At 36.0% G+C, this 502,034-nt stretch overlaps 1 protein-coding gene and 1 pseudogene across 2 annotated transcripts; one reads left to right on the top strand and one right to left on the bottom strand.

The window, feature by feature from the left end:
- Positions 1–15,582: 15,582 nt before the first annotated feature.
- ANGPT1 (angiopoietin 1) lies at positions 15,583–260,639 on the bottom strand. Of its 2 annotated transcripts, none has more exons than XM_025994852.2 (9): positions 259,761–260,639; positions 115,138–115,293; positions 102,787–102,908; positions 89,677–89,906; positions 72,201–72,328; positions 64,220–64,321; positions 51,496–51,662; positions 29,103–29,233; positions 15,583–17,888 (listed from the first exon to the last, which is right to left on the bottom strand). In XM_025994852.2, the coding sequence occupies exons 1-9, from the start codon at positions 260,055–260,057 to the stop codon at positions 17,728–17,730; spliced, it is 1,494 nt and encodes a 497-aa protein (XP_025850637.1). In that variant the 5' UTR covers positions 260,058–260,639; the 3' UTR covers positions 15,583–17,727. The 2 variants fall into 2 exon arrangements, with proteins under 2 accessions (XP_025850637.1, XP_025850636.1); XM_025994851.2 differs by having other exon boundaries at positions 89,674–89,906; positions 259,761–260,601.
- Positions 260,640–358,869: 98,230 nt separating this feature from the next.
- Positions 358,870–358,992, top strand: LOC112917179 (U2 spliceosomal RNA; annotated as a pseudogene).
- Positions 358,993–502,034: the final 143,042 nt, after the last annotated feature.

Genomic DNA, 502,034 nt, shown 5'->3' with positions numbered 1-502,034 from the left:
TTTTATATGGTTCTCTGAATTTCTTTAGATGGTTCTTTTATTCATCAAAGTAGTAAGCTACACTGGTAACTGTTATCTTGACAACTTATTAACAACAAATCTACCATTTATTATATCTACTATGTATATGGTGCTGGAATGCAAAATTATATATATATATATATATATATATATATATATATATATATATATAAACCCTTAGCTTTATGAGGAAACCAGATAAGTTAGGCAATCTGCTCAAAGTCACACAGCTTTAAGTGGGAGGGATTCAGCCCTTTCTTTGCATGTAAAAATTTGTCTTCTGAAAGGTCGCCTATTAATCCTAAATATAGTTCTCACGATAGACATAGGAGTGATTATTTTAAAAAGGATCACTTGGTAATAAGAATTAACTAGAAGTTTTGACAATATAGAGAGATGCTAGGAGACTGACCTGTATGAAAAGAAAAGAAGAATGCAGAATGGGAGTTTTGTTGTTTTATTTTTTTTAAATCAAGATGTCTGTCCCTGTGGCAAATGAGAGGTGTCCCTGGCTGCAGGAGGAAATGTGCAATAGGAAAATGTGCCAAAAAGAAGGCGGTAGTCAGTGAGGGAACACCAAGGGGCAGTTGAGGAATCAGGAAGCCTTTATCTCTCGCCAGAATTTCATTCCAATGGATTATTTTTATTCTGATCATCATTTAGGAATTTTTGGCACCGATTTTTTTCCTTTTTTTTCTTTCAAAGAAAGAAGTGTAGAGTCCATCGTTAGATTCTGTACCAACAGAAGAACTTTACTACCTTTGGGAACATTTTCCGGCTTGAAATTTTTCTCTCCATGGAATTTGTCTTTAAGGATTATTTTTATTCATTACCTTTCTAAAATTTTCCTCGATATGAGATCCCCGAAAGAATGTAAACCTCTGACTGGTAAACATTCTGGAATACGACTTAGGATAAGACTTGGCAGACAGTGTGTGCCAGGGTGGTAGCAGCGATAGGAAAGGGGTGCGGAGCATCATAGATCCGGCTACAGCTCTCATCACCAAGCAAAAAGAAATTGACATAATTTTAAGGAATTAAATTGGCTCATATTGCTCACTTTTCAAAACCTCCCACTGCTTCCCACAGCACCTGGAACAGAATCTCAATCTTGAAATACAATACACACCCCTCCGGGGCAGGGCTGCCGCCGCCTCCGCGACCTCTCTCTGCACCTGACGCTCGGCGCTGACCTCCCCTCTCCCCAGCGCACCGGGCACCTGCCAGCCTCTGGGGCTCTCTACTTGGGGTTTCTGCATCTAGAACACTTTGTCCTCCGAGCTTCGGCCTACTTCACTGTTCACTTTAAGGTCCCCTTACGGTCCTCTTCTACCATCTGACAACTTTCCCGAAAATGGCCCGTAATCCCGCCCATTCCCTCTCACGTCCAGCCCTGCTTCGTTTTCTTGGTAGCATCTTTAGGTATCATTAAGTTATTTCTGATTTTTGTAATAATTAAGTCTCCCCCAGAAAAATACAAACTCACTGATGTGGAGAATATATCAGTCCTGTTCTCAGCCTCGGATTGTACCAGGTTATAAAGTTTACTTATTGTATTCATTCACAAAGAAAGAAAGAAATGTTGCGGGACGTGGCTTCTAACTACCTTTTCTTTTAATTTTTTTACTTATGATAGTTACAGAGAGAGAGAGAGAGAGAGAGAGAGAGAGGCAGAGACACAGGCAGAGGGAGAAGCAGGCTCCATGCACCGGGAGCCCGACGTGGGATTCGATCCCGGGTCTTCAGGGTCACACCCTGGGCCAAAGGCAGGTGCCAAACCGCTGCACCACCCGGGGATCCCCTCTAACTACCTTTTCACACGTGTGGGAAGGTTCAATGTCTCCGTCTCTGTGTTTTAGAGTTAGGGCCCAAGAGAAAGAGAAAGCTTTGCCTTTTATCAACGTAATAACTGCCTTCTAAATTGGTACTTACTCTCAGAGTTTTTGACACAAGACTGTCCTCTACCCAGAGGAAATAGCATCCCAAATAGCACGTTTTTTATTATCTGTGACAAGTTCCTGAACTATTTTCTATATTATTACTGGGCTCTGCAGCCTTACCTCCTACTCTCCTAGTCCTGGCTTTGCTCCTGTTGGGGCTTGTTTATGTTCTGATTTCCTAAAATAATTCAGGGTGGTCTGCTATGTGCCCCAACTTCACTAAAATGTTAATATCATTACCTCCTCCCCCCAGGCCACAAGTCAAAATTCTTTCAAGTGGGCCTCTGTACACCTTTCCAGATAAATACCCATATTCGAGGACTTCTTGTTACACTAGTGCAATTAGTAACTCCACTTCTGGATATGCATTTAATCTGTGTTTTTGTTCTCTGACAATCTTGTCTTTCTAGACTGAATCTTCCATTGTCCCTGGCATGCTTGTTTGGAATATCTGCTGCTCAGTAATGCTTATTAACCTCTGGTTGGGGACGATCCTTTTCCTTTTCATTGGTTATTCCTTTTATTTTTGAGGCACCCTCCCAAAATGTGGGAGCAGTGTTCCTTTCTCCTTCCCTGTATGAGAGTATCAGTCTTCTTTTTGGGAGCTCTAATTCCTACTCATTATTTTATGGAGGAAAACTAAGAGACTTCAGGCAAATAGAGCATGGGAAACTTGCCTTAGTGCTCCAACAACCTGGGATGGAAAGGATGAGTAAACTGTGTCTGCTGCTCATTATGTTGTGATTAGCATTCAGGGTATGACAGGATCATGGACAAGACCTCAATATTGTAGAAAAATTTAAAGAATACTTTAGTGAGTTTACTTATCAAGGTTCCATTCAACTTCATATCAGAGTGATCAGCATGATATTGAGGCTTTGACACAGTAGTGTCCCAACTGAATTGTTCATTCCTTGTCATAAAATGCTTGCTCTGTTTTTAGCTATCCATAATGCCACTACAACATTTTCTACACAGTGGGAGCCCCATAAATATTGACTGGCTGGATTTTGGAATTTCAAGTGTCATAACTTAAGGGGTTATTGGCTTCTTGAAATTGCATCTGTGAACTACAAGTGTAGCTAATAGCTAAAACTGGACCTCTACCTTGAAACATTTCCACGCAGCTCCTGATCCAAGTTACACAGCAAGAAATTATCCTTTTTTTATAGCTCCAAGTCTATTATTTAAGGCCAATAAATAGTGGTTAATACTAGAGAAGTCTTAAATTTCAGGCGTGTTTCTAGAGACTAACCCTAATGATGTTATTAAGTGGAGGCAAAGAAGTATTACTCGTTTTAGTCGCCCTCATTAAATATCCAGGGGAAGTGCACATATCGTGCTCCAGTAAGGGTTTTGTTTGATTTGCCTTTTGCCTCCTTAAATGTAGAAAATGGCACAAAAAATAGTAAAAACAGGTCTTTTCTTCTTCTTCTTCTTCTTCTTCTTCTTCTTCTTCTTCTTCTTCTTCTTCTTCTTCTTCTTCTTCAGTTATGGCTTACTTTTTAAATATAGCAGATTTTTGTACTTTAAATCAGATTTCAAATGCTTGGAGAGAGGCTGTTTTTAAGAATCATGATAAAATATGGCTCCCCTTAATGAAACTGGGGTTATTATTAAACACTGGTAGATCTATAATCTGTGTCATTATAAGGAGAGGAACCTGAACTTTAGATGGTAATTAAGTACGGTAAACTGGATAAAATTTCCTCCTCTAAAAGAATGAGACTATATATGACTTAATCAAGATCTAGAAGTTCAGTTCTTTTTTTTTTTAAAGATTTTATTTATTTATTCATGAGAGACACACAGAGAGAGAGAAAGAGGCAGAGACCCAGGCAGAGGGAGAAGCAGGCTCCATGCAGGGAACGGGATGTGGGACTTGATCCCCTGTCTCCAGGATCAGGTCCTGGGCTGAAGGGGGTGCTAAACCGCTGAGCCACCTGAGCTGCCCAAAGTTCAGTTCTTTTTAAACTCTAAAACCATTCTTTAGCTTCTGCCAAACACTGTTTTGTTCTAGGAATACAAATATGAATACAAGTTGGCCCCTAAAAAAAACAAAAAACAAAAAACAAAAAACAAGTTGGCCCCTAGCTAGGAGTTGCTTACAAAACAGAGGAGTGGGTTCTCAGTAGGGGTTGTATACCAGAGGTATCCAACACAAGCTTTGGATAACAGGGAGAAATATTAAAACTTCTCTTTCTGTTGATAAAATTTTAAAATGTGAACACAATAAGGAATAGATTAGTAAAACACAAAATGCAATAATATCCGATGCAAGGAAATTAAGACTCACTATTTATCCACATGGCCTCTGGTGCCTTGACTCCTTCATATTTAGTATGCGAAATTTTGAAGGAAGTAGAACATAAAAACAAATATCTATACCTTTGTGTATTGGTTAAAATGGCAAGACACTCAACCATACTTCACAAAATTTGCTAAATAAAACAATCAATGTTTAAAGGATTTTATTTTGAGGTTTGTTACTTAATAATGAAAAACAGAGCGCCAAATGCTTTTAAGGATATTCTTAATCTTCCTGCCCCAACAACAATGGCTAAAGTAACACACAGAAAATAACATAAAAATGTAGTTACGTATTTAAATGCATGCCTTTGTCATAAAATCATCAAAAGATGCACAAGATTGATACAGATGGATAGACTTGAATATTAGAAAGAAACCACCCAACTTGGGAATTTTGCAATGCAGTTGGAGGAAGGCACAAATGTTGCTAACATGTCTCAGCTGACAACATTTTCTCAATTCTATTTCAATAATGAGATACACAAAGAACTACTTATTTCTGTAAACCACCAAAGGAAAGATGTAGCAAAGACGATGCACTCTCAGCAGAAAATTATTTTGTTAATAAAAACAATGTTTTGCGGAAATAACTGTGAAGTGTAACCACTGATGAAGCAGCTGCTCTTTGCTGGAATTTCACAAAATATTCCAGAGAAATATTGAGCAGAGAACATTATTTTCTGAATCCTTTATAGGTAAGCTATTTAGGCAAAAGGGTACATAAATCCAGAAATGTTTGGGGCATAAACTCTTAAAGAATACCTTCTCTATAAAAGCAAGACATCTGAGATACAGTAGAATCTTTAAAATACTTTGTAGTGAGATAGGGGGTAGTCATGAAAATCTTCTGTATAAACATGTCACAACTGAAGAGACAAAATACTTTAAAAGAACTTTAAAAAAAAAGTATTTTTGAACTTAAAGCTAATCTATGCACTTTTTCTACATAAAAGAGTATTCCCAATTTGTTGATGATAATTGGAGTCATTGATATAACTAATGGATAATTTAAAAAAAATCACATACCTGTCCTAAAAAAAACTCCTGAAATCCAAAGAAATATTTATAATGGAAAAATCATTTTTAAAAAGGATGCTGAGAGATTTTTCTCAGTTAAACAATGACAAAATTAAATTTTGTTCCTGAAAGTGGTATGAGTGTGTTTACTCCGAAATATTAATTTCTGAACTTTTAAAAAATATTAGAAACATTTTTCCCTTGTTAAAAACCATATGTATAAAAAGCTCTTTTGGGCTTTGAATCCATTTATTAAAATAGTCATATGTATTATGACTGTATTATGATTATGTATCAGTTTACAAGGAATCCTGATCTTAGGAAGTTGAGAAGTTACTAGCCAAATTTCAACAAAAACATTTGCATAACTTATAAATGAGGTTGAAAAACAAGTTTATTTAATAAGTTCACTTTCTGATACCTTTGTAATAACATTGGATTTGCATATCTTTTCAAGATTTCTCTTTCAAATATCCCTATCTTATCAATATGTGTTACAGTTTATTCATTTCAAAAGGGATCCTAAAAAGATGGTAGTTAGATCTAGAAGCTGGTTCAGATTGAGGTTCAATTTTGAGCAAGAATGCTTCATAAACAATGTTATTCAACCAGGAGTCACATGATATTGAGTTCTTTATTTTTATAGATGTTAATAGTCATTCCTTGTGTCCACTATTTCTTTAGGGGCTGCAAAATGGTGATATCATAAGTCTATCATTTTATAAAGAGAAGTATCTACATCAACTATGTGGTTATCCTGAGAAATAGTTTGTTAAGGATGGGTAGGATAAATGTCAGATTCTTGCCTTTCATTTACTAGTTTTCAACACAATGATTTTGGTCCCTAGTATTGCCATCATGTACATAATGCATATGATATATCAAATACATCCCTACACGTAATACAAAAAGGCAGAGGAACAGAAGAGAACTAAACTAGGTCAAAAGAATGGACAGAAAGTTCAACAGATTGGAACACAAAGAGTGTAAAAGAGGGAGAGGAAATGCTGAGATTCTTTCAACAAATATATATTTTAATGTGCGACAAGGTTGAGCTTTGTGCTAAACTTAAAGAATATGATAATTAATGGACAGAATTCCTTCTATCAGGCAGCTGATGATCCAGTAAGGAAGAAAGACTATCACAAGCAAGTAACTATAGTATCTTGTATTAGGTGTTTCTGTAGGTTTAAAAATATGGACTTATGGGCACAGGGACGAGGCCACCATGGATCAGTGAAGATGTAATAGAAGAAATAATGTTTGAGCAAAGTGTTAAAGGATGTTCTGGGATTTTTAATAGCCCTGGAGACAGGGCAGAAAATGGAAGGCATTCCAGACAGTAGGACTCAAATGCACAAAGATGCAGGACTTGGGATGAGGGAGATTTCTATGTTTGAGAAATCACATTTAGAATAGTTTGGCTGGTATATATTTCTGGTCCAGCTCCCAGTTTTCCAACATCTCAGGGCCAGATGAAGAAGATAGGGAGACAGGGGGATAGGGAGAATGCATGCCTCAGGGGTCAATAATATGGAACATGACTGGAGATGTGGTTTTTCATGAGCTTGACTCCCCATAAGTCTCTTGGACCACTACACTCTTCTGGGGTTGAGGAGCCCCCAAAATGATTGAGGTGACTTCCTTGCTGACTCGAAGGGGGTTTGAAGATAAAATTAAGTTGATTTAAAACATATAATGTATTATGTAATTATATTATTATAATATAAAGTATTATAATATTCCTTGCTTGTCTGCAAGTGTGAAATTGAGATTTATACCCATAATAGATATTTAAATTATCTCATTTGATTCTGACAGTGATACTAGAAAAGAAAAAAAAAACAGGTAAATATCATTATTATCCATGCTTAATAACTGAGGAAAAAATTTCAGAGAGGGTAAGAGAATTTCCAGGGTAAATAGTGCTAGGTCACTGGTCTAGATCTACTGAATATATATATATATATATATATATATATATATATATGAATATATCTGTAAATATATATATATATCTGAAAATATCTGTAGATAATTACCTCAACTGAATAATTATCTACAGATATTTATCATTTATTGAAGATTGTTTCTTGAGTTATTAACTATATATGACAATGTTTCACTGCACGTGCACCATTTCCAAAACTCTAGATCTTTTTTCTGATAAGCAGAGTATTATTATACTCTTGGTTTATCATAAATGGTAGGCAGAATTCTGTGGTGGCCCCCAAGATTCCTATCTTGTACTTGCTCTATATAATCTTGCTATCTTGTACTTGCTCTATATAATCCCCCAAACTGTGAACGTGATGGATTTCACTCCTGTCTCTGACATCTAGACCCAAATTTAAAGGGTTCATGGGATTAGGTCAAGCCCATATAGACAATCTGCCTGGAGCGCAGCCAGGACCTGAGTAGGGCCTCCAGCTCACATCCGGCAAGGAAAAGGGACTTCAGTTCTACAATCTTGAGAACTTAATTCTCCCAACAATGAGCTTGGAGAAGGATCTTCCGTTCCAGATGAGAAAGCAGCCTGCTTCAGCCTTGATCTTGGCCTTATAAGACTAAGCAGAAAGCTCAGTGCAATAAGGCAGAAGGATATAACAGTTTGAAATAAATATTTTGATAAAATGTTTCTTGGGATAAATAAATAAGGTTTTTATGTTAGAAAACGATAAAACACACTGAAATATTTTAAGCTAAATACATGTTTCCCACTGAAAGCGTATTGCTGAAAACCAGCTTGAGTTTACATTTAATCACTTTTGAGACCATGAAAGACTGAGTTACATGGTTTGTAGGACTAAGAATCTTGTGGGCCTATAATATTGGGAAGGAATAAGGGTGGAGCAGTAGAAAGTTGGCAGGGAAAAGGCGATGGAGAAGTGAGAGGTACGCTGAAACAGAAGAGTAGAGGAATAGGGTTGAAGTAAGCCACTGGCTTGGATCTTGGCCAATACAACCACTACATATAGAGTACATTTAAATTGAGCACACACTAAAGAAATCTCGTGACTTCCTTAATCTAAACTATTCCAAGGTTGCAGTAGAAGCATCCTCTCCTGAGGAAGAGCAGTACTTGGCTATTCTAATTCATTTCACTTCAGGTTCACCTTCCCCTTAGAGAACTTCCCAGTCCCCATGGCCAACCCCCAAACAGCCTCAGGGATAATTATTTTTCACTGTTGTACGCAGTTTGGGTAGACATCCTTCTCTCAGTTTTCTATAGTATACTTGATTCTAGCCTGGCTTATTTAACAAAACCTCACAAACGGAAATATAGTAATAACAGAAATAAAATATGGTAATTTAATCACTGCTTCAAAAGACCACCAGGTCCATCTGTCCTCACAGAGACTTCTCTGTGATTGTCCTTATTCAATCAGACTTTACCTTGTTGGATGCAATTGTTTCTCAAGAAAGTACCTTGACACATGTAGACTTCTCTTGGTTTTGATTCTGCCAGAAGTAGAGCAGGAGAAAAGAACTTAAGGGCAAGTAGTTTATTTGGGAGGGGATTCCAGGAAATACTGGTAAAGGATTAGATCATGAGACAATAAATAGTAAGAGAATAAGACAATAAATAGTATCCTCTCATAGTAGTTGCGAATGTGAGCAATTGGAGCTCACTTCTGCCAGGGAATCTGAGAGACAGTGTAGAATACACATCAGAGTCACTTCGACGGAGGTGTAAAGAAGCTGAGGGATTTGCCTACAAGTGTCTGTCATCTGTTGAAGTCTGTGTCTTGTGACATTAACTACCCAGTACTTCTAGCTTGCTCTGTCCGGGTGCTGAGCATGCTCTCCTGGCCAGAAAACAAACAAACAAACCATCTCTTGCTGGAGAATCACAGGTTTTTGCAATAAACATCCCTTTTTTTTGTTGAGGTAAATGCTGAGTGGCACCAATAGTGTCAGCTATGACACTTCTCAGAATCATAAGGCTCAGAGATAATCAATTAACAAATTTTTACTGATTCCTGTCTACACACCATGATCTCTCCAAGTGGTTCATTCCTACTCTTCACCTATAGTCTCACAAAAGCAATTCACCAAAACCTAACAGTCCAGAAGAGACTACAGTGAAGGCTTTTGTCTCTTTGTATAATAATGGAAGCTCCTGAATCTCCCTTTTCCCCTTTCACTGCCCCAAGAAACACTGCCACTCTGCTCTCTGGCTCTTCTGTCTTGCTTCTCTGAGCACTAGAGTCACCATGAGTCACTAGTTTGGACATAGGCAGTTCAAAGATTATCAAACAGTTTGTTATGCTAGGATTCAGTCCTTGTATCTGGTTTTTCCTTAAACTTTAAACAAAATATCTTTAATTTTGAAGAAATGTGATCCACATGATTCTCACTTGTATATAAATAATCTGATGTTCCTTTTACATGAGCTCTTTGATGTTTGGAAGAAAATGTGTCTTCATAATCTTGTTGAAAGCAAGAAAACATTTTTCTTAAGTTATAAACTCTCTGGAAAAAATGCTTTGGTAGATCATTTTGAGTTCCTGCTTTTTTCATTCATATGTCATGTATCCAACCACCCATCCACCCACCCAATGAACAAATCTACTTACAGCCTAAACTGTTTTAGTATTATGCTGGGTCCTAGAAACACAAAATAAAATAGGACACAGAACAAGAACTCAAGGAGTTTATAGCCTGAAACAGAAAGACAGTCTGAATAACCTGCCCCTTGATTGAGATCCAAGGAATATTCTAGGCACAATGTTAGGTTTTAGTAACATAAAACTAATTAAGTTTGATACCTGACCCCAAATAGTCATGATCTGGAACAGGAACATATATGTTAACAGTTGACTAGAACACAAGTCAAACTATAAAAATCTTGCAACATAAGTAGAAGTAAAATGCTGTGGCAGCACAGAAGAGTGAGTATTGAGTTTAGGGGAATTTGGGTGGACTTCAAAGAGGAGGCAATTTTTCCTGGGCATGAATATTCACAGGCACAAATGGTATAGACTGAACTGGGCACTAGATAGTGTGAAGTGACCTCGGTGTGGCAGTGTGGAATTGTTAAGTGGTGTCATTCATTTCATCATTTTCATACATATAGACATCAGAAGAAAAAGTGGATTAGTCGCCATGTTCATGATTTTCAATTTCTTTTAAAATTTTAATAGCCCTTGGTACCAGTTGTACCTCTGGACAGTTAGTTCTCCCATTATTACTGGGTTTTTTCAAAACTATTTCAAACACTATTTAATTGAACTGCATATTCTCTCATAAAGCTTCCTTTTCTTCCACTTCCTCTATAAAAGAGGCCATTAGGTAGCTGTTCCTCCAATGGCATTTCATTCTTTCCTAGTATTCTCTTCTCTTGGAAAAAGAGGTATTTCTCCTCCTATTTAAATGCAGCTTCCACTCACCCCCTCTATTCTTAACTCCAGGTATTCAGGTACCTGGAAGTGCTTGCTCCATCAAGGAACTTTCTGTTCCTCCTTTCAACTTCAGATCTTCTTCCTTAGCCTGAAAAAATCCCTATCTTTGTTCTTGTTCCTCTAGTTCCCTCCCTATCTCCTTCTATTCTCATCCATTTCCTTGAAAGTATTTTCTAAACCAAAGCTTCTTAAACTTTAATGTCCGTAATCACTTGAGGGTGTTGTGAAAATGAAGAGTCTAATTCAGTAGTTTGGGATGGGACCAGAATCCTGCACCTCTAATCAGTCCCCAGCCTATTATGCTGTTCTAGAGGTCATTCTAAATAACAAAGACCTAAACTTTAATTCCCCTCATGTCCTTGCCTCTCATTTATTCAGAACCTTCTTATCATCTGGTTTCTAACCCCTATGCCTCTAATACCCCCCAATAAAAAATCACCTATTTACCCTGGAATGCTAAGCCCAATGGACTCATTGCAATCATAGTGCCTCTCACCCACTGTGGGGAGTTAGGCATCCCTGATTATTAATGCAATTTACTATGATGTTGTTACCTCTTGGTTTTCCTTTTATCTGACTGGCCACAATCTCTCTTTTTTTTTTTTTTGAATTCTCCCTGTTTACCTGCTTTTAAAAATGTTTTTGTTCCATCCAGTTTCTATTCTACTATACTCTCTCTTGAAATAATCTCATCTAGTAATTTTGATTTCTGCTTGGATACTATAAAATCCAAAATCTTCCCCTTTAGTCTTGCTTGAGCTCAGATTCATATATCCAATTGTCAAACTTGAAACACTAACATCTCAAATTCAACCTGTAAAAGCTAACTCATTAGCTACTCTTTAAAACCTGTAGGTCTTATTTTGGACATCTCTGTCCCTTTCTATTTCATTATTTAGGACAAAATTCTGAAATGATCGCCATCTCTTTCCCACCTTCCATCCAATCATTGCATTCTTTGGATTTTTTTTTTCCTCAGTATCTCTCAAACCCAGCCTCTCCACTCTATTCTGTCACTGCTGTGTAGATCAGACCCTCGTCCTAACAGGTTTATAGAATAGGGTTCACTGGCCTGAACTTTTCCAGTCTTATTCCCTTCCAATCATCTACTAATTACAACAGGCATAGTCTTCCTAAAGTGTGTAAAACCCTGCACTGTCTCCTTTTAACAAGAAAAAAATGCCTAAGCTTAAGAACATGACTTCAAGTCCTTCGTTATCTGGCCCTATTTCTGGCCTCATCTCCTGCTACCCCTCTTTCAAAGAAACTTTATAGTCTATTCACAGTGAACCACCTGGCATTCCCCATAACTCCATGCTTTCTGACATCTTTATGCCTTTGTGGTTCCTACCTCTGTAAACTCCCAATAAACTTTTAAAATAAAGCTCTGATGTCATCTTTTTTGAAATGGATTATGTAAATCGGGAGGCCTACATGTTTCTTTTAATTGAAAAAAGTATATATAAAATTTATTATTGAGTAGTACTCATTTTTGTCTTTACACATACTTACACACAGATAGATAGACCCAACACGATCTTTAGCAGATTTCATAAGTTTTGTTTCAGTATTCTTTTTGTAGCTTAATTCTGTGAATTAAAATTTTTCTACCGAATGTTTCCTCTGGATGTGAGTAATTACTCAATATGTTTGTTAAATATAATTCCCATTCTGCCATTAAAGCTATAAAATGATTTCCCAAAGGAAGAGTTTATGTAACTATAATCCAGCATCTCATTATGACTATTCTGGTTGTACCCTTCTCCTAATGGAAATATTTAAGTTAATTTAGAACCTAATGATTTTTTTCTCTAATCTTTTACATCATCATTTTGATGTTTACACATTGTATTAGAGTGCACACAAATGAATATTCCCTGATTATAAATTTGCTTTTAAATCCATTTTTAACTTAACGTATTTTAGTACTGCCCCAGTACTTTTAGTTCTTTTAGTTTATTCTGGTTCCTTACAGCATATCTAGGAAGCAGATGTATGTTTAACAAACTAATTTATATAAGAGGAATGTAGGTAGGGTAGTTATAGTTCTGTGGCACACTGTAACCTTCCAGGTTCCCACCATCACAACATCCACATCAACTTCCCATGAAGGCCAAAATAGAGTAGGTGGATGGGCAGGAGGCAGACTAGTCATAATAATGGATGAAGTAAGAGCCTCTAAAAGACGATGCCAGGAGTCATTCTCCTCTCCACAAAAACAAGATAAATAAAATATCCTTTCACATTTCTAATCAAAATGAGAGTTAATGTGTCAGAGTGTGAGATTATTTTCCCTGGGGTAAAAGGCAAGGCCCTACGAATTATTCAACTTGACCATTATCTGCCATTTGGAATGAGTCTATTGGTTTCTTTCTTGAAAGAATGCAAGAGAGGTAATGACTTGTTTAATGTATTTCTTAGGAATCCTTTCATTATGCCCACTTTTATTTTTATGTTTGATTTTAATTTTAATCTCAATAGCTGATAATCAATAAAGTAATGATCAGAATTCATGAGAAAATATTGACCTTATGTTAGAAGAGACTACTCTTATTAAAAGAGAAAAGTCACCTAGAAAAAAGACTTCAGTTGAACCTTAAATCACAAAGCTCAAATATATATATATATACACAAAATTATTATCTTATGTTAAAATAATAACAATAATAAATGTGTGGTAAAAATGAGTAATTACTATTTAATAATACATTTCATACATTTATATAATTTTAAAGTTAAAAGAAGCATATAGACATCCCTCAATCTACACAGTATATATACTCCAGCAAAGTTGTTAATGAAGTAAATTTCTGAGCTGAATAAAATTATAAATTTGGGCATATTCTTTTTTTCTGGACAAAATGAGCTAAATTTAGTCTGGAAATAAATGGGTTAAGATAGTGGTTAAATCTGTGGGTGTTTGATTTTGTATAGATAGAAGGGATTTCTTAATCTTTCAGAGCAACTGAATTCCACTCAACAAATGACAAGGGTCTACTAGGTGTTACGGGGAATTAAAAAAATGAGCAAGAGGTAGATTCTTATAAAACAGTAAAGAATATAAAACAAAGCTCAAACAAAACATGTAAGGAGCTTTATGAGAGGAAAGAAGGTGACAGTTAATAGAAGACATCAGAAAGAGTGTTGTGCAGCAGCTAATATTTGGATGCGCCATTGAGAACTGTTAGAACTTTTGCCCATCTGAAGGAAGAGAACACCATTTTAGGGAGTAGTTCTGAAACCTTAGGATTTGTAAGACTGATGTGAATGTTGGTTGGGGGGGTGCTGTATCATTCTGTATCAGTTAGCTCTTGCTACAATTATGTTTAACAGAACACATCACAGTGTGGTGGCTTAAAACAACCACCTCTTACTATCTCTCTTGATTATGCTGGGCAGTTCTGCTGATCTCAACCAGGCTCAGCAGATCTCAGCTGAGATACCTCATGTATTTTAGGGTCCTCTGGTGGGTTAACTGGATGGGTAAGGGTGGTCTCAGCTGGTACACTCAGCCTTGCTTCCTGAGATCCTCATTCCTCCCTTAGGCCACCCTAGGCTTCTTCTCCAGGCAGAAGTAGGGTGAAACTGAATGGCTTTTCAGACCTGGGCTCAAAGGTGATTTACAGCTGCTTCTTCTGCATTCTATGGGCTAAAGCAAGTTTCAAGCCAGCCATTTAAGAAATGGAAACAGACTCCACCCTTCAATGATGAACTGCAAAGTCTCGTTGTAAAGACATAAATAGAGAAAAGGGAAGAACAGGGGTCATATTTGTAATTAGTTTACCACAGTGGCTTCTTCATTTTGACTGAAATACGGAGTAGGTGGGATAAAGCTATCTGGTGATGCAGGTGATGCAGGCTGGGGCTGAGCTGACTTGTTTATTTCAAATTTAGGCAGTAGTGAGGAAACACTGAAGGATTGTGAGCAGGGAATAAACATGTTCAGAAGTCTGGCTTTAAGAATAAACGTGATTATGGGTGAATAGAAGCAGAAAATAGGAGACAGGTTATCTCTTTCAATCATGTAGGTGGAAGTTAAATGTTCAAATCAATGTAATGGTAATGGGTGCAGAATCTAAGGGAAAAGTAAGAAACTTCCTTAATAAGGGTCTGAATGGATAAAACCACTGATAGGATTACAGGCTTGATGGGCTAGTAGCATCTCCTTTATGCTCTTTCCCTTTTATACTGATCTCAAATATTCAACACATCTCTTCTTCCAATTCAGAGTTCCCAGAAATTATTGTCAATTGTCATACCTATGATAATATGGCATTTAATAGGTGGCAGGATAAAGAGTGAAACAGTAGAGATGTAGAACCTTTGATCTACCTTTTTTTTTTTTAAGATTTTACTTATTTACCCATAAGAGACACACACACACACACACAGAGGCAGAAACACAGACAGAGGGAGAAGCAGGCTCCATGCAGGGAGCCTGATGCGGGATTTGATACTGGGTCTCCAGGATCACGTCCCGAGCTGAAGGCGGCGCTAAACCTCTGAGCCCCGGGGCAGCCCTGATATTGAGCCAAGCTTTCTTATCACATCCAGACTGCAAGTTTTTCAAAGATTGAGGTTTTAGTTCATTTAGCAGTTTTTCCCCCCAATGATTCCATACTTCTATAGATCTCTAATTTTAATATTTGTAAAACATTTATTTAAAATGAGATGTTGTGCAAATACATTATTATCAATTTTATTTAAATCAAGTAAAGCTGTAACTGATGTGAAGGCATTGGCATAGAAACCACATGAATTTTATTGAGATAAAACTTTAAAGACAAAATCCTAATACCTAATTATCTTATCCTGAAATAATTCAGTGTAAAGATATTAAACAGTCACCCACAAGTAGGCAGTATACAATGCACATAATGAAGCCATAAAACATTTTATACTGCTTTATTATAAATAATTGGAAACAATATTTCATTTTTCAAACCCAGATAACAAAATAGTAAATAACATGCTGTTTTTCATGATTTCATTTTATTTTTCTAATATGAGTTGGGAAATAGTATTTCTTATCAAAAGACTGGTAACAAATATCTGTAGGGACACAAAGGAACAAAACACTCACTTCCATTCACTTAAAGGAAAACAATCAAGGTTTTTAGAGGGAGAGGTTAAACAGTGCTATGAAGGAGTCACCAAGAATAGAAAAACTCTGTAATATCAGCAAATATCACTTGTAAGGCAAAATGGGGTTGTATACAAATGCATAAAGACTTGCTGGTAAATTTCAAAAATATTTTCTTAAAAATAGAATAGCTTTATTTTCTCAAATGGAGGAACTCTATATTGTTGCATTGAAAAAACTTATTTTTCTAAGAAAGGACACCTATTTCGCTTTTCTTATAGTCACTCACATTTTGATAAAAACCCTTTCACTACTGTAACCTTGCACACTTAGAAGCAGAAAGTACTTTCTGATAAACTACCATAGTAACTTCAAATTGCCACACAAACCTGTGCCCTCAAATTCACTTAAAATAGATTATCCTGTAGGAATATTTTCATTAAGAGAATTACAGCAGCCAGCAGTCAGAACTTTTTATGTGACTATGGTTAATTTTCCCTTTTTTGTCTTTTCCTTATGTTTAATACAGCGTTTTGACAATTTTCTCCACTGAATAATTTTAGAAATCAGAAATTGCTTATGAAAACAGCCTGAGAGAGAAACATGTGAAGATATAATGTAGTTCATGAAATAGTGTACTAGATTTCTTTGAAAACTTGTGTTTATTTGCATTAATGAAGGGACAAGTTTGCATATTCCAGATTAAAGAGCTATTAGGCTTACCATGTATATAAACATGCTATGTACAATGATATTTATAATCCTTCTTATTTTTCATAGACTTCAAAGCGTATCTCTCATAGAAACTGGAACAGGGTGAATCTGGAAAGCATGTTTCAGTTAATTAGCGAAAATGAAATTAGCATGAGATAATAAGATGAAGAGTTGAAATCGTTATTTTAAAAATAATGAAGTTACACGTCAGCGTACACATGCAAGATATTGCAAAGTGAACTGTTCCAGTTTACTTGGTTTTACAGCAACTTAATACGCTCTAAAATACTGTTTTAATGTATAATATCAGAGAAAATAGTAAATGCATGTATATTATTTTTAAGACCTTGATGGTATATTTCACATTCTTTAAACTTTACTCACGCTATAAATATATTTATAAATCAGTCAGTTCTTAAAGTAACTGAAAACTATAGCATGGAGGGATCATTTTTTATCTCGTATGTCCATAATACTTGATTATGTCCATTTTTTCCTGAAAACTATATCAAAAATTAAAGAGTAAATGGAGTATGTTGCTACCTCACACTATTATTCTTCACATACTACAGTTCATTATGGTTTACCAAAATGGAATTTACATTTGAAGATGGGTTAACTGAAATTAATTAGTAAGTGTGATTTAAGAGTTAAGCTTCAGAAATCCATGAACACTTAACCAATTTAGAGGGCAATACTGATTCTTCCTAAACTTTTATTAAAATTGTGCAACTGTATAAATGGATTTTTAGTAGGTTTGCATAGAAATAACACCACTTCACTGGCGTGATACATCTTTTCCAAAGGATGATGGCAGGTCTGTTTATATTCTTCATGTATATTCTTTTGTTGTTCATTTCCTCCTCCTCCTTATTCTTCTTTTCAATTTTTACATGAAATAAACCATATTCATCATCTGGCTACCATAGTTCTAAAATAAGATCCAGTAGTAGTTTGAAGCACAGTGACTTGAACACTTTCTTCCCTTTTTAAAACATGACAGTGAGTGGCATTCTCTGTAGTCAAGCCATATGAACATGGTTAACCCCATCTAGAGACTTCTGTGAACTCAAAAGGCTCCAAATCCACAGTCAAGAACCTTGGTGACTTCACATAACTGCCACTTATGGCTGGAAGGGTGATAATACCTGCTTCACAAGTTTTCAAGCAGTTTCTCATCTGGTAGCTTCTTCAGATTTATTTGTTGCTTTTATTATTGCTTTTGACAATTATGCCTTCAAAAGTCCAAAGGTCGAATCATCATAGTTGTGGAACGTAAGGAGTAACTGGGCCCTTTGAAGTAGTGCCACTTAATCCCATTCAGTTTTCCATGGTTTTGTCCAGCAGTGTAGAACATTCCATTTAGATTGGATGGGCCACAAGCATCAAACCACCAGCCTGAAAAATTAGTTAATAATGAAAGAGAAAAGAAGGAGAAGAAACAATTAAAAGTAAATTGAACACGTGGAAATTAATGGCTCTAACCAAGGTGGAGTTTATACTTTTTATGGTCATTTGCAAATAGGAGGCATTCAATAAAAAAGCTTCTTGGTCATGGAATTTTTTTTAAAGATTTAATTTATTTATTCATGAGAGACAGAGAGAGAGAGGCAGAGACATAGACAGAGGGAGAAGCGGGCTCCCTCTGGGGAGCCCCATACAGGACTCGATCCCTAGTCTCAGGATCACACCTTGAGCTGAAGACAGACTCAACTGCTGAGCCACCCAAGTGTCCCATTGGTCATGGAAATGTTTTAAGTGACATCCAATTTAGGCAATGTAGGAACAGAGAGAGGAATGCTTTCATGGAAATTCAAGCTTCAGTTTCACTCTAATGGGATTCATTTCCCATTGTAATGATAGAAAGCTTCTGGGCTTCATGATAAGATCTAATTCAGATCTAGATTTATATGCAGGATAAGTAAAATGCAGATACCCTGTGCATTCCACCTTCAGCCTGCTATTAGGAATATAACAATTATTAGGGAAGAATTTCAGAAGCTTAGACAACTGACATCTAAATAGAGTGAAAGAAATGTTTTCCATCTATTTCATAATTTTGCTGAGAACTGGTCCACAGCTGCTTCTGAAAGTAACTGGATACTGGACAATCACTATGACATACAAATTGAATTCGAATCACTGTGCTCTCTCTATTTTATAATAATTTGGGAAGTGTTCATCAATAGTAGCCAGATAAGTTCCTATATAGCAATATTTTTTCTTGTGATTGTTCAAGTTCTTTCAAACCTAGTAAAAATAAAAGCAACTTGATGAGTCACATGGAGACCCTATGCTTGCATTTCTCTCTGTAAGGATAACTTAGTACTTTATTTTTTTTTAACGAATTAAGTTCTTAGGCTTTTAGATAAAACACAGTACTTTTTCTCTGTCTCCTGAAGTAACACTACTGAAATCTTTAGGGAGAGATTTATGCCAGAGACATTCTGGCATATTTTTGTTTGGATATAGTTGACCTCCCTTTGATTACAGAGTTATACCTAAGGGACTAATAGCTAAAGAAAGAGAAAGCTGTACAACTGATGTTTAAATGTAACACGAGCATCATCTTGCAGAAACTAGCAAAAGTTAAACAGGGAAAAGCTAGTTCTCATTTTTCAATTTTGGAAGATGAATACAGTAAAAGAGTGTTTATAAAGTCATACTAGAGGCACAGCAAGCTGTATTAATTACCAGCTCATACTGGAGAATAATAAGGTATGCCTTGATGAATTTGGAAAGACTATTCAATGCCATTTTACCAACTGTATGCAAACAACACAGATGTTAATGCATTCAAAACATGAGGGACAAGAAGGTTCTTGTTTGGCAAGGAAGGATGAACATAAAACTCCACACTTTTTTCTTAAGATTAATTCCTTTACATTTTTTTTTGATAGGCATGACCAGTAAAAAATGTTACTTATATTACAAAAAGTATACTGATATTAAGGAATTCATTTACCCTAAAGACTCTCAAAGGACAAAATGAAAATCCAACTTGATCACTCCAGTATTTTAACTTTCTTCCCCTTTTCTCTGACCTTCCTGAGGTACTCTTCCATCATGTTAATGAGCCTTTCATAGTCTTCCAAATATCCACTATGGTCTCCAAAGGAAATGCAGCTACTCTATTATTAAGAACTACTACAAATCATAGAATGATCCTCCAAGTTACATTAGGTATTCAGGGTAAAAGTGTGTGTTTTTGTTTGGTTTAGAGAAAGTCACAAGAGTTTTGGACGACTGTGGGAAGGCAGAGGTCTGCTGCCAACAGCAGCTTGGCAATAAAGGGCACAGGCTGAAGAATACATTCATTGGTAAATTTTTTATGAGTTTAGGAAAGAGACAAGAAGCAGTAGGAGCACGTAAGAGAATCCAATAAATTGATCTTGTGTGTTTTTCCTAATGAGTAAAGTAGGGTAATGTTTGTGGTTAGGGGAAGGCATTTTGGAGACACTGAGAGAGAAGACCATACCTCTGGGGCAGAGTTAACAAGAGAAATAGGAGCCTCAAGTTGAGAAAGTCTGAAGATCGGATCACATAGTCTTTTGTGAACAAGGGGTGAGCTCTCAGGAAATGAAGGTAAAGAAATAGGCAGTCTTGGTGCAAAGCAGAACAATGTTCACAGAAAACTTTAGAGTTTATTGTGTCTACTTGTCCATCATCAGATGAACAAGCAAAACATTCTCTAGGAATAGGAACCAATATTGAACCAGAGGAACCAGATCTATAAGGTTGAATATTTAATCAAATATTACTTAGAGCCCTCATTCTGTAACTATGGTCTGCCAAACCATCATGAGCATATGTTGGCAGCATAATGAAGCAAAGAAAAATCAAGAATCAATTCAACAAATATTAACCAACAGACAGATGTAGAGGTTGGTGTTGAATATAATAGAATTCCTGGTTTCCAGGAGTACACAGTTTTTTTGTGTAGGAGAGAGACAATAAATTGTTTAAAAATGAGATGATGGTTGTTAAATGGAGATGAACAAAATCTATGGAAACAGAAGCAGAAGATGCTGTCAATGGGTCCACAAGGTTTACTTTTTTACCACCTGAGCTGTGTCCTGAAGATCGATGTGAGCTCATTGAACAGAAGGAAATTCTGAACACAGTGTGTACTCTGAGAGAGTAGGAGAAAGTGTCTGCCAGCAGCCTGGCTTGGCTGGACTGCCACTAGGTAAGGGGTTGGAGAACATAGGGCAGCAAAATAAACAGAGGGAGAACACAGAGGTTTCTGTTTTATTTTTAGAAATTTTCTTGTGGGTAATGGATGGAGAGCCTGTAGTGCACTAGACAAGAAATTACAAAAAATCACATGTGCTGACTGCACCAATTAATAACAAAGATACGAAGCAGTAATAGTTATAATAATATTTGATATGTATAAAATATTTAATATGCATCAGGAACTATGCTACAATATTTATAAGCATTCTCTCATGTCTTCCCCCACCAAACAACCTTAGTTGATGTGGCAGGTATTGTAATAAAGACACTGATGTTCAAGAGTAAGGAGATTTTCCAAGGTCACACAGTCACTTGTGATGTGGTTTATAATGTCTGATCAGCCATTTTCACAACTTGGTTGTATGGATCAAATAAAATGACACATTGACTATTGAGACTAGTAAAACCATAAATAAGTGTTCATTGTAAGTTATCTAGGAAATGGGATAGAAGGTTTAGGGTAGGAACAAAAAGGATTCAATCTTGTGGGGCACCATAATGATTTAATAATGAAGACCAGATCATCAGTGCTAATATAGATCTCCTCATTTGCTTGCTAGGGTTTATTAGAGCAATATGACAATAATTTGGACCCAAATGAGTACGGTCATACAACGTTCGCATTGTAGAGATAATGGCATTTAAGTACCTAATATGATTTGAACAAGTGTTTTCAATGATTTATCTTGACATCATGTGAAAACCAAAGACCTTAATGTCTTTGACTATCTTAAGACCAGTGGGCCAGGCACACTATTGCCTCTCGTGGAACAAGCGACAATAATAAAGATGATGAACTAAGATGGCACAACACAAAATGAAAGGGCAATTATTTCTCTTGACAATTTTGGTCATAGTGTCCTTTGTAAAATACTCTGAACATCAGGGTAGCAAAAATAGTTATTTGTGTGCAAGTAAGAATTCTGTTTCCTCTGATTCATGCAGTTAAACAACAAAGGAATTTCCACTTTCTAAATTTCCTTGAAAAAAAACAAGCATGGCCGTTTCTCTTAAACAGAAATCCTGGAAAGACAAGGTTTTTTTTTTTTTTTTTTTTTTTTAATTTTTTTTATTTATGATAGTCACAGAGAGAGAGAGAGAGAGAGAGAGAGAGAGAGGCAGAGGGAGAAACAGGCTCCATGCACCGGGAGCCCGATGTGGGATTCGATCCCGGGTCTCCAGGATCGCGCCCTGGGCCAAAGGCAGGCACCAAACCGCTGCGCCACCCAGGGATCCCGAAAGACAAGGTTTTAAAGCATATTTATAGAAAGCCAGTGAAAGTAGTCCTGGTTATTCATATGTATGCCTTGGCATTTGTAGATAATCCTATGTGCTTGTGGTAATCAGCATATATACAAGTTTAGCATGCAGTCAAGGTGTTCGCCATGAACACACAGGGAGTATGTCTGGGGCTGCAGTTCCTCTCTGATAAGATACCAAATAGCTGAGGATATTATATGTCCTCTACAATCTTGGGGAAATACTAACTCTTTACTTTGTTCTGTATGTTCCGAGGAATAACAAATGAGCCACAAGCTAAAGAAGTTAATCTAGGAATGGCACTTTAGGCATAAAAGAACTCAGCAATGCAAGCAAAGGATGAGGAAACCAGCAGCTTCCATCTGCCGTTGGGACAATTGATAAAACGTCTCAAATGTTTTCAGATTGGCAACTGTGGAGATGTACGTTGCCAAGCATTTTTCTTCATAACCTGTAACCTCATGTATATTTTAATAAGAAATCTGAGATGCGTGTTTCTAATTCATTTACACTTAACTCATTAAAATTTAGTTTTGTACTAACTATCCCGGGCTATGCCGGCCTTTAAAAGTCATTCCAGTCTTTTATCTCTGAAGCAGAAAGCTCACACTTTATCACCAATAAATAAAACTTTGCCCAGAAAGTAGGAATTTGATTCTAAACTTTGCACTCAGGAAGTTCAAATTTATTTGAAAATAAGGAAACCTAACTCTCAAATTCTTCTGATCCTAAACAAAATGTCCTTCAACACTTCCTTTCTATGGTAAAAACCACAGCAAAATGAAAAGATAGACCAGTTTTTATAGATTTCTTTCATTTTGTAATGCGTGCATCCTAATCAGCAATGTGCAAAAGAACTTGCACAGAAAATCAGATTTGCCTCTTTTCTTGCTCAGAATGAGGCTGACCAAAACTGACTGGTGCCACTGTTATCAGTGGAATCATTACGAAAAATTACCTACTGAGTTCATGTGTACAAAGTTGGCCAAATCCATTGCTAGTCTTAAGGAGCAGCTGCAAGGGTCTTGAGTGCATGCGGGAGGCAAAGGACCTTTCTCAGAGGTCTGCATTCCCTCTGTCGTCTCATACTATATCCCCTTCAGGCCAAGGACTTGGCTTTTTTTCCTTTTTCTTCTCTTTGTTTCAAAGATGAAAAACGTTGTTGATTCTAGCCAGTAATCTTGAATTCACTGAAAACTTTTACTGCATGCTCTTACTGTCTCTTCCCTCCCTTGCACTTCATTTCACTTTTAATGTTTAAGTGAGGAAATCCTTGTGAACGTGTGCTGCAAACAGTTAAACAGAGCTAACTGTTGTCTCTGAATGCCATTCATTTTAACAGAGGCAGTAGAGGGAGTGGATAAAGCGATGGTTTATCTAGAGGTGTGTTCAAATCTTACCTGACACTGATTCTGTGACCTTTGGCAAATTATCTAACTTCTCTGTATCTCAGTTCTTGTCAAAGCATTATTGTGGCGTGAAGTTCAAAGGGTCTTTAGAAGTGTCATGAAAGTTATTAAATAGAAATAATTTTGGATAATGCAAAAATGCCTGTTAATATGACTGCAATAAATTTTCACTGTATTATAGTAAAATAACACACAATTAAGTGTTTGATTATTTCTCAGGCATTGTCAACTATTAACTTTTGGTGGCAGCCTTGCGCTTTAGGCCTCAGTCTGGTTCATTTTTTTTTTTTTTTTCAAATTTACCTTTTGAAAGACATATTCTGATACTCTGCTCTTTTTTCCCATAAGCAAAAACATTCTCCAGAAAATAGGAATATAATCCTAAACTTTGTACTTAGCACGTTCATATTTATTTGGAAGTCAGGAATCTAATGCTCAATTTTTTCCAATTCTGGAATTTAGTCTTTTGGGGTTTAGTTATTCTTAAAATTTAGTCCCACTCTTCATATTCATGAATTTCATGTGTGTGCTTGCAAATACATATAAATATGTATACTTCTGTATTTTCAATCCAAGTTCATGAACACATTAATACATTGATTTATTTTGTCTTTTCACAAAATTATCATTTGTGATTTTGCAATGCCCTTTCAGGGTCTGTGATAAAATATTCATTCATGCAACCAGTAATTTATTAAGCACATACTATGTGCCAGGCACTGTGCTTGGCAACATACATTTTTGAGGAATAGGCTTATGGATTAGGTACTAAGTAAGAAATTATGCTCTGATATAAGGTAGTGCAATGTATATTTTTGTGGTCAACCTTAAATTATCCATATGGATCTTTTCTCTCAACATGTTTGCCTTAACACCTAGGGAATACGAATTATCTGACAAAGCTTAGTGTATTCTTCCTGGATTATTAAAAACTCTAAGATGATCATATTTTCTCAAAGATCTTGTCACTCAGCATCATCCACCAGTTGGAGAAGCCATTAAATTCTTTCATTTTCTGTCTTCTTCAAGATTATATAGCAAACCATATCAACCCTCTTCTGCAAGCATTTATCAACTCTCTGCTGTAGCATCTGGTAAGTTGTAGGGTGTACTAAGAAATTTATGTGTATGGCTTTATCCTGTCTTTTAGGGCTGAACTGAGAAATAGCCTTTGTTAGCTTTAGCAAAGTCTTGTCTGTCGGCTGACATAGTTTATGCGTGGGAAAAGAGATCGGAGTTTCTACCACAACAGATTCTTTCTGCAGAAGGTTAGGTCACAGTTTTACATAGCTTTTCTATTATACAGTAAATGTGGAAATTGTGTTGAAAGAAATGTAAGGTAAGGGAAGGAATGTAAAATAATACCACGTTTTGTTTTGTTTTGTTTTGTTAGCAACCATTAATAATTGTAGTTTCTAACAGACTTTTAAAAATACTTATTTGAAGAATGCTAATTTAATACCAAAGACTATGCTTTCTTTGAATGAAACATTCACTTTGAATCTAAAAGTTGTTCACTGTCTGAATTCCGGAGTCAGAGGTTTTTTGCATATTTGTTTTTATATACAAAAAATCCGTATAAACAAAAGCATGCATTGAATGAGATTACATTTTCATTTTCTTAATGTTAAATGGTAGATAAACTTTCATGTTTAAACGAAATTGATTCCTTTCTTTGGGCTCAGGAGGGCACACTAGTAACTGTCCTACAAGATTAAAATATTTTCTACAGTCATCTCTTAACTTTGTCCCTCCCACTACTGAAGCATACAGATTTTTCATAATATCCTTCATATTGGGAGAAACTTAAGGAGAAATCTTACAAATTTTCCTAAGGTCAATGGCATCACAGAGCAAAGACATTTCTGGCTTATAAATCTGTGCTGACAAATCACCTCTATTTAACGATTAATTAAAGGAGCAGTTGTCTAGAAGATGTATGTGGCAATTTTGACCTTGAAGTATATGCTTTGGTCCCAGAAGAAATATGTAACAAAACATGAAAATTATTCAATATTTAAATTGGATGGAGAAATCGCTGGCTTTCTGGTAAGGCAGGAACAAGTACATATACTTCTGGGAAAGGAAGTATAAAATATTGTGATATCTATTTCTATTGATACAAACGTGCTTTCTCAGCCTGCTATCCCTTCTCTACACTCTACAATGTACTATGAATTACAACCCATGCATTGAAAAGTAATATTGCACATTTTCCCCTACTTTAGCCACAATGAGTACACAGAATAACAGAATCACTAAACCAGAAGAAAAGGTGGGATATTCTTATCTAGACCCACAACTGCAGGAATGTGCATAAATAAGTTCTTTTAGATAAATTGCCTTATATTCTCTTCTTGAAGATGTCCACAACTAGAAATGCACAATCCTCCCTGGCAGCATTTGATCCCTGGAGACTCCATCTCAAGTTACTTCCCCCTCCTCCAATAACTCCATCACATGTTATACTTTGTCTCTAAAACTGGTTGTGACATGAAATCATTTGTTGTTTACTCTTTTGTTGATGGTCTCCCTCAAACAGATGCGAGTTCTATTTTCTCTTGCTCATTTCTCTAAGAATAGTTGATCTTTAATGGTTATTTATTAAAAATATGTTCCATTGATAGAAGGAAGTCAAGAAGTTAGGATATTAGGAAAGAAGAAAGAAAGATCAAAATGTTCTACCTTATGGCTGGCTGAAATGCCTTCTGCTTTCAATTAAGCTCATCTCCTGTTGTTCAGTCTTTGACAGATAAGAGTGGCAACGATACCACATTCTCCAACCAAAATCCCTCCACGTATTTGCACAAAACTATTTAGGACAGTTAGCAGGCAATCAATCTTACTTTACCTCTAATTTCTTTCATAAGAAACAAAGGAAAAATATATATATAAATAAACAAGATAAAGCAAAGCTTTAATTGATGATGACAGAAAACGATGAATTATTAGTTTCAAAGAGTATAAAATCTTACTTCTCAAAAAAAATCTTACTGCTTAAAAGAAACTATTTTAAATAGGCAGGAAGTTCAAATACAAATTTTAAAGAAAGAAAGGAAAAATCATTAGGTGAAGAAAATGATTCTAAGGGAAAAAATGACAGAATAAGTATTGGTGGTGGGGAGTAGCTAAGTAGAATATAAGTTCCAGGCAATACTCAAGTTACCTGGACTGTCATCGACATTCATCCTTATGTTCTCCAGTTCTTAGCTATCTAAATTCCACATTTTCGCTTTGCAGAGTGAACAGATTTGCAAGGCCTGGATTCTTTCAAAGGGATATTTGATAGGGTAATGGCGTTTATTACAAAAACACATTTACTTAGACGATTCCAGCCCAAGCAATAAGTGGAAATTTTCTCTCCCCAACATATGTGTTTATTGGTGAGTAAGAAGCAAGTCCAAGAATGATTATGGATGAAAGAACATGACAAAGTTCAATCATTTGAAGCAGAAATAAAATCATAAATCTGAGCAATGAAGTTTTCTCATCAACAACCAAGGGGTGCATTCTCCTCTTCACTTTGCTCGATATTTTCATTATTATGACAGAAATAGGAACACATTGGAATGCTCTCCTAAGGCAAGATTTGAAAGATTTTACTGTTGGTCTTTCATGTGTTGCACTTATTTGGTATGAAAAATTATCTGTAAAAATAGATGTGGAGAAATTGAAGCATATTTTAATATTAGAATGCGCAGGAAACTAGACAAAGTCCTTTGTTCTCTGTATAAACTTGCTGTCAATTCCATTTGTGGGATCAAGGAGGCAATGAGAAGAAAAATTTTCTTTCAGGAAAAAGGTTTAAAACCTAACCTATGATTACCATTTTTTGAAAACATTATAAATTTATAACAACTACATTAGAAGGAGAAGGACTTTCACCTATTTGATGAGGTTGAATGTCATAGCATTTTAAAGTACAAGGAGAAGGATATGATAGAAGAAGAATCATAACAGATTGGCTTTGATAATACCAGTGCTGGTTTCATGCTGAAAAGATGCTGACGTAAGTGTAGTGGTCAATGGGATGTGATTTGGGAGTGTTAATAATGGAGGACATGGGGCTAGGGATAAAAGTGGAAAGATTTCTTCAAAATCACCTCTCCATATTCCTTCATGCTCTGTTAACTGATGAGAAAATGTCAACCTAATGATACATTTCATTGGCTTCAAAATTTGAAAGTGATTTCAAAGGTTACAAGATGCTCATTCATTGATTCATTTAGGTACCATATTTTTAATGGAGTTCCTATGTGCTGCATCTACTGCACCAGATGTTAAATACAAAATGGTGAGCATTAATTTGCTCTTATTTTCCTTATGTACAAGATAGAGATTAGAGTTCCTTTCCCTGCTTATCTCACAGAGCTGGTTTTGAGCTTAAGTAAGATAGTATAACCTATGCAATAACATATAATAATACATAATAATAAGGATAGTAATATCATGTTTTGGGAAGGAAAATAATCAGTTTCAAGAGTTTTTATCTTACTGCCATGAAAACATGTTCTGTTGTAGATTAATACAGAAGGAGAATCACAACAGCTAATGGTTGGAGTGACTGCTATTCCATGAAGAGAGCGAAAGAACACTAAAACTGTGACAGCAGAAGCACTGGAAAGTTTCCTTTATAATTTTGTTTGGTGCCAACTCCTTCCTTGCCAGGGCTTAGAACATCACTTGCCATTGGGTTTTAGCTTAGTGTTTCTCAAACCCCAATTAGTCATGTATTAATGTCATAGATATTTCCTATTATCCATTTATAATTTTTATTAATATTTAATTAATATTTTTCTTTAAATCAATAGTATGTTCTACATGAACGATTGTGACTACGTTAAAAATGTGAAGATTATATAATTCCTTTAAAGAAAAAAACCAGGACCACTTGCTGTATATAAAACCCAATAAAATTAAAACAAAATCACTTTATTTAATTCTAGGTGGGTTCCATTGTCTAACCAAGGCCCTGAGCCTGAAGCCCAAGGTTCCTTCTTTGCTATGAAGGTTATTGAGTGATTATTGAGGAAGTGCTGAAAACAAATGTTATAGATATGCTAGCATCAAACTGAGAATTTCTCTTTGATGCAATCAGAAGGCTGGAAAGTTACTAAAAAGTTCAAAAAGGATTAACCTTCTTACTCAGTGATACAGTATTATTTAATGGTATTTCTTATACCAGCTCAAACCTCTTGCAGAAGTCAATATTCTATAATGCAAAGCCCTTGTGTAGCTGGTCTGAATTTTATGACTTTAGATATAACGATACCTCTTTAATTCTTCTTATTCCATTTCAATAGAATGGTCAATGAACTCTACTATAGTTTCAAAACACTTTGTAAGGAGGATTTTTTTCTCTCCTTGTGTGCTGAATTCCCAAATTGTTGTTCATTCCAGTATGGGTATCATTATGATTATTTAGAAGGCAGAATAACTGGCACTTTAAGAAGCTAAAGAATGTATTCAGAACCAAGCTTACTATGGTCCTTTTATAGACATTGGGGGAGAAGGCAAACTTATAAATATGCTAGCAACATCTTGCACAAGAACACATGGTAAATTAGTTGGCAGAACAAAATAATCTCTAAGGACTTGCTCTTAAGTTTCCTGACCAGAAGATCACAGTCCTTTCTCATAGATAAGAAACTTCAAGCTTCAAACCAATGAAACATAACTTAGAGAACGGCCCCATAGGACTTACCTCCTGTTAGCATGAGGGCACATTTGCACATACAGTTGTCATTATCTGCATCTTTAGTGCTGAAATCCGCACCATGTAAGATCAGGCTGCTCTGTTTTCCTGCTGTCCCAGTGTGACCCTTTAAATACAACCTGAAGTTTAAAAAAAGGGAAAAGATAAGCCATTCAACAGAATAACAGAACCCAGAAGACCAGTTTGTTGAATGTTTGCCTTTTTCATCATTTTCTCCCTTCTTTGTACTCAGCCCTTCTAACTAACTACTATGAGATGGAAGGAAGGAAGGAAGGAAGGAAGGAAGGAAGGAAGGAAGGAAAGAAAGAAAGAAAGAAAGAAAAAAAGAAAGAAAGAAAGAAAGAAAGAAAGAAAGAAGAAAGAAAGAAAGAAGAAAGAAAGAAAGAAAGAAAGAAAGAAAGAAAGAAAGAAAGAAAAGAAAAGAAAGAACTCACAGATAGTAAAATTCTCTATGGCTTGTGTGCTTGGTGTTTATTTCACAATGCATATTCAAATTCATATGGTTCTCTGATAGGGCAGGATTCACAAAAGGGAAATGGGTTTATTACCACAAGTATTAATCTCCAAAGAAAAAAATGTCTTGTAGAATGTCATTACAACATATAATTATGTTAATATAGAATAGTGATGATGTGATGAACATTATTCTTCATAGCAATGCTAGTAATAATTCTCATTGATTGAGGACTTGCTCTGCTGTGCCACTCTGCTAAATGCTTTCCAGTTATTATTTAATTTAATTTTATGTTCGATTTGTGATCTAGGCATCAACACACCAATTCTGCATGGCAAGATTTAGAGAAGATAAATAAGTTAAAATTTGGCAGTTTGACTTTAAAAATCCAAGTTCTTAATCATTATGCATTCTCTGAACAAATGTTTGTTGAACACATACTATATAACAGAAATTGTTCTAAGTATGTAAGATTTATCAGACAAAAGGCTATGCCCGTAAGAGGCTTACCTTCTAGTAGTATCCCTAATATTAAGTTTAAATGCCAACTGTTTAACCTCAAATATGCCGTTCTTCAAAGAACCTAACCTACCTTACTCTCTAAAAACATTTCTTATATAAAATTTACATTAAACTAGATTATAGGCTAACAGTTGCACATACAGAAAATCATCTGGTTATTTATGGAAAAGTCCTTTTCACTAGGTCTAGGAATTTATATTCAGTTTTTATCTCATGTTACTTTCTGCTGATTGAAGAATTCTGGTCAGGAATTCAAAAACTAGTGGATAAATCACAACTGGTGCCTAATGTAGTTCTCTGATGTTTGGTCATTTCCTATTGATTCTATACGTTGTTTTCGTATCTGGGTACTTTGAACAAGTGCAAACTTGCTTGAGTCCCACAGTGGTTCCTCAGGGCTCAGAATAGCTAAACTAAGGTTGTCAGAGTGTCACTGATATTCAAGGTCTCCTCTGGTTGAAATTCTACCCTTCTTTCTAATTCTACCTAACATGGTTCCTCTTAGAAGTCTCATTCATCAAAATCCTCTAGCAATATTTCTTTCACATCCACATACCACTTCTGTACCAGAGTCTCATTTATGTATCTTACCCACCCACAATATAGTCTGTATGAGGGAGACACTACTAGGACCTGCACCAGTTCTGAACAAATTTTACATTATTATTAAACAGAAATAATACAGATCAATTAATATTTGGGTTTTTATTTTTTCACATATAGATTTGACTTGTGTTTGCACCTAAGTATATGCATAGATCCTCCCAGTGTTTTGTGAGGTCGATATTAGTTTTAGCAAATAACAGTATGCTTGCACCAAACCATTTTACAGATACTCTGCAGAGATTTTTGAGTCAGAGTAAAATATACAATTAAGCCCTACTCAGGTTTTATTGTTTTCAATGATTAATAGAACCTGTAGTTAATATTAGGTTGAAGGAAGCTTCTAAAGCTAAATTATCATACACAAACTTGTATTTTAATACTCTGAGAGCAGGCTAAAAGTCACTGGTGATAGAGAATTGGAGAATTCTTTAAGTGTTGCAGGCAGCCCACATGTAGATGTGTTTCATCAGAGGAAAGTAAAGGAGGAGGTTCCCAGTGGGAGCCTAGGACAAATTACTTGAGTGAATTCACAACCTTCTAGATTTGATCACTTTTCAGCCTTTCAGAGATAGACAAATACTCACAAAGCTAAGGGAGACTTTTGTCAGTTCTCCCTTCACAGTCAAAATAAGAACAACTGTGGGTTCAGACTCATGGTCTTCTTAGAGAGAATTTCACACAGAAAGCCAAATTATAATTGGAAAGTTGCTTATTTGGTGAACACAGAATCCATCGGGAGAAGAAGATGAATGATTCCAAAACTGAGTAGTTGTGACTCTGTAAGGATTACATTTCTTGCTCCACTGGGACTGGGTGAGATTAGCCTACAGGTGTTCTCGGATGAGCCATGCTAATTCCAGCTCTGATTCTTGACTTCTCTATGATTGTGATGATTTTCTTTCTTTTTCTTCAAAAGGTAAGTCAATACCATTATCCCTATAGTCACTTTAAGCTCACTCATGGGGATAGAGATTCCAGAACACAATGATTTTCTGCACTGTTATTTGTAGGTAATTAAGAACAAATGTTCAGTTGATATTAAGTGAGTAACTGCTATGTGCTGGATGTAGTTTATACTTTTATCCTTTCACAGGAGAATTATAGTTTAAGCCTCATAGTATACAATGGTTTCTTTGTGTTACCATGGCCATTGGAATGCCCAATTATAAGTTTAGGAACTAGAGAAAAGCAAAAAGAAGAAAATAAAAAGCAACCTAAATCTCACCTCTAAATATAACTATTCTTGACATCATGGTTTATACACATTTAGTCTTGTATTTTTTTCTCCTCCAAATTGAAAATGTTGTCTATTTTAAATATATATGTACTATCTGATCAAATTCTTATAAAAATTTTGAACAATGCACATAAAGTTGCCCACAGGCCTGTCTTATCTCTTTAGAAGTATTCACTTATATTAGTTTTGCATCTTTCAAAACAGTTTATCTTCACGTATAAATACAATGAAAATAAAATTATACTCTACATATTTCTTTATTTCATGCTTTCTATACATAATTTTATGATTTTTTTCATGCCATTTCTTATTCTTCTCCAACATAATTTGGAAGCTACTCTATGACAATACCATCAATTGTTACAAGTTTAAGAGTGCTTTCATATATCTTCAAATATATATGCAAGTATATAGAATGAAGTATAAAACATCAACATGTCTTTTCCTAATCTTTACCTCTATGACCTTCATTATTGCTATATATTAGAGTCTGTAAAAGTAAAGAAAAGACATTTTTCCAGATCCTTTTAATCAACATTAGGAGGGCAATCTTCTAGTTCTGGCAGCTTTTCTCTAGATTGCTACAGAAGCCTTACAACTGGTCTCATCACCTTGAATCTTGCTCCTTCCCCTTTGCCCTAAAATCCATGCTCCATGTGGCTCATTCAAAAACCTGCATCCGATTGGCTAAAAGAGATTTGGGGAGGAGTCATAGACCTGTCCCATTTCAAGCCTTTGCCTGGATCAGAACTCTCCCCCTCTATCTCACAAAACGGAGGAGGTTTCAAATCTGAAAAAGTTACTCTGCCCCTTATTACAGGTGGGATAATACAGACTGAAGAACCTAATTTATGTAATGTGAGGACTTCACAGTTTTTGATTTTAAAAATGTCATTGTGGCCTGGGAGGTGGGGCAAGATGGTGGAAGAATAGGGTCCCCAAGTCACCTGTCCCCACCAAAAACCTGCATCCTATTATTCCTCTGTTCTGGTTAAAATCCCTCATTTGTTTTCCCAACAGCTGAAAGATTGTAAATTCCTTATTGTGGTTTACAAGGACTTTAAACATCTTAACCTCCTCTACTTCTTCCCAGACTGCCCAAACCCCCACACCTCTCATTGCTTATTTCCTGTCCATGTACATAAAACTCCAGCCTAATCAATTACTTGTTCCCTCAAAGCAACACACTCTCATTTCTCTGTATATCTACATGTGCTGTCCCCATTCCTGGAAGGCCCAATGTACAATATATACATATTAAACCATTGTGTTGCATGCTTGAAAATTAATATAATGCTATATGTTAATTATATCTCAATGAAAAAGAAATGAAAGTAGAAAGGACCAATATTTAGAGGGTTTTCACTGTACAAAACTGAGTAGAACTTGGAATTTATATATAGTAGTATTCATCTCCCCTGAGTCTATATCCTTAGTATGTCACAGGGGAGCTACTTATGCTCTTCTAAAGCAGAGGTACCAATGGAGAGTCATTTTCTTGCCCTTGGAAATAGAGATGGTGTTTCACAAAAAAATAATTTTTCTCACCACAATTTTAAGAAAGTTACAAATGAGGACAACTATGCTTCTGTGGAATCCCATAAGGATTCTGGGAGCAACTGTGTAGTTAACGATAGGTCATCTGAATAGTTCAGGGGCTCATTCCTTCTTAGTATTTAGCTAGTACAGAGTAGGAGTCATTGACCCAAAGCCAACAATTTTAGCTGGTTATTTGATAAAGGCAAACAAAGAGCTGGACATTCACTAATGCCAAGTATTTTTTCTAATTAGATAAGAAAACTTATTTGAATTGAGGCTCAAGTGTAATCTTTAGGTGGTTCTTTTAAACAGTGGTTCTGCCTAATTTCTAATGTCTTTATGTATAATTAGCTATTTATGGCTTTCTATATTCTGCTAATGAAACTTTACTTTACAAAAGAAAAGTTGATACAAGAAGGGCCAAAGTCAGCCATGTATCTGAACATGGTGAAAGGAAACCTGAAGTGTGAGTCATTAGAGAGAATACTCCCCCAAAATAATACCATGGGAATCCTGAACATCTATTTCTTGTGTTCAGGCAGTGTAGATGTGGCTTACAAGAAGGATGGATGATGTGTTACAAGATAAAAACCAAACATTATTCCAGAGTAAAGTATTTGGCTTAAGGACAGAAATATGAAGATGAAAGAAAGAAAGAAGAAAGAAAGAAAGAAAGAAAGAAAGAAAGAAAGAAAGAAAGAAAGAAAGAAAGAAGAAAAAGTAAAAGAACCCCCCCCACCAAAATAACACAAAAACTCCAAAGAATATGATTAGATATGATTCAAAAAAAAAAGGCAGCCACAAAATAAAATCATGGTATTCATCCTTTTAAAACCATCTTTTCATTATTAATGAGGAAAAACCCCACATTTCTTAGCACAATTTGGTCAGAGGTTGTAAGAATGTCAGCATTAGGATTTTTTCAATTAGCATTTTAAAGAAAAATGAAACAGACAAGTGCATATTGAAACTGGTCCTGATTCCCTAGTCATCTAAGATGATTCTCTAGTAATCCTCAATGAAAATATAGTTTTTTTAAATTTTTATTTATTTATGATAGTCACAGAGAGAGAGAGAGAGAGAGAGAGAGAGAGAGAGGCAGAGACACAGGCAGAGGGAGAAGCAGGCTCCATGCACCGGGAGCCTGATGTGGGATTGGATCCTGGGTCTCCAGAATCGCGCCCTGGGCCAAAGGCAGGCGCCAAACCGCTGCGCCACCCAGGGATCCCCTCAATGAAAATATAGTTATCCCTTTCCTTTCAGTTATAGAAATTTATATAACCGGAAAGGCTAAATAATATTTCTTAATAAATATAGGACAATAGTGAGTTCTATTATGAAAGAACAGGCTTCAAAATACACCTATGAATCACACAAGTGATTCTGTAACTTCTTTAAAATAGGCAGTCCAGGGTCATGAGTCTGGTTTCTCACAAATTTTGTCTACTTAGGAGACTGCCATATTTCTCACCATTTTTATATCTTTACGGTATTCAGGGAACCAAGAGTCTCTTTCATTACTCAAAGCAGTGGGAATTTTATGGATGACAAATTGAAGTTTGGCCTTGGCTCTTTTAAACAGTAGAAAGACTCTCAGATATCTGAACTCTAAGGTCTTTCAAACTGACAAGCTTGAGGAGATCTTATGCAGCAGATTTCCATTCTGGCTCTGAACTCTCTCCCTGCCACCATATGGAACTAGTTTGTCTTTCTCACAATCACTTGAAGAAAATACAAAATGACCCCCATGGTTTTCTTTCAAAGCCTGGTAGCAATGACTCAATCGGACAGGGTTTCCCAACACTGTTGTCTCTTGGTTGCTGCTACTCCAGGGTTGACTCTGCTTTTAACACCCTCCCTTCCTTACCAAAAGAGCTGGGCACCATTAGCCAAGGGGGCTAGCAGAACATGTCTTTTAGAACTGAGTTTAAATGACACAGGTGGAATCTTCTGCTAAGAGTAAAGATAACTTTCTCTTGTCAAACCACATATACAGCAAAGAATGTTTTAGACTTTTAGCAAGATTAAGCATTTGTTTGGTGCTATAAACACATCATTGGAGAGTATACAAATATTAGTACTGTTGGAAAGAGGTTAAGAGAAAAATTCAGGAGATGCTAAACTGCTAAGAATATTTAGTGGAAGAGATTAGCTTTGAAGGCTGTGGAGGACATGGGCTTTTGGAGAGGGATAAAGAAGATATTTTCAGTAAAGGGGTTGTGAAGTCCATAACACAATTAAGTTTTGAGATTAATCTAACATAAAAAAAAAAACCCAGATAAGAAAGGAAAGGGTTTCTGTCCATCATTTGAGTGTGCTGGGAATGTTAAATGAAAAGACAGACAATGAACCTATTTGGATACTAAGCATTTAAGATAGATTTTATTCCTTTTATTACATTAATATTTGAAGCTGAAATTCTTTATGTCTAAAATGCCCTGTTTGTTAAGCATGTAGAGTTCTAGAGGAACTACTAAGACTGGAAGCCTACAGATAAAGGAAAGAATATAAATTTATCTTAGCACAAGGAGAGACTTGAGTCCTAATTAGACTTTGCTAATATAAAAAAAATTATATCTAGCTAGATAATTAGACTTTGCTAATATAGTAAAATTATCTCTAGCTAAATAATATTTTTTATTTTTTTAAAAATTGGAATAACATTTTTGACAAACATTTTATTCTCTGTAGTTCAGGATTGTCTGAGTGTATCTCATTATTTTAAAGGAACAGAGCTTTACTGATTTAGTACCTTTCTTTCTCCCTATCTTCACAAGTCCAAAATGAACCATCCTTCAAGACAAGCCCAAATTTTTATATAGGAAGCCTCCTCTCTTTCTTCTTACTTGTCATTGCACAGATAAATTGCTTCTTTTGTGGCACATCTCATTTTGCCTACTGTAGCATTATTATTTATATATGTGTTTTTTTCTTTCTTACCATATTGTAAACTCCTAATGAGTATCTCAGCCATCATTGTGAACTCCATATATTATATACATAACAGATATCCAATAAAATTTATTGAATCAATGTGAATGAAGAGTTAAAATTTAGAATTTAAGTTTTCCTCATCTCCAGAGATGGCTTATATGTACTACCATTTTAACTCTATAATTATGTTTCACAATTCAAGCCCCAGGGACATTTACTTTCTTATTTGAAATCAGAAAGGTCTACACTTTTTGAACCCAGATGCCTGAATAATGATCCTTTAGTTCAAATGCTTATTCCTTAGAAATTAAAATTCTGATCTTTTGAAAATCCTAAGTTTCTCTTGCCATATAATAGGGTGCTTTATTGGCTGAATCCAGCATGTGATCTCCTTTCCCTTTCTTTACCCATAATTGATACTGGGAAAATTCTCTGAAAACAGCACCCAAGGCAACTCATCCTGTAACTCTCATCCTTCCTCCCCAAAAGCTTGCTTCATCACGTCCGATCTTCCTGAATTGGTGTCCTTTGTCCTTTGCTCATTGAGCAATCAGGAAATTTCTTTATATTAAACTAATAGCTATGCTAAGAAGGGTGCATTATCTTATTTGCTTCTTAAGCCTTAGATGACCTGAGGTAGACATAATATTCATTTTTTAACACATTTAGTGGAAGATGTGCAAGTGTGAAAAATGCTTGAGATAGTGATGGTCATGGGAATCTTTGCTGTGATTAAGATAAAATCCAGTTATGGAAAACCTCAGCTCAGAAAATCCAGTTTTATTTATTCTCTGATTCTGTTTTATACATTGATTATTATTATACATGCATAAATTTCACAGGAATTTTCCATCTGTTTGTTTCCAGTCTACATTTTAATGTCTCTCCCCTGGTTTACAAATATTAATATAATAAAGAACTTTGTAAAATTGAGTTTATCAACCACCGAGGTCATCTCAAGCTCTTGATACTGGAAGCATTGCTACCAGCTATCCCAGTTTCAAACTCAAGTAAAATATAGTTTTCAATGTTTCTCTATGACATGAAGATCGCCTGTGTTCAAAACTCATGAGAAATGCTTCCTCTAAAGAAAACCGAGAATTCACATACTGTTATTTCTGTGCCTTTGCAAAGTGCTGAGAGAATACACTCTATTCTGTTAATGTAAAAATAATTTTCATGAAATCTGTGGCAATGAAACAATACTTCCCAAAGTTTAGAAATACACACTGTACTAATTCCCTAGTTTTAGTTCTAAATAAAACAAAGTCTTCCAGTATTCCTCCTCTTTTCTAGGAATACATAAAAAAAATTGAGTGCCAAAATCAATTACATGGCACCAAGACCTCTGTAAAAAATACAAACAGTCCCTTAAACATATTTCAATTCCCTTGGCATCACATGTGGCTGACAGAGTCAGCTCCAAATGAGTAGCTCACTGATTGGACATCATTCTGGTGCCTTAAAAACCAGGCCATCTCAGAGAGTTTATGGGTTTGCTTTTTTACCAAAAATTAAGTCAAGGCTTTGTTAAACTTGTGATTGAAACTGGTGACTTTTTAGTATAAGCAATTTCAAGGGAGGTAGGTTTGTTCTCATTTTAATTTCTATTTAAACAGCAGCAAGAACGTTCTTTCCAGCATCCCCTAGGGGAAGACAGAGAGAGGGTAAAGGGTGAGCAGAATGTTGAAAACCATTGAGAGGCATTGTCTGAGGTTTTTTTGCAAAAAGGAAATACTTTCTCTTGTTGTACTTGGATAATGTGTTGCTATAAGTTCTGCAAATAAGACTCTAGTGTGCAAGCAGATTTTTCTGTTGACCAAAATCATCAGTGTGCTTGTTTCTCTTCAAAATTAGTATAAGATAGTGTCCAAACTCCTTATCATGGAACATGGTCCTCCATTTTCTGTATCACAGTGAAAACTCCCCCATATAGGGTGCTGTCTAACTAAGGCAGGTTCTGTTCCACTTCTGGGTCTTTGTCCACATTGCTCCTCTGGCTGGAACCTCAAGACCTTTCTCCTTTTGCCATCATCCTCCATACTTAACTCATGAGCACCTACTCATATTTCACAAATTCCCAAGGACTTCCTCCATGAAGCCTTTCCTGGTCTCCTTCAATCTCCTTCAATGTATCCCATCCATCCTCAACCCCAGCTAAATAGACCACTTTTCTTTACTGTCCAACTAGAGCCTAATTGCAACTATTCTTGCCCAAGGGCTTTGAGGGTGGAGCTGAATCACACAGAAATATAAGCAAAATTTAGTTGCTTTTTTCCCCAGTTATTCCAGGGATAGGATCCATAGTGCTATCACCTTTTTAAAAGGTTCATAATTCTTTGATTAAAAAAAAAAAATGTTGGGCAGCCCGGGTGGCTCAGCTATTTAGCACCGCCTTCAGCTCAGGGTGTGGTCCCAAAGTCCCGGGATCCAGTCCCACATCAGGTTCCCTGCATGGAGCCTGCTTTTCCCTCTGCCTGTGTCTCTGCCTCTCTCTCTCTCTCTCTCTCTCTCTCTCTCTCTCTGTGTTTTTCATGAATAAATAAATTAAAAATCTTAAAAAAAAAGAAATTCTAAAACATTCTGCAGCGGGCAACTTTTGTTTTAAGCCAACTATGATCACATTTTCTACTGTCTTCTAAACTATGAGCACACAAAACCAAAAAGCATGGTATCTCCTTTTTGAGTCATTAAAGTGTTAGTTCTGCATCAGCATTACCTGGGTGTAGTTGGTAAACTGAGATATCTAGATCCTATCCCAAGATTAGAACCTCTGGATTTAAAATCCAGAAATCTACACTTTAAACACACACCCTAGTTGAATATATGTTTGCAAACAACTGAATAGTATCAGGGAGATATTAGCAACATGATAAATAGACAAATAAATAAATGCAGATCTGATTTCAAAATAATTATAACACTTTTAAGAGAGTAATTTCAGTGAAGTCATGTAGATAAAAGCAAAACTATATCTAGTTAAGAAATAAAATAATTATGGATATAATATATAATATAAACATCTACATGTTTAAAATTATTTTTTTCATTTTTTAAAAATATTTTATTTATTTATTTGAGACACAGAGAGAGAGAGAACAGTGGGAGGGGCAGAGGGAAAGGGAGAGAACAAATCCCAAGCAAACCCTGTGCTGAGCATGGAGCCTGCTGTGGGGCTCCATCTCAGGACCCTGAAATCATGACCTGAGCCAAAACCAAGAATCAGACACTTAACTGGTTGAACCACCCAGGTACCCTTAACATTGTTTTTTAACAAGCCAAGGAAATACTAACTTAAAGCTTCTCATAATCAGTAGATCTTCTAGATTAGGAGATACCAAAGAAGCATACAACAATACAACATTCAGATGTAATTCTTCTGCTAAGAACACAAAGTATATTTTAAAAGTCAAGTTATAAATAGATACAAACTATTCATTTGAATTTATTTATTTTTTATTATTTTTAAATTTATTTATGATAGTCACACAGAGAGAGAGAGAGAGGCAGAGACACAGGCAGAGGGAGAAGCAGGCCCCATGCACCGGGAGCCCGACGTGGGACTCGATCCCGGGTCTCCAGGATCGCGCCCTGGGCCAAAGGCAGGCGCCAAACCGCTGCACCACCCAGGGATCCCCCAAACTATTCATTTGATCTTTAATCACATCTATTATTTTAAAGCAGAGTTCATTGAAATAATTATTTTATAACAATGATGTGACCTCCAAATTTTTATATAATGACTTCTGTTTTAAGAGATTTTTATTTATTTATTCCTGAGAGACACAGAGAGAGGCAGAGACAATGGCAGAGGGAGAAGCAGGCTCCCCATGGGATGCTTGTGGTGAAACTCGATCCCAGGACCCTGGAAATATGCGCTCAGCTCAAGGCAGATGCTCAACTACTGAGCCACACAGGTGCCCCTTATATAATGACTTTTGATCTTCATATTTAGAAAATTCTACCACTGATTATAAGGGCATACAAGGGAAAGGAAGTTGTTTTTCATTGACAGCCTAAAAATGAATAAAGCTAAAATCATTCTTTATACAGCTATTGAGTTGAACTCCTTACTGAGCCACATAATATGAGTACTTTTGATTCTTTCACTAGAAAAAGCAGACCAGCATAAACACTGGCATTTGTGATGTTAGCACTAAGAGTCATATCTGAGCACTTTGCAAATATTTTAAATGTTTGGCTAAATGTTTTATTTAATACTAAAGTTGAAGGTTATGATGCTACTATTAATACAGGATTTCTAGTTGATGCATTTAATGTTGATACTTATTGATACTTGCCATAATTATTTAAAATGGTTTTATGTTGTTTATGATTGAAATGGGTAAAGGCTCTTGTAAAAGAAATAAATCATCTAGAGAGAAAAACTATTGTATAAGTTACAGGGTAATAAATGTTTTATATTGTCACTGTGACAATTTCAAAATTTCTACTCAAAAAGTGTAATTAAAATCTTGTAATTTTCATTAAGCTCTCAGTTATTCATCCATGAGTCCTAAAAATCAAGGTTTACTGTCACCTAGTGGCAGTTATCAAAATTGTAGGCAGAGAAAGCCGTTCTTGTAGCCCACAAACTACTTATGAGTGACAACAACAGTAGCATCCTTTTCCAAGGTCAGTCGGCTGAGGGAACAAGGTATGTTGTCTATTTTATTAATATTTTATTTCATTTGTTTGGCATCATACAAAATGGAAATTCTTGCATATCATTTGCAGGTAAAGAAAAAAAAAAGAAGAGCTTGGAGTTGAATAGATCAGGGAAATAAATGAATCTTACTCCAGCAAAAATCCAAAAAACTAAAGGACATTGTACTTTATAAAAGTCTTACATAGAAAATGGCATATGCTGCCTTTCTAAAACATAAACATCTGAGGGAAGGAATTTTGACTTGTTGGTCTCTGAATTTCCCGCATCTAGATCAACAATTGCCATATAGTAACCAGCTGCATCTTTTGAATAAACAACAACAACAAAGTCTTTGTTTATATGTTTTTCACATATTCATTAGAAAGTGTTTCCTTTCTGAACATATGTCAAACATTTTGGAGAGATCCTTGCCCTCTTAAAGGCAGCAATCTAGGGAATAGCCAAATAATAGTCAATTACAACCCAGTGTAATAAGGACTCTGATAAAGATCTGCACAGGGCAACGTGACAGCAGAAAGAAAAGAGTTTTTATCTAACCTAAAAAGCAGAATGCTTCAGATCCAGCTAAGACTTAAAGGATAATGAAAATCAAGTCAGCCATAGAGGTTTGAAGCTCTTGAAGAATAGGGGTTGAGTTCTGTAGATTTCATTTCACTCATAATTCCTTGCACATTGTTGTTTATATTTATTGAATAAAACTGATGAAAACACTGAGTAAAAGAAATTGACTGAAATATGAGAAAAGACCATTTCAAATGGGCTGCCTCAGATGCTATCACCAATTGTCAGTGCTAAGTCTCTCTCATATTACTAGTTGTCTCTCTGTCCTCTTTGCTTTTAGCATCATGTGTTGTCCTTACCCCCTTATAATCTGTGCTAAGCAATAGCTAACCACATGCAGCAACACCTAAACACATGCCTTACAAGTCATACCAGGTCTTATTTATGGGGCTTTATATATGCTGTTCCTTCTTCCACCTTCAATTTTGAACTCTTCCTCCAGGTAATTCCAATTTGCCTGCCATCTTTTGTCAACTTAAGCCATCCCTTGGAAGCCTTCTCAGCTTCCCAAATCAGTTAGATCCCCTTATTCATGCCATACTTCACATGAGTGAACAAATAAATAAATGCAGATCTGATTCATGGTATTGTAATTGCCTGTTTGTCTATGATCCAACCCTTCCCCATGCTTACACACATATATGACTCTACTGAAATCTCTGTGGCTATTTTATCCTAGGATAGCACATAATGTAACATAACAAATATTTCATTCCTTGAACACAGAGCCTTCATCTTTTCAGTGGTGGACAGTGCTAGGAGGACGCCACAGATGTCACAGGACAGCTCCCAAACTATTTCCTGGAGGCAGTGCTAGCTGATTCTAGCAATCTTTGCCCACCTCTAAGTTTCTAGAACAGCAGTTGTTTTAATCCCAGCATTACTTATTCTGAAGCAGGAATCCTCCGGGAATCTTTAGACCTAACAGGATTGGGGCATCTATTTTGTTGGCTTAGAAAAATCCAGGACTCTAGAGACTGCTTTAAAATAAAGATATTTTCCTAAACCTTAGAAAATCTAAGAGGTATAAAGTGACTTTGTAAGATCATGCCTTTCTCCTTTTGAATATTTTGTCTCAGTCAGAGTATAAAATACAAATTTTGTTGAATAAAACAATTCTTTCTCTGTTTTAGGAAGTAACTGCAACAAAAATCATAGTCTAAATAAAGTAATATAACTCCCACATTGGAGAAATTGTTTGAAAATACAAATAAAACTACCTAAAGCCTCAAGTTTGCAATCTAGGCTAAAAATTCAAGAGAGTAGAAACTGCCAGGAGATTCCCTATTTATTTTTTTCTACCTTGATCAGTCCAGAATTGCTATAAAAAATAACTTTCCTCTTAGTATTTCAACACATCTGCTACTGGTTCTAGCCAGGACCATGTAGCCCAGAGGAGCAGAGAAATGAAAAACATTTCACTAAAAAGAATAAAACAAGTTTTGCAATACCTACAAAAATGCAGGGCTTAAGTTTATGTGGGAGGCTCGAGAGAATTCTTCTCAATCTACACTAATTTGTTTTGTCCTTGAAATATATACATAACATGGGAGTACTTTAATGATTAAGAAAACAAATAAAAAAGGTTTTGGAATTGGAAAGATTTTATCCTTACCTTCTCATTTTGCTTCTGAGGACCTGAGACTTGGAGAAGTGAAGTAACTTGCCCAAGGTCATTCAGAAAATAACTACAGATCCAAGTCTAGAATTCATGGCTCGTGACTCCCAGTACAAGGTTTTACCTATTACATCAAACTCCTTCCTAATAAAGATGTTGGCCAAAAGTAAATTTTATGCAAAAAGATATTTAATGGCTATATTATTTTCAAGTTTTCTAATTTTGGTTCAAACATTCCATTCACCTCTTCACGTGGAATCTCTTCCAGAACAAGGCTTTAACACAGCCATAGTCAGTTCTACCCTCAAGGTATCATTCATCCCCAACCAATAATATGCAGATAATCAAATATGAAGAATATTCCCAAATTGTGCATCAATATTATAGTAAGATTATAACTATAAGATGTACATTATAAACGGCTAAATATTATCATTCATATTTTACTAATAGAGTTTTTTTTGTTGCTGTTGGTTCAAAGAAGGACTACCTTTAGGCTTGTCATTAAACTATCTGTGATAAGGGATTTACTAATCTAGTTAATACCATGAAAAATAAAGGAATATATTTAAAGAATAATGTATAACCGAGAATAGAAAAATATTAACATGCAAAATAACTCATCTAATGAAACATGTTCATTCAATAAACTATGCCTTTCTAAATTAGGCTGAATATTTTTTATATAAATTTATTTTTCTTTTTATACCTTAAATTAGTACAACTAAATTTTCTCCAATTGATAAATCTTTATTCTTTTAGCTATAATAATATAACATTTTTAAAACTATGCTCTATACACGTCTGAGTTGCTAGCAAGGAAAGGGCCAAAGAAATATTGCAGTAGGTTCTAACAGCTGCTTCAACCAAAATATATAAGTTTTATGGATTTTATACATTATGATATTTTGTAAGAACTTTCTTTTTTTTTTTTTCTTAAAGATTTTATTTATTTATTCATAGAGACAGAGAGAGAGAGGCAGAGACACAGGCAGAAGGAGAAGCAGGCATCATACAGAGAGCCTGACGTGGGACTCGATCCCGGGTCTCCAGGACCACGCCCTGGGCTGCAGGCGGCGCTAAACCGCTGCGCCACCGGAGCTGCCCGAGAATTTTCTTTATAAGGTTACATATTCTACTGCAAAAACAAAAACAAAACCTTAAGTGAATTAAACTTAGTGCAACCAATAATGGGACAAATTGACTATTTGTGCCTTTGGATGTGATAAAATGGCAAGTACAATACTATTTATATAGCATTTTTGTCAAAAAGACTTAATTTGAATCTCATCAGGAGCGAATAATAAGATAAATTGAGAAAGGGACTTTTTTTTTTTTTTTGAGAAAAATTGACCTAGATTGTTTAAGAATATTTATGGTAGATATGTGGTAGATCACAGATATAATTAATGACCCTGGACTGGGGCCTGAAGCCAAATCAATAAACAGACAAAAATACAAATCAGTAGAACACTTCAGGGACAGTGGGGTATAGTTTTCAATATTGAAATATAATTAATTGGGATCCCTGGGTGGCGCAGCGGTTTGGTGCCTGCCTTTGGCCCAGGGCGCAATCCTGGAGACCTGGGATCGAATCCCATGTCGGGCTCCCGATGCATGGAGCCTGCTTCTCCCTCTGCCTGTGTCTCTGCCTCTCTCTGTGACTATCATGAATAAATAAATTAAATCTTTAAAAAAAAATAAATGAAATATAATTAATCTTTTTATTAAAACCAGTAATAAATTTCTTGAGCATGATGAAAATTGAATTAAAAATAAGTAAATATTTTTCATGGTTGCATGGTATTTAAATTTGTCTAATACAAAGTATGTTTGCATACTCTTTCTGATTGGATCCCTATAACTAAATGGTGAGGATGATAGGGGAGAGGGCGTTATTCCTATTAAGGATGAGAAAACTAAGGTATAAAAGTGATTTATCCAAGGTATAGCTAGATTGTGCTACTGTCAACTTGGTTAATCTGGGAAGTATGTTTCCCAGAATTTCCCTTCCTTATATGGTTCCAAGATAGAGATGACCAAAAAAGAATATTGTGTGAGATCTGGAAGGTGGAAGTGAAGCAGTAGTCTGACTTAGACCATCAGTAGATATGGCAAAGATGCCTGACAGTTCCCAGCTTTGCATTCCCAGTCCCTTTCCACTTTGCATCCAGCTTACTTTCCCATGCTGTCAGTGGCTCCAGACCCACCATCAGATGCTTGCTTGGTAACATAGCTACACTGAAGTAACATCTTTCCGTGTATCTCCCTGCTTTGTGGTCCTCCTCTGGACATCCTTGATTTCTTGGATTTCCCTGCAAGCTCCAACTGGTCTAGACCCAAGCCAGGGTTTTCACGCATTTGTGTTACTGAACCTTTTTAAAATTTTCCACCTTTGCCTTCCAGACCTTACTTCCCCAGCTCATTTCACAGTGGTATAAAGTATAATGTGTATAACAAATCTGTTATTTCTGTAATGCTGATGGCTCTGTTCTTCTGAACAATGATACAACCAACTTGGTTTTATGGATATTGAAGCCACACTTCACTATTTAATAATTTCCGGATCTTCAGATTCCTATTCCAAAGCACTTCCTAGTAGATCATAACATCTCCCCAAACCCACAATTTGTTATTTTTGAAGCATTTGTTATGGTAGTAGTGTTTGTGCATTTGCTTTTATCTCTGAATATTAGGACCAGCAAGGTTTTCATAAGTAAAAGGTCACTGTAAGCCCTAAACTGATGTTTCCAGGAGACTGATAGTTCCTTTTACTAAAGTATTTAATAGATCAAAACTTAATTATTTATCAAAGAAACAAGGAGGCATAAAATGAAAAAGAATATATACACAAAGATAACTCTAGGTATAAGGAACTTTACAAATACTTAATTTATAGACAGAAAATTGAGAACAAAAGAGATAAGATAATGCCCATGGACATTCAAATTATTAAAGACAGAAATAGGATCAGAAGAAATGATTTTATCTGTTAGAATATGTGGTTTAAATGCATGTAATTCTAGAAGGTAACTCCTGGATTCCCATTTATGGAGAGATGGCCATATGATGGGCAGTTATGAGATCAAAGCCCAAATAACTGACTCATATCAGTAACCGTGACTTTGTACCATGTCTGTTTTCTCATGTAAAAACAAGGTATCTGATTCATACATGTGCTCATCAAATATTAGCTATTAGCTGTTACTTAATATTTTAGCTAACTTAGGTATATATCTTGAATTTTGATAAAAATGGTTCCTATACTTGAGAAGCTTAGAAATAGTAGAAAAGGGCAACACGTAGTTATTTAATAAATACTATAATAGAATGTGGACACTGGGTAGTTATCCACAGATTGTTATGGATCTATGGGAGCATAAAACATCCAAACTGGCCTGAGAGTGAGGGTGATGCATTTTTCTGGGAAATCAGTGTAGGGAGACTTACACGGGAGGGCTCTCAGGATCAATCCCTGTGGCAGAGTGAAAAAGTAGCATTGAATAGAGAGAGGGTGGTTCACACACAGTTACAGTAAAGAGCTCAGCTAATCTCAAGTGGAATTCTGGAACTGGGATGACCCTTCAGAATTGTCCCAAATTGGGGCAAAGAGTCCTTTATACACTCTTATATTGACTAATCATTGGATGCAATCTGTCTGCAGGAAGAACAGTGACCTTCAGTGATGTGACAGCCACAGGCAATGCTCAGGCAGGGGACTCTGACCACAAGCTGTAAATCAAAAACATTTCCAGAAGTTGAGAGGAGTGCTATAGTTCTGAAGGGAGACTATGGGTGAGTTACACATTACAGCACATATCATAATAGAAATATTGGGGGAAAACTTCCTGGAACAAAGGAGAATCTTAAAGGTTCTCCATCCAAAGTTGAGTTTATGTGTGGGGGTAGAGATAAAACATTAAAACACGCATCCAAAGTTGAGTTTATGTGTGGGGGTAGAGATAAAACATTAAAACACGCATCCAAAGTTGAGTTTATGTGTGGGGGTAGAGATATAACATTTAAAAAGACATAGAAGGTTTTGAGAAATTGCAAGTAGTTTCTAGAATGTAATCATAATGAGGGGGTATCTGGTTGGGTGAGGTTGTAGGAGAGTATATTAGTGATAGCTGAATGAGTAGGTAGGGCTAAGTCATAAACACTTTTAAGTGACAGACTTTAGCCTACAGATTTTTTTTTAATGAGAGAGGGAGAAAGTGTGAGTGGAGGAAGAGGGGGAGAGGAGACAGAATCTTAAGCATGCTCTACACTGATGTGGGGCCCTGTCTCACAACCCTAAGATCATGACCTGAGCCCAAATCAAGAGTTGGATGTTTAACTGACTGAGCCAAATCAAGAGTTGGATATTTAACTGACTGAGCCACCCAGGTACCCCTAGCCTATAGTTATTTGAACATTGCTTAAATATATGAATGAGGGCAGAGACCAAAGTCATATTATCTTTTAGAAAAACCATCCTAACAATAGTGTGGGTGATATATTTGAAAGCATCAAGATTGGAGACAGGAAAGCTGTACAATAGTTTAGGTGTTAGATGACAAGGGCCTGAATAATACTACCTCTCTAGAGGAAGTATTTAATAATTTCACATTAATTGTGTGTTATTTTACATGATGTGTTTATCATGACACTCTCACATTATTTTTTCTTATTTATATTCTCCTAGGTTTCACAGATTTTATTTTCTATCTGAGAAACTCATTTGGAGTTTCCTTAGAGGATACAAGGAAAATATGTTATTCTATGTACACTGTAAGCTTATCTATCCATTCAACAACACTTTCTTTTATCAGTATGTGTCCAGAGCATGAGAAAGATTTTTTAAAATTAGATTTATACATTATGACCACAGCTATTATAACAGTTTCCAAAATAAAATTTCTCTTAAGACAGAATACTTAAAAAAACTCTCAAAAAATCATCTGAACTTAATTTGGAAGAGGAAAAAATATAGAAAATTTAAAAATATAATAAAACAAAAACCTACATGAATTCCAAAGCTGTGTTTTTAGTTGAAATTTATTTGAGTTTGAGAAGTCAGTTGACCAAAGCCTCAGTTTCTTTATATTTAAAATGTATCTAATATTTATCTCAAAAATTCATTGTGAGGATTGAATGCCTAAAGTGTTAAAAAAATTTAATTAATTATAAAACGGTATACAAATGCTAGTATTAGTCCTTTTAATGAATTACCACAATGAGACATGCCTTCCTAATTCAGAAGGAAGAGAAATAAGTGGGGGAAGAGCAGCAGCAAAGTTGGACATCTGGAGCTCTAGCTCAGGCCACGCTTGGTGTTCCTGGCTGAGTGAGTGATGATACAGGTGGGGAGGGAAGTCACACGGGTATACTACCTTTTCAAGCTTCTGTTTGATTTTCTCTAAAAGAGTAAGGAAGACCATTTGATAGTGTGTTATTTTAAGTAAGTTTCCACCAGAATAGGTATTATGTTTTAATGAGTTCTAATTTCCCATTTGATGCCAACATGAATTTTATACTTAATAGCATGACAAGGTGATGATTACAGACCTATTTTCTGCTAGGTTCTGGCAGGAGAGAGGTCCAGAGCCACCAACTTTAGTACAGCAGTATTGCAGAGTAGAAACCACACCAAACTAGGTAGGAGTCAAACATCCCATATTTAAGTCTTTCTCCTTCCTTGGGAAAAATGTTGCATATTTCTGGATCTCAGCTTTCTTTGCTTGACAACCCAGAGGTTTGGAATTAAAGTATTAACTGCCTTCTGGATTTATAATCATAGGTCTCAAGGTTCACAAAATGGGGATCCCAGAGTGTGTGGCTCACTCTATCTGGGAAGACTTGCTGTTCAGTCATAGATGTGCATCAGATGGGTGAAGGTCAGACTCATACAGTGAAGGGATGGGAAATGGCTCAATGTGGGCAGTGGGGCATTCTAAGAGGAAACATGTGCTCCTTCCTCACACAGATACCAGGATGACAGTCGCACCATGTACCCTGAAGCCTACTTTGGATTCTGACAATCTTCCTAAACCTTCCCATGCACTCTTTGTCTTAATATCACCCCAGCTTCACAAGCACATGTTCATACACACACACACACACACACACACACACACACCTACCTACCTACCTACTAAGAGCTAAGAGACATTTTGGAAAGGAACCAAAGCAAATTCTTCAGGAGCCTAGAAAAAGACTAGACTAATTATTTGCTAGTCCTATTGTCAGGCTGTCTGACGTTAGCCAAGTTTCATATAGTTTCAAGTTTCAGGTCAAAACATTTACATAAGAGTACCCCTGATGTTTTACAGTGGTTTCTCTTGTTATAAAACTCCCCAAATATTGACCTCTTTGGAAACATTTCTTCTTACACTCCATTGCATTTTATAAATGTCTCTTCTTTGGTTTCTTGAGTTGCCATTATGTACACCCTCACCACCCTCCCATGAGACGATGAAAACTCTTAGATTCATTTCTCATCCCTCTGTTGTGGTGACATCATCACTGTTTGTTAAGAAAATGATTCTTATGTCTCCAAGGATACAATCCCATGCATAATATATTAAAATGAGATGTGTTCATGAAAATGTCGTAGATTCAAACTCTACAGGAACAGTATGTCTCAGAAAGACATAAGCAGCAGAAACAGTTGAGCTACATGATGGCCACACAGGTTGGAAAAAGAGGAGAAGGCTTTGGTTGCTGCGGTTGCATTTGCTCAAAGCTAGGTGCCAACACTTTAATGTACACAATCATGTTTTCAAAGCTGATATAGAATCGTTACAATATGGAGAGTTAGAAATCATTGCAAAATTAATTTACTGATTATGAAACCCCGTCATACACAATTACTAAGGACCTGCTATGTGCCAGATATTGCGTTAATGAGTAGTGATATAAAAGTAAAGGAAGGGATCCCTGGGTGGCGCAGCGGTTTGGCGCCTGCCTTTGGCCCAGGGCGCGATCCTGGAGACCCGGGATCGAATCCCACATCAGGCTCCCGGTGCATGGAGCCTGCTTCTCCCTCCGCCTGTGTCTCTGCCTCTCTCTCTCTCTCTGTGACTATCATAAATAAATAAAAAATTAAAAAAAAAAAAAAAAAAAAATAAAAGTAAAGGAAATACATTCCCTGTTCTCAAGAAATGCCAGCCAGTTATTTAGTGACCTAGCTAGTTACAAAGCTGAACTCTGAGGTCTGGGAGACTAGAGATCTCATCACTGACTGCAAAATTAGCAGTGTCTAGTAGGGTTCCTGGAACACAGAAGTAACACAATAAGGGTTTGGGGAATGAATTTACCATACCACATTACTTGTTAGCCATTTCTTAATGTTTTTTTTTTTTTTCCTAGTGTACATGCTGCTCATTGAAAAAAAATCAGAGATGTTAATAGGCAAATGTATAGTTTGTCTGCTTGTACATCCAGAATTTTGTGTATATTGATCCGGTTATTTGAATTTATTTTTGCCTTCACATTATTTACCAAAAAGTTCTAAATTATGCCCCACTTTATCTTTTATGTACATCATAAAAAACATAACATTTTACCTCTTCTTTGCCACTTTCAAAACAATGTGAAAGATAATAATCTAAGAAAGGTAAATAAAGTTTAAATAGGGGATCCCTGAGTGGCTCAGCTGTTTAGCGCCTGCCTTTGGCCCAGGGCATGATCCTGGAGTCCTGGGGATTGAGACCCGCATCGGGCTCCCTGCATGGAGCCTGCATCTCCTTCTGCCTGTGTCTCTGCCTCTCCCTCTCTCTCTCTCTCTCTCTGTGTGTGTGTCTGTGTGTGTGTGTCTCATGAATAAATAAATAAAATCTTAAAAAAAATAAAAATAAAGTATAAATATAACACCTTTTGATAGAAAGGGGTACTTATTTGAAGTACCCCTGAGTTTGAGTCAATTCTCTGTCATCAATTTTGTGCATATGAATTCACAACACCGATCTCATCATAGTAACAACAATAAGAACTACAACAATGATAATATTGTGCTGGACTTAATTCCTCATCCTCTAGAATCTGAGCCAACATTAAAACAATCCATCTGTGAAAATTGAAATTTAATGCTTTTAAGAAGTCTTGACCGAGTGTTTTTGTATCACTACCATAGGCCTAGACAACCTAATTTTCATTTTGAAGCATGACTTGCATCATTTCTGTCTTTTCCACTTTTCCAGTATAACTAGTAGGTGGTGAGGCCCAAGGTAGCTGAGCCCTACATGAAAGGAGACTTACCTGTAGTTCTGCTTTTCGTTTCCTATGTGGAATCTGTCATATTGTGAATAGGCTCGGTTTCCTTCCCAGTCCATTAACTCAATTCTTAGTGTGTACTGCCTCTGACTGGTAATGGCAAAAATAAACTCATTCCCCAGCCAATATTCGCCAGAGGGATTTCCAAAACCCTACGAAAAACGATAGACATGTGATTGTTATTTCAGAGAAAACTTCTTATCAGGTTTAATATTAACTACATCCTAAATAATAAGAAAACCTTCTTTGAAAGTAAAGATTACTTTTCACATTTTTACACACTTTTTTCCAATTACTGACTCAGTAATTTTCTGTTATGCTTCCCTCCATTGGGCCTTATATCAAATTCTTATTACAATAAAGGCTGATGTTCAAATCTGTGGAAGTTAAGATGATTTCAGATTAAATCGATCTGGTTAATAGGTTTGATCTGTCACTTCTCTGTCACAGCTTACTTTTATATGTACATATATATATAAATTTATTTTTATTGGTGTTCAATTTGCCAACATATAGTATTCTATATGTTATTACACCCAGTGCTCATCCAATCAAGTGCCCCCTCAGTGCCCATCACCCAGTCACCCCCACCCCCCGCCCACCTCCCCTTCCACCACCCCTAGTTCATTTCCCAGAGTTACAAGTCTCTCATGTTCTGTCTCCCTTTCTGATATTTCCCACTCATTTTTTTCTCCTTTCCCCTTTATTCCCTTTCACTATTTTTTATATTCCCCAAATGAATGAGACCATATAATGTTTGTCCTTCTCCGACTGACTTATTTCACTCAGCATAATACCCTCCAGTTCCATCCACTTTGAAGCAAATGGTGGGTATTTGTCATTTCTAAGGGCTGAGTAATATTCCATTGTATACATAGACCACAGCTTCTTTATCCATTCATCTTTTGATGGACACCGAGGCTCCTTCCACAGTTTGGCTATTGTGGACATTGCTGCTATAAACATCGGGGTGCAGGTGTCCCGACATTTCACTGCATCTGTATCTTTGGGGTAAATCCCCAGCATTGCAATTGCTGGGTCGTAGGGCAGATCTATTTTTAACTCTTTGAGGAACCTCCACACAGTTTTCCAGAGTGGCTGCACCAGTTCACATTCCCACCAACAGTGCAAGAGGGTTCCCCTTTCTCCACATCCTCTCCAACATTTGTGGTTTCCTGCCTTGTTAATTTTCACCATTCTCACTGGTGTGAGGTGGTATCTCATTGTGGTTTTGGTTTGTATTTCCCTGATGGCCAGTGATGCGGAGCATTTTCTCATGTGTTTGTTGGCCATGTCTATGTCTTCCTCTGTGAGATTTCTGTTCATGTCTTTTGCCCATTTCATGATTGGATTGTTTGTTTCTTTGCTGTTGAGTTTAATAAGTTCTTTATAGATCTTGGATACTAGCCCTTTATCTGATATGTCATTTGCAAATATCTTCTCCCATTCTGTAGGTTGTCTTTTAGTTTTGTTGACTGTATCTTTTGCTGTGCAGAAGCTTCTTATCTTGATGAAGTCCCAATAGTTCATTTTTGCTTTTGTTTCTCTTGCCTTCATGGATGTATCTTGCAAGAAGTTACTGTGGCCAAGTTCAAAAAGGGTGTTGCCTGTGTTCTTCTCTAGGATTTTGATGGAATCTTGTCTCACATTTAGATCTTTCATCCATTTTGAGTTTATCTTTGTGAATGGTGCAAGAGAGTGGTCTAATTTCATTCTTCTGCATGTGGATGTCCAATTTTCCCTGCACCATTTATTGAAGAGACTTTTTTCCAGTGGATAGTCTTTCCTCTTTTGTCGAATATTAGTTGACCATAAAGTTGAGGGTCCACTTCTGGATTCTCTATTCTGTTCCATTGATCTATGTGTCTGTTTTTGTGCCAGTACCACACTGTCTTGATGACCACAGCTTTGTAATACAACCTGAAATCTGGCATTGTGATGCCCCCAGCGTTGGTTTTCTTTTTTTAATATTCCCCTGGCTATTCAGGGTCTTTTCTGATTCCACACAAATCTTAAAATAATTTGTTCCAACTCTCTGAAGAAAGTCCATGGTATTTTGATAGGGGTTGCATTAAACGTGTAAATTGCCCTGGGTAACATTGACATTTTCACAATATTAATTCTGCCAATCCATGAGCATGGAATATTTTTCCATCTCTTTGTGTCACAGCTTACTTTTGAAAATGTTTCTAAAACACTAGCTAATTGAATATTTTGAACATAATTTAAATGTTTTTAATCAATATTATCAGGGTATTATCAGATAAGTTATTTAACAATATTATTATTTTGTTGTTGCTATTACTATTATTATTAAGGAATCAAATTATGCTTAGATAATAACTTATATTACTAGACCCCTGACTTTTCTAGCTTTCACGTTTTCATTTTTAAATAAAATAAGCAAGCCTGCAAATCCAGGACTAGCGTTGTTTAAATGCTTTACTGGTATAGATCTGGTATTGAGGCAGAAGGTTGACCTGGAAGAGTTAGTGCGTGAATCTATCTGGCTGCTCTGCACCTGAATCTTAACATGACTCTTGTTCTCCTTAGGGCAATCCCAGTCATGGTCGTTAAGTGTTCAAAAATTGTTTCTTTGTGGGGAAAGAAAAAATAGTCTTCAAAGGAAAGCCAGCTCTTAATGTTAGTTACGTTAGTGATAGGAAAATAAAGAACTCTAAGAAACTGCTGGCATTCTAGATTTGGGTATTCAGTTTCTGAATTCCCAAAAGTATTCTTGGTAATGTTTGAAGTTGAGTGCAATTCTTGAACTACATATTTGTCTTACTGACCAAACTGTGAGCTCCTTGAGGACAGAAGCTGTGCTGTATTTGTGAATCTTCAAAGACTAGTGGAATGCTGGCATATATACTGGGTACTCCATACGCATTATTGAAGTTGGAAGGAAAGAAGGAAGAAAGGGAGGAAGGACAGGAGGGAGGCAGGTGGGAAAACACTATTGCACTTTATAATGACATTGGAGAAGTACCCTAAAACATATTTCTTGTCGTAGATAATTTGGCTGAGTCTCAGGGAGGTGTTTTTTTTTAAAAGTGTCCAGGGAATCATAATCACTGGAGCTCTGTCTGAAAAAAGAAAACAAAAACAAAAACAAAACAAAACTCCTAGCTCCACAGTGATTCAAAATATTTGAGAACTAGCCCATGAATCTAGATTCAAACAAGTTCCCCATTTGTCCCTGTGTACATTAATATTTTAAAGGCACACTGCCAGCATCACTGGAGATACTCTGAAGTTTCAGAAAGAAACTGATTCTGTTAATTGAGGTGTTCATTTATAACGGTTTTGCTTTATCCATGTTAAGAAATATGAGGGTAGGGATCCCTGGGTGGCTCAGTGGTTGAGCATCTGCCTTCAGCCTAGGGCGTGATGCTGGAGACCCAGGATCGAGTCCCACATCGGGCTTCCTGCATGGAGCCTGCTTCTCCCTCTGCCTGTGTCTCTGCCTGCCTCTCTCTGTGTGTCTCTCATAAATAAATAAATAAAGTCTTTAAAAAAAAAGAAATATGAGGGTAGTACTAAGATAATCACAGCACTCCTCCTTTTCTCAACACAGATGTAGAATTTGGAAACCTTGATTTGTTTGGTTTTTTTTTTTTCAAATTTAGTGTATATCAACTTTATAGAATTATAACTACAGTAGAGGTATTCTTTTAAAAAATCTATTAAGATTCTATTTTTATTTAAAGATTCTATTTATTCATTTTATTTGAGAAAGAGAGAGAGCAGGGGGAGGGGAAGAGGGCAAGGGAGAAAATCTTAAGCGGATTCCACACCCAGCATGGAGTCCAATGAAGAGGGTCCAATCCCAGGACCCTGAGATTATGACTTGAGCCAAAACCAAGAGTCAGATGCTCACTCAACTGACTGAGCCACCCAGGCACCCCAACAGTAGAAGTATTCTTAACTTCTTTCCCCTTTAACAAACTTAACACATGAATCACTGTTCTCCACTCCTTCTTTAAAATATATTGATATCCAAAGAAAACTAAATGCATTAAATACATTTGTATACTACTGTCTCTGCCAACTGAGTTACTTACTAAACGTCAGTTGTGTTGGTCCCCAAAGCATTTACTCTAGTTCTGTTATTGTAATGATAAGACTCACAATTTTATGTAAATAAATTAAATATTAGTGGGAAAAGGGGTCATTTGTTTTGTTCTGTTTTGTTTTTGATAAAACTTAATTTAAACATTAGGTTTGCTCCATAAAAGCAAATCACTAAAACAATGCGTTTGAGTTATGTTTATTGCAGCAATTCTAAAAGACTGGAAAAATAAAACGTTAGAGGATTTTAACTTACATTGCTTTGTGCGTGTTTTACTTGCTCTGGTTAAAAAACAAAACAAAACAAAACAAAACAGAAGGTAGAAATTTGATGCATTCAATTACGGGAAAGTTCTAAGAACCACTGACTCAGAATTCCAGGCTTTGGCCCTACGTTTTAAAAAATGGGTACATGAACATGTAATTGTATGCTTAGAGTTAAAATTAAATGCATTAGTGTATGTAAGCACACTTTTAAAGTCAACACCCTTCATCTGAATGATGGCACTGGGTGTATGTATGCTCCCCTGAAGACCATCTACTTTATAGCTCAGAGCAAAGATGTAAGACCTATAGAAGTCAATATTCCAGGGTTCTCTTGCTTCTCTGTTCCTAAGATGCACAAGTCATATTCTGCCAAAGTTCCACAGTGACAGGGAATATTACAGCAATTTAGTATGTGCTAAGAATTTTACACATTTTCATGGTGGTAATACTACATATCAGAAAGAAGAGTAAAGCTTACCTTCTCTAATGAATAAGCAAAACAGAAAGTTAGAGGGCACTGAAAGTTAAAGAATTAGCACATTCTCAGTTGCAGCAGCCACAGGGAAGAAAAAGAAGACTGCTGGGATTTTCCTTGCATTTTCTTCTCAGCTCAGACTTGTCAAAACTCTCCTTCTAGCCATTTGAGGATTCTCTCTTGTGAATAGTTGGGACTCAGCAATTATGCAAAATGTGAATAAGGAAGCTGGGAATGATGAAGTGTTAAGTTTTAGGCCACACATCTCTGTGCTGCTGAAAGCTCTGCATGGATAAAACTATCCAGCTTCCCCAGGGAAAAGGGGCAGTGAGCTCTAGTGAGTCTCAGAAATGGATGAATATCAGTGTCATTCCTATAAGAGCCTCCATCCCCAACTCGACACACAGGCTTGTAGTTCCCTCTACATGGAGATTGACATCTCTCCCTAAACTGTTTGGTTTTTCTGAGTGAAAAGGGAGGAAGAAGCAACTGAAAGGAGAGTAACAAAATTTGATTTTAGAAATAAAAATTCTAATTCATGGACCTTCCCAGAAAAACTGTCTAAACATGCTCTATTATGGGAATAAAGTGTTTGGCCATGAGAATTGAAATGGCTGTTAGAGAGATAGGGTAGGGAGGAGTCTTTCTAAAAGCTAAGTGAAGCCATGCAGAAACAACTGTTTTATCCTACAGATGAAAAATAAGTCAAAGAAAGGAAAATGGGTTCCCACATTAGTAAACAATCTGTTGGATAGTTTATCAGGTACACTACAAATCCACTGCCTAGGAACAAAGGCTTAGCTTTGATTAAATGACATCTACTCCCTATCTCTGCTCCAATTTGAAGCGTTGCTCTGCCCCATGTTTGCTGAGGAACCTCCTATACTACTTCGTAGTCTCAGTTTCCTTATCTGCAAAATAGGGATTAAAAATGTCATTTCTATATATAGTGTTGTGAGAAAGAAATAAGATACCTAAAGTATTTAGCTCAATGTTGATACATGAGAACAACAAAAATCTAGACATTGTCATTTTGGTTAAAGGACATATTACAAATACATAGTAATTTTCTGTTTACTTGCCTCTCTCCCACCAGACTTGTGAGCTATTTGAGGAGAAGCAGTTTCTTTCTACTCTGTATGAGAAAGGGAACAAAAATCATCCACGATCATGTCAGTCTGAAAATTAATAAGGGAATACTGAAACAATTATTTAAAAGACTTTCAGATGGTAGGAACTAATGTATTCTTCTGACAAGTTGGGTGTTGTTTTATATAAATGAGGACAGTAATTTTAATTATTAAACAGGAACTTAAAACCACCTGGTTGACCCTGGGGCTGAACTGTGACATAAACCAACACCTAGATTACTTTCCTACCCTTACTTTTGCTTCTTAAAGCCAGGGAGAGGCTGTGTCCTCTCCAACTCTCCCATGGTCCTATTTCTTTGAATCTCTTCCTCTCTATATCTCCTAAGTTGTAGGATCTACAAAGAAGTATTTTTTGAGATCTTAAACTTATGCCAATAAACTGATAGTTTTGACATTTGCTTTCCACCAAGAGTGCGTATCAGAAACAGCTGTGGAGCTTTTTAAAACTAGAGATCACTTGGTTCCCACATGGAGGTTCTGACTCAGGATATTTGGGGTGTACTTAGAGATATTCATCTCCGAAAGGTTACATAGGTGAGTGTGCTGTGTACCATAGGTGGAGAATCATATAATTATGATGTGGAATAGCTATTCTGAGTGCAAATGAAGAAGACTATATTAACCAGGATCAAATTATCTGAGTGGTACACAGGAAAGAGAGAGGCATTAAGCCTCATCTTTATATGGGGCTCCATATTAGGAGCAATGTTTTTATTATGTATTATGGGATGATCCTTGAGGAAAATGTATACTGATGCCTGAAATGGAGAGATATTTCCTAAAAATCTCCTAAAAAATAGGTTTATACATTACTGCACATATAACAGCTTACCATAGTCTATACTTTATTTCAAAAGGCCTATAATATCTACATAAAGAAACATAAAAGCTTATACAAAACTTAGTGCTGATGCTAAAAAAAACAGCAAGTCTCTATCAAAACAATAAAAAATAGCAATAAAAATAGAATTTTTTCTTTTCTATAAAAAAAATCCAATGATGCTAGGTCAGAACCTTCCATGAAAACTATTATGTTTAGTTACTTCAATAACAATCATATGCAAGATTTGATACCATAATTCAGACAGATTGGTAAGCTTCTCCTTTAGCTCTTTAATAAAAAGCAAAAAGACACTGGAACTTAACCTAAATTAATGCTGACGTAAAGTTGGCCCTAAAAGTCTCATATTGTTAATAATAAATGCATATAGAAGAAAGATCAATAGTCATTAGTTTTTGCCAAGACCTGCAAAAATATTCAGTTTTGGTTGTATGTATGTTTCCAAGTTAATAAAGTAATTGTCTCTGATGCTTTGCTGCCTTTTTTTTTTTTTTTGGTCTGATAATGCTCATAGGAAGTGTTGACTTTCTATAGCTGGAACACAATTGAAACCAGACACAGTTAATGTATTCGATGGGTTTCATGTTTCTTCATATAAACAATTAAAGAAAATAGATATGAAGCTGGGTTACTGATCTGTGGCTTTTCAGGGGTGCTTTAATACACAATTTAATTATGTATCTCCTCTAACTGCTGAGACACTCAGCCCATGAAAGATCAAAAGAATGATTTATTTCAACATTTTAAATTTCCTATATATATTTTTCTCTTTTTCATGTGAAGATGTTAAAAAGCAGTTGAAAATATGCTCTTAATTTCTTTCCAGAAACAAAGAACTCCCAGAAGGTATGGCACTTAGATCGAAATATTTGTGTCAATAGGAAGTTCTGTTTATGGGGGTAACTGTTTTCAATACAAAGGCAGGTTGTCTCCAGGGCATTAGTCACTACCTTCTATAAAGTTAGGCCACTAGGGTACTATTTGGAACTCCTAGCTTGATTTGGCTTCATCTATGCAAAAAGTACTGCTGATAAGTGTTATTGCTGGAGGCCACTAAATGCTATCCTCATGGCTTGAAAGAGTTAATATAGTTCCCTAAGTGCCTCATTAAAAAGGCCCACTGCAGACTTCTCTCTCAGCAAACATCTTTACAAATCCATAAACCAGATTTTGCTGAATCCCCTCATAAAGAAGGTTAAGTGAAAACAAAGTTCAGGTAAAAGACTTTTGTAGGCTTAAAGCCAATGTTAAGCATCAAATACACTGCAAATCTTCCATGTTGAGAGAGGTTCAAAAAATAATAAATTACAATATGTATTTGTGATTCATGTGCTGATAATTTTAACATACTGTTCTGGAAACCTTATGAGAAAAGAGGCCGCCCATAGATAGTAACCAGAATGAAGGGAAGGAGAGAAGTAAGGCAGAAAGGGAGGAGGGGGGCGGGGGTAGAATTTTATTTCAGTATTCAGTACTCAAGAAGGAGGTGAAGCATCTTGATGTATACCAGTAGATTAGGGAAGATTGAGGAGGAAGTGGTGCCTGCCAAGAAGTTCGTGTTTTCCCAAAGGACACGCACCCTAGCAGCCAGTTCTGATCCAGGGAACAGAAGAGGGTGTGACTGATAAGAACTGGCATAAAGGAGCCTACATTCATTCTTTTTGGACTCATGCTATTTGGTCTTTAGGTTAAATCTCTGGAGGAAAACAACAGAAACACTTTCTACCATGTGTTTTGGTGAGATTTAACCCAGTTGTGACATGCAATGAATTCTCTTAAAAAAGCAGTTCCACTCATTTTTGCCAAAATGTTTCAGATTTCTGGAGCTTATGTTAATTTTCTGATCATGTAGAATTGACACTCAGCTGATACACTGTTCTAGTTTGAATGAAATAGGATGATCTTTCTATTTTTTAAAAAAGGGAGGGGGGTAAACTCCCCCAAAATCTAAATTAAAGAATAATTCAGCCTCAAATGATAAAAAAAATTGCTTAAAAAATATATATATATATATATCTGGTAAATACTTATAAGACATGAATCAATGCTGTACTTCACATGTCAGTCCATCTTACTCAACAGGCCTGTTTGCCAAGGCAGCAGATGGTAACAGATAATAACTCAGCATTTTGGAAAGTCACCACAATGATAACTTTATATTCATTTTTCTATTGTCATTGATATTAATAGTAATATATTTCAGATTTGCCTAAACCTATATCTATAGTCTTATTCTCAGATGACTTCTTCACATTCCATTTTAGTGGTGAAAGTAATCGTGAGTCAAGTAGTTTGCAAAATAATATTTTTGGCAGAGCTAAGTAAAAATTTTGGAGTCTTTGATGTCTTAATCTTGGGTAATTACTCCTGTTTATTGAAAATTTAGTGTGCCAAGTGCTTTATTTATATCTAATCCCCACAACATCCCTGCAAGGAAGGTGAGATATTATCATTAATGTCTCCTTTTAACTAATGAGGAAGTTAAGGTATGGGTTAAATGACTTGCCAAAAACCACTCCATGTGTAAATGGGAGAGCAAATACTCAAACTGTTGATATAGACATAACACAAGGTCCTTTTCTGGAACTTAGATTAAATTTTTCCCATGTGTTCTTAGAATCACATAAGCAGAAGGAGACCTTAAAGTAGAACCAATATTCTCTGTAATAATCCTGATGATTTACTATCTACTAGGGTTTTTCCACTGAAGAGAGGTCCTCACCACTTAATAGACAGTCCATTCACGTTAGACAGTCTAAAGTCATTAGAGAGTTTTGTCTATAAGCGGTCACTTTTCCCTCTCTAGAATGTTCTTCCATTTGTCATGGAGCTTCTCTCTTTAAAGCAGTGTTAAAATGCAGATTCTAATTCAGGAAGCCTTGGATGGAGTTTGAGATGCTGCCTTTCTCATAAGTTCCCAGGCATTGTTAGTGCTATTGGTTTCTGGACTGCACTGTGAGAAGCAGGCTCTAGTACATCTACCTCCAACCAATCAATTTAAATAGCCATCAGACAGGTTTATACCTAATTCTCTTTTTTTCCTCTAAGTTAGAGCCCCATTAATTCATACTGCTTGCACCTCATAGGATAAGTTCATTTGTTCAAAATCCACCAGAAATCTAAATGTGAGACAAGATTCCATCAAAATCCTAGAGAAGAACACAGGCAACACCCTTTTTGAACTTGGCCACAGCAACTTCTTGCAAGATACATCCATGAAGGCAAGAGAAACAAAAACAAAAATGAGCTATTGGGACTTCATCAAGATAAGAAGCTTCTGCACAGCAAAAGATACAGTCAACAAAACTAAAAGACAACCTACAGAATGGGAGAAGATATTTGCAAATGACATATCAGATAAAGGGCTAGTATCCAAGATCTATAAAGAACTTATTAAACTCAACAGCAAAGAAACAAACAATCCAATCATGAAATGGGCAAAAGACATGAACAGAAATCTCACAGAGGAAGACATAGACATGGCCAACAAACACATGAGAAAATGCTCCGCATCACTGGCCATCAGGGAAATACAAACCAAAACCACAATGAGATACCACCTCACACCAGTGAGAATGGTGAAAATTAACAAGGCAGGAAACCACAAATGTTGGAGAGGATGTGGAGAAAGGGGAACCCTCTTGCACTGTTGGTGGGAATGTGAACTGGTGCAGCCACTCTGGAAAACTGTGTGGAGGTTCCTCAAAGAGTTAAAAATAGATCTGCCCTATGACCCAGCAATTGCAATGCTGGGGATTTACCCCAAAGATACAGATGCAATGAAATGTCGGGACACCTGCACCCCGATGTTTATAGCAGCAATGTCCACAATAGCCAAACTGTGGAAGGAGCCTCGGTGTCCATCAAAAGATGAATGGATAAAGAAGCTGTGGTCTATGTATACAATGGAATATTACTCAGCCCTTAGAAATGACAAATACCCACCATTTGCTTCAAAGTGGATGGAACTGGAGGGTATTATACTGAGTGAAATAAGTCAGTCGGAGAAGGACAAACATTATATGGTCTCATTCATTTGGGGGATATAAAAAATAGTGAAAGGGAATAAAGGGGAAAGGAGAAAAAATGAGTGGGAAATATCAGAAAGGGAGACAGAACATGAGAGACTTGTAACTCTGGGAAATGAACTAGGGGTGGTGGAAGGGGAGGTGGGCGGGGGGTGGGGGTGACTGGGTGAAGGGCACTGAGGGGGGCACTTGATTGGATGAGCACTGGGTGTTATTCTATATGTTGGCAAATTGAACACCAATAAAAAATAAATTTATAAATAAAATCCACCAGAACTTAAAGTATATTCCTGATGTAAATGTACTAAGGCAGACACCCTTGAGTTCTGAGTTTTCTGAGACCACAAACTATTACTGTATCCTGAGTACACTGGTCTGTTTTTAGTAGCCAAGAGCATGAAATGAGCTTATAGTCAAGTAAATCTATCCATATTTTATATACTAGGTTCTTAAGCTAATTTGTCACTTTTATTCTATTTTCTCACTTCATTTTATGTATTTTTGGTCTAGATGAAACACCACATTATCTCTGTAGAATCCTAGCTTTGCTGTAGCCAAGACATCAAGTTCCAACTTTGTATAAACTCAAAAATGTATTAACCTACATTCTGAGCGTTCAACTGGGTATCTGATAAAAAAAAAAATATATATTGTAGACACAGAGACACCACAAGATTCCCCGTTCATTTATTAAAACCCTTTTAACTGTCATTTGACCAACTATTAACCTACTAATACATAAACTGTGATGCTGATTAGCTACAGTTTTTACACATTTTCTAATGACAAGACAGAACTTAGACCAGTACAATATTTCTCTTCACCTTTTCCTTTACCTCTTGAGAGGAGAATTTGTCAAAAATTGGCCAAGACAAGAGTTATCCAGAATATTTAGATTTAAAATATGAGAATAAGTCCATAAATGGAAGTGTTTTCCATTACTGTATCTTGACATTCTGTCAGCATATCTTAATAGTTAATATTGTAGGCATTGACTATATGATTACTGGATTATTCATTATTTAAACTATCTACTATGTTATCTTGGAAAAATTGATCTCTCAACTTGCTCACTTTCCTCTTAAAATGGAAACAGCTAATAGTTTTGATATAAAAAATAAGTAAGAATTTATGTATAGAGCTGGCTCATATTAAGCACTGGAAAGGTTAGCTATGATGATAGTGATGGTGACCAGGATGTCTGCTATTTTTTGGATTCCCTGAATGAACCATACCTCACAGTTCATACCCTTGTGTACTCGCATTTTGAATGTAGACTGGCCCTGTTATTAACTTTAACCAAAGAAAGCAATGGAAGTGATACAGTGCAATTTCTGAGTCTAATAATCCTTTAAAAAGGTGTAGGAGCTTCTATTTTTATGCCTGAGGGATGCCAACTGCCACATAAGAAGTCTGATGACCCTGAATCACCATACTGAGACAAGCCCAACCCAGCCACATGGAGGAGCTCTTAGTCAACACCCAATAACAATTTACCATCTATTTGTGTGAGGCCACTATTAGTACCTCTCTATAATCCACAGCCCTGCAGGCCTCCCTTGTCCTGGTTCATGTACCCAGCCTGGGTCTGCGTGCTAGCTACCCCCACCCTCATTTGACCAGGAACAAATCCAGATAATACATAACAGTTCACCAAATAATTTCAGTAATACATTTTTCTTTCTAATGCACATATGGAAATCATTTCCTAAAAATGATTTATGAGTGTTTTGTGTTTAATAAAAATAATGTGACTAATGTATATTTTATTTTTTAAATAACTGAAAACACCTAAAAATACAAGGGTTCATCACATAGTGTGGTGAAGATAACCTCATGATAAAACATCAAAACTATGTAAATTCTTCCATCTTACCATTTTATATTCTTTCCAACCTCTTTGGAAATCTAGACTTCCATCTTCACGATGTTGTATTACAGTCCAACCTCCCCCAGTAAGATCCATATTGCAAAATACCTGATAAACACAAGGAAAATAAAGTCAAGTGAAAATTATGTCTGCTTTAAAGAAACAAGTATCAAATATGTTTCAAAACAGAAATAGGATGGGTAGGGCTATAGACAAATTGAATAAAAATTACTATGTTGAAAAATATTAATTTACATATCTTATCATTTTGTCTTACAGTAGAATTGTTTTTGATTAAATTAATTGTGAAAATTCAAATTAGCCAAGTGAAAATAGTCAGTCTCAGATTATAAAATTTTTTTTAAAAATCTCTGTCTTAAATGGTAACAGGCAATTAGGTATATTCAATTTTTAAAAATGCTATATAGGTTTCTAAAATTATAGACCATTTTATTGCCAAAACTTAAGACTCATAATTCTTAAATACTTAATTAATTGAAATGGTAATATAATAATAATAAATGTTTTGGAAAAATGTTTTTTAGAAAATCATATATATTTAGATGTTACATATTTCATTGCACATTAACTCCTATACAGTTACCTACTACAATAATTATTCTTGGTGGCTCAGTATTATATTAGAGTCAAAATTTGCTCTGCAGCATATGAAAACATATTATTTGCTTGAATTTTCATCACAAACAATAGTAGGAGAATATGACATACTGTATTCCTTTTGACTGCGACAAGCATTTCTTCCCTATGTGGAAAGTTATCCAACACTTTCAAAGACTTATGCTCATTTCAATTATTCTAAAACAATAGTGTTTATTTAGAAATTGATTCATTTTCCCCAGAGTCCACACAAGGAGAGAAACATATCTGTAATGGGATTATCTTTAGAGAGTAATCACCGTACTTGACATAGCATGGATGTGGCAGTTTGATTATTCAAGGTCCTTGCTATGGAGAACACCATTTCCTAGGCAATTGACAACTAGGAAATTTTGGAAGCTGGCTAAAAGTGTAGATATGATGCAACAATAGCAGACAGGCTGTGTGGGCACAAAGCTCCACTCCAATTAAGGGAAAAACATAAAAACATCAAGCATTTTCCCTGAGGCCCTCAATTTGGAGCATAAATGGCTAATGGGTATGAAAACAGTGGCAACAACAGTCATTTGGAGGACAAACTGTCCATGTACTTCCTCAAAGTGAAAGGAACTAAGAGGTCAATACCTATTTGTGAGCTTAAAAGCTAGGCAAACTGCTCTCTAGAGGGCACTTCCTCCACTTTGACAATACTCACCCAACAGTATGTCTTTATTGTCCTTAGGAATCGATTTACTTCCAAGATTGTAAATTATAATTCCACTCTGTCTTGAGGTTCCCCCTCTACTAATCCCTTAACCATTCTGTACCCACTCTCTGTCCTCAACACAACCTCTAGCTAGTCTTCCTTCCTTCTCAATTCTAATTGATTTATTCACTTATTTTTTACTCAACTGGTATTTTTGGGCATTGATTCTGTTACAATTTGGGATACTGTGATGAACAAAATATGCGTCTTGTCCTCAAAATGCCTAAAAGTTTCAACAGTGACTGTTCCTATAGCTTAAAGAGATGCAGGAGTTCACAATTTTCAACTCCAGTGACCTGAAGAATGATACAGATTGTGATCTAAACGAGAAATTTAAGCAAAAATCTAACATACAAGAAAATAAAATTATAATGGTTTTGGACACACAGAATTTGAGGTTGCAAAGTCATCCAGAAAGGGGGTTTATCAATCAACTTGAGATGATATAGTTGAGGTAGATTAAGGATAAGAACATGGATAATAAAGGAGTAAGAAAGGAATCACCATTAACTTCTGTTAACAGCATGCTTGCTGTTAAGTGCCAGATAATTTAAACACTTCATATGTATTTTCTAACTTATTTCATTACAATGATGTATGTTTGATCATAACTCCCACCTTCAGATGAGAAAAGCAATTCTTAGAGTATTTAAGTAACTTATCAATGGTTATTATTATTTTTTAAAGATTTTATTTATTCATGAGATACACAGAGAGAGAGACAGAGACATAGGTAGAGGGAGAAGCAGGCTCCCCACAAAGAGCCTGATGTAGGTCTTGATCCCAGATCCTGGGATTATGCCCTAAGCCAAAGGCAGACACTTAACTGCTAAACCACCCAGGTATCCCACCAGTGGTTACTATTACTAACAGATCTCGGATTCAGGATTTGAACCCCATGTCTGTTTATATTGAGAGTAGTCTGCTTGAGAGCAGTAGTTGATAACATGAAAATGGATTATTTAAAGGAGTAAAGAAAAAGTGGAAAGAGATGTATATGTACAGGAGGGAGGAGGATCCGAAAATGGGCTTTGGTAAATTGATGGAAGTAAAATAAATCAATAACCTTTAGGTAGGCAGGGACTTATATATTATTTGTCACCGTCCCCAGTGCCTAGAACAGTGCCTCACCTATAGTAGGTACTAAATGAATATTTGTTTAATAAAGAGAGATGCAAGAAGGAAAGATAAAATAGGAAAACCTGATTAATGCAATGAAAGCTGAAGACAGATTTTGATTTGGGGAAGTGATCCACTTAATCAAATATTCCAGAGAAGTCAAGATAAATAAAGACTAAGAAAATACACACTTAAATTTAAAATGAAGGCATCATTAGTGACCTTGAAGAGACAGACTGCAGGATTCCTATGAGAATAAAATCCAGATGGCACAGTTTAAAGAAGGCATAGGTAATGATCCAAGACATGGAACTTTATTGGAGATTCTTAAATAAGAGTAAGTGAAAATGTCAAGGAAACATTTTGCTAGAGGAAACTAGTATAATTTGTTTCTTAATTAAATTTTTACCTTGCTTTGACTGGTTAATCCAGATTTTTTTCCTAGATTTCTTTCCTTAGTGGACACTAATTGCCTGGAAGTTTGCTAACTTGTGTTTGCAAAGTTATAAAGTCCACTTACATACTCAGGGAAAGGAATAACTACATTTATAAATATATAATGTGCAGAGGAAACTATTCTTCACAGTTTTGTTATTACTATCATCTATGTTATTAGAACTCTATGCACTTAAAGTTTTAAAATCATTCACAAATTTTAGAAAAAGACAAATTACCTTTTAAACAAATGTATTCAGTGACTTGAGAATGTTAAGATGTGCTAAGAACACTTTTTAGATAAAGGCCCAGAAAGAGTCAGACTACATAGGGAAGTAGAAGTTACCTGGATGGATTACTGTTTTGGGAGCTGAAGTGCAGAGACGGTAAGAGGTCAGATATATGCTCCACAATTCTTATTATGACTCAAGAATAACAGCAATGATAATAGCTGCCATTGTGTAATATGGTCTCAATACAGCTGAAGGGCATATTGGATAGGGGCATGGACTCATGTGCCAAATTACCTGTGTTCAAATCTTGACTGTTGTCTTCATTGCTTAGGATCTAAATGATCAATGCATATAGAATTTTTAGAATAGTGCTTGGCCAATAATAGGCTCATCTTTTAGATGTATTCTACATATAAGATAGTATGTATTTACATTATGCATTATATACTCTACATATAATATCTTATACATAAAGCATAGTTTACTATTATATATGGCACTGCATTTAATTTATTGCTTATAATAAGAATATGGAATGTACAAAGCCAAAACATGTAGTAGTTCAATAATTTGTCCTTATGATCACCAGCTTAATAATATATATTAACATATTTTATATAATATATATTTTCTATAAGATGTATTTCTATATTTATGATTGATATAGTAATATATAATATAAATGTAATAATATTGACATCACTAATCTTAGAGCATGCTACTTTTTATTATATATCTATTTAAGAAGTTGGATTCACTTTAGCCAAAAAAAAAAAAAAAAAATCCCCATGTTATTTCTAATCAGAAGAAAAATTTTAAAAAGCCTATGCTTAACAGATGAAGGAAATTTAAGAAAATAGGTGGTTGGTTTCAAAAGATTTGAGACATGAAAGAACTTGAAAAGCTCATTCGCCAATATTGTGTGGTCTGTGCTATCTGGCGGTGTCCTTCCTGGAGATAGGGCCCCGCTACATTTACTATGCCTGTTGCATTTATTGATCATATGACTTGGGCTTAATTCTATCCAAGAAAAGATTGAACTGGCTCCTATCCCAGGCAAGGTCAAAGCTTTCAAGCATTAAATACCTTTTAACATAATACAGAGATTTAAACCCAAACAAAAAGGGGAAATTTGATTCACATAGTTCTTATGGTTTTATGCTCCATACAAGTTGGAATGATTAGGCCTGAGGATGTTAATTATTTTTCCATAACCTTAAGTAAAAAAAGGCTCAACACATTTGTTATGGTCCTTTCCCAAGAATTAGGGGACTCACAATTCAGAAACAAATTTTTAATATTTTATAATAAACAGAGTTATGATTTAATGGTTTGAATTTTTGGATTAAACTAAGCTGGCTATACAGCATTTGGTTTTAGAAACTTATGAAATAAAAGGAAAAATCCTATTTCCTATTACTATGCATTGAAAGAAGTTCAAAGAGGAAAGTATCTATAGCTATTACTAACACAAAGGTAAAAAATAGATACATAAATGATCTAATTCTCATTTTGGATCTGCTTGGAAAATTAAATAGTCTTAGAAACTGCCTTCATCTCATTTGAAAAGATAACACTTCTTTTCCAGACATCATATCTTGGAAGGGAATGATGTCATTTAGAAAGGTAACTGTATACCAATTCTGTATATGTAAGACTCTTACTCTGCCTAAAAGATGAATACTTCTTAATAATTTTTGTCAACTGCCTAATAGCCCAATTTTATTGATTGGTCTATATCCCATATCTTACAGATTTGAACTTCTTTTTCTTTTTTTTAAAGATTTTATTTATTTATTCATGAAAGACACACACACAGAGGCAGAGACATAGGCAGAGGGAGAAGCAGGCTCCTCACAGGGAGCCTGATGTGGGACTCATCCCGGAACTGGGATCATGCCCTGAGCCAAAGGCAGAGGCTCAACTGCTGAGCCCCCCAGGCGTCCCAGATTTGAACTTCTTATTTTAGTTTTTATACGCTTACCTTGAGTTTCATACCCTTGCTAGTTCTTCTGCAAGCATTACAATAAGCAAAGCATATCCAAAAGTAGAACCAAATTTTATATCTACAAAGCACAATTTTCTTGGAAGATAAAGGTCCTAAAGATGCATTTTCCAAGCACATCTTATAGGATTCAGAGGATTCAAGGATTTATATCAATGTAGGAGAAAAAAATGATATTATAAGGTAGAAAGGAGCAGGGTGGCTTATAATTGGAACATGAATCAATTTTACATAATTTTCTGATAATAAACTCTTTCTTGTGTCTCTTATGTAGGTTCAGATTAAAAATTAAAATATTTATTAGTAGTGCAACTTCAGTCACCACTAACATGATCTCACTTAACTTCCCTGGTAAGAGATTCAGTCTAGAATTGATGCCTTTATTGCAAAGCCTGTGTTCAATATATACTATGTGATTTGGGCAAGTTATTTTTCTAAAATAGGAATAATGGGAGTACTTATCTCAAAGAGTTACTGAAAAGAGTAAACAAGTGATTTTTTACATCTAAAGTGCTTAGAATAGACCTGGCAAATTGTAAGTGCGTTTGAACCACTGTATTAACCAGCTTCTAAATTATACCATGGGAAAGTCACACAATAATTTTTCTTACTAGTGCCGTACTAAATGAGGTATTTTAAAAAATTAATACCTATGAAAAAATTTCAGGTTTATCAGTCTAAAGTTTCCATAATAGAAAAACACTACTACTTGTGAGAGGATCCATGATCATAAAGGGGAATGAATAAAACAAGGAAAGGAACACCTAAGTCAAGAAAAAGGCCAAAGTCTTTCTCCCTTCTGCTCAGTGATCTCTCCCTCTCACAACACTCTGCCATTTCCAATAAAACTAAAATCTAATTATAGTACTGACCAGATGCCACATGAACTTCTTTCCTCTGAAAAGCCATGGGGCTGTTTCTATAGTGATAAAAATTCACCTCTTCCAGGCTTACCTGCTCAGGCTACTATTTTTTCTTAGGCCCAAACCTTCAAGTTTACATGCAAGACGTATGGTGAATGAGTATGTGGATGTGTATACACGCCCATGTATATGCCAACTGATTTTAAATTTAAGTATATTTTAAGATATCAACAAGTAGAGTAGGCAGGCTTCATTTCATAAGATCTAAAGGCTCCAAAAGCTTCCCCGTTACAATGAGTTACCCTCTTCTCTTTACTCCTAGACTCACCAGTGTATCCTCATAGTTATTTTTCTTTCTTTTAAGCCATGGAACACTTAATTCAGTGAGATTTTGAATAGAAACTCAAAACAAAAACTGGTGAAACCAAACTTCTGTGGTCGGTGGCCCAGGTAGCAATGTATGGAACCCTGCTGCTTTTTTTTGCCCCCTGCACATTTTCCATCCTTACCCATTACAAAACAGCATGAAAGGCCTCCTTTTAGGAAAAAAAAATGTCCCAGCAAATGGAAATTAAAAACACTAAGCTAACTTAAATCACTAATCCTTACTGAAATCAGGAGAGAGAGGATGTTGGTAGAGTAAAGACTCTCCTCTTGACAATGATGTAACATCTGGCAGACTGCTCTTCAACATTTATTTCTCTCATCTATCAAAGGAGACTAATAATCAATAAGATTAAGTTAGGCTTACTTACTATATACTACATAGAAATGTTGATATTATTATAATTCATTCTTTTAAACACATACTTATTGAAGAGCTGCTCTGTGCCAGAAACCATGCTGGGTCCCAGGAAATCAAAGACCAAGAGGCACAATCCTTGTCTTATAGACCTCTTCTGGTGAGAAAGTCATACAAAGCTGCTTGAGGGAATTAGGGCAGGCCTTCCAAGAGCTCCTGCACAGTATCCACAGGAAATGAGGACATGGAACTGGTAATTTAGGTGGGGCAAAGAGAAGAGGGAAGTTGTTTCATCATTTGAGGATGGAGCACTACAAAGGAAGGTAATCCTTTTAGAGTATTGGGTCCCTCTTGGCACCTTGGGTCAAAACTCATATGTTAAAGAGCAGGGCTCTCCACGAGGCTCACCATAAACCTGATTTGAGCAGACTGTCTCAATCACTACACTTCTACAGTATGTTATACTTATCTATGTCATTGTCTCTCTTCACCACTAAGGTGAGATCTATTTGTTCTACATTGTGTCCCTAGGCAGTGATTGACAAATAACATCCACTTACTATGTATTGAGTGAAGGAATAGATGGATAATTTAATCAATAAATAGGGGGGAAAGAGTATATAAAGGAGATATAACAGCAGGAATATAGTATTTGCTTACTTCAAATTTTACTTTGCATCCTGTTCAACATACTGATAAATCCTAGCCTCCAACCCACTCTTTCAGGTAAACATGAAAAGCAAATCCTATCAAGATTATGATTTAAGATAGAAAATATTTCTCCCACACTAATAGGAGCAGTGATTCTACAAATAGCAATATGTCCCTGGCATCCCTTCCACAGTATTTAGACTATAGATGATGTGTGCTACCTGGGTCCTTGGGACTTTGAAAGATTGTTCCTAAGTCTTCTCTGTGTACTTGAAGTACATATCAGCTCAACATGTAATCTACACAAGGCAAGCATTTATGAGCAATGGGACATCCCAGTAATGAGCGGAGAATAAATAGAAAACTTTGTGAAAGAGGGATGGGAGATATGGGTTTGGGGGAAGTCTGTACCATAGGGTTTTCATCTTTTACGGACCTGGCAAACAGTATCTCTGGAAGAAAAGAGCTCAGGCATATATATATTTTCAGCTTAACAAGCTCACAAATCAATCTGATTATTCAGCAATTCAACTAGGATCTGCTTTACATCTCGTAAACAAACACTTCTGGTTTTACCTTTTTGGGTTCTGGCATATTATTAATATAAATAGTGTAGATTCCACTTTTATTAAAACCAGCTTGATATACATCTGCACAGTCTCTAAATGGTTTCTCTTCCTCTTTTTTTCCTCCCTTTAGTAAAACTGCAAAAAAAAAAAAAATTTGCAATATGTGAACAAGAGTATCAGTACCATTAATACCCAAATGGACTCCAAGTATAGCTAAGCAAAGTCTTTATTTCCTCCAAATGTCAATATTGCATTTACTGACAAATCAATCATAAAGACAATACTAGATTTGAGCTGACTCACACATTACATAACTAATGGAAAAATGTGTAGAGCAATTTATAACTGAATACTTTTTATATTTTCCTTCCTTACTTAAATTTTATTTCTCTATATAATGTCTGGAATATCAATACAAAGCGCCAGTGACCTAATGGTGTAACACATCCAGCTAATAATAAATTAAGTCAATTTTCTTGCAAAAATTCTAAAATGTTCTTACCTACATTTCATAAGAAACTTTTAAAAAATGCTACAGCATTTTTGGAGGAGGAAGAAATAAAAATAACAAATTCAAACATAAAAATACTGTATGGAGGTTTAAAGTGCTAAAAGTAGATTGAATTGTTTTTCTGTGGCTTTGGACTGATAAGCTCCTAGAAATTCTTATTTTAAAAACACAAAAACATCAAAATCATTAGATTTAGAAATAGAAAAGAGCCTCTGACCTAATTTGCCTAGAAAGAAAAACTTTGTTTTTTATTTAATGCCTGAAGTTAAACCAGCAGGCAGGTGATATACAAATAAAATAACACAAATGAGTAAGACATGACATTAACTGATATAGTGGAAGAATTCTGTAAAGGTGGAAGTCAAATGGAAAAGGAAATTTAATTAGATAGGCTCTACTGAGAACTTAATTTTATTCAGTGACTCTCATCTATTTTATTTTTTATTTTTATTTTTTTTTGTTTTTTATTTTATTTATTTATTTTTGACTTTCATCTATTTTAAAGTTCTTATTAATGAGCTCAAAATACCAAAATGACTCATATTTTGTTGTCCTTTGCTAAAGACATACATGACAAATTTATAAAATATTTATGATTAGTATTTTCTAATAAATATATAGTTTAGTAATTGGCTTCATTAACCCTTTAAGAAGATTTTAAACATTATTTTATCACCTTGCCCTCCAAGTCTCATGTTATTTAATAAATACTGTCTTTCAATCCCTCTGAGTTATGATGGCATTTTATAATAATATCAAAAGTGTACTATTAAATGATGCTTTTAAATTTATGTTCCATGCTCTAACAATCTAAAGCACTAGCGTGATTTAAATTTAAGTTGTGTGAATTTGCTATTTATAGGTAATTAAAAATAAAGTCTCAACTGAAGGAAAGAATATCAATGTAAATACTTCAAATTTTCAAAAATAATTATGTTTCAAGAAAATGAAATATCCACTCAGATATGCTGCTGTAACAAAATATAGAATTTTAACTTTTAATAGTATCATTTTTTTCTGTATAGCTCATGTCTACACTGATGGTTTTGCCTTACTTATATTAACAATTACATCTAAACACCACCATTACAGCTGCAATATCAACACAGAACAAATAATCAGAGGACTACACATTCATATGACAGTGAAGAAGCATGGCACAGAAGGTATCCAATAGCAATTTTAAAATGAACATATAAATGCTTATTTGGAAGCTATCTTTAATTGCAATGGATGTGTTGATCGGTTATGTAAAAGTATTGTTCTGAAAAACATCAATGCAATTCATTTGCACTTGCTTAATTTAAGACTATTTTTCTAAAACAAAATCTTCCTAAATTCTAAATGTTTAATCTTCTGTTGAAACAAGTTGAAAATAACCAAATTAGATGTAAAAAAAAAAAAGGGATGTAAATAAATGCCAAATAAAATTTATGATCCCTTGAGAGGATGAACACAGGAAGATGCGGTCAAGAGGAATTCATCGGTAAACCCATTTTTCTTTTTTGGGTAAGAAATGGAGAAAATCACTTATCTAAGGAGAAAATGCTTCTCACTGAACATACCACTTCCTGCCTTCCCTTGGTTAGTTATGCAGTGAGAATGTACTCCATTCCCACTTCTTTGTCACCTCCCATCCTCTTTTCTTTTCCTCCTCAGGAAGATGTGGGTGAAGAGACTGTTGCATGGGAAGAGGGAAGCCCACACACATTTTCAATAACGGAGAAAAAGGAAAGAAGTTGAATATTACCTTATTTTTCCAGAAAATAATTCTATAAAAATGATGTCCAAACAATGAATGTAAAGTCTTATAACTGGAAAAATAGTTTGAAGATTCCATCATAAAAGGTACAAACAGTACTATGGTTATTTGTTGTGATTGTAATGGCAACATACCTTATGAAGATATTTCACCTTCTTGAAATATAGTTTGATGTTTTTGAAAAATAGAAGCACGTTCTTTCCAGAAGAATTAGTCATTCTTTCCAGAAAGATTAGATTGCTTGTATTTAATTAAGAATTAGTAAACATCAAGCTTGAAAGTTTAATCCAGGCTATATTTTAGAGTATTAAAACATTTAAAATCAGTTTAAAAGCTCCATTCACAGCTTATGTTTGACATTTGTATTATATACTATGGTTTGAGAAAGTCCCTTCTACAAAGGTAGACTGATCTTCAGTTTTTCTTTTTTTTGATCTACAAAGTGAGGGAGTTAAAAAATATCACTGATGCAACTGTATGGATTACATAACACAGAGCAAAGTGACTGAATTACATTAAGAACTCAAGAAATGGTAGTTTTTATATTGTTACAGTAATAATATTATTTTTAATGGCAGCATTAAACTATTATTCTCTCTTACAGAGGAGACACTAGTAGGCTAGAGAAGGCCGGCAAGTCCAGTCAATGGAATAGTGGATCTTCCACCCTCAAATCCAATATTATAGCTGACCAAAGGTTAGGGAAGTTACAATTGACTAATTATATTAGTACTTTATTGAACTGGCCTCTCCTTATCAAAGTTGGTCAATTGGCTTATTTTATTCATTGACTATATCACATTATACCACTGTTTAAGCCTAAAAAAAAAAGGTAATCTCATCTTGCTGCATATATTAGCTTTATCTCAATAGTTAAAATGTAAAGATTATTTCAGATGAAATGACATATGATGTCTATAACCACACATTGATTGTAGAGGCTTTAATCCCATAACTTTAATTTTCATGACTATTTTCTTTGTTATGTACTGGAGATACATGGTTACATATTGTAACATTGGACACATAGTAAACATTTTAAAACATAGAAAGACAATAAAAAGATGAATTTACTGACCATTACAAGTGTCAGACCTAAGGATACATTTTTGTAGGAGGTGTTGAGATTTAATAAAATGGAAGAAAATGTCTGTAGGAAGGGGAATGACAAGATACAGATATGGAAAATGCGGTGGAAGAGGATAAAAGCAGCATCAACTGGACAGTGCCGGGGGGAATGGACTGGAGGCATTTATCCATCTGGTAAAGCAGCTTAGACTTTTTGTAATAATAGACTGGTTTAAAAGAATGAATTTAAAAATTGATCTTTATATCTAGAAGTTCCTTCTTTAATCATACACATGTTTTTTTTTTTTTTTCCTTTCCCTTTAATTATTAGTGAGTTTGTCTCTCCTCTAATTGAGAGTCTGGATCCCACCATTACCAAGTCTCTCAGTGGTCTCTCTTTCCTTCCTTCCTAACTTGTATCTCATGGTCAGGCATTAAAACAGTTCAGGGACAATTCATGGTGCTCTCCACCCACTGTCCTTTTACCTACGAATCCCTTGCATGAATAAATCCCAGCCCAAGGAAGGCCATTTATTCATTTTAACTCCCTGCTTCCAGATTGCAGACACTAAAGTGAGTTTTTTTAATGCCATCGAAATACATGTTTTCTAAACTCAGCTATGTTCTCCATGCTGCTCATTTAAATCTTTGGTCATTTATAATAGATTTTCTTTTTTTAAAAAAATTATTTATATTAGAGAGAAAAGAGAGGGTAAGCAGGGCAAGGGCAGAGGGAGAGAAAGAAAGAATCTCAAGCAGATTCCATGCTGAGTATGGAGCCCCCACATGGGGCTCGTTCTCACAACCCTGAGACCATGACCTGAGATGAAATCAAGAGTCTGACGCTTAACCAACTGAGCTACCCAGGTGCCCCTAGAATTTCTATTCCATTTCCTGAAAAGTTTACTTCAGACCTTTCCACTTTTATCAAGGCTAAATCTTGCTCCTATCATCTCTCATTTTTTTAATATATGACTTTGTTTTACAGTTTACTATGAAGATCAAAGCTATTTGGTATTTCCTTCAACTTACTCCCCATACTACAGAAGTTGGCTTTGCCTATCTTTCCCCTTGCCTTCTGTGTTGACCTCTCTTGGTCCCTTTACTCTTTTCCAATTGTCTTTTCTCTTTCATCTTCATTGGGTTCTCTTCCTTTCCTCACCCACCATATGGATGCTGACCAAGATTCTATTCTTAAATCTCTATTGCTTATACATTTGTTTTTTGCAAACTATCTATCATGCCTTCAAACTTCTACACAGATTTTTTATATAAGCATTTTTGACACTGTATGTTTGCTTCTCTCTTGACCTCCAAATCCATATCTTTATTTGTCTGTTGGGCAGTTCCCACTGCCACCTCAGCTGCCATTTTTTTTTTAATGTTGCCTAATCTTTCCTTCTAAACTCTGTGTTTTTTTTTTTCTCTTACTGGCCCCACTATCATTGCTCAGTTGCCATCAGTTAAAAAATAATAAACACAAAAATTTAAGACAAATAGACTGGTTTTTTTTATTAGTTTCCCAATTTAAAAGCCTGTCTCCTGTCCCCTCTTAATTTAATCCATGCTATAATTATTAATTCAACAAATACTGATAGAGCATCTTCTATGTGTATGACTTTTCCTAGTTTGTGAAGATATAGACCTGAGACAACCACAATCTGCTTATAACATAATCACAGGCTGATAAGAGAAAGACCCACTATATTAGTAACTCTTCCATGATATCTCTTGGTAATTATATCCATGATTTGTACCCTCCATGATAGAGAATTCCATTCAAGCTAGCTCAAGGAAAAAGATAATGTATTCAATCATAGACGGTGTAGAATAGAGTTTTAGGTAAAGCATAATCATATTTCAAAGAATGTGAACAGGAATTGGTTTATCTTTTTTTTGACTCAGATGATGACTCTTTACCTGGTCACAAGATGACTAGCAACAGCTTCTAGAGATATAATGTTAGCAGCACCAAAGAGAGATAATGCACACAATTGTTATTTTGAAGGTATGTACCAATTTCACTGGGAATATTCAGGAAGAATATATTCTGTCAGGTAAACTTGGGGAAGGCTGTTCAGAAGAGAGAACAGCTGAATGAAAATGAAAACAAAAAAAGTAGAACAGTTTATCTGAACTAAATTTTAAAAGCCTGGTATAGCAATTCCAAAGATTTTGTGCACACCAATATCAGCAAATAAATCTAGAAAGTCTTAGGAAAGAATTATTATTTATTCTTTTCATTTAGCCTTATCTCTACAGCCTAATCTTCATGATCTGAAGGGAAAGAATAGAGACACAAGCAGGTGCATGTCTGTCTTTCACCAGCCAACATTCAGTCAATAAGCAACCTGAGACCCTGATTGCAGCAACTATTGACTTTATCTGGCTCTTCCTTTTATTTGCCCAACCAATTTCAATCCAGATGGCATGTCTACCACTGGGACGACTTTAGGGAAGAATCATAAAGCTGAGGCAGGGTCACTTCAATTCAGATGAACCCTCAAAAGAAAACTTCCTGGAATGTAGAATAGGTAATTCTGAGTTGTAGCAAACCTAGTATAGAATACAGAAGGCAATTAGCCTTTGCTATACCAAAGACAATGTAAAAGCCAAAGTCCTTGATCCTACTTACTTCCTAATAAGTTACTATAAAGGGGTCAATTTTTCAAATGTCCTTTTTAAATCTTAGATGTGGCTAATGGTTCCTATCTCTCCAGTATTCAGCAAGCATCAGAATATATGTGGATCAAGTTACTGGTTTAAGGATAATTCTTGTGTTACTTACTGGACCATCATCACTATGGAGATCACAGTAGAGGAATCGACCCTAAACCTATAATTTCTCACCACAATAGGAAACTAAGTTAACTGAGTATATCGATAAGTAAATCATCATATCTGATAAGGTGAAAACAAGCAAACAACTGATTGATTAGATTCCATCCTTTCAGCCAGGTGTGTGGGCACCTCATGGAAAAGCCATTTGAAAACACACCCTAAATTCCTAATTTATTTGAAAAGACTTTTAAGTGTGGAAGAAGGTAATACCTTGCATTCAAGGGTGGTGGTAAGTTAAAAGATTTATAGGCAATAATCATTATTTCAATATTAAATGGTGGGTATGAAGGTGAGGGATACTTACCAATAACTTTATAAATATATATCACATATATAACTATATAACTATATATATATATATATATATATATATACACAAAAGCTTTATGCTTCTGAATTGAAAATTTCAAAGTTGGTACTTTATTTTATATATAACTTCTGTATACGAACCTAAATATCTAGGAGATCTAAATATCTAAGCATGATTGTTTTTAACCTACAAAAATGGCAATTACATACAGTTTAATGTAATATATTTGCACACATATATGTATATATGTATTACATATAATGTAAACTGCTATATCACAGTATAACAAACATATATATTCTATTTGTAAATACTTTAAATCTGAAGTTTTTGGATAAGTAGCCAAAAGCTTCTCTTTTTAAAATCTACTATTCTTTCCCCCATAGTCCTCTTAACCCCAGTATAAGAGAACACTTGAACATCATTTACTTAGTACATTACTTTAATTAAATTTTTTTATCAAAAGAACTGTTCATTATATGTGCATATTCTGCAGATGATACTTAAAATCTTAACTACCCATCATCTTCTTGGTGGAAGTTTAATGATCATGTTAAAATAAATTGACATACTCACAGTTAGTAACTGGCATACTTACTATGTGTTCAAATCTGAATTTTGTGACCCAGGTATGTTTTATATGCTTTGTTTCATTTAGTCCTCATAAATACCTTATGAAGTATGGCTATATATTGTTATATATATGTTATATATATATATTGTTATATATATGAGAAACAGAGGCTAAGAGATGCTTTCTAACTTCACCAAAACTTCTAAGTAGTGGAACTCTTTTGTCTATAAAGCCAAGAATCTTAACTATCTCTTACTGGCCCCTAGAATGAAGTCAAATCCAAACAGGACTCCAATGACTCATCTGTCACAGAGTCCCCAGCAATACTTATCTCAGATGACAAGGTCATACCCAGGGTCTTGGGTGAATCAGGACAGGCCTGAATTCAGAATGGCTACAGCCTTTTCTCTTGGAAACAGGAAGTATTGGAAGAGTGACAGGGGTTAGAAAAGATAAGAAAGAAGAAAAATGTTGAGATGAGGATAGACGAGAACCACAGGCACCAGAATTATCTGTGAGGTGGAAACTCATAGCAAAAATGTGGAGCACTGTTGGCCCACGACTTCAAAAGCTAACAGAACATTAGGAAATAAGAGGTGTCTGAGCAGCTGTATTAGATTTCATAATGTCTATATCATAAAAATCATGCTGACCAAAATTTACCCCCATTAGTCTAAGATATTATTCTCATAAGCCTAATTACTTGATGTCCCAGCCTCTGGACTATCTGCTGAAGCTACAGATTTAGAGGAAATGCTAGTGGAGAAAGGGAGGGTGAGCATATATGTGGGTATTTTTGTGGGCGTATGTTTGTGTTCACCTTCTAGAATGAGGCATGAAGACAATAACAACAACAAATTGATAATCAAAAGGATTTTTGTGTGTATGAGGAAGAGACAGTAATCTTAGAAGTAGGCAAAAATAAGAAACGGGAACAGTTTGAGCAGTATATAAGGGACAAATTATATACTTTTCCAAAGGCATCATGGTATTCTGATGTAAATTAAATCATGCTGATAAGAGCAAATCAAATTATTACAAAAAGCTTCAATTTTATTCAATCTTTTCTGAAAAAGGAGAAGATGAAAGCAATGAAGAAAATGTACCATCACTATATTTTTAAATTTAACATTTTACTATTAAAGAGATGCATTTTAACTATCTGCAGAATTATACATATGTTACCCATATGTATAATTGTAGACGTATACATTTTTGGTAATATTGAAGTGTATGTATAAGGTGCATTAACTGTTAAATCTATATGGACCTGCAAACCACCCTATGCCATAGGTAGATTGCTAATTTTATGCTATTTTTTTTTAGTGCAGGATAATGAAAAATCAAGTAATTCTACATAATTCTACTTTAGCTTGATTAGTGTATTCAAATAAAATTTCCAGTGTTCCTCAAATGTGAAATGACTCATATATATAACTGAATGTGTATTTAATGCATATTATACTTAAAGCAACATAGGACCAAAAAAGGAATTGAAAGTTGAAAAGAGATTTATACTCATTTGTTTAATAAAGTAATACTCATTTTTCACAAAATTTATTTCTGTGTTTTCCTTTTGGGCACCCTGATGGGTAGTTATGAGTGCTACATGACCCTTGCCATTTGTTCAGAAGGTCATTTAATTAACAAAAATATTTCAGGTGTTTCATGTGTGTTAATTTCCCACGTAATGTTTTTGGCCTGAGTGGAATATATCAATTTTGAACAAAAGATTTCCCACGCATGTGGGAAAGCATAAAGGGTATCTTTTGTGCTTTGCTATGAGTAGACAATTTATTTCAGTAAAAGCCATTAAAAATGGAATGAAAGTCCTTGGGCAATGCTAAAAATGGAAAGCAGTTGCCAGATGCTTTAGAAAACTGACAACAACAACAACAACAACAACAACAACAACCTCCTCTCCCAAGCCAAAACCAAAACCAAAATACTTCACTCTGAAGTTTTGAATAAATAAAGGCTGACTGCCACCATAGGTATATCACTTCGAATCTTATTTTTGTGGTAAAATATATTTGAAGAATAATACTTGTTTACCATGCTGAGGTTTATTCTGAACTTGAGACTTTTCCTAGTCATTAGAAGTGATAGAAAAAGAAGAGAAGAAATTGAATGATTAAGGAGTCATAATATATGTGGATTTGGATTTGTCTAGGGCACCAGACAAACTCTAAGGTGTGTGGTACTTTTATGTTGAGCAATCTAGCAGCAGAACTGGGACTAGAGCTCAGATGCCCTGATTCCTGTTCCTGTTAGACCACCAAGTCTTGCCCTATAGATGGCATATGTCATAGCTGCTCCAAGACACTGGTTAGGTGACTGTCTCAGTCGAAGTTCTAGCTCTAGAGAGATGAGCTGGAAGATTAACTATGGTTGAGATTCAGTTTATTTGTGCATATGTAAGTGTGTACATGAGGCTAAAACAACCAGCAAACCTTCCTTTAGAACCAAATCTCCACTTAAAATGAAACTCAAAGTTCAAATTCACTACTCTAAAGGAACTCATGCTAGCTATGAAACAGAATGTTCACACCTAAAAATAATTGTGGGTATTTGCAAAGACACAATAGAATACACACTAAAAGAGGTTTAGCTTAATTGGTATTTCATTTAATAATTTAACTTTATCATAAATTCATCAAAAAAGTAGATAATTCTTAGTAAGTCACATATTAATGTGATTCCTTATTGGAGATGGTCCCATCCAGAATGTAAATTTCCAAGCCAGCAGGAAGATGAGATACCAGTGTCCTTAGTTATGATGTGATATTCTTTAGTTGAAAATAAATGGTGAGCTCTAATAGGAAACTAAAAATGTGTTTTTACCAATAGTTTATAAATGTTCTTTACAATCAACTTTTAGAAAAATGGTGAAAATTAATATTATTTTGTTTCTATGCATTTAAGATTAACTGTATGGTTATAATATTTCTCAGGTTTTATTTCATTTTTTTCTCCCTTTTTAAAGCAGAAGACATTTCATAGGAGTTTCACTGTATGGTTGATGTGATGAATACATACTGGTTAATAAAATGTGTTTTTGTCTTTTTTTTTTTAACTTTCTCTCCAAGTAATTAGAGGTGTCATTTGGACTCAGTGTAAAGTACTAGAGCTTATCTGTAAGTAACCACTGTTCCATTACGTCCCTGGACTTAGAAAATATCTATTCAGTTCAACTGAGTGTGGATGAGTCCAGGAAATGACTTAGTTGAAATTCTATTAAAAATATTTTGTGCTTCTTTGTTTAACCAACCAGACCATGAAAGAACAAAATTAGAAGAAATGGAGTTTGCTCATAGAAATGTTGGAACAAAAAAAAAAAAAAAAAAGAAAAGAAAAGAAATGTTGGAACATAAAAGCAACGCACGCGCGCGCATGTGTGTGTGTGTGTGTGTGGCCTTTCACCTTGGTAACTTTCAGGTTCAGCCAGAACCAGGAGATATCCCTTTTCAGATAGTTTGGTTTCTGAAATTGAAACTTTAATTCCAAAAGAGAATTAAACACAAGTTTCAAATCTCCCCCAAAAGATGTGGTTTAAAATAATTCATGGGAGAGGTCAAAGGCTGAACTATTTTTTATTTTGTTATCATTAGTTTGGCTATCTGCTATTCACGCAATTTTTGTTTTTACAGAAATTACAGCTTTTCAAAAGGCAGATAACATGCTCCATCAAAAAGAAGGAATATACCATTTCTAAAAATAAACAGTCACTTTCCCCTTAAAGCCACTGGGTTTTATGAAAGGAAGTGCTAGAAAGTGTGGTTGGTTTTAAGGAAATTGTAAATGTTTGACATATAATTTTCTGTCAAGATAAAGCATTTCCCTCATTAAATGGGAACAAGTGCTCACTGTAGTATGCAGCAGATGACTTCCTGTATTTTTCTTTCTCTTTCTACCTAATGTTAAATTGTGCATTACAAGTAGTCAACGAAAACCTAAATATTTTACTCAGTCAATGAAAATGATATATTCTATTTTTATCAATGTTTATATAAGCGACATTCAAAAAGTTTTAATTTCCTCCCATTGCTTGTGATGTTTTTAGAATCATTCTTAACTCAAGGGACTTGCAGGAGTTCAAACTATCTCATCCCTTGACTGAATGATTTACTTCACAAACTCAATAGACACTGCACGGGAGGTAAATTCCTTTCAGATGGTAGAATTATTCTGAGAACAGAACCAAATGTCTCCTCAGCACTGGGAAAGAAACAAATGCCTCATTTCCCCTTTACAGAAGGCCAGAGGACTGAAAATAATGATCAGAAGTTCCATACCACTGCAATCAGCCTCTGGGAAAGACATTTTAAACCAACTAATTTAGATCACTTAAAAATTTATAGTATCAGTCATTATGTCTTTCAGATGATGTGAAAAAAAATTTTTTTAAATGAATTGCAAGAGAAGCTCTTTATGGTTTGAAATTTGAAATTCATGTTAGGGACCTAAATATATAAACATGTTTGTGTCTCTCTGTATTTAAGTTTCTTTTACTTCTTTCTATCCTGTGTGCATCCTTACCCAAACTGTTATCTGTTCTTTCATTTAGGTTTGCTAAATATGGGTAGACAGTATTTTGTTTTTACTTCCTCTTGCTCACTTTTGTCTTTGACCCATGTAATTGAGCCATACATGTCACCCAAACTCCTCCTGGGTGTGTGTGTGTGGGGGGGGGCAGGGCTTTCTGCTTTTTTGTCACAAAGATGAGATGTTTTATAGCAGTTTTTTCTCTCTGCCATAGCACTCCTCACTACTGTTTTTTCTCCCTAATTCTGTTTTCTTTCCAGTCTCTTTTTAAAATTTTTTTATTTACTCATGAGAGACACAGAAAGAGAGGCAGAGACATAGGCAAAGGGAGAAGCAGGCTCCCTATGGGGAGCCCTATGAGGGTCTCAATCCCAGGACCCCAGGATCATCATGCCCTGAGCCAAAGGCAGCCGGTCAATCACTGAGCGACTCAGGCATCCCTCTTTCCGCTCTCCTTTTAACCATTCCTTAAAGAACTCTCAAATTTCTTTGATTTTGCATTTCTATTATTTTAAGAATCTTGGTATGTAAATTCTTTGAAAGCACACATAAACTTGTACCTGAGTGTTTGCACTATGTGAGAAGGAAACGTAGGCTAGTTTTTATCAGATTCTCAAATGAATCTACAGCCCCCCAAATAGTTGAGTCATTGCTTTTATACACACTTTCAGTGATTTTGTTTGCTGCATGGATTTACCACTTGTCTCCTCTGAGGACACAACAATCTATGTGGTCATCCAGACTTCACTCCTGAATTCCAAATTCCTATTTCTCTGACTTCCAGAATTGAATCTCCCATAGTCATCTCAGTCAATGTATGCCCCAAACCCCAAACTAAACTTATTATCTTTCCCCCTTAAACATGTTTCTCTTTACATGTTGATGATTTTAAGGTATGTCATCAACATCCCCTCAGTTACTGAACCCAGAAAATTGAGTTATATTTAACTAATAGGTCATTATTTCCTGTTGTTTCTAATTCTCTTTGTTCACCAATTTCCTCACCATCTGCCTTTCCATTTGTCCCTCTTTGATCCTGACCTCATTATTTTTCTCCTAGAAAATCCTTTGAGAATTAGATGAAAACCACTATCAACTCTATCTTCCCTCTCCATCATAGTACAGTGGATAATGTACAGGCTCTAGAATCAGACTCTGATTTCAAATCTCAGCTTACCCACTTGCTAGCAGTGTGATATTTGAAATGATTTACTTCCCTGTGCCTAGTTTCCTTATCTGTCATAGAAAGCTAATAAAAAGCACCCAGCTTATAGAGTTGTTATTAGGACTGAATGAATTAATATATGCAAAGGGCTCAGAAGATTGACTTTTACTCTCCAAATATTTGCTAATATTTTAATAATAACGGCAAAATGGTCATCTGGTCCTTCTGCTCCCAAGCTTATCAACTTTCCAGTATATTCTCCTACGTGGTGACAGGGGTAATTTTTTTTTTTCCTAAAATGTAATGCCAACGTTGTCCTCATATATTGACATGACTCCTTACTGTTTTCAGAGAAAAAAAATGCAGCTTCCTTGATCTCTCTCAATACCTCTCTAACTCCATCTTTACTGTTATCCTGGCTTTAACTCTGAGATTTAGGCTATGCATTTAGGTATATGCCACTCCCTGCCATGACTTCTGGCAAACATACATGTTCTTTGAGCTGTTTGAAATAGCCTCTGCAGAAAGATTCTCCAAGGTGATTTAGACAGTAAGAAAACCAGCCCATGGTGAAGAGGGAAGGCTAAATATTATTTTCTTTCTTCCTTTTTAAAAATGCTTTGGGGATCCCTGGGTGGCGCAGCGGTTTGGCGCCTGCCTTTGGCCCAGGGCGCGATCCTGGAGACCCAGGATCGAATCCCACGTCGGGCTCCTGGTGCATGGAGCCTGCTTCTCCCTCTGCCTGTGTCTCTGCCTGTGTCTCTGCCTCTCTCTCTCTCTGTGTGATTATCATAAATAAAAAAAAAAAAATTAAAAATGCTTTGTTACTAATTAAATTCTTGATCACATGATACAACGTTTGCTTCACGTGTACTCAATGTATGTGACAATAGCTTAAACACATCTGAACATAAAGATGACTGGTGAATGTTTGACGGCCACAGTACCTGATTATCCTTCCCAGAAGAATTCCAAGCCTTGTTTCCATGCCATTATCAATGTAAACTACTTAATTCCAGTAATAACTGTGAATTGCCAGAAATATGAAGCAATCAGCTAGGTTTTGACGTTATGATAACATTGAGGGCAATATTTTTTTAGTGGGTAATGTTTCTAAGAATAAATGTGGCCAAATGTTTGCAGACAAAAGTCAGACAAAAATAAATGTGTTACCAGAAGCAATACAAAATGAATGCAATTCAGTTTGAAATGATTATTTGCCTAAGACACCACAACTGCCTGTTTGGAACAAGAGGACAGGTTGGTGAATTATTTCAAAAAGTGTGCTTATTAAAAATTGTACTTAGCTTGAATTTATCTTCCAACATTAGCTATTTTAGTAGGAAAAGTTCTGTGAAGCTAAACAAAAATAATCCCTACATGCAAAGATGGATTTACAATTCCTGGACCAAACACATGTTAGGGAAAGTATAAATTGCCAGCCAACACTTCCTAAGAATGCTTTTATCATGTAACTTTAGTGAGTTATAAACACGTTAGAAGACTTAAAAATAAACTACATTTTTTTCAGCATTTACTATTAACAGGCATCAATGCTGTATGCTCTATGAAAACTTCTTTTAATTTACTAAAAACTCATCAGGTATGCATTATGACCCCATTTTAGATAAGAAAACCAAGGCTAAAAGAAACTGCTTGAATGGCTGTCAACAGTTAAACATACTTGAGCACTAACTGTATATCACACATTTCCCATGAGAGAAAGTTTGGTTATAGACAGCACTTAATAAATTTGTGTTTAATTGAACCTTGTCACTTGGGGAGAAAGAAGGAACTAAAGTTTAGTGAGTCAACTATGTCATATGCTGTCTGCTATTATAGGCAGTACCTAATTTAACCCTTTCCCTGTCACTGAGAAGTAGACACAATTATCCTGACTTTATAAAATGATGAAACAGTTTCATAAAGGTTAAATTAGTGGCTGATGACAGAGAAAATTCACTAAAAATTTCTTCCCATACTTTGTAGTATTATATCCAGGCTGTCTCTGTAAGTGATTGGGTCAAGTTAGAAAGAGAGGACCCTGAAGTCAATTAAACATTTTGGCTTTTATATTATAACACAGCTCATGAAGATTTTAGAAAATCTTCTAGAAGACTACACTTTGAGTTCTTAAAATATATATTTTTAAAATTGATGCATTTATTGTGGTATATTGATTTAGGCATATTTGCATATATTTAAATGTGAAAGTAGAATATTTACATAAAATCCCTTGATAAATAATAAATCCATTTAATAAACGAGTTGTTGGTCACAAAAGTAGGGAAAGGTTTTACTTATATGTTTTGGAATTAGGATGAAATAAAAGTTTATTTTAATCCAATATTTCAAATTCACCAAAACTAAAGACTATGGCACCAGTGAAAATGAAGATATGCAGGGAATTAAAATCTTGATGGAAACCTTAGTAAGAGGCATTTTCCATTTTTGTGTCTTTTGAGTCCTTAAATGATCAAATATTTGGTTAGGATATTAACTATAGAATTAAAGAAAACAAATATAACAAGGAGCAAATAAAATCTATGGTTACTAGAGCACAGATCTCATTGGAAAATGGGGTAATAGACTTACATGATGATCACAAGTCCTGCAATTACATCAGAATTTATTTTAGGATTGTATCACTAAAAAGAAAATAAATATTGAGAAGCCTGAAGTATTAGACAATTTATCTCTCTTATTTTTATTTGTTTTGGATATGCTATATCACAAAAGAGACACAGTTACTTTTCTCATACCCTGAGTGTATGTTATGGGTAGCATGTATCAGGATCATAATTTTCGATAAATGTTTCTTGAACAGATGTTTGGTTGCCTGATGTTGCACCCAAACTTCAAACCTAGCCAGGAATTTCACTTTTGCAGTCACTTCCATCGCTGCCTCTAAAAGTTTAAAGACATATTTATTAGACAAATAATCAGAAAAGAAGTGAAATTATGATAAGTAGGCAGACATATGAGCTCTGTGAGAATCACCAGGGCTTGATATTTCTAACATCATGAAAAAAGAAAAAAAAAAGAAATACTCAACTCCATGTGCTTTAAGTCTCAGGATGATAAGAAAAATATGTTTTCAATGTTCCCTCTAATGTATTCAGTTCAATATGAGAATAGATATGTCTCATATTAATACTTAATTTCTAAATACTCATGAGTTCTATTAAAATTCCCTGGCAAAATCATACCAAGCTTTCCTTCCAGTGGACTCTAACTCAAGGTTTTGGCAGGCGCTGACTGATTAGCAGGTTTTTTCCTTCCCAATCACATTTCTGAGCACACCCAAATGGAGCTCTGGGAACTTACTGTTTAAAAAATACTCCTTACAAAGTATATTAAGGACTTGTTTAGACTATCTAAAGGAGATATAACTCAAGGTAATGGAGTGTAATAGAGAAATGTGAAATGTCTTTAAAACAAGATCACTTCATATGGAATTATCATCTATATTCATATCTATACATGAAAGGATGGAATTGAGCTAATTTTCATATAGCTCAAGTTCACTATTAAAGGAGCCTCTGTAGTAGGTATATTACATATGTGCACAGAACTACCACATGAATGGTCATATAAGCCACAGCTTAGTGACAACCATAACTTTCAGATGTAAGTGGTGTTCTCTTTCACTCATCACTATTTACGATTCATCGCATCTTCACTCAGAGAAAGGCTGATTAGCAAGCAGAACTACAGAAGATGACTTTAAGCTCCAAACTTTGAAGAGCTCTCCTGAAGCTAGGGAGAGGATTTTCTTGAAGTGGACAAGTGTACACAGAAGCACTCATTCAATAACTGTTGGGTGGGGATGGGCAGATAGATAAATATCTTCTAAAGAGATACAGGACTACAATATTTTCAATGGTTAAGTGGCTCCAGATATTCTAGTCATATTAAAAATTTGTATTTCCAACACCTGAAACTAATATATATATATATATACCCTGGTTTGGTCTTCTCCACACAAGAGTTCTTTTTTTAAAATTAATTAATTTATTTTATGATAGACATAGAGAGAGAGGCAGAGACACAGGAGGAGAGAGAAGCAGGCTCCATGCCGGGAGCCCCACGTGGGACTAGATCCCGGGACTCCAGGATCACGCCCTGGGCCAAAGGCAGGCGCCAAACCGCTGAGCCACCCAGGGCTCCCCATAAAGACTTTGAATAGCCAAGATTCTTTCTCCTGCATAATAGTAATTGGGAACAGCTATATCTCCTTTTATTTGTAAGGAACTCTTCCTTCTCCTCCTCTACAAAAGAAGCGATTAATATTAGTTTTAATATGGAAATCTTCCTGAAACTCTCCCCAAGACTCTGAATTAATCTTTAACACTGGCTAATTTCTGTCCCCTACATTTAAGTGTCTAACAGCATAACATCAAATATTTATCCATGACAGCATTATAGATTTTATCTAAGGCTAAAAAGAACAAGCAAGAAAGAAGAAACTAGAAACTTCTTTTAGAAAGATACTGTGAATTCACAAATTCAAGCCTAGGAATACATTCTCTGACATTAAAAACATGAGAAAATTGTGAGTACAAATTTCATGCAATGCTTCTAAGAATAAAGTTATTTTGCTGTTTTTATACAGCAATCAATACAATACAGAAGTTGTATTGAAAATTTACTTGCTCCATGTTAAATAAAATATCTACTATGCCAAATTGAAGAAATTCTTACCACCTTCTTTAGTGCAAAGGTTGACGAGGTTATGCACTGTGTCCATCAGCTCCAGTTGCTGCTTCTGAAGGACACTATTGTTGTTGGTGGCTCTGTTCAATTGTTTCTCCAGTTCCTGGATTATGTATGTTTGGCGAGTAACCAAGACTTGAAGATTTTCTCTCTCTTCTTTTAAGGTGTCCAACTCTTCCTTGTGCTTTCCCTCCATTTCTAAGATTTTATGTTCTAATAAACTACAAGGAAATAAAGATGTGACTATTTTAAAAATGCTATACAAAAAATATGACTTAACTAGATCCTGAGTTTATTTAAAGTTAGAAATTTTAGTTAGGTATGTCACAATGGAAATATTTTATAAATGACAGTCTTGGAATATATACATATGATATATTCTAACATATATAATGTGTTATTTATATATAAATATTTAATACATATATTAAAATAGGAATTACATATATAACATATCAAATGACAAATTATTAGACCAGCTGTTGTCAGAGTAATATTTACTTCCTAAATATAATTATTTCCTGGGGTACATCTCATATACAAGATAGTTGACTTGGACCCAAATAATCATAGTTTGTAAAAGTTACAGTATAACAACTTTCATTAAGGAAATAGGTCCAATAAGAAACTGATAGAATAGTCCAAGAAAATACAACAAAATACAGAAACTATTTTTTTTTATTTACATTGCACCCATTTGGGATTCTTAAAACATTAACAGTGATTAAATTTCACAATAATTCTGTAGGGTCAGGTAATAGCATATGGATGCAGAAATTACAGGACCAGAAAGCAGGCTATGCAAATCACAGTGAATTAGATGTCTCAGGATTTCTGATGTCTGGTCCTGTATCATAACCACAGCTTATTTCGTCTCTCAACCTAAGTTTCAGAATGAGGCCTGAAAGCACTACAAGTTCCCAAATCACTGCACAGAGGGCTCTGAACAGGAAGACCACAGGCTGGTGGCTTGGTCTTACAAAAAGATGGGACTTTGCTCAGGGTGATGTAATCTTCAGCTGAGAACCTTCCTTCTCTCAGAACTCTGCCAAAGATACTCCCGTTGCATATTGCACATTAAAAATGATAGGGAATGCAGAAGCACTCTTGGATCCTAGCAACTGACTGTAAATAAAAAGTATTTACATTTTATAGAGTGTATAATATACTAAGATTCCTCAGAGGAAAGCCTGATTCAGTTGCCTCAGGTCCATTTTCAGGAGGTTGAACCAGTCTTTAGTTTACAAGGTGTTATTCAAATGTAACATACCAGACTGGGCACTTAATTTACATTGGAGAAATATAGCACTGAATCATTCCTATAAGTTTGCAAAAAGGGGACTCCAGGGAATGTTTTAAATTTAATACTTAAATCATAAAATAGGTCATGTTAAAAGAGCCAAATTTTCCTACTTGACATACTGGGGGACGAGCTGGAATATCTGATTGTCCTTTATACAGATTAAGAAGTACAGGGAGAACCATTCGTGAGCATTCCAGGTCTTTGCCAGCAAACCCATCCTCAAGAAAATGTAGCTCAGAATATGGCAGGAAAGTTGCCTGTTGAACCAAGCCTGAAAAATGTTGGGATGCTTCTATTCATGTTAATCTACTAATTTACAACACCTTGAAGTAGCATGTTCAGATTCGCATATGAAAATTTCCATAGAGACCTGTCAGGGGCAGCTTTATGACTTGTGCAAGATGAGAGAAGCTACACCACTATTTTGGGATGCTCTCATTCTACGGGACACCAGTAATGAAAGAAGCCTTGCCCTGATTGTTAAATAAACTCAATTTGGATAGAACCTGGGTATAGAGATTGGGGGAAAATGATATCGGTATCATTTGATGAAAAGGTATATTTTTGAAGACGTCTTTTGGAAATGAAAAATTAGGCAAGGAAGTCAGGGTAAAAAAAAGACATTATCCATAAAGAGTAGGTATGATTCACTGTCTTTCAGTATTTTCTTCTGTGTCAATAATTTGCTGCTGAAATTAAAGGTTAAAAAATATACAAAAGAAGACAAACAAATGAAAAACCCTTCTCTGTTGGTTAAAAAGTTTATCCAACCACTGGGTAAGTGATTAGTACACTTGCTATGGAGTCAAAGGAGGTTTTCTCTGTATCTCGTAATCTTTGGCCTTCATATTTGAGAATTAACCAAAACTGATGCCTTAGCTCATTCTCAATTCACTTTTTAAGTTTTTGTTTTTCCTCCTAATGATCAGATGTAAGGTGCCCATAACACAAAGTCAGTTAACTTACCAAAAAATTGTCTTTTAAATTTGCAAGGGTTATAGTATACTACCAAAAAGACTTAGAATTAGCCATTAAAATGATAAGAATGTAAAGATCAAAATTTGGATGATATTGTCATATAATACTAGATAAAAATCTGAATTATCATTTTGTTCCTACAAAAAGGTGAGCATTGGCCTTTTAGTTTTCTTAATCAGTAGGTAATATTATTAGATATTAGAAAATATCATGTTATAGCTTTAACCTATATTTATCACTTGCAAAGTGCTATTACTCAGCTCTATGCAAAATATAAAATGATACCGTTCCTACCCTAATTATTTTTAGAGAGAATACCTCAAATAAAACATCAGTAGCTATAAGAAACTTCTGTTTCAGAAATAATTCTATTTTTAAAAAAATTTTACACCAATGTTTTTCCACTTCATCTTTTGATGTACTCTCCATGCAAGAGAGTATATACTTAAAGATGGCTACTATCTGAGATGTTCATAAGGAAATTTTGTTTGTTTGTTTTGTTTTTCAGGATACTTTGGAAAGTTGATCAAATAATTTAAAGTTGATCAGAGAATTCCCTGGTGCCAAATGAAACCACTCCACACTGGCTTATGGAAGAAAAGGCCATCATATCTTGAGTAAAAGGAATATTGACTTAACATGATGTAAAGAACATTAATTTTAATAATTCACTGAACAACCTTTAATGCACTGTGACTACCAGGTATCAAAAGAAATCCAAATAGCCTGTCATCTCAAAATAGACATTTATGCAAAGTAAAGAAGGGACTTCTCACAGAAGTAAGGACCCTGCTCTGCATCAGACATCTCACAGTGTTTAATGAAATATATGCATGACAACTATTGGCCAAATGGAAATATGTCACATTGTTTCCCAAATGGCAGGTCTTACCAGTTAATTATTTCTTCCAATCATTTTCTCAACTCATTTCTTCATTTGGAGTTTCTTCAACAACTTTTATACTATAGTAATTATCTATTGAATTTATTAGGTAATAGCTTTATATTAATAACTCTTTAGACTTTTTCAGGCAAGACTGATTTCTTCTTGGCCCTTCTATTTTCTTCAACACTGCTCATCCCTTTCTTCCATCTTCTCTTCCTATTTGGCTTCAAAGAAACTATTCCCTTTCCTTAGATACTTCTCCTCCATTGGTTATTATCTACTTGGGAAGTCAGCCCTTTCTTCTCATTTCTCCAAACTGATTTGAATCCAAAGCTTTCTTGCCCGAAAAAAATCACATTCTATCTCTATTAATCACATTGTTGTGATATACCATTATAATTGTGTACTCCTTTAAAGCCCTTATCTCCTTTGATTCTTAAAGCAATATAGAGATACAGACTGAGTAGATATTACAAGCCCCAGTTAATAAGAATAACTAATAACTAATATAAGAATAATATAATTCTTATATTTAATAAGAATTAAATATATTGTCCAAAAATCATGTACTTATTGTGTCAGAACCAAGATAAAAAGCCATGTCTTCTAACTTGTCAGACTATAAATGTGCTCATGATGTCCCAGTGCTATGAACACTAGCATGAGAGCCTCTCCTCTTTGATTTAATATATCTTCTTATTTCTTTTACCCATTGATATCTTGTCAGGAAGCAAGGAATCACTATAACATCTCCTTAGTAACTGTCACTCTCCATCTGGTTATTCTGGAAGCTTCTCTTTCAAAATATTTTAGCCTATTAATCTTTTACATGTATAAAAACTGTTTCTTTGTCCATTTTATTTTTTATCTGAACTAGATTTTCTTAAGCACCATTCTGCCTTAACCCCTCTGTCATCAAATTTAATTTTATCCCATTTTGTCCTGAAGACTTTTGTTGATTCTCTTACATTTTCCCTACCCAGATCAGTTGGGAGAAGCCACTTCAGCTAGATACATAGACTTCTACAAATAAAAGTCGATTGGAAGGACAACATTACAGCTTCAGCATCCTAAAACTAGATAGGCAAAGTAGTTATATTTTTCCTGATGATGTCCTGCAGCAGTAAGTTTAGTTTAGATTTAAATGCATAATCAACATGGATGTTGATTCCAAACTCCAGTACACTATTTTCTTGAGTACATTCAGTATATTTTTATCAGGTGTTCACTTATTAAGAGTCTCACTCTCAAGTTTTTGGGAAGCTCAGATTAACTAAACAGTTTTTATCATGATGCATCTTTTGGGATTAGTGTTCCATAGGACAACAATTTGTGAAACTGTGCACCAAAATCTATACAAATGGAACTAGAAATCTGAAGACAGAGTTTCTCACAGGATTGTGAGTACTTCTGTTTCTCATCTTTCTGGAAACACTTTGAGAAGAGACATGCATAAAATTTTGGCACTTAACTTCTAGTTTGAGGCAGAGGTGCACTTTAATGAAGAATAAAATAAACAAAATAATCTAGGCCTTGAACTTCAGTAAAAGGTTCTAATTGAGTATATACAAAAACTTATTTGAAGTTTTTGGTTGACTTCTTTCCATTTCCACAGTCTGCCTCCTCAAATATATCTTATTAGAAATATTTCAGATCATTGAACACATCTTGAAACTTTCACAGAAAAAGCTCTCCTTTTCAAATCGTTTCCCACAACAGAGTTCTTAACGTAGCAGTCAATGAATTCACAGCAGTGACAGTTTCCTAAGCAATGTGTGTGTAAAGATAGCCCTTAAACAAGGAGGAAGATGTTGAAAATATAGAAACCTTCTCATTTTTATCTGTCTGAAACTGCTTACAGATGTTTCCATTTTTAAGTTATTTTTAATATGTAAGGTGTCAACATGTGTTGCAAATACGGGTTTTAAAAGATTGATTTTTTTTTCCCTTCAAACAAGGGTCGAGTAACTTCAGGTTAAATTTATAATTTAAATTTATAACTTGAACACAGCATATTTAAAATTTATAGCTGGGCAGCCCATGTGGCTCAGCAGTTTAGCACTGCCTTCGGCCCAGGGCATGATCCTGGAGTCCCGGGATGGAGTCTCATGTCAGGCAACCCTGCATGGAGCCTGCTTCTCCCTCTGCCTATGTCTCTGCCTCTCTCTCTCTCTATGCATCTCTCATGAACAAATATAAAAATCTTTTAAAAAATAAAATTTATAGCTAAATACTTTTGTAATTCAAATTTGGAGCAGAAGCATAGATTACAACAAGTAAACATTGGCAAGTACTTTTTTAAAAAAAAAGTTTGGGATAAATAAGAATAAATGGAATATGTTGTGGAAGCCAAAAACAAGAAAAAAACAGATACACTTCAAACCATAAAAATGTAACACTTCTATAAAAAAGATTGCACAATAAATGATAAGCTACAGAAACTCATAGCTGCAACATATATGTCAAAGTTTTCAGGTCCATTGAAGAGCATATATGAGTTAATAAAAAAAAGATAAACAATGTAATAGAAAGATGAGAAACACACATGAATAGGCTAGTCACAGAAGAAATACAAACGGTCAATAAACATGAAAAGATGTACAACCTAACTTCAAGTAGACAAGATTAATAAAATGGTTAGTAAGGTTTGGGGAAATCAGAAAGCCCGTGTACACTTGGGGAGAATATAAAATTTGGAAATAATTTGTCAATATGTATGAAAACTTGAAAAAAATCACATGAAAATTCTAATAAATTATAAATTGTAGTCTATCTATACTTAGGAATGAGAGATATGTGTATATAGTTACATGTTAAAATATCCATGAGAGATTTTTATGAATTAGAAATAAATCAAACATATAAAGAATAATTATAATCTATACACACATGCATCCATTATATAAATATGTATTTATACATGTATGTGATTGGATATAAGTTTGTGTAAATGCACAACAGGTATTCACACTCTACACAGATGTATGTCTTAGTATATTCATAGGAAAAGTCTGGAAGAATAAACACCAAACTTAATCTGTTATGATGATTCTCTGCCAGGGGTGGTCATGGTGGAGGAGTATGGAATTAGGAAAACTTTGTCGTTCAATTGTGTACAATTGAAGGACATCTATGTATTTTAATGTTTAGATCAAGTCTGTGTTACTTTTTTACTAATCAGAGATGTGTTCGATAGTCATGAGTCTAGAATGGTCCAGGAAGATGCTATCTAGAAATCTAAAAACTGGGCTGAATTAGTGAAACTCAAAATGTGAACTGATAACCTTGGGAGCCATGCAGTGGGCTTTTGGGGATGCAGAAGAGCAGTGTAAATACCATCTCCATTTTATTTATTTTAAGAATAATTAATATACTTACAATATTTAACATAAACTATGTGGTTTGTGTTTTCCATAAAAAAAATTTTTTAGGTGTGTGTGTGTGTACACAGAGAAAAATGACAATTGTTGGGACAGAGCTACTGGGACATTTGCCAGTTCACCATTCATTCAATGTTCAAAAAGGACTTAATACTATATATACAATGTGTAGAGAATTGTGCATGGGAGCATGAAGATAAAGATAAATAAAACACAGTCTCTATATTCTAGAAGGTCACAGCCAATAATAGAGAAACAGATAAACACATAGATGTACACACACACAAGCACACACACACACACACTGCAATGTGATGGGGTAAGTAAAATAATGGGGGGGGATAATGTACAGTGTTCTCATACAAGTTGTAATGACCAAATCTATTGGACAGAGTCAAGAAGGGTTCTTACAGTGGTTAACATCTGCACTGAGTTTTGAAGGGTCAACAGGAGTTTGCCAGTTGAATAAAGAACTACAGGGAATTTCAAAGAAGTCAAACATCAAATATCTCTGAAATAACATCAAGTACTAACAGCTAGTATGATTAAATACTTGTTATGTATGTCGGGCACTGCTCTCAGTGCTTTATATTCATTAACTTAACTAATCCTCACATAAACTACTATTATCATCACTACTATTATCATCATCCCAGGGTTAGAAATTAGGAAACCAAAGCACAATGTGTTTAAGTAACTTGTCCTAAGCCACACAAATAATATGTGGCAGAGGTGGTTATAGCAGGATAAAAAGAAGAGTAAACCTAGGCAGTCTGGCTTCAGAGCTCATGTTCTTAGCTATCAGACCATATTTTCTAAAATATAAGAATACTTGTATAAATAGGGCTACAAAATTAGGATTATAACAATCACTGCCTATATTCAATGCTAAAAAACTTGAACTTTCTTCAGTTAGTTACAGAGAAACAATACAGGATTAGGCAGATGCTGTCTAGAGATTGAAAAATTGGGCTGAATTAGTGTCGGGGACCGAAACAAAAGTGAAAAATAATCCGACATGCATTTTAGAAAGAAGACTTTGGCAGAGCTCTGGATGATCAGTTTGGAGACATGGGGCTTAAAGCACTGAGGTCACTGCAGTGGCTGAGACAAGAATTGGTGGGTGTTTAACCTAAGATACGGTCAGTGGAAAGAAAATGAATAGGATAGATTGAGAAAATTATTTAAGAGGTGAATTCAGATCATCAAGTCCCTGAGTTGGGAGGAATCAGAGAAAGGAAAAAAATTAAGACTTTTTTCCTTTGGGAATAGATTGGAATACAATTCTAAATCAAATTAAATCTAAATGTAAATCAAACCAATCTAAAATTATAAGATTAATGAAATTGAAATTTAAAAATGCTATATGCCATTAAATTCATTTTAAAAAAATGTTCTATTCAGTCTGTAGGTATTCCATTTAAGAGATGTAGAATGGACTAATATAAATTTAAATACTTTTTATTGATCCCACCATACATAACTAACATAATTCAGCCTGATATAATGCTAGCAGTTAGCAGGATTTCCCCTTAGTATTTTGTAAAGAACTTATCAAGTGGAAACAAGCTTTAATTTAAAGACTGTGACTTAACTTTTCATTTTTTTAGGCATAATAAGTATTAAAAATCAATATTTTATAATGCCATTACAGTAATTTGTTTGTAAGGTATAATTTTGTATCTCGAAATCACATACATTTCAATAAGTTAAAATTAATTAACTTAATAACTTCCCATAAACTCCAGCTAGAAGATAGATGAGCCTTGTCAAATAAGTCCAGTGAATTCCCAAGGTAAAATAAATAGTTTATATTTCCTACTCCAGTATTAGCAGGAATAAATAATGATCTATATAGGAATAGGCCAAAAACAACTAGCCTACCCCTTTCTTCAAACTTTTATTTGTTTGTGTTAAGAGGATAACTTGACAGCCACATCAATTAATCTTGAGGCTACATCATGCTGGAAAAATATTTTTATAATAATTAAGACAGAGAATCATTATGGACTTGAACCCTAATTTTGCCATAAACTAGCTGTTTGGTCATGGAGAAGTAAACTTGACCTTTGTGAACTCCATTTTCTTTATACATAAAATAGAAATAATAATAGGTACTTTGCAGAATCAGTTGGAGGATTAGCAGTAATGTACACAAAGCATCTGGCATAGATGTTCACCTGATATTAGATAGGCAAGTGGCAGATAGTTTTTAGGAAACTATGTCAAAGTGGCCAGCACATATGTAGTTTCACTTCACTCTGAATGATCTTACCGAAAATTTTCCTAATCTTCATTCTACATATTCAACACAAGTATCAGGAAAGCCCAAGTGCTCTATCTTTGTATATGTAAGATGCCCATTTCCTTCCTGTATACCCTAGTGAGGCAGAAAATTTTTTCTGGAATATTTTTTCACCTGGCTGTGCTGCCATCTTGGAGAAAGTTGAGGTTAAGTCAGAGATGGGCAGGTGTCCTGATCAGTTCACCAAACTTTTAGATGAAAAGATTCAGCTCAAGGGATTTGCATTATATCTTTCCCTGTTCCTCTCCCTTTTCTATTGTCTTGAGCTAACCTGGCAGGAAACATGCTTGAAGAATCTAATAAAAGTTGACAATTATATGTTCCACTTTGTGATCCAACCCCCTATGTGCAAGGTAAATATTAATGCTTCCTATTTCTTGGGTTCTTGGTTGATAATTTCAATTACATGGGCCAATTACTGATCTTGTACTTCCAAATATTGTTTCCTTGAGGTAAGAAACAAAAACATTTTGAGATTAGTATAGCATCCAACAAAAGAAAAAAAAAAGCATTTCCTAAAGAAAGCAAACTCGAAGCTTCTTGGAGTCACCCCCCACTAGATTGCTAGGAAAACAAATAGTAGAGCAAATGTTGCTAATCCTATTCTTGCTTTGTGCCTTTGGCCATTTAGGGGATAAAGAAGTGAATCTAATGAGGCCAAAAATCCTTTTTCAACCCTACAAGTGATGCATTTAATTTGTCAGGATGTAAATCAGCAGGACCTCTCAGCATGATTGTGTAGTATAATCCTGTCCATAAAATATTCCTCCTTGTTCTGCCAAAGAAGTGGTGGACCCTCCTAAGGGCCAGCTCACCGACTTGGCAGCTGAGGCTCCATCATACTCAAAGCTGGTAAGTCACACATCCAGACACAACTCCTGACATTCCATGGGGAGGAAGCAAAGCTTAATTTAGATAATCCCCTTTGCAAAGTGTATTAGCTGATCCAAACCAGACCTGACCAACTAAAGGCATGTTGTTCCTACATTTCAGAGATGCCTAAATGTAGAAAGAGCTCTTTGCTACATTTGGAAAATTAAGACTCATTTAAGGAATAGGTGGGGATAATCAATAAACTTCTTTAAAAATATATAAATATATATATAAGTCATGTTTGATTTGACCTTCTATCTTCTTGAATGGTATGGGGAGGTATTTCTTTGTGGCTCTAGAAAATGCTTGGCAGAGTTCCTGAATTCCATTTCATATATGGAAATAAACAATAATAATAAGCAGAATAGGGAAAGTATGCTATATATCACAAAAGTATATTTTTGGTTTTTTAAAAAGTAAAACACTTTACTCTAAGTGGTTCATAGAATATACCTGGTTTAAAAATAAATGTTCCACCAACACTCCATTAAATACATCTGACCCTTTCACAGGAAGGCACAGATAACTACAGAGATACAACAATGTCAGGAGATACAGCACATTGATAGAAAAATACCCCCAGCAACCCCAGGTAAAGTACTGCTACACTTGAGCATCAAAAAAGAAAGGAGTGCAATGTAGGAGTAAAAGATGCATGTAAGTTCTTGTCAGCGTGAGCACAGAGATAAATTTCAAGTTAAATCCTAAATCTCTGAATTCCTTGTGAAATACCTATATTTCTGGCAAAGGGAATTGTTAGAACTCTGAAAAAATTATCACTAGCAATAAGTGTTGTGATTTGTATATACAAGACCTCAATTTTTCCTTAGAAATTAGAATTTAATATAGGAAAAATATTCATCAGCAGAAGGCATGTATGTGCTAGGATTAGGAATGAGATTCCTCTGAGTACTCATGGCACATGGAGAAGCCTCCTTTTCTTTACCTGCAGCAGAGAGAGCTCTTTTGAGCTCTTGAACCTTGACTCAGCTTTACAGATGGAACAGAGAGAGCAACTTTGAAGCAGTTTCCCTTAAACAAACAATTAAACAATTTGATGGTGAAAATTCCATAGTAGGAAATGATACTAGGTGTCATATCAAGAATTATGATGGAAAAACAAAATACCCATTTCCATGATCTGGAAATAAGGCAGAGGGGGTATATTTTTTTTAAAAAAATATAAAGAGAAGAAGAAAGAAAGAAAGAAAGAAAGAAAGAAAGAAAGAAAGAAAGAGAAAGAAAGAGAGAGAAAGAAAGAAGAAAGAAAGAAAGAGAAAGAAAGAAAGAAAGAAAGAAAGAAAGAGAAAGAAAGAAAACAAAATAAAGAATGAATATGAGAAGGAAGGTGGGAAAGAGAAAGAGAGACACACGGTACTGGGGTGGAGTTGGGGGCCGAGAGTGTGAGCAAGCTTGAGTACAAGTGACACTTAAGGGCAGCATTTGTTTTTGTAGTTAAGAGTGAGACCTTTCAGTCCTCCCAGTTTTTTTTAATGGTATCCTGACAGCTCAAGTGTCAGATGCAGACCAAGAGATAATACACATATCAGCAGGGGAAGAATTGAAGAATGTAGATTCATGCTGACAACTTTTTAAGAGATAAATCATCTGTGGTAACATACTTGGTAAGAGACTTAAACCACCCTAGGTTACACCTTATAATGAAATACCATGCAGTTATTAAAAATGATATTAGAGGGATATTTATTCATGAGAATTGATATTTCCAAAGAAGGCAGGCTAAAAAGTATGTACAGCATGACACAGCTTTCTATAAAAAATATATTTATATATAATATATGGCAACACATGCAGCTTTCTCAATGTGACAGGATTATGATTTTTAATTTTATTTTGTGTACGTTCTCTCTTTTCTCCAATAAGTGTGTTATTTTATGTAATTATAGAAACAACCTAAAGATAAGGTAAAGTTGACAATGTTTTACGGTTCATTCCCAGACAAAGCTTTCACAATAGCATCTTGAAATATATGACTATAAAGGGGTTGACTTTTCGCAACAATGTTAAAGTGTGGTGGGATGGTTGGTGTAAAATATACCTGCTCCATGTATATGTCTGGTTACTGTGAAACAGCAGTAGGATAAATGGTACTTTTCAGCAGGATTTTCAATTCCAAAACATTTCATTATGCAACCAGTTCAGGGTCAAGTCCTGTCAAGTTTATTTATAGTTATACAGTTTACCCCACGACACAGTACAAAGATAAATAAATGTAAAATTTAGAAATACAAGTCATAGAGCATACGTGACCCCTTTCAGACTCTAAATCAACAGCCAGGGTTATCTTCTTCATGTAAAAGCTTCATTATAATTGTTGTCATTAAGGGCCACTTTTAGTGTAAAGTTGGGGAATCCTTTTAGGTTGTAGATAGTAGTATTGAGAGACCATGTGCTACAGTGCAAAGAGCAGGACTAGGGAGAAAGAAGCCTGGATTACATTCCCAGTTTACCATTAGCAAGCTGTTATAACCTTGGACAAATTACTCACTTCTACTGACTGCCCCTCATCTATAAAATAAGAGAACTAGCAGTCCTCTTAGGGGCCTTCCTAGTTTGGAACATGGAAATTAGTTCCAATGACATAAGGTATTTAACTCCTTTCTAGCAACACAATGGTCTTTAAATCAATATGTACATAAGAACTGGGACTTCTTCAAGTCATCCAAATGGCCAGGAGGCAGTTAATAAGCAATACATTTGTCCTACAGAGGTCAGTGCTTTGACTGAATTGTCCATCATGAATGGCAATGACTTCGAAATGATATAGACTATATGTCATCTCAAGATCTCTAAGTCTCATTTCACTACTTGTGATGTATACAAAACACATCTATAAAACTAAACAAAGTCTTATATCCAGAGTAAGTGGCTTTAAATGTGGGAAAGAGGATGGTGAGCAACTCCTGAATCATCCATATAGGTAAATAATTTTCTGAGAAAAATAATATTTGCTTCTCTCTAGTGCAAGATCTCTGAATTTAACAATCTTGTAGCTCTATATAAGCCTAAGGATAGGTAGATTGACAATTCATGTTATAGAGGCTCAGAGACTGTTTTCTTCTCTATTGCTATAGATTTCATTCTGCTGAAAATTGTTAATATTTTGTCACTGAACTTAGTCACAGAATCAATTTTTGTGGCTATGATGGGATTTGTACAACTAAACATTAGATAAATTATGCCTAAAAGCTATAAAAAGCAAATATTTCAAGAGTATAAGCATTAGTATTATTTGTGTTCCATTAAATTGTCTTTATATTTCCTTTTTTGCAAACCACCTCAATCTTTTAAGTTGACAGAGGTGAAGGATAAAAATAAGTACATATGTAAATATTTGGAATACGACAATCCTCACCTGTTTTTCTCATGAATCTTTAGGATTTCATTTGTCTGTTGAAGAAGCTGCTTCTCTAGCTTGTATGTTGATAATGAATTCTCTAGCAGTTGTATTTCAAGTCGAGAAGTTTGATTTAGTACCTCAAGATAAAAGATAAAAGATAAAAACATTTCAAACTTCAATCACAAAGAGTGAAAATAATTTTTGTTTTTTTTATTTAGCAGTGTTTTCTTTTAAAATAGTATTTCTTCCAAAATAATTAATTAAATGGTCTACAGTATACTAATTAATTCTTTACAATGTGTCTTAAACATGACATTCGAGATTGAGGTTGCAAATGAATGAGAAAATTGAGTTGTTAAATCCATTTTTATATTTAAATTTTCATGTCCTAAATCCCTAAGATATTCTACTTTGCTTGTTGCTTTATATGCCTATTATCCCCAATATTGATATACATACTATCTCTGAGATAATATGAGACAGTGCAAGATCTTAGATATTGTGTATAATTAATAACTAATAGGAAAGTAAAATCTTCCCACTTCGATTTCTCACCCTAGAAAAACCAATTACAAATGTGCAACAACTCTTGACATAGTTTATACAAATTCATGACCACAGAGTTACTGATATCTGTTAGGTCAGGCCACTCTTCGAAATATCATATCATTTCACAGACATGGGCACATGCTAAGAGAGGACTTGTTACCATAACTTTATAAATGAAGAAATGGAGGTTCAGACAGATGCCAAAATCCACACAGGAACCAAAGGAAGAACTGGGTTTCAAATCCAGGCCATGTGACTCTAATTTTAATGCTCTATACAGAAAACTAAAATGGTTAGTTAAACCATCCTGGGTCTTAATCTAAAGAAATGAAGTAACCAGGAATCCAGATAGCACTGAAGACAAATTGTACTTATCCTTTCAACCACAGTATACTGGGTGCTCTAGAATGTTCAACTTATCTTGAATCACCAAGACTCATGTTGCTAGTCAGGTTTTAATATAACGTGAGTCTGTGAGCCAAAAATGCAAACCTATCCATCCTCCAAGCAAACACTGCACACTGCAATCCTGTAAGATGCCCTCAAACTGTGCCAATGTTTTTGTGCCTCCCTGTCTCTGTTCTGTCCACTTCCCACTCCACTTTCTTTAAGGAAGATAAAAAGGGCAAGGACAAAAGTATAATTAGCTTTAAAAGCTTCCTATGTCATTTGAAAATTTTTACCACTTTTCTTAGAACTACTTTTTGAAAGGGAGCTGGAAAACCTTCTGGAGACTCAATATCGATCTAAAGGTCCACCCCTAAAAATGACATCATTAGAGTTTTCCTCCTTTTTGCAGTAGGTCTAAACCTGGGATTATATCTGATGCACATAACCTTTTCAAAACATACCAATATGACTAGGGCTTGACTTGGATTATAAGAGGTTGTGGGGGAAAGGGATGTATTTGCAAGGGACCAGGACAAGGGCTAGGATGAGATGAGAGAAGCAATTGCCTCAATTGTAGTTTAAGGAAGTGTCAAAAAAACTCGGTAATCTAGATAGTATTTTAATGCAACATTTTGAATATCAAAATTAATGCAAAATAATCCATGTTGAATGTAGCATAATTTTAAAATAAAGATAGGATCTGCTTCTGCATATTTATATTAAGTTTTGCATGACTTGATCCGTCTCTCCTCACCCTAGTCCCAACCCCCGGGGGTGGCAGGGTGCGGGTGAGGTGGAGGGTAAATGAGTGAAGGAGAGAATGGCAAGATGGGACATTTGTGCTTTTAAAAAGTTCTAAGGTTTTAGGATTCATTTTTACAATTGCCATAAATATAGATCTGAAAGCCAGTTCAAACATTATTACCACTAATCAATACTTAGACTTGTGGAGAGGTTCAGAGTTTTAAAAAATATTTTCCTATTCTCACTTCATTTGAGGAAAAACAGGAGCAAGAGGACCTGGGATTTGAAGACAGAATTGGGAACAGCACAGAAGACAAAATGGTAGACAACTTAAAGACTGGGGAGACACCAAAGGTAACTTTGAACTGTTGAACATAGTTTTACAAGTTTGTTGTTTGTTTATTAACTAGAATTACAATTTATAAAATAATTAAATAGGGATGAGACATCTGGATCTTTTGGTGACACTTGGAACAGTGACAGTGCTTAGCACAGAGAAGACAATATTGACTGAATGAATGAAAGGTATGTTGTCTCACTGAATCAGGCATATTATTTGCAGTTAAACAAAGTCCCTTATTTTCCCTTATTCACCATTCTCTCTCATCACACTTTCTGAGACTCTCAAAGACCAAAATTTTTATTTTACAAAGAATAAAAGCTATTTTTCCATGTCTGTAAAGAACATAAGAGAATCCTAAGAACAGAAGGAATTATCAAAATTGAAAATGAAGCTGTCTGTATCTAAATCCAGAGACCACAACAGCTCCTAATTTTTCTTCACTTTGTCCTACCTCCAGTCTGTTTGCTACATTACACCAGAGTGATCTTTTTAAAAACAGAAATTGGGCAGCCCCAGTGGCTCAGCGGTTTAGTGCCACCTTCAGCCCAGGGCCTGATCCTGGAGACCCAGGATGAAGTCCCACATCAGGCTCCCTGCATGGAGCCTGCTTCTCCCTCTGCCTGTGTCTCTACCTCTCTCACTCTCTCTCTCTCTCTGTCTCTCTCTCTCTCATGAATAAATAAAATCTTTTTAAAAATAAATAAAAACATAAATCACGGGTGCCTAGATTGTTCAGGCAGTTAAACATCCTACTCTTGATTTCGGCTCAGGTCATGATCTCAGAGTCCTGAGATAGATCCCCGCCAGAGGATCTCCCTGCTCAGTGGAGAGTCTGCTTGAGATTCTTTCCTTCTGCCCCTCTCCCTGCTCATGCTCTCTCTTTCTCTCTAATAAATAAATCTTTAATAAAAACATAAATTACATTATGTCGTTGCCAATATTAAATATGCAAATGGCTTTTCTTTGCAATCACAATAAATTCCAAAGTTCTTAGCAAGGCCCACAAGGTCTTACATGATTAGAACCCTGCTTACTTCTCAGATCTCATCCTGCCACTCCCCTCCTTGTTTAAATCACATTGGCCATGTTTTTCCACCTCAACATGTCAGATTCATTTCTTCCTCATGGCCTTTGCAGTGGCAGTTGCCCATCCCTTCCCAGATGCATGGCTGATTTCTTATTCAATTCTTGCTTAGAGAGGCCCTTCCTGGCCATTGTCTGTAATATAACTCCCCATCATCCTCCATCAAGACATCCTGTTTTATTGTCTTTAAAAAATCATCACTATTGGAAATTATCCTGTCTGTTCACTCCTTTGATGCTTCTCTACCCCATGAGGATGTCAGTTACACACAGGAAGAACTGACTATTCCATCTGGAGCCCTCCAAATTGCCAGGGCCCAGCATGGGGTCTAGCACACTGGCACAGTCAGAGCTATTTGTTGGATGATAGGCTAGACAATGGACAATGAGTTATTTTTTAAGTTGGGTCAATGTCAGAGAGAAGGTGCAAGCCACATGAATGTTAAGTGGGACTTCAATGATAACAATCTAAAACCTAAATCTAAAGCAGGTTCTGAACGTAGGAGGAGAGAGACAAATCCCAAATCTCACTTAGTCCAGTCTAGGTGTCAGGTCATCTTTGGCCACTTTTGAGCATAAATGACAATCCCTTCTCTTCTTTACCCATCACCTTGACCAAATAGCTACTTTATTTCAATTCTCTCTCCACTGATGTATTAAAATAGGCCTGAAGTTAAAAAATGAGCAACTGAGGGATCCCTGGGTGGCGCAGTGGTTTGGCGCCTGCCTTTGGCCCAGGGCGCGATCCTGGAGACCCGGGATCGAATCCCACATCAGGCTCCACGTGCATGGAGCCTGCTTCTCCCTCTGCCTGTATCTCTGCCTCTCTCTCTCTGTGTGTGACTATCATAAAAAAAAAAAAAAAAAAAAAAAAAAAAAAATTAAAAAATGAGCAACTGAGAGAACTGCACAGGAAACTATGATGAATTGACCACTTTTTTGCCACATGTCTATGAAACTTGTTGCTCAGCAATAACCTAAGTGTTCCATTAAAATGACAAAAGTCATTTTATTCATTAACCTAAATACATTCCAAAGCACATCTCTGCCAATAAAGAAGGAAGGAAGGAAGGAAGGAAGGAAGGAAGGAAGGAAGGAAAGAAAGAAAGAAAAGAAAGAAAGAAGAAAAGAAGAAAGAAGAAAGAAAGAAAGAAAGAAAGAAAGAAAGAAGAAAGAAAGAAAGAAAGAAGAAAGAGAAAGAAAGAAAAAAGAAAGAAAGAAAGAAAGAAGAAAGAAAGAAAGAAAGAAAGAAAGAAAGAAAGAAAGAAAGAAAGAATTAAAGAGAAGGAGGGAGGGAGGAAGAGGAGAAGAGAGGAGAGGTGAGGTGAGGCAAGGCAAGGCAAGGCGAGCAAAGAATATTTGAAAAAAGCTCCTAAGAAACAATTTTAAATCTTAAAATTTTCAGAATATACCACAGAGTAAGAAAGACAAGGCTTGAAACTGACGACTTATGGACTCTAAGATGTTAGCTCTTCATTGAAAAATAAACTAAAATTGGGGCATCTGGGTGGCACAGCTGGTTCAGCTTCTGACTCTTGGTTTTAACTTAGGTTGTGATCTCAGCGTTGTGACATCGAGTACCACATCTGGTTCTGTGCTCAGGGCAGAGTCTGCTTAAGAATTTCTCTCCCGGGATCCCTGGGTGGCGCAGCGGTTTGGCGCCTGCCTTTGGCCCAGGGCGCGATCCTGGAGACCCGGGATCGAATCCCACATCGGGCTCCCGGTGCATGGAGGCTGCTTCTCCCTCCGCCTGTGCCTCTGCCTCTCTCTCTCTCTCTGTGACTATCATAAATAAATAAAAATTAAAAAAAAAAAGTTAAAAAAAAAAAAAAAGAATTTCTCTCCCTCCTCCTCTCCCCGTCTGCCTGATCTCTCTCTCTCTCTCAAATAAATAAATCTTAAAAAAAAATAAACTAAAATTTAAAAATAAGAATGAAAAAAAATAAAAAAATAAATAAAAAATAAAAATAAAAATAAAAATAAAAATGGCTAGTTTCTCAAACCAAGTAAATTAGAGAATTTAGCTTCTCTTTAATATTTTTAAGAGTGGCTATGATCTTCCTTAAAAGGAAAATCTCCCTTGAAAGAAATTTTCTTTCGCCAGCATATATATTAACTTTGAAATCAGCCTTGTTTGTGGTTTGTACTTCCTTTTAATTATGTTTTAAACAAAAAATATAACACAAAGTATGATGCCTTGGCAATTAGATTTTTACAAAAAAATAAAGGCAGCTACATGTTCAAGGAATTAGAAGATCGCCATTTTAAAAAACTAGTGAGGGATCTCTGGGTGGCTCAGCGGTTTGGCGCCTGCTTTTGGCCCAGGGCATGGTCCTGGAGCCCCGGGATGGAGTCCCGAGTCCCGCGTTGAGCTCCTGGCATGGAGCCTGCTTCTCCCTCCTCCTGTGTTTCTGCCTCTCTCTCTCTCTCTATCATGAATAAATAAATAAATTTTAAAGAAAAAAATAAAATAAAAAATAAAAAACTAATGAAATGATTTATGTGGTCAGTGATAGGCAGTGTAACAAAGTACCACTTTCTAGGTGACCTGTTAATTTCCAAGAGGAGAATGGACAACTAAGATGGAGAGATGTGGAGGCTTCTATGCTAACCCAGTTAAAACAGCATCACTGAAAGCATCAGCTGGGTGGCTCAGTTAGTTAAGTGTCTTATTCTTGATTTCAGCTCAGGTCATGATCCCTGGGTCATGGGATTGTCCCCCTCACCATTTGGCTCTACATTCAATTTGGAGTCTGTTTGTCCTTCTCCTTCTGCTCTTCCCCCCATTCACGCACACATTCTCTGTCAAAAATAAATAAATAAAATTTTTTAAAAAAATAACATCACTCAGAATATGATAAGCTGGCAATTGTGCTTCCTGATGAGATGTAACAGGAAATAACAAGTAATTCTATAAAGTACTCCTACTACCATGTTCAATTCAATTTAATTGACCCTTTAGCCTTAACTTCCAGTTTAAAGAAAAACCATGGGGAATGAATGAGTAAATTATAATGCATCATATAGAAATTCTCAGAAAAGTTCGGGAATATGGGTCGGTTTACAAGAACAATTGGTCTGGTTTCTTAAAAACCTCAAGAAAAAAAATATTGGAAGATTGCTCAAGATTAAAAGGGACTATTACATCTTAAAAGCTATAATGCCTATAAAATTTTTGGTATAACAATTGAGTAAATTTGAATGTGAAAGTTAGGTAATCTGAGAGAATTATTGTTAATCTTAGTTATAATAATGTTCTAGAATTAATACCACATTATTACATGTAGTATTTTATATTTTATTTGTATTATATACAACTATATATTAAATTTGCAACATAATCAAAATCTCATTGAGTTACAGAGTTTAGTAGGGATAACACTTATATTACAGAGCTAATCCACAGAGGAGTTAGATTGGAACCCAGGTAGTTTGTCTCTGGAGTCTGACTTCTTTCCTATTGGCCCATGTAGCTGTACACAAGCAGCTTCTCTCTGGCTAAGAAAGGGACCGCCCCTCAATCAATAACAACTGCTATCAAAATAGTTTCTTTCATATCACCGTGATATTTTCTGCTTGTTGCAGCTAATGGCACCCGACTTCTCTCCCCACTCCAACACCAAACTAACACTACAAAGCAGAAAAGTGGCCAAATTTCTCTTGCTCCTTAGAGTACAGAGAAAATTCTGTCATGTGATGTTCTTAGTCAATCAGAATAACTGCAACAGAGCATTTCTGTTCAAAGTCTAATTCTGACCCATCAGTTATTTATGGGTATATATATAGCAATCAATATACAACCTTTAGGTTATTACCTTTGGTCTTGGGAGCATTGGGTTGAAGTCTACAGAAATTAAGGGACTAATATTAGTTTATATAACCATTTTGACATGCATTTATTAAGAGCCTATGGTGTATCAAGTGCTATTTTAAGTCCTAAGGATAGAGCAGTGAACAAGACAGACAAAATCCTTGCTCTCTTGAAGTTGTACCCTAATACAAGGGTTGGATAGCTTTTTCTATAAAGGGTCAGAGAGTAAATAGATTGGTGGGCCCTATGGTTTCTAGTACTCAACTCTCTGCCTGTTTATTGGGAAAGCAGCAATATACAACATATAAATGAATGAGTGTAGCTGTGTTCAATAAAGATTTTATTTACAAAAAGATTGCAATTCAAATTTGACCTGTTGGTCATAGTTCACTGAGACCTCTTCAAATGGGTCATCAAACGCTTTTTCCAGACCTTGTGAAAAAGTTAATTACCACAGTATTTTCCTTAGATAACCCATTAGTAAATTTATTTTACTGCCATTTTAACTAGGCCAAGGTTAAATATTTATTCAGCTATTCTCTTTTCAAGTTAAAGAGATCTAGTGGCTCAACTTTGAGAGCTGCCCTTTTAAATCTATTTCTGTCTGGAGATTGATGCTCATTGATTAAACTGTTCCTGAACTGGCTTAAATTTGCAAATGTACAATTGAAGTCCAAACAACAGGTGTGATAGTTCGTGACCTCTGATAAGCAGATGATAAAGTGAGATTAGATAAGAAATGCAAGAAATTTGTTAGGGGAAATACCTGTAAGGGAAAATTTGGAAGAAGATGTAGTCATCCAGGAGCACCTTCTGATTAACATGCAGGTCTAATCACAGTAAAGAAGAAAGGGAAGGAGAAGAGACTGAGTGAAAGCCATAGCCTCCAGGGCAGTTGTGAGAAAGTTCAGCAAGGCTAAAGGAAGGCCTTAGCCAAAGCCATGTGTCAAGGGAGTCCAAGAGTTCCCAGGAGCAGGCTAAGTATCAACTACCACAATGTGTCACTGGGTAGTGGTGGCCACTGGGAATTGTACCTTCTGTACCAGCACAGAGATGGATTTCAGAACACAGCAGCTGGGGCCTCTGGTCAATGAAACCCCCACAGTAGGAGATGGGAAAGGTGCATTTTTATGGCTATACAAACAGGCTCCACAGCTAATTTTCTTTGATGAAAAATTGAGAAAGAAATGGGTTAGACAAGTTTTGCTACATTAATTCAAGTAAGCTCACTAAGGATAAGGACTGTTTTACTTGTTATTGTATTCGGTACCATATCTATTAAAATCTCTTTCTTTCATCAAGGAGATACCCAAAATATACCTTTTAAAATTTGGTTAACTTCCATTCCTAAACCTATGGTTCCTATATAAATAAATATAAATTAGAGGAAACTTAGCCTAAATGTCTAAGGAACTGCCCCATAGTTATACCACCAGCAAGTGGCAAGGACAACATCAGATTCCAGAATCACATGACATGATTTGTAGGCACATGGTAAAATGGCAATAGTTGGTGGCATCAGCGCAACAGTAACAACAGCAATGTCTTTATCACTTACAGAAAACATCCAGTTGCTGCTACTAGGTTCACTTTACTTTGGTTTTATCTGATTCCCATCTTACCCTCTTCTTGGACCCATTTAGTGTCTATAAGAGAGAAGTGAATCCTTCTCAGGATAGAATAGAGAGAGAGCCAATAAAGAAAACATGTAGACTCTGATGTCAGACTTCCTGTGGTCAAATCTTTGCTCTAACATTTACTACTAGCTGTTTCACCCAGGATAAATTGCTTCTCCTCTCTAGATTTCAGTTTTCACACCTTTAAATGAGGGATGGTGTTAGTACCTACCCCATACAATTTTTATTAAATTACTAAATAGCTAATATATATGAAATTGCTTAGAACAAAGCTGAACACCAATTATTAGAGGTGAATCTTAATGGAGCTTGTCTATTAGGACATCTCTAATCAAAATTGGCCTGAGGTAGAAGCCAGAAATGGACTTAGGTGACAAGAAGTGACATAATGATGTCTGAAACTAACTCCCTCATAGGGCATATTCAGAAAGAATACCTGGAAGTAAAGGAGATGTTGGCACTAACTGATAACAGAGTGAGAAAAACCCTGCAAGCGAGACTAAGGAGGAAGGTACAGGTATCAGGTGCTGACACCTGATTCTCACCGCAGTGGCTGGCAGGGTTATTTAGATGTGCTCATTATCTGTTTCTTATCTGATTATGATGCTTACTGAACACACAAGTATTTTTAAATGCATTACAGTAAAACCATGTTTTGGCTACCTTTTGTTACATTCAAGTCTAGAAGGTCTAGAGAGAGGACCAGAAAGCACTAAGCTACTTATCTTTATAACACCAATCATCATGTAAAAGTTAGAACACAAAAATATATCACAAAACCATTGTTATAAGTTCCCAAACTGGGAACCCTGGGTGGTGCAGCGGTTTGGCGCCTGCCTTTGGCCCAGGGCGCAATCCTGAAGACCCGGAATCGAATCCCATGTCGGGCTCCCGGTGCATGGAGCCTGCTTCTCCCTCTGCCTATGTCTCTGCCTCTCTCTCTCTCTGTGACTATCATAAAAATTAAAAAAAAAAAAAAAATTTTAAGTTCCCAAACTAACTGAGAACTGGAAATCAGTTTATAAAAAGCAACACATACCTATGTGAAACAAAATAGGATTAATATGGGAGCAAAAACCTAGAAGCATACCTGCATAGCACAAAAGGATCTACTGGTCCTTCTTTATAAAAAATATGTAATATAAAAGAATAGAGTGCATTTAGATTAAGGAATAATTTAGGATTCCTTTTGTAAATTTGCCCCTGAATCCGTACTTGAGTGCCCCTAAATGGTCATGTCTAAGTAGTACATGTTCTGTTGCAAAGGGTCAACTAAATAACACATGTATATACATTTACATGAAAATGTTTTGGAGCATGACAGCTCTACAGATAGCACAGACAATTGGAAGACATTAAAATGAAGATGAACACTCAGGATTTACTTCTTTTTTTTTTTTTTTTTAAAGAAAAAGGCTGTATTTATTTATTCATAGAGGTGCAGAGAGAGAGAGAGAGGCAGAGACACAGGCAGAGGGAGAAGCAGGCCCCACGCAGAGAGCCCGACGCGGGACTCAATCCAGGGTCTCCCGATCACGCCCTTGGCTGCAGGCGGCGCTAAACCGCTGCGCCACCGTGACTGCCCAGGATTTACTTCTTAATGTAGGAAGTAGTTGGTCTGAGCCATTGTCTTCCTTCTCTACCTCCCCCTCATGGCAAGTTCTGACAGATCTGTGATTTTTAAGATATTTTCCAGGTTTTAGCTGTCTTAAAATTTTTCTTGGTGCATCTAATAAATTTTTATTGGCCTCTAATGACTATTTAGTTTTAGCTGTTCCTCACAGAGAGGTTTTTTTTTTTTTTTTCCTATGAATTTTCTGTACTCTTTTCCATAAGTACCTATCTCTTAGCCTTAAGGGTCCAGAACAAGTTGTTATCTCTTAAAATCTTACATAGCATGCATCTTAACAGTTTGTGGAGATTAATATGCTGATGGTGGGATTCCCCCCATTCCAACATACACAACTCCAATTCCTAGGTGGAAAGAGAACAAAAACAACTCAAAACGATTTGGGGGATAGAAAAAATAAACCCCTGTCATGTAGGTCATTCAATCTTATAACATAAATGAATAAAAATTTCAAATGTTCACTCAAGTATGGTAGTACTAACTGTGTTGCTCCAGTTTTTGAATATGTAGAATGCTTTGTAGAAGATGGTGAGAGATTCTGTTCTTATAAAAATAAGAGAAAATAAACTCCTATCATTTATACTACCAGAAGTCCATGTTTGCAGATCACCAAGCTTGCTTCGTATGATGATAAATGATTAAATAAAGTCTCAGACTTTTTAGTTATAATATGTAGTCTTCCCTTTCTCATTGCCTATGGTTATCTGATAATAGGGTGCAGTGAAAAATATTTTCCAAAGTCCATGTGATCCACTTCTCCAGTATAATCCACATTTAAATTATTATTTAATTAGTCTAATTATTAGCATTACTAATCAAAAGGGATAGAAAAGTAAAAAATTGAGAATGCCCCCACCTGAGTGCCAGATTCAGTTCACTAGCTATACCAATATAAGAAAACTGTTCAAACTTTTCTGACCTCTGTCAGCTTTAAATGGTTTTCATAAAAATCATTTGTACCTGGGAAAGTTGCTTGTATAATATATAATTCTGTATCCATATAAACTGTCATTGTTATTTATATTTAAATATCATTATATGATCTATGACACCATTAACAGAAATGAAATAAAATAGAAATAGGGTTGCATCTTGTTTTTGAATTATATTATTAAAATTAATTTAAATAAGGAGGCCATTAGACTGAGGTGGCTCTAATGCCTTGGTAACCTACATAAGTAAACCGAAGCCTAAAGCAAAGTCAGTACATTTAAATCCAAGCAAATAAAAGTTAAAAACAATCAATTACAGCCAACCAGGATCCCTCAAATAAGGCAACTGGCTACAGTCAGTCAAATGATTGCTTTGCTTTGCTTCTGTATCTTCTCTATTCAAGCCTTTCCCTTAGCTCCCACAGTAGAGTTCTCCTAACCACTTTGAGCTAAGTGCTACTCATTATGAGTTGATGGATGCCCAAATAAATTCTTGAAAATTCTGATGTGCTTCAGTTTGTCTTTTAACAATATATTTCAGCTTTGCTTCCAGAAATCAATTACACTGAGATACACTTATCCTCTGGGTTTCAGAATGGTAAATTAAATAACCATTTCCATAGTGAAAAGGGGACCGAGAGATCATCTTCATATCATCAAAAATATTTCCACTAAACTGTAACGTTAGGTTTGTGACTGATGATTAAAGGGCATTTTACTAATATGTACTGAAATAAGTATGACTGTAAAATGAGTTTTAATTGACTTCTCATAAAATCATGAATAAAAGAATCTACACATTGCTGATCAGTTCATTTGGATTTCCCTGCTTGTCGCCTGAATGCACCAAACCTCTGCAGGTGCCGTTGTGGCTAGTGTCTTACTAGAGATGAAACAGGACAGGTCAAAAATGTACATCAAAGGCACCAATTTGACCCAAATGGCTATTCTGTTTGACACATATCATATCACAGTTGGTAGCTGCGGTGTTTGTTTGAATTTCAATGCTGATTAAGCCCTTTGCCAGTCCTGTTTTTGCAAACATGCAAAGCTAAATATACCAATCCTCGTTAAATAAAAGAAACATGCATAGCACGTCAAGCAGTCATTGTTGTTATTACCAATAAACAAAAATGTATATGTTTCCCCAATCTCAGTGATGAAATGTGCTCTGTGTTTATGGAGAAAGTTAAAGGGGAAAAAATCTTCTCAGTTAAGAGTTTGTCGACTCTGGCCCAGGGGTGTACCTGGGTCTCAACATCTGTCAGCTTTCTGGTCTGCTCTGCAGTCTGAGAGAGGAGGCTGGTTCCTATCTCGAGCATGGTGGCCGTGTGGTTCTGAACTGCATTCTGCTGTATCTGGGCCATCTCCGACTTCATATTTTCCACAATGTAATTCTCAATCTGCAGGAGATAAAGGACAAAACATACTACATTATAAGCAAAGTCTCTCAGTTGGAGCATGTAATATTTACAATGACAAAACAAGACACAGCTGGCAAATTAGCCATCTGGCAGGGATCCTCTGCATTTCTGGGAGTTGGGAAAATGGGAGCAGAGCACACAGGAACCTAGTGGCTAACAAACTCCTAATATACTGATACATAGATATAATCATGACAATGATAATGAAAATTTGTACGTGGATAGTGCTTTCATGTTTTCTACAACTCCTTCAACCCTCACAGCAAAGATGTGAGTGAGGCACAGATGGCCTCATTGTTTTTTATGGAGTTTTTTGTTGTTTGTTTTATTTGTAGCTGAGGAAACAGAATTAGACAAAGGTCAATTGATGAGCCCAAGGTCACCCAGCAAGAATGCAGCAGTGTTTGCACGATATTTAAATCAGTCTTGGTTCTCTGGTCTTTTCCTTATACCATACTGACCAGTCATCTTTGAGAGAAATTCGGCCTCCTGCTTTCATTTCTGTAATGAAAAGTAAAAGACCATGCTAGGTTAGGGGAATTACACAAGCAGTGGGAGGAGGGCAGATGCCCAAAACACAGCTTTTAAGGGAATGGTAAAGTGTAGGCAACAATATACTAAATGGGCTGCAGAGCCACAGAGCCAGCTAAAACCATTCTCTGTGCTCCTTGGAAAGCTAAAAAAAAAAAAAAAAAGGCACTGTGAAAGTATAACCCATAATGCAGCATTTACCCTCCTCACCTTGGGTAACATTTAGTCCTCTATGGTGCCATCTTAGAGAATACTATGGTTGTAAAATAAATTGTTCCATGGGGGCCTGGAAGAATTATTAAGTGACTTACTGGGAGGGAGGCTGCTAGACACCAGAGAGAATAAAGTTGAGCATAAGCACTGTTAGAAAAATATAGAAGAAGCCTACACCTTCCTGTCAGTGCACTCAATCCACCATCCTCCCTGCCCCCACATACACACACACTGTGTGGTGACTACATTTTATTACCCAATTACACATATATGGGGAAATTGCATCCCAGAGAAGTCAGGTCCAAGGCCACACACCACAAAAACAGCCAGACTTGGATTTCAATACTGAAGTCCTTAACTTTCATACCAACACTCTTAACCACTTGATAGCTCTGCCAAGTTGTGCTTCACAAACCGGGTTCCAAATCATTAACAGCTACGTGATTTTTACTGATTTAGTGAACCATAATAGATCCACTATTTTATAATCCATAGAAACATTATTGTCATGTAATAAATATAATCTAAAACTGAATTCCCCTTTGTGAAAGTTTGGCAACTCACTTTCTAACACCATCTTTTGCTTATTTCTATTTATCAAACATAAATCTGCCCCAAGTGAAAGAAAACGAAAGGTCAGAATCAAACTCATATTGTTATAAATAAATTCTGACTATGTTCTTGGTCAATATAAAGTAACTCTCCTTCATTCTTTATGTTTAGATTAGAAGTAGAGGGGGGGAAATCAACCTACATTTATTAGAAAACAAATACAACATAGGTTAGAATAAATATCTATAAATTATCTTGACAAAATGTAAGATCTCTAACTTGGGTTTATTCCAATTGCGCTAGAATATTCAAACAATGATGGAAAGGTAGTGGAAACAAGGATAGGTCAAAGCATCAGATATCTGTTGTTTTGGATTCTGTATCACGTTTCCTTTCTCCTCATAACATCTTTTAACTTTTTTGGGGGGAAATTGTGAAAGGGTATATTATCAAAAATGACAGGTAAATCTCCATCATGGTGTTAATACCCACCATATATAGCTGGCATTTATCAATTGTCTATGTGGTAGGCTCTGAACTAAGAGCTTTCTCTTTATAACAGCACTTAAACCTTACAACAAGTTTACATGGTAGGTATTGTTACAGCTGCTTTATAAATGAGACTACTGAGGCCTAGAAAATCCACAGCAATGTACCCAAAAGAAACAATAACTCAACTCCCAATGCCAAAATCCATGTTCTCAATCTCTAACCTATTCAGCTTAGCACGATTTAACTACTCTGTGCATTTTATTGTGTAGCTCCTCAACCTTGTATATTTATCAAAATTACATGAGAAGCATTTTTAAAATGCAGATGAATGTATGACATACCAGAGCTTTGAATCAGAATTTTCAAGGGTATATACTAAACAACTATATATCTTAAAATCTTCCCAATGTAATTCTGACTTAGGCAAAGACCAGTGCTTCTCAAAGTGTGGTCCACAGAATAACTGTGTATATGAGACCTGTTTGTGAACAGTCTGTCATGAAATGAAGAAACTGTGCCAGACTTCAAATTATCTATGTCGCAAAGCACACTGTTTCTACAAATATAGTATGTACGTGTGTGTGCTTGTATCTGTGTATAGGAGTAAGACATTCTCAATGAAGAAAATGATGCTCTAAAGCTTTTGCTCACATTCTGAAGTTTCTTACCTTGTTTGCAAAATGAAAACAATTTCCTTGAATAGCAGTGATTTAGATCACCAAACTTATTCAGTGTCACACACCGTGCTTATCAAGAAAGTTCAAATAACAACTTGGTTTCCTACGTAGATTTCTCTACTGAGAGACAATTCACTGATCAGTGAGCTCCAATAAAGATCTGCCTGATAATTATACATCAATTTCTTTCTTTCTCCCCGCCCCCTTAGGTAGGCTCTATGCCCAATGTGGGCTTGAACTCATAATCCTGAAATCAAGAGTTGCATGTTCTACCAACTGAGCTAGCTAGGCATCCCTATATACCAATTTCTTATGCAGTTGGTTAGTGGGAGTTATTTCCCAGAGCTTAACTTGCTCTGGGTGTAATATAATCATGTGTTTCATTCTCCATAAAGGAGGACACCATCTGGGACAGGGTTAGTACATCAAGGTTCAGCTACTTCTTTGTGATCCTATCTTTGTTAGCTTCTATCTATTCTGTATTAATGCTTTTTTTTTTTTTTTCTGTGAAGTTAACACCAGCAAAGTAAAAGAGCTGCTTTATGTAGGCATTCATCCCAATTCTGCTGACCTGTTGTAGCAATATAGTAGGTCTCTTACCTATACTAAAATTCTTATTTGGGCTGCCGTGATTAGTAACATGTCTATAACTCTAGTTAATTATTTTTTAATCAAGTGGGGCTGCTCTCTCTTGGAGTAACTCCCTTTTAATGCAAAAGATAATGGCACATTTAAGAACCAAAAACCAGATGTAGTTGATTTAAAAGGCTGACAAGGGAGGCACGAGGCAATACACAATGTGTGATTAATAAGGATGGCTACTTTGATCTTATCTCTAAACATTCCTCTGTAGATGTATAACTGTGAAATACATATTGATATGTGTCATATCAGCCAGGTTCAGAAGAAATTTGTAACAAATTCAATTGTCTTCATATATTCCCTACCGGTTTTAAAAATATGTACACAGAATATGATGGCTACTCCAAGTTTTAATATTTTAGAAACATCTAAGATTTCAATTTGAAGCTTAGAAGTTGCTGACCACAGACCTAATAAATTATAAAGTAGGGGTCTCCCAATTTGAATCATAAAATTATTTGACTCTATTGCCATTCTCAGTGTTTGACTCTAGATAAAAGTACTGGTCAAAAGATCAGCAAGATATGACATTTGAAATGAGATAATGAACAATGAATGATGTTTAAGCACAGAAATCATGTTAAATTTGTAAAGTGATTTAGTGTTTACAAAAAGCTGTCATACACATTGACTTGATTCTTACACCAAACATACATGGGGAATATGGACTCTACCTTATGGTTTAAGAAATGGAGCTCAGAAACTTGGCAGAGATGAAAGCAAGGACTCAATTCTACCTTCTGATGTTCCACTAGCCTCAGAATTGGGAGAACTGCTTTGTTATTGGTTGGTTGATTGATTAAAGAATGACTGATTTCCGTTTTAGTCAGTTCACTGAGAATTAATTTACTCATTCCTTTGAGAAAAACATGCATCATTACAGGGTGATGACCTCATTCTGCTTTACCATATTGGAGGCCAAGTCAATTTGAAGGGACTAGAGGCTCTAGGGCCAATGATGCGGAAAGTTTACTTTGCTAGCATGTTTAATACAATGAGTCATTAAAAATTCTTTCATCAGTTCCTACCTTTTTTTCCTAGTATTTGTTTTCTTCTACTCACTCTATTTCTTGCAAGCTATTCTAAAATATAACAAAGGGAAAAACAACAACAGCAACATGCTAAGCCTCTACTAAGGTTAGGTATGTACCCGACCGATTCTTTGTTAACAGTCTAGGCACTATATTATTTCCTCATTTCACTGATAAGGAAATAGAATCAGGGAAGTTAAAATAAATTGTCTATGATCACACAATGAGTGGGTGAAAAAGTTGGTAGATTGCTTTGAAAGAGGCTAAATGGCCCTGCAGGTTGTGCTCCATTCTAAAGGACAGTCACTCATCAAGCACAAGCACAGTACCACTAATGTCATAGACAAATTCCAGTAACACATAATACTTATGCAGGAAATACATAAAATGAAGGCTACTGAACAGATGAGGAGAAACTTGTTCAAAGATAGGTGATTTTTCTTTTTTTTTTTAATTTAATCATTTCTATACAGATTGATGGTTATTCTATTCTGGGAAATGTTATAGGTGGTAAGAAAGCAAACATACAGCCAACTGTGTGACAAGTTGCATTTTTAAATAAATAAAGAAAAATATTTTTAAGAAGTCAAGATTATCAGTCATTTGTACTTCACTCATAAATCACTTGCCCATGTCTTTTGCCCAATGACTACTAGAGAATTCATGTTATCATTTTCCATACTGAGAAAGAGTTTCTGAAAGTCTTCTTACTGGGTCTTCAAAATTCTTGCTGCTTCATGTTCCTGAGAAAACCAAAATCTGTGTGATATTATGACATGTCTTGCATATGAAATGCATTCTCTATCATTTCACTTCAAGGGCTCTCAAACAACAGCATATCTTAATGCACAAAAAATAGAATTTCTCCGTGTAATTCCTAAGGAAAAAAAAAAACATTTTAAGCCCTATAAAAATTGACAAAGGCATTGTTCACTTAAAATATGTTGTAGATTAAGTGGACTCTCATTGAATGCTGGTACATATGGTATCACTCAGTTATGGCAAAGCAACCATGAAATAAAGTGAAAGGGTAAATATGGGAAAGCAATAAAAAGGTAAAACAATGCAAAAAATGTCTTAAACATTGATAGTTTTATCTAATATCATTGTTTCATAAATCAGTGGCAATATTGAAAATATAACTACATCTAGGTTTATGGTTTTATAAAAAAGATGGCTTAAGCCAAATACACTGTTTGCAAGAATTTCTATTATTAGATCTCCCAGTATACTGCTTCTTTTACCAAATGGTAAAGTACAATTGTCTCTTTAGACAACAGATCTATTTAGCTGACATTTGAAATAGTTTCTGTACTGATATGCATGACATGAATCCCATTTCTTATTTTGGTGTCTGAAGGAGCATTTACTATTTATGGCAGAAAGAAAACATTAGAAGAATAAACAAGCTAGAAGAGACATTAAATATTATAAGCTCCCCAAATCTCATCTTATAGATAGGGTTAACAGAGATTCAGAGAGGTTACAGAAAGCAAGGTGAAACAATTAATTAATGTCAGATGTCAGGCTGTGTCCCTTCAGTGTGTGGGAAACTCAGACTTACATCATCAAGCTGAGCCAACAATAATGGCTGCCAGTATTATTGGCCACCCTTTTTTCCCAATTCCTTGCTTCCTGCTACTTGCTTCACTTCTGTAGGCTCCTGATTTAAGGCCCCCCTTATATAATACCAATTCATCCTCCATTAGTTTTTAGGGTATTGACTTTGTTTTCTGGACTCCACACTTACCCCCCAGCATGGATATCCACCAGCTGGCTGCTCGTCAGTCACCATGCCTCAGCATCCTCCTGATTTTATTCTTTCTATGCATCTCCCAAGTGGCAAAAACTAGGGCCAGAGTCTAAAATTGGTTCAGGATTATTAACTCTGCATCATGTCAGTTTAGTTCTAGCAAATGTGTGATAAATGCATCCTATGTACTAAGCCTGGTACCAGATATTATGCGTACAAAGAGTTGAGTCTTGCAGGAAATAGAGATGTATAGATGAGTCATTTCAATAGAGTTGGTAAATTCTCTGATGGACTTTACCTTTGACTGTATTTCTTCCTATAAATATTATTATTTCTGTTTGACAGGGAGAAGCTCTCAGCTATTGACAATAATGTGAGGGGACAATTTGTTATATCACTTCCAACAGAATAGTAGCAACACCGTCTCTGAGGCACAGGGAGAAGTTAAGCTATCGAGAGCAAGCCAGAATATATCATATGAACAAATTCTCCTGCAATAATTTTTCTTGGTTACAACTCTTTTAAGACCACACTTTTGTGGTCTACCAAAAAGTGGTCCATCACATATACAACCCAAAGTTGGGTCAAGACCCAAGAAAGTCATTCTCTCTTTATATAAATGAATGAGATGTTTCCTATGCCAAAACACACTTTACTAACCTGGAACCCCTCTTTTATACTTACCTTCACTTACATTCTCCTTACATCCAAAAAAAATTCTGAGTCATGATATTTGAAAAATGAGTGTCTGCTTAACTTTTCCCTTTATATGTCCTTAAAGGCAGATGGTATATAAAAAGCACACTCAGTCAGGAGTCAGGTTATCTGGATTTTAATCCAGGTACTATTGTTGATTTACTCCATAAACTTGGGCAAGTTACTTAAACAATTTGGGTTTCAGATCTGCATCTATGAAATGAAGGTCTGGATTAGATTATTTCTAATGTTTGAAGCTCTCAAATTCCTTGATTTAAAATTTCCCTTTTAAAGTATTAGAGTATGAAAGATTTTAATTATAGAAAACTGAAATATGGATGTATATATCTACATCTGTAGCATGTATAATACATATCTTTAATGGCAATTAGGAAACTGTGGTATAGGAACACTATACAAAAGCCTTGGATCAAGTTTCCATAGCAAGCACATCTGTTTTAATATAAAAAGCTAGAATTTCAGATTTCCTTAATCTCCAGGCACCATTCTGTCCAAAATATACTCTTTGTCTTTCACCAACACAACCTGGCTTTCTTCCTATGTTGCTTATTTTAACGAAGGGCACCACAAGCACCTGCCCATTCATCCAAGCCACAGGGAGTCATCTTTTCTATTCTTTGCCTTCATTTTCACCATCCAATTAGCACCAGACTGTGTTGGTTCTATCTCTTGAAGAGTGCCTGGGTCTATCCCTCTTCCCACTTCTCTTTCACCCTACCACATCTCTTTATTCTCATGGGCACTGACTTAGGTCAGACTCCTGTCATTTTTCTTGTGAAATTTTTTTGGCCTTATAACAGCTCTCCTGACTCCAGGTATCCTTCAGGCCATTACCCATGGCATAACAAGAGGGATCTATCTAAAGTATAAATTTGTCTTCATCACACCACTGCTTAAATTTGACTTCCAGTGATTTCCACTACCTGCAGACAAAGTCACAACTCCTTAATCAGCATAGAAGAATCCTTATGATCTGTATTTAGCTTCCTTCTCCCTACTTGTACTCTATGCTCCAGGCACATCAAATTATTTTTCTAAGCACACATTATTTTCTTTTGTTTCCATGCCTTTGCACATGGCTTTATTCTAACTGGAATGTTCCTTTTCTATCTCATCTTCCCTTTAAATGGGCTAGGTCCTGTTTTTCAAAACTAAATTCAAATTGTTCCTCCTCAAGGAAACTTTTCATGACTCTCCTCTCTGTAACATCCTTCCTTTGTACTTTTTTATATTTATTTATTTATTTATCTATCTATTTATTTATTTATTTATTTATGAGAGAGAGGTGTAGAAGGGCAGTGGGAAAGGGAACAGGAGAGAGAGAATCCCAAGCAGACTCCCTACTGAGCTTGGCGTCTATCGTGGGGCTCCATTTTATAACCCTAAGATTACAACCTGAGCCAAAATCAAGTCAGATGCTTAACCAATTAAGCCACCTTGGCACCCTTTTCCCTTACTTCTAGAGCATCCTGTGCCTCTTTTTCTTCATAATAGCATTGTCTTTAGTACACCTTAAGCTCCTTAAGGGCAAACAACTGTTCATCTTGGTATCACTTAATGCCTGGCACTAAGTAAATAAATAAATTAGAATAAAATTTAAAAATAAAATTTTTAGGTAAATTCTATACCCAATATGGGGCTTGAACTCACCACCCTGAAATCAAGAGTTGCATATTCTACTGACTGAGCCAGCCAGGTGCCCCTCAAGTAAATTTAAATAAATTAAAATAATACACGAATCGATGAACTGGTATATTAAAATACTCAGCCTCCAGTTGTGAGCTTAGCCTAATTACATTTGTTTCTGAAAGTACAAAATATCACAGCATCAATTATTCATGATGCCTTTCTTAATGTCAATGGGACCAATGTAAAGATATAAAAGTAGATCCATCTGAAGACACATATCCTCACTTACTGGACCACATAACCCCATCTTGTCTAACTGTACCTTCCCTACTTTTCTCAATCATCTTGTTATAGGTAATTATTTATTTTTTTGTAATTATTTAAATTAAGCAAAATTAGCAAACACAATGAAAACTAACCATGTTTTAATCACTGAGCTACACAATGGAAGAAAAAGAATGAATAAAACTTGGTTCTATTGCTTAAGACTACCTGTAATACAAATATGTTAAAAGTGCCAGAATAAGGGTACAAATGTCTGCCAACTTGCCTGTCTGATGGGGTAGGATGAAGGAAGAAATGAATCCTCTAAGTGAGGGAATCAAGGAAGTCTTCCCAGAGTCAATCTTAAATGAGAGGGATTCCATTTCTTACATCTGCCTTAACACACAAAAATCTGGCCTGAAAAACCTGGAGGATGGAGGACAAAGAGGAAGCCAGAAAGACTAAGACAGCATGCAAGGAGCTGTGCTTGCTTAGGCAGGATAACATTCCTGATCACCTCTATAGCTCCAGCATGCAAGGAGCTATGCTTGCTTAGGCAAGATGATGTTCCTGAACACCTCCTGGAATGTGCTGCTCAGGAAATCAAGAGATAAATTGGTCAGAAGCATGCCTTTGGAGGCCACACACATGGCAAAAACATGCCATGAGATTTTTAATATCATCAGATATCAGATTCATTTTGTAGGCTCAGGCAGATAATTTCTTTGCACTTTACCGTATTTTCAAATACACTAAGCATAAAGTTCAGCCTTTAATAACACACGTAAGCATGTGTATGTGTGTGTGTGTGTGTGTATTTATTTGTACCCATGCTCTCATACACATATATTCCCCTATTCCCAACCTATGTGTGTCAGATTCTCCACTTATATCTTGTCATTTCACTGTAGTTTCATTAAAGGTCCACTTAAAATCACCGATGCATTACTTTCCTTTGGATGAGTTATATTTTATGTTAAATTTAATCACTATAGATAATAGCTGTAAAACAGTCATGAACAGCTAGAGTATTCTATCTAACAACCGAGAGCCTTCTTTAGGAAATTCTGAATTTACACTTAGAGAAAATGGATGAGCCACAAAGCAACTTTGTACAAATTGTTTTTATATCAATTAAAAGTGATAACTTATAAAATAAGAAAATAACTGTTTGAAACAGAAAATTGAAAACGTATCTCCCTTGAAATGATTTTTTTTTTTAGTTTCTTGCTTATCTGGAATGAAGTCTAACTCCTTGCATGCTACATAAAATACATTCTGATTCATTTAAGAAAGGAGCCTCGGTGTCCATCGAAAGATGAGTGGATAAAGAAGATGTGGTTTATGTATACAATGGAATATTACTCAGCCATTAGAAATAACAAATACCCACCATTTGCTTCAACGTGGATGGAACTGGAGGGTATCATGCGGAGTGAAATAAGTCAATCGGAGAAGGACAAACATTATATGGTCTCATTCATTTGGGGAATATAAATAATAGTGAAAGGGAATAGAAGGGAAGGGAGAAGAAATGTGTGGGAAACATCAGAAAGGGAGACAGAACATAAAGACTCCTAACTCTGGGAAACGAACTAGGGGTGGTGGAAGGGGAGGAAGGCGGGGGGTAGGGGTGAATGGGTGACAGGCACTGAGTGGGGGCACTTGACGGGATGAGCACTGGGTGTTATTCTGTATGTTGGCAAATTGAACACCAATAAAAAATAAATTTATCATAAAAAAAAGAAAGAAAGAAAGCTTTGACATTTTAACAAGTGACCACTCTAGCAGACAGTAAGCTATGGAGGGTTGATGGGATATAAGAGACTCTCCAAGATAATTCTAAGAAACATCTTCTGCAATCTATATTCTTTTTCTCCTACGAAAAATGACAGTGATGCAAACAAGTAGTTTACAATATTCATCTTTTTAAAAAAAAGAATTATTATTTATTTATTTATTTATTTATTTATTTATTTATTTATTCATGAGAGACACAGGGAGAGAGAGAGAGAGGCAGAGACACAGGCAGAGGGAGAAGCAGGTTCCCTACAAGGAGCCCAATGTGGGACTCAATCCTGGATTCTGGGAACATGCCCTGAGCCGAAGGCACCTCTGAACCGCTGAGCCACTCAGATGTCCCTACAATATTCATCTTTAAAGAAAAACTCCTGCATTAAGTACTGTAGGCCAGATCATGCAATTTAAATACTTAGCACATGACATAATAAACACAGTAACAGAAGTACAAAAGCCTTAATAATCAAGAGATTTATAGATTTTTCAGGAATGCCACTACTAGGTAGAAAATTGCTGTCATTTTACTCTCGTACTTTATATGAAACTGTAAGGTATTAGCACTTAAAATATAACCCTGCTCCAACAAAACCCCTCTGTTTAACATTCTGACTTTTTAGGCTATTATCTTTCCATATATGCTGCTTCTTTCCCTGAGATAAAGTTGATGTATTCATCTTCCTTCTCTTCCATCAGTCTCTTAAATGTTGGGTTGCTTTTTTAAGAATTATCTGTCTTTCATCTGCTAAAGCAAGGCAAAATCAATGGTAAAATTATATGTGTGTGTGTGTGTGTGTGTGTGTGTGTGTGTAAGCACATATGTGTGTGCATGTGTGTGGGATTACTCAATGGAACATACAATAAGTTTGTACAGGCATAAAACTGTCAATGCCATTGTATAATAAACATTCCAAAGTATTATGTGTGAGGTCTAACTTTTCCTGAATAATATTTGTTGAGTAGTTCTTATTTAAATTACCCTTGGTCCAAGAACTAGAAAGATTATTAGGATGGAAACAGTTATTCAAAGCCTATGAAAGGGACAGAGATTGCTAACATTTTATAAGTCATATGAAATCCCTATTTTTCTTCATTTGCATCAAGGACTACAGACACTGGGCAGTGTTTCTTCTTTCACAAAGACCACTTTGGTGCCTTGCCGATGCTTGTTGTATCTCAAGTGCTATTGGAAGGGAGCCCAAATTACCATTACAGTGAATTAGTCCCTCTTAGAATTAACCACATATCATGAGGGAGAATGAAACTAAGCATAAATAACTGTTAAAATACCTGCTCTCATTACCATATATATTGCTGGAGGGATTTTGTAAAAAGCCCTTTTAAAGATTCACTAATCTAGTTTTGGGAGCTGTAGATCACCTCACAGTTTTCCTTCTGGTTTCAATCTCATCCCCACAAAGCAATGACCATTCAATATCTTCCATAACTGAAAAAAGACTGGTCTGATTTATTATGAAGTCTAAAATCTTGGAATCTTAGAAATATCAGACATCATGAAGCTCCCATCAAGATTTAGGAGATGTCACATTTTGATCTTCGCTTTGAATTTTTTTTAGTAAGAAATAAAATATTGCATAGACAACATAAGCACTCTCCATATACACACCAAAATTAACCATTATCTTGAAATTGATATGGACTTATACTACACAGGTATATACACAAAATAATAAACTGTATTATCTAGTATATTTTCTTCAAGATTTACAAAAATGTTACCTTATCGTATGGTTTATTCAACTCTTTCATTTTTTAATCAACATTGTGTTTTTAAGATTGAGATGTGTATTAGCAGTGTAGTTTTATTATGAACTATGGGACTGGCTCAGGTTTCATAATTTTAACTGCTAATATAAGTCTTGTACGCCAAAGCCTAACTTCCTCTGAGGAGAGGAGTACAAACTATAAACCCATTAACCTGAGTTCTAAGAAGAAGCAAATTATTTCTCAGCATCTCACAAAACCCCTAGGATTTCTTCTCTAAGGAGCGGAAGGAAAGCTGTGTGATGAATATTGTCTTGTTTATAGAATCTATCTCAAGAATCTGTACAAATAATTTTTATCTTTAGCAAATAGTTAATTCCCAGCGAGAGCAATTAGGGGGTTGAGAAAGGAAGAGAAACAAGAAAACAAGTTACCAGAACTAAAAATTAGTTCTGTAGTCCTCAAACACAAGTTACTAAATTAAAATTTTAAAATAACCATGAGCATGGTTATAAAGGCAGCCCTTCCAACTTCCCAGGTAGGCTTCCATTGAAAAGATTATATAGTCTAGATTTTAAGGCACAAAGGAACTAAAATGTACCAGCGTTCCATGACTTAAAAAAAAAAAGAAACAAAAAAAAAAACCAAAATCCAAAAACCTTTCTGCTTAACATAGTAAGCAGTATATAAAATGGTATATTTATTTAATATTTTCTCAATTACGATAAATGTATTCAGACACGTTTGTATGTATTGGGAAAAGAAAAACACTGAATTGTGAACAGTGCCTATCTGGCTGATGGGAATACAGGTGAATTTTAATTTCTTCTTGAAATGGCTATTTTCCACTTTCTTAAAAAAATGAGAATTTAATTTTATATTCAGGGAAAAAAAAGAAGAGAAAGATAAAAATATGCTTAGAATGCATTCGCTTAGTGGGAAACTTCTAAACACCTGGCAATTCAGTAGTGGTGTGGTCAGAGCAAACCTGGGAAACAGACTGTGATCCATAGACATGCCCCATTGGTTCCACTGGTTTATCTCCTCTAACCCTGCCCCTTATCCCTGGCTTTATGAGAACTAAAGAAAATGGTAAAAGAAAACAAAAGAGCAGAAATAAACACAGGTAGTCTGTTCTAAAGGGGAAAGGTTTTGTGGAAAGCCTATAACAATAGCCATTATCTACTGAGCACGTCTGTATGTCAGCCAATGATCCAAGGTATTTATATACTTAAAATCCTCACAGTGATCCTTTGGAATAGACATTGTTACTATCTCATACCGATAAAATGGTAGAAGTGCTGAGAAATTAAAAAATGTGATCAGAGTCATAGAGACCAAGTGCTGAAGCTGGTATTAAAAGTTCAGTCTGTCTGATGCCCAGATCCATTCTCTTTCCACTGAAGTCTGCCTCAGCAACTTGGTTACTGCAAGGATCACAAATGGGCCATTTCCTCCCCAGATCTGTCCAGCTGAAGTATTGTTTGGCTAACCCATCATTTTAAGTACAGTGTCAAGCCTTCAGCCAGGATGGATAAAACTCCTGGTCCTTTTAGATATATTTTTTTAAGATTTTATTTATTTATTCATCAGAGACACTGAGATAGAGGCAGAGACATAGGCAGATCCCTGGACCCAGGATCATGTCCTGAGCCCAAGGCAGACACTCAACTCTTGAGCCACCCAGGCATCCCTGGTCCTTTTAGATATTAATATAAGCTGTCTTGATCCTAAGTCATTGCCGCCAGTTTCGGGGCACCAAACTTTTGCCTATCACCTTCCAATAGTTAAAAACAAACAAACAAACAAACAACTCTTCATTCACTTGTTCTCCCATTTTTAAATACAATGAAAAATCTCTTTCACCACTATCATGGTTAGGAATAGTGACAGAATGATTGGATCAATATGTAGTTGGCCCTTTGAGGCCTTCCTAAACCACGCATAAAGGAATTATTTATTACGATGAGGTGACTTATTCATTCTTCAGCTTATGATGATATGCTATTTATGGCCACATTAATTATCTTTGCTGAAAAGTATTTTCTTTCATTTATTCAACCAACACAGAGATATTATCTTCATATGGCATATGGATTAGTATCATGCTTGTTCTCCTGTTCATTACACCATCATCCTTTCAAACACAAATGTCAAGTGAATACTTATTCTAATGTATATACACATTCTGAAAACTTATTCTCATACCTAGAGTGTACCCTACCATTATGACTTAAAAAATAGCTTACCAAACAAAATTTTATCAATAATCTTTAAACAGGGGCGCCTGGGTGGCTCAGGTGGTTGAGCATCTGCCTTTAGCTCAGGTCATGATCTCGGGGTCCTGGGATCCAGTCCAACATCAGGCTCCCACTCAGTGGTGAGTCTATTTCTCCCTCCCCCTCTCCCTGTGTAATCACACACTCTCTCTCTCTCTCTCTCTCTCTCAAGTAAATAAATAAAAATCTTCAAACAAACTTTTTTTTCTTTTTGGAATAAATGTTTTCTAGGTTACTAAATTAAAACATACTGAACTATATCTACATTGAAACTGCAAAACTGAAATACATTTTGCTCAAAAATTTTTAGTTGTAAAGATAAACTCAAAATGGATGAAAGATCTAAATGTGAGGACAAGATTCCATCAAAACCCTCGAGGAGAACACAGGCAACACCCTTTTTGAACCTGGCCACAGCAACTTCTTGCAAGATACATCCATGAAGGCAAGAGAAACAAAAACAAAAATGAACTATTGGGACTTCATCAAGATAAGAAGCTTCTGCACAGCAAAAGAAACAGTCAACAAAACTAAAAGACAACCTACAGAATGGGAGAAGATATTTGCAAATGACCTATCAGATAAAGGGCTAGTTTCCAAGATCTATAAAGAACTTATTAAACTCAACAGCAAAGAAACAAACAATCCAATCATGAAATGGGCAAAAGACATGAAGAGAAATCTCACAGAGGAAGACATAGACATGGCCAACAAACACATGAGAAAATGCTCCGCATCACTTGCCATCAGGGAAATACAAACCAAAACCACAATGAGACACCACCTCACACCAGTGAGAAGGTTGAAAATTAACAAGGCAGGAAACCACAAATGTTGGAGAGGATGTGGAGAAAGGGGAGCCCTCCTGCACTGTTGGTGGGAATGTGAACTGGTGCAGCCACTCTGGAAAACTGTGTGGAGGTTCCTCAAAGAGTTAAAAATAGATCTGCCCTACGACCCAGCAATTGCACTGCTGGGGATTTACTCCAAAGATACAGATGCAGTGAAACGCCGGGACACCTGCACCCCAATGTTTATAGCAGCAACGTCCACAATAGCCAAACTGTGGAAGGAACTTTGGTGTCCATCGAAAGATGAATGGATAAAGAAGATGTGGTCTATGTATACAATGGAATATTACTCAGCCATTAGAAATGACAAATACCCACTATTTGCTTCGACGTGGAGGGACCTGGAGGGTATTATGCTGAGTGAAATAAGTCCATCGGAAAAGGACAAACATTATATGGTCTCATTCATTTGGAGAATATAAAAATTAGTGAAAGGGAATAAAAGGAAAGGAGAGAAAATGAGTGAAAATATCAGTGAGGGTGACAAAACATGAGAGATACCTAACTGGGAAATGAACAAGGGGTAGTGGAAGGGGAGGGGGGGTTGGGATGACTGAGTGATGGGCAATGAGGGGGGCACTTGGCGGAATGAGCACTGGGTGTTATGCTATATGTTGGCAAATTGAACTCCAATAAAAAAATTAAAGATAAATAAATAAATAAGTTGTGGCAAAATACACATAACATAAAAATTTTTAGTTGTCAAAAGTTGTACTTACAGCTAAATATACTTACAGAAATTTTGCAGGTACATATATTTATATAGAATATCAAATTGGAATACATTAATATATACATATATACATTCATATACATATATATGGGATAAAATAGTAGACTGTAATTGTTTCCCCTTGAAAATGCCATGTTCTATCAAGTCAGTGTAAGAGTACAGAATAGTAGATCAGATAATGACAGAGACATACAGGTACACAAACAGATGTGAGAGTGTAATTATGTATGTTTATATAGTATATACAGTTATATATTTTCTTATATGGGATGAACACAGTTCAGTAAATGTCCACTGAGCCAAGTTTTTATGTTCTATATTAATAGACCTGGTGCCATGAAGAAATAGAGACATGAAAGATACAGTTCTTGCCTAGTCCGTGTCTCAGTGAGAAAGCCAACTATATTATTAGACAGCAGTAACTGTTAGAACAGAAATAGCCTGCACACGATTGTGAAGCATATACTCCAAGTTTATGATCCATGACAATTTTTTCCATATACTCATAGAGAAGAACTGCAGAGTTAACTCAACATGACTGAGCACAAACATAACTTGTTAGAAGCACATACTCATCAGCTTATCTGTCCTGATGTGCAATCCTACTAAGGGCTGGCAGCTCTCAGCATTCAGTTTCATCATGACCTTTTTTATGTTAAAATCATATCAACATTATTATTTTTAGGAAATCATGAAGTCCAAACCTTATATATCCTGGGATATCACTTGAGGCTTTTACATTCTTGACTTCTTTTTTTTTTTTTAAAGATTTTATTTATTTATTTGTGAGAGACAGAGAGAAAGAGAGGCAGAGACACAGGCAGAGGGAGAAATGAGCTCCATGCAGGGACCCCGACGTGGGACTTGATCCCGGGACTCCAGGATCACGCCCTGGGCCAAAGGCAGCGCCAAACCTCTGAGCCACCCGGGCTGCCCTACATTCTTGACTTCTTAAAGCCAAGGATTCTCATGCCACAGCACAGTTATAGTTAAGAAGCCAGGTGGTTTTGTTGGAAAATCACCATCGTATCAGGAACTCATACATTTGTTTTCTGCAGGCCCAGAATTCTCACCCACCTTGCCTGAACCCAGTCTATGATTGTGCTACTACACTCCACGCCCATCAGCCCAGTTGTAAGAACCTCTCGTATCAAAAGCTAAGATTTGTAATGGTCTACTTGACTTCTGTTGAAGTGGGAGAAAGGTCTTGGTGAATTCACAGGTGGGCAGAATCTTGTGGGGTGCTGGGCACCTAAAGACATTTAGAGTAGCATTGCAGAGGACTCCCAGAATGTGTCATCAGGAGACTTGAGTGATTTGTTGTTGTTTTTTTTTTCACTTTATTGGCCATGTAAACTTTACAGTCTTTTACTTGTCTGATTAGTAAAATCACCCTGCTAATTCTACCTATCCTAAGTATCTCATAAGTTTGTTGTAACAAGCAAATGAAGTGTGTGAAAACATTTGGCTGTCTGTAAGATGCTATGCAAATGACAGATACTTCTTTTTTGATCTGGAGCCAGGTTGGGAGAAGCAGTTTGAAAAATTTAGTAAAAGAAGTGTGAATTTTCCATTGTAACTTTATATACATATGAATGAATATATGTATTCATTCAGTAAGAAGAGAATTGTTAAAATTAGCCACTGGATTCTTTGTTTTACCAAATGCAGATTCACAGGCATGTGAGAAGCAGCATATGAAAACAGGCAGAGAAATGAGAAAAAAGAGGAAGCTTTGGACTCTTACAGCTCTGGGCTAACAACTGATTAGCTGTAGGATTTTGAGCAAGTTGCTTTCCTTCTCTGTGCTTCAGCTTCTGCATGGAGAAAATGAGAATAATAATATACTGACATCACAGAATGGTTTAAGGACTAAAGAAAAATCATGAGGGATTCATTCTTAAAGGTCTAGCTTCCTAACACTTACTTTGTGACTATGAAGAAGTCATTTAACTATTCTAAGCCTTGGTTTCTCCATATGTAAAGTAAATGTACTGATACTATGTCAAAGCAATTTTGTAAAGCTAAAATGAAAATATTTTGTATACCATATCCATATAAAGATAAAGGATTTATTACAGTACGTTGTCGATTCCTGATACTACTGCTTGCCTAATGTTAAGAGTTTTGCCAACCTTCATTCTTAAAGAATTTTAAAGTATCTTTCCTGTTTATACTCTCAGGAATCTATGTACTATATGGTGTCCAAAATGTCTGGGAACAAATAATAGTATTTTATTGTATTTTAATGTAATGTCAGAAAGCCATTTATTATATATATTCAATAATTCCTCCAGACTTTATAGCCACAGGGTATAGAGAAACCTCTTATACAACATGTGCTAGTTGTTTCAAGCCTTCAGAGAGAATGTTCTCCTTGAGTAATTTTAACCCAGAAATATCTATAATTATGATTTTAATGATTATTAGACTCTGAATTCCTAGGCCAGCAATGAATAAAGTGAGAGACTATAATGAATAAATCTCCCAGATGTCCTTCATAAAAACACTGTGTGGTGGGAGGAGGGGAGGGTGGGATAGGGGGAAGATTATAAAAGAGGAAAAAAAGAGACAGCTTTTTGCTTTAACATTTTAAACATTATAGTTAATGTAACTAGCTGAACATCTGACTTCAAAGCAAACAAATTAAAGTATGAAATTGTTCACATTATAAAAGTATTAATCACTCTACTTAGGATAATGAGAACCTGGAAAATAATAATACTGTTTTGTTTTCTGATAAACTGATAAATTGAAGATCAAGAATTTCAAGTCACTGATAATAACTATCAATAAAAATTTAAGGCAAAGAAAATATGACATTAAAACAACAAAAAGAAAATTTACTTAAATGGTTCACTATTGGACATTTGGCAAACTTGACAACAAAAGGCCATAAGTGGTTATTTCCTCCATGAGAAGCAGTACCTCCTTAAGATAGATTAATGTTCAGAACTTCAGAAACCTCAGGGGCTTAGCACTTCTTCATTTAATCACACAACTTAAAAAGTCCTTATGGATGCTTGCTATAAAAAGATTCCAGAAAAGAAAGTCCATTGGGATTTCTGAGCTTCCTGTGTCATTTACCATTAATGCATCTGAAAACTACTGTGCTACTGGGCAGAAGCACTGAACCTTGTCCTTCTAATGATATAACATGGAAAGGTCACAGCACTATGCATTTTGGGGTTTCAACTTTAAATGGGATTCTAGACAGGAAGAGACTCTCCAACAAAAAGGCATTAAAATACTCAAGAGTACTCAGAGAGACACAATCACAAGAACAGAATAAGGTTTGTTCTCCTCAGGTGAAAACACAGGTTAGAATCATGTCATTCTCTCTCTCTGTCTCTCTGTCTCTCTCTCTCTCTCTCCCTTCCTTCCTCTCTCCCTCTCTCTCTCTCTCTCTGTCCCTCTCTCTCTCTCTTTTTTTTTACTGTAACCCCTAGGAAGAGGAAACAAACACAACACATACACACACACACACATACACACACATGCACACACCCGCACACAAGTTTACATGTGCACTCAAATAAGAAACAAAAGTTTCATGAAACTATATCTAGTCCAGCAATACAGTAAAAAGTAAAAGCCAGGTTTCTGACCCTCTAAGACTCTGATATCTGATTTCATTTGTACAGGAAGGTTTGATTCAACCAATTTTTTAGTTTCACAACCTGAATCATGATATTTAGTTTAAAAACACTGGATTACAGCTGATATTCATAACTACTATCTATTATATTCTCATCTTGTGTGAGGCAATGTGCTGAATAGTTTGTCCACATCCTAGCATTCAGTCCTCAAAGCAAACATCAGAGATGAGTCCTGTTATAGCTATTTCATGGAGGAGGCATCTGAGATGAGAACTTGGCTCTGGTAGTGCAGCCAGGAGATGGAAGAGCAGGGATTAGCAGTCAATCCTTTCCAAATCATACTCAGAATTATACTTGTTATACCACCAAAAAGCCAAAAGAATTCTGACTAAATTAGCACAAAAAGCTATTTCTGTACAATACAGAAACTAGCAGAACCTAACATATTTTGTTTTGTCTTTAAGATCATTGTGCATATCTACTATAAACTCAATGTAGTTTTTCTTACAACATGGGTTCATTTTTTTTCAGCAGAGCTAGCTGTCATTATTATAAGTGACCAATTGCAGAGTTTCCTGTGTATTGCTATACTTAGACACTCCATTAGGATGAATTCTAGCTGGTTACTGAATTAAAAGCAACATTAGTGTTGTAATCAGCCTCCAAGATGGTTCAATGATCCCCTCCTTCTGATATGCATTTTCTTGTGTAGTCCCTTTCCTGTATTCTACTGGAGTAGTCTGTGTGGCCAACAGAATATAGCAGGAGAGATGACATGTCACTTCAATAAAAGACACCACAGCTTCCATCTTGGTCTCTCTCTCTCTCTCTCTCTCATCATTCTGGGGAAGGCCATGTTATAAGCAGTCTCTTGGAAAGGGCCCAGGTCTGCTTTGCCCCACAATGACTTCTCTTTGCATTAATTTACACAAAAGCATGAACGAATGATTTTCAACTTATTGCTCTTCTGTCTAAATTTTCTAAATGATACTTGCTTACTCAGTGAAATCCTGACTTTTTGGATCATAGGGAACATTATAAGCTGAAATGAAGATTTTGTAATTGAAAATACATGTACCTTACCCATGTCATATGGACCAAAACTAAAATTCCTAGAAAAAAAAAATCTAACCTGTTTTATGATGGTAGATTTGTTGTTCATTATTTATAAATTTAGATACAATTTTTCAACTTCAGTATTTGACATTGAGGGCTCCATTTTGTTATGTGTGAGTTTGTGAGAGAGCATCCTGTAAATCACAGGATGTCTAGCAGCACTGCTGGCCTCCACCCACTAGATGCTACTAGCACCCTTGGCTGGGACAATCAAAAATATTTCCAGACATTGCCAAATGTCCACTGGGAGTCAAGATTATGCCCAATTGAGAACCACTAATATAAATAATTGCTATGTTTCTGAGCAAGTATGCATTTGAGTTTCCTAAGAGGATATAAGAAAATAATTTCTGTAAATGTTGTGGGCTTACTTAGGAGGTGACCATTCTTCTGGTACTTCTAAAATTGCAATCATACCATGAAACCAAATGTGTTTGCCTAATTCTTACTCTGCATTCTTGAATAAAAGGCAGAGATTGAAACCCCTAAGTTTATTGTAACCTTTTTTAAATTCTATTATTTAACTTACCAGATAACTAAAATTCAGCCATATTTACAAAACACAAACACATTACACACTGCAAAAACTGGAAAACATCAAGGCTGCTTGCTGTCTTCTAAAATTTCTTCTCTTTAAAGACCACGCCCCAGAGAAAAGAAGGCTTCATAGAGATTCAGTCATTTGAATCCAAGTCTCTGACCCTCAATTGCTCTTGAGTGAAATGGAAACAACAAAAGATACCTTCATCTTCCTTAACAGCTCACCACACTATACATATTTTTCTCTGTTTTTCTGTGAGGTATATATATATATATGTACACTTTTGGCACCAACCAGAAAACAGGAACTTGATTGTGAACTCTGCTAGGTATTTGCATGACCTAGGTGTACCGCTCAATTTCTCTGCCTCAGTTTCCTCATCTTTAACATGGGGATAATAATAAAGTATCGCAAAGGCCTTATAAGCTATCACATGTGATTTCAATGTGAATTACCTTATTATCATGCTTAATATGTTGGAGGTATTTATATAAATGGTAATGTGAATGCATACTAAAGTTTATCTTAGATAGAGAAAGTGATAATCCCAGTGCTGTCAAAACTAAATTTACAAAGTGCTTCTGTTGTTGCTGTGATAAGGTGCTAAAAATGGCCTCTTTGACAAAGCGTAAATCCTTTTCCATTTCCTAACTGTTCTTTTCAGTATCTCAATTCCCTACTCTCTTAAGTGGGAATTAACTTCAACACTATTTTTAGTCAAGTACAAAATAGATTTTCTTCATGAATAGGAGAATGCATTTGGAGAGATCTGCAGAAAGTATGTGAATTTTGAAGGAACACTGTCTTTTTGCCAATGTGTTTGTAAGTCACAGCACCATATTTAAAATCCAGAGGTTGAATTTTGCAATATGCTAGAACATGAAAAATAGACAACTGACCACTCTGGGAATTAGACAGCAGATGCACTGATGTTGTGTCTGAGTATAATTATGTTTGCAGTGTTGGAAGATGAAATGAGACATAGATTTACCAGGTGAAATGTGTTGTTCATGAGAGATAATTCATAGAAGCATTTCCTCTCCAAAAAGATACTGTTTACCACTTGAGTATGAAAAAAAAAAAAAAGCTTGATATATTCTACCCTGATTGAAGTTTTCTTTTCCAGAGGCTTTCTTAAATACAATTTTTAGTGCATCATTAATTTCTGATGGACTGAAAGACTGGTTAGATTTCTCCAAATGTCTCACTTTTCCTTTGGAAACAGCTTAGACTTTCAGGAAAAAAATGTGATATACTGTATCTTGTCATGTGGTAGAAGGACCTAATTAAGAATAAAGAAATAGATGAACATAATGATTATTTTTTATGGTGTCTCATTATTCTCTTAAAAGAGATGACCTAGTTAAAGAGAAATGACTTGGAAAGACACCATCAGTGCCTAGCACCCAACTCCTAAAATGCCTTTTTCTCTAGTAAAAGTCAGCTGTTTGAGTCTCTTTCCAAAGAATTTCTGAACTTAGCACCACTTCAGTTGGCTGCTTTAAGAATGTTGACCTTAATTCCCATTTAAGAAAGTGAAGGGTTAGGATTAATGTTTCTTTTTTAATATATGCTGCCTTACAAAACCCTTTCCATTGACTCATAAAAGAAGTTTGCCAGCCCTTTTTTATTGAAAGGATTAAGACCAGATTATTTCCATCTTAAAAGTGTGATCAAATATAGTTGTGAAAAGTAAAAAGGAGACCAGGAGAGCCAACTGCAATAGACTGTAATATAATGCTACAGACTAGATTATCAGGCATATTTATCAGGAAATTATTATAAGATTATAAAGTATAATATTTACATTTAATTATAATTTACACAATGGCAGTTCTCATGAGGAAATATACTTTTTAAAAAAGACAAACATATTAAACCAGCATGCTCACATCCACTGTATATTCTGGCCTGAGGTCACCACAGTAGTTGTACAGGTTCTATCATGCCCAAGGGCACTCAGCCATTGGTGTGAGTAGGGGCCAAAATCAATCCATGTTTAGCTATATAAACTTTGCTGCTTGGTGCAGGACTGGGGCATTTTCTAATGTTCTCAAACAGTAGATGGGTTAGTGGTGGTCACTTATGGACTATCTAAGGTCCCAAAAGGCCTTTCATCTAATGGTACAGGTGCATTTTTTTCCTTTTTAACAGCATTATCAGAGAAAAGGGAAACTCATGTCTTTTGGCCAGATTATTCCCAACCTGACACTCAGTCCCCAAAAGGGACTAGGGAAACATATTTTCACTGTTAGAAATTCTGGTAGAAATTGGGGTAGTAACAGATGGTATGCAGCCAGGGGAGTAAGAAATGCTTACATCCTTCTTTTGCCTAGCTAATCCCTGTCTCCTTGAAGTACCCTAGGAAAATATAATTCAAGGGACAGTGGCAAAAAATAAAGAGAAAGGAATCAAAGTATATCACTACAGAAAGCCAATGAACCATGGAAAGAGAGCCAATAAAAAGAAAGAGAAACGAGAGAATATAATAAATTTAAGTATTTATGCACCCAACATGAGAATACCCAAATATACAAAACAATAACAAACAAAAAACAAATAATTGATAGTAATACAATAATAGTAAGAGACTTTAACAATACCCTACTTACACCAATGAGCAGATTATCAAAATAGAAAATCAACAAGAAAGTAGTGGCTCTGAATGACACAGTGGACCAGATGGATTTAACAGACATCTTCAGAACATTTCACCCTAAAAAGTATATTCTTTTTCAAGGACGCATGGAACATTCTCCAGAACAGATCACATATCAGGCCACAAAACAAGACTCAACAAATTCAAGATCAGAGTCATACTATCCATCTTTTCTGACCATAGTGCTATGAAACTAGAAGTTAACCACAATAAAAAACTGGAAAGAGCACAGATATATTGAGGTTAAATAATGAAGTTATTAAACAATGAATGGGTCAACCAAGAAATCAAAGAAGAAATAAAAACTTACAGAAAACAAATTAAAATAGAAATACAAGGACCAAAATCTTTGGGATGCAGCAAAAGCTGTTCTAAAAGGGAAGTTTATTGTAATACAGGCTTACCTCAAGAAGCAAGAAAAATCTCAAATAAATCACCTGAACTTACACCTAAAGGAGCTAGATAAAGAAAAAACAAAACCCAAACCCAAACAAGGAAATAATGAAGATTAATAAATGATATGGAAAGTTAAAACAATAGCAATAGAACAGATCAATGAAATCAGGAGCTGGTTCTGTGAAAGGATCAACAAAACTGATAAATCTCTAGCAAGAGTCAAAAAGAGGTGTGGGGGCTTCCCAAAACAAAATTAATAATGAAAGAGGACAAATAGGGCAGCCCCGGTGGCCCAGCGGTTTAGCGCCGCCTGCAGCCCAGGGCGTGATCCTAGAGACCTGGGATCGAATCCCACGTTGGGCTCCCTGCATGGAGTCAGCTTCTCCCTCTGCCTGTGTCTCTGCCTCTCTCTCTCTCTCTCTGAATAAATAAATAAATCTTTAAAAAAAAAAAAAAAAGAAAGAGGACAAATAACAACTGACACCACAGAATACAAATTGTAACAGAATATTATGAAAACCTGTATGCCAACAAATTGGAAAACTTAGAAGAAATGGATAAATTCTTAGAAACACATAACTTACCAAACTAAAGCAGGAAGAAATAGAAAATTTGAACAGACTAATTACCACCAATGAAAATAAATCAGTAATCAAAACCTCCCAAAAACCAGAAGTCCAGGATCAGATAGCTCTGCAGATGAATTCTACTGAACATTTAAGGAAGAGTTAATGCCTGTTCCTCTAAAACTATTCCAAAAAACACAAGAGGAAGGAAAACCTCCTAATTCATTCTATGAGGCCAGTATCACCCAGATAACCAATACAGGTAAAGATACCACAAAAAGAGAGAACTATAGGCTAATATTGCTCATGAATATCAATGCAAAAATCCTCAACAAAATATTTGCAAAATGAATCCGACAACATACTTTAAAAAATCATACACCATGATGAAGTGGAATTTATTCCTAGTATGCAAGAGTGGTTCAATATTCAAAAAAATTAACCTGATATGTCACATCAATAAGAAAAAGCATAAAAAACATATGACCATTTCAATAGATGCAGAAAAAGCATTTGACAAAGTACAACATCTATTCATGATAAAAAATAAAACCTCCTGCAAAGTAGGTCTAGAGGGAACATATACCAACATAATAAAGGACTTAAATGAAAAACTCACATCCAACACCATACTCACTGGTGAAAACCTGAAAGCTTTTCCCCTAAGGTCATGAACAAGACAAGGATGCCCATTTTACCACTTTTATTCAATATAGTACTGGAAATTCTAGCCACAGCAATCAGACAACACAAAGAAATAAAAGGCATTCAAATTGGTAAGGAAGTATAGAACTCTCATTATATGCAGACGACATGATATTATATACAGAAAACCCTAAAGACTCCACCAAAAAGTAGAACTGTTAATATCAATTCAGTAAAGTTGCAGGATATAAAATCAAGGTACACAAATCTGTTGCACTCCTACACACTAATAATCAACCAACAGAAAGTGGAACTAAGAAAATAATTCCATTTAAAATTGCATCAAAAAGAATAAAATATGGGCAGCCCCGGTGGCCCAGCAGTTTAGTGCTGCCTGCAGCCCAGGATATGATCCTGGAGACCTGGGATCGAGTCCCACGTCGGGCTCCCTGCATGGAGCCTGCTTCTCCCTCTGCCTGTGTCTCTGCCTCTCACTCTCTGTGTCTGTCATGAATAAATAAAATCTTTAATAAAAAAAAGAATAAAATACCTGAATACACCCAAGAGGTGAAAGACTTGTACTCTGAGAACTATAAAACACTGATGAAAGAAATTCAAGAAGATGCAAAAAAAAAAAAAAAAAAAAAGGAAAAAGGAAATACATCCCAAACTCATGGATTGAAAGAACAAATATTGTTAAAATGTCTATATGCACAAAGCAATCAACATATTTAATGCAATCCCTTTCAAAATACCAGTAGAATTTTTTGCAGAGCTCAAACAAACCTAAAGTTTGTATGGAACTATAAAAGAGCACAAATAACCAAAGCAATCTTGAAAAGGGAAAGCAAATCTGGAGGGATCACAAATCCTAACTTCAAGTTATGTTTCAAAGCTGTAGTAATTAAAATAGTATGGTGCTGGAATAAAAATAAACACATAGATCAGTGGAATAGAACAGAAAGCCCAGAAATAAACCTACAGTTATATAATCAATTAACCTTCGACAAAAGAGGCATGAATAGACAATGGAAAAAGTCTTTTCAACAAATGGTGCTGGCAAACCTGGACAGCAACATGCAGTAGAATGAAATCGGACCACTTTCTTTGACCACACACAAAAATAAACTCAAACTGGATTAAAGACCTAAATGTAAGACCTGAAACCATAAAAATCCTAGGAGAGAGCACAGGCAGTAATCTCTCTGACATCTAGATATGTCTCCTGAGGCAAGAGAAATAAAAGCAAAAATAAACTATTGGGACTACATCAAAATAAAAAGTTTCTGCACAGTAAAGAAAACAATCAACAAAACTAAAAGGCAACCTATTGAATGAGAGAAGATATTTGCAAATGGCATGTCTGATAAAAGGTTTAGTATTCAAAATATATAAAGAAATTATAGAACTCAATATCCAAAAAACAAATAATCCAATGAAGAAATGGGTAGAGGAACCTAATAGACATTTTTCCAAAGAAGATATATAAATAGCTCTTAGGTATTTGAAAAGATGCTCAACATCATTCAACATCGGGGAAATGCAAATCAAAGCTACGATAAGATATTACTTCATATCTGTCAGAATGACTAAAAAAAAAAAAAAACCCACAAGAAACAGCAAGTATTGACAAGGTTGTGGAGGAAAAGGAAAGGAACCGTCTTGCATTGCGGGTGAGAATGCAAATTTGTGTAACCACTGTGGAAAGTATTATGGAGGTTCTTAAAAAAATTAAAAATAGAACTACCTTATGATGGAGGAATCACATTCCTGGGTATTTACCCCCAAAACACAAAATCACTAATTCAAAGAGATACATGCACCCCTATGTTTATTGTAGCATTATTTACAGTAGACAACTATGGAAGCAGTCCAAGTATGTCCATCAATAGATGAATGGATGTGGAAGATGAAGATGTGGTATATATATTGGAAGATTATTCAGCCATTAAAAAGAATGAAATCTTGCCATTTGCAACAACATGGGATAGAGCTAGAGAATATAATGCTAAGTGAAATAAGTCAGTCAGAGAAAAACAGATACGTGAATGAGACCATACACAGGCAGTATGGTCTCATTCACGTGTTCAAATTTAAGGAACAAAATAAATGAACAAAGGGAAAAAAGAGGTAAGGAGAAAGACAGACAGAGAGAGAGAGAGAGAGAGAGAGAGAGAGAGTGGAGCCAACCAACAGACTCTTAACTATAGAGAACAAACTGATGATTACTAGAGAGGAGGTAGGTGGCAGGGGGTGGGGGAAATAGGGGATGGGGATTAAAAAATACACTTACCATGATGTACAAAAATTAAATTTAATAATAACTATAAAAAGTGCATAGCATGCAAACTCCTATAAATTGAAGTGCTATACATTTAGGGTGGCCTACATGGCATGTTATTAATTACCTTATAATACTAGGTCTAAAATCCAGACAACAGAATACAAAAAAAGGGAAGGAAGAGTAGAAAGAAACAAAGGGAAGGACACACAAACTGTGGACAGTATTTAGTGTTAGGCTAAAGGGAATCTGAATTTCATCCTACTGAAAAATGGAAACGCTGAGGATACAGGCCTTCAAATCTGACTTTGGGCCCTCACCAAATGGAATTTTTTTTAAAATCTGTTATAACAACTGAAAATTTTATTTCCAAGTTATCAATATGTGATTCGTGGGTTAGTGCATCATGGAAAAAAATACTTCTATGATTTTTGAACTTAGTTTAGGAAATTTCCAGTCTTGAAGCTCATATTCTCCAATGTTCTAAAAGATCAATTACAATTTATTTCCTTCCTTCCTTCCTTCCTTCCTTCTTTCCTTCCTCCCTCACTCCCTCCCTTCCTCCTGTCCTTCCTTTCTCTTTCCCTTTCTAATGTTTAATCTACAGCATTCCATTTCAAAGCACAGCTTATCACTGACCACACAAATTCTTATAAGCAGGGCTCATTTTTAATGGGTAATGAAGTGTAAGGATGAAGCTTAAATGATGCAATGTACCCGATGTCTAGCCTTACATAAATAAATAAAGGAGCATTTGTTTCATTTCACTTCAATACACACTTCTGCAAGGGAATGTTCTATTTCTTTTGGCACACACAAAAAATTCGAAGTATATATCAACATCTTTCTAATTTCGAAATATAGCTTTTGTTTGTCGTTTATTCCAAAATAACTATATAATAAACACACTGGAAATTTTTTGGTGCCTTGTTCTAAAATGAACAGGCTGAATTTCCTCACCATATGCCTCATGGCACTGGCATAAGCATAGCAGGAAGTTACAAACTCACAGTCCTAATCCTATCTGGATGAATCTATATGTGCTAGCCAGGTCAGCCCTCACCTGCAGGTACTGAAATTGAATCCATCTAGGGACTCCCTAAAGATAGCAACCCATTGGAGGAGAAATTGAAGGACTGCTACTCAAGGGACTATCTTAGGTATTTTGGTCTTTGGAGAAGTGGGAAAAAGGAGGAAGATGTGAAGGAAGAAACTAGTATTTTTGAGCACTGATCACATAAACAGGGACAAAACTAGGCTTCATTAATTTAACCTATTTACTCTGCAGAGCATGTCCCATGATTTAAGTGTTGTTCAACCTGTTTCCACAGTAGGAAACCAAAGCTCCCATGTGTGAAGGCCAATGTTACATAACATGTGGTGGAGGTAAGATTTGAACCTGAAAAATCCCGGCTCAAAGTCCAAAGCTTTCATTTTTTTTTTTAATTAATTTATTTATTTATGATAGTCACAGAGAGAGAGAGAGAGAGGCAGAGACACAGGCAGAGGGAGAAGCAGGCTCCATGCACCGGGAGCCCGACGTGGGATTCGATCCCGGGTCTCCAGGATCGCACCCTGGGCCAAAGGCAGGCGCCAAACCGCTGCGCCACCCAGGGGTCCCCAAAGCTTTCAATTACACAATCTTGTCAAGGGTATGAAAACAGGTAAGTGGATTTCACAGAAGAAAATATGACCCAAAGATTAATATCTGTAAATCCAAACTAATATTTTTGTTACTATTTTTTGTTAAACTGACTTAATCCTTAGAGGGTATATCCATCCAAAACAAGTGTTGATGTTGTTTTAAAAAAAATCACATCTGTTGGCAAAATTGATTCTCTTACATTAGTATACTCTGCTGCTTAAGATGTCCCAACTGACCCAGGAGCCTGGCCAAGTGGGTAATTGAGAAATTTTCGACTGGACTTGTAATGGTAACTAGTCAATCTTGATAATTTGCACTATAAAATATGACTTTTCCATATGAAGTCTGCAGCTGAATTGAGATAGATTCCCTACTCAATTAGATCAGCCTTTAGAGAGCTTACCCATCCTTGATGTTTTTTAGTTTAAAAAATGATGAAAGAAGGATGCCTGGTTGGCTCAGCAGTTGAGCATCTGCCTTCAGCTCAGGGTCCCTGTGGGGAGCCTGCTTCTCCCTCTGCCTATGTCTCTGCTTCTCTCTCTCTCTCTCTCTCTTTCTCTCATGAATAAATAAGTCTTTTAAACAAATAATGGAAGAAAGTGTTCCTTACTTTTGCTTCTGTTGTTGTCATTGTCATTATTGTACTACATGCAACTTCCTTTAAAAACGACTATTTACATGTCTTGTAAAGAAAGTATGTGATTAAGGAAAGCGCAGTTGAAAATTTTACCAAACTTAAATATCCAGTGAATATCATTATGTACAGTATAAAGCAAACTGCAGATGTCATGGATGTTAGATATTCTAAGAGAAAAAAGGTGTGTGTGTGTGCACATGTATGTATATATGGATACATATGTATGTATACATCTAAACTGCATGCATATATATATTAACTCATTCAAGACCATCTGTATTTCTAGAAATTATTCATATTTTTGTTAAATTTTCCATTTTTACAAATCCTTGCAACTGTATTCTTCTTATTTTATAAAAACAATGTTATAAATATTGAGGCCAATGGATATGCAGGGATGAAGAATGGGAGTAATCCACTAGAGAACAAAGGTATTTTATCACTGCATTGTTTAAAACTGCTTTTGCCTGATGATGATAAGATGCAGAACAACCTTTACTTGGTTTTCTTATTAATCTTTAATTATCTAGTGAAAGGCTCATGAAGTAAACCACCTAAATTGACCTTGCCTTGGTACGCCACTGACTGAGACTCTGCTAGGTGAAAACGCCTAGTCTTTTTTCCTCAACTTTAAACTGGAATTAAAAGTGTTTACTAAATAAGCCTGCCATGAAAATTAAATCAATTACAATTTAGAAAGTGCTTAGAAGAACGATCTTCATAGAATAAGTACTGTTTGCTGATAAATAAATAAATAAACTTTATGAATACCCTGCCAATATAAGTCTGCCAATTTTATAGGTTTGGAAACTAGTCTCAGAGGGGGTTAAAAAATGTATTCAAAGTCAAAGTGATGAAACCGGATTTAAATTCAAGTTTAGGGGATCCCTGGGTGGCTCAGTGTATAGTGCCTGCCTTCCGCCCAGGGCGTGATCCTGGAGACTCAGGATCCAGTCCCACGTTGGGCTCCCTGAATGGAACCTGCTTTTCCCTCTGCCTGTGTCTCTGCCTCTGTCTCTCTCTCTCTGTGTCTCTCATGAATAAATAAATAAAATCTTAAAAAAAATAAATTCACGTTTACTGATACCAGACCTATACTTACTCTACCTTTTCCACATACAACAGGTGTTTTATGTCACCCATGCTTCTTTTTTTTTTTTTAAGATTTTATTTACTAATGAGAGACACAGAGAGAGAGGCAGAGACACAGGAGAGGAAGAAGCAGGCCCCATGCAGGGAGCCTGATGTGGGACCCGATCCCGGGACTCCAGGACCACAACCACGGCCAAAGGCAGGCGCTAAACCGCTGAGCCACTCAGGGATCCCCGGGTCACCTATGCTTCTATCACCAGATCAGTTCTTTAACCTTTATTGAGTATTGCAGATATTTCCATATTTTGCATGTTGACTTCCCAAATTATTAATTTGCATATATATTTTTTAATCTAAAATTTCATGTTATTAAAGGAACAAGTGCATTGAGGTATGATAAGGTAAAAACTGATATTTTTAAAGGAAGAGTACATTTTACTCACCCTTTAAACTACTAAAAACATGCAAATCAGGTTGTTATTGTTATTTTAAGACAAGGAACATTTTGTATTGAAAAATGTGTGCCTTTCCAAGAAACCACTAACCAGATGTTGGGGTCTTGAGATATCCCAAAGGGAAACTGGTAAAAAAAAATGATGAAAGAACTCCTTCCACACAAAAATCTCAGACAGTATACACATATTTTATAACTATGAATATTGTTTGCAAAGAGTTTAGCAAATGTGCTTTATTATCAAATATCAGAATCCTGGAATACCCTAGTTTTGAAAATGTGGTTTAAAAGAGAAGGAAAACACAAATAGCTAAGGAAAATTACTAGGTAAATGTTAATGCAATAATTAAGTGGAATATAGAGAAAGAATGCCAGATATCTAAAGTCTATTAGACACATGTGCCAGAGACTTAAAGTTTGTATGTATTAATGAAGTGTTCAGTCTTTGATTTTATTTGCAAAAGCAGCTTTTAAAGGGTATAAGATATATTCATCAGCCAGTTATTTGTCATCAAATGTTTATTGAGTGTTTATTATGTGCAGAGTACTTTACTATATATATATACATACATATATATGTATGTATTTATTACGCATGTAAGAGAGAATACATACACATACACACATTAGAAACTAGATGCCATTTTAACTGTTTTTATTTTGTTTTCACTCAATTTAACTTTTTGATTTTTATTTCATTTCTTTTTTTTTAAGATTTTATTTTTTATTTATTCAAAAGAGACACAGAGTGAGAGAGAGAGAGAGAGAGAGAGGCAGAGACACAGGCAGAGGGAGAAGCAGGCTCCACGCAGGGAGCCCGATGTGGGACTCGATCCTCGGTCTCCAGGATCACACCCCGGGCTGCAGGCGGCACTAAACCGCTGCGCCACGGGGGCTGCCCTATTTCATTTCTTAAAGTGATTGTTTTTGTTTTTTATTTTGTTTGCCGGACATTAGATTTCCAGCAAACAGTATTTGGTAGTTGTGTGTGTCATTCTCTCCCGTTTTTTTTTTTTTTTTAAATAGGTGATATAGATACAGTCAATGAGTTCATTCTCTATGAACTGAAGCTCCCATTATTAAGGAGACTATTTTTTAACCACCTCATCTGGCAGCATGCCAATCCTTTCTCGTTTTATCTACGATATGTCTATTTTTGAGATTTTTTTCTTTTTTTTTAAGAGAACTCCCAGGCTCTGACTTTAACAGACAGCCTTGTGCATTTGAATGAAATGACTGAATGAGGCCCATTGGAATGGATCACCCTGAACCATTCAGCTGCCCGCTACCCTCCATTCCCCCCCAACCCTGAGTCTGCCAGTGGATTTGGGAATGGAAGGCCGCGTGTGTGTGTGTGTGTGTGTGTGTGTGTGTGTGCATGCGCTGAGGGTGGTGGGGCATGCTCACGTTGGCTCCCGCAACTCAATTCATTCTGGGAATGTTCTGTTGTTTCTGCTGAGTTGCCAGTTGCTGCGATGAGCTTACAGAAAATGTATCTCAAGAATAGACATATGATTATTCTGAGAGAAAAATCTTTTCTACCCTATATTCTGTCCATCTTATCTACTTGTCTTCTCCACTAACCTGGGCAGAGCCACAGAGGCCTGAAAAGGAGTTTTATTCACCATGGCGACCACCGTGTAAGGCAGAGGGTGCTAGTGGACCCACCACTCATTCATTCCTGTTTAAAGGGTTTTGCTTTTGTGTGCATTGGTTTAATACTTTGTCATTGGCAAAAGAAAAGCAAGTTGCAAAGTGTATTAAGTGCTCTTCCAGATGGATTTCGCTAATTCCTGGGAAGGCCTGAAGTTTAGATAAGTGGAGACTGTAGAAAAGTTGGACTCTTCCTGTTCCTCGTTTCCTCAGTGTTTTAATTTCATCTCCTAGTGGGCAGCTTTTTGTTTTATGTCACTGGGCAGATGGCCATTGGCTCTCTTTTCTGGTTTTATTGGAAGTTTCTTCAAATGGCTGTGGTAAATTTCAATGAACTTTTTTTATCATGCTCATTTCATTTAATTTGCTAGTTGAGGAGTTCCAAGCCAAACAGAAACTTCAGGCAAAATGCTAAAAGGGAAAAACTTGAATCCAAATCAGCAGGACTTAAAAGCAACACTGTGTGTGCCGGGAACTTGCCCAGAGATCAACCCAGTTGGATGGTGATAGGCAGCTGTGACATTACCTGTCAATGTTTGCTTCTCCAGAGGTTCCCAAGAACCACTTCATGCTTACTGGAGCTCTGCTTCATAGCTTGGAGCCTGAGTAACTGGATATCTTTGAAAGAGAAGATTAGGTGCCCTCATGAAGGCGCCTTGCTGGGTCTTGGCAGAAATGTGAGGGCAGCCCTGAAGAGGAATTACGCTCACCAAGTCCCCTGAATTCTCTCTTTGTGAAACCCCATCCCCTTTGTTGCTTGCTCCTGGCAAACTGAGAGCATCCTGAGAATGGGTCAAGGATCTTTCAAAGGCATCCCTGCCAGCAATATTGAATCACATTTCCAAAAGCAAACGGTAGCATTTTTCCACGTCAGTCTGGGACGTTATGACAACTGGCTAGGGACACTGTGAGCGTGACAGGAATGGGAGATGGAAGGTATTTGTCCAACAGACAAAATATATCCTACAGGGTATTAATTTTTTAAACTAGTAGAAGTTTCTTGAATGATTAAAATAATGCCGCTTGTCCCACCATTTATTCCTGTTCTTTTTCTGCTCTACTGCTGGGTGATCAAAAAATTTTTTAAGACATAGAGGATAGACATTTAGGAATCCTGCAGTCTGATTAACTTATGTCAGCAATTGTTACTCTAAATTATTGACTACATTTTGTATTTGTTTCGGTTTTCTGAATTAGCCCAAACAGGCCAGTTACTATTTCAGGCAGACAAAGGAACTTACTTTTTTAATTGTATAAAACAGAGGAAATATATCAATAGGTCATCAATATAAAGAAATGGAAAAAAATAAAAAGGAATTTTGACATATGCTTATAAAATGTTCACTTCCCTATTGCACTTGTATTATTATCTTTCAACAAAGTAAATTCCAAGAACACAGAATAGTTTAGATAATCAGGAAAGGACATCCAAATCAAGCTGAAGCACGTGCAAATCCCATACCTGTTGCAAGGTCTGTGATTTCCCATGAGTTGGACACTGTAGCAAGTTCCCAGTTATGCATATGCCCTACAGCACAAGGCTGTTATAGATATGTTCCCATCATGGCAGATTTCATGCTACTAACTGATGTCACTAACCATGGAGTTCGGAAGAGAATTGACTCTTGTGAGCCTGTACCAGCCAGTATCAGTACATTATATGTAAATATACTTGGAGCTAGGAGGTAACATAGAAATCCTCTACCCTAACCCCTAATTTTTTAAAGCAGAAATGGGCTTCAAGGTGGAGTAATTAATGTCAAATCAAGAAAGAGTGGCTAAATTTAGAATAGATATTTTACATTATTTCTAGTTCAGGGCCCTTTCTACTACACAAAAGTATAATGAATGAAATCTGCTTGTGCATCTTTATATTTCAGTCAGAACAATGATTAAAAAAACGAGTGGTTATATTTTTAAGTATAGAGATAATAATAGAAGCTAATATACTGAGGCAGGCACTAGTGCTTACTGAAAAAACATTCTTCTTTGAAATGTACACTCCTCCCACATCTTCTATTCATGTCATTTGGAAGTTTTTGGATTCAAATATGTACCATACAGGAAATGATAGCTGCTCAGAGAACTAATCTCTAGGTTTCTCTTTGTCTAACCACAGCACACCACCAGGACTTTTGATATGGTATTTCTCATATCAATATGAGGCAGCTCTATTTTAGTGGCAAGAGACATATGGCCCCGTCACATGTGATCTAGATCAGTGGTTCTCAAAACATGTTCTGCAGGTACCTGAGGATTCCTTGAGACACTTTCAAGGAGTCTACAAGACCAAAATTATTTTTATAATAGTATTAAGATGTTATTGGGCTTTCTCATGATGCTGAGATTTTCCCTGGTGCAAAAGCAATATGGATGAAATTGCTGGTGACCTACAGCAACACAAAGCAATGTTACACATCAATATTGGATATCAGGGCATTTTTTTAACCACCACAAATTTGCATTTGAAAAAAAACAGTTTCCTTTTACAATGCACTCAATGAAGCAGTAAAGATTATTAATTTTATTAAATCTTAATTCTTGAATACACATTTTGAAAATTTTCTGTATGAATATATAGAAGCATGGATAAAGTACTTATGCTGCACACTTAAGTATAACAACAGTTGTCTCCAAGAAAAGACTTCAGAGGTTCTGTGATGTTCAGACTGAATCTTCCTCTCTGTTTATGGAGCACCAAGTTCATTTGAGTGACTGATTGACAGACAAGCTATAGTTATTCAGAGTAGACATCTGGAAGCCATTTTCTCAAAATGAATAAAAATGTATCATTTAAAGGAAAACAACTGATAATATTTGTTGTGAAAGATAAAATTCAAGCTGTCTTTTTTTAAATTCAAGCTTTCAAGAGAAAATAAAAATATTTTAAAAACTGTGTTCACCACTGTAAGCCAGACATCTTTCCAATATATAAAGACTCTTCTAATGTGTTAAATGTTAATGTTAAAAAGTGATTTTGGGGGGGATCCCTGGGTGGCTCAGTGGTTCAGCACCTGCCTTTGGCCCGGGGCATGATCCTGGAGTCCGGGGATTGAGTCCCGAGTCAGGCTCCTAGCATGGAGCCTGCTTCTTCCTCTGCCTGTGTCTCTGCCGCTCTCTCTCTCTCATCTCTTTCTCTATCATGAATAAATAAATAAATAAATAAATAAATAAATAAATAAATAAATCTTTTTTAAAAAGTGATTTTTTAAAATATTGTATAATGAAATATAACATGTTTGGATGATCTGCTTAATTTAATGAATCAATATCTTCTAAATGGCCGGTGCCTATGTTACAAGATCACATTGATGAAAGATCTATTCATAGTGCAAGAGAGCAATATATTCTAACATAATAGAATATAAAAATTTGTTGACATGGATTCAGATTCCACATTCGAATGAATGTTAAAGAAACTTTCACAAGTTTGTGGTTAGTACCAAAGAAGAATATTCATAATTATCTGAAGAGGTTATTAAAATACTCTTCCTTTTTCCAACATACCTCTGTATTTTCTTCATGTATTTCCACAAAAACAACATATTGCAGAAGGAGATATGGGAAGCCAGCTGTCTTCAATTAAAAAGATTTGCAAAAATGTAAAACAATGCCACTCCTTTCTCCAAAAATTTTTGTTTTATGAAGTATAGTTGTTTTTGTTGAAATATATTTATTTATGTTAGTAAGTAGTAGGTTTATTGTAGTGATTTTAAAATAAATATTTTAAAAATGTCTCTATTTTAATTTCTAATATAATAAATATGAACAGATAGCACCCATGCAGACAAATAGGCCTCAGTAATTTTGAAGACAGTAAAAGAACTCTGATATCAAAATGTTTCAAAAACTCTGATCTGGACCTACCATTCCACAGAACTATGATTTAGGGGTTAAAAAAAGGGGTAAGGTGAACTGTGTGACAGACGTTCATTGATGGTTTCCATTAATCCCTTTTCTCCCTTTAAGTGCATTCTGTTTCTAACATCAAGAGATGGGGGTCTGTTCCCTTTCTCCTTTAATCTGGGGTGGCCTTTTGACCTGGCTTTACCAGTACAATGTGGTAGAAGTGACATTGTGGGATTTCCAAGCCAGGTTTTAAGAAGTCTTATAGCTTCTACTTGAGTGTCTTGGAATGTTCGTTCTTGGGATACTAGGAAAGCAGCCAGATGGAGAGTTTGCAGGTAGTTTCTCTAGTCATTAAACCTAGGTGAGTCCCCAGCTAATGGCCAGAAACAACTGCTAGTCATTTCAAGAGGTTCTCTTGGATGATTATTAATTTATCACAGTCATAACTGTGAAGAACTGTATGATGACCTCAACAACTCTGGCAAAGATTCTCGAAAGAATATATCACACAAAATGTCTTGATTAATGACGAATAGACCCAAAAGGAGTCAAGTTTCATTTTGTAAATAGAAATTTATTCTGAGCCTTCCTTTACAAAGCTTCATGATAGTCCACTATCAGTTGAATAAACAAAACTGGCTGAGTGTACCATCCCGCACACTATGCTAATGGACTCTACAAGGCATAGTCACCAGAGTGGGCCTCCTTTATTGCAGAATTTTTCTTTCTTTTTTTTTTTTTTTTTTTAATTTTTATTTATTTATGATAGTCACAGAGAGAGAGAGAGAGGCAGAGACGCAGGCAGAGGGAGAAGCAGGCTCCATGCACCGGGAGCCCGACGTGGGATTCGATCCCGGTTCTCCAGGATCGCGCCCTGGGCCAAAGGCAGGCGCCAAACCGCTGCGCCACCCAGGGATCCCTCTTTCTTTTTTTTTAAGATTTATTTATTTATTTATTCATGATAGACATAGAGAGAGAGAGAGAGGCAGAAACACACGCAGAGGGAGAAGCAGGCTCTATGCCGGGAGCCCGGCGCGGGATTCGATCCCAGGACTCCAGGATCACACCCTGGGCCAAAAGCAGGAGCTAAACCGCTGAGCCACCCAGGGATCCCTCTTCCTTTTTTTTTTTAAAGATTATTTATTCATGAGAAGGAGAGACAGACAGAGACAGAGACACAGGCAGAGGGAGAAGCAGGCTCCATGCAGGGAGCTCAATGTGGGACTCGATTCCGGGACTCCAGGATCACGCCCTGAGCTGAAGGCAGGCGCTTAACCCCTGAGACACCCAGGCATCCCTATTGCAGAATTTTCTATGTGCATTCTTAAATCTGTAAAGAGACTATGGCAGTAATCTTCTTCTGTGTCCTGGTAGGAGTTGGTGGTACACCTGAGTTGACCAGCTGAGAGTATGAGGCATTTCCTGCTTCCAAGAATTCTTTCCACCTCATATGCATCATAATAGTACTAGAAAATATTCCTACAGAGTACTAGGAAGAAACTAGAAAGTTCCTTTATGATTAATAGAAATTATATCAAGAGTGATAAGTGCTTCCTCTTAAAATCTTTTAGGTGATGCACAAAATAAGTATTTTTATTGGAAAGAGGAAGAGATGAAAAGGTAAAAATTATAATGTATTACTTAAGAGGTAGGTTATATATGAACAAGGAGGGAGAGGAGGAGGAAAAAGAGTAGTAGGGTGAGGAGGGAAATATTCATTGAGCAATTTACTTACATTTATTCTGTTTATAATAGTTTTATGAGGTACGTACTATTATTATTTCCATTTACAGATAAAGAAAGTGAAACAATGAGCTAAATAATGGTGGACATAGGGGATGCCTGGTGGCTCAGCGGTTGAGCATCTGCCTTTGGCTCAGGGCATGATTCCAGGGTCCCGGGATCGAGTCCCACATCAGGCTCCCAACATGAAGCCTGCTTCTCCCTTTGCCTATGTCTCTGCCTCTCTCTCTCTCTCTCTCCCTCTCTGTCTCTCATGAATAAATAAATAAAATATTTTTAAAAAATAAATAAAGGTGGACATGGTATATATTCCAGGTACAAAGAAAAAAAAGAAAGTACTCCTTTAATTTGTGTGATGTGAAATTGTGAGATAGAGCAGACAGAGTATTTTCAAAGGTCATTGTAGACTTTGGTTCAGATGAGGCTGCAATATTCTGTTTAATTTGCACATACATGTCTAAATGATAGCCCACAGAGTGGGAATACATTCAGTGACCCAATTAAGACAGTCTCTTTGGATTCAGATAGTTCAAATATGCCTAACACTTAAATTCTGTATAATTTATAGTCATGATGACCCAGTGTTAATATGACTTTCTAGAATAAAAATGTGGTGACATAAAATGGAGAAAGCAATCATGCCTCGAAAGCAAGCTTCTAATCATGACTTTGCTACTACCTAGCACCGTGACTTTGGGTCTTCAGTTTTCTTATGTACTAAATGATGAAAACAGGTCTTCTACCTACCTCATGGGTTTGTTCTGAACATGGCTAGGCCTATTTATGCTGTTTGAGTGCCCAGCATCAGTTCCTGGTTTTCTTTGGAAATATCTAAATCTACAGTAGAGTTTGGTTATCCAAAGTCAGGTTAGCCTGGGAATTGAAGAAAAGGATAATTCTGCAGGGGTCTGAGAGAAGTAAATTTGACATGTAAAGCAATTACACTCCATAATAATCGATGTGGCCGAACCTTGACAGGATAGCAAATTAAAGAGGATCTTTAGTCTATGTTAGTTCCATTGCAAATCCTCCTCTGGAGACTCTTCCATGTCCAGATTTGAGAATTGGCTTAATTTTCCTGGACATCTTTTGTCTGTTTTAGCTTACAGTAAGGCCAAACAGAGGATAACGTATAATAAAAACAATTGCATACTGCCAAAGTAAACCTCAGTGCAAAAGAGGAGGTTTGTAGTGCTTTAGAGACATTTAAAATATAATTAGGAATACAAATACATATATATAGATATATGTAATGTACAGAGCAAATCCAAACAACAGAACTATAGAAAATAGTTGTGGCTACTCTCTTCATCTAAAAATAATTTTGACCTAGGCAATGTGGTAAGGGTACTGTAATATTCTCTTGCACATTTTTATATGCCAGAAATAGTGAAACATAGGTTTTTTTTTTTCCAAAAAAAAAATCTTGTTGCAGCAAGCACTGTGAGAGTACAAAACCAGCATCTCATGCTTCCTACTTCCATTTCAAAATGTGTTGTAAATTACAATTTTCAAAGGCTTTAAACCTAAATTCAATAACTGCATTCCCTTTAAGGCCAACAGGTCAAATACACCATACGATAAACTACCCATAATGATTTTTACCACATCATCTGCTCTTCAATGATTTCAAGAGTTTCTAATTTTAAGTCTCGTGCTCAGAAAATGTATTTCCATTAATCAACGCACCCATTTAATACATATTTGGTTACTGGAAGAGAAACCTGCAAGTATAGATTTATGTTTTATGAAACGGAGCACACTGGAACCTAATACTGACCCTACAGTAAACAAGAACATATGCTTGCTTATGATTGGAAAGCAGGATCTAATTCATTAAGACCAAGAAGGTTTGACAGTTCAGTTCAATTTGGTTAATAACATCAAACTGAATGCTCTGAAGCTTGCCCTGTGCTTAGTACAGAGATACTTAGTGATGCTAGTTCCTATCCGCAGAAAGTCACAGAATGATCAATACTGCTGTTACTGTCCAAAGCAGGGTAACCCAAATCATGATGTGAGATTAAATCATCAGAGAATCTATAGTTTGAAGATCCTGAAAGGAATCCACAATAAACCCTTCAAGGATTGTTTAGAAAATGGTGCAGAATAATCAGAATAATAAAAGGAGGTCTTTACTTTTATTAATTAATTAATTAATTTCAAAATTTTTATTTATTTTTTTATTATTATTCTTGAGATAAAGAGAGAGAGAGAGAGAGAGAGAGAGAGAAAGGCAGAGGGAGAAGCAGACTCCGTGCAGAGAGCCTGACATGGGACTCGACCCGGGGTCTCCAGGATCACACCCCAAGCTGAAGGCAGCACTAAACCGCTGGGCCACCGGGGCTGCCCACTTTCCATTTATTTAAAAAACACATACACAGAAATTCATATCTGGCATATTTCAAATGTTTTACAGATAATAACTGATGTAATTCTTAGAACAATCTTCTCAGGTAAGCACATTTATTATGCCCATTTTGCAGATAGAGAAACTAAGGCATAGAGAGAGGTAAGTAATTTGCCCAAAAAGACAGATCTAGAAGAAACCAGGCTAGATTTTGAATCCAGTAAATCTGGCTCCAGAATGCATCTTCTGGTGCCTCTGCTATTTATTCTCTCCACTATTAAAACAGACGAGCATTACAAAGAGCTCTTTTGATTCAGACGCCTAATGTGTTACATTTGCTGTCATTAAATGTTTTAAAATGGTTGCATTTTCAAATTGGCATATCACTGAAACGAAAATTTAATTTTTTTAAAAGATTTTATTTATTTATTCACGAGAGACACAGAGAGAAAGAGGCAGACACAGGCAGAGGGAGAAGCAGGCTCCATGCAGGGAGCTGGACATAGGACTCGATCCAGGTCTCCAAGATCAAGCAGGCCCTGGGGTGAAGGCGGCGCTAAACCACTGAGCCCCCGCACTGAGCTGCCCGAAAATTTAATTTAAAAATTAACTACTAATCAAAAATTATTTTTGATTAACTCATAAATATAGTACCCAATATACACCCAAGCCCCAGACCAGATTTCTGTTCATGACTATGGCCTCAGATGATGTGCGTCTTCACACCTCTGTCTCCCATCATAATGTGGTCTCCTGAGCTGGGGAGCAAAGTTTCACAGTGTATATGATAGTCTAGTTAATGTCTCTGTTTGTTGCCCCAGTTTATCTAGAAGCCAGGCTCAGTCATTTTATTTTCTTACTTATTTTTTATGAATTTCAAAATTTATGTGTTTATAAAATAGGTACAATACTCTAAAGATCTATTTCTAAAAATAATAATCTCATCCACTCTGACACTCCTGGGTTAATAGACTGATATTCTGATATGCATAATTTCACAGCTTTCTTTAAGTTCGTATTTATAAGTATATGCATATGTATTTGCTTTAAAACATACACATAGAGTTTTACGAAAGTGGGATCACACTACACACATTACTGTGCAATGTACTTTCTCAAAAGAAAACCACAATGGATATCCATCTGAATCAATGGAGAAATAGAACTCATATGTTTTAATAGCTACATTATATTTAAAAATGTAGACATGCTGAAATTTATTTATTTTATTCTTGAAAGAACTTCAGCCTCTCTTTAGTCCCCTAGAAAATACAATAAATATCCTTGAAAATAGTCTTGTATATAATTGTATAATTACTGGTACTTTTATTTTAGTAGGAAAAATTCCCAAAACGCTATATAAAATGTCAATCTTGCCATTTTTTTCAGAATGGTAGAAGTAATTGGCACCCATCCAATATGTTAGAATATCTCTTCTCCCGCATCCTCAAAAGTACTGATTGAGTATTATTCTGCCTTAAAATTGCGACAATCTAATGGAAGAAAAAATTATATTTTACTGTCATTTTTTTCTTTTTTAAAAAAGATTTTATTTAATTATTCATGAGAGTCACAGACAGAGAGGCAGAGACACAGGCAGAAGGAGAGACACAGTCAGAAGGAGAAGCAGGCTCCATACGGGGAGCCCGATGCGGGACTCAATCCCGGGACTTGATCCCAGCACTCCAGGATCACGCCCTGAGCCAAAGGCAGATGCTCAACCACTGAGCTACCCAGTCCCTTTACTGTCATTTTAATTTTTTATTTTGACTAATAATGAGGATAAACACCTTTTTAATAGCCATTGCAGCTATAAATTTACTGATATGCTGTTTTGATTATTTTTACCAGTTTTTAAGAAATTTTTTGTACATCAAAGATATTGACTCACTGTCATAAATCAATCTCGATTTTTTTATCTAGTTACTATCACCTTTTGCCACATAAATATGTCTATGTTTGAAAGCATTTGGTCTTTGGATTTTCCATTTCTCCTAGGAATATCTCCTCTACTATTCTTCTCCAAAATTGTTTTCTAAGATTTTAATAGTATTATTTACATTTATATTTTTTTAAATCTATTTGGAATTAATTTCATGTGTGGTGTGAGGTAATTTTATTCCCTTCCAGAAGGAGAGCTGGTTTGGCCAAATGGTCCACTTAATAAGTGATCTCTTTTCTCATTGGAACAAAATGCCACTTTTTCCTTATATTAAGTTCCCATATATGTCTGGATCTATTTCTGGTCTCTTTATCCCATTCCACTGAGCTCTTTGTCCATTTCTAAGCCAAACTGTATTGTTTTGATTATGGTGGCAGCATTAGTCTTATTCATTGAATAGGGCCTAATATCAGATAATCACTGAATGTTGTAACATGATATCCAGTGTAGGAGGAAAAAAAATTAGTGTTCACATCAGAAATTATACGCTGAAATTTTCACACAAATCACATTACTTTTTAATTTTTTCTATCAGAGCTTTCTGATGTCTTAACTTTTTACCTGTATTCATTACTAGTTATTTTTTGAACCTGAGAGTGAACATTCTATAAAAGGCAAAACACTAAAGACTAAAAATAGATCAGTGACTACCCAGGATTTCAAGTGGGGAGAGGGGATTGCCTGCAAAGGAGCACAAGGGTATTTCTTCGGACTATAGAAATGTTCTATATCTTGACTGTGATGGTCATTAAGCAACCATATACTTTTGTTTGAACTTATCAAACAGTATATTTTTGAAATGTGAATTTAATTGTATACCGATTATATCTCAATAAATTTTGACTTTATTTGTGTGAATGGAAAATGTATCATTTTTCTATATTTTAGGGATAAAACCTACTTTCTGCAAATCACAAAGCTAAAATCCAATTGGGACTTTGTTGCAACCCCCTATAACAAAACAAATGCAAAATCTGAAGTGAAGTCACTGGTACATTTAGACTTTCTGTCTTTTGAAGAAAGCTACATTTGACCCATTTTTTAACTCCACAACAATTTATGGAGAACATCCATCCTTGGGGAAACAATTTACTCCCTTACATAGATTCATATATTTTATTACAGTTCCCAACAAACATTCTATGACCTGTGAAAGATACTGACATTTTCCTAACACTAGGGATTAGAGCTAGAGGTCTGGTTCTTAGTAGTATCTAAGCAGTAAGTTTCCACTTAAGGAAACTGAGGCAGAATGAAGTTGGGGTTGGCAGAGCTACAAAGCTACAGTGTTCTCATTCTCACTTTCTCTACTTTTGTCAATGCATTTTAGGGAAAACTCTTCTCCCAGTTGGCTCTTTCTAGAAGACAAAAGCAAGAACACCACCATCTCTCAGAAACCAGAGGCCAAAAGCAAGGGAAGATTGATGAGCATTTGTGCTGAGAGCTAGCCCCAGTCTCAGTCCCAGACAAAAGGCCAGGAGGTTCAGCATGGTAATCCATTGAAACAGCCCTGATGGTAGCTCCAGATTTAATGTTATCAGGGTTTATCCTTGAGGAGTTAGTTTTCAGAGTCATAATAAGGAGGAGGGGAGGGGGATGAGCGTAGGTTTAAGAGATACCATGACAATGTGCCTGCTTTTTCTCACTTGTGAAAATGTAGGCTATCTGGAGGTAAACTGATAGAAGCCATCTTGAATTAATAGATTATCACTAATACCTTTTAGCCACTTACATAAAACTACAGAGTAAATTTATGTGATTTTTTTTCCCAGCATGATTCTACTCTTCAGATGATTTTGCTAAGTCTTCCTTTCTGTGTTTATATTTAAATTATAGTACATTAATTTTTGTATTTGTTATCTGGACAGGCAAACTCAGCATATTAAAACTATATGAAATATTAATAACCACTGCAAACAAATGGCTCTTCCTAGGGCTTCCTTATGGATCTTTTTTTCCCCTTAAAAAGCCCAAAGGTGATCAAGTTTGGCATAGTACCCTGATATTTCTTTCAAGTGGGTTCTCTCTATATAGATTGTGGAGACTATCAAGGTGATACTAATACCATAAATAATAAAGTAATAAATGCTATCAAGTAGTGTGGAAAAGAGCACTCTATATTTTGTAAATGTTCAACAGGAGTGAGCTGTCTTCATAAAGGAATTCCTAGAAATGTACAAGCTGAACCTACCTTGCTTTCTTTTATTCATTCAACTTTCAATTACTGAGCACCTGGAAGACTCTTATAAGGCATGTGGTTAAAAGATTTCATGGTAGGGATCAGGTCTGGACTCAATGACCCCTTAGGGTCTCTTCCATTTCCATACTTCTTAATTCCAGGCTTCCACATTTTCATTCAGCATTTCCAGTGGAAAGTATTAGGCCATGTACAATTCACTGGTTTCATAATTTCACCTTCTACTGCTGAATAATTTCCCATTATATCTTTGCCAATTAAAGATGACATTAAACATTATCACAAGTTTGCCCTGATTTATGAAAGCCACAACAAAAATGGCAAATGTAAATATCTACTGCAATATCTTACTCTGGCTTGAACTGTAAGTTAAGTCCGGTTATTTTATAATATCTATGAAAATATTGTCTCTTCTATGCTTTAGGAAATAAGTAAAAAATATGTGGGTAACTAAGTATGTATATGTTTCTTTGAAACATATACAAATTTAATTCTGTGTCAGTGTATACCATTAAAAGGGCATATAGAAATGGATACTTAGCAGCAGGAAGAGTTGCCAAAAAAATAAACTAAGTAAAAAAGCCAATATGTACCGTTTAATTATTGTGTGCCCAGAGCTAGAAACTGAGAATAAAATAATTGGCCTCAAGGAGGATATTAGAGTATTTTGCCTCCTCATTCTTTAGCAAGCAATCTCATTCTCCAGCGTTAGAACAGAAGCTTTTGTGCTCCTGTGTTAGGAAAAGTATTTGGTTACTGGGTTAGACAGCACTTCAGCATCTGAATACTATGGAGAAAAAGAGTATTTGAAAGAGAGATCATGATCTGTTTATACCTAAGGTAGTAATAGGACAAATGGGGAAGGCAACCTGATACAGAACATCAGTTAGTAGTAGCAGCTAAGGCTCTTGTCTACTTTGGCAACATAACAGGAGATCAGAGATTGACCAAACATCAGGCATTTGCTTATCTCTGGTATGCCTATTTACCCTATCTAATTAGCTGAATTATTTTTCATTCATCTCCACGTTTTGCCCCTTGTAGACACTGAAGTTTAGATTTTCAACCACAAACAATAATTAAAAATTATTATAATAGGCAAGCCACCATAAATGGGAGATAATGGAGATATGTAAGAGAATTAAATTCAAACATAACTAAAAATAGTCCTTTTAAGATTTTTTTCAAATATTGACTATAAACAGCCATTGTTCACAGTTTTAGTTCCTTCTAAATATTCTATGAGATAAACTAAAAGGAGGGAGAATAGGATGACTGGCAGTTGAGCATCCAGCATTTATCTGGTAGTGAGGACTGTCTGGCAAAGTGACAAATGATAGTAACAGAGAGAAGGAGAGGACTCTGGCCAAACAAGAGAACTATGGGCCTGTCCTCGGGAACTGCAGTGCTACTCTACCTTACAGGAGTACTTAAAAGCACAGTGAGGTAATTTTCATCACTTGCTTTCAACTTCTCCTATAACAACATTAGTTTCTTTAGAAGGAATATGTGACTTTTTGTTTTTTGCTTTTTTTGTTTTAATTTAGCAGAAGAATACAATAAAAGCATCATTCCTAGAAGAAATGTGCATGCATATGGTTGTTTCTCATCTCCGTGTCCTCTGGAAATGCCCTTAAGGGCACTGGGCCAGGGATATCTGAAAGGCCTATGGCAAGCAATATGAAAATAGTGCTAGCTGGAAAATTTTAGGTGGAAACAAAATAAAGCCAGATGGGTTTGATCCATATAAACATTTCATTTGTCTTATGGTGACATGAGGGGTTCCCCCCACCATAAAAATGTTCATTGTATCCCCTCTTTCTATGAGTCACAAGCCTTTGAAAACTCACAGAAATACTAGGTGTTTCATGAACATGACTTTGTCATTAACGTAGTTCCAAGGACCACTTCTTTTACAGTTTCCAGATCACCAAAACTGTGCAACAGAGTCAGGCAGCACTAACCTCTTCCAACCTGAAGTCAGGTCCAGGAAAATGGAAGAAGGTGATGAAAGAACTAGTCAGGTCTCAGAACCAACCATTCCCATTGGAAGCTTCTTATTTGTCTTCATTGACCGTACCCATTTTAGTCCTATGATCTTGCTCTGTTGAGGTTATACTATCAGTCCTGAAGGGCCACACAGAAGCCTAGTTAGCAGAGTGGTATTTACATAGTCAAAACATTTCATTCTGTTTAATAAGCCCACCAAATGCCCTAATTGACCAACCTGCCCGTGCATGGGAGGGCTTTGGTTTCCTATGATTCAAATACCAAAGTTGGAATGAAACTAAATCAAATTATTATCAGATTATCAGGGTTTGGCTGACTCTTTGCCCTTCATCATAAGAGAGCTGAATTATCATAAACTGGCTTGCTACCAAGTGCTGACAATAACTCTATTATGGGAGGGATGGAAGTGTTAAGCATCCCTGGAGGATTTGTATGTATTTTAAGCATGCAGGTACCTGAATATCCATAGCTTGTTAGTATGTCCAAAGGAATAGAAATAGTTTTCACAAATCTAGTTCTTATTTTATGCCAGGGCTTTGATTCCATTAAAGATTAAGTTTTTTACAATTGTTTATTGATCATAAGACAGTAGAACATAAAACACCATGTGGCATACTAATAAATTGTGATGATTTTAACAATCCATTTCATTTTCTCATTAACTTTCCGAATTTGAGATGGTAACAGAAAATTTTTACTTTATCCAAGTAAATAATTTTAGACTATATGTGCTTACTGCTACAAAGTCACTTTTTAGTTGTAGTTTAGTTTATGAGCTCAAATGTACTTTAGCTCATTTTAATAGTTGTTGAGACAAAGCAATTGGCCCTTAAATACTCATTTTGCTATGTGTTCTACTTTTGGGTGTGTTTGAAAATTTCCATAAAGTTAAAATATAATTTAAATTTGTTTTTTTAATTGCTTTTAAACCCAATTATTTCAAGGGAGACATTTGGACTTAAAGAAGCACTTCATTGCAAAGGCCTATAAGCTTTAAAACTCTTTAGAAGTTTTAAATTGTGAAAATGTCCTGTGAGTCAAAGAGACAAAGATTTTATTATCTTTGTAATACAAGTATGAAGAGTCTTTTGATGCTTCATATAATCTATTATCTGGTCTCAAAGCAGATTTAGATCAAAATTATTCTGGATACAGTGGTACCTAGTTTTTGTTTGTGTATGGTTTTTATTTTCCCCTAGCTTTCAAATTTTAAAAAAAATTTCCAGGGGAAGCTAAATATAATTCATGCATTATTATAAAAAAAACAGTGTTTCTTATTCTGTTCTCTAAGTCCGTTTCTAGAGGAATGGAATAGAAAAAGGAGGAGAAGAGAGAATATTACCATTAGAAAGAAGTGTACTCTTTTATTCTGCCAGGAAACAGCCTAAGACACTGGGACATTTTCAGTATCCCATAATGCTAGCTGTTCTGGGAAAATCATGAAGAAGATTCTTTCAGAGTTATTTCAGTGTCTCTGGTATTTAACCAAATTCAGAAGTAACAAGATCAGTTATAATGTAAAAGAGATTAGAATATATATTTAAAAACACAAATTTAGAAGCACACACTTTTTAAAGCCTCCATGGGTGTCCCAAAATATCCAAGTCAATTTTAGTTTAGATTAAATTAATTTAAAAGTTTTGGCAAATACACAACAATATGTTAATGTTACATTCAGTGGTTATAAGTAGGGACCAACATTCGCACAGAACAGTAATTACTAGAGACAGAGAGGAGATGACACAACTTCATGGATGAATTTCTTATTCCATCTTCTATTCCTCATAATGGGAGAGTCCAGAATGAAAAGTAAGAATTAGTGTAGAAGGTCTTTTCTCTCCTTCCAGACTTCCGACTTTGCTTCAAACACAGTAGAGCCACTGACACATTGTCAGGAAGGAGGATGGGAGCTCTTTCTAAAGCATGTAAGTACTTATTAAACACATACTAACTACTGTTCATCTACTACTCTTATAGTTTATCCATACTTTGTTCTAAGTTTTTTTCTGAGGTAGGACCCCATTTGTAGGATGTCAAACTGGGAAAGAGGAGATTTGGTTCCTTTCAAAATTATGCAGATATATTTCAAAATATATTTAATAAATAAAGTCCCCATCCATGGGGATCCAAGCTGCCACATGACTACTACTGATTACGGTCACTTGGAAAAATTGACGAACTCAATAATACTTTTTTTGAAAGCAAAATATTTTGCCTGCTTTGTTCCCTTCCATGTTCTAAATGCCTACAATAATGCATAGAACATACAGATCCTCAATAAGTAGTTAATGAATAAATGAATGGAAGTTTTTTTATAGCAGTGGACATCAAGCATCATAGCTGTCTAAAAAATAGTAAATGTCAAATCTGAGCTATCTAAGCAGGGAACAGTATTTTTTTAAATTTAATTTATTTATTCATGAGAGATAGAGAGAGGCAGAGACATCGGCAGAGGGCAAAGCAGGCCCCATACAGGGAGCCTGATGTGGGACTCGATTCTGGGACTCCAAGATCACACCTTGAGCCAAAGGCAGGCGCCCAAATGCTGAGCCACCCAGGCATCCCTATTTTTTTTTAAAGATTTTATTTATTTATTCATGAGAGACTCAGAGAGAGAGGCCAAGACATAGGCAGAGGCTCCCCACAGGGAGCCTGATGCGACACACTCAATCCCAAGATCCCAGGATCTCGCCTCCAGCGGAAGACAGAATTTCAACCACTGAGTCACCCAGACGCCCCAAGGGACAGTATTAATATGCTCTTCTTACTTCAAATTTCTTTTAAAAATAACTTGCAAGTACACATATATCCAGCATAATTTCCTAGGAAATGGCGGATTTTCAAAAACACATAAATGTACACCCTACTCCCACACCCAATACATAAATGATTTATTTTAGCATAAAATGCCAGTTTCTAACCTGTCATCCTATTGTAAACTGTTTTTTTAAATTATATTTTATTTAAATTCAATTTGCTATTTGTAATATGTTTATGGGCTTCTGCAAACTGTTTTGTGGCTTGCTGACTGGCACAACCTCTCAGTCATAGACTTTGTTTTTTGGGGACTAAGACATAGATACTTTATCTTTAAGCTTTATTTAAGGCTTTATTTTAAGCCCCTGTGGTTCATATGCAACTTTTCTACTGTTCAGTTCATTCTGGGTAATCCATTAATATTAACTGATCATCTGTCACTAGAGTAAATGTGAAATATGCATTTCTTTTCCTTTTCTTGTCATTATTTTTTTTAAAGCTTAACATTCAGATAAAACTTTCCTCTTCCCTTTTTTTTTCTTTTTCCAAATAAAACCAATCTCACAGAACTACTAAAATGCAAGAGTTATCAAAGAACCACTGTAACAATGTTGGCTGTTTTTACAGGTTAGAACAGTCATTTCATTTTGGTAGCCCTACACAGTATTGAGTAGATTAGAAAGATGAGATAATGCACTAAAGATCTGAAGCGACCTGCTTTTAACTCCTCAAAAGGATAATACATAACTGAGGGCAATGAGTGGGTTGATTGATAGTCATTAGCCAAAGGGTAAGATAGTTGGACTTCACATAAAACTTCCATTAAGTTCAACAGTCCTTTGATGCAGGATTATTCTATGTACACTTAATAATATGGTGAAATTCACTGTAGAATTCAAATTTGTACGTCATGTTTTTGTATGCTCTCATTGTTCATTTTACGGATTCTAGTTCTCTGAAAAATAATGTGAAAAAAGTCTTTTAAAAAAGCAATCTATAATTAATGTTCAAAACTACAATCCAAGAAATATGATGAACTTATTTTGCTTTAATGCTTATACTGGATAAAACAACATTCTATCAAAGGTATCCTAACTTCGCTTCTCCTCCATCCTCTTCACACCTAGGATTTAAAAATAATAATGGAAAGATTCAATCAGACATTGGATGATTATTTATCTGGGATGCTATGGAGATTACACTACTAAGCATTTGTCTCAGGAAAACACTTGGACAGATTTACAAAATTATATGTTTAACAATGAACATCTCAGTTTTGTTTGAGATGGTGAGAAATTGGAAACAATCCTGTATCAGGGGGCTTGCTTTTGGCTGCAGGTAACAGACTACTTGACTAAAGAGGCTTAAACAATAATAGTTTATCAGCTCCTATGAATTCCTAGAGGAAAAAAGTTTCCAGCATTAATTCAGCAATTTAGGAATGTCATCAAAGATTTAGAGTCTTAATCTTTATATCCTATTATCCTTGGCATGGTCTTCATTCCTCAGAGTGATAAGAAAGCTCCTGTAGCTCTAGTCATCCACCTCACACAAACACATCCAAAGTCAGAGGGAGTAATAGAAAGCCCAGAAATAAACCCATGCTTAAATGATCAATTAATGTACAACAAAGGAGGCAAGAATATATGATGGGGAAAAGACAGTCTCTTCAATAAGTGGCATTGAGAAAAGCAGACAGCTACATACTAAAGAAGAAGAAGAAGAAGAAGAAGAAGAAGAAGAAGAAGAAGAAGAAGAAGAAGAAGAAGGAAGAAGAAGAAGAAGAAGAAGAAGAAGAAGAAGAAGAAGAAGAAGAAGAAGGAGGAGGAGGAGAAGGAGGAGGAGGAGGAGAAGGAGGAGGAGGAGGAGGAAAGAAGAAAGGAGGAGGAGGAGAAGGAGAAGGAAAAAAGGAAGAAGTAGAAGAAAAGGAGAAGAAAAGAAAAGGAGAGAGGAAAGAACTGGACTGCCTTCTTATGCTATACACAAAAATAAACTCAAAATGGATTAAGGATCTACATGTGAGACCTGAAACCATAAAACGCCTAAAAGAAAACACAAGCAGTAATCTCTTGGACATCGGCCTTAGCAACATAGTTATGGATATGTCTCCTCCGGCAAGGGAAACAAAAGCTAAAATAAACTAATGAGACTATGCCAAAATAAAAAGTTTTTGCACAGTAAAGGAAAACATCAACAGAATGCATAAACAACCTACTAAATAGGAGAAGATTTATTGCAATGATATATTTATTTATTAAAGATTTATTGCAAATGATATATTTATTTATTAAAGATTTATTGCAATGATATATTTATTTATTAAAGATTTATTGCAAATGATATATCGAATAAGGGGTTATATCCAAAATATATAAAGAACTTATACAACTCAAAACCAAAACCAAATAATCTGAATAAAATGGGCAGAAGTCCTGTATAAACATCTTTTCCAAAAAATATATACAAATAGACAACACACACATGAAAAGATGCTCCACACCACTAATCATCAGGGAAATGTAAGTCAAAACAGGAAGCTATCACCTCACACCAGTCAGAATGGCTACTAGTATAAAAAGGACAAAAATGACAAGTGTTAGCAAGCATGTGGAGAAAAGAGAATCCTCATGCACTGTTGGTGGGAGTGCAAATTGGTATAACCATTGTAGAAAGCAGTATGGAGATTCCTAAAATAATTGAAAATAGAAATACTTTATCATCCAGTAATTCCACTACTGGGCATTTACCCAAAGAAAACAAAACACTAATTCAAAAATATATATGTACCCTTATGTTCACTGCATTCATTGCAGCATATTTACAGTAGCCAAGACATGGAAGCAACCCAAGAGTCCATTGATAGGTGAATAAGGAAAATGTGGTATATGTGTTTATATATATAATGAAATATTACTTAGCCATAAAAAGGAATAAGAGCTTGCCATTTGCAACAACATGGATGGACCTAGAGGGTATTAAGTAAAATAAGTCAGGCAAAGAAAGACAAATACCATATGACTTCACTTATAGGTGGAATCTAAAAAACAAAACAAACAAAAACAGAAACGGACTCATAAATACAGAGAACAAATTAATGATTGCCAGAGGATAAGGCGTGGGAGAATGGGTGAAATAGGCGAAGAGGATTAAGAGGTACACACTTGCAGTTATAAAATAGGTAAGTCACAGAGATAAAAGTACAGTATAGAAAGAATACAGTCAATAATATTGTATGGTGGCAGATGGTAATTACACTTAACAGGGTGAGCACTGAATGATAGATCACTGAATCACACTGTTGCACACCTGCAACTAATATAACGTATGTCAACTATACTTTAATAATATATTTTTTAAGTCTGAAAGAGCAAAGCTTCTCTAAGTATGTTCTGTGTTGTACCTAGGAAGAAAATCTATTCCAGAAACTTTATGTAGCCACTTTGACCAGGTTTGAGACTTGCACCTTCTGCCATAGCTGAGAGACTAAGAAACTGAATTATTGGCATTTTCAGCCTCTATTATGGGAGGCAGGAGAGAGGGGTATTGCATTGGCAACCAGTTGGGCCTACCAGAAACTTCAATGTTTAAAAATAGAATATCCATATAGTATAATCCTATGCTGCTAATATAAATGATAATATGGGTAAAGGGTACATTACATGAGGGGGGGGGAGGCACAAAAAATTTGATGTATGCAAAGGATATACACCAAAATGCCAATTATGGTTATCGCTTTAGATAGGATTAGAGGGGTATTTTTACCTTCTTTGTATTTTTATGTTATCTGATATTTTTTATTTAACTTAAATTGTTTTTATAATAAAGGACTTTTCTGGTTTGAAAAATGATACAATTCAAAGAGAAAAATTATTTCTTATCAAAATATTAATGTTCTTTGGCTCAGTTTGGAAGCAGAAAATTGAGCAGTCAAAAAATGAACAAGACATTTTTGATTGAAATTTATTTCACATTACTGTCATAAAGAAGCAAAAAAAAAAACAGACAAAACAGAAATCAAGCAAAATGGTCATTGGAGGACTTAAACTGGAAAAATAAAAACGTTTTATTAAGAGATGATGATACAATCAAAAGCATCAAAGAAAGGGCTGTTGCAAATTAATATATTGGAGGCATTGCTCTATGGATTTCTCTTCTTTTGAGAATGCCTTTCACTTTTGCCAAGATCAGCTTTATGCTGGCCATGATAATTAAAATAGTCTAAGGAAAGAAGGAAAATATTCTTATTTTGGAGAAAGTAATTCACAGTTTTAACAGCATGCTATCTGCCAATATCTTGTTTGGTTAAAACAAACGGCTAACAGTTTTCTTGGTTCTTTGAACATTTTAAATCATTTTAATCAAGTAAGTTTTATACATAAATACTTCTCACTGCAAGAACTTCAAACCACCAAGAATAAAAGTCATTGCCTGTTTCGTTGCCTCCAATAATCCTCAGCCTTTTTTCCCTCCAAAGAGAAAACTGCTGTTAAATTTAGGATTTATTTCTTCAGATACTATCTATAGATCCAGATTTTTTAAAACCTCAGTTGAATCATGCAATACATATTATTGCGCCAAGAGATTTTTAAAACATATGTCGCATATATTTCTATGTCATTACATATAGATATCACAAATATTTTTATCAGCTACCAAATCTACTTAAACAGTCTTCTTTTGATGGACATCTAGATTGTCCCCAAAATTTTGCTTTTATAAAAAAACGTTGCACTGAACATTTTGTATATCTAATTTTGTTCCTAGGTGAGTTGTACAGTAGTATCAATTTCTAGATATGAAATTGCTAACTTTAAACATATATACATTTTAAATTTGATAGATAGTGACACACTGCCCTCCAAAAAGGCTATACTAATTTCACACTCTAGCCAGTGGGATTTGAAAATGCCTGTTCTTTCTTATTTTCAGCAGCACTTAACATCAACATATGTAAGAGAATATCATTGTTACTTATTTTAATTTATATTTCTGTGAGTAATAGGTTGGATTTCTCTCATGTGTTTACTCAAATAAACATTTATACTAATAGCAATACCTTGGATTTATATTGGGCTATTCATTAGAAACGATAAATACCCACCATTTGCTTCGACATGGATGGAACTGGAGGGTATTATGCTGAGTGAAATAAGTCAATTGGAGAAGGACAAACATTATATGGTCTCATTCATTTGGGGAATATAAAAAATAGTGAAAGGGAATAAAGGGGAAAGGAGAAAAAAATGAGTGGGAAATATCAGAAAGGGAAACAGAACATGAGAGACTCCTAACTCTGGGAAACAAACAAGGGGTGGTAGAAAGGGAGGTGGGCGAGGGGTGGGAATGACTGGGTGACGGGCACTGAGGGGGGCACTTGATGGGATGGATGAGCACTGGGTGTTATTCTATATGTTGGCAAATTGAATACCAATAAAAAATAAATTAAACAAAACAAAACAAAACATATATTGGGCTGTTACTTCCTGAGAATACCATGGGATAACCTCTAATTACATTAGCCATATTCATCTTTACTCTATAGAAATATGCTGTCTTAGGTATTTTATATTTTTTAATTATAAACATTTATATATTAATGGTAGTAAATTTTTAAATGCAGAAACAAAGAATAAGGCAAACACAACCTACAATCCTAAAACCTTTAGATAATAGATTATTTTTCATAGTCTATGATACATAATTATATATGTATATAACGTATATGTAATATATAAAATAGCTACATTATATGCATATCTGTATAGAAGACATTTGTTTCTAAAATTGATATACTGTATATATTTCATATCCTTTGTTTTGTACAAGGCATTATAAATATTCTTATGCTTTTATATTAATCAGTCTTCAAATTATGATTGTCATGTGGCATCACAAATTTATTGGCCAGGTCATTATTTTGTGTTGAATTTACAAATTATCTAATTTTTTAAAAATTCAAAATGAGATGTACTTCTTTGGAGAAATGTCTGTTTATGTCCTCTGCCCATTTCTTGATTGGATTATTTGTTCTTTGGGTGCTGAGTTTGACAAGTTATAGATTTTGGATATTAGCCCTTTATCTGATGTGTCATTTGTAAATATCTTCTCCCTTTCTGTAGGTTGCCTTTTGGTTTTGTTGACTGTTACCTTTGCTGTGCAGAAGCTTTTTAACTTGACGAAGTCCCAATAGTTCATTTATCCCCTTTGTTTATACCCTTGCCTTTGGAGACATGTCTAGCAAGAAGTTGCTGTGGCCAAGGTCAAAGAGGTTGCTGCCTACATTCTCCTCTAGGATTTTGATGGATTCCTGTCTCACATCTAGGTCTTTCATCCATTTTGAGACTATTTTTTAGTATGGTGTGAGGAAATGGTCCATTTTCATTCTTCTGCATGTGGCTGTCCAATATTCTTAACACCATTTGTTGAAGAGACTTTTTTCCATTGGATATTCTTTCCTGTTTTGTCAAAGATTAATTGACCATAATGTTGAGGGTCCATCTGTGGGTTCTCTTCTTTTCTGTTGATCTATATGTCTGTTATTGTGCCAGTACCATACTGCCTTGATGACTACAGCTTTGTAATTGAGTTTGAAGTCCAGAATTGTGATGCCACATACAAATGATCCACAGACACATGAAAAAATGCTCAACATCACTCAGCATCAGGGAAATAGAAATCAAAACCACAATGAGATGCCACCTCACAACAGTCAGAATGGCTAAAATTAACAAGTCAGGAAACAACAGATGTTGGTAAGGATGCAGAAAAAGGGGAACCGCCTTACAACATTGGTGGGAGTGCAAGCTGGTGCAACCAATCAGGAAAGCAGCATAGAGTTTTCCCCCAAAATTGAAAATAGAGCTACCCTATGACCCAGCGATTGCACTACCAGATATTTATCCCAAAGATACAAATCTAGTGATCAGAGGGGGCACCTGTACCTCAGTGTTTACAGCAACAATGTCCACAATAGTCAAACTATGGAAAGAGGCCAGATGTCCATCAACAGATGAGTGGATAGAGAAGATGTCGTGTGTGTGTGTGTGTGTGTATATACACACACACACACACACACACACACACCCCTAATTGTTATATATATGTTATATATATATGTTTATATATATATATATATATATATACACATACACAATAGACTACTACTTAACAATCAAAAAAGAGAAGTCTTGCCATTTGCAATGACATGGATGAAACTAGAGGATATTATGCTAAGTGAAATAAGTCAATCAGAGAAAGACAATCATATGATCTCACTTCTACATGGAATATTTTTTTTTACATGGAATTTTTAAGAAACAAAACAGAGGATCATGGAGAAGAGAAAAAAAAATAAAACAAAACCAGAGAAGGAGACAAATCATAAAAGACTCTATCATAGGAAACACACTGAGGGTTGCTAGAGATGGGTAAGAGGGACAAGGTAAATGGATGATGAACACTAAGGAGGGCATGTGATGTAATGAGCACTGGGTACTATATAAGACTGATGAATCACTGACCTCTACTTCTCAAACCAATAATATATGTTAATTAATTGAGTTTTAAAAAATTTAAAAATAAAATAAAATAAAAAGATATGCTAAATATCCTTATAGGCAAATTGTATTTTTCTCCCTATTTCTCCCCATATAAGTAAAATTATTGGCTCAAAAGGTATATACATTTTTAAGTCTGGGGATTTCTACTTATGTTTTAAACTATGTGTATATGTGTCCATGTTTTATAATTTATATTCCCACTAGTGATGTTTCAGAGTGCTTGTATTTACATATCTTTGAAATAATAGGTATGAAACATAGTTTAACTTTTATAATTTAAAAAATTAAAATTTTGTTTAATTGGCATTCCTATAACTACAACTGATATTGGACATTTTCTCATATGTGCTCGGGCTCAATTGTATTTATTCTTCACTGAATTCCCTAAATAAATTTTTTGTTCATTTTTTCAATTCAGTTGTCTACCTTTTTTAATATTGATTCATAAAATATATATAATAAATATATATAATAAAGACATTATATTTATATAATAAATTATATATAGTATATATTATGTATATAATATATATATTATATAATAAAGACATTAATATTTATCTCTAGTCTTTTATATTTTAACATTTACTTCTTTAATAAATCTACCATACGTACAATGTACAGATTTAACTTAAGTAAAATTATGTGACAATATAAATGGAAAACAAATATTGAAAAAAATGGTATAGTTTAGAAATCTTTAACTATACAGAGGCAATGTTCATGTTTCTAATATACATTCTACTGCAACATTTTCAAGTTATTAGAAATGACCCAATTGGCCAAAATTATATAAAATTATTTTTTTGAGTGTCCCAGAATCAAGCGTATATCAGCATCAGTAGGCTCTTTAAGTTTTCAGTATGTTAATGAAATATACAAGTACATATTCTTTTAAGCCTGAAGTTTAAATTCCAGAGTAAGATAAAGGAAATGTAAATGATGCTTTGTGAACATCAACAAGATATTTAACATCTCTGTGCTTTCTTTTCCTCAATTATAATAATACAGATGAATAATAATACTATGTATCCTATAGGGGTTTTTTTAAATAATTAAATTATTTTAATTTATGTAAAGCACTTAGCATTATGCTAAGTTGGAGCAAAATTGTTACTCCATAGATCATAATAAAGACTATTTTAGAATTGTTTTTTATTACTTACAAAGAAATTTCTCTACCCTTAAATTCTACAATAAACAAAAAGCAGTTTTACATAAAGTCTAGCTTCTATGGGAAACTAGTTTAAGTCAGTTTATGTCTGCTGAAAGCCTGTAATGTATTGGTCTTTCGAGAAAGCTTGGGCATCTTTGAAGTGTTGGTGACTCAGATTGATGTGTTCCTTCCTCTTTGGTGTTCATTCTTAGCTCTTGGACAATTGAAACAGAAAAGACATGGCCTGAGGGCATTCTTTTCCACAATAGTGCTTCCACAGATTTGACCCAGGCCATGCATATGGCTCCCAGTAGGCGGATTTTATTTAAATAAATGAGATTGTTCTATGTTTAATTCATGATGCAAGAATTTAAGAGCACATTGATAGGATAGATTAAAATATAACTCAACAGGAATCAAATTTTTATGAACTGAAGGCTGCCTCTTATAAAGTTGATACACAAAATACCAAAATGCCTATTTTTTAAAATCCTCATACTTAGAGCTATATCATAAATACCAAAGATTGATGAACTGTTTTTGAATTTCCACCACTACTTTGTAAATTTTGTTTCTATTTATAATTGACAAGGCGTCATGCACAATTTGAAAGCATGTTTTCAGAAGATAGAGGATGGAAGCATCAGGCTGGAGCATCCAAAAATCTGGCAGCCTACCTAGACCTTCAAATGAAGGTCTGCTCCCCCAGCCCGTTACATGGAAGAAGGTAGTTAGCTCTAAGAGGGGAAAGAAAACACAACATGAAAATCCTCTCACAAAAACACATCTGAGAAAACTCAAATGAGTGAATAATAGAAAACAGCCAACATTCAGGGGCTTGGGGTTGACAACTTGGTTTATTTTTCTTTTCTCTCCCTCCTACTGCCTGCGTTTTGGTCAGTTCTTTGCTCTTGGGCACCTCTAAGAGAGGGTGTGTGTGTGTGTGTGTGTAGGGTCAGACAGGGGAAGGGAGAAGATCATCAGTCAATTTTGCATCTTACTAGTCACTCTAGAGAAAGGTTATGTTAAAACAGAAGAAGACAATGAGGACTAGGGATTATCTGTGACTTTCAAAGACCATTGTTCCTCCATTATTATGAAAACGCAGCAGTGAGCTGTGGGCTCACTCTGTTTATTCATGCACAGGAGGAACGTGAATTCAGTAAGCATTCCCATACAGTCCAGAACTCACAGCTCTGGAAGTAAGAGTAATATAGAGAAATTCTATTCTCTTAAAAACAACAAAAACACCCCAGCAATTTGGGTCAGACACAATTAGGGAGAGCCAAAGTCCAGCTGTTTTCAGGATTTATCCAATATGAGTAACATTTTGGTTTTGGAATGGCAATATAAAATGTGTGGTCAGAGGTGTTTTTCCATTTAATTCACTAACTTCTAAATGTTTGCTGTGTTATCCATATGTTTCTAGTTTGTGTACATTGAATATTTTAAAACTTTCATTTTGTAAGAGCTATTTGATGTTCAGAAAGGCTTTTTTGTTGTTAGAAAGCAGAAATCATGATTTGTAGAGGGAAATTTTACAAGTTTGAAAAGATTGCTTTTGAGGTTTTGCTTCACCTCATTCCCCTTGATGTCTTTTAGAGAGAAAAAAACATATTCCTCTGTCTGATACTAAAAGATTCTTCATGCTGAAAATAGAAAAACAGAGCAGGAGATAGGGTTGGGAGGTGAGGGTTCTGCTGTCTTTATGAACTGCTACTGTTCAAAATCAACCCATCCCAGTCCTTTAAAGCACAGCTTCAGCAATGAAAGATGTTTAAATAGTGATAATGGATTGCAAATAAAGGGACTCTTATCTTTGGAATTTTGAAATAGACACCAGGAAGCAGTGCAAATTTAGTTTAAGGCTTACCCCCAAAGCTGAACTTTCATCTTTTATATGTCAGTCTGTGCTTATATGTTTTAGGAATACATAATGGAGCTTTAGAAGCCTGGATAATCACACATTAAAACAAAACTTAGAGCATTTTATAGAAAAACAAAGAATTTAAAGTAAGATTATCTTTTTTTTTCCCCAGGAGTTTGGTGTCAGGTGAATGAGAGAAAGATGGGATAGTACTACATACATGTGTCAGATAGCTGAATAATAAATCTTAGTCCATCCATTAATTCTTTCATCTACTCATGATTCATTCTTCATTCATTGTTATTCTACTATGTGTAGTTGCTCCTCAAATTTGGAAAGATAAAGTAAGCATGATCATAGATAAAGCTCATTTTTATTACAATTCACAAAACTACTCTCTCTGATTAATTCAAAGGCAGCTGATAATAGAAAAATTGAATGGCTTCAGAAGTAGCAAGAAAGATTGTAACATGAGTAAAGAATAGTTTTTCTGAATAGGACAGTTGGGGATATGTGAAATAGATGATGGGGATTAAGGCATGTACTTGTCAGAATGAGCACTGGGTGGTGTATTAAATTGCTGAATTACTGTATTTTATACCTGAAAGTATTATAACACTGAAAGTAATATATATTGCAATTAAAATATACATATATACATACATACATATATACATACATACATACATACATACGGTAAAAAGAATAAATAGCCCCAGGTTTTCCTGTTACTAAACCAGTGGCCCAAAGCCAATTCTTTCATCTCTGATTGATGTAGCATCTCATCTTTCCATTAAAAAAAAAATCACTCTCTCATGGAGTTCTCAATATTTTTCACAGATTTTATTACTACAGATCATCTGTTCAGCCTGGATTTCCAGGATGCAGCATCCCACCAGCTTTGCCAATGGGACTGATGGTTGGTACAGGACATCATCCTCCAGGCTCCCTGGTCCCCTGATCTACTCAGAGGCTCTGTCCTGATCTCCTAAGGTCCTCCTGTTCCAATGTATGCTCAGCTCAGTGCTGCATGGACAGCAATGTAGCTTTTTCCATCCTTGAAACAGGTTTCCTCCATCAAAAGTTCCTGATTCTCTTAGTGCTCTACTTTTACTCTTTCATGGGCAAACTCTCTTAACACATAACCAGGGCCAATGAGATTATAATATTTCTTCCTGCTAATATCTCAATAAGGGTCATTTTTCATACCAGAAATGCCTTCTTTTAAAGATCTTTCTAATGTCCATTTCCCTCAGCACCCTATTTATTTACTTTTAAACTTTTAGAACCCCCACTTATAATTGTCATATTTAATTTTACCTTCTTTACTGTCTAAATAGACTTTGGGCCTCATGAAACGTGGGAACATACTGATTGTATTTACTTTTGGATTATTTGCATTTTGCATAGTGCCTTGCATGCAATAATTATTAAATATATGTGTACTGGATAAATTCATTCATTCAACATCCATCCATCCATCCATCCATCCAACCATAAGAGTTATTGAGGCAAATGTGCTAGGTAATAGAGAAGTTATGACAGACCTGGGGGAAATAATTAGGGCCAAGTGGGCCTCTTGATGTCCTTCAAATCACACTTCACTGCAGCAGCTTATATCACTTGTACAGGCCAGCCCTGGATAAAGGTTAGAGGGGTGAAGCACAAGCAAGGACAGAGCTCACAAATCACTGGCTCCTGACACTTGCAACAACTTTGAAAGCCATTCAAACTGTTACCTTCAATTTCAAGTCTCTGGTACTCACCCTGCTAAGAAGGCTTTTGACACTCTAACCTCATAACTTCTTCCCCCCACCCCCTGACTCATAGCAATTGGCAGATCTCAGGATTAATGGCCTAGAAACTGGGGAGAAAGTCCTCAGGTCAGGGTCCTAAGGCTCTGGAATTCCTTCCCTCCCAAGCTCTGCTTTCTTCTACACAGGGTAACATACCAAAAGAGTCTCTTTTCCTTCTGCAGTCCACCAGTAACCAATGAATATCCAAAACCTCAACGTTTTCTGAACGTGTCTTTTGTTCAATCGCAACTGGACTGCAACTGCTTTGATAGCTAGAAAGTGTCCTAACTAAAAATCTAGGTGCTAATTTCCACCTGAGAATGAGCTAGATAAAGGAAACCATGAAGAAAGAGAGATGAAATTAACTAACATCTTCTCACACTATGTTAATTATGACACAACTGTGGCTTTCAGGGTTATGAACCAGCATATCAAATGATTTGAGAAGAATAAAAAACAGAAAATGTGCTAGTTTCTCCTGCTAGTACAAATATACATATTCAGCATAAAATAAAGTTTAACTGTTACATATCAATCAAGGTGATACCTTATTTTTTAAATGAAACTTTAGTTACATTTCTCAGAAATTTTGTCAGTTATCATTTATGTCTTATAAAGTATTATTAATCTTTACAGTTTCATAAAATGTTATGTAGCTTTTTGTACCAATTAATTTTCATTTTAAATTTTTTACCCTTATACAACTATTATCATTTTAGAGATACGAGAGAAACAAAATTATTTCAATAGATTTGAACAAAATTACAGAATGTAAAATTGGTAAACAAGGCTTAAGACCTCCAAATCCTGAAGTCTTGATTCAATTATTCACCAAATATTTAAAGATCTATATTATAACATGTACAATGCAACAAAACTCACATAATTCTACCATTTGTTTTTGCCCAAAGAGAAGCCCACTAGACATGTCAGTGGTGAAAATGAAAGGAGGCTAATTTATAGATGTCAATATCTTAAAAATTGGCTTACAGATAGAGTTTTGATTCCTATGTTATCTCGAAGTTATTTCAAGTACTGCCTATGATTTTCAAAAGTCAAAAAAACAACTAAATATAAGTCCTATGAATATTGAAAAAAAGCATTGTTTACTACACTTTTATTCTTTTTAATTTTTTTTTAAAGATTTTATTTATTTATTCATGAGACACAGAAAGAGAGAGAGGCAGAGAAGTAGGCTCCATGCAGGGAGCCGGATATGGGACTCGATCCCAGGACCCCAGGATCATGCCCTGAGCCAAAGACAGATGCTCAACTCCTGAGCCACCCAGGCATCCCAGTACACATTTATTCTAAATTCAACAAACATTTCTTTAGTTCTTTATGTATTATCTCACCTAAATATCATTTAATAAAATTGATAGTCTTTTAAAAATATGTACTACATATATTTAGTACAAAAAATAAAAACTATGCGAAGTATAAAGTATATAAAAATACAAAATAAATGAAAATGAAAGACTATCCATTAAAAATTGGAATGCAGATGTGCAAGTGAAAGAAAATCCTATAGTTATTAAGATTGGAACAATCTTTTGGATGAAAACCAAAGCACAATAGAATCAGCAACTGAATTCCTATTGATTAATAAAGAAATATGTACCAATTTATATGGGTTACGATGCTTTTAACGGCTCTTTTTAAATAATCTAGCTCAAATTGGTATCTGCAATTAGGAAATACATTGGCTCAGATGATTCAAAGTTCAAAGCCAAGACCAACTTCAAAGTTACTAAATACAATTGCTTGGATATGTAATCAAGAACCCATCATCATTTTCTCTCTTCTTTATAACACCTACAGTTAAACTTCAAACTAAAGCTAGTTTTCCTGTGGCTGTCTGGTGGTAAGCGCCACTGGAGAGGACTACCTGCTTCTTTGCATATGCTAGATCAGAGTTTCCCTACCTTGAAATTATTGAAACATGACATTTTGGGTCAAATAATTCTTGTGCTGTCCTGTGCTTTGTAGGATGCCTAGTATCATCCTTGATCTCTCCCCACTACATGCCAGTAGCATCCCCCACACCATAACAATCAGCAACATGGTCAAACATCTTTTGGGAGGCAAAATCTCCCACAGCTGAGAAACAATGCTGTAAGAGAAAGGGCCTCTTTTCCCAGAAATTTTCCCAGAAGCTCTTGGAAAACATCATCTCAGACTAAACTAACTTAAATGGCATGGCCATACCAAAACCAACCATGAAGATAAGAAAACTTTTCATTAGATTCATATTTCAATAAAACTTGGGGGGAGGAAAGAAAATACTCTCATCAGGACTAACTGGGTCAAATTCCTGGTAACAGAAAAGGGGTCAGCTTCCCTTTAATCTTGGGGGGGGGGCGGTATGTAAGGGAAGGTGGATGGATTCCTGAACAAAACCAAAATTCTATTAGGAAGAAACAAAGGATTCAGCATAGGCAATCAACATTCAGAAAACAGTTCCTCAGAACAAACAACATTGACTCTGATAAGTAAATGTAAAAGAATTTACTCAGGTAAATCTTCATAGATGAAATATTGAGAATTGTGGTTAATTCATTTATTTCTTTATTGACCATATTCCATATGCCAGGTTACAAGGTGCTAGAGATGATAAACAAAGTGTTTTCCTTGCCTTCATGAAACTTATGGAAGACAAACTTAAAAGAGGTCATTACAAAAACTATGGTGAGTATTGTCATCAGATACTATGAGATTATAACCTCACCCCGCCTAAGAATAACAGAAGGCCTCTCTGAGGTTTGCCCGCCTTATTCACTCTCTGCTCCTAGCAGATGGAAAAGTGGATGCTCATAGCAGATTCTTATAAATATTTATCGAATGAATTAATAAATGGAAGTCAAAATATTAAGTTCCTACTATGCATCAGGAGCTGTTCTAAGTTCTATGGATAAAGCAGTAAACAAATTAGTTAAAAGAAAGAGACCACAATCAGATAAATAGATGTGGCCAATATGTAAAATAAGCTTGGCTTGTGACATAACTAAGAACATAGTATTTTTGTTTCATTCTTTCTCTTTATTTAGTTGAAGAAGTAAAGTTTAGTCAGCCTGGATGACACAGCAAATGGCTATTCCATTTACTTAGGTGATTCAGCCTGCGGTGACTTTAAATTGCAAATAAGTTTTAATCTAGATATTGAGTGATCAGTTCAAGGTAATTATTGAAATTTTAAATCTGACTTAGCATTTTGTCTTCTTCCTTGCCTCCCTCGGAACAACTTTAGACTGGAAGGCAAAGTCCTCATCCCTCTGCTTTCCCTACCTCTGCTCCTCTAATCCTTTTGTAACTGTTTTGTTCCTGATTCAGGTAAAGTAAAACAAAACCAAAGGGGTCTGTGGAACATGGTTGGGACTAGAGTGAAGTGAGTGAGGTATTTGCCTCAGGAATAAAGATAAATAACATTTAATAAAATATTAAATGTTAATTATAACAAAATGACATTTAATAAAATATTAAATGCTAATTATAACATTGTTATTAAATATTATGCTAATATTAATGTGAACCTATTTTAACAAAATACTTTTAAATCAAAAATAATTTTTAAAAATCCATGATGAACAAAGTATCATGAATAAAGAAAAAAAATTTTTTAAGATTTTATTTATTTATTAATGAGAGAGAGAGAAAGATAGACACACAGGCAGAGGGAGAAGCAGGCTCCATGCAGGGAGCCCAATGTGGGACTTGATCCTGGGTCTCCAGGATCAGGCCCTGGGCTGAAGGCGGCGCTAAATCGCTGAGCCACCTGGGCTGCCCAAGAAAAATTTTTAAATAAAGACAGCATTGGTGACAATGCCTTGCTGAGCCATTCTGGAACCTATGGAAAAAGGAAAATTATCAGTAATACTAAGTCAGGGTAGTGAGTCTTGTGAAAGCTGGATGGGTTTTTGACATATCTTGCAGGTAGAATAGTCGTGAATGGGATTGACCAGATGTGGTGAGATGCACAGTCACTTCAATTATTGGGAAAGGAACACAGGAGGATAAGCAGGTTTGGTAGTGAAACTTAATTCAGAAAAAAAATAATGGTCAAGTTGAAATTATGGCACCTGAATTAAAAATAATGGTCAAGTTGAATTATGTGCAAACTCTGTAAATATGTTTTAAAAATGTAATATTTTGTATAAGATACACTGGAGAACAAAGAGAACTCAAGATTTTTCCACACCCCACATCATCCGTGAGCAGAAGTTACTTCTGCAGAGCACAGCTGCCCCTGCCAGCTCCTCCTGTGGCTTCCTGCATACTGGACAGGGTGACTATAAGGTATAGGTTGTGAGCGGGGATTTTTTTTTTCCTATATAAATTTGTTTAAAAAAATCAACTCATTTGAATTACCTTAAAAAAAATGTTTCATCCAATCAGGATGTTCAAAACAGCCTTGATACATGGGTGTATGGTTTATGATAACCTCTTTAAAATCATTAATTGCTCTATTGAGAACCCTCAATAGACCCTAAAAGGAGAATATTCAATGGAGCCAATTCTTCAGGATCCAGTGGGAAGAAGTCAATAGGGCCCCCAAAGCAATGGAATCCAATTACAAAGCTTCTGGGAGTCCATTTTGATTCAGACTAAAGAGCAGATTAAAATTCAGATTAAAAAAACAGACTAAAGAAATGATGGACTACATGTCCTTACAATGATTTCCTATTCACACTGTTTCTTTCAATCAATCTTCTGATAAAAATTAAACAGGAGACAGGTTGAGGTTACCACCTTTGGAACAGGGTGAGAGCTCAGGCATTTGTGTTGTAGATTAAAGGCAAAGGAAAAATCAACTGACTAGACAGTTTTTTTGTTTTTTAAACATTACAGGAGTCTAACCAAACTTTTTGCCAAGGCTCTCCTACAAATAGATTGTGAGGTAGCCATGGCTCTGATAACATTTTGCTGAAAAATTTTTAAACAAGATTTCTCTCTCATGACTAAAGAAAAATCTCAATCTTCGTAAGAGCAAAATACCTGGTTATAGGCAATGGTGATGGAAGCGCACTCTTTAGGAGTGTTAGTTGCAATATGCAAGAAAGTACTAAATGAATTTACCAAATACATAGATAAGATATGTGATAATAAATTTATGGAAATAATGTAAAGAAAGAATTCTGTTTTACAGAAATCAGTCTTAAGCCATTCTATCTGATAACTGTTGAGAAGCTCTCACTCATTGATGATACTTTCAGTAAATTAGTAACAAAAATTCATGCATAAATTATGAATGAGAATATATTGGGGAAGAGATACATATTTTATTTTTTTAATTTTTTTAAAGATTTTATTTATTCATGAGAGACACAGAGAGAGAGAGTTAGAGACACAGGCAGAGGGAGAAGCAGGCCCCATGCAGGGAGTCTGATGTGGGACTCGATCCCAGGTCTCCAGAATCAGGCCCTGTGCTGATGGCAGCACTAAACCGCTGGGCCACTGGGCTGCCCAAGACATACATTTTAGATCGTAATAAAATCAGGTGCCTGGGTGGCTCAATGGTTGAGGGTCTTCCTTTGGCTCAGGGCATGATCCCTGGGGTCCTAGGATCAAATCCTGCATCGGCTTCCCTTGGGGACCCTGCTTCTCCCTCTGCCTATGTCTCTGCCTCTCTCTTAGTGTCTCTCATGAATAAATAAGTAAAAATCTCTAAAAAAATTAAATGATATTAAAATTAAATGAAATTAAAATCCACATTTTAAACCATCAATCAGTTTCAGAAATTTTTTATTATTTGATTTTTCACTTTCCAATTTTTATAGGTTATATAAATTAATGTATAAATGTTTACGAATTTACCCTGAGGTGTAATGTGATATCACTGTGTCACAAATAATTTATAATTGTATCAAAAGCTGATCTTCATCATGGCTTCTTTAAATTCTCATAACTGAGAAGCTGTGACTAACAACTTTTAATTCTCTTCTTTATACCTCTAGGGATATAAACTCTCAAAAATAACTAAAACAGTCAAATAAAACCTCTTTCAGTATTTTAATTGCTCCTATTAGCATTTAGTGTTGAACCACAGATTTTAATTAACCATACACATTAATTAATGAACCACAGAGATGAATTCACTGATGAATTATTTCTTTGGAAAGTTACTGTTTTACTTGGATTTCAGGTACCTGCATTAAAGGCAATTTTCCAAAAGAACTGCTAGCTTATTTGAACAATTTTCTTTGTTAATCTCTGTGTCAAAACATTTTTTAGATTGTCTTTTTAATTTAAATATTTTCAGACTATGAATAATAAGTAATATATAAGACAATAAGAACTTACTCTTATTGATTCAAAAGTAATTTATTTCCCAATTATATATAAAATATATATTGGATGGGTACTTTAAGAATGGAAAATTTTCAGCTCATAAATGGATATAACTAAAATGAAGTATTGATTATCAACAGAATTACAGCAAACCTTTGAACTTGAAAAATCTAACACAATCATGTAAAAATTACAAAAGAGTATTAGCATTTAGGAAAACATTCAACTCAAGCATTAACACTCTCTTCAAAAGGAGAATGTTCTAGAAACCTTGTTTTATAAACAGGAAATGAAAACCAAAATGCACACTGGCTTAGATATTCTGGCCACAAAGTAAGATGCAAAACAGAAATAAGAAGTAGAACTCTTGAATAGGGTAAGATAAAGTTATTGTTTGCAAACTGTTCAGAAATGTATTCATTCAATATCTTTATACCGATTATTCCAGGCACTGTTCTAGGTGATGGGAATAAAATGATAAGTCTGACAGATAAGTACTGAGATCCTTCCCATCTTTAAGCTTCTCTATTCTGTGATTAGTTCTTCACTAAGTGCCATACTGCTCTGTAGGACCTCAGTATGATTAAAGATAACAGAGTCCAAAAATAATAAGGGCATAAACAACAATGAACATTATTTCTCTTGCACATAAAAGTCCATACACAGCTGCTTAGATCAGTAAAGGAAGCTCTGCAAAACAAAGTCTTAAGAACCCAGATAGTTTCCAGTTTTCTGCCTGGTCATCCTTTTATAGAACCCTCTTTTTTCATGGTCCTAGAACTTGAGCTATCACATATAAATTTTGAGGAATAAGATGGAGGAGAAAGGGAATTAAAAACAGAAAGCACAAGTCTACAGTCTAAAAACAATCCCAGAAGCTGCTATATCATGTTCCTTGCTAGTTTCCCATTCATCAGAATTTAGCTGCATGGCTTGGCTTGTCTGAAAAAGAGATTTGAGGGATCCCTGGGTGGCGCAGCGGTTTGGTGCCTGCCTTTGGCCCAGGGCGCGATCCTGGAGACCCCGGATTGAATCCCACGTCAGGCTCCCGGTGCAGGGAGCCTGCTTCTCCCTCTGCCTATGTCTCTGCCTCTCTCTCTCTCTCTCTCTCTGTGACTATCATAAATAAAAAAAATAAAAATAAAAAAAAAAGAGATTTGAAAGATGTAATTTTTTACCTTCATTTTGTATTTTCTTATAGGGCAGCTAGGAGTTCAGCAAGAAAGAAAAATTGTAATTCACAGAAATTGTAATTTTTTTTTTTTTTTTTTTTTTTTAGAAATCGTAAATTGTAATTCAGAGAAAGTGAGTTACTGGGATAGAAAACTAGCAGTCTCATTCAAATAAGGCAACCATAGGATCAATTTAACACTGACCTCTGAGATGACATACAATGCTTCCCACCCTTAGTGCCTATCTGACCACTAAATTGCAAATGAAGTATAATACAACTGCAAATATAAACTTAAATCTTTACAAGTTTTTGGCTACCCTATTTGTCTGCTAAAAGAAGAGAAGTCTATGAATAGCCACTGGATATGAGAGAATGTTTGAAGAAAGGAAAGGGTATGATAATAATCTTCCACAGAGCTGCCGTGCTTTAAATTTTATCAAACTGGTTATAGTTCATATTACAAAGTTCTTTGAATACCCTAATCATAGAATGCAGACCTAAAATGCACTGCTTATAACTTCTGAGTGGTTGCTAAACCACAGGATTGCCAAATCTAGTTTTCACCGCCTTGATAAGGAATGTGGGTTCATCATTCTGAACTAGCATAATTTAAAGACATCTTTAGTACTACAAAAGCAGTAGAACTAAACTTAGTTCCTTGTCTGTGATACTGTTTACCATGATTATAGGGTAAAGTGTACATGGACATGTCCTACAGGAAGGGTTATGTCTAAGTGAAAGGGTTTTCTCAGAACAAGACTATTTTTTTTTTTTAATGACTTGGAATGAAAGAACACAATAATGTCTAACACTATCTAGGCTTGTGTTTAGAGTCAACTAAGATTTCTTTTAGTGACATTCCAGTCTGAGGGAAAACCATTGATAATTTTATAAAATGAACTTGAAACCTTTCAAAGACCATACTCAAATTTCCCATCATAGAAGTTTGTATATCAGATCAAGTGTGTGAGTTTATTAAGGTTTTTTTTCCATTGCCAAGAAAAGGTTTACCTTATCCATTAAAACACCACTCAAATGGGTATCAAATATCTTGTGTGTCTTGTTGCATGATATAACTTAAGTCTGAAAATGTCCATGCTTTGCTTTAACCAGAGAGTTAAAATCTTTCTCAATGGAAGCAATAGAGTATATCACTGATAAAGTGAAGGTGATCCAGTAAAGGGTCATGACTTAGCCCTTTCTAGATAATAGAAAAAAAAAAAAAAAAACCTGGTCTGCTCCCATGTTACATAGCATCAATAATCTAGCCTATTTTAACACATCAAACTCCTTTCAAGCTTCATTGAAGCCAACCCATCCATATACACGGTACTAAGTAACCACAGTGGGCTCTCTCATTCAATGTAATCATGATAAAGCTATTTTACAATTGTGTACAACCATGTTCTAACCACGAGGGAGATAAATAAGATATAATCGCCATTTTTATTTTTTTAACATTTTATTTATTTATTCATGAGAAACACAGGGAGAGAGAGGCAGACAAGCAGGCTCCACGCAGGGAGCCCGATGTGGGACTTGATACCAGGACTCCAGGATCACGCCCCAGGCCAAAGACAGGTGCTAAAACGCTGAGCCACCCAGGGATCTCATAATCCCCATTTTTAAAGAGTTAATAGTTCAGGATGGGAAGGAGTATAACTAGAAAATACAAGAATTCTGACTCAATATCCCTATGACCATGTCACAATGAAAAGCTAAATGAGAGAAAGATCACCTTTTAGAATAAATAAGAAAGCTTATAAGATGAAGGAGGAATTTGAAAAATATCTTGAATGGTAGGTAAACACAGAAAAAAGAGCTTTAGGAATGTTCTGTGACATGGGGAAATAAAGGCTCTGTTTAAGATATAATAAGTTGTCAGATGCTTGGCCCATACAGTATAAGTAGGAGCAAAGTGAAGACAGTATGGACTGATGAGTCGCTACCATACATGTGAAGGGCACTGATGAGGGAGTGAGGAAAGTTACTTAATTTATAATCATGAGGTAGCCTTTATAGATTTTTCTGAAGAGGGAGTCATGACAGATCTGGACCTTGGGGAGGATAATCTGGCATCGGGGTGTCAGGCAGAATGGATAGAAAGGATTTAGAGGCCATGGCCATTGTTAATCACATGCTACAACACCAGGAGCATCCTGGTGATTTATATAGAAATGAGACAAGTGAAAAAAGGGCAGTATTTGCCTTTGCCAAAATTTCTTCTCTTTGGAAAGATGGCTTCCAAGTTCAGCATTCTAATTCAAGTGTTCTTCAATCTAGAACCTTCTCCAGATCATTATTTTCTAATCCCCATCATTTCCACTCCTGGGAAGAGAATTTAGTATCTGTCCGCATTTAAATGTTGCATTTCCTCAAATGGATCGTGAATATTCTAGGAACAACTAAGATAAAGGGGGCTGCTGGCAACCAGAGTACATCTTATCTCATCAAAGAAAAGCTGCAAATTCATTCAGGGGAAGTCTGACCAAGAAATATCTGAAGGGCCTGTTATTCTCTCTGTTCAACTAAAAAAGAAAAGTTAGGAGATGGAACAGAAATGTTCTGTGACTATGAATTTGATCAGGGGTTTTCAATCTCCAAACTACTTAAACAGAAGCTATTTTTTTAAAGATTTTATTTATTTATGAAAGACAGAGAGAGAGAGAGAGAGAGAGAGAGAGGCAGAGACACAGGCAGAGGGAGACGCAGGCTCCATGCAGGGAGCCTGATGTGGGACTCGATCCTGGGACTCGATGGCAGGCGCTAAACCACAGAGCCACCCAGGGATTCCCTTAAACAGAAGCTATTTAAACAACAGCAGCATTTTAAAATTATGTAATTCTATAGTGGGAAAGGAGGGCCTTGGTAGGGTGGGGTGAGGGAGGGTAGACAGAGTTTTCCCTAGAGTCTTGTAAAAATGATAAATACATCAAACAAGGTGAATAGAAGAGTTCTATCTCTGCAAACTGGCATGTAGATGTTTACCCCTCTATAACATTTACCTTCTGACCTCAGATCATTTACTAGAAATTACAACTTCAGAGCATTTTTAAGAGACTGAGACACCACAATACACTTTTTTTTTTTTTTTTTTGGTTTTATTTTTAATTAATCGCTGGAACTTACAACCCCGAGATCAAGAGTCACATGCTCTACTGACTGAGCCAGGCAGGCACCCCTACATTTTTCCTTTTTATGTGAGATGTGAATGAAGCAGATACTTGTTTTTGATATAAGAAAGAAGGTTTAGACTTTTTTTAAAGGCACAGAACATAAAGCAAAATACACAGCAAGGATTATTAAATCAAATCTGATGGAAAATAGTGATTTATCTTCTCTAGACAACCCCTTTCCTCAATTTTATCACTTTCCATGACACCTATATTTAGCTGAGCATAATGTAAGCTTTTTAAGCTAAAAGAATTACAGCTGCTTTTCTTTAGACAACATCAACAAAATCTGATGAAAGAACTAAAAAAATGGGCATGAGTGTCTGTGTTCTCTTGTTTGTGATGATACCAGGTTGCTTAGTAATTACATGACATTCGACTGACTTCGGTATTGGCCTGGGATGAACCAATGGATTTGATGACACACTGAGCTAAAATCTGGAGTGGTAATGTCCATGCTTCTCTATTCAGTTACATGAAGAAAATAATACAAATATGGTGCAATATTAACTGATACATGACAAAACTACTTGAAAAATTCAGTAGGAATGATAATAAAATTTAGAAAACAAATGGCTTTTGAAGGTGTAAGTAAAATTGCAGTTCATATGTACACAACATTGGAGAAATGACATGTGGCTCATGCAAAATAGGAACTTTGGATCTAGTATAGAAGCTTACATTTTGTTCACATAATGACAGTAAGCTGAGACCAGGCAGGGAAAAATATTGGACTCTACCAAATAAAGCCTTTTCTTTGGCAGTCTAGCTCTTCCTTCAGAGTTCCTGAATTAGTAGAGCTTTGTTTCTATTCAAAGTTGTAAAACCACTTCTGGAATTACTTGATGTATTCAATTCTTTGTACAAAAGGCAAATACATAGCTCTTACTTCTCTTCTGATGTGGAAGGATTGGTAAGTATTGTAAGCCAAGAATTAGTTCATACATTTATTACTAATATATTTTCTAGGTCTAAAATCAATCACAACTCCCCTCATTCTGCTATACATGCAAATGAAGAGAGATAGAGGGAGAGAGAAAATATGCAAATTGACCCTGGAAGAAAACTTCCATACAAATGAATTTTAGGGTTATTTCAAGCTTTTCTTTGGGAGTGGAAAAGATCAAATATCAAGATTTAATTAATTTCAGAAGTTTCAGGAGGAAATGCTTCGTAGTTGCCATTATAAATATGTCATGGATTCTACTTCTATTCTGTGTCAACCACTATACCAAGTACTTTACATGTATGACAACATTTATTCTCTGTAATAACCTTATAAGCTAAGATGCACCCATTTTACAGATGAAGAATCTTAGGCTTACGCAGGATAAAATGGAGCCAAAATTTCAACTTGGGATTGTTTGATTTATATTCCAAATGCCATTAACCACAAAGCTTTCACAGAATGCATACCTTAATCAGTTCTGCATACTGATTATTGCTCAAGGCTCCTAGTAGTTTATTTCATAAGCAATTATTCACCCGATTTGCCATCTGAAATTGCATATAATTATTCACAGATAAAAAAGATATTTTTTTTCTGTGATTGCTAACATTGGACTAATGCCTCTGACCAGCAGTAAAAGAAAAACACCTGGGCTTTCCTTAGCCCCAGTCCAAATGTACAAAATGTTTTTTAATCCCTGGCAGAATTAGTCATGAACTATAAATGGCATAGCCCACAATTTCTTAATGAATCAATGGATAAATAGCTAGATAAGGACAATAAAAGGAAAGAAGCAAGGAAGCATGGAAGGAAGCAGATTGCCAATGTCTCATTTGGGGAAGAAATCAGTAAGCTTTAATACTATGATTGCCTTGCCTCTGTCCAAGCAAACATCACAGGTTCACTGTTAGTCATTAGTGTCCTCCATTTACTCGACTTCCCATTCATAAACTGGGTAGAGCACATTGTTAAAGTAGTGTACAATCAGGTGGAGAAGAAAAGCCTCAGGTTTCACACCCTCTCAGATGCATAAAACTCCTCCTTCCTCTGGAGGAACTGGGAATTGGCCCAAAACTTTTGTTATCAATCTGTCATTTAGATCATCATTCATTCATACATGGCCCATGGAGAATGAATCACAAGATATTTGGTTTAGAAATGTCCTTTCAGGGATGCCTGGGTGGTTCAGTGGTTGAGCGTCTGCCTTCGGCTCAGGGCATGATCCTGGAGCCCCAGGATGGGAATGGAGTTCCACATTGGGCTCCCCAGGGAGCCCGCTTCTCCCTCTGCCTGTGTTTCTGCCTCTCTCTGTGTGTCTCTCATGAATAAATAAATAAAATCTTAAGAAAATAAAAGAGAAAAGTCCTTTTATTATTTAAGAACACACAAGTAGTTCAAAATTTAAATTTTTATTTTCCTAATACTTTTTAGCTCTGGGAATATGCCCATCAATGTAAAAATATATAGATATGTAACAAATCCCCAGAGAACCAATCATTGAAAGAAGATCTAGGGGTGTCTGGGTGGTTCAGTCAGTTAAGTGTCTGTTTTCGGCTCAGGTCATGATCTCAGAGTTCTGGGATCAAGCCTCACGTCGGGCTCCCTAATTAGGGGGGATCTGCTTCTCCCTCTCCCTCTGTTCCTTCCTTGCCTGTGCTCTTTTCTCGCAAATAAATAAATTTAATTTAATTAAAAAGAGAACAGATCTAATATGGAAATTATGTTTATTCATTAATATTCCTTCTAACATTTATACTTATTAATACATAAATCAGAACATGTGTAAACATAATCTTTGAATGTTTAATTCTTTATATCCCACCAGAATATTTCTTCCACTTGGAATTTTTCTAGATAGTCATAAATTCTGACACTTAAATTTTGTTAGTGCTTATAGAAACAGCAGGACAATATTTTATTTTATTTTGACAGGGACAATATAATGTTACATATTATTGGATATAATTTTTAAATTTTTCTATTGTAAATCAAGAACCTTATAAATGCATGGAAAGGTAAAGAGCATATCCTTTATTTATCTGTAGCTGCCAGCATTTCTCATTGTGAGCAAAAAATTGTCTTTTCTTCTCTTGTCAAACAACAATGGAAGTAGTATTAGTCACAGTTTGCATGGAAATCTGCCAATAAAAGAAAGCTAAGTAACATTTCTCTTCAAGTCTAATAAAAATGTCCTGTGGCCTTTTGAGAGGGTATAAAGTATGACTCAAGATACCAGCCAAAACAAAGTAAAATCGGAGGAAAGAAAAGAAACAGACAGTGAAGTCTCACTTTTTCTGTACCACTTACAAGTAACCTAAAGCCATGTTGAGGAATAAGAGAAATGTGACTTTGGTGTCTCTGTCAATCCTCTCTTGGGCTACGAAAAGGAAAGAAAACCTCCTTCCCCATCATGGGTGTACAAAACAGGAGTCTTGCTGGTAAGGTTAGCATCTGTCAATATCAGGCGCGGTACAATAGCAAAGCTGCTCTTTGAATTGTTTGCTTAATGAGATCTCCCAGTGAATGGAGTGTATCTGCAGCTCAGGGTTTCACAAGGAACACAATACTGCATATTGGATCATTTTAGATAGGAAGGAGGTTAGTTTCAGTAAGCAAGTGAGAAATAGAAAGTGAGAAATTGAAGCTTTATTATTATAATTTGAGTGTTTGCATTGAAAATGGTTGAAACAGTTTTCTATACATTGTCCATAGACTTGATAATTCACATATTTTATCCCAGCCATCTGATTTTTCTCTGGGACATTCTTATTTGTACTGGCTTCCCTTCATTGTTTGTGTTCCATTTGTGGACCACTGCTATAGAATTTTAATGAGTTCCATGTTAAACACCTATTAAAATTCACTCTTTTAGAGTCATTCTGTAGGGAACAAGCCTATACATACTCTCTGAGTTTACTAATATCCCCTCTACAAATGAAAATAATTTATTCTAGTTTTTAAGAGTAATTCCAAGAAACAAAACAACTACTTTGGTCTACTGAAAACTTCATATTTAGTTCCAAACACTGAACATCCAACATTAATTCCAACAGTTATAATTTATTATGCCCTTGTATGACAGGCAATCTGATGTGCCTCATTTAAACTTGTCAACAACCTGCAAGAGAGGTATTACTTTCTCTTACACAGATGGGAAAACTGGGGACTGGAGAATTTGAGCATTTGCCCAAGGACATACAGTTATAATTCCAAACGGAATCTCTTTTTCTATAAAAGTCAGGCTCTCATTATACTACATCATAGTTGCTTCATAATGTACATAAAATAGCTTTTTTTTCCCTTCAAATATTTTATTTTAGAGAACAGTTTTAGGTTCACAGCAAAATAAAAAAGTAAGTATAGAGATTTCCCATGGATCCCCTATCCCTCTACCCCTACACATTCATAACCTCCCTCATATCGCCCAGCAGAATGGTATATGTTTCAATTGATGGACATGTATTGACACATCATCATCACCCGAAGTCCATAGTTTACATTCCAGTTCTCTCTTGGTATTTACATAAGCTTGAACAAATGTATAATGACATGTATCTATCATTACAGTATCATACAAAATGTTTTCATTGCCCTAAAAACCAACTTCAGATTTTTTAAGATAACCTTGCACGAAAGAATAGACATGTTTCCAGGAACCATTAAACCTATTATAGCTAACTTCAGAGAATAGCTCATAGTGATCTTGTTTTCTTGGTCAGACCTCAGAAATCTTGATTCATCACTCCAGAATGTCTTCCAGGAGCTTCTTATAAAAGTTTTTAACATGATTACCTGCACTTGCTTTTTTGCAAACATTCAGAAATCTCTAAGTGTTACACCTGGAATATGAAATACTTGGACTTTATGACATAAATTTTACATCTAGAATTTCCTTAGTCTAATTTAGACTTTTTATTTAACTCAAAGAAATGGCTAAATTAACTCCTCAAATCAGCACTTAGATATTACTTGGAAAATTTTTAAGCATGGTTTAATTCAAGATACATACTTAAGAAACTGAATATGTGCAGGCAGTTCTAAATGTCATGATAAAAAATTCTACAGTAAATACTTTTGCAGGGAAGCTTGTAGGCTCTATGTATATAGAAGAATTGAGCCTTGCATTTCTCATATGCTCTCCCATTTTACAAAGGGAAATAATAATATTTTTACCAAAGGCTTTACGATGCTTAAAGTGGATGTTCTGGAGCCTACTCATACACTCCTATTCTCGAGCCTGTGTTGGCTATCATCACATTGATAACTTGAAACTGGCCATGGTGGAAGTATTTACACCATGGAAATTGACAAAGATTACAAATGTAACCAGCCTCCTCCTGTCCCCTGCTACAAGCCAATGGGAAATCTTTATCAGCACAATGCTAATGAAGTGAGATATTACATTACAGTGGATATGAAATGTGTCTTCAATCCTCCAGGTGTGGCTGTTGATGGTTTTTTAGCTGTACCCCATTGTGAACTGCCCCCTTCATAGAAGGGAGTTGTCCTGCATAAGATGCCTCTTCTTCATTGAATAAGCTGGTTGATGTGAGGGTACAAAGATTTGAGCCTCAAAAAGCCATGCCAGCTTCAGAGACTCTTGTGGGATCAGCTAAGGTCACTGTTTCAATTGCATCACCGTTTAACTTCTCCCTTTGCTGAGGTCTGCTGCCCTATCTCCCCTGCAGGTATTGTTCCTGAGAGCTAGGCCCCAAAATATGCACAAAAATCTTCCAGTGACTATTTCCCACGGAATCTAACCTGAGACATAAGTGTAACATTACCTGGCATATAGGAAATGCTCAATAAATGTCAGTTTTTAATAATATATTTGTAACCATTCTTTCATTGTACCTTAGCTCCTAATCTAGATGGTAGAGGTAGAGGAAAATGGTTTTAGTATGTTTTCCTTGGTTTAAGTTGTTTAAAAAAGAGTCTAAATGAAACCCCAACAAGATAATAGTTATCTATAATCTCAGTTAACTGTTCAATATGATAGATCTGAATGAAGTATACGCATTTGAGCCAAGTCAACACCTACAAATTGAACGGATTCCTTAGGGATTTTATATAGTAAAAATCTCTTTCAGAGGCAGAAAAAATGGCAAAATTTTATTAAACTAACAAAATAACTTCAGAAATTCATCAGATTTAGACTATTGAAATTTAAGCACATGGAACTTCTCAGATAACCTCACTCAGGAGTCCTCAATTGTAATATGAATGCAAATTTTATAACAACACAGTTCCAAGAAGGACAACTAAGGGGCTATTTCTTCAGTAATCTGATTAGCTGATAAAAGCCTTCTTTGGTCAATTTCAAAGAAAAAATTGAATGTGATGGCCACATTATTCCCCTCCTGAGACTGCACAGGACCAAAGTATAATGCATCCCTAGGGAGAATTCAATGCAAACCACAGCTCAAAAACACTGGGCAGCCATTCACAGCCATCCAGGAAAATAATATTCTGTGTACATTCTTGGTTATGCATGAATATCATGATGACCACTAAGGGATTAATTATTTTATTTAGAATCGTAATATTTTTTAGAACCCTGTGAAGAACTTAACAAAATTAAGCCATAATAATTCTCATATTGGTCATATATTAAAATAAAATATCTCTGACACATTAGAAAGACCATTTAAAAAATGTTCATGCATTGAGAAATCACATTAGAGGAATATTGTTTGGTATCTGATTCATAGTATGGAATTCAGGCTCACTTAACAATATAGTGGCTACATCTATTATAGGAGGATATAATCTTGATTTTTTCTATATTTGCTGATTTATTAGTTTACTCAGACAACTTTGGATAATACATACAGAAGGCACTGAGGATAATGAGATAAAATGGGAAAGGTTATCCCTATTGCAGATCCCATAGTTTTATAGAAGAGACACACATGAAAGAAATTCAATTCCACGTAGAAGTAATTTACTGGATGTTTTACTTGCTTTTGTAGATAATATCACATTGCTCCCTTAGAACCTTTATCTCCACTAGCCCTCCCAGTCTCTTTTGTTGAAGTCTACCAGTCACAGAACTAAATTCCTGGACACATCAGTCTCAAACTGAGTATCAGAGGTCTATCATGGATTATCCCAACTAAGGTTGCCTGCCCTTTGGATCTGGAAGGATGTGAATGGGAGTTACGGTTATTTTCCTAGTATGTGAATAATAAAGCCAGGGCAAAAAGGGATGAAATCAATCCCATGCTTTTGTCCATAAGATGCCAAGAGTTGGTTTCTATCACTGATCCTAGAAACAATCTGGGTATCTTTTCAAAATAAACTTGGATCAAGTTTCTCCAAATCACAATAAAAAGTGCTCACTATCCAGGTACCAGGAGTGGTTCCACGTTTTGTGAAGCCTGAAACTTGTACAATTTGGGAGTTCTCTTAGAAAAAAAAATTAAATTATAAATGCACAATCAGGAAAAAATAGATTATTTCAAAGGAGAATGGAAAATACAAGTTACTGGCTCCTTGGAGGGTTACCTCTTTGATAATTTACCAGACATTGCTTACAGAGAATTGCTCCCTAGTTGCAAACTGGCCTCCCTTCCCATATAGAATTCTCTACAACATCCAGCAATTCCTAGGATAGAGGCAGGTGCACATGAGGGGCCCTGAAGCTCAGGCTTCACTAGCTTCAAGATAAATCTGCCTCCAGTGGCATATGTGTCTAAAGTACAGTGGGACAATAAAGAGAGAAAGGGCAACTCTGGTTACTGGGAAAACTTTCTCACAAAGGTAAGCACTCATAGGATGGTTAATTAGCTTTCTAGAGCAAAGGAAGTGGGTAGGGCAAAGGTTACGTGAATTCTTTGCTTATGGTGTCAAGGAATAATAGCATATTAAAGAAAGCTTATTTAAATGTGAAGAAAAGGTGATTTGGGGGTGGCAAGCTGGGGAATCCCTCTCCATATAATCCTAGAATGTGCCTATTATGTGGTTTTCCTTCTGTCTCTGCTCTACCTCTTCCTTTTTACTTCCTTGGCCTCCAAACTTCTAGCAGGCAGGATACAAAGTCTGCTTCCAGAATTTTTACATACAGTATATGCTTTCTATTTGGGGAATATTTCACCAAATCACAGTATTTTGTCCTTATCTTTAAAATAAACATAACACTCAAAAAAGGAGAGGGAAAAAAAGGAGCAGAATAATAGCAAATGGCAAGGCTTTTTTCTTTTACACCAAGACCCTAACACATTAAGAAGCTTAACAGAAATAACAAATGCTACTTTTTCCATATAGTAGCTATATCACCAAAATTTCACCAATACGGTCCTGGATAGAGCGGGGTGGAAAACCAGGGAAAATTTTTTAAGTAGATGAAAATGAGACTCCATGATTTTTTTAAATAAAAAATTAAAATGAAATAAGGTCTTTTCAAGGAATTTATACAAGAATTCTAATATGGAAAAGGTATGTGAGTACAAACTCTGCTGCCCATCCACTCTCTTTTCTTAGTGCACAAAAACAAAAGAAAACAAAAAACAAAACCTTGGGTATGGTGATTCCTGATAACTACAGTCAGAACCAACTTGCTTTAGTCAATAATACAGTTAAAACTAAAAAAACAAAAACAAAAACAAAAACAAAGAGGTTGACCCTCGTTCCTAGAATTGTGAAGGGCACTTTTGTGTGTGTTCTGGGGGAATGGGGGATCAGGGAAGCAGTCTGTGGAAGGTCCAGTGTTGAACTTCGCTTTGAAATTTCTACAGCAGGAAGGTTTAGGATCTTCTAACAACTCCTACAGCATCTTATAAGACTGTAAGTATCCACCAGATGTCCTCCCCAAACTGTGATCTCAATTCAAGCATCAGAGAGCCAGCTGTGAGCCATTGGTAAAGTAGAAATCAATGTCTGCAGAAACTCCACATCCATTCTGCACCACACCAAATATCTGCTGAAGCACTTCTTCCTCCTTCCATTTGTACACACCAACCTGAAGGTACTCCTGTCTACTCAGAATGGATGGTCATACCTGGCCAGCCTGTCCTTAGGTCAATCTGCAGTGTTCTATTTCCTCATCCCCTGGTCCACAACATTTCTCTGATTCTCCATTTGCTAAGATTTTTCTAGAATAATTGTTATCACCAATGAAGATCTCTCTGCTACTGCATTTTTGAAACTGTGTGTCTATTGACTAATTTTAGACTCTGCTGGTATTGTCCCCAAGTATGGCCTATGGTAAGGGCAAATTCCTACGTGGAGGAGTCAGCATTATCTCCCAACAGAGGGCCAAGAGGAGATGAGATATTATTCCTAACATCATATATAAAAAAGATGCAGGGATCCCTGGGTGGCTCAGCAGTTTGGCGCCTGCCTTCGGTCCACGGTGTGATCCTGGAGTCCCAGGATCGAGTCCCATGTCAGGTTCCCTTCATGGAGCCTGCTTCTCCCTCTGCCTTTGTCTCTCTGCCTCTCTCTGTATGTATCTCTCATGAATAAATAAATAAAATCTTAAAAAAAATAAAAAAGATACACTTCCCAAGACAGGACACTGGTATTGGGAAGACAGAAGCAAAAGGTGGGCATTAAGGTTAAGCTGCCTAAAGAGGTCTACCCAGCAAATAGATCTAAGCAAAGAGATCCCTATATTGCCGATTCAACGAGCCACATTCTGAGAGTCAACTTTGTCCAGTAGGTGAATTTTCAAGGACGAGGCAGGACTATATTTTCCATTTGTTTCTTTTCATGTGGCCTTTCTCCACTTACTACCATGAAATATCTGGTCTCAATATTTAGGAACCAGTAATGTTTTCTTGCAAGCTACAAATAACAAATTATGGTATATGGGTTTCCTTCCCAGATGACATTTATCTTTTATGTGGCCATCTATTAACTGTATCTCAACATACATGAATTCAGTTAGTGTGCATGGAAAGTCTCCTATATATTTAGCCCGTGTGTGAGGGCACCTTGAGAGATTACAAAGGACTTAAAAGGTCCAGAGCCTGCCATATGGGGAACAGGATTAAAAGCCATGAGACTTTTTAATGAAGCAACAGGCTTTGCTAAGTGTAATATCCTATATTTAAAAAAAACAGTCAAAACAAAAACAAACAAAATGGTGCTATTATCACATGTGTCAGAGAAAACACAGGTTTTTCCAAAGATTCCATCTTCAGCTCTTCTTGGGTCATTCCACATCTCTTTTTTTAATGATATCATAGTTTTTTTCTAGTTCAGGTCTCTCATGGACGTTTTTATTATAGTGATACTGGAAGTAGTGTTTTAAAAATTATTTTTTGCTTTTTCTAGTGCTGACACTGAACAAGGACAATTACAGACACCTGCCAGGTGCATTTTTAAGCAAGGGCACACATTCTGACAGTGTTTGACAATAGTCATGTCACCAGTAATAAATTAACCCTTGTAAGAATCATTTGTGTTGTTTTGACCTCTTAGCTTATTCTCTAATCAAGTTGGCAAAATTTTGAACACACTCAGAGGCATTTTACAAGTATTCATCATATTATTAAGCGTCTCCCTTTAAACCCTCACGTAAAGCTAAGGAAAAGTTATTCATTCAATATTGCTTTTCCTGTACTTTTTTTTTTTTGCCTTTCATGTACTTTCTTTTCTTTTTGCCTTTCATGTACTTTGAAAATCTGAATTCATTTCCAAATATGTCAGGAAAAAAATTCTGATATAATAGAATTTTTCCATTTTAAATCATTCACATCAGGTCATGTTACATGGTCTTAGAGTTATTAAAAACAAAAGGCAAAAAAAAAAAAACCAAATTGTAATATTGAAGCTGTTTTAGAAAGTGGATAACCAGGTTAGTTAAGGATAACTGACAATTTATTACTCTAATTAATAGATGCCTATACGTTACAAATTCAAGCTGTGAGATGCTATGGTACTTTTACAGGACCATAGAGAGAGAAAACAGGGGAAGAATAATTTAAAGCACGAAGGAGCACAATAAGCCACATATAAGGCACAAATGGTTACTGCCATGAGTGAAACCATGACTTACTAGGGAGGCTCTTTAATCAGCATCTCATCACTTAACAGTTCAGTTAACAAATCTGGACCAAAAAGCAACTGAAAACTTCATCTCTAATTATCAACCCCCCTTGAAGCTTAAGTTCCCATAGGCTTTGCTAAGAGAATGGGTGTCACTAATCAATAATAACACTGAGTGAGACACTCCCAAGAAGCTCTCTTTCTTATAGATGTTTGTTAACCCAGCAGGAAGAGTCTGCAATGAAATGCTTCTTACTTTAGGGTTAATTATTTGTCTTTTCTCCCCAAAGCCAAAGGGAGCTTGAAGAATGTATGAAAGCCTATTGCTGAATTCCAAGAGGGCAAAAAGAATCAACTCTGCTGGATTCCGAGCAACTAGTTGGTTTTGGATTGCTTTTGTCATGCTAAGGGAAAAATTGCTAGAGTATAGTCAAAGGATAGTCATTGTTTTATAGTGTAAAGGAGTTTTCTATAGATTATATGATTTTTGAAATGCAGACCTTCACAAATCTTTTGTTTTAGAACACTCTGACAATATAGTGGTTTATTAAGATCCACAGAAAAGTAAAAGCAATAAAGAGGTAACAAAAAAATAAACTACACACCTGAGTCAATAACTAGATTGCATTTCATTTCTGAGAAAAAAAATCCATTTGGCATGTGGATTATTTTTCATTTAAAGTAACAGGCTAGGCAGTCACATACATATAAATTAATTTCTTGGGTTAAAATCTTGCTTCTAGAATGTACTGAAAGAATTTGTGTTTCTTTTTTTGATTGCTTTAGAATTAAGATTTTTAATTTCTGTATATTGAAAAAAAATCCTAAAGGCATTTTAGCTCTTAAGGTAATACTTAGTGTTTTGGGAATTTCACAAAAGTCATGAATGTGATAAGGTAAAATTCAGTTTACTATTTTCTCAATAGAAAATTAATTTGAGACAATGGTTTGCATGAGGTCCAGAGAGTATTTCAAAGAATGCTATATGCTTTTCTCTGTAATATCCTCAGGCTAATTGTTAAGTACTCACTGTGCATTCTTTAGCACCTTGACCCACTATACTATCATTTTTGACATGCCTCAGATTGATATGCCTTAGTTTCTACTAGACTTTGTGCTCCTTGAGGGCAGAGCTCATGCATATTCATCCTTCCATATATATAGAACTTAAATATTTTCCCTAGATTGCATCAGTCTTTGTGGCAAGCTAAATAATGGCCCCTGCAAAGATGTCCACATCTTAAACCTCAAGACCTATGTTACCCTATATGGTAAATTGAATTTTGAAAATGTAATTAAAGATCTTGGGATGTGGTGTTTTATCCTGGATTTTCAGGGTGAGCCCAATATAATCACAGGGACCTAAGAGGAGGGAGGCAAGAAGCACAGTATCAGTAGGAAAAGATGTAACCATGGAAGCAAAAAGCTGGAGTGATAAGACAAAGTAGTAAGCAAGATAAGAATTGCAAGTGGCCTCTAGAAGCTGAAAAAGTCAAGAAAATGGATTATCACCTTAGAGACTCAAGAAGGAACCAGACTGGCTAAAATCTTGACTAGTTTTAAAGTATTTTGTTATAGCAGCAATATGAAACTAATACAGTATGTTATTATTTGGTGTATCAAAATTGTCTATTTGTCTTGAGTTCCCCTTGGATGAACCTTGTGGTATCATATATTCTTCAAAGAGGCAGAATGTGAGAAGTGAAAACTCCTGGGCTCTTAACTCAAACTTCCTGGGTTCAAAACTCATTTCTGTACTAATGAGCTGTCTGACCTCAGTTTCCTTTAACTCTCAAAATCTCAGTCCCCTCATTGGTAAAATGGGGATAATAATAGTTCGTACATCACAGGCATAGGTTTCCTCTGAGAAATAAGGGTGTGTGTGTGTGTGTGTGTGTGTGTGTGTGTGCGTGTGCGTGTAGCACATTATTAGTATATGGTAATTGGTCAGTGATTTTGTTTTTTAGTAGAAAATATAGGTATAGAAATATTGACTGTCTAAATAAATTACCTCAGAAAAACAGAGATTCTAGTTAGAGGTCACTTGCTGTTTTGTCTACAAAGCATTAAGTGAGGAGGAATTTTCTAAGTTCAATTTTCTGATGGGCTTAGTAACTGAGGGCAGATCCAGAAAACATGGTAAGTTCAGCCTAGATGAATGCAGCTTTATTCTGGCTATGTCTAAGTAGCTGCAGTTTTTTTCATATAACATGTTCTCCCAGGCCTCTGAAACCTTGCACATACCACACATCTCTGCCAGGAATGTCCTCCTCCATCTTCAGCTACCAACCAGTTTCTCCCTTAGTAAGAATCTGTAATTTCTATGAAGTTTTCCTTGACAGAATTCTCAAGCTCCTAGCTTTGAACTCTTAATTCTCCCATCATACTTTCATACAAATCCCCTTAATGTATGCATCCACCTCCATACCAGTTCTTCAAGGAAACTGCTGTTTCTTTTTTATCTCAAAGTATCATGCTAGACACCAAGGATATAATTCAAGAAATTCAAAGACTAGAATATCTGAGAAATCAGTCTTTGAAGGTGATCTAGTGATTTAGGTTACTTTAAACATAATACTGCTTCCCAATTACAACTATCTTATAAAAATTTGTCCTGAAATAAGCTTTCTCAGCCCCAATATTTTAACTTAGAAGAGGAATTATATTGATACATATTTCAACAAACTCTGGCAAATCAATTAAGCATAGATGTTGGCATGAGAGAAAAAATCATACCTCTCAAATAACACAATGAATTATAGTAACAGCATAGTATTGAAAACTTTTTACTGCGTGATAGATGTAGTGATGTTTAAGATGTTGTCTTTTGTTCTTAATTTGCAGTAAGGTTATGCAATTAAAACAATAACTATAAAATCCTTTAAAAACAGAAATCAATTTCACTTACCCCAGAAACATTATAAAATATAAATAAACTTTATTCTAAATAAATTACCTTGGGAGTATGCCCATTCTATAATGATGCTATATGGAAGTCAGGCGAGGCAATAGGATTTACTTGCCTGCCAAAGTTTACTTGCCTGCTAAATATGGCTTTCTAAAGAAAGGAAGGTGTGTCTGCACAAGTGTTTAACCCACCTGTCAGATTTTAAATAAAGTGTTAAATATTCATTAGAGCTCTCATAATGCTGTTAATGACAATTATCTCAAAGGAGATAGATATCTACATAGAAAGATGAAACTTGCTACGTCTCACTATGTGCTTTATGGCATCTCTTGCCTTAACTGTACTTTTTTAATGTAGGCATTTATTTTCATAGGCATTCCTTACACTTTGTAATTTATGATTCTTGTCCTTACAAAAAGAGGTGTTATAAAAAACAATAACGTATTTATTTGTTTAAAAAACCTTCAGCTTAACAAATATTATTTCATATTCATGTGGAATAGTTCTCTTTTTCTCTCTTTCCATTTTTAAGATACTTTTTAAGAAGTATTGAACTTTCTTAAATAGTGGTTGAATATTGCCCAGTTGAAAGGGGTGTCAGGGGAAATTAAGAGTTTTTTTCTTTAAATGATTTCCAAAATGCAGAGTTGATACATAGGGAAAAAAGAGCCCCCCAAAAATAGACCTTCCATTTAGTGCAACATGATTTTTTTCATTATACATAAAGTCCAATGGCTACCAAGTGGCAAATAAATGTTGGGGAAGGAACACTCTAACAAGTGGGTTGGAATGGTGAATTCTTCCTGGAGTTCTTTCCCAAGAAACCAGATCTGCCTTTCGAAATAGTTCTGCTGTGGCTTTCAAAATCCTGTGCAGAGAAAGGACATATTCTAACCACAATATTTAACTAGGTTATTATTTAAAAGATATGGAGTAAAGGATTAAAAATGAAAAACTCAATCCACTGTCATGTGAGATGAAAAAGAAAATTGTACAAGTAAATACACTGGGCAATATTTTTCTCATCTGGAAAACCAGTGGATTGAAAAAAATATCTTTTAATTCCTTTCAGCTATTAGAGTTTATGATTTTAAGTGGATGAAACACTATATTAAGCCAGGCTTCTAGGATCAACTCTACAAAAAAAAAAATCTCATCTTGTTGATGCTTTTCATCATCTCAAATGGGAAGTTTAAAAGTTTCAGTAGATACCTTTGTACAAAAGAGACACACACACAAAAAATATCAAGTACTGCTGACTAGAGAGTTGGAAGTATATGTTTTCTCTAGATGTCAGAGAGATTCCAGGTCCAACAATCTTCAAAGGTATGGTTTCAAAGATCCCCTTAACCATTCCTAAACTTATACATTTTTATTAAGCTCCTATTTTATTGCAGATACTGTAAAAGGTGATAGGAACACATAGTTAACTATGACAGAGTCCTCATCCCTCTATATTATCAATTTGAATAAAAAATACAATATTAATTAAGAACAAATGGAAAAAGAGGAAAGAGGTGAATATTAGAGAAGGGGTCTAAGCATTCAAGCTATTGCTCAAAAAATAAGATTTCATGTCTAAGGAGGGAAAAGATTGGTTAGTATTACATATAGAGGGAACAGCTTTAGCAAAGACATGGATGTGTGATGTGCTTGGCAGGTTTTGAGAACAGTGAGAAGTGTAGCATGTCTAACAGGCCAGGTGGGAATGTGAGAGGGACAAGCAATGAGACAGAAAAAATATGCTGGACTAAATTCATGCTAGAGACTTTGGACGTCATTACATGGACAATTTGTAATCATGGAAAGTTTTTAAGCAGAGGATTTGAAATAACTCCTCTTGGAGTTGGGAAGAGAGAATGCAGGGGATAAGGCCATAGGGTGACTAAGACCAATGAGATCATATATTGGCCTACTGAGAAAGTCCAAGAGAAAGAGCTCTTAACAACATGAATTTAGTAGAGGAGATGAAAGAAAAGAGACTTTTCCCAGAGAAAGTCAACTCAGCTAACACAAACTTCTAAGGAGATACAAAACTTCAAATAGCAATTTAAGTTTAAAGGCTGTAGGCTGACCTAGATTGGTCCTGATTAGATGGCAATGATTTCTAATTAGTGTACTAAATAAAGACTAAACTCTTATGGCTTCTGTTTTCTTAGAGTGATAATGTTTACATGTAAATGTGTGCCCAGTTAGTTTAGAAAATAAACTATTTGAAAATGTTTTGTTCTCCCAAAGTGGTAAACACTTCCCTTGAATCATATTTGAACTCTCAGTTGTTTAGCAAATACATTTAGTTGTGGTGAATGCCAAGTTAAACCACAATGAAACTCATTCAAGAATCACTTTTATATCCTGAAGTGTGTATGAAAGAGATGTATTTGTTTGTCCTTTAGTTACTCTTTACCTATGATGGGGAATGGCAGGTGGATATTAAAATAACATTATAGTAGCTGGGGTTGGAAATGGAGAATGACTGCAAATGGGCACAGGGCTCTTTTTGGAGTGATGGAAATGTTCTGAAATTAGATTGTCTGCTGGTTGCACAACTCTGTAAATTTACTAAAAGTCACTGAATTGTATACTAAAAATGGGTGAATTTTACGTTAAGTAAGTTATACTTCATTAAATTCGTTAAAAAACATTATTGAATTACATTTACTACAGATTTAAAATCTGCTAAATGTGATGGTAAAACCTGTAGTCATTTATTTAATAATATTTGTAGAGAAATTACTAGGAACAGGTATGTTCTAGACAAGTGCTTCTCAAAATTTAATGTGTTTAATGTGTTTAAGAATTAGCAGTGAATAATAAATATGGATTCTAATTCAGTAAGTCTGGATCTGGATCCATAATTCTACCATTTTAACAAATTCCCAGGTGATGCCATAAGCTGACATAAAAATACATCTTAGTGCCACATCTTCAGGTGCTGGGAATATAGTAGGGAACAAGAAGGTGATTTTTTGTTTCCATGGAGCTGGCTTCCTAGGCTGATAGTAAGGAAAACAAATACAAACTCAAGATAGTTTGTCATATATATTACATAACATTGAAAACAACGCTATGATTCAACACCCCTTCAAAACATTTGTATTTACTATCTAACATGTGTTAGGTAGGCATCACGAGAGGCAATGGAGACAGAGTTGGGAGCAAACCACAGCTTTTGATCTTATGGAATTTGCAATCTAGTGCTAGATGCATTTCACCCTGAAAATAACCCTATGAGGTTTAGAATAGGATTCTCTTTGTTTTACAGAACCAGGCCATGCAGCTCCTATCAGTGCTTAGTCTCAAAACCAAGACTTCATCTCAACACTATGCTAAGCTATGTTCTCCTTAATTTCATTGCTACATCTAAGAAATGAGAAATTTAGATTGCATTTACTATCACAGAATCCTATGTTAGTTTAGGCTTTGGTGCCTTTGACAAGTTGGGCTAGTTATTTGTTCATTCTATTAGCTTGGCTCTTTCCTCTCTCTGGGCCTCATGTTATTAAAGCAGTCTTGTGCTTGCTTATATGGAAGATTGTTATTTAGGTCCACATTTCTTTCTCTTTTCTGCTACTAATTTCAGGAACCTTCTGAGAATCTATTTATGTTCTCCTCTCCTGAGAATTTGAAGTTCATCTTCATTTATCATCTGCAAATGTACTTCTCATGCTACTTACTTCCTTTTTTCAGTCTGCTAATGATGTAGTTAAACAAAGTAGAACCCAAAACTGACTAAGGACAGCTCCTTAGATTCAGTACTCATTTAATGTCAATCATCCAGTCCTTAAGCGGAGTGTCTTAACTTCAAGTGCTTGTACTGGGACAAGAACAAACCACTGTCATTTATCCAGGATACAAATTCCTACATACATATGGGAGAAATATTTGAATTTCAACAACTCATTTGCATGAACATGAACAATGATGAAAATATAAAATGGGAAATTATATGCTTTCCAAATATATGTATATATTTGAACAATTAATAATAGCCAACATTTACTGAACGTGGATAAGTCTATCACTTATATTATTAATAACTCTAATGTAAAAAATCATCATCAGTATAGCTACATTTCCCACCCCAATCATCACCACCACCACCATTTTGCAGCCATGAAACTAAGAAACTGGTTGTTATCTTAACTGGCCTATGAAGAAACTAACCATGCTACCCTTCTAACTTGGGATATGAAACCTCTCAGTACTCTCTCAAAGAATACTTGATTTGGAGAATATGAACAAAAGTTCGTCTCCCCAAGGAACAGCTGACTATAAGAACCAGTAATTTGATCTGGCCCATTATAGAAAGAGTTGTTAGTAGCTACCCTGAAATAAGTTTTGTGGAACAAATTCCAGCTTTTATAAAGCTGAAGAAGAATAAAAAAAGAATTAAAAAAAGACCTAAGTATGTAAACAGCCTATAGTATTTGAACATACTAGTATGGTTTCAAGTCAATTATATTAAATACACAAATCTGGTTTTAATGGCCATGCTTAGAAGATGGGCAGAGTGCTAAATGTGTAAGTAATTATGCACTTGGCACAGTAGCTCTGTTTATTTTAAGCTCTCTTTTGCTGCTTTGGTTGAGGATGTTTACTTAACCAGACTCTATTAAACATGCTAAAAACATTATTGCAGATTTTGTCTTTGTAACACTTTTAATCGACAAGCCACAGAAGCAATAAATCATCAGGCACAGTAGATGGTGGCAAACGGACTAGAGCAGACATAAAGAGGACAGGCAGGTATCTTTTTACCTTAGACAAAAAAACAAACAAACAAAAAAAAACCACACACACGCAAGACCTCAAAACCAAAACAAAACCCAGTTGATTTAAACATTTCTGCAAGGCAAAGGATTAATAGTACTGTAGACTGAATCTTCTATCTATCAGACACCAGGGCTTGTATAGGGACTGCTAATCCCAGACCCTCTCCCACATGCTTCCAACCACTGGAACTAGATCACTAGCCATCTTTACTGTCAGGAAAATCCCATGCTGGTAACTACTGTATGAAACTCAGCTTCTAAATCCCTACTTAATTCAGTTGCTCTACGAGCTTGAAAAGTTCGTAACACCTTAACCATCCACAATGCTATCTAAGGCTAGGAAAGAAAGAAACTCTTAGGTGTATTTCACAATGCAGAAACAAAGAATTGGGAAATCATAGAAACTTCTGCCCATAATGACTCATAGAAACCTATTTATTTTTTAGCTTTACTATCATTTCTTTTCCTTCCCCTCCTTCTCCTCTCTCTATTCCTTCCCCCTCTTCCTCTGTCACCTTCTTCATCTTTGTTGTCTCTACATTTACTCACCTATCTGGGGGAGTGGAGGTGTCTTCATTTCATTTAATAATTTTGGGCAGCCCTGGTGGCTCAGCGGTTTAGCGCCACCTTGAGCCCAGGGCTTGATCCTGGAGACCTGGGATCGAGTCCCACGTCGGGCTCCCTGCATGGAGCTTGCTTCTGTCTCTGCCTTTCTTTCTCTCTGTCTCTCTGTCTCTGTCTCTCTCTCTGTGTCTCTCATGAATAAATAAATAAAATCTTTTTAAATAAATAAATAAGCAAACAAACAAATAAATTCATTGGTATCTCCTGATAATGATAAAACTGCCATGTACAAACAAATTTAAAATACTGAAAATAATTTGATTATTTTATGTAAAATGTTAAAATGTCACAAAGTTCACAGTAGAGAGACAGTGATTTTATTCTAAAAGTGGGAACTGAAGAATTTTTACCATACTCTAATTAATTATTAAAATAATTTTGAGGACAGCCGGGGTGACTCGGTGGTTTAGCGCCGCCTTCAGCCCAGGGCATGATCCTGCAGACCCAGGATCAAGTCCCACCTCGGGCTCCCAGTATGGAGCCTGCTTCTCCTCGGTCTGTGTCTCTGCGCCCCCACCCCCTCTCTCTCTGTGTGTCTCTCATGAATAAATAAATAAAATCTTAAAAAAAATAATTTTGAAAGACAGTGAATTGGCAGGCAGGAAAAAAATATGTTTATCTTTACTATTTAAATAATTATCAACCTGAGAGTTTTTAGGTTACGGCTATCATAGAAATGATCTAATATGTTCTTTTGAAGTATGCTGACAAAAACCACTACAGATGAAATTTATTTTATGTGGTGTGTGGTCTAGGAGGGAAAAAAAAATGTCTATTTAGCTAAAAAGTGGGCATTCTAAAATAGCCCTACCAAGTTTACAGCAGGACAGGATTGATGAATAAAATAATTAACATGAGAGAATGGTTGTATGATACATCCTTTGAAAAGGGCAGCATATGGGATTTAATTAACAAACAAAATGTACATTTAAATTTTTTTTATTGAAGTATAGTTGACACAATGTTACATTAGTTTCAGATGTACAACATAGTGATTTGACAAGGCTATACAATATGCTACACTCACCACAAGTGTAGCTACCATCTTATGCACATTTAAAAAAAAAAATTTAAATGAAACGATTTTGGGGGGATCCAAATACAATATATTAATATATGAAGTTTTATCATATATGGAATCTCTTGTGTACCATAGAATACTATTTACAATATAGTGCAAGATCTAAATAATAAATTTTTATGTCAGTAACCACAGCACTATTTATGAGAAATAAAGGAAAGTCTAGATGCGTATTAATCATTTGGGACTAATAGGAAACCACTTAGAGAACTGTCAGGCTATTAGAATACCAGAATTAATGCCATTAATATAGAAACTGTTAAATACAGATTTCATTACAGAGCAATGGAACTAAGTAAGAACTAGGTCTTCAGAGTCATCCAAACGTTGGAGCAAGCTACTTCTTCATCTCTAAAATGGGGATAATAATTTCACTGTACAAAGTTTTCAAGACTACAGTTAGCAATACTGTATCGTATATCTGAATGTTGCTAACAGAGTACATTTTACAAATCCTCACCACACACGCAAAAAAATTGTAACTGTGTGAAGTAAGGGATATGTTAGTTGACCTTATGGTAGTAATCATTTCATAATTTATATACATATCAAATCATTATGTTGTACACTTTAAACTTATACAATGCGATATGTCAATTATATCCCAATAAAGTTGGAAAAAGAGAGTTTTCAATATTTAAATTAGGAAACTTATGTCACGGCCTATGCCCAGTGCCTAAGTGTACTCAACAAATGTCAGTTTCCTGACTTTAGGAAGTGTAAGTACTTTTCCCAAAGATGAGTCATGTTCCATCTATGTTTATAGCTGTCAAAATGCTTGATAGAGCATCTTATGTAAGTAAATATTCAACAAAATCTGTAGAAGGAAGGAAGAAGAGAGCAAAGGACCTGGTTCCAATCTTAAACCAACTCCTAATCTAGGATGAGAAAGACAAAATTTACATAAGTAAATATTTACATTTGAAATTTACATATAAAAATAAATACCATCCTAAAGGCACATACCACTACTAAATTACTAGAGTCAGGAAAGGAGTTTGTCTTGCTGCTCAAAAGGCATTTAAATAAAGGATTCTATGACTCTTCATAGTGTCCATGAAAATAAGGAATGAATACAGGAAGGCAGGCTCACCAGGAGGCCCTTAAAATAATCTGAAAGCATGGACCAAACTGAGGCTGGAGGAATGCAGAAGTACAAGAATAAAACAAGCCCCCAAACCCAAAACACTGAATTAGGAATCAGCAAAATTTGCGGCCAGCCTGGAGATAGTAAGTAAATGGGAATGGGCAGGGAACTCCCCAGGGTTTCTGCCTGGAAGTGATACAGGGAAAGCAGAATAGATAGGCTAACGAAAGACCATGAATTCTTGTCTTTTTCTTTTTCTTTTTTTTTTTTTTAACATGTTTAGATTTAGGTGATGGCAGGACATCTAAGTAAAGATGTTCCATAAACAGAAAGAAGTCTTGACTGGGAAGAATATAAAAGGTCAGGGCAGAAAAGGAAGATCTGGAAATTGTCTGCATAGAGGTGGGTGGTAAATAAAATTGAGTGCTCACGCATCCCAAGTTGCTCAGAGGACATGAGCTGCAAACCACAGATTATAAAAAAAACACTATCTTAATTACACTTATTTTTGAAGTATTTCTGGATTCTCCCTGGGGGTTAATATGTTACCAAATTTTACTTACTTAACATTTAGAGCTAAAAGACACTTGAGAGATTTCTGATCCAATTACTTCATTTTATAGACAGGCAGAAGCCCAGAGATGAGAAGTGACAGCTCCAAGTTATTGAGCAAATAAGTTTCCATTTGTTCATTCATTCAGTAAATAAAAATATGCAGAGATAGATAACTGCAAATATTGGATGATTTCAAATTCTATATCGACATTCATTTCTATTTATAAACCGTCAATCTTTTGTGACTGTGATTCAGTCATACTTGTGCTAAGCTAAAGTATGTAAGTATAAAGTATACGTTAAATGACTGACCCCAAGCCATATATGACAGCATAATTGGGAAACCAAGGGTTTTCAACAAACATTAGTATGTCTTTTAAAAAACAGTAGGCTAATGATATTGAAACATAATCACATTTGGAAACACCTCATCCTGGCTGGAGTCAGAATAACCCATAGGAATGTAAGATTCTTTATAAACCCCTATTTGAGTACATATTAGGTTCCCATTTTTTAAAGTTGATCCAGCGATGTTATATGCTTATTTGAATGTATAATGTATACTTAAAACTAGAGAAAAAAGGTCAACATTGCAAGTCACCTTTTTATACAAGGGGTGAAACCAAAGGGGAAAAAGGTGAATAAATCCCACAGAAACCCAACATGGCTATAATCTAAGCTGTCGGCTTTCAGTAGCTTAACTGGAAAATCACTCTACCAATTTCTTGGTAGTTACCCTAACTATACCTTTTATTTGACTGAGTAATCAAAATGAAAAAAAAAAAAGGCAGGTGTAGAGCAAATAATTCATTAAACTACAAGTTTACATTTGATAATTTTTTGGTAATAGACTATCAAATGCTCATACAGCCCATGACTGAATCTGTCCAATGACAGAAAACTGATTAGCTTTAAAGCAAGTGTAGTCATTCTTTATCTCTTTGGAAAATTCTTTCATATAATGATGTTACCCTGCAACTTTACACATACATATCAGTTCATGTGCTAGCCCTAAAGACCATTCAAAGCAATCATAATAGCTCCTGTGCCCTGATGATCTTGCCAAAATTTGAAGAAAGCCACCAACCAAATTCCCTGATTTTCTTTGTACCCTGCTCATTCCTCCTATGAATTATCCTAAGCATATTGTTCTATAGTTTTTTTTCTCTACAGAATCTGCTCCTTTCACTTTGGACTTTCTTTAATATGGCACAGCATAGTAGACAGGAAATCATCTCAGGAATCACACAGATCTTTATTTAAATCTCTTCTTGTTCATAAACAGTCTGTTTGATCTTACACAACTTATTAACCTCTGAGCCTTAGTTTTCTTATCTGTCAGATTTGAAATAAGAATAATAACCTCAGAGTCCTGTTGTGATGACAAGACAAGATCATATGTAGTCCAGTGTCTGGCCCAGCTCTCACTGAGACACACCCCAAGAGGACCCAATTAGGAGTCAGATCTTTGCAGGTGAAAAGAGGAGCCACATCACCTCTTAGGCCCGTATATCATGTGTTAGCTGCAAACCAAGGAGAATTGAAAGTTTACTTAAATATTTGTATGCTCATAAAGAGATCTTGAGTGCAAGTTCACAAAATATATTCACAAATATATTCCTTACAATATAAATGGGCAACAAGCACAAGGAGAAAAAGAAAAAGAATACATTTTAGCAAAAAGTAGTATAGACCAATAAAAACAAACTGGTATTGGTTATATTGTAATTTTTTAATGTTACCATCAAACCTAGTTTTAGGTTTCTTTCTATTCTACTTTATGTTTATTTTAAAGGTTTTACAGTATTTTACACTGTGTATCTCATTACCAGGTAACATTTATCAAGAAAAAGTATAAGAATAAGCAAGCCAAACCCCTTAAAATACTGTCAGAGTATGAGCTGCTTTTTTCTGAAAAGATTTCCTTCTGCAAGACAATGGAAGTTCTTGGATAAACTTGATATTTCTTATATGATAACTCTCGCTCCATATCTTCTAGCTTCCTTAGTTCTCCCATTCCCAAATATAGTCATTTCAGCCTGTTTTGAAAGGTGGCAATGATTGCATTTCAACACACACACACACACACACACACACACATGCACACGCACACGCACACCATTTGATATAGAAGTACTGCTGAAACTGTGCCTAAACCTCACTATATCCCATGAGCCTTAGTAATTGAGCCTGTTAAGCATCTGCCTGTAAGAAGGTGCCACATTTTTCTGCATAGGGCAAATAAGAAAACATTCTTTCAGCTACACTCATATTTCTGGTAACATCTGCACAATGTCTTCATGTCAGAGACCAGAATTAAATATTCTTTCCCTAATGTGGAATGCCCAGCTTAGTCTTTATTTCAAAATCCTCAAGACTCATTCTCTATTAAGAATATTCCAACCACTGACCAACATAATAGATAATTTCTTTCCTGTGCTCCCATTTTCTACTTTATATACTTCTATGAAAGCATCTACAGAACTTTAAAGCTCTAATTTATTTACCTAAGTCTTTAGACCATAAGCTTTCTGAGGACAGAGAAAATGTTCTAGTCATCCAAAAGGTCTGGAACAGTACCTAGCTCAACATATTTTCCCCTATCCAGTGAATCTCTTTGTTTTAAACATTACAGCAAAATTATGTGATGGAAATATTGGGACTAGAATTTAGGAGGCCTGGGTTTCAGTCCTGGTTCTAGTTCTTAATTAGTTAATTATCAATGTATTTGAGGAAGTTAATTAACTTCTAGAAGCACCTAAAATAAGGAGGTTGAGCTAAGTCATCTTTAACATTTTCCTTGGATTGAAAACTCTGAGTCTCAGTAATTACATGATGTAGTTCATAATGTGTGGGAGTAATAAAAAATCTTTGACAGTATATTAATACATCATTCTAACCAAAAAGATAAAATGAGATTAGGTCACCGGTATCACTGGACATGAAGTTGCCATACAGGTGAACATAAAATGAACTCTGGTTAAAGTCTTCTCTCAAATTTCAAGTACAGATTCAGACTACTTGGGTATGATTTACTATGTCTGATGGCAACGACATTAGGAGTGCCCAAGAAGAGTTAGTATCCTTCTAGATGTGTTTAAATTGCTCTCAGAATATCTCCTGTGAAGAGAGTAAACCACTCACTCTTCAAGGATATATTTTTGGGTTGAGATAATAAGCCAACCTTCTTTTGTTTCTATCAGTTAGCCCAAGTGCTTGTAGAATGATATTACTGAGCACTCAAATAAGAGTCAACATTCCAGCATTAGGTCTTACCCCTTGTTCTCAGTGAAATGAAATAGCTCTGTAAACATACATGAATATTTTGCATGGGGAGGTAAAATTTTATGTTTGTCATCAGTAATATCTAAAAGAATCCTTAAAATTTGGTTAAGTGAAGCTGATATGGAATAGACTTACAAACTGACAGACTATGCTTATGTAGGGTTTCCTTAATATTTATGAATTTAACAGGAACACTCATTAGTCTCAGATTCAGGCATTATTCTTGTTACTTTACAACATTTATGAAAGTGAAAAATCATTTAGCCTGACCAAACACATAAGACAGAGAGGGATTTGTAGATCGGATGATGGCTATTAATTTATCATGGAAGATAAATTATGTCTCTACTCCTTTTCTGAAGGGCAGAGCACTCCTGAGACCAAATAACAAACCCAAACCCTGTTGAGTGAACCATAAAGGGGAAATTCAGCTTGTCAAAGGGAGATTTACATCAAATTAACATATCTTGAGATGTTATTCTTCTTCCCTGCAGGGGTATTTCTGTCTAGACACCTAGGACTGGTCGTTAGAATCAATGTACTTCACATTGAACAAAACTGACAGTACATACTAATTTGCAACCTCTAACTGCATTTTCTACAACCATGCTCTCTCTGCATGTTCTCTATAATGAATTACATCATAGACTCTATCATATCAGAATCTTGTTTCTCACAGGCAGAAAGCCTTAGGAAGCATTTTACTGCCTTCTCCATTGGATTACCCATTCTGATGAATCCTGGTCTCAGCAGAATCTTACTGCTCAGTGGATATTTTTCATTTTAATTTTATTTCCAAAATCAGAAGGAGTATTTGGACACAATGGGGAGGAGATAAAATGAAAATGAAGAGAAAAATTTTACGTTCTTACTCAACCTTATTTTTATCCCTTGCGAATGTTCCTGGGTCCTCAGAATTCCTTCAAAACTTGTGATTTTTAGTTTATATAATTTATGTGTTATTATATTTTACTTCTTTCACAATAGATTAAGAAAGATAATGAAACAGGATTCTCTTTAATAGGGAAATGTGATTAAATTTTAAAAACAGTGTAATAAGAATTCACTTACAAATTTGAAATTAAAAAAACTGTAATCCAAATGTCTTTGTAAAATTTAAATTGAAAATTTTACTTATAAAAATATTTTATACTATCAATCTCTACCACAAACAATACAAAATTCTAATTTGTAATTTGATACTGAATGTGCTACTTTTAGGAAGCAGGTTGAAATAATGATACATATATGTGATCAATTAAAATTCTGGATGACTTTGGCAAAGTACTTGGGTTTCTTAAATATATACTATGGACCTCTTATTGTTGATTCTTTCTCAAATTATACTTAGGTTAATATTATAAGCAATCCATAAGCAGATTAGTGTCTGAGGACAAGCATCAATTAGAAATCAATAAACTTTCAATTAACTTTTATTGAGCGTGTATTCAAAATCCTACCAGGTCTTGGAAGAGGAACCAAACATAATTTCTATTTTTAAAAATTCAGAATCTTTTAAAAAAAGATATGCAGTCATAGAGTGGTACGCATGTTCTAAGGCATCACTGTCTAACAAAAATCATTTGTAAAAGATAAATGAGAATTCACATATATAATCTTAAAGTTTCTAGCAGACCACATTTAAAAAGTAAAAATTAAGTCAGTGAAATTAGTTTTAATGATATATTTTACTTAACCTGATATATATATATATATATATATATATATATATATATATATATATTACCATTTCACAAGTATGTAAAATTATTGATGGTGTATTTTATATATTTTTGCACTAAGTCTTGGAAGGATATATGGATTTTACATTTGCAGCACATCTCAATTTCAACTAGCCACATTTCAAGTGCACATACAGCTAGTAGCTACCATATTGGACAATGCAGGAAAGAGCATAGAAGTTCTAGGGAATGGAGGTAAAAAAGAATAATTCTCCTCACGCTACCGGGAATATTGAACAAAAGAGCTGACAGTTGAATTTGGCCGGTAAAGATAAATAGGATTTTATTAGGCAAAGTGTGAATATTGTGACCAGAATGTGAAGCTCTATATAAAGTTTGGATTTTGTCTTTAAGCTATGGCTAAGTTTTTAAAGCAAGGAGTAACAGAATCAGAGTTTGCTTCCAAAGCATAAATGTTGGCAGAATGGAAGATGCACTGTAAAGTGGGAAGAGTAGAACCAAATAGTCCAAGTATGTGGCTACTGAAAAGAATATGAGACATGGATTTAAATATCATCTATATGCTTAAGTGTCCCAAATTTAACTCTTCAACCCAGATTTCCCTATTAAACTCCAGACCTGACATTTTCATACTTGACCTCTCCATTCAGATACATAATAGATAACTCTGACATAAAGTAACAAAAACTCAGCTCCTACTCTTCTACTAAGACTTGCTCTCCACACAGCCTTCCCCATTTCAACTGATGCTCCTCTTTCCTTCTAATTGGCCTGTTTAGGTTGGAAACTTTAAACTTAGCTCTCATTCCTCTTTCTCTTGTTGTCTCCCATATCCAACCCTCAGGAAATTCTGTTGATTACCATCAGAACATATCCACAATCTGACCACTTCTGTCTACTTCTACTGCTACCATTCTCCTCTGGACCATCATCATCCCTCACTGAATTGTTGTGGTACCTTCTACTTGGTCTCCTTGCTCTTACCCTTGTCCCTGAGAGTATATCTTCAGCACAAAAACCAGACTGTCACTTTTGATATCTAAATCCAACTATTGATATCTAAATCCAACTATCTCATGGGACTCTTAAAGGGCTCCATGCGCTACTCAGAGGCAAAGTACCTATACGGCAGATTGCCCCCAACTCTCACTGGCTCTCTGTAGTAGAATTATGCATTCATGCTCTTTGCCATGTGAATTTTTAGTATCTTTCTCAAGAGTAGACAGGATTCACATTCCTGTTATCCTGACTTTGGGCATGAACAAATGACTTTCTTTGGCCAATGAAATAGGTAAGAGATGTGTTTCAGTTCTGAGCCAAGGTTCAAGAGACCTCCTGTAATTTTACTCACACCTCTTGCTCTATGCTATTCAGTACCAGAGAATAGCCCAGATGGGTATGGACCCAGAATGGAGGAGATACAGGGGACAGACTTGATCCCAGCTTGCAAATTGAACCTAAGCCCAACCAATCCAAGCCAAGCTTAGCAGAGTCACAAATGACCTGCTGACCCAAGTGAGAAATAAATGCTTGTTGAAGATACAGTTTTGGGATTGTTTGCTATGCATGATTATCATGGTGATAGCTGCTTAATATGCCCAACAATGGCCTATAAGACCCTTCATGATCTCTACACACATGCCCTCTTCTCTTCATCTCTTTCCTCTTTCTAGGAATTTTCTGGGGTTATGCAAATGTTCCATATAGGGTTATATGTTTTATGAGTGTTTATTTTATTTTTTTTTAAGATTTTTTAAAAAATTATTTATTCACGAGAGACACACACAGAAAGAGAGAGGCAGAGACACAGGAGAAGCAGGCTCCATGCAGGGAGCCCAATGTGGGACTCGACCCCGGGTCTCTAGGATCATGCCCTGAACTGAAGGTGGCGCTACATCGCTGAGCCACCGGGGCTGCCCTTTATGAGTGTTTATACATGTGATAAAATTAATCAACTTGTACACTTAAGTTATGTGTATATCACTATATATAAACTAACTACAAAAGGGAAAACAATAAACAAATATTGAAAATATTGAACTCTATTTAGTAAGTTTGCTTTTTACAGTGTTATAAGTTATCAATTCTGAAACTATCTTTTTAATATTTGAGTCATAAGCAAATTAATAAATATGTAGAGAATAATGAATACCAAGTTTCTTCTTCTGAAGCAGACACATATATATTTGGAAAGAAAGAAGACTAGATGGAAATAACCCTCCAGTATCACAAAGGAACTGGGAGATAGATATGTGAAATAATTGTTTACACACACATTCACATACATTATACATATAGATGTAGATACAGAAAGAAAATATAGATATCATAGACAGCTATAGAATCAGCCCATCTGACACAAATAAATGAATGAAAAAATAAAAAAATGAAGAAGGAAAATATCTTCCTTTAAGGAGAATGTGAACCAATCAGTGTAGACATAATAATGGATTTAGAAAAGCATCAGTGGATATACAAGTAGTAATTTAAAGTATAATGAGGAACAGATACTTAAATATTCTCAAAGCATATCCTTACAAATATTTATTAATTACAAACTGGAAAATGTTGCCTTTATAGCAAAGAAACTTGCTGGATTACGGCCAGGAGATCAAAGCTAATATCACCAACACTGGAACAAGCCAACATCTTTGACACTTGATATAAGGTATTGAGAAAGATTGACTTTTCCTGTAAAAAAAGAAAAAAAAAATGCATAATCTTATTCAATTCAAGAAGAAGCAAAATAAATTTAAATTCTATTAGCCTGAACTCTAAAAAAAAGTCAGGATCAAGGATCAAGAAATACAGGCAAGGGATCCCTGGGTGGCGCAGCGGTTTAGCACCTGCCTTTGGCCCAGGGCGCGATCCTGGAGACCCAGGATCGAATCCCACGTCGGGCTCCCGGTGCATGGAGCCTGCTTCTCCCTCTGCCTGTGTCTCTGCCTCTCTCTCTCTCTCTGTGACTATCATAAATAAAATAAAAATTAAAAAAAAAAAAAAAAAAAAAGAAATACAGGCAAAAAAAAAAAAAAAAAGAAATGCAGGTAAAATTTGACATTAAATTCAATACACGGATACGGAACAAACTGAGAGTTTCTGAAGGAGAGATGGGCAGAAGGGTGCTTGTTGTGATGAGCACTGGATATTATATGTAAGTGATGAATCACTAAATTCTGCTCCTGCAATTATATATAACTAAAATTTAAATAAAAACCTGAAACATGGGACGCCTGGGTGGCTCAGATGTTAGGTGTCTGCCTTTGTCTCAGAGCGTGATCTCTGTAAGGGGATTGAGTCCCACATAGGGCTCCCTACAAGGAGCCTGCTTCTCCCTCTGTATCTCTGCCTCTCTGTGTCTCTCATGAATAAATAAATAAAATCTTAAGAAAAAAACCTGAAACATAAAAAAATTAAAACATAAAACAAATAAAAATTCAATTCCTGGACTGAATTGCAAACCAAGAAAAAAAAAGCTATAAAAGACATAATAATGGGACAACTGATGAAATCTGAGTAGAGACTCTCAACTAGATTACAGTACAATATCAATATTAAATATCCTGGTTGTAACTTAATGTAATTATGTTGTAATGTAATTATGTTTAAAAATGTCTGTATTTTTAGGAAATACACATTGAAATAAATCAGAAGTTATAGGGCACAATGTCTTTAACATCCTTCCAAAGTTCAGGGAAAAAAATCATATACATATATATTTGTAGGTAAAGAGGAAGAAAGAAAGAAAGAAAGAAAGAAAGAAAGAAAGAAAGAAAGAAAGAAAGAAAGAAAGAAAGAAAAGAGAAAAGAAAAAAGAGAAAGAAAGGGAAAGAGGAAGGGAGGGAAGGAGGATGAGAGGAAGAAAGGAAGAAGAACAAACTGCAACATGAAATCAATTGGTTTATCTTGGTAAAAGATATGGAGGTGTTCTTTGTATTATTGCAATCTTCTAGAAGTCTGAAACAACAGCAATTTTTGAATGCCTCCCACTGCTCTTAACCTATTCTACTCAACTTACCCTATTCTACTTTTTCTTCTTCCATAACACTTACTACCCTTTAACATGCTATATATTATTTATTGTCTATCTAATCTTCCTAGAACAACTAAATAACAAGTCTCATGAGGGCAGAGAACTGTGTTTTTGGATCATTGATTTGGTCTAAGGTCCTACAAAGTGCTTGGCAAAAGTAGGTGCTCAATAAATCTTTGTTGACTGACAAGAGAGATGATCAGAGTGAACTGGGAAAATGGTGAGGGTGATAGAGAGGAAGTTACTGCATTGATAATAGCTAACATCATAATAACATATGCTTGTATAGAGTATAGTTTGGGTACATTACCCAAAGCAATTCTAAGTGCTTTACACATATTACTTACTTAATCTGCCAAAATTTCTGAGATAGGTACTATCATTATCTTCACTTAACAAAATGAAAACCCTGAGGCAAAAAGAGAGTAAGTAGCTTTTCCAAGGTCACTCAGCTAGTAAGTGTGGAACAGAACTCAGATATACTGCTTCCTACAGACCACCGTTCTGTCTTTTGAGGCAAAGGGAGAGGCAGTGAGTGTAGAATAACAGAGGCAAACCATTCAGGATGAGACACACTTGGAGCTGAGTCCTGAATCTGTCACATATTAACTGTGTCACTTTGAGATAGTAATTTCTCCATCACCAATTTTCCTAGTTTAAAAAGATGCAAATAACATCTACTACATAGAAATGTGAGGCTTAAGTGATTAAAGTGCCTGAAAAATCATAATCATTATTAGTTTTACCTTCCTTAAAGTGAGTGATGAATTTTCGTTGTTGTTTCAATCAGGTTGGCTTATTAGATGGTGATATTGTTGAATAAGCTAGAGAACAGTTATTAATCATGGTCAATTTCCATTTCACATATTATTCACTATTTGGTCTCTAGCATTGATAGGTAAAACTTTTTCCCTCTATCGTGTGACTCAGTATTCTATTTGTATCATCCTTTTATGTGCCAGCAAATTAACCCTCTTAGGATAGTCAACATTGGTACTAAAATATCTAGGTGCAATATAAATTGAAGAGAATTACTCCTAGTCTCTTCTTGAAATAAGGGTGTCCGGGGACTTCTAGAAAGCCTATATGAACAGAGAATGAAAACAAAGTATTTCTTCTCTGCAGTGAGGTTTTTTTTTTTTTTTTTTTTTTTTTTTTTTTATTTATGATAGTCAGAGAGAGAGACAGAGAGGCAGAGACACAGGCAGAGGGAGAAGCAGGCTCCATGCACCGGGAGCCCGACGTGGGATTCGATCCCGGGTCTCCAGGATCGCGCCCTGGGCCAAAGGCAGGCGCCAAACCGCTGCGCCACCCAGGGATCCCCTGCAGTGAGTTTTAAATGGAGAAGAGTGGAAGGAATGGATATACTTAATGAATATACTATAATTTTATGAATATTTTTATTTAACATTAGTGCTGCTCAGTGTGACAATGAAAATGTCAATAATGATTACTGCTTTACTTATTGTGTCACCACAGACTCCCTCCTTGATATTTTTGGTGATTGCTTGCATATATGACATAAAATAATTACCTATTTAGTAAAATGCTATATATTTCGATCTGGAATATAGGTAGAGTTTTTTGTTGCCTTCATAAATCCCTCTTTAATAAAACAAAACAAAACTTCTGATGTTCTCAAAGAAAATTGTATTGATGGGTGCCTGGGTGGCTCAGTTGATTAAGCCTCTGCCATCAGCTCAGCTCACAATCCTGGGGTCCTGGGGTAGAGTCCTGAATCAGGCTCCCTGCTCAGCAGGGAGGAGCCTGCTTCTCCCTCTCCTCCCTGCTTGTGCTAACTCTCTATCTTTGTCTCTCTCTCTGTCTCAAATAAAATTTTAAAAAAAATTTTTAAAGAAAAATATACTTAAAGAACAAGACCCTAAATCAGTAGTTTCACTTGAAATGCTGGGGCCCAAAGATGACAGAATAGGTAAGCAGCACTGTTTGGAGACTGATGCCTAGACAGAATTTACTAATACGGGGATATACTTTGCCTATTCCATAATTTAAATGAGTCCTATTCCTTTACTTCTGCATCAAATCATGTAACCAGATACACCTTAGCTTGGAATCAACATATTTTCAATTCTCACATGACTTCTTGCATTAGCCTAAAAGTGTTTTGAACTTAGGCCACGTTGTAATATTTATTGATTTTTTTTTAGTCTGTATAAAGAAATTTCCACCTTTTTTATATGTATTAGCTCACATAAATCTAGTGATATTAGGTATAATTCTTTGCATATTTATCCTGGGATGAGTAGATGAAACTTATCCATAAAATAATTTTCTTTGGGTGAAACAAGCTTCCCTTATTTCAAATTTTTCTAATGTGGATACACTCAAAAGTTTGGAAGTAGCTAAATATCTGACTTTAAAATTCAGGCTTTAAGACTGAATCTAACAATCAGTAATTGTTAAACTTTTTAAAATATAAAAATGCATTAGATTAATCAGTGCTTTGATTAAAGCCCCAAATTAAGTGAGTATCCAAGTAAAGTTGATACAGAACTAAAAATGACTTGGTTCTTAGAGGAATGATATGGGATATTAAATACTGTTTAAAAGATTTCAGTTTTTCAAAAGGAATTTTTAAAGTCACTGTACTAGATAAACTGTCTGCATTACTTCTTGTTAGTATCCACATTTCATGGTTTCCACAGCTAGCTACACATTCTAAGCATCTGCTAAAGCTCAAATTCTGTTCTAGCTTCCTGTAGAGGAGTTAAGGATTATTTGCTTTTATATGGTTCATTTATGTCTGTGGTATGTGATAAAGGTGGTGATTTCTTGACACAGCAATATAGATGGGTTTTCCCCATTAAAAGCTCTATGGGGGGGGAACCCTTATAAATCACTGTGTGGTCTTGTAAATCGCGAGTGTTGTGATATATTTTCCTCCCAGGTTTGAATCAGAATAACAAGCACACATGAAATTGCCAAGAGCATCCAAAAGAACACAAAATCACCCAAAACAAACAAAACAAAGTCTAATATTGTTTTAAGAAAAAATTCTGAAAAATTGCTAGACACAAATGAAATATCTGTGTTGCCAAAAATATTATAGAAAGGGAATCATAGGAAATTATAGAAAGATACGAACGCAGTAATACCCATAACAATAGAATAAATCGTACTTACTGAGCTCTAACTCTGCTTGATGTTCTGCTAATTACTTTGTTTAATCCCCACAATCACACTGTGAAGTTAGTATCATGTTACAGACGAGGACATTTTTGACTGCCTTCTGCATATTTACCAGAATATCCTGTAAATGCACCATTATTTCAAGTCACATCTTATTTAGGTAAAAATATTTTACATTATATAACTCCCTTCCTTACTTTTAATGGTCATACTTCCAACTAGGGACAGAGAAGGTGTCTTCATATGTGCATTTCTTAAATAAAAAAAATACACTTCACGGCACCTTGGTGGCTCTGTCTGTCTGACTTTGGCTCAGGTCATGATCTCAGGGTCCTTGGGATCAAGCCCGAAATCTGCTGGTCTCTCTCCCTCCCTTTCTGTCTCTCCCCCCCACCCCCCTTGTACTCTCTCTATACCTCTCTCATATAAATAAAGTCTTTTAAAAAACACAAAAATAAAAGAGATTAAAAATGAAACTGTTCTACCCAAATTTATACATAAATATGCAAATACATACACATACACACACACATACAAACACATTCTTTTAACCTCCTGATACTAGGCACAATATCTTCCAAGAATACCCTGGCTCTTATAGATATTAATCTCTATTTATAATGAAGGGAGAGCTTTTATCAATAGAAGATTCTGGCTTACTGTTAATAATATCATAGGTACCTTAGTACTATAGAAACAGATCTATATCTATATGATAACATTTATTCATTTCACATTTTCTTCAAGAGGCTGAAATGCGTGACTCCTTTAAATATGGGCCTGGTGAGACCCCTGGGTGGCTCAGCGGTTGAGCATCTGCCTTTGTCTCAGGGGGTGATCCAGGTATGGAGTTCGAGTCCCACATCGGGCTCCCTTCAGGGAGCCCGCTTCTCCCTTTGCCTGTGTCTTTGCCTCTCTCTCTGTCTCTCATTAATAAATAAATAAATAAACAAACAAACAAACAAATAAATAAGGGTCTGGTTATTTTATAATTAATTTGGACAATCTATTTGTGAGAAGTTCTGACTACAGCAGTCTAGTGGGGAAAAGACAAGAAAATCTCATTAACCAGGATGCTATGCTGGAATTGATCCTGTGCCTATGGTGATCTTCTGTTGAGTAACAAAGGAATATCCTCCTTTTTACACCAATGACCTGGGAGTATCAAGATAAATGTGTTTCTCCTAAATTTCTAAATTCTTATACCTGATGTGTTTACCTTTTCTTCTGACTGCTGGAAAACTGAGTCTGTTTTGATTCACCATTATCAATTTTAAAGGACTAAATAGTGTATCTTTATTTCACCATCTAATTCCAAAATGTTTATTTTATACTTCATATATGTATGTATCTGTATGTTTATATATGTATTTATATGTATATGTGTGGGTATGAGTGTGTGTGTATGTGTGTACCTTAGCTCATCAAGTTCCTTATAGAATGAATAGAGTAAGAAAGGGCAGTAACATTTAGAAAAAGAAAAACAACAATCATTCTGACACAATGCTTACAATAATATATCATATTTTTAAAAATATGTATTCTACTATTTTCCACAGATAGAGATATATACCAAATTTTCTTGCCTCTAAGTAAAAAAATAAAATAAAATAAAATTAAGACAATGTAAGCAATGAAATTTGCTCCTATCCATCATAATTAAGGTCTTAGAGATAGAACATGGACTCTCAAGCCAAGCAAATGTGGATTCCCATCCATTTTAGCTTGGACTACCTGTGTGAATTTGCATGAACTATCCAACCGATAAGAGCTTTAGCTTCCTCATTTCAAGATGAAGAAACTATTTTCTATTTGCCAGATATCTGTAAGGTTTAATGAGATTAGATAAATCTGTCACATAATACAGACTCAAGAAATGCTGTTTCTGTTCTTAGTCTTCACCCCATGGAAATCTCTGCTCACTAAATTTTCACTAAACACACACTAGACATTCTGAAATGTGTAATAAAGAAATTACAATGAATTTAGAGGGGTCTATTTTCCCTTACTGGAATTGGCTACAGAGGGAAAAATTTACTATAACTTGACATCTGAAAAGGACAAATATTCAGTGAATTTTTAAAATTATGGTGCCCAATACTTGTAAAAATATACATACCTTTATGTGTATGATTCTGCTTGTTGAGGAATGGTCATGCTCTCATAACGCAAATGGGAATATACATAAATTTGCCACAGACTATCTGAAGAGGTCTTGAACTTCTGTATATTACCTTCGACCTAGAAATTTGACTTCCAAGAATTTTGATGAAAAATAATTAAGGATAGGTATAGAAATTTATTTACAAAGATGTTCATTACAATGCTGTCATATAAAAAATGGTTTAAAATCTATGTTCAATAGATGACCAGGTAAAGTGGAATACATTTAGGTAACTGAATTCTAACTGGGTATTTTATTTTATTTTTTTAAAGGGAATGAAGGTTTTTTTTTTTTTTTAAGATTTTATTTATTTATTCACGAGAGACACACAGAGAGAGGCAGAGGGAGAAGCAGGCTCAATGCCGGGACCCCAATGTGGGACTCAGTCCTGTGACCCCAGGATCATGCCCTGAGCCAAAGGCAGACACTCAACTGCTAAGCCACCCAGGCATCCCATCTAACTGGCTTTTTTATAATGAGATGCCAAAAATACATTTCTTGACATAAAAAGATGTATGTAGTATATCACTGAGATAAAAAAAAACACCTCTTAAAATATCATGTATAGAATGACCTTATTTTGGGAATAAATTCATACTACTGTAAAGAAAAAAAACCCATGAGAGTGAAAAATGGCTATGGTTGTTTCTGCAACATTGCAGGTGACTCTTATTTCTTTTAGCCTATCTGCTCTATTTTCTCATTTTTCAGTCATGAACACCTGCCACTTATGTAATAAGAGTCATCAGTTGAAAAAGAACTGCCTAATGTTCAACTTAGATTCTGTTCTGTTTTATGCTTCACTAGTGGTACATTCCAAGGCAAATAATTTAGAAAAGAACTGAGTATAGCATGCTACTTATATGGTGTGGGTCACAAATTTGCTTTTTAAAAAAAAAATAGATGTACTTGAGTGACCCTAAACAACCTAAATATATGACAGTTGAGAAGAAGTTTTGTGGAGAGGGTGACAAGGTTAGTGAGATGATATCAGCACCACTTAGATTTTATCTCTTTTCTCTTACTTAAGACATGCTGCTATTGGATAAAACCATTCTGTTTGTTACAAGAGAAATCGGTTTCCAGACAAGTCATTTACATCAAGTTCTGAGACAGTTTTCTCTCACTTTTGAGTATCTGGGAGTATTAATAGGCACTTTAAAAAAAAATTTAATAGGCACTTTTATATGAACCTTCAACTCTTTTTTTTTTTAGTCTTTAGAATAAATTGGTATCTACATATGTCTTGCTATATAGATAGAGATACAGCATCTCTATATAGATAGAGATACAGATAGAAGTACACTCTAAGTAGAAACTAGTACATTTTCTACTCAAAAGAAGTATCACATATTTTGTTAGCCAGTCTAAATGACATGTAAATGCATTGACATATAATGTATAACCTTGAGTATCTAATTTAATATTCTGAAGGGGGTTGGATTAGGGATGAGAATGCCAGGTTTCTCTTACAAAATTCACCTGCTTAACATTGTTTCTGGCTCTTTAACTGAATGTAATGTTTTCCTGTCTTTTAAAAAAGATAATAAACAAATAAATCTATACTAGTGTTAATGTGCTCTATAAAATAATTTGTATGTCCTGTTGAGAAGGCAAAGAGCATACAAGAGAAGGGCCATCTAAGAGGTTAAAATGTCTAGGGTATATTTCCCCAAAATGTTGCCTGTGATTGTAAAATGAAGGATCTTGGAAACAGGTTCTACCCTCTTCCATGACCTTTGGCTCTCATATGTCTTCTTCTCTACCCACCTTCTCAAAATACTCCCTCAGAACCCTTTTACTCAACCTAAAAATAGCTCCCAGATGTCTTGCTACCTCACTGTGTAGCCTCTTTCCCCTTCACTGAGATTGTATGATTAGGAAAGATAGCATGAAGGGTTTAACAACAGGACCCTTTTTTGGTTCAAAATAAGTTCATGCATAGGAGGTCTGTTTCTTTATCTCTGTGTGAACAGTACAAAAATGTAGAACACTGTTTTCTGTAACTTACAAATAACATTTGAAAGTTCTTTGGTTTATAGTTTAAATTTACAATTCAGCATTTTATTTTTCTAATTTTTGATGGAGCTGTCTCATATATTAGCTAAAAAGCGACTTAAACCTTACATATCAAGTCATTTGCTAAATGCCTTAATAGAATTCTCTCCTTACATTTCCAGCAAATGTCTCTTGTTTTCCCACATTCTATGATTAATAACTATCGCTGAATTCCCTGGCAATGTGGTTTAACCCTAGCCTTCCATTCTAAAAACGAAAGTCAAGTAACTACAACAGCCTTTGCATTGTGCTCTTTGGTGAACCAACTTATGTTTTGAATGGGGCACAATGTTTCAAAAGGAGAGTTTATTAATAAAAAAATATTCATGGTTATTTCTGCCCTTTCCTCATGAGTCATCGTGGGGCAAGTTTGCAGTTTTGCTAGGGCTGTTGTTAAATATCCCTTACCTATTGCCAAACTTGCAATAAAATATCTCCAATAAGAGAGGCAGCAGGGCCTGACTAAACTCACAATCAAGGCTTTCGTCTTTAAGAAAGAATCTGGTTGGAGAACCTCCCTCCTCATTAGTCTCTTTTGTCAACATCTTTAAGCATGGAAACAGCCTTAGAGAGACCCATGGCTTTGGGATTGGAATGAAGCTGTAAAAAGCATGTTTTTATAAGAACAAGAAGTCAGAAAGTTGATCTTCATTGGTTTTCTGCCTACCATGTGGAATGTACCCCTGAGACCTGGTGTGTGCACCAGCACAACAGCTGATGCGAGAACAGGCATCATCATATTAAAAATAGGGTTCACGGTGCCTTTATTTCAAGTGAACAAAAATTGAAAAACATCTTATTACAGGTTCAAAAATGTTCTGTGTCCTGTTATAATTAGGTCAACCAAACATTACTTGGTCAACATTAAAACAGAAAGCTGGGTAGCAGTTGAAGTCACAAATAGTTTTCCCTGAACTTGAATGTCTTGAGCAAAGCAGAGATGTTTGCATAATCTTTTCTGTAGCAACAACATTCCACATGCATATTTCTCTTTAAAAAGAAACTCCATACTCAGTGGTATTCTGGGTTCAAGGCCGGAATAAAAACCATCTCTAGTCAAAAGTCCTGTTCTAAAAAACTGAGATGTAGAGAAGGTCATGTAAGTGTTTTTACATCTCTTTTAAATCACTTATGGATGACTAAAAACCACATTGATTCAAATACAAATTTACTTAAATCCCTGAACTTGAACTTTTAGCTATCTAGCCCAATTTCTTCCCCAGAATTTTCCCAAATGTTTGAGGTTTATACAAATAAGGTAAATCAGTATATACAACACTGAGCAGAGGAAAAGATGAAATGCACAATAAACTTGCTTGCATAATATTTCTCAAGGCCTAGAAATGTTAAATGTAGTCTATATTTTTTTAAAGATTTTATTTATTTATTCATGAGAGACACAGAAAGAGAGAGGCAGAGACATAAGCAGAGGGAGAAGCAGGTTTCATGCAGGGAGCCTGGTGTGGGACTCGATCCCAGGACCACGGGATCACACCCTGAGCCAAAGGCAGATGCTCAACTGCTAAGCCACCCAGCCATCCCTGTAGTCTACCATTTTTGTGGCATTTTTCCAAAATACGAGTCTCAAAGTGTATAAACATTTACTTTTTAAAAATGGAAATGTAAAACTAGAGATTCTAGCCTAAAAAATTAAAAGCAAATCTCTGAATTATATTTATTTTGAACATCTTACTTTCCCAGGAGATTGATCAAGACAGCATTTAATAAAGCAATATTTTTACCATAAAAACTACTTTGTTTTCTGCTTTGAGCCAATGAGAGATGTGTCCAAGATTATCATTTTTCTTCAAAACAGTAAAGTTGTACCATATGCTCTTTTAATTTTATGAATCCAACTATATGGTTAGTATCATAACTTTACTAGTATGACAGACAATAAAAAATTCTATGCAATATTTTCACACATATTTTATTATAGATTGTACACTGAATTATATTGATACATACATATCACTGCATAGAATTGTATAAACAACTCTGAAACCCCTGAGTCAAGATGCTTCTCATTATCTAGAAGACAGTGGAAGAAAATAATTGCTACATGCTTATTCCTCACGCTTGTATGGAAATAATCATAATCACCATAATAATGATTATGCTATAACAGTAATAAACAACAAAGTTATGCTAAAGGGTGAGGCAGTCAACCAACTAGCCAGGCTGCTATTTTTGAGGGGAATTAAACATCACCAGAATAAATTATGATTATTGGTTAATTTAGATTTCCATATAAGACTTCTTTCTAGTTGCTGAAGTAAAAACTGATCCTAATAACTCCAAATTAGTGCCAGTAAGAAAAGTTTAAAATAACAATAGCTTTTTGCTAACCCCAATCTCCTTTTTTGTGAGGTAAGTTTCAAAATACAACTGCCAGTTCTACTGATAAATCTAAAAGCAGCCAGATGAGTTGTTTATATCTCAGTCTTAGTCAACCAAAACTATTAATATGTGGATAAGGCTCTTTACGAGAAGCAAGTAATCTATTTAATTGTTTGAAGTTTAAACCATTCGTTATGCCTCCCAAGAATTTTACAATTTAGGAAATCACACAGACACAATGCACATACATACAAAACATACACACCAAAAAGGGGGGAAATATCTAATGGTACTGTCTTAGGACAATGACTTTGTAGATGGAAGTGAATTAGTAAGTAAATCTATTTTAGCTACTTCCTTATATATCAAATCTTGTTTTACAGAAAATTATGTTTCTATGAATGTGAAACCAAAAATAAAATAGAAGATCATTTGATTTCTTCAAGTTTCTCCAACTGAAGGCCAAGCTAGGATTAGAACCATTCTTGTTCACGTAGCTGATTTTCCAGTATATACTGATAAACAAGATTTAACTAATGTTTTTAATATTAATTACAATGGTCTGCTAACTGGGATTTTGAACTTAATTGAGTATTTCATGAATGTATTGTAGTATGCACAATGTATACAAAGATAAACAATGAGCTTATTTATTCCAATAACTGCTGGTTCTCCATTTCAATGTATTACAAAAAAGAAAAAAAAACTGTTAATGGAAAATCTGACTTGTGAATTTGGCTTACGACATTAATAAACTTTAGTTCATCAACAGTTCTTGGAATCGTCTATGCCAAAAGAAAGTTTGACCTGATTACATGTTGGAAGTTCTTCCAATAAAAAAAAATATATATATATAAAATACCAAAAAATATAAAATACTTTCTAAATTGAAACAAAGAAAAAAATAATTTTTATACATTTGAACACTCTGCAACTATATCTAGTAGATAATTTTTATTCTGAGAGAAAAATGACTAACTATAAGAAGTGAGTGTTAAAAAAATTCAAATGCATCAAAATGTTATGTTTGGTGCAACAAAATATCCCTTCCTATAAATATAAAGAAAGAAAGTGATGTTTTTCTATAAAATATCTGTTTCCCTGCCCTCTCACTAAATAAATATTGATCACATTGAACATGTGTCCAGGAGTTCTAATATCAGGTTAATAGCTTTGCACGTATTATCTCATTTAATCTTTCTAATAACCCCATCAATAATTCTATTATCTTCCCTTTACACATACCTATGACAAAATAAAGGCCCTAAAGGGTTACATAACTACCAGAAAATTACATGACTAGTAAGTTCAAACCCAATTCTTCAAAGCTAGTACTCATAACTCCGTCTAATACAATATGAGCTCTGTTCAGCAAGTTCCTGTACTTTGCAATGCTTGGTTGATCTAAGAGCTCTAGATATGTATGACTCTGCATTCCAGATTTTTGCTCTTTTTAAAATCTCATATGGAGCAATTGTTGGCTTCATTTTATGTTCAAAGAGCAAATTTGTCCATGTGCCTAGCAACAAAATGAAAATACAGTATGAAAAACTTCAATTAAATAGAAAATTTTCAATCAATAAGACAAAATGAGAAGTTGCTTAGAATTCAACCCAAAGTATGTGGGAACCCAGCATTAGAAAGAAATTCCACCCCACCCTACTACCGATGTTTACAAAATTCAGAGTTCATAATTCAAAGATGCCTACTTTCACTTTATATTGACCAATACAAGTTTTAAGCTGCCTGGTTGCATGGTCAAACCAGTTTACATAAAATAAGATATTTCTTGCAGATGGTCTTAGACCTTCTAACACATGCTTGGTTGCCTCTGTAGAATGTCATTGTAGTAGGAAAAAAATGGCAGGCTCCAAAGACACATCAAATAAATAACACAGGGAATTGAATAAAAATGTAAATTTACTCTAAAATTCATTTTCAATTTTCTGCCCTCTGCTTTAGAAATAAGTGAAAAGAGAATGAAGGACTGATTGGTGACTAAGTGCTGAAAACTTCTGTCATAAATTTCATGGACTCCAAATGATTTTCAGCAGATTTGACCTGCCCTACGAAAACATGCAGAAAGCATCACCATAATTTCGCTACTTTGTTTTGAACATTCATGTCTCTGTATTATGCTTCCAATGAGTCTTTCACAGTATAAATCTGATGAAGTGCTCCAGGTATCCTCTAAGTAGAACTGTTCAACAATTTCAAAATGTGGTGGAATATAAAGTGCTTATTTTTATTCAGTATCTGTAAGTATATTCTATAGCATATATAGATTACCATTCCCCCCTTTTTGGGATGGAGTGAAAGACTGAGGAGTGGGGATTGAAATAGGAGATTGAATAGGATCAGGGATGGGAGAGTTTAAGCAGGAGATGTACGTTTAAGCAAGAGAGTTTAAGCAGGAGAGTTTAAGCAAAGACATGGTCTTTGAATACATAAAAAAGGGCTACTAGCTGCCTATTTGGATTTTGTAAATAAAACAAAAGATAAAATAGGATTAATATCTCATAAAATAGATTGAGTCAGTGAATTACAACTCAAACATTTGTGCATGCATGAGTAAGCACTTCTCTGCTATTGAACAAATGAACAACCGCAGATCGTAAGGTTAAGATCTTACTGTTTTCACCTAGGGTTGGTTTAAATCCTTGCTAGAACTTGAAAGACTTTCTAATGGAATATTTCTGCAAAACACACACACACACAAACACACACACACACACACAGATACACAGGATTCATAGAGAATACTATGTGCTAGTCAACTTGCTGCCTGATGATGAATGTACATGGAAGTAGGGAAGAAAACGAATATTCGGTTTAATTATAGTATATTTTTATGATCAAGGGAGGCAATTCCAGTTTTCTCTGATTTAGATATAATTTTCAGTTAAATCCTAATAGACATAACTCTTCACAAGAAGGCAGTGCCTGGATGGAGTCCAATGCAGAAAATTTATATTAATACCCTGTAATGAAACTAAGCTATTCATTTTTGACTTCTTGTCATATTCTGAGGGTACTCAAAAATCATGAAGATCCTCTGCTAAGTCTAAGTATAGTGCTTCTGATTGACTGAGTCTCCAAGGATACTTGAAACCTTATGCATACTGCAGTATGTCTAAGACATACAGAACTACAGGAAAAATATGAAACATATTTTTGAAGGTTAATTTTACTTATAAACATGTAAAGTATTTTATATATCAAAAATTGATCATTGGTAAATTGATAGTTCAGCATATTTATTGCTATCTCATTAATATTTATAAATTTTGTATTGGGCTGGATCATTTAAGGCTATACTCATAAACCCATGGGTTTTCATTCTCTCTCTACCTAGGAGTCTAGGAGCATCTCAGCAGGAAAGTTTGAGAAACTTGGGTTTGTAATTACAGTAAGACAAAACTTAATTAAATTTTAGTGAAAAGCACCATTAAAAATCCTGGGCAGCAAGTCACTTGTCAGTATTTGCAACATGTTCTTAAAACAATTCAGTGTGTTTTCTTTTGAATTAATTAGCTATTGATCAACGTGAGATGCAATCCTACTGAATCCTTAACGTCTCCAAGTCAGGATACATATTACAATCAAAATGATAAAAAAAAATTACAGTGTCATCATTGAATTGACAGTATTTTATTCATTTATCCAAAATAATGATGCCACTTATAATCACTGGTATCTTACAGTCAATATAAGGCATTAAAAAAATCATTGCACAACCCCACTAAAATGGTTTAATGTTACCAAGTGTATCCTTCAAAATCCAGTTACTTTTAACTTATATTCATATAGTATATACGTTGTGCCCAAAGTATGCCACAGTCAATAAATTCCAGATGCTCACTATATTTTGCTTATTGATAGTTCTGTTTTCAGAAATAAGTGAATGAATAAACGCATAAATACATTTTCATTGATGACATGTAGGGCATTCTGTACACACAGAAACATATATCATGTTTTAGATGCCATTCTATTTTCAAAACAAGTCAATACATGTCTTACTTATATTCATTTTTTTAATTGAAGAACACAGTAAACCAGCGCAGGAATTATCAGTTTAAGAAACAAATCACTAGTTAAGAACACTTACGTGGTCAATGTTTTATTTATTAACTGTATAATAATGATATAAGAACTTTGCCTTGGACTATGAACCTTCAGGAAGACAGTGCAAGACTTATCTTAGTTCCATTTTCTTGGGGGTTAAATGAAGTATCAGCCCTTCACAGCTTATTTGAAAAATAAGTACATGCTTTTAAAATGGTAATGACAATAGCAATGACCTTGGCAATGGTGATGTGAAGAAAGAGAGGAAACACAGTCAAAGCCGAACCAAGTCTGAAATTGGTCCCTTTAGGACTTCTGAGATCATCTCTTAAGCAGCACAGACTGGCTCTAAGTAGCACCAATATTATTTAAGCTTCCCTTGGAAGAACCAACATGACTAGATAAATGGTTCAGTCACATAAAAAAACAATACAGAGTTATTGTGTTAGTATAAAAAAACACACATTCATAGATGGACTCTTTAGAGCAGATAGCAGAGAGGATATTAGAAATCAAGGAATTAAATGTGTGAGGTCTTTACTGATGAGGTTGCTGGCACACATGCCCCCATCTCATGGGTGATCATAACACTTTCATAGCTGGGGCTCCACATGTAAAGGAATAAAATGTGACTCTTGGATTTGGAGGGTTATTTAATAGTAAAAGGCTTATGAATCACAAATCAGAACACACAAAAATAATTTCTTGTTGCTATTTGGCTATATGTTCAAAAAAATCCCAGTAAAAGATACCTAGGTAGCAGGTACCAGTTCATCTAGGACCAACAAGAATTCTATTAACAATATCCTTTCAATAATAACACAACTGTCTGCAAATAAATGAAAGGTGTCAACGTTGTCGTTATGCCGTTATCTTTTGTTTTTAATAGAAACCAGAATCTGCAGAGCAAATTTTATAAATCTATTTTGAATGACCCAATATTAAAGTACATACATATATACACACACCTATATATACACACACACATATATATACACATAGACATAATATTACATGTGTGTATAAACATACACATGCTGCTGACAATGGACAATTTTAGGGTACTCATAAATAACTTTTTAAAAAGATTTTATTTATTTGATAGAGAGCACAAGCAGGGTGAGCTGCAGGCAAAGGGAGATGGAGAAGTAGACTTCCTGCTGAGCAGGGAGCCTGATGTGGGGCTCAATGTGGGGTTCAACATGAGATTCGATCCCAGAATCCTGGGATCATGACCTGAGCCGAAGGCAGACGCTTAACCAACTGAGCCATCCAGGTACCCCATCTGTAACTTTTTAAAATTGAAAGTTCTCTAGAATAAATCAAAGAATTGCTTCAAAAACTGTATAATGACTTCTCTCAGTAACATTTATAGACATCTAGAAGATAGTCTAAAGATCAAGAGACTTTAAAAGATTAAATAAAATATTAAATATAAAACTTAGACAAAGATTCAGATAAACTTTAAAATAGGTGTTTTTTTTTAAATATACAGACAAAATATAGAAAGACTGGGAGTAAGTATTCACTTGGGGCTACATCTGGCAGTAATTAGATATGCTAATTTAGTGTAGTAGGTAACAGCATGAATTCTGAAGCCCGTCAACTTGGATTATTTTCCTTACTCTGCTACCTAACATATATGAGACATTGGACAATTTCTTCATGCCTCAGTTTCCTCATCTCTAAAATGGTATGAAAAGATTATCCACTTAGATAAGGATTAGACAGAATAATACATGCAAAGCATTTGAAATTGTTTCTAGCATACAGTAGGAGGTTAAAAAATGTTAGCTAAACTACAAGTGGTCATATGCATATGACTTACCTCTATATATCATGTCATTTCCAGGTATGAAATAAGAGCTTGCATAAAACAAATTTGTAAAGTCTTAAAAATCTTAATGATTTTTGTCTTCTATAACTCAAAATACTTAAAATAAGTAAAAATGTGTAGTAATTCATTTATTCATTTATTATAGACTTGTTTATTAAGTCCCTACTATGTGTTAGGTAGTATACTAGATGTTGATAATACCAAGATAAAAGCTGTTCCTGATTTCCAGTTGATCTAGAGAAGCAGTCTAAGATAACAGTTATCTGTTATAACAGCCCAAACTTGGAATGAAACTCTCTGGGACCTAGTGTTTTACGATTTGGGGCAATTTCCTTAACTCTCAACACCTTAGTTTCTTCTTCTTTGAAATGGGAATAGTAATAGTTGCATTCTCATGAGTTTGTGGTGAGGACTAACTGAGTTATAGTACTGATGAAACCTTGTAGACAGAGCTTGGAATAGAGTAGTTATGCAGTAAATAGTAGTACTGTCAGGAGGAGAGTGAGACAGGAAAACAAACACATTTTGTTGAGCATGATAATAGGTTGCGGAGAGATGGAGTACAAGGAGCTAAAATACAGTAAACCAAGAAAGTTTTCTAGAGTCAATATTTGATCTCATATTAAAGAATTAAGAGAAGTGGTTTAAGAAGGTACAGTTTGGTTAAGTATTTCAACATGAAATATTTTTATTAATATTTTTAAAATAACAGAATTTCACCAAAAGATAAGCAATAACTAAATATTTCCTCCACTTCAATACACACAAACTGATGAGTCTAAATTCACATTTGTCCATTCACTATACACTGCCATTTCCAAATAGATGCAACAAAGCATCTGTTGAGGTTGCCAAGAGCAGTTATATGCAAAGAAAAATAATCCAATAACCAAATTATCCTGCTAGGGAGAAATGATCCTAAATGTAAATACCACTTCAAATAGTAGCATTTTAAATGCAATTTGGGGAAATGGTCCACTGTGGTATTTCTGCCTCCACATCACTCACTTAACTCTTTCCAGTTAACTATCTTCAAGTAGTTGGGAAGCTACAAATGCACACTAATTTAACTTATACGTTGTTAGGAGGTGTATTATGAAGAACAAGTTTCAGTAAAGACTTCCATCTAGAACTGTCTATTGCTTGGAACTGCTGAGCCAAGCCTTTTGGGAGCCTTTCCACTACCATCCCTCCTGATAGTGCCATTCCTGGCACTAAAAGTGTTCATGTAGACTAAAAGATCATCAATCCAGAGTGTTATAATATAGACTGTGAGGGGTTGGTCTGAATGAGAAACTTTCTGTATGAAGGGAGAAAGTGAACAAAATGACTTCTAAATTTCCAATCATTTCTAAAGTGCAATTCAATTACTTAAATACCCATTTTACTGAATATAAAATATGAGTCAGGTTTATGATAATTTTCTTTACAGTCCTGTTCATGCCTACTGTCCTGGAAAAATTAATAATGGAGCACACTTTGAATCTCAAATGTGTCCACTGTCACTAGAGAATATTAATTCCTTCCTAAAGTGACATGCCTCTAAGGAGTCTGTTATCCATCCCCATGGAGCCTAACAAGCTATATTCTATTACTGAAAAGAATAACTTCCCTGGTATTCCTAATAAAGTAGGGTTTTACTCTACTAAAGGCTATTGTCATTTATTGCTCCTCTTAGCTCTGATCCTAAACCTTCCAGGCCCAATGTAACCCTTACATTGTGTGTAGTTGACAGTGAGAAAATAATTAATCCCTTCCAACATTAAAGTCCATGACTGTGATTCTGAAGAATGGGGTACTTTTTTTCTGTCCTGGTAAAGTCAAAACAAAAAAATCATTCAAAGCAGTCATTATGCTGAACTGACAAGTCTCTTCAACACAAATAGTTACTCCAATTAATTTGTATAGACATATCCTTTCATATATTCCTATTACTGGTCACATTTCATTTGTATTTGCTAATTTTTAAAAGCAATGTTATGAATATCATGTACACATAACACTAGTCGCAAAATAACAATAGGGCCTTTAATCCACAAGGTTATAGAATACAGGTACTTCAGAATCTCACACTGCCCACACCAGACATTGCAGAAGCTTGGTGCTGATGAATGGGGTGAACCTCTAACAAGCTACATCTAAATAAATATTACAGTCATAACTGAAAGAATATTTCAGCCAAAGTTTGGCAATGGAATACAAGAGTCCTTTACCATTTCTTGAACCTACATTCTTCCTAAAGGGTAGACTCCTCAAATATTATATAAGGCCTGTTTTAAGTGGAAGGAAACCCTCCAACTGAGATCAAGCCACAAGGTGCTTACATGAGAAAATGTCATCTATCAAACTGGCAGTGTGGGCTGTATGTACATAACTAATTTCCTCTCTTTGTCCCCAGTTTTTGATAGTTGTTTGAGAGTCAGATTCAAGGGATAAAAAAAATAGTAACTGTGGATTATATGTATGAAGGAACAATAGATAAACTGGGAAAACAGAGTAAAATACTTGTTACTTGTAGGAACAGAACCACAAAACTCTAGGGCTTCCCTTACATAAATACATAGACACTGAAAATAGACAACCAGACTCATTTATTTAGTTCTTTGCTTTATGTCCTTCTTTTGTCTCCTTTTCAGTAAATTTTTTTGGTGTCTCTAGCATGTTAGTAGCCGAAGAGTTCAAATTCTAAATCCAATCTTTTAATATAACTAGTATAACTGTTCTCAGAGGTCTTACTTTCAACGGTGCCATCATTTACCTTCGTGACTCTTCTCTGAACCCCATCCAAATGGTCCTCATCCCTCCCACACAGGCAAGCAAGGAGGTGCACTTCCGGTCTTCCCTGACTACTCTGCCCAAAGCAAGTCCAAGTTACACTCAACGTTCTACCAAAGACTCGCTCCTCAAAGAATCACCACACTTCCAACTATATATTTTTTTCATTTCTTTACTTAGTAAATATTTCAAATATATATTCAGAAGCTCAAATACTTCAGAAGCAAATACAATAGCAGCCCATATCCAAAAAATAAAAAAGAAGAGTATAAACTCTCACTGTCTCATGTATCTCTTCTGTATTCTATTAAAATTGTTTGTGTGACCATTTGATTAATATCTATTGCCTCACTAGATTGTATATTCTATAAGCATGGGGATAATGTCTGTTTTTGCTCACCTTTGTCCCCAGTGTTTTAGCACTCTGTTTGGCACACGTTGATACCAGTAAATGAACTAATGAATTCAACCTTGGATAGAAAATTTTGTTTAACTGCAGGCTTTATAAACTATTTGCACAAACTCCAGGACAGGCACTATTATATACAAAGAATGTCTTTACAGAAAAGTTTAAGGCAAAACCACTCTGACACTGTTGAAGAATACTATCATAAATTGTATCATCTCTGAAAACTAAAAAGCACAACAAACATAGCCCACAAGCTAGCCTTAAACTGACCAATGTCTAGAATGTTTTTCCATCCCTAATTTATGCAGTTTTATCACTGCCATCTATTTTTTTTTCTGAAAAGCCAAGCCAGATTTATGGCTTTTCAAATTGTACTTCATAAGCTTCTAGCTAACACACAACAGTTTGTCATGAGTTACCAAGCAATGAGATGTGACATCAGGCAATGTGGATAACACCATACCACATCTTAAAAATACCTTTTCATGAAGCATATAAAAGGATAAAATGATGCAGATTTTGCTGCCCTGCTTGAGTGGTGCCTTTAACCACTTTCTGTAAGCTAAAATAAACAGAGAATATTTCACAATTGGTCTGTGTACAATCTGTGTAATGCTCATTTAGGCTATTACAGAATAGAGGAGTTGAAACCATATCCATATTCAGAAATTAGAATACTTTATGATATGATGTAATATAATAAAAATTTGAGAATATTTTGTTTTATAATAAATATTTCAATTAAGTGACATAATTTTGATTTCTTTTTCTGTTACAACATACAGCTTGTTTAATGATAGACAAAGAAAATGAACACATTTATTGGAAGAAAAATTATATACTAAGTATTCTAACCTAAGAAATAACCCTGTAGCCTCAAGGGACTGGAATAAAGTTATTTATAGAGGCTATGATGTTAAGTATGTGCTATTAGCAAATTTACTAATTTTTTCATTTGCATTACTATAGAAGACTAATAAAATACATCAGGTTGCACTTAATGCATCCTCAGTGACCTGGCAAATTCATGTTTATATTTGTAGGACTTTGTTTTTTAAAAGTGCAATCTCTCCTGCATATAACTATCACATCACTCATAAACATTAGGATGTGTACCAGATTTTTAGGAAAAGCCTTATTTCTCTTATTTCAGGAAGCTTTTAAAGGATTCATCATATCTGAGAAGTTGAATTGTATTATTTTGCAGGTCTTTTTGTTTTCAAATAGCTCGCTGTAAGGATTAAGTGCTGCCAATCAGCCATGTTCTCAGATTCTTATTGGGAGAATTATTCATGTTACAACAAAATTAGCTAAAATGCTTTGACATCTAGAGTAATCCATTGCATAACATAATCAAGCGTGCACCAAATCAAAGAAAGTATACATTTTCACTAGGATTTGTCTATGTTTCTTTATTTCATTAACAGAAGTCCATACTTTGTTCAGATTTCCTTAGTTTTACATAGTGTTCTTTTTTTTGGTCCAGGATCTCATCCATAACATAACATTTACTCCTCACATATCCTTAGGCTACTCTTGCTTTTTGTGGTGACCTTGACGTTTTTGAGGAGTGCTTGCTAAATAGTTTGTAGAATACTCCTACACTGAGATTTTTTGGAAATTTTTGATATGATTAGACAGGAGCTATATGTTTCATGGAGGTAAAGTTATGCCTTTTCTCCTTTTCAACACTGCACTCCTTAGAAAGAAGACACTCTATGCAGCCAATGCTTAAGGAGTTGGGAGTTATACTCCATGTCCTTTAGGGCTAAGTATATAAATTACTTAAAATTCTTCTGCACAAGAGATTTGGTCACTAGGACTTGAATAAGGAAATCTTAAACTAATCCTCATCTGATTACTAACAAACCATGTAGCCCTTAGAAAGTCAACTTAGTTTTGTTGGGTATAGTTTGTAAACAAAACATTAAAAATTTAAAGAATAGCTGTAATTTGTTAAACATAGACTATATGTTCCAGACTTTATTAGGTGCTTAGTGAATTTTTTCTCATATTATCACCATAACAACCTTATAAAGAAAGCATTACCAATCTTATTTCATAGATGCATAAGTTTGAAACTCAGAAAGGTAAAGTAGCCTGTCCAATTCACACCTACAAACCATCAAATGCTCAAAGCTAAACTATGTACATGTATACATACACAAACACACATACATACAGTATGTATTATGAAATAGTATCTTCCCTTATATAACAAAGGCAAGAAGCATGTCAAAGACTCTGGTTTGTCTTTTAAAGAAGAGAAAAGTTGGCTAATTGGAGATTTCCAATTCTAATTTTGTCCCATTCATTTTCCATCATGAAGAATATAAATGATTTCCCTATCCCCACTACCACTAGAACTGGTTGGTGGTCATCACCTGGTTTGAGGTGTCCACTTCTCTAGGGGTTGTGGTCATTTGAGTGAATAAGACTCCATGATATAAGGTCATGAGAATGCAAGAAGAGTGTGTGTTGTAAAGCAGATGTCAATTTCCCAGTGAATATATTTTATTTCTAGGAATAAACATGCCTTTGCTTAACTATCTACATGTTCCATGTTACAAGACCATTAATCTTGCTCAGCAAACATGGAATATCTATGTTTTTACATAACCAGATTTCTATTCAAACATTTTATCTGAAACTTACATGACCACCAGGATACACATATTCCTAATATTAACCAGGAATCTCTATGCATCATACAGAGTCAAGAAATACATCATAAGGCATGATCTACTTGTTAAAGTAAATGTTAAAGAGTGTTTCATATTTTATCATTACAAAATGCACATGCTTACATATATATAACACTTGAAAACACAAAGGGCTCAGGTCCTTTAAGAAAACAAACACAGTTCAGTAAATGTCTCTTAACATACCTTAATACCTCTCTGAATGGATTCTTTACCAAAATGGATAATGCCTTTATTTTCAAAATGGAACCATGAAGTTTCATTTTTTTCAGTGGGAGTCATTTAATTTTCAAGGATCAGATTTAAAAGAATCCAATCACTCATTTATGTACATTTGTATTTAACACAAATAGAATATATCCTGTCTGATAGTACAAATATATTTTTAAGTGGTTAGAAGCTTCAGTGTAAGGCTCATTAACCTTAGAGTTACTAAGCAATTTGTCTCAATTCTCTAACACATTCTATACTATAAAACCTGTAAATGCTTAAGGTATACCAAGGAATGGAAGACAGATTGGGGCTCTTTACCTCTATCTGAATTATGAAATTTTAAGGCACCTTAGGATTGTCTTTTCGTCATCTCATTTGAAAAAAATGTAAGTGAAGTCAATCTTGTCTTATGTAGTATTTTTTTAATGATTTTATTTATTTGACAGAAAAGAGGGAGAGAGGTAGAAAGCACAAGCAGGGGAAGCTGCAGAGGGAGAAGGAGAAGGAGACTCCCTGCTGAGCAAGGAATCCCTGCAGGACTCAATCCCAGAACCCTGAGATCATGACCTGAGCCTAAGATAAATGCTTAACCAACTGAACCACCTAGGTGTTCTTAGAATTACTCTTAAAGTCATCTGAAGTTAGAAGCTCCAGACGACACAAATATAGAAACATTTTCAGTCATAATTTGACATTATTTCCACAATACTTGTTGCCTGAATAAAGCATTCTTGTAATGTCCCCAGTTCTAAAATATCAGTTATTTTTTATGAGGACTTCTCTTTTATTTTTATTTACTTAAGTGCCATTATGATTTTCTCCTCACAATTTCACCCATTACCTAATTCTCTAGCTGCTTTCCCCAGCCTTTCACTTGTTTACCTTATCATTCTATTACTTTAGGCAAGTATTAGAGCTGTGTTGGCCACTCTCCCTGCAATACCAATTCTGGTCATTCATCCTTTCATAAAGCAAGTGCAGAATCCAAAACCATTTTCTCACCATTATTAATGTTTATGTCCTTTAAAAATTTGACAGTAAATCTCTATTATTTTGTTAATCACCCTGCAAATTCCATTGCGTAAGCATGAGTCGCAGTGTCACAATACTTACTATATATACCTACTTATTACTCAGTATGACACCTGCTTATTAATTTGTCCCTCCAACCATCCATCTTTACATCCATCCATTTATTTAATACTATACGGAGTCTGGGGCAGGAGAGATGCAAGGAATTTGCTACAGAATAGAATGCATAAAATTAAGGAAGAGGAATAAATCATGATAATGTAATACAACTTTTAGGATTTAGATATGGCTAGACTATTGCAAACCATGGAGAAAACATGAGAAATGAAGATTAAAGGCCAGTTTAAGTGAGGTATGGTATTTAAACCTCAATTTGAGGGTACTTTGGAGCCACTAATGCATTTTAACTAGAAAAATAGCATGATTGAGTTTTGACTTTTGGAAAAGCTCTGGTTGCCCAATGCAGTTTGCACTTGGACATATATTAAGATCTTGCAAAATAATTTCATATATGTCATGCCATAAAATTCTTTAATCTCTCCTTTGTATGCCTTCTTGCTATCATTGTAGCGGATCTTGGCGGATTTAATCCTGAGTTTATATTCTACAAACCTAGGTCACCCATTCATTCACCTTCTGTTTTACAACTCATCTTTCTAGAAGATAAAATATGACTACCCCAACCCAATTTCTATGTGTAATTCACCATTTTCAGAGCTTTCAACATCTATTTAACCACAAAAGTAGAGAAAAGAGAAGAAAGAAGAGAAAAACTGGTATGAAATTAATAAATGACCACTATGGGATAAAAGTGGATTCAGAACTTGTCTTATAGGAAGGAAGATAGCTACCTTGCTGCAAGGAAGTGGGGGAGGACTGTGAAGTTACTGAAACCCTAGTCCAAAATATTTCTTCTAGGTTTCCTTTACCTACTGATTCTGTTACTATTTCTAAAGGTCCATCCATATTTATCTTTCCCTGGGAACAGTTATTTTGAAAAGTGATGCAAATTTTAACATGGTTAATTTCCCATCATTTCTACTTCACTTGACCTCAGTCTAGAAATGCCTATATTTCTTTAAAAAATAAAGCTTATATTACTTTGATTATAAAAGTGGCACATGTTCATATTGTATGATAAGTACAATGGCCATAAAAGAGAAAACAAAAAATACTCAATTGCACCATTAAAGAGGAATTATTGTGAATGTTTTGGATGTGTTTCCTCTCAATGTTTTTATGCATATACTTACAAATACACAACGACCTATCCACTACCCATTCTCATCATACAAAATCATATCTATAATATATGTAGAGCTTTTCTAAAATGGGAACAATGACAGTATCAATGTACAGATTTGCAAGGATCAAATAAACTAATACTTTTAAATTGTCTGTCCCAGGCTTGGTACATACTAAATTCTCAAAATATTAACTAATACTTTTTATCATTATAATTACTCAGGTATACAAACATAGCCACTCAACATTTTGTGGGCATTTTCTCTTGTCAAAATATGATTCTTAACAGATGCAGTCATGGTGTCAATGAAGACATAGCTTTTCTTTAGACAATCCTAGATTGGAGTGTCTGCTGGTTCTCATATTTACTGCTTGTCGGAGATTATGCATGGTTTATTCATTTGAAGTTGTGGATAATATTTTTATCTTTCAGACTTTTTTTAGGGTTAGAGTTCATAGGTACAAGGTATTGTAGTAAATACCAAAAATAATAGTATTTGTTTCCAGTGTTCCTGCTATGATAGCTACAATGAATATGTTCATATATATTGCTTTTTCACTTTTTTGAATTATTTCCTTGGGAATGATTCCCAGAAGTAGGATTACTGAGTCAAGGGTTATTAAAAAATAGTTATGTTCTTTATATTTACTGTTATCTTGTTTTCCAATAAGTTTCAACCAATATATAATGTAATAAGCAAAGCGCTTCATGTATTTAAAGAATGTTCCTATACCTGTTTCAATCAAGTCCACATCCTTTGCTCATCAGTTAAGAAGGGGAGAATCTGGGATGGATTTTATTGCAGGAATTCCAAACCTCTGGGAATTGAACAGATGCTGCTAACTCATTTTACATTTGGGAGACCACCAGTCAGCCGTGTTCAATAACAGCTTTCAGAAACATCTGGATTTAAACTTACAGCCTAAACATGACAGGTTAAGTAGTAAATAGTTATAAAATAGCTTCATGCCTTGATTCTCAAAAATCTGAATTCACTGAGGTTTTTACAATTTTTAGATGAGAGAAAAAATTGCAAATAATGTAAGCATTAAGACTCACATAAACTACACAGTATATCATTTTGGCATTATGGAATCTGGTCAACATGGAGTTTAGGAAGGCTCAGAGGATTTTTACAAATTTATTTTGAAGGTAAGAAAAATCCTTACTAATAACTATTTTACTCAAAGGAGCACAAAGGTATATGTAGTCTTCAAGTTATATTTATTGAATCTTAATTCATGTGAAACTGAAATAGCTTTAAAGAATAGAGGAAGGTAGTAAAAATTTTGGCTTACAAACTGATACTTATGACATTCTACTCATATTGTAAGCCTTACTGAAATGCTAGCTTCTGGAAGGCAAAGCTCATGCCTAATGTATTGCTCTTCAAGGATTACCATAGTAATAAGTACCAGAGTAAATCCTTGTATATATGCTTTTGGAAATGAGGGCTATTCCAGTCACTATTGTTGCATTTTTATATTACCTCCAAATTGAATGGCTTGTAACAACCATTTCATTATGCTCATTAGGCTCACAGACTATGGGTCAGGATTTCAGGCAAGGCACACTGGGAATGGGTTGTTTCTGCTCCATTATGCCTGGGACTTTAACTCCACATCTGGAGGTAATGTGAATGAGTGGGGGGTTGGAACATCTGAAGGCTCATTCACTCACATGTCTATAACCTGAGCTGGAATGACTCAAAAAGAAAGATGTGTTAACCAGAGTACCTACACATGGCCTCTCTCCATGGCCTGACTTCTTCACATGGTGACTTCAAGGTAGATGGGTCTCTAACATGGCTGCTCAGGACACCAAGCATGAATATTGTAATGAACAATTTGGAAACTTAGTTGCTTTTTATGACTCAGCCAGATTCAAAAAGAAGGGAATTCTTATGGCATAATTACATGCAGACATGATACTATTTATGACATAGTACTATATATATACATATAATGCTATTATAACCATCTTTGGAAAATATGACCAATAATTACCCTCTAATCTTGCTTTAACTTCAACTTCCATTCTTTCCATTGTATTAAATTTAAAAATTGTATTTTTTTTGCATAGTTTAGTACCCAAACATGGTGAGGATTGTTCTTTTGCTTCTAAATTTAAAAACTATATAGGATTTTTCAAGCCACACCTTCCTAAAAGATATGTGATACACCCCACTAGGTAGACAGCTAGAACTGGTGTGTCCTCCTGATAGAAAATTACTCCCTTGATGTTGATTTCTGAATTGCCCAGTAATCAGAAAAGAACTAAGCACACATTAATCTCATTTCCACAGGGGATATTTTGTATTTGAACAGGAGAGAAATTCTCAAAATATTTGAATTATTTAAAGTGCAAGCAATTTGATAGCCTTATAGAGTTTATTTGAATTTTGTAGTTGCCTCGGATATACTTTTGGCCATAACTTGCAAAGTTAGATACAATGGAAGACATTTCAAAATAGTAGAAGAATATATAGGGATACTTTGTGCTTAAGATATTTAATCTCCATAGTGATCTTTCCCCCTGTTAATGGCACAAATTTAATCTGTGAACTCAAAGTATATAAGCTTTAGTCCCATATGAAATATGATGATCACAAAATAATTTCCCTTTCTCTCTGATATGGAGTCTTCTTAGTATATATATATACTCAATCCTCAGTTAAGAGTTTTTTTGGGTGCTAGGTGTGGGATTTCCACTTCCACTTTCAATTTTATTCATTTATTTTAATCAAACTCTCCTTAGTTCATTAGTTTATCTTGACTATCATAAGAGATAATGGCAGTTCCACTTTCACAGTGTTTATTAATTTTCTGTTCTTTTTTTCTAAACATAAATGTGGGATCAATGGTTACTTTTATATACTGAAGAGCTAAACTGAACTAAACTAAAGACACACATGGCATATGGTCATTTCCCCGAAAATATTACAAACAGGACCTAATTCATAATGTTTAAATGTTAAACAATTTCCTTTATTGGCTATATTTTATTCCTATTTGGTCTTTAACTAAAAGAAATATACCCTAGCCCTACAATGCAGTGTTTATAAGCAGAAATGCAGATAAACTAGTTTAAAATATTATCTTTATTTGTATGCTCACATCTGGGTAACATCAATTGAGTTTGTGTAAGCAACTCACTTATTTGAAAAAAAAAAGTAAAAACAAGAATTAGTTATTTGCATCTGACATATTTTTAGATATAAATAGAATTTTGTATCTTGTCAGGAATAGTGCTAGGAAGTAGTTCTCCTAAGAACAGATTTCTTAAAGCAATTCCCATACATTTTGGCAAATTATTTCTATCTCTATAGCAGGTTATTTATTCTGAATACATTCTTCAAAAACTTAGAGGAAAATATCATTCATTTCAACCTCTTCCCTACTTCCCATCAATCAAAATTTGTTTTAATTTGTGAAGGAAAAGTGAAAGAGGCATGAACGATAAAGAGCTTTATATTTAGCTATTCAGAATGCCTGGGTTTAAATTCTACATGTGTCTCAAAGTAAATGTTATAATCTTATAAAATCATCATTGCATTGGTCCTCTGTTTGTTTATCTATAAAATGGATATGATAATACCTACTATTTATAAAAATGTGCTTTTCTGTTTGGATAATACTGCTTAATGAAGGTAGACTTATTAATATCCTATTTGTTACTAACCACCTTTCTTAAAGTAGAATGTCATTTTCACACTTGTTTTGCTGATAGAATATCTGATATCCATTGTCCTCTTTGCAGATAAATTGATTCCTTCCATACACAAAGCAATGTAATTTCATTAGCAGGACATATGACTATGCTAAATGGCTGAGGTAAATCACATTCTAATCATGTGTCCACATAAAGTACAAACTACACCACTAAATTTAGGAGTTTAATTCCCAGCCTCTATTAATATTTATTTGTGGGACGCCCCGGTGGCTCAGCGGTTTAGCGCCGCCTTCTGCCCAGGGCGTAATCTTGGAGTCCCGGGATCGAGTCCCACATCGGGCTGCCTGCATGGAGTCTGCTCCTTAAGTTAATAATTTCCGGCAAATTGGGAAAAGGTTCTGGTTATTCAGCTTTAACACTAATCTTTCAGACCACTTCACTGACTGAAAGTTGCCCCTAAATAATCTGAGCACTACAGCATGTATTTATTCGTGCATATATCCTACCAGTAGCTATGGAGCATCTACAACATTGATCTGCCACACACTGCTGATTGTCAGCATTCCATGGAAAACTCAGGTTAAGCAAACAGATACACAGTGAATCTTTTTTCTCCTTAATTGGGTTTTAATCTGTCCTACTATGTGAAGGTGGACGAAAAGCATGCCTGAATTCTACTTTGCTCTCATCCTATTTTGTGCTCTCTCTTCTTTTGAATCCATGAAAAAGAACTGTCAGAGGGAAGTTAGGGTAGTCTGGAGTCTTTCTACCTCATGTGGTTGATCATTAAGGGCTATAAAAGCTACCATCCTCAAAGCCCCAGCATCTGAGTCATCAGGCCTCCAAGATTAAAAAAGAGGGAGAATCATCACAATTCTCTGCAAGTAGCAGTCAGTGTTTTGGCCTTGGACCAAAATACCAGAAATATTTTAATTAATAGGGACAATGATAAATAAAATAGGAAGTGAGATAAGAGGTCATTGCCTGAGAAAACAAGGCTTTTCTTCTCATTTTTACAACTCTCTTGAATGACCCACAAAAGAAAGTGCATGCAAATAATATTTTAAGTTCCAGGATGTGCTTCTGCTTTTCCAAGAAGGAGTGCCCGCAGATAAATCTAAGAGGGAGGTCATTAAATTGAACGGAAGATATTTAGAATAGGCGCTTCACCCCATGTAAGGCAATTGTAAGCCTTTCTTTGTGTTTTAAAACTTTTTAGATAAATAGTCAGATTCAATTAAGCTCTGTAACTTCAAGAGATGGTGCTTCTAAGGAGAGAGGCAGGAGGGACTACAGATGTGGGATTCCTGGTCTGCTAACAGATCTGTGGGAGGGCAGAGAGAATTGGGCTATTGTGCTTCAATCAGCAACATCACTATGTGTCACAGTCAATTTAACCATGGAGCTTTAGAGTTAGGATGTGGACAAATGACTGAAACAGTACTTAAGAAAGGGGCACATACATTTAGTATGAAAGAATTAAGGGCTTAGGTGCAAAGACTACTACAGAAAAATATTTTAAAACAGACTTAAGGTTTGAAGATTGACAAGAGGAGACACCGTAAAAGTTGCTATAGGTAATCCCGTAGTTGGTTAAGAGCGTAGGTCATGGAGCCAAACTGCCTGGAGTTGCATGCTGGTCCCGCCACTCAGCCCTAAGTAATCCTGGGCAAGTTACTTCCCCTCTGTGCCTCAATTTCCAATTTGCCATGTGGGAAAATTATATTACTATCTACCTCACACTGGCTTTTGAAAGTATTCAATAGATTAAGACATGTAAAGTGTTTCCAAATGGCCTGATAGTTGTTTTACTAACATTTAACTATTACTATAAGCCAGAACTATCTCCAAGGAATCACTAATATTTACTTAACATTCACTGTGTTAGAGAACTTAATGGGAAGTAATTTATATGAATCTTTACTCTTAGCAATCACCTTATAATGTAGATATCTTTATTACCTCAGTTTGGTAATGAAAGTGAATGACTGGCACAGAAAAGTTAAGAAACTTGCCCAAAGTCACACAGGAAGGGAGTGATACTTTCAAGATTCAAATCCAGGCAGTCTGGCTTTAGGTACAACACACTTCATCACTGTGTAATCGTCTCTTTGACATAGAAAACCGTGGACATGAACTATACGTTTACTCTCTGTTTCAGTGGGGTTAGGTTTCTCAATAATAGGGGCTGTAGCAGATTCATCACTGCCTCCCAGTACCTAGCAGACTACATTGTGCATATTTAATTAGATAACTGATTACCTGGCTGCCTGTCCTGTTAATACCAGATGCTTAGTTCGATGGTCCACAACTAACTACATCCTAAAATCCCATGACAGAACTCACTGCCATCTCTTATGGAGCAGTCCTCCAGACACTGCTCTGGTCCCATGAGCCCTCACTGTGTCCCCTAGCCCCCAGTAAATGAACAGTCACCTTGTTCATTCACCCTCCCTCTTGGCCATCCTCCTTCTTGCACTTCTGCTCCATGGCCACCAGTACAAGGACGATCACGTAGAAGCTTACTGGAAACAATACCAGAGGAAAAAAGAAAAATGAAAAAGAAAGGCAGGCCAGGAATGAGTTGCTTTGAGTCCTTTTGTCTTTCCTGTTTGGAAGACTGCCTTGCATGTCTCTTTTCCCATTTTCAAGTCTCAGAGGTCTCCCACTTAGAATGGGAAATAGGCTTTTGAAAAAGCAGGCCACTGGGAAGTCAGAAACAATTATTAGGATGTCTATTTCTAACCTAGTAAAAAGGTAATAATAAATTAATATAAGGCTTGACTTTGGAGCTTTCACTCCTCAGTATATCAAAGGGCTATGTATTATTTATCTCCTAAAGAAAAAGAAAAAGCTCCACAGAGCTAATAGAATTGAAGATACTGCCTTCGTGTTGTTGTTCTCTCAGCACATTGTGAAACATTGCAGCTTAGGTGTGTTTGGAAAGTGGATTCAAGTTTGACTTTAACTAGTCTTAACTAAATTAACCTTTGCAGTCAAGATAAATGCCTTAAAAATAAATGCAAGTAATCTTACTGCCTTTTATTAATATTTCAGCACAAATGAATAAAAAAAAATCACAATTTTAAGATTCCTATTCCTGGTGTCATATTCTAGAAGTAAAAACAAAGATAAGCTAAGTAGACCTAACAGAAATCAAGGAAAATTTTGTAAATATGTAAATGCATTCTTAAAATTAAGATTTCCTGGGGCTCCTGGGCTATGTAGTCAGTTAAGCACCTGACTCTTGGCTTCAGCTCAGGTCTTGATCTCAGGGGCATGAGATCCAGCCCTGAGTCAGGCTCTGCACTCAGCAAGGAGTCTGCTTAGGATTCTTTCTCCCTCTCCCTTTGCTCCTACCCCTAGGACTCCCTCTGTCTCTAAAATAAATAAATAAATAAATAAATAAATAAATAAATAAATAAATCTTAAAAAAATAAATAAAATAAAATTTAGATTTCCTTTCATTATCCTTAACAATGAATTCTGTTCTAAGTGAATATGGTAGCTTGAGATATTTAATATTATCAACATAATTCATGTCCCTAAATTTAAAATAAAGAAATATAAGCTATCATGCAATTGAATAATTTAGAAGATAGATTAAATTATACAATGTGCCACTAATTGCCCAAGAGTTGTCTCTTATCTTGACATATTTTGTCAGGTTAAGTATGGGTGGGCCTCAGCATTTTGAACAACCTGTACTTTTGTATACTCAGTAACATTCTTAAACTATTTTGTACATGGCAGATTTGGACATTCTTACATCAACTTGCCAAAAAATATTCAAACTAACAAGTGTTATGATTCTTCCTGTCTGCCAGTAGATTGGTTTTGGCAGCTTTACCTAGCTAATATTTGATTATTTGAAAGTTTTGTTGCAGCCATTTTGAAACCATATTCCTTTGAACATATAGGGTCCCCTGGGGAATGCCTCTGGGAGAGGGGCCCAGGAAGAGGGTCCTGGCAGCACCCCTCTCCTCTAGCCCTTCCATTTGCATCTAGGTTACATATCAAGATTTTACCTAATAATTTGCTTGGAAATAGGGTTCCATTGCTAAGAAATATTTATAATTCATCAGTTCATTTGTTCAAAAATTTTAAAGTTAAAATTTTCAATTTTTTCAATAATGCATCTATTCAATAAATAGTAAAACTACTGATTATTATAGCTCTGTTCCTGTTATTTAAACATTTAGTAAAGTTGAAAAGCAAAGAGAAGATTGGTGACTCAGTAATAAGGATAAAATTCCCATGTCTTACATCTGTGCACTTGAGATAAGGTGGATGCAAGGCCTCCTGGGGTGCAGCATACACTTAGCTATAATAAATATCCACTGGATTTTAATCTAGTCAAACTATTAACAGTGAAGACAAGAACAGTATTAAAATGTTTTACAAAATCTTGGGACTCTCTCTCTAAAGGTTTGGAAATAAAATGTAATTTAGAGTTTTAAAATATTTATTCATTTTCTAGGAATGGAAACCCTCTAATAAGCTTTAGGGTCTAGTATTATGATTCAACTCATTCAGCTTTTCTGATCCTAGTGAGTTAAGCTACACATGTAACTAAATTTTAAAATACACTGTCTTTCAAACCTATCATTAACAATTCTACAGAAATAGACAATAAGCTTGCCTACTTGATAGCAGTGAGTTTGTATATATTTCTGTTTCAAGATATTCACATCTTACTTCCATTTTACTAATATTTTAGCTACTGATTTTCTTTAGAAACAACTTGATACTTATGCTAATTTGCATGCTCTTTTAAGAGTTCAGCACAGGGATGCCTGGGTGGCTTAGCGGTTGAGCATCTGCATTTGAGTCGGCGTGATCCCAGAGTCCTGGGATCAAGTCCCACATTGGGCTCCCTGCATGGAGCCTGCTTCTCCCTCTGCCTGTGTCTCTGCCTCTCTCTCTCTGTGTCTCTCGTGAATAAATAAATAAAATATTTAAAAATTAAAAAAATAAGAGTTCAGCACAAACTTAGGAATTGTATGCCAATGGAAATCTGTAATAAGTAACTTGTAGTCATATATATATATGTATATATATACACACACACAAGTAACACTTATTGCATTTATTTTACTCTATATTTATTCTACAATACTTACTGCCAAATATGTTATTGATTAAATCATTAGGTACCTACCTGTAGGATTATGTCTGGCTTTATATGTTTTATACCACTTTCTCTATTAACAATTACCTTTTCATATGTTTAAAGGAAGAAATCATCAGATCATTGAGATAGGCAACTAAGACCAAATGAGCCTGAAAACTTCTCACTTCTAATATTTCTGTGTAAGAATTAGAGAAAAGTATTTAGGTACAAAGTCTCAAAATATAAAGAAAAGATAATCCATGGTGTGCTTCATTCTTTAGAAACCTCTTTGATAAGGAAGAGGGACATATCTTTTGTACACTTTGTAAAGAGATTTAAACACTAAGAAGCCCTCCTCCCTCAGACCATGGGGCCAGAACCAAAGGGGGTTTGGAACTTCCAAACTTCACAGCAAACGATAATCTTATATTGGAACAAAAAGCAAGGATGACTCAGAATGTAATTAGGGTTGTGCATCTAAGCAAATGGTATTCAAAAGAAGAAAAGAAGAAAAGGACCAGGAAAAGGATGCTAATGTTTTCACAGAGACACAAGGCCATGGCAGAATGAAAACAAAATCTTCTTAATTATCAAATTATAACAGGGGCTGAGGAACGTCTGTACATTGTGGCTGAACACCTACTTGTTACTCCTCCCCTCTCATCATCTACACAAATGGGAATACTTGTAATGTTTATATCTAAAGCAAATCATAGAAGGAGGAAAGGTTTCTAAATAGATTGAACTTAAGAGGCTGTGCTGAAGCCCCACTTCTATGAAAACAGAATGCCTCTGATGTTTTGTCAACATTACCGCTGATACCACAACCAACAGGTTGAGGCAAGTAGATAAAGCAAAGGACTCCGGCACCTGGACTTGGTAAACCCAGAGGCTGATGATCTGTACTGTTTTTCAGGTGCTTTTTCTTTTCTCACATGAATTTGCTTCTGGAATATTTCTCTGTCCACATAAGGATGGGCAGGAGAAAGAAAAGACATGAAATTTCCCTGCCTGTACTCTAAAATGTCACCTCACAGCATGTCCCCAATACCAAGCCAAGAAATGGCTTACTCAGGCTCTTTGCCAACTGGCATGAACCTGAAGATTACTTGATCTCCTAGAGGGTGATCTTTTTCCCACACAACAAACCTCACAATTTACCTTGCAATGGTCCCAATATTAATACCATATTCCTTTTGTGATATAGAACAGGGGTCAGAAAACTTTTTTTTCTGTAAAGGGCTGGATATTGAAGTTTAGGATCTGTGGAGCTTTTGATCTCTGTTGCAACCCCTCAATTCTGCCTTTGTAGGAAGAAGGCAGCTATAGACAATGCATAAACAAATGGGTGTGACTCTGTTCAATAAAACTTCATTTATGAATACATAGACAACACATTAAGGAATGGTTGTGGTTGTATTTCAATAAGACTTTATTTACAAACACCAGTGGCTGGCAAGATTTAGCTCAAGGGCCATAGTTTGCTGATCCTTGATATAGAGATGGAGATTCAGAAAATTAAAATTTCTAAAACTATATATTTAAATGGGTAAAAGATGGAATATAGTTGAGTCTTATTTTCATATGTATATTTGATTATAATCCAAGTCTACTCATGGAATCCATTCATTTCTCTATTCATTAAAAACAAAAAAAGTATTCTTTTCAACTATTTTCCAGGTATTGTCCTAGGAAAGAAGATCTGTTATTTAAAATAATAAATAAAAACTAGTTAACAAGACAGGCAACATCTACCTCACAGAGTGCAGGGTCTGGGAGAATATATTTTACATATATTTACTGAGGTCCTACTCTCTGTTGTGCATTCTTCTAGCAGTAAGGTATACTATGGGTAACAAGACAGACAAGGACCTCTTATGGCATTTACATTCTCAATAGGTGGAGAAAGAATAAATAATGTGACAAACAATAAGCAATAAAAGGTCACATAGTGATAAATGCCATGAAGAAATGATATAGTATTATATGATAAAAAGCCATTTAGGAGAATGTGGGAAGGTGGTAGGTAATAGTACTCAGAAAAGACTTTGTGGGAAGGCAGTAGGTAATTGTACTCAGAAAAGACTGTGGGAAGATGACTTCTGAGCAAAGATCTGAATAAAAAGAAAGAGCTAACCATGCCATGATCTGGAGGAAGAATTTTCCTAGATAAGTAAACAGCATGTAAAGCCCCTCAGACAGAAATAAGCTGGTCTGTTGGAGAAATAACAAGAAGGCTAATGTCATGAGTAACTGAAATAAAGGAAAGGTGATGATAAATCATGAATCTAGAGAGGAATAGGGGGCAGATCATCTAAAGCCTCATGGTAAGGAATTTGGATTTTAGTCTTACATAATGAAAAACTGTAGGAAAATTTTAAGGAAATGAATGATACATTCTTATCCAGTTTAGATTACACTGAACAGATAATTATATATGAGGTGAACACTATTTAAAAAATGTGAAATGGCACAGTCAGGGGTAAAAAAAGGCTGTAATCACCCATAGTAAAGGACCTACTTGCCCTGGTCCTACAACCTGAGATCTGCCAATGTAGAATTTGAGGAGAGGCTTGCTCTTTCCTATAGACAAATCCAAAAGACTATTATAACTCCAACTGCCAACATCTAAGGCCCAGAAAGGTTTTTCTGCCTTCTTGGATCTTTTAATTCTAAAAGATAACAAGCAAAAAATAAAACTTAACTATTTGTTGAAAAGTTAATGCAGACATATTAACTAAAGACTTCCTCTTTGGCTTGAAAACCTAGGGTTAATCTCAAATGAACTTGGTAGGGACATTTCTACAACTGAATTTAAAAGGAAATTATTCCTTTAATCTTTCTTGGCAACTGCCATTTTTTCCTACCTCTGTGTGTAAATCATATATGCATATTTTTCCAAGTTTAGTGACAAATTTTTAAAAACATACTTATCAATTGCCTGCTTTTTTCACACATTAAGGAAACCTCCTCCTCCAAATGTTCAAATAAAACATAGAACATCCTCTTGGCTTATTTTGCATCACCAGCCACCAAAACAATGCACAGATGAGAAATCATTTCCAGTTACTTAATTCACATATGCATATATTACATGTAAATATGTGTCATTATTGCATGCAGCAAATTGTTACCTACTGTAGGTACTTTGGTACCTACAAAATTATTTTTCCTCCCAAAGGAAGGTCTAACTGACCCCCAAGTAACCTAGCACAAAGGATTCAAGCAAACTGTGGCATCTAAAAATAGTTACAAGTTCTCTTAATTTTCATTATTTTAGCCCAGCACCACACACTTGAGCATTTGGTGTCTTTTATTTTTATATTATGATAACAGAGATATTGTTCAAACACTCAATAAACATTTCAGATATATATGAAAAAACATTAACTACACTCGAGGGGACTCATAGTCTGAGTAGGAAAACAGGCCTCAAAACAAATAATAAAAATGACAGCAACCACATAACATGGAAGTGCAGTGCCTTCATGATACATCCAACTTATTCTGATAACACTGGAGAGCTCAGCCTGGCAGGGAAATGGAGTGCAGGTACATTTCCTAGAGAACTGGTAACAAAGCTGACTCTTAAAGAATAATTAAGTGGACAAGATAGAGTGATGTAGAAGTTTTTGAGATCCTAGGTCATTGGCTAAATACAATTTGAATAATTAATAACCACCTACTCTAGACCTAATATCTTTTTTTTTTTTTTTAAAGATTTTATGTGCTTATTCATGAGAGACAGAGAGAGAGGCAGAGACATATAGGCAGAGGGAGAAGCAGGCTCCCTGTAGGGAACTCTAGACGGGGACTCCATCCCCAGTACCAGATCACTCCCTGAGCCAAAGGCAGACAGACACTCAACTGCTGAGCCACCCAGAAATCCCTAGACCCAATATCTTTTTGATGAATATCAGGACAAAAGTAATTATAGAATGTAATACTTGCCTAAATGATAACTTACAATCTAGGGAGGTAAAATGTACATCCAAAACAAATTGTTAATAGTACATGGTAAAATATAGATTGTAACACATAGACAATGCATCCATTTGTTCATTCAACAAATATTTATTGTCTATCTGCTATGGACTATACACTGCTTTAGTCACTAGTCTCATGGGGTCATAATGAAGTGGATATTAATATGGGTTAATATCTGTAATACATGAGTTTTAAAAAGATCATCATAATTCTCTGAAACAAAGAATATAAGTAGAGGATATTGTTAGTCAAAAAATGTCTTTAGAAATATTTAGCTAAGTACTTAAGTAAAAATTTTTCATCTATTGAAATATTCTGGATGGCAATTCATAACATATTTTCTACTAATAATCATCAACTCATCAATTTTAAATAGCGTAAAATATTTACAATAGTTAGACCTTTGTTGTCTGTTATAAGGCATGTTTTTTACTCTTTATTTATGCTTTCAACAACAACAAAAAGACATCATTTAGCAAAGGCAAAGGACTTCCTAAGCATTCCTCCAAATGATAGAATTTACATGTCTTAAATCTGAGTCTTTAAATATACATATTTGTGAATTTCTCGGATATAGGAGAAAGAAAACAATAATTCAAGAAGCATGAGATATAAGGTAGACATTAAACACTAGACATTTCTCTGGTATAGATACGTAGAAGGGAATCACAAGAAAGTGGCAAAGCACAAAGGCCATTTGTACTTAATGTTATTATCCCAAGACCTGGTCTCAGGTATTGGGTATGGTTTACTAATAGTTCTGAAAAGGACCATATGATTGAAGAGAGTCAAATGTAGACATACAGCCCAGGTGATTTTTTAGCCTATTATTTATATTGCTCTAGCCATCTGATAAGTGAGAATAATGCTATCAACCTAATTCATAATTAGTGTTAATTGACAGGTTACTAGACAAAGTTGATCTCCTCGAATGAAACCCATGATAGCAAGAGACAAGTGCCATGACAGTTCCAACACTTAATGTATGACCAACACATCATTTTCCCCTTGCATTCTTTCTCATCTTGTTTAGTTGCAAAACCAGAAGGGTTGAGAAATGACATTCGACCATGTAAGTCTCATAAAGGGACTTTTATTTACTGAAGTCAGTATCTTGTGAAAAATATTTGTAAAAGAATTTAGTTTACCTAACTTCACAGAAGGTATCAGATTAACATAAATTATCATTTAGCTGCATCTAGCATTGATAACAGGCATCTTGCATCAAAACCTTCCTGATAGTGATGCCATGAGCTGCATAATAATCACCATGCTTTGATTAATTATTTTGCTGAATCAACTGCATTTACACTGATAGCCTCAGTTTTTTGCAGTGCATTGTTTTTTATCCTAACATAACCATTCGGAATTAAAATGTAAGTAGTACAATTGGCAGTACTAAGCATACCAAATAGTTACAGTAAAAAGATTTCCATTTGAATTATCAAAATAAATACATTACAAGAAATCTAGAACCTAAAAAAAAAAAAAAAAACTCTAATTAAGGGAAACTTGAGACAGCTTTTTAGCAAGTTCTTTGCTGAAAGAATTTATTTGGTTTCTTGATCCTCCTACCAATCGCATTAACAATGACAAAAGATATGCAAATTTAAACAGACAACAGTCAAGCCAAACTGCTCTGACTCAACATCAACAGGGACATTTTCAGCATATAATCAGCTAGATTCACATTAGCCAGGGTCAATGTAACCAAAGAACATTTGCATAGTTATGCTTGGCTATAATCTGCAAACTATGCCATAATCACTGACCAAGAAGAATGCAAACAAAAATTAAATTTATTTCACACAATAAATTAACATATGGAACCTGTGCATGATATAAGCTCAACAGAATCATATATTTACACTATCACTGCTGAATAATTGCATGGCAAAAAAAAATATATATATATATATATGTATTACTACGCCTGAATCACCATTTTGGCTACATGTTGTAAGTAAACAAAATATTACATTTTTGGTAGAATAGCTCATTCAGGACAATTTGGGACTAAATTTCCCTCCCCAGCCCCTTCAAAGAATCCAGACTAATTTACAATGATTGAATTCTCAATTAAAAACCCAATGGATGCTTTATTGAGAATAGTAATAAGCTGTTTGACCACATTAATTTGTGTACTATTAAAATAAATTTTGCCAAAGAAAAAACAGACATTCTATTATAAACTGCTGCTATAATTAGTGCCTGAAATTTAAAACACAATTATCAAAAGCCTTCAGAATTCTTTTTGCTTTCCACTCTTCTGTCCCTATTGGTTTTTTTCACTTGTAGTCTACAATAGAAAGATTAACTACACTTTCAGGTTTAGAAACTCTGAACTACCTAGTTTCAGTTATTTGTCAAATAAAGTATCAGTGATGTTAGTTCAGTCCCTAGTGGACAAAAGTATAATAACAGTTACTTGGCATGATTCAGCAGGCAGTGCTTTAAGGGAGGGTGACAACACAGGGGAAAAAAATAGAACATTTGTCCTCTCCTTATCTTCTTAAAGGGTCTGCTCTGTTAACAGACTAATTTAAAGGAGACTGGACTGGCCATGTTCCTACATATATGCACCAAACGAATTCTTAGCAAAGATCCCTGGGAGAGGAGCATTTTCACCAATGTGACATTGCCACCCTTTGATTGACATAGTTGAATATGCTTGTTATCTGCTGTTTACCTGTTACACAATTAAACAGAGAGCAAAGAAACAAGGAACCGCAGGAAGTGTGTTCATATTTTGAAAGACGTATTTTCATTGGAAACTTGTAAATTGTTTATAGAGAAAAATGGAATAAAATGTTCATTTTGATTTTTTTAAACGAGGATTAACTGCACACTCAACACTGACATTCATCTGGATACTTAGACTCCCATGTGACACTGTTGGTAACCAGTGTCCTGAGAAAAGACTTATTTCAGGAAGACAGCAAAGCCCATGTTGTGCTCAGCTCAAATCTGCAGGTGCACATTTTTGGGAAGAGCAACTGCCAGCTCAACCTCTCCTTTCACACTGGCCGGCCAGACAACCTGCCTGAAGAATTCACTTTAAAATCTACCTTCCCGATTTTTTTCTCAAGGACGGCAAAAATAGATGACAGAACCTTGTCCTCTACTATTCTGCTACTTGCCAAAAGTATATACTTAGACAATTACTCCAACTAAATATACTTTATATATACTCTCATTTCATATTAACTTGACTAAAAGTTGAAAAAATAAGTATTTGATGACAATTTCTCACCCTAGCTCCATAAAATTTCCTGGTGTTAATCTATTTGATCCTAAATTGGTATTTCATTATTTTCTTTTTTCACCATCTCAAGACATTCACTTTTTTTTTTTAATTGAGCTCTGTCAGTCAGAAAAATCAAGCTCAATTTTAAATAAGAGGAAACCAGAAAGGTCATAAAATGTGCCATTGCTGGCACACAAACTGGTTGCCACTATACCTTTAGAGGGTTGCACAAGCCTGAAAACCGTGGCTCACCCATGAAGTCACAGGGATAGAACAGGCTTGCATTTGCAAATACTGCCCCCCCAGGAGCAAAAGGTAAACACACAAATGCCCCCCTAGGGAACTCTAAGTTAGCTGCAGTGCAACAACGGAAAAGGCTCTGTGCAATTAGAAACTGAAAGCGATCACTTACTTTTTGCAGCCACTGAGTATAATTTTCCATCACATGCTCCAGATGTTGAAGTTTCTGGGAAGAGAAATCCGGTTCCACGTGTGGAGCATCTCTCTGCAGAGCGTTTGTGTTGTACTGGTCTGTCGTACTCTCACGACAGTTCCCGTCGTGTTCTGGAAGAATGAAAGTGTAGGCACATTGCCCATGTTGAATCCGGTTATATCTTCTCCCACCGTTTTCTGGACTTCGGCGCTGGTTGCTGCACCCTATGTGAGTCAGAATGGCAGCGAGGAAAGCAAAGGAAAGGAAAACTGTCATTGTACTGCCAGCACTCTCTTTCCGTGCCGCTCGCAAAACTTGCTCCTTTCTTCTGACCTTTAAACTAGTTTTTATTTTAGGTAAAACTGCTTGATTGACTTTTCCCCCTCAAAGAAAGCTTTTGAAGAAGAATCACAGAAAACTAGCCATTTGTTAGCTTTGTGCTAAAATGTTTTTTTTTTTTTTTTATTTCACTGTAATGGTAGTTTCCTTAGTTAAAACTTGAGATATTTATTGCATAGTAGCTGAGATTTATTGTTTCCTCTCTGTGTAACCGTTCAGCGTGGAGCCTGCCTGAGTCAGCTGCGTGTACATATTCTAGACCCTTTCCCCTACCCTATCTGCAGCAGATCTGCTATTTTCTCCCAGACCTCAGTGAGTTTTATTAAGGTTGCACATCCAAGCCAAGCTGGAAGCAGGCAGCCTTTCACAAGATGACTTGACAGGAATGCATGAGTGTGCCCCTATGCTAAGGATTGCTGAAGGCTTGGAGCAGCGGATCATCTTACAAATTGGCTAGATGCGCATGACCTCGATCATGTATGGCCCTCCCGCCCCTTCCACAGACAATTGCCTCCAGCCTTTAGCAAATTCACGGCAAATCAATAAATAGAGCAGTCCACCTTAATACACTTTTGCTGTGCATGCTGACCTACTAAAACCTAGCAAACTAGCAGTATGTTTTTGAAGTTACTATTTAATTGGGGAACTCTAAGAAAAAAATTGGCATGATGTCCAGTAAAATAATTTTTTATAGTGAATGACAAATCTGTATAAGTACTACTTAAAAAATATTCTTAACTCAGAAAAAGATATTAAAAACCATTTTTAGAGAAGGTATTCTCTCGTACTCAGACTTTTAGGAGTTGCAGAAATTATCAGGGATGGTCAAATTAGCAAAAAAATTTATAACCTGTCACTCAAAGGAATATAGACAGCATGTATATATTAAGCCGAATAAGCTAAGTACTTTCTGAGATAAGGATTTTAAATGAGACTGGTCCCTGATCAGAATATAGCTCTGTGTGCTCTATAAATTGAGCAACTTCCTTACAAAAACAGTGTGGTTACAATTTAAGACAGTGGCCAGAGAATATTAATTCCTATGGTACATCCTAATCATATATTTCACAAGGACCTCTTTGGTGTTGCTATGGTTATCTTTAACCATGGTAAGGAAGTTCCCTATAAGTTTCCTGTGGTTGCACAAGACACTATCTGAGAATAAACATACATCAGGTGTGTCAATGGCCAGCAAAGAGCCATATGGGAGAAATCTGCTTCTATAAAGAAACAAAAATTATCAGAAGGTAATTTCCCAAATGTAGGGTGTAAACATTTGAACAAAAAAAATCAGTAAAAAATAAAGAATAGTTGACAATTATAGAATTAAGGTTATGGCACTGAGATCTTCACTAAGTTTGTGCAGAAAACATGAATTATGAGCAGGGGCTTTCAACAAGAACTGGAAGGGATTTTCAGGAATGGAGCTTCTCAACTGAGTCATGGTATAAAAACAGAAGCCATAGATGTTGAGTCTTGGGTCCTCAGGGTACAGGTCAGTGGGTAAAAGACAAGAAAGTTAAGAGATTGGTATGTAGGAAAATGTTAGGGGAGAGGGCAAAACAAATTCTAGAAAAAAAACATGATTTGCTTGGGAGAAAAAAATTTGTGCCAAGATTTATCAGCCTTTTCCATACCAAATAAAAAATTTCTGATCTGACTGAAATGGAGGCAAATAATACCAAACATAGCAATAAAGTCCTTGAACTGTCTCTGTACCTTCCTCCTGTTTGCTGACACGTCACTCATTTGCAATAAGAATAATGTCATTTATTTAGGAGCTCAATATTTTCCAGGTCTCTGCAAACATTCCTTGCACACAATCTCATTTAATTATCCCAAGGAAGCTGAAACATGGATATTATGTTTAATCCCATTTTATTGACAGGAAAACTGAGTCACAGAACAGCTAACTGGTTGCAACTCACAGAGCTGTCTAGGAATGGTGCCAATGTGTAAACTCCGGCCAACTGATTCCAAGCTTGTCCTAACCTCCAAGCCTCCAAGCCAAAAGGCTTCCAAAACAGCTCCAGCTGCACTGATTCACAGTCCAGTAAGGCATACTGAGTGATGGAACTGAGAAGTAAAACAACTGATTAAAAGCCAGTTTATACCACTAAAGTGATTTAATCCGTCCTCTGCACCCAAAAAACAAACAAGAGTGACAGGTAACCCATGCAATAGAGTTTTTAACAGCCCACAGGGATGAAGTAAACTGGCAATGCACATATTGTCTAAGAACATTTTCTAACATTGCTTGCTTTGAAAATTATTCCTGGAAAGAATAGAGTCCCAAACCAACACCTTAAGTGATTCGTTAAAAACTAAATACAGCTGAAAATCAGCAGAAGACACAAGAGTGTGTAGAGAGGTTTCTATTCAAGTGTTCCCATGTTTTTTAATAGCTAAGATATAAAAATCTGTTCCTCCATGTGTGGTGGGGGGGGGGGGTCATGGGGGTTGTGGCATATGTCTGTGAATCTACATGTGCTTATTCACATAAATTTTTCCAATGTGAACAAATGAAATGAAGGAATGCACAATTTCCTGAGGGAAAAGTAGACAACTAAGAAGGGAAGCCTGAAATGGAAGTACTAAAAAAGGGGGAGGGGACAGAGAGACCATAAAAGAAACTGATTTATTTCTTTTCCAGAAACACAAAGAAACAAAAAGCATGACAGTGAAAGTACAAATGTCAATGTGGAAAAGAAGAATCCCTCCAGATAAATTTTCAGCAGCTAGAAAACAGAGACATGCCCAATGAACTCACGTTTCCTCAGACTTCAGCTGAGGAGACACTGGGTACATTTGAGGCTCCTTGTGACATGCTAAAGACCATAAGCTTCCAAGGACCTGAAGGCAACCAACAGCAATACTGTGGGTTGTTACTGCTGACTATCCACAAATGGTGCAGTTTAGGAGAGTTCAGAATTTAGGAAGAAATTTGAAACACAAAGCCATATTTTAATAAATTTCCTCTGCTACAGCTCCAAAACAGTAAAAAAAAAAAAAAAAATCTAAAAAAACTAAATAATTGTATTTGGTTGAATACTGAGGCAGCTTGATCTTGAAAGCTTCATATCTTTGTATTTTATTTGTATTACTAGAGTCCTGGCATAGGGAGGTTTATGCTTTAAGTTTCTGATCTCTTATCTACAATAGTCCTAGTAAACATTAGCCTCATCCAGAAATTTCCAGTGGGACTGGAAATACCATTTATATGGAAACCTGATGGTGCTAAGCCTCTCCTACCAACTAGTCTTTGTCACTTCTTTTGTGAAGCTTTCTTAATTTCTCCAGGCCCAACAAGTGACTCTGATATATTTCTTTTTTTTTTTTAAAGATTTTATTTATTTACTCATGAGAGACACAGAGAGAGAGAGGCAGAGACACAGGCAGAGGGAGAAGCAGGCTCCATGCAGGGAGCCTAACATGGGACTCAATCCCTGGTCTCCAGGATCATGCACTGGGCTGAAGACGGTGCTAAACCGCTGAGCCACCTGGGCTGCCCTCTGATGTATTTCAATAACCTTCTTTTCATATTTCCATAATGGTACTTCTCACACGGCTTTTCTAATTATTTCCTTTTTGGTCTATCTCTCCCTCTAGCTGTGAGCTTGTGAGCTCATAAAGTGATCTGCTCTTTCATCACTGATTTCCCAGCACTTACTATGCACTTTGGTTAAAAGAATGAAAGAACAAATGAATGAGTGAATGAGATAATTCAATTACTTAGCATCTGACTACTATATAACTGGCCACATCTGTTGTATTTTTGGGAGTGAGCTTACCTAGAATCCAGGTGAAGCCAAATTTATTCTAAAAAATGAGTTACGTATAAGAACATGGTACAATGATGCATAACATTTTTTAATCCATAACAAGTTAATTCATTCATTTAACATTTATAGCAGCCCCATAATTATGCATTATTATTTCTATTTTGCAGATGAGAAAAATTGTGGCACATAGAGGCTAGTTACCCAGGATCTATGATCTCTTATGTAGTAGAGCAGGATTTTTTTTTATTGGAGTTCAATTTGCCAACATATAGCATAACACCCAGTGCTCATCCCATCAAGTGCCCCCCTCAGTGCCCATCATCCAGTCACCCCCACTCCCCGCTCACCTCCCTTTCCATCACCCCTTGTTCGTTTCCCAGAGTTAGGAGTCTCTCATGTTCTGTCTTCCTTTCTGATATTTCCCACTCATTTTTTGTAGAGCAGGAATTTGATCCTCAATCCATCTAAATCTGGGGCCCACATTTATATCCCACTGAGCTATAATGGCTCCAGCAATACCTAAGTATTAGGAAATGGAGAAAACATTTCTTAAATTTAGGGGACAGGAACAACATGGCATCTATAACTAAGATGGGCCTCTTCTTCCTCTTAACCACGGCCTCCATGGATTCATGTCATGATCTAAAACAGAGCTAATATTAAGCAAAGCTGCACCAATATGGCTGTCCCATCCACTAACAAATATCCAATCTGATTGTTCAGGTTATACTTAGGATCAACTCTAAATGTTTATTCCTGTGCTATATCACCTGTTATATATATTACCCTAAAATAACATTAAGCAATACAAAATAGAGTTCATTCCTCAAAAACACCATCAGGCACTCCTCTAGTATTCATATAGACCCCCGTGATGGCAAAGGGGATGAGAAAGCATTCTCCTCCCTTATATACTGAATACAGTGTGAATAATAATACACAATAATAATACAGCACATATTCTGTAGATTTATTCTTGAAATACATTCTATATTCTAAGGGCACCATATTTGATACTTCTGCTTTGGCACTTTCAGGGTTCAAGAATGTCAGCAGGGCTATGGCAGTGGTAGCTATGTCTACAAGGAAGCACTTGGCTATAATCCCTGGAGGCAGAGCCAAGACCCCTTCACTCAACTATGTAGGCATCAAAGGTATCCACAACAGATGGAAATACCATAGGGTGTCAAAACATAAAAACAAGAAGATGGAGGACATCACCTGGTGACTGATGGCACTTTGTGAGTATATGTAAAATATCTGTTGGCATATCTCAAATGAATTGGAAAGACTGCAAAGAGGTAGAGACACTGCAGTGGGTAGAGAAATATATGTAGGTGAAGAATGTAAACATTATTGTGTAAATAGTCCCCTGCCTCTGATGAGAGAAATTTCTGGTAATTGGTGGGTGTTTTGCTATCTAAGTTCTTAGTTGTAGATATCTCTAAGTTGGAAGGAGCTCAGACAGAATTAATTTGCTTCACATAAGAAAGCAGAGAAGGGACTCGAGGAAAGATCTGGAAATAGAAGATGAGCTACAGAGGCTTAGAGAAGAGTCAGAAGACAAAGGAAACTTGTGGCTATGTGGCTAGGAGAAACATGGGAAGATATATCAAATACAGAGGTTTGCAGTGAAATAGTGTCTCCTGTGAGAGAAAATCCCTCTTTTTCAGTAAAAGACATGCTTTTGGGCAAGTGACTTCTTTGGCGTGACTGAGAAGAATCATTGGTCCTTGTTCCATATATGGAGCTAACATCTGAGTTAGACTGTTACTGTAAACACAAATAATTTATTTCATTTTGGTCTTTCACACTAGATTAGAGCCTCCCGAGAGCTGGGACCGTATCTGTCTTTGTGATCACTCTATCCCCTTTTCTGGCACATGGGAAGCAATTGATAAATATTCACAATCCAGCTGACTGACACATTCACTTTAATTCCTGATGATGAGATCTGAAGACACAGAAGCATCACCCTCTCTTATAGGTTTTCTTTCCAAGACCTCACTTTCTGGAGAGTCACATATGAGATCAGGATCCATATATTTCAAAACAAATTCCAGAAATCACAGTGAACAGTGCCCAACAGTCCCAGTCACACAGAGACATGGTTGAAGAACCATTCAAGAAACATTATAGAAATACCTTCCAGTGTGAGGTTACTTGTTAATTCTACAACAGAGATAACTTCTACAAGTACTCAAGTCATAAAAGAAAACAAACAGCTGGAGACTGTAACAAGTAGAAATACAGATGCCAACATTCCCCTCATACCAGAATAGAGAAAGATTTCCAGTGGAGACCCAGTGAGTTGAGATTTTATTATGGGAAAAAGCATATAAACCACTTTGCATTTATTAACTGTCTTCTTTCTTCTCTTTTTCCCTATGGAAGACTTGATTCCTAGATGAGAGAAAAATGCAAAGGTCTCTCTGTCTCAACTTTTACAACTTCAGAAAGAACATGTATTTTACATCTTCCCAGAAACTCAGAAAGAACATGATTGGAAAGAAACGGCTAGAATCATCATGTGATGAATCATGGATGGTGACTAATCCTTGTAGCCAAAACTGATAAAATAACCTCCACTGAGCAGTGACTAGAGGGTACGAGACTTTCTGTGATTCTGTTTGTGATTAGAGAGCTGTGACAACCTCTGCTCATCAGAAGTTGGATGAACTGTTCAGTAGTGGTTAAGGTGGGAGGCAAATTGCTTTCTTTTTGCTTATTTCTTGTTTATCCTATTAAACAAAATTGAATTACATTGGATATTTCATTATTCTTTTTTTTATTAAAGATTTCATTTATTTATTCATGACAGACACAGAAAGATAGAGACACAGGCAAAGGTAGAAGCAGGCTCCATACAAGGAAGCCCAACGTGGGACTCGATCCCAGGTCTCCAGAATCAGGCCCTGGGCTGACGGTGGCGCTAAACCACTAGGCCTCCAGGGCTGCCTGGATATTTCATTATTCTAAGATTAGTTTCCTTACCCCTAAAATGAGGATGATAATTTAGTATCACTTTTATAAGTAGGATGTGAAGATTAAATATAATAATGGATATAAAGTACTGAACACAATATCTAGAGCACATCAAGTACTCTAAATGTTAGTTCTTATTTCTAAATTTGAGTTCTCTTCCTTGTGCTAAAAAATGATCCTACTTTTAAACTTGTTTTATTAAATTTTATGACTTCATTGACCTAACTCCATTCCCTATCATTTCATCCTCTCAATTGTTTAAAATCACTTCTGAACCTCTTAAAAATCACATTTAAGTGATTAATATGGGACAGTGATCACAATCACAATGATAGGTCACAGAAACACCTCTTATTTCCTTGAGGGCAGGGACTAATGTTTTCTTCCTCATGGCTGCATCTTCAGTACCTAGAACAGTGAGTGTCTGACACATAACAAGTGTTCAACAAATATTTTTTGAATGAATGAAACAAGTTGGAAACAATTTAGTCATAACATATTATTCCACAGAGACTCTAGTAAGGCTGACCAACATATAAACCAGTGTGAGGAGAATTTTATTCCCGAGGAACTATGGGAACAATGTGGATGCCATTTATGGCTTTATCACTATGACTTGTTATCAGACTCATTTCCGGCCAATTCAGCTAGATAACCTTTTTTTCAAGAGCTTCTTTTATAACTAGACTTGTGGCATATATCACCCCATTCTGTTTTCTAGGATGAGGAAGTACAAGTGGTAAGTGTTTGCCTCTGATAAAATGAAAAAGAACTGAAACACTCTACTATTAATCTTACAAGATATATACAGCTTGGCACGACTTATACATTAGCAAAGGAAATCTTATTTTATCTATTTTTCTCCAATACTAATTCTGCTTCCACTGAGGCTCTAATCAGATTAGGAATTTGGCAATTAAATTAGAAACTTAGCTCACAAGTTGACAGGCAAAGACTGGTCCTTTCAATGTTAACCTTAAACGAAGTACTCATTAAATCTGAAAAGCTTCTATTTTCTTTTTCATTGAACATGGTTCTTCCTTCTTTATCCTCCTCTTATATATAGTAAAAATCTTTAAAAGAGAAACTTGTGGCAAATAGGGACGCCTGGGTGGCTCAGCCAAAGCCTCTGTCTTTGGCTCAGGTGTGATCCCAGGATCCAGGATAGAGTCCTGCATCAGACTCCCTGTGAGGAGCCTGCTTCTCCCTCTGCCTATGTCTCTGCCCTTTGCCTCTTGCTCTCTGTGTCTCTCATGATTAAATAAATAAATCTTTTTAAAAATTGTGGCAAATAAAGAAAGGCTAGAAGACCAGCATAAATGACTGAAAAATCAGAAAATATTATCATAACCATTTCATTCTCTATAATTAAATGTTCTTTTTTCTTGTGATATATGTGGATAGGTCATGTTTAATTCCTGAGGCATAAAACCGCCTGTATGTTTTACAAAATGTTTTCCAAATTCATATCACGTTCACCCTCAGTGAATGTATCAGAACTGCACACACAACCCTCGTTTACCTAATAGTTTCCTTAACTCAAATTTTAAGCTTTCTTTGTATCTTAGAGTTACTTTCAATCAGAGTATTTGGAAAACCTATCACATGTGCTTTTTCCTAATGTATATAAAGATGAATACAAAAAAATTAAAATGAATTATCTGTCCACAAACCACCCACTACATATTTCATGTCCTCGCTTGAATGTGTACCACACTTTGGGAAACGTGACTTACTGCTATCAATAGTAGGGTACTCTCTTTTGCAAAATGAATGAAAAATAATACTTCCTGTCAACATATCTGTGGAAAAGACTGTGATAGCTGCTGCAGTGCCTCAAGATCACTTTGCATCATGCCCAGAGTGTTTGGAGATTGCTCCCATTCTGCAATCAAATCAGAAATACAAAAACATCTTTTGAAACAGAGGCTTCTGCACTTATTTTGCATAAGTGCCAGAGTGCATATGAAGAACTTCCCTCCACCTCAACCTGGAAGTCATGGTGAAAGATCAACGGCAGCTTTACTTGTAATGCTGTCCTCTAACAGAAATGCCCAACTGAAGATCTGAAATTGAGACTAATGATTGACCAGAAATTTCAACAGCTTTTCCCTTCATTCTGGCAAGGGAAAAAATAGTGATGTTATTTAGTATCTGAAGAGTAAATCTTCATTTCTTTTCATTTGTTTTTGGATGAATGTTGGGGAAACAGTAAACAAATTTCTTCTCAAGATTGCTTTCCCCCTTAAAGAATTTACATTCCTTCCTGACATCCTCAAAGAGTCATAAAAACCCATCTGTTCAAAAGAGGGAAAGGAGAGTTAATATTTAAAGGAGAGTTAAGAATCAATTACTCTCAGTTTAATAATAGCTAACATTTGAGTACTATGATATGTCCAGGGCTGTGCTAATCATTGTGCCTGCATTATCTGTTCTGTTAGAATCACAATAACTCAATTTGCAGGAACTTTAATTACCATCATTTTACAGAGGAAATAACAAACTTAGAAACTTCAAGCAGGAATCAATCCCAGGGTTTTCTGATTCTACAGGTGAATCTTTTCAACAATAACATATATTCAAACCCTCTGTAAGTCCTTTGAGAGCATTTGCTCATTTGGATTCTCAGAATTAATTATCTTCCTGATTTTTCGCATACATTTCCCTATTTGTTATAGGGCAATAAGAAGCATAAAATTTGGTAGCCAATTACACCAGAGGAAAGTTGTAATAGTTGAAAATGAAAGCCATCGATAGAAATTAACAATTATAGTGTATTTACTGTACATCAATAACTTTACATATATTATCAAATTTAAACATACCACACCTACTTCACAGATGAAGAAACTGAAGCTTTAGAAAATAAGAAACTTGACCCAGGTTACATAGAAGTGGCATTTTAACCAGGCCATCTGACTTTAGGGCCCAATAATCTTAATACACTAAAAAAAGTTCTCTAAAATAAGTTTTAGATAAAGACAATTTTTTTAGGAAAAAAAAATTTACAAGGTGTTTATAGAGGTTAGCCAGTTGTATTCTCATCTTCACTGAAAAAAAAAGACAAGACTAGTTCGTCACGTTCAAAGTTCGATCCTGAGCTGGCAGCATCAGCATCGTCAGGGATCCTGTTCATAATACAAAATCCCAGGTCCCACACAGAATTATTGAACCAGAAATCTGAGTATGGGAGCTAGTCTCTTTTTAACAAGTCTCACAGGTCATTCTGATGCTCATCCTCTTGAGAACCGCTGGTTTGATTCATCAATTCCTTACCCTAGCAGAACCTTAAGATCACTTGAGGACTTTACATAAATAAGATGCTTGGGCTTGTCCCTAGAGATTCTGATTCAGTTATCCCAGGTGCAGCATAAACAAGGATTGTTCAAAAAAAAAAATCTAACAGGTGGTTCTAATGTATAGCCATGGTTGAGAACCAGTGGCTTATCTGAAAGAGCTAACCAAGAAGAAATGCTGTGAAAAGAGCCGAATTGGTTCTAGACAAAGAAAAAAATATCAAACTTACTTAGATATACCTAAAAACATTTCTGGAGAGTTCTTTAATTTTCAGATTATAAAACAATGACTTTGGTACTATAAAGTGCTATATGTTTAATATCTGGAGCATTTAAGGATAAAAAGATGACCAAAGATTAAATAAACCAGACCCAAGAGATTAAGTATCTTTATGGTTCATAATATTTTGCTATTGTTAAAGTATCTCCTAAATCTCTATTTTTAAAATCCTTAAGGAATAAAATATTTATGTTTTTATCACCCATGAGCACAATGTAGAACCTCATCTAATAATTTACAGTTACTGTTATGATGATATTTTGTCCTCACAAAGCATTATTTGTCCCTCCGAAAATAAGCAGCCAATACTCATATTCTTATTTCTACTCCAATATCTGATTTTTCACCTGGGATGAATGAACGTCTAGGAAATCAGCAATGAGAAGTAAATATTCCTAAATAAATTACAGAGGGTTTAGAATTACTGGGTGTATCCTGTGATTATATAATGTGTATAGATTCTATGTCTTTCACAGAGAAATCATGAGCTTTAGGAATAACTATTTTCTTGTGTCAAATAACAGCACTATTCACAACAGCCAAAAGGTGAAAACAATCCTAATGTCCATGAATGAATGAATGTACAAACAGTGGTACATCCTTACATGATGATGTTATTCAGCCACAAAAAGGAATGAAGTACTGACACATGTTACAACATGGATGAACCTCCAAAACAACATGCTGAGTGAAAGATGCCAGATACAAAAGGTGATTGTGATTCCATCTATATGAAATACCCAGGATAGGTAAATCCACAGTAGAGCAACTAAACAGACTAGTGGTTTTCCAGGGGCTGCAGGTAGGGAGGAGTACTGATGCAATATTTTAGACCTTGTAGTGGTGATGGTTGCACAACACTGTGAATGTACTAGTGAGCTGTATCCTTTAAAATGGTTAACTTTAATGCTACGTGATTTCACCTCAATCAAAAAATAACTTTAACAAAAATTGGCACCACATTTCCAAAAAGCACATTTAGCATTTTCATTGGATTACCATGAGATGCACTGAAATAAAACATGCATTTTTAACTTTTATTTTGAATTATAGATAAACAGGAAACTACAAAGTTGGCACTGGAAGGACCCATGTACTTTACACTGTTTCTCTATTGGTTACATCTTACCAGTAATTATAATTATTATTATAATTCCACTTATATGAAATATCCAGGATAGGTAAATCCACAGGTTTTACCTGGGTAAAATATAATTATATATTATAATCAGGAATTGGAAATTAGGGAATTCGGCCTGAGATTTAAAGAGAGAACAGCTGGAACGCTACAGTGAGAAGAGTTCCCGCTTCTATCAGGCAGGAAGACGGGGAAAAAGAAATAAAGAAACAAAAGGCCTCCAAGGGGGAGGGGCCCCGCGAGGAGCGGGCTGAGGCCGGGGCGAGTGTCCCCAGGACAGGAGAGCCCTGTCCCGGAGAAGCAGGAGCTGCACCAACCTTCCCAGACAGAAAGGGGCCCGCAGGGAGTTAGAGCAGGACCCAGGAGGGCGGGGATGCCCCCGGGCTCCTGGGGACACTAACAGGCGCCTGCGCCCCGGGAGAGCGCGCCGAGCTCCCTAAGGGCTGCAGCGCGCACGGCGGGACCCGGAGCAGCTCGGAGGGGCTCGGGCGGCGGCTCCGCGGAGGGGGCTGCGGGGCTCCGGGAGCGCGAATCCAACAGCGCAGGCCCCGGAGCACAGGGCGCCGGGACACAGCCCAGGATCCGGCCTCCCCCAGGACAGGCAGAGGCCGGGAGGGCCCAGGACAGCGAGGACGCTCCTGCCTGGAACTGAGCAGATCAGCGGCCCCGCCCGGGAGCCCCCAGGCCCTGCAGACGGAGAGCCCCGGAGCTACTGCGGGAGCTGACCCCAGGGTCCCAGAGCTGCCCCCGCCACTGTGGCTTCCTCCCGGGGCCTCACGGGGTGAACAACCCCCACTGAGCCCTGCACCAGGCAGGGAGCAGAGCAGCTCCCCCAAGTGCTAACACCTGAGAATCAGCACAGCAGGCCCCTCCCCCAGAAGACCAGCGAGACGGACAAGTTCCAGGGGAACTCAAGGGACTTAAAGTATACAGAATCAGAAGAAACTCCCCCGTGGTTTTTTTTGTTTGTTTGCTTGTTTTTATTTCTGTTTGCTTCCCCCACCCCTTTTTCTTCCTTTCTTTTTCGTTCTCTTTTTCTTCTTTTTTTCTTTTTTTCTTCCTTTTTTCTTTTTCTCTTTTCTTTCCTTCTTTCTCTCCTCTCTTTTTCTCCTTTTCCCAATACAACTTGTTTTTGGCCACTCTGCACTGAGCAAAACGACTAGAAGGAAAACCTCAAGACCCATCTATTTGCTGTCTACAAGAGACTCATTTTAGAAGGACACCTACAGCCTGAAAATAAAAGGATGGAGAACCATTTACCATTCAAGTGGTCCTCAAAAGAAAGCAGGGGTAGCCATCCTTATATCAGATAAACTAAAATTTACCCCAAAGACTTTAGTGAGAGATGAAGAGGGACACTATATCATACTTAAAGGATCTATCCAACAAGAGGACTTAACAATCCTCAATATATATGCCCCGAATGTGGGAGCTGCCAAACATATCAATTAATAACCAAAGTGAAGAAATACTTAGATAATAATACACTTATACTTGGTGACTTCAATCTAGCTCTTTCTGTACTCGATAGGTCTTCTAAGCACATCTCCAATCACTCTGATACACTGGACCAGATGGATTTCACAGATATCTACAGAACTTTACATCCAAACTCAACTGAATACACATTCTTCTCAAGTGCACATGGAACTTTCTCCAGAATAGACCACATACTGGGTCACAAATCGGGTCTGAACCTATACCAAAAGATTGGGATCGTCCCCTGCATATTCTCAGAAATTAGAAATTAGAACTAAATCACAACAAGAAGTTTGGAAGGACCTCAAACACGTGGAGGTTAAGGACCATCCTGCTAAAAGATGAAAGGGTCAACCAGGAAATTAAGGGAGAATTAAAAAGATTCATGGAAACTAATAAGAATGAAGATACAACCATTCAAAATCTTTGGGATGCAGCAAAAGCAGTCCTGAGGGGGAAATACATCACAATACAAGCATCCATTCAAAAACTGGAAAGAACTCAAATACAAAAAAAGCTAACCTTACACCTAAAGGAGCTAGAGAAAAAACAGCAAATAGATCCTACACCCAGCAGAAGAAGAGAGTTAATAAAGATTCGAGCAGAACTCAATGAAATTGAGACCAGAAGAACTGTGGAACAGATCAACAGAACCAGGAGTTGGTTCTTTGAAAGAATTAATAAGATAGATAAACCATTAGCCAGCCTTATTAAAAAGAAGAGAGAAAAGACTCAAATTAATAAAATCATGAATGAGAAAGGAGAGATCACTACCAACACCACGGAAATACAAACGATTTTAAAAACCTATTATGAACAGCTATACGCCAATAAACTAGGCAATCTAGAAGAAATGGACGCATTCCTGGAAAGCCACAAACTACCAAAACTGGAACAGGAAGAAAGAGAAAACCTGAACAGGCCAATAACCAGGGAGGAAATTGAAGCAGTCATCAAAAACCTCCCAAGACACAAAAGTCCAGGGCCAGATGGCTTCCCAGGGGAATTCTATCAAACGTTTAAAAAAGAAACCATACCTATTCTACTAAAGCTGTTTGAAAAGATAGAAAGAGATGGAGTACTTCCAAATTCGTTCTATGAGGCCAGCATCACCTTAATTCCAAAACCAGACAAAGACCCCACCCAAAAAGGAGAATTACAGACCAATATCCCTGATGAACATGGATGCAAAAATTCTCAACAAGATACTAGCCAATAGGATCCAACAATACATTAAGAAAATTATTCACCATGACCAAGTAGGATTTATCCCTGGGACACAAGGCTGGTTCAACACTCGTAAAACAATCAATGTGATTCATCATTATCAGCAAGAGAAAAACCAAGAACCATATGATCCTCTCAGTAGATGCAGAGAAAGCATTTGACAAAATACAGCATCCATTCCTGATCAAAACTCTTCAGAGTGTAGGGATCGAGGGAACATTCTTCAACATCTTAAAAGCCATCTATGAAAAGCCCACAGCAAATATAATTCTCAGTGGGGAAGCACTGGGAGCCTTTCCCCTAAGATCAGGAACAAGACAGGGATGTCCACTCTCACCACTGCTATTCAACATAGTACTGGAAGTCCTCGCCTCAGCAATCAGACAACAAAAAGACATTAAAGGCATTCAAATTGGCAAAGAAGAAGTCAAACTCTCCCTCTTTGCCGATGACATGATACTCTACATAGAAACCCAAAAGCCTCCACCCCAAGATTGCTAGAACTCATACAGCAATTTGGCAGTGTGGCAGGATACAAAATCAATGCCCAGAAGTCAGTGGCATTTCTATACAATAACAATGAGACTGAAGAAAGAGAAATTAAGGAGTCAATCCCATTTACAATTGCACCCAAAAACCTAAGATACCTAGGAATAAACCTAACCAAAGAGGTAAAGGATCTATACCCTCAAAACTATAGAACACTTCTGAAAGAAATTGAGGAAGACACAAAGAGATGGAAAAATGTTCCATGCTCATGGATTGGCAGAATTAATATTGTGAAAATGTCAGTGTTACCCAGGGCAATTTACACGTTTAATGCAATCCCTATCAAAATACCATGGACTTTCTTCAGAGAGTTAGAACAAATTATTTTAAGATTTGTGTGGAATCAGAAAAGACCCCAAATAGCCAGGGGAATTTTAAAAAGAAAACCATAGCTGGAGGCGTCAGAATGCCAGATTTCAGGTTGTACTACAAAGCTGTGGTCATCAAGACAGTGTGGTACTGGCACAACAACAGACACATAGATCAATGAAATAGAATAGAGGACCCAGAAGTGGACCCTGAACTTTATGGTCAACTAATATTCGATAAAGGAGGAAAGACTATCCACTGGAAGAAAGACAGTCTCTTCAATAAATGGTGCTGGGAAAATTGGACATCCACATGCAGAAGAATGAAACTAGACCACTCACTTGCACCATACACAAAGATAAACTCAAAATGGATGAAAGATCTAAATGTGAGACAAGATTCCATCAAAATCCTAGAGGAGAACACAGCCAACACCCTTTTTGAACTCGGCCACAGTAACTTCTTGCAAGATACAGCCACGAAGGCAAAAGAAACAAAAGCAAAAATGAACTATTGAGACTTCATCAAGATAAGAAGCTTTTGCACAGCAAAGGATACAGTCAACAAAACTAAAAGACAACCTACAGAATGGGAGAAGATATTTGCAAATGACGTATCAGATAAAGGGCTAGTTTCCAAGATCTATAAAGAACTTATTAAACTCAACACCAAAGAAACAAACAATCCAATCATGAAATGGGCAAAAGACATGAACAGAAATCTCACAGAGGAAGACATAGACATGGCCAACATGCACATGAGAAAATGCTCTGCATCACTTGCCATCAGGGAAATACAAATCAAAACCACAATGAGATACCACCTCACACCAGTGAGAATGGGGAAAATTAACAAGGCAGGAAACCACAAATGTTGGAGAGGATGCGCAGAAAAGGGAACCCTCTTACACTGTTGGTGGGAATGTGAACTGGTGCAGCCACTCTGGAAAACTGTGTGGAGGTTCCTCAAAGAGTTAAAAATAGACCTGCCCTATGACCCAGCAATTGCACTGTTGGGGATTTACCCCAAAGATTCAGATGCAATGAAACACCGGGACACCTGCACCCCGATTTTTCTAGCAGCAATGTCCACAATAGCCAAACTGTGGAAGGAGCCTCGGTGTCCATCAAAAGATGAATGGATAAAGAAGATGTGGTTTATGTATACAATGGAATATTCCTCAGCCATTAGAAACGACAAATACCCACCATTTGCTTCAACGTGGATGGAACTGGAGGGTATTATGCTGAGTGAAGTAAGTCAATTGGAGAAGGACAAACATTATATGGTCTCATTCATTTGGGGAATATAAATAATAGTGAAAGGGAATAGAAGGGAAGGGAGAAGAAATGTGTGGGAAATATCAGAAAGGGAGACAAAACATAAAGACTCCTAACTTTGGGAAATGAACTAGGGGTGGTGGAAGGGGAGGAGGCCGGGGGGTGGGGGTGAATGGGTGACGGGCACTGAGGGGGGCACTTGACGGGATGAGCACTGGGTGTTATTCTGTATGTTGGTAAATTGAACACCAATAAAAAATAAATTTATTTAAAAAAAGGAATTGGAAATTAGTACAAAGTGCTTATATAGCTCCGTATCATTTTATCACATTTATAAAATTGTATAACCACCACAATCAGGATACAGAAATGTTCCACCACCACAAAGTTCTCATTCATGCTATAGTCGTACTCTCTGCTTAACACCATCTCTAACTCACGGCAGCCAGTGATATGTTTTTCCATCTCTAAAATTTTTTCATTTCAAAAATATTATATAAGTGGAATTGTGTAGTATATTACCTCTTGAGGTGTCTCTTTTTTCTCATCATAACATTGAGATCCACCCAAGTTGTTGTGTGTTCATTTCTTATTGTTACTGAGTACTATTCTATGATATGGATGTACCAAAGTTTGTTTAATCATAACCTATCAATGGACAGTTTGGTTGTTTCTACTTTGGGGCTATAACAAATAAAGCTGATAAGAAAAACTGTGTACAGGCTTTTGTGTAAACATAAATTTCCACATCACTACAATAAATACCCAGGAGCATGAATGCTGGATTGTACAGTAAAGATATATTTGTTTTTTTTAAGAAAGTGCCAAACTGAGCCCTTAGGTGGCTCAGTCAGTTAAGCATCTGACTCTTGGTTTTGGCTCATGTCAATGTATTAGGGTCATGATACTAGGGTCATGAGATCAAGCCCATATTGGGCTTTGCCCTGGGCATGGAGCCTGCTTAAGATTCTCTCTCTCTCCCTCTCCCTCCCCCACTCAAAAAAAAAGTTTTCAAGAGTGGCTATACCATTTTACATTTCCACCAGCAATATATGAGAGATCCACTTTCTCCACATACATGTGAAATGATAATTTGGTATTATCACTTTCTTTTTTTGGCTGTTCTAAGAAATGTGGAGTGATATTTTATCATGATCTAAATTTGTACTTCACTAATGGCTAGTGATGTTAAACACTTCTGCATGCATCATTGTATACCTTTGTCAGTGGAATTTCTCTTCATGTCTTTGCCTATTTTCTTTTTTTTTAATTGCTCATTTTCTAATTGGATTACGTGTGTGGTGTGTGTGTGTGTTTAAATACTGATTTTTAAGAGGTTTTTGTTTTTTTAAGCTTTTTAAAAGTATATTCTAGGTATGAGCCCTTTGTAAGATACATGGTTTGCAAATATTTCTCCTAGTCTGTAGCTTGTCTTTTTAAATTTCTTTCCTAATAAAGTCTTCATAGTATAACAGATTCTAATTCTGATAAAGTCTAAATTATTATATTTTTCAATGAATCACGGTTTCAGTGTCTTACTTTAGAAATCTTCACAAAGCTCTAGGTACTAAAGATTTTATCATGTTATCGTCAACTTATATATTGTATTTAAATATCTTAACCATTTTAAGCTATTTTTTGTATAACATGTGAAGTGTAGGTTTCTTTCTTTCTTTCTTTCTTCCTTTCTTTCTTTCTTTCTCTCTTTCTTTCTTTCTTTTTTTCTTTCTTTCTCTTTCTTTTTGCTTAGGGATACCCAATTGCTTCAGCACTATTTACTGAAAAGATTATTCTTCCTACATTGAATTGTTTTTGTACCTCTAGAAAGATATATTTCTAAGTTATTTATTCTATCCAATTGATCTATGTATCTCTCCTTTTACCTGTACCACTACACAGTCTTGGTTCTGTAGTATGTCATTATTCTTTTTAGAGAGCTAAGAGAGAGTGTGTGCACACACAAGCTGGGAGGTGGGGGGGGTGCAGAAGGAGAGGGAAAGTTTTAATTATCAGGCTCCATATCCAGCACAGACCCAAATTGGGGAGTAAGAAGGGGAGCTCAATCTCAGGACCCTGAGATCATGACCTGAGTTGAAATCAAGAGTCAGATGTTTAACTGACTGAGCCACCCAGGTGCCACAGTATATCATCATTCTTAAACTAGGTAGAGTGATTCTTTCTACCTTATTCTTCTTTCAAAAATTTTTTAAAATTTCCTTAAAAAAAAGTTTATGCTATACTAGTTCCTCTGTTTTTCCATATAAATTTTAGAATAACTGTGTCTAAATCTATAATAAAATAGCTAATATATTTATAGGAAAGTAAGTGTATGCTAATTCAGGGAGAATTGATACGTTTCCTATTCTTTACCATATTAAATCTTTTAACCCATGGATATAATATGCTTCTCCATTTAAGATCTTTGATTTCTTTCATCAGTATTCTGTAGTTTTCAGTACAGAAAACCTGCTCTATATGTATATGTGCTCTATACATTCAGTTCTCAACAGCTGTACAACAGCCTCATATTCCTGAAGCCCAACCTGGAGACACTGGACTTCTTTGACCTGCTGTGGATTGTGGGCATTGCTGACTTTGTGCTCAAGTATGTCACCATCGCCCTCAAGTGCCTCATAGTGGCCCTGCCCAAGATCATCCTGGCTGTCAAGTCGAAGGTGAGGAGAGAAACAGATTTTGGTATCTCTATGCAACATCCATTCACGATAAAAACTCTCAGGAAAACTAGGAATAGAGGGGATCATTCTCAATTTGATAAAATATGAAAGTACTAAATTATAGCTCAAATTAAATAAATGAGGTGAATTATCTATTCCCTGTTATGAATCAGGCACTAATATATGTGCCAAGAATCCACTGTCACTACATTATGTAAAAAACCAGTAAATTGCATTATTGAACATATAGTGAGTAATGTTCACAAGAAAAAAGTTTATAAATTCTCTAATGAATCTATGGGGATACTGATTCAAGATGAATTTCATCCTTTGATGTGGGAAGTCTACCTTAGAAATAAGGTAAGATCATGGTGTTTTTTATCTCAATTCTCATCCATTCATTCAAAAACATTTGTTGAAGCTATACCAAATGATTGTCACTTCTCTAGGTGTTGGGGGGTGCAACAGTGAAAACAACACTCCTGACCCTATGAAGCTTACATTCTTACAAGAAGAGATATAAAAAATATACTAAATTATATGCCACATTGTATATTATATAATGGTTAGTATCATGAAAAAAATGAAATAGGAAAGTAAGACAGGAAATGCTATGGTGTTGGTGGTGTTGGATGTAAATAGGATACTTAGGAAAGGCCTCACTGAAAAGGTGCTACATGAGCAAGTATTTAAGGAGATAGGTATGCTGGGCAGAATAATGTCCCTCTCCCAAAGATGTCTGGAACCTAATTCCTGAAACCCATGAATATTTTATCTTACATGGCAAAAAGGACTTTGCAGATATTAATAAGGTTACCAACCTTGAGATGGAGAGATTATCTGGATGGGCCTAATCTAATCACATTGGTCCTTAAAATCAAAGCATCTTTCCCAGCTAGGGTTGGGGGGATGCAATCTTTTTTGCTCTGAAAATGGACAAAGGGTATCAAAAACCATGGGTGTGGGTAATCTCTAGAAGGTGGAAAAGGCAAGGAAATGGATTCTTCTCTAGAGCCTCCAGAAAAGAATGCAGACCTCCAAAAGCCTTGATGTTAGCCCAGTAAGACCTGTATCTGACTTTGGCCCTACAAAATGATAAGCAATAAATTTGTGTTGCTTTAAATCACTTAGTTTATGGTAATCTGTTAAAGCAGCAATATAAAACTAATATAGTGAGGGAGTGTCTTGTTTGGGCAAGGAGTAGTGGGCAGGCCAGGGAGTCTGATAAAGAGCAGTAATAGAAGATGAGGTCAGAGTGAAGGATGGAGGTAAAAGATCATGGAGGACCTTGGTGGCCAGTGCAATATCTGTTTTTATTCTCAGGTGGGAAGCCACTCTCTAAGTTATTGAATTATTGAACAGAGGAATGTGATCTGTCTTGTATCATTAAGGAATAGCAGCTCTATGAAGGCCAAGGACAAATCCTAGATCCCAGTGTGGAGTCTCTTTCAGTAACTTAAATGATGGTGGCTACAATAACAGCAGTCAGTATGGAAATAAGAAGTAGTCAGATAAATATTCTGAAGGCAGAGTAGAAAGGACTTTCTGGTGGCTTGTATGTTGAGTGTGAAAAATGTCTCAAGGTTTTGGCCCAAGCAAATGTTAATATGAGTATTGTTAATGAGAATATTATGAGTTAGAGAAGATTACTAACAGATTTGGGAGAACAGGAGCTTACTTTCAGACATTTTACACTTGAAATACTGGGTAGCCTGGGTGGCTCAGCGGTTTAGCGCCTGCCTTCAGCCCAGGGCGTGATCCTGAAGACCTGGGATCGAATCCCGTGTTGGGCTCCCTGCATGGAGCCTGCTTCTCTCTCTGCTTCTCTCTCTCTGTGTATCTCATGAATAAATAAATAATAAAATCTTAAAAAAATAAACTGGAAATACTTATTGAAGAAACACAGCTAGTAAGTGTTTGGATACATGACTCTAGTATTAGGTGAACGGTCCAAAATGGAGACAGAAATCTAGACATTAAAAGGGACCCTACAGATGTACTGGAAGTTGTAAGAGTAGAAGCAATCACCAAGGAAGTAGGGGTAGACAGGGTAGAGAAAAGTTCTAACAATTTGACTCTGGAGGTCCTTTGTGTTAAGAGATTAAGAATATGAGAAGGAATCAGCAAAGAAGCCTGAAGAGAGGTAGCCAATGAGATAGGAAAAAAATATGAAGGTGTGTGTTCTGGAAACCAAGTAAAGTACGTGTTTCAAGGAGGAGGGTGATAAATTATGACAAATGCAGCTTTTAGATCGAGTAATATGAGAACTGAGAATTGAGCAATAGATTAAGCAACATGGAGGTAGTAGATGCCCTTGAAAAGATGAAAGTGGGGAGATAGGATGCTGATCCTGATCAAAACTGGTTTTAGAAAGACTAAAAGGCAGAGAATTGGCACCAGCAGATGATGATGACCTTCTCAAGGAGATCAGCTGTAATAGCAACATCCATCTCAGAGAAGGAAGCACCCATAAAAGCAGTTGAAAGGTTTAGCACTGCATTTTCTCCTAATGTTACAGGGAAAAGAAAACACAAGATTTAAATCTCTAGTCTTGGTGTGAAACATGCTAACCTGTACACACTGACCTATATAAGTACTGGCTCTAGTCTTATTTTTATACCTTGTATACCAGTAGAGTTACTGAAACAATATCTTTGAACTTGCCAATAAACTATCCTATACTCTCTTGCACAGAGTATAGGATAAAGCAATCTTTACTCTAAGAACCATTTCTCTCTCTCTCTCTCTCTCTCTCTCTCTGCTCTCTCCCTCCCTCTCTCTCTCTCTCATGAATAAATAAATAAAATCTTAAAAAAAAAAAAAAAGAGCAGATCTCCTGAGTGGTATGAAATGACTTGGCAATATCTTTAGAAATGAAAGAAGAACCCTGTGGTTGAGGGATTTTCTAGCAATAATATCTGGAGAATCATTTTTCTTCTGGACTTACATGGCTTTCCTGAAAACTATTTCCTTTATATGGGAGAAAATCACATCTCCTTCCCAATTCTCTCCTTCAAACATGGTATAAAAAGCTATTAATGAGTGAAGTCAAAGGTTCTTTCACCTGCAGAAGCATGAGAGAAAGAAAATATAATTGGATTTGGCACTTTAGGAAATATGGTCTCAAAAAATATTCCTAAATACTTGGACAAATTTAGTATATGAGCAAGGGGGCACCTCAAGTCACTAAACGAAAAATTTTTAGAAATAAGTGGTGTTAGGACAACTGGGTATTCATCTGGAAAAAGATAAAGTTGGCTTTATACTTCACACTGTACACCAAGATAAATGCCCTATCAATTTAAGTTTTATATTAAAACATAAATTATTAGAAGAAAACATATCATTAGGTTGCAAAAGGCTTTCTAAACTTAAAATCTAGAATCTATTCAAAAACTTCTCTTCATTGTTTATTAAACATACTTCTTTGCCTCTGTCTTCCACTCAGTCAAAAAGATCTCTTTTCTTTCTGCTCTTTAGCCATTACTAAAGTGTTACCTATCTGTCCTGTACTATTTCCTGGATACCATGTCCTGTAACCCTGCGTTTTGACCTCAGCATGACAGCTGTCTGATGATTTTGGCTAAGGCTGTTGCAATTACTCACCAGAGGCAGAGACTGTCAGTTTCTCACACCTACTGTATGCCTGCTGCTCCTGGCTGCTAGCCTCCTGACAGGTTAGGTTGCTTTGTCGATTTACTGGGTAAAAGGTCCTGAGGGAGACTTGTTCTGTACAGATGGACTGCATAATGTTACTGACATCTCTGAGGCAAGAGAGCAAATATTACTGCCCTGAACCTCCAAACCTTATTTTGCTGGGTCCATTTTCCACAAATAGCCATGGTGCAGTGAGGAGAATTTAACACGTGAGATTACAGGTAAATTATGAAGGCAAAATACAGGTTAGGAACCCTTGTGCAACTAGTCTAATATTCAGACAGTTTGGTAACTATCAAAAATAACTATCAAAAATCAGAATGTTCAAAAAAAATCAGAATGTCCTAAAATAACATTTAGAATATTATTTATTTGAGTCATTTTGTAGGGTCAAAAAACACATGATGAATTTTAAATAAGAGAAATTTTAAATCATAAAATTATGGCATTGAATTATCTAAATATACCCTTTTTTATTTTGTAGTTAAGAAAACTATAACTCAAGAAATTGCCCCACATTACAATGGTTTTCAAATAGAAGCTAGTTAATACACTCCTATAATATTTTCATCATACTTTTATAAGACAAGCTCCAAATTAGGATTTCAGTATCCAAGCACTAAAAGCAAATTTTATTTTTCACTTTTAATCTTTACTTTTGAAGTCTACTCAGTAGAAACTTGTCTCCTTTCCCTTTCTTCATATTCTTAGCTGATTTCATAGAATGTACCTTCCAATCCCATGTCAGGGTTATTTGACACCTGTAAGGGAGTTGGGAGATCTTCAGGATAAATTCCTAAATGGCAAACCAAATAAAACATGACTATAAATAATCACAGCCACAAAAGCCAGACTCCTTCCCCAGGAGCCTAAGAGGGATCAGAGCAATAAAAAGAAATTCGGCAGAAAATCAGTATGGTGCTAGGTAAGGGTGAAAAGCAATGTGATCTGTTATTCTGTTTGCATTCCTCTATATCTAGGGTGCATGTGTGTGTGTGTGGTGGAGAGGACAGTGACTCTTCTCAGCCATCAGTACTATACTTGTAATTTCTTACATAATGATTTCATGCCTTTTAAAAGACACAAAAAATTCATGAACTCTGCCTGTTGTCCCAAAGACCTGGGTTCAAATCACTGTTCTGACAAGCTGCGTGTGCTTTGGGGAAGGCTCTTAATTGCTTCAAACTTGAGCTTTTTCATTTGTGACAGGGAAGTAACCCTGCCTCCCTCCCAGGGATCATGGTGAAGTTGAAATGAGATAGCACAACCAGAATGCCTGATATTCGCAGAGATCCAATTAGTTCAGTTTTCATTTGTTTTTATAAAGTAAGACTGCATTAATAAATAGGAGAAAAATGCAAACAGTACAGAGTAAACCAGATTGTTGGTCTTGTTTCTTTGCAAACTAGTGATGTTTAAACACCCCTTCTAAGAATACTATAAATTCCCTCAAACTCCAAGTCAAATTCTTCCAAATGCTATTTGAAAGTGCACTGCGCTTAAGAAACTATCTGGAGATGCCATGTCTGATACAAGAGCCTGGCAAAACATTTTTTTGGCCTAGTTCACTTCTGATCCTCTGAGATTTATTTTTCCCCTGTCCCTCTTCCCTTTTCTCTAACTCTGTTTTTTTTCTCCTAGAACTGCCCCTGATAACTCCCTGGGCAAAAATCCAGTTTTTCTTTTTAATAGCGTGTGCCCTCCTATGACAGGTTTAGTGAGAACTGAAGGGGGTGAGGCATAAATTGGAGGAGAGAACATAACCCACACACTCCTACTCCTCCCGGCCCCAAGAATGCCCTCAGTAACCTCTGTTGTGACCCTCCTTTCCTTTCTGGCTCAACTTGTTCTTCTATTTAGGGCAAGGGTGGAAAGTCACTGGGAGGAGCCATCCTAATTGCACCAGGAAGTCTCCTAGTAATGTAAAAACATAGGGGAAAACCAAGAAAGAAAAATAGAAGCACGAAAGAGAAGCTGCTGCCAAAAACTATTATTGAATCCCTTTGGATTTATTTAGAGCATACTGCTCTGCATATAAATATGAAACCAAACAAATTTCTAAGCCAGTCTGTTTAGACCAATTTGACATTTCAATGGAAAATAAGGCTGTCCCTCTGTGATGCCAGAATATTTGGATGAAAAGTAAAGAATGCTGTCAATAAATAAGTACCTGTTAAGCTTATTACCAGAGCCTAGCCCTGTGCTTGGGCACTGATGAGAGGATACAGGGCTCTTCTATTCAAAGAGCTTACAATATAGCAGCAAATATTACTAAGTGGGAACACGCTGGCTAAAATATCAGCCTACCACTACACATATGCTGATCACTCACCTATTATTTTATTTAGCTACTGTTATTTATCTCCTATAATTTTTTTTCTTTTTGTGGTAAAGACTTTATGTATTTATTCATGAGAGACACACAGAGAGAGAAGCAGAGACATACGCAGGACTCTATCCCAAGATCCCAGGATCATGACCTGAGCCAAAGGCAGATGCTCAACTACTGAGCCACCCAGGGGCCCCTATATTTTTTCTTTATAGCCTTCACTAACTAAATCTTTATCAATTCTGCCATCTGTCTGTCTGTCCATCGATCCTTTTCTATATATGTTATCTCTATCTAAAGAGAAAAATATTATTTATTTTCTTAGTTAATTTCTCACTTCTAGAATGTAGGCTCCATGAGAAAGGGTTTTTTTTTTTTTCACTGCTATACCTTGATATCCTTCATTCAGGTACAGTCTCCAAGTATTTGTCTTTCTATAAACTTGCAAACCAGTACCTTCTTCACTCAAGAATGGCTCTTTATTGTTTATCAGAATAATTTAAACTTTAGAGGCCTCAAAGGAAGAGTAGCTACTGCTGATGCCTACCTAGCTTGTCTTCTGATTTCCAATTTGGTCTTCTGATCTTTTTTTTTGTTCACTGCTATACCATGGTCCAAGAACTGAGTCTCACACGTAATAGATACTCAGTAAATTTTTTTTTGAATAAACTAATGACGTAAAGCATGAGATATTAACAAGAGAACTCAGGAAAATCTTCAAAGAGAAAAGACATCTTCAGTTGAACAATGAAGGACAGACAACATTTGCGCAGATAAAAGAAAGAGAACATTTCAGATAATGGGCACAGCATGCCCTAAGATGCCAGGGCTGGAAGAGCACAGCATAGGAAATACGGGAGAAATATTCCCAATTTCTCTAAAAGAATCCAGTGTATTGCTGCCCAGATTTAGGTAGATAAAATATTAGAATTATTAATTTTTTACACTCACAGGTGTTGATATCCTTCATTCAGGTACAGTCTCCAAGTATTTGTCTTTCTATAAACTTGCAATCCAGTACCTTCTTCATTCAAGAATGGCTCTTTATTGTTTATCAGAATAATTTAAACTTTAGAGGCCTCAGAGGAAGAGTAGCTACTGCTGATGCCTACCTAGCTTGTCTTGTGATTTCCAATTTGGTCTCTGATCTTTTTTACCCTTCCTGCTTTATAGAACTTGTGCTGGTACTCAATATATCATTGTCCCTCTCTTCATTAACACCAATCTAATGTTTAGGTATTTGTGACAGCATGATTGAACCTTGAGGACAGTATGCTAAGTAAAATAAGCCAGACATAAAAGGATAAATATTGCATGATTCCAGCTATAGGAGGTATCTAAAATATTCTAATTCATAGAATAAGAGACTAGAATGATGATTGCCAGGGGTTTGGGGAAGGGTGAAATGAAAAGTTGCTAATCAACAAGCATAAAGTCTCAATTACACAAGATGAAAAAGTTCTAGAGATCTGCTGTATAACATTGTCCTTATAATTAACAATTTTGTACTATACACATACAAACTTGTTAAGAAGGTAGATCTCATGTTAGGTGTTACTACCACAATAAAATAACATTAAAAATACAATTAAAATCTAAATTATTAAATAAATAAACTCTGAGGCTTGAAACTCTGTCTTCTGCTTGTTCTACTGGCCATTTGGCTTTCACATTCATGAGGCCACATACTCATTTTTGGTGATGACCCAAGATCCAGGCACAGGTTGTGGCCCAACAGAAGCTATATATATATATATGAGAGAGTTAATTCTGAAAGTAACTGATCATGGCTGAAAAAACCCAAGAGTTCTGAGAATCATAGTCATTTCTTATTTAAGCAAGGGATCTTAGAAATAAAATACTCATTTATTTCCATCTTCAAAAATACTGGCTGCTATTAGTTATACATGTGTAATGTGTCTAGCTATGTACAGCCATCACTATTATAGGCAGTAAGGCCTAGGTTTAGTTTGAGTTATGTTAAAAATACATAATAGAAATGAGTGACCTGGTTAACAGTGGACTGTTGATAGAAATAAAGTAGTTCAGTTAATCCTGACCTTGGACCATTTAAGCACATTACAAAACAAACACGCTTTCCCAGTTATTTGGCAACTTAAGTAGTTTGGTATTAATTCTGTTGAGGCTGTCATTTTTATATAAATATCTCTTTAGCAATATAAAGTATCATGCTGGTGAAAATTTGGTAGTTTCTATCGCTCTTTATTTATCTTTTGTGAGCTTCTCTTTTTTCTGCTCTTAATCCAAAGGTTCATCTTAGGCCTGAATTCTTCTCATGCTGTAGTTTTCCTAACATCTCTAGGCCAATTTGCCTATAGACAATTTGCCAATGTATAATTAGCCAAAAGGCAATTTCCTAAGTGGCTAAGCCTCTGAAAGCAACTTCCTGAAAGAGATGGCTTTTTGCAAATTGCTTTTTGGTAAAATTTTCCATGTTTATCCTTGGATGAATGACCTTATCCATTCACAGGGATTGAACTATCATTGTACTTATGTCTCCCACATCCATATCACTCGTATGACATTCAACTTGTATGTTCCCTAGACACATTAAATTTTGTATGCCTAAAGTCCCCTTCTCAGTTCTGTTAATTCCAAATTATTCCTCCAGTATTTCTGATCTCAATGAAAAGCACCACTTGTCACCCACTTTCCCAAATCAGGAACCTGAGTCATTGTAGATTTATTCATTCTTTCCTCACCCACCGTGTGCAATCAGTTGCCTACTCCTGCTGATTTCAATCTCATAATTAAGTTGAGGAATAAAATTATCATATCTATGTTTCCCATAGAATCCTAAGTGCTTCTTATCAATCATCTTCTCTTCATCATTGTTGCATACTGATGAAGGCTGGATCTGCTCCATCCATTTCTCTCTAAAGCCACTTCAGGACTATTAAAATGAGATCATAATCTGCCTCCATCTATTTTTTCCCTTTCACATTCTTCCTCTACTTTGCTACTAGAATAAGCTACATTCCCATATTTAAAATTGTTTACAGACTCCCTAATGTCTATAGCAGTAGTTCCCAAAAGTTTCCATGAAACATCAATCCTGCAAGATGCTCTGCATTCAAATAAGTTTAGAAAACACTACATACTATATCCTCCTCCTGCAAAGTCACAAAGGCCACTGGCACAATAAAGTTCCTAAAAATACTTGAAGTAAATCAATACTTAATTTTGTCTAACGCAGCACATCCCACATATATTTGACTTACACTCTCTTTTTGTCCCAAGTAACAGCTATTAATAAGCATTGGGATACATTTTGAAAATGCTGGCATATGGTGATTTGATCATGCTAAGAAACTGAAGTAAATGGCTTGACCCACTGTCCCTATCTTATACCCTGCCCTCCTCACCTCATAGTTCACACTTTGGGAATGTGGTATGACTTGCAGTTCCTCATAAGCAGCATGTTCCTTCCCATGTGTCTTTGGCATGTTGCTTCCTTTACCTGAAATGCCCTATTCAAAACCCACCAACCACTTCCATCCTCTGACTAACTCCTACTCAACTTTCAAAACACATCTCAAATTTCATCTCCTCTAGGAAAATTTCTGACTTTCTGACGTACCTTTGATTTCCCTCATAATGTCCTCATGCCAACACTTAACATCTTCAGCTAAAACCAGTTTTATTTCCCCCATGTGTACATCTTCTCAGTAACCAAATAATTAGTATAGAGCAAGTGCTCAAGAAATAGCTGTTGAACTGAAATAAAGCAGCCCATGATGAAGGTAATAGATGATAATATAATAAAGTTTTTAGGAAGGTATAAAATACCATAATCCCTCAGTATTTCAAAAATATATTTGAAAATTTGTTTTCTTTATAAAAGGCAGCTTGTAGTATGCATCTTATTTCTTTAATGAATGTAATTCCATTTTTTTAAACTTTTTTTTAATTTAAATTTTACTTAGTAAATACACAATGTAGTGGTTTCTGGAGTAGAATTCAGTGATTCATCACTTATATACCATGTCATTCCATTTACTACTGTTAGTGATTTATAATGAAATGTTCCTTCTCATTTGCATCTGCATGTTTCAATAACTCATATCAGATATTCAAATATTTTTTCTTTACTAAGAATGAAGAAAAAGAAATTGCTGAAAATGCTCACCACAGTGACGTGCTACTGTGGAATTGCGCCACTTTGGATCTTGAAATATAAACACAACCTAAAGCCAATGGAAGGACACTGAATCCATGTCTTTTTTTTTTTAAAAAAAAAAAAGATTTTATTTATTTATTCATGAGAGACACAGAGACAGGCAGAGAGAGAAGCAGGGTGCCTGATGTGGGACTTGATCCCGGGACTCCAAGATCACGCCCAGGGCCAAAGGCAGGCGCTAAACTGCTGAGCCACCCAGGAATCCCCTGAATCCATGTCTTTGTTCAATCTTATTTAACAAGAGCTGCTCTTCATTCTATTTGCCTCAAACCTACGAATTCTGTTTAGGATGGGATTCAGGTAGAGGCCAAGACTCCTGTGTTTAGCTGTACATAAAAGATGACAGCATGAGGTAAAATTACCACATGCCATGTGTCCCCCAAAATCCCAACTCACTTATATTCAAGATTTAGGTTTCTGAGTAAGCATAGATCACTGACCATGTTTGATGTCCTTATAGGTTGTGGCCCATAGGTGTAATGTATAACAAATGTTTGAGATAAATATTCACTAATCTTAAGTGATTAACCTTGCATTAAAGAAGATATCTCCTTCATTTACTAATTTATTTATTCATTCATTTGATAAATATATGCTGAGCACCTATTATGTGTCAGGTACTATGCTGTCAAAAAGGCCATAGTAGGATAATAATAGTAAACATAAGTATAAATAATATACTAAAAATAGTAAATATAAATAATGGCTGCACATATTGAGTACATATAACATGTAAGGTACTATGCTAAGTCATGTGTGTATATTATCCCATTTGATCTTTACAACAAGCTTCTGAAGTCAGTGCCTTGCTATTCCTTTTTATATAGTAAGATACTGAGACTTAGAACTGTTGGTATAGCACCTGAGATCACAGAGCTAGCAAATATCAGAGTCACATTTGAATCCAGATAGCCTGTCTACTGTGAAGCCCCTGTGCTTGCCAGGTAAACAACCCAACAGTGGTCACACAATACCATCTACCATCAAACTTTCCACAGGCATGTTCCTTGCCCAACTGCTATACAACATCTTAAACAGCATTGATCAGGAACCATTTCAAGGGTTTAAGTGACAAAGGCATAGGAAGTTAAATTAAAATGTTTATTTTTTAATCAAACAACTTTGGAGCATATGGTACTAGCAAGTATTCAATGAATATTAACTGATTGTAGTTAATGATAAACTGTAGTTAATGCGGTTGTACTGTGTGACCCTTGAGGTACCTTTCAACCAGGAGATTCTGTGATTAAAGAAGTGGCTTAATCTAGTTGTTTCTAGATCCCATCTCCAAACTGTCTCTCAAAAATCATGTTTAATTCAGGCTATTTTCAAAGGAATGGACTGGACTAAGCAAGCCACTCATCCATATTTATACCAAAAGAAAGAGGAGTGGCCAGTTAGAACATATTTTGTTTCAACTTGTATCCTGTGATAGAATGGAACTCAAGATATAAAACACAGCAAATGTGTTGTATGTCATTATGGAAGAACAGTCAGGAAGAAGCACTAATTTATCCAACTGTATAACAAATGAATTGTTTAGGTAAGTAAGCTATTCTAAAATTATTCTAGAATTTAGAATAATTCTAAATTATATACCTAAGTCCAGTTTTTTATAGATCCAACATGCTATATATTTTATAGGATTTGATCAACGTAATGAATTATGGTGGATCCTGAATGCACAAAGAATGCAATTCCCTGATGTTCATTGTGTAAATTTCCTGCCCTATCCCAGCTCCTGGCTCACTTAACCATATAGTCTCCCTATAGGCCAAAAAATAAGACTGCTTGAACAGTGTATTTCCTGACTCATTCATTAAGATGGCTGCTTGGGTTATACAATATTCCCAACCCAAAGGCCAGTCACTGGTGAGAGAAAATAATCCCCTTTTTAATTAAGAAAGAAAAAATATCAGACTGAATTCCAAGCTATTTGACCAGTTTGACCTGGTCTTAGACCTCATTCACATTTCCATGAGCTCAGAGGTGAACTCCAAATCCCACTTTAGGTTCAAGTTTTGTTTAAAATACTGTTCATGGGAAAAGAGTCATTTTTCTAATGGTCCTGGAATTTGAATGTCAGTAAGGTGATAACCAGGTGCCAAAGTGATAGGCTGTTATAACATGATCCAAAGTCCATTCATACACAGAACTTCTGGGCTTTGTGCTGAGAATTAAAATGTTGTGCATCAATTCCTATGTCCTGAATGTATCTTTTCCCCATGGGAAGCAACATTTTACAAGAATTTTGGAACTGGGTCAACCAGTGACCTGAAATTATACCTAAGTCCAGGATCCCTACATTCCTTAAGGAGGCATTTGTAGCGAACCAAGTAAAATACCTTAGGCAAGCCTGAAACACTTGTAGGAACAATATGATCATGCTATAATCACTGTCACTTAAAAAAAAATTGTGGGATCAGAATGAGGGATCACACCAATAATTTAGCTCAAGATAGAAACACTCCAATTTATTCTGCTTGAAGGCAGCATATCCTATCTATTAAAATGATCATCCCCAAGAAACACAGATCTTGCTTCAAGTCCTGCCTGCTTCACTCATCTTGGGTAGGAAACAGAAGTCTCAGTTTCTATAACTGTACCTTGTGGAATTATTATGTAGTTTGTTTGTTTGATTTTATTTATTTATGAGAGACAAAGAGAGAGATAGAGAGAGGCAGAGAGACAGGCAGAGGGAGAAGCAGGCTCCATGCAGGGAGCCCAATGCGGGACTCAATCCCAGGTCTCCAGGATCAGGCCCTGGGCTGAAGGTGGCACTAAACCGCTGAGGCACCCAGGCTGCCCTTATTATGTAGTTTAAATGTGAAAAGGTAGTTAGGAGTTCTTATTATACTGTTTGGCACACAGAAACACTCAGCAAATATTGGCTGCCAGGATTTACCATTCAACCAACAATTATGGAAAGTCTACAAGGGTCAGGAACTAAGAAAGGACTAAGGGAAAAAAGATAAAAAAGAAAAAAACAACTAAAAGCAGAATGATAGTATGGTTGAAACATTGTTTTTAAGGTTTTTTGTTTGTTTATTTTTTAACTTTTGTGTTCTTGGGTATTTTTCCATTGACCTCATTTCCTCCAATGGAAACAATGGTAAGCTTCTCTAAAACTGGATACATATCTGCAATTTCTTTTTGAATGGCTTTTCTTGTATTCAATGATTACTTTGTGGTTGACTAGTTTTTGAAAGTTTATTAAGTATATACTCAACCAATAACAGCAAGGCTCAGCCGTACTTTCTTATATATGAGTCCTATCACTGCTGAGGTCATACCCTGGACTCTGAAGAGACTGATAGAATTACAGGACCTTTATGAAATCAGAACCTCTAAAAACTAAACTTTTCCCACTGAGATGCCCTTTCCCCAGCAGAGACTTAACTTTTTCAGAACTTCTCAAGATATCAGAATCAGGGCATTTGGGTGGTTCAGTTGGTTAAGTATCTGCCTTTGGCTCTGGTCATGATCTCAGGGTCGTGGGATTGAGCCCCACATTGAGATCTCTGTTCAGTAGGGAGTTTGCTTCCCTACCCCCCTCTCTGTGCTAGCACACTCGCTCTCTCTCTCAAATAAAAAAAAACTCTTAAAAAAGAAAAAAGAGGGCACCTGAGTGGCTCAGAGGTTGAGCATCTGCCTTCAGTTCAGGTGATCCTGGGATCCTGGTATTGAGTCCTGCATCAGACTCCCTGAAGGGAGCCTGCTTCTCCCTCTGCCTATGTCTCTGCCTCTCTCTCTCTCTCTCTGTGTGTGTCTCTCCTGAATAAATAAATAAAATCTTAAAAAAAAAAAAAAAGATATCAGAGGTCAGAATCTCATCAGAATGTAGCTGCTAGTCTGTCCTCACATCCTAACTTAACTGTACTCTGAGTACATGGTATAGTGTCATGGATTGCTGTAAAAACTGCTTATACAATGTGTATGCATGTACTTAGGCACATGTGGGTTGTGTGTATGTGATTTTGTAAGTTACCTACAGAAACAGTCTATCTGCAAATGCAAGAAGCCACAAAAAACTGTATATAGAGAATTGCTGAATAAAAATGAACTATATAATGAAAATTAGTGGTTTAGTAAACCAATGACATAGTCCCATTGTCTTCTGAACTTGATATTTTATTTTTTAAAAGATTTTATTTATTTTTGAGAAAGAGAAAGAACAGGAGTGAAGGGAGGGGCAGAATGAGAGGGAGAAGGAGACTCCTCACTTAGGTAGGCCTCCCAGAACCCTGAAATCATGATCTGAGCTGAAGACAGACACTTAACTGACTGAGCCATCCAGGAACCCCTTGATATTTTAATACTAATTATATAATTCAACTTTTTGTTTTACCCAAATAAAAGCTCTGAAAATTTTATTGCCTTTGGCTCATTAGTTTGATCTCAAAAGAATTTTGAAAGTAATTTTATTAAATTTTGAACTATGAATCAATTTCTTCTTTTTTTTGGCTTTGGATAAATCTTACATTAATTTTAATGTTTATACTGAATACAATCCAGCATTGGCATCATCAGATTATGACCCAGGTTACAACTTTAGGATTGAATGTTTCTAATGCAATTCATCTTAATTTTTTTTTTTTTTTTTTTTTTTTTTTGGAAACGGGATAGGAAAGTAGTGGTTCCTGAGTTAGAATGGTAGTTCTGTGTCATCAATGACTAGTGATAGAAAACCAACCAAGTCATAATTTCTCTGAGTACCAGTTTTCTCACTAATAAAATAAGCAGCACACTAATGAGTACCAAGGCCCATCCCAGTTTTTAAACTCTGTGATTCTGTTTCAACTAAGAGTTAATGTTTAGATTATCTGATGAGTGCAAAATAAAATGTTTTACTTTAATATAAGCATATATATACATCAAGAAACTTAACTATGAAAGAATATTTGAGTTGAGTGTTAGAAAGATTCCTTTAAAATACTTCATAGTAGGCAGCCCAGGTGGCTCAGTGATTTAGCACCGCCTTCAGTCCGGGGCATGATCCTGGAGATCCAGGATCAAGTCTCACGTCAGGCTCCCTGCATGGAGCCTGCTTTTCCCTCTGCCTGTGTCTCTCTGCCTTTCTGTGTGTGTGTGTGTGTGTCTCTGAGTAAATAAATAAAATCTTTTAAAAAAAATACTTCATATTATGAGCTAAATTCAAATAACTACTGGAGAAACTTTTATTTTTGAGGAACTGCTTGGAAGAAATAATTGTATTAAGTAGACAAAGAAGATTTTAAAATCAGAAAGATCTAAATTCAAATTCTACATTCATAGTATCATCTTGGCTAAATTATGTCTTCTCCTAGGCCTTAGTTTCTTCATCTGTAAAGTAGGGATAATATATATCTCCTAGCGCTGCTGTAAAACAGATTAATGAGACATATAAGGCATCTAGAGCAGTGACTGGTAAAGGATAAACAGTCATACATAACCCACTTTTTCTTTTTCTTTATAAAAGTCTTTGTACTAAGGGCAAGAAATTCTTGTTTCAGTAGAAGCAAGAGTGAAATCAATAGGCTGTGAATCTCTTGAGTCTAGGAAGGCAATATATCATAGCAGTTAGTTAACAGTGTGCAATTTAGGATCTTACAGACTTACATTCAAATTCAAGCTCTGTTACTTATTACCTTTGGGAGCATAGGCAATTTATTTAAGTTCTCTGAGATGTGGTTTTTCATCTGTAAATTGGTCATTATAAGGCTTAAAAGAGAGAATGTAGAATAGTATCTATATCATATCATTAGAACTCAATAAATCATAGCTATTTGTATTATGCTTATATCCTCCAAACTTGAAACAATGACTGGAATAAAGAAGGAAATCAATTAATATTTCAGAAGGAATGGCTAAGCAAATGATTGTTCCTTGGTTGATGAACAACACAGAATCTCTGTGTCTTCTGGGAGCAAGGCAGTCCCTGGAATCCCACAGCTTCCTATGGAAGGCATGTCATTTTCAAAGACATCTTTCTTGACATGAAAACAATGCCATGTAAACCACTTGTGTTCTTTTTATGGAACCAGCTGGGGATTCCTCATGTTTTTTGTCCTCAGTTAGAAAAATCTTCCATGACATTTTTCGTGGGTGTGCCCCTGATTGTCTATAGTCAAACACTGAGGAGGTGTGTGGTGGTGGGGAGTGGATATGGCTAAAAATTTTGGGAAATCTGAAGTAAAGATTAGATCAGTCCCATTGGGTATTCTTGAATTGGTTCCACAAAAAAAAAAAAAATCTAAAAATTGTTTAATCATACAAACATAGGTTAAGAAATCCTGGCACTTCATTTAACAGCAACAACAACAAAGTGACATTAGAATATTTATACTTTGATGGGTACGTATCTCTAGAATCCAAAATTATCAAGAGTTCTATTATTAGAACGTTTAAAATAAAATTATATCATAATTTTAGACTGACATTTAAAAAACAACGTGTGGGCTCCCTCTGCTGGATCCTCAGATTGTAAGTGCCATTAACAGGTTTAATACCTTATAGCTACCTAATCAATTGGATTACTCATGGTGATGAAATTAACACAAAGAAGTGATGAAGATCCATCTCCAAATCCACAGTAAAACAGTTTGCCAAATAAAGAAGCTGAAATTAGTTGGGAATATATATTTCTGTTAGTATTAACAAGCAGGCCCTTTATTTTGTTTCATTTCAAATGAGAGACAGATTTTTTTATTTGTTTTATGTTTTTTAAAGGAGGCATAGACTTTCTTCAGAGAAGGGTCACATGTGGTCCATGGTGCCTGTTGCCAGGGTAACCATGTCCTCTGTCTATACATGTCAAGGCCAGTTGCTTTGTGTGGAGACAATCAGATACAAAGGTAATCAGAGTCAGGTCAAAGAAAACAGAAAATGCAAATTACGATGTTACTGCTCCTTCAGAAAAATAACAATGTGGTTACGCTGCAACTCAACTAAGTTCCCATTTTAATAATGAATTTATTTAAAGTTTATTAATATTACTTTCTCCTTAAAAAACTGTACATATATAAGCAATCCATACCTTTGCATTGGAAACTTTCTCTGCTAAACTTGGAAGATGTGAGGACAAAATGTTCTTCAATAAAATTAGAGCTTTTCTCTTCCTAGACTCATAAAACATTTATCCAAAATTCTATAAAAATATTACCATTTTAGTTTATGGAGAATTTCTGAATAAGGTTCTTCTTCCTTTTTTTTTTTTTTAAACCCTAATGATACTGAATTTAGATGCTGCATTTAAAAACTGTTTGCTGAAGGAAGGCTATAATTAGTATAAGTAATACTGAATTCCACTTTGAGAATGGCAAGTTATTGGTTTGCTTTGTTTGTTTAAATGAAGAACAGAAACAGAACTTACTTCAGAAGACTGGAGTTTGATCTATTCCTTAACTTAGTGTAGATTTTTACAGTGAGAGGCACAACATTTAAATATGCAAGTGAGTCTCATGTATTCATGAAAAAACTATTTTGTCGAGTTTCATCAACTTTATGCTGTTATTTACTTTTAATTATAAAATTTCCAAACCCATAAATCATTTTTAAAAAACCTTACTTCATAAGTATTGATAGTGGTCTCCATTTCAAAAATAGCCACAAATATATCAATATATTTAAAATTACCTCTTTCATAATATCTCCAAAAAGGTGACCAAAATAATTCCTTAATTTGAAAAGTTGCACTAAGTTACTAGCTACAAGAATGATATAGTTCCTTGTTTTGCTTATAAAGGTTAAATACATATTTCCTCAAAGTCTTCATTTTTCATTTTCTCCTTTATGGTATATTATGTTATGGAAAATTTCAAAAAATTTTCATCAAAGAAGAATATACAGGCATTACTTCCTTTTCTGTAGGGTTTCCTCTTGGGCCCACGTCTCAAAGGAGCTGGATAAGCTAAGAAAAAGATGCATATGGGGAAGATATGAATATACAAGGACATATAGATAGAATATCTCTTTTTAAAGATTTATTTATTTTGGAGTTTTGGGGGGAGGAAGAGAGGGAGGGCAAACAAGCAGAGGGAAGGGCAGAAGGAAAAAGAGAATCTCAAGCAGACTCCCCACCAATTGCAGAGCCTGATGGGGGGCTTGATCTCTCAACCCTGAGATCATGACCTGAGCTGAAATCAAGAGTTGGACGCTCAACTGACTGAGCCATCCAGGTGCCCCAAGATCGAGTGTCTTATAGATAGGGAGACCATATGCTCCATTTTATTGGGGACAATCTTGGTTGATGCCTGTATTCCTGGCATAATTATTACCTGTGACCTCATTCTCAAAAATGTCTGCTTTCAATGATAAATTATATGACTATCCTATTTACAGTATAAGTACTTCTGACTGCACTATCATTTGTTTTCTAGAACATCATTTCCAAATGTGCATTTACCTGAACTTTAGTCTCTCAATGTATCAGGAATTCTACACTTGTCTGAGAAATGCTGCATACTATACACAATATTCTTCTTGGTGAGTCTAGGGTACATTCACACACTTAGGGCTGCTCAACTTTGCTTACTCGAAAAATTCTGAAATTTTTAGACTATCAGCACCCCCCCCCCTCATTTTCTTGGCATAATGTTATTAATATAATGCAACATGGAGATATAACTATCCATAGTTACATGAGCACTCAGTTCTAATTAGCACAGGATCTACATTAGTCCTGTACTTATTTTACCACATCCCATCTGAAGAATTAAGATTGTGGGGAGACAAAGTTACCCATTAGAATGCCAACTGCAAAAAAAAAAAAAAGAATGCCAACTGCAAGAACTCTGCTAGATAATGCGAAGGGTGATCTAATTTAAAATAAAAAGTGTTCATAAAGCTCATATCTACAATGCTTAGTTAGAAATTAGATTGCATTTCCCCCACACACTCCATTGAATCCAGTTATTTAGTCCTTATTTTGTTCAAAGCACTAGTTATACACTATTTGAGGGTGCATAACAGAAATTGTTGTATTCAGGGACTTAGAGTGGGTAAGAGATCCTCTCCATTCCTGATATCACTTACTCTGTTCATTTTTTCCCTATACTATTCACAGGCCTCTAGCACACTGTAATTTTTAATTGATTTTATTTACTCTTTATTTTCTATCTTTCCAACTAAATGTAAATTCTTTAAGAGTAAATGTCTTGTTCTTTTTGTTCAATAATTTACCTCAAACATTAAAAATAGTAGCACAAAGTCTATGCTTAAGCAATTTTTTATTGAATAAACAAATAGGTGAATAAATGAGCTCCTTAAAGGAACCCTTAAAGCTCCTTAAATGGGGCCTAGCTCATTATAAGCATGTTTTCTAAAGAATGAAGAAATGAAGATATGCATGAAAATACAGACATGTAGCAAGATCTCAGAGAAATATATAAGATTTGGAATGGTATGTTAAAAATGGAGAAACTTGAATATCAAGTTAATGGCTTAGTTACTATTTATTGTGCAATTACCGTGGATCATGCACTATGTTAGGAATATTAACATATTCCTACAACAAACCCAAAGGTATTATTTGCCTCCTATTTTAGATGAGAAAACAGAATCTCATGAAGGGTTAAATAACTTGTCCCAAATCATGTGAAGTTGGCAGTGAAGCTAGTCAAATCTAATAATCTGTGATCTCAAGATTTATGTTCATTATACTGCCAGAGTTGTGGTGTCCAAGACAGTGTGTAGCTACTAGCCTCATGAGACCACTGAGTGCTTGAAATGGGACTAATCCAGGGATGCCTGGGTGGCTCAGTGGTTGAGCATTCCGCCTTTGGCTCAGGTCCTGATCCCAGGGTCCTGGGATAGAGTCCGCATGGGACTCCCCATGGGGAGTCTGCTTCTCCCTCTGCCTATGTCTCTGCTTCTCTCTGTATGTCTCTCATAAATAAATAAATAAATAAATAAAATCTTAAAAAAAAAAAAAGAAATGGGATTAGTCCAACTGATATATGCTCTAACAGTAAAGTACACACTGGATGTTAAACAGATGGCACTAAAAAATGTAAAATATTTCATTAATGATTTTTAATTTATTACATGTTAACATGATGATGCTGTAGATACGCTGAGTTAAATTATATCAAAGTTATATTAATACGTTTCTTTACTTTCTGTAAGGTGGCCACTAGGAAAAATATACACATGGCTTGTATTACATCTGTATTAGACAATTCTATTCTATTCTCATAATGGAGTTCCTTGACTTCTTCATCAATCATGGGGGAACAGCTTAGAATAAGGCCAAGAAAAGAAACTTGAGAGAAACATACGTTTAGGAATTAAGTAAAGAAGGAGGAGATAGTAAATGATACTAGGAAGTGATCTAAGATGACAGTAAAAGGGTAAACTTGGCCACATATTGCAGAAAGGTAAGGGAGGATGACAACAAAGAGGCTGCTAGATTTGCTAATAGGAGCATATTTGCTTTTAGGACTTTTCACAGAATAGTTATTGTAGAAGCTGGTTTTTAAAAAGTGGGACTCAAAATAAATACCAATTTAAGGAAATAAATGATGTGAACATGTTTATAAGTTTAATAGAGGTAAAGAGATTTAAGATTTGAAAGGAAGAAAAGATCATTGAAATGGCAAAGTCCCACCATCAATTCTAGGAAAGTAACTCACCTAAGAAAAGATCCAGTATATTTTTCCACTGAAGCTACAGGGAAGGAAATAAAATTCAGGGACTCACATCCTTTTATTTCCTATAGTCTCTGAGATGAAAGATACAAGTTTACAGTCTGAGAGTCAGAATGTTGAGGCTGAATTCATGAGCTAGAGAAGTGTGAGAAAAGCTTGGAAAAAAACACAGCAGCATATCATCACTAATGAATAATACAAGATTGGGAAGTGAGCAGTGAAAAGCCAGTAGAAGTTGGCTAGCATAAACACTCAGAAGCAACTGTTTACAAAATGATGTTGCTTTCTCCAGCAGAGCTAAACTTTCTGAGGCTTACCTAAGATTAGAAATTGACAAAGTAAGTGTGAATGAAAGGCAAAGCGCCCCTTCTTTTGCTTGTGTGAAGGTAAATAAAATTGTAAACACGAAGCCCAGATTAGGTTTAAAAACACTTCTAAAACCAGGAGGGGAGATTTTAGAGGATAGAAGGGAGTCAGCAGCCTTTTTGTTGCACACACAGTTTCCTCCTCTGCTAACTGACCTCACAGGCAGTTGAGATTCCAGCTCATCCTTGTGGGGTTCCAGCCAGCTGGTGATTTCTCTTCCTGACTGCCCACCCTGTGGACTTCAAGCCAGCACTAGACACAAAGACAGATTTAACCCAACCCCCAGAAGGCAATTCTCTGTAATTAATCCTTTAATTCACATGATAGATAGATAGATAGATAGATAGATAGATAGATGATAGAAAGAAGATGGATAATCTTCCCACTGTTTCTGCTTCTCTAGTTGAATCCTAACTGATACAAAATTAAAAGCCTAGGAAAAATATGGCAAACCCTGGAGTTTGGGAAAAAGAGATTTCCTTTATATATTTGTTTATCAATATAAGATATGAGCCTTGACAAGCTTTCATTAAAATAAACAAGTGAAATAAACTGTCTGTATGTAGTAGAGAGGGGGCTCAGGGCAGGGATGATCATTCTGCTTGGCTGTATTTCAAAGGAATGCTGATTTGAGAGTGTGGTCTACTGTCTAGAAGATACATTAGAACAAGAACAAAACCAATTTCCCCTTTGGCCCAAGATATTGAATAAGTAAAAGAAAAAACTGATGCTTGGAAGTGATTTTCAGAAAATGGTGTTGAATCCTGAGTTTTAAGCTGTAATTCCACTTCAAACATCACCTAGTCATTATCTATCACTCCAAATCAGGTCATTTTCTCATATTCCATGAATAGTAATTTCCCAAGTTCCTCAAACACAAATCTCTGCAATATACTCTACTCTTCCCCCCACCCCCACAATTTCTTTCAATACCATTACCTACCTTGTTACCTTCTTAATTGGCCATCAAATCCTGTTATTTCTACTTCAATATCATCTCTTGCATGAATACCCTCCCTCGCAATTCTACTGCCACTGCCATAAATAAGGCCATCATTGCTGCTCACTTGGGCATTTTCATGAGCCTCCTAAAGGATAGGAGCTTCCAGAGCTCTCACAAATCAGATCTAGTCATTTTCCTGCATAAATATCCCTGAACTTCTAGAGGCATTTCAAACTCCTTATCGCAGTACCTTTTCATTTAAATCTCTGACAAGCATTTTCTATATTTCCCATCACTTCTCATCTTTTATTTCCACTGGACTTCTGCTGGTCATTCCTAAATGACACCATTCCTTCCAGAACTTTGTGGTTTTGGGTGTACTGTTTCTTGGCTTAGAATGCCCTCTACAACCTTCTACTTGTGATAAATGCCTCCTAATTATTCAAGACAGGTCCAAGTTCTCCATCAAGCAGACTCCTTGTCCCACAGAGCAATGCATGTGAATCTTCCTTTTGACACAAATTTCATGTTAAATAATAATTACCAGTTTACATAGATATTTCTCATTTTGGCACTGTCATCTCCTGAGGACCATAACAACATGTATTAGTAATGCTTTAGCTAGCACATAAAAATGGCTTCAGGAAAGTTAATTACACAAATGAATTAATGAATTAATTAGTGAATATCAGAGAACCATACTTCAAATGGAGGTTTACAATTATTGTACAGGCCCTTAGGCTGTACAGAAAACTATTTCATCTATAGAATACAATAGTATAAATATCTTTCCCAAATATTCTATCCTAGAACTTTAGTTACAAAAAGACAATATTTCAGCCATTTAGTAAGTTAGATATATGTTGTGGGCTGGCCCAGAAAACCAACCAAAATTTATACTACTGTTTCTATAGTTAAGAACATTCTTCGGTTTACAAGAAGGGCCACTCCAAAAATAAAAGTTCTCCAGCTACAGCCATGCCATCTGTTTGGTAAATAGGAATACAGAAATGGAGGGAAGAATGCTAAAAACAACCTTTATTTTTGTTTCATAAGGCATGGCTGCTGGACCCTGGCATACAATGAGAAGTCAAGCCTGTAATTTAAGGTATACAACTTTCCTCATCATAATCCAGAGTACTTTCAGGTTATGTCGGAGAAGTTGGAGAAATGGGATTCACAGTAGCTCTTGCTCTCTGGAATCTCTTTCTACCCATATATTCTAATGCCAGCTGTGCTATTATTATCTTAAGCCATGGATATTTGTAATTTTGGCTATTTATATTTTAAAGAATCCCTTTTTATCTTAAATTATCAGAAAAAATCACTGAATAAAATCCTCCTGAATATTTCAACAATAGCAGCATTTTCACCTAAGCAGTCATTGACAAACTGGGTGAATGCTTATCATGTGCTAGCCAATGTACTAAGCACTGAGAATAGAGATAATTCATAGAATCATGAACAAATCATCAGTCAACAGAAGCTTATTATACATAAAGTTATATACAGATGCGGCAAAAATAGACTATTCCTGCCCTCATGAAGTTTATATGTTGCAAGGGAAAATGTGTGTAATTATAATGAGATTGATTTTTCAATAACTGAGTGAATTTAAAGCATTTTAGAAGCATAGAGAAGGAGTTTCTAATCCAGATGAGGAAGAAATGCAGATGGGAAGGCCAGCTATGGTGGACAAATTAAAAAATGATCTCCAAGGGATTGCCACCAAGATGGTGACATGGGTTGCTCCTGATTTCATCACCCCAACAAGAAAAACAACTAATATCTATTTCAGAACAAGACACCACTGAGAGACTCCTAGAACATGGAGTGAAGCTGAAGTGCCCCCTGCACTCCAGAGAGCAAGACAGGCTATATTAGAAGGGTAAGAGAAGTGGCTACACATTGACCGCATTGTCTCTCCCCCAGGTCAGTGCAGCATCATGTGGAAACAGCTGCCCTAAGACTTAAGAGAGAGAAACTACAGGGGACAACCAGTTCCCTCAGCATTCTAAGTCACTTTTTACTTGAACGTTGCACCATAGAGATTGTAGGGGAAATCTCCAGGGCTCAACTGCTGAGAATCTGACTGTGATGAAGAAAGGGGAGAAGCTGCAACAACCAGCACATGTATCTTGGCAGAGACGTGCAGTGCTCAGGTAGTAGTCCCAACCTGCTAGCCGTTTTGCTCATCTTTAGAACCAAGTTGGGGGTGCACTCTGGTCAAAGATTGCCATGGGGTCCAGATCTGTCTGACTTGGATCCTCAAACAAGAAGTTTGCTGTACTGAAAGCCTGATTACAAGGCAAGAAACTGACCACAGCCCCACCTGCTGGGGAGAGTGTCTTTCATCCCCATCTAACAAGAAGAACTAGTGACAACTCCTGGAAGCTGTGCAAACCACCAGCACTCAAGCCAAGAGGCAGGAAGGCAGAGCTGACTACCTCCACCGCAAAGCTAGTACCTACCATGGAGTACTCCTGTGCTGTGTATAGGCAGGAGAATTAATTCATAGCCAAGGCTGAGGGTAGCTCCCAATCCCTCCGAGGAGCAGAGCTTTTTTGAGAAATTGACAGTAGCCTGAAGAAGCCCCACCCACTCCCTCTAAAGCAAGAGGGCTGAGACAGCCCCACCCACAGTGGAGAATATCTTCTAGCACCATCTGACCAGGAGTTTTGGAAACAACTCCTAAAAGCTGTGCTGACTTGCTTGACTCAAGTCAAGAGACAGGTGGGCAAAGGCAACAGTTTGCAGAACAAAGCTAGTGCCCTATTCCAGCAGAGGACTTGGGCTGCAGGTCAGCTTGAGCTTAAAAAAACACGGAGCTTTACCAACTTTAGAGCTGCTTCTTCTACTGCATGTTGGTAGAGAATCTAACTCATAGCCCAGCTCATTGCTGAATACAGTCTTCAGCCTAATCAGGAAACCTAACCAGAGCACATGAGAAACTCCACAGCTTTCAATAGCCCTACACAATGACACTTAAACAGACAATACAGCCTGTGGCTTCCTCCATTGTAGAAAAAAACTGGTGGCCTAACTTGAAGAGAAAATTCAGTGCATACTCTGGCCTGATTTGGGTCTCTATATAACAAACTGTAAAGGCTCTGAGTCTTGTCCTGCTGCATTGCCAGGGCAGGGAAACTAATTCATATCCTTATCTATTCCTAAATATAGTACTTAGTCCTAACTATCTAGTAAGCCTGAAAAGAGAATCCAGGCAATGGATTCTATCCTACAGCCTATGGAACCTATCCTACAGCCTTACTAGGGTAGGGAACCAAATCAGCAGTCCTCTCCAACTGTTCTCAGTCCCTAGTCCCTATCCTCAAAGTTCAAACAGTTGCCTTGCCCAAAAATGCACTGTAATAGCACACTTCATCTGCCCAAGGACATTACCAGCAGACACACCTAGAAACATGAACTGAGCTGACTGGTAAAGAACTGTCTCTGCCAAAGCAAACTTGTAAAGTCTGGAAGAGGAGCCAAATTACTTAAATGCACAGATACCAATATGAGGAATCAAGGATCACTAGTAATCAGGTAAATATGACACCACCAAAGGAAACTAATAAAGCTCCAATTAATGACCTTAAAGAAATGGAGATCAATGAAATATGAGACAAAGAAATCAGAATAACTCTTTTAAAGAAGTCTAGTGAACTACAAGAAAATAAAACCAGACAACTAAACAAGATTAGAAAAACAATGCATGAAAATCAGTTCGACAAAGAAATTGCAACCACCAAAATAAATAAGAAAAAAATCCTTGAGTTGAAAAATATAATTGAACTGAAAAACTTAATAAAAAGTTTCAAAATTAGACTCAAGTGTGCAGAAGAAAGAATCAGCAACCTAAAAGAAAGGACATTGGAAACTACCAAGTCAGAGAACCAAAAAGAAAAAAGAATATAAAACAGTGAAGAAAACCTAAGGTATTATGGTATATAGTGAGAAGAAACAATATTTGCATTATAGCAATTTCAGAAGGAGAAGAAAAAGAGAAAGGGATAGAAAGTATATTTAAAGCAATGATGGGTAAAAGCTTCCTGATCCTGGGAAGAAAAATGGCCATCCATATCCATGAGGCCTAAAGAATCCCAAATAAGTTGAACCCAAATAAGGCTACATCAAGACACATAATTAAATTGTGAAAAGTCAAAGACAAAAAAATTTAATATCAGTAAGAGAAAAGAGATAAGTCACATACAAAGGAAACCCATAAGACTATAGGTGGATTTCTCAACAGCTAAGTATGGAAACAACCTATGTGTCCAGGGAAGGATGAATGATGAATGATGAAAAGATAAAGAATTTGTGAGATATATATATATATATATATATATATATATATATATGATATATATATGTATATATATATGTGATATATATAAATATATATAAAGAATATATATAAAGATAAAGAATGTGATATATATATATATATATACACACACACACATAGGGATATTATTCAGCCATTAAAAATGAGGAAATCCTACCACATGTGACAACAGGAATGGAAACTGAAGGCATTATTCTAAGTAAAATAAGTCAGACAAAGAAAAACATACTGCATGTCTCACATACGTGTGGAATTTAAAAAGAGAAAACCAAACTTAATGAACAGATGATCAGACTTGTGCTTGCTAGTGGCTAGTAAGGGGAGGTGAAGTTGGTGGAAGGTGGTCACAAGGTACAAATTTTCAGTTGTAAAATAAATAAGTACTAGGGGGACGCCTGCGTGGCTCAGCAGTTGAGCATCTGCCTTAGGCTCAGGGCATGATCCTGGAGTCCTGGGATTGAGTCCCACCTCAGGCTCCCTGCATGGAGCCTGCTTCTTCCTCTGCCTATGTCTCTGCCTCTCCCTGTGTGTCTCTCATGAATAAATAAATAAAATCTTTAAAAATAAATAAATAAATACAAACATACATACATACTAGGGACATAATGTACAACATGATAAATAACTGTAGCTAGCATGGCTATATGGTATATAGAAAAGTTAAGGGAGTAAATCTTATGAATTCCCATCACAAGGAGAATCTTTTTTCTATTTTTCTTTTATTTTAATCATGACTAGATGAGGTGGATGTTAGCTGAACGTAGTGTGGTAATCATTTCACAATGTACATAAAACCAAATCATCATGCCATACACCTTAAACTTATACGGTAATGCCAATTACTTCTCAATAAAATGGGAGGATATTCTTGCCTTTTTGTATTTATATCTTTGTATAATCCCCTCCCTATGAGTGCAGGTGGGACCTGTGGGATGCTTCTAACCAATACAACATGGCAAAAGTGATGGAATATCACCTTCATGATTGTATCACTTAAGATTGTGGCTTCTATGTTTTTAGCATACTCTATTGCATTCTTGGCTTGTACTCTCTGACAGTATAAGAAGCCATGTTGGAGACATCTGTATGTCAAGGAATTAAGGGCCTCCTCTTACTAATAGCCATCTAGGAATCAAGGGTGGCCTCCAGCCAATAACTGAAAAATAAATGGACCCTCTGTCCAACAGGCCTCAAAAAACTGAATCCTGCCAACAATGTAAGCAAATGTAATCTTTCCAATGTAAGCTTGGAAGTGGATAATCCCCAAGTCTTTTCAAATGAGACTTCAGACTGACTGACAGACACTTGGTGGTAGCCTCCTAAAAGACAATGAAGCAGGATTCAGTTAAGCAAAGCCTGGATTCTTGAAACCATAATAATAAATAATGTAAATAATAAACCATAAATAATAAATTACAACATAAAAAAACCATAAAACCATAAATAATAACAACAAAGGCAATAATAATAAATATCATTGCACATTTTTAAGGCATTAAGTTTGTGTTAATATTGTTATGCAGCAGTAGATAACCAGTTCAGGAAATAAGACTTGAAGAAGGAGACTGATGCCTAAGCTAAGTATTAAAGAATAAGACAAGTGGCATAAGGTAGCAAAAAGCACTCTAGGCAAATGGGACAGCATAACTAAAAGAACATAGACAGGAAGCAGTAGGGTTTGATGACTGCCCTACAAGGACTTCTGTTGTCACTGAGACCACAGATACAAAGCATTAAGTGGTGGGAGATAAGGAAGGAGAGGTATTTGAGCAGGAGTTCCACTGTGAAGAATCTTTTAGGTTTGTATGCCATATTAATGATTTAGATTTTATCCTTTAGATAATGAGAAACTATTGAAACATTTAAGAAGGGCAGGAACAATGGAGAGTTTTATGGTTTATATGAGACCACTCTGGAAACTATGTGAACAGATAACTTTGAGGATAACAAGGACCAAAGCTGCCCTCCAGTTGACAAAGTGCTCTTAATGGTAGGTCAAAGTTATAAAGGATGAGGACTGGAAACATGTAAAGAATCGAAAGATGGTAAGTGACTTGAGAAATATATAGCAAGTAAAATGAGCAGAACTTGGGAATTAGTTGGCATGAAGGTGTGAAAGGAAGGAAAAAGTCAAAGATGATACTTTGATTTATAATGTGAATAATCATTAGTGATGCTTGCATCAATGAGGACAAAGAATGCAGGAAGACAGAGCAGTTCCAGGAGGAAAAGGTAAATGGAATTTTTAATTAATCTGAAGCTCTAGGCTGAGTTCTGCAAAGAGATGTAGATCTGAGTCTTGAGCATAGTGATACTGGCTGAAATCAAGAGTCAACATTGACCAGAAACAACAGGAGAAATAAGAAAATCCATGAGCTGAAGCTAGAACTTAAGGGAAAACAATCATTAAGGAAGATATAGCAGAAAAGATCACAGTAGTGACAAAGCAGAAGGGGTCAGAAAGACATGTGTAAAGTTTTAAAAGCTTATTAGAAATTTCATCTTATACTTAAGAAATTCCCTTTATATAATTTGCTTCAGTTGATTTGGACTTGAGCAGAGACTGGTGGTGAGTGTATATAAAACTCCTCTCCCTCATCTCACTTTTCTTCTCCATCTACCTTTCATATGTTTCCCTTAACCAAATGACTTTCTACATATTTTTATTAAAGTGGCACCAACTCTTTATAGAGGGTACTGAAAGGGAAGATTCTGGCAGTTAATTCTAAAGGAAGTTCTGGGGGATCCGTTGGGTGGCTCAGCAGTCTGGTTGCCTTTGGCCCAGTGTGTGGTGCTGGAGACCCAGCATCGAGTCCCACGTCGGGCTCCTTACATGGAGCCTGCTTCTCCCTCTGCCTGTGTCTCTGCTTCTCTTTCTCTCTGTCTCTCGTGAATAAGTAATAAAATCTTTAAAAAAAAATAAAGGAAGTTCTGATATTTTAAATGTACTGGGGATAATAACAATTTGCCCTCAAGGAGATTGCTTTGGCTTTTGGAAGCCATAGAGAGATTAAGAACAGAGGACCACTGGGAATTCTTTTTCAGAAATAAGTTCAATGTTCTATTTTTCAGGAGAAATGATTTTATAGAGAAACAGATTGGTATAATATAAGGAACACTGGGGTAAAAGGATTCTTTGATGTTAGCATTATAAGCGTATTAAAGGACCAAGACTGGGGGTGAGGTAGTAGGAACAAAAAAGGAAAGTGAAACACCTTTGTATGAAAACATGGCAGGATTTTGTACCATTCTTTTGGCAGTGAGGAAAAGATACAGAGCTACTTGAATATTTCCATATCTCCGTGCTGTGATAATGCTGATGTGGTTACTGACCGGTGGTTATAAGAAGCAGAAGGAAAAGCCAATTTTCTAAAAATTCACAAGATGGCTTTATAGATGGCTTCTTTGAGCCAATGATGAGATAGCTAGTAGAAATTAATTGTGTATAGCAGGAACAAAGAGCAAGCAGTTAGATGTGAGGGTAGAATAACTCATACAGATCTGAGGCATACCTGGAAAAAAGCATGGCTGGATCCTTTCACAATAAAAATACCGTCAGTGGGCAGCGCTAGTGGCACAGTGGTTTAGTGCCACCTGCAGCCCAGGGTGTGATCCTGGAGACCCCAAATTGAGTCCCATGTTAGGCTCCCTGCGTGGAGCCTGCTTCTCCCTCTGCCTGTGTCTCTGCCTCTCTCTCTCTCTCTCTCTCTCTCTCTCTGTCTCGCTCTCTGTCTGTCTCTCTCTCTCTGTTGCTTATGAATAAATAAATAAAATCTTAAAAAAAATAAAAATACCGTCAGAGTTAGAAAGCAGACACCATTCTGGAAGCTAGATGGAAGAAATAAAAGAGAAAGCAGTGCCTGTGAGGTAGAAGAACTAGGCTTGCACAGTTGAATAAAGTAGTTTGTTCATTCTTTTGTGCCCTTTTATCTGCTTTCTGAGAAAAGAGACATGATTTAGAGTAGATGTCTCATTGCTCAGTACACACAGAATACTGAGGTTATTTCAGTTCACCACAGGACACAGAACACAAATGTAGCACCAATAAGAGAAGTGATGATAGATTTGAACATGAATTCCCACATGTTACAAGTAAATTTCCTTTTGAGTACAAATCATGGTGTCTGGTTACAGGAGAAGATTTACTGGAGTCATGTAAAACCCTGGAAGGTTACTGTCTTACCCAGCTAACAGGGAGAAAAGCATGGACTTATTTTCAGTTAGACATGCTGAATTTTAAACCACAAAAAACGAATCCCCAAAGTTCCTCACACTAAGCAAGACATTTATTTTGTGACTATTAACAAAAGAGAGTGGTCTTAGCTAATTAAGCTCAAGTCCTTTTACTTGTAAAATTAACTCTTATGTTTGTAATGAAGTAAATTTCATTAGGGAGGTGACTTTTTAGAGTGTTACACTTTAGATTTGATCAGAAAAAAATTATAATTGTCTACATGTTTTGCTTTGACATTAAAAAAAAATATAATTAGCAACTGATATTCCCTGACTGTATCACTAAAACAAATTTAGATTCCAGGATTCCAATAGTCTCTAAACCTCTGGCACATTCTTTTTTTTTTTTTTTTTTTTAAGATTTTATTTATTTATTCATGAGAGACACACAGAGAGAAAGAGCGAGAGAGGCAGAGACACAAGCAGAGGGAGAAGCAGGCTCTATGCTGGGAGACTGACGCAGGACTTGATCCCAGGTCTCTAGGATCACACCTTGGGCTCGGGCTGCAGGCAGCACTAACCAGCTGTGCCACCAGGGCTACCCCCGCCCGCACATTCTTAATCTTTAAGTCTCTTTACTCAGTTGGACTAAGCTGTCTTGGCAAAGCACCTCTATTTGCAAAAACGTGCCATTTCACCATGACAGTTTCTATAACAAATGATCAAGAAATTACCTTATCTTATTTCTAATAGTCATCACAAAAGTGCCATGTCTAAAAAAAAAGTATTTATAATTCATCTACTAAAAGATCAACCCAAGGCATACTATTTTCTACCAAAACATATTTATTTAGATGTAGTTGGGAAATTATTATAGTCCAAATACACCTTTGAGTTCAAATACAGTTTCCTCAACCATGGAGATGGATGATCTACTTAGGATAATAATTAAATGGTCAGAATTCCAAAACTTTCCATGAGATCATGATTAATTTGATTAACATAATATTAAAGATCAAATAAATCTGGCTTTTTTAAGCAACCTTTATAAACGATTAGACAGTGGGATAAGAATGGATGTCCTTTTACTACCCTTTTAGTACACCACAATAGAATACAAACACTGACAAGGGCTTCAATTCAGTTTTCCTTTCTTATATCTATGCATTACTGCAATTTTATTTTATTTTATTTTTATTTTTTAATATTTATTTATTTATTTATGATAGTCACAGAGAGAGAGAGAGGCAGAGACATAGGCAGAGGGAGAAGCAGGCTCCATGCACCAGAAGCCCGACGTGGGATTCCATCCCGCGTCTCCAGGATTACGCTTTGGGCCAAAGGCAGGCGCTAAACCGCTGCGCCACCCAGGGATCCCAGCGTTACTGCGATTTTAATGTTCTACAATGCCTAGGATGGTTCTTTCATGTAGTAGTAAATATTCATGAAATATTTGTTGAAATTATCAAGTAGTATTAATTTTATATTCACTTAGATGTATCATGGATGTTGAACACTGCTATTCTTTGGCACACAGTGAGTGTTACAGATTGGATTAATGAATAAGTAATTTATACTGTTAATTAATTCAAGAAACATAAACTATGTAATTCAAGCTTAGTCTTAACTATTACCATGTCATTTATGAGATGATAGCTTTGGGATTTTTTTCCTCTCTTGTTCCCTTCAACATTTTATTGTTAGATATACATAACACACATAGAAGCCAGTGATTTTTGAGTTGAGCCAAAATAAAATATAATTTTCTACAAGTTCAAATATTTTAAAAGGAGAATACATATTTTCATGAAAGAGGAAATTTAAAATTTTAAGGGTCTAGAAATATATCCAGGCAAATAGTTTTGAGAAGCTGCTCTTCATTATGAAAAAATTCCTAATCACACCAATAACTGTTTTTTGTTTTTTGTTTCATATTTTAAAAGATTATATTTAGTTACAGTAAATCATTTATAGTCACTCTCCACAAAGGATCTTTTATAGACAATTCATTTATTCCAAGGAAAATGTAATACAACGCAATTCTATTAGGCTAACATTTATGTATATAGATGCTTAGTTTGAGACTTATAAACAAGGAAATCACTGTTGTTTTTTTATTTTTTTCAATCTTTGAGAAGCTTTGAATTTTCTCTTTCAAAAAAATCATTAATAGGAAAGAACAAGAAAGAATGAAAGAAAGAAAAAGAGAGAGAAAAGAAAATTAGCACAATTAAACATGCGTTTACAATGGTATTTAAATTATACTTGCCCATATCATTTATATCAAAAATCTAATTTATAACTTAATTCATGTAAGCTTATTTCACAGTAAAGGTATAATTCAATTTGATGAGCTATGATAATGAGTGAGTTATATTTCTCAAGTCTTTATAAAAGACTTGTAATATAACACCAATTGTAATGTTATAACACACATACACAAAAACTAAAATCACATTAAATTTATAAAAATTACATTAAATTTTGAATGGCAAGTTTGTACTTAAACAATTTAAGTAGTGTTTAAGAAGTATAAATTGGACCTGACAGAAAAAAAAAAAAAAAGGACAGAAAATATTCTCTAGTCTAAGGTCTCAAACATAAAATGTTTCAGAGAAAGTTGAGAGATATGTACAATCCAAAGGGCAGCAAAAATTGACATTCCATCCTATTTTTTATAATTAAGTAGATTCAAGAAAACATTAAAAACAGATTTGCAATATTTTAGTGTGATTCAAGAGCCATCAAAACTAAATTTAATTTAAAAAAATGAGCAATCTAAGACATGAATAAAGAAAAGAACATTTAATTTTTTAATTTGAGGTATTCACATAAAGATGGTTAAATTATATTCATTTTGGAGAAGGCCTTTATGAAAATAAGCTGGAGCATCAGACAAAGTAAACACAATTACACATGTAAAACTAAGATGCAGAAAAATATAAGCCAGATAATTGCTATGTCCAATTTTCGCAATCATTTTGAAACAGAATTTATCATAAAACTAAATATAATCTGCTGCTAGTATAGAATGAAAACTACCCCACCATAAATTTTAAAAATACATGGAAAATAATAAATATTTTCAGATTCTTTAAAGTATCTGTAATAGCACTACCTTCAGGTTTGCTTATGTAAAAGTGACACATACATACCTACGTATATATACACACACGTACATAAATGTGATTTATATATATATATATGTATAGACACACAAATGTCATATATATATATATATATATAGCCACAAATAGTAAGAGTCAGATTTGCAGTAATTTATTTTTTCCAGTGACCTAACAGAGACGGCAGAAGGAAAGAAGCAAAGGAGGAAGGAAGGAAGGACTTTTATCAAATCCTTAAATATAAACCAAATGGATCATCAAAGGGGAGTATCCCCTTAGTAGTCCTCTCCACTAAAAATGAAATCAATATTTCAAAATCCAAATTACCAATTATAATATATATGCTACCTCCTTAAATTTTATTGGCTTATGGGTACACACCCAGTCAAATCCTGCATGTATGTATGTTTATAAGTTCTTCCTACTATCTATTATTAACTCCCTCAAACCTTAGTGGCTTAACCAATCATTTTATAATACATCTCATTTTGTGGGTCATGATTCAGTTAGGGCTCAGCTGAATAATTTTCCTTTTCGTGTGTAACTGATAGATTAGGCTACACTGAAAAGTTCTAGACAGCTTCACTCTCACATCTGGTGCCTTGGGAGAGATGATTGGAAGGCTAAGGTCAACTTGGGCTAGACCTACACATGGCCTCTCCAGCATGGAGTCTAAAGGGGTACTCAGGCTTTTATGCATGGCAGCTCAGGGAGCCCAGGGAGAAGCTGCAAGGCTGCTTATGACCTAACCTCAAGCATCTGAGAATGTCACTTCTGAAGTCTTCTATCAGTCAAGCCAGACCTGAAGTCCAGGTCAGACACAAAACAGGGAGACTCCAACATCATGTCTCAGTGGGAAAAGTAGCAAAAGATTTTTGGACATTTTGAATCTTCTACACAAAGTCACACTGAAAGATATACCAGGAAGAAATAAAGATACATAGCAACACACATTAAGAAAGATGCACAGGGATCCCTGGGTGGCGCAGCGGTTTAGCGCTTGCCTTTGGCCCAGGGCGTGATCCTGGAGACCCGGGATCGAATCCCACATCAGGCTCCCGGTGCATGGAGCCTGCCTGTCCCTCTGCCTATGTCTCTGCCCCCCTCTCTCTCTCTCTCTCTGTGTGACCATCATAAAATTAAAAGAAAGAGGCACAGCTCAAAGATACATATTTTGTTGATACTTTACCAATATTATTTTTGGGAAAAAATTGGCCATTTCTAGTTATATCTTCTTTAAAATTGTTTAAGTTTAAATTATTGTAATCAATTTTTATGATGTAGAAATTTTAAAGCCGTAAGCTCTTCTTTTTGGTTGTTTTACTATTTTTTTTAAGATAATTATTTCCCCATTCCACAGAGCCTAAGTTAGCCAAATATGAGGCAGATGTGGGATGATTATGTTTTTCAGGTACACTGCCTTGGTAGGCCACTAAATTTTGAAGGCGAATACTAGTCTTTCTATCATCCCCAACTGTTAAAAAAAATGACTATGAAAATAACTGGGACCCCCACATTCCAGGTACTTCTTAGAGACTGTCACTTTATTAATAGCCACTCACAACTTAGCAATGACCAGCTAAAATAAATGCTGGAAATAGTGAACTCCTGAGATGATACCACTTGTTTGAACTTAGGTTCATCCCAGCCAACAGTTTAACACCTCGTTTTAATGTCCTATTGATAATCTTTTACTAAATTGAACTTTGACATAACACCATCACCTCCATTGATAATCTTCATAAGACACTGACACTTTTTTTTTAAGACACTGTCTCTTAAAATTCATTATTATATCTATCATGTGAATGGAATTGAAGCGGTGGCTCATAACATCACTCATGTCTCCTTTAAGAGAATCTTCAGGTAAAATTTCTCTCTAGTTAAGTACCAAAAATAGCTGAACTTCTCTAAAGCAACTAATTTGTCTAATCATGTACCTGGTTATTTTTTTAAAGATTTTATTTATTCATGAGAGACACACACAGAGAGAGAGAGAGAGAGAGAGGCAGAGACACAGGCAGAGGGAGAAGCAGGCTCCATGCAGGGAGCCCAATGTGAAACCCAATCCCGCATCTCCAGGATCACAACCCAGGCCGAAGGCGGTGCTAAACCGCTAAGCCACCAGGACTGCCCCAAGTACCTGGTTATTGTTTATCATTTCCTCTTTACCATGTCTGCTAAAAGTCAAAACTGTTGCCTAACTCTTGGCAACTGAAAGAACATGAACTTGATTGCCAATGTGATTCCATAATTAACTCATTTTTCATAGCCCTGTTATTTTTGAATCCTATCTTTTTTTTTTTGAAAAAAAGGTTAAAGTGAAAAATAAGTACCCAGCAATTGTTCACTGAGTGTTTGCTATATGTTACAAAGAGCTTATATGTGGAATGATAGGCCTTGGGATGCATCTTTTCCAGTTATGGTAAACAGGAACATATACTTAATGGGCAATCTTAGCTAAGTCTTATCAGATATGGGGTGTGTGAGACTAGATCTATACCTCTTGAATCTATCTGAACTGAAGGGCTGCAAGAATAACACAGTGTTAATAGTTAGGATTCAGAAATCCCAACTCTATGATAACCATGATATATAAGAAAGGAATGATAGTCCCAGAAAAAATTTCACCCTGAAGACAGGCTTGGTATTTGCTAATATTTTAAATGGGCAATCTAAAATAACCCCAAATAGTAAATCATATTTTTGTTTCCTAAAATTGCATATTGTAAATGTCATTCTGGGGGCGGGGAGGAGGCATAGCTTATAACTCATTAAATGTAAGGTTCAAACTATTATAAAGATTTTTGTTACTGTTTTTTATTTGTTCTGTTTGGGAATAAACATATTAACACTTGTTCTAAATATTTTCAAGTTAAAACAGTGGTTCTCAACCAAGAGTGATGACCAAAGATAGTTTTGCTCATCACAACTGGGGGTAGTGTGGTACTGGCATCTAACTGGTAAAGGACAGGGATACTGCTGAACAACCTTCAATGTGTAGTACAGACTCTCACAATGAAAAATTATCTAGTCCAAAATGTTATTAGTGCTAAGACTGAAAAACTCTGGGTTAAGTCATATGCTATGATGTAAAATTCTCAGTTCATAACCAGTAACTAGTGTAAGAGATTAAAACACTGTTAAACTTTTGGGAAAAACAATTGTTGGCTTTTGGTAGTACTGGAGGGTCTCTGAAATTATTTTCTATTTATGTCTGCACATCCAACATCTAGCATAAGGCCTGGCCTACAAAGCCTTGTTTAAGGAAGAGGTGAATGAATGATCAACAGCCATTGTGAAAGGATTCTGTTAATTTCCATAGTAAAGAGAATTGGCCTTTATTCTGTGCAGGAGGTAATATAGTCTGGCTCTTCAACCACCACTAGAGAAGGTTCCTTTTGCCTCTCTTTTTTTCAGTGTAGTTGGCATTACAGAATATTTACAATTAAAGTGTTTATGAGAAGACCTACTTACAAATTGAATGAAATCCAGCACCTGTGTAATCTTAAGATGTGATATTTCAGAGAGGCAGTCTAATGGATGTATTTGCTATCTCATCACCTAGACTATCTCAGTACTATCCTCATATTATGTAAGCTAAAGGAGTAGAGTGCCTAGATACTATGCTCTCTGCTTGTTTGAAGTATTAATATAAGAACTATTTGATTAAACAGCATTTCTGTATCTCCTGTTAAAGTCACTGCCCAGTGTGTCATATAATATACCTTTTGCACACCCCATGTTATTAATTCAAATGAGATTTGTTCAGAAAAAAATGTTTCAGGATATTATTTTTCTATCATCAAAGATGTAAATATATATACTTATAATACACATATATTTATATATATACATATATATATTCAACTATTTGTCTTTTTCACCTTAGCTACAAGAAAAATAAGCTGCCTGAAATCATTTGCTCTTTCTGAGGCTGTATTGTGAGTGACTAAAATGATACACCCTGGTGCTAGGCTGCCTGGATTCAAATCCCAGAACCATCACTTATTAGGTGGAGACTTCACTTCTCTGTGTTGTGTTATCATGCCCATTTTATATATTAACGTCATTTCACTTCCCCGTGCCTCAGTTTCCCCACAGGCAAAGTAAAAATAATAACTAATTTGAGTAGGCCATTTTTAGGATTAAAATTGTTAACTGTTAATTACTTAAAATAGTGCCTAGAACATAGGAAGCCCTTGATAAGTTACATCTGTTAGTATTTCTGCCTTCTTCAGACAATTCCAAGTCTGCTGTAGTTTCTAGTAGCCCTTTGACTTGTAAGTTTTATAAAGTCAGACAGAGCCTTATGCAGATTGCTCACCAATAAACTGCCAACCTCCAGCAGAATATCTAACATATAGCATGTCTTTAATTTTTTTTTTAATTTTAATTTTTTTTTTTTTTATTTATGATAGTCACAGAGAGAGAGAGAGAGAGAGAGGCAGAGACACAGGCGGAGGGAGAAGCAGGCTCCATGCACCGGGAGCCCGACGTGGGATTCGATCCCGGGGCTCCAGGATCGCGCCCTGGGCCAAAGGCAGGCGCCAAACCGCTGCGCCACCCAGGGATCCCCTATAGCATGTCTTTAAAAACACGTATTGAATAAAAAATGGAAGCTTCACTTACCAAGAGATAATAATCACACAGTGAAGCTTGACCCTCAGGTGGGGAACATGTCCAGAGAAGAAAGGTGAACCTTATGTAAGACGGAAAAATCTAGACCACAAATGCTGATGAAAGAATATTATACCAATCACATTTAGATACTACACTCAGTAGAGTTAGATCAGAGGTGATTAAAGGAGATTTCCAAAAGAGAGAGGATTTCCCTTAAAATTCACTTTAAAAATTCCTTAAAGAACACTTTTCACTGAGGTGGTATAGCCTCTGACTCCAGAACAAAAAAACTTTGCATTCTACATAACGGCTGCAAAGAAGAATCAGAAACCCTTTCCTCTAGAAAGAGTTTATCATTCAAAATCTATGAGGAAGGTAGAGTCTAGTTACTGGCGAATTTTTAGGTGTTTTTGGTAACTATATGATAGACACAAAATGTCAGACATGTTCTTTTTCTCTAAGAATTTACTTTCAGTTTAGAAGCATTTTTACCTGAACATAGGATACATCTTGTTTGGATTTTACTTTTTTCTTTTTCTAAGAGATCAATCGATCAATTATTTATTTATTTAGAGAGTGCATGAGTAGGAAGAGAAGCAGAAGGAGAGGCAGAGAGAGAATCTCTAGTAGACTGTGCTGAGCACAGAGCCCATTATGGGGCTCCATCCCAGGATCCTGAGACAATGACCTGAACTGAAATCAAAAGTTGATGGTTAACTGACTCAGCTACCCAGGCATCCCAGATTTTACCTTTCTAATATAATCATATCAGTGGGTATCAGAGTAAATTGATGGGATTTCAGGTTGCAAAGGAAAAGGGCTATTACCTCAAACTGTACATTCTCTCAGAAATTTGACATGAAAACTGAACTGTCCAAGAAAAAAAAAATCTAACTTTTCAAAAACCATTCTACAGTTATCCAGACATCACATAAATTACATCTTGCCAAATGTTAGAAATAAAGTTCTGGTCCTGTCATAAACATGTCTAAGAAATCATACAGTATTTAACTAACTGAAAACCAAGTCTTACCTGCTACCCACCCTTAACCTGTAACAGGAACAATGTGCTTTGTTGCAGGATTATTGCAGGGGTGAATGTCTACCCACTAGAAATGAAAAAGTGAGTAAGGTAATGATGACAAAGCCAGCTGAAAAGATTTCACTCCTAAAGTTAGCTCTCCAAATGGCTCCAAATTTAAAGAAAGCCATCTAGACAACAGAATGGACACTTTCAGCTCTGTAGTAAGAAGGTACTGCAGAAATCTAAATGATTCAAGTTACATCTTTCTAATGTTCTATGACATTATAAAACTTGATTACTGTGTTGTGTTACCACACTCATGTCAAATACTAATTTCATTTCTCTCCTTCTTTGTTTTGATCATTCCACAAAATTATAGGTCTAAAAGAGAAGCTGATTTTTTCGCCAATTAACTAGACTCTGTTAAGATTCCCAATTTTCATGTGATTTTGAGAGTCATTAAAAAGTGAAATACCCATCATTTTGACAGCTTTAGATTCCTAAAGTTTGCAAAATGTACAACGTTTGTAATTTTTTTGACATGTAATGAGATAAATGGGTTATCTCTTCTCTTTGTGAATGGGTTTTTTGCTGTAAGAAATTGAAGATTGCTTTAATACACCTTGAGACTTAAATGATGAAGAAGAACAGGGATATGTATTAAGATTTCATTAAATGTCAGGCACTGTGCTTGATTCTTTGTAACAGATTATGTCATGCAATTGCCACAACAACCTTCGGTGATTTGTATTATGTTCTATTTTATAGATTGAGAAATGGGGGCTTAGCAAAACTAGATACCTTATCAAAAGTCATGCAGCTAGCAAGTGGCAGAAGCAGGCTTTCCTTTCCAACCTAGGTATTCCAACTGTATGTCTAGCGCCTTTCCCACAATATTACACATGCACAAACAGGTCATGAAGAGACCCTCAGCCTGACCTATACTCTGCTAATCTAGCACTTACCACCAAATAAATGGTCAGGATTCATCCCACCTGAATATGGTCATCATGCATAAATAACTCTTGCTTAATTTGTTCTTGACAGCATTCCCGGTGGGCTGACCAAAAGAGGTTCAAATAAGAGAATTGCTTTCAGGCAGAGAAGGTATACAGAAAATGACTATGTGTGAAAATTCTCTGATTGTATCTACAATTAAAAAGGACTTAGAAAAAAAATAAAAAATAAATAAAAAGGACTTAGAGCAGTACCTATTGACTAAGGATGGAATGCAGAAGAATTCAATACATCTCATTTCTGGGTTTAATTTGATCTATCTGCAGAGTAAACATTATTTAAATCAATCCTTCTGAAAGACATATGAGACAGGTACTATGATTATCTGCATTTTTTTTAGATTATCTCAAGAAACCAGCACTTCTGAAAGACATATGAGACAGGTATTATGATTATCTGCATTTTTTTAGATTATCTCAAGAAACCAGCATTTAAAGTAACTAAGTGCTTTGCCCAGGGTCACAGAGCTAAACCTCTGTACTAACATTAAAATCTTTGTGTTCAAGTTCTAGTTCTTTTTTTGGAGTTCCTGAAACATTTCTTCTTTCCATCAATTCATTTTATAGTCACCCCTATTAGTCCTTCACCATATCCCTATGGGTCCCTTACCACACTTCACCTCACTTTGCTTCTTACCCACTCCACTTACTGAAATTCTCCCTCCTGCTCTTAGATCTTCTTGCAGTCTGCATAATGATCCCACAGGATGTTTCCTCTAGCAGTATTGCCTAATCAAAGAGCTCCTCAAATCCTTCTCTTCCAGAAACATTCTCCAAGCACTTGAAATAAAAACCAGTATTACACTTTTTTATTATAATGCATAGTTTAGACTCTAGGCATTCTCATGCTAACAGCCACACAAAATGACAGTTATCCTTTTGTATATTGATCTGATAAATTTATTTAATATTTGAACACACTGTTATTTTTGAGTTCACAGCTTTTAAAGGCTAATAATTGTACCCTGATAAAATAATTAAGATAAATAATTAAGATAACTTTGTACACAGACCATTGCTAGGCCCCTCATATGAGGGTGATGCTAAATAAGCCAAATGGCAACTAGGTCACATTTATCTGAAAATGGAGTACCCAGTGACATTGATCTATGATTAAAAAAAACATGTATTTGACACCTATTATGTTTAACATCCTTTGCTAAGTACTCATGGGCTCTAAAGTGAAACATTAATTAAGCATTCCCTAACTTATCTGGTTTAGTTCTTCTCAAGTTGAATGTGACTGCAGGTATGACAGGTGACCCTTCTGCCCATTTCTTCTTTTACATTAAAGGGATGAGGTGATTCTCAAAGTCTCTTTAAGTTGTATAGGTCTATGATTCAATGTGGTTGTGTCACTCCTTAAATTGAGAAGTCTTATCTCTTGACTTTCCAAAATAGGTAAGGTTTCATCTTTATAGGCATAGAACTTAAAAAACTTCTCTTAAAATGATGCATGGATGACAAGAACTATTTTGGATGTACTGTGAATTTCTCTTAGCAGTATTTTGATTTAAGTATAAAAGAATCATAAACATGAGGATTATATTTCTCCAAAAATAAAACATGCCTAAGTCTCAGATGATATTTTCTTGGCAAAATGTATTTAGGATTTTATTAAATCCAAGACATTTGAAAAGTCAGATCATATGTTGAGAACAAAATATTCACACAAGACCTATACCTATAAAATGAAATAAATTGAGGCAATTTGTTGGGTAAGACAGGCTAAGGAGTGCTGTTGCTTTTATTCCCCCAATAGTACAGTAAAAGTAAATTTGATACTTAAAAGTCTATTTCAAGGCCCAAATCACAAAGATCTTGCTACTCCCCACATCCATCCTCATCCACACTGTATAGGCTTCTTTGCCCAAAAGTTAAACAAATTCCCCTACACCGTTTGCCTCCTGATTGATCATTTCTCTCAGTTTGGCTTAACTGGACATGGCTCTTTCCATAAGTTTTCTTGTTCCTTCAAGAATAGAAGGGTACACACCACATATTTCAGGGTTTCCAAGCAACTCTAAGCTCATGACTATCCCATCTTCAAAAAAACAAACAAATCAATCTGTTCCCTTGAAATTCTTGCTAATTGAGTATACATTCTTTACACATTTTTGACATTATCTTTTATTATCCTCCTGGTTATTCCTTTGATTCAATGTAATCTTTGGCACCTACTCAAATCATTTATTTCCTATTATTTTGAGTAATGTCATCATCTACTGAACTCACTCAAACCTGAATGCAAATAATCTTTGAATTTATCTTCTCCTTTACTCCACTCACTCATACCCTTTTCATGGACCCATGCCCCACTTGTGAAATCAGAAATGGTTCTCTCTACTCTGATACCACACTTTATCTTTCCACAAGTCTTTTCAATTTCATAAATTCCAATTGACAGGTCTTTCACTTTCTCCCTATTAGCCACGATTTCCTTCTTTCTCCTCTATGTCTATGATTCATCACTTCACAACTCCTTTCATGACACTATTCTTGCAAACATCTCAGTTTTTAATTAAGTCAACTAGGTTGAGACTGCTGTTTAGTAAATCACCCAAATGGACATTAAACTAGTAGCTAAGTTCTCCCCTTCCTTTCCTAACTTCTAATAAGAAGAGAAGCAATTAAGTCACATGGCAATATTAACCATTCCTTCTTCAAGCCATGTCTCCCTTACAACCTCAACTCCTCTAATCTATTTTTTTCAATAAAGAAAAAACAATTCATCAGAGAGGTAATCCTTCAAATTTTAGAGAAAGTACAGAGAAAAAAAAAAAGATGATCTTTGTATACTTTACAGCTTTAGAATGGAATTGAAATCCCTTCTCCTCTACAGAGAATTGAGAAATGGCATTTTTTTTACCCATGAACTTCTTCAGAAGCCTGTAAGCCCTAAAAGATGAAGGGCAAGACTCTCTTATTCTTCTTTGCAAATTTAGAACCCAGCACAAAACTAACACATAGTAGAGATTCAAACAATATTCACTGAATTCACAAATAAATGATTGGGTAATTATCAAGGAATTTCTGATAAATATATTTGTAACTTCAAACCTGTAGCTAGTTGCTACAGTTGCACACTCATCATATGTTCAGACCAGATTTTTGTGTCAGCAAACTATCCCAAACCATTTTCATGTGTCTTTGGTTTTAATATAACTCAAAATACATTCTGTCAAATATAATGCTCCATGGATTTTAAACACAAGATTCTTTCAAGGGAAATGTAATCCTAATGTTTATGATTAATTTACACTTAAGTCATCAAAACATCATTTAAGCATCCCCTTTGCTATCTAATTTTGTGTTCCCCTAACTGGATAACTGTTTATATGCTTAAGCCAAAATTATTATTTGCCTTTAATTTTTAGATAATTGTCTCAATTATACACTTTGTATGTTGTGTGTAGACAGGCCACAATCAAATACAAATCAAATACACTCTAATTTCAGGATACTTCAGTTTTTATATTTGAGGATAAAGACTTACATAAGAGAATTAAAATAGAAAAGAGAAGTTAAAAAAGCATTCTTTTAAATAAATCACTTACTGGTTAATGTATAATCCATATAAGTTATCCTTAATACAAAAAAATCTTTTGATCTGTTTAGTAGTTTTGCTATTGCTTATTTTAAAATAAATCAATTGTCAAGTCTCAAAAAAAAAAAAAAGAGTCTAGTCTTGCAAACAGAAAATCAAGTTGGGATACTAAAGGTTGTTAAGACATTGATGGTGAACTAGAGAAGAAATTAAATTTTCCTAGAATTTATTTTTTCTTGTCTTTAAGTGCTTTTCCATGCAACTCTTACCTGTGTCTTTCCTTTCCCTTCTCACTGACTCTGCTGACCATACTGGCTTGACAGTTCAAATGCATTTCTTTCTTAATACCTATGCCTATTCCATCCTGTCTCCTGAAGGCTTTCCTCCAGACAGTCACATGGCTCATCTAAATTGGGTTTCTATTCCAAAATTGCAAATATTACTGATGAAAAAATAAATGATAATGTTACCTATAGTGTTTACTCTGATTAAAAGATGGAGCAAATATTTATCAATTCTGCTTCACATATGTATGGTTTCAAAATATCCAAAGGCAAGAGAAAGCACATTAAATTACTTTGTTGTTTTGTTACACAAACAGGAAAGGTAGGCATTTGGACTCCTGGCTATGTAGGTAATGGAATGTTCTGATCTAGATATATACTAATATAGGTAAAAACTGACCTCTTTCTAATTATATTCAATAATATAAACTATGGTTTACTAAAACAGTGTTTTCACATTTTAGGGTAAAAGAAAAAAATATTATTCACATCTAAAACGCACTGCCTTATTTTTTTCTAAATGCCATGGAGATTATGGTAGAAACTAATGGGGTAGGGAGGGATATACAGGCTACTTTAAGTATTTTTTCCTTAAAATTTTATCCAATTCTTATTATCCAACTTTTATTAGCATCTAAATAAAATATATAAAATAATAATACCCATCAGTCTCAAACATTTACTAGGTTCCATGGACTTTGTGTTCTAAGTGTTTTATGTATATTTCCTATTTAATCCTCAAATCAAGCAAGAAAACTAAGACTCAGAAAGTTTAACTTGCTCAAGGTTATCTGATTTGTTCTGAATGAGACTGGCTTCCTTGTCATTCTGCAGTAATGAATAATTTACCCAGCACAATATTCCCGTAGGTGTCAATGCTGCATCTTCATACACAAAGCAAAGCACTAATGTGGTCCAATCTCTATACACTAATCTAGGTATGAATATTTCTTGGAAAGTATTAAAAATACTAATAAAATATATTTCTGTTGATGTTATTTCACGAAATAAAGGAATAAACTGGCATTTGAATTTTTAGTGTAAATTTGCAGAACTTTTCTTAAGCAAAAAGTGTATGAATACAATAAAGACATATGACCCAAGTGCTATGAAATGTTCTAAACTAGGGGCTGAGAAGATTGATTAATTTATTTGAGACTCTTATTGAGTACTTAAAACATCTTTGAATAAAGGCGAGACAGTGCCTGCCACAGAATCAGACTCCATAACTGTTTGTTGAATGAGTAAATAAGAGAGACACATTTCTCATAGTCTGTGGTTTAATAAGGGAAACATATATACAAACACATGATTAAAAAGCAATATGGACAGAACCAAAGGCGGACATGAGAGATAGCTGCTAAATCTCAGAGGTCCTCTAACTTTGGCAAAATGTAGTATAAAGTTAGTTTTGCGTAAATGGAGTTCAATACTCCTAAAATACTCTAATCAGACTCTAATAGGCACTTACGGAAAGGCCTGTTACGTGTTCTTTTTCTACTCATCTACTTATCTACTATTTAAAGAGAAAATAAAATTTAAATACATCACAGTTTTACAAAATTTAGGATTATTGAAGATATTTATACCACACTTACCTAAAAACAAATATATTACTTGATTTTTCTGTGAAACTTGTGGTGGATGAAGAACAATAAATCTACTTTCCTGTTTAAAGATCTTAATGTAATTGAAAGAGCATTAGGCTATGTTGTTTTTGAGTGTGTGATTCTGGTTCATTTAAACAGTGGTTCTCTGGCTTTGTATGAAACCATTCTCCTTATGTACTTTCATACTCATTTACTTAACTGCCAACAAATATTTACTTATCACCTACTGTGTGCCAGGAAAAAAAAAGATGGAATCTATAGTTTTATATACAAAGTAAAAGAAAGATACTCTCTGGCAAGTTTAATATACAAGAATATTGGTCAGAATAGTTCTTAGAGGCTTTACTGCATGTATAAGAAAGATTAATCCAGAAAGAAGATATTTAGGAAATAGAGTGAATACATAACTTAATAAGGCCTTTTTCTAATTAAATGATGATCTTTAAAAATTACATCCTTAATAAATTACAGTAAGCTTCAAAGATACTATAAATATCAACATGTGAGGTAGTTCTGGGCTTATTGTACAATCAGGACAAGACAGATAAAAGTGCGATTTTGTTTTGTTTGAGCAAATTCATAGATTTTGATAAATTTCAGACAAATAGGAAAGACAGCCTAATAAATTATTTTGACAGAGATATGACCCATAGTTTTGGTGTTTGATTACCCCGGTCCCCAGCTTTTCCTTTACTCTTTTGCCCCATATTTGAGCAAAAAGAACCCAAAACCCCATTCCAACTCCATCCACTAACCACAGTAAAAACTCAAAGCACCAGTGTCCCTCCTGTTTCGCTCCCAGATGAACTGGAGTCCTCTTTCGGAAACTCTTTTGATGCTTACTTATATGCCTAACAACCTCTGCTTTCTATCTTTTTGGCACCTATGTGTCATTCTGCCCATTATCCATAAAGGCTTGAGGGGTTAATAGCTACCCAGCATCCAGCAGGGGATTCTGAGTATTCAAATCAAACAAAAGCCCTCCCAACAACTCTATCTAAAATTTCAACTTACTCCACACAATCCAATTTTTCCTTCATTGCTTTATTTTTCAGTAGCATTTATTACCACCTGACATACAACAGATTTTTACTTCTGGTTTTTCTTAATCTTTTATCATATGTTTTTCCTATTAAAATATAAGCTTATGAAACTAGCCCTTTATCTGATACATCATTTGCAAATATCTTCTCCCATTCTGTAGGTTGTCTTTTAGTTTTGTTGACTGTATCCTTTGCTGTGCAAAAGCTTCTTATCTTGATGAAGTCCCAATAGTTCATTTTTGCTTTTGTTTCTTTTGCCTTCGTGGATGTATCTTGCAAGAAGTTACTGTGGCTGAGTTCAAAAAGGGTGTTGCCTGTGTTCTCCTCTAGGATTTTGATGGAATCTTGTCTCACATTTAGATCTTTCATCCATTTTGAGTTTATCTTTGTGTATGTTGCAAGAGAGTGGTCTAGTTTCATTCTTCTGCATGTGGATGTCCAATTTTCCCAGCACCATTTATTGAAGAGACTGTCTTTCTTCCAGTGGATAGTCTTTCCTCCTTTATCGAATATTAGTTGACCATAAAGTTCAGGGTCCACTTCTGGGTCCTCTATTCTGTTTCATTGATCTATGTGTCTGTTTTGTGCCAATACCACACTGTCTTGATGACCACAGCTTTGTAGTACAACCTGAAATCTGGCATTGTGACGCCCCCAGCTATGGTTTTCTTTTTTAAAATTTCCCTGGCTATTTGGGGTCTTTTCTGATTCCACACAAATCTTAAAATAATTTGTTCTAACTCTCTGAAGAAAGTCCATGGTATTTTGATAGGGATTGCATTAAACGTGTAAATTGCCCTGGGTAACATTGACATTTTCACAATATTAATTCTGCCAATCCATGAGCATGGAACATTTTTCCATCTCTTTGTGTCTTCCTCAATTTCTTTCAGAAGTGTTCTATAGTTTTGAGGGTATAGATCCTTTACCTCTTTGGTTAGGTTTATTCCTAGGTATTTTAGGCTTTTGGGTGCAATTGTAAATGGGATTGACTCCTTAATTTCTCTTTCTTCAGTCTCATTGTTATTGTATAGAAATGCCACACTTTGTATTGTATTGTATTTGTATTGTATTGTATTGATTGTATTATATCAAATGCCATTGATTTTGTATCCTGCCACACTACCAAATTGCTGTATGAGTTCTAGCAATCTTGGGGTGGAGGCTTTTGGGTTTTCTATGTAGAGTATCATGTCATCAGCAAAGAGGGAGAGTTTGACTTCTTCTTTGCCAATTTGAATGTCTTTTTATTGTCTGATTGCTGAGGCTAGGACTTCCAGTACTATGTTGAATAGCAGTGGTGAGAGTGGACATCCCTGTCTTGTTCCTGATCTTAGGGGAAAGGCTCCCAGTACTTCCCCATTGAGAATGATATTTACTGTGGGCTTTTCGTAGATGGCTTTTAAGATGTTGAAGAATGTTCCCTCGATCCCTACACTCTTAAGAGTTTTGATCAGGAATGGATGCTGTATTTTGTCAAATGCTTTTGCTGCATCTAATGAGAGGATCACATGGTTCTTGGTTTTTCTCTTGCTGATATGATGAATCACATTGATTGTTTTACGAGTGTTGAACCAACCTTGTGTCCTGGGAATAACTTATTAAACTCAACACCAAAGAAACAATCCAAACATGAAATAGGCAAAAGACATGAACAGAAATCTCACAGAGGAAGACATAGACATGGCCAACACGCACATGAGAAAATGCTCTGCATCATTTGCCATCAGGGAAATACAAATCAAAACCACAATGAGATACCACCTCACACCAGTGAGAATGGGGAAAATTAACAAGGCAGGAAACAACAAATGTTGGAGAGGATGCGGAGAAAAGGGAACCCTCTTACACTGTTGGTGGGAATGTGAAATGGTGCAGTCACTTTGGAAAACTGTGTGGAGGTTCCTCAAAGAGTTAAAAATAGACCTGCCCTATGACCCAGCAATTGCACTGTTGGGGATTTACCCCAAAAATTCAGATGCAATGAAACGCCGGGACACCTGCACCCCGATGTTTATAGCAGCAATGTCCACAATAGCCAAACTGTTGAAGGAGCTTTGGTGTCCATCGAAAGATGAATGGATAAAGAAGATGTGGTTTTGGGATCCCTGGGTGGCGCAGCGGTTTGGCGCCTGCCTTTGGCCCAGGGCGCGATCCTGGAGACCCGGGATCGAATCCCATGTCGGGCTCCCGGTGCATGGAGCCTGCTTCTCCCTCTGCCTGTGCCTCTGCCTCTCTCTCTCTCTCTCTCTGACTATCATAAATAAATAAAAATTAAAAAAAAAAAGAAGATGTGGTTTATGTATACAATGGAATATTACACAGCCATTAGAAATGACAAATAGCCACCATTTCTTCAACGTAATGGAACTGGAGGGTATTATGCAGAGTGAAATAAGTCAATCGGAGAAGGACAAACATTATATGTTCTCATTCATTTGGGGAATATAAATAATAGTGAAAGGGAATAGACGGGAAGGGAGAAGAAATGGGTAGGAAATATCAGAAAGGGAGACAGAACATAAAGACTCCTAACTTTGGGAAACGAACTAGGGGTGGGGGAAGGGGAGGAGGGCGGGGCATGGGAGTGAATGGGTGACGGGCACTGAGGGGGGCACTTGGGATGAGCACTGGGTGTTATTCTGTATGTTGGCAAATTGAACACCAATAAAAATAAATTTATTATTAAAAATAAGCTTATGACAAGCAATATTATCACCTGTTTATTTATCTAGAGCCTAGAACAGTGCTTGACAGCACACATTCAGTATTTGTAGAATGCAATGATGAAAAATATATACCAAGTCAACATAAACAAAAGGAAAGACCAATAATCAACAAGGAATTTAAAATAGTAAACAAAAATATGTCCTTTTTCCCACCTCAAGCACCTTCAAATTTGAGATGCATTTACTGGTGAATTTCTCCAAATTCTTACAGAATAAGTTTTATGTAATAAAAGATATTTCAGAAAATATAAATAAAGAGGGAAAGTTTTCAGACTTATTAGAACATTAATCTCCTCTTGAAATCAGTTGAAGGCAATAGAAAAAGGAAATCATATTCCATTAATACTTATTCACATGGATGCAAATTTTCTTTTTTTTTTTTTTTTTTTTAATTTTTATTTATTTATGATAGTCACAGAGAGAGAGAGAGAGAGAGGCAGAGACACAGGCAGAGGGAGAAGCAGGCTCCATGCACCGGGAGCCCGACGTGGGATTCGATCCCGGGTCTCCAGGATCGCGCCCTGGGCCAAAGGCAGGAGCTAAACCACTGCGCCACCCGGGGATCCCGGATGCAAATTTTCTAAATAAATACTGTATCAGGTAATTGAATCCTTCTTTACTGTGCACAAGTAGAATCTAAATGAGAAACACCAGAGTTCTTCAACAGCAGCATATTTGCCAATAAGGTCATTCACTTTATTAATGAACTATAAGAAAAAAGTAACAGAGATTCAGGGGGAAAAATAAAGGGAAATTAAGTAATGTTAATTACTAATTAATGTTAATTATGTTAACACTCTGAAAAAAATTTCTAAAAGGCAATTTCCTCACGCTAATAAAATGCAGTTGCCAGGGGTGCCTGGGTGACTCAGTCAGTTAAGCATCTGCCTTTTGGCTCAGGGCACGATCCCAATCAGCAATGAGCCTGCTTCTTCCTCTCCTCCCTGCTCCTGTTCTCTCTTGCTATCTCCGTGTCTCTTTCTCTCTCAATCAAATAAGTAAATAAATAAATAAACTCTTAAAAAAAATACAGCTGCCAATTTTATAGCAAACACTGTATTATTTTAATAGGGAAATTTCAGAAGCATTTTTTTAACTCTGGAAATAAGTCAAGGATGATTATTAAATCATGATTGAACAACATAACCTTAAAGGTTATGGGCAAAGTAATCAAGCAAGAAAAAAAAAAGAGGTCAGGAGAAGACAATATTGACATTTGCATATGCTATAATTTACATAGAAGATTCTGAAGAATCAATAAACTATTGGAAATATAAGAGATAAGTCAATTGGCTGACACAAGGCTGATTATATATATTATATACATATAAGTGTATACATATATGGCTGATTGTATATATACACATGCTGATAGTATGTCAGCCAACTGATCTCTTATATATCCAGTAGTTTGTTTATATATATCTATAAATATAGATATCTCAATATTTCTCTACTTCCATAATAAATTGAAAAAACGTAATAGAAAATACAGATGTAGTTTATAATAGCAAAAAAAAAAACAAAAAAACAAAAAAACAGACCCTCAGAAATAGCCAATTCTATTAAAGGACAAAAAGAAGGCCTGATAAAATGGGAGTATTATACCATGTTCATGCATAGTCCATCCTATCATTAAAAAGCCGTCAGTTCTCTCCAAATAAATCTGTATTACTTAAATGCAATTTCAACTGAAATCCAAGCAGAATTTTTGGAGGAAGTTGGTGAATGGTTTTAAAAATTTATGGAAGAAAAACTGTACAGAAATATCTAGGCCAATTTGTGAAAGAGTAAGACTTTACACTACTCTATCATTTCCACTAGCTCCATCTATTATGATACTTTTGGACCTAGGTTTTATTTCAATAGCTACACTGCTTAAAATTCTACCAACTGCTTAAATTTTCTTTTCATATTTCGAGGATTAGGTGCAGAAGAGGCAACAGGCAGTCTGTGCTCTGTTTACCCTCTGATCCTCCCCTTTACAACACTGTTATAAATATTCATCTATTCTTGTGTATGTATCTATATAGTTACCATTCTATGATTTGTCACAAGCTTTTTTATTCTTTATAAAGTATAAAATTTTTAAATATTCTCAAATATTTTTAAAGATAGATAATATAAGCTAAGTGAGTCCAACTGATAAGATCCTTGATTTTACCTACAACACACTCCTCTGAACAAGATTTTCTCCTGAGATTCTGAGAATGCAGTATATGGTGTTCTACTCTTGTAGCCTGAGTTCTGTCTGTCATCTGAAGTTCACAAAGTAAGGAGCAAGATTCTTGTAACAAACAAAACTCCCTATCACAGATGCTTGCCTAGTTCTCTCCTCTTTTCACTCCTTGAATTTCACTGTATCTCACAGACATAAATACAATGATGCTGATAGTTCCTGAATTTAATCTGTAAAATGAAAGAGTTTTAATATGTTATTTCAAGCTTCTATAATTCTATCTAACTGTATATGGTCAGCACATGAAAATCATGAGATTGAGATTTATACTTGATCTTTGTACCATATTTTTTAGCTTTATATGGCAATAAAAATAATAAATAAAAATAGTTTTGTAACTATAAATTTGTATCTGCTAACTCATCTTTATATTTTGTCTTCCATCCAAAGCAATTTCAAAAGCCTCTTGTAATGTCTTTGTTACAGGACTAGAACATCAATATGCACAAACTATTTAGTGAATAGTAAAGTAGTATTTTATTTAGCACAGAATTAATCTATAAATGCACTTACCACATATTACATATTGTAAGCAGCTTCAATATGGTTTGTAAACATTTAATCCAGGTTTTTAAGAAAGACTTCCATTATGCATTCTTTTCTCTATTCTCTTAATAGTCTGTCACTCAGACTTCCTTAATTCAAATTGTTATTACATCTTACTGTTATTTCTAATTCTTAAAGTTGCTTAAAGCAGCTTCCCGTTTAAAGGCATAGTCTCTGAAGACAGTCACTTCAGTTTTATTTTTTAAACTTTTAGGAATTTAAATTCTGGAATAGTTTTTGACAATGCATTTTGCATAACTAAATGAGGTGTTTTTTAAAAGAGAGAAATAAGCAAAACCTTCTGTGAAGTAATAATACCATTTCCCAAGTGTGTATGGATTTTCATTTAAAATGTAAAGCTATTAAAAGGAGAACTCCGACCACTCACTGTACTTTGAAAAAAAATTCTGGACCAAAACAGAAAACATGTAGCTTCTTTAAATCCTCCATACCAATACAATAAATATATGATTATTAATAATCATATCAAGAAATAAATGCTAAATTTACAATAGGCATTCAGAGAAATAAGCAAAGTCAACATGAACTGACATTTAAATTGTGCCTTTAGTTTTTGAATTGACAATAAAATTTTTAAAAGGCATATGAACTTTAATTGCTATTTACTATTAACTTAGGTTTCCTCGTCGGGCTCCCTGCACAGAGCCTGCTTCTCCCTCTGTGTCTCTACCTCTCTCTCTCTCTCTCTCTCTCTGTCATAAACAAAAAATCTTTATTTTTTTTAATTTTTTAAATTATTTTTATTTTTTATTTATTTATGATAGTCACACAGAGAGAGAGAGAGAGAGAGAGAGAGGCAGAGACATAGGCAGAGGGAGAAACAGGCTCCATGCACCGGGGGCCCGACGTGGGATTCGATCCCGGGTCTCCAGGATCGCGCCCTGGGCCAAAGGCAGGCGCCAAACCGCTGCGCCACCCAGGGTTCCCCAACAAAAAATCTTTAAAAAAAATAAAATAAATTAAAAAAAACCTCAGGTTTCCTTGGTAGTTGTATGCTAATTTATTTACACATAGCTCTCAAAGTTTAAATCACTTAGATATTTAGGATTTTTGTTGTAATTTTCTTATGTGTCATGTGGCTTGATTAGACAAGCTTTGTTTTGCACTCTTCTTTTAAAACCAACAGCCACTTCAGTATTCCCATCAAGTTCTTAAATATAATCAGAGTGATTTATCTATTGGTAGGTTTTAACTTCATCTATGGCTCCATAAAATATATTATTTCTCTCTTCTTCCGAATATTTACTCCTTTCATGGAAGAAAAGAGAAAGACTGAATGATTAAGCTTTTTAAAAATCAATTCTTACTGTTAACGGAAGAGAAATGAAATAGGAAAGCATGACAAAGAACTAAAAATTATCTGATTCTCTACTGTGTTAAATTTGTATTTCCTTTATTGTATCAAAATAGCACCAGGAAAAAAAAAAATAGCACCAGAGATTTTCTTTCCACTAATTCCAAAAACATTTCTACAAGCAAAATAAAAATGTAAAATCAACACTGTCATAATATTAGTCTTATACCCTCAGGCATAAGAAAATGAAAGCTCTCTATTTCATTCTTTTCCCTCTCAAGCCTTGACCTACTTTCACCATTAAGTTTTAGCAAGCCATTTTTGTGGTTCTGAAATGTTTATAAATTTTCCTCCATTTTCATTCTGATCCATATTTACAAACAGGAATAAATTATAATAATATGAAAGGATAACTAACAAATTTTGATGCCCACTTTGAAGAAAGTTATACAAAATTATTCTTCTGTAATACAAATGTTAGTATACAAAAATGTAATTAAATTTTAGTTTCACTATGAAGTATATGAAAATCTTAAATATTATTTTTGGAATAAAAATATGCCATGAGTTGAAAAGGAAGTAAAGTACTGAGTGAAAAAAAGCAGATTAGTGAAGTTCAAGTAAATAAGTCAGTTTCTAAAGAACAGGGTTCAAAGTAACAATGTAAATAGAATTCTATGTGTTAATTGTATGTTTTTGTTCATACATTTGACCTTATTAATTTTAAATATCTTGACGTTTTAATATGGTATAATTCTTGATGATGTGACTCTTTTCTAAATCAAACAAAATAGTAAAGATGTTGAGGGGGTTCCTATATTTCTTGGGAGAAAATCCATTTTAAGATGATTGAAAGTATAGGTTTTTGAATATCTAGGCCTTATAGCATTTATAATAAATGAAACATCACCTTAAGCTAGAATTAAGAATCTAGTATTTTAATCCACTCTACCTGGTTGAGGGAAACTTTTTTTTTTTGAGATTTATTTCCTTATTTTAGAGAGAGTGTGCATGTGCATCCACAAGCAGGGGGAGGGGCAGAAGAAGAGGGTGAGACAGAGGGAGAGAAGCAGACTCCCTGCTGAGTACCAACTCTGATATGGAGCTTGATCCCACAACCCTGAGATCAAGAGCTAAGCTGAAATCAAGAGTCAGACATTTAACTGACTGAGCCACCCAGGGACTTCTGGTTAAGGGAACCTTAATTAGCCTACATTCTAAATAGCAACTGAAAAAGAAGCCATTTATTCAGTTAGTGTCTATATAATATTTAACATTCAGAATGTTTTCAATATGTATATATTTTAAAATCTGTGGCAATGAAGACATATATGAAAATAAAGTCAGTATTTTATTTCATATAATCCTTTGTATTATACCTGTACATATAAGATTTTCATTTTAAGTGGCTAAATGAAAAATACTGCATGTATTTCCAAAAAGTTAGAAAACAAATAGAAGATAAAATATCTAAAAATATAGAAACAAGAATATAACTAGGAATAAGTAAGAAATACACCGGAAATATTTAATATTTCTTAAATATTAAATTTCAATATTGTAATGATAACAATTTTTTCTAAATGTATAAATTCAATATTAATAAAACCTTAAAATGTATTTTTTCTAAATCTGACAACCTTATTTTAAAATGTATATAAAAATAATTGTAATTATTTCTAAAAATAGATGGGTAATGCTGAAAAAATAACATGAGGACTCACTCTGCCTGATAATAACATTATTAAGCTAATATTTTACATGCTTTGGTACTGGACATAGATTAATTAGTAAAACAAATCAAGAAATATAACCATAGGTATAGTGAAAAATACTGTAAGTTAAAGGTGCTGCTTCAAATATGACATTGAAAGATGAATTTAATACCTTTTCTTTTTATTTGAATTGTTTTGTCGAGTGTGTATATTTTTAAAATAATATGTGTATATAATTATCAGGAAACTTATTTATACATATAACATATATAGACACATATATACATATGACATAGTATATTAACATATACATGTATAAAAACTTAAAAAACTATACAAAAGATATACGTCTCCATACTAATATGTATAAATATATATAAAATATGTATTTATATATGCAAATATGCACCATATACACATACACCTGTGTCAAAGAGGAATAAATAAAAATTCTTTAAAATATATTAAATCATATTGCTTTATGATCATATTTCTAGTTTGTTTTGGATTTCTGTTTTTTGTTTTGCCTCAAGGAAATTGTACATAATAATATAATCTTAAACTCAGGATTTGAACAAGAAAAATTTTCAGGAGGAATAACATTTGATCCTTTTTCATTTTCCACTCAAATTACAGCAATGTAATGGTAAGAGAAAAAGTTTTTAAAAAAACTATCAAAGAGAAAACTATATAGACTTTATTCAGAAATTCAGATAGTATTATTTAAACATTATAATTTAATCAATAGATAAAATAATTTTAAAGCATAATCAAAATCTTTAAATAGACTGGAAATACACTTTCTACAATGATGAGATATTCTGGAATTACAAAGAAAATAAAAATAAAAGAATTTTGCTAATGATTTAAGAAAGTAGCACATCTAACATAAGGATTCTGATTGGATAACAAGGTAACAATAATCCTTTGTGGATGGAGACACTCTACTCCAAAATGAGATATTAATAATAAAATTTAGATAAAATATAAGCAAACAGACTGATAGCTCTGATACAAAAAATACAAATAGGCAAAGAACCTACCCAAATTTCATGGAGTTTAATTCCAGACAGGATACATACCATTGGTCTCCAAGTTCATTTACTCTTGGAAAAATAAAACTTTCTGTTTTAAAAGAGAAAAAAAGCTTATTTTAAAGACAGGGAGAGAGTCTTCTTATACTACATGTTAATGATTTCAATATAAACAAATCCAAAATATATGGATTGAGTTTCCTTCCAAAAGCACATGGCTTATAAGTTAAAGGAAATCTCCTGAGGCTACATGTTTTATCAAACCTAGAACAAACTAAAATAGTTTTAAGAGGTAAAAAAAATCCTGAAATTGTAGCCAAAGATACCCATCCCTGAATTAAACAAAGCACCAGGACCATAAAATTCTATTTACACTATTCAGAAGAGAATAGCATGAGAAAACCCAACAATTACTAGAAGGTAAAATACACTTCAGGAAATTCTGAAGTTATTTTCTCTTCCAAAAACATACTGTATTTATAACACTTAAGAAAAAAACGTCATCAAAGCTTCAAGGAATTTAGGCACATAAAAAGAAATCACTCTATAATGTAATAATATTCCAACATGAACGATGGTGATAATTTGGCCCTCTGCTTCATTAAGATGCCTTTTTCTTTCATTAACACCTATTCTCTACTCTCCATGTCCTAGACTCACACCACCACTTCCCAACACACACAAACACACACAAACACACACACGATACATTTTTTGCTTCTTTAGAACATGTCAAAGTATATCAGTGATTTTAATGCTGTGGTGATTTTGTAATTGGTCAACTAGCTTAGCTGAACTACGTATCTCAGAATTTCTAACTCTATATGTTTCATTACGGGGTCCACAAGAGAGGTTTTTGTAGGAGGTTTTAAAGGTTGGAAGGAAAGAAGTAGTCATCTTGTTGCTGATGTTCTGGCTCACCTCCTGGACATGAGTGAGTGGTCAGGCCTAGAACTCTTCCATTTTTTCCTTTACTGTCCCATTTCCAACTCCTGGGGCAAGAGTGTGTTTAGCTCTATGATCGAGAGACCTGACTTCTGTAAGAGACCCACACCATCCAGGTCAGAGGCAATAAAAACTGACAGATTTCAGTCCAAACTCATGGGCTTCTTCTTGTTCTCCCCATTGTGTGTTTGTGTTTCTAGCTTGTTCTTTCTCTCCTGCATTCTATACTTCCATTTCCTTTCTTAGGACTACAAGATCCATCACGATACATGAAAATAAAAGTTCTACAGGGGCTGTTTAACCAGCTGCCACAATTGTATTAGGTCAAATTCCTGAAGCAAAATAGCTAACATACATACATACACACCTCCTCCTGTTTCTCTAATTGAACCTTGACTGATACAGACATTGAGAACAGAAGTCTCACAAGAGATAGATGGGTAGTTTATTTGGGAATCAGAAAACCCCTCCAATGCAGTACTATTTACACAGCTATACACACAGCTGATTTTCAACTTTAATTCTGAAAATGTGTAAGCAACAAGTATTTCTTCAGATGCAGATGTTTATTAGAAGTGCTTGAAAATTCTACTCAGTATTCTTTTAGTTGCAAGTGATAGAAACCAAACTTAAACTAGCTTAGGTCAAAAGGAAATCTACTGAGTTGTGGAAGCAAATTATAGGAAAGCCAGGAAAAATAGAAATGGGAATTGAGATATTATTAAACTTTCACTGATCTCTAGATTGATCTTCTCTATTTTAGCTTCTGTCTCTCAAACTAACCTTTTTAAGAAAGCTTTAAAAAGATACTGGTACTTTCAGGTTTTACATGTGTAAAACCATAGATGTTTAACTCCAGAAAAGAAAGGGGCTCTTTCAGCTCCTGCTCAAAAATCTTGGTGGAGGCCTCTAATCAGCCTCTATGATTAAGATTTAGGGAGGAAAAGGAGAGAAACTAAGTACTAGTTGTCAGATCCCAGCAGAACTACAGGATTCAGGAAAGGGGTATATTTCCTCAAGTACGAGGTTATGGGTATCAGAAGAAGAAAGGAAGGGGTACAGAATTCAAAAACTACAAATATCCATGACGCTGGGTTCATACTAATCATAATGAATAAATTTCTTTCAAGGTTTTTGCCTGTTTTCTCTCACATATAAGAATTATTACAGGGGCATTTTGATGGCTAGTTGTTTGAGTATTTGCCTTTGGCTTAGGTCATGATCCCAGTGCCCTGGGATCGAGCCCCATGTCGCGCTCCCTGCTCAGTTGGGAGTCTGCTTCTCCCTCTTCCTCTGCCCCCTCCAGCTTGTACTCACAAATAAATAAAATATTTAAGAAAAAGAGTTACTTACTATAAAACATGCCTTATACACAATAGCAGGATTATTCATGATAATGCAAACATTAAAAAAGGGTCATAGCTAACAAATTAATGTCACTCTGGTGGAAAGTCTTTGCCCTTAGTTAGTCTCTGTTGATAGATCACCTTGTTTAACACATTTTTCAATCATTTGAACCAGGCCAAAGATATATGTTTATTAATTTAACAAGAATCTGAGAGGGAAAGGAAACGTGCTTCATGACAGAAGATAGGTCTAAAGGCACAACAATATTGGTTGCAGTAATTAAAACAGAGTATTAAAATAAGAGTTAAGATTCTCCCCAAACTTGTGATTTTATAACTCTTATACATGGTAAATTAAGAAATGATTGTTACAATTAGTTTCCACATATATTTTCAGAAATTGATGGAAGGTGGCAAAGAGTCAAATGCATTTTCTCTTCATCTATACTGGTTTATAGGATTTTTAATATAGTGTATATAATATATACTACATATGTGAGTAGATACATTAGTCACACATGTATATTTGCAGTTACATATAAAACTTAACTTCTAATCCTACTTGATCCACTAATTCAGCGATCATAGTGATTATAATTTGGTAACTAAAAATCTTAACTATGTTGAAAGATAAGACAGAAACATTGAGATTCTGTGATGTAAAGATGAGAAACAACCACTAGAGGAGAAATCATTTGTCCCCCTGAAATATGCTCTATTGATAGTGATTCTAACACCCCAAAGCGTTACCTCATTACCATCCGCTTCCACCTTTCAACTCTCACCTCTGACATTGTTCAGTGAGGCAGTGAGAACAGATCTGGACTGCCCGACCCTGTGAAACTATTATAAAACAGAGTCTTATCTACAGACACATATTCCAGAGCTCAAATCTCACTGGGAAAAGAAGTCAATTCAGAGTAGATCTTTGGCAGAACTTAAAAGTCTCAATGAATAGAAAATCAAAGAGTACATGTAAAGGAACAGATTTTGAAAATGAATATGAAATTAAATATTACAATGAAACATTAGAGACAAAGTCACAGAATGATAATCGAATAATTTTTAAAAGCAAAATACAGTGTGTAATATGAATTAAGTTCCAGTGAAGGAATGAGAAACCTGAGTACCAGTAAAACTAGTCACTGTGATTAAGTGATAGGGTTGAGAAGAAAGATAACACTAGACTGTAGAAAAATATAATCTGCTCCTTAAATTTCCTACCGTGTTCTTTATTAAATTTGAAGCTGATTCACTTATGGCTCAATGACCCATTTGCGCATAAGCATTTGATGTGTATCAATTTGGTACAGGGAACATGCCAGAAACTTAGTAAGAAACAAAAGAAATACAAGACATAGTCCACATATCCTACAATATCCTACAATCTGGCATATACATGAAATAAATAATGCAAGATACTATTAATGTAAATGCAAAAAAAGAAGAAAAACAGAAAACAGATACTCTGGGAGTTCAGAGAAAGAGCATCATGGTGAACTTGAGCAGTTAGATAATTAAGTAAGCACAGTTTGAATTTGTGGTCAAACCTTCCACAGAAAGACCTCCAAAAGGAATAAACAGTTTGTTTACTAAGGGGGAACATTACCTGACTCCTTTCTTCTTCACATCCCCTATTTAGTTAATCAAAAGTCCTGTTGAGTTTATACTATGAACATATGCATCCCCACTTGTCTCTACAGCCACAGTCATCTCCTAACCCATCTTCTTTTGTCTAAATCACTGAACCAATCTTTAAAGTGTTCATTCTTCCAGTTAAATTTGGGTTAATGATGGAGTATCGAGGTGAATATGTCCTACGGTCTAAAGGGGTATAGAATCAGAGGCACAAATTTAAAACATCACAATAAAAGTGGCAATCTGTAAAGCAGGCATCAGCAAATTAAGGCTTATGAAATATTATTTTCATAAGTGAAACTTTATTGGAACCCAAACACACCCGTTCATTACACATTATCTATAGTTGCTTTCCTACTACAACAGCAGAAATGAACAGTTACTGAAAGATATATCAGTTGCAAATATAGTCTCCCTTATAATAGATTGTCTTTTTGTTTTATTGATGGTTTCCTTCACTGTGCAATACCTTTTTATTTTGTAAAATTCATTTAGTGGCTGGCAATCTGCTGAGTGTGGGATCATGTTTAGAAATACTGGCCAAAGCTTAACACCCTCTCATTTCACCTCCAAGTTAACTTGAAGGTGAGACCAGTGAGACCAGATAGGACTAGAAAGTGTCATCTAGAGAGTGGATAGAAAGCATCACCTTTCAGGGGCATATAGTCTTCAGTAAGAGAGGGGCTATATACCCTGCAAACCTTATGTGGATGCTACCCCTCCTGGGCATCAAGGATGTAAGATCCCCAGGAGAATTCTAACAGGGGCTGCCTATAAAGAGGGGATACTAGAGTTTAGGTCTTCGGACATCTGCTTAACCAGCAAAAACAAGCTAGTATACACACACACACACACACACACACACACACACAACAGCAAATATTCTAGATGAGACATTTTCTCTAAAACTTACCATCTAATTACTTTTAAGATGTAAAATCAGTTTCTATTTTGATAAATTTCATGTGTGAACTTCTTAAGCCAATGTTCTCTATATGGACCAGCAGTTAGGCATAGCTACTACTCTTACTCTTGACCATTGCTATACTCTTTATCATCATGTCAATTAATCTACAGACATTTATTTTCAGCTTTTATTAATGTTTTCTTGCCCTTTGACTCTGAAAACAGAGATAGGTCTTAAGATAAGCTATGTAAGCTCAGAGTAGTACCTACAGCTTAACACCAAAATGAAAAGCAGAGCTGTCAGAATAGATTTTCCTTTCATTACGGCAAAATATGCATGTGCTCTGAACTGTTTTCTTTGTATATTGAGTACTTGAGGTCATTTTAGTTGGCTTACTTTCTGCTTTACTATAAGGAGAGAAAAGTTAATATTTTCCTATACGCTGTTGACAAGATTTTTTACTGTCTTATAATCAGAGTTGACCTAGTAGATTGGTACTCTTTCAATCCAGTTAATCTGAGTACTGTCCAAATGAATGCCTCATATCTAGGCAAAATAATCCAAGCCACCATTTTGGAGAGCCATTCCTAAATACTGATTTAAAAAAGTAACATTTAAATGAGTTTATTACTAAGGAGGCATATTTTGCAAAAAGTTTACCATACAGGGTCCTCAATTAAATTGTGGCATCAATTAAATTGATTTTCTAGAATTTTAATAGCTGTAGTAGGTGTTTTGACACATCTGTCTAAAAATTATAAGTTAAAAAAATACAGGTTACAATAGTTTCTTCTATGTGTTAGGACAGTAGAACTTTGAGGTTTCCAGTGCCCATTTTTTTTCCTGTGCCGAGCAGGCCAGAAATGTATGGTGAATAATTAATAACCTTGACTAAGGATCTCTATTCTGAGGAAGGAGGTTTCTCTATTCAAAGTCTGGTTAAAATTCTCAGTTTTCATTAGAACGTATCATCTGTCTTTTATGCAAGGAAAAATTTTGAATCTGCCCTTTAATCAGCCGCACAGAGTATCTGTACTCCAGATATTATCAGAGAGCAAACGTAAATTCTTTTTGCCCCCCAATACTAATAAAAACATTCAATGAAATAACAACATGGATGGAATTGGAGGGTATTATGCTGAGTGAAATAAGTCAATCAGAGAAAGACAATCATCATGTGGTTTCACTCATGTGTGGAATATAAAAAATTGTGAAAGGGACGATGAGGGAAAGGAGGGAAACTGAGTGGGAATAAATTAGAGGGGAAGACAAACCACAAGAGACTCCTAACTCTGGGAAACAAACAAAGGGTTGCAGAAGGGGAGGAAAGTGGGGGGATGGGGTAAATGGGTGACAGGCACTACGGAGGGCACTTGATGGGATGAGCACTGGGTGTTACTCTATATGTTGGCAAATTGAATTTAAATAAAATATTTTTTAAAATTATATTAATTGGGAGTTGCTGGAGCCTTAGAATTCATCTTTTTCTCTTGACATTTTTTTTCCAATTACATGAGAATATCAGAGAGTTTCATATACAGACATTTTACCACCCAATCATTCTCTTAGAATAAGGCATATGTGGTAGGCTGAATAATTATCCCCCAAAGATGACCACACCCTAATTTTTGAATATGTTACCTTACATGGCAAAAGAGATTTACAGATTTTGCAATGGGGGAACGATCCTGGATTATCCCACTGAGTCCAATGAAATCATGATACTCCTTATACAAGAGAGGCAAGAGAGCCAGAATCAAAGGATACTTATTTACAGAAGCAGAGGCTGTAATGGCCAGGAACCAAAAAATGTAGATAAACTCTAGCAGCTGAAAAACATAAAGAAAACATTTTCCCCAAGAACTTCTAGGAAGAATCCCAGCTCTGCTAACACTTTGATCTTAGTACTGTTAGACCCATTTCAGAGCTCTGACCTCCAGAATTATTAGATAATAATTTTTTGTTGTCTTAAGCCACTAAATTTGTGTAATTTGACACAGCACAATAACAAACTAATCTAGCAAGTTAAAAGAAAATAATATGTAAAATCTCTTATGGTTTTCATTGTACTAATATTGTTGAGTATGCAATTAACTCCACCACATTAGGTCTTCTTCTTAGTTACTCGAGAAAAAAATTTTTCAGGTGTCAGTACACAAATAACTTGTCTTCTCTTGAGCTACTAAAATCTGTGGATTACTTTTTCAAGAGGTCGGCACTACTAAGAAACTCTAATCCAATCCATTATTATGAACACTAATTTTATCCCTGGCTCAGCTTTACTTTTCTGTTTTTGTTTTCTCTTTACTCTTTTTCTTATTTAACTGTTATAGCTCCTGACTATGAATAAGTCATTTCAAACCATTTTTGAAGATGAGTATAAATAAATCAAAAATTAAATAAATTCCTATAAATCTTTTATTAAGATTTATAATGCTTAATTGAAGTTCTCCCCATTATAAATTAATCTCATTAAAAATCTGGCCTATAAAGAGATTTGGAAAGGAGCCATTTTGAAACAAACAAAAAAGAGCTCAAGCTTTCTCATTTCAATTCAGACTAGCAAATAATATTTTTAATTTATAAATTTTTTTAAAAAATTCATTTATGTAAAATCCATTACATAGCCTCCATTCTCAAAGCAGAATCACTTGATTTCATGATTTCTCAAATTATGTAATAAATAACTATATTCCTTTTCTACATATTCTGTTTATCATTTTTTAATTTTTCTTCATATGTAATAATGACAGGCTGATATAGGCTATGTACAAATAGAGATTTGATTAAGATCGGTAACTGCATTTAAAAAAATTGTTCTTTGACTCTTGACAAGAGCTGCTCACTTCTTGGTTAAGCCTTTGCACTCCATGACACTGGCTTCCTGTGTCTGAAGAGCTCTCATGTAAGGATGAAGAGCTGGCTTTCTCTGCTCTTCACTCTGTGACTCATGACGCTGAAACAACCTAACTTTGTCCTCATTGTGATAGAAATGTTCTCATTTAATAGCTATCGCAGACCACAGCTCATTCAATGAGCTCCACTTAGCTGTAACCCTACAAATATATTTCCTATAGTTGGTGCTGATATTGGGGAATTAACCTTCCATGTCTCTTTTCATTTGATCCTACCTGTTGACATTTGTATTCCAAAAAAAGAATACCTCAGTGGCATGAGAAAGAATAGATATGAAGTTCCAAAGTGCTTGTCTGCCAAGTCGACAGGTTTCACTGAGGAAGGTGACTGGGAAAAGTGTAAAGATCATGCCAGACATTGGGATATATGTTTAGAAACAGGAAAAAAAACTGACTAGCAGGAAAAGCTGGTGGGAACAAAGTCTCTGGGAAGTAAGCAGATGATGGCAGGTGACAAAGTGGACCACAAAGAGGTGAACAGAGGAAGACAATATGCAGAAATGCTTGCAGCACTCAACATGAAAACTGGGCAGCCAGTCAAAGAAACATCAGTCTTGACTGGTCAAAAGCACATTTGGATTTGACTGTTCACATCTTGTTGTTGAGCAAGAATTCCTTGATCATGTGGGAAAGTATAGGGAAGGTCAGCACCCAACACACTCATGGAAGTTCATAAACAGAATAAGGGTGACAGAAAAATGGCAGATTATAATGATAATATATTGCAAGGCCACAGAGCAGAATGTTCATTCTGGGTAATGAGTATGTGTGGTTTTTTTTTTTGGTTTTTTTTTTTTATAGAAGGAATAGGGGTAAAATGCTTCTAAATTTACCTGTATACAATGACAGGTGCTTATATTTGTCTTGCTGGTTTGTTTTCAATCTTTCTATAATTACATTTCATCTCTTTTTGGTTAATGATTGTTTTCTTCAATAAGCTAAAGCCTCCAAAAAGACAAAAATTATATCTATTTTGTTCACTATTCAGTTTCCAGCAGCAAGTCTAATGCTTATCACACAGAAGGCATTGAATAGATACTTATCAAATAAATAAATGAGTATATGAATAGCAAGACTCAATTTACATGGGTACTTACTGATGTGTGGCTGACTTGTAAAACTATGACCACTAAAAACTAGATTTGGGTTCTGTGTTGACAAAACATTAGTATATTTGAAACACCCAAATAAGTATTTCCTATGTTTAACTATATATTTATTATTTTCTAGGCATTGTATTAAAAAATAGGACTTAGCAATACTTTCAGTCTTTTCTGGCTCTGGATGGCTGAGAACAACCATAAAACGAACTCCAGACCTATTCCGTTTTGGGGTTTTGTTTTTTAATTTCTGATGCGTAGAAACCACTAAAAATCCTAAATAATTAAAAGGTAGATAATTTAGATTAGTTTTAGGATTTAACAACAGTTCCAGTCTTTCCTCCATTTGATTGTCAACCTCTGTATTCATATTAAGAGGATGTTTAAACCTATTTGTCACCATACCTGTTTGCATTTAGATAGCACTGGGTAATCCAATGACTTAATTTAGACACTGCCATATTTAAAGGAGGCAGGGATATATATATTTATTCTCCAGAGCTCAAACACCCTCATTTCTAATTTCTTGTTCTGGTAGAGAATCTAAACAAAACCTATTTTGTAGTGTTTTAGGAGGTAACACATTCTTGCTCATCGATGATACTGATAACATCTCAGGAAAAACATGTGCCTGGGCATAAAAGTCTTTGAGCTCACAGGGTCCTGCTGAATCCTTTTCTCCTAATTGACTATCTATATAGTCCCTGTTGCAGAAGGTAGATTTTGTGGAAGAACATCTACCTTCAAATTCAGCAGTAATCAATGGCATGACTAAACATAATTATACCCCCATATGGAACAGTTAAGGAAATTAAAGAAAAGGAATAGTCATGTAGGTACTGGAAATTCTATAGTTTCTTTTTGGAAATCTTACTGAAATGCTCACTATAATTTACTTTCAAAACCATAAAACTAGACTTCAACTCATTAAGGACTGCATGAGGATCTTATTTTCAGAAATCTTTAATTGATTATAATCAATACAAAGAGTATTGCTAAAGCCAAGATTCTCTGCATAGATTATTGCTTTGGGTAGTAGGAACAAATGGAGGAGAGAGCCTGCAGAAAAACATGTTCTTTCCTGAGAAGCATGCCCTTGAGGATGATAACCAACTTAAGAATCAGTTTCAAATTTAGAAGGCATCTATTTTATTAGATAAAAGTGTTTGCTGAGCAGTGCCTGGGTGGCTCAGTTGGTTAAGCAGCTGCTTTCGGCTCAGGTCCTGATCCCACGGTCCTGGGATCAAGACCGATGTCGGGTTCCCTGCTCAGTGGGGAGTCTGCTTCTCCTTCTGCCTCTCCTCTTTGCTCATATTCTCTCTCTAATAAATAAATAATTTTATTTTTATTTATTTTTAAAACTTTTTAAAGTTTTATTTATTCATGAGAGACACACAGAGAGAGAGGTAGAGACATAAACAGAGGGAGAAGCAGGCTCCCCATGGGGAGCCCGATAAAAGACTTGATCCCAGGATCCCGGGATCACACCCTGAGCTGAAGGCAGACACTCAACCACTGAGTCACCCAGATGTCCCAATAATTTTTTTTAAGTGACTACTGGGGCACCTGGGTGGCTCAGTGGTTGAGCATGGGATTCATGTTTCTCATGAATAAGTAAATAAAATCGTTTTTAAAAAGTGACTGCTAAGAACTGTTCTCCATTTATTCTTGCTTTTACTCATTTTTTTTCCTGAGAGGTTATACCTATAAACAATAAAAAGATTTAAATATATAGGCTGAAGAAGCAGCAACACAGAAAAAAAATGTGTATATTGGTATTACTGTCAAATCTATTAGTAAATGCTCTGGAAATATATGAGATTAGCCTCAGCCAAATAAGAGTTAGTGTTGTCTTGTTCTATTACCCAAAATATATAGTAAGCTTAAACCAAAGACAAAGAGATATATTTTACTACCTTCTTGTCCTCCAGTCACTTTAGCTTTGTGTTGGAAGGAAGGTTTTGTTGTTAGAGGCCAAAAGAGGGGCACAGAGTTCCAGAGAACTTCTTACGTGACTTGTGGAAAGCAGACTGATGTTTAGGATGCTCAACTCCCAAGTCAGACTACAGAATTTGGGTTCCAGTATCACCAATGGGCAGCTTCTAAAGTAAGCCAGTTATTTAACTTTTCTAATACTTATCTCAAAATGAAGACCTACTTGTCACATAAGTTGAAGATGATTAGTATGTGACTAAGCATCAAAAATATTAGCCAGGGGCAGCCCTGGTGGCCCAGTGGTTTAGTGCCGCCTTCGGCCCAGGGCTTGATCCTGGAGACCTGGGACCACCAGGTCAGCTTCGTGCATGGGGCCTGCTTCTCCCTCTGCCTGTGTCTCTGCCTCTCTCTCTCTCTGTCTCTCATGAATAAATAAAATCTTAAAAAAAAAAAGTTAGCCAGATGGGCACCTGGGTGGCTCAGTCAGTTAAGCATCTGCCTTTGGCTCAGGTGATGATCTCGGGGTACTGGGATTGAGCCCCATGTTGGGCTCCCTGATTAGGGGGGAGCCTGCTTCTCCCTCTCTGTCTCTCCGCCTGCCACTCCCTCTGCTTGTGCTCTCTCTGTCAATAAAATATTTCAAAAAATGTTAACCAGTTTATGATAAATATTATTAATTTCCTATGAGTGAGTGTGTGTGTTTTAAAATTTGGCAGCAGAATATAAAGGAAGAGGTACGTATATAAATGATTCTTTTGCTTTAGTTTTTGTTTTTTATATATAGTTTAGATTTTACAGCTGTTTTAGGTTCACAGCAAAATTGAGAAGTAGGTACAGAGCTGTCAAATAGTCTCTGCCCACAAACATACACATCGTCTGCCATTATTAACATCCCCACCAGAGTGCTATAGTTGTTACAACCAATGAATCTATATTGTCACAGCATTATCACCAAAGTATGTAGTTTATGTTAGAGTTCACTTTTGGTGTTGTACATTTTATGGATTTTCATGCAAATTACTTATTTTCAAAAATTCCAGAGAATAGTTTATTACCAGTATATTTAATAATTCAAAATTATTAATAAGACAAATCTTAGTTCATTAAAACTATAGTTGACTGAGATATAACAAAAGAACACTAAAAGACAAATCTTTGCCTGCAAGGATTTTCACTATTTTAATGGAATAGAGACACTATTAACATAAAATTCTTACCAAAGTGCTCTTTTGAGTGTCTATCAGAAAAGGCAATGCAATATCTTAGGACCACTGTTGTAAGGGAAGAGACAGGGAGATAAAAATAATTTAGATGTATATTCTGTTCAATAAGCTTTTTATTCTACTGATCTTTAAGATATAAAATAAATTATATGCCTAAATAATTACAATTAAAAGCGATAAAATGATATGATTGAGAACTACTAGAATATAAAGAATTGTTGGAACTCAGAGAAAGGAGAGATTTATTCTGGCTAATCTGATACCATTTAAATGGGGGAGTGGACTTATTAACAGGTTTTAAACCTTTATTTAGGGAATGAGAAAAATAAGCAAAATTACAAAGTCAGGGAAATGTGGGAAAGGGCCATTTATTCATTCAATAAATTCATCATATATTTCTCCAGTGCTTACCAGGAACCATCCACTATTGTTGGTGTAGAGTACAGACAGCACTAAACAAAACAGACAAAAATCCTATCCTTGAGGAACTTACTCTTTACGGTAGGAAAGCAAAGTTTCAGTTTGGTAGAAGCCAAGGAAACCAGAAAATTGATCAATCAATCAATCAATCAATCAAAAAACACCAGGGAGGAGAGGCAGATAATGTTTGGGAAGATACAACAGAGTCAGGTCATAGAAAGTCCTGATGGTTAAGCCAGAAAATCAGACTTTTGTTGTTTAGATGATGGTAAGCCATTAAAGTTTTTTAAGCAGCAAAATATCCTAATCAAATCTGTACTTTAGAAAGATTAATTAGGTAGCTAATTAGTAAGATAAAGCCAACAAGAGAAAAGTAGATAGACTCTACAGCAGTTCTGCAAAGAAATAACACAGACAACAAGCAGGTCCAGGGAAAGATAGATCAGGTTCTGGAAGAGGACATACAAGTCTTTAGAGGTGAAGTAAAGCTACAGGGACACAAAAAAGTTTGTGTCTTCCAAATAAGTCAAGGCAGTGTATGGTCTGGGCTTATAATATAGTTCTGTACAGGGAAAAATAAATTTGTGGTGTCCCCCTTTTCCTCTGATTAATTCTCTTCAAAGCAGTCAATTAACTTGATCTTTACCCCTTTATAAGCCTTTTCTTTTGCTGAAAGCAGTGACCACTGAGGTAGAAATGCATTGGCTTCAGACAATCAGATGGACCTCCCATCATTAAACGTCCCTATTCTGAAAGGAACACTGAGGAGCTGGGATAAAGGAGCCTTTTTGTTCCAGTTTAATTCTATTGTCTTCCTTGCCATTCATCTGTTTAGCAAATGAGGAAAGAAATTAATGACAATGATGAATGGAAAGCAGAGGGAAATGTGTAGGCATTGTAGACTTAAGCCAATCCACAGTTGTCTCCAAAATGAGTTCGATGCTTATTTTCCCAGTCTTTAGATTCCCGCCTTTATTCTTTGTTTTTCTTTATTTTTCCATTATTCTCAAAAGCACCAATGTACAAAGTGAGTCCATGGTCAGCTTGAAACAAGAGGGGTAAAGAGCTGTCTACATATTAAATTCCCAGCTCCAATCTGCAGAAACTGACAGTTTTTTCAAACATTACCAAAAGGATGGATTACAAGAGAGACAGAAACACAAATATCTCATTACCAGAATAAAATACAGATTATCAGTACTCATAACCTTTCTGAGCACACAAGGAAACTGGAAAATGAGAAAACACATACATAAAAAGAATACATACACACACACGCACACTCACTATACTCCACTGAGGAATACTGAGAGAGAAAGGATTTAATTGGTACCTAAGTATTTTTTATATGATCCTTGCCTACCCTGCCAACCACACATGCACCTTCCCCACCCCCTCCTTTGACAGCCTTGTTTCTCAGAACAAAGAAATACAAAGTACAGGATCTCAAGTCATGAGATCCTTGGGGCACATTCAATTTCACAATTTATGTTCTATTTCCTTAGGCATTTTACTTAAACTTTCTGAGCCTCAATTTTCTCATCTATAAGTGGGCCTAATAATAATATCTACCTCTTGGTTCTAGTGTGTAGTCAATGAGATCATACAGATAAATGCTTACAACATCAAGTAATAAGCAATCAGTAAATGTTGTCATTGCTTACTTTGTCATTATCATTACTATTAAACCTCTTAGATGAAGGAAGCAACTTAAATAAAAGGCATAATTCCTTGGATAGATAATGAAGTTGAAATCCCAACATGTGCCAGCATGTCTTGAAAGTGCAAACTCACTTAAAACCCAGGCATCCTGGGTCACTACTATCACTTCTAAGAAGAGTGAGATATTTACAACTCCAAAACTTAAAATAGCTCTGAAGTGTTGGCAAAGATATCCTTGTTGTGAAGGTACAATAAGTGCCCTTTGTGAATTTCACTCCCCAAGTGTTAACTGACATACAGCATGCAACACTTGACAGTCTCATTCAAAAGCAGTTTAAAAGAAAGGCCTGAAATACAGAGAATTTGGCTGCTCATTATAGACACCACTTTGGCAAACATAATGTTGAGGCATCAAAGCTTTTCAAACACTGGAGGACCTAACTCAGACTCAGATAAGCAAAGCTGATAAACAAATTGTCCCTGATTCCAGGATTTATCTGTTTAATTGTTCTTACCAGCTGCAACTATAAGCTTAGTATAATTTAACTTAAATATTCCCAACAGAAAACTATTTTTTAAATTTCTGTGTGGTTTCTCTTACTCATGACTTTTTTGAAGTAGCAAGTAGAGGATGGCAAGTTTTCACTAGCAGATCTTAACCCTTCCCTCATGTGAAACCCCTCTTTCACAGATTTTACCTTCCTTAAGGGTACCTTAATTCGCCAGCTTACTTAAGAAGTCAGCTCTAGGACTGTGATGAGACAAGGGCTCTCACTTCTTCCTGAAACTGTCCATGTTCTGTCTATACTACTAAAATGGAAACAAATTTTTAAAAGAAGTCTAGATGTAAGAAATTCCCTATAGTTGTTTGCACATATTGCCAATACTGGATACATCAGTTGTGATACATTCATGGTTCAGATATAAAGAGCTACAGAACGTGGATTATTTCATGAGTTGGTATGCTACGCCTTTCACTGTATAAGAGCTCAATATTATATGTATCAAAGGCATAAACATTGTGCCAGAAGAGAGATAGTTGCACAGGCTATCAGTCGAATTATTCATTATTTACAGCTGCTCTTTTCAGGACTACCTCCAAGAAGGCCTTTTGTCCGTTATAAATAACCCAGTTACCTTTAGTTTACAAATGTCTTGAACACATCAATTCAGAAAACATTTCATGAGCATTGACTATATTCTGGCAGCACTATGCTGGGCCTCAAGGCAAAATCATGATGAAAGTATGAATAGATTGTTTCATGCAATATAATAGATGCTATCATAAATATTAAATAGGGTAGTGGTAAGGTAGTAAAAGGGTCTGGATCCCAATTCCAACTCATGGAGGGAGGACTTACCCCTGCCACCACTGAGAAACTCTCTGAATGCCAACTGGGTATTGTACAGTGCAATTCAATTCTAACACTATTTACCGGAGATAGCATCAGATTCCACAGGTTAAGGGTTCAGTTCTACAAGTATGCTCCCCATCCCAACTTCAGACACTAGTCACAAGCCTGGCCATATATCAGAAGTTCCTATGACCCCCTCTTTAGGTTCCATTAATTTACTAGAAAGACTCATAGAACTCAGGAAATCCATTTACTTACTCAATTATCACTTCATTATAAAAGAATATAATAATAGCTAGATGGAAAAGATGCATAGTACAACAAACACAGAAAGGGTACAGAGCTTCCATGCCCACTCCAGGTGTGTCACTCTCCCAGCAGCCCACCATGTTCACCAACCTGGAAACTCTCTGAACCCTGCCCTTTCAGGTTTTTATGGAGTTTTCATTACATCAGCATGACAGATTAACTCATTGGCCATTGGCACCTGAACTCAATCTCTAGCACCTCTCCCCTTACCAGAGGTTAGGATGGAAGGGAGCTGAAAGTTTCAACCCTCTAATCATATGGTTAATTCTCCTGACAACCATATCCCTATCCTTAGGTTACCCAGAAGCTTCCCAGAATTCATTTCATAAGCCTAACAAAAGACGCATTCATTGCTCTTATCACAGGAAATTCAAAGGGTTTTAGGAGCTTTGAGCCAAGACCATGGATAAAAAACAAATATATATGAGAAATATATTTTGGTCATCTGAATGACCAAATATATGTTTCTTATAAATCACAAAATCATGGGGAGCACAGAAGAGAATGTTTATTGAGTTATAGAAATGGTATTGGGAAGGTTTCCCATAGGAATGAAATCTGAACTAAGTATTGACTAGCCTGGCTGTGGTATAGACTGGGGTTGACAGAGAGAATGGGGAAGAAGGTACAACCTGAGGCAGAGCAAAGCAAGACTGGGAAACAAAGAAGGTAAGAATTTATGCAAACCAACTCTGAGCAGTATAGCGTTAGTGGAAAGCAAATTATAAAGCACAAGAGTTCAGATGTGAGGCAGGAGTTGAGTGTGATCTGATCTTGAAGGCTCTTAGGGAGAAGCCTGAAGACTTTGGATTTTATTACAATCACAGCAGGATGCTGTATTATTCTCCTATTGCTGCTCTAACAAATTGCCACAAATTTAATGGCTTAAAACAACAGATTTATTATCTTATACTTCTCAAGTTCAAAGTCCAAAATGGGCTATCAGCACTGTGCTCCATCCGGAGGCTCTAGGAGAGACTCCATTTCCTTTTCTTTTCCAGCTTCTAGAGGTTGTCCATGATGAAAGTATGAATAGATTGTTTCATGCAGTATAATAAATGTTATTATAAATATTAAATAGGGTAGAGGTAAGGTAGAAGTTCACATTTCTTAGCACATGAAATTACCACTTCAATGTCACATCTCCTCTTCCTTTCACTCTTCTACTTCCCACTTTCAGTTTTATAAAGGGATTACACTGGGCCCACTAGGATAATTTCCCCATCTCAAGATTCTCAATTTAATAACATCTGTAGAAGTCTCCTTTGTCATGTAAGTACCATATTCACAGGATCCTGGATAAGTATGTGGACATCTTTGGAGGGCCATTATTCTACCTACACAAAAGCTTTTTCAGGTTTTAAGCCAGGACCCAAAAGATCTGAGTTAACATTAAGTTAGCTGAGAATCAAGGATATTTTATAATTTATGAGTTTCTGTATTTTAGCAACAACAGGTAATCGTGTTAAAAAATATTTCTTTCTTAGGGATCTTACCGTCTTATACCCAATATTGCTCCTTTCTTCTCTCTTCCCCATTCAGGGAAAGAGTAGGAGTGTATGTGTGTAATTTATAATGTCATTTAACAAGTGCCAGAGAATATATGAAGATGTGGGCTTCTATATCTAAAAGAATATGTATGTTTAATAAATACACTTGGGTTCTTAGGCTGAAATCATAACCACATGGCAATCAACACTTCATGGTCATGAGAAATCAAGGGCAGCTCATGCAGCATTACAAGCTGATCTGAAGATAAGCCTGGCTTTGCTGTTTTACAGGCCTGTGTTCCTTGGACAAGTTGCCTGAGCTTTTCATGACCTATGTTTCTCATCTATTAAAGGAACACAAAAATGCCTGCCCAGAAGCTTTGTTGTAAGAGTTAAATAATACAATATCAGCAGTAACATTTTAAAATTCATGGCATTAGGCTTTTATAATGGGGAGGGCACCAGACACCCACACACATGTTCTACAGCACCTTACTTCTCAAATGCAGAAATTAAGCATGACTCATATAATTACTGCAACCTATAAAAAAAACCACTAGATAAAATCTCTCATATTTAGTCTAACCTGACAAAACAGTGTTTTAAAAGGTAAATATAACTATTCCTAACAGATATAATTATTCATCTATTCAAACACATACAAAAAATTGTGAAATCTTTTCATTGGATATTTTATAAAGCCACCTTCTAATCAACATCTCTACAGGAATCACTGCTGGTCTGGAGCTCCCCAGTGCATTCCCATGGGCCCAAGGTGTCAGCCTTAATCTTTTTCTTTATTGTCAGTATTCCCAACTACTGAAAAACAGAAACCAGTAACATTTGTGATCCTAGGTTTCCAAAGTAATTTCTAATCTTCCCCCCGCCCCAAACTATAGTTACCTTGAGGATATGAGTGCACAAGATATTCAGAAATCTGAAAAAGGTTAAAATCACATTTTCTTTGAAATACTGAAATGGTCCTCGGGCCTCTTCACCATTTAGTCCATTAGAAAATGTGTATATAAATTAATGCCAGGACAAGCAAAGGCAGGCTCCAATTATTTTTAATAATATGTGCTTGTGGATACTCATCTCAGCTAATATCAGGGCACAGATATAAAGTAAGTAGCCATTAGATGACAGACATTGTATAGAAATCAATCTGGGCCTGAAGTCAGAAAGCCTTCACTTTAATCCTGCAAATTGGAAGGGCATGTACAAATAATTTATTCCAGCTCCCTTAAGTTGTTGATTCATTCACTCAGAAAATATTTAGCCAGGCCCTACCATGTGCTGGGCACAGTTCTAGCCACTGGGAATAAAATGAGCAAAGGAGACAGTGGACATAAAGCTAAGAAGGTATGTGCACAGAAAGTGCAGGCTCCACAGAAACATTTGTGATGTATATGAAGTCTCTTCTCTTTTTAAAAATAGAATATTTTATTCCAAGGTTTGTGAAATAATCAGCTTTTAGAAAATAATTGTAAGAGAAAGGTGAAACATTTGTAGAAATGAGTAACAATTCAATAAATATTGAGTGTTTCTCTTTTCTTGTATACAAAAAATCCTTGATAATCCTGAGTTCAATAAATATTGATATGTAACTTTTTTCTTTTAACATTTGCTTTTTGACATTAACACTTTAATCTGTTCCATTTAAATGAATTCTGCTCAATGAGGGAAAAAAAGCCCAAACTTGCATTAAGCAATAAATAATCTAGAAATCAGTGATTCTGTCCTTTTTAAAAGATTACTGTTGTTTGTTTCAGCCTTTTCTTTTTTTTTTTTAATTTTTTATTTATTTATGATAGTCACACAGGGGGAGAGAGAGAGAGGCAGAGACATAGGCAGAGGGAGAAGCAGGCTCCATGCACCGGGAGCCCGACGTGGGACTCGATCCCGGGTCTCCGGGATCGCGCCCTGGGCCAAAGGCAGGCACCAAACCGCTGCGCCACCCAGGGATCCCTGTTTCAGTCTTTTCTATTACTATATCTGCTGAGTCTAGTACCATACCAGATTATTACAAATATCCCAATTGTTTACCAAGTTTTCACTTGCTAACATGGAATCTGCCTTTTTGCTCTATTTTCCTATATTTTATTAGCATTTAGAAGATGTGTTGGCCTTCCTAAGAGACTTCAAGGAGTAATTTTGGTTACATATAATTTTTATTTTAAATGCTGATCTTAAAATCAAATGGCCGATGTTTCTTATAGCTGGTTGTTTCTCACTTGCATGGGACCTACTGAGCAGGCTTTCTGGAGAAATGACTGATGTCAGGGCTAACACAGGGTAGTAACAAGATGAGCCTGAAACATCTTATAGTGCCAGAAAATAAAGAAGTGGCAAAAAAAAAAAAAAAGAAAAGAAATGTTAAAAAGATGGCTGTCAGAAGGACACAGGAGCTAGAATGAAGATGTTCCCACTGGCCAAATCTGAGACCATTTGAGCATCAAATTAATTAAGGTCAGTAATTAATTATAAACCATTGGAAAACAGAAAATTACAAATCCATACCAATAATAATAAGATAAATAAATGAATGGAGAAGAACTCTGCTTATAGGAGAATGACAAATGTTGACTGGAATGATATGAGGGGAGCAGTGGGAATAAAAAAATCATTATTTTACATTTTACATTTTACAACATTTTACAACAATCGCAGTAGAGACTGAATAAATGTCAATGGATGCTAAATTCAAAGGAATATTTTGCTGAGAAGGATATGTGCATGGTCTTAAAATGTCTTCCTGTAGATTGCTTTGTAGTTACTAGAATTTAATCATGAGGAAGTATCAGACAAACTCAAAGTAAGGAATGTTCTATTCAAAAAAGGTGGGGGAGGGATCCCTGGGTGGCGCAGCGGTTTGGCGCCTGCCTTTGGCCCAGGGCGCGATCCTGGAGACCCGGGATCGAATCCCACGTCGGGCTCCCGGTGCATGGAGCCTGCTTCTCCCTCTGCCTATGTCTCTGCCTCTCTCTCTCTCACTGTGTGCCTATCATAAATAAAAAAAAAAACAAAAACAAAAACAAAAAAGGTGGGGGAGCAGATAGTCTTCCAAATGTCAATGTCACAAAAGACAAGGAAAAGCTGTGAAAATATTCCAGGGTAAAAGAAGCTGAAGAGCCAGGACAACTAAATGCACTATCTTATCCTAGGTGGGATCCCATAATAGAAAAGTTAGAGAAAATACTACATATAGGATAGTATTAGGTCAACTGACAAAATAGGAATAGAAATACTAGTTTAGAGAAAGCTGTTTCCTCAATGTTAATTTTCCTCAAGTTGAAAAATCTACTGTGACTATATAATAGAATATTCTTCTTCTTCGAAGTACACACTAAACAATTGACAGGGCACTAGGTGGCTCAGTGGGTTAAACATCTGCCTTTGGCTCAGGTCATGATCCCAGGGTCCTGGGATCAAGCCCTACATCTAGAGTAGGCTCTCTGCTCAGTGGGGGAGCCTGCTTCTCCCTCTCCCTCTGTTGCTCCCCCTGCTTGTGCTTGCTTGATCTGTCAAATAAATAAGTAAAATCTTTTAAAAAAATAAATAAAGACCCACAATGGAAGCACATTTAAATGACTCAGAAAAACAAATTATGTAGTATATAGATAGATGAACATAAAAAGGTAGATTTAGAGAACAAATGATAGAATAGAGAATGATATAATAGTATTACACACATCTGAACAAATTTATACAGATATTTCTTGTGGTTATTTTTGAATTTTTTTGAAAGTTTGAAATTATTCCAAATAAAAATGTTAAATAATAAAAAAAAAAGTGAAATAGTGAAACAATGGGGGGAAATGTGAAAAATCTTTCCTCTGAACCATCTTACCAAAATAGATTTTCCGATTATTTTGTTGTTTCACCTAGGTAATTCCTTTTGTAGTAGTCAAATGGTTTGAATTATTTTATTTGTTCATTTGCTGATTATCTGTCTCCTTAGGAAACAAAATCCCCGAACACACATTATCCCCGAGCACAGGGATAATGTTTACTGTTTACCACCACCAGCATTTAGCTTAGTGAGTGGTATAATGTAGGTACTAAATAAATACCTGTTTATTAGATGGGGGAAAAGCTATTGATTTTTATATATTTACTTTAATATCTACTTTATCTTTTGTTTCTAACTTTTCATAATGGGACATGTGATACTTCTACAGTGTGTGATTGAATGGAGTGGAGAATGAATATATTGAGTTTACTTATATAAGTAAGGGTACTATTAGAGAAGGGTACTATTAGAGAATTATTGTTAAAAGACTGTGGTATCTACATTCAAATGACTTAAAATTTAATCAAGAATAAAGCAAATTATGTTAACTCTAGAATTCAAAACTTAGGCCCAAAGATGATACAATATTTATTAATCTCAATAAATGCAAATACTGAAGTAAAATAAAACTTGTATAAACACTTCCGGCTTAGTATCTATATCCACACATGTGGGTTTTTGGAGCATAGTCATATAATGAGTCATTTATACAGCTAAGAAGCTGGGAATCCTCATTTTTAGAATAAATATTGAAATTATGACAGCTCTTTAAACATTGAAGTAGAAAATTTGAAATTTTCAAAAGAGAAATAAACCATTGAAAAATACCAGCTACTTGTTATATTAATAATGACCTCACCTAATTAACACTGAGTGACCTTAGTGTGTGATTACTTTTGGTTATTCACCAGTGACTTCTGTCCTTCAAATATCACAAAATACCCATGAACATATACAAGAAATATATTTTTGCAGTTGTTTTACTTAGCAAAAATTATAAAATATATCTACCTCATTCTCATTTTTAAAGTTCTTAACAACAAAAAAAAGTGTAAGAAAGAGTTCCTAAGCACAAAATAGCTAACCTTTTAAGTATTGAAACTAAGTTAGAGAAAAAAATAATATAAAAATAAATTGTTCCCAACTTTCGGCCTGATAGAAAACCAACTATATAGTTGAGCAAAACTGCCAAAACCAATCATTTAGTTTTGCTGATTCTGCCAGAATGAACTCCTTTGATATGAAGTGTTGACAGTTAAAGTGGTGACCCTGGTGGCAAGCAAAGAGTGACAGACAGCAGCTCCACTAGTCTGAGGCTATGGTCCTGTCTGAGGCAAATGATGAACCGGTAAACTAGACAGAGACTCAATAGAGAGTTTTAGGATGAGGGGCAGATGGGCGCTTGAGTAGTAAACATTAACATCACCAGAGAACAATATGAAAATAAAAGCAAGGAAACAATTACATATACAATAGCAGCAAGAAAAGATAAAATATTTAAGAATACTTTTAACAAAAGAAATTAAAGATTTGTAAATTGAGAACTATAAAACATTTTAGAAAGAAATTTAGATAAAATAATTAGAAATTTGATGTTCACAGAAGACCCAATATTATAAAGATTTCATACCTACACAAATTGATCTATAGATTCACGATAATTCTCATTAAAATCCCAGCAATCCTTTCTGTAGAAACTAACATGCTGATTTAAAAATTTATATGGACATGCAAAAGACATAGAATAGCCAAAACAATTTTGAAAAAGAATAAATTTGGAGAATTTAGATTACCTGCTGTCAAACCTTACTATACAGTAATAATGACTAAAACAATGTGATAATGTTGTAATGAGAAGCAGACAGATCAATAAAACAAAACTGTCCTTACATTTATGCCCATTTGGTTTTCTACAACAATGCCACAAAGTCAGTTCAGTGGAGAAAGCACAGTCTAAAACAAACAAAAAAATGGTACTAGGACATTTGGGACAATTGGAAATACATTTGCAAATAATAAGATAAAAAATTAAAATTTAGACCCCATATTATAACTATATATAAAATTAAATCAAAATATATCAGGAACTGAAATATAAGAGCTAAAACTATAAAATCTATAGAAGAAAATATGAGAGAAAAATCTTCATAATCTTGGGTTAGACAAAGCATTCTTAGACATGACAGCAGACACACAAGCCATTTTAAAAAGCTCTGACAATCGCTTCTCGGCCTTTTGGCTAAGATCAAGTGTAGTATCTGTTCTTATCAGTTTAATAAAAAGCTCTGACAAACTGGACTTCATTAGAACTAAAAACTTTTGTTTATCTGAAGATACTATTAAAAAATTGAAAAGTCACAGACTGGAAGAAACTATTTGAAAACTACATATCTGATAAAAGTCTTGTACCAAGAAAAATTAAATATATATATATATATACATATATATAAATCATACAACTCAATATTAAAAAAAAAAACAACCCAATTTAAAAATGAGCAGAAGACTTGAGTAGTTTGCCAGGAAAATATGTTAACAGCTAATAAGCACATGAAAAATATGCATTTAATTAGTTGTTAGAAAAATACAAGTTAAAACCACAATGACAAACACCACACACACCAAAATAACTATAATTAAAAGATCTATAATACCAAGTGTTGACAAGGATGTAAACAAACTGGAACCCTCATACATGCTGGTGGGAATGTAAGAGTACTGCCTCTTTGGAAAAGTTTGGCAGTTCCTGAAAAATGTTAACCATAAACTTAGCACATGAACCAGCAAATCCATTCCTAGAAATCTACCCAAGAGAAAGGAAAATTTATATCCAAAGACTTCTATGTGACTGTTCATAGGAGTCGTATTGACCATAGCCAAAAGCTGGAAATAATTAAAATGTCTATCAACTGGTCAATGGATAAACAAAATGTGGTATATCCACAAAATACTATTTCACTGGGATACTATTCAGCAGTAAAATGGAATGAAGTACTGATCCCTAGGTACTAGGCCTGATTTGAAATAGTCTTTTGAGAATTTATGGAGAGTGATGGAAAAGTTCTAAAATTGAGGGTGGCTATGGTTGCACAACTATATAAGTTTAAAAAAAATTATTCAATCACACCCTTACAAAGGGTATATTTTATTTATGTAAATTATATCTCAATTAAGTTATTGTAAAACAAATGATTTGCTACATGATGAATTAACAAAGTGAGGAAAATACCCTGAAATAACTGTTTAGAAAAATCTAATGTGCCCCCTGCATATATTCATCACCCACATACCCATATATTTTTATTTTACATAGGGGCCCTTCCCCATTAAATTGTATCATGAAGCAACCATTTTGTAGGATAGGGTTATTACAATAAAAGACTTAATACAACGAGGTAAATTCTGTCCTTTAAGCTTAAAAATACATTCCTAAAACACCTGGAAGGGATAATAGCTTTGAGAATGTTTTCCCAAAATGGAATTATACTCTGCATACTCCACTCCACCCTCTATCCCTAGGCTGAACCATGGGGTGGGGCAGTGGTTAAGATAAAGAGATCAGTAAAATTTTGAGGAATCTGAAAGCATAGGAATCTTTGGCTCCTCTATTTGGATAAAGCCCAAAAACATGGACAAAATCTCTAGATTTCTCGTGTTCAAAAAAGTGAACAGAGAGCAAAACTACCCAGAGGGAGAATCTAGGCAGAAGGCCTCTGAGAGCTCTGTCAAGTTTCCTATAGCTCTAGAGTAGCAAGAAAGCAGCCAGTTTTGCTCTGTGCCCTCCAGAGAGGTGGATAAATAGCTGAGAGAGGACCAACTCCAAGACTCTGGAAATTCAAAGAGTCAATGCTCCCAAATCTTACTATTACATAAGCTCCCTAGCACACTGATAGGATTCTGGGAATCAGGGAAGTAAGAGCACTGAAACTCTGAATTTCTCAGATAACATGTATTCCTCCTGGCAAATAGGGGACCATGAAATTAAAAAGGAAAAAAAAAAAAGAGTTTGGGATGCCTGGGTGGCTCAGTGGTCTGCCTTTGGTTCAGGGTGTGATCCCAGGGTCAAGTCCCACATCAGTACTTCTTCCTCTACCTATGTCTCTGCCTCTTTTCTCTGTGTGTGTCTCTCATGAATAAATAAATAAAATCTTTTGGAAAAAAAGTTTGCTTACAGAGAATAAACAATAAGAAATTACATTTATTTCACATTAAATCTGTAGACTGAGATTTATGTCTGTTTTACAACACTACGGAATAGTTTCTCAACTTTTTTTGTACTATCACCACCACCCCCCACAAACCTTCTTAGACATTTCTTCCATTATTACCCTCCTCATAAAATTTTAATACCACAAATATACCATATATGTGATGTATTTATGTATGTGCTGTACATAGAGAGTAAGACTTTTTTTTTTTTTTGTGCCTCCTTTAAGAACTTATTTTTACTCAGGAGAAATATCACTCTTGTTCAGAAAGCATGCTATAAAGTTTCATTTAATGGAATATAGGAAAAAAATTGGTTAAAATAGGCTGAATAATTGATATTAACGTACAGCTAGCACTTTACCAAAAACCTTTTTTTAAGATTTTATTTATTTATTTATTTATTTGTTTGTTTGTTTGTTTGTTTCACTTATCTGACACAGAGAAAGCAAAAGCAGAGGGAGAGGGAGAAGCAGGCTCCCTGTCGAGCAGGGAGTCCAACATGGAGCTCCATCACAGCTCCCTGGAGCCCAATCCCATGAGCTGAAGGCAGATGCTTAACTGCCTAAGCCACTCAGGCACCTTTACCAAATATCTTCTTATATAGCATTTCATTTGGCCCCTTCTGTAAACTTGTAAAGTTCCTAGTTTTCACCGATAATCAAATGACTATTCTACTAATAAGCTGTTGAGCTGAAACTGGAACCCAATTCATCTCAAATTCTATATGCTCTTTCTCTTTGACACTCTGCATCAGGAAACATTCTCTTCTGGGAATGGTAGCACCTCCTCCTTTAAATCATGTAAATATAATAAGATGAACCAGTAGAAAATACAGTAGAGGGAATCACTCTGTATGGGAGCAAAACTGAGCAAACGGCTATTATCCTGTTCATCTTTAATTACTAGGATTTGGTGTAATAGCTTAAGAGATATTAGATATGCAAAATTCAATGTAAAAAAGTAATACACACACACAAAAAAAAGTATTATGCAGACCACCAGGAATTTTCAATGGCTTTGTTTACCCCACTACTGAAATTGTTATATAATTCTAAATAAGTGTACTGGCATTTTAAATAGTGAGAGGCTAATGTAAAAAAAAAAAAAAAAACATGCAAAAGATTAATTTAAAAATTATTACTTACAAGACATTAAGTATACATTTACAAGCACAAAGAGGAAAAGAGAGATTAACATGTACTCAGTATCATACATTAACATATATTCAAAGTCAAAGCTTTGTCTTTCATTGTTATTAATGAGCTATAGCCTGCCCCAAAGAACTGATTACAAACCTAAATCCATAGTTTATTTTTTAGCTATAAAGTTATAAAGGAAGATTTGTAAATAGTATTTCATTATGGCTATATTTACAATTCACATTCAGACTCTAGGCATGAATACCAAGTCTTACAATGTATTTAATTGAAATAGTCCATACAAAATTTTTATGTCAGTACTATTTATAAAGGAATCACCACTGCACTATTTCTGCAATCTTAGTAGGATCACAAAAGGATGCTACTTCAAGGACTGGAATTATAAGTTTATGACTGGTGATTTGAGGAGCTTTTCTTGGCAGCAACCATGTGAGACAGCAGCTTTCTTTTTTCAGTGTGTTCCCACTGAACATATTAACCTTCAGTGTGTTCCCACTCAACATATTAACCTTACCTTCTGGGAGAATACTTAATATTTTAGAAAACAAGATTGAGAAGCCAACAGCAGACAACCTGAAACAAATCTCCACATACAACTAATCTAGATGTTTGTGCCACAAAGTAAGGAAGAATAATAGAAGGTTCCCACTCCAGCACTCCAAAATCTATAGATATGAATTAGGGTGAATACAATCTTAGTAATCATGGATGCCTTGGCTTGATCCTATACTTCTGGTGCAAAATGAGAAAATTAGTAGAACAAATTGTTGGGTGAAAGACTGCTCTGAGAGCGGGATGACAAACGCCCTTGCAGAAAGAAGAGTTTGGCTTGTTTGTGGAACTGAGAGAATTTGAATATGATACTAAATCCTCTTTGGGTTTAGGAAGAAAGTTCTTCATGGAAATCATTTGAAAGGTTTTAGCTTGAATCAAGTATGCTATTCCTGGTTCTATTTGGCATAATACAGACCACGAAAGAATATTATCAATAAATAAATGGTAGGGATAAGAATAATTCAAGTAGTAACAAGCAGCAAAAAAAAAAGCATACAGGTTAAGTTAGACCAGTTTTAAGAGTGTTTGAATTATTATGTATACAAAATTGATACACCAAAACACTTCTAGATCCCAACTTCTTTTATACTAAAAAAGCATAAGCTACTATGACCCTTCAAATTCAGGAAATTCAGAAAGAAGTGTGGTTTTAAAGAACTATTTAAAACTCACTTGATTTTTAAAATAATATTTTTCTTTAATATCCTGAAAAAAACATTTAGATTGGATGGCTGTGACTCAAGTCTTTTCAAAAACGTATAGTGAAATAAATGTATAAATGCACCAAATTTAAGGAGATGGTGTTGAAATGTAATAGTACTCGAAGACAATACATTTTTACATGCTACATTATTGTTAGAGGAAGGAAGATATCTATATAACTATCTACATCTATGTTACATATATGTATATGAACATTGATAATTTTGACTGAATTGATATATTTAAGTCAAATGGCATGACAATCCAATCCATTCAAATAGTTTTTTAAAAAAATATAAAATTATTTACTGAAAGCACAAAGTCTAAAAAAATGCCTGAATCAAATAAAGGAAATCAATTTCATGATTTTAATATAGTTTTTACTCAATTTTTTCCCTGCCCAAATAACTGTATAAATTGAGTAAGAGCTGACTAGATTTGTATAGCAAGAAGTAAAAGCTAATGAAGATTATAAGAACCACAGAAAAATTAGAAATGATTAGATGAAATATCTCAAAATGTTAAAGATTAATCATATCAATATAAAAACAGTAAATAAATATAAAGTAGTGGATAAAAATATAAAGTAATTTTAAAAATGAAAATTTCATACTCCGGTGAAAACGTAAGAGGTTAAGTGGTTAGTGAACTCCATACAGGACTTGACAATAAATGTTTTAGATTTTGCAGGCTACAAAGAGTGTCACAGATTCTTTGTCCTTTTTTTTTTTTGAACTTTTAAAAATGTGAAAACCATTCTTGGCTCAAGGCAAGGGCCCTGTCTTATTTTCATATCCTCACATGGTAGCTTACTAAATATAGACAGATGGGCTGAAAGATGGGCTTAATTATCTAATTATCTGAGTTACAAAACTGTCAAATTCAAGAGTAGTTTTGCAAAAGATGAAAAAGAGAAACGATTCCCAGAATTGTCTTTCAAATGTGCACAACTGCAAGAGTTGATTTTTCAATTTCACATTTTTGTTAGACCAGTATTTCATCAAACACAAATCTTCACATTATTAATATGATCATTATCCAGAGTGTCAATGTGCTTTGAAAAGAGAGCTAATAAAACAGTTAAGGATGTCTCTGAGAATTGCATGAACTGAGTGATAGATATGGCTTCAATTTGAACCATATATTGACCACATTCTTGTTCTTTCCTCCATCCTCTCCATCAACCACCAATAAAGAGGATATTTAAACTACCTGGCTTGCAAGCAACTTACCAGGCAGAAGATTGGGAAAAACATGCAAACCTGAAAAGCTAATACCCTTCTTTAGCTGTAAAAAGACATGAAAAGAGGGGGAAGGAAACAGAGTAATTTGTATTCCCTTAGCTGTTCCTTGGGTGCTTCCTGGGGAAAAGAGTTGGCACCACAAAAACTGCCCTCCCAGGAAATTCGGAAGAAGGCTCAGAATCTAGAAGATGCGTAACTGCTCATTAACTGGAGTTGCTTCACAGCAGAATGTGCAGATTTATCTGGGACGGATCACAAGTGATAGGGGCAAGGGCATGTGTAGTCTAGGAAAGGCAAGGACCAACCACAGTTTGCTCTGAAGTTAAATTTAGTATAGAAGAGAATCCTAAAATTTCTGTGGGCTTTTAAGAGGTTATAAATATGAGGTAGGCACATTATTTAATCCACCAGCCCCCAAGAAGGACCTTAACATTATGTGGAAGAGTTTCTTGAGTATAGGTCAAATGACTACCATGCCATTAAATTTAATAGAAGCCCAGATGTGCACTCCAACTACCCAGTGTAACATACTATATAGTGCCAACACTGTGGCCATTGTGCTATGAGGGCAATAACAACTGATCACCAAACCCACTGGGATCAGCTAGAACCAACAAAAAGTTCTCCTGGACTACCTGGGTTACTTCCTAGTACAGACAAGTGGGCAATCACATCCCCAGACATCCATATCCCCTTTCCATTAATGCCTCACAGGTTCCTAGTATAATAAGAAATAAGAACCAGGAAGAAGAAATGCGAAAAACCTTGAAGGTAAATGAAGCTTGATATGTAGTTTTCAAGTGGACTTTAATACTTAAATTTGTTTGAAGAAACTTCAATATCAGTCAATGGATCTAGAACAAGTTGTCTGAGCTAGACAAGACAGCAGGTGCCCCTTTTAGCAGAGTCTGTATAGTTACAAAACGGAAGCTTCATTTTTGCTTTACTAACTATTGTAAAATATCACAATCATAAAGCATCATATCACATATACTGAAAAATAAAATGGTCTTCAAATTGAACAAAGTTAGAATACAGAAACCTTCAAAATTCCATCAGAAAATATAGACATTTAGAAATTCAGAAACCAAAGATAATTAAAAAATATGAAGAAAGGGGCAAGTGGGTGGTGCAGTAGCTAAACCTCCAATCTTGGCTTTGGCTCAAGTCGTGATCTTAGGGTTGTGAGATAGAGCCCTGCTTCAGGCTTTGTGCTCAGCACGGTGTCTGCTTGAAATTCTCTCTCCCTCTCCTTCTGCCCCTCCCACTTATGCTCTCTCACTCTAAAATAAATAAATTAAATCTTTAAAAAAAATGCTAAGAGGAAATGGGAAAAGGATTATTTAAAAATGGCAGTGAAAAAGCCTTCAATCCAAGATTGTGTTTGAATCCCTCACAGAATAAATTCTAATTTATTCTTAAAGAATAAACACATAGGCTCCCATGGAGACCAAGTAAATTCTCTCCCCATATCAATACTGAAGATACTGTAAGTTAAGTAGTGAAACATATGAAGCCCTCAGGAATATTTTAAACTAACAGATAAAAGATTAATAAACTAAGCAGAAACAATAAATAGCAAAAATTGAGCTGTATTTATCAGAGATATATTGGTATATATAGGTTGACAACAGTTCAAAGGTTGCAACTGTCAGGTGAAGATGGCCCGAAACAAATGCAAAATGGTAATAAAAATAGGCTAAAATTAAGAATATATCTAGAAGTTCATGGAGTGCTTCTATAAGAGTCAATCAAGATTATGATAGCACAATCAATGTATGTAACAACTGAAAGAACAGAGGGTCTTTGGTCTGGAAAAACTAAGATTTAGTATAAACATGATATCTGACATCTGTCTTCCAATAACTAAAAGGCTGTTTCAGGCAGCCTGGGTGGCTTAGTGGTTTAGCACCGCTTTCAGCCCAGGGCCTGATCCTGGAATCCCAGGATCGAGTCCCACGTGGCTCCCTGCATGGAGCCTGCTTCTCCCTCTGCCTGTGTCTCTGCCTCTCTCTCATGAGAGACACATGAGAGACACATGTGTCTCTCATGAATAAATAAATAAAATCTTTACAAAAAATAAAGGGCTGTTTCATGAGCAGATGGAAGAGAAATTAGGTTTATCCTACGTGTCTTCATAGGCATTTGAAAACTGAATTCAGGGGATCCCTGGGTGGCGCAGCGGTTTGGCGCCTGCCTTTGGCCCAGGGCGCGATCCTGGAGACCCGGGATCGAATCCCACATCGGGCTCCCGGTGCATGGAGCCTGCTTCTCCCTCTGCCTGTGTCTCTGCCTCTCTCTCTTTCTCTGTGACTATCATAAATAAATAAAGATTTTTTAAAAAAATGTTTTAAAAAAAAAAGAAAACTGAATTCATTATAGTTGGTGGTAGGTATAGGGGACAGATCTTTATCAAATGATAAAGTTCTAACAATAAAACTGCTTAATAAGGCTGTGTTGTGTGGCAAGGAGTTCCCCATCGCTGCAAGTACTTACAAAGAGGTGGGACTCAACTGTAACAATTGAGAGATTTCACATCAGATATAGAGGGCAAGGTCAGATAGCCCTAGATCTCCCTCAATTCTATAAGTCCTTGATTTTATTATACTTTATACCCTTCCACAGATAAAATGATGAAAATAGGATGTTTGTAAGTGTTTCTCAAGCCATTTCCTTTTGTCTAAAATTTTAGGACCGTGTTTCCAACTTTCTGAATTTTATGACCACATTTATTCACTCCTGTCATAGAGAAGATGACCAAGGGTGAAATTATAGGGAAACCAATGACCTGAAGGGTTTCATTAAGCAAGGAGTCTCAAACTCAAAGGCCTGCAGGAGTCAGGTGGATACTGCAAATTGTTGATGTGGGCAGGTAAATTTCTCTTCTACTTTTGAACACATCACTCTCCTGAATGTTTTTGTTTTCCCCATCTTGGTAAAAGATATGACATCTTACCTAATGCTAGTTGCTGTAAAAAAAAAAAAAAAAAAAAAAAAAACCAAGGTAATAGTCTTGCATGTGTTTGTGCTCAGGGGATGTCTGTCTTCATTCAGGTTCTTTTTGTCCTGTAGTTCTGAGGGTCTAGGATATTCCAATTCAGCCTACAAAAAAGGAAAAAAGAGAGCGTAGAGATTCTATCTCTTTTTTCCTAAAAGTCTTCTCAAGAATAAAACCCATTACTTCTGCTCTCATTTCAGTGGTGAAAATCTTTCACATCACTTGGATAGAAGAGGGGCTGTGAAATACATTACCTGGTTAAGAAGATACTTTACAATGGCAACTGTATAAAAGAGAGAGCACAAATAATAGAACAGCTACCTGTCTCTGCCACATATTGACATGAAGATTTTTTTTCTCCATTATGAAAGAATCAACTGTGCAAGGGTGGTGATAAACGGCTACAGAGGAAACCTCAGTGAAGTGGCTTGAGCCATACAGCACACTGAAGAACACATGTAGCTGCCACTTTGCCCCTTAAAGGGGATGGTTGCTGCAATACTCCAGCTGATTGTCCCTAGTATTCACCACATAATAGGCACTCAGGTAATATTTGTTGACTATGAATAAAGGCAGAATAAAAGAGTCCTAGATTAACAGATTCTCTGATTTTTTTCAAAAGAGAAAAGAAATGTTTATATAAAATTTACTGAATTTTAAATTTTAGGGCATAAAAAAACAGCCTTGCTACATACAAAATACTTCCATGCTGAATTCACACTGTGGGCAACTATTAGCAAGCTCTGTATAACAGTTACCATGAACCTTTTCAAAAGCTTGCTAAACTTTTTCAAACCATTTGCTTTCTTCAAATGATTATATTTTATTAAAAAGATAAGCAATAATACTGGTTTGTTTAGAACATTTTTCCTACGAATCTACAATCCTTCTCATGGTTAGAAGACTTCAGAACATTGTCTTCTAGACATAAATATTTGCTTGGGTACAATTTTAGATTCTAATGAGGATGAAAAGAAATAGGTAACAAAACAGAATATATTGCTTCCCAGTTTAATTTTATGCTAGGGTATTGGAAAGATAAGGAAAACCAAATGAAATAGAAATGAAGTGTCTGCAAAGTGTCCGCAGGCAATTTGACTTTGGCAGGGCTCCTTGGGTCCAGTTCTCCAGCTCTTGTTTGTTTTACCAATGGGGAAATTTTCTGGTTTATCTCTGAACATTTTTTCACAAGTTAAATGTGACATTTTCTCTTTCCTCTAACGCTGTCTCATCATATTGTTTCTGAACCAGTGGTATCCCTAAAGCTTTTTCCAAAAATGGAAGCTGTGAACCTAATTATTTTAAAAATCAGCCATGGGAGTTATTTCTCTTTACTTTGTCACCCAGCTGTCTGGCCCTATGCATTGCATTGAGTTTAGAAGTAATTCTATCTTCATTGAGCATTCAAGCTTGGTTAGAATTGGTTGGGAACATATAGCTTAGCTATTCTAAAATGCTTAACCAGAGTTTTATTTTCTTAAAACAAACAAACAAACAAACACAAACAGAGTCAGGCTGGAACTTTTCAATCAAAAGTAAAAAAAATTGCAACAAAGATCAGTTCCTGAAAGTAGAGAAAAAATGCATTATATCATCTAGTTTTGAAGAACCAAGATACTTTTGCTAAAATACCTTCCCACGTTTCCATTTTCCTAAATGTTTAAGTTTACCTGGAAATCCAAGCAAGGGGTTTGTAGGTTCTGATAAGGAATTTATGACCTTTCAACATTCACTCAACTAATGCCAATGAGGATCTACTGATGTGTCAAGAACTATTCTTGCTGAGTAGGCAAAACTCTACATCCAATATACACAGTCCCTGTCCCACAGAGTTTGCATATGAGAAAGAAAGGACATGAGACAATTTAAGTAACTTGCCAAAGTCACAGAGCTAGTCAGGGCTAGAACCAGGATTGCAACTCACCCATTTATTTACTTAAATATTTATTGAGCACTTCTGGTGTTCTAGGCACTGTTCTGAGACCTACCGATATAGTCCAGTCCTCTGCCCTCATGGAGTTTATAACCTGATGGGAGGACTGGCACAATAATTCAAACAAATAAATAGGAATCACTCCATAGTGACAATTCACTTAAACGTAAAACAAGAAGGTGACAGAGTGATTACATTTGTGAGAAGAGCACTCATGCTAAGGAACCATCTAAGAGTTTCTCAATTTTGGCATGATTCACACTTTGTGACTGATTTCTTTGTTGTGGGGGGACCAATGGTCATCCTATGCACTGTAGGATGCCTAAAAGTATCAGTGGTCTCCACAAACTAGATGCCAGTAGCCTTTTCTAAGTCCTGACAGTCAAAATAGCTCCAGACATTGCTAAATGTCTTCAAGGTGACAAAATCACACCTAACTGAGAATCACTGACCTAAGGCAAAGTTGTTCAGGTAGGATCAGATTTGGTATGTGTTCAAAAGAAGATCATATTGAGTAAGTAAGAGAGGGGTAGGAGATGAAGTTTTAAAGGAAAGTGAAGTTCCCAGCAGGCAAGGACTTTTAGGTTAAGGGAAAGAATTCTGATTTTATCTTAGGCTGCCTCTTACTAGGCTGTGGTTGTTGTTGGTGAATAGACACTGAGATTTTTCTCCATCTTTATTTTTCAAGATCTCTTCACCCTCAAGCCTTTCCAGCCTCTACCCCAAGTCTCACATTCTCCCAGTTCTTTGGACCACCCTCATCTGTTCTATCCTGCTTTCTCTTACAGGTTCCTGGGGTTTGTCACTTTGTTTGCAAGCATCTTTCTCCTTCTTGTGTCTTTTCCCTGTGGCTCTTTGCCCAGAACACACTGTCTTGCCATTCTTGCCTGGGAAACCATATTCAGGCTTTCTGAGATAGTTCAAGTATCTGCCTCTCCAGGTTGTCTTCTGCAACTTTTCTGAAGGCAAATACTACTGTATATGGTAGTGCTTTACTGTTCTTCACATCTGAATCAAGTTCTTCACTCTCACTGCAGTTTCCCAAAAGATGTGAGCCAAATCTCGGTCATCTTTGATTCTCCAATGACTACTCAGTGCCTGACAGGTATATAGGTTTGTTTTTCCACCAAAATCCATGTTATTGTTTTGAACCTTCTTCCTCACATAATACTACGTAAGAAAAATTCTTTGTTTCTCTATCATCTTTGAGAGATGCATTTTTGTATTTTTTCTTTAGTAAATACTAATTAGTACATTTTACATAAAGAAAATGTACAGATCTTGGCAGTACACACATTCACTCAAATTTAACTACTTAGAAAATATACTTTCAAAATTATAATTGTTATGGGCCATTCCTCTAAGAAAGTTAGCTAGCACATAGACACAACTTTAACTCTGTATTGGTTGGATCTAAATCAAGGTTACAAAAGCAACAAATATGAGGACCACAATCATGAGGGAGTGCAGTACACTCCAGTTACAAGTAATACATTTAAAACTTCTCTCATCCTACACTATAAGCATCAGGGCCTGTCCCACCCTGCAAGGATTAGAATCCAATCATCTGGAGTAAATAGATCAAGGACTTTATAAACCACAGGTCTTATAAACTTTCCTCTCACAAATACATCATTTTAATAAATGTCTTCAAAGCCAATGGAGCTGATTTTATGATGTGTATTCATATAGTCAATGAAAAGGCTGAGAAAAGAGAAAGCACAATAAAACCTGCCAGTTGATGAGTCAAATTGTAAGTAATGTGCTGCTTTATAAACTTGGCTGAGTGATAAGGAAATATTGGACTAACAAAAGATGACTATGAGACTCTTGCATTCAGATTTGATCCAAATCAGAACAAGGCGAGGTCAGCTGGCACTGTGTTTTGCACATAGTAGGCATTTAAAAATATTTGCTAAGTGAATGAATATGCTTTGCCACTCACCTGTTTTCCTAATATTAAAATATCTGATAAATGTACTTATATCCTTTTCACTTGAATCACACAGTTTGAACTTGGGCAAAAACAACAAATCTAAGCAGCAGTTTCAGTTAGTTAATTCTAAGGGGAAAAAAAAGTAAAGTATGTGGTAAACTTAGCCTTGAATGCAATGAAACCATTAAAGGCCTCCCTCAACTTCCCTCATTCTTCTGCTTGAAGATAACTGTGTAAACCAACATGGACAAGAACTCACATGGACAAGGCAGAGCTGGGCGTGAGCCCTTCCTCTGGAGTGTTTGCCAAGGGCTAAGAGAGTCCAAAGGAAGCAGTACACTGTTCTATGTTCTCTTAGCTACGACTCATCAGAGTCACCATCATCACAAAACACTTACTGCAGCTGACCCCAGGACTGCCATAGGAAGGTCATTATTCAAAATGATCACAGCTGCCTTCTTCCCCCTAACAATTGTAAATTTACCTAAGACAAAGAGGTGGTTCAGTATACCGGGCCCATTTTTGTATTAATCACGGAAGCATATAATTGAAGATCAGAGTTAAGTCAGGAGATTCTCTGTATTAATAATCCCTTACAATAATAACAGTAAATTGGAAGAAGTGGCTTCCTATTCTTTTTCATTTCATATTTTCACTAACTATACCAGTTGTTTGAGTTGTGTACATTGTCAAGTAATAACGATGACGTGTAAAAAGAGCCTAGCTATCGGAGGTTTCCAAAAGCTTTCAGAGTATTATCATCGTGAGGTCACCTGGGTGGCTCAGTGGTTGATCCTCTGCCTTCAGCTCTGTCGTGATCCTGGGGTCCTGGGATCGAGTCCCACATCAGGCTCACTGCAGGGAGCCTGCCTCTGTCTCTGCCTGTGTCTCTCATGAATAAACCCTAAAAAAAAAAAAAAAAGACCATTATCATCGCCCTTTCAGAAGGGTTATCTGGGTACTCAGCAAAGCAAATGAAACACACTATTCCCTAAGTTTTAAGCGCGTGTATTACAAATCTTTCCCCCAGCCCTAGCTAGTTTTAACTCTACCTACTGTACTTTTGGTAATAATCCAAATAAGCGTTATCATTAAAGTTGCTTTTACTGGAAGGTCCGTTGCCTCGTTCCTCGCTGATTTTCGTACCTCCTTCCGATCGGACCCCAGGGAGGCGGCAGAGATGGCGGCTCCTAAGCTGGCCACCTCCGTTACGCTGTCCTAGCCTCGGGATCTTTCTTGAAAACCCTGCCACTCCCGCTATCAAGATAAGGGAGGCCGCGTCCTCTTCCCTGGAGTCCAAGTCGGCCTTTTGACTGCCTCAGCCAATAACCTTAGAAGGGACGCTGTGAGACCTACAGTGGAATTGAAAACGCCATTCACTGCCCCCGCGCCCTCCCGGGACGCTCTCCCGGAACCCAGCCGCCATGCTGGGAGGAGGCAGAGGTGCAGCGCGCAGCGGGCGGTGAGCGCGGCAGCGGCTGACGGAGGCCTCCCCGACCAGGGACCGGAAGGACAGGCGGCAAGATGGCGGCCATGGGCCGCGGGGCCGCCCCTCGCTCCAGGCTTCGACGGCAAGCCGCGGGCGCCCGCCGGACAGGTCTCCACACGCGGAAGGGGGAGCGGCAGAAGGCAGCCACTGAGGAGACGAGGAGCAGCAGGAGCAGCTCCGGGAGGAGCGCCCCCAGGAATGCTGGAGACGCTGACCGAGCGGCGCAGGGCAGGCAGACGAACTGCGCTGCGCTGACGGCAGAGACCCCGGGGGCGCCGACGCCTTCCCCAACCCCACAGTCACCGGCGGCGCTGCTCGGAGCGCCCCTGCTGTGGAGAAGCCCGCCAGAGCCTTGACCGGAAGGCCGTGTCCTCCCGGCACGCCCACGGCTGCACGCGGCTGGAGGAAGCGAGGAAGCGAGGAAGCGTGCTCCCCCCGCGGGGCGGCCCCCACCCGCTAGCCCCCGCACCGCCGCCGCGGACGTCAGTGCCGGGCCTGCGGGAGGAAGTGAGGGCCCGTGGCTGTCACCGTCGCGTCCCCCAGCCTGCACCGACAGGATGACACCACCGCCCCAGCCTGGGATGCCAGGAACTCTGCCTGAGACTTGAACCCCAGAAGGAGCAGGCAGCAAGGGCTGGCCTTGCGGTGGAGGAGCCTTCAGAGCCAAGACTGGGACATCTTTACAAATGTATACCCCACCCACGCAGCCCTCGTCAGATTTGTGAAACTAAAAAACAAAAACAGAAGCTCTCAGCCTAAGCCTTTGCTGAGCTTCAAAGTTGACAGCCAACACCAACTGGACAGACGTATGAGTAACCCATCTTAAAAATATATTTTTTCAGACCCCTTTGAGCCATCCCTCTGGTGCAGACAGGCCATCACCATTGAGGCCCAGCCAAATCGCAGACTTATCAGCAAAATAAATCCTTGTTGCTTTTTTAGGCCACCAAATTTGAGGGTGGTTTGTTACGCAACGATAGAAAACTCATACATCCTGCCTAATGTCTGTATAATCTGCTGTCCTTCCAGTCCTATCATCAGTATCCTAAATTCAGGTTCTCATCACTTGCCTAGAGTTTTGCAGCAGCTTACTGTTTTCCTTTCCTATAGTCTCTCCCTGGTTGACTTTCATTTCCACAATTCTCTATCTTGCTAACTTACATCTTGTTTATATTACTCCCCAAAATACAGAAAATATTTAAGCCATGATCTGAGAAGTTCTCAACATCTTTCCGTGGTTCTCAATTCTGGCTGTCCCTTAGAATTACCCAAGGAATTTTTTAAACAAATGCCTGAGCCTCAACTCAGAGATTCTTACTTAAGTGGTCTACACTGGGACACCAGTAGTTGTTTTTCAAAGTTCTCCACATATGCTAAATGGTGGCCAAAGTGAGAACACTGAAGCCATCAAGGGCAGAAAAGAACATGCACTGATGTGTGTAATGAGAACACAGCCAACACCAATATCCAAGGGATGAGTAAAGGATGAAGGTGAAGACTGATCCAGAGGTTTCAGAGTTAGAGGAATCAGAGCATTAAAATCTCACGAAAAGGAAATGACAGGGAAGTAGAAATAGAAATTTTAGGAAGATATTGAAGATAGCTCAGAATATTCATGAATTCCTTATGTTGTTTTATTTTTTTTATTATAATAAGATGATGAATACAGTTCTGATAGGCAAAGTTAACTCCCGAGTTGAAACAAAACTTACTTGTATGCATGAGGACATGATTTCATTTCACATTTTAGCAAATTCCCCAACCCTATCTAATTAATTAGTTCAGCAAACACATATCAAGTGCTACTGTGTGTCACACATTATTCTAGGAATATGGCAGTCAACAGCACAAAAGTGCTGTTGCCCTCAAGGAGCTTACATTCAAGTCGGATGTGGCAGACAATTAAAAAATAAACAAGTGCATCATAGGTCAAAGATTGGTAAGTGATATAAAGAATAAAAAAGGAAAAGGGAAAATAAACATGAGGGCAGAAGAAATAGAGGATGGAATGTGGGGAGTATTCTTTTAAGGGTTCAAAAAGGTTTCACTGGTAAAGTTTCCCTTGAGCAGAGACCTGAAAGAAGCGAAGGAGCCAGTCATGGGATGCCTGTGGGAGTGGTGCAAGAGGAACAAAGAACAAGAAAGAACATGATGGAAGTTTGTGAGGTACAGCAGGGAGGCCAGTGTGAGATAAGGTGCAAGAGATAACAGGAGCAAAAAAGAGTTTCTGGAGTGGGGAGGAGAAATTGTGATAGACAATGGTTCTTCTTCTTCAAGTACATTAGAATCACCCAGGGGATGTTCTCAAAATACCCTTGCCCAGTCTGCACCCTTGGACATTCTGTTGCAATTTATCTAGAGCGAGCCAGACAGCAGCAGTTTTCAAATACCCCTAGTTTATTGAAAACCATTGCTGTGATGATTTAAATGGACTGTCGGTCACTGTAATTCTATGGATTTGCTCTGAGAAAGTTGGAAAGCCAATGAATGGTTCTAATGAGAGAAGAGGCAGAATCAGTATTTCAACTAGTTAACTCTAATTGCTCTGTGGAGAATAGACTGTATGGGGCAAGGACCAATTTAGACCACCTATCTATTTTTAACATTTTCCATGATAGACATATGTAGCTTTTGTATTAATAATAGAAATCTCTTATTTAAAAAAATGTTTTAAAACATATTGAAAGCATATCTATTAATGAGAAATAGAGCACTATATTCTCTATTATCCATCTGTTCTTCCAAATCAATCTCAAAGATTTTCATGATGGCAACAGGCTGTGTATTATTTTGCTATAGGTACCATAATAAAGTAATAACAAACTGTGTGGCTTAAAAGCCCCAAATCCATGTGTCAGCAGTGCTATGCTCCTTTGAGACCCTGGGTAGAATTCTTCCTTTCCTCTTCCTAGCTTCTGGTGGTGGGCAACAATTCTTGGCATTCCTAGGCTTCTAGCTGCACTAATGTTTCTGTTTCTGCCGTCCCTTCATCATCTTCTCTGTTTCTTTGTCCAAATTTTGCTTTTATAAGGATACCGGTTGTATTGGATTAGAGCCCATCTTAATCACTTCATCTTAATTTGGTTAAATCTGCAAAGACCTTATTTCCAAATAACATCTTATTCTGAGGTATTGGAGTTTAGGACTTCAACATATCTTTTTTGGGGGAACACAATTCACACCATACAGATTAGTTCTATGAAATCTTTAATAATAAATAATAGAAATGGTACCATGTACCACCTTTTCTATCAAGGCAAAAATCTACAAAGAAAAAAATAGAGCTATCTCCAAAAGTTGATAAAATTCCTAAATGAAGGGTAATTGACCTGAAGAGGAGAGACTATGTTTTTTGAACTCTGACTTTTTTCTACTCCCTCAGACGTTTCTCAGAGAATGACTGAAAACTATATGAAAAGATTTAGTTATTTTTGGTGACTTTCATGGAATAGGAATTTAAAAAAAAAAGAATATGAATTTTCAGTGCTTTGGTGGGTTGATGTTTAAGGGCTGGATCCTTTATCCTTTATGGCTGTAAAATTCCTTCAACACAGGTTTATTGAAATAGAGAGTCACCCACACCTTTCAAATTGGTTTCACAGTTCCAGAGTAGGGGGAATTAGAAACTTAATTAACATTAATCTGAGGGGCACCTGGGTGGCTCAGCGGGTTGAGTGGTTGAGCATCTGCCTTGGCTCAGGTTGTGATTCCTGCTCAGCAGGGAGCTTGCTTACCCCCTCCCTGCTTATGCTCTCTCACTCTCTGTCAAATAAGTAAATAAAATCTTTTAAAAAATTATTCTGAGAGGCTGCTTAGAGCATTTTCTAACTTGCCAAACAACTTCATTTTACCCAGCAAAGTCATTTGTTTTCAGCATCAGAATGTTAATTGTTAGGCTGACAGATGAACTTTATAGTGTAGCTGAACTTTGTTGAATGCTAGCTTTGAGAGCCAATAACATGCAAGCTCCATAAAGAAAAATTCAAGCAACACATAATGCTTAGCTTCAAGATACCCCGAGGCAAAGCAAATCCTTATCAAGAAGCCACTGGTGATTCTAGTAACCAGGTTGAGCTAAAATTAATGTGTTGACACACGTGCTGTACAAGGAAAGCGAGCATTCTGTCATGGGACAGAGAGCAAAAGAAGATGATGAACAAACACCTACTTCTCGATATATTATCAAACATCATGTTTGGAATTACTCTAAAAGTACACACTGTAAAGTATAAACTGTGTTTGACCCATCTATTATCTGGATGTTAAATAACTCCAAATCATTTATTTCCACTAATCAGCTGCTACACATTTTTCCCCAGCTCCTGCCATCTGCTTTTAATTACCAAAACAGTTTGCAACCCAAATTGAAATGATAAAAAGTTAATTATCACAGGCTTTCAGCTTACAGGTGTAGTCAAAAAGAAAATAAATAAGCAGATTTATTTAGTTTCAAAGAGAATCAAGCTTGCATGAACCCAGAACATTGCCAAAATTACCTTATTTCCTGGACATTTTGAGAGTTCATGAACGAAATCCATTCCAAGTAAACAGCTGTAAAATAAATTTGGATTAACAATACTAACAAATAGTGTTATTTTGGGCAGGATGGTGGAAATAAAGTTAAAAAGACCCAAACAGATTTCATGAAGAAAAGTATGACTATTAAGAAAAATTGTGCCCCCTCCAACAACAACTAAAACTGAACATCTAAAGTTAAATAGCATAATTGTTTCAGCATCTAATAAGTTTACCTTTATATTTACATAAGTTTTGGGGAAAAGAAAACCAAATGCCTAGTTTTCATTTTCAAATAAGAAACAATCAAGATAAAAACAAATGAAATTAAGGTTGTTGAGTGTCTCCCATGTTTTCATATGTCACAAATTCAATCCTGCAAACAGTCCTATGGATAATATTTCTCCCACTTTAAAGATAAGAAAACTGAGCCTCAGAGATAAATTTAAGTTGAAAGTCAAACCTAGGGCACTCTGTTATTGATGGGTGCCTTCCACTGCCTGATTAACATATGATGAACAGCAAAAACTTGATACAAGAGGATTTCATTGTATTTTTTTAAAAGACACTACTAGATTGACAGGTATTAGTGTTAAAAAAATAAACAGTTCATTTTCCATTACTACATCTCATCAAGACTCAAGTCCAAACAATTGTATATATAAATTTATGTATTTATTTATGCTTCTATATATAATATGTATATTATTATTTATAACATAATTTCATATATAATACAAAATATGACAATATTTTTTTTAACATTCTGGTGTTTTTCAAGTTTAGCATTGAGCTTTCTGTTAAGGATATATTTTGGGGAAGACGAAAAAGGAATAAATAGAATTGAAAAAGGAAAGGATTGACAGACCCAGAGGAAATGGAAATGAGAGAAGGCTGAAGTGCAAAGGGAGGTAAGAAAGCAAAGATGAAAGTAATTAAAGGAACCAAAGGAAAGGCATGGACAGAAATGAGATATGTGACATGCCATATGGGCAAAAGACTTTGGAGAAAGAGCATGAATGCTTAAAGAGATATTTTAGGAAGACTTTTTTGTGATGTCAAATAAAATCCTTTCCTTGGTCTCCCTGTGGCTTCATCAGTAAAAGTTCCTACTTATAAATGCACTACTGCAGACCACCTCTGCCAATACCCAAATGCCAGGATTTTTTCCCTCTCAAGAGCCAGTTGCGTTATTTGTCCAAGCACAACATCCCAAAGTGACAGCAGGAGTTACCGCTTAGCTTTTCACCACAGCCACCATGCAGAGAAGCTTCCACAAGACAGCCAAAATCCCCTTTAGATTCTCAATATGGAAGGCATCAGGTGGAACCCAGAGACAGATGAAAACTGGATGTGGCAGATCACTAACATTGCAGTGGAGAAGGTTTGTTGACTTGAAGAAGAATTTCTATGTACCTGAGTAGAATGCACCCCTCTCCACTTTTCTTTCTGATACATGTCCTTGAAAGGTGTATGTGAAATTAACCAGAGGATAACAAAATAAACCTTCCTCAGTCTCACCCTACTTTCTTCTCCCTGGCTTATGCCCATTATAGCAGTTTATTAAGAAACTAAGGTGGTAGAAGACAAAGGAAGAAAAGAGGGTGAAACAAGCATTTGTGGTATCATTCTTCTTCACAGATCCTGGCCCTGTACCTTGTCCTCTCCTTGGAAACACATTTGATCAAACACATGGAAGCACCTATGAACAAATATGATATGACTTCTGGCATTTACTAAGTAAGCCAAAACTTGAATGGGACCTTGGAATTCTCTGAACTTGTCAGGGACTTAGGGTCTCATATGTCCTTTACCCTTAAATTTGAGTTAGGTAATATTAACATTAACCTCAGATATTGGATTCAGGGAATAAACAGGCAGGCTAAACCAGCTGGGATGTAACAATCAGAGAGAGTCTGGTGATACTAGACTAAAGCTGAACAGTTGGATGATTGGCAATATCATTTAGAACAAACAGCCACAGAAGAAGGAATAGTTCTTTCACAGAGAGCAGACTTTAGTATTGGAGGAGAACATAACTACCAAACTTCAGACTTCCATCTCATATTTTAATCTCTTCTAACACATGCTGAGTTTCTCCCACATCCAATCAGAAGACCTGATTTTTCATCTTCCAAAATTTCTTTGAAATCCATTTGATTCTCTCCATTCACAGAGCCACTATATCAGACCACACAACCATCATCTCTCCCCTAGCAAATTTAATGACCTTCAGTTTTGTGGTCTATCAAACCATTTCTCCATATCTCTGAGTCATATTTCTAAAACACAAAATCTCTGCTTAAAACCATAGTGTATCAGGATCTCCTTCTTCTTGCTCCTGCTTATTCTACCAGCTTGATTTCTCATGACTCTAAAACTCTTTCCCTGCTTCCTAAATGTATGGTCCTTCATCTAGTCTCTAGGCGTTTCTGTAGGCTCTTTTCTTAAGACCATTTGCAGCCAACCCTCCCTCTATTCACCATTCTCCAATCAGTCCTCTCTGCTGTTCATTTAGGACTCAACTAGAATGGATCACCTTCCTCTGAATTTCTTGTCTGACCCTTCAAAGGCATCGTTAAGTTTTCTATAGTACCTTGCTCTGACCTAACCTACTGTTTATCACAATGTACTGTATTTGCCAATTTGTACTCTTTTATACTGTTGAGTCTTTTAAAGAATTCTTAATTTAAAAGTATTTAGCAATTAAGTCAAAGGTTAATGTTCAAGAGTAGGGCTGGTTTGCATACCAGCTTGATCCAAGACTTCAAGTGAGACACTAGAACAGCTACTTTCCAGTCTTAGCTCTGCTCCCTTGCATCTTGGCTTCACTGTCAGATTGCTTCTGGTTTCACACATGCCAATAGCAGAAAGTCTACATTCTCTCAAGCCCAGTGGAAAAGAGCACATTTTTCTCCCTGAAGTCCTTGCAAAATTCTTATTGAATGCCATTAGCTTTGATCGAGCCACATACCCATTCATGAAGCAATCACTCTGGCCAAGGAAACTTAGGAGCTCTAACTGGGCTTAAATAACATGCTCATATTCAGAGCCAGAGATGGAGTTTACACTAAGTATATACTACATGGAATATAGGGGTGGTTCTTCAGAAAATAATAGAGTTATTGGTACTGAAAGAAGAATTACTACAAACTGAGAAGCAAAAGGAAAACAAAAACAACTGTACACTACAATAAATAAATTACATGACTGTGTAAATCAATATTTTCAGTGGCAGGTTAAGAAATAACAGTGTAAGAAGAAAATCTAGCTACAGACACTAAATCTCGTTTTTATGATGATTCAGCTAACCTTTCCCTATAAAGTAGATTTATTTGGGAGCTGAATTCAAATTCATTCAGGTTTTTAGGATTCTGCGTAATAAATGGAATTTATTTCCAAGCTGCATGCTGCACGTTCCAAATAGGGTTTATGATTATATAGACATTGACTTAAACCTTTAGCTTGAATGTGACATTTTAAACTTGATGATTGGATTTCCTCAATAAGTTGGAAACCTGGAAAAAAATTGTGGAAGAATGACTAATTCTGGGTAATAAAGGCAAGAAACAGAACTTTTACTATAATTGCCATTCTCAATAATTAATAATTTAAACAAATAGTTTTTATATGTTATTCAATTGAAATATTCAGTTACACTAAAAAGTTGGGTTAACATGACAGATGAGGGTAGGAGAGGTAGACAGAGCTAATTCATATTCAGCAAGAAGTTTCCAGTTACTAACAACTGAGAAAAGCTTTAAACACACTTTCTCCCTCTGGGAATTTTAGTACAACTTGACTGCTTAGAGAAAATCAGCTTCTCACAACACCTTTTTGTGATGAGAGCAGACTGCCAAGAAAGCTCCCACCCGATAGAAAGAAGTCTGAAGAATGTCTATCTTGAATCAGGTGTTATAATTAGTTTTGACACCACTTTCACAGTAAGACTCCTTAATCCCCCTGAAATTTTATAGAGGGATAAATCAAGCACCTCTTACATTATATACAGTGTTCCAGTAGTCTCTTTAATCTCTCCTGTTCATACTTCAGGAGTTAAAGATATTTCAGTTATGGACATGTGGACTGCCCTAGAAGCATCAGATAGATTCTTTTCATGCTTAAAATAAAAGCTTTTCTAAATAAAAATACTCTGTTCACAGTTTACACAGCTAAATGATAAAAGAGATTCTGTTCCCCAAAGGCAGCATGATAAAGCAGAAAAAAGCACTGAATTTGGAAGTCAAATGCTTTTACAGAAGTCCCAAATCTTTGCCTTAAAACTTTTGTGACCTTTAAAAGGTTTGTGGTCCAAACCTCTACACAGGACATTAGGAGTTTCCTCATCTCCATAGGGAAGAAAAAGTATTTTGCATAATAGATTTATTGCATCAATCAAAGGGAAATCGATAACATATGCAAAAGAGCTCTACAGTCATACAGTCTCAGCCTAAATACTTCCCTATAAGGAGATTCCCCAAATATATTACAATGGAGTCAAGACATATGTATAACTCCGCCAAGTTACAGCACAGCGATAGCTAACATTGATTAAGCACTAATTACACACAAAGCACTTTGCATGCTTTCTCCTTCTAAATCTGGCAACAATCCCATGAGGTGAGATAATACTGCTATTTCTATTTTATAGAAAAACCAAGGCAATAAAGATTAAATAACTCCCCTATGCCCACACAACTAGAAAGTGTGGACCTTTACCTCAATATAAACCAATTCATTCAAAGCCAATATTCTTAGCTTTACATAACTTCTCCATCCCTACAGGTCCACGTGACAGAAGACATGGTTCTGATATACTTCCTTGTAAAAATGTGTAATTGATTTATGGTAAAGAAGCATCATCAACTAATGAGAAAGTAATCATTTAATAAGCAATTTCAGGAAAATCAACTTCTTTTGGTTTTATCATAGCCTCATATATACCAAAACATTTATTTTTTGTTTAAAGTTGGTCAAAACCGGCTTTTTTTTTTTTTTAAGATTTTATTTATTTTTTAGAGACACAGAGAGAGAGAGAGGCAGAGACACAGGCAGAGGGAGAAGCAGGCTCCACACAGGGAGCCTGATGTGGGTCTCCATCGGGGGTCTCCAGGATCAGGCCCTGGGCTGAAGGCGGCGCTAAACCACTGAGCCACCGGGTTTGCCCGTATACCAAAACATTTAAAAACTGAAATAAACATATCACTTTTTAAAGCTTTTTAAATAGGCCTTTCCAAGTGTTTCAAGTCGTTAAGTTTTAAGACTTTTTAATGCTAAATAGTATTCCACCATATGTATATAACCACATTTTGTTAATCCATTCATCTGTTAATGGATAGGTGGATTGTTCCCACCTTTTGGCTATTGTAAAAAATGCTGTATGAACACTGCTGTAAAAATATATGTTTGAGTTCTTGCTTTAAGTTGTTTTGAGGTATACACCCAGAACTGGAATTGTTGGATTATATGATAATTCTATTTTTAATTTTTTGAGGAACCTCCTTACTGTTTTCCATATAGGCTGCACTGTTTCACATTTCTACCAGCAATGCACAGGAGTGCCAGTTTCTTCACATCCTCACGAATACTTATCAATTTTTCTATTTTTATAATAATATCCTTGAATTTACGGGCTGTTTTACATTATGCATGTATTCAAATTCCAGAGGGAAATGCCTTCAAAAACTGTTAAAAAATTAAGAATGGCATAGTGAGATTTTGTTGAATGTAAAAAGGTTGAATTTCAGGTCTCTAATTATAGAATTAGTGTCTTTATCTTGAGACTTCATTATGATGAAAATTGTTGGTAAGGCTTTCTTTTTCCTATATTCCCCATCTCACTTGATGAGATTGCCCTGCTATGAATTAATGATACACAGCCTCACCTTGATCCTCTACATTATCTCCTTATCCATTTGATAATTGTCCTTACACATGTTTCTAAAACCATTTTTCTCTTCTTTATCATCACTGTCATTACCTTGGTGTGGCCCTCCCCAGTTCTAGTCTGGTCTGGAGCATTTTCCTCTTCTGTCTCTGCCCTTCCAAAATTATTGCTCAAAGAGGCAAATATAACTCTATCAGTTGTTTTGCCTCTTGCCCCACCAACTGAACTTCTCAAACACAGGGTAATTTGTCACATTTGTATGAAGCATAGAAATCATTGTACAATATTGATTTTCTTAAATGAGAAATAATTGAAACCATAGTTTACGTATTAAAATCAGCACAATTGTATTTATTTGCATAAATTTTAGGCAAAACCGTACACTTCAAAAGTTTTTCCCACATTAGGACATTGGACTCTGTGAACTACAGAGCCACAACTCAGTTTATTTCCTCTCACTGTCTGTAAGTGCACATTGAAAGGGAACCTTGAAAAATACTAATTTATAGGATAAAATTTAGTCTCCTTAGCACGTCATGTGAGGTCTCCTGTGAATTAGCACTTGCCTATTCTCTCTAGAAGCACTTCCTGCCACCTTGCTTCACATCAACCCTGATGTTTCAGAAATGACACATCATTTGTGGTTTTGGGGACATTACTCTATTTCATATACTGCCCTTCTCTCACAAAAGTTGCTTCCCCATCCTATCCTCCTATGCAAACTGTTCACTGTTGGTGAACTCCATTTCCACCTTTTTATCTCCACCTAAATATTTCTTCTTTGAAGCCTCCCCAGAAATCTCCTCTACCCTCTACTCTTTCATAGTATTTCTAAATCTGTCTCTAACCTTAATAGGTCAATATTTTAAGAGAGTCTATAATTAAAAGCATAGTTTCTAAAGGTAGTCTACATGGTTTTGAACCCCAGTACCATTTTCTACCTGTGTGTCTTTAAGTAAGTTAACTGACTTCACTGCACCTAGATGTTTTCTGTAAAATAGGCTGAATGCCAGTGCTTACCTTACAGGGTTGTTGTTAGGCTTCTGTGGGATAATATATATACAGGGATTAGAAGACTTCCTGGCAAACAATCAACATTCACAAAATGTCACCCACTTTTGTCGTAGTCATTTTGAAATCCTCAGAACCTGCTGCAGAGTAGGTGCTTGGGAAATGTTTATTGAAGCAAATTAAATTTCCTTCTTACTAAATACATGTTTTTGGCCTTCAACTCTTTCCTTTGGACAAAAGAAAAACATTGTTTAAAAAAAAACAAAACAAAACAAAGAAATCTTGGTGACTGAGAAACCCCAGATGTACTGCTCACATCTCTGGTGTTTCAAATTATTTTGTGTGCCCTGCCTTAGAATTGGCAGTGGTGGTAACATGTCACAACAGCTAAATTGAAAGAGGAAGGAATTAAAACACTGATGATTTGAAAGGGAATTCATTTTCCATTCTGCTATCAGAAAGTGTTCCAAACCTCCACACAGGACATGAAAAACAAACCTATACTTGGAGACCCATCTTTCAGAGTTTTGAGAACCCATTACATATTTGTTGAAAGGAAAACGTTTGTGCATTTGGACGATAACTCCACGTAGAGGGAGAAGACTGCCAGAACGTGTGTATAATTGCTTGGACTGCTAGGGGTTTAGTTCAGGGTCTTGAGACTGGTGATAGATGAGCCTAAAAGGACTGCTTTAAATAAACCAAACATCTTGGATTAGTGTCACTGGACTTAGAGCCCCCTGGGAAAGGCCTGTCTCCCGTGATTTCCAGTATACTCTACTTCCAATGAGCTGGAAATACCACAAGAAATCCGCTGTTCTCACGGTATTTTTGCCTTTTCCATTTCTAGTTTTAGCTGAGAAAAAAAATGGCATGTGTACATGACAGAATAATCAGAGCATCCAAATGTTTGATCTTTAAACTAAATACAATTCACCGTGAGTTTCAAATAAATTCAAATAAAATAACTTTGGGCACATTCTCATAAGTTTTACTTAAGCAGATATATGCCTACAAGTAAGCCAGATTTATTAAGCATTGATTATATGTATATTGTATTATGTATTGTAATACATATATGTATTATATGTATATTGATTATATGTATTCCATATGTATTAATTAAAGGCAAAGTGGCAGACTAAAATTGGTTAATGTCTCTAAATTTTTGTTTAGGAAAATTTACTTAAAGTACTTCCAAAAGTGTGCTATAAATAGATAAATATATTTAAATAAAATCTGAATGTTTTTCTAAAAGAGATTGACTTTTGTCTATTTGCAAATTTGTGGAAGGATTTAATTCCATGTTTTAGATTATGCTGCTATAAAACGCACCACAGGGACGCCTGGGTGGCTCAGCGTTGGAGTGTCTGCCTTAGGCTCAGGGTGTGATCCTGGAGTACAAGGATCGAGTCCCCCGTCATGCTCCTCGCAGGGAGCCTGCTTCTCCTCTGCGGTGTCTTTACGTCTCTGTGTCTCTCATGAATAAATAAATAAAATCTTAAAAAAACAAAAACAAATGCAGCACGCATTTATGAGTCACCAACTGTATGCCAGGCACAAGCGCTAATAGCTGAGGACCTATATAAGGGCACATTGACATATATGCTAATTGTTTTTAAATTTTTTTTTTTATTATGTTAGTCACACAGAGAGAGAGAGAGGCAGAGACACAGGCAGAGGGAGAAGCAGGCTCCATGCACCGGGAGCCCGACGTGGGACTCGATCCCGGGTCTCCAGGATCGCGCCCTGGGCCAAAGGCAGGCGCCAAACCGCTGCGCCCCCCAGGGATCCCGCTAATCGATTTTAAATATGTGCAGTTAAGAATATGTAGATGAGGTAATCAAAGGAATCTATAGAAAGAAAAAGAGAAAAAATACAATATAAGTCAGCATAGAAGTTTAAAAAGTATTATTTTCTTCAACAGTGTGCTTAATGTTTTTACTATTATTAGTAAGAAAAAACAATGACTACAATTTGAATGAAAATTAGTATTTTTATCCTACAAAATCATGATTTTTGCATACAAGGTAGTGTTTCAATTTACCTGTAAAAATAAAAAAGACAGTGATTGCTATTTAAATTTTCTGAGTGGCAAATTCAGCAGATCCTAGTATCAAGGTAAGAAATGTTATTATTCATATATGTATATATTAAAAGATAAGTTCAGATTGACTGATTCTATTAATTTTTACAAACATACTAGGTACATAGTATGCAGTTACCATGTAATGGTTAAGAACTCAAAATGTGATGTTGGTCAGATATACTGCATCTGAATTCTTGTCCTTTCTCTTCATAGCTGTGTGGTCATAATTGCCTAACTTCTCTGTGCTACACAGTCCACATCTGTAAAGTAAGAACTATAAGTCACTAACTGAAAGAGTGAAATAAGGATGCACATGAACTGTTTAACATAGTGAACATGCAATAAATGTCTACTTTAATTAGTCATACTACAAAGCTAATGAGAAATGCACTTAATAGCCTACCAACTTTGAAGAAAATTGAGATTAGGGAAAGTTAGTGATGTTAACATAAATTTAATAAGACTAGAAATTGTAACAACTGTGAGTAATGAAATCGTGTATATTTCATAGTTATAACGCAAACGTATGACAGTACCTGAATTTAATGTTTTAACACTGTACCCAGAGCATATTCAAATCCAGGAATTTCAATTATTTATCTCCAAAGAATATTTCTCTGCAATCCAGTGAATACGTCTGAGGATAACTAATATATAAGCACAGCTAGACTATCATCTCTGTTTCTCTGTTCTGTGAGTTGTGGATAGTGTGGTGATATTTGACCTACTACGGGAGTCTCTCCTATAAGCATGGGGCAGCATTTCCAGTCTTCACACAAACCCCACTGCTAGTATAGTATTGGAAATAGAGTGTTCCTATTACTCAAGAACATTAGGGAAATGTGGCTCTGCTTTAGATAATCAATAACATCTCTATTAGAGAAATTTTCTCTTAGCTGGAGTAAATACTTTTCTTGCCTCAAAGAAAAATAGCAAGCTATATCAAAACAACAGCCTTAACCCTAGGGATTCATTCATATAGGGCAGGAAAATTAGCAGTTTTCAGGGGACTCCTGGATCCCCCCACTATAGGAAGGAAAGTAGACTGCTTGAGGGTGCTGCTTAGTCTCAGCACTGCAAGTTAACTTCTTCAGAGACTTCCTCTATATACTATAGGAAGAGAAGAACCCTATATTTGCCTAGGTGAAATGAAAGATGAAGAGAGTATCTTGACTCCATCCTTTATCCTGCCCCAGAGGCAGACAGAGTACTATGATAAAGAGTCCTCCTCTTTATCGCGGCAATTATTTTTGCAGTACATACATGTATCAAACCATTATATTATATACCTGAAACTAATATAATGTTATATGTCAATTAAGTCTCAAAAAAATGGACTATGAAACAGTGAAAAAAAAAGAGGCGATTTTTTGTTTTCCAAAGCTATATCTGAAGTACAGTTCAGGAAACCAATACACCTGAACTGTAACAGAGTCTTGCTTACCAGGGAAAATAATTTGGCATGACAAGGAGCTCTTATTCACTGAGCCCAGGTTTAGATAGTGGAAATAGTGTTATAAAGGGTTCATAGTTGAGAAACAGATGAGTTAGAGAAGTTTACATTAATGGAAAATCATTGAGAATCAATACTTTACCATATGCCCTCATGAAGGGTATTCACAAATAACTTACTACATTACATTAGTGAAGGCTTCTTCTCTCATGACATAAACCAATATTTACCATTTTTCAGATTAGTCTCTTTAGGCACCAGTTGTACCAGCTTAAAAGTAAAGTAGAAAACTGTTTGCTATTTGCCCACATAACATTTTTTGCTAAATAGTGACCTGGATCCAGGATTAATGACCAAATAAAATATCTCCACCTTGTCAGAGATCTGGCAGTTTTAAAGCCTCAGAAAAATATCTTGTTTCCATCCAGTGTCTGCCTCTTTTGGGACAGCAAAAAACAACCAATTGTGATGCCTTTACATGGGACTGGGATGTGCCTATTAAAAAGTGACTCCTCTCTCTTCATTTACTATAGTCGCCAGATCCTAAAATCAATATCAAACTCCAAATAAAACTAAGAGATCTACCATGTCGTTGCCCAGAAGTGCATTATATATTTCCATGAGGGAGGGAAAGTCAGGCAAGAGCAAGAATGCCAGTGGTAGAAATAAAGAAGCCTCCCAGCTGTGCAGGGGATCTCTCTAACAGCTACACAATTTAAGAGGACGTTGGATTGTGGTATGTGTTCTCTCTGAGTATAAGATTAGAACTAAGATTAATTAGGATCACCTAGGTGCAAGAAGCAAATAAGACCCTAGAGAAGATGGGGTACCAACACACAAAAGACTTCTGATTATTTTGTGTCCTAACTAAATTTCTAGGCTTAATTGGCCTAGAGAAGTACCCATGACATAAGTGACTCTGAATTCTCCAAATCAATGTTTTTCTGTAGTTAAAACAATTAGTGAGTACAGGAAAACATTAAAACATATCATCTTTCTCTTTGTGGGGAAAACCTGAGGTTTGTTTGCTTTTGAATCATGAAAAAAATAAGAATCCTTTTTTCTTACTCTTAGTAAGTCATTAATGCCTGTCATCTGAAATGTTGCTTTTGCCAAAAATTGTTTATAAATGAGCAATTAGAACTTACTGAAGCATTGTAGATGAAGCTTATTTAATTGATGAGTGAACTAACACCATATATCAAGTTGTAATTTTTCTTCCTTAGAAAAAGCATGTGACATTAGGAGACATAGTGCAGAGCTTCTCTGTAAGAAAGTCATGAGCCAAGATTGAGACTATTTATCATAGAAACAAAATAGGGAAACTTTAATGGTTATAAATAAAATAATAGCCATTTTATATTCATAGGAAAAATTTATTTGTATATTTTTATGGTGTGTGTGTGTGGGGGGGTAATAGAATCAAGCAGGTAAAGGATGACATTTATTTTGGAGAAAAGGTAGCACTGTTTTGATCTCTAATGGTGGTTATCATAAACATGAAAATTACTTTTTTTGTTAAATAAGAGCCAAGAAATTAACAGAGATAAAACTGTATCATTTCAATAATTATACAAAAAGTTAGGGGGAAATAACTGCATTTAAGTCAAAATGATCAGGTTTTCTCTCTGTCTACATAACATGTAATAAAGATTGTAAGCAATTATAATACAAGGGCTGGAATTTAGCAGCTTCTCCACACTCCAATTTTATCACACTCCACACTTTAATTTGATACAAAATGGTGTATCACAGTAATATTTATATTTTTCTCATTTGATCCTCAGAGGATAGAAATAATCCACATACTATTCTTGCATGATAGATATTCCCAAATCTACAAACTTAAAGATTATAGCTTCACAAGGGAAAATTGCAAATAACCCTCTATCAAAATACTGATTCTTTTCCTGTTTCTTATTAAAGCACTTTTAGGATTAAACTTCCTTAAAGAGTATCAGTGCTGGAACATGATTAAGATAAAGCTGAAGTTAGATGGCTCAACAGAGAAGCAATTTCTTGACAAGCTTCCTTTCTCCAGAATGGAGCCTATTTGCAATCCATTGATATCAACTACTTCAACAGAGCAAATTGTGTGAAAGCTTCAAACGTTGAAATTGGCATGTTTTAAACCTTTATATCTTTTCATCTCCTTTTTAAGAGTTGTGTGAAACAGAAATGCTATCTTCACTACAGAGGGAAAAGAAACATGCTCTTTCTTGGAAGTTCTCAATGAATGTAAAGCTAAGTGAGAGGTCCCTTCCAATGCCAAGGAAAAGCCTTGAAAGCGGGGAATGTTTCGTTAAGATTAGCCATTTCCCTCCTGGCGGGACAACCAAGGACAAATTCCTCTATCTCTGTTCTTTGCCATTTCCTCTTTATTCAAGAGTAAAATCACGTTAAAGTCACTCTACACTCTGTGGTGTTGAGTACTCTACCTAGAGCTGAAGGAAAGGGAGAAAAAAAAATAGGACCCTGACTCCAAGAGACATAGATAGTATAGAGTGACATAGATTGTCATGCACACACCCGATCATGATAAGAACTCATGATTCCCTGACTCTGAAAGGATGTGCTCCATGAACTATAAGAAACTCTTTTGGGGAGACAAAGAAACAATTATTGCATATTCCTTCTGTTTCTATGTAGAAGGACTCTACCTACATGAACATTGTCTTTCCCATCTCCTACTCCTCCCGGAGGGGAAGGAAAAATAAATTAAATATCTGAATGAGGAGTTTCAAAAAATGATCCTCAGATCTTAACATGCTCCATGGCTCCCATTCTTCCTGAGGTTTGACAGGGGGCTGGCTAAGAGAATGTTTCTGTACTGCTCCATCTGTGTTCTTGGAAGTCTACACAGGTAAGGAAATCTTATGATTGTCTAGCTTGCCAGTTCTGAGGGTAAGTTTAATCATAGGATAAAGGATTAACAAGCCCATTCCCCTCTATATTTAAAGGCATAATCCAAAATCAGTTTTGTCAATGTAACAAAACAAGTAATATTTTGACCTGTATTCTTCTGACTCCTGCACTTAGCTCTAAATGTGTTCTGTAATTAGTTGGGAAAGAAGGGATTTATTTACTGACTCACTAAAATTCTAATAGCTTCCAGCTGTTGAAATAAATTAATGTTCATCAATGAATGGCTAGCCTTCAAAGATATTTTCTTTTATTACCATCAAAGTTCTTACTCTATTAAGCAACTGAAAACAAAAAATTATTAATGTAAATGGAGGGGAATGTGAGTCAATAAATGTTGAAAGGAATCAGAAATATAACTATATAGCCTTAGAAACGTTCTTGGTACTTAGGGACCCATGAGGTTAAGGACCTCCCTATACTTGTATCTTTAGGACATTTTGGGCATTGTGGATTAGAGGGAAATTCCATTGAAGTTCACTGAAGGCCTTGATTAGTTTGCAGTTTCATAGACATGGTAATGAACTATTTCATTTTGGAATGGGAAGTGGTTTCTGAGATGTAAGAAGAAATATTGAATATCTCATCTGCATTATTTCATTTAATCCTCACAACAATTGAGTAGAAGAGGTACTAGTCTTTTCTCCATTTTTCATAGATGAAAAAACAAGGCTTAGACATATAAAACTGCTTGCCCAAGACTTAAAAGACTGGAGAGCCATAACAGAGCCTGAGTTCAATTCCATATCTTGTCAAAATCAAAGCTCTTACTTTAACTACCCTGTCATTTTGCCTTATTCACCTTACACTACCAATGTCAATCAAGCATTAAAAACTACTCTCTTCACTCAGTTTTCATGTTTATACATTGTAATTGATAAATCACCTAGAACTAGCATAAGTTAAATACCAGATAATCAGAATAACTATGACATTAAAAAACTAAAAAGACTTCCTCATCCAAGAAAAAAATTGAGAATCCAGAATCTGAAGTTTAACAAAGTGATGACTAAAGACGTGATAATAGTCAACAAATATTTTTTCAAGTATAAATATGAATAGTGAGAGGATGAATTTAATTAAATATATCAATTTGAGGAAATGGAAACAGTTCTATTTAACAAAGTATTTTAACCATGGGAACTCAAATGTCACAGGATGATCTCAAGGGAATAGATCTTCTACTTCAGACATTTAAAAATAGATTGCATTTACCCAAGAGAAAAGAAAGAATATGTCCACTCAAGGACTTACAACATAATTGTTTATAACAGCTTATTTATAATTGCCAGAAATTGAAAACAATCCAAATGTCCATCCACAGTTAAGTAAATAAAGTGTGGTATATCCATAAAATGGAATACTATTCGTCAATAAAAAGGAATGAACACTTAGTATGTGCAATAACATGGTTGAACCTCAAAATAATGATGCTGAGCCAAAGAAGCTAGGCCAAAATAGAGTACATACTTTCCAATTCCTTTGAGATATAAGTCTGTACAATGATCAGTGGTTGCAGAGAGTGAAGTAAAAGGGAGAGAGGAATGACAAAAGGATATAAGGAGACTTTGGACATATACATATGTCCATATATATAGACATATATTTGTGAGGTGAATGTGGTGGAACATCTATAGCAAAAGGCTCTAAGACATTGTTCCAACAATCAAAAGAACAGAATGGCTCCATCTTACTCTTTTTCCTCCACAATATACCTCCCAACTACCCACTTATTTCATGGTCAGTCTCTTTTCCTTCATTCTTAATCCACGCAGTATATTGCTCTTTGGAGCAAAGAATAAAGAAAACAAAAATAACAAATCCCACCATACAGAGACCATGTTTATTAACATTTGAGTTTCATTAACAATTCAGTTTTTGATATCAGGATCATACTCTCACTACTGGATATTTAACCAAAAAAGATAAAAACACAATTTCAAAGGGATACATGCACCCCTATGTTTATAGCAGCATTATTTACAATAGCCAAATTCTGGAAGCTGCCCAAGTGTCCACCAATAGATGAATGGATAAACACACACACACACACACACACACACACACATGCACACACACACACACACACACACACTGGAAAGTTATTCAACCATAAAAAAAGAAAAATCTTTCCATTTACAATGACGTGGATGGAGCTAGAGAGTATAATGCTAAGTGAAATAAGTCAATCAGAGAGATAAATACCATATGATTTCGCTCATGTGTGGAAGTTAAGAAACAAAATAAATGAGCAAAGGAAAAAAAAAGAGAGAGACAAGACAAGCTGAGAAACAGGCACTTAACTATGGAGAACAAACTAACAATTACCAGAGGGGACAGGTGTGAGGGAATGGTTGAAATAGGTGATGAGGATTAAGGAGGGCACTTGTGATGAGCACCAGGTGTTGTATGGATTGTTGAATCATCTATACTATACCCCTGAAACTAATATAATATTGTATGTTAACTATAGTAAAATAAAAATAAAATAAATAAAATAAAGTGGACCAAAGAAACAGATTCATACCATTTGTACTGTGTTTTATTAAAACTTCCTAATCCTCAAACTTTTCAAATATATAGAAAAATGTGAGGAAGTCCAACACTTGTATAATCATTTCTTGACTTGTTTTTCCTTCGAGTTTTTTTTTTTAAAGAAACAAACTCCCACTTTCCATTTCTTCCCTCTTTCAGAAGTAAGCAAAATCCTGAAATTAGGATATATCATAATCATACATATATTTTTGCTTTATTACATATGTATATACATAAAAATATATACATTTTGTTATGCTTTGAACAGTTATAGAAATTGTATCATAAGTAGCATGATTTTACATTTTCCTTTTTCCATTCAGTATTTTGATATCCATCCATGTTGATGTACGTCAATCCAGTACATTTCTTTTGACCATGTCCTGTTATATGTATAAATCAGTTTAGCAGGAATGCTATATTTCTATATGAAAATCCCTATATGAAAATAGGAATATTTCACTTAATATTACACCATGATTGCTCTCCAAGCCTTTGTGATTTTCCCTTTTTTGAAAAGCTATTCCCCCAGCTCTTTCTGGCTGGCTTTCTCCTCCTTCAGGTCACAACTCAGAGAAAGTTCCCAGACTACTCTATCTGAAGTAATTTCCATCCTCACCTTCACCCAACAAATGGTTATTCTCTTTTTCATGTCACCTGTGAATTTCTTTTATAACATTTACTTTTCATTTCCTCCACTGTTTATTGTACGGTTACCCCAAGAGGAGGACCTTGGTAAGACAAAGAACTTGTGTTTGCTGTTCACACTAATTTTTTTTTAACCTCTATATCTTTTTTTTTTTTAATTTTTATTTATTTATGATAGTCACAGAGAGATAGAGAGAGAGGCAGAGACACAGGCAGAGGGAGAAGCAGGCTCCATGCACCGGGAGCCCGACGTGGGATTCGATCCCGGGTCTCCAGGATCGCGCCCTGGGCCAAAGGCAGGCGCCAAACCGCTGCGCCACCCAGGGATCCCAACCTCTATATCTTAAAGAGGGATGTCACATTAGCACAATGCATGCCACATTAAGAGGGCTTAACTAATATTTAGAGAAAAAAATAAATGTATAGATATATGGATGCTAGATGACAGGAATGATAGGTAGATGATTGGATGCTTTGTCACTTCTGGTTCTGATTCTCTGAGGCCTCTGTACCAAGAAAAACATTGATTTGGGGTCTCAGAATTGCAATTCACATAGCACAGATTTGGGTAAATTGTGTCCCACTAGGGAACAAAAATCATGGGTTTTCAATGACAAAAGGGAATGCTTGTGTTCATTGTTTACAAAGAATTTTGTTCGGTATTGGCGGCAGAAAACTAATCTTGGCTAAGCATAATTGGTTGCTAAGGTGATTACTATGCAAAAGTATGTTACTATAGCAAGTTGCAAATGTTCCTGCAGTGTCTTTGAAATATTTTCAGTTTGGCCCAGTTCAAAAGTTCATCATTATATTCAGGGAGAAGATACATAAGGCCCACCTCCCTAATGGCCTCCTGGCTTCATTTAAAAACCCCTTGACATAAGTAGCTCCACTTTATTTTACTCTTCACACCCCATTCTACCATCAGCAAAAAGCCCAGGAGAAGTTAAATGTCATGTCTTATTCCTCAGCCACATTTGAACCTATCTACTCATTTGAACCTATTACTCTTTGCAGCTAAGTCTGCTGCAAAAATAATGAACTTCTGAATGCTTACTTGAAGTTTGAAAGCTACAGTGTAATCCTTTCAACTTCTCTTATCAAATTATCAATTCAGCTAGGTTACCAGAACATATCCTTTATTTTATTATCCTGAGAAGTAATCAGGATAGACTATAAATAATTTATGCCTAGTTTCATGAATTATTTATCATTTCATAGCACATAGATTATTGTTTTTCATATGTAAATAGAGATTTTCTAAAGTTTTGGAAATTTGAAAATATTTGTATGCCTATACATTTCTATAGCTACTTTGTAAATTTTTTATAGAGTTGGCTTTGCATTACAATGAAAAATGGGAAATTTTAGATAGTAATTTTAGCTTTTTATAATATCTATTAAGGAGCACATGTATGTGCCTAACTCCAAACATACATTCTTCTGAAATAGTATAAAAATTGATATTTGCAAAATTGGCTTAGAATAAATTAAAAATACACATACATTTCCTTAAAGTGGTTATTTTTATCCTTTAGATATCACCTAGATTAAAAATATTCTTTGTATTTGAGGATGACTAATGGTAAATATTTTGCAAATGTAATAATCTGTTTTACTAAAATACATAATAAAACTAGGTAGCATTTACTGTGCACTTAACTATATGCAAAGCACAGTAACTAAGCATTTCTACATGTATCTCATTGAGGCAGCACAAGAGCCTATAAAATAGATATTACTTTCTCCATTTTACATGCAAGGAAAAGACAATTTAAGAGGTTACTTAACTTATCCAAGTGTGTGGTGGGACTAAAACTTAACTTTAAGCTATCTATTAATCACTATAATGTAATGGAAATGAGGTGGAAGGTCAATGAGAAACTAAAAATCACCCTTTATCCCATAACCCAGAGATCATGATTGTTAACATTCTGCTTTATTTTTGTCCAATTTTTATAACTTGTGATTTTGTTATATATATTCTGTATCCATCTTTCACTTGATCTTATAAATATTTCTGATAATGTTCAATATTTTTTACAGTGTTCCTTATTATTGAGGTGCAATTCTTTAGCAGTTCCCTTTCCCAAAACTTTTTGCATTCTCCACAATTCCTAATCCTTCACAATCTGATAATTCAAAGTGCTTGTTTTAAATCATTCTATCTTCTAAATCATGTATCTTAATTAAGAAAATAAAACATTAAAAAGCCACAAGAGTACCCAGAAAGAATTAATAGGCTAACATAAAGGAAAATGAGCATGTTGGAGTTTTTAAAAACTAGCTGTTCTCCTTAAATATTAAAATTCCTGAAATGGTTTTCAACAGAACATGATGAATATGTTGGTTATAATGCTGAAGATTCTCCCCAAAGAATAAACTTGGCACATCTCATGAAGGTGAGGCTGGTACAGTAGAAATGTTTTATGCTGTTGATTTTGTAATCAACTGAAAAAAGCATTAATAGATAGTATCAAAAGCAACAAAACAATGAAATATATGCCTTAAAAGTGCAGGTTGGCCTTGAGCATCACAGAAGGTTGTCAGTTGTATAGATCAAATTATCTCCATGTTCTAAGATTGCACCCAGACTCCAAGTCACTATAAATTTGATACAAGCTAATAATACAAGCTGCTCCAAGCCCAGATTTACAAAGCCTTTCAGCAAAAAGATGAGATATTGGTATCATGATCATTTTAAGAAAGGATACTGTTAAACATATGCTAATGAAACATTTTACTGATGTTAAATGACAGTACTTAAGTAAGATGTTTTAGATTGGCATCACTCAGACATCCCCAGGTTATAATAAAAATATCAACCTATTCTTAAACTCAGAGATTTTGAAAAGCTATCAATATAAGAGTTGCAAATTGAATTTCTGGGTAAAAATTTATTAACAGCAATGAATAGCCACTGCATCCTATCATCAAGGCTATATGAATGATTTTCATTTCAAATAGCCATTTGCACATTTCCTCTAACATGGAAGAACTTTTACTGTTTACATAATAAACGAGAATTTTTATTTCTCTGCAAGACACTTTTGTATTGTGATTATGTATTGTGAGTAAAATGGAAGAGATTACTCTAGAAATTTTTATACCCAATTTAAAGCTATTTATGCTCAAGTGGTCATGATTATGATAAAGATAATTTGGATTCAATTATTTTCTGACCTTACAAATAAAGTCTTTATAAACTACTAAACATGTTGAGATTTTAGCTTATTTTAACTTTTTGTTAAAACACAATTTCCTTGTTAATGTATGAAATGATTCTTTTTGCCAATTTTTAGTGCATACAAAGAGACCTTTATAAGTACCACTATTTAGAGAAATAAATAAAATCTGTTTGATATTATCTTCCCGTTATAACTATTTTTGAAACTGGTTATAAGTATGTAAGTACCTTTTGTTTCTAGAACCTAATTTCCATTATAAGTGAAGCCTGAAAAATCTGGTTAACTTACTTCATAAAATAACATGCTGTAGGGTATGTTGATCAAATGAATTCTAACTACTTCTGCAGGAAATCAGAAATTCAGCTAACTTTCTTGTAGTTAGTGATTCACTATTGTGTATCATTTTAATTGGCAGTATTTCTCTGTTGCTACTACAGGAAATATGTTGTCCTAACTACACAAATTGGATTTGCATTTTTAAATGTTAACATATAGGCATACAACTCCAGACTTAAGTCATTAGAAAGAGGAATCAATATATTTCCAATATTTTATAAATTACTGAAATAAATGCCTTTGTTTTACCCAAAATGCTGCCCAACTCCTCAGTATCTCCTTATTTGCTTTATATTCAAAATATTCTTGCTTAATCAAGAACATGTTTTATGTTCTTACTTCATTTTCAAACATGAAAATTTATCTGGCCTTCTGATGCCCTTCAAAGTTTAAGAGTGGATTTCCACTTAGTATAAAATATTCTAGTCCATTTGGTGGGCCAGTAATACTTTTTATTTGGTTAATTAACGTAATTTTCTTACTTGACTGTATTATATAAACCTGACATGAACAGGGAGAGGGAAAGATTTACTTCATGAAAATGCTACCTTAATATGTAACCAAAGTCCTTAGGAAAGCTTTCCGTCTTGGAGTGATAAAGAGCAATGTAAAAGACATCTCATACTCATGACAGGAGACTGTAGGTTTCTGTGTGGACAAGGTCATTTCAATGACAAAATTTGAATTAGCGAAGAGAAACTTACCAAAGTTAAGCATCTTTGTAATTGTTTACAGAGAACTCACTCAATAATTTACTTAAGGAAAAAGGGCTGGCAGTACAACTATTGAAGTAGCTGTGACTAATCATGTCTGTGCCAGAATTTTTATTTCTCACTCCTTAAAAAAAGAAAGAGAAGAGGAAAGAAAGAGAACATAAGTGTTAGGTTTAGATAGTTGGATTAGGGCTTGGAGAGTTTTTTCATCATAGTATCTTGTTTGCTCTCCCCTGAATGAGCTCTATAGATGTGCCCTGGGAATATAGGTACCTCCTTATCTGATAATGCCTGAAAACACATATTAACGGGAGCATAAGTTAAACTTTTATGCATAACAACCAAATACAATGTCAATATTCTGTTTCAGATATTCCTCCTCTACTAAATAGGTTGGAATTGCATACTTGTTACACATTTGAGTGCTTTCCTTGCTACTGATTTCATCCATACTACCTCAGTAGAGAATTGCATCTTCTTTCCCAATTCGATTTATGCTTGTCAATAAATAAAACAAATGAAATGTTAATGAGTCTCTTATTGAGAAAGGCCCACTTTGTTGTCTTTGGATCAATATGAGGGTAATTTAAATTGCACAACTGAAACATCCTAGGAAAGCTATAGAATCGTAATGCTCTCCTAGAAGACAGAAGGTACTTTTCATCTTGCAATTGAATGAATATGGTGGATCCCCAGTTTGTTTCGAGTGAACTGAAATGAATAGCCACTGAATAGCCAGAAATTATATGTTTTAATTCTATTTCTACTTATTATTTAAGTAAGATTTGCTTTATGGTAAAGACATTTGTTCTTGAAGTATATCCTTGAGAAGTTAAAGCTACATACCTGGGATCAGCTTTTTAGATAAGCAAAATGAGTATCAGTTACTCCAGAAAGGTGCTATGAGAAATGACTCCAGTGTCTGAAGGTCAGAAGTAGACCCACTGAAGACTAGTCCAATGTCCTTGATCCCTCTTCTCTGAGATGGCTGGGGACATGGCAGGGACTCTTCCATGCTATGTTTCCTAACATTGTAAAAATTAAAAAAAATGGCAAGCTGATCAATGCCACTTATAGTGAGGAATTACATTCCAAGTGCTTTAGTCTGTTTAATTCACAGCTGTATCCTCTTGACCTAGAATAGTGTCTATTACATAGAAGGTGTCTAATAAATATTTCTCAAATGAATGTTTCTAAAATCTGATATCTAGGTATAAAAAACTGACTCTTCTTTATGTGCATAAGAAGATAAGCTCCACTATTTAATGGTAATATACCATTAACCATTTTATATCTATCATCTAATTTAATCTTTTTAAGAGCCCTTGGGAAAAAAAGTTTACTATCCTAACTTAAAAATAACAACAGCAACAATATTTTTTAAAGGGGAACACTAGTGTTATAGACTGAATATTTGTCTCCCAAAAATTCATATGTTAATACTCGACTCCCCAAGGTGATGATGGCATTACAAGGTGGGGCCTTTAGGAAATAATGAGAGTTAGATGAGGTCATGAGAGTCGGGCCCTCATGAATGGGACTAGCACTTTTATAAGAATGGCAAGAGAGCTTTCTCACTTTTCCTACTGTCAGCCCTGGAGGATACAAGAAATCCTATTCTACAACCCAGGAGGAAGCCCTCACCAGAACCCATCCATGCTTGCACCCTGATCTCAGACTTTGAAATTCCAGAACTAGAAAAAAATAAATGTCTGTTGTTTATAAGCCACTCATCTATGGTACCTGGTTATAGCAACCTGAACTGACTCAAACCGCTAGGAAACTTGGAAGATTTTACAGACACAGTGGCTGTCAGAATGGTAAGTGATAAAGTGATTGTAGAAAAGACTTACGTCCTGCTGTCATCTTGATCATTTTCTAACTACTTCATTTTCTCATGTGCAAACTGAAAGCAGTAATTCAGACTCTAGAATGGAGCATATCTAAAGTCAATTGAGCCAATCAAGATCTACACAAAAACAAGGTTAGTCTTTCATCAATGTTAATCAGCAAAAATAATTTTGGAAAGCTTTTTATTCTAGATTATAAAAATATTCATGTTTAAAAAATACATTTGAAATACAGTTGTTGAATACATAATCCATTCACTTGATTCAAAGTTCACAAAGTGTAAAATAATGTGCTAGTGTTTCTTAGTCACCTGGACCATAAAACTCAGGAAGCATGGATTTTAGCTATATTCAGTAGGTCCAATATGTAGTATTTTCATTATCATTCTTTTCCATATATTCCACAATTTCTGTTTGGGTATTCTTTTGCCTCAAGCCTTTTAAGATAAAGTTTTTATATTTTTTTCTAGTTGTTTTTCCCTTCCTTTTTTTTTTTTAATTTTTTTTATTATTATTTATTTATGATAGTTACAGAGAGAGAGAGAGAGAGAGGCAGAGACACAGGCAGAGGGAGAAGCAGGCTCCATGCACCAGGAGCCCGATGTGGGATTCGATCCCCGGTCTCCAGGATCGTGCCCTGGGCCAAAGGCAGGCGCCCAACCGCTGCACCACCCAGGGATCCCCCTTCCTTTTTTTTTTTTTAAATATTATCTTAGTTTGTTATAATTTTTAGTTTATTACACTTGGATTACAGGATGTTTTATATGCTATTTGCACTTTTTAAGATTTATTTAGGGTTTCTTCATGTCCTCATATGTGCTTAAATTTTTTAGTATTACAGAAACACTTGGAAATAGAGCATGTTATCTACTAGCTGAGTGTAGTAGATAGATCACATGTGTGTGTGATGATGTATGTAGTTTACTTAGATATTCTAAATTATTTCCTTTTTTATGTCCAATCAATTTTCATGAATTATGAAATAGTAACTGTATCTCTCACTGCAAATCTCTTCTACTTATATTTCCTGAGTTATCTTTTTTGACTATGAATATTGATGCTATATTATTTGATGCATAGGTATTCATAACTATTATGAGTTGTACATTTTAGTATTAGAATGTACTCTTCTGGGGCAGCCCGGGTGGCTCAGTGGTTTAGCACTGCATTCAGCCCAGGGCCTGATCCTGGAGACGTGGGATCGAGTCCCACATCAGGCTCCCTGCATGGAGCCTGCTTCTCCCTCTGCCTGTGTTGTGTCTCTGCCTCTCTCTCACTCTCTCTCTCTGTGTCTCTCATGAGTAAATTAATAAAATCTTTAAAAAAAATAAAATAAAATGTACTCTTCTTTATTTAATATTTTTGAAGTCTGAGTTAAATGTGTCAATAAAATCACAACCCCTGGTTTCTTTTGTTTTCACTGGCCTGGTATATGTTTATAAATTCTTTTATTTTCAGCCTTAATGACTCATTTGTTTTAGGTGTGGCTTTTATATACAACATAAAATGGAGTTTTAATGTGTAATCTGATATGAAAGCCTTCTTCCTTTAATAAGTGAGTTTAGTCCTCACTGATATGACAACATGCTTAATTGTAGTCTGTCACTATTCATTTACCTAGTTTCTATCAATTTCTTCCTGTATGCAGTTCCCTTTCTTCTTCTCTCTTCTATGCCATCTGATTTTAATAAATCTTAGTCATTTTTAGTATTTAAATTTGTGTTCTTACATATATGATCCTTACTAATTGATTTGTCACTTTGATATCACCCACCATGGGACGCCTGGGTGGCTCAGCGGTTGAGCATCTGCCTGGGGTCCAGGGATGAGTCCCCCATCAGGCACCTTGCATGGAGCCTGCTTCTCCCTCTGCCTATGTCTCTGCCTCTGTCTCTCTCTCTCTCATAAATAAATAAATTAATTAATAAAATCTTAAAAGATATCACTGACAACTTAATTAAAATTATAAGATATTATTGACTCAAGCTTCCACTCCCAAATTTTGTTGTTGTAATTTTTTCTATACCACCAGTATATATAACTCTCACTTTGTTTGGTTAACCCAATTTCTACTCTTATTTCAGTGTCTTAGGTAGACCTAATTAAAGAGTCCGTGCTCATCAACAGTGCTTTTAGTATTCATTTTCCACAATTTGTCCAGCTGAAGTTCTTTCCTTATGAGAATCATCAAGAAGTCTTATGGGAACAGCATTCCCCAAGAAGCTGATGTCTAATGTGTCAAAATATTGTCTTAAACTGAACACCACTTTGAGGAAGTATTAAATCCCTGGTCATGGTTTCTTTCTTTGGCTTTTTTTGTTGCTCTTCCTCCACTGTCTCTTAGCATTGACTTTTGCTGTGGAGAAGTCTGAGGACAGCGTCATATTTCACCCCTTACAGGTAATTATATTTTTCTTTGCTCCTCAAAGGTTTCTTCCTTTATCTTCAAAGTTGAGCATGCTTACTTGGTTAAAACTCCACTTTCTTTCTTGGATCAGTTTTCCCTTGGACAGATGTATACTTATGTAGACTCAAAGTTCTTTTATTTCAAGAAAGTGAATTACAGATGTTTTCTCTGATCCATTATTTTGTTTTTCTCCATTTAGAATAGCAAAGTCTCTCTGTTGCCTGTCTTCCATTCCTATCCTTTTCTCTCTGATCCTTCTTTCCTTTATCACCATTTCATAGCTTATAGTTCACAGTGTTTTCAGCAGCATTCTCTTGCAAGTAACAACAAAAAGATATAAAATGAGATACAGATACAGAAAAGAGGCAGAAATACAAATAAAGTACAAACACATACAATATACAAATACAAATAATAGCATATTTGCTTTCAGTAGTCTCTTTTGTCTACTCTCCCTTGTTTTCCTTCTGTTATCACTATCATTTTTCTATTTTTATTTTTCCCCAGAATTCCTGAGTTTTGCCAGCTCACACTTCATTTCTTTCCATTATCTCAATGCCATTTGCTGAAGAGAATTTTTCATATTGCATATTCTTGTCTTCTTTATCATTGATTAATTGTTCATATAATCATGGGTTTATTTTTGAGTTCTCCATTTTGTTCCATTGATCTATGGATCTGTTTTTGTGCTGATACCATACTGTTTTGATCACCATAGCTTTGTAGTATATCTTACATCTCGGATTGTGATACCTCCAGTATTGTTCTTGGTTCTTGCTTTGGCTATTCAGGGTCTTTTGTGGTTCCATACAAATTTTAGGATTATTTGATTATTTGTTCTGTGAAAAAATGCTATTGATATTTTGATAGGGATGGCATTAAATCTATAGATTGCTTTGGGTAGTATGGACATTTTAACAATATTTGTTCTCCTAATTCATTAGCATGGAATATCTTTCCATTTGTTGTGTCTTCTTCAATATCTTTCATCAACGTTTTATAATTGTTAGAGTACAGTCTTTCACCAATCGTTAAGTTTATTCCTAGGTATTTTTTAAATATTTTATTTATTGATTCATGAGAGACACACAGAGAGAGAGGCAGAGACACAGGCAGAGGGAGAAGCAGGCTCCATGCTGGGAGCCCGACATGGGACTCGATCCTAGGTCTCCAGGATCATGCCCTGGGCTGAGTGTGGCAGTAAACTGCTGGGCCACCAGGGCTGCCCTGTTGGAGACTTTTTTTTTTAATACCATTCGAAGTGCTGAAATTAAAAGGAAAAAAAACTGCAAGCAAGAATATTCTATCCAGCAACGCTATTATTCAGAATAGGAGAGAGAAAATTTCCTATGCTAACCAATAGCTAAAGGAATTCATAACTACTAAACGAGCCTTACAAAAAATATTAAAGGGAACTATTTAAGTGGAAAGAAAATATCATAAGCAAGGATAATAAAAGTAGGAAACACAAAGCAGTAAAATTAAGTATATCTGTAAAAATCAGTCAAGGAATGCACAAAATAAAAGGATGTAAAGTATAACATCAAATACATAAAAAATTAGTACTTTTAGAATGGTTCAAACTTAAGTTACCATCAACTTAATATAGATTGCTATAGCCATGAGATGTTATATATAAACCCGATGGTAACTACAAATGAAAAACCAGTAGAGATATGAAAAAAATAAAGAGAAAAGAATCCAAGTATATCAATAAAGAAAGCCAAAAAACCAAGAGAGAAGAGAGCAACAGGAGAAAGGAACAAAGAACTACAAAAATAACCTTAAACAGTAACAAAAGTACAGACTATCAATAATTACTTTAAATGTATGAACTAAATGCTCCAATCAAGACATATGGTGATCAAAAGGATAAAAAAGAAAGACCCATCCATATGCTGCCTACAAGAGACTCCATTCAGACCTAAAGACATATGCAGATTAAAGTGAAGGAATAGAAAAGCATTTATCATGCAAATGAAAATGAAAAGAAAGCCAGAGCAACAATACTTATATTGGACAAAATAGACTTTAACACAAAGACCATAACAAGAAGCAAAGAAGGATGCATTATAATCACAAAGGGATCATTCTAACAAGAAAAATAACAATTGCAAATATTTATGCATCCCAAGTACATAAAACAGTTAATTACAAACCTAAAGAAACTAATTGATAATAATACAATTATAGTAGGGGACTTTAACACCTCACTTACAGCAATGGATAGATTATTCAAACAGAAGATCAACAAGGAAACAGTGGCTTTGATCGACACATTGGACCAGATGGATCTAACATCTATTCAGAACATTGCACCCTAAAACAGTGAAATTTGTATTCTTTCCAAGTGTATATGGAACATTCTCCATAATAGATCACATATTAGACCACAAAACAAGTCTCAACGGATTAAAAGAGATTGAAGTAATACCATGCATCTTTCCAATAACAATGCTATGAAATTAGAAATCAACCACAAGAAAAAAATCTGGAATTAACATATATACATGGGGATTAAGTAACATGTTACTAAACAATAAATGGGTCAAACAAGAAATCAAAGAAATTTAAAAATACATAGAGACAAATAGAAATGAAAACACAACAGTCCAAAATCTTCGGGATTCAGCAAATCTGTTCTAAGAAGGACATTTACAGTGATACGCCTACATCAAGAAGCAAGAAAAAAATTTCAAATAGCAACCTAAACCTAAAAGAGCTAGAGAAGAACAAACAAACCCCAAAGTAGTAGAAGGAAATAATACATGAGAGCAGAAATAAAATAGAAACTAAGAAGCAAAATAACAAAACAGATAAATGAAATCAGGAGCTCATTCTTTGAAAAAAGCAACAAAATAGATAAATCTTTAGCCAGACGCATCCACAAAAAAAAGTGAGAGAGAGAGAGGATTCAAATAAGTAAAATCAGAAATGAAAGAAGAGAAATAACAACTGACACCACAGAAATACAAAGAATTAGAATATTATGAAAAGTCATATGCCAACTAATTGGACAACCTAAAAGAATTGGATAAATTCCTAGAAACATATAACATCCCAAAGCTGAATCAGGAAGAAAAAGAAATTTGAACAGACTGGTTACCAGCAATGAAATTAAATCAGTAGTCAAAAACCTCCTAGCAAACAAAAAGTCTAGCACTAGATAGCATCACAGGTGAATTTTACCAAACATTTAAAGGAAAGTTAATGCCTATTATCTTCAAACTATTTTTAAAAAATGGAAGAGGAAGGAAAGTTTCCAAATTCTTTCCATGAGGCCAGCATTACCCTAATACCAAAACCAGATAAAGACATTATGAAAAAGAGAACTACAGGCCAATATTTCTGATGGACATAGATGCAATAGTCCTCAATAAAATATTAGCAAGCTGAATCCAACAATATATTTTAAAAAAGCTTTTACCATGATCACGTGGGATTTATTCCCAGGATGCAAGGGTAATTCAATATTTGCAAATCAATCAAATTGATACATCACATCAACAATAGAAAGGATAAAAACCATATGATCACTTTGATAGTTACAGGAAAAGTATTTGACAAAGTACAATATCCATTCATGATAAAAACCCTTAATAAGGTAAGTTTAGAGAGAATATACCTCAACATAGTAAAAGCCATATATGAAAAACCCACAGCAAACCTCATACTCAATGGTTAATAACAGAGTTTTCCCCTAAGATTAGGAATGATACAAGAATGTCTACTTTCCCCACTTTTATTCAAAATAGTATTGGAAGTCCTAGCCCAGCAATCATACAAAAAAAGAAATAAAAGTCATCATAATTGGTAAGAAATAAGTAAAACTTTCACTATTTGCAGAAGACATGATACTATATGTAGAAAACCTTATAGACCACCAAAAAACTACCAGAATTGATAAATTCAGTAAGGTCACAGGATACAAAATAAATATACAGAAACTCATTAAATTTCTACACACTAATGATGAAGTAGCAGAAAGAGAAATTAAGATAACAGTTCCATTTAAAGTTGCACCAAAAAAAAATAATAAAGTTGCACCAAAAGAAATAAAATATCTAGGAATATGAGACGCCTGGGTGGCTCAGTGGTTGAACGTCTGCCTTTAGTTCAGGGCGTGAACCCAGAGTCAGACATCGAGTCCCGCATCAGGCTCCCTGCAGGGAGCCTGATCCTCCCTCTGTCTATGTCTCCCTCTCTCTCTGTGTCTCTCATGAATAAATAAATAAAATATTTTAAAAAAATACCTAGGAATAAACTTAACGATTGGTGAAAGACTGTACTCTAACAATTATAAAACGTTGATGAAAGATATTGAAGAAGACACAACAAATGGAAAGATATTCCATGCTAATGAATTAGGAGAACAAATATTGTTAAAATGTCCATACTACCCAAAGCAATCTATAGATTTAATGCCATCCCTATCAAAATATCAATAGCATTTTTTCACAGAACAAATAATCAAATAATCCTAAAATTTGTATGGAACCACAAAAGACCCTGAATAGCCAAAGCAAGAACCAAGAATAATACTGGAGGTATCACAATCCGAGATGTAAGATATACTACAAAGCTATGGTGATCAAAACAGTATGGTATCAGCACAAAAACAGATCCATAGATCAATGGAACAAAATGGAGAACTCAAAAATAAACCCATGATTATATGAACAATTAATCAATGATAAAGAAGACAAGAATATGCAATATGAAAAATTCTCTTCAGCAAATGGCATTGAGAAAACTGGACAGCTACGTGCAAAGAATGGAAGTGGACCACTTTCTTACACCATACAAAAATAAACTCAAAATGGATTAAAGACCTATGTGTGAGACCTGAAACCATAAAACTCCTCAGAGAGCACACAGGCATTAATTTCTTTAACATCTGTGATAGCAACATTTTTCTAGATATGTTTCCTGAAGCAACAGAAGCAAAATCAAAAATAAACTATTGGCACATTATCAAAACAAAATTCTTCTGCACAACAGAAGAAATAATCAACAAAACTGGAAGACAACCTACTGAATGGGAGAAGATATTTGCAAATGATATATCCATAAGGGGTTAGTATCCAAACTAGAACTCCTAGAACACAATACCAAAAAACCCCAAATAATCCAATTAAAAATTGGCAAAAGACATGCACAGACATTTCTCCAAAAAAGACCTACAGATGGTCAATAGACACATGAAAAGATGCTCAGCATCACTAATTATCAAGGAATGCAAATGATATCCACAATATTACCTCACACATGTCAAGATGGCTAAAATAAAACAATACAAGAAAAAAAGTGTTGGGTGAAGATATGGAGAAAAAGGAGCCGTCTTGCACTGTAGATGAATATACAAACTGGTGCAGCCATTGTGGAAAGCAGTATGGAGGGTCCTCAAAAAATTAAAGATATAATTACACTATAATCCAGTGATTCCACCATTAGGTATTTATCCAAATAATATTCCATTTTATATATACACATACACACATACACAGCTATAAAAAAGAATGATATCTTGCCATTTGCAAAAACAGATGAATCTAGAGAATATAATGCTAAATGAAATAAGTCAGAGAAAGATAAATACTATATGGTTCTATTCATTTGTGAATTTAAGAAACAAAACAAAAAATCAGACCAAAAACACCACTCCTAAGTATAGAAAAAAAAAAAACAAAAAGTTACAGGGTTGGGGGAAGGAAGGATGGGTGAAATAGGTGAAGGGGATTAAGAAAAAGTACACTTATGGTGAGGAGCACTGAGTAATATTCTGAGAAGTGTTGAATCACTGTATTGTACACCTGAAATTCATATAAAACTATGTTAATCATATTGGAATTAAACTTTGAAAAATAAAGTACAGAGAGAGAAAAACAAAACAAAACAAAAATACTAAGAAGTCCATACACAAAAAATGCCTTTGGAACTATTAAGTGAGTTTAGCAATAACGCAGAATAAAAAAATCACCATACATATTTCTATTAAATCTATATATGAGCAACAAGGAATCTAAAACTGAAATTTTTAGAAATACAGTTTGCAACATCCAAAAATATTAAATTCAGAAAGCTACATTTTATGAAAAATCTGTAAGACCTGTATAAAAAAGGCTAAATATTTCTGAGACAAATTAAACAAGATTCAAATAACTGAAGAAGCATAGCATGTTCATGGATTTGAAAACTCAACATTGTGATGTTGATTTTCCCCAAATTGATATTCAATCAATAAACCTTTTAATTTTTTCAATTAAAAAAAACCTTTTAAGGCAGGTTTTGTTGAAGAAATTGACAAGCGGATTCTAAAATTTATTGGAAATGCACAGAACTTTGAAAGCTAAAATAACAAAAAAGAAAAAGTTAGGAAAATTATACAACCTGATATCAAAGCTTATAAGGCTAGAGCAGTTAAGACAGTGTAGTAGGGACACCTGGGTGGCTTAGAGGTGGAGCATCTGCCTTCTGCTCGAGGCGTGATCCCAGGCTCCAGGATTGAATCCTGCATTGGGTACCTGTGAGGAAACTGCTTCTTCCTCTTCCTATGTTTCTGCCTCTTCTGTGTGTCTCTTATGAATAAATAAATTTTTTAAAAAGATAGTGTAGTATTTGATACTGATATGAAAAATAAAGAAATAAACCTGTACCCTAACTTCACCCCTTATGCAAAAGTTAACTCAAAATGAATCACATCTAAATGTAAGAGGCAATACTATATATACCCTTTCTAGAAAAGAACATAAGACAAAATATAATCTCCCATCAATTTGGCTGAGTCCTTTAACAGGACACAGAACACAAGTATAAAAGAATAAAATCGATAAATTTAACTTTATCAAAATTGAAAACTTCTGTTCTTCAAGAAATATGAAGAGAAAGGCAAGCCTCAGACTTGTAGGAAGTATTTGTAAATTATATTTGACAAGTGGTTTATATCTAGAATGTGTAAGGAACTATTATTACATCCTATTCATAATACAAAACAATCCAATAAAAATCAGGCAGACTATTTGAACACATAGCTTACAATAAACAGATGTCAAGTGAGGACAAAGATGCTGAATAGTCATTGAGAAAATTCACTTTATAACACAATAATACTTTATTATACACTCAATAGAATGGCTAAAATTAAAAAGACTGACCATATCAAGTGTTGACAAAGATGTGGAGCAACCTGAACTCTCAGTCTTTACTGATTAGAATATAAAATAACACAATCACCATGGAAAACAGTTTGGCAGTGTCTTATGATGATAAATGTACATTTACCACACTTGCCAGCCCCTCTACTTCTAGATATTTTCCAAAGAGAAATGAAAGTATATGTTCATAAGGAGTTATACATGAATATTCATAAAAACTTTATTTTTAAAACCCAAAAACTGAAACAAAATCTTAACTTTTCATCAACAGGTGAATGGATTAAAAAATTATGGTATATCTACACTATACAATCTTTTCTGTAAAGAGACAAATAGTACATATTTTCAGTTTTCTGGATAATATAGTCTCTACTCTGTTCTGCTACTGTAACATAAAACTGACCATAATAATATATAAGCAGATTGGGGTGGTCAGATTTGGCCAACAACCAGCTGAAATTGGCCAACTGAATTGCTAATGTCCGATCTATATAAAATGAACTACTACACAGCAATAAAAAGAAACACACTACTGATGCATGTAGTAGCATGGATGAATCTTAAAATAATTATGTTGAATAAAAAAGAAAACATTGTATAATTCCATTTATAAAATTCTAGAATTTGCAACCAATCTGTAGTGAAAGAAAGTTTATCAGTTGTATTTGTGGCTTAGTTAAATAATAATTTAGACATGGTTCCTTCAGTTATTTCAACATATTTATAACATTTGACTTGGTAAATGGTCTTTGGTAAATCCAACATCTGTGACAATTTCTATTTACTGTTTGTTTGTTTGTTTGTTTGTTTTACTGTGTATGGGTCATATTTTCCTGTTTATTTGAAGGACTCATGACTTTTGTTGAAAAGTAAGTATTTTAAATAATATAATGTAGCAACTCTGGAAATTAGATTCCCTCTCCCCAGAGTTTTTTGTTGTTTGTTGTTTTTGTTGTTGCTGCTGTTTGTTTATTTAGTGGATTTCCTGGACTAATTCTTTATGGTCTGTATTCTTTGTCATGTTCACCCCCTGAAGTCTCTGCTTCATTAGCTTAGTGGTCAGGTAATGATTAGACAAGCATTTCTTTAAATTCCAGTTCAGGGATCCCTGGGTGGCGCAGCGGTTTAGCGCCTGCCTTTGGCCCAGGGTGCGATCCTGGAGACCGGGGATCCAATCCCACGTCGGGCTCCCGGTGCATGGAGCCTGCTTCTCCCTTTGCCTGTGTCTCTGCCGCTCTCTCTCTCTCACTGTGTGCCTATCATAAATAAATAAAAATTTAAAAATAAATAAATAAAAAGAAAAAGAAATAAAAAAACCAGTTTATTTAAAAAATAAATAAATAAATAAATTCCAGTTCAAAAAAGTGTCAAGGATGATTTCAGTGTGCACAAGTTAAGTTGTGTCTATACCTGGAGAGGAGAGGCCTTCAACTGTTAGCTCTCACTAGAACCACACAAGGAGACTAGCAGTTTCCCCAAAATAGGAAGAAGAAAACAAAATATTTGTGTCTATTCAGGAGCCACTCCCAGGATATGCCACCATTCCTGTATATTTCTAGGCTCACTTTAAGCAAAAACAAGCTTAGTTACCATGTTATTCAACTCTGAGTGACTCTCCTTCAAGACAGACTGGCCCAGGCCTGGATTTAGCTATACAGAGTACTTCAAATAAGACATTTCTCTGTCCACTACCTACTTATAATCTGATTTCAAAGCCCAATTTTTGAAAATCCTAGTTCAGGCCTAAATATCCCATCTCAATCTAAATTCATCTGACTTTTAGGTTTGGTGAACCAGTCTTCACTCATTTCTGTTTCCTCAGGAAGAGTCACATGAATCCATATGAAAAATTTTCATGTGGAAATTTTACTTCCAATGCTAATCAGGGATGAGAAAAGCTCAAAGGCAGAATGCTAACTCAGGAAGTAGATAAGGATATTGTTTGTAAATTGATTTCTAGGTAGAAAGCCAGAAGTTAAACCTCAACCAACACGCTCAATTGAAAGGGAAATAGCCAAGTATATTAGCAGGTTTGTGTCTTTGGCTTTGATGCCTATGCAATAAAATGATAAGACCAGATTTGAGTTATATATAGTGAAAAAATTGTCCAATTGACCTAATTTTTATCAATAGGTGTTCATAATTCATGTTAATAAGTAGCAGTGAACAAAATTATCAATGGAGTCCTACATTAAATAACTCCTATGACAAAGACAATGAGCTGTCTGTCCTATACATTTTCCATATTTACAACTATTTAATGAGTAGAAGTTCCTAGATGAAAAAAAAAAATCTGATTTTCAGAAGACCCTGGGAAGCATTCCAAAGAGAACCAGATAAGAAAAAAAAAATGTCAGAGTATATGATATATTTACTACATTGAGACAGTTAAACTGTAGGAAATTAAACAATACTAGCTAAAAAAAACATAATTTCTTAAATAATAGCAGGTTAATTGTGGTGAAGAAGTTTATCCAAACATACCTACCCCAAAGGAATTATAGTAAATGTCTTTTGTTGTAAATTAAATTGTAAGTGGCTAAGATAGTCTTTTAATTTGTACTATTTTGTCACATCTATTCCCATCAGTCATGTTAACTCTACATTAAACAAAACTAATTGAACACATCTTCTTGCTAAAAGCACAGTGGATTCTTATGTACACTCCTATCTTGCTTCTGCCAGATTTGTCTAGGTACCAAAGTGTTACCAGTTTTCTGCATATAAATTTTAAAGGAAGATACAACCCAGTACTGTCACATGCAAACTTAAGACCTTCTTTCATCCTAGACTTTGGTCAAACATTATGTGTTTTGTTAAGAATCCTAAATAATCTTTCTAGGAGCTAGTATGTAAACTCATCATGTACCCCAATATTTAAAAGTAAGTAGAATATATTACTTCTTTGAAAATTTAAAGCTATTCCTTGGTTCTTAGGTTTTATGGACAACTGCAGATAAATAGTTAATGGTTATTGCTAAAATCTAATTGATATATTTGGGTCACTTATGATGCACTACATTTAAAAAACACACACTCTGGGGTATTTTGTTATTTTAAAATTCAAGGAATGTAAAACCATTGTTAAAAACACTTGGAACCATTGTACTGTTTCATAAACAGCTATACACAATCACAATATCAAGATACCACATCAGTTTAAAAATAAACATTTTTCCTATAGCATCTTAATAGCAGTAACTTGGTGATAGAAATAAAATACATTTGTAATAGAAATTACAATACATATGTGTAAAAATCTGTATTACCTACCTACAACCATGTTTTTAGAGCTTAAGTTTTATTAAGTTTGTCACAGATAGTATATTTTATGCTAAAAAGACTCAAAAACATGGAATTTTTTTTAATAAATAGGAACTCTTCCAAATACCTACCTGAGAACTAATTCAGCTCCCTTTTAGCCATGAAGGTGGTGCCTCTCATGCTCCCCAAGTTTAGCTATAACCAGAGTAATGAAGGGTAGAGACATTAAAATGCTTGCTAATTATCCATAACCATCTTCCAAACAATCAGAGTCCACTTAGACTTCTACGTCAGAATACAAGTCATAGTATCTGGTCTATAGCTTCAGAAAACTATTTGGGTGTATTTCTCCTTTCCTCATCACATCAACCTCTGTTGTATACCCTGCAGCACATAATTTTATGAATACCCCTCCAACTTGTATCTTCTCCCTAACCCCTCTGGCAGTTCTATTAGCTGCTAACTTAAGAAGAAGGCAGTTTTCTTTTTCCTTCCTGTATCACCAAAAACCTGAATTTTGTCACTATAATGCAGGAAGTTAATCAAAATTTTATTTCAACCAATCTGGCTTTCCCTGCAAAGTAAAGCACTTACTGACTTGAAAAAAGGTTAAAAATATTCATATGCTGTGTATTTATTATATATTTGTTGCATTTAACAGTGGTCCTTTACAAACTCTGTAGTAATTCATGAGAGTCATTGGTTTTATATTGAAAACAACCCACTCTTCCATTCCTGTTTTACCTAGAACTCAAACAGCTATTCACAGAAAATCTTATAAGCATTCTATTGGTAGCTGGGATTACCGAACTCTCCCAGAATGAAAAGGCATCCATTTACTTGGTTTTCATACTGAAAGCAGCCAACATAAAATATACAATCTCTCCAATGTATTTAGCAAAGATAATGAAGGGTAAGAGGACCTCTAGTGTCATCCAGCTATGAGCTCATATAGGTTTGGCAATCCCTGCACCACAGATATTTATCATGATATTCCACAAAAGGGGCCTACCAGAGAAAGACCTTCTTATTTCTGGGCATGTATGAGCATCTCAGATTCTGTTTGCTATGTTCTTTTAGAGAATCATCCAGAGCAAATTCAGCCTCAAAGACATTTGGTGATTCGAAATCCTCCCCAAACTATTCATTTCCAAAGATCAAACCACTCCTCCCAATTCACATTTAAAGCTCTATAAATTCTTAGTTCACATATCAGAAGAGTATTTTCCTCCACTTAATTCATTCAAAAATACTCATTTTGTAAATACTTATGGAGCATCACCTACTGTATTCCAGGCACTGTACTAGGTACTGTACCACAAAAATGATTCCCACGTGTGCTGATTATTCTGTATTCACACGTCAAAATCCACCTCTGCCCCTCTCCATCCTGCCTTCAGCCCTTTAGAGGCTGAATTCCAGTCACAGAAGCTATGCCTGCCCTCGGGTTTCCTGTTGGGTTTGCCCAATGGGAGGTACTACCAGGAGTAAAATGAGAGGTCTGGGTATTTATCCTTCCTGACCCATATGCCACAGGCTGTAAATTGTCTCAGGCTGAATCCTTCTACCCTTAAGCACAGCTCCTGCTGCTTCAGCTTTCACCTTATAGCAGCTGATTTTCTTGCCCATTTAGGCTTTGGATAATAATTGCTGCCCTCTGTTGGTAATCTCTGGGTGTTTTAGCATCTCTTGTTCCCATAATCCTGTTTACACCTTTGTAAATAGTCCTCTCTTTAATCTCTCTTTAAATACCCCCTTTGAAATGTATGGTCATCTAATATTTGATAAAGGAGGAAAGACTATCCATTGGAAGAAAGACAGTCTCTTCAATAAATGGTGCTGGGAAAATTGGACATCCACATGCAGAAGAATGAAACTGGACCACTCTCTTTCACCATACACAAAGATAAACTCAAAATGGATGAGAGATCTAAATGTGAGACAAGAGTCCATCAAAATCATAGAAGAGAACACAGGCAACACCCTCTTTGAACTCGGCCACAGTAACTTCTTGCAAGATACATCCACAAAGGCAAAAGAAACAAAAGCAAAAATGAACTATTGGGACTTCATCAAGATAAGAAGCTTTTGCACAGCAAAGGATACAGTCAACAAAACTAAAAGACAACCTACAGAATGGGAGAAGATATTTGCAAATGACATATCAGATAAAGGGCTAGTTTCCAAAATCTATAAAGAACTTATTAAACTCAACACCAAAGAAACAAACGATCCAATCATGAAATGGGCAAAAGACATGAAGAGAAATCTCACAGAGGAAGACATGGACATGGCCAACATGCACATGAGAAAATGCTCTGCATCACTTGCCATCAGGGAAATACAAATCAAAACCACAATGAGATACCACCTCACACCAGTGAGAATGGGGAAAATTAACAAGGCAGGAAACAACAAATGTTGGAGAGGATGCGGAGAAAAGAGGGTGTAACCCTCTTACACTGTTGGTGGGAATGTGAACTGGTGCAGCCACTCTGGAAAACTGTGTGGAGGTTCCTCAAAGAGTTAAAAATAGACCTGCCCTACGACCCAGCAATTGCACTGTTGGGGATTTACCCCAAAGATTCAGATGCAATGAAACGTCGGGACACCTGCACCCCGATGTTTCTATCAGCAATGGCCACAATAGCCAAACTGTGGAAGGAGCCTCGGTGTCCATCGAAAGATGAATGGATAAAGAAGATGTGGTTTATGTATACAATGGAATATTACTCAGCCATTAGAAACGACAAATACCCACCATTTGCTTCAACATGGATGGAACTGGAGGGTATTATGCTGAGTGAAATAAGTCAATCGGAGAAGGACAAACAGTGTATGTTCTCATTCATTTGGGGAATATGAATAATAGTGAAAGGGAATATAAAGGAAGGGAAAAGAAATGTTGGGAAATGTCAGGAAGGGAGACAGAACATAAAGACTCCTAACTCGGGAAAACGAACTAGGGGTGGTGGAAGGGGAGGAGGGCGGGTGTTGGAGGGGAATGGGTGACGGGCACTGAGGTGGACACTTGATGGGATGAGCACTGGGTGTTTTTCTGTATGTTGGTAAATTGAACACCAATAAAAATTAATTTAAAAAAAAAAAATAAATAAATAAATACCCCCTTTGTATGCCATTCTTTTCCTGCAGAGGCCCTGATTTATATACTCCCCTTGGGAACAGTCTCATAGAGAGCCAGTTATAGTTGTAAAGAATCTTTTCTGTCTAGTATTGTAATCAAAGTAAAGATGCAATGTACATATAGATGGATATTCCTGGTTGCTTATTCAAAATGTATTTTCTTTTTCTCCCTTACTTGTATAACTCTAATTCAGTTAAAAATACTCAATCTTCCAAAGTGCCCTGGCTGCTAGCTTGACCAATGAGGATATATACAGAAGTCTTTGAAGTTCTGCTCCTGGAAAAGAGGTTGTATTTCTGCAAAAAACTGACAAGACTCAGCTAGTACACAGAATTTCCTTTTGTTTTTATTCCTTCTTGCCTGGAATGCAGATTCACTGTTTGGAAGCACAGCAGTCATCCTGAGACCATGCGATGTAAGCCCTTTACAAGGTGGAATAGGAAGCTAGAAGGAACTTTGATCCTTAGTAATTTCCAGAATTGATATTCTGGCTTTCAACTGCCTATATCTGAACTGACTATTATGGTGGTGGTGGGGAGGAAACAAACTGTTTTTACTTAACTCACGGTAATCTATTCCTGATACATGTAGGTGATCAAACCCCAGCTGATATAAGTGAGTCAAAAATGACTCTGTATAAAGACATGACCCAGCACTGTGTATAAGGAAAAGAAGTTCTGAATGTCTAGACCTAAAGGTATGGTGCAGACAGGAGGAGGGTAGGGGAAGAAATGAATTTGAAAGCATAACTGGATCATAAAGCATCTTAACCTACTATGTCAAAGGAGGTTAGGTTTTATTCTACCAATAAGAAGGAATATGCCAATTTCAGTGTCTTCAGCCCTAAGTAACAGAATACTCAATAAAGATGACTTTAGCAGTACAGGCATTTATTTGTACACATTTAATGAGAGGCCCATATGTAGGGGGTTACACAATAAATTCAGAGGCTCAGAAATCTTCATCTGCTTAGAATCTTCTATAGCTGATATTTCTGTGATTCTCTTAGCCTCCCATTACTGGGAACGTTCTAGCAGCCATGCTCCAGGCATCACATCCAAAAGATGAAAAAAAGGAGAGGGGGCTGCTAACTAAGCATCTCTCTTTCTCTCTTTTTTATTTTATTTTATTTTTTTTATCAAAGGAGAAGGTCCTTCCTAAAAGCCCCCATATGATTTCCCCACAGATCTCACTGGCGGAACTGCTATATATATATATATATATATATATATATATATATATATATCCCTAAACTCATCTTTAGCTAGGGACAATGATGTTACTGAAGGGGTTCCAAGAATGTTACCCCAAAATATGCCAGTCTGGCATAAAGATTTTTTTTTTCAGCTGAAAGCAATTGAGAAAAACCAGACATACACTAAGCTCTCTGGCGTCCTCCAATCTTCCTGAAAGCAGAACATAAATTCCTCTTATGAAGTTGACCCCCTCTTCCCATACCAGGAAGTTTATAACAACCTTATCACCAGACAAAACAACAAGATGGCATCTAGATGAACATGCACAAATAAACTTTGCTAAGTAATCCTTATCTTCCATTGGTTTTCCCAGTATATTTACCTTCCCACAGTGTACTGCCCCTAAAAACCTAAACCCCCTTACCTTTCTCTTGTCACTTCTCTACAGATTTGTTGTTCTTTGTTCAGATGCTATATAAGCCCCAAGTTCTAACCACCCCTTTGAGTTACACATAACCTGGCACAGAGTAGGTGTTCAGTATTGCTCTTGAGGATTAATGACATCATCACACAGAGTCATGCAATGGGACAGTAAGGTGTGCTTTAGGGTTCAAATATTTTGAGGGCACAAAGGAGAAAAATGATAGCTCTATCTAAGTAAACAATGAAGGCCTCATTAAGGTAGTGACAGGTAGTGACAGCTGACCTCTTTGTGGCTTAACTCAGCTCCATCTCTTACCTTTATTATTCTTTTCTCTACTTATTTTGTTTCACTTTTAAACTCATTTCAACCAATCTCAAGATAATTTTTTTCACTTAGATCTAAACTGCCAGTGAGCTACGTATTGATGTTAACCTGACATTTTACATTTTTTTGGTTAATATAGATTTATTAAGTCACCTACAATTTATTCTGTTCCCATTATGCACCAGAATTCCAACTGTAGTTTTTATAGCCAATATTTTATATGGCCACACCTATTTACAAGGGAGAATAGAAAATGTTAGTTTATTGGGGACAATACTTTTCAGGCTAAAAATTTATTTAACATTCCTAATAAACTCTAAGGCAAATATATTATCAAGAGTAGGTTCAGCTATGAATAAGAGAATTCAATAAGATATAAATCGATTTCTCTATTACATAAAAGTTGAAAGCTGATATATTAACTCTGCCTCAGAAAGTTCTCAATGAATCAGGCTCCTAATAGGCTCATTATTCTACCATTCTTAAGATGTGGCTGTCCTCTTCACCCAAAAGAGCAGCTGGAGCTCCAGCCATCATATCTGCATTCTAGACAACAGGATAGGGAAAGACTTGAGGAATAAACATGGCAATAGGCTCATGTCAGTCATCTTTTAAGGAAGGCTACTTACAGCTGTCACATGATACTCCTTTTTTTAATATAAATTTATTTTTTATTGGTGTTCAATTTGCCAACATATAGAATAACACCAGTGCTCATTCCATCAAGTGCCCTCACATGATACTCCTAATTACAATTAAGTCAGGATCATCCTTGACTTACAGTGACATTATGTATCAACAAACCTATTGTAAGTTGAAAATATCATAAATCAAAAATGCATTTAATACACCTACCCTACCAAACATCATAATTTAGTCTAGACTACTTTACATATACTCAGAACACTTACATTAGCCTACATTGGTCAATACTATCTAACACATAGCCTATTTTATAATAAAGTGTTGAACATCTCATGTAATTTATTGAAAACTATACTGAAAGTAAAAATAGAATGATTGTAAATATAGAATGAATATTAGTTATTTACCTCATGATTTTGTGGCTGACTGGGAGCTGTGGTTCATTGCCACTGCCCAGCATCAAGAGAGAATATTGTACCTCAAATCACCAGCCCAGGAGAAGATCAAAAATCAATATTCAAAGGATGGTTTCTAGTTTCTATTGACTACATATTGCTTTTGTGCCATCTTAAACTCAAAAAATTGTAAATTGAACCATTATAAATTGGGGACCATCTGTACATTCAGAACTTAATTAAGTGGCCACACCTATTTACAAGGGAGAATAGAAAATGTTAGTTTATTGGGGACAATACTTTTCAGGCTAAAAATTGTGAGTTTTACTCCCATAGAAGAAAGGAGTGTATATTCATGAGTAATGGCATTCTGTTCCTACAATTATAATTCTTGTTTTTACATATAAGGAAATGAACAGTAAGAAGGTGACTTGTCCCTGATGACATATCCATTTCATGTCAGAACCAGGTCCTTTCTTCCTGATCCAACTTCAACATTGGTTTCACTATATAACACTGTATAACAACTGATAGAGATCAGTTGAAATGTGAAATAGATCCCTTTTACATTGATCTTGTTTTTCCTGAGAACTGACATGGTATGGGATGCATTGGTGGCTCAGTGTTTGAGTGTCTGCCTTCAGCCCAGGATGTGATCCTGGGGTCTTGGGATTGAGTCCCACATTGGACTCCCTACAGGGAGCCTGCTTCTCCCTCTGCCTATGTCCCTGCCTCTCTGTGTCTTTCATGAATAAATAATAAAAATCTTAAAAAAAAAAAAAAGAACTGACATGGTATCACAATTATAAGCACAAACTTTTTTTTTATAATAAATTAGTATGGTGAATAAGTTGTAATATCAACCATTGTTGTAGGCTTTGATTTTCTCTTTACCTTTCTGTATTAAAATATTGATATTTATTTCTAAGTTAGTTCTACATTCTTTATTTTTAGTTATGCCTCTATTCTAATAGATACCAATGCATTTTTTTTACCATCTATTACAGAGAACATACCTTGTACCTGGTGGTTCTGAATAAAACTACATAATTGTCCTGAAGCATCCCTTAATGTTTTCCTCCTGCATCATATCCTATAGAAAAAACCATCCACTATGTCAGTTTTTAATGATTCACATTTACCCTTTCTCATCATCCCCACGTCTGCTTAACTTTTTTAAAGACTTTCTTATATTATGCCAATGATCCTCTTCAGTGGCTACCAAAATCCAGGTACTCGATGCTTCTGAATCTTTATTTTCTGTTTCCTCAGATGTATGAAGACGTGGTTTCCTGAAAATTTTAAGATCCTTTTAAAGAATTTCCTTTCTTTTCAATATTCTCTATGCTACATTCTCATTTATCTGCTACATCAAAGTTATAATACTTTTCACCATTCTCAGAGTATCTAATGCCTGAACTCCTTCCAAAGCTGTCAGATACTCTTGCCACTCTCCCTCTCACAGTCATCTTTGCTGCAACTCCTGACATCTGGAGCAATCTCCTACAACTCTCAGACACCCCATCAATCTTCCAATCTCATAAAAATAAAAATATCTTGCCTGCCAAATGACTCCAATTTCTCTCCCTGCATATTTGAAATACTCTCTTATCTAACTTTCAAAAAATAATGCGTAATGCAAAATTTCCATTCTATTGTTTAGTGATTTAATTTGTCAACTAGCAAAGTACTCAGAAGATCTGAATGCAGGCATTTCTCAACAAATTGTTTTGGGGATTTTTGGGGAGTAGGTCCAGCATGGACCTCTTCTTCAATGACTCCTGGTAACATAGTAATGTAAGCTGATACTTACATATCTTTGCTATTATTAAAGAGAGAGGAATGAATACATCACAAGTTTGGCATTGACTACCCTTGACATAGAGAATAATGGAGCACCTCCAAGCAAACAGGGGATTGTAATATACAAGAGGTGTTCTGCTGAAAATATAAAATATGAGATCACAGATCAAGTGGTTTATGAACAGCAGCAGGTCTCAAGAGAATGTTTCCCCTGTAGACATATATTAGTGGTTTAATGACAGAGCTTTTGACATTTTAAGCTATATAAATGACTTCATATGATTTGCCTCCCTGGAAAAATACTTTCAGAGACTAAAGATTGGATGAAGACATCTATTTAGTATGAAAAGAGCAAAATGATACAATCATTTATTATTTTTTATTAAACCTATTGGAGTAAAATTTATTTTGTTTTGGCAAGGTCACTGAAAATACTTCAGTGGAAAATAATTGGAAAGAAGTTGTTGGGTTCTTTCCTCTAAGCATTTTTATCTAAGACATTCCCTTGATGTTGTGGGAAAATATCAAATTTCAGATTGGAGGATATTTTAAAGGACTTATGAAGCCTTCAAAACTTGACTCTCAAAGTCATATATATAATTAAGGTGACCTGAAAACTAACTCTATCTTAGCACGGGTTTGTTGTTGATTTAAATACTTTTCTTGTTACATCCAAAAATTGAATTTTCTTCTAACTTTATACAATTCTTTAAATTACTGGGTACTCCTATGAGAAATGTCAGGATATTCTATCACAATTCCTGTCCAAAAATTTAAATGTTTTATGATACCTTTGTTTTGTCTATCAAATGACTTGCACAAAAATAATCAATTTTTTCCTTTAAATCCATTTTTCTCTAATTTAATTATTTAAATTAGTTAACAAAACTAAAAATTGAAAATAATTGCTAACATGATATCCTTAATGACCTTTTTATTTTCAGTAAACAAAATATATAACAATCTGAGCTTATAAGCTATTATTTTCACAACTAGTTAGGCCTCTAGTTTTGTTTTAATTTGAAGATATTCAGCATTTCCCTATTTTTTTTTTTGTAACACAAAGGAAAATACAAATATTTTAAGTGAAAATTTACCTGTTATTTACTTTAAGTCACAATATAATTCTTAGTGTTTGAAAATTTACACTAGAACTATTTTTAGCTAAATCTTAAAATGATTTCAGGTAAACAGTCATTAGTGCTATTCACCAAATAGTTCTATTTCTCTGCGTTCTGGTTTATAGTAAGGTTACACTTTTTTTTCCATGTGTTTTGGGGCCATGTGATTAATTCTGGCTAATGAGTTATGTGTACAATTAACGTGTGTCACTTCCCTGAGAATATTTAACTGCTGGTGTGATAACTCTCCTGAGGTCTTGTATTTCAACAAGGTGATCCATAAAAGTTTGAGATGGTGGCCTCTCTGTCAATTCAGGCTCCTGAGTGGCCGTGGTGTGTTGAGCCCCTTTCGGACTCAAGATGAACATATAATGTGAGCCAGAAATAAACTTTATTATGGAACTCTTGATATAGATTTTTTCTCTTACCATAGTATAATCTATTTATATTAAAACAACGTTTAGGGTCTTTGAATTTAGGGTCACTATTTTTTCAGCCTGTATATATACTTACTCAATCATGACACTTCTCTTGGTCTACTTTAAGAAAAGTTAGTAAAGATAAGAAGGACAATAGAGAGATACAGAGAAGCCAATAAACTGCGAACTCAAGAAAAACACTTTAAAATGTAACAATACAAGAAAGCACAGAAATAGGTAGAGTTCAAGTTTTCTTAGTTATTTCATCATTTTTTAAATTTTAAAAGAGGAATTGCACATTGTAGAAATAAAATTATATATAGAAATGTAGAAAGAAGACAGAGTAATCACTCTCCAGACATGATCACATAATCATATTAATATTCTGATGTTTCCTGCCAATCTTTTCTGATGCATATTCAGTGTGTGCATGCATCTGCAAATTTAATAATGCACTGTGTGAATTAGAGAACTAAAGTAATAAAACATAAGACCTAGAAGAAAATGCATTTTAATATTCAAGTGAGTATATGGAAATAAAGGCTTTTTTAGCATAAATGCAAACTGAAAATCACTGACAAAATAATTACATGAAACTTTAAACTCATGAGTATCAAAAATCCTCTAAAAGGATATGACAAAATGTATTTGTGTAGCCTAGGGTTGAAACTTGTGTTCGTAAAGAGAAAAAAAAAAAAGATAACAGGCAAGAAAAATAACAGGTATTTTAAATTTTGAAACTCATTTGAGGTTTTATATTTTGTTATACTCAGAATATACACCCAGTAAAAGTATATCATTAATACTTCACAATCTAGTTGTCAAAAGAAAATTAATTCACACAAAAAATTTCACAAAAAGGATATGAGATCAATTGCATAATTATAGGCTAAATTTTGTGATATAGACTGAAAATACCCTAGGAGTTCAAAGAAAGAAAATATTTATAAGAGAGTAATCAGAGAACACTTCTTAAAAAGCGGGACCTGAGTTTACCTTTGATTTTCCATAATAAGCAGAATCCCTTATCTTCACATGGATCATATATGAGCTGCCTTGAGTTGCAATAAAACACAGTGTTAGAGCAAAAGCAGTAAGTGCACAGGGCAGAACAGGTTCAAAGGGCCTACCTAACTGTGGGGCGAGCCCTGGAGGGGTGGTATCATGGTCTAAATCACAATATCTAAATGAGTTGATTCAGGCTGGTACTCATACACAGGACATCTGATCTTATTAGTATCTTAGTCTAGATTACTATAACAGAATACCGTAGACTGGGTGGCTTAAACAATGAACTTGCATTTCCCACAGTTTTGGAGGCTAGAAGTGCTAGATCAAAATGCCAGAATTGTCAGTTTCTTGGTAAAGGCCTTCTTCCTGGTTTGCAGATGGCTGCCTTCTTTTGTTGTATCCTCACATTGTAGAGGAAAAGAGAGCTAACTGTTCTTATAAGGACACTAATCTCATCATGGGGGCTGTACTCTCATGATCTAATTACCTCCTAAAGTTCCCACCTCCAAATACCATCACCTTAGAACTACAACATGTGAATTTAGTGGGATACAAACATTCAGTCCACAGCAGTAAATCAAAATCAGCAGTCATCAAAAGGTAAAACTGGGTCAGGAGCTGTCATGGTCTTGGGGATACACCTCTAGTTTAAAGCAGAGTCCCAGCCCTTGGTGAGTATCCAAGGACAAGGTCTAATTCCCTGGTGGAGGGGGTAGCAAGTATTGAATAGAGTGCCAGGGAATGCCCTAAATCAAGTAGATTATTGTTTGGAGCAGGGTCGAATTTCTAACAATGATCTTAAATATAAAATGAGAAAGAAGGCTGAAGCCAAGCAGTAAAAATTAGGCAATCAATGCAGAAAATTCTAAAGAGGAGATGCAAATACTCAAGAAGATTAGGGTCTATTAGAGAGCTTTAGTCAGCAAAACTAACTCCATATTCTACCTGCTGGTAGGGTTTTTCAAACTCATCAACATAAAATTTTGGAGGACCCAATTTAGCCTATAACAGACAGTTTTAAAATCACAGTTTTGGAGGTAGGCATGACATAAAAGAAACAGTAAGTCACTGAAACTTTTGAAATGCATGGCATAATAAAAGTCATGTTTAAGAAAGATTCTTTTGGTAGTGGATTGTTAAAATGGATCTGGGAAACTATTAGAAACAGAGACCCTCTAGAAGGCTGTTGAAATAATCTAGAATGGGAATCATGAGAATATGGTAATTTTCCAAATGTATGCAATTTCTGAGGTATGATGGAACTCCCCCTTCTTTTTTAAACTTTGGGTAGAAGTATGCAGCACAACACATTTCTGTAAATGCTGCACACGCATTCTGGTTAATGCTATAAGGGAAACAGGCACAAAAGGAGTTAAAAAGTAGTAACAAAAATTTATTCTAAATGCTTCATTGTTATATAATATGATAATTACCATATGCTATGCTACTGTTATAGTAATTTTTGCCCATTCATCATGCATTTATGTAGCAAGCATGTATTGAGTAGTGGCTATATGCTCTGCACAAAAAGTAAAAGACATAATCCTCCCCTGGAGGAGACTACTATTCTTTATGTTCCCAAAAAGTGGGTGTGTTAAATTTTTTCAAACAATTTAAACTTTTTCAATGTCTTTGCCAAAAAATCTCTTCCTCTAGGGCTTAAGCTCTGTGAGCAATCATGAATTTACCCATCCACAAACCAATGAGAAATCATCAAGCTCCTTTTTCCATTTAGAAGCATAGCATTTTCTTTTATAAAGAAAAAGTCCTAAACATGCCAGAGAATACATTCTCATTCCTTCAGCCTTCCCTAAGTGCCTTCAATCACCCTAATTCCCATTGACTTCAAAGGGAGCTAGTAAAGATATGGCAGAGAAACAAGAAGTTGGCAGGAATTGTACCAACACATCCTCAAACCACAGTGTGTTAAAAACATGAACCTTTCAAGAAGCTAAGTGCCAACAAATGATACTTAGGATTTTCAAAGAGCTTTCCAATGGCCTAATTAAATGTTATGAGGTCAATCAGTATTATTAGCCTCATTGGGTAGATAAGAAAATAGAAACACAGAAAGGTTAAGTGATGTGCCCAGGCATTCACAATAAAAGTGTTCACATTAGTGTTTGAACTCAGAAGGCTTGACAACCAAGGAATGCTTCAACTCATCTTTCCAGTTCCTTTCAAAAATACTCTGGCTCATATTAATTTATCAATTACCATTTATGAACATTCTTAATAGTTATGAGAGGTTCTATTTAGATTCCAAAGGTGAAGGCACTAATTCCACATCAAAAATAACCAAAATTTCTCATCAAATAGCTCCAAATTCAAGTAAATGTATTAGAGACAAATATGATTCTGATAAATGTGGAATACTCTTAACAGAGAATTATATACAATTATTAGTAATTTTTGTATGCTTATATATTTTTTCCGTATATCTGGGAGGTGATGAATTTTGCATTGTGATTAACCCAGTGAAAATCAAGCTCCCATAAACTCTTGTCAATTTTCTAGTACCCTATGACTGCATGAAGTCATTGAGAATGCTTTTAAGTCAAAGTTGGCACATTTAAATGATGCAACCAAAATTGTAGTCTTAAAATGAACTGTCAGGTAACTCTCATCACAATAGCATCCTCTTGATAAAGAGGTTGATATAAAAAGATACAATTTAGGCTGTTTCTTTTACTACTACTACTACTACTACTAATTTTATTGTAAGATCATAAGGAATTACCATTAGTGAATACAGTTTATACCTTTACATATTAATCTTTAAATCTCTGGTAAATGCTTTTTCAAACAGACTTTTTAAATTAAAAAGTTGAGGGTTTTTTTTTTAAATCTAGCTTTATTTCATCCCTGCGTAAGTCAAAATCTTTATTTATGTTTTCCCCTGCTCCAGTATTGTGTAATAAATTCTTCCATGTTTCTAATAGTCTGATTAAAGGCAATGCATTGCTTAATGTGTTTTTAATCAATATGAACAAAATCAGTCTTTCCTTCATGACTAAACTTATGTTTCAATGATAATAATAATAGCAAAATAAGTCGTTAATTTGCCAATATTCTGAGTTTTTCCCCCTGGGAAATTTGATGTTGCATTGTGAAATGATACTAAAGTTAGAGCTTGCATGCTACTGCTCTTCTCAAGGCAGTCTTCCATGTTGGCTTAGAAGAGATGTACAATATTAGTATAGTGGATATCCTTCCAGTGAGTCACAAAACAGCTTTTTTTTTTTTAATAAGGCAAGATATTTTTACCAGTTTTTCTTCCTAGATCTTGGGGACTTTCTTTTTGAAAGTATGTCTGAGTTATTATTAAAATAGGCATGGATGCAGTATAAAGTGATGCTAAATTCCAGAGTTTACTTTGCTTAGGTTTAAATCTTGACTTAGCCATTGGTCAAGAGTATAATCTCAGGCAAGCTCCTTTTCCTCTCTAGGCTTCAATTTCATCATATGTAAAATTGGAGGAATAGAACTATATGCTTAATCAGTTTATTGTATGAGTTAAAGGAAGTAAAACAAATAAAACACTTAGTACCTGGAATAAAACATGTACTCAATAAAGTCAGTTATTGTTAGAATGAAAACAATGGAATTTATAAGTTGATCCATTTATCCTTACTGATTTGTTTACAAATATCCACTCACAAAACATTTTTGAGTGTCTATGCTAAGGATGGACTAAGAATTCCACATAAGATTCTATTTAGTATATTGGGTGAGAAAAAAAGGAAGACTTTCTTCCTATTCGCGATATTCGAAGTCTAGTGGACCACACAAAAACTTGCATACAGATGTTTATAACATATGTATAACACCTTCCATTGTAATTGCCAAAACTTGGAAATAGTTAAGACGTCCTTCAGTAAATGAATGGATAAACTGCAGTATAATCCAGACAATGAAATATTATTCAGCACTATAAAGAAACAGACTATCAAATCATGAAAATAATTTAATAAAAGAAGTCAATCTGAGAAGGCAACATACTGTACGATCCAACTATAAGGCATTCTGGAAAAGACGAGACTATAGATACAGTAAAAATATCAGTGGTTACCAGGGGATGGGGCAGGGAAAGGGATGAATAGGTGAAGCACAGAGGATTTTTCGGGTAGTTACTATAATGATGGAAATTTTCTCTATTGTACTATAATGATGAAACGTGTCATTACACATTTGTCCAAACCCATAGATCACACATACAAAAATTGAACTCTAATGTAAACTATGGAATTAATACTAAGAGAGGAGTACCCTCAAGGGAAGGTATCATAATGGAGAATTGTGTTGGTGACAATCACCATTTTATGAGAGAAAATTGAATTCATTTTCCCATACTTCTTTGCACAATGAGAAGGGCATAAGGCTTTGGCTCTTCCCATTAGTTAACCACAAAACAGTTTGTTTTTTTAATTAAAGTAAAATTAATATACAGGGCTATATGAGTTTCAGGTATACAATACAATGATTCAAAAATTTTGTATATCAGTGCTCATAGGATAAGTGTTAGGATAAGTGTATTCTTAACTCCCTTTATCCATCTTATCCATATCCTCCATTCACCTCTGCTCTGGCAACCACCAGAGAGTTCTCTGTATTTAAAAGTTCACCTCTTTTTTTCTTTGCTTGTTCATTTGTTTTGTTTCTTAAGTTGTATAAATGAGTGAAATAAAATGGTATTTGTCTTTATCTGTCTGGATTATTTTACTTAGATTGTACTCTCTGAGTCCATCTTGTTACAAAATGGCAAGATCTCATTCTTTTTATGGCTGAGTAATATTCCATCATATACATATACATTTATATATATAAATATATATATATTTCATACAATCTGAACTGATTCTATAATAATATATCTGGAAATATTTAAATACCATGACAACTTCTTGTCCTTCTGTCTTTCTTCTTCTTCTTCTTCCTCTTCTATTATATTTTTAATTTACACTTACAAACACTACCGTTTGGGGTTATTGTGGACTTTTTTGAGCTTCTCGATGGTTTAATCTGATCCCAAGTACGTAGAATTAAACCCAAGTAGGTTTTGTGGCAATAAGAGTTTCATCAATAACCTACACATTTCTTACCTATTTTGCAGTTCTTTGGAATATTTTCTGATGATAAAGTTGAAATCCTTGAAAAATGAAGTTGGCAAAAGGAAGAAAATATAAATCTAATTATCAAAAATTACTAGTCACTAACTAATGTGGCCTCCACTTCAGAACCTGAGAATACATATATCTAAGATGATAAAATAATTTTCGTTTAGTATGCCCACTAGGATTGATTAGTAATAACTGCTTTGCTTAAAGGTTGTGTATGAGTGAGGAGTCTGAAGCTAAATTCAGATTTAGTCATAAAGAGAGCTACAGTTGATTTGGATATTTGCAGTGGACATAGAAGGAACTGTAAACATACATGTCACGTATCAGCCCTCCCTACCTTATGCTATAATGTCTGCTTATCTGTGTGGTGTAAATTTGGTCTGGGCTTGAATACTGAACATTTTCATTCAATCTTAAAGCAAACAGAAGACCCTAAATGGAAATGTGTTATTTTCAACAGTCTGTTGCACAACACCCATCCCCATCTTGCCAAAAATAACTCCATAATAAGATTAAAATTTCTGGCTACTCCTACTTCAACTTAGAATTTGATGAGATTAAAAAAAAAAAAGAATTTGATGAGATTACTATTGGGTCATATCTCAAACACATTTCACTAACATACTGCTTGTGAAATTATATCATAATTACTTCTGTTGGAGACCCTTCTCATCTTCCTTCCTCTACATGATTATGAAGTGTCTGGAAGTAAGGTCCATGGCTGATGCACCTTTATATCACTAGAAGCCATTCAGATCTTGATGTCTGATACATATTTAATAAGTTGAATATAAGCACTGCAAAAGAAATCAACAGCATAAAAAGCTTTTCTTAATTATGTAACACAGCTAGCTATAGGATCACTCTCAATGCAGCAATTTTGCATATGTATTAGCTGGCCAGAGTTAACTGTCTTCTTGGAGCATATGGTAAAATTCTCCAGTGGCACATCTAAATCAAACTGGGAATTTCTAATAAACCTAGAAGTGGTCTCAGTAAAAGTGTCTGGAGATGTGAGAAAAATTAGACAATTAAATGGGCTGTTATAATTGATGGAACCCTATCAACAGTGGCTGAGCATCAGCTTTGGTCTCAGATTTAACCCTGGACATTTTCATTTTTGTCACTCCTTTCATCCTGATCTGCTGCTGACTACCCCCACATGTTCTCCTTAAAGGGCACCAGCCGGCTGGTTGAAATGCTGTGTTAATCAATGGGAGATGAGAGGGTACATGTGATGGAGGACCCATCAAGGGACTTGCTCTGGTCTGTTTGTGCTCCTCCTTATGCCACCATGTCTCAGGGCAGGGCCAGCTCAGAGTAGCTCTTGAAGCAATGAAGGATGATTTTACTGAAGACTAGCTTGTCTCCTGCCCATTTTGCAGCCCACAACTCAATAATTCACTGGAAAGGAATGCTGCATACTAACAATTTTCTCACATAAAATACCCATTGGAGCTGAGGTCTCGTATACCAGCGTCTCTGGAAATGTGAAGGAAAATATATTGCTCTAGCTGAAGCAGACTGTTTATATTTCACCAAGGCTTAGTCTCTAAGCAGATTTTCATTGCAGTCTCCAATATATTCAGGAAAACAGAGTTGCCAGAAAACACGCTCTCTTCTTTTAACCAGGCTTAAAGCCTGAGAAAAGCTTAACACAAAACAATAACTCAGTTATATTTATAATCTTAAACACCATCCAGAAGAGCATTTCAAAAATTATATGCTAGGAAAGATAAGATTCTACCCCATAATTTCAGGAACAACTGTATGTCAGGCTGCCAGATAAATATTTACAGCACATTCAAATTTAGCTGAACTTATATGACTTCAATCAGTGAAACCGTTTCCAGACCCCAAGGTCACAAAAGCTGTTATCAGGTTTCCCGAGCCTGCTGCCTCATTCGTGTCAGAAACCAAACGCCACACACTCTAGGCTTCCTCAAGTCCTGAAAAGCTGATAGGATGATGATAGTCTTCTCCCCACTTTTCCTGTCCATAGAAAACATCTTTTCACCCCTTCTTTTCCCAGTTATCAAATCCTCCTTCTTTGAACAGGTGAAGGGGCTGGCCCCCCCTCAGACGCAACCACATCTTTCTGCCCTGGAATGCAATTTGCAAAATATTTAGGCTGGAATTTTAAGGGTATGAACTAAGGTGACCATTGAGGGCGGATGTAAAGACATCCAATAGTAGCCGGCTCTCAGCCAAATTTGCAGTGTCAAGTTATCTGCCTAAAAAAAAAATGTTACAAGGGCCATGGAGGTGCCCAGAGTGGGAGCCTGCCAATTAAAAGGAGTGTGAATGAGACTTACAGGCCAGACCAGGGTGACAAGGCCACAGTCATCCTTTGGCAGGAGCCAATTTAATGGCAGGTGTCTGACAGTATAGCCTGGGTTCTCGGAGCTTATGTAAGGTTCTTGGAACTGCACTCTGTTGTAAATTGCTATGCTCAGATTAAAAGTGCCCTGCTGCTCACTCCAGTTACTGAATTGTAACAAGCACTTTTGTTTCCCTAAGTAACCAGCACTTGCAAAGTTTATTCAATGTTTTGTAGAGGTGTGGAATAGAGAAGCAGGAGAAAAAAGCACCATACTTCCACGTTTTTTTTACCTATATAACAGGAGGGAAAACTGATAATAACTCAGAGAAAAATCACAAGATAAGAATAAAAATCAATGCTACACGTTAGTGATAACATTACTGACATCGTGAGTTATGATTTATTAACCTCGTGATTCGCCAAGGAATATAGAATCTTTTCAAACAATTTCAACAGGAATAGGCTTTTCTTAAAAGAATAGTGAGATTGGTAGAACATGTGAGAAAAGTATTACAAATTAAGAGAAATCAGTTCTATCTTAAGCAATGATCCATATGTATGATTATGAAGTAGACACAAATATTGAATCAGTCACCCTCAGATGATGAATTTACAGGATGTGTTCTGACCACATGTGATAGCTATGGTAGAAACTGTCACATGTTTGAGAAAAAGCTGTATGGAAATATGCTATTTTCAGAGCTCTGGGTATATGCATCTTTCAAGGGCACATTGACAAAAATCGGCATTAGACTGGCAAGAGGAAAACTTAACAGACCACAAATCATTGACAAGGTAAAGGGGTAAAATAAAACAAATTTTAAGATCAGCTTCAGTAGTATTAATTTCACTTTTTGGTTTTCTCCCCTATGAAATAACACATTTAGCTAAAGTTAAGAACTATTGGTTTAGTGCTCACTTTGTGTGTGTTTCAGTTTCGGTGTGTTCTAAGTGCAATTATCTATTAACTCATTTAGTTCTCAAAACCAATCCTATGAGGTAGGAATTATTATGACACCTCTTTTACAGATGAGGAAATGGAGACAACAGAAGTTAGATAATTGACCCAAAATTATATATCTCTTCTAAGTGCCTGCAACAAGATTCAAATCCAGTAGCCTATTTCCAAAGCTTGCACTTAAGATCTCTGGCTATAACATTATAACATTGTGATTGGTTAAACACACATGCAAAATTTGGATTTTCTTTGGTTGAGAGGGGTAGAAGAGAAAAGTCCAAGAATATGGGCATACCTTTGAGTACCTTCTGTTCCACATTACTTGTAGAAACAGAATTCATAAATCAGCTCCAGGCTGTATTTATGTCAAAAATATTTTCCAACATAGGAAAAGAAATATATGTTGTAATTATTTACTATTGAAATGTCTTAATTTAGATTTTAATATGTATTTACTATTACAAAACAACTGCTGTAATAGCATCTTAATGTGGTGAGTTAAATTTTTTTGTTGTCTGTTCACAGAAAGTTAACTGATAAAACAAGTCTGTCTTTATCTTAAGGGAGTTCACAGACAGGAGTGATTGGAAGGTCTTACTTCTGGGTGGTCTAAGCAATCCAGAGTGGTGTTAACAAAAAGATAGCAGCTTTTTTAATAACACAGATAGATAATCATTGTTCCTGGATCATTAGCTATATTTTTAACACACAGTGGGAGTATCTTGAAGCTCATCCTTAGTATCAAGGTAACTGATGAGTTTTACTAAGGCATTTGCATCTTGGGTATCCTTCCAGCTTAAAGCTACTTGAAACTTTACCAAATCAAAGTTTCTATTGTTCTTTACATGCTTTTTCTTCTTTTCCCTTAAGACCTGCACTGATATCTCACAACGAGTAGACACAGCTGCAATTCTATTAATTCTCAGTGTTTAGTGCTGTGATTAGAACCTGTGGTCCTGGTTACACAAGCTAAAAATGCTAGTGTTCAATTCAAGAATTAAGCACAAGCTCAGTGGGAGGAAGATGGCTTGCAGTAAATGAAAACTAGAAAACACAGGTGCTCTTACCTGTGTTCTCATACCTTAGGCATTACATTCCTTTTGATCTATCCAAATTTCACCCAATTCCTTATACCTGCATTTGAAAAAAAAAAGAAAAGAAAAGAAAAGAAAAGAAAAGAAAAGAAAAGAAAAGAAAAGAAAATCACCATTCTCCTTTTCCTGACAACTGTAGAAAGTCTTTAACTGCAGGATGATCTCAGTATATGTATGCCTGCCTTTCCTCCAAATCACTGGAAGACCACCCTAGGCTTCTCCCTTGTATGCCTTAGATATACTGATACTACCAGCAAGCTACCCTGAACTGTAAAAGGAGACTGAAAACAAAGCATAATCATTAAAGAAGGAGAATCTACTGCTTTCTTATCCCTCTGGATCCTAGGCTATTCCAAATGTCAGGGCACATCAGAAATTTAAAGTTCAAGGATGATGTATTAGTTCTGAGTCTGCACTTAGGAAAACTGGCAGCTTCAAGCATGGAGAGCTGCACACAATCTGCTTTGGCAGAAGCTTTCTCTCTCTCCATTTGGGAGGGAGAAGACAGAGACAGCTATGGGAATTTGGCTTTCTCCTTTGTAGAGGAAAAGAGAAGTAAATAACCAATGATGACTAGCTTTGGCTTTGAATGTCCAACAATTATTAAATGCACTCAGGCTTTCAGTAAATTAAGAGAGTCGATGACCCATAGGGCTATGCAAACCATTTATGGTGCTGAAATACTTGAGAGCAAAGTTTGATTTTTGTCCTAAGGTTTATGCATTATGATTGAGAGCATGTGTAAGAATAGAGATAGGGATTCGGAGCATGTACTTACTGGAGACCATGTTTCTAACTTATGAAAATTCTAGTCCTTAAAAAATGCTGATTAAATATTCCACTCAATAAGGAGCAAGATGAACAGTTTCTCGTCTGAAGGTAGCAAGCAGAATTTAGCCTGTTGAAAGTTCTGTTCAATTCCAGGTGTCCCCTAGCTCAGCAATCACCCAGTCCCAGCAGCCATGGAGCTAATTAAAATTAAGCACATGGTGTCTTTAAAGGGCCCACTTAAAATGCATATGATGCTATCATTAAGAGGTTTCTGCACTTGAAAGAAACTTCACTTGGTTAGCTATATTGACTTGAAAATGGTTCTATTTCATATTCAATCTGATAGGCTACACATTTTTAGCTAGAGCAAAATGAAAAGTCCTGAGCAAAACTCTTGCACCTTGTATATTGCAAAATAATAGATTTTTCAACAAGTATTCCTGAGGATCCAGAGCAGGTAATTGGTCCCAGTTATATCCTTGCTCCATTTCCAGTATTTGGTTATCTATCTTCTTTCAAAGAAAACAAGATACCTATAAGCTGGAAACCTGAAAAATCTGAGTAACTTATTTTCATCAAGTTGGGATTTCCTGGTGAGAGAGGACAGAGGCTGCTAGCTATTTCTGTGCCCAGTAGACTTTGGAAGGGACTCTTCGGCAACTGTAAGTGGACCCCTCTTAGTGGTGCATATGTAAGGCAGATAGTTGTATTTTGCTCTCTCAAGGCTCAAGATATTTCCCCAAAAACCCTGGGGACAGATGGAACAACTTTTCTAAGGACCCAGGAGCAACAGAGTGATTTGGGAACAAGAACTGAGTATATGGGGCACCTCGGTGGCTCAGTTAGTTAAATGTCTGCCTTTGGCTTAGGTCATGATCTCGGGATCTAGGATCCCGCCCCATGTTGGGCTCCTTGCTCAGTGGGAAGTATGCTTCTCCCTCTCCCTCTGCCTCCTCCCCCTGCTCATGTTCTGTCTCTGTCTCTCTCTCTCAAAAAAAAAAAAAAAAAAAAAAAAAAAGATAAAATCTTTAAAAAAAAAAAAAAAGAACCAAGTATATGAGGGCACAACTGCAGCCTATATAGACATACAAACCAGTATGCACTGCAGGACAATGGACAATGAGAGCAGGAATTGAGACAACTCTTATTATTCCAACTGCTGGAGTTTGTAGATCTTCCTTATTGGGCTCTGCCTTTAATATGAGTTAGTATCCACTTTCGAGTCTCTGTGTATCACTCAGCTGGAATCCTTGAAAGAGAACATTTTTTAGTACAACCAAGGCAGGTGTGCATGTCTAGGCCACTTTCCTATGACCAGAGAGTGAGTCTAGCTTCCAGAAGGCTGTGAGGATTAAGCTAGGTAGCACTATATAGGAGCCAGAGAAATACCTCAATATGAGTCTGCCCCATCCTGCACTCAACTTCACTGTGTAGACAGATGCCCAGGGATCTTGTTAAAATGCAGATTGTGATCCAGTAGGTCTGGGGTGGGAGCAAAGGTTTTGCATCTAACAAGCATCCAGGTGATGTCAATGCTGATGGTGCACAGACCACATATTTATTAAGCAGCAAGGTGCTATACTACTATGTGCTACAAGTTGGTGTCTTAATGATAATAAAAACTTGGATAGAACATTTAGCATGTAGTAGGCACTACTTGAAGTATGTTACAGGTTTACATCATTTAAAATTTATAACAACTGTAGAGGTGGATAAATACTGATCTTCATTTTATCAATGAGGAAACTGAGACATAGAAATGTTAAGTTACTTGTCCAAGGTCTGAGACTTGTAAGCAAATTTCATATGGATATCTCTTGCTACTCTTAGCAAATGACCGGAACAGCCTTTGTTGTTTCTCTCTAAAGTCCAAGGTCCTGTTCAGTATCTGGATATGGAGCACTACATAAGAGTTATGTCTAGCCAAATAGCATCAAAGATTTTCCAGATGGAATCAGCTTAGTAACTATGCTTAAGAACTCTCAGAATCACACTATTTAAGTGTGTCAAGTTTAACAATGCATTACAAAATCCAAATGGTAAAAATAACGAGTTCACTCCTGAATATTCTGCTGTACTTAAATATTATTTTTTCTTTTTCAACCAGAATTCTGTCTCTCACCGTAAAATGAATACACAATGATTTGTTTTCAACAGTTGGTCAAGTGCAGATTGTTTTTTTTAAAGATTTTTTTTAACTTTTATTTATTTATGATAGTCACACACACACACACACACAGAGAGAGAGAGAGAGAGAGAGAGAGAGAGAGGCATAGGCAGAGGGAGAAGCTCCATGCACCGGGAGCCCGACGTGGGATTCGATCCCGGGTCTCCAGGATCGCGCCCTGGGCCAAAGGCAGGCGCTAAACCGCTGCGCCACCCAGGGATCCCTAAGTGCAGATTATTTTTATCTTGTCAGCACCTTACAGGTGTTACAGTGCGTAAAGGAACATAAAATACTCCTGAAATGTTCTTCCTATGTTATAAGTGACATGAGGTAGCAGTTGCAGCTAGTTAGGACATAACTATTAAATGAATTTCTCTTTTGCTCTTAAAACTGCCTGTCTAGGGCAGTCTGGGTGGCTCAGCGGTTTAGCGCCACCTTCAGCCCAGGGTGTGATCCTGGAGGTTCGGGATCTAGTCCCACGTCGGGCTCCCTGCATGGAGCCTGCTTCTCCCTCTGCCTATGTCTCTGCCTCTCTCTCTTTGTGTGTCTCTCATGAATAAATAAATAAAATCTTAAAAAAAAAAACCTGTCTGTCTACAGAGGCCACATATGCCTCATAGAGAAAGCTCCAGATAAAACTTTTATGTACTGAATTCTATCAGGTACATGAGTAATTTTGTACAATCACCACCTATTATGGGCTTGGGTTTTTTCATTATTAAGAGTTTCTATTGTTTATTCTTTCTAAAAGATTGATTGTTGGGTTAAATTGTTGAAAATATATGAATTAGAATACAAATTGGCAGTACAAATTTTGTGCTATTATAATATAGTAAGTAACTTTTTAGTATCTTGGTTTTTTGATAGTTCTGTATGATTCAACTGAGTTTTTTTTTCCTTCCATCCCATAATCAGTGGCTAACAAAAACTAATTGTACCTACATAAGTTTCTCTACATCCTCACCAGCATTTTATGTTACCATTTTTAAAGAATTTTAGCCATTCTGATAGATGTGTTTTGATATCACACTGGAGTTTCAATTTACATTTCCCTAATGGCTAATGATGCTCGATATCTTTTCATGCGTTACTATGTCTATATAGACAAACTTTTCAAAAGGCCCTTTTAGGAGGAATTTTAATCCCAGCTGTGCCTTTCAGGTTGAAAATTAACTTGCATTGTCTTCAAAACATGATCAGTGAATTTAATCTGTTCCATCATTAGTAAAATAGTATTAAAGGTGTTTGCCAATCACTATATAAAACATGTTTATGGGAAATTCTGATTTCCAAATAACCATCTTGCAAATGAATACTTTAGGGGGAGAAAACCAAACACTCCCTAACTTTATTTACTTTTTTTTCTTTTTTCTTTTTTTTCCTATGCCCTAATCATTCCTCAAAGAATTTCAGGCAGTTCAATTTGTTCACATATTAGGAATTGCCTACACAATATGAGTTTGTTTTGGATTTTGTTTTGATTTTTTGTTTGTTTGTTTTTGCTCAGTTCCTAGGAGTTTTATTACTTTGTTTATTCAGTCATTCAGTGAGTACACAGTAAGTACATGCTAATGTGCTGAGCACAATGCTAGGACCCAAGGATAAAAATAAGGCAGGGGTGCCTGGGTGGTTCAATAGGTTAAGCAGTCAATTCTTGATTTTTGATCTCAGCCCAGGTATCAAGCATGCTCCGTGGAGACTCTGCATCAGGATTCTCTCTCTCCTTCTCCCTCTGTCCCTCCTCCTGGTTCTCTCTCTCTCACTCTCTCTCTCTCTCAAATAAATAAATCTTAAAAAAAAAAAAAGAAAGAAAAGCAAACAGAATTTTTGCCTCAAAGAGTTTATAGTCAGCAAGGGTTTTAAAATAAACAACGGTATGCCTGAAACTAATATAATACTGTATGTTAAAAAAAATACTGTATATTAACTAACTGGAATTAAAATAAAAACTTAAAATAAAGTAGGGGCAACTGGGTGTCTCAATCAGTTAAATGTCTGCCTTCAGCTCAGGTCATGATCCCAGGGTTCTGGGATCTAGCCCCATGGCAGGCACCCTGCTCAACGAGGAAGCTGCTTCTCCATCCCCCTCCGCCTGTAGCTCCTCCTGTGCTCTCTTTCTTTCTTCCCTTCTCTCCCTCTCTCTCTCACACATAAATAAAATGTTTAAAAAATAAATAAATAAAATTTAAAAAGTAAACAAACATAATCATTCATATTCTGTTGCTGAAGTGGCAGTTGCCTGCTTAATTTCCAGTTTAATTTTAGGTCATTATAATCACATTAAGTTTGTGACAGGCTGGAAAAAAATCAAGTTGAATGATCATAGGTTTCATGGCACCTTCCAGCTTCCTTCTTTCCTCTTCCCTTTTGCAGTGGACTCTGGAGAAGAGAAAGTGAGGCCACAGGGCTCCTCTCCTGCCTACAGATTTGCCTTCCCCTTCTACTTCTGGCCAGTTGCCAGAGTACAATAAGCAAGAGAGCGCTCTTTTTCATCTATCTCTTTCAAAACCCATTGCTTAAGAATTTATCAAAGACTAGACCTCCAAAGGCTTTTGAAATTAACAGGAGCTGCTACTCCTGAAATACAACTAAGAGAGAGAAAGAGAAAATAAGAAAAAGAAAGGAAGAATAAAGAAAAGAAGGAAGGATGGATGGACAGAGGGGCCAGATTATTTTATAAATTGAGCAATTAGGAAAGTGCTTTCTATCATAAAGGTATTGCTTGCAATATTGTGCAATGTGAATCAAGCTATAGAATGCATTTAGTTCTCTTTCAATCCATTTATTGAACTTTTAACGTATATGTGTGCTGTTATGTTGTGCATACCTTTGGAGGAGTTGGAGACATAAGGTGAATTCTTTCCTCCAAGAGCTCACCTTCCAGTGAGAAATAGAAATGCAAACGGAGAATTAAAGTAAAATGTCTTAAATGCTTCTCATCTGTCATGGGGACAAAGAAGGAAGAAAATAACTCTGTAGCTGGTGACAGCATGAGAGATTAGGGAGGAAGAACTTTCATTATGCCAATTTTAAACTCTTAATATTTAGAATATGGGTCAAAGTTATTTTTCTGTTGTTCCCTTTCACATATATTTTGGGGTAGTTTTGTTTCTTTGCTTGTTTTGTTCTTTTAGAAAACTCCCTTCAATTTATCACCATTTGCCTTGAATTCTAGTTTCTGCTCTTACTTACTAAGTTATTTTTCATTACATATCCATTACTATACCCCATAAAAGATATTTGAGGGGCACATTTACATACAGGCATTCCCCATTATCTCAAACTTTCATTCCTGTCTTTTTAGCCAGTTCTACATTTAAAGCACATATTTCCATAAATCCAATGGCAACCTGATTTTGTTTTGTTTTTATCAATCTTTGTTGTGGAACTTTGTCAAATGCCTTGTAAAAGTCTAAGCAAATTAGGTACACTGATTTCTGTAGTCCAAATGCGTATTTACCCCCTCAAAGAACTTTGGATGGGAAATATTGCCAAGAGTTATATTTCACTGCATATTACAGTCCATCACTGGCCTGTCTCCTTTCTATTCTTAGATTGGAGGGAAAAAAAGCCCCAAAGCTTTTCTTGGTCTATTTGTATCTTTCTTAATGGTGCATTATTTTAATGAGATAAAATCAAAAGCATAAGTATTTTTAACATCTCAATTTCTTACAGTGAAGCATGTAATAGAATTTTGATAATGGCCTGAATTTACTATCTTCCTTCCAAAATATGTTAATCTGACTCTACAAAAATGCCAAATCTGAGAGCACAGTTAAGCATGTGTATATAGGCTTTTTCATTTGCAAATCGACACATAGATTATCTGAATGAATGCTTAAGTATTTAATTTAATATAAGGTTAAGCCCTAGATTTTAATCCAAAGGCATGAACATGAGTACATCATTTAAGATAGATAGTTTTAAATTTTAAAATAAAATTAGTATGGATATGATGTTACTTTATATTTTTTAAGATTTTATTTATTCATTCATGAAAGACACACAGAGAGAGAGAGAGGCAGAGACATAGGCAGAGGGAAAAGCATGCTCCATACAGGAAGCCCAACATGGGATTCGATCCCAGGACTCCAGTATCACATCCTGAGCCAAAGGCATATGCTCAACCTCTGAGCCACCCAGGCGTCCCATAGGTATGATGTTATTTTATTATCAACATATCAAAGATGTTTCTTTTCATATAAGATTGCCTAAGAATACAGATACGGAAATTACATTGGTGTTTTTTAATTAAAAAAAATCATATTGCAGTTGATGAATGATCATTTTTGCTATACTATTTTTAATGCTGCATTTTTATTATGATAGGAATAGGACATGCTTTGGGGTTTTGGGGGGGTTTTTTGAGCAATATGTTTGTTATTACTCATGAAGAGTTTTATGTCTTGCTCTTTGGCTGTGTTCTGCTTTCTGAGCATGAGTAAATTTATGAAAATATTACATCTTCAACCCCTTTTGTATTTCCTTTAATGAAACATTCTTTACTATCTATGTTTTTCAACATTTATCTGAAGTCACATCCCATTATGTAAAAGAGGAAAGTATTTGGCTTATTTTCACAGAATTGTTTGACACTTAAAGGATTATAGAAAATCTGATTTATGATCTATATCATGAGCCCAAAGTACAGAAATGAACAATATTCTGAGATCTAAATTCAACTACTGATACAAGAATTCAGTTGTTTCCTTTGGTGATTTGAAATTCCTCCTCATCAAAAACAATCTGAAACTATTCTTGTAGATATGATTTATAGATTATGACATCAATATTTAAAAGATAAATAATATATGATATCTCTTGACAAATATATATCAAATGCCTATTATGTCCCATTTCCATGATGTTTTAATTATTAGCTTCATGCTGTGCTTATGAAAACAAAAGGTAGTATTTCCAACATAAAGAAATTGATAAAGACTCAGAAACTTTAAAAATACATTTTTTGAAGAAAAAAATGGGTGAAATACACTGAATATTTTCTTTAAAATAGAGAAATGTCTGATGCCAAAAAAAGTTGATAACAAAGATAATATATCTTCTTAATTGATATATTAATGATGATGGTATAATGACTTTTGGGAATAATTCCAACAGTAAATAATAAAATACTAGTAGATAGGCAGTAGTTAGATAGTGTTATTAGGCTTTCCTCTAAGAATATGCTTTCTTATCTCACTATAACATATTTTAGCATACAGGGAACTTACAGTTTGTTCATTTGCTCTACACAATATGTTAATATGATTCTGTTAAAAAGAGGGCTAAGGGAATGCCAATGTAAAATTATGATAACAAGAAAGTATGAAGCAACCATAATCCTGACATATAACCTCAGACACCTTCCCAGCTTTCTATAATTTTCAAGAAAGACAACTAAAGAGTTTTCTATGTTGTTGCCTTTTGGTGGTGATCTATTTACACCATTTGTGAAAACGTAGAACACATTTATTTCTCTTAAAAATGTACTGATTCTGGGACATCTGGGTGGCTCAGTGGTTAAGCATCTGCCTTGGGCTCAGATCGTGATCCTGGGATCCTGGCATTGAGTCCTGCATCAGGCTCCCTCCAGTGAGCCTGCTTTTCCCTCTGCATATGTCTCTGCCTCTCTCTGTGTGCCTCTCATGAATAAATAAATACAATCTTTTAAAAAAAGTATTGATTCCTTTTTTAGTCAATAAAATAGTTAGTACAAATAGTGAGATAACTGGTGCTTTATGTTTACTTCATGACAAGTTTAAAGATATTAAAGAACTAATATCTTAAGGTAAAATGTTAGTGTAACATGAAACCCATTCAGTCAGACTCCAGGGAAATATCCCTAATCTCATTATATTCACCAGAGCAATAAAAATTAACAAATTGCCAAGAAACTGCTTCTTCCATAAGGGACTCTCTGGGGAGTAAGGGAGACACAGAAAAGCAAATAATTGCAGGAGCCTCATAAATGGTAGAAGAGAGATGATAAAGGCTCTAGAGGAGATAGGGAAAAGTATCTGGTGCCTGGGAAGGTAACATCTGAACAAAGTCAGATAGATGGGAAATCTATGCCAAGTTAGCATGATTTGGAGAGAAAGAACTAGGGAAGAATAAGCTAGATAGGAAGAGAGAAAAATATAGCCAGAACTAAAAAGAAGGAAACACGAGTGCCATATTCAGGGAACATCTGGTAGGAGAAGATGTGGTGTTTGGGTTGAGAATAGAAAGGGGTTTAAAGGGCAAACAGAGACCCTATGACCCTTCTTAACAGGGCTGAACTTTAGTAATTGGAGCCATTAAAGCTAAAGAAAACAAAATGACCAGACTTAATTTTAGGGGAAATTCTCTGATGGTTATGTATAGAGTATGAATTGGATGGATTGGAAATCATAAGGAGGTTACTGTAGTAACAGAGGCAAGATAAAAATAAGGGGCCTAACCAAAGCAATGAAATTATAATGGGCCAGGGGACACATTTGAAAAAGATTACAGAGGCTGAGTCAACCAAATATATGATAGGAAAGGAAGTAATGAAGAAAAAAGAATCAATAGAATAAGTTTCAGGTTTGTGTGAATAGATTAATAGTGGCATCAATAACAAAGCTATAAAATATGAAAGGAGGTAAAAGTTTGGAGGAGTCATCAATGACTCAAGGTGAGGACATGTTGAGTTAGAAGTATCTGTGGAATATCCTAATGTCAGTGAGAAAATGGATATGCAGAAAAGTAGCCTGGAGGAAATTTGACCAGCCTGGTTTATCCCAATAAGAAAATTTATAAAGTCAATTTATAAAGAGGAGATCATTTAAAAGTATGAAATCAAGCAGGTCTATTTATGTCTATAAGATGTTAAGGGTTGAATTGTGTCTCCCCTCCAACCCAAATTTTTATGGTATTTTTATGGTAAAGTCCTAACCCCCTACTGGGATACAGAATATGACTATATTTCAAGATAAGGCCTTTAAAGAGGTGATTAAGTTAAATGAGGCCATTAGGATGGGCCTAATACAATATGATTTGTGTCCTTATAAGAAGAGGAAATTTGGATACCCAGACACTAGCAATGCACATACCCAGAGGAAAGCCCGAAAGTTTCAGGAGAAACCAAACCTACTGACCTTGATCTTGAACTTCCAAATTCCAGAACTATGGGAAATAAATTTCTGTTGTTTAACCACTCAGTTTATGGTATTTTGTTATGGCAGCCCTAATAAGCTACTATAGACATTATTCTAGCATTATACATCACCTCCATGATATGGACACATTTGCCAGGAGGGTTAACCCTTTTCCCTGGAGTACACTAAAAACACATGTTAACATCTTGTTCACGGAGTTTCATTTTTCTAAGCTTCATCCTGTCCACCCTATAATCTCTACAGAGAACATCAACTAGAAATGAGCTTTCTTAGTAACATTTATATTCTAGACTTCTTCCTGAAGACTATACCCAGGGGTTCAGTCTTTACTGAACTTTTGAGTGCTCATAAAATGGCTGAGACTTCTGTTTTTCACTGAGTATGTACTATTCCCACACCTGACTAATTCCATTACAATTTCATAACTTCTTTGTGAAAAGGTAACTTTATCTTCACAGAATTCCATAAAATTGCATACATTACCGTCCACATTTACATCTGTATCCCTGTAATGATCCAGGGCACTAATTTCCACTCAATAAAAGCACATAGTTGTTTAAGTCATTGCTGAGAAGAATTTTAGAGGCATAACTTAAAGTATTTATCCAAAAAATAGATTTAATTTTTATATCAGGTGATATCATTTCTTTATAAGCTTAAAAGGAAACTTCTTCCAATAGACCATACTTGTAATAGGCTATTAATGACTTTGAAGAAGATTTTTGTCCTTTTTTTATGATTTATAATTACATATTACTAGGCAAATCATGATGTAGTCATTCAATAAATAAATATTTATTAATTACCTACTCTGGGTCTGGCACTATGCTTGGTACTGGGAACACAGACAAACATGGACTCTACACCTTGAACCCTTATAGGCTAGCTAGAGTGAAAGTAAAGGAAATCATTGAAAGGTCTTAAGGATATATATGGTCCTATTTATCTTAGTTCCATTGTATTACCTTGGCAAAAAAAATTACGCCTGATTACAGCATCTTGAATCTAACTTCAAACTAACTTCTAACTAATCTAACTTCTGCAATGCAGAAAAAGCACCTACCTATTATAAGGTAAAAGTCTCTTATAGCCTGTGATGTTAGGAGTATGCTGGTGATTATATATGAAAAAGCTATTTTGTATTGTAGCTTTTATCACTAGAGATTCAAAATATCAGTATTGGGAAAAAAGCATCTCAGGTGGCAAGTGCTGAATTGTGCCCCCATAGTATTCATAGTTAAAGCCCTTACCCCCAGTGCCTCAAAATGCGACTGTATCTGAAGATAAGGCCTTTAAAGAGATAAATTCAAATGAAGCTATTAGGGTGGGCTCTTGTCCAATCTGACTGATGTCCTTGTAAGAAGAGGAAATTTGGAACACAAAGACATCATGCATTCACAGAGGGACAACCATGTGAAGACATAGCAAGAGGGTAGTTACCTGCAAACCAATAAAAGGCCTCAAGGGAAACTAACCCTGCCAAAAACCTTGATCTGGACTTCCAGCCTCCAGAACTGGAGAAAATAAATTTCACTTGTTAAGCCACCCAGTCTATGGTATTTTGTTATGGCAGCCCTAGCTAACTAGGATGACACCCATCTAAAGGCAAGGCGAGATCCATAAAATGAAAACCAATTTGATAATTCAGGCACTATGTAATTAATTGAGGCATTGTCATATGTAAGATATTCAGATAATTCAAACCAATCCATGGATTTTTTTTTTACGCTGTTAAATACAAATGAGAACAGTGCACTTTCTTATAATTATGTCCTGCTGTTTAAATAATAATAACTTCTAAAGAGAGTAAAAATATTTTTTCACAAGATGCTCTTATCAGTACAAAATCTGTAACATTTAATGTATCAGTTCCTGTCACCGTAGCCCTTCATTTCAATCCTTAAAGGTTTATTCAGCAATCTTCCCTTCAGTCTTCTCAATGAACCACAATCATTTCTGGCACATATGCAGAACAGAGCAAACTTTCTTGAATTAATAAAATTAAGTCTGTCAGATTTAGGCCAGTTGGGTATTAAATTCAAACTAGACCAAATACTGGCTGAACATAGTTGCAGCTTGTATAGATCAGATTTGGCATAAAATTCAGTTTGTGATGTAATATAAATTGTCAAAATGATACTGCTTCAAACTCCATGTGGTTTATTTTAAAAGTGATATGTATCATACAGAAAAATAAAGCCTTACTTAATGTGAAAATAACTACTTATAAGAACAATAGAATGAGAATGTAAGTTGAACATTCATTAAGAACTGGCATACGATTCTGCATATTAATCCAGGACTTCATCGTTTCCATTTGGATTGAACAGAAGAAGAGAGAAGGCCCAGTGACATGCTACCTTTGCTTTTTCTTTTAATGTGAGAATTTTTTAAAAATTTGTTCTCTTTAGGGGTAGGTACCCTTTACTCTCTTAAGTAAGTGTAAAATGCCCATCGCATTTTTTGTAATGAAAAGAATAAAGCAAACCTGTGACTGCCACAATAGTGACTATGTCCAAATAAGCTTAATTAACCTAACATTGTTAAAATATATATACCTCTTGATGACAAATTCAATACTGGAGTTTTAAACATCAAATTCTGTCATAGCCACCATCTCAATGAATTAAGATTCTTGTCAAAGTACCCTTTTGCTAAAACCAAAAACCAACATTCCAAATGTTTTAGAGGGTGGTTTGAAGATACAAATTATAAACGGACAACTAAATGACTAAAATATTTTTCCTTCTAAACTTCTATTTAATTTCTTTCAAATTACTATACTATGAGTTCATTTATTCACCCATTCATTCATTCAAAAATTTCGGTGTTGTTTATTACCTGCTGAGTACAGCAGTTCACAAACAGACATGGTATTGCTGACAGAGCTTATAGTATAATGAGAAAGATAAGGATTCCATAATTAAACACAAATGCAAAATAGATAAACATTTGATATGTAAGGGCAATATGCAATATACCTAAATATATTCTCTCATTCAATCCTCATAATACCCATGAGGTCATTACTATCTTTAGCCCATTTTACTCATGAAGAAACCAAGACACCAAGAAATGATGGACTAGGCCAGGGTCTTACAGTCTATTTTTGGTAGACTTGGGGTTTGAACTCATGCACCCTGGTTCCAGAGCTTGTATTCTTAACAAATATATTGCCAATACTTTCAGTTGTGAATACTACACAATACAGTTGAAAATATTTTCAGTAATTTATATTGTGATGAATGATGTAAAGAAAATATTTCATCTACCAAAAAAAATTTATACACAAAGCCAAATTTAACTTGAGGCTATCAAGGGAAGTCTCTTGAGAGCATTGATTTTGAAGCTAACTTGAAGGACAAGTGAAGACAGGGAAAAGACAATGGTAGCAAGGGAGGAGCAGTGTTTCAGCAAAATAAATAGCAGGTCCCAAGGTCCTGGTATTAAAAAAAAAATTACTTGGTTTAGCATTTCCCTCCCCATCTTTATATTTTAAGAGTGAATGGGATGCCTGGGTGGCTCAGTGGTTGAGCGTCTGCCTTCAGCTCAGGGAGTGACAGCAGAATCCGGAATTGAGTCCCACATTGAGCTCCTTGCAGGGAGCCTACTTCTCCCTCTGCCTGTTTCCTTGCCTCTCTCTCTCTCTCTCTCTCTGTGTGTCTCTCATGAATAAATAAATAAATAAAATATTAAAATATATATATACATATTTTAAGAGTCAAGATATATTTTATATTTTATATTTCATTTAAAAAAATAAATTCAGGGATCCCTGGGTGGCGCAGCGGTTTGGCGCCTGCCTTTGGCCCAGGGCACGATCCTGGAGACCCGGGATCGAATCCCACATCGGGCTCCCGGTGCATGGAGCCTGCTTCTCCCTCTGTCTATGTCTCTGCCTCTCTCTCTTTCTCTCTCTGTGACTATCATAAATAAATAAAAATTTAAAAAAAAAATAAAAATAAATTCAAAAATTTTACCCAGAGAAAAAAGATACTGAAAACAATTTTTAAAAGAACAATAAAAAATGCTTAAAAAAAAACAGTAGTAGATGGCAAAATTGTTCTGCAAGGTACTAAGATTTCTGATACATGAAAAACTCGGTGGTGAATGGTCATTTTCAAATGCGTTTCCACCAAAAACGCATTTTGAACCAATTTTATCCCACCAACATGTGTGCTTTCAATTATGCCTTTGCAGTCAGAAGAAGCAACCAGGCAGAAGAATCAGTGTAGGCAAAAAAATAAAAGCATAAAGTAGCATTACTTGTTCTCAGAACTGCAAAGAACTCCGATTTGGCTGAGGTGTATGGTGAGGTGTAGTGAAAAGAAGTTCTCAGGGATAAAGAAAAGGTTGAACAGGGAAGTAGAAGCCAGATTGCAGAGGGAATTGTACTAACAGTTTCTCCTTTAGATAATGAAAAACTATCAAAAAGTTTCAAGAGGAGACTTGCATTTTAGGAAGCTCTACCTTAGAGAAATAGAAGATGAGAAAAATATGAAAAACAAACCAAAAAATATGAAAAACAAAACAAAAAAACCAACATGCTAGTGTTTAAAATTATGTTAACTGATAAAACAGTAAATTTGTAATGTTAATGGCAAAATGAAGTATGAGAGGAGAAAGGTAAAAACATATTTTACAGTCTTGATATCAAATATTGATATCAAAAATTGATATCAATCAATTTATTGTAATTTTTGAAAGGTAATTAACATAGATTCTATGTGGTAACATCAATGAACTGATGAGCTAACATATATAAAATCACCTAGTACATGCCTGAAATATAATAGAGGCTCAATAAATGTTACATCATTCCACCTAATAAGTTCCATAACCAATCACATCCCAAACTATAGTATCATTTACACTCTTTTGTTGGAGACAACCCACCATTATAAAAAGTCAAAGCAATAAGCTCAAGGGAAAAAACATTTTATTTCAGAATTTGAAATTTACAAGCATTCATGGCTCTATTTGTGTGTTTAGTGATAATAAGGTTAGAGTCATCATTTAAAGCCATCTCTTAACCGTTTATTCTTCTCAGATTTATTACCAGTTTATCAAGACTCTGTTCTAGACCTCTGTTCCATTTCCCCCAAAATAATATTTTAAGATTCCAATAAGATTCCAATAATGGCATTTTTTGAACTTAAACTTCAATGTCAAAAACAACCATCTTCAGGATCCAATAAAGAAGCTGATATGGGAGGTAAAGGAAACATTCGCATGCCAAATAAAGTTATTAATGCCCCTTACTTTATTCTAGCAACATCCCCATGTCCTTTCTATTTATGTTGATGGGAAAACTAACCATCCAAGAGACTGTGATGAACTTGCCTCTGGAAGCAGGTGAAGTAGAAGAGCTTAAGCTCTGGAATCAGACACCTTGGGGTTTCAAACCATTGCTTCCTCTACCTATAATCTGTTTCTTAGTCATCCTTTTATCTCCAGAATCTAGTAGATCTAATGATTTAGAAGAGACAGCCAATAAAAACTGAAAAAAATAAAGAGAGAAGAAAATTTCATAATGTAGCAACCCTGAGTTCATTTTAGAAAAGAGTTCAGTACATGATCACTTATGAATTCCACTTATAGTTAGAAATTCATTGTTCATGACATAGTTGTGTCATGTAAATAGCTTTAAGGAGGAGCTGCTTTGATTAAAATGATCAGAAAAAGACTGAAGTAAAATGAACAATGAAAATTGAACTTCTGGGGATCCCTGGGTGGCGCAGCGGTTTGGCGCCTGCCTTTGGCCCAGGGCGCGATCCTGGAGACCCAGGATCGAATCCCACGTGGGGCTCCCGGTGCATGGAGCCTGCTTCTCCCTCTGCCTGTGTCTCTGCCTCTCTCTATCTCTCTGTGACTATCATAAATAAATAAAAATTTAAAAAAAAAAAAGAAAAGAAAATTGAACTTCTGTTTCCCGAATTATCAAAAAATAAAAGAGAAGCAGTTTTTTATAAAGGTGATGTGACAGTAACTGCTAGCTGTCCTCTACGACCTGATTTTCTGTTTTCCACTATAATAGAACTTCCGATTTTTAGCTAGCCATATGGCTCCTGGGAAAAACAAGCACCTATCCTTGTTTTCATCTATCTAAATGTAGCTACACAATTAAATTCAAGCCAAGAGAACATAAGGGAAAATGGTGTGTGTAACTTCTAGGATGTGTCCTTAAAGGGAAGGGGTATGACCTTTCCCCCGCTTTTCCCAGCCTACTTCCTGGAATATTCTATGACAGAGCACTATGTTGGACATGAAGATGAGGGCAACAGCAACTGTACTCTGAATGACAGAGAAATAAGACTAAAGGAACTTGGGTCCAGTTCTGTAGCTGAGCAGCCATGTCCGTCCTATACCTTATACCTTCATACTATTAGGTTAGAGAAACATAAGTTTCTATCGTACATAAACCACTCACTCAAGGTCCCTGGTACATGCTACTGAGCCCAAATGCTCATTAACACCAATGGAGCCCATAACAGCAGGATTCTTATGGACTAGCTCATTCTCTCTTCCAATGCATCTCCTTCTGCCTAATTAGATGAAAGCCAGGAAAGTGTTCACTGGGAAACAGAAATTAGTTTAAATCTTTAAGTGGACAAGATGACTGTTGTAAGTAATTCTAAGTTCACTGAAACATTTCTCTTCAAAAACTAGAATGCAGTTTTAGCCAAACGGCTTTTTATTTTTTTTTTCTTCTCAATGTGACTAAAACACATTGAGAGGTAAATATATATACCACATTGGGGTTCTTCTTATTTTGAAAAGAAGGGATCAAAAGGCCAGCTGCATCTGTATGGCCAGCCTTCTTGCTTGCTTTCTCTGTCTCTATTTCTTTCCCTCTTCTTTATTTAAATCTATAGAAAACTCATGACTTTGTGAACTAAGTTGGCTAATGTCAAAACAAATTTTAAGCTAGGAAAAAAGTTTTAAACAAGCTGCTTTACAAGTGACTAGGGGGATAGGCACATCCAATGTCCTAGATCATACAGGATTGTCTTTCCATATTTTTCAAATTCTACTTTAGCTTTTGCTCTAGGCTTTATGTATATTAAACTTTTTAGTAGAACTAATACTCAGTTGCATACTGAAATTTCTAACTTTTGAGCATTTTGCATGTTATTTGAAAGAGTATGAATTTTAAAAATAAAAAAAAAATACCCCCAGTTACTCTTTGTTACAATATGGGAGCAGCCTATGCACTGCAACATACAAGCTGTGTGACCTTGAGCAGCTCATTTTACCTCACTCAAGCTTTTTTTTTTTTTCTTTTTTTTTTTTTTCATTTATAAAGTGGGAATAGTTCCTGTACTTGGTTTAGGATTGAGGCATGAAACACCAATCAAACATTTAGCAGAGTGTCTGGCCCATGTTAGGAGCTACATAAATACCAGCGGTTAAACTATTACAGCAATTGTTGTTTGCCACAGACATTTACAATTTCTGTGCTCTAAAAATTAATCTCCTTCTTATGGAAAGGTGATATTCCTTGACCATTACCTGCACATCACCTGCTCTAGTTATTTAGTACAAATTAGTGTATGCTGAGCAATCTATATATTTGCAAAGTGGATGAGCAGAGTCAAAAATTAGCTTACATCCACGAAACAGAATGAAATAATGGTGCAAAGTAAACTCTTCGGTCAGTTCTTTCATTTTAGCTACTTGAAATTCACACCAAATCCATGTAGGTCTTCTTGTACAAGAGTCAAATGATTACTCTGATTACTGTCTGTTTTGTTCATTGAAAAATACCTTTATCAATAGAATATCATTGCTGTTTTATGTACTTTGCATGATTCCAAAAGACCATACAGGGAATATTTTCATTCCTTGTGGCTTTTCATAATAAATACAGGGTAAATGTTAATATGTGTGTATGCATATCCCATGTAGTAAAATAGAAGTTTCTAGAGAATACTATAACTCGGGAGGAAAAATAAGCATATTCATTCTTTGTGTCACAAACAGCTATGGGCCCAAGATAAAATTAAGAAATTATATAATGGTAAAATTTACTAGAACTGAACTTTTTATTTTTATTTTTTTAAAGATTTTTATTCATTTACTCATAAGAAACAGAGAGAGAGAGAGGCAGAGACATAGACAGAGGGAGAAGCAGGCTCCATGCAGGCAGCCCAATGCGGGACTTGATCCCAGGACCCCTGGATCACACCCTGAGCCAAAGGCAGAGGCTCAACCACTGAGCCACCGAGGTGGCTGAACTTTTTAAAGGCTTGTGTCAAATAAAAATAGAAAACAGTATAAGGCAGAAATATACATTATAAAACAAAACAAAACAAAAAAGCCATGTAACACATACAATAATTGTGTACTCTTAAATGAACTCTGGGGTTAAAGACCACAAATATAATTCAAGGATTAGAAATTGTTTTCAACTAGATGATAATGTTCCTTTCATTTGATGCCTATGAAAAATTGTATAGGATTTACTCAGCAGATTATTCACAGATTATTCACACTCCCCAATTCCCCTGGCCCAATTCTTCCACCTTTCCCACTCTATCCAAGTTAAACCAAGAAAAGAATAAATTCCCTTGATTGAAACAAAAACAAGATAAAATTTAATCTTCGGTCCCGACTGTTTCTCTTAAAGCGCTGAACTATAGCCATTTTGCTTAATTTCTTTTCAAATCATTTGTATTTGAGTGTGGCTAACACATGGTACTTACAATATAAAAAGACTTAAAATATCAGATTTTAATAATCCTTAGGTGGCTCTACGCAAAGCAGATGTTCTATTATACTTTCCAGATGCCAGCAGTAAGCACAATTAATTAAAGACAGTGCTTACATATCATGTTAGTAAATTTCAGTACATAGTTAAAATTACATTAGAGAAAAGAGAGAATGAACAAAAGCCAGGACTACTTAACTGCAAAGAGAATCGCCAAGAAAAATTAAGTTTGCATATGTGATGCCAACAGCAGGCAGAACTAAAAAGCAACTGCAACCAACATGGAAGTCCTTTCTTGGTGTGCTCAGACCACACTAAGAACTATCCTACACCAACTCTGTTAACAGCTTCCTGCCTTGGATAAGGTTTCAATCTAGTTTAGTTATTCCAGTAATTTTCAGACAACCTAAGATGCAAATATACACTTTTAGACTATACAACCACCTGATAAAACTCAGATTGAGTAGCTCTTATCCAGTTTGCTAGAGAAGCCAATTTTTACATTTCAAACAATATTCATGTTTTTCTATGTTCACTTACTCTTCAGTATATTGCATGATAATCAATCTCCTTATTGAGCACTGTCTTGTATTTTAAATGTGCTAAAATATTATCTTCGGGCAGCCGGGTTGGCTCAGCGGTTTAGCGCTGCCTTTGGCCCAGGGCGTGATCCTGGAGACCCGGAATCGAGTCCCAGGTCCGGCTCCCGGCATGGAGCCTGCTTCTCCCTCTGCCTGTGTCTCTGCCTCTCTCTCTATCTCTCTCTCTCTCTGTGTCTCTCGTGAATAAATAAATAAAATCTTAAAAAAATATTATCTTCAATATTAGTGCAATGCAATGTGCTGGGTACCTATTATGTTCAAAGGATTGTACTGGGAGGGACAAGAATAAACCAGTCAGGGTTCCTTTCTCAGAGGTGGAGTTTCATTCAGAGATTTCATTCAGAGATTTACAAATAGCAACATCAAATTCAGTCCCAACTCACCAATAACCCTGGTTATATGATATTACCTAAGCAAACTTTAGGCTGAATCTATTGTCTCTTAGTTGTCCCAATCCATATTACACTCAGCCTCCAGTAGCATTTTCTTAAGGCAGAAAACACAGCAAAATGTTAGTACTTTAGCAAAAAAGACACCTCCTTCATAACAACCAAGTGGATATACATGAATCACTCATTGCCTGCAAAACCTGGTGCTGGCTTCTTACAAACAAAAGTCAAGTAATCAGAAATGGAAAATCTAACATGTGAAATGACCCACTAATAACCCTATTCTTTGGATTTCACTCTCAGGATTTCCTAGTTATATGCTATGCTTATTTTCTAAATGGCAGTGGAGGGAGAAGTCCATTCATTTTCACTCTTAACAGAACTTATAGAGATTTCAATGTATTTTTCCTTCACTTGGTCAATTTCAAATGCATTGATCTATGTAAAAATTGAATGAAATTGGAAACTTACCTTGGATTGTCTAATTAATGTTGAATGTTACTAAATTGCTGGTAGTGAACAGGTTTTGACCTACAAAATAACAACTTCACATGGTGCAACCTACCAAACTCTGCTTTGCAACTTAACCATACTGTTTTAGTAAACTGGGAACCTGAAATTTAACTTAGTGGTATGTGAATATTCATACAGTGAATCGATAACTTTAAAATGAAGTTATACTTTCCTCTAAAGTGAAAGTAAACCCACATGAGTCACTGAAGAAAGCATCTTCTTTTTAAGATACAAGCTGATACTACTGATATGACTAACAATTTATTTTCTAACAGCTGCCTTTCAGAAGAGCTTCCTTTTGTCCATGGTCCAGGGGGTCAGGGGAAGGGATACAATAGATGTAAAGTGTGTGCTGACCTCTCACTTCTTAAGGGCCAAATTTTAACTGAGTCCATAGGTTCATTCTCTCTTAATTACTACTAAAAAGTGACTACACAAAAACACACACAATAATAGTCGCTTGAAATGAACCAAAGCTTCAGAACTACACAGGCATACAAACACACAAAAAATGAATTTGCCTTTTAAGCTCACCAGACACCATGCCCCCAACCCCCCCACCCTGGGGTCCCAAAGTGCATCTGACTAAAAGGCTCACATTATACCTACCTGTCTGTACCTGCAGTTTGAAGATAAACAGATGATTAATCAGTCAGAAGGAAAATAAAAACTCCCTCCACAAAAGATTAAGGGGGAAAAATCGAGCATATTTTTCTAGCAAGAACACAGAGATGATCATGTTATTGACCATGATAAGGAAATTAGCTTCCTTAACTGATTAGGTTGTCCTTGGAGGTAGTAGTGGCTGCTCATGGGTACTGTAGAAAGGATTGCTCAGTCCAGAACCTTTGCCTTTAACAAAAACAAAATCAGGTGATTTTATTAGTGCCCACACCTTAAGGTGCTTTCGGCCCTCTAAAATATGTTACAAAAATAGATTTTGGGGGGTGAAGGAGCAGAGGAAGAGGGAGAGAGAGAATCTTAAACAGATTCCATGACCAGCGTGGAGCCTGGTGTGGCACTCGGATCTGAGGACCCCAAGATCCTGACCTGACCTGAAATCAAGAGTTGGAAACTTAACTGACTGAGCCACCCAGGCCTCCCTGCAAAAATAGATTATTACTGTTGTTATGTTGTTCTCTGATTATAAAGAACTAACTTCATTGAAGATTCTCTATAGCAATACAGCTGACATTTTTGTAGCAAGATCAGTACCTCACAACTGTCCAGTTGTCTTTTAGGATCAGCAAAATGAACCCTGATGAACTGGCTTCATCCCATTCTAAACAAAATCCTTTCAGTAAACCTATTAGCATTCATCACTACCAGACTTTCTGTTGTTAATTTGTTTATTTCACTTGTTTATTGTCTTTCTCACCCCACCTCCTGAGCCGCCTAAAAGGTAAGCTCCATGATGGCCCTGGTATGTCTTATTCATGGCTGGCTCTATCTCTAGTGCCTAAATAATATAAGTCGCTTAGGAGAGCATATAGTAAATAATGCTGAATTAATAATTAAGTAATAGAAAGTATAGTACTAGCACTGGTAATAGCCTAAATACATAAAAACACTAAAATAAGAATGATTTCTTATTTGTACTTAGTATTAGTCCCTTCTCAATACTGTTTCCACAAACTTTACAAACTTTGCAGATAGTTTTCCCAACTTTGTAACAGCTGGGTTATGAGCAATAAGAAAACATTTATAAAGCACTTTGAATCTCTGCAATCATATGTAAATAAAAGAGGCCTTGAATGATTAGTAAAATATGATCTTTGCATTCACTTATAAATGAAACATCCATAATTGGGTATCCCACAGGGTAATACATGCTTTCACATGTATCATCATTATTAATCTCATTAGATACCATAGTGAACAGCATGCTTCCAGGTTTACAGATTAGAAACAATGCTCCTATTGGTTGAGCCTGTTAAGTAGCTAGAATTTTGGACATACTCTAATCCAGTATTTTGTCATAATCTTGTGTTCTTGTTTTTTTATTTTTCCATTCCAGCAGACACTTCAATGCTGTGTTATTTTCCCATCTGCACAGGGAATGTGCCTTGGCAATGGGGAAGGCTCATTCATATAAAGATCTACTGCAGAGAAGGCACAAAGGGTGATGGTTAAGCTCTAAGGCTCTGGATATAGACTGTTCACAACTGGCTTTGTCACTTCACAGGCAGAGCGACCTTGGCCTTAACGTCTCCATGTCTCACTTTCCTCATGTGTAAAACAGAGATCTTAAATAAGAAATATCAACCATTTTTAATAACAGACAACCATTGTGGTTGTCAGTAACATACTATGCTACTTCTCCACTTTTTTTCTTTTTCTTTCTTTCTTTTTTTTTTGCAGAAAAATTGTATTGCTTCCATTTGGTCCACTGCTTGGGGGGAGGGCCCTAGAGTGATTGAAAGCTGCCTCGTGGCTGCAGGGAGAGGCTCAGACAGAGGCCTCTGTATCATCAGAGGTGATGCAGAGGGTCCCTCAAAGGCTGCTGGGCTATGAGGCTTCTAGTCATGCTTGAGGGTGAGCCTTTAGGAGAGATAATCACCCAGTTTGCAAGCTGGCCAGTACGGGAAGTCAGTCAGGTGGTTGCTCATCTCCTTGATGAGTTTCATCTTCTCACCTAGGGAGTGGTTCTCCAGGAAGTCACAGAGATAGGGTCTGTGCAGGCAGAACTCAGAACATGCAGATCCCAAAGGGCCTGGTTCAGGTTCTTCTTTGGAGCCAAGGTGGCTTCTGTGGCATCCATGGGTTCAACCCTCCTTATCTTGGGAGGACTTCTGCATGTCCTGGAAGATGGTGCTGCCACCCCTCTGGTTGCTCTATGCCCTCCTGCTGCTCCTCCAACAACTCTCTGAAGAAGCGGTTGGTGCCCCCCAGAGCCACCCCTTGCAGTGCAAACAGACGCCCAGGGAGAGGTAAGTGTAGCGGGCTCACAGCCGCAGGTTGACCAGGCTGTTGACCACCACCTCCACCTCAGTGGATAACTCAGATGAATCTGGAAGCTCAGGGTTGGTAGAACAATAAGCTAATCTCAGAAAACAGCGTTGGCTGGCCTCGGAGACAAGGGATGGTGGAGTTTCACCTGGAACGTTGGGAGATGTTAAGAGGGGAGAAGAGGGGTCTCAGGTCTGTTGCATTCAAACACTGTTGAGGCAAGAGATTCAGGATTGCTCTGTTTTCTGTATATGGAACTGTTTGGAATTTAGAAATAAAATTTTCCCAGAAATAAGACAAGATTGAGTATGTATGGTTCATATACATCTATGAACATGGGAAATGGAGGAAAAAAGATTATGAGTTTTTCATAAAGATTTTTATGCTTTTGAAATTCCCTTTATATTCTTTAAGTTATAGGTCATGGAGACAAATCTACCAGTATCTATGGCAAAATGAAATATCTTACATGTGTATCACTCTAGCCCTTATCAAATGAGATTGTTTTCAATAACACATACCCTATAACTCACTCATATAAAATGTGCAATTTGGTCTTTTTTAGTATATTTACACAATTGTGCAACTGCCACCACAGTTAATTTTAGATTTTCATCATCCTAGAGACAAACTCTGTCTCCTTTAAGAATCACTCTTTTTCCCCAAATCTCCTAGCTGGAGGCAATCACCAATTTACATTATGTCTCTATGAGAACTTTGTCATTTTTTTAAAAGATTTATTTATCTATTAGAGAGTTTGAGAGGGGGGAGGGGCAGAGTGAGACAAGCAGACTCCCTGCTAAGCTGGGAGCCCAATGCAAGGTTTGATCTCAGGATGCTGAGATCATGAACTGAGTGGAAACCAAGAGTTGGACACTCAACTGACTGAACCACCCGGGCGCCCCTTAAAGTTTTTTAAATGATGGGTTCCAAAGTTAAATCAATGGATGAATTAGAATTACATACCTAATGTACATAAAAGTTTTATAAGTAAAATGTGAGTCATTTCTTAAGTACTCAGAAATAAGAGTTTAAGATACATAAGAAATAAAAGTTATAATCAACCCACACATATGCATCATCTACCACAGTGCTGAGAATATAAAGGAGAGTAACATGCTGTTTATTCACAATGAGTTTGAGAAAATAGGACATAGATAATGAAGCAGCACAGGTGAAGTGTCAAACAAGAATACCAGGCCATGAGTTCTATGGGCATCAGAGAAAGAAGGGGGTTAAGGAAAAGGCATTCATGCGAGGCAGCAAAGAACTGGGAGGACTTCGATTAGCTAAGGGAAGTGGAGCAGGAATTTTAATTTTCAACTGCAGGTTAAGCCTGTGCTTTCTTTATAATGCAAAAATTCCAAAAGAAGTCACCCAAAATTTTCTTGGGTTATTGACTACTAATGTATTTTAATGGGTATTAAATCCTTCAAATTTTCTTAAAGCATTCTGAGAAAGGCATTTTTTAAAGTGAAAGATGTGTGAACAGCTTGGTTTTGTTTTTTTTCTCATTAAAAAATGTCTTATCTTGCTGTATGGGTCAGGTTGCTATTTCTGAGACCAAGAAAGGTAAAGAAGGAAAAACTGTTGAAAGAAACAAAAAAGGCAACTTTTCTATATTTCCAAGAGCCAGATGGGTTCTTTTGAGATGGTAGTTGAATTATCACTCTCATAATTACACTGTTTTTAAACTTCATATAAATCCATCTCCTTTCCTACATCCTGAACTTCATCAGGGTCTTCAAAGGGCTCCACTGAACACAATCTCTCCCTGCCTGGATTCTGGATCAACTGGAAAGTCAAAGAGGTTGATAAAAGCCATAATATTATCTTTCATAAAGATATTATCTTTAATATATTATCTTTACAAAAGACAATCTTATAAAAGATAAGCATAAGGTTGGAAGCTGTGGCATGTATCTGCAGGCAGATGTAATACAGAACTCGAATCAAGATCCCCAGATGGGCCTGTGCTTGGAGAAGCAGTTGAGAAGCCTGGCTGCCTGCCTGCTTGCAGCTCATTCATAGGAAGACAGGGCAGCTGAGTGAATCATGCCCAGTGCTTTCCTCCAGTGTATGTTTACCTACCTGCCCAGGGGCAGTGATTTGGTATCAGACTTGAGCACCCAACAGAATCATCTGGAGAGCTTGTTGGAATCCAGACCGCTGGGTTCCATGCACAGCATTATTGATTTGCATTTCTGACAAGTGCCCAGGTAATGCTGCTGCTGTTGGTTTGGGAGGTGGAAGAGAGGAGGACTATTCTGGGAACCGCTGGCACACAAAGCAGTCAAGAGCATGACCCTCCAACAGGGTGAGCAGGAAGTGTGCCCCACAACAATGTCCACAGTGGTTGTTGCTAATCCCAGATGTAATCTGTCCCTTTCTTCCCTCGGTGAGTAGGCATAGGGGTTAGCACACAGTGGCAACAAGTTGGTTGCTGGGTTGAATTGAGTATTAATATGTTGCTTGATCTCTGTTCCAACCAGCATGTGAAAACAATTTTCAAAGAAAAAAAAATTAGGAATGCCTGGGTGACTCAGTCGTTTAAGTGTCTGCCTTCAGCTCAGGCCCTGATCTCAGGGCCCCCTGCTCAGCAGGGAGTCTGCTTCCCTCTCTCCCTCTGCAGCTCCCCCTGCTTGTTCTCTTTCTCTCTTTCTCTTTGTCAAATAAATTAATAAAATCTTAAAAAAAAATTTTAAGCCACTCTTGGACTTCCACCTATTTTTAAAAACTAAACTTCACATTATCTTCATTTGAAGTTCTTGGTTCTGATACTTAACCTGATTCCCCAGCATGCAGACTAGCTACAAGTCTGGTGTCACTTGAGGCCACAGTGCTGCAGATGTGCTGATTTCTGTACCATCCTCTTCTGAGAGTACCAGAAATTCTCCCCAGAACGGCATTAGGTAGGGGTAAAACCAAGAGTTGAAATTTTTTGATATGGCTAAACATTAAAAGGTTTACTTATCTTTCCTTCTCCGTCAACTCCTCTGATTTATGCTCCCTCACCCTGTAGATAAATCCTTTATTCAACATTTCTAAATTATATTCAGACTTTTTACAGATACAGAAAAAAAATGTTCATTTTCCGTGTTACAATGAGTCTTTTATAAAACAATGTAGGCCACATTAAAGATACTAGCAATACTTCACAAATTTCAGATCTTGAATGATTTAAAGGAAACAAATAGTTTGTCAGGGAAAAAAAATTGTTATAACTATAACATGAGTTCAGAAGCCAGAAATGACATAATGAAGACTCAGGATTTTTACCGGGTTACAGAAGCTTATTTGAAGGATTCTTCCAAGAACTGGGTATAGAGCCAGGAAGAAGTTAAATTCTATGAGTCACTCTTTGACTGCCCTCTACTGGCAAAATTTCAGAATGCTGATCAGAGTGCTTGGTTTTAAGATCATACCAAAAACAGTGAGGTTTTTATAAATCTTCAAATTTTATAGAAGACTGTGTGATCCCTATTCTTTGTACCTGTTTACAACCAGAAGTGATTTCTTTCATTTATCTTTAATCCTTGTCAACACCTATCTTTTTATATATATATATTTTTTAAGAGAAAGCACACATGCTTATCAGTGAGCAGGCAGGGAGGAAGGGTCAGAGGAAGAGAGAGAGAGGGGTGCCTAGGTGACTCAGTGGTTGAGCGTCTGCCTTTGGCTCAGGTCATGATCCCGGGGTCCTGGATCTAGTCCTGCATCAGGCTCACTGCAGCAAGCCTGCTTTTCCCTCTGCCTGTGTCTCTGCCTCTTTCTGTGTGTCTCTCATGAATAAATAAAATCTTCAACAAAAAAAGGAGAGAATCTTCAAGCAGATGCCCTGTTGAATATGGAGCCTGATGTGTGGCTTGATTCCAGGAACCTGAATGATGATGACCTGTGCCGATTTCAACAATCAGAAGCGTAACTGACAACCACCCTACTGATACATATCTTGATTTTTCATTTGTGCCAGTCACTATCTGGCACAGATTTTCAATAACGATAATGAAAGCATCGCACCCAAAGATGACCACAAATAAAGAATTCAGTATATTACATCTTGAGTGAGAGAAACTTATTTTATAACTTAGTGAAGGATGTGATTTTTTTAATTTAGGGGCTCTCACAAGGATATAGAGATAATTTTTGTAATGAATGCTTCACATGCCATCTTACTATTTTATATCTCAGTTTATCTATACTTAATGATAGCAACCAAGTATAGCAATCAAGTATAGACTTCTGAAAAAAATTTTATTGGAAACTGATACATTTGCTTTTTTAAGTTTTCAAGGAATATCAGTGAGATGATAAGTCTTCTTAAAAATTTGAGGCCCAGTTGTGGGAGTTAAGTTTAGATGGTTAATATGTATTTTATTTTTAAAGGTCTGAAGTGAAAAACTATAATTTTTATACCCTGAGTTTCTTAGCCTGTGAACTGAGATTGTGGATGGCAACAGTTTAAGTGTATATAGATGATGTCTTAAAGCCAGGTCTATTTGTCTCCCATGTTCTCTCATCACAGGAATTCAAATAGAAGAGTTCATGCCCCAGGGCACTTAGTGGTTGGTAGGAGCATTTTTCTTTCAGTGGCCACCCCAGGGAAGTGAGCTCCTGTCATATGATAGAGGGATGAAAAATATCTTTACTTTTCATCAAGAGAGGAAATTTCTAGAACAAAATTGCAACCCTACTCATTATGGGACAAGTTGTTTCTGCAGAATAAAAATCCAAGATCGTACAAAAGATAGAATTTTCACTGTAGCCTTGAGAGTCTAGGGATGCCTGGGTGGCTCAGTGGTTAAGCATCTGCCTTCGACACAGGGCATGGTCCTGGACTCTCAGGATGGAGTCACACATCGGGCTCCCTGCATGGAGCCTGCTTCTCCCTCTGCTTAAGTCTCTGCCTCTCATGAATAAAAAAGTAAAATCTAAAAAAAAAGAAAGTCTAAAATTATGTCATTGAACTTTATTTTCTCTGAACCCAAATAAATCTGAGACTGAGCCCATGTCATACATGAGCCCATGTCATACCAAAACATTCATTCTTACTTATTATTACTATTTTAAAAATATGTTATTTATTTATTTGACAGAGAGAGAGCACAAGTAGGGGGAGGGTGGTGGCAGGCAGAGAGAGAGGGAGAAGCAAGCTCCTCAGGGAGTAGGGAACCTCACGTGGGGCTCAATCCCAGGACCCTGGGATCATGACCTGAGCCGAAGGCAGACACTTAACTGGCTGAGCCACCCAGGCACTTGCTTATTATCATCCTGGGGCTTCTCCTACCCTAAGTTCAGATGAAGATGCCAGTAATCTTGAGTAGAACAAAACACTGAGAATAGGTACCTCCAGTTATCCATCCTCTGTGATTGCTTTGACACTTATCCAAAATCCTGCCCATGAATTTTGCCTTCACCCCAGCCACACGGTGGGGAAAAGACTACAGACACCCCCTGCTCCCAGAACCCACAGCTCTCCTACCCCCAGTCCTGGCAAACCACTACTCTCTACATCGTCTAATCACCTCTCTCCTACCTTTTTTGGGTCACCCATCACAACTCCTTAATGAGTCCAGCCTTTCTTTACAGCCAGGGTGAAGGATTGTCTTTCAACAATTTCTCCTGGTAAGATTGCCAGAGGACCTCCCTAGAGACAGACAAGTATCAAGGCAGAAAAAACAATGCAGAGAGTAAATAAAACTGTTTCCATCCTTTCGGATTCTTCCACAGCAGTTAAGTTAAAGCTAGTATTGCAACATCAACAAATTATCCTGCAAAATCAAGGAAATAGGAATGAATTGAGAAATATATGAGGATGGGAAACTAAAAGAAGATTCAGATAAAGAGCATCATTTCTCTGGGTCTTTGTAATGCATGGTTTAGTCTATTTTATTTCTTTTTGCTGCCACCTGCTGGTGCCCAGGGGTTCACAGGGCGCTGAGGCAGAGGGAGAAACTTCACACTTTAATTCCTTGCAGCCTAAACAGATTTGCCAAATTCAGAGATAAGCCGATTCAAGGAATCATAATTATAAAAGGTCAACAACAGAATACTGAAAATACTTTATATACAAATCAAATCGTAGTATACCGATGGAGAGATCTATCAAAATGGAAAAGAGATGAGGAAGTAGTTATTTTGTAATACTGGCGGTCAGTGGGTTGCAGCTAGAATATTGCTAGTAGTAGAGAGATTTAATAAATGCTATGGGTGCATACTTCAATATGTGTAATAAGGTCTCCTGGGGTCCTGTAGTTATTTATGCAGTTACAGAAGAAAAAGTAATCCGAGTATATTTGAACTACTAAATACAGTTTCCACTGAAGACTTGCTCATCTCCTACCCATTTTGCTATTTATATCTACAACAGCATCATCTACAGTTGATGGAATTTTATTTAAGAAAAAAAAAAAGTTTGACAACAGTAGGAAGTGTAAGACTCACTCTTAAATGCCACCAGAGGACAAATTAATATATTCTACAGTCTGAAAATTAAGCAGTTTCCATGCTACGTACAATAGCTTGAATGCAAGGATTGCCCTGATGTCAATCTGTATAGTCTGGAATTAATATACTAGGAGGTTTTCATCTCAAATCAAAACAAAGAACAAAGGATCCGGCAGAGAAGCATGTTGTATGTTCTTAATTATTTGTGGAGTTAAAACCTAGGCTATGAAAAGATTTCTCCTGATCCTGGATTCAGCAAAAGGCTAAATATTTGCTAACAGGATAGCATCATGGAAAGCCACCTGTCCACGAGCACCAGCAATCACTCTCGAGAGATTTAATTTCCTTTAGGCAACCATCTCAACATCACAGATTGAGAGATTCCTGAGATCATGATGGAATCGTGGATATAGAGTTGATGATAAACTCATTCAACATTGCTACTTGAGCGAACTAAATATGGTATTTAGAAAATATAATCAATGGCTATGGACACACTTATTTCCAAATGAAATTTGGAATTTTCTTTGGAAATAAATTTCCTAACTCAAGTGAGCTTAGAAAAAAAAATGGGAATTTGGTGGTTAGCAGAATTCAACTGAAGCTCATACAGACATATCACATGAAGAGCAGAGATCCAATTGGGCCATAGGTACAGCTAAAATAAGGGTCTTGGGTGCTTCCAGTGTTCAGCAGCTGTGCTTCTCAATCCATAATAGCTTCATCTCTAGTTCCTTTACAAGGAAGCATTATGACCCCTAACAACTTTCTAGCTTCCCATGCCCACCACTCCTGCCATTTAAAGCTCTGAGAGAAGATTATTGATTGGCTTTCATCAGGGCCCCAGGCCAGAACTATTGAGGTTGAGGTAACAGAGTAACAGTTAATAGCAGAAGCTAAATCCTGACTGCCCAGCTATGATTCAGATACTTACTAACTCTGAGACCTTTGACAATCTACTCAGCTTCTCTGTGTATCAGTTTTCTGATCTGTCAAGTGGGGATGTCATAGTACCTAATTCAGGAATTTATTGTGGGAATTAAAAGAAACATTATATGTAAAGTGCTTAAAACTCTGCCTGACAAAATAAGCATCATTTAAGTGGCTGTGATTCCACTAGAATGGCAATTCTCAATCTTGGCCACACAGCAGAATCATTTGGGGGCACTTTAAAAAAATACTTGATGCCTTGGTCTAACCCACAGATAATTGATTTTGGGGGTAGAGTGCAGCATCAGGATTTTTAATGTGCTTCTCAGAAAATTTTATGCACGCCCAGGATTGAGAACTGTTGTAGCAGATTATAAGCTCCACAGATGGAGGGATTTTGTGTCCAGCATTCAATCTTCAGTCCTTTAAAACCATGCCTGGCACATGAAAGGTACTCAAAAATATTTGTTGAATGAGACAATAAGGCAGCTAGAGAAGTTATTGTATTGAGGTTGAATGAGGGTATGTGTGAGCACATTAGCACACATGAAAGACAGAAAGAATACTGGCCCACGACAGATTCCAATACCCTGCATAACAAAATTTTAGATGCGGTTCAAAGCATGGAGGCAGACATCTCTTACCTGTGTCTTTGAAATAGACACAGACATGCATATGTATGCTATACAGCATATCCTCTGCTTTAAACCTTTCAATGACTTCCTGTTGCATTTAGAAAAAAAGTTACAGGCAATTCTTATTAGTCATGGGAGATACATTCTGTGGAGTCTCCAGGCACAATGAATTAGTGAATATGGAACCATTCCTCCCTGACAATATACAGGATTAGTTTCCTTCAAGCCTCTCGTCACAGCATTTTCATCAGTTGACCAATACATAACCTTGGATGTATGATTCTGTTTAAAAACACCTTACTTGGGCAGCCCAGGTGGCTCAGCGGTTTAGCGTGGCCTTCAGCCCAGGGCATGGTCCTGGGGGCCCGGATCGAGTCCCACGTCGGGATCCCTGTATGGAGCCTGCTTCTCCCTCTTCGTCTGCCCATGTCTCTGCCTCTCTCTCTCTCTCTCTGTGTGTCTCTCATGAATAAATAAATAAAATCTTTAAAAAACCTTATTTAACATATACATTGTAGATTCATTAACATTAAACTTACAATCAACAGCACTGTAACTCATGCCTGAACAAAGCTTATTGAACACTAACACACCTGTTCTCTCCAGAAGTCACACCACAGCTTTCTTGCCTATAGGAACTCTAGACAGCACTCCAGCACTATTCTTGGCGTCCTTTCAAATAGTGAAATCACACACACACAAAAACCTACCAAAAAATGTGCAAAACATGGCACTAAATCTACTGTGAAAGGTTCCTGGTGTATAATCTGACAGCTGAAACAAGAAGGCAAAGCTTCAGCCTGTTTTGGTGATTTAAAATAGAACTTTTTGCCCTTCTGCATGTCTCATTATGACTGCAAAAGCCTGTATTGACTTGGAGAGGGGGGAGAGTCAGATTTACAAATATATAATCCATGAATAATGAGGATTGACTATACTGAACATGATACAATCTAAAAGCCTGGAATCAGATTTGTCCATGAGCTGGCTACGTTTTGCTCTTCCAACCTCAATGTCATTTCTCCCCAGATCTCCCCTCCTTGCTCTTCACTCTCATCTCAGGCTGAAACAACCTTAACCCCTTCCCTCCACAGCCACACATTCCTCTCTTCCTTGTTTCTGTTGACTTAAGCCAAGATTTATCAGAAACATGAATATGTCATAAACTGCATGGGGGCAGAAGAGAAAGGCTCTTCTCAATAAATGTATATATTGGGATATGATACACTCCCCAACTCTTTTATATTAATTACCTACATTAAAAGCACCTTACTGTGGTAAATGCAATTAAACCACAGGGATCTGGGTGGTGGAGACAGTGGAGAGAATGCTATAACATGACAAAGTGGCTGAAGAGCATCAGATGCTGTGACTGGGCCAGATTTGATATGAATAAATTTACCATGGCTTTGAAAAGTTCATGGTCAAATATTTCTCCACTTCCCATGAGATAAGCTCATGGTTGAGAATAACAATTTTGAATTATTCCTCTTCTCTATGAAATAAACTGTAGGCTAGAGTTACATAGACATTGTATGATAAAATTCAATTCCAAGAATTGATTTTCAACATTCTGAAAAAGCAAAGCATGCAGAGGAATCTGTTTTAAATGACAGTATTATTGCTCTGATGACTTGTTTATGCTTCACAAAACCTGGTCATATACATTTGACATAGTCATCATATTATATATATCTGACATATATGCATTAGCATATATATAGACATTTAAATATGTATATATGTTAATATATATTTTAATATTTTTTAGGCTAGCTATGATTCTCCATGGTGTGAATCATTTTATGGGTTGCAGAAAACCCAAAATTAAAACAAAGGACCTATATCCATATGTGTGTGTTTTTACAATTTTAAGAAGAAATGCAAACAATGAGTCTGGCTTTTACTTTCTTCAGTAAGCTGTTTGGGTACAAAAGTATGTGCTTTCTCTATTAAGTCCTTATTGTTCTCAGATTCTATTTTAGAATCTGCTGCCAGGAAATAGATTTTTAATTACCTTTGTGACCAGTACAGAGAAGTTTAGAAGACTTTTTGAATGAGTTTCAGTCATCACAAAAAGCAAAAGTAAAAAGATGGATTTTCCAAGTTTTTCACCCAGTCCATAATGAAATAAAAATCCTTTAAATTTGTCTTTGGTAAATGTGTATTATGTGTGTTTTGGGGTGCTGAGGAAAGTGCTACATTGGTCAATCCTACTCCAAGATGACACAGTGGCCCATATTCCAAATATCCTTGACTGTCCCCAACTAAGTACTTCACAGTCTGCTTCTGCCTTATATTCTTCTTAATTTAGGAAACAAAATAGGGGATCATGCCATCAGAGAATGTCTACCAACATGTTCTTATGGGATATAAGTCACTCACTCTCCCATTCCAGGTCTCGAAGACAGACTAAGACCAAGGGCTCATAAAAAGGTAGAAGCTTAATCCCACTCCTTTTTAGCAGGATTGAACACAAAAGATAACAGGACAGAAAAGCTAGAGAGTATACAAGGGACTGAGCTCATCTCCATGCTAGTTTTGGATGTAAATCTTGGGCCACCTAACTTCATATTCTTTACACAGTGAAAACTGGCCAACAACTTTCAAGAAATCTTCATCTTACTCTATGAACCCAACATACTCTATGGTCTGCAGAGGGCTACTTGCATGGTGATGAGTCCTGACAATAGAACTGTGAGATAGCCCCATCTTTGGTCATTGCAGAGGTGAGGAGAAAGCCTCAGTGGGGCTTTCTGCCCCATTAAGTTCTGTAGGGCCTGCAGGAGCCTTCAAAGAACTGACAAATGTTCCCATGCGAGGGAGTCAGTGTCCAGACAACTTCTACAATGAAGACTTCACATTCTAGGAGCACGACTTTTGGGGTCCTGATGAATTGGGGAGAAGACGTTGAAGGAAGGTGAATTGCTCTTACACTGTAAAACTTCAAATGATGAATTTAAGAAAGCCAGAAGATAAGTTATTGTTCATATTTTCCTGGTCGAACCAGATAAAACTTGCATATGTTATCATCAACAAAATAAAGTAATAACCTTTGAGCAACTCCCTGGAAACCGCTGCCCACAGGATAATGCAGTCTCATGGGTCATGATCCAACCAACATTCAGTCAGTGGTGTTAGGGAACTGCAGAGGCAAGCCGATCAATATTGTTTCTATAAAAACAAGTTCCAAGGAGCTGTGGCATTATGCATAATAACAGCACTTCTACCTTTATCTCACAGTGGGAGATGTGAAATTAGCTGGGAACACCACATTTGACAATAACACAAAGAGATGATTCTGAGGATCAATAGAAAGAGAGGGGACACAGTGTGAAGAATCTTTACTTGCACTGATTAGACAATAATTAAATATACAAATGCCTCTTCGCTATCCATTATTCTCAGTGTCCATTGATAAATCATTATATGTTATATGGGTCCATGAATTTTATAGTATATTTTTAATATAATTGTTTATTATACAGGGGCCACACACAAATCTATTTCCCAGGACCGTGCACACCTAGATGTGATTTTTTTGAACAAATGAGACTCTGTCTTGCCCTGAGCTGTCACCTAAGGGAATGTCGTTTATCCCCACTCCTCCCCAGGGCAGCACCAGAGGAGTGAGCAAACAGAGAGAAAAAGAGAGTAGAGAGTAGAAACTAACAGACCAGACCCTTTAACGTACCTTTTAAGCCTTGGACCTACAGTTCTAACCTGAGGCAAAGTGACTGAGAAGTTATGAAATTCAGCTAGGATGTAGCTCAAGGAGATTGCTACATGGGAGGAGAAAATGCTAGCAGTTACTGAAAAATTAAACCCCATAATTATACGTCAGTTCTAGCCTCTGTGATCTCAGAGGAGATTCTTTGAGTTTTCAGATTCAATTTTTTATTCCACAAACCAAGTACTTGATTTTATGAATAGCCAACATGAGTTTGAACGATTTATCCAGATTAGATACAAAGTTTGTTTTGGACTTCCAAAGATAATTCACTTTTAACCCCCACAATAAATAATTAAATCAAATAGGTAGCCAGAGACACATGAGAGCTAGAAACAGCTGTTTGGCAGACTAAAATTCTAAAGAACAACTGAAATCTTAAGGCAATTATGAAATACATAATTAGTATACTCCTTGCCATGATTTATCTTTGTATTTCTCACTTTACTTGGCACAATTACGGAAATGCTGCAGAATGTTGCACTCAGTGGCCTATAAACATGAATATTTAAAAGAGTTTGATGCCAGAGTCCTCTAACTTATTACATCATTCTTTTCATGTGTAGAGTGCTGGTGATTCAGAATAAAATGTCGATTATAATAGACCTTCATAGTCAGGTCTAGAACATTTCTTCTATCCTATTGTGCCTACAAGCACACTTACAAGAAACCATTCAAAAAAGCCACTCGTGTAAAAGTAGTTTTCTTCTGTAGAAAAGTGTCAAAATTTTTATTGTGATATGTGTACCAACCCACTCCAAAAATATGATGATTTTTATTATTCAAATTTAGGGCCAAAAACAAGTGAGGCTAACTAAAAGCAGGCTACAAATGCTGAATATCTGTATCTGTATCTATATCTGTCCATCTGCATTAAATATTCAGCCATTCTTATTTGTTATAGGCTCCCTATATCCTCCAAGAAATTTGCAAACTCCCTGATACCTACCATACTTTTTAACTCTTCTTTCCAATTTTAGTATATGTGCCACCAAAGCAAGCACTAAACTCTTCTTTCCTCTCATTCAGTGTGTGCTAAGGACATCAGCTAACTAATTCCTTCTTTCATTCATTTGGTGGACGTTAACGTGCGCAAAGCCCTGTGCTAGGATAAGACCCTATCATAAAGCCTACATTCCGAGACAGAAACAGACGTCAAACAAGTATTTGCAAAAGACCCTGTAAGCCTACTAGCTAGAGTACACACAGAAACCCCACTGCCAGGACCAAATCCCAGCACTCTACAAGCAACAAGTTTTGTAATAATAATAATTTTTTAAAAAGTGCGTAATAACAAAACCTCCTAGGGTTGCTGCAGGGATTAAGTGAACTGTCCTTACAAGAGCGCCTGCTACATGGTAAGATTCAATAATACTCTGTTATTACTAACAAGCATGATAAATGCCATGAGGGGAGAAATGCAGGATGCCGTGTAATTTTAATATGAACCCACATAAAGGATGAAAAACAAATCCAACTGAAAAATAACTTGCTATGCAGCATTCTATGGTCAAAATTGAGTGTGCTTGTACTAGTTTCATCTAAACCACTGCTCATACTCCCTTTATTCGTTCAGTCATTCAGTAAATACTTACTGGGGTTCTGCTGTGTGGCCAGCCTGTGCTACACACGGGGTGTGGAGTGAGAACAGAACCTGCATTTATGGAGTTGATAGAATAACTAGAGTTGACTTACTGCCCCACAGATCCAGTGGGCATTTGACTATAAGTGGCAAATTTGGGGAGAACTCAGAAACTTCGAAAGAAAATAAAACTTATTTTTCAGTGTGTATGAGTCTCCCTAAATTCACATGTCCCTTAGACCTGGTTGGATCTCTTACCTTGAAATGCAATCTCTCACTTCATTTCTCATACTGTCTTGCTACTTATAAGTGCATTATTAAATTTTTATAAGATTTTATGTTCTGAAAGCTAGGTGTCATAGAAGCACTATTAAAAATTCATAAACTTTGCACAAAATGTGTCATAATTAGCTAACTTCCCATCTTACAGAGCTAACACCTGTTGGGTTAGGGTGGCCACGTTCCAACTTCTTGTTCAGTAAAGTCTGTTAGTGTATAAACTATGGGATAAAGACAGAGGAGTGTAGTCTAATTGCAAGAGTCCTGGTCTTTGATTTTGAAGGCCTTATTTCTTCTACTAATTTAAGCAATATTTATTAAATATTTATGTCACAGATCTCTGTTCCTTCACCTTATTTTATATATATATATATATATATATATATATATATATATATATATATTTCCATTTTGGTATACTCTAGTCAGGATTGAATGTATTAGATGAAATGTAAGGATCTTGTTCAATCTGAAACCCCCATCACCTCCTTTCCCTCCCCCCTTTTTTTTTACTTAAACATTTTTATGATAATTTAGATGGAAGTTGTTTGTCAGTTAATATTGGTTCCAGTCCTTCAAACTGTTCATATCTGCTTTATAACATTCACTGTACTAACCCTTCAGGTTGGGGTGGGGGGCTGGTAACAGTTTAGTTATGTCCTCAAGATAAAGTCTTAGTGAAAAAAATGAATAAATGTTCTTTAGTTATATTAAAAAAAAAAAAAGGCCTTCCTGAGAACATCACCCTCACTTCCCCTTAGGAAATGGAGGTCAGCTGACTCCTCCCCTGAACTACAATGTAGTGAGTCACTCAGAGGAGCCATATGGGCCTGTCTCTATGGCCACAGTGATTGGTTCAAGGACATGATGCAAAAACAATTCCATGACTCAGCCCTGGTGCTTTGGGGGAGCTATTGGCAAAGAGGTGGGGTTTTTTTTCTCTCAAGTGGCATGTCTACCTGAAGCTTCCAGCAGCCTCACTGCCCACCTAGAGCCTGCCAAACAACAGAGCCAACCAAGGCATGGAGTGTGACTATAAAGAAAAAGAGAGGGAGAGAGGCACCTAGATGGCTGTCAGTCAAGTGTCTGACTCTTGATTTGGGCTCAGGTCATGATCTCAGGGTTGTGAGATCAAGCCCTGTGTGGGTTCTATGCTGGGTGAGGAGCCTACTTAAGATTCTCTCTCTCCCTCTGCCCCTGCCTTCCCCCTCATTCTCTCTCTCTCCCTCTCTGTCTCTAAAAAAGAGAGAAATGAAGAGAGAAAGTCTGTGTGCAGATGACTTCCTCTCTACAGAGTGAGTACAAGCTCAGGGGAGCAGAGTGTACTCTACTTCCCATAAGCAAATGTAATTTCTGTCTTAACATCTCATTTCACCCGGTGGCAAAATCGGGAATATGAGACAACTCAGGGTATCAGCGAGCTCAGGGCCTGGCTGCTCCCCTTCCCCTGAAGTTGACGGAAAGTACCGAAGCATGGAGGGTCCCCCAGATGCCCAGTCTCCCTCTGGCCAGTGCCCTCTGAAGGGTCCAGGACTCCCCTGGCATCTTTGTCTCCATCCCACCTTCCCTCCCAAGAGTCCAGCTCTCCCTTGACAGCCCCCCAGGCCTCCAGGAAAACTCCAGACATGTCTGTCCCTCTGGACCTTTCTTATTCTGCCTGCACACCACAGTGTCACAGGGTGCATCCTGAGGCTTAGATGGACGGATGTCATAGGCAACCTTTCTGCTTCAGCCCCAGCTGCCACCCCCTAGATGTGGCATCTTCTAACACCCACCCATGCTGGGGCTCACCCAGGCCAGGGCACTGCCATGGTGCTCAGATTTCATAGGCATGGCCCAGGCCTGGTTCCTCCTCAGAAACCTGCATTGGAGACTGATTTTTACACCTTTTCTTCCCCAGATATTCCTTTATATAACATTTCGTCTTTTGAAACTGAACACCCTTGTCTCTGGAGAGAGTTCCAAAAGCCTACTTTGAAGTCTGAAACCTAAATTGGACTTTACCCATCTCTGAAGGTCCCATCCCCTGAGGAGAGGAGTCTGAGCTACCTCCGTTCTTTCCTGAAATCAAGGGAAAGGAGGACATTGACGACAGAACACACAACAAGTGGTCTGAGATTTTGCTTTAAATTAATGCTGCAAAGGATACTGGGGCTGGAGGGTGGAGAAGTATGGATAAAACAAGATAAGCCCCATGTGATTAACCATTGAAGCTAGATCGTAGCCAACGAGGATTCATCATACTGTTCTTTCCACTATCTTTTCACTATTCCTCTCTGTTTTGATTGTTGGAACACTTTCATATTTTAAAGTTTTTCTTAAAGGGGGAAAATCAGTTAATGTCAAAATCTTCCTCCATGATGCACTAATGATCAGAGTTTAGATAATAGAGAAATATCAAAGGAAATCAAACTGGAGAAAAAAAAAACTTGACCAGATTTGTAATTGTGAAAGGTGACTCTGGCTGTTGTACAGTGGGAAAGTGTCTCCAGAAAAACTGGAGAGACTAGCACCTTGATCTAGAAAAATTGAGTCAAGGTGTAGTAGAGCTGGAACGGGGGGCTCCAAGCAAAGACAGTGTGTCTCCCGCAGGGCAGATAATGGGAAAGGAGCCCCATGTTCCTGCCAGCTTCCTGCTTGGGCTACAGGGAGAATATGGAACACACTGTTTACCAATCCAAGGAGCTCAGGAGTACAAATCAGAATTGAGGAGTGAGATATTTGGCCCAAGCCTTGACTTTGCTATGAAATTTTTGAGGGCTCGTAAGAGAGTCAGCTAATTCTGTGTGTAGTTTTCATGCATGTGTAATTGTGCAAATAATATAATTCAATGTAGTTTAAGCTATAAGGCATTATTAAATCTAATTATTGCTTTCCAAAAATATATAATAGATAATATGACCCCAGTAAATGACCAATGGTGAAACAAAAAATATTAAGCAGTCTTGATCTCTAAACCCTTGTTCTTGAAAACTCCCTAAATCAAAGGACCATTTTCAGAAGAAAAGCTGACTTTCCTGTACATCAACAAATTCAAGAGAAATAAGATATGTACAGATGAAGATCATGGTAACAAACTGGGAAATGAACATTTGGAGAGAAAACAATTCAAAATGCAGTCAGTGGAAACTCTTTGACTTAGCTTACCAAAGAACGTATATAGATTTATTTTAGTAATGTGTGAAGTTTAAACAGCAAGGAAGAAACAAGATGAGTGTTGAAATTTGAATGAACACAGGGCTATTGATTTCAGCGAAATAAGATGAAAAATAAAAAGCCCTCGCTCAAGATAATACAGTACTTATGCAGATACCAGCAAAGCAAACACTTATTGGCCCATCTCCTTGCAAAGCAAAAGGTGGAGACAAAGAAAATAATTTCTGAGCCAGGAATAATTAAATGCATGATATGGAATGCTGATGTTAACACTAGCGTTATTATTATTTTTTTAATTTGTGCTTTAGGGTTAGATCTCAAAATCATTCCCTTTCCTTCTAATGATCATTTTAGGTATTGGTCTTCAAAGCTTTTCTTAAGCTGAGAGTCCTGAGGTCCCAGTTGTGCATGTTTTATTGTAAGAACTCCGTTTGTCTTCCCTTTGAGAAGGTCATGGCCAGCTTCCATAAAGAAACATTGATCACCTATCCCTAGAATTACAAAGTATTTTCTGGCCCTGCAAAGAAGGGAGACTCATTTTGTTTAACTGTGACATGCTGACGTTGATTTAAATTCCCAGGATTCTGCTCACTGTGGCCTTTATTTCTCTCATCTAAGGAGATCCTGCAGGGGTCTGGAATGCCACTACTGAGAGAGCGTGTCAGCAGCATTTCTTAGCAAAACACTGCCAGAGATATAGAAAATAAACATCTTTGAAAACTAGCTGAGTTGAAGTGCTTCCAGATTCAACTCCAAATAGCTAAACTCCCTGAAAGCCTGTTAAATATTATAAAAATCAGGTCATTAATGTCGTTCAGCTTGCAGATTGCAACATGACTCAGAAGCAGAAGGCAAGTTTTCTAGCAGCGTTATTGGTCGCCAAGGAAGGACAATCTCTTACAGACTTTATGGGTGGGGAGGAGGAAAGAGGCTGAGAACTCAAAACTGAGGAGCTCTCAGGGGGATAGGATAGCCAATTTGGGTTGTCGAGGACTGATAAAGAGCTCAGCACCTAATTAGACCTGCTTTGCCAACAGCTCCCAAAGCAAAATAAATGTCTCTATTTGGAATCAGTGATCGCTCTCTGGGGAGTTATCATAAGTCAGAAATGATAACTTGGCCTTTTGGAAAATCTTCACCCTAGAAGATGGTAACCCAGAGTGATGAAAATCACAAGTTCTGACATTCTGGAACAAGGTCACATTGGACTTATCTGCACAAGCATATCTTACTCGACCGTCAGTCTAAGAATAAATAAAGCCTGAAAAATGCTCATGTTCTAGGGAGACAGCGATCAGCCTTTTGCACAGTGGATAAGAGTCATTCATCCATGAATATGCATGTCCTAAGCAATAACAATTCTCCATCAATACAGGCCAGTCTGAAGGAACTTCCAAGGCACTAGGCACCAACAGGGAGAACATTCTATGCCTCTCTACAAACATGGGGTATAAACTTTTAACCACCACTAAGGAGTTTAAGGAATATCTTATTACTTTACTACCTTTAAAGCATATTCAGACATTCAGCTCTAAGATCCCAGGCAGCCTGAATGACAGGGAATTAATTCTCCATCATTATTTACTCTCTCATGAGTTTACCTGACTCCAAGGGATGCAAAAGTCCTGAGTTTCTTTTTATAGAGCAAAGGATCCAGAGAAGGCCACATTGGTTACCCAGGGATGCCCAGGGATACTCTGCTGATTCTGATACTTCAGGGCCATCCTGGGCACACAACACTCAGCAGAGAGTAACACAAAGCTGGACAAGCCTCCCAGGTTCACACAAAGCACCTCCCCAGAGAACTTCCAAGAGTATATACCATACCTCTCCCTGTCTGAAGCTTCCTCTGTGCTCTGCTCCCCTTCTCTTCTAGGATACAGAATCCATCCAAACAGACTTCCAAGAAAAGATTGAAAGAGAATTATCTTCTAGAGTTTTCCATTTGGACTCCCTAAGGATAGGGAACACAATGGCACCCATTACCTTTCCCCCAAAAAAAGAATGATTTCTCTCTCTCTCCCTCTTTTTCTCTGTGCGTGTGTCTCTCACACACACACTTACACATGCACACTTCAGTTAAAAAAGGTTAACATTAGTATCATTATTCCATTTAACAAATGAAGAAATTAAAGTTCAGCCATGTTCAATAACTTTCCCTAAGTGACAGTGGAGTTTGGTTGGTGAAGCAGACAGTTAGACCCAGGTCTGTCTAAATCCAAAGCCCATGCTTTTAAAACTTCTTCTGTCAGAAGCAGGAAAAAAAAAGTTGGCATTTTGGAGTATGACGTGGAAAAACATAATCTTTATTTAATTAAAACAAAAGAAATTAGGTGCTTAGGAAAGTAGCATGTTAACAGACAGATGCTGAAGCTGCTGGCAAAATAAACTGATTATAGACCTTCTTTGTTTTTTATCCATTAAGATAAAGAGCACACTTTAAGCCAAAGGAGAAAGGAAAAGACCAGAATATCAATTTATTGACATATGTTTTATTATCTATTCATGGGTAGCAAATTACTGGAAACTTAAGGTCTTAACAAATATTGGTATCTCATAGTTTCTGTGGGTCAGAAACCCAGAGGTAACTGGGTGCCTCTTCCTCAGTATCTTTCATGAAGGGCTATAGTTATCTTGAGGCTAAGGCTGAGGATCCACTTCCTAGCTGACTCACATGCTTGCTGGCCAGACTCAGCTCCCCATGAATTGTAGGGTTGTTCATCATGCCTTAGAAGCCTATCCATAGTGCAGCTAACAAGCAGGCATCTGGCTTCTGTCAAATGAGAGAGAGAGAGAGAGAGAGAGAGAGAGGAAGAGTAAGAGAAAAAGAGGTAAAATGAGTGGGATAGGAATCATAGCCTTTCTGTAACCTGTCTTAATCCATTTGGGCTCCTATAAATAAATGTCTGGTAGCTTATAAACAGAAAACAGAAATCTATTACTCACAGTTCTGGGCTAGGAGTCTGAGGTCAGGCTGCCAGCATGGTCAGGTGGGAGCTCTCTTCCAGGGTGCAGACTTCTCTCAAGTCCTCGTGTGGTGGAAGGGGCTGGAGAACATCCTAGAGCCTCTTTTGATCCCTATCAGGAGGGCTCCACTCTTATGATTTAAGCACCCTCAAAAGGTCCCACCTGCTCATAGCATCATCTTTAGGATTTCCGCACATGAATTTGGGGGGGGGGGGGCACAAGGATTTAGACCATAGCACAACCTAATCTTGGAAGTAACATCCCACTGTTTTTACTGTACTCTGTTCTTGAGAAGTAAGTCTATAGGCCCAACCCACACGTAAGAGGAGCGTGTGAATACCAAGAAGAGGGGATCATCAGGGCATCATAGAGGCTGCCTACCACATGTGATGCTGTGATAGATTGCTGGGCTACCTGAGTTCACATCTTAACTTTATTACTTGCTAGCTATGTGGATCTTCAATAAGTTACTTAATTACTTTGATCCTCACTTCCCTCATCTGTAAAGTGGAACAATTGCTGATACTTACTAATCTCAAGGAGTCAACATGGATTAAATATGTAACAAACAATCAAAACCTAGATTAATGCCTGGCACAGGGCAGGCATTTAGCAAATTTTAGATAGCATCTTATTAATAATTGTGTCAGATACAAAATAGCTTTTCTGGCTAATGTACACTAAAAAAGAGGCTTTAATTTTTAGCTTATGAAATGTAACATAAATGAAGTGGTCATAAAGAAAGCCAAAGCCACAACCATTCTTGGAAAAATTGAAAAATGTTACCTTTATTGGCACTGAACATTTTTCTCAACATAGTAGGATTGCAAACAACTAAACATAATCCAAGGAGTATTTTATTTCTGTATCATTCTTATAGTCTATCTCTTCTCCTAATTTCACAAATATATTATTGCCCAAATAAGATTATTTACTGCCCAACGAGGAATGGAATAGGCTCAGTTGGCTACTATTGCTGTGTCAATCGAACCTCAAGTATGAAACCTTCCTCAACCTTCCTTCATTGCAGCCCCCACCAGCCCTACACACAACCCACCCATGGACATGTAAACAAACAGGCAGTACTAACACACCTGTGACATATTCTCACACACAACTCTTAGATATTAAGTATTATATCTAAACAAACTGGAATATCATAGAATTTCATAGAAATGCTTGCCATTAAATATGTTCAGTTAATGAGATTTTACCTAAAACTCTCCTCTCTTCCCCAGTTTGGTAAACGGCATCCACCATCTCCATGCACGGGCACCCAAACCAAAACTGAGATGCAGCTCTGGTCCTCTGTTTATGACTTTCTCCATCCCATCCCTCAGCCTTGTTTATCCAGACCTCCTTGGTCACTTTATATCGAAATGCAGCTGCCTTAATTTAAGCCTTCATCAATGCCCCAAAGGCAAACTGGCTTCCTTTCAGAAATGAAAACTGTCCTCTACCCGCCCCCCCCCCTCCCCGCTCCTAATCCCACTTTGCCACCTGGCCATAGCAACACCATGGGCAAATATCTCCATAACTCATAAAGTTCTCATGAAAATTGCATGCAATTCTCATCTCTGTTGGGTCAGATCTAGTTCCTCGTGCCAGGCTGGGCCTGAGACCATGCAGCCCTTCCTATCTCTTTTCTTTGTCTCTCTCTTTCCTGAGACTTGCCCAAAACTTCTCTTATAAAGGAGACTTTCTGATTGCTTCGTGCAAAGAGATTACTGGTGGCAGAGTGAGGGAAGGATCAGCCATTCACTGTTTTACTGTTTTCAGCTAAACTGTGAATTCCAGTTGAGATTCAGCTGGAACGCCCACAGGCAAAGAAACATCTTACTCTGCAAGGGTACTACCCTGAAAAGATATCAAAACACTATTGTCCATTTAAGATGGGGAGTATGATAGAGAGCTAAGTCCTTACACACTGGGACTTGAGATAGATTTTAGAGGAGTAGGGGATCCATAAGCCATGAAGTCAGGTAGCAGTGTTCAAAGAAGGCATGATAGATTGAGCCTGAATGAAGGTTTTGGGCTGCCAAGGAGTAACCTAGCCTAGGGATGTTTGATTCCAATTATTTCTGGAATTGTGAGGAGGATGATTGTGTTCTCTGCCCACACAGCAGAACCTCCAGAGCCAGACTCTGCAACTGGGTCCCAGTACTCTTACTCAGTGTGATCACAGGACAGTCCCAACTTTCCTGTCCCCTCCCTAACACCTGTCTTGCATCTGCCATGAATGGATTATTTTGCCTTCAACTCAAGCCACCAGATATGTCAGGATCTTCCTCAGAGATGGACCAGATCAGGTGAAGACAAATTCACGACTTTCACTCTCTCATAGAATACAGACACATTTATAGAAGTCAGGCAATCCCATCTTTTTGCCAGTTACAAAAGCCTTGAATGTTATTTATAACAGGAATCTTGTGGGGGTTTTTGTTGTTGTTGTTTTGTTTTGTTTTACTTTTTCAGCATCCCTTTCTCTTGTCTTTTGTTAGCTACTCCCTGATCTTATTTTGGGGAACCAGCCCTCCCACAATTTCATTTTATGTTGTTCCAGTGAGGCTGACTCTACTTTGGGTTTTAGTGAATTCAAAGGATCTCATGTCTGGGCCTTAGTGATTGGCTTAAAGGTGGACATGTGGCCCCAGCCAAACCAAACATAGTGAATCCCAGGACCATTGCTGAAATTCTTAGGAAATAGCAATTCTCTCTTTCTAAAGGTTGCTAATCAGGCAGGATATCATGCTGAAACTTCTGGAGTCCACACTGCTTCCCCAGAATAAGGCCGAGATAGAGACAAGCAGAGGATGTGGTTGAACAAATAATGTTCCCACGGACATCATTTAATTACCTGGATTCAATCATGCTGTAACTTTTCAGTTAAATAAATAAGGGTATTCCCCTCTGGGCCTCAGGTGGTCTATGATGAGCTTCTGTCCCATAGAACCCAAAGCAACCCATCCGCGTTGTACAGCTTCACTGCTAGGAGGTTGTTAGCCTTCACTTTGATCATTTCAGATAGACAAATGTTTTTTTTTTTTTTTTTTTTTGCCATGGATTCTGGGCTCTGATTCTCCATTCTTCTTCTTCTTCTTCTTCTTCTTCTTCTTCTTCTTCTTCTTCTTCTTCTTCTTCTTCTTCTTCTTCTTTCTTCTTTTTTCTATATTTTTAAATTGGAGTTCGATTTGCCAACATATAGTATAACACCCAATGCTCATCCCATCAAGTGCCCCCTCAGTGCCTGTCACCCAGTCACCCCATCCCCCCACCCACCTCCTTTTCCACTACCCCTTGTTTATTTCCCAGAGTTAGGTGTCTCTCATGATCTGTCACCCTCTCTGATATTTCCCACTCATTTACTCTCCTTTCCCCTTTATTCCCTTTCACTATTTTTTATATGCCCCAAATAAATGAGACCATATAATGTTTGTCCTTCTCCGATTGACTTATTTCACTCAGGATAATACCCTCCAGTTCCATCCTCGTTGAAGCAAATGGTGGGTATTTGTCGTTTCTAAGGGCTAAGTAATAGTTCATTGTATACATAGACCACAGCTTCTTTATCCATCCACCTTTCGATGGACACCGATGCTTCTTCCACAGTTTGGCTATTGTGGACATTGCTGCTATAAACATTGGGGTGCAGGTGTCCCGGCATTTCACTGCATCTGTATCTTTGGGGTAAGTCCCCAGCAGTGCAATTGCTGGGTCGGAGGGCAGATCTATTTTTAACACTTTGAGGAACCTCCACACAGTTTTCCAGAGTGGATGCACCAGTTCACATTCCCACCAACAGTGCAAGAGGGTTCCCCTTTCTCCACATCCTCTCCAACATTTGTTGTTTCCTGTCTTGTTAATTTTCACCATTCTCACTGGTGTGCATTCTTCTTGTAGTGAGCAAAATCTGCCATCTTTAACCTGTTATCTTGTTCACACTACTAATGTTCCCTCTGCTTGTTCATTTAGTTCCTTGTTTAGAGAATAGCAAGTAGGAGAGTCTTGTGGTAGGTTTGGATTTTTGTGTGTGTGTTGAAGGAACAGCAAAACCCAGTGTACCTGGATTCTAGTGAATGAGGGGCATCATGGTGTATATGATATCAAATGGGATGAAGGCAGACCTGAGAAAATTATATTTCCTTGTAAGAACAATGAGAAGCCTTGTGAATATTTGTAACACTGAGAAACAATATGATTTGAGTTACAATGTTTTGAAGATCCCACATTCTATCCAAGGAAGCTCTGGAGGACACCAAATCTCTATGCTACCTGATAATCTCTCAGGAAGCTGAAGTCTCTGGTGTTCCCCATACTATTCTCCTTTTCTAGCATAAATGTCTCCTCCAGCTTCTTCAACTGAGTTTCAGGCCACAGGGTTCCCAGGCTTCATGACAGCATGGTACCTTTTCCTAGACTCATTCCAGTTTGTCACTGGACCTCCAAAAACACAATTCTCAGACTGAGTACATTTACTACAGATACTGCCTGGGCAGCAAATCATATTACGGTACATTATTTTCTTTCTCTTGTCACCCTCACCTGGTGCAGCTTAAGCCTGCTGTCCCATTTTAGGTGACCAAGTCATTCTATTATTTTAAAACTTTATTTTTATTTATACGTAACATATACGCATCGGCAACCTCTGCCTCTAGCAACTGCCAATCTGTTCTCAGTATCTAAGAATTCCATTCTTTTAAATTTGACATATAAGTATTTGTCTTTCTTTGTCTCACTGATTTTACTTAGCTTAGTGACCTCCAGGTTCATCTGCACTGTTGCAAATGGCAGGATTTCTTAATTTTTTTATGGGTGAATTTTATGTGTGGGTGTATATACATATGTGTGTATTTGAAAAATCAAAATGAGGGTCAAATAACATGTTAGTCATAATTGGGCATAAAAACATGGCTAATTTAAGCAGATCAATAGCACTTAAAAGATGTCTTTGGAAAATTACTAAATTGTCCCTTGATATTTGTTTCCAATAATAATGAGATCATTAAAATTGTCTACTTCATTTTTCAGTGTTTATGCTCAACTGTTTCAGCAAAGGGTATGTTAATATTTTTAGAATTCGAGGTAAATAACAATGTACGCTGATTGCTCCCATGTGAAGCCTGGTTGCTCAGTCCACCAAGATGCCCCAGTCCACCTAGTACAAGATGCCTTGACTACAGATGAATCTCCTAGTGAGAAGCTTCTTTCTCCCCCACTTTTTTTTTAAGATTTCATTTATTTATTCATGAGAGACAGAGAGAAAGGCACAGGCAGAGGGAGAAGCAGGCTCCCTGCAGGGACCCCAATGTAGGACTCAATCCCAGGACCCCAGGATCATGACCTGAGCCCAAGACAGATGCTCAACCACTGAGCCACCCAGGAGTCCTGCTCCTAGTGAGAAGCTTCTGCATAACTGCCATGCATACCCTAATTTTACAGTATAATACTGAATGCCATTCCTGGTTGGTGAAAATAAAAGGATGTCTTTATAAAAACAGTAATTAGTTATTCTGAACAAATTTTCAGTGAAATTCAGAGGAAATTATGTTCCCTATCATATCATCAGCTACAGTCAGGACTAGTGTTAGCTCAAATGTAAGTTTAAATATATATATATATATATATATATACAGATATAGATATAATATGTATAAATATGTATAGATATGTATTTATATATATTATTTCCTTTTAGCAGACACAAACCCATACTAGGTTTCCTATCTTAACAAGAAGATCATGGGCTGAATGACTTCAGCTTTTTTTCATCCTTTATTAGTTATCTATTGCCAGAATAACACTGTATAACAAGTCATTTGATAACTTAGTGGCTTAAATAATAACCATGTCTTATTTCTCATGAATCTATGAGTTTTCTGGCTAGTTATGTTCATATGGGCTTTCCATTCATCTATACTCAGCCCTGGATTAGGAGGGCTGGCTAGTCTAGAACCTTGGCTGGATCAACTTATCTCTGCTCCATATAGTCTCTTAACCTTCAGGCCTATTCCAGGCCAGGCCTATTCTCCTGGCAGAAACAGGTGTCCAACAGAGCAGGAGCTTCAAATCCTCCTTGAGGTCTATGCTTGAAAATGGCACACTATCACTTCTCCCACATTCTATTACCCAAAGCAAGTTACAAAGACAGTCCAGATTCAAAGGGTGGAGAATAGACTTCAACTCTTGATGAGAGAGGATTTAGACTCACATTGCAGTGGGTATGGTTGTGAGGTGGAGAATTGGGGCCAATCTTATAATCAGTCTACCACATACCTCTTCAATGAGGCTCCTACTACACTTTGGAAAACTTTAATTGGTTAGACAGCTGGTAAAATAATAGTAACATCTTATTTGCCTTAACCAATTAAAATTTGTTGAGAATAAATATTATCTGCACTGGGATTACAATGGTAAGCAAAAATAGATAGGATCCCTGTTTTCAGAGAGCCTTCAGTCTGAGATCTTCTTGTTCCCCACTTGCCATTTTGTTAGTATACATGTAAGCATTGTATTTTCACTTAAGATTTCAAAAGGTCATATATGAAATTTGATTACCTCTTTCAAAACTATGATCATAAGAATTACCAGAAGTTTCATGACAAGGAAAGATCATGTATCTGTCCCAGGCAATTCAAATTTGAAATAAGGTTGAATCATGTTCAAAGTCAATATTTGACCTGTGGTCAATCTCTTTCCCCGCATCAGCAGCTGTGTCAGTCTGAGCTGACTCTTCTTAATTTGGTCTCTGCTTCCAATCTGCAGATTCCAAAAATCATGGTATCTGACTCCACAATATTGTTAAAATCAATTTTAAAGCATCACAAAAGGCATTTGCTCCAGAATTAAAAAATCCTTAACAAAATCATTGAATTCTAAAGTTCAAAGTCTCCTTAGAAACCATGTGATCCAAGCTCTTTATTTTATAGACATAGAAGCCAATATGCAGAGAGGCAGAAATGTGCCCAAATTCACTTATCCAGACAGTACTAGAGCCCGAACCAGATCTTAGGTCTCCTCTCTTCCATGCCGGGGTTCACCACTGCACAGGTCTCCCTTCTTTAGCTTTGACTATAAGCTTGAGTGCTTCATTTCCCAGAGGCCTGTCTTTCATCATGAATGAATTCGTGGGGAAGAGTAAATGCAAGAAAAGCAGTCGTAAAGGTTGCAGTGATTCAGGCAATTCAAGTGTTCTGAAACGGGCATGGTAGAGGAGATCGAGAAAGCTGCACATATTCCAAATAAAGTTGGGAGTTAAAAGTGACAGAATTCCTGGAGTGAGGAAAATAGAAGAAACAAGGGTAACAATAGGGTTTCAGACACGAGTGATGAGGTGGTTGGTAGTACTCAGCTCTATGGGTGGAAATCAAGAGACTGGTTTTGCCCACAATTTTGTACAGCCTTCCAAAGATCCAATTGAGAATCTCCTTTGGGCACTTGTAGATATAAGTATGGGGCTTAGGGTGGAAAAATGCAGTAAGTACATTGGCTCACTCTTTCAACAAGTAAGATGCAAACATCTACAATGTACTAAGCATCGTGCTGCGTGCAGAGAACACAGCGAGAAGCAAGATAGGCTGGTACCTATTGTCGCGGAGTTTCCGCAATCACAGGACAGTGTAATCCTGTGAGCATTCCTGGTTGCATTATTCCTTATAGATGTCAAAAGGTACAGCCAGAGAATACTAGGATTTGCCCCAAAGGCTACATTATTTTTAGTAGATGTCAAAAGAACAGACTCCACATTACTCAGTGATTTGCCCTAAATTAAGCTCACTGGGAAATGGTAGAACAAGAGCTCTAATCTGCTTTTCAGTGGCTCCTTTGATCTCAACCTCTGCTCCTCACTTCTCCTCTCCAAAGAGATCTGGAGAGGGGCTTCTTTATTACAATAAGCCAGGTGGCTCTTATTTCTTTCTGAGTCCTTTTGCCAGCTCAAATTTTTACAAGTACAGAATACACATTTCAAGGACTTCAGCGTGGATTTCCTCCTTTCTTCATGCCTATGCTGGCCACGGAGCATTCCCTTTGGCACATCCAGGGCCTGTAGTACTCTCTTGTTTCAAGTAAAATATCTGTGACCATCATATGCAAATCATTCCTCAGGCTACAGAGCCTTCAGAGGAGGTTGCTGCAAAGAGGACCTCAGAGTTCCAGGAGAATAAGCCAAGCATTTACATCGTAAAATGTTATTTAGGCAGAATTAGAAATTTGTGACAAAACAAACAGTCTGCCAGTCGTTATCAGTTTTATCATCATAACAGCTACTATTCATTGAATGTTTACCATGTGCCAGACACTATACTAAGATGAAGCTATATGGGAAGTATTTTATTTAATCCTTACAACTCCCTTATTTGACTGATCAAGGAAAAGATGCCAAAAGAGGTTAAATACTGCGAGGCACTACTGCTTATCAAAACTGAAATGCAAAACTGTCGGTTCCCTCCAAAGTGTGCTCTTAACCATCAAACTTCAAGTTTCTCCAAATGTGGTTTTGAAGTCTGCTGTGCTCTTCTCAGAGCACCATGTAAACTGTTCATCACAAGGGCTTCCTCTTTCGTTTGTTTGACCATCGGCATACACTGAATGTTGCATGTAGATTGTCTTTCACATGTTCCCCGGAACATACAAGCAGTCCTAAGGAACTCGGTGCTGGATAGAACAAAGAATTCAAGTTTCCAGAATATCTTATTTTAATTATAAGCTAATTTTGGGGCACCTCGGTGGCAGTCAGTTAAGTATCCTATTCTTAACTTCAGCTCAGGTCCTGAGATCAAATCCTGCATTGGCTCATCCTGAGCAGGGAGTCTGCTTGAGGTTTCTCTGTGTCCCTCTGTCCCTCCCCACTGCTCTCATCTCTCTCTCAGCCAAATAAATAAATAAATCTTTAAACAAATAAGTAGATAAATAAATAAATTAGAAGCTAATTTCATGATAATCAGTGTCCATCTCATGTGAAAAATAAGAAGTTGAGGCATAGACTGTGTTTAATGATGCAAGGATATCAAGTGATATCTTTCACAAACAAGGGACACAAAGGGAAAAGAAAAGCTGGGCAAAGTGTGGGGAAAAATGACCTACACCATTTGTCATAATTAAGTGAAAGTTAGATTGGTTTCAGCATACAATATTAAAGTGAACCAATCAGAATGACTCAATTGGAGAAATCTATGGGACTTCAATTTATGTAAATTTTGAGTGAGAGAAATACCAAAAAGGTGATTTTTTTTAATGCTAAGAAATATAGTATAAGTGTAAGTTTGTTTATAATTTTGTTAGCTTTTGTTCTCAAACATGCTCCATCCTTTCATCACCTGAAATTTCAAACTCAAAGCATACCCACCATGTATTCTCCGTAGAGAAAGATGGCATGTAAAGACAACAAAAAGAATCTTCAATGTTTTGCAAAGCTGAATGCCTCAGGTTTTCAACAAAACGTTTCACCTTATACCATGATCAGACGCTAGATGGCAAAATACAACATGAAATGGAGGCTGCGGGCGTTGAAGTCCACTGGAAGTGGAAGAAGCAGAGAAGCTACAGCTAGGGAAAAACTTCTAATTGCACTGTACTCATGAGAAGGTATAATGTAGTCATTCTTAAGGTGTGAATATCATTTCTAATTAAAAACAGTTACTGATTCATTCAAATTCTTGCCTAGAAATCCTAAGGTTAGACCCAGTTGCCTGCAAGGCTTGTCCCGTGCCCATGTTTCCTAACTCTGCCAGTCTCCCTCACCAGAGCCTCACTGCTTAATATTTCTCAGTGCCAACCACTGCTTTGCCTGAGTCCTAATTAAAATTCTCTTCTGTCACATTTTCCATCCTTCACCATTTGTCCTGGACCATTTGCTTGGACTGAGTTCAGCTGCCATCACTCATTTCGACCTTTTGACCTTTTGAGCCTCATGAACCCATTTCTCAACAGTCCATCTAGTAGGATGCTCTATTTCCATGTCCTAGCCTGAACCCAAGATGCAAGACGGATCTTTCTCAAAAACAGGTCACATAAATATTACAGGAAGGCTGATGGAGAGGAAGAAAGAGATGAAACTCAGGCCAGTTTAGCAGCTTTTTAGTTTCTTATCAATAATTGCTAAGGGGTGCCTGGGTGGCAGAGTCAGTTAAGTGCCAGACTCTTGGTTTCAGTTCAGGTCAGAATCTCAGGGTCATGAAATTGAGCCCCAAGTTGGAGTCCACACTGAGCAAGGAGTTTTCTTAAGACTTTCTCTTCTTCTCCCTCTGCCCTTCCCCCACCCAACTATACTCTCTCTCAAATAAATAAATCTTTAAAAAAATAATAATTACTAGAAATAGATCAGATATTCCTGACACCTGATTTGGCACTCCATTAGGTCATCCTTTGACAATTAAATGAAAGAACAGAATACCAATTTGGAAGGGGTGGGGCAGAAGGAGAAAGAAGCTTGCCAAGTAGACCTAATAATCTTTCTGGTAACTTTTCCACTGTTCAGGACTTAATCATTTTTTATAACACTCTATACTCTGAAACTGAATCATGTTACTAGACTCTCTTGTTGAAGATTAACAAAGTGAAAGTTAGATTGAAATTTCCAAAAATAAGTAATCTTTCTGGGAAACATCCTGTGCAATTCATGCCAGTTATCATTTTATACGTAGATACCTTACAAAATGTCGACCAACATGCTTCATGAAATCTTCCCTAACCAAATGTACCAACTTAAACCAACCTTATTTCCTTTTTGTCTGGCATGTAGCAGATGCTCTATTTATACACAAAGGAAGGGAAGAAGGAACAAGAAGGAAAAGATGTATTTGTTGAAAAGCTATAAACAAATGCCTGTAAAATCACCAAGAAACATACTTTATTTGTCCAGTCGAGATGAAGAAATGTTAACTCTCTTCTCATATAAATGTTTTAGGCTTGGCCATTATAAAAAAAAATATTCCCTAACCTTCTCTTTTCTAGACTAAACAATCCCAGCTCCTAAAACTTCCCCTCAGGATTTTCATTAATTGTTTAAGGTCTATCTACCAATTTTCATTTCTTTCTTAAATGCCAGAGTTATTTGAGATTATATTCCATTGCTTTTTCATTATCCTTTTAAATGTTATCCTTATTTGAAGAGATATTTATACAATTAAAAGAGAAACCAGATGAAATTTCTATGGTTTTAAGGAGAAAACATATTATGAAGCTCATGGAAAAAAAGTAGTTTTGTCCAAACAACCACTGTTTTACCTACAAACGTTATCAAGAAATTTGTTTTTTAAAGAATAAAACAATGATTGCATCCAGATTTCTCAATCGCCAACACACATTCGCACACACACACACACACACACATGCTTCCTATGCTATGAAAAAATAGTCAAACATAATACCTTTCCCATGTAATATATTTAATGAAATGAACTATCGAAAGATTTCTTTACCCCGAATTCAAGAACCTGAATTCAAAAAATATGTTAAAGCATAGGAAAACTCAGAGAACTTGTGGGCAAATATTGTAGGGAACATGCAGGTAAATTTTCCAGCTTATGTACTTGCCAATTTCTTTTTTTTATAATAAATTTATTTTTATTGGTGTTCAATTTGCCAACATACAGAATAACACCCAGTGCTCATCCTATCAAGTGCCCACCTCAGTGCCCGCCACCCAGTCACTCCCACCCCCGGCCCTCATCCCCTTCGACTACCCCTAGGCGGTTTCCCAGAGTTAGGAGTCTTCCATGTTCTGTCTCCCTTTCTGATATTTCCCACTTATTTTTTCTCCTTTCCCCTTTATTCCCTTTCACTATTATTTATATTCCCCAAATGAATGAGACCATGCAATGTCCTTCTCTGATTGACTTATTTGTACTTGCCGATTTCTAAATCAAACTGTTATCCATATGAACTTCTCTCATCAGAATCACCTTGCAGAAGGTATTTCAGCAGTACTTCTCATAAGCGCTGATTCTTGGTCTCCTTTCCAGAATTAGAACCTCTAGAGGCGGGATCCAGAATTGGCATACTCCCCAGATGACTCTTATAAATATGTCAGTTTCAAGGGACAGTTCTATTAAGCTTTGATCTTTTCACTTGGTGCAGCAATTTGTCTTCTTCTTTTATTTACTTTTTTTTGTAGAAGTACAGAAATTTGTTTTTTTTAAAGTTTGTTTTTGAACAGTAATTGTAAAAATGGGTACGAGGTTTGCCTCGTATCCAGCAAACACCCTGGATCTAGTTAGCAACCTGATTATTGTGAACAGAGAATTTAATTGTGTTACCAGGGATCTACAAGGTGCTTTGATCTCCCAGATACTAGATTTACTTTTGGATGTTAATATAAGGCAAATTCCACCATCTCTTTTATAATTCACTTACTTGACCAAGTTCATACCTCACACTGCAGTGAGTGTGATCTTTTCCCAGAATGGAAGACATTGTCATTTTACCAAGGACATGGGAATACTTCCTTTTGGTTGGCCACCATCGACCAGGTAGTTGAAAAGAAGGAAAACTAATGCTGAGATTTGATGACTAGAAGTCAGTGGTTTTAGTCTATGAAATAGAATCCCAAGAAGTGGGACTATGATCCTAGTATCTTATTCTTCCAGTTTCCATCATTCAGTTAACCTCCAGTTTATTTGCTTTAATGGTAACCTATTGGAAAGTATGCGATAGCTTAGAACTTGTGTGATGGCTATCATGTGATAGTTTAGAATGTTGTCCCTGTTTATGCTAGAATCTCTCAATACAGTTATACGCTAACATCAATTTGCTTCACCACTTTTTTTTTTGCTTTAACACTTTTTAACATATTTTCTCATAAAATATATTTTGAAAGCTGTATGGCTATGACTTACTAGGTTTTTTCTATGGTAGTTTTCCTCTGATTTTGCTTTCTTTTATATTCTGTAACAGGTAATTTGTTGGTTTTTGTGTAGGATACATTTTATCAAAACTTGCAGAGCCATACGATTCTCAGAACCACTCAAAATATGGCAGCAAATGTACTGTCTATATCTTAATTTTTTTAAATTAATAAATGTTATAACCATCATATGAATTTTATCCTCAGTAACACATTAACAGGATGCTTGGGAATTAACCTTGGCATAAAGTTAAATTAACCTGGAAGATATATTTTAGCGTGTGTGAATGCAGGATAAAAGAGAAACTTATTGATGAAAATCTCTCCAAACTGCTTGAATCAAATTTCTTTTTTATTCAGTGTGTTATAAGAACGAAGCTTCAGTCTTCCCAGGCTTCTAATATTATCTCTGTCATTTACAAAGCCTGTTGGGCAAGTTTGATCCTAAGTAGAGCATGTGTCTCAGTGCACCCCGCACTGGCCCCATTTTATACCCATATCTCCAGCACCCTGAGAGTATTCATAGTGACCAATAAATTACATAATCAATCTAATTATGTGTCCCTGGGCCACAATTTGCTCAATTATAATGTGAGAGAATTTGGCCACATGACATAATGATAACTTCCAACCCCATAACTCTATGGAAGAAATCTACGTTAATTCATATAATTAGTTAATATCATGTGATAATTCATGATTATTTAATATCTGTACTACTTGTTGCATAGGAGTATTACACTGTTGTTGAAGAAAAGTTAGGAAGTTAGGCTAACTGGGTACAAGGGTCAGCCTTTCACAAATAAGTTGTATGGTAGAAATACCACTTCAAGTTGATTGCTTGGAAACTGGAACCTATTTCCCCTTATAGACAATTTTATAAACTATTATTAAATGACAAAGTGAATGCAAAATGTTTGTAAGGGGCTTCCCCGAAGAAAAATGCGAAGGGGTTGTAGTAAGCCAGCCTCCAGAGAAGGGCTATAAACTGATAGCTGTAAAGCAACTGCAAGCCAATCCCAGGTGAGGGTCACAAAAAATGGACAAAGGGAAACCAAAGTCTCTGATGCAGGAAGAGCCGCTTTGATTTCTTGACAGGATAATGACACAGCATGAGCTAATTTCCCTGGGGAATGATAACCAGATGGTTTCAGAGTGTTGGTCCTAAACCCCTTGTGAGATATGATTGATACGTTTATTCCAAATGCCAAAGAAGATAACAAAGTGGGGGAACTTCCGGCACTTCCTCAACCCCTTCCCCCACCTCCTCCTCAGTTGGCCCAATCATATCTCACTGCAGTTTGAACATTTGTATTTTTCCACCAGGGGATCTCAAAAAAAGAGTAAAGAAACACCTTCAAAAGTAGTCCCTTCTATCCAAGCTCTACAATGGGGAAGAACCTTGATTTTCAGCTGAAATCTCCCCTTAGCCCAAAGGAGATAGAAGGTGTATTAGTGTGTGGTCCTTGTTGCTTCTCTAGTAAGTGGAGCTCCTCCTCTTTCTCCCCTCAAAAGTTTCCTTCAAGGAGAATAAAGCACAATGATCCAGAGGAAATTTCACTCTCTCCAGGGAACCATTCCCATTTGTATTTCGGAATATTTGTAAACCTGATGTTTTAAATCAGGGGATGCTTGAATTATGCTAGTTCTAAAACATAGCAGAAAGATTATTCTCATGATGGTGGTGGCTATATAGGTTTGTGTATGTGTCCACCTGACAGATCTCTGTTATAAATTTTTCTTGTGATTTACCTTACTTCTAGGAAAATTAAAATTTGAATGGGGAGATTCTGGTCATGTGTTTCAGATGCCTTTATTTAATCAAACTTATACCAAACCAATTAATCAAGTTATAAATTGATAGGTGAAGTTCCTGACACATGCTTCATCATGCTGCACATCAATGTGCCTCTTCTCTCTATCCTGCTACTAGCAGTATCTTCATCCAGGGACACATCCCATGAATGTTGAATGAGCCTACCTGAATTTTGAATAATTCCAGTACCTAAAACAATCTTAGAAGAAGGAATAATTAATGATTTCTTTTCCTCAGTGAATTCTGCTATGCATGATTTTCCATAATCATTAAAACAACGTACAGTGTCTGCTCCTCAGGCCTATAAGACAAATTTTATTAAAGCAAGAAAACAAACAAAAAATAAAATTCTCTTTAAGCTCCCAGGAGATAGAAAACCATGTCAGTCTGATTTGGGAGTACTTAGTACATTTGAGAATGTAAACACATCTTTCTATTATGATACTGCTATTTAAAAATAACTATTTTATCTGGAAACAAATTGTCTCTGGTTCTAATTTGAATTAGGAATTATAGTGAGATGATGTCACTCAACTAGTTGTATTAGGTAGGATACTGGCCTTTTATTAAAATGATTATTCATACTAATATTTCCACTCGAACATCACCCACACACCTTCAAATAGAATGTTTTGGTTCCTGTGCAGTTCTGACACCTTGAAAACTACTCCTCCGAGTGTTCCTTATTTTAATCAATGACCCTGCCTTCCCTGCAGGTGCTCAGTCAAGAAGCTGTAATCTCCTTCAACTTCTCCATTTTAATTAGGAAAGCTTGGTGAGTAGAACGATGCTTCTTATTTACCACCATAAACAAGTCACTGTTGATAAATGTTTAAGTGATTTTGTGATTATCCATCTGTATATCCTTAGGAAAGACACTTAACATTTTAAATTTTTTTTTAATTTTTATTTGTTTATGATAGTCACACACACACAGAGAGAGAGGCAGAGACACAGGCAGAGGGAGAAGCAGGCTCCATGCACCGGGAGCCCGACGTGGGACTCGATCCGGGGTCTCCAGGATCGCGCCCTGGGCCAAAGGCAGGCGCCAAACCGCTGCACCACCCAGGGATCCCGACACTTAATCTTTTAAAAGGCCAGTTTCTCCATCAATAAATTCATAGATATAGACTGTAGACATAATTCTGAGATTCTCTAATACTATGCTGCAACTGCACTCATACAAAGCTTTCTCAACAAAAAATTGATAATCAGTTAGTTGCTAACACTTCTTACGTCTAGTTTTCCTGTAGGTTGGTTTTCTAATCCATATGCTTTCCAAAGTGTCCTGTATTTGATTCTATTTTAGCATTTATCATTATCAAGTATGACTTTCTGTTTATTACCTACTCTTCAAGTAGATGCTGAGATTTTGGAAAATTAAAGTTCACATGTATAGACTATGATCTTTATCACTTTACTTCCCCTTCTTAGCATAGTATTTATCACATAGACTGTCCAAAGTAGATTTAAAAGCATTTGAATCCCTACATTCACACTGGCCACCCTAGTCTAATCCACCTTCCTTCCTCCTCGGGATGATGGGGAAAGCCTCTTTAGCTGTCTGCCCTCAACCCCCGTACCTCCTTCAATCCCATAGAGTAGTCAGAGTGATCTGCCTAAAACTCTTAGTTTCCCATTGCATTTTTTAAAAGCTCTGAAGTCCTTCTCATAGCTTTACCCCTGGCCATTGCCTACCTGTACAGTCAGCTCATGCCACTCTTGCCTCTACTCATCCACTCCAAACACACCAGCCACTTTTGAGTTCCTCCTCCCTGTCTCAGGACATTTGGTCATGCTGTCCTATCTGCCTAGGATCCATGAGAGTTCTCTCCCAGAAAAAGAGATACAGATTTTCCTGGGCTTGTGATGGGGTAATATCCCAATAAACCCATCATAAATTGAAAATACTGCTAAGTCAAAAATGCAATTAATACACCTAATCAACTGAACATCCTAACTTAGCTTAGCCTCTCTTGAATGTGCTCAGAATATTTACATTGGCCTATAGTTGGGCAAAGTCATTGAACACAGAGCCTATTTTATAACAAGGTGTTGAGTATCTCATGCAATTTCTTGCATACTGTACTGAAAGTGAAAAAAAGAATGGTTATATGGGTAGAATGGTAGTCAGAGTATGCGATGTTCACTCTTGTAACAATGTGGCTGACTGGAAGCCAGGGCTTATTGCCACTGCCCAGCATCACAGGAGAGGATCATACCCCATACCCCTAGCCCAGAAAAAGATCAAAATTCAAAATCTGAAGTATGGTTTATATTGAATGCATATCACTTTCACACTATTGTAAAGTCCAAACATTGCCAAGTCAAACCATTATAAGTCTGGGATGGTCTTTACCTTACACCTTGAGTATTCTTGCAAGAAATCATCCTTTTTAAAAGATTTTATTTATTCATGAGAGACACAGAGAGAAAGGCAGAGACATAGGCAGAGGGAGAAGCAGGCTCCCCGCTGGGAGCCTGATGTGGGACTTCATCCTGGGGCTCCAGGATCATGACCTGAGCCAAAGGCAGATGCTCAACCACTGAGCCACCCAGGAGTCCCGTTGCAAGAGATCATCCTAAGAAGTAGCACATTAACCCTTCTACAGCTAATCTACTCAGAATTTCTTTTCTAAAAAGGATATAAAGGTAACAGTATTTTTGCCCTTCAGGAGTATATTTGCAGTTAGCTAAGGGGAAGATCAAAAATCTTTTAAGTCTAAAGCAAAATTATGGTCCACTTCTACTGAAATGCAACCACTTCAGGGATAAAATATCGTAGAGCTTAAACATGTTGTAATGCTTTGCACTGAGATTAGAATTACCCATGAAGAACATCCAAAGATTGTAACTTAAGTTAGTGCTATTCTTTGTAGAAATCATACAATATACTTCTTGCCCTTAATCGGCTCACAAGATCATATAATACTTCTAACAACAGACTGTATAGCAACATGCTGCCTTGTTCACACTCCATAAAGCAGCATGACATTCATGGGGACATTTCTCAGTGATTATTCCAAATTTTTCCAAGAAGATGACATCCCAAAGAGAAGAATCACTACAGCCTGATGCTTTCTAGATCTGAAGATTTCAAGAACATATAATAAGTTAAATAGCCTTTAATAAGTGCTTTTCCACTGCCAGTAAAATTAGATTTGGGGTTTTTTCCACTTGCTTAGAAAACCTAGAAATAGCATAGGCAATACTGTCAGTTTATTTATACTTAAAATCAAGCCTCTTTTCATGAGACTTAACGCTATCCTTTACCAAAGCATTTGAATTAGAGAGAAGTTAGAGGAGTTAAAAGCTATTGGAGGCATCTTTTCAGGTATTTTTCCCCAGTGTTTTGGAGGTATTGATGCCAGAGGGATGCACTTGTAATCACTAAATAATGGGGAGGGACTCTCATGTGTACGTACACATAGGCCACAGTCTAAACCATCAGAAGTTTCTGAGCCCAATGTAAATTGTTCTAAAGTCACTATTTAGAAACCAAAATAGCAAAGACATTGACCCTTGAAGTACCTGGGAAAGTGGTATACTTCCTATGGGTCTCTGGGAGCCTCTGTGCGCTATGCCCTGCAAATGCAATCATGTTTATATAAGGATTAGTTCTCCTGACAAATATCTGGGTTTTGATTTAGGAACTGAATAGGACTCTACCACAAAGAGCCACTGGATCACAGACAGTGTGTTCTTTTAATTTACTTCCATAAACAGGCAAAAATTGAAGTCAGCTGTCAGCTTAAACGAAATTAAAGAGCTGCGTGTCAGAGCCACAGTTGAATCAAGATCAGTTTCTGAGGTGGGGGTATTGGGAGGTTGGATTTGTAAGCGTCCAAAGATCTGTTGTTAGGTCCAAAGAGCTAAGACTTTCACTTTAACTGCGGCTTAGATGTACTGTGCATTGTTTACTTTTCAAAAATTAAATTTAGACTGAAACTAATATCATTCCGAAAAAAACTTTCCTTACTTAAATGATGTACATGATCTCAAAGTATAATACAATAAATGTGCAAACCGTAACCATCCCTAATATAATTATAACAAATATAGCTCAGTGTGCTGGGCTTGTGGGCTGTGAATCTCCTTGATATGGCCCATCACAAACTCATAATGCTTCTTTTAATGATTTTAATGATTGCCCTAATTCTGTCCTGGTATTTTTTGCTTCTTTTGTCATCTCACAATGACCTTGGTTCTGAGCCAGTCTCCTTGACAGAACATGGTTTTGGTGACTGGGGGAGACATGTAGGCAAAATCTCAAGCCTGGAACTTCTGATAATTCAATAAGCAGTACACACATTTATCATGTCTGTTAAAGTAAGTGCAGACATCTGTGGCTATGTGCGAGGCCTTCAAATTTGGTTAATGTAGGTATAAATGTAATTGGGGGCAATATGACATAGTCGTTGAAAGTACACTGGCTGTGGAGTCAGATCTGGGTCTGATTTGTGACTTGGTTGTTCACTTCTTTGAATATTAATTTTCTCATCTGTAAAATCAGGATAATATTTCATAAGGATTTTAAAAATGAAATATGATAATGTATATGATGTGCTTATGTAAAGCCAGATGGTGCTCAATAAAACAGTTATTCCCATTGTTTTATTAGCAGCTCAATGCAGCAGATAAAATCTTAGGGCCTACTGTGCATCCAGCACAGTGGAATACACAAAAGAAGTATGAAACAGCACTCCTGTCCTGAAGAAGCTTATCATCTAGTTGTTTGTTTTAATTATGGAAATAAGCCTGGAAAAAAAAATAATGTGTTATTTTTTTGGGGGCGGGGGGGAGTATCTAAATGAGCAGAAAGAAAACAAGAGTACAAGAGACCAGAGAAAGAAGAGGCAAGTCTGAGTGGAAACAGTGGAGAATGACTCCATGGAAGACATCAGAATTACAATGCATCTTGGAGATGGACCTTCCCCATGTGGAGTGATTGAAAGGTGACAGAAATAAACATGGCCTATTGGAATGTGTAGCTTCACTAGAGCAGTATTTGTGCTGGTAGCAAGGTACAGTATTTTCTGAAATGTTTCTAGTAAAGTTTAACAGGATAATCAAAAGTTGCCTCCCTCTCTCTCTCTCTTTCTCTCTCTCACACACACACACACACACATACACACACACACACACACACACACATACAGAAAAGAGTATTTCTTGGGAAGGAGACTGAGATGTTGGGCCAAACAAAGTGAAATCCACATCTTCCTTGTAGAACTTCTCCGAGTCTTTAAAAAGCTAACATGTATAATAGAAATGTAACCGACTGTAGTGTTTAAGAATAAAGCCTTCAGTTGTGCCCTAAGTGTTGTAAATCCCATCAGTGATAAAACGCATGGTATGCACTTCTCTCTTCTCCTTGAAGGAGCTTGTAGCAAGGGAAGAAATGTGAGACTCCAAATAAAAGAACAAAGTCAGTAGGGTGAAGAAATGACTCTTTGGAGTCATTTTACTCTGTGTAGAGTGAAATCTTGATTTGAATTTGGTGGCCACGGTTGGTTGGAGAGGGCTGGACTGCTCTGCATTCAAAGATGCAAGGACATTGGAGAAAAGCAAGGTTGGGGGGTGGCCTCCTGAGAATGAGGAGCTGGTGGGGGTGGGGGTGATGAAAAAGCAACACAGCAGTTTTAAGAACGGTTGTTTGAGTTAGTGTAATGTGTAAAATTCATCTCTCCTGAAAATTGAGTAAAACCTGTGCTATGCCAAAGCCCCATGTGTCAGGGAGCTTTATCAATTAGCTTCTGTATCAGTCAGCTGCTCGGTCAACTGTTGGCCCATCTAGGATGGCTCAACTGGGATGGCTCATCTCTGCTGCATGTGGTCTCCATTCTCCAGCGTGCTAGACCAGGCTTGTTCATTCCCCTGGTATTGGCAAGGCTCTGAGACAGAGCACAGTCAACATCTCTTGAAGCCTACTCGAACGGGCACACTGCCACTTCCCAGATTTCTGTTGACCAATACAAGTTACAAGGGTAGCACCGGTTCAAAGGGCAGGGAAGCTGTCTCCACTTTTGTTGGGAGGGAAGATCTTTACCAAAAGTGACCATGAAAATATGAGCCACTTGGGAAGCCACCAAAGACTTGGAATGAGCAGTAAAATTTCCATAAGTCATGGGGTGGGGCGTTGAGCCAAGATTCCCTCATCCTTCAGGGATACTCTGACACCGACTGTGACATGGGTGCTAGGAATATGCAAAAAGTTGCTACAGGATGTGATATACTCCTAGTTGATTTGACCAGGGAAGAATTCTCTTGTTCAGTATCTAGAGTCATCTTTTAAATGTGGAAATCTTGTGGCGCCTGAGCGGCTCAGCAGTTGAGTGTCTGCCTTCAGCTGGGGGCATGATCTCGGTATCGAGTCCCACATCCGGCTCCCTGTGAGGAGCTCTTCTCCCTCTACCTATGTCTCTGCCTTCTGTCTGTGTCTCTCATGAATAAATACATAAAATCTTTAAATTAAATAAAATAAATGTGGAAATCTGATCAACTAACCTGGTTAAAATGATTTTTTAGGGTAAATTCTAACCCACTTATCACCACCTCTGAAATCCTCCTTAATCTTCCCCTTTTCCTGTCTCTCCAACTCCCCCCCGCCCCCCCCCCACTCATACTAGCCTTCCTTCCCTGCAGCTCCCAATCTCTCCCAACTCCCTGCCATTCCACCTGCAAGCTCTTGACTGCAGACTTTCTTGTGAGAGGGCCTCCTTCCTGTGCACTATGTGGGTTTCAGCTCAAGCAGCATGTCTTTAGAGAGTCCTTCTTGAATCATCCAAACTAAAGTGTCATGTCATCTACCTCTCTCAATCACCCTCCTTCCCATCGCTCCATTTTATGTCCTTCATAGAACATAGTTATCAGGATTTATCTTGTGTATTCATTGGTTTACAGGCTTCTGTCTGTCCATCTCCACTCACGTGTTAGCCCCAATAGAGGTTTCTGTCTTCTTTATAACTCTGTCCTCCAAACTAGAACAGCAAATATTTTTGAGTAAATGAACATTTAGTGATGGCAGTGGTGATATTAGTTGTCTCCCACATTGTGGAGGCATGTTTGTGCTAAGGAATATATCCACCATCACACAGATGGTGAGTTTGATATTGGACCAACCACTGATCCCCCAGGTTTCTTTTAAAGATTTTATTTATAGGCAGAAGGAGAAGCAGGTTCCCTGCAGGGACTCGATGTGGGGCTTGATCCTAGGACCCCGGGATCACAACCTGGAGCTGAAGGCAGACGTTCAACCACTGAGCCACCTAAGAGTCCCCTGATCCCCAGTTTGAACTCAAGATTTCTCACATCCAAATCCCATGCTTTTAACACCTGTGCCAACCTTTATGAAGTTATCATACCTCTGTCATGTATAAAAACTGAACAATCTACCCAACTCTCATTTCAGCAATAATTGACTGGGTAAATTGGCATAGAGAAAGATATTTCACTCCCATGTCTTATTCTGGGTCTGAAGGGAAGAGGACGTAAATATTCCAGATTGTCACAGAACTTTTCTTTTATTAAGGAAAACCCATTAAGGAAGGCAGGAAGAAGAAGAATGTAACATTTTGAGCCCCTGCCATTTGTGAGGCATGTTATAAGTGTTTTGGTGATTAACACCCACACCACTTGTGACAAACACCACTATACAGATGACGAAATTCAGATTTGGAGAGTGAAGAAATACACACAACTTGGAATTGGTTGTTCTATATAAATCCAAAGTCCATAAATATTCCATGACACCACTGGCTTAATGAGTGGTAGCCATGTTCTTAAGAGTAAAATGTGAAGAGTTTTACTGTCAACACCATCTACATTTCTTCTTTTTCACTGACATTTGAATATTCCCAGAATATAATATAATATTTCTTTATCAAAAACCTAACTTCCCTCTTGTTCAGTAATAACAGAAAGTTACGCCAAATTAAATAAAGCCACATTACTTAAACAGACTCACCAGAAACAAGCCAAAAGGCTGGACAGTGCTCAGCAGTGGATGCAATTTTGAATCTCCCAGGCACTTAAGGAATTTATTTTTCCCTAAGGCAATGTAAAACATGAGCCATCTACTCTTATATAAAACCAATCAAGCCAGATCTGTGTGGCAATTTTACTTAGAAGTCAACAACTGGTCCCTAATCAGTCAAGTTCCTTTTTAACTAAAGCCTGGGTGTAAAGCTCCTTCTGCTTTCATGGAATGTGCATCAAGGAACCACATACATGTGTCAAATGACCAGCCTAGAACCATCAAAACTTGAAATCAACATAGAATAAAATTCTATTTGATGAAGTATCCATTTTTGTGGTTTCTCGGGATTCCTGATGAAGGTTTCCCTGTATTTAGAGATAACTGAGCACAAATTGGCTTTGGTAATGCTCAAGCTCTCTATGGAACCAGGGCTTGCAAACAGTGGCAAGGTGGAAGTAATTTCAATGCCCTTTATCAGAATTATCACAAGAAACAGGGTCATATAAAACAAGTCTGCTTGCAGTTGACAGTGTCTCTCCCTGTCAGCAACTTCTTACTTCCTGATGAAGCATCCGTTTCCCCATCCTTAGGGGAGCAAAGCTTTTACTTCATCCACAATCTTTTGGCAAGCTGCTCACTCTGGACTTAAACTTTTTTTGAAACCATTTCCCTTTCTTCCTCAGATTTCCAAATGAAATTACTTCCCTGCAAGTGCTCTCCTGGCAGCCTTTCTCTCTTAGAAGGTCCCTTAGAAGACACATTTAGACATTCTGTTCCAGCCAGAAGGTCACCAGTGACAATAAGCAGCAAACAAAACTCAGATTTGAAGGCATGGAGGGTGATGAAACACAATGTTGTTGGCTGCTTCCCTGCGAGAGCCAGCTGTTCCCTTCTTACAGTCCACATCCATGCTGATAACCAGCAGAACTCTCCAGGGCTCTCTGCCTACAGCCAAGCTCCAGGCTTGTTTGGTGCCATGGAGCAACCAGCACACTTCTGTTAATGCAGGATTGCTATAAAAACCAAAAGGTACCACATGCTCTCTGCTCCTTTCCATGCAGCACCCCCTTCTTTCTAAGATTTCTAAACACATAATGCTCCAGTTGTGCTCTTTAAAGATCTTGCCTAATAGAAAAGACTCAGGGTTTTGGTGTCTGGAGAAATGATATTGCTTTGCTGGTGCATCTATAAAGTCTAGTCTTGATATTTCTTATAAAGGATGGCATCATTTTGATCATGACTTAAAAGAAAAATCCCATGGTACTTAACCACTTCATCATCCTTCCCTGATTTTGAACTGAAAGCTGTCCTTAGGAGGCTGAACTGTCCCCTACCTCCAAACCACTTGAAAAGAACCTAGATCCTTTCTTCATGAACAAATAAGCCACATGAATCTATGACACCCTTCCCTTTGGTCTTTACTTCACATGTGCCCTCCTCTCCTTCCTTAGCTTTATTAAAAGTCTTTGGCCCTTTCTTGAACCATTGTCCCAAACATTTGTCCTCAGGGACAGGCCAAAGCTGCAGGTTGACCCAGCCATTCTACCCATCCTTTGGTACATACAGCTTATCTCCAGATAAATTATGGCTTCTCTTTTCTTCAGAGTTTTCCCATTTTAGAATTTGAAGTATGTTGGTAGACTGGATATTCAGATCTTGGGATACTATGCAGTTATTAAAAAGAACGTGTTCAGTAAACAGTATGGGTACTAATGTAGATTGATGTTGGGATACATTGTTATAAAATAAAGGGAGTTGCAGGAAAAGGAAGCAGTTTATATTATATTTTTGTCTAATTTGTGTTGAAATATACATGTTAATTGTAAAAACAATATATACTCATGGAAAAAATTAAAAAGTACATACCTTGGATGGCCACTGGTGGGAGAGAAAATTTAACTTTTCATCTTATACAGTTTTGGTCTCCTTGGATTTGTAGCATGAGCATGCATTTTTAAAAAGAATTAGTAATAATAATAATAAATTGGAGGAGAACTAGTTATATGTCATAGTGTGGTTGGACATAGACTAAGGGAATTTTAGCTTTTCTCCCCTGGGTAGTAAGTAGTTCCATCTACTGTGAAAGCAGTCCCTTGGTAAATGCCGACCCATGCATCTGCTTGATCAGCTGTGCATTCTGATAAACCATGAAACTTCTTTTCTCCTTCAAGTTCCAAGACATAGCATTTATTCTGCACTGAAGGTGCAGCCACACCACCTTCTTTATGGTGGCTCTTGCAATGTTCTCTCCCTTTGTACCATAAGGATGGACTTTGCAAATCAGTTTCTATCAACACCGCACTCTTGATCCATGAACCCATTCAGAAGAGAAGCAGAAGCCATCTCCTCTGCTTTTTCTAAGTGTCAGAAAGATTACCCAGGGACTGGCCAGCAGACCATCTGAAACCAGGCATCCAGAGTCTTGGCCAGCAGAGAGGTTGCAGCTCAAGGACTGATCCCCCAAAGTGAGAGCATCAACTACTGAAAGAAGGAAGCAAACAGAGCCAGTTATCCAGGGGCTGTGGTGACAGCAGAAAGTTTGGACAGTAATTGAACAAAATAGGGTGAGTGGTGCCAGGAATTCAGGATCATGGAAGATTGGCAGCAGACCCTGTTCTGCAGCCAAGGGGCTCTGGGGTCAGAAAAGGTACCATCTTGGTTGATTATTAAGAAAAATATGGAGGTGAAGGGTCTGTTATCAGAAGTAGAGCATAGTCTCAGAGAGTCACTAGCAAGAAGGCTGACTCATGCTGAGTTGTCTGATTGGCCAGGTTCAGACACCTTTTAATCCCTCCACCCTGGGGAAGGATGGGTCATCACACTGCCTGAAATGAGACTGAATTTACAGGTCAAGTCAGCCAAATGGTGAGAGGGGGGAAATTTTGGAAGCAGGTTAATCAATAATTTTGTCACCCAAAGTGGGTGATGAGGGATAGTTTAGGGCCGTATAGCACAAGCCACAAGTGGGGCCAATGTTAGCCTGCTGCTGACGTTAATTTAAAATTTTAGAAAAAGAAAGAATCTATTCATTTGATAGGTCTTCTGAACATTCATTGGATACTAGAACTTGAAATCCACATCCTAAAAGTCTCAAGCTAGGGAGCAAAACATACACACAAACACACATGCACATACAGAAAAAGAAAAAAAAAAAACCTGAAGAAGTAAACAAAAACACCAGAATGACATCCTGCAATCTTGATGGGAAAAGTGATGACTTGTGTGGAGCCCACCACAAGGCCCATCCACAGCCTTTAACCCTGCTTGCAATTTTCTTTTTATGTCTAGATTAGAGGAACACACCCATTTTCCTTAAATCACATTTAATTTGTTTCTTGGAAATTCAAATATGTTCCAAGAGAGCAACTTCCCTATTGGCAAAATCTCCTCTTGGCCTGATCTTTCTCATGTCAGGGTTTGAGGCATTGTCCCTTTCACATCTCACACAGCAGTACTCACTGTTTCATCTGATGGTCTGGGGAAGTTGCAATATTTTCCTATTCCAGCACTGAACTGTTACAGCAGGCTGATTGTTGGAAAGGCGGAAAAGAGTGGGGTGTGGGCAGGAGGTAGTTAGACAATTACATTCTTTCCTTTAGCTGCCAGT

The sequence above is a fragment of the Vulpes vulpes genome, chromosome 13, assembly GCF_048418805.1.
Source record: "Vulpes vulpes isolate BD-2025 chromosome 13, VulVul3, whole genome shotgun sequence".
Lineage (NCBI taxonomy): Eukaryota > Metazoa > Chordata > Mammalia > Carnivora > Canidae > Vulpes > Vulpes vulpes.
This window is presented reverse-complemented; position numbering and strand designations above follow the sequence as displayed.

What these genes read in the sequence shown, in the direction of transcription:
- ANGPT1 (XM_025994851.2), bottom strand. Translation starts at nt 260,057, where the DNA reads ATGACAGTTTTCCTTTCCTTTGCTTTCCTCGCTGCCATTCTGACTCAC. An exon ending in GTTGGAAAGAATATAAAATG is followed by an intron (nt 51,663 to 64,219) that starts GTAAGATGGAAG and finishes CGTTTTTCGTAG; the next exon opens with GGTTTTGGAAATCCCTCTGG. An exon ending in TGCCCTCATGCTAACAGGAG is followed by an intron (nt 17,889 to 29,102) that starts GTAAGTCCTATG and finishes CTAATTTTTCAG; the next exon opens with GCTGGTGGTTTGATGCTTGT.